Raw genomic sequence first — 518,441 nt, forward strand, 5'->3', positions numbered from 1 at the left:
TGGTGGCGCCGGGTGTCGGGAAAACCGGATAACTTTGTAGCTTACGCTGTGTGCTGCCTGCTAATTAAAATTGGTACTTAAAAGCGCAATATTGTCCACTAATTAAATTCGCGATGAAAATATGTACATATTTTCTAAAGTGTTTTGCCCTTCTATAGTGCTAATTATTTATTTTAGTACACTTTGGTCGGTTTTTCCTAAAATAACACAAAGTTGCTATTTTTATAAAGTCAGCTGAAAAATTCGTATGAAATTGTTTAAGGAACGAAAAATAGTTATTTAATTGGATGGCCATCTATTGGGTAGTCGAAAAAGGCTTTTCGTATTTTGTCAATAGATGTCGTTGCAGTCTATATTACCAATCATATTGTGTCAACCATACAAGTATAGTGGTGGAAAGGTAAGATTTTAAGCTTCATTTAACCAAAAAAATTTAAATTCGGGAAAGTTGAGAAAGATTACAGCAGTTTAAAAATGAGTAAAAGTAATGAAGAAATTCGCTATATATTGAAATTTTTGTATAAAAAAGGGAAGAATGCCACGCAAGTTACCAATGAAATTTGAGTTGATGCTGTATCAGTTCGTGTAGCACAACAATGGTTCCCTCGCTTCCATTCTGGAAATTTCGATGTGAAAGAAGCACCTCACTCTGGTCGACCCATCGTTGAAAAAGTCGATGAAACTATGGAAAAGATTGACCAGAACCGTCACATAAGCAGCCATGACATCACTAAGGAACTTTACATTTATCATCAAACAGTTTTGACCATCTAAAAAAGGTTGGCTACAAAAAGAAGCTCGATGTTTGGTTTGTTTGTGAAAAATTTGATGGACCGAATAACCATCTGCGATTCTTTGCTGCAACGAAATGAAATCGAACCATTTCTAAAGCGAATGGTAAGAGGAGACGAAAAGTGGATAAAATACGGCAATAATGTGCGAAAACGATCATGGTCCAAGTGTGGTGAAGCTCAACAAATGATGGCAAAGCCAAATGGTTTGACGCCTCGAAAAGTTATGCTGAGTGTTTGGTGGGATTGGAAAGGAATTATCCACTTCGAGCTACTCCAGCCTAGTCGAACGATTGATTCTGCATTTTACTGTCAATAACTGATGAGATTGAAGCAAGAAGTCGAAAAAACCGCCAGAACTGATTAACAGAAAGGGCTTCCTCTTAAATCAGGACAACGCTATCTAGAGAGCTAGAGCTTGGCTGGGATGTTTTGATGCATCCACCATATAGCGCTGACCTTACACCATCGGACTACCATTTGTTTCGGCAAATGCCGAACTCCCTTAATGGAGTAAAGTTGACTTCAAGAGAAGCCTGTGAAAATTAGCTTGCCACAGTCCCATAAAGGGTATAAAAAGATCTTTATTCTGATTTTGATCGTTCAGTTTGTGTGGCAACTACATATATGCTATAGTGAGCTGAGCTGAAAATTTTATTTGGATATTTTGGACACTTTGGACAATAATCTGTGTCGAATTTCGTGAACATAACTTATCAAATAAAAAAGTATTTCATACAAGGAGTGGATATTGAAAGGTCAGTTTGTATGATAACCATAATGCTATAATAGTGCGATGTCGACGTGTCTAACAAATAAGTAGCTTTTCGAGAACAAACGAACCTATACAAAATTTCTTAATGAAATCTCGAAAACTGCAAGACTAGTTAATGCTACATACTGACATATGCATAGACATGTATGTATCTTTGAAAATATTTTTGTATCGAAATGTTGTAATATTTTATAAATAATACTTGAATTTGAATTGCCATTTTCGAGAGCATGCGGCCCAAAATTTTGAACAGAAATTTATAAAATAAATAGTATAAATTGCTGTTCGAATACACAAAATATGTATGTATATAGCAAGATCATAATCAAGTGCGAGTGTACTCAACACACACCCACACTTGTACGCTTCCCTGGATGTGTTTATACAATATGCTTCTTTACGTCACACATACATACAAATCATATGCCAATTGTCTGCAGGGCACATTGTTAATGTTATTCAAATTATATTCTTATTTTTCATTTCATTTTAAAATGGCTAGAATTGTTTGCATGTACATGCACATCCATATATACTTACATAGACCTGATGTGCAGGTTCGAAAGCGCCAATCTCTTCATAAGGTGCAATTTAAGCACATTTGAAAATTTCGGAAATCACCTTATTGTATATTATTTAATATTTCATCACTTGAACACACACATACTTACGCATATGTATATATATAAATCAGATATATATATATATATATATATATATATTCATATTTATTTTTATTTTGTGGGATTTCCACAATTTCCGGCAGTCAGAGGTGGCGAAAACAAAAATTTTTTAGTCTGCGGCTGGTGACTAAGAGATATTTTTGTATATAATGTAATATATGACTTACATATATTAAATACAATATATATTTATAAATTGCGGTTTAAATTTTATTCGGAATTTTTGGTTTTGTAACTATAAAAATGTGTGCTTAGATTACTATTATACATTTATATATATTATCAATATATATATATATATAATAAACTACGAATAATTTCTTTTTGTATAGAACCCTTGGCACCGTTTGAGCCATATTGCATGTTAAGGGGGTATACTAGTTTAGAAATAAAAAAAAAATACATTTTTGTTTTTTTACTCAAGAAAACAAGACGTATTTTTCAAAATTCAAATAATTTTCGGAGATATCTGGCATCTAAACTGGTTCGGCCGGCACCGAAACTTTAAACGCGTTTTTCAACAAATTGTTTTTTTTCAAAACGTTATCCACGATTACTCAGGCTATTCTTTACCGATTAACCTAAAAATATTAAAAAATTCAAAGCCATCAAAAAAGATGTATTCAATAGTTTTTTTTTCAGGCAGTCGCCATTTCGTGAAAATTTTCCAACTTTTCCACAGTTTCAGACATTGCGACGTTATTTTGGATTAATAATATTTTTTTATACTCATGCAGCATATTGCTACAGAGTATAATGATTTTGTTCACCTAACGGTTGTACGTGTCACCTAAAAGTAATCGATATAGATATATGATTATACACATGTTCAGGATGACGAGACGAGTTGAAACCAGATTGACTGTCTCTCTGTCCGTCCGTCCGTGCAAGCTTTAACTTGAGTAAAAATTGAGTTATACGAATATCGATGAGACTTGGTATGTGGGTTCCTTGGTACAAAAAAAATCCGAGTTCTCAGATGAGCGTAATCGGAACAAATGCCATTAACCAAAAACCTATAAAGTGTCAACACTAAACACTAAATTAAGATATAGAACTTTAATTTGGCACAAGGGATCGCAGAAGCAAGGGGCACCTGTAAGCGTAAAGTTTTGAAAAAGTGGGCAAGACCCCGCTCTCTAATAAGTTTAAAATAAACCGATGATATTTATACAATTGGTCTTAACACCCGCGGCGTTAGTTCTACTTTCTCCAGAATAGATAAGGAAGGATCTGGTAGTGACCGAGGCAAGACGAAATATTACCTGTCATCAAACAAACAGTTGTCGCACTCGTGACTTGGCTCCCACGTCACTGTTGACAGTCATAACTTCGAAGTCGTAGATAATTTCTAATTAGAGAAGTAAAGTGCTCTCTCGACGAACAAAGTCTCATAATTTCCGTCTTGCTATATGGTGTAAAGGCATGGACGATGACAACATCTGATGAGTTGACGTTACGAGTTTTCGAGAGAAAGGTTCTGCGGAAGATTTATGGTCCTTTGCGCATTGGCCACGGTGAATATCGCATTCGATGGAACTAAGAACTGTATAGAATATACGACAACATTGACACAGCTCAGTGAATTAAAGGACAGCTCCAGCTTTGAAAGTATTTGACGCAGTACCCGCCAGGGGAAGCAGAGGAAGAGGAAGACCTCCACTCCGTTGGAAAGACCAGTTGGAGAAGCACCTGGCTTCGCTTGGAAGTTCCAATTGGCACCACATTGCGAAAAGAAGAAACGACTGGCGGACTGGTTATCCTTGGTTTTGATTCTTGTAAGTTGCAAGAGTATAAAATGCTTGGTTGACCACGAACTTAGCCCTTCCTAACTACAACGAATTATCCATATTCAAGCGGCTACTCTATTCCTGACGCTGGCTCCTCGGTGGACTAAACTGAGTTAGAAGGACTAAATGCAGTTGAGGCGGTTTCATTTGGTTTCACACTGCTAACGCCAAACTCTAAAGCATTACCAGATTTATAAAACCAACTAGTGCAAATATATTAAAATAAAATTAATTATAATAATGAAATAGTGTCACCGGCTTCATAATTAATTCCTAAACAGTGAGCTTGTATTGCATGCTTTTTGTAATTAAAATTTGTAAAACAAAAACAAAATTTAAGAGAGCAACCAGCTTTCTATATAAATATGAAAAAATTATATATAATTGCATCCACGAGTATATGTATTTGTATTTTAGGCTCATTTAATTATTGATTTTTTTTTCATAGTTTTGTTGATCACTCGAGATTTTTCAGCAAGCCATTACCGCATAAAAGCGGTTAATACCTGTTTAAGTGGTGCTAATAATGGCGACAGCGCTGATGACTCTAATGACGCTAATGGGAAGATGATGGGCAAAGTTGGGTATGGTTCGGAGAGCGTGTCAAGTAGATGCGCTATTGTTTCATGTTCCAACGGGATTCTCATTGTAATGCTCATAGTATTGACGATAGTGGTAATAAAAAATTACTAGTTTGGCTGCTTTTTGCTGCCGTTACAGCATACACATATGTATGTAAATATACATGAAGCGTGAAACCAAACTTCGCGCTTCAGATTTAAGGGCTTTGTAACCAACTCACTTGAATTTCGTGCAAGTGTGAATAGCTATTAGTTGAAGTACCTTGTGAAAATAAAGCACGTGGTGTTTTTGTTGTTTTCCTTATCTGTTATTATTAAACTTGGCTGACGTTTTGAGAAACAAAAAAATTACTTTTATATTTATTGCATTTGTGTAAATTGCTTATACAGAATACAAACTTAAGAGGGTGCATACAATTTTCAAAATTGTCAATAATGGTTGACAACCAAAAAGTTAAAAGCTATAAAAGCGGTTACGGAGGCTGTCGGTATGGCTTAATAGGAGTAAGCGCACCCTGTTTTGGTCGATGTTTTGGGTATTTTTGGTTTGGCGTCATTGTCACCTAATTTTTGGCGAAAACTATATTCAGTAGAGAAGAAGGAATGAATGTCAACGACACCTTAAAAAGTGGAATTTAGCCATTTTAATACCAAAATTTTGTTTTCTATGGCTTTTCTTGTTGCAGAAACTACAACACCTGCTTAGCTTTATTAGTCTGGAGCGAGGAAATGCCCCCTCAAATACCTGCCTTTAGTAAAGACAGGGAAACTTGATAACAGACAAGCAGAGTACATTCGAAATGTGGGGGGAACACTTCTCGAACCTGCTAAATGGCGGATGCAGCGCTGGAACGAATGAAGAAGAATCCCCAACAAGAATCTACCGCGACAAAAATGTCGTCTCGCCGCTCGACCAAGACGAGGTGAGAACAGTTCTAAGGCGGCTTAAGAACAACAAACACCCAAGGGCACAAGAACGGAGATGCCGCAGTCTGCGCTAACTATCGCAGAATCAGTCTACTTAATATCGCGTATAAGGTTCTTTCGAGAGTATTGTGCGAACGACTTAAGCCCTTTGTAAATAAGCTGATTGAATCTTATCAGTGTGGCTTTAGACCTGATAAATCCACCATATCCCACGATCACGTATGGAAGTACGAAGTGCGTAATACCAACCCTCGGCCAAATATGAGAAGAGAGAGTTTGCATGACAGCTATGTAAATGCTATTAGGATCCGATCTTTCGACTCAGCGATTTTAAGGCGAAAATTTTTAAGGATTACAAGCATTTGATCGCCAGTTTTTGAGATACCCAAACGAGATTATTAAATTTATTCAGACCCATAATTATCTTAGGTTTTTTTTCGCGTGAGTCGTGTTAAACAGTAATTTTATTTTTGTTCACTATTGTTGGGTAATCCATCATGGAAAGACTTATGCCAAATCGTCCAACTTTATTACGCGCCCTTCGCTCAACTTATGGTCAACATAATCGGCCTACTGAGCGTACTATTCGCAACACCATCGCCCATCTTGAGAGATTCTATTGGATACCATTCGACCACGAATAGACTACGTATGGAACGACTTAGCGTATTTTACGTCGAGATCTTAAATTGAAAGCGTGCAAAATACAGCTTGTGCAAGAGCTGAAGTCGCTTGACCTTCCCAAAGAACATCGCTTCGCTCTATGGGCTCCTGAAAAGTTCTAACAAAGTCCGACCTTTTTAAGCCAAATTGCGTGCCACGATGACGCCCATTTCCGGCGGAATGGGTGTGGAAACTAGCAAAATTGTCCCATTTGGGAAGAAGATCAACCTAAAGAGATTTGAGGGCTGTCATTTCATCGGGAAAAAACAACGGTTTGGTGTGGTTTGTGGGCCGTTGGAATTATCGGACAATCCCGCTTCGAATCAGGCCTTGGTGCAAAACATCGCGCGTGTCATTCGCCAATTACCAGTCTAAATGCTCGAACGAGCCATTGAATATTGGACTCAACGGATAGACCATCTGAGACGTAGCCGCGAACATTTGAAAGAGATAATCTTCAAAAACCAAATACCAAAGAATGTTCTTTCGAATGATAATAAACATTCCTACTTAAATTGAAGTTTCTGTGTTTTTTCTTTCAAAAAGTAGGGAAACTTGAAATGGGTCACTGTTTATTATTATCTTATACATATGTATGTATGCGTATATATCTGTAAATTTAAAATTATTTATAATTTTAAATAAATTATTATGCAATTATGAGGAATTATGTTTTAATCACTTTGTCAACACATATCTTCCACGACTGTGTATACAAACTACGCATAAATTAACCGCAAGTGAGTGTAAGTATATGAGTGACCTTCCGCCCTATGCACGCACTTTATCTCAATTCTATAAGTTGATTAGTCATTTATTTTATTATTTACACATTTCTGACGTTAGCAAATGTATAAAATAAATTTAAACAGACGAAACCACACGCGTTAGCGATTACCCACACAAACACATGCTTATAATTTGATATGATTTATTCTTTACTAAATGCGATATTTTGTCCCGTATATTTATTTCCAATTAATCTTTATCAAATTGATGAATTCACGCACTTCGATCGCAAACGGCACTTCGTGTACTCGTGACCCGTGCTTGGCGTGTCCACCTCGTCCTATACGTAACAACGGCAGCAGATTGTGCGCGCGTTCGCTAGCAGACCTGTGGTAAGACTGAATTCGCAATAACAAAAGGATTCAGCCAAACGCATACACGTAAGTGTGTGCATATGTACTTATATACATATATAGATTTATTCATAAATATGTAGTATATGCTCCCCGTAGACAATTGATAGCGCCGTTGTTAGCCAACAAACAACATGCCACCGCCCCGCGCTCCTGCCCTCTGACTATAGTTGCCCCGTAGACTCTTTCATGGACACCAATTGCTACGGCATACGCGTATTATTCACTAGACAAGTATCTGCGTGGCTCGTCGAGTGCACCATCAACTCAACTCATATTACACTAAATTCTTCTTGCCACGCGTTCTTACAACCACAAATACACATATGTATGTATGTACATTCATATGGACACAGTTTCTTTTGCGCGACATTTGCGTTGTCCTTAGCTTGATACTTGTTGCTCGCATTCGCACATTTGCGTTGAATTGAATGCATAAATTGTCTCGCGAATGAGTCCTGTGAGTATGTGTATATTCCATTGTTTTCTCTACCTTTTTCTTGTCATATGTCATGAATCGTTTAAGTGTGTGTGTGCTGTGTATATGGCCGGCGCGTCCAGCTGTTTATTGTCGATTGAAAGCCAGTTCAGGAGTCCAGCATATCGGCTAATAGGAATTGCATGAACGCCATAATAGTAATTACTCATACAGTGAAGACTTGCTCGGTTGCGAAGTAGGACGGGTGGTTTATATGTAAGTAGTTTATGACTGTTTTGCTGGTTAATTATGCTTTCGGTATATACCATTTAGTTTTATGAAAAGTGTGTGGGCGATCGCACTCAGTAAAGTTTGTTGTAGCGTTTGGTATACTTTCGGATACTATATTAAGTGATATCTGAAAATAGCCTCATCTGATGTTATCAGACGAATGAAGGAAAAGTAAAATTTTTGAGCAGCCACGTATGGCTAATTAACTCATGGGAGTTACTTTTGTATAAACAAAAAACAAAAATTATAGAAATACCCCTTTTGCAGCCATTTAATTATTGACTTTAGAAAACGGATTTTTTTTAGCATTTTAGCAGTCGTTCTTCTTTCCCGCAGTTTGGCGCCAATTGGAGATTCCAAGTCTACCCAAGTTCTTCTCCACCTGGTCTTTCTAACGGAGTGGAGCTTTTCCTCTTCCTCTACTTTACCCGGCGGGTACAGCATCCAATACTTTCAGAGCTGCAGTGTTTTCATCTCTATGGACGACATGGCCTAGCCAGCGTAGTCGCTGCCTCTTAAATCGATGAACTATGTCAATTTCTCATACAGCTCATCGTTCCATCAAATGTTTGATCACAGAAGTTATTTCGTCTTGCCATCGCTCACTACGAGACCCATTTGCTTCGCTTCCTTACCCATTCTGGAGAAAGCAAATCTAACGGCGCGGATGTTGAGACTAATGATATTAATATCATCGGCGGATCGAGTTATTTTCTCCAACAGTAGATTGAAGAAGTCGCACGGTAGGGAGTCACCCCTCTGAAACCTTGTTTGGTATCTTCCCTATCTTGACGGATCTTTTGGTATTTCTCAACGTCAGTTTACACAGCCGTATTAATTTTGCGGGGATACCAAATTGAGACATCGCGGCATAAAGGCTGCTCCTTTTCGTCCTGTCAAAAGCAGCTTTAAATCGACGAAGAGGTGGTGTGTTTCGATCCTCTTTCCACAGGTATTTTCCAAGATGGAGCATGGTCTGTTGTTCATTTTTCGGGCATAAAGCCACGCTGATAGGGTTCAATCAGTTTGCTGACGGTACATTGAAAAGGCATAACGAATTTAAAAATGTATTGGAAAAAATGTATCAGAAAAAAATCACGAGGTAAATGCCGATCCGCCCGGCTAGGCTGCAACATAATACGAGATTTAAGCGTCATTGGGCCACAGGAGAGGAGTCAAAATCAACAGAAACAGTGTGGAGCGGCTCAGTCGAGCAGGTGGCTTCTTACGAAGCGGTCGAGGGAGTGATGTGCTAGTTTTACTATAAAATATTACTTGTTTTTGTGAACTTGGAAGTCTTAATACGCAGTGAATTTCCGAGACAGAGCAAGAAAGAGTAAAATTGAATAATTTGTTGGATATGATTCATCTTGAATCCGAAAAGCGTCTGTTCTGGTATGGCAGTAGAAGAATCGATAGAAAGAAGATTGCGTAAGTTACTGCCAAATTTCCAAAATATCTGAAGATGTCTGAGATATCGCAAAACACTTGTCACCCGGATAAAGTAATAATACTATAGGCGTTTCCTTAGTTTTATTTGTCGCAAAACCACGTTAAAGTTGCCTAACTTGGAAACGCCCTCAAAAATGTTATGAATCGAAGACCTATTTCTTTTCTGTAGACCTGTTAGATGCTGAATTGTTATCTTTTTTTAATAACAGTCCTTGGCCTTGGTCCTTGGATAAAATCCGGGTCAATTCCGGTAACGTAGAACCGCCTGTTGTGGGAATCGATTTATTACTATATATAGCCTCGATTATGCTTGTGGATAGTATACACACAAGTTTCGTAATATTTTAAAGCAGGGAAACAAATTTGGTTCAGATGTGGAGTAGTGTTTTTTCTACTTTTTCGATCCTTCACTACTGAGTTGTTGTATGCCTTCGTTTATGCTCGTGGATAGTATTATGTGTAGAGACTCTGTAGGATTTAATCTTTGAATCAGAATATGGAATTTGACTGTATGACTGTTTTTAGTAAACCATAATACTAGTTTAGTCGGTTCGACCTGACGACCTCTGCACTTCGTTGATGAGAAAGCTTTTTCAATACTCGAATTGACACCGTCCGTTAAACGGACAATACGCGACCAAAGAAATCACAAGAACTCTTCAAAAATTCGAATGTCTGAAATGATAGCACAAATGTTTTATAACTGTTTTGGTTACTTTGTGGTTGTAAGAATAACTAGAAATATTTTTCTTGAAATATTTTACATTGCCCCTATGCACCCTAATCATTAACATCTTACTATAAATATCAGAAGCGCACATAGTTACATTTATCTCTACATTTGGAATTCCACAACACATTTCTAACTTTTTACTTCGTCTCATATGCCCCTCGTGCAAGTAAAATATCGACCGTCTCGATCAGCAAGTAGGCAGAGTCCACGAGCGGGCGGGCGCGCGGTTGAATGTGATAAAAACGACTCGATTCGATTAATTGAAATTGAATTGAGTGTCAGTCGAGCGTAATTTGCGTTATGCGCAAGTGTTGCACATACTCCGCTATTCATTTTGGATGTAACCGGCATCCAGCGGCCGACAGCGGTTATTCCTGCTGAGCGGCGCTTATTGCGGCGAACGGGTTACCCATCGCTCATTCTACTCCACTTCGAGGGAAATTGCTCGTCAATGATTACTTTTCTGCAATACACTTATTCACCGTACACACATACATATGCACAGTGGGTTGTCAGACTTGTTAAGTGGGGAAAAAATAATAAAAATAAACCACAAATGAAGTATATTGAATGTAAGGAAATATGCTCGTAGAGGATACTGTACATAATTAAAATGCGTAATACTCATTTTTATTTGGTTCTTACACTCAGAGTCATACTCTGATACTTCGGTTGGATTCCTAGGCTTGTGTGGGTGCGTTAAGTGGCTGCGCTGAGCTAGCAAAATTTGCATTTTTGCAGTTGGAATTTATTTTTTTCAACTTTGCTTCGCTTCGTCTCTACCGCTGCATGTTGTTTTCTTATTTTAATGAACATCTGTGCTTAATTTCTTAATTCCAACGCGTAAGTAAATATTTTGTAAACAAATAATTGAAAAACGAGCGAGCGAGAAAAGTGAAATTAATTTGAATAAAAATTAAACAATGCATGGAACAGTAACTTACTCATGTGATTACAAAACCGCTTTAAACTAATTTTAATGAAAGAAAGCAATTAAATACTTCTCAGATAATAATGATTACTAATTTATGTTTTAGTATTTTGCTTTTGCATTCTTAAATAGTAACCAGGGACAGTTACCGACTTCGCATTTTACAATGTACACTACTAACTCTATTGAAGAAAATAACTTTTAGACCTATTGTGATCACTAGTCTTGTTAATCTTCTTTTCTGTAGCGAATTCGATCACCACTAAGGAGAATTTAAGTTCAAGGTAGCTCATGCGCTAATTCTTCTTTTTATACTGTATCAAGTTTGGGAAACATTCAGTTCAATCTTATTCTGTTAAAATAATATTGAAAAGTACTTGAGGTTGGAATGTTCAATATTTTTGTACTCTAGCAACATGTTGCTACAGAGTATAATAGTTTTGTGCGGTTAAAGGTTGTTTGTATTACCTAAGACTAATCGATATGGATATCGGGTTACACATATACAAATGATAAAGATGTCGAAGTGAGTTGAAATCTGGGCGACTGTCTGTCTGTGTAAACTGAAACTTTAATAAAACTTAGAATATCTTGACGACCCTTGGTACACATGTTCCTTGGAATCATAAAAAGTTTGGTATTGTAACTGGGCGTAATCGGTGCCACGAATGGCACCTCTGATCTAAACCACTTTAAAAAGTGGGCGTGGCGACGCCCTCTTATAAGTTTAACTTACATATCTCTCGAAACAAGAGTGAAAATGGGTAAAATCCGATTATGAGCAAGGGTATTATAGCTACTGTGCAAGCAAAGATAAAATTTTTCATTGACCCCATAAAATGTATATAAAAGGGTTAGTGACCCCAAAAGTAACTAGGGGTTGTAGACTTGGCTAAATGTAACCAAAATGTAAATAAAGGTTGCTGCCTTGGATAAATGTAAGCAATGGTTGTGTACTTGACTAAATATAAACACAGAGATCATTGAACTCTTAAAATGTACACAAAGGGGTCAATGATCTCGTATTGTAAACAAAATCCATAAAATGTAAACGAAGGGGTCATTTACCCCAAATATAAATAAAGGCTAAATGTAAACAAACGGTCGTTGAACGTATAAAATGTAAGGAAAGAGTTCACTGATCCCAATTTTTCTAAAGATTTTTTATAAAATTTGGCATGGATTATTATCTAAGGCAACACTACAAACTACGAATATTATTATATTCGTATTTTTCAGATCGGACTACTATAGCGTATAGCTGACATACAAACTGATCGATCAATATCAAGATAAAGAACTTTTTGTTCTGTTTTAGGCTATAAGAAGTGCCCCTGTAAAGGATATTACAGCTTCGGTGCAGTTGAAATTAACGTGTTTTCCAGTTTAATATAAGTTTTTGCTATGCCTGAAGGTATTTACCCTGACTTGATACTGGTGGGAAGAGTACAACATGTTCTGATACAACCGAACCAAATCTTTCCTTAATTATGTCTATTAATAATATGTAGTAATGTCAAAAATAGGTAAAATCGGGTCAATACTACCACTTTACCCCTTAAACCTAATACAATATAAGATTTTCAAACATTTGATTGGCTTTACACGGAAAATATTAGGCAATATGTAAGATATATTAATATTGAGAACGCTATAGTTTAATGCCAAAAATGTGTGAGATGGGCTTACCCGTTTACCATATATTCCAGGTTTTCCTATAAGGATGATATGATTTCATTATTCGGCATTATTTAATATGTCATGTATTTTTTTTCTTGTATTCAGTAATGTTTACAATTTCCTAATGGAAAGATATACGCAAGAACAACGTTAAAAATTATTTTGAAAATAATCGTTCCCCAATTGCAACTTTTTGTGCGCTTTTGCCATTTTATGGTCGTAACAATCGTCCACCTGTGAAGTGAAGTGTGAAGTAATGAAAATATTGCTGCTGTTCAGACAAGTGTTACTAAAAATTCAACTTGCCGATTTCAAGACGTTCTCAAGAGTGGAGACTATCTTAAACCACAACCTGGCGGAGTTTGAGAAAGGATATTGGCTTGCATACGCATAAAACTGTTCTCACTCAAGACTTATGATACTGGATTACCTTAAACGTCGTGAATTTGCTGATTTTGCCTGGAAGAACTTCTAAACGGAAACGGTTTTTTTTAAGAAAATCATCTTTTCCAATGAAGCTCACTTTCATTTGAGTGGTGAAATAAAATCAACAAATTAGTAACAATTATAATTGTATCGTCAATAAAATAAAGGAATTAGTGTTTGAGAATCGACGATTAACAGAAAGAGATCTTACTGACAGCGTTGGAATATTATAAGGATTAGTGAAAACCATTTTGAAAGATCATTTGGGCCTAAGAAAAGTGAAAGCTCAATTGGCTCCAAAATCACTAATTTTTTTCGAAAAATGTCGTCTGTGAAATAATGCTTTATGACTATCAGGATGTCATGAAACATATTATTACTGGCGATGAGTCTTGGATCTATGCTAACAACTCGCAAACAAACGATAAATCCGGCGAATATCATGACAAAGGTGAGCCGGAGCCGAAAAAACCACCGGAAAAAAAGTTGGCACAAGTGTTTTTGGACCAAGGGGGATTAGTCGGAGGGTGACGACATAGATTTTAAAGAATAAAATTGCAAGTTGCAAGAGTATGTTTCGTTACACCTGTACTTAGGTCTCCCTTACTTGTTTTTACCTTGCTTTAAGATTGAACAATTTACTAAGAAAAAAAAAAAGATAATAATAATTGCTACGCCTTGTTATACAGGGAGCTTTGACGTTTGCTATTCCTAAATTAATTTGACACTCGTAAGAAAAATATTTGAACAATTGTTTAACACTCAAAGCATATTTATTCAATTTCAAAAGTTTCTTTTTTTTCGGGTCTTAAGCAAATATATCTAATTATGTTTAATTAAAATACATATTTGCTTTTATCATTGGAGCTTAAGTAAATTTTCACTATGTTATGTTTGAAATTATTTATTCTAGTTGCTGGCAACTCTGGTTGCTTTCTAATTTGTGGAATGTGTTTTGATAAATGAGATCTAAGTTTACCTTTACTTCAAACATTGGTCCCAGTGGACCGCTAGGTATACAAAATCCAATTTAATCCTAATCATGATTCTATTTTGAAAATCTGGGTTGCCAACAACATGCTTAATATCAATGCTTTCCTTCCCAGAATACATTCTTTGAATCTGATTGTATATCTGAAGTTTATAATGATGATGAACTTTACTATTTGGCACATTATGTTAACGCAAATTACAAAAGCTTTTTGAGTTTTAAATTTGACCGTACATATGTAGTTCTTAAAACTAGCAAAACATATAGATTTTGAGCAGTAAGTTTTTGAATTGTTTTTATTTTTGTTTTCTTTAGACCACCAGGTGAGAGACGTTACTAGTGTAGGCTGGCGAGTAACGTGGCGGTAACATATTAGTTGGTGGACGCATTTTGCCCAAAATCGGCATGTGCACGGCAGGTGAGTGGCCACCTTTGGTAGCATCATCCAGATACCGGCGATTTCGTAAAATGTCAGCATCGCTCTTCCAGGCCTGCTCGGGTGCGCGTGGACCCATGCGGGGATAACGACGTTTATCCACAGCGAAGCTAATGGTACCCGGAGTAGCGTTCAGACCCACGTTGTATTGTCGCTGCATGGCGAGCGAAGCACGTAAGGTCTTGCGTTTCTGAAAAGAGTTAATACAATTTTGACAAAAATTTTTTTCGTTTCACAAACATGCGTGCATCATAAGTACCTCTATAGTGCCACGCCACTTGTCTGCTGCATGCCGTGCTATATCCAAGCGCTTTTGTTTTTTCACTTGATGTTTCTTATAGATCACTTCGACTATAATAAGGCCGACACCGCCGGCAACACCGGCCGCAACCAAAATGAAAACGCCAGCCATGTTTTGGAGTCCGAGCGTGTTGGGCGTTTTCTCGAAGAGTTCGCATTGTTGTGCATTCCCATGGAAAATCCAGTGTTTATCGAGCGCTTCCATGAAACCACCTTAAGGCATATAAATAATATAAATAATTGTGGTGCTGCTTCACAACTTTCTTTAAACCCAACATACTCTCGTGAAACTCTAAAATCGCAAGCGTAACCGCATCGGTCCATGGCGAACCTTTCTGCAAACCGATGCCATAACCGCTACGTCCGAATAATTCACCTGCGGTAACCAGCTCACAATCTTTAGACGCCTCGTATTCAAGCCGCGAAGAGTCCCAAATAAAGGCCATTAGTTTTCTGTGTACGAAAAAAGGTTCACAATGCGAGTTGATAGAATTAACAATCATCCGCTTACCCTTTCTTCACATCCTGTATTGCCTGCTCTGCCGTGTCATAGTTGTTTGCCTCCATTGTTCGGTACATATTAGACAACTCCACTTGGCGTCGGAAATACATATCTACCGACGAGCCTTTCACCGTCGCACAAGTCAAATTCTCCATTGTATTCCGTAGACGCGCATCGTTAATACCACTAAGTTTAGTTTTCGGTCGCTCCAACACGAGAAAAGCAGCCAGGTTGGCAGTGTACGAGGCGACAATGATCATTGCAAAACCCGCCCAGAACATGCCGAGCACACGTGCCGAAAAACTGCGTGGCGTTCCCTCACCGATGCCACTATTTAAGAGCACACCCCAGGCGAACCAAACGGCCGAGCTCAGGTTCAATGCCTTTTCTTCATTGCTATCCGTGTGTGATAGTTTGAAACGTCCGAACGGTGAGAATCTGAGTGAAGACAAGAAAACGAAAAATCGCCAAGAAAAGCGTGGTTGCAGTGCTGTTATTTACCTGTTTGTGGTAGGGGCACTAAGAGAAAACTACGATAGTGGGTATTGGAAAGATGAAATGCTTAAAGTGCTTCGGCATGCGATCGATGAGCGACGATCAATATTTGGTTTTTGTGTTATTGATAGCATTTTATGAGCTTGTCTTTTATTTAATTGAGTTTTTGTTCTTGTTTGGGGAAAGGGTGCATGGTCGAGAGATCAGCTTTCAGTGATTTTTATACAGATTACTGATCTCATGATAGGATCGGGGTTGTACAACCCTACTTACCTATCTAGTAGATATAGGACCAGCGCGACTACATGTACAGATACCATTACCAATATCCATAACGTGTTGCTAAATGGTTGCAGGAACGACACCAAAGTACTTGAACGTGATGGTTTCTTTTCTAGTATTGTGATGCCTTGGTATTTGAACGGTTTCGAGAACTCAATAAATTCGGCACGCTCTGGATTAATGGTGAGTGGCATCGCCATGTCGGCACGTTCATTCACCAATTCCCCAATTAGACCGCTCCATTCTTTACGCGACGTTATCGCGCCCGAACTCGACGAACTCACATTCTTTAAAGTGAAATGACCGAATTGTCCGTCCGGTGACAGTGCCAGAGCGAAGGTGAAATTAATGCGATGCGAAAGTGCGTTTAAAAGATCGATGCAATAGCCGCGACAGCAGTTCTCGTTCTCTGTAGAGAATTTAGAAGTTATTAAATGAGGTTAGTGAAAGTTGACGGAGTATAATACAATATAATACGAATTGGGGAAATGAAAAGTTAAAACTATTGAAAGACTGCGCTCAGTTTTGTTTAGTACAAACTGTATGATGTTCACTGAATTACCCAGAAAAACTAATAAATACAGAAACTTCTCAAAAACAAAGCAAAAACATCACTGAAATCAATATGGATAGCTCTATACAATTATTCTGTCATTGAGGAATCTTTCACTGGATCAACCATATGATTCAATCTTGAGTGTGCTCCCGGCAGAAGTTGCCGAAGAGACGTGACACCAAACTGCACCGTAAAGGATTAGTGTGGAAAAGTGAGTGGAGGAAAGTTGTTGAGTAAAATTTCTACCAACCGCTGCCATCGGTGGCATTGAATAATGGACAGGGTATTTCGTCCTCATCACAGTTGACTTCATCGTCTGTCAAACGACGCGTATAGACGAATGGTTTTTCTTCGATGGTTAAGATTTTTAGGTGTGTGGGTATCATGATGCCCTCCGGTTTCTTCTTTTGCTTGCCAGGCCATAGAATCTCGCTATCATTAATGCGTAACCGCATTTTTGCCTTTTCCTAAAAATATATAACATTTTTTTATTTCAATTTGAAAGTTGTAGAATATCTGAATGTAAAGAATAAAAATATTTTTCTTAAATCCTTTCTCATATCATATTTACTCACAGGATCATAATAGAACTTGCCGACGACATGCTTCTTCTGCTTTTCATGTATGTTAATCACATCATAGCCGGCGTAAATGCGATCACCATTGTCATCAAACGCCACCTGGCCCGTTTTGCCTGTTATGTTACGCGTCTTCAGGTACTGAAAAAGTCGCTTACCTACACACGCGCACAGAAGACAGTACGCCACAGGATAAACACAAGTATCAGTGTGTGTGTATGAGCATTTAAGTGAGTTAATAATTCATTTTAAGCAAACATAGTCTGTCTCACCGGACTCCCAATTAACGCCTGAATCACCGCAATCCTTTGGCGCCTCTGTAATTGTTTCATTGGACATCATCTCCTTAATTGCTGACGCGAGCACGTATACGCTATCCTAAACAGCCGCGAAGTGGCAAATGAGACATTAAAAATATGAGAATATTACAAGTATATGTGAGCATGTATCATGTGTATGTATATAAAGTATGTATACGCCGGTATTATGGACAGTCTAGTGTAAACATAGCCTTTACTATTTTATGTGTGTATGAGTGTGTGTTATTTTGGTGGTGCTGTTTGTAGTAATCTATTTTGTGACAGTGTTTTTAGACTAGTCTGTAAAAGACTAGTTGAGTAACTAACTACTCTAGAAATGGTTGATCGGAGGATTGTAATAAGACCATGCTTGCGAAATATATTATGTGAGAGGTTACAGCATCTAATCATTCCAAACAAGATTTTGATTTTGTTTGTGTGGCAGATTTATGTCAATATATGTAATTCGATCTGAAAAATTTGTTCGGAGATTATATTGTTGTCTTGTAATTTATGCCATATCTTGCGAATATATTTCATAAAATAAAAAAGTTTGCTAAAACATTTGATTTTGATCATTCAGTTTCAGTGTTAGTCAGTGGTTCCGACAAATAAGCTTGGGGAGAAACGAACGTGTACAAACTTTCGGATCGATATCTCAAAAACTGAGGGCCAAGTTCGCGTATATACAGACAGATAGGGAAACAAGGCCAAATCGACTCAGCTCATTAGCTCAGTTGATGATTTATAACAAATGCCATAGAATGTTCTTTAAATCAAAATAAATATTCTCCATTAAATTTGAAGTTTCTGTGTGTTTTCTTTAAAAAAAGTTGGAAACTTCGAAATGGATCACCCTTTATATATAGAGTATCGACATTTCCTCCTGAATGTTACAAACTTAGTGGTAAACTTAACATATCTTGTTCAGGGTATAAATAAAGCGACTTCGTACACTTCTCTTCTCTAGTGACTCAACACTGGTTTTTGCTGATGAAAATGTAGACATCTTCTGTTTTTCTGTGGAAGGAAAGGACTGGGGCATTCAGTGTCAGCACGACTGACGAAAACGTGTAAGCTTTGTTGAGATGATTTTATAAGAAGAGAGACCAGAACTTCGGCTATCTTTAAAAACACATAACTATTTCAAGCTCTCTGTCCGATATTCGCAGACCAGTATTTTTGAACCAGATGTGGTCGATGACTAATTCACTACATGTGTACGTATGTATGAGTGTATATGTGGATGGTCCATTTTGTGCGCTGGGTCAACATGTGAGTCATACAATTTTAATAATGTTAAGAAGCCACTTTGCGAAACACACTTAGTATGCACCGGTGTGTATGTACACGTATGTAAACAGAGCTATGAGAGTGCTGCTTTAATGCGCGTATCAACAAACTCAATGACAGCTGCTGGATGGAAAAGTTTTATATAAGAAGTACAGGCTTCGTTTTTCACGACACACTTGTGTTTTTCAATTCGTAAATGCAATCGTACTTAATTATGCCCTTTCATGCTTACCCTTATGTGTTCTTTGTCGCTGTTGGCGTGCTCCAACACCAAGCCCAGGACGCCAACCGGCGTATTGTTGGCATGCAACGCCTGTTCGGTGACAATCCAAGCGTGTCCGGCTTCGGTCATGTTGTTGATTGCAGCGTCTCGGAATATAACCTGTGCATCCTCAGTGCTGGGTGTTGGTAGATGTGCATGTGTTGAATTATAAAATAAAGAAAACGTGGAGGGGCAGCCGCCAGTCAAGTCAACAATGTCTTACCTCGCATACAAGAGATATACTCGCGACTGTGCGGTTTTCATGTCAATCAAATGCTCTGTAAAGCTGTCCAATTTCGGCTCGAATTCCACAATCATTTCAACGGTGGCACGCACATCGATATCGTCGTAATTCGTCTGTGAGGTGGTCTGGAAGCGACCGAGTATCGCACGCCCATCCGTATCCGAACTGTGTATTATGATTACCTGACAGGTGGAAAATAATTCATATATTTTACTTTCTGCTAGCATTTAAGTGCAATGGGAAAAAGTTTCGTGCTCATTTACCTTGGTGTAGCCGAAGTGGAACATGATTTCCAGCCAGACATCCGCTTGGTGGTAATACGGCGGCACCGTACGCAAGAAGGAAACGTGTATATTTTTATCGGAAAAAGCAGCATCACGCGAGGATATGCCAATAACGGGAATCTGATAGAATCCACTCGTATAACTGACGGCTGCTGGCGATAAGTCACCAGAGGTTTGCTCGTGCGACACAACGACAGCGTATACCTGTTAATGAGGTGACAGGGAAACAGTAGAGTAAAGTAGTTTTTTTTCGTTGAACTGTAAGATGCAAGTGACGAAGAAATAGAAGTCTCCAAACTGTCTTTGGAGTTACAGTTTTTATAACTAAACTGTAAGGCGCGAGTTGATTACTTTAAGAAAATTTTAGTATAATTAGTTTAAGTAAATTTTATAATACCTCTAGAATATTGTCCTAAATTTTGCAGTTGATTCGAGTAATAGTTTCGGAGATACAGCCATGAGAACTTGGGCGCTCGAGGCTAGCTAGGCTAAATGCGCCGTCTTTAATGGGGGAGCCTGCTTTATAAGCTTCAAGAAATTGATTTTTTTTTTTGCTTAACTCTCTTTAAAAATAATCTAAGAATATGTCCCCAGAGTTATAGATGGGAATTCGAAATATTTTCGAAGCTAGAAGGGAAATAGTGACCGAGCGTCTAGCAGATATATAAGCGCTTGGGCAGAAAGCGAAAACTTTGACGCGCGATTTCTCGGTTTTTCATTTTTACGATTTTTCTTAATTGGCGGGCAGGATAGAAAAAAACTAAACGTCGTATGGAATTGGGGCAAAGTTTATTATCTTTGGCATTAAATTATCTTCTATTTAAACTAAAAAAACTAAGAAAAGTCAAGTTTGAACATATTTTTAAACAACATAAAGTAAAATTTTTTTGGTCAAAAACCACTTTTTTTCAAGGTATAAAAATATTGTAAAATTTTAAAATTTTTTGGAATTTTTTTAGTTTAACTAGAAGATAAATTATTAAAAAATATAAATCTCTTTGAATTTTTTGTTTCCGACAGAAATTGCGACTTGCATCCTGCCCGCCGTTCGACAAATGTATATGCGAGATGCATCGGGCAATTGCTTCCCAAAGGCAGAATATCAAAAATTTCTTATCCAGAAAATTTATGAATGATGTTTAAGCATATAACTATAAACCGTAGAATTTTCGTTGTAATCATTTATTTCTTTCCCTCACAAAAAACTCCTCAAAAATAACGAATTTTTTTAAGCCTCTAAAGCAGGCTCCCCCGATAAACGTGTTTTCCTCGAAACTGTGTTTTTGAAGTCGCATGGCAAGATTTCTCGAGAATTACTCAACCGATCTTAATGAAATTGGAAGAAGGATTTTTTTTTCGATTACAACTATTTGAAAAAAAATGTCCCAAAATTTTCATCTTTTTGTAAAAATGTTTGTCAAAAATTCAACTTTCAGTATTTTTTTCCTTCGTCCAAGTTCTAAGTTAGGGTTTTAGCTAAAACACCTATACTTTAGATGGTCCTGTAAGGAGTTATCCTGCAAACCTTAGTAGCGTTACTTTGTAACAATAAAATATTCTAATAAAATATTTAATTTTTTACATGAAAAAAAAATTGAAAAAAGACTGTTTTTTACCCGAGGAAAACCTTAAATAAAACGAAAAAAACTACATTTGAATAGTAAGCATCACTGAGCATTTTCATTCATTTATCATTTTTTCATTTGTCATTTTCCGAAATGTTCATAAACTAATACATAAAAAAGTAAATAAAACTAGAAACAAAACATTTCACGCTTGTCATTACAACTGCAGCATGATTTTATATGAGGACTTCGACACCATCAATCAAACTTCGCCGCATTTTGAGCGACACGAGCACTTCGCGATGGAGACCCCTAATGTACGCACAGAACTTCATATAATCTCTCAACTTTACACACGTTGGTAATTTTTCTACCTTTCCTCCCTTTTTCCACCTTAGCAAAGTTGCAGCGCACTGCTTACATTGCCGGTGGAGGAGCGATGTGCCTACATTGACATTTCCACTGCCTGCAACACGAATGTCTACTTGATCAACTACATACACATCATCTTTTGTAAATTGCAAATATCCACCACTTTGGGCGCTGCAGTTACATCGTTTATACTACTCATAATTATCTGCCTTTATTTCATCATTTTCGGTGTTGCTGCAGATGTTTTGTAAGTTTATATGAAACAAAGAAGTATTTATATGCCATAGAGGCTAACATGGAATTGATATAAAAGTTGCGTATACGCAGTGGCGTGTCATAATTAAGCATTTAGCTGTTGTATTAAGTTTTCATAGAGCAATGTGTGTTTTTGTATTTTGTCTTGATGGGTTTTAATGCAAAATATGTCCAACTTAGCAAAGAGACAGATAACATATTACCTTAATAGGTAAAAACTTAAAAAACAGCAGTTACAAATGGGGTTATATACGTCTTTTTTGAGAAGAGCTCCCGAAGACCGCTGTATTTCCTTTCTAAACAAATATTTTTACTACTAAGTCTTAAAGTACAGGTGAAGGATACTAAAATATTTTTAAACATTTTTGGATCAATATGTTTATAAGTTTACACAGAAAAAGTTCTGGAAAATTCGCTTTTTTCGGCCTTCTAACTGCATATGTCGAAAACGTTTTCGTATTTAAGTTTATGGAAAATATATACAATTAAATCTAAATAAATCTTTTCGTTTATCCACCAGCTTTTGTCCTGCTTTAGCTGTCCTCGCGCGCATGTTGAGGATGAGTGAGAATGTCGCTGGCGTTACATTGGTCGCTTTTGGTAATGGCGCACCCGATATATTCAGCAGCCTAGCTTATCTCGAAAGCAACACCCATCGATTGTACGCGGATATTTTCGCCTCCGCACTCTTTGTGGTCCTCATTGTGGCTGGCGTTATCTTTTATAGTTTTCCATTTGTGGCACAACCCTATTTACTGTTACGCGATGTGCTCTTCCTTCTACTCGATATTTGTGTTATCGATTTTATAATTAAGAAAGATAATGCTCTATCCTTGCTTGATAGTGTGAGTGAGTATCGCTTTGTATTTATCAACATATGTTTATATATTTTATTTATGTATTGTTTTTGTATTTTAGTCACGCTTTGCATTTACTTTTGCTACTTATTTGTGGTCATATTTGATCAGTATCTAGTGCGACGCGCCACAAAGAGTAAGTTTTTAAGAAGTCAGCACCGTATTAAAAAAAATTTAAATTTAAATTAAAATTTACGATTTTTCTTTGTAGTATTGCAGTACAGAAGGAACACCTTGAAGAGACTCTCCAATATGGGTAACTAATAAATAATATATTATCATACTATATATGTGGCTGATGAAGTAGACTATTATCAGCAAGCTATCGCTTACCAAGTAAAAACAAAAATAAGAAAAACCGTTAATTTCGACTTGGATATGAGTAAAATTTCAGCTCGATGTCTTAAAAACTGAGGGACTACTCTGCATATACAAATAGAACGATCTCAGCTCGTCACGCTGCTGCTGAGCAATTCGAGGAGCCTGCTGGGTGCGACTGAGATGATGTGATCCCTATCCACGTAGATGAAACCTAGGGCTTTGAGCCTACTTCTGCAAATTGCTGATCTGGAATCGGGTGTTCTGGAGTTTCCTGTTCCATGTCACAGAAGACCATGCCCATGTTGTATATGCAAAGACTTCTGCTTGAAAGATACTGGGAAAATGGCCCACTGGTATGGGTAGTTTAGTATGCGGTCCCACAATAGGTGCTCTAATGACTTCCGGTGTTTTCGAGCCGTCAGTGTATCACTGGATAGTACAGCCCGTCAGCAGTTTGTCGAGCGTGGAGTCATTCCACTCCGCCTTACTGCCGAGAGTAACAATAAAATTCTTCCCCTAGGGCCTTCATTTGTTGAGAGGACATTGTCTTCCCTTTACCGAAACCCTCTGCTGCCATTAGCAGCATGGTATGTTTCGCTACCTGTTTTATCACTGAATGCAGCGGTGTGAGCTCCAGCATGACATCAAGTGCTGCGGTGGGTTAACTGCGCATTGCCCCTAAAGCGCAGACACAGACGAGCCTTTGCTGCTTCGATAGTTGAGGGCCTACCGAATACTGCGTTGCCTTAGGTGTTCAAGCAACCTCTCCATAAGTGACAATTGGTTTTACGATCATAATATACAGCTATCTTATGATATCTGGCTTGAAGACCCAGGATCTGCCGGCTAGGCGTCCGCATATCATGAGTGCTTTGGTGGCTTTGGCATTACCCCACCGTAAGGTTGAGTCTAATGTGAGGCCGAATCGTATATATGCGCACTTCATATGCTCTCCGACGTTTCCTTATGGATGTTACGAATTTCGTAACACTTAATACACTCTGTTCAGCTCACTCCTATTGATAAGCATTTAGGTAGCTATGTACGTAAGTAGAGTGACTGTCCGGCGACACACCTAGCTCTTTAGGAGGCTTCTGATGAAGTACAAAAAGTAAGCATCTAAGGATGTTTGATTCTTGAGTTTTCTATTCCAGGGCTTTAATGGTAACGTGTGTCAATATTTCTATTCCATTGTTCTGCCGTTTGTTTCTTAATATTCTTCGTATAGCAGTAGTATACTTTTAACATATTTTAAATTTAGTCGAACTCGACATTTTAAAAGCATCTGCCCACTAATTACTATGTATAAAAATTGAATATTTTATACAATTTTTGTGCAGAACTTATTCGTCTCAATGACCTGCGTACACAGGGTGTGATTCGGCAGCAAAAGCGGTTGTCTTTTTTGGATCGTCGTGAACCAAGTGTCATATATACAGATTCAATGCGTTCGACCTTACCAAACCTTTGGCAACAATTCTATTTAAGCCTCAAGCCATATGATGAAAGCGAATGGGAAGGAGCCAAAATGCCGACGAAAGGCTTCATTATATTGCGTTTGCCGATATTGGCTATACTCAAGATATTCATACCAATCACCGATCAAGGCGAAGAAGGACACGGCTGGTCGCGGCTCTTGAATTCCGCACAAATAGTCTTATTGCCATCGTTTATTTGCTATGCTATCCGTAAGCAGTCTATTACTTTATGACTTTCTTTGATGTGAACATTTGATTTTCTTTTTAGTGAGCAAGTATTCTCTATTTGATTTACCCATTTTCGTATGGTCCATGTTGATATCATTTCCAATAGCATGTATAGTGTTTGTTAAAACGACTACGAATCGTACGCCACTTTATCATCAGGTAACTTATTACTTTATTACAAAGATAAATATGTAGTTCTGTCAGACTTTATTGGTAGCAAGATTTTCGAAATATACGCTATTGTGGCGGCATGGAGATAACTCGTATACGATTGTATTATCTACAGGATTTTCTGAAGGTGCGATCTTAAAGGTAGATGCCCAATGACGTAGGGGTAAACATTACTAAGTTTCTTACTGCCTAGAAATAGAAGCTTTTGGTCTGTTTACCGTCAACACTACTCCAAAGTAATACCCATTTTTGTTGGTGTTCCAAGACCTGAGGTGTTTCTCAATGACCCATTGCTTCAAACAAACATTAAGCAAGCTGATTGGTCTTGGTAGCTTATAGTCAGCTCGCCTGCCTTTTCACTTCCTTCCATTCCAATATTAATGGGGACTCAGATAATATTACCAGAGTTATCTACCAAGAGCTTAGTTATTGCCTGTTTACAAGACCTAGCACAGTGAGCCGTGATATTGGCGCTATGAATAGCTTTAATTACCGTTTGGCTATCCAAGTTTTATGGAATTCATAGTTAGAGTAGAAGCCCACTTGAGCTTCTTTTATGTCCAAAAAAGAAAGACTGAATTATTCTGTTCCCTTTCCTCCTTTAATTCGTTGTTGAATATAGACCCATTCTTCTCGATTGGGGAATGAAAACGTTGTGTTTAATACCTGATGGCTCCCATTTTCCAGCTCGCATTGCAAATTTGGCTGAAGTTCATCATCCAGGTCTAATACGATACCATGTCCGTATTATATATGATTTTGAGGATAAAGCCTAGAGTCATTGCGTCCGTAATCCCTAGCAAGCAATGCCAATGCACCAGCTACAGGAGTTGATTGCGGCTCTTATTGATAATGTCAACCAGCATACCACCGCACCATATATGTATTAGTATGGGACGGATGACTCTTGTGCCGACGGAGCATGTGGGATCGTAAACCCCACAAACTTTCTGCAAGAGTTCAAGATTTGAAAGACTTTGGATAAGATAACTTCGAGATATTTGACGGAGATATTGACGAGATATTTGACGGAGTTCAGGAGTACAGTAGTTCTGCCCCTTAAAGAGGAGAGATTATTATACCTTCCCCATGTTTTTAGTTATATGGTTTGTTTGCATATACTCGGAACTTAACCAGGCCAGCAAGTTCTGATTAAAGTCAAATGAACCGAGAGTTGTTTGTATAAGTATATAATTTTATCGGTTACGAAGGTGTTTATATATCCAATGCAATATATCCGTATGTTCTCAATTTTTTTCCGCAGTATTTCTCTATTCTCAGTGTGGCCGGTTCGTTATTCGTTGTGCGCATTTGCTGTGCAGAGATCGTCAATGTGCTCGCAGTTCTCAGCATCTTTACTGGTTTAAGTAGTTCGTTTTTTGGTGTCACTCTCCTATCTTGGGCAAATAGCATTGGTGACTTGATTGCTAATCAATATTTGGCTCGACAAGGCTATCAAAATATGGCACTCGCCGCTTGCTTCGGTGGACCTCTATTCAGTGAGTTAAATACATACATATGTACATATATTTATTTAGATATGTATTTATTTGGTAACATTTTTAAGATTCCTTACTGGCGGTTGGTTCAACTTTGCTATATAAAACTCTAACATATGAGGACTTTATGATTAAGGTAATTTAAAAAATACAATATTTATGTAATATTTACGCAAGAATATTTTTAATTTATAAATTGTGTAAATATTTTTGCTATTTTTAGGAATTTGGTGAAGGTGTAATGGGCGAGAATTGTACTATATTCCTTATAATAGGCTTGTTTGCCATTTTACTGGGTGCTCTCACCACAGACTTCTATTTTCGCCCCAGTTTCGGTGTTTATGTTATTATTATGTATTGTTGTTTTTCCTTATATAATATTCTTGGTGAATTTGAAGTGATACATCCATATGGCACCGATCACAGAATGGATCAGGCCATCGAACCGGAACTTTAATTAGTAGAGAATGCGATATAAGCCATACTTACTATTATTTATAATAAAAATACACAACATTAAATTAAAATTCACACTAAAATCAATACGTTTCTACTTACACGCTTCTCGATCAGCTTATCGCAAACATTAAATACTGTTTTTATTGGATTCTTATCCATTCGTATTGTCTTGTCGTAGTAAGTGACCTTGCGTGGCACATATTGCTGGTCGAAATTCAGATTCTGTGAGAATTTATACAAAATAAGTTGATTTTTTAGACAATTTTTCGGCTTAATAACTTTTTTTATCCAAGCGTCTTGCGACATTTGCTTACTTGGCCCCACTTACCGATATTATTGTGCGGAAGTGTGACTCGCTTTCTGGATCCGCCAACACTCCGCCAATATTGTAAGTTGAGGGATTATCCGAGTGTTGACTGTGCTTTTGCGCTATAACTCCTAAATGTATGCAACAAAAAAGTAGATACACCACATTTATTCCGTTGAGTACAGGCATGTTTGATGAAAGTTGTTGCGCGTATGTGTATAGTCAAGAATTTTAATTTTTAATCATTTCTGTAAGTACTGTAAAAAGGAAAGCATTGTAAATAACTGTACTCGAAATGCTATAAAAGTACAGTTATTATAATAAGTTTTCAATATTTTCTATGAATTTTCTTTTATTTTAAACCTAATCACATATGCACTTATACTGCTTTATATACCATACGTATGTATGTGTTACTTTGCTTAATTTCGAATACAATGCTATGTATTACTTAGTTTTTGTTCCTCACATTTTTTTTATTATTATTTTATGATCGCATTTTTCTTTTTATAAGTATACCCTTTTGTTTTTGTAATAAATCTAAAACTTTTTTTGTTTTATAAATTTAGCATTTTTTGCTTTTTATAAGTATACTCTGTTTTTTGTTATATAATTAAAAAAAAAGTTTTATAAATTTTAATACCATTATTTACATAAATCCAATATATTTTTTGCATTAGGTTGCCTCATAAATAAATAGCATAAAGCTATAATTTAAATCGTTCACAGCAAGCATTCATAAACAAGACAAGCGTCCCAATTTTACAAACAATACTGTAGTTCAACGGCGCAGAATTTTAAAGAGAGCAGCGTAGCTATTAACTCAACCGATCCACTCACGAATTCGCTCTCAGTACACAAATTGAGCACTCTTGCGATCATATGTTTTTGACAATTCACCCATTCTGTGACATTCTGATTGGACAAATCGCTTCTCCGTCGTCATTAAACCACTTGTTGGATTTTGCTGTTCCGTCTCGGCACAATTTTCATTTCGATATTTTCCGGTAAAATTCCGTGTTTTCCGCGGTAAAATATGCTTATTTGCTAGGCGATTACGGAAATTCATTGCGTGAATAGAAATTTGTGGTGAAAACGCCAGTTAAACTATGAAATTCATAGCAGTTTTATAGCAGTCGGACGGGCGTGTGTGTGTGATAAAGTGAATACGTAAAAGCCAGCTCGCACGGTACTGGCACACATATAAGTGTATTATATGTACATGTGTATATATGTAAATGCAAATATATAAGTAAAGGAAAATCTACAAGTGTTAAACAAGCCTCAAAGGGCGATCAGAGATACAAATATATAATATAAGTAGATATACTTATATACAGTATATTTATATAGAAAATATTTTGTGAAATACCGCATAAAGCTACAAATGAACACTTATAAAGCGTAGTGAAAAACGCTTACTGAGAACGCGGTGGGTGTGTTAGCGGCAAGTCAGCTGGAACGTAACCGGGTCACTTTTCGACATAGCCATAATGTGGCGACGACAAACACATATTCACGGAATTATTTTTCTCTAACTAGATTTGTTATTTTGTTTATGTGCCACACGTTCGTCATTTGCCGCGTTGTTTTTCGCCATTCGTTCGGTGAGCGTTTATTTTTAAAGTCAAAACAAATACAACATTGATCAATTGCATTGTTTTGTTTTATTATCGTAGCTTCTGTGCGTCAAATGCAAAAATGAAATAGCAAAAGTGGCTTGTGAGATCTGTCCGGTAAAAAACATACATTCCAAAATTATCAAGTTAAGTGACTGTTATGTAAGTGCATAATATAATGTAAAAAGTATCTGAAGTGTGAAAAGTGAAAAACAAGCATTCCATAAACATTCCAAACCAACCCGCAACAATTGGCAGACGCTTTAAATCAAAGAAGTTGTAAGTACAATTGTATGTGCATGTAAATTTATCAGAATGTATGTACATATGTTCTCTATATAAATACCGGCTGTTAGCCTTTATAATTGACGTAGAAAAAAGAAATAGCGCGAAACATTTATCCAATGAGTTTTTTGTTCGGTGTCCAAAATTTTCAAATTTCACCCGATTTTATTCAATTTAGGCACAAGAACAAACTGTTTGAAAGAAATGCTATTTTATTTATATTCAAATATCTCACACATTGGCGGATATATGAATTTCGGTAATGATTTTCGGTAAAAAGTCAGGCATTGGCTCCAGTGGCGTAGCTAGGTGGGGGGCGAAGGGGCCGTCGCCCCGGTCGCAATCTTGGGGGCGGAAAAACGATCTTCGCTGTTTTTTTTTTTACTCTGTCGACGCGACGTGTCACTCTCACAGTTACCCTATGCCTTGAATGTAACAAATTCTTTTATTTCTCCAAATTTTCAAAAATAGTATTTAAAACTCCAATTCGGGAAAAAATTCCTGCAAATTGTGTCAAAAGTGTACAAGATATAGGGCGAAAATGGTTTTTTTTCTATGCCTTTTAATAACATGTCTTGTAAATTTACTATCAATTTCCTCAAAAACCGTATTGTGGGAATTTTGGGACTTCAGAATTTGTGTGGCTTCTAGTTCCAAAATTTTATATACTTAATATCAAAGATATTTTGCAAACATTCACTTTTCTTCGAACCACCTCATGAAACTTGCAGGTAGGTAGATAAAGGGGGCGGCAGAACATCCTTGGCACCGGGCGCCCGAAGTTGTAGCTACGCCACTGACTGGCTCTATGGTCATCATATTCGGTATCTGGGGCTTGAAAAGTTATGATAACTTTCTAAACATTTTTAAACTGCACCTCCGTCTTGCTATGTTCCTTACCAAATTATAATTTTTTTTTATATTAGCGCTTTATTGTTTTTCACCTAATGGCAATTTGTGGGTGTGCTTATAGTACGATTACTCAAGTCATCGTTTGCATGTTCGACATGTGACAGTCATTCGGAAATTAACTCGTTTTGTCATCCTCACAATTTACATATATATACATAATATATCTACCTGTGTATAGGTGAACAAATTAGGTGGTAATGAAACTACATTATTTTTGGAGTCTTCAACAATTACACTACTATACGGTCATTTTGCGACTGTGATATTAGAGTCTGTTTATTTCTTACCTTTGGTTGGTCAAAACGAAAATTATAGTAAAATTTCCTAACATGTAGGATTTTTTGTGTGATAGTAAATAGGTGTAAGCAAAAGAAGCTGTGCGTTATGAACAATTTTGGAACTCAAATTCGTAATCAGGGCAAAATACCACAGATATCTTTGGATTCAATACTTTGTTATTTGGGATAATCCAAGGTCTTATTATTCATGGGTCTTAGCTAGGTCAACCGATTCTTGTCTTCTCGGAGCGGTTTTTGATGTTCCAAAAACAGAACAAGTCAAATTTAGGGAATAACTATTTTTTCCACGGTCCAATTAGTCCTTTAAAATTTAAGGAGCACCCTAATAGACATGTATAGTACAGCCAATGCTACTACTTATAAGGAATAAATCATGCATATTATTATGGTAACCGCTTTCATTGTGCTAACTGATCTGCTGCTTGTATGTATTTAAATGCAAATTTGAAAAGTCTCAGCTATTATTAACACTTTGATTTTTTATCAAAATTAATCATTCAATTTAATCAGTTTGCTTTTTATTTATTTTGTTTGCCTGCGCTTACGCAAGCCTAACGTGTATTATTGCTTTAATTATACAACAACAACTTTAACATTGTCTACTTTTCCCTGATTAAAAATTATTGTGGAGTTACGAAACAAAAAATTGTCATAGTCAATAGACCCCGAATAAAAGCTTTTATTTTTTAACTAAAAACTGGTCAATAACTTTGAAGTAATAATAAAAAAATATTTTTTCAGCATTGTAAAAATGGACTGAAATAGTATTCTCACTGATAATTTTTTCAAACGATGAACCATTCGGAAGATATTTAAACTTAAAGTTAAAAATTAATGAAATTATGACTTTATTTTTGCTTTTACTTTTTTGAACGCTGTTCGTTTCTATACATATGTATATGGAGGTTTACTATTTTTTTTTTTTTTAAGAATAAACACAGAAATTTCAAATGTGGTGGGGAATTTTTATTATCGTTTGAAAGAACATTCTTTGGCATTTATTTTTTGAAGATTATCTCTTTCAAATGTTGGCCGCGTCAACGTCTCCGATGGTTGAGTCTAATTTTCTATGACTCGTTCGAGCATTTCGACTGGTAACTAGCGAATGACACGCGTGATGTTTTGTTCTAAGACCCGAATCGAAGTGAGATTGTCTGCATAGACCTTAGACTTTACATATCCCCACAGGAAAACATCTAACGGTGTGATATCACACGATCTTTGTGGCCAATCTACCGACTGAAAACGGGAAATTATCCGCTTACCGAAATGTTCTCTCAATAAATCCATTGACAGATGCGATGTGTGGGAAGTAGTTCCGTCTTATTGAAACCAAATGTCTACAAGAACACGAGCTTCAATTCCAGACATCAACTAGATAACGGTCTCACCGGCATCATTTTTGAAGAAATATGGGCCGATGATTCCATCGGCAGACAGACCACACCAAACCGTTCTTGCATAAGCTGTATTTTGTACGCTTTCAATTTAAGATCTCGACCTAAAATGCGCCAAGTCGTTCCATACGTCAGTCTGAGTTGCTGCAAACGTTGCTGCCGAATCGATACTTGACGGTCTTCGTTTACACTCTCATCCTCGGCTGCTTTATTTTCTTCACTGCGTGATGGACGTGGTCTATTCGGTTGAATATTATCCAATAATGAATTCTGGGTCTCAAGATGGGTCACGGTGTTGCGAATAGTACGCTCAGTAAGGCGATTATAATGACCATAAGTTGAGCGAAGCGCCCGAAACACATTCTTTAACGAACGATTAGCTTGAACGATTTGTAAACGTTGTTCAGGCTTTTGGTGCCATAGTACAATAATTCCAGAATTTAACCACAGAAGACCAAATTATTGAGCACATGTTAAAGACAGCTGCATTTATTCCAATTTATCTTGGTGTCGCAACACTGATTGCCTATTCATATTATTGTCGTAAGCTGTACGTTAGATATTTTCAGTTATTTCCATTTGCCTACAAAAAATGTCGGTAGTCAACCATTTATTAAAAATATATACATAAGTATGTGCATCCGTATGAATGTTAGCTTTAACCTTACACCTTAACTTGCTGAGATTTGTTCAAATTTCGAGAACTGAAAATTTTATAGGCGCATGGCGTGAAACACGCGAAGATTATAGGGCATTTCCTAGCATTGTCATATCTTAGTCTCTCCCATAAGGAGACAATTTGAAGTGCGCCACCCGCTTTCAACAGTACATACAAAACTTACATATGTATGTATGGCACATTCGTTCACGTTCGTGTGTAATGTTAATTTCAGTGTTGATGCACAGCTTGCGTGCTCGTAAGTGCATCAGATAGCGCACTAACATACACACAACTACTCCTCTTTAGCATTGAGATGCAACAAATGATAATCTATACAGACGTAGAAGCGTTTTATTGTCACGGATGTTTGTGCATTTATTAATTTGCACATGAACACATAAAGCAATATGTATATATGTATACAAATGCTGGTACGGTATCTCACAGCTCAGCTCAGCTCGGTTCGTTAATGGGCAATAAATTGAAATATCGACAAACGCAGCTGGTGTAGTAACACACCTTTCTTTAACGGCTTCGGCGCTTCAATTAAGCGGCATATTTAGATTTCATATTTTGATGCTCCACAAGGGGCCAGAGGAACTAAGGCTAAGACGATGCCTTCACACCAGATAATACACCAGAGATATTAATTTAGACACCCAAGATGGAACAGGAGGGCTTTATAGTTGTAAAAAATGTATGATTGGCGTGGCACCGCCCACATTTCGAGGAACATCCACATCTCGGAACCTGCTTAATGTTTTCAATCAAGTTCAGTATGTGATTTTAACCTGACATTCTTATGTTACAGTGTGAAAATCGGCGAAACCAGGACTACTTCCCATATAATACTTAGCTAATAACTTAAAATTCTATCTGTTTCCTTCACTTTCAAATATTTAAACCCAAAAGCAATAAATGTATCCGGATAAAACTGTGTACAAATAGAGTCCACAAAGCAGTCTTTCGCCCAAAATTTGTCGACATCGCACTATAACTTTTCAAGTACCCAGATGCGAAAAGCGTGGACTCCAGTATACATGGCTGACTTTTTGCCGAATATATCGGTTAATTTGCAAGGTTTATGGTATTATTGAAATTCTGGGAAAATAATAAATCCTTGTTGAGTTGGCTCAATACTTCCCTTAGCCTCCATATACCCAATATGAAGATTTTCGAACTTCCAGTTAACTTTATATCGCGTATATCGGCCTTTCGCCGGCTTAGATCCTTGCTGGTTGCAAGAGTATAAAATGTTCGGTTACACTCGAACTTAGCGCTTCTTTACTTATTGAAATTTGCTTGAGTGATTACTGGGGACATGTGATCCGATTTGCAATTTTCTTCTTTTCGGTTTTTCTGCATGTTTTGTATATTATTCTTCAGACAACAACCTACCAGTTTTTCTATCCAATTCTGAAATCAATTTTGGGCAGTCCAAAAACGAACAAAATTTTGGTTAAAATTCAAGTTTTTTTCAACGACGTGATTTCAACAAATTTTGAAAGAACTTCTAGTAGAGCTTATGTTTTACGGAAGGGCCGGAATCAGTGCGTCGTCTTGAAAATAATTATTTTTTGCCTTTCAAAGAATTCGGTGTGTTATTCTTTAAATGTGTACAAATATTATTGTTTTGAAAGAATTGATAAATTGGCTCTTTAGTTTATTTCCAAAAATCGCCTTTTTTATGCAGTCACACAAGATATACCCCTTCAAGGATTATGTAGAATTTTTTTTTAAATTAAGGATTTAAAAGTAAATATACATTATCAATAGTCAAAAGTATTTTTTTTATTTCTAATAAAGTTTTTATTAGCATTTTTACCTATCTCGGCACAGGGTGTACCACGGGGCTTTAATTAAAGCATGCATATTCATATTGTTAAATTAGTGTGGGGAGGAGCATTATTATTTATTATTTTTTTCTTGTTTCTTTTTGTGTTGTTGCTGCCATTGTGTTTGTATTACAATTTCAGTTTTGTTGTTGTTGTGCTGGCGCATAGCTTTGTTTAATTTCTAGACACGACTATCAATTAGTATTGTTAATGATCGTACAGATTTTGTGACTATATATAGCTCAATTAAATTTACAATTACAAATAACTGTGTGCGAGCAACTGTGCATGTGTGTCGGTATATGGAGATTTATTACCATTTTTACATACGTATATGTATGTATGTACATATATACATATGTAAATCCCAATTCAGAGAAGGCAACTAAATGATTATTTTAAGGTTAATTGACTTATGCTCTTATTTTGAAAGAAAAACATTCAATAAAAGAGAAACGAATATATGCTTTAGTTGAATCATTGAATCTGCTATTCAGTAGATTTGAATGACAACATATGCTATAGTGGTCCGATCTGGACAATTTGTTTGGGGGATTACATTGTTGCCTTGGACTATAATATAATATATGCCGAGTTTGTCAAATAAAAACGTTTTCAATACAAGAACTTAATTGCTATAGTGCTGAATATTGTATTTGAGCCCCTAAAGCGTTGCTGGTTTAATGGTGTGGACATCGCTTACGCGGTTATAGCCGAGTTAGCAACAGCGCTAATCGTTTCTTCTTTAGTATTTTGGCGCCAATTCGAGATACCAAGTTGCAGCCAGGCCCACCTGATCTCTCCAGCAGAGTGGATGGCTTCCTCTGCTTCCCTTGGCGGTTACTGCGTCGAATACTTTCAGAGCTGGATTGTTTTCATCCAAACGAACGACATGATCTAGCCAACATAGCCGATGTCTCTTAATTCGCTGATCTATGTCAATGTCGTCGTATAACTCGTACAGCTCATCGCTCCATTGAATGCGATATTCGCCGTTGCCAAAGGGCAAGGGCCATAATTCTTCCGCAATACCTTTTTCTCGAAAACTCGTAACATCGACTCATCAGAAGTTGTCATCGTCCATGCTTCTGCGCCATATAGACGAGAATAATGAGTGACTTAAAGAGTTTGGTCTGTGTTCGTCGAGAGCGGACTTTCTTCTTCTCAATTGCCTATTCAGTCCGAAGTAGCTCCGGTTGGCAAGTGTTATTTTTCGTTGGATTTCGAGGCTGGCATTGTTGTTGTTGTTAATATGACGAAATAATCTACGACTTCGAAGTTATGGGCGTCAACAGTGACGTGGGAGCCAAGTCGCGAGTGTGACGACTGTTTGTTTGATGACAGGAGATGGGCGATTACCCTCGTTCACTACCAGACCTATTTGCTTTGCTTCCTTATCCAGTCTGGTCTCGGATGTTGAGGCCAATGATATTAAAATTATTGCCATACGTCAGCAGCTGTACACTCTTATAGAAGATTGTACCTACTCGATTAAGTTCAGCAGCTCGAATTATTTTCTCCAAGAGTAGATTGAAGAAGTCGCACGATAGGGTGTCGCCCTGTCTGAAACCTCGTTTGATATCGAACGGCTCGAAGAGGTCCTTCCTGTAACTTCAACTTTTAATCACAATTTGGAGAGATTCCTCCATGATAACTGGCTACTTAATTTTGTCACTTAATTAAATTTCCATTATTCATCATTTTCCATAAATTTTGCACGAATTAACTGACGTGTCCATGGTACCGCCCTAAAATATCCACATTTATCTTCTTCTATATACAAACAAACATACAGGCGACAACTATTATTCGCAAAGCATAACCAAACTTTTCTCTCAATTATGCAAATATTTCATTTCATTTACTCCTTCTGTTGTCCTCCATTTTGCTGTGCCCTCCAGATCTTCAACGCTTCGCCTAAAACCGTATAGACCAAAGCACAGGTCCCTACTGACACTGTTTCTAACAAATTCCTTTCTCACATTTCATCTCCCCGGAAATTCTATTCTTACAGCCAAATTCTTTGTCTGCTCCTGTCTGTAGTTATTTTAAGGACTATGTTATCGGCGGTTGTGCCTAGATTGAGCACAATTCAACTATACTATAATTTGCGCAGATTGTTGGTAGGTATTGGCATAGCTCTAGTATGAACGTATGTGCGTATTGTGCTGGCTGTCGGCTGTGTCCTTTGTCACACAATTTGCTGTGGACGGTTTTTAGGAATGTTGACGTTTAATTATAGGCTGTTGGCAAGCAAGAGTTGCGGGAACAACAGACACACATGCACACATATTTTGTATTATTTTCGAGCGTACTTATTTAAAGCGTTGAATAAACAATGAACTTTTCAGAAGTTGTCGCTTCTTTTAGCCTCTTGATATTTTATGCTGAATGTCGTTTCTTCATCTATAAAGGATGCCTAGGCTATGCTTGAAGAGAGAATGTATTCTGCGATTAATGTAGACGATACATGTACACATTGTGACAAAAAAGTACGCGAAAATTGGTAAGTAAAACGCATATTATTCAATTATTAATCAATATTAATTTGGTCGCCTTCAAAGTAATCCCCTCTGGTGGGGATACCAACGTTATTTAAAGTCCCCGAAAAACTTTTCATAAGCACTCTTTGTAATGTCGTTCAGCTCCTTCAGTGAATTTTTTTTTTATTTCGTCGATTGACCGCGGCACAAGAAAAATTTGTTTGGGGAACAAGAAAAATCACACGAAGCCAAATCTGGTGAATACCATGGTTGATCGATGGTATTCATTGCGTTTCTGGCTTTAAATTCGGTCACAATTGTGGCTCGTTGTGATGGTACATTATCATATTCCACAAATTCCGGCCGTTTTCGACGGATGTTCTCACGTGTTGTTTTTTTTTGGTTTCGGCTCGTTTTTTCCCTACATTCCGATGATTGTTGACTTGTTTGTCGAACTCATAAACCCATGTCTCATCGGCAGCTATAATGTTCTTTATGAATGTGGAATCGCCATTTTCATCAAGCATGTTCAAAGAGTCCAGTTTACGGTACTATCTTTGGAAAAAACTCAGCTTTATCGGGCCGGGAAGCAAGTACGCGTTTCACACCCAAAATACCCACTAAAATCATTCAAACGGAATCGCAAGCGATTTGGAGCTCTCTTGCCATCTCTCTAAAACTTGCCTGACCATTTTCAAGAAACATATCTTTCACTTTTTCAATAATATCATCAGTTGAAGAGGTCGAAGATCGGCCAAAACGAGGCATGCCTTCAACGATCTCCCGACCGTCTTTGAAGGCTTTGTACCATTCGTAGGTTTGTGTTTTTGCTAAAACTGAATCACCATAAGCATTTTCAAACATTCGCAGCGATTCTGCACACAAAACTTGCTTAGAAATACGAAGCTTGAGCCAAATTTCGATATTTTTATCCATTGTAAAAATCACAGCGCACTTCTGAGGTGTAGCTATTTAAAGAGCTCCTGTAAACAAACTGGTTGACAGATCGCGCACATATTTGGCATAGTAATTAAGGACAGTTTTACGAAAATTTTTTGGAAATATCATTTACCCGAGGAGTTTAATTACAATTTCCGGGTGTTTCTTTGTCACATTGTATTTTATTCAAATATTTGGCTTAACAAAAGTTACGGAGAAAAGTTTTTTTCCAATTTCATTGATAAAATCTCTTAAATTTGTAAAATTTTTAAGACTGGAAAACCAGTAAATGAAATCTATACATTTTCTTCAAAAACTGACATTAACAGGCGCCTGATTGTAATTTACCGACAGGGTTTCATTCGCGTCATACGCTATTATCACGGATACGAGTATAATAGATTTTAGATTTATGAACACTTTGTTTTTGGTTCACACCCCCATGTAGTGTGGTATATGTAGGTTATATATGTACGTACATATGGATTTGTCTATGCATGTGTAGGCATTAAGAGCATCGTACTCCAGCATCCCAATAAGTAATAGTTAAATACATACATACATACATATATATCAGTGTGTTTGGAGGCAGTGACAGTTGTAAGTCGCTGTCGCTTGGTATAGAAAATATTTTTGGGTGTGTTACTCTGTGCTAGATAAAACTTTCACTTTATTTAAAATCAATTGCTCTTTTAGCCTTTTCAAACTCGCGTTATCACTTATTCTCCGCAGTTATGTATACGAACCCACATACATATATAAATATATATATATTTTACTGGGTGTGTTTGATTTTTGTAATTTCACAAAGGAAAATGGGATTTTTCAAATGATTTCCCTTTTCACTTGCTGCAACAATATTTGTGCTACTTGATTAGTAGCACTTGTGCTGGCAGGAAGCTTGTAGCTACACCAAATACTTATTTATTGAAAAAGATTTGCTTTCGTAGACACTTCACTTTACTTTCGTTTGTTAAATGTATTACAATTATTACATATTCTTAATGCAAATTATTCCAAATTTGCTCTACATATAATTTTCACAACTTTTTCGAATGTGTATCTTTACATATACATACATGCATTCACACACCAACCACTACCACCACCATGAGTAGATAATATTTGCAAAACGATGGAATTTTCAAAGCACTTTTTCAATCATATAACACTTACGCATCCGCTCACGTTTACGCCAACAACTTCGCTATGCCACTGAAGTGAATTCCTTACATGCCATCAATGTGCGCCTAAAATCCTTAACATCCTGTAAGAGCTTGTGCTTTATGTGCTTGTTAGCTTTCATAAACCGAAAAGTTCTCAGAATTTAAGTAGCTTTTCGTGCTTTCTGCTAAATTAAATGCTTTTTTCTCCAAACTTGACGGCTCTCTACATTTTTGTCTCTTCAATTACTTTCGCTTTTATCAGAAATTGTGTTTTGTGTGCAACAGCTGTTCAACGCCTTCGTATCACTTATCACTCGACCGTCTATCAGCTGATTAGTCAGTCCCATGTGGTTATTTCTCGCACACGTGCTTCTCTTTCTGCTGATAAGCGTGCTGTGCACAAGTATCTACAAGTGTGATGGATAAAGACAACGTTGTGTTGTGTTTCCGTTGTTTATTGTTTACATTGTGCCGGCAACATTTGATGAGCTTTTTAATGAATTCGTATACATATGTATGTGAAAGAGTTTGTTCATGAAAGCATGTATGCATAAAAATGGCTATTTACATATACTTATAATGTGACGTGACCCGTCGTGGCACGAGCTTCACATTATATTTTCAAAATACTAGGGTTATAATGAGAAATAAATTCATGGAGGTAAGCTAAGTAATCTACCTATATTTTTAAAGAAAAAATCTTTGAATGTTGATTATCATTTCAAAGAACATTCCTTAGGATTTATTTTCTGAAAATTATCTCTTTCAAATGTTGGCCGCGGCAATATCTCAGATGGTCCCTTCTCCAATTTTTGATGACTCGTTCGACGATTTCAACCGCTAACTGGCCAATGAGACGCGTGATGTTTTGATCCAAGGTCTGAATCGAAGCGGGATTCTCCGCATAGACTTTAGACTTTACCTATCACCACAGGAAAAAGTCTAACGGTGTGTTATCACACGAGCTTGGTGGCCAATCGACCATCCAATAGTGAAATTATAAGCTCATCGAAGTGTTCTTTCAATAAATCCATTGATTGATGCTATGTATGAGCAGTAGTGCCTTCTTGTTGAAACCATATGTCGCCAAGATCACAAGCTTTAATTTCAGGCGTCAAATAGTCGGTTATCATAGCGCGATAAGGATAAAACTATACAAAGAATTTGTCTCTAATTTTGTATTTCTAAGCAAATTTTACGTGCGGAATCATTGAGAATTCGTTCTCGTTACGAATGTTGAAAAGGCTTTTATCAAAAACGTAAGGCTACGTGGTACAAAGCCTTCAAAGACGGTTGAGAGATCGTTGAAGAAATGCTTCGACACGACATCTCTCGCGAGTCCGTTTGAATGATTTTGGTGGATATTTAGGGTATGAAACGCGTTCTGGCTCAACTCGTTCCGATAAAGCTGAAATTTTTTCAAAAATAATACCATCTATCAACCACCGCATTCTCCAGATTTGGTTCCGAGTGATTTTTTCTTATTCCACAAACTGAAATTGCCGCTCCGTGGAACCCGTTTTCAGTCGATGGAGGAGATAAGACAAAATTTGCTGAATGACCTGAAGGCCATTCCAAAAAGAACTTATGAAAATGGTTCCGAAGACTGAAAAAGTCGTTGACATTAGTTTATTACATCTGGTGGGGATTACTTTGAAGGCGGGTACTTTTTCGTCATAATGTATAGAGCTTAATGGAGAATATTTTGAAAAACAATAAAGCTATTTTCAAGGATTATTATATATTTTTGTTCCCTAATCCCGATATATAAATAGCAACCCTTATAGTTACTAGAAGAAATTCACCTGTGAAGAGTACTCGTATTATAGCTTCTGTGTAGTCTATAAAGTTTTCTTATGTTTTTCCAACTAATAAGCCGGGCTATACAAATATGTATGTACGCATTTATATATGTAAGTGTTTAAATTTCGTTATTTTTATTATTTTTTAAAGATGCTAATTGCTATATAAGACTGCTATAAAAAATTCTATGACGCCGAAATTCAAATGAAAATCGTATTTTTTTTAAATATTTATATTATCAATTTGTTTGTGTTTGCATGGTAAACCACAAGTACGTGTGAAACCGCAATAAATTAGCTCACTTTATGCTCTGCCACATAGGCCACAACAAAAACAAGCAACAACTACACTTTAGGTCATTTTCGTAAATAAATAGAAGTCATTAAAATTCCTCGAGAACAACGAAAAACCCAAAATAAAAAGGAAAGAAGGAAGGAAAAAGAATACAGAACAAACACAATAGGAAATCACAACAGTATTGACCGCTAATTATTAGCTGAATGTATGTTTTCATTGAATATGTGTGTATGAACGCAATTTTTGGACTTCCAAAAAGCAGCCGAAAACAATACCAAATTCAAACAGATACGCATACATACAGAGCTATGCGCATACTTATGAAAATGAGAGTGAGAGTGTTTACTTAGATTAAGTGGAGTGGCCCGAAGAGCTTTCACTCTTGCGCGCAAATGCGCCCGCCGGCGACTGAGTGCACACTAAACTCCCTACAAGCCAACATAAGCCAACAATTCCCTAAGCTACGAGGCTTTTACTGCTTTATAGGTAAATACAGCCAGGAAGTCAGTGTGGCAAGAGCGCATAGTGCTCCTGCGCCTTTTCGAACTTTTGAGTGAAATTCTAAATGATTTGCGCTCAATAAGTGCACGCGTAACGCTTTTTCATAGCTTTTCCTGTGACTTTAGTTGGCTGGTTGTCAAACGAATTGTGCTGCTCGGTTGTGGGCTCTCATTTTCATTTCAGTTCGAGTCGGAAGCGGACGCGCGTCACCTATCGCACTCGCCGAGACACATACACACACGCATTCACAGGCCAGCACACACACTCAAACACCTTAAGAGGGTGCTCGCGCGCGAGTGAGTGGGTCAGTTCAATGTTCGGCGCATAGACGTAGCGTAACGATGATTTTTTTCTTTTAAACAACACAATTAAACAATTTTTTCGCGCATCGTTTGCTTGCTTACTTTTGATGAGTGCGTCAGATTTTTCGGCCGCTGCCAGTGTAATTCTGCGGTCGAAGATTTGTTTATTTCAAAGCAACGCTCCACAAACCGAAACGAACGTCGTGTCGGGCCAAACGTGTGGAGCAGCAACGCAGCAGCATCATTTAATATACCTGGTAAATTTTTCACAATCCAATTTGAGTGATGATTTTAAAATTCGAGTGTAAATATGAATTTTAAAATTTCTCCAAAAAGCAATGTAATTACGACAAAATATCATAAAAGATGTGAAATGTGGTAACAAGAAGCATGTTGAGACAGTTATGGCTCTGCAGGAAGTCAGCTATTGTTACAAATACGCATACATACATACAAATATGTATGCCCTTGAGTACATGATGGGATAATGTGAAAGCGTATGACTCGAATTTACGAGGCTGTGCTCCAAATATATTATTTTATAAGTGTATATGTGTATGTGTGGAGCAATCCCAAATCAAATTCCGTCCTAAATGGTATCTCCGAGCGTGTTAAGTGCTATAAATCAATCAGTAGCAATTAATTTCCAATAAAAAAATTATACCCATGAAATTCCCGTTCATGATCAAAGGTGAAATCGGTTTGCATATGTGAAGGTGTGAGCGTATACAGATATGTGTGAAAAATGTTCGTGGCTCACTAAAATCGTATGCAGCTCGTCAAATTTTGATGTTGTACAATGTTTAAAACGTATCTGTGTAAATACTTATGTGTGTACGTAGTGAAGTATTTGCATAATTGAGCAAGAAATATGTGTTGGAACTATAAGCCAATTTATGGTTAATCAAATTTAATTGAATTGGAAATAAATTTATTTTATTACTTTTTAATGCAAATATTTTATTTTCCTGGCATATGTTTGTTTTAGAATTAGCCACACTTAGTACATACATAAATGCATACTAAGTAACAATTGAGAATATATATTTTATTGCGAATCTTCGATAATAAAAGTAATAAGTAAAGAAACATCAAGATGGAACCAAACCGAACAATGCACAAATAACAAAAAAACGTTAACTTCAGCTAAACTAAAGCTATAATATTCTTCATAAATAAAAAAAAGTTTCAAGAACTTGATGTTAATCGGTCAGTTTGTATGGCAGCCATATGCTATAGTGATCCGATCTGAACAATTCCTTTGCAGATTGCATCATTGGCTTTCAGAAAAGTTGTTGCAAAAATTTCTTGGAGATATCTCGTCAAATGAAAAAGTCAGGTCAGGGCTATATGGTGTATGCATCAAAACTTCCCAGCCAAGCTCTCCCAGTTTTTGCCGAGTCATGAAAGATCTATGTGGTCTAGCGTTGTCCCGATGGAAGACGAAGCCATTTCTGTTGATCAGTTCTGGCCGCTTTTTTCGGTTGCTTGCTTCGATCTCATCAGTTGTTTACAGTAAAATGTAGAATCGATCGTTCGACCAGGCAGAAGCAGCTCATAGTGGATGATTCCTTTCCAGTCCCACCAAACACTCAGCATAACCTTTCGAGGCGTCAATCCATTTGGCTTTGCGGTCATTTGTTGAGCTTCACCACGCTTGTATCATGATCTTTTTCGCACATTATTATCGTATTTAATCCACTTTTCGTCTCCTGTTACCATTCGCTTTAGAAATGGTTCGATTTCATTTCGTTTCAGCAGAGAATTCTAGATGTTAATTCGGTCCATCAAATTTTTCACAAACAAACCAAACATCGAGCTTCTTTTTGTAGCCAACCTTTTTTAAATAGTTCAAAACCATTTGATGATTAATGTTAAGTTCCTTAGCGATGTCATGGCTGCTTATGTAGCGGTCCTGGTTAATCTTTTCCATAATTTCATCGACTTTTTCAACGATAGGTCGACCAGAGCGAGGTGCATCTTTCACATTGAAATTTCCAGAACGGAAGCGAGGGAACCATTGTTGTGCTACACGAACTGATACAGCACCGTCCCGTAAACTTCACAGATTTCATTGGTGACTTGCGTGGCATTCTTCTTTTTTCTTACAAATATTTTAAAATATAGCGAATTTCTTCATTATTTTCACTCATTTTTGAACAGCTGTATCTTTTTTTCAACTACCCCGAATTTAATATTTTTTTGGGTAAATGAAGCTTTAAATCTCACCTTTCCAACACTATATGGTATAACACAATGTGATTGATAGCTCTGAAGACATACGACTACAACGACTATTGACAAAATACGAAAAGACTTTTTCGACTGCCCAATATCTATATGTTTAATTGTTCCATGAAATAGCAATATTTTTTTCCTTCGGTTGTTACATATTTTCACGTTGACTGTCACTTATTCAGATGCTGCATGGAATTTGGTTGCTCGGCGCCACTCCGTTTACTTGTCGTTGTTGTCGTTAATGTTGTTTTTATTCTTTTTATAATGACATTACAGTTAAACATTGTATCTTTTGTATATGGATATGTATATGGGGTGGTAACCGACAGCAGCAGTTGTTAGTATATCTACGCCTGCTTGATAGGCTGCCTAGACTGTATGTCTCCTTTGCTCACATCGCCGACCAGCCCTTAAAATTATCCAGTTTGGCGTGTGGCAGCGTTCTTTTAGCCACTCACAATTCTCCCTAAATATTTATTTGTATAGTCGAGCTCGAGCACCGCAGTTTATGCCCCCTTTTTATGTTTGCTTCCTGCAAGTCTGCCAGGCATCTTTCAGCAGTCTGCTTTCGCCGCTCTTTCATTACTTTCATTTGAAATTCCAACATACTTACTTACACTTTGACCTAAAAACAATCCTATATACATGTGTATTTGTGAGTTTTAATATTTTACGAATATTTCATGTTTATGCCAGCGGGGCTAAGGTTTGTGGCAAGTGGAAAAAATGGTAAAAACGTTATAGTTTTATTTTTTAATTTTTTTTTATAATCAAACTATTTCACTTTGTGGCGAATGAGGTTATATAAATGTGTATTCTATTTACCCTCTTGACCGACTTCATTAAAATAATATAATTAAGTGCTTAATATAATTTAATGCATAACTAATGGTAGATAATTATGTTTGTTAGCTCATCTATAAGTATAAGTGTGTACTCAGTAGGTACATATATCCTACATACATAGCCAGTCATCGTAGTTCTCCTCATAATGGTAATGTGCTTGCTAGAATTGACCTTGCTGACTTCTGCCTTTCTCAACACCAATTTGATTGACATACGCAAAATTAAATTTTCCCACCTCCTACTTTTAGTTGCAATAAGTTTGCCGCGTCTGTGCGAAAACCCCTACATAAATACATCTTATGCATGTGTGAAGGTGTGTATATCCATTAAGAAAAGAGCACGTATCATTTGTTCGGCAGACAAGTGAAAGTTTCAAAAATAATTTCATTTGTAAATATATACATACTTATCCCTTCGGAACTGAGTTGAGGGCAACTCATGATATGCTGATACAAGAATTGATAGAACCCGCTCGTTCTTCCTTTTCGCTGCTTGGCGTCAATTGGAGATTCCAAATGTAGCCAGGTCCTTCTCCACCTGGTCTTTCCAACGAAGTGGAGGTCTTCCTCTGCTTCTCCTGGTGGGTACTGCGTCGAATACTTTTAGAGCTGGAGCGTTTTCATCCATTCGGACAACATTATCTATCCAGCGTAGCTACTGTCTCTTAATTCCCTGAACTATGTCAATGTCGTCGTATTCCTCGTACCGCTCATCGTTCTATCGAATGCGGTATTCGCCGTGGCCAACGCGCAAAGAACCATAAATCTTTCGTAGAACCTTTCTCTCGAAAACTCGTAACGTCGACTCATCAAATGTTGTCATCATTTATGCCTCTGCACCAAATAGCAGGACGGGAATGATGAGTGACTTATAGAGTTTTGTTTTTGTTCTTCGAGAGGACTTTACTTCTCAATCGCCTACTCAGTCCGAAGGAGCACCTGTTGTCAAGAGTTATTTTGAAATGAATTTCGAGGCTGATATTGTTGTAGGCGGTTCTGAGATAGACGAAAGTATCTACGACTTCGAAGTTACGACTGTCAACAGTGACGTTCGAGCCGAATCACGAGTGCGACGACTGTTTGTTTGATGACAGGAGATATTTCTTCTTGACCTGGTTCACTACCAGACCATTTGCTTCGCTGCCTTATCTATTCTGGAGAAAGAGAAATAACGTATCGGTTGTTGAGACCAAGGATATCAATATTATCAATATCATCATTATATCTTCGCTATTTAGCTCTGCAGAAAACAAGTTCAGTCTACAAAAATAAGAGATTGGGACAGTCGCTCTTAAAGATAAATATTGTAACATATATATGTGTATATATATGCAAACAAATGCGCTGTTACGAAATTTAGCATGAATTATTGTCCTAGAAGATGATGCAATCTCCGAACATACTGTTCAGATCGAACTACTACAGCATATAGGTGTTATAGTATATATAACTGTTTGCCTTAACCGATCTTCTGAACCCTTTTAAGTGGGTCAGGAACTTAATTTTTCTTATGTATCCATAATTTCAAGTGAAGGAATTCACCGAATTCGCGTCTACAATCTTTTCGGAGTGATTTGATACGTTGGCGATTTTTTCTACAAAAAACACAAATATCTGGAATATTTTTTATAAAACCTCAGCTTTGTTTTTTCCAAGTTTCCAACTCTCAATATCTGATTTTTTTCTTTTAATATGGAGAATTCTAGCGTAATTCCTTTATGTTTCATAGATCTTACTTTCACTGACATACCCAGAGATATATGCAAACTTTCTACTATCACAAGCACCAATTTAAGATACCTTTGCGATTTATCTCTCTTTACAGTTGAATTTCTAAAGCAAAGTTTACATACTTAGTACGCTGAACCTACTGCAGCAACAGTTATTGCCATAACTCAAGGAATTCTGCTGTTTGTAAGCAATTTTGCTGCCGTGAAAGACATACAAGCTCAAAACATACACATATTCATAAGCAAATAAGAGTAGACAACTCTTTAACTACTATCAAAACTCAGCTACAGCTCAACTATATCTTCCACTACAACTTACGTCTAATTCCTCGCTTCTCCGCCTACCATTGTTTCTGTCACATTTTCTGCGCCTTCTTTGGGCCCACAAACCCATACACAGACACACCAACAAACTGGCGAACTCATATGTGATATTTTACGAGAAGAAGAATAAGAAGAAGCAACAGGATATTCGAGCATTGTAATTTCCATTTGCTTGCGAGGCATAGTGAGCTCCAAGCACTGTCATTAGCAGCTACCCCACCGGCACGCCCACTTTCAACACAATGGGTGACAATATAATTGGCTCGGCAAGCTTCCTGCATTTGGGCGATATCGTGTCGCTTTATGCAGAGGGCAGTGTTTGTGGCTTTCTCAGCACACTTGGGTAAGTTAATGAATAATTAATTTTTATATCTTTCACTTTCATTAAACTAACATATTTATGTACTTGCTATTCACTAATACATTCCTAACAGGTCAATTGAAAAGTCCCCGGCCTACCATAGTAAAAAACATTTTTTTTTTTGGTAAAATTGGGTTTTTTATTCAACATAGTTCCCTTCGAGAGTGACTCTCCAATTTTTCGATACCATTGCTGTAGTAGCGAGGATTCTTTTGAGATCTGAGAACAGAATAGTCGCTGAGGACCAGATCTGGAGAACAAGATGGATGCCGAAACAAGTCGAAGCACAATTCATGGATTTTTTGCCATCACAGACTTGTGACACACGGTGGATTGTTTTGTTGAAACAACACTTAATTTTTCTTCAAATGCGGCCGTTTCTCGATTTTTTAAACTGCACAATAATGTTATTTAAAAGCCGTTGTTAATGGTCCTTCCTTTTCAAAGGTATTCAATAAAAATTATTCCGTGTTCTTTCTAAAATATAGACGGCATAACCTTGCTAGCCGACTGTTGCGTTTTTAGCACGCTATTGAGCTGATTCTTCGTGTGCAGTCCACTTGGATGGAGTGAAATGATGGAGCCATGCTTCATCCATTGTCACAAATTGATGCAAAAATTCGGGTTTAATGTGCAACCACTGCTTCGAATCATCAACTCGTTGTTCTTTTTTTTTTATCAAAAGTGAGCTCGCGTGGCACTCAGAGCTCAGGGCTTTCTGATACCCAAATATTCGTGAATGATACGGGGTTAGTCGGGAAAGTAATGGTACTGACTTTCTTTCGCCGCGACTGTATTTAGGAGCGTACGCGTACTGACTGGATTCGGTAGAGGACGTTCTCAAGTCCTCAAGAGACTCATCCGATAAGACATCGCAGCCGATTGTGAACAGCTACCTAACCAAGGCCTGTTTGCGCAGCCGCCTTATAGCCCAGATGTGGCCCCCTGGACTTTTTTGTTTCCTTGCCTGAAAAGACCGATGAAAGGCAAGCATTTTGAGATGACAGAGAAGATCCAAGCAGCATGCACCTCGGCTCTGAAGACTATTCCGGAGAATGCCTTCCGTGACGCCTTCAATCTTGGAAATCGCGCAGGCAGCGCTGCAACGACTCAGTCCTATTATTCCGGACAAACCGTTGTGTGTACACATTCCGTTGATAACTTTAGAGTGCCTGCTATCTGGAAAAGCTTCACCTTATGGTCAGCCAAATTATTTTCTGAAAATTTTTGATGTTATAGATCATATAGATTTAGTTCTAGTAGCGCCATTTATGTGTCAGGTCGGGAACTTTTCAAATAACCTGTTACATACATCTACATATTTACTAATTCATATTCATATTATAAGTCACTTTATGCTTATTTGTTTTTGTTGTGATTGTTGGCAATACAAAGAAAGCTCAGTACATAGGTAATGGTTCGCGTGTTGGCTCGAAAGGAATTTTCCTTTCTGCCTAGGCTCATGCGACCATTAAAGTGGCTTTTGTATTTGTACGATTTTACCTCCTACCGCAGCTAATGTGCTTATGAATTTGTATTACCTTCTCTAATTCACTAATTATGGTTGTTGTACGCCCGTCGTGTTATGTGCTAAAGCGCTGCAAACACTTTGTATTTGGCTATTAACTAATTTCATATTTACTTTACCATACCATGCCATTGCTGCATTCCCCGAACCAACCAACCAACCAATCAACCAACCGACCGACCATCAAATGAAACCGCCTGTTTTGTGTCCCTGTGTGTGCGCTCCGCCTGCCCGTGATAATGTCTTCAACGCCCGCTCACACAACAAACCCAATGACCTACACTGTATTACTGCTAATTGCCCGCGTCAGCCTGGTCGATGATCGCACGGTGGTTTGCCCGGAGGCGGGCGATTTGAATTATCCGCCTAAGAAGTTCAGAGGTGAGTGGTACTTTTAAGTTTTTGTTTTAGATTTGCGCTTGTACATATATTAAGCTCATCTGATGGAAGATGGGCGGTATGCTACTCTCACACTTTGATGAGAGATGGGCTGTATGCCCTTCTCTCATTTTGATAGGAGGGCGGTATGCCCCTCCCTCACTTTGGCACTTTTTTAATTTGACTGCGTTGTGGCATTTTTCACTCATTGTTTTATGGCATCTTTGCAGATTGTCTCATAAAGGTTTGTCCTATGAACCGTTACTCTGCACAAAAGCAATTCTGGAAAGCCGCCAAGCAGTCAGCCAGCTCTAACACAGACACGAATCTCTTGAAGCGTTTACATGTGAGTAGCTATTTTTTTAATATTTTGGTTTTATTAATTTTTATTCCTACCTAATATTGTAACATTGTTGGAGTGAAAGTAAAGGAAATTATCATATAACTTGACTCAAAGTTCAGCCATGCTTCTCATTCATTATAAATTAGAGAGAGGCCCGGGGTACTAAGTAGCCCGAAAGGAACTGTATTTACAACTCCTGTAGTATCGTCATTTATATTTAACCATTTTCTATATCCTCATAGCATGCTGCGGAGATTGAAAAGAAGCAAAATGATACCGAAAACAAGAAACTGCTGGGTACCGCAGTGCAATACGGCAGCGTCGTGCAGCTACTCCATCTCAAATCAAACAAATACCTAACTATGAACAAGCGATTGCCCTCATTGTTGGAGAAGAATGCAATGCGTGTCTATCTGGACGCCAATGGCAATGAGGGTTCTTGGTTCTACATAATGCCTTTCTATAAGCTACGTTCCGCGGGCGATAATGTTGTGGTTGGTGACAAAGTCATACTGAATCCCGTAAATGCTGAGCAACAAAATCTACATGTAGCCTCCAATTATGAATTACCGGACAATCCTGGCTGTAAGGAGGTAAACGTGCTCAACTCCTCCACCTCATGGAAGATCACGCTATTCATGGAGCATAAAGAGAATCAAGAACACATATTGAAAGGCGGCGATGTGGTACGTCTGTTTCATGCCGAACAAGAGAAATTTCTCACCATGGACGAGTATAAAAAGCAGCAGCATGTTTTTTTGCGCACAACGGGACGTACAAGCGCTACGGCGGCCACGAGCAGCAAAGCTCTTTGGGAGGTCGAGGTGGTGCAACATGATTCCTGTCGCGGCGGTGCTGGACACTGGAACTCCTTGTACCGTTTCAAGCATCTGGCCACTGGCTATTACCTCGCCGCCGAGCTGGAATCGGTGGGCAGCACGACGTTGATTCATTCTTTGGATGGAAATGGACTAGACACGTCATTGAAAGAGTCAGGTATGTATGAGTATCGCTAATAAAAGCAAACTTTTAACTTTTCAATATTTATTTACATTTTCTTAATTTATTTCCATCTAACACAATTACATAGAGAAGAGCAAATGCGAACGTTACCGCCTAGTGCCAGTCCCATACTCCACTGAAATCGCATCGGTATTCGAATTGGACCCCACAACGATGGCGCGCGCCGACAGTCTTGTGCCACAATCGAGTTATGTGCGTTTGCGGCATTTGTGCTCGAACACTTGGGTGCATGCCACCTCCATACCTATCGACATTGACGATGACAAACCGGTGATGTCAAAGGTACGAGTATATGTATGCACACACACACACAGACACAAACATAACACCAGACAATTCAATTACAATTACAAAACCAAAGCACTTTGACGCAGACCTTGAAAACTCAATTAATTATGAAAACATTTGCAGGTCTGCTGTTCGCCCATCAAAGAGGATAAGGAAGCCTTCGCGCTCATACCAGTCTCACCCGTGGAGGTGCGTGATTTGGATTTTGCAAATGATGCGTGCAAGGTGTTGGATACCGTTACCAGCAAGTTGGTTAACGGCAGCATTTCCATAAATGAGCGCCGCTCGTTGATAGCACTGCTGCAGGATATTGTCTTCTTCATTGCTGGCATGGAGAATGAACAGAACAAGGCGAAAGCATTGGAATTGACAATTAAGAATCCAATACGCGATCGTCAAAAACTGTTGCGCGAACAATATATCCTTAAGCAGTTGTTTAAAATTCTGCAGGGTCCCTTTCAAGAGCATCCGAGCGGTGAAGCACCCTTTCTACGTCTCGATGAGCTGAGCGATCCGAAAAATAGCCCTTATAAAAATATATTTCGCTTGTGCTACCGCATACTGCGTCTATCACAACAGGACTACCGTAAGAACCAGGTGAGTTTCAAGGAGTTCGGAGGAAATTCTGTGAAAAATGCGTTTTTTGTACTATTTATATATCTTTCGCAGGAGTATATAGCCAAGCACTTTGGTCTTATGCAAAAACAAATCGGCTACGATATTCTAGCGGAGGACACGATCACCGCACTATTGCACAACAATCGCAAATTGTTGGAAAAACACATAACCGCGGCAGAGATTGAGACCTTTGTAGGTCTTGTCCGCAAGAATATGCTTAACTGGGACTCACGCTTTCTCGACTATCTCTCCGATTTGTGTGTTTCGAATCGTAAGGCGATTGCGGTGACGCAAGAGCTCATTTGTAAGAGTGTGCTTAGTTCGAAGAACTCGGATATACTAATCGAGACTCAGATCAAGCATTTCAAAGCGCCTATGGGCGATGTGTATCGTAGCGCTGCCGAGGATTCCTATTCGCTGAGCACATTAACGGAGGTATTGGATGACGAGGAGAAGTCTGATTTGATCTCGAATTCAACCACAACGACAAGTTGGGATACGACAAGTTTAAATGATGCGCCCGAGATTGAGGAGAAGTATGAGATACACTTGAAGTGGCGTGGCCAACCAGTAAGTGCTGCCAAAAAATAAAAGAACACTCAAATTCAGGCGAAGTAAGAGTAATTGTATAATATAAATTAATTGCTTACGTTTTGTAGAATTCACGTTCTATGGGCGATCTGGCCGATTGTGCTGCTCAAGGCAAAGAGGAGGAAGCTGCCATATTGAATTACTATCGCCATCAATTGAATCTCTTTTCGAACATGTGTTTGAATCGCCAATACTTAGCGTTGAACATTTTATCGCCACATCTGGATATCGATTTGATACTCAAGTAAATTTACACACACACACAAATACACGAGCGTTAGATTTATAGCATGCTTATTATTGTTATTATTCTGGGTTTTGCACATTCCAGATGCATGTCCGATGAGACAATGCCGTATGAGCTGCGCGCCTCATTCTGCCGTCTAATGCTGCATTTGCATGTCGACCGTGATCCACAAGAGCCTGTGACACCGGTTAAATATGCGCGCCTCTGGAGCGAAATACCATCAAAAATGTCAATACTCGAGTAAGCGGCAATAATCTGTATACAACTTTTATGTGTGCATTCATTTTGTAATTGTGTTTTTTTTGTTTTTTGCAGCTACGATGGCAAAAACCAGCAACCCGATCAAAACAAAGAAGCTGTGCGCGCCAAATTCAACACGACAATCGCCTTTGTGGAGAATTATCTCTGCAACGTGGCCACCAAGGTGTGGTTATTCACCGACCAGGAGCAAAATAAACTGACTTTTGAGGTTAAGTTTTGCATTTTCAAATTTATGCTTTTCTCATTAATGCTTGTCATATTTGTGTTCCTTCAGGTGGTAAAATTGGCACGTGATCTAATCTACTTCGGCTTCTACAGTTTTAGCGATTTGCTGCGCCTGACCAAAACTCTGCTCTGCATTTTGGATTGTGTGTCGGAAACTGGCATGGACGGCGCAACACCCGGACGCTTTGTAAATACGGATATTGATTGTAAGTCGTTTAAATAATGTCAGGGAGAGAATGTATTTTGCAAAAGTTTAATTAGTAATGGAATTTCTGCTTGAGTTATGTTATCGAAAGTTCGTTTTACACCAATTACTGGCTTGTTATTATCGCCCGCTTAATATGTTTGCATTATATTTTTCTTTTCTTGCAACAAATTGTAATTGATGCATAAAAATATTAAAAATTAAAATATTAGCGCCAGCAGAAGAGGAAACGGGTGAGTTTGTCTCAAGTAGCGCCTATTACTAAAAATAGTTTTGTTCCTCCGTTACTTTCAAATAATTTTTTTTAATTTTATTTGCCTGCACTAACGAAAAAACTACTAACCCACTGCCTTCCCTCACAGCGGAAGGTGGCGTTCTACGTTCCATCGGTGATATGAACACAGTTATGACTTCGCTGGCGCTCGGTTCCGTCGGTCAAGCGATCGCCTCACCCGCCTCGCTGGCGCTGCAACATCGCAAGTCTGTTTCGCAGATGCTGAAGGAGTATCCACTGGTCATGGATACCAAGTTGAAGATAATTGAGATTCTACAATTCATACTGGACGTACGTTTGGATTATAGAATCAGTTGCCTCCTATCGATATTCAAGCGCGAATTTGATGAGACCGAAATTAGCGCAGCCGCGGCAGCAGCAGCAGCAGCTGCGGCAGCCCAGAATGCTGGCACAGCAGAGGGTACGCCAAGCGATGGCAACGTTAGTAGTGGCGAGACAAGTAGCAAGAATGCGGCGCTGATGGAGGCTGCGGCTGCAGCTGCTGCTGCGCTAAGTACACGTCAGAAGAATATCGATTTGGAGTCAATTGGTGTGCAGGCGGAGGACATTTTCGACTGTGATAGCGGCGATGCGTCGAATTTAGACTTGGATGGCCAAGGTGGGCGTACTTTTCTGCGCGTGCTGCTCCATCTCATCATGCACGACTATCCGCCGCTGGTGTCAGGCGCGCTGCATCTGCTCTTCAGACACTTCAGTCAGCGGCAGGAGGTATTGCAGGCTTTCAGACAGGTAAGTAGCAAAAAATAACTGTTGATTTATAAGTTTTATTTTGAAATTTGAACATTAATGAAAATTAAAAAACGCTATTTTCGTTAATATTTACTAACCACAATTTTTCTTTTGTATCTAAACCACGACTTATAATTTTTAACCCGTTTTATAACCACCCGTAACCCCATCCACAATCCGCTCTAACCGTGCTCTAGCCAAAATGGGATCATATCGTTAGTACTAACCATTTTTTGTTTCAATTTATTGTGTATATTTATTAAAATCGTTTACAAACACAAACCTTAAAAAAATTGCTAAAATTATACACTCTCCACAGGTGCAATTGCTTGTGTCCGACAGTGACGTAGAGTCTTATAAGCGCATCAAATTGGACTTGGATATTCTGCGGCAGAGCGTTGAAAAGTCCGAGCTGTGGGTCTATAAGCCGAAAACCACGGATGAGTACAATACCAGTAAGTATCTACACCACAAAGCTGGTAATAGACAGTATTAATTTCTTATCCTAACACCACTTGCAGCTGCTGAGCGCTCATCTGACCCGGCCATTGATGTCTCCAACTTGAGCAATGAATATCGTGCATCCTTGTCGAATGAGCAGTTAAATGAGTATAAAAAGGTTAAAGAGATACTCATACGCATGAATAAGTTTTGCGTTACATCGGGTATGTATTACCGTCTGAACATCTCGAACAAGCTTTCTCTTTAATGCCAAATTTTGCTGCACAAATTTATTATAATAATACTTTTGTCGATTTGTTTTCGCCCACCCTTTGCACAATCTGGATCAATTGAGTTGTGATGCTGTTATTTGCCTCTATTCTTCTTTTTATAACCTTAATTAACGCCTTTTTACAATACATTTTTTATAATATTACTTATACTATTCTTTACACCACCTAAGGCCCCAACGTCAAGCCGCGCAAGCACGAACAACGCCTTCTTCGCAACGTTGGTGTGCACACGGTTATTCTCGATCTGCTACAGAATCCATATGATGAAAAGGATGATGTGCTAATGAAGGAGCTGATGTGTTTGGCGCACGAGTTCCTGCAGAATTTCTGCTTGGGCAACCAACAAAATCAAGTTTTGTTGCATAATCAGTTGGATTTATTCCTCAATCCAGGCGTAAGTAGCAACCAACTGACACTTAAACATAAACTTTGTTGTAATATAAATTGTAATAACTGTTTCGTACTTCCGCTCCAGATCTTAGAGGCCAAGACCGTCTGTGCCATCTTTAAGGACAACCTCGCACTTTGCAACGAGGTCACCGACAAGGTCGTACAACATTTCGTACATTGCATTGAGATCCATGGCCGCCATGTTGTATACTTGCAATTCCTTCAAACAATCGTCAAAGCTGAGAACCAATTTATACGCAAATGTCAAGATATGGTCATGCAAGAGCTGATAAATGCCGGCGAAGATGTGCTCGTGTTCTACAATGACAAAAGCTCTTTTAATCAGTTCGTCGCCATGATGCAGAGCGAAAAGTCGCCACTGAATGACTCTAGTCCACTGCGCTATCATGTGGAACTCGTTAAGCTGCTCGCCTGTTGTACCATGGGCAAGAATGTCTACACGGAAATTAAATGTAATAATTTGCTCTCACTGGACGATATTGTAACGATTATTTGCAATCCTGCTTGCATACCGGAGGTGAAGGAAGCCTATGTTGATTTCCTGAATCATTGTTACATTGATACGGAGGTGGAGGTTAAAGAGATTTATTCCTCGAGTCACATGTGGAATTTGTTCGAGAAATCGTTTCTGGTCGATATCAATCAACTGATTGCCATCGGCGCCAATGCCGATAAGACGCTGCTCAATTATGTATTGAGCGGTGTGACGAATGTGTTGAATACCTTCTTCTCCAGTCCCTTCTCCGATCAGAGCACCATCGTGCAAACGCGTCAGATGATTTTCGTTCAGATACTGCAAGCCACCTATCGCTTAACACAGTGCAAGTGGCTGTCACTGGCCGATCGCTTTAATGTCGAGAACTGCGTTCGTACGTTGGCTGAGTCGGCGAAGACGCGTAATATTGCGATTCCGCTCGACTTGGAGCAACAGGTGGTGTCGATGTCTAGCAAAACAGCCTTGCTAACGCGTCAGACCACCAAATGGCTATTGGCCTCGAAGCAGCCAAAATATGAGACACAGCTCTCGGCAAATTTAATGCGTTTGGACCGTTCTATCATAGAGGGCTTGCAAGATATTGTGTCGCTGTTGGAAGATCAACTGAAGCCGGTGGTGGAGGCGGAGTTGTCGTTGTTGGTCGACATTCTGTACAGATCGGAGTTACTCTTTCCGCCAGGCACCGAGGCGCGCAAAAGTTGCGAAAGCGGCGGTTTTATTAGAAAGCTTATCAAGCACACAGAGAAGTTGCTGGAGGAGAAGGAAGAAAAGCTATGTGTTAAGGTGTTGCGTACGCTGCGCGAAATGATGGCAATCGATGTGAATTACGGTGACAAAGGAGATGCGCTGCGCAACACACTGCTAATGAGGTACTTTGATCGGAAGGGGGGCGGCGGAAGTGGTGGAATTATAAGCGGTGTTGGCGGAGGTGGCGCTAGTGGTATAATTACTGGGAGCGGCATTGATAGCCGTGGGGTAGGACCGAAGGCAATCGAAGGTTTGTTGCAGAAGTGTATTTCTCATTCAAAAATTGTTCTGATTTTCTGAATACTTATTGAATTTCAACTATTCCAGCCAAGCCAGATGGCACTGACGCTATCTTAATTGAGCAACAGAAGCGTATTCATCTCGTAACTCACGGTCCGGGCGCCAAGTATCTCCAGCGCGCTGGTAAAACTCTACACGAAGTTCAAAATCATTTGGATCGTGAGGGCGCCTCTGACTTGGTCATTGAACTCGTGATAAAGTCGGTACACTCGCCGTCAATTTTCGTGGAGGCAGTTGAACTGGGCATTGCGTTACTCGAGGGCGGCAATCCTATAATACAGAAGGGCATGTATCAAAAATTTCTCAGTGGCGATTTCAATCAAGCTTTCTATAAAGTTTTCTTCGAGAAAATGAAGGACGCCCAACAAGAAATAAAGTCAACGGTAACGGTTAATACCTCAGATATTGCGGCGAAGGCTCACGAAAACAAGCAAGATGTCAATCTGGAACTGGACAAAATAGCGCGTAAACATGGCGTGAAAAGTAATGGTGTTGTCATTACCGATGAGCTAAAGAAGGAATTGCACAATGCCGGTCTTGCAACCGCGCGCGCCTACGGCAACGCACGAAGTATTCATCCGGGTGATGAAAACTCTGCCATTAGCATTAATAGCCCATTGGAAGACATACTCGCCGAGAAGTTAGAAAAGCACAAAGACAGCAAGGATGATCGCAATAAGATTTCGAATAAAGTGTTGGTGATGCAACCGATTCTACGCTTCCTGCAGTTACTCTGCGAAAACCATAATCCCGATTTGCAAAATTTATTGCGCAATCAAAATAACAAAACCAACTATAATCTCGTCTCCGAAACCCTAATGTTCCTGGATTGCATTTGTGGCTCAACGACCGGTGGATTGGGTTTACTGGGACTATATATCAACGAAAACAATGTCGCACTGATCAACCAAACTTTGGAAACACTTACCGAATATTGTCAGGGGCCCTGTCATGAAAATCAAAATTGCATAGCCACGCACGAGTCCAATGGTCTCGACATTATAACAGCACTAATACTTAACAATATCAATCCGCTCGGCGAAAACCGTATGGATCTCGTCTTGGAGCTGAAGAATAATGCCTCCAAATTATTGTTGGCTATTATGGAAAGTCGCGGCGACAGTGAAAATGCCGAACGTATTTTGTATAATATGAACCCAAAGCAATTAGTAGAGGTAGCCTGTAAGGCATACCATCAAGAAGAGATGATCGACGAGAGTGATGAACATGATGGCGGCGATGGCGAAGCAGATGATGAGGTTTCGGTGAGTCCACGTGAAGTGGGTCATAACATTTACATACTGTGTCATCAGCTGGCGCAGCACAACAAGGAGTTGGCGGCGCTACTAAAGGCATGTGAAGATCCACAAGCAACCAGCTTTGATGCGAAAATGAGTCAGGCTTTAATGTATTATGCAACGCATACAGCACAAATTGAGGTGAGTGCTAAATTGGCTGTTGTTATGGTTTTTATTAATTTTTTATACTTGCTTTGAAGATCGTACGTAATGACCGCACTTTGGAGCAAATCGTTTTTCCAATCCCCGAAATATGCGAATATTTGACGACTGACACGAAAATCAAAATTTTGAACACAGCTGAACGCGATGATCAGGGCTCAAAAGTAGCGGATTTCTTTGACAAGGCCGAGGAGATGTTCAATGAAATGAAGTGGCAAAAGAAGTTGAGAGGTGAGTTCACGCTACGTTTGTCTAGCAATGCATAAGTGAATACTTACTAAATGATTGAAAGAAGCATAATGTATTAATAAAACATTTTCTTTGCCAAAGGACAACCCTTCCTGTTCTGGGTCAGCAGTTATATGTCATTATGGAGCAATATACTTTTCAATTGTGTTGTTGTTATCAATCTGATTGTAGCATTTTTCTATCCATTCGACAACACTGTACCGGGTAGGTATATAATACATTATTTTTAAACCTCCACTGTCATTTATTTTCTAAATTTTCCACTTTCTCTCCATCACAGAGCTCAGCTCACATATTTCATTACTTTTCTGGGCCATACTGTTGTTCTCATTGGCTATTGTTGTGACGCTACCGCGAGAATCAGGCATTCGCACGTTAATTGGCTCCGTGATATTACGTTCCATCTTTCTTATTGGTCCAGAATCGACGCTCTGTCTGTTGGGAGTTGTGACGGTAAGCTCAAGTTTGGAGGAAATTCAATTTCGAAATACATTTGCTCCTTGTCCTTACAGGTGACGTTGAAGAGCGTGCATATCGTGAGCATTATGGGCAACAATGGCACGCTGGAGAAGAATTTCTTCAAGATAATTACAGATATGCAACTACTATATCACTGCATATACATAATGTTCTGTTTTTGTGGACTGATCTTTCATCCCTTCTTCTACTCGCTGCTGGTGTGTATAAACACAAAAAAAATAAAATATTATTATCATACTTGTTCAATATATTAAATGCACACCATTTCTTCTTTAGCTATTCGATGTTGTATATCGCGAAGAAACTCTGGTGAATGTCATACGCTCCGTCACGCGCAACGGACGCTCAATCGTTTTAACAGCAGTCTTAGCGCTGATTTTGGTTTATCTATTTTCCATCATTGGTTATATGTTCTTTAAGGACGACTTTCTGGTCGAGGTCGATGCCGATGAGGGTCAGGCGAGTGCAACGACGCCAACGGTGCCAGATATTACCGTATCGATGGCGGCGAATGGCGCTGACAACACTTGCGGCGCGCCAGATGCTTTTAATAAAGGCATGTTTTGTGCTGGCGGCGGCAATAGTGGCGGTGAGGCTAGTGCTACTGTCACTGCTAGCAATGGCGGTTGTGGTGGCGATGCAAAAGAACGTTCTTGTGACTCCTTAGTTATGTGTATTGTTACTACACTGAATCAGGGTTTGCGTAATGGTGGCGGTATTGGCGATATACTACGCGCACCGTCCAGCAAGGTGAGTGGCTCATAAAAAATTACGTAAAGCTGAGCTAATATGCATTTGAATTTTTCTTTCACACGCAGGAAAGTCTATTCGCGGCACGCGTCATTTACGACTTGCTCTTCTTCTTCATCGTCATTATTATTGTTTTGAATTTAATTTTTGGCGTCATCATCGACACTTTTGCCGATCTGAGAAGTGAGAAGCAGCAAAAGGAACTCATCCTTAAGAACACCTGCTTTGTGTGCGGCCTAAATCGCTCGGCATTCGACAACAAAACCGTCAGTTTTGAGGAGCACATCAAAAGCGAACACAATATGTGGCATTATTTGTACTTTATAGTGTTGGTGAAGGTGAAGGATCCCACAGAGTTTACCGGACCCGAGAGTTACGTATACGCCATGGTGAAAGCAGGTATTTTGGATTGGTTCCCACGTCTGCGCGCCATGTCTTTGGCTGCCGTCGATGCCGACAGCGAGCAAATCGAGTTGCGTAGCCTGCAGGCTCAGCTGCCGGAGATGCAATTGCTCATAACAAGCTTGTCGCAGCAGTTGCATGAACTGAAGGATCACATGACGGAGCAGCGTAAACAAAAGCAGCGCTTAGGATTGCTCAATACAGCGCCAAGCAATCTATTGGCGTGTTATCAGTTGCGCGATGCGAACAGTTTGTCTTGATCTGTGTCAGCAACTGTTAGCGGTATATGAGTTGTGTAACGGTTTAAGCAATAACAAACAAAGTGGACATGTTAATGTATGCTAGTATTTGTCAAGGTTTCGCTTTTTGATTTTTATTTAATTTTTTTTATTTTTGATATTTCACAAAATCTCTCGAGGTTCGGCTCTAGTGGTAGTCATTAAGTGCAAGCGCAGCAATCAGCGTAGCTGTTTAGAAAGCGTAAGACATCAAAAACAAGTTTCGAAAATAATATTAACACGAAAGCAAACAAATGTTTGTAAAATATACAAGTAATTTTATGTATTATTCATAGTTGTGTGTGTATGTGTGTGTAATTGTAGTGTAAAATGTTTGGCTTCCTTATGCATTTTCTCCAAAAACTCGAAATGTGCATACATACCTCCTCGAATCACATGCACGTATGTATGTATATATGTATATACATACGTGCAAACGAATACGAATCTTAGATCTGCACTACATTTAAGCATAATGTTTACAATTTTCTGTCCGCTGTGCATTATTTAGTTTAGTTTAAAATTGCAATCTCTTATTATCGTCAATTGCCCACTTATTCTCCTTGGTCTCGATCGTTTTTGCGAATTATTTATACTTTTACTGACACTTTTTTGTTTTTATACCTACACACTTATAATATACATACATATATTTTATAGGCGCACGCTGACTTGTTGCACACCCACACATTTTCTTGTTCAATAACCAAAACACTACATACAGACATACATATAAAATATACCTACGTACATTAAACTTGAACTGTTATAAACATCAAAACAAAAAACAAAAACAATAATATTACTAGGGATACTATCGTATCACATCTCTGCAATAACCAACTTTATATGTGTGTATATATTTTATGGTAAAAACTCTCTACTAAAATGTGATCTTTTCGACTTTTTACTTAAATTCATAAACTATTACACAACGTGTCCTTCCCAACCTCTACTGAAGTGTATTCAAACTAACTGCTGTGGTCTCTATTGTACTTTTTTTATTTACATACAATACATTTCTATTTACAAACAATATGATACATACATATACATACCGGTATATTAGTAGTTTTGACAAATTTTCGAAGTACTTTAATTAAAATTAATTATAAACTAAAATTGTAGTTTAGTGTAAACTTATAGAGACTAATTTTTAGCTCAATTAATATTAATAGTATTCATTATTATATTTAAATATATTGAAAATGTAATAAACACACTTACATACATATACATATATATTAATTGAATTATAATGAGTATGCAGTTACGGAATTCTATGGAAAACTTGAATAAAATTGTAGTCCATCACATGAAAATCAAAGCGGTCTTTTACTAAAATAGTAGACATTGTGACAAAAAAGTACCAGGAAATTGTAAAAAACGTAAAATATTTAATTATTTATCAACAGTTATTTAGTCGCCTTCGAAGTAAGGCTTGTCCGGAAAATAATGCACTTCGGAGCGTGCGCGCACCGACTGAATTCGTTAGAGGGCGTTCCTAGCTAACGAACAATCGGCTGGTTAGGACAAACATTTTCGCGACGTGTTTCTATGAGTGGTGCAAGCCGAAAATGCAGCGTTCGTTACAGCAGAAGTACGCGATTAAATTCTGTGTGAAACTCGTTAAATCTGCGCCAGAGACGTATGACCTAGCAGACTTACCCAAATGTTGCTTTAGCATAAAGTGGGGTGTTTCGGTGGCACCAGGCCTTATTGGGAGGCCGGGAAAAGGTCGCTGATGAAGACCGGAAGAATGAGCGAATGCAAAGTGAAAACGTTGCTCATTGTCTTTTTTGACATCAAGGTATCGTACTCTTGGACAAACCGTCAACGTCAAGGTTTTCGTGGAAGTCCTCAAGAGACTCAAACGAAGGGTCAATCGGGTCCGGCAAGACATCACAGCCGATTGGAAGTTGCACCATGACACCGCCTTTCTTTTGAACAGCTACATAACCAAGGCCGGTATCCCAACGCTTCCACAGCCGTCCTATAGCCCAGATGTGACCGCTAGGGACTTTTTTCTTTGCCTGAAATGGCCGTTGAAAGAGGATTCAAGCAGCAGAAGGAGCATATTTTGAAAGTTTTTAAAGAATTGTAACGATTGGTTCAATACATTTTTTCCTATTACTTTCCGGACAAACCCCGCATAATGCTCTTCATGAATGTGGTATCGGAATTCGAACAATCAAGCATATCCAAAGTGACCTGTCTACGATACTATTTCTGAAAAAAGTTAAATTTTTTCGGGACGAGTCGAGCAAGAATGCGTTTTATACTCAAAATATCCACCAAAATCTTTCGAACGGACTCCCGAGCGCTGTCGAGCTTTGTCATCTCTCTAACACTTGCCTGACGATTTTCAAGCACCATATCCTTCACTTTTTTTAATATTATCATCAGTTGAAGGGTCGCGAGACGTAGGCTTGTTTTTTTTGATGAAACTGGATCTCCGTAAGCCGTTTCCAACATTCGCAACTATTCCGCAGACAAAATTTGGTTCTTCTTCTTCTTTACTGTAGTAGACACCGTTTACGCGGTTTTAGTAGCTCCAGTCGTTTCTTCTTTTGGCAAGGTGCCGCCAATTGGAAATTCCAAGCGAAGTCAGATCGTTCTCCACCTGGTCTTTCCAACGTAGTGGAGGTCTTCCTTTCCCTCTGCTTCCCTCGACGGGTACTGCGTTGAATACTTTCAGAGCTGGAGTGGTCCGGACTCTATGGGAATTGTTCGCCATCTTCACATCTCTCTCGGTCAGTGGCTTTTTCCAAGGCATTTCTGATGTCTTATCTTATTTTTCCAAGTTGATGCTTTAATTCCAATTATTTATCAATTTCTTACTGATTCACAGGTAATATCCCATTTAAATGGTTTACCTTGTGTGGGTTTAAATGATTCAACCTCATGGCCCTAACTCTCTTTTTCTGATAGACGTAACTAAAGAGATTCGTCTAGACATATACCAACTAAGTTCGGATTCCATCTCTGTACCGCGTGATGGCAATGTTTAATTGAACATTTCTCAATTCTCAGTTTATGAATTCAGCAAATAGGTCCCAATTGGCTCGGCCTAAGCAATAAACATTTGGAGGGCTTCAAATAATGTATCATATTTTAGTTTTATTCATTTGTTATATTTACGCATAATGCCAATAATATTATATAAGGTAATCAGTTTGCATAAAAGTTTTCATTATGCAATGCGGAAGACGGTTATTCAATAGAGAGTGGGCCAAGTATAATACCGCTTTATAATTATATATTAATATATTTGTATATATAAACATGTAATTCTGTTATTGGGTTAAACCGCTCAATAAGTATGCTAGCGTCACTTAACACTCATTGAAATTCCGGCAAAGTGGGCTGCCACTGGCGCCTGCACCGCACTTTGTATTGAACCGGTTAGGTCTGTATACTTACAGTTAATCAAAATATTTCGTTTCCTGTCAATTCGGCGATTTAATTTAATCTACTTTGTAGTAATTGGAAAGCAACGCAGAAGACCACGGCGAAGAGAGCGGCTGATTGGCGTTAGCAGGAAAGCGAAAGGTGCAGAAAATAAACTGTTCTACGTGACCGTTTGCCACAGTCCCTTTGATGCAGACATCTTTATTACAGCAGCTCGTCCATTCACAGAGATATTGGAAGATTTGCTATTAGTTGTGCTAGTTTTGCAAGCGGCTGATATGGGCATAGTTAAGCAAAATCTGTATAAAAAGGCTTGGCATTTCCAGAGTTTATTCAGTTTGTGTCTTCCACTTGTTTCAGCAGTTAAGCTTGAATATATCTAAAATTTGAGCTTTCCACACCACTTTCAGCCGACAGCTAACTAACGGATTAAGAATTCAAATACTAAAATGTACACTAAAAATATGGTCAGTAAAATTTGGTAGGCTCGTAGCAAACGTGGTATTAAAAAATTATTCTCCACAGTTCACACATGTCTTCTTGTTGTGCGCCATCGGCTTCATTGCGATAAGTGCAGGCGAAGGAAATGTGGAGGTAAAAACGTTAACACCGGAGAAGTCCTTGAATCGCCGCAGTCTGTCTGGATTTGGCAGCGAGTCAGGCCACACAGTAGCTATCAGCGCCAGCCCTTGGTTGGGCGGTGGCAATGATGCACATTTCGGTGGCGGTTTTGGGGCCCTAGCTGTCAGTGGCTGGAATCCTTGGAAGAACTTGTAAGACAATAACAATATGAAATAAAAATTTATCATATTTATTTTGAATTCTTAATATGTCTATATTGCAGTGCTACGAGTCACAGTTCGGCGCCTTCACCCAGCGAGGTGGCTAATGCCATTGCCTCCGCAAAGCAAGCTTCTGCCAATGTACTAATTGCGCAACAACAAATGCAGGCCGCTAAAGAGAATGTGCTCAATCAGCAACGCATGGCTATGGAGAAGGAAACAGCTGCCGCCATACTTACACAGAAGTCCGAGGCAGCTGCCGCTATTCAACGCTCCGAAGCAGCGGCTGCCGCACAGGCTGTAGTGTTGGCGCAGCAACGTTTGGCCGCGTCAAAGGCCGCGGTGGCGCATCAACAACGTATTGCTGCGGCGCGTGAAGCTGAAGCAGCATCGGCATTGCAACGATCGGCCCATGCCGCAGCAGCTGAGATACAGAAAACCGAATATGAAGCCTCCAAACTGGGACAATATACACGAAACGGTAATGCTGGCGCGGCACATCATCTCACCTTGACTAAGGATGTGGCATTCAGTCCCATAACGGCAGGCACCAATCACGTACCCAATGTGCAGTCGTTAGGTCCATGGGCGAGCAGTGGCGGCAAGGGATCGACTGGTGGTGGTGCTGGTTCCGGCGGTTGGCTGTAAAGCGCTCAATTTGAAGTTCAATATACATATACTCGTATGAACATGTTTATTACACTCTTTTTAATATTTTTTAATAACTAATTTATATATTAACTATTGCAATAAAAAAGCACTTTGCTGCATGAAATCATAAATAGCTTTTTTTTATTTTAGTAAAATGAAGAGTTGCACAACAACAAAAACTTTAATGTGCGTCGGCCGGGAATCGAACCCGGATCAACTGCTTGGAAGGCAACTATGCTAACCATTACACCACCGACGCACCTATCATTTCTGTCTCCCATTACATATTTGAACACTGTGAACGTTCTACAAATTTTTTTTGTACTAATTATCAATTATGGATATACAAATAATAAATATTCAAAATAATTCTATAATATTTGCCAAAAATAGCGCCGTTATTTATTTTTTAATTGGCATACCAATAAATAAAAGTAAATACTCTTGCTTCTGAATTTCTCTGTAATTCTTAGTATTTTTGGAAGTATTCTTTTGACTCACACTGTGTTGTCAGCTTTTGCTTGGATATCAAAAGGCACCTTTGGCGAGAAATGGATTGTTGCGTCGGTGGTGTAATGGTTAGCATAGTTGCCTTCCAAGCAGTTGATCCGGGTTCGATTCCCGGCCGACGCACATGATTTTTTTTTGTAAATTGTCAAGTAGCCATTTAGCTAGTTAATGGTAATATAATACAATTTTTACTTAGATTAATATAGATCATTTCAACTGTAATATATAATTACCCGGTAGTGTGAGACACCACTGTACCCGTATATATAACATAAACATATCAAGTTGAATTTTTATTCTAAGAGGATACAGTTTCTCTTTTGTGTTAATTCGTACAATATTTAAAAATCGCTGTCACCCTGTGTGTCAGCTGTTCAAAATTGCGCCTTTTAATTTTCAAGTGCTAAAGGAAATTAGCAAGCAAATCCTTCGATATCCGCTTTTATTTAGAAATAAAATTTGTATTCAGAATATATATCTATATATTGTGTTTCTGTGTAATAATAAGTGTTAATTATGTGCTGATTAAATGCAACGTGAAAAATACCCTGAAATTATCAGTTTAAAAATATTTAAACTGGGATTCGGGGAAGTGGCATGCGCTCATAGAAATTAAATGTTAAATGAAAATTAATAATTATTATGCTTTTTAATAAAAATGTGTACGTTAATAATGATGTAAAAAAACAAATTTCTACATGATCGTTTTAAAGAGCAAGTAAATTATCGCGGAATGAAGAACTCTGTTTATGAGATGGAAGGTGTGATTCAAATTTGGCTAAAAGCACTTATTAAATGGAAGAAAAAGTAGTGTTCATAAAATAATATAAAGTGTAATGCCAAAACGGTCTTCAAGCCAAATTTTTTAGCTCATCAAACCAAACAAATTCGGTTAGTCAGTTGGAGACATGGAATATTTCGCAGCATTTCCGTTAAGAAGGTTAGTCGCGTTTTCATACTTCTAAATCCAAATTAAAAATTTATGAGATGAGTTTATTAGTATACAAGTTGTATACTCAAAATAATCGAACTTTTTGAATAATGGATAGAATCTACTTTATATTATCTTTGAAAGTTATTATTTATTAAAAATACGCTCAACCAGCACTTGCATAGATCTTTTTGTGTCATTTGCTGCTTGAGTGGCTGGAGTAACGTCACAGAATCCTGCTTTCATATTGGTTTCCATTTGTGGAAATAGAAAGTAGAAACATGATTCTAGATTAGGAATGCTCCTGTCATGTAGATACATTGCGCTAGATTAGGTGAATATGGCGGGTGTTCGATGAGAGTAATACGTATTTTCAACCAAACTTCCTTCAATTTTTCGGTGTTCCTTTAATTCAGTTGGAACCAAATGCACACAGACTTCCTTTTAACAGAAAACATGTTAATGTTTTTACATGCATTTAATCCGTTAGCAAACATTGTCGTAGTAAAATTGCAACTATACAACTTTTTATTCGTACACTACTTACTACCTCTTCCCCAAAGCGTTTCAACAGCTTTTTCCTTTAAACAGTGAAATAAACATGTGATTTTTATTATTGTTTGCAACATTATATTCATAACACTACAATTTATTAGAAATCGTATTCATATTTCACATTTAAATCATCCGCATTTACATTAATGCAAATCGCTATCATAATTAAATTTGTATCAACTTTTGTTCATTTTGCAGTAATAATATTTATTCTTCGTCATTATGCACTTAAATGTAAATTTATGTTTAATTTAATATGTTTAGTATGTATGTAAATATTTTATATGATGTACATGTGTAAATAAAAACAAATATATTATATAGTGGTGGCCGTATTTCGAGGTTTGTAAAATATTAAATTATTTACAAAAACTAAATATTTTATAATATATAAATATGTATAAAAGTATAATAGAATATAACACTGGGCAAAATTGTGTGAAAATATTTGTTATTTAATTTTACGCTTATGTGTGTGTGTGTGTTGTCTGCATTGTACTCAGGTAATACTAGCGAATGTGAAATTTTATAAAAAAAAAAAAAACATAAATATACATACAACTATGGCAAATTTAGTTGTCTGTATAAATAAAATACTTGTACACAGGTTTATGTTTTAATAGAAGTACATACGTGGAATTGTTTGTGGGAATTAGCGCATGTGTTGCAAATGACTGATTGACAGGTGGTTTATATGGTAAATAAGTTGTTTCTTACTTTGTTCGTGTTAATATGTGTTGTGCCTTTCCGCGCCAATAAATATATATAATTTATTCATAATATTTATCCAAGGTTTAAACATGTATGCGCACATATTAACTTTTCTCTGCATACATTTTTGTTTTGCTGCTAACAACATACATACATATATTATATATATATATATATAAATATAATTAGCATACTTTTCGTTAAATATAAATATCATTTGCAAAAATTTTCAGCTAAACTTCATACCTCACATCTGTTGTTAATTAAAAGTTCGTAATTTTAATTTAATGTTTGACATAAGCTTGTTTGTATTCGGTTTTTTGGTGAAGCTAAGTTGTTTGCTTTTTATTACCACAGCGCGTGGTTCAGGTGCCGGGGGACTGCTGAAAGTAGAGCAAAGCTAGCTGATAAGCGCAGACGGGGGAAGGACTAGGGTTAGTAATAGTTTTATGTAAATATCTATTAATATTTTTATATATAATATTTGTATAACTATTCATCGCTTGTATATAAATTGTAAATGTCGTATTACTTATATTTGCTATTGATCAACATCTTTTGACTTTCATAATAATAATTTTTTGTATTGTTTTTTGTTTTTCATTTGTTACCAAATTGTATTTATGTATGTATGTATATAATATATTCGTACATAGAATTCGTATTGATAATTTAATAATATAGAATTAACATTAATTTGTTAGTTTTGTTGCTACTTAAAATGTAAATCTCATTCAAATTTTTGGTTGCGTTCTTATAAGGGCGTTTTGACTACGGCTAGATAATAGATTTTTGCTGTACCATCCACTTTTCGTCAGACGTAACTAGTTTGCAGCGAAAGATTTAGGAAATGCAGTATCGAAGATTGCTTGAAATGATATTTTAATGGCAATATGCAGAAAGTATACATAAAATCGTAAAAAATTATGTGAAATTGTTAATGAATGCGCGCTCAAAAACAAGCTGCTAAGATTTAAATAAGAACTTTATTAAAAAGCCATAAGCGCTTTATTTAAATTTATTTAAAAGTGGATAATTCATAAACCGAGACCATTTATTTGTAATAAATTCTTTTGCGATGCACTAAAATAAGACCAAAAGCGGTGGATAAATTAATAAAAAATAATAATATAATAATAATAAAAAAATAAAAATAATAAGAAGAGTAGTATTTCATGTTAACACATGTAAATAAGTAGAGTTCTAACGGCATTGCCATAAGCAAAATGGCTTTAAAGAATACGCTTATAACAATTAGACTTAGAGCTATAGAAGAGAGCTGCAAGAAAAATATAAAAAAATATTACATAATCTAAGTGCGATATTCGAGTTCAATTTGAGTAAATATGTATATTATATAGTAACTACATATATAAAGTAGAAAATGAGTTTTCATTGCCAGCATGGCATATTAAAGCAAGCACTTATTTATATGAAAACGTTTCATGGACTATGCGCTACTTGTTAATTTATTTCTCCAGCGAATTTGTAAAATATGTACGAGGAAAGAGAAAAATAAACAAAATTTTATAAAAAAAAGAAAACATAATAAGGCAAAAAACTGTTGCAACAACTGACCAATGCAAGAAGTGTAACTACAATGTCAATGAAAATATTGAAATGGCTCACTTAATATTTACTTTTTGTTCGCACGACTAGATGCTTTATATGGATGTACAATAAAATAGCCATACAGCAGTTAGTTGTATGTATACGCCTTGCACATTGTAAATCTATAATGTATGTGTATATGCTATGTTATACAAATATATATGTATATGCCTGTTGATTAATATGTATGTATATAACTACTATGAATGCTCCATCAATACATATGTATGTATATATACTATATATATGAACGAATGCATATGGAAATGTATGCGCATGAACAAATGACACTCGTTGTATGAACGTCCGCTGCCAGTGCTGCAACTACTTCACATACAAAACCACGCGCATTGACGCGCATTCATATGCTGCATATAAAATACTTGCCAATTTATATGTAAATTAAAAACCATTCTTATAATTTATTAGCTAACTTTAGCTGCTTTACGCAGGCGTATCGCCCTAAACACTAGTTGGGCGTCTTAAACCGTTGTGCCATACGCGTTGAAGACAGCGCGCGAACTGTCTGTGTCCAGTGATATATCTTCGGGGCTCGCCAAGTCCACGCGCACATTCGAGTTGGTGCGTCGTCGCGCCGTTTGTGCGGCACCCCAATTGCTGAGCGTCCAATGGAAGCCGGACGTTTGTACCGGCTCCTCGGACACTTTTACCTGCGTGCAAACCTATTGAAAGATAAATAATTCGCTGTTATTTAGGGTGTATTTGAAGGCACGTGCGATCGGCTCACCTCACGGTTAACGCAAGGCAATGTTTCGGTGCCGTTGCCAACAATGCCAGAGCCAGAACCGGAATCGCGTGTGCTGCCAATACTGCTACTAGTGGCTAACGAGTCGTTACTAGATTCTGTTACAACACCGCGATAGCGCGCAACTGATTGCACAGCCTACAAAACATCAAATTAATCAATGTGATTGACATAAAGCGACCTTGTTGCTGGCATACTTACCATCACATCACCGCCTTGACAATCTTCGATTGACTTGAGTATTTCCCACACAAGTTCCGAGTCGAGCGGTATAGGATTTTCGGAGTCACGATTGTGTATGGCGATGGCAATGTGCACAGGATGCGGCACAGGTAACGGTATAAGCAACTTCTCCGTGACGCCTTTCTCGTCCGTTTTCTTTTTCCACGGACGCCATGGTTTCAGCGGCTCTGGCGCTTTCGCGTTTTGCGAACGGTGTGCGCGCACACGTGGCGTCGTCAAGCCGACGGACATGTCTCTGTTACGGTGTAATGTAAGTGATTAACTTAGCTAGAATCTTAATAACCATTACTTATTAAAATTGAACTACACTCACCGCTTTTCTGGCTTCCTGAAGTTAAGCGTGATTCTGGAGCGCGGATTGAAGGCCGTCACTTCGAGGAATGGCAAATGCACTTGCACATTACCACGCGGCGCGTACACGTTACCCAGCAAATCCAAACCTTTGGAACCTATCACATCGGTAGCGTTTTGTACCATTTCTGTGTAACGTGTTAAGTCGAGCGAGGGATGCGGTTCTAATTTAAAATGTGTATCGTTCTCAGTCAATGGCGTTAGAAAATCTAAGCTAAATATTTCGGTATACATGAGACCGGCCAGACCGGGCCAATCGTTTACACTAAGGCCCTACGAATGGGAATGAAAGCAAGAACATCGTGAATTTGCGTTTAACTGTAAAGTTGCCTGGCGATTTACCTTATTATCCCAAAAGTCATCTTCACTAATGGACAGCCTGGCAATAACATGTGACGGATAACATTTCTCTAATATATGGGCGGCCAGTTGTATGGCAATCTGCAAAAGCAGCAAATGCTTTCTTTGAAAACCCCGGATTTTGTGCATTTTTTTAATTCACACTCACCTTCAACTCCTTGGTATTTAATTTTATACGCGTTTTCACCTGTGTTGTCAGCGAGGTTTGTAGTTCTCGTCTCCGCTTTTCCAACTTCTCGTGTAGGGTGCTCATTAGATCGTGTGCCTCGCGATCCAGTGTCATATAAGGCCCTGTCTTCGCCAGTTGTGCCGAGAATGGACCAAAGCAGGCTTCTACGAATTGACTGAAATCCTTTTGCGGCTGTAGTATGATGCGCTCCATGGCGTGTTGATATGCCTGAAGTTCGTCCAACTCCATTTTCGCCTCAAACGCTGCCAAAGCTTGTTCGGGTTTGATGATAAAATAGTAGTCGAGCGCTAGGCCCGGTCCAGCTATACGCTTTACAGCAATGCTATCGGAGGCCGGTACACGGCCACATTTTTTTATGAACAAGTGAAACGTCAAGGAATCCCATAGCAGCCGTAGCGAGAAGCGGACCACGCCAACTAATAAAAAATGTAGACAGTTTGAGATTGAAAAAGGGAAATCATTTAATGTACAAGCACTCTCAGCGATGCTTACCGACTAAAATTATGCTCGATGCCAGCGGACAGCAGAACGTAGCGACCAAAACGGCGGCAACCGGCTGTAAAAGCCCCTGCATCATAACGTTCCAAACAACAGCCTCCAGTAGTATACAGTAACGATTACGCGAGTTATCCGGACAGTCCAAATCGTAGATGAGTATCATATAGAGATGCAAAAGCATTGTAAATATAGGAATCCAAAGTGGCGCGGTCAGCGCTAATGCAATACTGAGAAAACTGGTGGCTAAGCAAATCAACGGAAATGCGAATAGTATGATAAGAGTGCCGAGAAAGCCCTTAAAGAAATAATTCCACACACGATTTAAGTTGCGCGTCAGTCCTTTGCCAATGAAGCCTTCGAATCAAAGAGAACAGGGACAGAATTTCATATAAACTAAAGCAATGTAGAATTGTGTGAACTCACCAGTGTCCGGTTCCGTTTCGAAGTGTGTACGTGATTTTGATATGTGTCGCCAGAGTTCGATCAAGCGTGAGGCCATCGTCTGCGTAATGCTGGTCTTGCGCGGAAACAGAGTGCCATTGATCTGTGACAGCTCCAAGTCCGGCATGAACGGCTTCACACAGAAGAGTGCACGCAAACCTAATGGACTGCACCAGGGCACCAGTATGCCGAGCAGAAACATCATGTTCCATGTCCAACACCAGGTGCGCTGCAGTAAATTTAGTAAACGCCAAAGTGGCCAGCGCGTGCTGGTTGTACGTATGATTTCCTTCTCCACCAAGAATACTGGCTGACTGGGATCAGAGCGTGGCGTTACGATCGAGGTAGCCTGCTGACTAATTACTGTGGGTATCACATCCGATTGACCTTGAAAGTTGCGTCGTATTATCCAAGCACTCGGCGACCATATGCGGCAAGCCCATTGAAAGCTGCGCGTCGGCGTTTTCGCATTTTTAAGCTCTTTGAGTAGAACTGGTTCGCGCTCTTTCATGAACGCCAAGTCGCGACTAAGAAAATAGGCAGTTTGGTGCAAATTATGTTTGGTGCACATTTTTAGCGCCTCCTCATGTGCCGACCATGCGGATTTACTGAGTTTGCTCTCCTCGGCTTTGCGCAATTTCGAGCGTAGCCAAGGCGCGACACGCGACAAAACCGAATGATCGTTGGCAAGACATTTTTGATGATCTTCGCGAGTGCGCTTAATATCCTTCTGCACTTTGTCCATCGCCTTGTACATGAACACAACAGACTGTGCCTGTTGGACCAGAAGTTCGGGAATACCATCGCCCAGCTCTGCCAACTTGGGATTCGACAGTATAGAGGAGTAGACGCGTTGCAGGTATTCCTTCATAACAGCCTCATTTACTTCCTATCAAACATTTTTTAAGCATTAATATTAGCATTAAAATAAAATATTAAATATTTGCTTACCTCCTCGATTTCCTTGTCGCTAAGCTTTTTGGCGCGCAGCTCTGCAATGAGGCGCTCGCGAAAGTGCAGAAACCAGCCGCGTGTCTCGCGTTCCAATATGCCGATAAGCACCGGCAGTGCTTTGCGCATGACGTCACGACAGAATAGGCGCAAATCAATCTCCTGTCCTTTGGGCGTGAGAAAGAGATACGGAACCGGTTGTGTTACCTCGCAGCTATTGAAATCGAATTTTTCCATTGTAGCGCGGCGCAGCATTTTGCGCACGTACGAACACAGCCCATCCAGACAGTCTTCGAATTCGGGCTAAAATGCCAAAAGAAAAGTGACTTAACATATAAAATAACAGTAGTATTTTGGTAACTATTGCTACACTTACGCGACACACTAGCTCCGCAATTAGAAAGCGGCAGCGCTCCTCCTTGATTTTATAATCCAAGTTATGCGCGAGCAAAGCCGGCACGCCTACAAAATAAGACAAAAGCAATATTTATTATTTTAATTTTGTTTTTTTTTTATTCTGTAATACTTCACATACCGATAAACATATCGAACAGCTTGATAATACCATCTAGCAGCGCCTGCGCGGCGTGCACTACCGAAAAGAAGTGCCCAAAAATGCGCGCACGCGCCGTCACAACAATGAAACGCGCGGCCAGCGCCAAGTCGCTGAGGAAGGAATCATGGGCGCGCAATGTGCCCTTCTGCAGCAGCTGCGACAGTCGCCACTTATGCACCTGGCCGGGAAAGTGCAAGCTGGGCACATCGAATTCACTGTGTCAAAAAGTAGAGAAGAGAAATTTGAAAAAGGAAAAATGCAAAGCAGAAGGAAGGCAGGGCAACCGCAGTGAGCGGAAATCAATAAAACAAATCAGTTCCGGCGAAATGCGCTACTAAAGTGTGGTATTTATGGGCGTACTATTGCGGTAACGGCGCTTCAATGTGAAATGTGCCTTGACATGCTGACAAACTACTAAGCAAATGCATATGCGAGCTATGTACATGTTAAGTAATTGCTTTGTGGCTGCGCAGCTCCTGGTAATGCTCAGAATATAAAAAGGAAATTGCATTTTTATTTTTGTTGTGTTTGCTTTTGTTTTCTTATTTTGTTGGGTGGTTTGTATGCGTATTAATTTAAAGAGGAATGCGTGCCGCGAATGCGTAAAATGTCAGCGAGGAAATGACAAACGCCTAGCGAGTAGCTCAGCAAATGGGTAAGGATGAGGTGCAGATGAGCCGATTGCTATGTTGAAGGAGTGCTTTTTTCGTTTTAGTGCTTTATGAATTTGGTGAGTAACTAATATTTTGCTTAATGGTAGTTAAATAGAAGGAGACAATGCTGTTGAGTGATTTTGGCGAAATTATAATGGGGACTTTCGAAAAGCTTTCAAACCAATCATCAAGATTTTGTTTTAAATAACCATTTCAACAGTTTTATTTATTTTGTGCAAGCGAGGAGCAGCGAGTTTATGGGTTTCAAAAAATCGATTTGATTAAATTTTCCAAAAAATTTTTAAACTCGTTTTTCTCGAAACTGTGCTTTTAAAGTCGGTTGAAATTTTTGGTTTTACATACCTAAAGAAACCCTTGTAACCGCTTAAGCACTATATTTTAGTTTTTAACTAATTATTTTGTTTTTATTCAAAAAAATATCATCTTAAAATGTAATTAAACTTTATATCTATTTAAAAGTCAGAAAAATGCGTTTTTTTATGTTTACCACGAAGTTTATAATACACGACAAAATACGAAAACACTTTTTCGACCACCCAATATTAGCAAAAATATTTTATTTTTTGAAATTCACAAGCCGCTATAACACTGAAGTAAAACACAGCATTGCTTTAACAACTCGTTTGCTTTTAGGAGAAGTGCACATCATTCTGAAACTACTCGATTTTTGAAGATGCCCATAAATGTCAGTGTTTGAAACATGGAATTAATTTAAATTCATTTTAACAAAAAAACACACAAATAAGCATATATGGAATTGTATGAATATATGTATGTATGATATGTATGTTTGTATAACTTGACTACACATACAACTGGTCTCTATATACTTATGTAACGCAGGTATTGGATACGCAGCTCAATAAACACAACATTGAAATCGAAATTAATTATTTCGTAAATAAAAAAATTCTTGAAAATGTACACAAAAAGGCAAATATATGCATGTATGTGTGTATGAATATTTTGAATTTGTTTATTTGAACGGTATTTACCCATTTTTACGTATTGTTTCCAATTGTGCCAAAGTTAATTTCTTTGGCTTGCCGTATTTATCCTTTTGCAAGCTTTACGCGTATATTTTACAACAATTGCAAATAGTTTGGATTTTTTATATTCGATTTTAGGAAATACAGAAAAGAGATTAACATGATGTGATATTGAATACAGAATTGTAAAACAATTAGAAAATAGCAAAGTGATATTATTTCTAAGAAAAAAAAAACAAGCGCCATACAATTACAATACTAAATTAAAGAAGAAAAGCAAAAATACGGAAAACAACTGTTTTTTAAAACCAAATTTCGATTTTGAAAAAATGTTTGTAATTTGCAGCAACGCTGAGCGGTGTGTAATGCAAAGAGTGTAAAATAAGGGAAATATGCAAATTGAAAGCGAAAGATCTATGTAATTATGAGTTTATTTGAGAAAATCTCTGCCAAGCCAAGCCTGAGCGGTGAGCTGACTTTGATGACTGTATGCTAAGCCGTGATTTTATTGATCAAATAAATACAAATTAATTATTCATTTAAGACAAGTAATAGAAAATCATTAAATCTACTAAAATGAAATGACATATTTTTTTTTAGCTCAACTTTGGTACCCAAGCGCGAGCAGATGCGCACATAAACAAATAAATTGACCTGCATTGTTAGCGATAATAACCGAGGGAATGCAAACAAAAAGGGAAACAAATATTATTCACAACAACAAACAGAAATCACAATTGAAAATAAGAAAAAACAACAAAAACAAAAAACAAAAGTAAAAAAAAACAAAACAAAAAACACAAAAACCAGAAATAAGAAAAAAAAAAAATGACAAAAAGAAGAAAGAGAAAAAAAAACACAAACTTATAGGCGATTATAAAATCGATATAGTGGCTCACCCAGACTCGCGCAATGACTTCAGCTGCGAATTGGTGAGGCGTCGCGGTTCACCGCTGCCATCCGATGCAACGGCATCCAACTCATCAAAGGGCGGCGCTATAAATAGGTCGCGCAAATTAATCGGTCGCGTTTTGTTGCGGTTACTGACGCTGTTCGTTGCATTGTTGACGGTCAGCACTAGTGTTGTTGCGGATAGCGGTTGCGGGAGTACTGCGAAACCGATGACATCGTCGCAACAGCAATAGCAACAGCAAAAGAAAAACAAAACAAAGTAACAATAAAGTTAATCAGTGTGATCATCAACGCTTAGCGTAAATAGGTGTCTATGTATGTGTGTGTGGTTTGTGTCAAAACTCACCGATTGGGAAGGTTTTCCAATGATACAGAAACTGTTCGGCTACGTGTTTGATTTGTTCGACCAGCTGCTCGACTTCGGGCGGTGCGCCAACCAAATTAACCGTAAATTGTACAGGTTCACGCTCTGGGCCGCTCAATGATAGTGGACGTAGATGTGTACCGGAGGCACTGCCCGCTAGTGGCAGCATTGACATTTTTTTATCCACTAATCTTTACGAGTTTATTCACCTCTACTTTTTGGCGTTTGTATGTGTTGATGTAAAAGTTTTTCTGCTATCAGCGGGTCGTCGACTTTGTTGATTTCGGTTAATTTATGTTATATTACAGCATTTCGCTACATCATCGATAGTTATTGAATGCTTAATTTTGGCTTTGGGGCGTAGATTTCGTGTATTTAGAATTGTGAAATTCGTTGATTCTGTAAAATTAAGAAAGACTTTATATAACAAATATTTAATTTATTATTTTTTAGAAATATGCAATGTATGTGCTGCTGTTTGCCTTTCATATAAGCTTGGGGCAACTCTTTCGAAGCTAAATTAGAAATATTGTGTTTTTTAAATCTTTGAGGTTATCTTCCAACCACAGACATTTATGGCGCTAAGAATTTTTTTATTGTGTATGCTTGAATTCAAATTTCAAGGTTAGTAATGTGTGATTTATGTCGAAGAAAAGTCGAGATGTTTTATAGTCTCATTAAATTCTACAACACCTCTATAATATTGTGCTAAATTTTCAAGTTTATCCGAGTAATACATTGTTTCGGAGATACAGCCTTAGGAAGTTGTGCGATCGAGGCTAGCTAGCCTAAATGCGCCGCCTTTAAATGCGTTTTTCTCGAAACTGTGTTTTTGAAGGTCGGTTGGCAATATTTCTCGAGAATTACTCAACCGATCTTAATGAAATTTTACACAGATCCTTGAGATGCAACTCTTAAAGACTTAACAGAAGGATTTTTTTCACTGAAATTTTAAATTTTTTGTAAAAATGTCTGCCAAAGATCCAATTTTCAGTTTTTTTTTTCCTTCTTCCAAGCTCTAAGTTAAGGTTTTAACTAAAACACGTATTTTTTCAATTTACATGATCTTGTAAGGAGTTATCCTGTCATGCGGGTGCATCTTTTTCCCGAGGGCCAATGGCATCGCAGGGGCCGAATTTGAAGTATTTTTTCCAAAAATTTCAGAATTTCTTTATTAATAGTGTATATTTGTATCAGTAAAAAATTCTAATAAAATATTGAATTTTTTTTTATTAGAAAAAAGTTTTTGAAAAAAAGGTTGTCTTTTACCCGAGGAAACCCATGTTATCCCTTAAGCATAGTGGTATTGTTAAAAACTGCTAAAACTGCGATAAACCCATGACTGAATATGCCAGTAACATTAAATTTTACACTTGAGTCAATGTGTGTGATTTATAATTGAAATGCGGGGGTAATCCTTTTCTGACAATGGTATCTCTGTATGTCAAAAATGGCTTCACTTAGCTCCCATATACCTAATATAAAGATTTTCGAACTTCAAGGTGACTTTAAACCGCATATACGAGTATCGGCCAGCATGTGAGTTATCTCAGTGAAAATGTGAGAGCGTGTTCTACTCATAACAATGTATTTCTGTGCTAAAAATGGATAAAATTGGTCGAAAACTTGACCTAGCTCCCATATAACTATTACCAGGATTTTCGAACACCCGTCTGATTTTACTCCATATAGATTGGTGATGGGTTGTGAGATATTTCTGGATCAATGGTGCCGCTGAGAACGTAACCGTCAATGGAAACCATTACGCGACATTTGTTTTCAATAAGACGGCGCCACTTCCACACAACACATCAATCAATGAATTTATTGAGAGATCGTGAAATATCAGACTGTTAGACTTTTTCCTGTGGGTATATTAAAGTCTAAAGTCTATGCGGACAATCCAGCTTCCAAGGCCTAGAGAAGAACATGACAGTCGAAATACTCGAACGAGTTATCGAAAATTGGAATCAATGGATGGACCATCTGAGACATAGCCACGGTCAAAATAATAAACATTCCCCATTCAATTTAAAGTTGCTGTGTTTTTTTTACTTTTTAAGTAGAGTACCTTGAAATGGATCAGCCTATGTATGAGGGCGGTCCATTGGGTACTAAGCCAACAAAAAACGGGAAAATATTTAAAAAAAATAGTGATTTATTTCTCATTGTAATCTTCTTTTCAATCGATACACATGACCCAACACATCCACATGCACATGCGGTAAACTACGACTTTTATATCATGTTCAGACCGAAAATTTGAATGGATTATATTACATTCAAGGCCTTCACTAATCAGCCCGTTCTCACTGCCGTTGGACAGATGATAAAACAGCTGTTTTTGCCATTCAAGAATTCACATCGCTTAATATTAATTAAAAGAAAACATTGTCATATAGTATTTTGTTACAAAAGCCGTCTTCTTTTAAATATTTGTCGGTCTGAACACGGTATAGCTCGCCGAAATTAACAGCAGCTACATGCGGGTATGCACTCCGTTCGAACGAAAGTCGGATCTACGTTACCACAGCTGGGCTTGGATAATAGCACCATGTACTGTCAACTCAACAGTATCATTTAAAATTGTTGGAAAATACTTCCTTTCGCTGCAATAATAGCAAGAACAACAACAACTATAATATACTAATCTATAGTAAATTTAGTTTGTCAAAGTAGCGCCATCGGGCGTTAGGTCTATATATCTATCAGACCACCCTCGTATTACATATGTATTTTCATACTCTGTTTGTTTTTACAGTGATACTTTCTGATTTTAACCGTTGGATTTCTTATGCTTGAAAATACTAATAAACCAAACAATAAAAACAAACAGCTGTAGTGGTCAAGTGTATGTACAAGCGCTGGAATTGCGGCATTTGGAATAAATCCAAATTAAAGACATCAAAAGCTATTAAAGCGGAATTCTTGATGGAATAATAAAAGCAACAACAACACTAATAAGACCGAAAGCAAATTGAAAGTGAAATACAAAGCAGACAAATACACACATGCACGAAAGCGCTACAATTATGTATGTCTATTAGTAAAAAAGTGTAAAAGAAAGTTAAGTACAGTGCGGTGACTATTGGAACTGTGCCCATCTACTTTATTGAAGACTTTGCGGAAGAAAGAAGGACCAAACACGTGATCCCGATCACTGATCCCGGTTTTCACGAGAAATTTTTTTTTAAAGCGATGAAAATTACTTTTGTTTAAAAGGTTAAGATAATGAACAAAATTGCCGCATTTGGAGGGATGATAATCCACAAGCCATTGTTGAGACGTTAAGGCATTGTCGCGATGGAGTCATGACTAATATATAAATTGAGCCCCTCCGGTGAAACTTATGCGAGTCGAAATCATACTGGCCATAATTCTTGTCTATAACATTAAGTTTTATGTGTTTTATTTCTTCTTGAAACCCACATGACTAAAAAAACACTCTATATAATCCATGTAAGTAAATATGTATACAGCAAAGAGTTCTGCTGGAAAACATTAAATACTCGTTTAAAAAATACCGGATTATCAAAAATTACTTTTTAAAAGGCCATGTGCGTCTACATACATATCTGCGCTACAACAACGGCAAAATATCTGTCGTTATGTCTGTATGTACGGGAAGTATACTCGTGACCACGCAAACCTTACCACTATACTTTATTAAATTTTTTTTCGGACTTATTCGTTCGCTCGGTATTTTCTTCAATTTTGTTTTTTTAATGTTTTTAGTAAGCATTAGTAAACTAAATTGTACACACTTGTATTATCTAATTATAATTATAGTTTTTAATTTATTACGTTTAATGAGTAAAACATAAATTAGCTTTTCTGAGCTTATTGTTTTTAGAGTGATACACCGACTATAAATAAAATATTAATTTAAATTATAGTGTAAATGAAATTAAATTAAAAAAATAAAAATTAATAAATTTTTCATCGCATGTCAGTCTCTTACATTTCGAGCTCATTTTGTAAAGCTCACTCTCTTTCAATTGATTTATCTACATATAGCTGAATGTGTTTTGTGTTTAATTTTTAATATTTTTGATTAATAGCATGTCATTAACTTATTTCTAAATAAAAAAAAATTTCAGCAAAAAGTACCGTTATAAAGAAGTCAAATATACACAATACTTGAAAATTTTGAGTGGTAAGGTTTGAGTGGCCACTAGTCTATACATATAAGTACATACATATGTATGTATGTTCAGTTTTTGAGATGTTGATTTGAAATTTTCTAGAGGTCCGTAACCGATTTAGGGCAAACCGAGGTATGGAAAACTATTTATTTGACAAGGTACTACAACGAAAGCAGTAGGTCAGATTTATCCCCAATTCAAAATGGGAAATACACACATGTCAAATCAAGAAATTCTGTATCTCTTTAAAATATCTGTCTTAATTATTTACATACATATTTGTATATAACATATGGAGCGGCGATGTTGTAAAATTACAGTAACAACAAGTGAGGGATAACCGCTCCAATAACAACAAAGATAATAAAAATTACATAAATAACAAGTGTTTGAATATTGAGAAATGCGATGCGCGCAATATGGGTGGGGTCAAGAAGCCAAGTATTGCAGCACGTTTTTCCACACTCGAATAAACAAATTAATATTAAGCATTCATATATTTAAACTATAATTGTTAGCTGATTATTATGATAGATTCTAGCAACAGTACACTTACATATATATACATATATGTACGTATGTATATATGTATTCATATGCTGTTGCTGTACATACATACATACATATATAGTACATATTATGTATAACATCCCAAAATCGTAAATACGAATTTAAACTATTTTTAAAGCATCTATTCATGTGCTACATACAACATATGTACATATTAATGTATGTCCACACAGACAGACATTTGTGCAGTGGAAAATTGGTATGAATACAACTTCTGGAGAATATAAAATCAAAATTCCGAAATTCTAATTGTTTACACATTTTATTTTGGAGGCTAAAAGCAAGTTTTATTAACAGCGGGACTAACTTTTGGCGTATAAGCAAATGTGCGAAACATACATATTTTAAATTTGTATATACGCATATTTTTTATATTTCCTATGTACATTTGTGACTTTTAATAGTAGAGAAAAAATTTAAATTCAGACATTTTCACTCTGCAAATTTTTTTCTAATAATTTAGTTTAACTTGCGTATATATTTGTTTCAAAAGCATAAACATACATACATACATAGATTTTGAAGCAAATAAATGAAATTTTTAATAAAGTTCTTGAAAATTAAAGATTTTTTCGAAATTATTTATTGTTAAAATAATACTGATATATTAGTCCGTAATATTTGGTGATAATCTTCAAGTTTTCGAACTATCAGTTTAATCGGCACTCATATAATCCAGTCGGCATAATAATAGTATTAAGTTGAAATTTCAGTGGACGCATAGAAGGTTAGCTATTCATAATTTTCGGAATTTTTTATTCAAATATAACATGAATGACCTCTTTTATTGTATTTTCTTTACTTACTGTAAACGGTATGCAGGAACGCATACAAATATAATTTATAATATTTTTCCTCAGAAACCACAATAAAATTACCTCACCTAAGCGCAGTTATCGTGCACACAACACTTTAACTACACAAGTTTTAATATTTGTGTCGAACTTAGTATAGCATGGCGTCACCAGCAATGCTATTAAGTCCTCGTCGCACTAATAGGCATGTATGTATGTATGTATGTACCCAAATTATTGTACGTATTTACATACAAAAATAACCATTCGCTCCTGCTTTCATATAAAAACAATTCTTAAGAAAGTAAACGTATTGTTATAATAATGCTGACAGCTTCAAATGTTACATATAAAGTCAGGTACAAAATCAAAACACAAAAACAAATCAAAATTTATTATTAAATTTTGTTGTTCGTGGCGTGAGCATTGATAGAGTTGTTGTTAATGTACTGTATATTGAGGCTTTCGTTGTTGCTATTGCTACCAATGATGTGATGTTAAATCAACGAGTTAAATTTCGGTACATAACTGCTTAGTACATGGTATATAATTTATGTGCGCATGGATGTAGGAACAGCGTTTTAAATTAAACTTGTTGTGAGAACTAATACATAAACACATACATATGTAAATGCAACAGCACATAATTAAAGTTTTGTAAATGAGATTTAACCAAGTACTGCCCAAAAATTTGTTTCAATCTCTGCAGTCTTGACTAAAACTGTAATTCGTAACTCAATTTATTATAGTGAAATATTAGTATTTATTATATATGTTATGTACATATATATTTATGTAGAATGGAATACAAATATCTTTGTAACTCAGTACGTCAATTCCACATTATGACAGACAGGAATGTGCTGCAGCGTAGTCAATTAATTTATTTATACACGGAATGTGTCTGCGTACGTACATAGGAACGACTATACATGTTATGTTTTTGCGTGCTTTTCTACTTGAACTCACCGTTTTTACGTGTGCGCTGCTCTACTCCCAATTACAAGCTCAAGTCTTTACAGCCGCCATCACCAACTATGCGGTACTCATTGCTTTCGCAGACTTGTAATCTAGCAGCCTCTTCCCTGCGTATACTCGCTATTATATTGACAAGGTATGTCTTCGGTTAAATTGTTGGCACGGTCAGCCGGTCAATCTGCACAATCCTCACTCGGATGATTTCGCTTTGAGCGTCTTTATACTACAACACCATACACGTTGACCCTTCTTTTCTTGAACGTTTTATTGCTCTCACACTTATTTTTACGTAGTGGCTCTGCTTTGTAAACTTTTTTTATTGTTGTAACTGTAGCCGCTGTGCTCCTCACTTCCACACAATACAAATGTTTTACAGCATCTTACATTACTACTCCATTGTTTGTTGCATTTTATTTATATATGTACATATCTATTTTTTCAGCCACTCTTATTATAGAAGGTACTTCCTCAAGTGACAAAAGGGATTCAAATCAACGAAGCAGAACCTAAAGAATCAGATTTCTTCACATTTTTCAAATCTAAATTCTATTTATTTTAACATGCGCCCTATATTTTAATGGTCTACATATCTATATATCCTATTTTTAAATTAAAATTATCTTTTACAAGGCAGTATCACTACACGGTTCTTTCCGTTTCACTCCACGCACCGCTTATTTCCTTTTTCAGTTCTACTCCGCTCCGCCACGCTCGACACTCCACTTTGCACAATTTTCATTCACACTTCATCTTCATTTCCACTTCGTGTTATAGATTTTTCCATTTTAATTTTTATTCTTTTCATGTTTCATTTATAACTCTTCTCATTTTTAATCAAATTACAAAATGTATGCACATTTATTGTTGATATCTTCTAGATACATTTTATTCCAATAAGAAAATTCTTACTTTCTGTTTAGGAAATATTGGAAAAAGCGATTCTAGTCAGAATATATCAGAAAATCGAACTTATAAACCGAATGCACCTTTTAATGCTTTGAAAATCTCGGAAAAACTGAAATGCAACTTTGCTCTTTCTTTTCTTTCGGTCGATTGTTTACTACTACTAACAGGTCAGAGGCAGGGTTGCTATTTTTTGAGATATGTTTAATTGATGTCTAATGTTTTTCTACACCATTGTATTTCAATAAAACAAGAAAAATTTACATAAGTATATAAAAAGTAACTAATCTGTACGTAAATGCGCTAATTTAGAGCAGTAACATACCCAATGTATGAAACCTCTTGATATTTTCTGTTTTCATATACATTTTATTGTGAATGGTTTTATAATATTGAAGTAAGAACAAGATGTGAAATTGAGCGGGATCCAAAACTAAATTTTATCATCAAGTGAAATACATAAATGATAAAAAAATAATTCACATTTAAACACATTAATATGACGCATAACGCGGTTGTAGATTTATTGGATGACAGTTCCCAAAGTTCTGTTGAACATGAAAGAAAAGTTGAGTGTAAGGTTGAAGGCACGATTATTACACCACAAAATCGTCCTCAACGAAAAGTAACTAAGAAGGCTGCAACAACAATTGGTAAAAGAGCATTGCAGCCCATAGAAGAAACAAAAGTGGACGTCACTCAATTAACCGTTATTCCCGACAATATACAAACTACGGCGAAGAAAAGGACCACAAAATTCAAAGATCCACCTGCAAGTCAATTACGCATTGATAGTTATTTCAAGAGTTGCTCTAAATCATACAAAATTGAGACTCCGTCAGTAAAAGAGGAGAAGTTGTTTTTAACGGTGCCTGGAAGTAAAATAACTAAAACTTCCCAAAAAGTTGGTAGAGCCAGAAATAAAAAAATTAAAGGACGAAAACGTTTATTCATAGAGGGAGACGACAGCAGCTCCACAACTGTTTCAACACCCAGTGGCTTTTCTGATATGATGTCAAATTCAAAAAAAACCGATCCCAAACGCTCTACCACTGCGATTGGCACTTCCAAGAGAATCGATACCAAACGCTCTACTACCACGAATGTTTCCTCCAAAAAGAGGAATACTTCAAAAACAGCCGATACTTCAAAAAGAACTGGTATCAAACGCTCTACTTCTTTGAATGCCACATGTAGCTCTACCAAACCGACCAAAAGAAATGCAAAGCCTTATTCATATGAAGAATTAATAGATTTGTGTTCTGATGACGACTTAACTGCGAGTTTTGTCACTAAGAAAGCATTTATGGCATCCAGTGAACGAAATAAGTCTGCTGATAAAGAAATGTTTGCCGATACATGTGAGATGCCTCATTTAGGTAGTGATTATATTAAAAACGACATGCCCTTTGCAGCAATGGTGTCTATACCCCTAGAAGAAATATGCGATAAAAACACCACAATGAATTTGAAAGAGGATGTAGTTCATCACAGAGCTTCGTATTCGTCAAGTTGTTTGACTAATAACACATTGTTGCAAACAAAAATAAATACACCACATTCAAATTATACTGATTACAATTTGGAATTAAAAACAGAAGAAAATGTGATACTCCTCAACAAAGACCAGACGTCTTCAAAGTCTTTAGTAGAAATTAGTATAGTTGCATCTGAACAAATGAAAGTTAAGCAAGAACCAGAAGAACTTTTTGCTTCGACGTCCTTATCAAACCAAACTAAAGAAATAAACAATAATTTAAAGTTAACTAATAAGAAAGCTTGTTCAAACACTATTATAACTGACGGAAAAAATGATTTACAAATGTGTACTGACCGCAATTTGGATATAACAACAGGAGGAAATATAATCGTCAACAAAGAGCAAACGTCTTCAAAGTCGTTAGTGGAAATTAGTATAGTTGCATCTGATAGAGTAAAAGTTAAGCAAGAACCAGAAGAACTTGTTGCATCGACATGCTTACCGATCCAAACTAAAGAAATAAATAATTTAAAGTTAACTAATAAGAAAGCCTGTTCAAACACTATTATAACTGACGAAAAAAATGATTTACAAATATCGCATAATGAGACACCTTCCACTAGTAAAACCAAAAGAGTTCGGAAATTCCGCGTTTGTCCGCCCTATAAAAAAGTAGCTGGTACTACTTTTGCTGTTGATGCTTTCCAGTATGGACAGATTAGTGGCATTACACACTATTTTCTTACACATTTTCATGCGGACCACTATCAAGGTTTGACGCGCAAATTCGAAATGCCATTGTATCTAAGCCCAATAACTGGTGAGATTGTTATTTGATATCTTTACTTCTAATGTATTAGACCATTTATTTCTGTATTTTCAGCGAATTTGGTGCGCGCGTTGATATCAGTGGAAAATAAGTATATAAACGAAATAGAGCTGAACAAACCTGTGATGATAAATGATGTTGAAGTCACTGCAATCGATGCAAATCAGTGCGTAATATCTACGTTCATTATAAAATATGAATAATTTTGACATTTTTTAATTTAGCTGTCCAGGTGCTGTTATGTTTATATTTAAATTGTCCACCGGCCGATGTATTTTACATACTGGCGACTTTCGTGCCTCACCTGACATGGAGTCCGAGCCGATATTCTGGAATAATGACATTGATACAATATATCTGGACACCACATATATAGCGCATAAACACAATTTTGCTTCACAGTATGAAAGTATCGATCGCGCTAAGAGAATAATAAGAGAATTCCACGAAAAGCGTCCAACAACACGTGTTTTGTATGTTTGCGGCTCATATGTGATTGGAAAAGAGCGTTTTTGGACTAATGTAGCGCAAGAGTTTAATTTAAAAGTATGGACGGAGAAGAATCGATTGAAAGCTCTGCAGTCAATGGATTTAGATGAAGTGCGTGATTTGCTGTCCGATGATCCACATAAAGCAGAAATGCATGTGATATCGATTGCAAAAGTCAGCTATCAGGTAAATAAGCAATGGTTCCAATATTATGGATATATGATTTTAATGCAATTTACGTACTTTCTCCAATAGTCGCTGGTCGATTACTTTCGACCATTTAAACAGCAATACGACGCTATGCTGGCATTTCGACCATCCGGCTGGGAGAAGAATAGCAAACCACAACTGCGTGGTGAAATAAATATCGTAGGCATTGAGTACTCTGAACATTCGAGTCATGCGGAGTTGGAACGATTCGTAACATATCTAAAGCCCCGTGAGGTGATCAGTACTGTGCCCGTGCGACAGGGTAATCCATGCATTACACCGAAGATACCAGAAAAGTGGTACAAATATGATAACCTTAAAAAGAGGCAACGCAATTTCCAGCCCTCGATCACCAGTTTTTTGAAAATGCGTCCTCGTCAGTTGGTACAAAATGCCGCTACCAAACGCACCACGAACTGTCTAACACCTACGAAATCGCCAGATTACATGCCCAATGAAATATCGCAACTGAGTGTACGGGCTATGGCCACATGCATAGAGGTGCAACGCGATAATAAATACCAGGCGACTTCACAGAAAGTACCTGCGGTATTAACTCTATTTCCTGAGTCAGAAGCTTTAGATGATTGGATGTTGTAGTTAAACGTGAGATTTATCTCATTCCTGTGCTGCTTGGTCTATTCTGTGGTACTGCTTTAAAAGAAACTTTGTCAATAGGTTAAGGTACTTTAGCTTAAAGTTTAACTTTTATATGAAGATTTTTTTAAGAAAAAAAGATTTAAATCTACAGAATGATGGATTAGCATTTTATTATTAGTTACTGCTTAACATGGATTACTTTATTTTTTTTTTAAATGGTATCTCAGTTTTAAATTTCAATTTTAACATAACTTATACATTTGGTTACTCAGAACAAAAAAAAAATAAAACGAGAAAAAACCTTAATTTCGGTTGCACCGAAGCTATAATACCCTTCACAAAATACAAAAGATTCGTTACAAGAATTTCTTCGGAGATTGCTTGAGATAATAATCTATGCCAAATTTCGTGAAGGTATCTCGGCATATAAAAAATACCATACAAGCACTTTATTCCTATCATTCAGTTTGAATGACATCTATATGCTATAGTGGTATGATATCGGTGGTTCCGAAAAATGAGCAGCTTATTTTGGGTATGAAAAGCGTCTTTGCTCGACTCGTCCCGATAATGCTGAATATTTTTCAAAACGAGTACCGAAAATAGGGTACTTCGTGATACTTTTTTTTTACGATGTAAACATATTTACGACTGTATGTATTTGTGTATTCACGCGATCAAATTAAATACTAATATTGCCAATAATAAAATATTTTTAACACATTTTTGATGGGAAGAGATGTGCGTTACTTTTGGCAGTAAACTCAGCACAGAAGAGAGTAATTAGGGTTAATGTTTCGAAATTCGGCCACGAAAAATGTTTTTTTTTTATTCTTAACCTATGATATGAAATATTGTCATACACACTTACACATAGATTCTATGTATATGTAGGTATGTATGAATATAACACTTCTCTCTTTGAACTGCTTTTTATCTACCCAGGGTGCGTTTAGGTACATAATTAGGGTCATTGCTTACAACTTTTATTTGTCATGCAAGTTTGTAACCATCACAATAATGGTCATGAGGTTTAGTAACAGTGCGAAAATAGGTCAAATATAATTTTTTATACTGAAAATGCTACAAGGTGGCTTAATAGAAAGCTGGAATCAAAATTGGAAGAGAGACGTGGAACCGCTCACCTTTAGGTGAAAGGACATATCCTCGGACCTACTCAATCAATTTCATCCAAATTCATTGGTGACATTACCCTGACATTCCCATGTTACATAATGTGTGATATTTTCTTGATTTTTCTTCAAAATCACAACGATCAACGCTCCCTTTGTTTCGAATTTGAGGTGAATAACTCTTTCAATGACGTCTTTGTGTACCTTAGGCAAGCCCATAATTTTGTCTACACTTACACTTAGCTAACCAGGTACAGAACCCTTGTTTACATTTAGGGTTATTGACCCTTTTGTTTACATTTTATGGTGTCAATTACCCTTTTGTTTGCTTAAATTTTATTAGGTCAATGGTCTTTTTGTTTACATTTAGCCAAGTCTAGAACCTTTCTTTATATTTGGGGTCAGTAACCTCTTTGTTTACATTATTAGGTCAATGGCTCTTTTGTTTACATTTACCCAACGTTTGTTAAAATTTAGCCAAGTCCAGAACCTTTGTTTCCATTAAGGGTTATTGACGTGACTTTTGCCAAGTCAACAACCTTTGCTTACATTTTATGGCCCGATGATCCATAGGCATATAATTCAGATCAGACCACTATACAGACTACTGAAACTCTTGGGAGCTCTTTTTCTTTTCACTATTCATAAGCTTCGTCCTGTAGTCCTTTATTCACCTCACATGCGTCTTTACAAATTGTTTATTTCATATTTATCTTTCAACCTGATTTACAGTTATAGTGAAAAGAAATTTGTCAAAATCAAATTTTCTTAGCAACAATAAAGCCAAATAACGAGCTAACGGTCTTCTAAAGAGAGATATTCAAATCAGTCATTGGGTAATGGTTCGAGCAGCTCATGCTGTGGCGTGCTCTGTTCAAACGAACAACAATTTGGTTATATGTATGTAGGTAATTCGAACAAGCCTAATGGTCAACTAAAGAGCTTTCGGTGAAAGCCGCTTATTGGCTATAAGTACCTTTAAGAGATGACCGGAAAGCAGAAAGACCAGCATAGAGATTTAATTTTTCGTCATTTTTCGTAAGCTGGCATTGTTAACAATCAGTTTACGTGGATTTGAACGGCTGATAGTAGGTATACTATATGTATCTCTGTACAAAGATAAGGACATTTACCCGCAGTGCTTACTTAATTGAATGACCTTAAATCGAACACTACAAATCAGTATTTTGACTATTGATAGATAATTAAATACATATGTAAACATATAATACATATTCCTTTATTATGCTAAGTTGCATTCAACTGAATCTCATTTGAGTCAGCGAACAGTGTTGAATATACTATATACATTTATACATACATAATTAGAGTTAGCCGACACATACATATGTATGTATGTATTTTGATAGCAGAATAGAACCTGTTGCTAATTCTATAGTAATAATAGAATAAAGGGATCTCACACGTCCACTGCGTATCTATATTATGGGTTCAGTAACCGTGTATTAAAAATACTTTACGAGTTCGAAAATAGGTGCTTTGAAGTATTTTACGAAGGGATTGTAGTTCAGAAGGAAAAGTACGGGTTCGTTGTGGTACGTAGACCTGATTGCAGTAGCAACCGTAACCATACCTATTTTTGAATTAACTTATCCATTCTATCTTCAGGTATTTCATCGGATCATTCCAGCAATTGAAGAGGAGATCTTTAATTTGTTTAATTTGTTGTTTAATTTTTTCTTTTTTTTAGTTTTTTCTTTTATAGTTTTTTCCGTATTCCTAATTTCAAACCAAACTGCGTCATAGTAAGGCACATACAGTAAATTGTCGAAGAAGCTCAACGTAAGCCTGCTCGATTAAGACCACACATGTATGAAACTTGCTCACACATCAACACCTACACATTAATCGATTTTTATGCAAAACAACTTGCCAACGCTACACACTTTCACAATCAATTTAATCTAATTTATTATGCAATCAAAAGGTGTGCGATATTTTTGCATAATACAAGCTTATGCCAGTAAGAAAACAGGAACTGCAAACATTAAAGGACCAGGTGGTCCGGAAGCAGACCTGGTTACAAAACTAACTTCACTTAATCACTAGCTAGGCACGATGCCTGCTTTATTTAAATAGAGCCAGCTGGGAAACAGCTTCCCGTGGGCTCAACGCATGACTTTAAAGCACATCACATCGCGGCGCGATATTCACTTAATCACTAGCTAGGCACGATGCCCGCTTTATTTATATAGAGCCAGCTGGCAGACAGCTTCCCGCGAGCTCACCTCACGACTTTAAAGCACATCACATCGCGGCGCGATATTCATTTAACCACTGGCCAGGCACGATATCTGCTTTATTTATATAGAGCCAGCTGGCAGACAGCTTCCCGCGAGCTCACCTCATGACTTTAAAGCACATCACATTGCGGCGCGATATTCACTTAATCACTAGCTAGGCACGATGCCTGCTTTATTTACATAGAGCCAGCTGGCAGACAGCTTCCCGTGAGCTGAGCACATGACTTTAAAGCACATCACATCACGATATTGCCTTCAACACTTGCCAGGCACTTTATATACATATGTATATAGAGCCCATGAGCTCACCTCATGACTTCGAAGCGCAAACAACTATGTTATTCAGTTCTTCCCACCATGCATATAACTGCCATACAAATTGACCGATCCAGATCAACTTCATATAGGGGAAACTTTATCTGTTGACAAGAAAATTTCACGGTATTTGTTACGGAATATTGTCAGAAGCAAAGCTAAAAGCTCTGTTCAGTTCGATTCATTGTAGCATATATCTGCAATACAAGCTGACCGTTTGAAATCAGGATAGAGATCATTTTATAACCTTCAGTGCTTTCAGAAAAAAGACTGTGAAGGGTAAAGACAATAATAAATAAGTTGAATATATGTTGGACTAAACGAAGTAGTTTGGTAGGAGGTTCTATGTTATGCAGGGTTAGACTAAAGGTGCTCATATCCTATGACAAGACCACTTTGGTCTCTAGTGTTGCTGACAAGGTAGCGTGATCCTATGCTAGTACTTGATGTGGTTCTCCTTTTTCCAGGGTGCATCACCAACACACATACACACATATACATATGTATGTTTAACATAAATACATTTTCATCTAGCCTCTCGTGAAGAAAGTCAGCGTCTCAACTCTTCAATGCATCACAGCCTAATGAAAATTAATGTGACTGCATTTTATCTACAAATTGAATTACAAATAGATATACTATACGTACGCACATTTATTTACGGTAAACGGAGAAGTTGTATGAAAGAGAGACGACAATAAGCGACTAGAACCACAGTGGCAACAGCTGACAGTTGTCGGGGAGTGACAAGTGCTAACAATGCAAATCACTGGCATTACTAGAAGACTAACGTCGTATGTTGCTTAGCATGCCATTAAGTTATGGGTTAAGTTGGTGTGTAACCGACAAAGATTCAAAGATTCGACTTTAACATACATACATATTTATACTTGAAAATGTTGCGCGAGATCTCAAAATTTCAACCAGAGAATCGGAAATTATTATATTACTAAAATGAGGTTTAGACCAAGGTCTAGATGTAAAGCATTCAACGATATAATTTTTAAGAAAGCCTGTCCGCTTAATTTCATTACACTTACACACATATTGACCGACATAGGGTATGTTAGGGCTAACGAAAGGCCTGAATTGTTTGTAATTGCCATTGACATCACTAAAGTATACTTGAGAATATGTTTCCACGTTTTTTTATGATAATAGTGACCTATACATTCGGCATAAAGTTTGCTAGAGTAACGAAAGTCATTATATGTAGTATGTGGAGGCTAGGATAAACTGTAAAATATAACCGACAATAGAGGTTCATTTAATTTTGCAAAGAATCTAACATTTTCACCGACATATACGGTTAACAGATATTTTGAGAACTCCCCGACTTACAATAGTAAAACAATTTTTTTTGGCAAAACTCCGTTTTTCATTCAACATAGTTCCCTTCAAGGGTGATACACTGATTAAAGCGACCATCCAACATTTCGATACCATTTTTGTAGTACGATTTGTTCTTCGCTTCAAAATAAGCCTCAGTTTCGACGATTGCCTCTTCATTCGCCGAAAACTTCTTCCCAGAGATCTGAGAACAGGAAATAGTCGTTGGGGAATACGGTGGACACAGAAGCAATTCGAAGACCAATTCATGTATTCTTGCCATCGTTTTCGCTGACTTGTGGCACGGTGCCTTGTCTTGGTGAAATAGCACTTTCTTTTTCTTCAAATGCAGTCGCTTTTCGACGACTTCGTTCTTCAAAAGGTCAAATAACGCTATGTAATAAGCGCTGTTGACGGTCTCTTCTTTTTCAAGATAGTCAATAAAAATTATTCCATGCTCATCCCAAAATACGCCATAAACTTGCCAGCCGACTCTTGCGTTTTCACGCTTTGGAGCGGGTTTATCGTATGCAGTCCACTCGTATGACTACCGCTTGGACTTCGCAGTAAAATGATGGAGACATGTTTTATGAAATCGACCCGAGATCTCGGGTTTGAACTTCTCCAAACATTGCTCCGTAATATCAACTCGTCGTTGATTTTTAATCAAAAGTGAACTCGCGTGACTGAGCTTTCTTATACCCAAATATTCGTGAATAATATGATGTACACCTTCAGTTGATATCTTTAGAGTGTCTGCTATCTTGCACAACTTTACGGTTATTCAAAATTATTTTGTGGACTTTTGTGATGTTTTCGTCGGTAACAACATTTTTTAGGCGTCTACTGCGTTCACCGACTTCGACGCTCATTTTAACACCTCTATACTTAGCATACCAATCCTTGATAGTTGATTTTGCTGGGGCAGTGTCCGGAAACTGAACATCAAGAAAAGCTTTTGCTTCAAATGGATTTTTTCCTTTCAAAAATAAATATTTTATTTACATTTTATTTTTTTTATCCATTTTTTCACAATAACAAAAAGTTGCTTCACTCAAAATGATATGGATTTAATTCTAGAGCACCATCTATGTGGCAGGTACTTTCCAGTTGACCTGTTATATGGTATATGGCGGGTACAGACGATAAACGGACAGTCATTTATGGTACTCAGAACTAAACTCATCAATTTTATGGTATATAAGTGTATACAACTGTATATCTATCTCGTTTAGTTTTAGGTGTTACTAACAATCATTACTTGAACAAAACTTTTATACTCTGTGTCAGCATGTTGCGAGGGTATGAAAATAAGAAGTAGTGGCATGAGAAATATGTACATATTTTGACGATCCACATAAACTTAATGCTGTCACAGCTCTTGTTTTTGTTGTTACAGCACTCTCGGATTTAGCTGGATAGCGAAGTGGATATTTTTACATCTCCTAAGTTTGTCGCACCGTCAGTGGAGCATATCAAGTGGAGTTTTACGCCATTTTCATATATATACATGTGTGTGTATGTCTGTTGGTATGTGTGCGCATATTTGTTGCGCCTCAAGTAACTCGCAATAAAAGCAATAGACATTAAGCGCAACAAATATAACATTTTGCTGTTATCAGCGAGATTTTCAGTAGCAGTCTGCTCTTGCGCCAGCGAGCTTTGGCAATAAAAACCACTAAAGCAACATCAGCAAAGACGCTGCTGCTGTCTGACGCGCATATGGCTGCGAAATGTTTCTGTGGCGTGCTTGTGTAATAACATACATACAATATAATCCTTGATGTGCGTTTTTAGGCCGAGTTTTTCTAAGGATGTTTAGGCTGCTTGCGATTATTTCCAATTGAGAGGCGGCATTAAAAAATTGCTATTGGCCATCAAACTTTCAGACCCACATTTCTAATGCTTAGTTGAAAGAGTCAATATCGCATTTTTGCAATTGTACCTGTAATGTCCACGTGAATGTCTGTATCTTCATTGGAAACTTGGAAAGCTTACATGATCTGATCTCCTGGGCCTCAAGATGGATAATTTGAAAATTTCTGTGATTTGGCGAAAGATTGGTCCCATTTGGGTGTATAATTTTGTTGTAAAAACTAGTGAACTGTTGCATTTGTTTTTACTTTTTAGGGCCCATTACATATTCCAGCATAATGTTTTCGATATATTGGAGGGAAAACCTTTGATTTCTAGTTCTCAATCACTCAGATAATAAGTCACAGTATAAAGTACATAGTGTTAATAAAATATTGTTTTTGGAAGAGAAAAAGTTCAATTGAAGCAAAACCTTGGCTTGACGACGAGTTTCCGGCTACTGCCACAGGAAAATCACTCACCAAGGATTGGTATGCTAAGTTTAGACGTGGTAAAATGAGCACCGAAGGCGATGAACGCAGTGGACGCCAAAAAGAGGTTATTACCCACGGAAACATCAAGAAAGTCCACAAAAGAAATTTAGATTGCCGTTAAGTGAAGCTTTTCTATGTAGGAGGCAATCTAAAGATATCAAGTGAACGGGTTCATCATATCATTCAAGTATATTTGGGGATGTGAAAGCCCTGTGTCGCGCGAGCTAACTTTAGATCAAAAGCAAAGACGAGTTGGTGATTCGGAGTAGTGTTTGGAGATGTTCAACGTAATAAACCAGAGTTTTTACGTCGATATGTGACAATGGATGAAACATGGCTCCGTCATTTCACTTCGAAGTCCAATCGACAGTCATCTGAGTGGACTGCTCACAATGAACCCAACAGTGGGCTGGAAAGGTTATGGCGTCTGTAAGTTCGTATGCGCATGGAATCACTACCTTGAAAAAGAAAGGATCATCACCAGCACCGTTTGAAGAACGAACTTGCCTCAAAATGGCCGCATTTGAAGAACAAGGAAGTGCTGTCTCACTAAGGCAATGAACCGTGTAACAAATCAGTGGAAACGAATGCAAAAATCCGTCGAATGAAGAGGTGTTCGCCAAAACAGAGGCTTATTTTAAAGCAAAGGACAAATCGTGCTACGAAAATGATATCCAAAAGTTGGAAAATTGCTAAAATCAGTGTAAACCCCTTGAATAAAAAAACGAATTTTGCATGTAAAATTTTTTTTAAATAACACACAAGGTGTGTTCCTTTACTCCGTGCCTAGAAATTGTGTTACATTGTGGTCGATTTTGGTTTTATACCCTTAAATACTTTGACAACACTTTGAAAATAGAAACAAACATTATTTAGTCTGTATTTTGTATTCTTTAACACTGTGAATATCCCAAAAGCCGAAGCTACACTCTTATGAATGCAACAACATGCCAATATTCCCATTACTCATTGGCTTTCTTACCTATCTACGTTTTATTGCATATTTTGTTGTGATAAAATTTTTCGCGTCAACACTTAGCGTCAAACAACAAAGCCGTGCGGACTTACCGCCTACTCTAATGGCTACAAAAATACTTACACTCATACATACAAACATTCACATTTATTTGGGGGTGGCAAATACACTTTTATAGCCATGCACACAGTTACATCCACAGTTGGCTGCTGCTTTTGCTTTTACTGCCATTTATGCCTGTCAAGAAGTGTGGCGGTGTGCGTGCATACATAGCAGATGATTTCGAAAATTATTTTTCGAAGATCCTTATTCGAAAAACGTTATCAGCATGCAGTGGCAGCAGCGTCGGCTGATGCCATGCCAAAAACTGAAGACCACTTGCAGTGTACTTCTGTTGATGCTCGTGTGCGGTTCACCAAAGCTCCGTCTGCAGCTTCTAAGCTATGTAGTGCATGTGCATCAGTAGAGACAATTCGATTTTGTGCTGACAACTGTGCGCTAGTGTGTTGTTGTTGTTAGTAGCTAACTGCGGTTGATGCGCACAGAAAGTAATGCAACTTGCCTCAAAGGGTCGGTAGCTCGCTAAGCATCGTTTTGGTGTTTAATTGAACGCGCGATTCCGCCGTGAGTGGTAGTGCCAAAGTCGTGGCGCAATCGAGGAAAAGTTAACCTTTCTTAAGTGCTTTACTCGTACCCGCTTCTCCGCTATGTCTGTCAAACAAATTTAAAAGTATTTTAATTAAATGCCGTCGCTTTAATTTGTTGCTGAAAGGTGAAAGAAAATATTCGACGGTTAATTGTGATTAGTAAAAATGAAAGTGGAAGCATACTTTAAGGCGCTGTGGTGAGGAATTTGAAGTGTACTTTAAGGCGTTATATATTTACGTTTAAAATGGGGTTAAAATTTTTGACCAAATTATTAAAAAAATGAGTTTTAGTAATTCTGTAAAAAGAGTACCTTGAAATGAATTAATAAGTGATCAAATACCGCAAATGTATGTAAAATAAAGCGAATTAAAATTTTAATAAAATAAATAAAAAATAAAAATAAAATAAAATAAAATAAAATTAAATTAAATTAAAGTAAATTAAATTAAAGTAAATTAAATTAAATTAAACTAAATTAAATTAAATAAAAAAAAGTAGAAAAAGTCGATTAAAGAAAATTAAAAAAAAAAATAGCGAAAGAAAGGAGTTAAATAAATCGTTTTATTAAAAATGCAGTAATTTGCAAATTATTAAAATAAAATTAAATTATATCTTAGAAAACGAAATAAAATAAAATAAAATAAAATAAAATAAAATAAAATAAAATAAAATAAAATAAAATAAAATAAAATAAAATAAAATAAAATAAAATAAAATAAAATAAAATAAAATAAAATAAAATAAAATAAAATAAAACAAAATAAAGAAAAATAAAATAAAATAAAATAAAATAAAGAAAAATGATCCGAAGCAAAATAAAATTAAAAAATCGAATAAAAAAATTTAAATAAAATTAAGAAGGAAAGAAAATAATCGTTTCTATTAAAAATGCAGTAATTTAAAGCAAATTATGTTAAGGTCAAATAACTTATAAAACATGAAGAATAAGATAAAATGTATAAAGTGACTGCTATAAAATAGACCACCAAGGAATGAAGTAAGAAAATATAATTGTTTAATTAAAAAAAAGCAAAAAACAATAATAATGTATGGCTAAAGCGAAAAATTCAAAATCTGTAATTAATTTCCATTAAAGGATTAAAAAGAAAAAGAAAAATATTTGACAATAAATAAATTAAATTCAACTGACTTGAAGAAATAAATATAAAACAATTAACAATATGAAATAATTATTAACAAGTCGAATTAATAATTAAATAAAAATACTTAAATTCAAATTCACTTTATTTTCGTATCTTTTCACGAAAAAAAGTCTCAATTACTAGGTTACAGGCGTTGCTGTTTCAAAATTTCTTATTTTTCATTTAATAAAATTCTTGTCACGTGCTTAAAGCCAGCACGAACAACAATTACTGTAGTCTAATTGCCCGCATCTAAAAGCATACGCACACATACACACTTAAAAAGAAGTCAAATGTGTTGAATGCCACTTTTTCTTCGCATCATTCGACACAAAAACAAATAACCGGCTTTGTTTTTTTCTCTAAGTTGGGTACAACAAAAAAGTGCAGCATAAACAGAAATGAAAATAAAGTAAAACAGAATATAATAAAATAAATAGCCAAGACAAAGCAAAAAATTAAAGTGCGAACAAAATAAATGAGCATCATAAGAAACACATTGTAATACATAAAACATAGCTAGACATTGCAAAAGAAAGAAAAGCATAAACAAAAAGAACTGAAAACAACAATAAGTTATATATATAATCTAATATAGCTGGCGGCTGTATGCTACCCAAAGGACTTTCACTACTCACAGTTTACATGTGCTCCACTATACCCAGCGTAGCGGATCCAGTTCTTTAAATATTAAAGAGCTTGTGTGCAACAAACAACACTACCGGAGCGGAGGGTAGTGCTATAGCGGCTGAGAAGAATTCCGCGCCTGCATTATAGATGAAAATGTGACCTATCGCGATTGCGTTTTCTGTATGTGAGTAAATGAATGTAATGATAATATTTTTCGCACGCCAAGCGAATGAAGATAAATAATACACGAATATGTGAAAGTTATTGTTAGCTTAAATATTTTTACACAACGTCTAATGTCTAGCGTTGCGAAAATATGCGCGCACATGTTAAGTGAAATATTGCGTATACGCCATGTTGAGCACTGAACTGCATGCGTAAGATAAGATATTTCATGTGCAACGTTTGATTTTTTTCTCGTTTAATTGTTATGCTTTGTAGTAATAAAAAAGCTATCCAAATGTGAGTTACAGCTAGTATACATATATAAGTATATTGTAGTATTTGTTGTACTTGTATGTAAAAGTCATGAACCGAGTTGGAGATGTGAACAGACTTTTTTGTAACAATTGTGGATTTGTGGGCAAACTTTAATTGATTTATGAGGTTTGAAAGTTTTTCTTAATAGTGGTTAGAAGTAAGAATTATTAATGGTTTTGTAGGGTTTAAATATGAAGCAGAATGTTTGAAATTAAGAGGTGTTGGAATCTAAGAATTCTAGTGGCATAATGAGTCCAACTTAAGCAATACCAAAAATAAGCGTATGTCTGTGCTTTGCGCTTTCAAATATAATTCAAGAAAATATTGATAATTTGAAACATTGAAATCGATTTTATATTCAAAAAAATTTTTTCAATCTGATTTCGGTAGTCTGAGCGTCTTTCTGATAAGCTTTCTCATATCAGATAATCAAGATAATTTTCAAAAAAATATAATATGTCATAAATAATAAAAATGCCTTACTATAATTTTAATTTTACATCGATCGGAATTTAAATCAGTGACATTTGGTTGTGGTATTGGATTTCCACATATATTTTTTAAACTTGAGTACCTCTCCTATACATCCAAACCATCAGATCAAACTTCAAAGAAATCCCATTCGTGCGAGATTCTCCACTGATGCAGAGATTCCGGCCTTCTTTACACAAAATATTGGTCGTTTTGTCCTGGTTTTTGATTAGATCAGAAAACTGGTATAGAGAACTATATTCGGGACATGCAGAGAAGTTCATAGTGATCGGATCATTTGTCTCTGAGTAGTTACTCAGGCCATTTGTAAAATGTAGTTTTGAGAAAAACGCTTTTAAAGGTAAGCTAATGGAGCTGATTGAACTGAGCATCTATATTTTTGAAGGCTGTAACTCAAACCTATTCGAAATATCGATTTAAAATGCTGGCTTGTTAGTTTTAAAGACATAACCTATGGAAATATATAAAACACCTATTTTTTGTTTTTTAATTTCATACTAGATGTGTTGCATAAGCCAGCTATTTTCGCGTTTTTTATATCAGAATATGAATATTTTTTTACCTAAAATATTAAACGAGTACCTTGAAGTTTTTGGGTAGTTTACTGCGTTCACGAGCACTGAGGGTTACTCTCAATGTGATCACATAAAGGATCTACCACCAAGAACGATGTGAAGCTAAAATGAAAAAAATGAAAAAGAAAAACACTCAAATTTAGTTAATATGGGTTCTGTTGGTTTTTTTGTCACGTAGATAATTTTATACCATTTATGATTTGAACAAAATGATGACCAAATAGTCACCACGGCTCCGTTTGAATATATCCACCTATTTACGCCAGTTTTTGGTGATGCGAAGCAGCATTTCGTCTGGATTTTTGGCTTTAGAGCGCTGAATGTTGTCTTTCAGCTTGTCGAGAGTGGTCGGTTGTTTGGTGTCACTCTTTGATTTAACGTACCCCCTGAGAAAATAATTTAAAGGCGTTAAATCGTAGGATCTTGGCGGCCAATTGACTGGGCCATATCTCGAAATTAACGAGCTGCTAAACTTTCCACGAAATGTGCCCTTGTTTAGACGCAAAACATAAGGTGGCGCATCGTCTTGTTGGAAGTTGAGATGATCTTGTTCGTACGCGTCGATTTCATCAAATTTTAGGATAAAGTCAGACAAAATCGTGTTATAACCCTCGATATTGATGGTAACGACATTGTCGGCCTCATTTCGAAAAAAAGGCGCTAGGATGCTGCCATACCACAATCCGCTCAGCCATTAAGCCAAAAATGACTGTGAGCGGAGAAAGCTATTTTTTTTTAATATAAAAGTAGTAGAAGTAGCCACCGAATAAGTGAATTTTTGTAATAATTTTGAATACTTCCCAAGCCATGAACTGTTAAATTATTGGTAGACGCTATATTTCAACTAGAAACAAAAACCAAAACAACAAACAAACAAGTAAGAAAGGGCTATGTTCGGGTGAAATGGAACATTTTATATTCTTTCAACTTGCGAAGATCAGAACCAGGGTCTAGGGCAGATTTTCACCCGATTTTATCCATTATAAGCATAAAGAAGCACCGTTATTAGAAGAACTCGTTTTTTTATTTTTATTAAGATAACTCACATATTTTGCCGGTATATACGGTATAAAGTCAATCGAAAGCTCAAAAAAAAAGAATTCTCTCCAAATTTGTATAATATATTGGGTAGTCGAAAAAGTATTTTCGTATTTCTAGTCAAACTTCAACTTATTTTTTTATATTCATAATGAACTTTAATGATCAAAATATGTACCATTTTCGTCGACTACTCCTCGTCATTTTTTCGCTGGAGACATTATTCCATCAGCATAAAACTTTTTTGGTTTCTCAGCGAAACTCTGTGACAATTAATTTTCACAGGCTCCTCTTGACGTCAACTTTACTCCACTAAGGGAGTTCTACATTGACCGAAACAAATGGTAGTCCGATGGTACAAGGTCGGGGTTATATGGTGTCTGCATCAAAACTGCCCAACAAGCTCTCCCAGTTTTTGCCCACTCATCAAAGATGTGTGTGGTCTAGCGTTGTTCTGATGGAAGACGAGGGCTTTTCTGTTGATCAGTTCTGGCCGTTGTTTTTCGATTACTTGCTTCAATATCATCATTTGTTGATGATAAAAGTTAAGTTCCTTAGCGATGTCATGGCTGCTTATGTGGCGGTCCTGGGCAATATTTTCTATAATTTCATCGACTTTTTCAACGATAGGTCGACCAGAGCGAGGTGCATATTTCGCATCAAAACTTCCAGAACGGAAGCGAGCGAACCATTATTGTGCTACACAAACTGATACAGCAAGCATCGTAAACTTCACAAAATTCATTGTTGGCTTGCTTGGCATTCTTCCCTTCTTTATACATAAATTTCAAAATATAGCGATTTTCTTCATTATTTTCACTCGTTTTTGAAATGCTGTAATTTTTTTCCAACTTCCCTGAATTTGATTTGTTTTTGGTTAAATGGAGCTTAAAGTCTCACCTTTCCAACATTATATGGTAGCACTGGAGATATACGACTGCAACGACATTTATTGACAAAATACGAAAAGACTTTTTCGACTACCCAATATTTTGTTTAACCCCATATTCACTCGATTATTTTTAAGTGACACAAACAACCGTCAAATGAACAAAATTATTATACTCTGTGGCAACATGTTGCAAGGGAATAAATAACAAATAGCGATTAGTCCATTAATTAATCGCTAGTTTACCATAATGTTGACATATTTCAAATTATTAACCGCATTTGCGCTTATATTAGATTTGCAATTCTAATAACTTTGGCGTGTGGCATATTTATCATTTTAATATGCTTGAAATTGTATGACTCGCATAAGTAAATAAACCGACTGTTAACGTTGAGCTACTTATCGGGTAAGCAAATAAAATTATAACAATATATAAAATACATACCAAATTGGAAACAAATATGTTTCTGCATATTCAATAGTTCAATATGCAACCCAACCTAGTCCATTGACGAGAATGCTGCTCTTATCACAAACCATTTATTATCTAATGAAACTATCATAAGTAAATAATACGCACGAGTGCAAGCTATATAAAAATCTGTATACATACATATATACATACATTTATGTTAAATTAAAATCTAATCAAACAAAGTAAGGATATCACACATCAATAGAGCCAACAACAAATCTCGTTCTAATTGCTCAGCCGAATGGTGCAAAAAGCGCATATTGTCTCCGGCTATGCAAACAAATACTGACACACACTCACACATATTTACTTCTGCAGAAATATTTTGTTTACTGCACTAAAAGCCTTTCCGCTTTTTACAGTTGCGCTAATACATACATACATTTGTACATGTGAGCGATTCCAATTATAGAGGCTTTGTACATATAGCAACGAAAAGTAGTCGGCACGATCGTGAATAACGCTTTCGCCGGTGTTTGTGCGTGAGTAGCAATAACAACAAGTGTACGCAAATTGATACATTCTATAGATTGCGTATTAGCAGGCCATTTTGCCGTATCACGTTTCAGTAATATGCGAATGTAAACACAAAGCTATTGCTGCAGCATAAGCTGAGGAGTAGACGCGTTGAAGAATGGCTGTGATAGGAGTAAAGCATTATTGCGTGTATTTATATGACCATGAGTATTTAGATTTTCGAATAATTTGCCTGAAATATAATACAGTTTCCAGTTAATATATAAGGTTTACTTATTATTTAATATAATTTAAAAATAGTGTATGCAAAACCAATAGAAAGAGTTAGGTTAGGTTAGGAGTTAGGAAAGGTTAGAATGATGATTCAAAATCTATAAAAAAGAGTTGGGTTAGAATGTTACATGGACTGGAGAAAGTAAAATTAAAGCAGATTAATCATGACGAAATTTTCTTTGCTTAAAGTAATGAAATTCTGATTCTTAAAGGCGTAGAACCTCCAAGTTTGTCAAAAGAATCTCAGGCCAAGTAAAGTAACTCTTTATAGTGAAAATGGTCAAAACGAGGGAAAGGAATTTGTATAGTCCCCAGTTTTTATAGTAAGGACAAGAGTTACTATATTTTTTATTGAATTTCCCACTCCACCCCTATAAGCATTGACTATGGGTACTGCAAACTATTAATTTGATTACTGTTAGCTTTGAATTGTATTAATTACTGCGATCGCATTATAAGTTATGTGAATTCTTATTTTCATTTTTATTACAATTATGGTTGTGGTAATCAAGTAATCAAATTGTAATCGTAATCTGAAGTAATCAAAATGTAATTAATGCAATTATTCTGATTAGAAGTATAGTAATTGTAATGTAAGTAATCAAATTTTATTCCTAAGCTGTAGTAATCGAAATGTAATTGAAACCATTTTGATTAGAAATATAGTAATAGTAAAGCAAGTAATTAACTTATAATCGTAAACTCAAGTAATCAAAATGTAATTTATGCAATTGTTTTGATTAAAAATATGGTAATGGTAATGAAAGTAATCAAATTGTAATCGTAATCTGAAGTACTTAAAATGTAATTAGCGTAATTGCAAATCAAGTAATAAAACTTTATTCTTAAACTGAAGTAATCAAAATGTAATTCGTGTAACTGTTTTTATTAGAAATATTGTAATTATAATCCAAGTAATTAACTTATAATCGTAATATCAAGTAATCAGAATGTAATTGATATAATTGTTTTGATTAGAAATATAGTAATGGTAATGCAAGTAATCAACTTGTACTCCTAATCTGAAGTAATCAAAATGTAATTGATGTAATTGTTTTTATTAGAAATATAATTAACTTGTATTCGTAATCTCAAGTAATCAGAATGTAATTTATATAATGGTTTTGATTATAAATATATCCCTACGTCGTAGTATTGTTGATTTATTACTTAGGGAAAATAAATTTAATTTTGCGATAGTGCATTTCATTACAGCGATTTTAGTAAAAGTGATGCTTAACTTTTTTTTAAATAACAATAATTGTATTCCCATGAAATGTAAATGTAATCGTAAATTTAAATGTACAGTTATCCTGTGAAGCTTTCGGTTTCGGCAGCTTTGCTCTCTGGTCGTTTCTTTGTGCCACACATATTTTCTACAAATCTTTAATCGAAGATCACTGTTTTAAGACTGAAAGAATTAATTAGCTCTGAAAACTATTAGATTTTAATAATTCTTAAAACAAACTGACTTATGTGTATGTTCAATTAACGGTTGCTTGAAAGGCCTCCAATAAAAAAATAAGCAGGCGAGTTGATTTTGAGATACCTAAAAAAATTTAGACAAAGTTTTAAAAAAGAAGATGAAAAATATCTTATCACATAGATTAGCATAAAAAAAAAGCTGAAAGGAGTTGTAAATGTTTTCCATCGTCATAAATTTTTTTCCTATTTAAATAAGACACAATTTTTTCATACAAATGACATGTGAACAGTACCATTCATACTCGTACATACATATGTACTCGTATATAACCTGCTATTGGGATTTCCATATGAAGAGGCACAAACACAGAGTACATTAATATATTCAAAAAAAAAGGTCAGATTGTCAGCAAAAACTCAATTTTACCTGGTGGAGCGATAAAGATCTGACACATCATCGAGGCATGGCGTACATCTACATACTTATGCATGTAAGTATATGTATATTTGAGTATGCGGATATTACATTAACTAAGAATTTCACAGACACTTTGGCAATATGCACAGAAGGCGGTTGACGGTTGACGGTTGGCGGTTTGCTTATTGCTTTCATAGAAAGGCTTTGTGCGCACATTTGTTAAGCTGAACAAATTTGCAACTCCTCACTGGATATATAGTACATATCCATATACACCAGTATATAGTAGATACTATGTATATGTTTATACATAAAGCTGCACTTCGGTTATCGGCATTCAGTTACAGCGAAGTAACTGCGTATGTGTAGGTGTAACAAAATAGCTACAGGTGATTGGTTGGCGGCGGCTACGCTTTCTGTCACAGCTGATTGAGTCAAAATTACATTCAGTTTGTTTACTTTATTTATGCCCGAAGGTAAACAATTCTGTTGATAGCTATTCTGTTTTATATGCTCGCAACATGTTGCTACAGAGTACAAGTTTTGTTCACCTGGCGATTGTAACACCTAGAAGTAATAGGGATAAATATGGAGTAATGTACTTGTAAGAGCTGCAAACTTCCTTTTGGACTTATATCACGTATATTTCACTATGTAAGATATCTTATGAAAATTATATGAACTTATAACGTAAGATTAGTTTAATGTCAAAAATGTATGAAATCGATCTATGAGTTATCCCAGTCCAATATATTGGGTAGTCGAAAAAGTCTTTTCGTATTTTGTTAATAGATATCGTTACAATCGTATATCTCCAGCGCTACCAATCATATTGTATACCATATTCGGGGAACTGAAAAAATGTTACAACTGTTCAAAAATAAGTGAAAGTAATGAAGAAATTCGCTATATTTTGAAATTTTTGTATAAAAAAGGGAAGAATATATAATTTAGTATAATATATTATAATATTTTTTAATAAGAGTGTATCTGCGTGCCTGTTGTTGTAAATACTGAATGCAATACTTGCTACTTTTAATTAAAATATATGCGAAAATCTCATATATCACTTTACCTTGCGAGAATATAACATATGTGGATGCACCCAAACTTAACTTGTTTAAAAATTTATAGTTAATTCATATAAAATAATTTTTCCTATTACTTTTGTGCGTATAATATAATTTTTGAATTCACTTATTTAATTATACATTAGTAATATTATGCTTATTAGTTTTTATTCACAAATTTATACTGTGTTGAGAAACTAACCACATTGCAGAATTATGAAACCATTGCCACTAATTCCGTATAAATTTGATTAATATATTTTTATTAAATGGCTATTCAAATATATATACATACATACATATGTTTTTGTTGACGTGATTTTCTACAATTGTGACCTTGAATAAACGAGCCATGAAATTCAGCAACACAATTTGTGTGAGTGTGTTAACATGTGTGCCATATAATAATGTCGCTCATACGCCATGTGGTGCTGATTGCCATAAGTGGATCATCAAATGCTAATTGTTACCAAAAATTTCATATTTATTATGCTATTAAATGGAAACAAATAAAACAAATTTTCTATATTCACCTACAAATATGTAGAAGTAAACAGGGTGCTACGATAGGTGTTGAACGTTATTGGTAGTGCATAGTGACATTTCTTGTGTACGTTTCTAAGTAATGGCATAGTTTTATATATGGAAATTCACACATATTTACATGTGCTTTGTAATTGTATTCAAGAGAAGTCCCAATGGACAAATAAATCAATGGAAATTGGTGTTTATGATTTTGTCTTACTAGAGAAGACTGTGTTTGAACAATTTCAATATGAAATAATTAAACTGAAAACTGTTATTAAGCTTAAACTTCGGAAAACTTTCAATTGCATTTACCCTTGAATTACCGTAATACAAACTCACCTTAGCACACATACACATTTGACTTCAGAAGCAATAGCAGTGCCAAAATTCTACGAATAGCAGAATTATTGTGAAACCATCTGTTACATTGCCCATGCTCTTCACACTTTTTCACTTCAATCACTTCCGTGAATGAAGTGAAAATTCTGATTTCAACACGGATTATACATACATACCATATATGTATATATTTCTGCAGTCCAGTGTCAGAGGAGCAAAATTCACGCAAAAGCAGCACCAAAAATACGTATCCACTAAATTATTTACTAACTTCATAATTCAAAAACTTTCCAAGTAATCTCCTTAAAACCAACGCACCAGCGCTTGTCGTTATTGTTTTTCAATAAATATGATTTCTTTCGCAGAACGCGCTTGTTAGCATTTATTTAGCCACCGGATGATGGAAAATCTGTGAGAATAAAACGGGTGAGCACGAAGAAATTTAGGTAAATTGAGTGGCGCGTAAAAAAGGTAAACTTCCTCATTAAATTTAATGAGAGAGACAATATAAAAGCCTCACACAGCTGCTTATACTAACTAACTTGTCCAAAATCAAGCTGAACTTTGTGGCAGCGTGTAAAAATATCTGTGCTCAAAACTATGTATGTGTGTATACATATGTATTAGTACGTATGGAGGAAAGAAAGTTATGGCAAAAGCCTGGAAGCGAAGCAACTAATTGGAGACAAGCATATAATTTGTGCAGCTACCGGCAAGCCTACACATTTTTGTCAATATGTGTGGCGATCTCAACGTTTCTTCGCTCATTTGTGCAGAACAATAAATATTCTGGTCAATAATTTTTATGTAAATTTTTATACAACTCTGTTGTTAATGTTAGGGTGTAGTGGTAATCAAATTTTTATGCAACGACAATGACTTCAACGACAACGACAATAATTCAGCTAATATATTTTATGTTTTAAAGTATCATAAATTAGTTCTAAGGCGGTTGTTGATATTGTGGCGCTCTTATTCTTTATTGGCGTATACACTGCTTATGCGGTTATAGCTGTGTTAACAACAATAATACGCTGAAACTCTTTCATAACATGTTTTCTTCTGAAAATGAGAAACAAAATGTGAAATAAGCTATAAGATAACTCTTTGGAATGGTAAAAATTACATTTAAATTACTGCGACCTGCTGCATCACCAGACAATTTTTACCAGCCATCAACATAATTTTACATAAGCTACGACTAAACCTTATCATAATTTCTTCTGGAGGTAAAGTATGATCTAAAAATATATACGCACATACTTTTGTACATATACAGTATGTATATGCAGGTATGTGAATTGTCTGCTTATGTAAATAAACCGCTACGTTTATGGGATATGATGATGGCGCACACTTTGGGCCGCCTGGCTGGCAGGCTGGCAGATGCGTGACCGCATATCCTACGCTGGATTTGCAAGTGCCGCTGACAGCTTTTCACATTAAATTTTCTATGAAAGCTTTCACTCGCTGCTTTTAAATTTTCCCAGCTATACGATTAGCTTATAAGAGTTTTGGCTGTGTGCGCGTGCAGGTTTTACACAAATACTTGCCTACTATATAATAACTGGTCAATGTCAATTGAAAAGTCCCCGGTCTGCCATAGTAAAACAAATTTATTTTACGAAATTCGGGTTTTTTTATTCAACATCAAGGATGATAGCCCTTAAGGGTGATAACTGATTAAAGCGATTATTTTGCGATCTGAGGGCAGGAAGGAGTTACTGGGGGCCAGATCTGAAGAATACAGTAGATGCGGAAGCAATTCGAAGTCGAATTCGTGAGTTTTAGCCATCGATTTCTGTGATTTGCGGGGTCTGTTTGATGCGAGTTCTTCTTTCATACGGTTCAATAATGATAAGGAATAGTCACTGTGGATGGTTATTAATTTTTCAAGGTATTGAATAAAATTATTACACGACCGTTGTGTTTTTTCACGTTTTGGAGCGTGTTCATCGTAGGCAGTCCACTCGCATGACTGTCGATTGGACTTCGGAGTGAAATTTTGAAGCCATGTTTCATCCACTGTCACATATCGGGATAAAAACTCGAGTTCATCACGATTGAACATCTCCAAATACAGCTCCGAATCATCAAATCATGGTTGTCTTTGGTCAGAAGTGAGCTTGCGCGGCACCAAGTTTGCACAGAGCTTACTCGTACTCAAATAATCGTGAATCATATGATGTACACATTCAGTTGATATTTATAGAGTACTTGCAATCTTGAAGTACTTGTCTTTAAGGTCATCCGAATTTATTTTGTGGTCTTTTTTGATGTTTTCTTCGGTAAAAACCTTTTTTGGGCGACCATTGCGTTCACCATCTTCGGAGCTCATTTCCAAACGACTAAATTTAGCTTACCAATTCCTGACGATTTTTTTTGCCTGGGGCAGTGTCCGGAAACTCGTTAGCAAGCCAATTTTTTGCTTCAACTGTATTTTTTTCCTTCAAAAATCAATATTTTTCAACACGAGATTTTCCTTTTTATCCATTTTTTTACGATAACAAAAGTTTCTTCACTCAGAAGGATACATGTAATTCATAAAGTAATGGTCTGACAGCTCTTAAATTTAAACAAGCGCCTGTTGAAGGTTAGGGCTAGCTAAAAATCATATTTAATTATAACAGGTGGCGCAAAAATAACCTTCCAATTTTTTTTTGAAAATGAAAAACTTTGATTCTGCTGTGGATTATTTTTATTTGGTCTTTTAAATTTTTTTACATCAAGTCGAGAATATGATATCATGTAAATGGCCGCCGCCACAGTTGATTGTCATTTGAGCCGTTTTTACGACATTTTCCATCACTTTGGCCAGAACTTCTAGTGATAGGTCCTCACATTATTGACGGATATTGTCTTTAAGAGCTGCAAGTGTCTGAGGCTTGTTGACATAAACCCGCGACTTCAAAAAGCCCCGTAGAAAGAAGTCTGGAGCGGTCAAATCAGGCGATCTTGCTGGCCAATGCAAATCGCCAAAACGGGAGACTAGGCGCAAAATTTAAAGCTTCTTCTGATAGGAGGATTAGTTTTGAGCCATCCTGCACATATGTGTCTGGCCAGGGACTTTTCAATTGATCTGTTAAGAGTATGTGAATAAATAATATTATTCTACAGCAGCTGTCCGGATTATATGCAGAATATTAACAATTCCAAAAATTGCATGGACTAAATATAGATACAATATAATGCTTTTTACTTACTTCATATTGCAAAAACAAACTTTACTTTGAGGTTATGTTACTGACAAATTTTTGTTTATTTATATAATAATATCTTTAATGTTCATAATAAATATTTACGCCTATATAGTCATATAAAAATACTCATAAGATTGAGTAACATACTTCATAAAAAAAGTTATTTACATATTTCACTTTCATTCATAAAAATTCATTCCAACAATATCGTTTGCTTTCGACTGAAATGCCATTCAAAACTCCGGCCTAAAGTCAAAAGTCAAATTTATGAAAATAAATAAGCGCCTAACGCGAGGCTGTAAGTGAAAACGTGATTTATCAGTCCACGGCATGTTTGCGGTTCACGGCATTTTTTACTTTTTCGCACACAAAAATCTCCATCTCCTTAAGCCAAGAAAATTAAAAAACCAAAATTACACGACTGAGTGGGCAAAGTACGCCCTCTAAAGTATAGATGTCTGTACAGACACATCACACGAGGCAATTTCGCGTACAAACAAGCAACAATTTATGGCATTACAAATGTAAATATTGCACAAATTGAGAAGACCCAGCAAGAATTGGTGAAAACAAGAAATTTAAGTTGCGAAAGGACATTAGGTTGAGAGAGAGAGATTACCAAGAAGAAAAAAGTTGTGCAGAATTTCTCAAAATTAAATAATTAGAATTCAACAAAAAAATTAAAATCTTGTAAATTGTATCTCGAAGAACTGTGTAAAATTTTATTAAATTCGGAGAAGTTGAAAAAACATTACAGCTGTTCAAAAATGAGTAAAAATAATGAAGAAATTCACTATATTTTGAAATTTTTGTTTAAAAAAGGAAAAGCCACGCAGGCCACCAATGAAATTTGTGAAGTTTACGGAGACGATGTTGTATCAGCACAACAATAGTTCATTCTGGAAGTTTCGATGTGAAAGATGCACCTCGCTCTGGTCGACCTTTCGTTGATAAAGTCGATAAAATTATGGAAAAGTTTGACCAGGACCGTCACATATGCAACCATGACATCACTAAGGAACTTAACATTAATGATCAAATGGTTTTGAACCATTTAAAAAAGGCTGGCTACAAAAAGAAACTCGATATTTCGGCACCACATGATTTGTCTGTGAAAAATTTAATGGATCGAATTAACATCTGCGATTCTTTGCTGAAGCGAAATGAAATCGAACCATTTCTGAAGCGAATGGTAACAGGAGACGAAAAATGAATCAAACACGATTATAATGTGCGAAAAATATCATGGTAAAAGCGTGGTGACGCTCAAAAAATGGTCGCAAAGCCAGGATTGAAAAGGAATCATATCCTATGACCTTCGCCAGCCTGGTCGAACTAGTGATTCTACATTTTATTGTCAACAACTGATGAGATCAAAGCAAGCATTCAAAAAAATATGGCCAGAATTCATCAACAGAAAGGGCTTCGTCTTCCATCAGAACAACGCTAGACCACATACATCTTTGATGACTCGGCAAAAACTGGGAGAGCTTGGCTGGGAATTTTGATGCTGGGCTATATGGTGGCCCTGACCTTGCACCATCGGACTACCATTTGTTTCGGTCAATGCAGAACTCTTTTAGTGGAATAAAGTTGGCTTCAAGAGAAGCCTGTGAAAATTACTTGTCACAGTTTTTCCAAACCAGAAAACTTTTACACTGATGGAATAATGCTTCCAGCGAAAAAATTGCAAACAGTGGTCGATCAAAATGGTACATATTTGGTTCACTAAGGTTCATTATAAATATAAAAAAATAAGTTGACATTTGATAAGAAATACGAAAAGTCTTTTTCGACTTCCCTATAGTTTATGCATTGTAATTTTTCCTGCAAGCACTTGCTTACATAAAGCTGCATATTTTAAATAAAACATATAAGGACACAATAAAAAAAGATATATTTTCTTTATATACACGAAAGCGAAGAGAAAAAGGCAAATGTTTTGTACTCATGTTGCTTGGGATTAGAACGTAGCCAATCCATAAGCAGAGCAGAGAAAGAATATCGATTCATACATATATACAAATCTACGCATTCAATGGAAGCTAAAAGCGGTTTTATTACTCATTTTCCTGAGTTTGCTCTTTTACTTGTTGCTGATTATGTCAATAGTATTATTCGTACTTAAAGCGCTCGGCCAGAATTGTTGCAATATTTTTACTGATTGCGTCTTTAATGGGTTTGCCCCATCAACAGGCTTCTGTTATGATTTTTTATATCTTCCCTACCGATTGGCTTATTATTTTTGTTAAGTGAAATTCTTTATGTTTAAGGCGTTCATCAATTGAGCAATCGGGTTAGGAAAAGGTAGGTTAGTTGGAATAGTTTTTAAACACATAATCCTCAATAGTATGATTTAAAATAGAAGAATCGGTATTGTACAAAAACGGCTTTAATTTGGAATAGGTGTTAAAGCGTTGCAACTATCTAACCAAGCCTACATCAGAAGTGTTCAGCACTGGGCTAAACTGATGATCTAATTGAAAACTTCACCTGACTGTTTTTGGCTGTAGGAAGATAAGTTCAGGTTACAAGTTTCTGCACCATTGCTCCGGGATTATCATCATTAGGCTTCTTATTGGAATGTAAGCTAGTGCAAGGTTTTATAAAAAATATTAGTCTTTCGTCTGTGTACAGAGTTCGGACATTCGAATCACTCCACTCGAATTACATCCATTACTAATTTGCCTTAAAATTTTTTTATAGATCACTCGTTCCAACAAAAAAAAAAATAAATTCTGGTCCAACTATCCATACAACACCTCAGCAAAGGGCTTTGAGGTTAATGCGTCTGTATTTTTTGATCTCTTGTTGATATCATAGATATACTTAAGACAAACAAAATTCCTTCAATGGCCATAATTAAGTGCGATTTAGTGTTCAGCTAGCAGCTTATAGTTAAGCTTTCAGCACTTGTTCAGCTAAAAGAAAGATAGCTGAATAAAGCGCTGAATTTCAATGCGCCTGAAATGACGTTATAGCCATGAGGATGGTTGGAAAGCGGCTTAATATTTCTTTGTCTTACAAATATTTACCATAGAATATAGTTAGAAACCCGAAATTAAAACAACAAATGAATACACTTAATTTTAAATGAAATATAATATTGAAAATGATTATGAAGTCACTGATGCAGAAAATTATAAGAAATGACTGAAATCGTTAACAACAGAAACAGAAATCGTTTATCAGAAACAGAATATATGCTACCCCAACAACACGCACAAACAGTTGCCGTTTCCGTTCAATGGCAAAAACCACACAAAGCATGCGTCCTACCAACACTTTCCAACACCCTTCACGCTGACAGTTATTAGGAGCTGGGCTTAGCTTGTAGCTACATTTGTACATATTTATCTTTCGAAATAAGCGACTGCTATTGAGTGTAAGCCAAACCTCCTTTTATCACTCTCGCTTATTTTTTTCTTCGCGTCGAGTCTAAATCAGACAACAGGGATTATTCGTTATGTCACTCAAACTGTCACTCGCTCTCGCACAATGAAATTGTTTTCTGAACTGTTGACCCACAAAAATTGGCCACAAGCATTAACGGCTAATGACTTGTCGTATGGAACTGTGCGGCACGAATGGCTGAATGAAGGGATCAATACTTCACAATAGGTTGCTTCTATTTTGGTTTATATTCGCATTTTTTAGGCTACGAATGCTGCCAGCAACAGCGTTAAATTATCCATCAAAAGCATTTTGATTTTATGAAGCCTAACAAGCACGTGGCGCTTGCTGGGGTGATAAGTGCTGTGGAAGTAAATAACAAAATATATGTATATGTATGTGAACTCATTCTGACTTAACGTGGAATACATAATTTCGATATACTTCTCTTTCAGTCTTTCATATTATTTTTATTGTTTATACTTCTGGATTGCTGTCACATCAACACACAAATATGGGATAATTATGTATTATATACAACTTGTTGCTTTTACGGGGTACACCTGGTATGACAGTTGAGAAAACGTCGATTTTTGGGAATTAAAATAAATATGCTATATACTGTATCGATTGTTTTGAAATTTTCGGGGTATACAATTTATAAAGAGTAATCCAGGTAAAGGTAGTTTTTCAATAGCATTTCTTGACAGATCAGGCGTGAGTTGTGTTAAGCTCATGTTATCTTTGACTTGGTGGAATTAAAGGTCAAAATTTCTTAAAAAATTATGCCGGTGAGAACGTAACCGTCAATGGCGACCGTTTCGCGCCATGATAACCAACTAGTGGTGTCTGAAATTGAAACTTGTGATATTGGATATATGTATATGGTTTCAACAAGGCGGCGTCATTTCGAATGGTCACCAAGATCGTGTGATATCTCCCCTTAGACTTTGTACTGTGGGAATAGGTTAAGTAAAGTCTACGCGGACAAACTGGCTTCAATTCAGACTTGGGCACAAATTATCACGCGTGTCATTCGCTAGTTACCAGTCGAAATGCTCGATCGAGTCATCAAAAATTGGATTCAACAGATGGACCATCTGAGACGTAGCCACGGTCAACATTTGAAAGAAATAATTTTCAAAGAATGTTCTTTTGAATGATAAAACATTTCCCATTAAAATTGGATATTTTCTTTAAGAAAGCGAGGAACTTCGAAATGCATCACCTTTTACATGTTTCAGGAAATCATAGCGAAAAAAAAAATTGAGTTATACGGGATTTTCGACACGCTAAAAAACTGGTCCTCCAACGTTGCATCTATGACGGTCTTCATCCACGAAGAAGAACCTAAAAATAAAATCGGATTGCTAAAGCGTATAGCTGACACTCAAACAAATCCTTTATGAAGCAAGAGCTTGATGCGAATTTTAACAGACTTTGCGGCCTCACTATCGATACCTCCTCCAGTGCACCTTACCGTAAGGACCACAGCTGCTTACAGCGTAGTTTTACCAATGCGGGATAAGTGCACAAGAGATGCTTTATTGTTTCCCTGGTGCCCTATTCTAGATATTTCCTGCAGTTTTCTCGATATTTCAGTCCTATCCTGCGGGCGTGTGTCGCTCCCATAACTCACAATATAATGTGTCGTTACCTATGAACCTTATTATATACAAATTAATGCCTTGCCAATTTCCATAATGTCTAAAAAAGAGTAAAGCGAAACTCCGACAATTTCTTAACTTCCCGAAAGATATAAATGAACAGCTTAACTAACCACTCACTTACTTATATATGTACAGTTATGATTCAACTTTGTGAGCAAAATATTGGGTATGTAGTATTATGAACTTTAACTAGTTTGAACGCCTGTTTATTCGGTTCGAGTAAAAGTGTATTAGTTGGCAGTAATAGACAAGAGATCACTTTCGATTACGCAACGGTTAAATATCGCTTGATAAAATTGTTGATCCCTCTGACGCAGCCGGCGCTTAACTTTCTTCTAATTTTGGCCAATACTTGCTGTGTTAACGCTTATCATTTATGATGCACGAAGTAAGTTTTGTGGCTGTTGCATGCCACATATGCGAAATAAAATGCTTGTTGTCGGAATTTATATTTACGATTTGTGGTTATGTGCTTTGTATATGTGCATGAAACGGCCTGCGTCACATACGCAAAAGTTTAGAAAGTTGTGCCGAAATTAATTTAACTTGTTCTAAGGTGATGTGCTGATAATATTGTGATGCGTGACTAAACAACGTTGCGGTTTCGATATGGACTTCGCAGAATGCGCGGCGCGTCTCAAGACTGTTTACGCATAAAAATGAAAATTTATTGTTATTGGTGAATAGGCATAAAACAAAATTATATTACTTTAAGTAAAAAGCAACAAGCAACAAGCTGAGAACACAATTTATTTAGCAAAAGTTTCATTTCCCTTTTGACGATGAAAGCATATGCGTTGCTCTTATAAAAGTTTGTGTGTGCATATATGAATGTATTTCATGCCAATTTTTATAGGCCTCCTAAAATGTGGAGACTACCGTGTATCTACATAAATGTTAAATACGGTCTTAAGTTTTTTATGTTAAAACGTTTTCTTTGCTTTATTAATTTGCAGTTTTGTAGGGAGGGGATTTTTTCAGTCTAGAAAATGTTTCTTGATTATTTTTAGAAATTAAACAGTAACCGAAAATTTCGTTGTCGATAATATTTTTTATTTTTCTTCTTTTTTAAATCAATCATTTAAAAACACTATATAATCCCCACAGTTTTTTTTTACTATATATTGACAGTTTACATATTTTTAAGGAAAAATTCGTACCTTATGATATATTAGCCTATTTGTCTGGGTACATATCTGTTAGTTGCATCTTTAAGTGTAACCCCTTATCACTAATTTAGGTCTGATCTTCTGTTCTGCTAGTTCGTTAACTTTAGATGGAACGAAGCCTTGTCACCCTGAACAATAAGCTATGCCAAATCTCGGAAAGATACCTTATCAAATAAAAGAGTTCCCATGCAAGGATTTGATTCTGTTTGGCCAATTTGTATGGTGGGTATATCCTACATGATTCAATATCAACGATTTCAACGAAAGACTATACAACTCACAACTTTATCGTAAAGCTTAAAACTGAACACAGTTCCACTTGCTGCAATCGTTGCTGTCGAATCGACTCTGCACGCTTGTCGTGTACACTCTCAGCTAAGGCTGCTATATTTTCTGCACTGCGCGCTGCACGTGGTCAATATGGTTGAATATAATTCAATAATGAATGTTGGGTCTCAAGAAGGTGGTGGATGGTGTTGCGAATAATACGCTGAGTATGCCGATTATGTTGACCATAAGTTGAGCAAAGCGCGCAAAATACATTATTTACAGAACGTGAATTTTTGTAATATAGTTGAACGATTTGTACTATACGTTGTTCAGGCGTAAGTCTTTCCATGATGAAGTACCAGACAATACTGAATAAAAATAACTTGACAGCTTGACACGACTCACGCGTGATCTGTCAATTGAATTGCTATTGAAAAAAGTGCCTCTGCTTGAACCATCTGTTACGAGTATTTATATATTTTTTATAAGTTCACCGGCGTTTCCTTTTGGGTGTTACAAACTTCGTGACTCGGTATATCTGTTTAGGGTATAGTAGTATTATCTATTTAAACTCTTTATACTCGTCCTAATACTGAAAATATTTACTTTATATGCTACTGTTATAAAAAATGTTGGCCTGTAAAACCGCACATATTAAATAACAGACTATGTCAAGCAAACTGTGGCAATAACCGAAATGTCAAACCAAAATGCAATAAATGTCTGAATTTCCGTTTTTGGTGAGTCTACGATTTCTAAAGTACATTATGCAGTGGAAAAATCAAATAAAAGCGAAACTAACGGACTCAGCATTGCGAAACTTTTGCAATAAATGGAAATTGCAGAGAGGGATGATGATGGAGATTATGTGCAAAAAGCAACAAAGGTTCAAAAAGCAAACGTTTAAGCCAGAGTTGTTATTGTAGCACTTCTGTGCGATCTGACCTGACCTGAAAATTCAAATAAAAGGGGCAAAGCGTGCACAAATAACAGCCAAAATGTATGAATAGGAGACAAAGTGAGAAGTGGAAAGTAAAACAGTCGCAAAATGCTCAAAATGTGAAAGACGCTTTTCCTTTTTAATGCTTAATTTAACCGTTTTGGTGCGAACGTAGACACAACAATGCATAAATATTTAAATACAAGCAGGCCAATTGTTTGTACAACCAGTACGGCATGCATATGTATGCGTGTTAACTGTCATGTGAATTCATGCATATGCTTATAACGGTTTATGTAAAACAGTAGGTGGTACTTGGTAAGTGTATGTCTTTGCCTTCAACAAGTTTGCTGAAACTACTACACTTTAGCGGATTATGCTAAATCACAACCGCAACACACTCACATTCACAGACACAAACACACTCATGCAAATGTGCGCAGACAGTGAGCGTTTTAACGCCTGAAATACCAAATACAAAGGAAAAGGCTTTTTTGTGCTTTTATTTGTGTGCGAGCAAACGTGTCAAATTTGGATACATCGCTTGATCCTTTTTCACGCAGCTTGCTCAACCGGCAAATGCATTCACGTACAGGCCTCTCTTGCGTGTCTACCATTGCTCAACATGCTCGGGAAAGATATGCGAATCTGAATTTTTTTTCAAATGTCACTTTACAAACAGAAAAGTAAACAAGAAAAAACTTTTCCTTTGGTTGCACCGAAGCAGTTATACCCTTTACAAATAAAAATATTTCCGTACAAGAACCTGATTTTGATCACTTCAGTTAATTTGGCAAATATGTATTTGTGGCAACGCAAAGTAGAGAAGACAACTCTGGATATGGAGGAAAGACGGACATACATACCAGTATATCTACAAGACAACAGGTCAAGAAGCAAACACTTGAACTCTGGCAAGATCGGTGGGTAAAGGAGTGTAAAGACGGATCGTCAAACTTATCAAAGATATTGCGAAGACGGACCACAAGTCGATGCAAACAGTAATTTTTTAAGTGACATCGATAAAGAAAATGCACGGAGAACATTAGAAAACAAGCTCAGACAACTATATACGAAAAATCTAATAGAAAACATGAGGATGGAGCTATGTGTAGAAGTTCACGCAAATGAGAATAGTTTTCTGAGCGCCATTCACTTGGGAGTGGCCAGAAACAATTCTTTTACATATGGCTCAAGCAGCTCACATTTCCGGTCTTAGACCAAGAATCCTCTTTGTAGTAAAAAATCATCCGTTTGAAGGTGAGCTAAAGTGAGAAGGCGAATGATCCCACCCGGGGTGTGTACGCTGGGTTTGGGACCCGACAGGTAAATAATACACCCAACGAAAACATCAAAACAAGCTCGGATGAGAAAATTAAGAAGTAAAGTGCTCTCTTGACGAACAAAGACCAAACTCTACAAGTCACTCATCATTCCCGTTCTGCTATATGGTGCAGAGACATGGAGGATGACAACATCTGATGAGTCGGCGTTACGAGTTTCCGAGAAAGGTTCTGCGTAAGATTTTTGGTCCTTTGTGCATTGGCAACAGCGAATACCGCAGTCGATGGAACGCTTAGCTATACGAGTTATACGACGACATTGACATAGTTCAGCGAAATAAGAGATGGCGGCTACGCTGGCTAGGTCATGTTGTCCGAGAGGACGAAAACACTCCAGTTCTGAAAGTATTTGACGCAGTACCTGCCGGGGGAAGCAGAGGAAGAGGAAGACCTCCACTCCGTTGGAAAGAGCAGGTGGAGAAGGACTTGGCTTTGGTTGGAATTTCCAAGAATGACTGGCGCGGTGTTGTAAACTCGAATAGAAAACATGAACCTCGTACGTATATTATGTACTATGCACTAAAAAGGAATATGCACGGAAATTCTCCACAGTGGGCGTAGTGGGAGTTGAAAGTTACTCGCAATGCGTCCATCTTGAAAACCTTGCCCTGAAGTAATGCGAAAAGGTCCCGGCGCAATCGAAAAATCATTATAGAAAAGGGGTGTATTTTAGTGGGTACGCCACTCACATATGTAGAATAGAATAGTGAAACATAAAAAATATGTCATAGGTATTCGACCGGAACAATGTTTTCACACTTTGTGCCGTTGTCTGGGAAGATATTTTGTTAAATAAAAAGTTTTCCATACGAAGGCTTGCTTTTAATCGATAAGTTTGTACGGCAATAATATGCAATAATTATCCGATATCATCGATTCCGGCAAATTAGTGGCTTCTTAAGCAGAACAGACTGTGTGAAAACTTTCAGGTTGGTATCTCAAAAACAATACAGTTCGTTATGCTAATTATTTATGCATATATGATCCCGCCGTTTCTTTTTTGGAGTTTAAAACTTGGTGACAAACTTACTTAAAACCTGTGCAGGGTATAAAAAGGCGGTTTTTGGTGTGTCTGCTTTAGCAAAATTTGCTCTTGTCATGTCAAGGCAAAGTGTGATAAGAAAAGGGTTAAGTTTTTAAGCTTCGCATTGAAAGACTTTTTATTTATTTTTATACAATATCTACTGAGCACAGTCAAAAAGTGTCAGCGAAAGCTATTTAGCATAAAGAGATGGAAACGTAAAAATTATTTATTAAAAATTGGCTTAAAATTAAATTTGGGATAACGCATGCTCATTAGGGTGGGTCAAAAAAAAAAAAATAAACGAGTGTTGTTTTTGTGATTGGAACTCTGAAAAACTGTTGGTATACACCTCTAAGAAAGTATCTCCAATTATAACTTCTTAGTTGTAACGCGTAACAATTTTTTATTTTTTTTATTGTTTTTTTTTGCAGTATACAAATTAATACATATGTATATCGAATAAAAACTTTGTGCAAATAGTGACTTCAGATTTGCCTTATTATAGCAATTATATTAATTATTATACTTAATATAAGGATTTGAAGCTTCTGGTTGTCTTAATTGCTGCCAAAAATGTATAAATTCGGTCTACGTCTTAACTCAACTCCCATATACTATATACTACTATGAGCAAAAAGTAGTAAGACTTTTTATATAACTTTTAAATTCTTAGTTTATTCTTCAAAATTCACCTTCACCGTCAAAGGAGTCCCCCTTGTCTCCAATACCATTCAGTCAACTTTTTTCCAATCCTCGAAGCAGTTGTTAAAGTAAATTTTCGGAATAACTTCAATGCGCGTAACGTGACATTAATGTCTTCAATTGACTCAAGGTGGTTTCCCCGGAGCGTTCGTTTGAGTTTGCTGAATAGTCAGAAGTTACGTGGAGTTAAATCAGATGAATGCGGATGATGAGGTTGCGGCACGATGTTGAACACATTTTGCGACGGTGCAGTTCCATGGTGCAAAAACCAAAAGTTGGCGGCCCATAATTCCGGCCTCTTTTTACGAATAGCTTCACGCAAGCGACGCATAACACTCAAATAGTATTCCTTGTTGACAGTATGACGGGTCATAAGAAATTCGGAGTGCACCACACTTCGATAATCGAAGAAAACCATCAACATAATCTTGATTTTTGACCTGCTTTGATGTCGTTTTTTTGGTTTCGACTCACCTTGCCACGATATTCGGCCGATTTATCGTCTGTTTCCAGGTTATAAGCATAAAGCCAGGATTCATCACTAGTAGTAATATGTTTCATGATATCTTGGTGGTCGGAAAGCATGTTTGTTAAAAGTTAATGCAATGTGGTTATTCGAAAGAATTTAGTGATTTTGGAACCAATTGAGCTTTCACTTTTCTTAGGCCCAAATTATCTTCATATGCTAGTAAGCTCTCTGATCGATAATCGTCGCTTCGCAAGCACCAATTCCTTTGTATTATTGAGTTGTTGATAAGTTGATGTTGATGGTCGTTTTGGACGTGGTACGTCGTTAAACCCTTCTCGAGCATCTTTGAATAATTTGTATAAATCAAAAACACTTGCTCGTCACATAAAATAATAACCGAAGGCCTTTCCCAACATTTCAAACGTGTCGGCAACAAAAATTTGATTAGTATATTTATTTATTTTTATTCTAGCAGATATTATGTTGCAATCTATATCTGTATACAAATATAACTAGTATATATATATATGTACATACATATATGTACAGCATAAAAAAAATACAAAATAAAACAGTCAAAAATTTCAATGTCTCCCTTGAAAGATTTCTCTAAAACAATTAAGAATCGCTTACAGTTTATTTCATAGTTAATAAAATTTGAAATTCCACATATAGTATATTATTTATTTTTGAATTCTACTAAACTAAACTCTAATAATCTGAAATAATACCATATACATTTTTGTATCCTCCTACCTAATTCTATTAACACAATTATATTAATATGTAATTATGCGAACAAGCAACAGATTAACCTTGTACGATCCACATTAAAATTAAATTAAATTAATCTGATGTTTAGATATGAAATAGCTTGTTCATGCATTAAATTATTCATAGTTAATGAAAATATGTGCTCTGTGAAAAATTATCATAATAAAACCCAGCGGCATTTTAAAATTCACAACGAGTCACAAATTTCAAACTCGCGACTGAACATATTACTATACTTACTTATATACCCTAAGTCACTGCTTATATAAGTATGCATATCTGCGGGTGTGTAGAAATTTTATGTAGGATAAAGAGATTAATAAGTTGAGCTGAATAAAATATGAATTTCGTACGGCCGGAAGAATGTACGCCCACATCGCCTTCTAGTATAATTTCAGATGCATTTTAAAGCCACATACAATATTAAATTAAAACGAAAATTCTAACACATTTTTAATATAAATTGTATTGAAAACGGCTGAATACTCACTCCCTTCAACATTGAAGTGCGAAATTTTAATAAAAAGGTTTCGTTTCCGCGCAGTGTGCCAATTTCTCTTTCTGCTTTCCGCGTGATGGCAAATAATGCAAATAATATAATTCCAACAACAACAAATCAACAGATTTTTTCCAGCATATTGTTTGTGAAACTTTAAATGACAACAATATTTCAAAAGGACACTGCTACTTAGGCATATACCAAACAGTAAATAACGGTGCTTTAAATAAGGATGGAATGAAAAAGTTTGTATGCCCTTTCTGCGAATTCACTCTGAAAGTTAATCGACTTAGTAACGTATATGAAGCAGAAAACGGGAAATGCAGTAAAAAGAAGCCGACAAGCGATGATGCAGCGTAAAAAAGGAAGCATGCATTTTAATTAACATATTAAGCGTGGTTTGGGCAAGTAATGGAGGCGGTGTTAATTTTCCCATGTAAGAGTATTCAATCATATTAAGTAATGTGATTTTTCATGTCTTTAATTTTTTAATGGCAAAGTATTATTTACTACATTGTCCTTAAGAAGCCTGTCAGTGCTAGACTCGTGCCAAAGAACTGAATCTTTTGCAAAAACGTCGTCGAGTAGAGTTCGCAAAAGAGCAAAGAGATGCTTAACAACGTAGCTGAGTACATTACATTCCTCAAATGCGGCAGTACTGCTGAGGAGACATGAGTTTATGAATATCACGTCGAAACGGTCCTACAATCTAGTGACTGGCTAGATTGACCCGACAAAAAAGAGACGAAATCTAGAAAAATAAGTCAAAATCGGTCAAAAATAGAATTGTTACCGCGCTAGGTAAATTCTGAATACTCAGCCCCTTCTATGCAAATTTTGTATGCTCAGGCTATAAATATGTACAGAAAATAAGTCACAAAGCTGCCTTAAAGCTCTTGCGTTCTAGGAAATTGCCTAACTTGACTATATGAACGTGCCGGCCCTGGGTGTTACTTACCGTTTTCTTTGATTACCCTGGCGTGGTTCACCTTGAGTTTGGTCCACGTGAAGCAATTCGCAATGGACAAATGGAGTTGTAGGCAAAAAATTCTGGGATTGCTCACTACGGTCATTGTAACTTATTTGTGATTGACTCGGACAAGGAAGTAACGGGTGATATCGCTCAGCCACCGAAACTTCGAAACTGAAAAATCGCTTTCGGGGAACACGCTATGATTCCACTTGGATTAAGTTTTTTCTATATATATCTATAGATATAGTACAATACAGCTTATATCGGCTCGAAAGATGCCTATTTGAAGGTGATAATAAATATTTGTATTAAAATTTGTGAAAATGAAATGTTCGTATATATAAAAAGTGTGTTGGTCGAAATAACGAAAAGTTCCTCTAGTAGCTTTCAACTGTCTATATAATCTTATAGTCGAGCATAAATCTTTTTTCGAATTTTGGTAAGGTTTGCGTGGCCACGAGTGTATATTAAGAAAATAAGTGTATATAACCCCTTAAGTGAGCAAGTAAGTACTATTTCGGTAGGCCATTGGTTAGGTTCTCTCTTAAATTTAGAATTTATTAGTCGTTCACGAGAACCCCCTTTCTAAGCTAAAAAAAAAACTTTAATTTCCGTATTTGCACAAAATCAAGCAAAAGCTAAAAAAGTTACACTCGAAGTTTAACATAACGGTAAAAGAAGCCTCCGGCAATGCAGCTGACAAATAAAAGAGAGCAACAAACCAAATCGTATACAAATAACGAAAATTAAACTTGAAAAATATTTATCACCAAGTTAAGTGGATGATAAAAGCAAGCGTCTGAAGGTGAACTAGGTCAAATGCTTGCAAAGCTGTGTGTGAAAACGGAAGCCGCAAAAGTGCTATGCAACAGGCGGTGGAATTTGAGGTAACAGCGGAAGCGGAAAAAAAAATCAACACACATAAATTTCGACTTTAATTTCGAGGATTTAATTCACGTAGTAGACGGAGGTAGAGGCAAACATGGTTTCGCACAGACAAAAGTGAAATATTTGCGAGTACATACATATGTACTGTTATAATGAAAGCAATGTTTAGTATTGAGAATATATTAACGTTGTAAATTTATTTAGCACAGGTGTGATTTGCACAAAGTAATCATACGGTTGATTTTATGGCTTCAGCTATTTTAACTTAGCAGAATGGCTTATAGGTCGTTAGACACATGCTATTATATGTATAAATATACAAGTATATATAAATCTTATATATGTATATATAATAAATATTAGTACGACTTGCCTTTAAGCAGTCAATATTTTTTCAAACAAATTTTTGCTCCTATTACCTGAATAATACCTAAAAAGGCCGTCAAATTAAGTCTCCCATTCATTGCTAACCTTCTAAAAATCTGTCAACTTCCTCCCTTGCTTCCTCCTCTCAACTCCCTCAGTGAAAGTGAATGGGCTGAGAAAGACAAAGTGTGCTATTTATTCTTATGCTCAGCTTGTTGCATACCTCTTATTATATTTGCTTTGCTTTGTTTCCTCTTCGACTGCGCACGTTGTACACTTCACACTCGCTTCATTGTGTTCTACTGACCGTGTCATTTACTTTGCTTAAATTTTGATGGTACTTAACTTTATGTTGACGGCAGGGCGGACAAGTGAAAATACTTTCGTTTTATTTTATTCCTTAACATTTTTTTCTCGTTACGGTACTGCTTAAATGGCGTTGGTATTCCGCAGAGAATGTTCATAAAATAATTTGTACGCGACATCAGCATCTGCTGAGCGTTGAGCGATAATTTTTTAATACTTGTCCTCAGTGATTTCTTTTCGTTTAGACACGCTTGCTAGTTCACTTTAAATGCAGAGAAGCTTAGAGTTTGTATGTTTCGTCCTTATATTGGTAGAATTTTAGCCATCTGTAAAGTTCTGGTGTAGGCAAGAGAGTTTTGGTTTTAAATATCAATTACAAAATAAATCTAAAAAACTTTTTTTATGCTCAGCAATTTATGCCCAACTTTCGAGAACATTGCTGACCCGACAAACGTATTGCAAATGCTGGGTTTGTCCGGAAAGTAATAGGACTGAATGGATTTAAAGAAACTTATTGAACCAATCATTACAATTCTTTAACAATTTTCAAAATAGGCTCTTTCTCTATTAATGCAAGGCTGCCAGCGCGATTTTCAAGCATTGAAGACGTCACGGAAGGCATTCTCCGGAATAGCCGTGAGAGCCGAGGTGCATGCTGCGTGAATGCACTCTGTACGCGCAAAGATCCATGACTCGTCACTTTCACACATGCTCAAATTTTCTTGGCACACTTCCACTCGCCGCAAGTGCTCCGGCACAATGTCATGAACCACAGATTTTAATAAATTTAACATTTGGGCAAATAAATGAATACTAAGTCAACAGTCTGAGTTAAAACTTTGCGCACACGAGTCACATTGTCGGTGTTTGTCGAAGCCGCAGGTCTTCCACCACGGTCTTCATCAGCGATCTCTTCCCGGCCCACCAAAAAGGCCTGGTGCTACCGAAACACACCACTTCTTGCTAAAGCAACATCTGGGTAAGCCTGCTTGATCATTTCAAACTCCTCTCTCGCAGATTTGAAAATGTTTGTCCTCTGTCAAAAAATACTACTGACTACTCTGTTTCTACTAAGCACATGACATTGAAAAAGTTTATATTTCGTAATATTACAATAATAATGTAATAACGCGTTGCTATGATTACTTCAAGCCGATTTAAATTGCAATTACTTGGCCAAGTTGCTCTCTGTACAACAATGTGATCTATTGTGCTGCGATTTATTAAATTTAAACTTTAACTTCTCTTGAAGGTCATTTCACTAAGGCAGAAATGCATTGGCAACCTTATATATGAGTATAATTGTACACAATAATAATGGCAAATATCACAAAGGAATAAGAAGCGAAAAATATGTAAACACAACTTTGTGAAAGACCATAGAAGCTTGAAGAATTTGCCATTGAAATGTGGTCATGTTGACACTGGTGAAGTGGGTACAGAAAAAATGTAAAAAGAACCAAAAGAGTTGATAAAACCTCAATAAAAATTCTAGAAAAACAATGTGGCATCACGGCAACAACAAGCAGGCAATTCCTATGTATTTTATAAAACATAAAGTGCTGATGTAAAAAAAGTAAATAAAGTATTTGGAAGCGGTCATGTTACAGTGGCGGCGCGAAATTCATCAGAAATGAGTAAGCTAATTGAACTTTTTATGACTCTTACAAATATTTATACGTACATACTACTGTGGGTAAAAAATAGTAAGTTTTCACTAATGGGTTAGTGAAAACCCATTCGGCGAAATAGTATTTTCCTGGGTTGATATGACTGTCAGTGACATCTGTGCATTATAAACATTAAAAATTTTGATAGATACAAATTATTTAAAGGGGGTCGAGAACGAACCACGTCCAGGACGGCCTTTAACATCAACTGATGTTCAACACGTCAATAAAATAAAGGAATTGGTGCTTGAGAATCGACGATTATTGATCAGAGATCTTATTGGCAACGTTGTAATATCGGAAGGATCAGTGAAAACCATAGTGAAAGATAATTTGGGCATAAGAAAACTGAAAGTACGATTGGTTCCAAAATCACTAAATTTTTTCGAAAAATAGCGTCGCGTTAACGTCTGTGTAACAATGCTTTCCTGCTACTAGGATGTCATAAAGCATATTTATTACTAGCGATGGGTCTTGGATCTATGCTTACAAGCCAGAAACAGTCAGTCCAATCAGGAAAGAATCGTAAGGGTATAAATTAGCAGCTTGTGCTTAGCTCTAGTTAATATTATAGGGCAAACATTCAAAACCGGTTGTACATATGTACTAGTATAAGCATGTAAACTTAATATAATAATTCTTGTTAATAATTACAACTTCTTGTGTACCAACGACAATCCAGTTAAGTTTAATAAGCTTATCGACATCCGCATATACCATCACACAGTCGAGAATCGGGTATTCATGTTTATAACATTATAACTAACCCATTTTATTGCTGTTATGTGAGACTTATTACAGCACATTAACTGAAAATTTTCCAACATAAAACGGGTTGACAAGATTTCAGTCCCACAAATCAGTTGCTTCCTGTGAAAGTGTGACAGCCGTGCTTAGCAAGGCGCAGTACGAAGTCTTGGCATCACATAGCCGCTCATTAAAGTTCATGTGTGTCATTAACATAAGAGAATATGTATGCATACGAATACATACTTATGTAGTAACATATAAAGTAAATAAATGTTGTTGTTTTTTTCTATACGTAAGAATCTTATTTGCAAACATATTGCTTAGCGTAAAGTAATTCCTTTCATTAACAAATTTCTTAATAGACTTTAACAAAGTAGTTAATATACAGAAAAATCAACACTAATCTATGATTTCAAATAAGCTGTGAGGCACAAAATAATTTTATTTTTAAATTTTAAATATTTTTTTTGAATCGTTGTAGCCCAGAAACGGTTGATCTTAAGGAAAATGGAAAAATGTATTCAAACATTTTTTAAAATAAATTTTATTGGCTAGAATTTTCTACAAAATACTTTTTTAATACAACTTATGATTTCGCTTAAAATCCAGAAAAAAATGTTAGAGCTCTGGCATTGAGTATTTTTTTCCACAGATCGGAACGATGTGAAGTTTCATATGTTTTTTCTCTTATCTTTTTGCCCGAAAAAGGCAAGGGATTATATTGCTATTAATTGTAAAATTGTGCTATAGAAGAAAGCTAACACTAAAGCAGATGTATTAGAAATATACAAAACTTTATGATATTTTTCCTTTCTTAGATTTGCTGGTATTTCAGTTTATTTGTAATTTAAAAGGAACGTGAAGTTTTACATTACTTCAGTTTTATTACATACAATCTGCACTTTCAATATAAATGTTTTATCATCTCTCATTTCTGGTATTCGTTATTGCATTTCTTGCCACAATCAAGCAATTTATGTTCGCTCGCCTTTCCATAGAATTTGTCAACTTTCTTAAATTATAATATACAACAATATACAATACGAGTAAGTATATTTCTTAACATTTTTCAGTTGAAGCCATGTGCGCTGACATAAGCCTATTTTTGCGGAAGCTCTTTTAAATCCTTTCAGTATAACTATCATTGTAGATAAGCTCGTCTACGATTCACCTTGCAACATTTATCTACTGCCTCATCGTTAACGAGTTGAGAGCAGTTCTTTAAATTAGCATTATGTTACAAAAATGTAAAATCCTTTTTTTTTGTTTTTTAAAGACATTTATGTATATATAGTATTTACATACCCACATTTTGCTGAATGTTACTAATACGCACCGGTGCACAGCATATCGTACGTTCTCACGGCTTTCACAGGTAAATCAAGTTAAATTTATATGCGTTCTTTACCATAGCTTTTCCATGCCTCAGGACAATATTAGCATTACAGTTAGTAGGTACTACAGAAGTAACGCACTTTAGAATGAAATAGAAGCTAGTATGCGTATGTACTTGTACATATGTACATACGTTACATATCGTCACCTAAAATGCAAAACAGCATATCATCAAAAAAATCGAAATTCCTTGTCAGATGTAATAACCAATATATAACCCTTTTATAACAAACACTCAAATTTTATGAGTGTATGATAACCAATATATAACTATTTTATAGCAAACACTTAAATTTTATTTCCATATGAGTGGTCTCTATTATATTGTTTTCCTTCGCTTTAAACTTATGAAAAGTGATGTGACGTTATTTTGAATTTCAGGTGACGATATATATAAATATACAAATATATATATATATATATATATATGTATATGTAATGTTGACATTGAGTACACGAACAATTAACTTGCAAACAGCGCCGCTGATAATTCGCTACGGCTTACCTATGTAGATTTATTTTACTGTTTACTCTTTACTCCACTATGCGAATGAATCAATACTTCTTGGAAAGTAATCACGCTGAATTTATAATGACACAAACGGTGACTGTGAAACTATTTAAAACAGTGTAAGGTAATTTGATTAAATGAGATTATGATAAACAAGTAAGGAAGGTTCAAGTAAAGTCAGCCGAATGTTCGAAAATTTTGATATTAGTTATATGGGTGCTAGTTCAAATTTTCGCTCAATTTTGGCTATTGAAAGCACAAAGATACAATATGATCAGTAAAACACGCTAATTCATGTTCATTGTGATATATTGGCCGATGTATGCGGTATAAAGTCACTTGGAAATTCAAAAACCTTTATATTAGGTATAAGGGGGATAAGGAAGTATTGATCAGAATTCAACCTATTTTTGACACATACACATACTATTAGCCGGAAAGGATTCTCTTTGCATTTCAATTATATATCCCACACATCGACCGATATTTTCTGTCAAAAGTCAACTGAAAGTACTGAGGTCCACATATTCGGTACCTAGGTTCTTGAACAGTTTTTGTTGGATTTGAAAAATTTTTGGTCGTAAGGTGGCTTAAAGTGAGTTTCAACAGACTCTTCGGCCTTACTATCGATACCTCCTCTAGGGTACCATACCGTGGGAACCCCAGATGCTTACAGCGGAGTCTTGCCATTGCACGACAACTGCACAAGAGATACTCCATTGTTTCCTTGGTGTTCCGATCATGTTCCTGCAGTCTCTTCAATCGAGTGCCAAAAGGAATTTGTGTACTTCCGATATACCGTTGTGCACATGACTTTTCCAGTTTTGCTCCCAGATAGCACGTTCTATCGGATTTTGATTTTCTTTACCATGCTTCGGTCAAGATCGTCCTATAGATAATGCATGGGTTACCCAATGTTGAAAACGTTTTCGGATGTTATCCGCACCATTCTTGGCAATCTTGTCCACTATTTCATTGCCTTTGTAGCCTTTCACCCAATAGAAGTGAAGTTGCTTACTTTTGGCAACACTTTCTAGTGCTGCCCTGTTTCTCAAGACACTTCGGCCGATATACGATGCAAGGTTAATGCCTTGATTGCGAACCCTGGAGCCATTGGCTTTCCGAACTACTGCTCCGTACAGCAGAATTGGTCTAACTATAGCTGTTTAGCACCAGTATATGAGAGAAGGACGAATAAACGTATATATGATTCTCAGTAAAAAAAGGGTCAAAGAGTTCCTCTCATCAAAAAAAAAAATCATATATTTTGGGCGAAAATAAAAATTTTGCTCTTTTAAATGAGTGAAATTCCAGGATATGGCATTCCAGTTGCAATAAAAGTCATACGCCCATACATTTGTATATATAAACGTATATTCATGCCTAACCGCTTACATAAAATGCGTATGTAGTAAGCGTGCTAAGCGTTGAAATTGCACAGTCGAGCAACTGGTGGTTAGAAGCAATAAGAACATAAAATGCGCGGTTTTATTCTGAGGTTATGTTTTGTCTGCGAATAAAGAGCGAAATAAAACTTTTATTTTTTATTTCACTGAAATGGACGGAAATGGAGTAAAATACAAAATATGTATGTACTTTTTATCACATGTAATAGCGTAAATTTTGTTAAAAGTTGACCACAATTATGTGTGATATATATGCTATGAACCCAGTTGTTTCGCTTTATGGCAATATACTTGTATGGCAAGCAAAGTGTTTTCATACGCGTGTAATCCTGCCAATGTAATTGCTGTAATTACTATAATAGAGTTGGCAGAATTTTATTAAGCTTGGAAGATTAAATCTTTTTAACAGCTTCTATGAACATTTTTTTCTCTAACAGACTCAATTATTATATTATATTACTTTTCCTAACACAATTTTTGTTGATTGCAATTCTAAAGAGCAAAGTAGGAGTTAAGACTGAAACATTGTTAACACAGAAAACTAAAAAGTCATATCAAAACTGACTGCTATAATGAAACTAGAACAAAATTAGGAAACTTCAAATTATAATTGTAAAACCCCAAAGCAATAAATCCATTATCCACACAGCCAAAATAAGCCACTTAGAATGATATACTTACTAATAATATATTCTCAATTCACTTACATACCATAAATGCATATATTAACATAGTATTTTCTTGTCTTTTCAAGCAATTGAAGTGTCACTTCAGCAAAGCGCCTAACGAACACATACAAACTTAGTGTAATATTTCTCTTACAGTAATTTCCGCAGCCACTCTGCCGTAGAATGGCTGTCAAAAACACGCTCAAATATGCGGAAGGTACTTAAAAAATTATGTCCGAACATACTCACACACATATGTATATAAATTTAAGTATATGCGCACGTGTGTGTGTAAGCTTAATTTAGGGTCTTCGAAAGCGTACGTGTTCACACATATATTTACTTTTGCCATAAGTAGCGTGACATACTCGTATATCACATATTTATTTGGCACAACGTTTATGCTAAAGCTAGACACCCGATTTATCTTAACACAGTGTTAACTACATAAATAATGGATGATTTATAGGTGGAGCAGAACTGTATGTGTTGGCGTGTTACACTCGAAAAAAATTTGTAATAGGTGGATTGATAATAAAAGTGGCTTGCATTACCGCTTCTAAAAAATATATATTTGGGAAATATATTTAATTTTTCCTTATACGTATGCATGAATAAATAACTACATGAACCAAATTTTTTCAATTAGGTGGCAACTCGCTTCGATATTAAACGCTAAAATACGTTCATAAACATACCGAATTCGCGGCTCTTACTGTAAAATCTCTCATATTACATAATTTTAATTAAATACGTGGCAACCACGTAAAAATATTGTTTGCAATTGCTTGTAATAAGTATATTTATTAGTTAACTACATTTAATTTGGTCCCATATATGCATGTATAAGTAACCGTATGAAAAAAAAAATTTCAAACAGGTGGCAACTCGCTTCGCAAGTAAACAGTAAAAAACGCTCATAAACATACTTAATATATGACTCTTACTGTAAAATTTCCCTTATTACATAATTTTAATTAAATATTTTTTTATAGGTGACAACCACATACATATTTTTTGCATACCTTATAAATATTTTATTTTATTTTTAGGTATTCATATTTTAATAATTTGTACATAATATATAATATTATATTGATTTTATATTTTTTTTAATCAGCTGGCAACTCTACTTAAATAAAAATCACTAAATTTTGTTTAGGCATCTCCGGTATACTTGATTTATTTGTATAAGTTTTAAAAATCATACATAGACCTGTAACAAGCTCATTCTTTTATTTATTTGTCGTGTGCACCCATGCGTATGATGAACATTTTTCTCTTAGTTTTTCCAGCCAACAAATTAATTCTCTTTAATTAAATTTTTTTGCACAAAATCAAGTAACTATCTGCTTATTTTCTTTAGTGTACTCAAAAAGAGTACTATATGCTATACCTTTCTGAAATTTATTTTATTTTTACCACACACACATACTTACCTTTTTTGCTTTCAACGAGTCTGCTGCCATTGAGTAGGCAATAATTTGGTCTTAAAGCCACTTGAGTTATTTGAAACAATCATATGGTGAGCACGTACTCATTAAGACCACAGAGGCGACCACGAATGACTTCAAAGTCAGCACAGAAGCATGCAGAAAAAGTCATACGGAATGATAAATTCATGTACAGATGCATGTATATGTTCACGTGTGGGCGTGTGTTACAATAAACATGCACGTGCAGAAAATGCCAAACTTGGGAAAATAAAAGAAAAAAGACAACAACCCAACCACAACTCTTAAGCAGGCAACGAAACTGCTGTGTACACTTCTATTTCTCACAGCCAAAATGAATGCTCGTACACAGCAGCCGAAGCTGACGTTTGCATTGCTTGCTCGTGCAGTGAACTGTTCGGAATTAAATTAGCGCAGAAAGTGGCGCGAAATTTAATGGCTTAAGGAAAACGCAATGCCACTGCGGCACAACAAAGCGGTAATAAAAATATAGGGAAACTGTGCTGTTGGCGAAGAAACCGTCCATGCGTGTCGCTTACAATCAGCCAAAATCTTTGGGTACTGAGTGGCGGTAATGCCTAGTAATGAGGGTATATACTTATAAGTGGATCTGTGGAGTATATGTAGGCGCTGCATTCAATTTTTTGTGTGTTAATTGCGTCATAATAAACGTTGCTGAAATTTAATGTACTGTGGCTTTTTAATAAATGCTTAGTCGTTTTCAAAGACATATTTCTGTAGCGCAGTTTTAGGTGCAGTAGAAGCAAATTTCAACAAAAATTTTTGATGACGTTTGAAGTTTTATATATGTGTTCACGTGTGAATAATTCAAAATTTGTTATAAGCTGCAAGAGGTATATTGAGTTTGCCATGAAGCTTATAACACGCAAAAGCAAACGCCAGAGACCCTTTGTGCATTTGTATAAATGATCAGCGTAATGAGCTGAGTGGATTTAGCCATGTCTGTCTGTCCGCCTGTATAGGCGTATAAAGTAGTCCTTCAGTTTTTAAGATATCGATCAGAAAATCTGCACATGTCTTTCTTCCAGTGTTCGCTCCCAGAAGTTGATGATTTGTCGGACCCGCCGATATCGTACAAACTGAGCGATTGGATTAAAGTCCTTGTATGGAAAACTTTGTCATTCGACTAGGTATCTTAATAAAATTTGGCCTGAATAATTGCTCAAAGTAGCGCTATAATCTCCGGAGAAATTGTTGAGATCGAAGCACTATATAATATAGCTGCCATACAAACTGAACAATCGGAATAAAGTTTTTGTATGGAAAACTTTTTTAATTGACAAAATATATTTACGAAATTTAGCACAGATTATTGTCGAAGTATAAAGTTGTTTTTTTATTAGTGAACGGTATGTTAGCTTCGGTGAAACTAACATTTTCTTGCTTTTTCAAATTAATTTTTACCTTGATGTTTGGTTGAGATATAACTTTGTTAAAAAAGAAACTTTGAGTTTTAGTTGAGCTTAGTTAACTTAACTTTTTCCATCATTCGAAATTAATTAACGACTAATTTAAGGAACACTGAACCAAAATTAATATTGTAAGGAGTAAGCAAATAAAATATCTATGCAAGACCAGTGAAAGTATTTCGTTGTTGTTTAAAATTGTAGGGTGAATTCAGGCGCAGAGTATTCTCGCCACTGACGGTGCTGCGAATAAGGCATTTATGCACGTGAAAATTAAAAAAAAAATATATGCTGATATTTTGACTGAGAATTTTAATAATTAATAACAACTCAATGAAGTAATTCTCCTTCTGCTTTTATCTTAACTTTTACATTGACAAGTTAGCGGATTATTACCACACATAAATTCCTCGTGCCAAATGAAGCTGCGGGTTAAATTTTCTCCTCTTGCTATTTGCATTATTTATACCTACATACATATGTTCACACATATTCATATGTACGCAATTGTTAAGCTTTGTTATTTACATTATACGCTTATGCCAATAAAATGCTCGAGCGCACGCTCAAGCAATGTAGCTTCGAAAAGTCAAGTTGCAAGAATTGAGTAGCTACTTCTCTTAAGTGTATATACATATGTATATGTATGCATGCATGCTGTCATGCCGTTATGATGCCCAATTGCTTATAAATCAAGCATCATCATCGATAATTAAGCTCCTTTGCTGAAATTTGCATGAAACAATATACTGCTATTTTTATTATCCTCGCTAATTACGCGCTTGAGTGATAGGTATGTGTATCTTTATTTGTATATTGATGCTACTAATCGATGAAGTTAATTGAATATTCATAAAGCATATTTCCATTAGAGTATTTTTTCTATGCTCTGATAATTTAAAAATGATTTCTCAATTGCACTCAACTGCTTGGCTAATGAAATGCAAATTTATTGCAAGTGAGCGTGAGTGAAGTAGACAAGGAGCAAAATCTTTCGAAGCACTAATATGACAAAAATACAACAACATTCAGGCTGTGCATATAATTTCAATATTCCTAAAGCTTAATATTTAATGCACCAAATTTCTATATTCGCTCACCAATTTTACTTATTTCCTTTTCCTCACTGTGTAAGTTACGCAGGTTTGTTCTTACTCACATTTTGCTGAATAACTTTACATTTCTTGCCTGTTTAAATGAATTTGCATTTCAAAAACTTGCGTACTTCAACTGAGTTACTAGCTTAGGATTAATGAATTATATAAAAGCACTCTGCTCATTCACTCAAATAAAATTTTAATGTGAATTTTGAAGAAACACTTTATTCTGGTTATGATGGACGATTCATAGAAAACTTAGTTATCGATTGAAATTGATTATAGACAGTTTTGTCTTTAATTTATTAGGCTTATTGTCGAAACAAAATTTTTTTAAGAAGAAGTTGTAGTCCACCGTCGATAATTTTTGAAAGAAAATAATCATATAAGGATAAAATTTTTTGAAAAAGGAAGATCAAATGACAAAAATGAAGGGTCGCATGTTATTTCATAGTAACAGTGGCAGATGTAAAAAAACAAATTTAATTCGTTTAGTGTTGCATTTTATTACATTTTCAGAGAAAACTTAGCATATAATATAAAAATCATATATATTTTTATATTAAGAGAAAATAAATTTTTTAACAAAAATAAAGGTCACCATAATTAAAAAAAAATGCTGATATTTTGTCGTGAGAATTTTCGATTAAAAATGAGAGATTTTCTGAACATTAAGTCAATATAATGAAACATGATTTTTAATTTTTCTTATGAATTTTGAGATTAAATGAAAAAATTTACAACTACAAAGCTCTAAATTTTTTTATTACCTACAAGTTTGCCATTTAACTTCGTTGCATAGGATTAGTTGTTTTGGCGGAAAACGCCATACACTTTTTTTATGCCTTAAAAATTCAACCACTCCCGCCCTTTCCTGGCAGTAGATCATCAATAAATTATGTATTTTTTAATTATTGTTATTTTAACTTTATTTTCCAATGGCTTTTATCCTCGTATGATTTGTTTAACATTTTACTATTTCCAAAGGTTTCAGCTCTAACCTAGAAGCTAGTAAATTGTAATAATTGAAAGAAAGTGGCAAAACGGCCTTAAATCATATTATGAAATTCGCCTTCATTGTACTGGATTTCTTTACTCTCACGTAATTATGTAATTCATAAGTAAAATATTTTGTTGCGAAAGAAAATTTTGTTTTTTTGTTATTTTGTATTACCTTTATACATATATCCAAAGCAAATAAACTCGAAACCACTCTGAAAATCCGACATTATTATAAAAAATTAAACGCTATACAAAATAGGTTTGTTTGGCTTTTTCATAAGACAAATGCTCTGAAAATTATAAATCAAACGTGCTGTATTCAAAAAGTACACCAAGACGTATGAGCAATACAGAATACGTTCTCACGACAGTCGGGTCTAAGTAAACGGAAATGACCCGGATTTTTAACCGGTCCAGGACTGTCAACTCAGCACCAAGCCTTGAAATTATTTCAGGAATGTTTTTTGCCCCTACAACAACAACAGAAGTACAGAATATATGAATCACTGGTATGGATGTTCATCCGTTGATTTATAACTTTATCTGCGTATAACTATTAAAGAAAAAATTTAATGGAAAAAATCATAATAATATTTTTTGTAGAGCGTTAAATTTTATATTGAAATATATATTTTTTAGATTGTAGGGTTACTTCCTCAAAGCTAAATATAAAAAAATACCAGGTCCTATATAGTAGATAAGAAACATGATTTAGATATTGTTTCAAATAACAAGAAAGAGCTCTTTTACGTTTGATAATGGTTTTTAAAACAAAAACTGAAAATTCAAGGGGCTTCTGCAAAAAAGAAGCAACTTGTGAAATAGAGCACACTAATATATTCAAGGTATATATAATATTTTATTTATATGTATATTATTTTTTCTAATGCAAAGACAAATATAGAAGACATAAAACTTCAGCGGAATATTTATGGACCTTTATGCATAGGTATCAGTACATGCCCACTAAGAAAGACAAGCTGTACGAAGTTAATACGGTACGGAGATGGGCATTACTACTGTAGAGAGCAAAAATATTCAATGCCAGCTGAACCAAAATGAAGTAAAAAAGAAGTCAGTTGACGAAAGCTACTGTGCTGGAATTCTTGATTATACTTAACAGCATTTCCAACAAAAAATTGCTTTTCTAACTTTTATATTACATTCTCCTCTAGCCATAGTCCTATCCCTTATTTATTATTTTCGAAGTTTGTATTTTTATAGGAGTTTTAACATAAGCGCTAGCCGGAAGTTCTTCATGTAGTAGTTTACAATCATGCCAACTCATAAATCGGCTTACACTAATCCACTTACTTACACTTTAATACCTTCTTATCATAGCCAACATGCACTTTTACTCCACATTTCGTAGCATTACTCATAGCAATTTTAAGTACTAATTCCTCAAATCACGTAACAGCGTGGGTATGTGTGTATATGTTGCTAGTATTCTACTTATTTCGCATTCTGCAAGAGTCACCTAAATACAATTCACATCCTTGTGTAGCAGGGTTTTCAACAGTTCGAGTTAATCTGTGGTTGTCTGTTGTTTTCAATACCATTGGTGAACTTTTCCTAACCTCCAATATAAATAGAAAATTTATTGAGTAATCCCACCCCACATTTCCTCTCCATTAAATCAGTGATGTGATGAAAGACATATACAAAGCTATGAAGTTGTAAACACTTTAAGCTTTGGGAATTTCAAATGAGTGCCACATACATGTGTATGTGTGTGTGTTTTTCAACTTGTTAATGCTTATGTACGAAAGTTTTCCTAAATAAGGGACATACACATATTTTTCAATTTTGATTGCCGTTTATTGCCAGCAATCTCCCTTTTCTCATTTGTCTATCATTTCGTTCACTAAACGCGTTGGTTATATACTTACTGCAGAGGCAGTCTACTAAATTTGCGGCGAGAGTAAAAAATGTGTTAAGGTGATAAAGTTTAACAAATGGTGACAAATTTCATAGAATTTTTTACATTTCCTTGAAAAAAAAAAATAAAATCCATCAAAAGAACTCTGATTTAATGAAAGTTATTTTTATGTTACTCCGGTTGGTTAGGTTTGATGGTTGATTTAGAGAGATCGTACGTTAACAGCTATATGTATGTAGTTCTTTGTGAAGCCATAGAAATGAATAACTCCTGTGTTCGAACTTATATAAATATAAATAATATAAATAATACAAATAAATAATATAAATTATATAAAAAAATCACGATTTTTTATTCTGTGGATGACTCATCAAATCAATGTTTTGAGGTGTTTAAAAATGTGGGTGTTCCAATCGATGATGCTCCATCTTCGGTGGCTGGTTTTCCTCGTTTCTTAAAAAACATATAGCAAAAAAAATGGTTGTGTACGACTCAGAATTCTGCGTTGTTCTAGTGGTATGGCTGCGACATGTCCAGATTTTCCAAAAAAAGGCAACCATTTGTTTGAAAGGGCTTTGTGCGCAAACAACTTTTGTTGTACTCGGCTCATCTTGAAACAACCATACAGTCACCTGCTGTTTATTTCCGGGCTCATCCGGGTAAATCCACGATTTATCACCGGTCACGATATCATAGTTGTGTTCCGAAGCACGGCTATAGAATTCTTTTTAACATTTCTCTCATTCACTCGACACAAGCCTTTTTTGAGCACTTGACAAATTGTGTGGAATCCAACGCGAAAAAATTTGCTTACAATCAAATGTTCATGCAATATGGAAAGTACGGGACTAGCATACTTAATGCATTGCAATATCAATTTGCGCACAGAATCAATATTTTCCGGTATAAAAATTAATTTTGGAAGAACTTCACGAAATTCGTCTTGGAGTGTTCTACGACTTCGATTGAATTTACCATATCATCGTTAAACTCTGGTCCTAAATGGAGCCTAGTATTCAAATTAAGGAATGCAAATCTCGAATTAAGTTCGTTGGTGCACTGTTTCTGAGTTAATCCACCTCGAAAGCTGTAAAAAGTAATAATGAAAGAATATTTGCGATTTAATTCCATTTTTGTAGCGAAATGAATATTTTAAGTTACTGTAAACAACACAAATAGCGCTCGTATGTCAAAACGTTCTGAGTCTGTCATCAAATGTGTTAAAGCTTACTATAAAGTTACGAGTTGCCAGTATGCCCCATTATTGTATAATATAATATTTCTTCGAAGTTGTATTTCTATAAATATCTGTAAATACCATATATGTAATGGAAAACTTAAAACTGGTTTTTTCATGTGTACTTTGAATTAATCAATCATCATTGAGCCATGTACATCCTATCAAAGTGATGAATTTCGCTCTTTGTTGCCTTCCTTCTGCATGTGGGAGTAATACTCCAAGATGCAAATAGCGAATGAGAGAAAAAGCTTCAATAGTGTGTGACGAGGCAGTCGAGATACCCAATTATAAACATTTTTGTTAGTGTTTTTTAATTTTCTTTGCTAGTTTTATTTACGTTTAAATCTACTTTAATGTGAAATTTTAAATTTTTGAAATAAGTGAATGAAAAATTTGTCTACTGCCACTAAAGGACATACCTGCGAGTATATTCCAATAATAAAAGTTCTATTTCTGGTTATTCAGAAAACATTAAGGATCATATAGCTAGTTAGCATTTTGAATTTGACAATTAAAATCTCTGTTTGATAAAAATTTTGTATTAAAAAAATGTATAACAAAATCTATATAAAAATTTATAAAGAAAATTATAAAAAAAATTCATAAAAGAAAAATTATAAAATATCTTTCCAAAATTAGCACTATGTACGTAATTCAAGGAATGCATGCTAAAAGTAAACAAATTTCTCTTTCATTATACAAAACAAAAAAAGGAATACAATTTCTTGTGGTATTGCCATACACATTAAAGCCCACTCGCCTACTTATACTCAATCTATAACATTGTATTTGTTTTCTTGTCATTAGCAGCATGCCATTCGCTTTTGTCAGTAATTACCACGATGTGTATGTGCGGTAAAAATAAAAGATATTGTCGAAAATTTAGCTTTAGCTTTGCTTTGGAAATGTGCTAATTTATCATTAATTTCAAGTAATGCTTTGACGCCAAAGTAATTTGCCAAATTCAGAACATTATTGTGGTTAGACCGCAAACGCACCTGCATACATACACATACTCGTATACCTATACATACATTTCTGAAGATGTAGTACAGCTTGCAAACACATAATATATTTTAGGATTGAAATATGCGTGGTATACATGCTCAGATTGAGCGATCATTAAGTAGTAACTATGAAAAAGTAGCTAACTATTTCATCGCTACTACTGTTAATGGATCTTTATGAATGTATGAAGGATATATAATATAAGGAATTTAATTTGGGAATCATAGGCATATTTGGGGAAAAAAAGCAAAAAATATAAAACAATTTTAAAAATAAAAATTTCAAACTTTCACATGGTCATACCATTGATTTCTACTCTCCTATCAATCTGAAATAAAAAAAAATGTTAAATCTAGAATAATGTCGCAATAACTAAAACTACGGAAAAGTTGACAAAAATTATAATAATAGCGAAAAAAATTTTTGTACCTCTTTTTATGTGTCCAATTTTGTTTTAATATGGGATAGTCGAAAAAGTCTTTTTGAATAGATGTCGTTGCAGTGGTATATCTCCAGTGATACATTGTGTTATACCATATAGTGTTGGAAAGGTGAGATTAAAATCGGGGAAGTTGAAACAAGTACAGCTGTTCAAAAATGATTGAAAATAATGAAAAATTTTCTATATTTTGGAATTTTTGTATAAAAAAGGAAGAATACCACGCAAGTAACCAATAAAATTTGTGCAGTTTACGGAGATCAACAACTGTATCAACAACAATGGTTCTGGAATTTCGATGTGAGAGATAGACCTCGCTCTGGTCGACCTATCGTTGAAAAATTCGATAGAACTATGGAAAAGATTGAAGAAGACTGTCAAATATAGCCATGAACTTCGCTAAGGAACTACAAATTGTTTCATCAATGCAAAGGTTTTAATGGAATAAAAAGGCTGGCAAAAAGAATTGTCCGTGAAAATTAATGGTCGCAGTTCTTTGCCGAAAACGAAATGAAATCGAACCATTTCCGAAGCGAATGGTAACAGTAAACGAAAAGTGGATCAAATACGATAATAATATGCGAAAAAAATATAAGTCCAAGCGTGGTGAAATACGAACAAATTTAAATATTATAAATTTAAATTTTGGATATGTGCAGTTCCAGGAAAAGACAAATCTATAGCAAGACTCTCTAAAAATATGAAGTAACTTAAAGATCAGAATACAACCTTAAACTGCTTGCGCCTACATATAGGCAATGCTTTATTTAACAGTAAGAAATTGTGTTTTATTTTTGGAGAAGAGTTGATTTGCAAAATATTTTAAATTTTAAATATATTTATATTTATTATAAATAACGCCGCAAGTTGAATGCATGAATTTATCCTCAGTTTATCAAAAGTTAGTTATTCATATCTCTTTTCAATGTCAATTTTTCGCTCATCTCTAAAAATTTCATCCCAAATTTGACAAAATTCTCACCACTTATTTTCAGCTACCATTCCAAATGCTCAGAGACAGCGTCATTTCTCAACCTCTTATCCATCCACGCACTTATGGTAAGTACAAAGTTTTAAGTGATTTAAGTTTTTTAGTGAATTCACTATTGTTTAAGTTTGGGTGTCTACTAAGCCTCAATTCAGGCGCGAGCCAGCGATTTATGTTATACAATATTTTATATAAACACATATACATAATGCGTCAAAATATTCAAGGATATGCCTTGACACGCACACATCAAAGCTGTGATTTTGTCTGTAATTTAATTACTTCGAAAGCACACTTTTTACTACCTAGAATATGTATGAGTACGGTGAGTGACAGGTAAACGCTTGCAGCACTTAAGTGAACAATATCAAGTATCACAATGCCTCAGTATTACATGATGGGTGGATAGGTTTCAAAATAACTACTAATTTTTTGTTGGGCCAAACTTTACATGTATACTATGCAAAATTTTAGTCTTTTGAAATAAGTTTGGGAAACAGAATTTGGCGGCAAAAATCTTTACAATGTGGAATTTTCCGTTAAAGTTTTATTGCGGTTTTCTATAATTAAATTTTTGGTTAAATAATATTAAAAGCACTATATTTTGCTAAGTTGGTATGATTGTCCTTAAATACTATGCCGACTATTATCGCGATCTGTCAAACCAGTTTGTTTGAAGCACTTCAGTAGTGCGTTGCGATTTTTATAATAAAATATATAAAAATACCGAACGAAGAATTTGTCTCAAATTTTGTATTTCTAACCAAATTAAGAAAGTTGAATTTATATTGTTTTGAAAATCATTTATTTGCGATTTTTCCATTTTTTATTGTAGCGCAGCTTGATGAACAAAATTTTTTTGGTTTCTTTCCTGGTGCGTAAATGTTTAGAGAAGATGGGTTTCGAACTCGTGAACACGCCACGTATATCTGGCCGTGTGAAAAACGCATTTCCAGATTTATCCCACACTCTTCTAGCTACTATCCTTGTGTCCTGTTGATTGTCAATTCAAATGCAATTTACCTGGAAACTGAATAGGTTTGAACTGAAATGGCAAATCGTTGGAACTCAAAAGAATTCGTAGAATCAAGCATTCTGCCCCCCTGTATTCGATAGCTGCGTCACAATCAGTCGGGTTCCATTGCACAGTTTCGGCGCATGAAGATTGCGAAACATAATAATGACAGGTTCAACTTTGAGACGCAAATGATGCTGCGGCATACCAAGCCTCTCCAAAGAATTTAGAAATTCCACTGGATAATTCACGACTTCGTGTCATTGTCAAGACGATCGGAATTTGCCCATTTCCAATCCGTAGCGAATACGATGTAAAATCTCATCGGCAATGTAATTTTTTTCGTATCCCGTAAGTGACGCTAATTTGAAGGCTGATATGTCGAAATGACCATCTCGAAAAGTGTGCGAACTTCAGTGGCATGCGAAGTAGCTATCGAATCGTCCATCGTTTGATTACATTTATTATCATGTTCCAGCAATTGTAATTGCTTGCATGCTTCTCAAAATGTTACACACACTCTACCATTCACAGTGCGCATTGACTCAAATGAAATTGAACCACGTACATTTATCAATAGCAACCGAAGGTATTAGCAATCGTCGTTTTTCGGGTGGATTATGTAAATTCGTCCTAAGGAATTAGTTGAGAACACACCTGGATGACAATCTATTGGTTGGCCTTGCTTTCTGCGTAGCTTATTCTTTGGCGATGCATTCTATGCATAATATCAAGGCATTTCCAAATAGAGCAATGTTCTCACAAACGAATCACTGACGCAAGTTGAGAAAAAACTCGTCAATGTAAATTTTGTTGTTGGAAGTGTTTCCGCTGGCTGTACTGTATTCTCTGGGTTGAAAAACACTCTTTAGCCATTCTCCAAATGAACTGCGAAATGCACAACAGTCGGAAAAGTCGATTTCACCAAACTACAATATCCATCATTGGCATGGGTTTTGAATGTGAAATAGACAATAGTGGCGAATATGGTACGATCCATATGTTGTCGACTTCGATATTCACTACTCTAAGTTGAATGGTAAATGTCCTGCCATTGCCGTCTGATGAGCTACGACGATAGAGTGGATCTCCATCATTTCCAGTTTGCGTTTCCGAAAGAAAAGCACGTGGATAGTGTTTCGTGCATTTATTGCAAGTGGGATTGTGGTGTCCGCAAGGTCCATGCACCATATTGGTTTTCATCGCTTCGTAGAATAATGGATCTTTCTCTGCATGAGGAATTTCCGCAGAAATGATTTCATCAATTTGATCTGGTGTACCATCCACCATTCAAAGAAAAATGTGTGCGTGGGGCAAACCTCTTTTTTGCAACTCAACAGAGTACATCCAGCATCTGACTGCACCATACTTGTATATACAGTATATTATCGTGATGATCGCTTGCTGATTGACAGCGATCCATAATTCCACACATATGTCATCGCATCCTGGGAGTCTCATGTAGTTCGTATGTCTTGGGCTGCCATACGTTGATGGCAAAAAGAGCGCCGACCGATATTAGCGCGATGTCTTCGTTGCTTCGTAACAACTTTCAATCTGTAATTGATCACTTCGTTTGAAACACACATAAAGTTTTCACTGAATAATTTTCAATAATTTTTCCGGAATAAAAAGTAAGCGACCGAAATTGAACGATTCAAATAATTTACAAATCAAAATATTGAAAAACAAAACAAAAAAGAATTGTATGAAAAGTCACTTTTTGGAAATTTCCAATTTTTCGACGTTTCCTTATGAAAAGTAAATGATTTTTTTTATATCTAACCCTTTCCAGATCCACAGCGAACAACTTCTGATTTCATGAAGATTGGTTCCGCCGTTCTCGAGCGTTAGCGTTACTAACAAACAAACAATCATTTTTACTTACATATGTAACGGGTGATTTTTTTGAGGTAAGGATTTTCATGCATTAGTATTTGACAGATCACGTGGGATTTCAGACATGGTGTCAAAGAGAAAGATGCTCAGTATGCTTTGACATTTCATCATGAATAGACTTACTAACGAGCAACGCTTGCAAATCATTGAATTTTATTACCAAAATCAGTGTTCGGTTCTTTTCTTTTTTATCGACAAATTTTGTTCAGCGATGAGGCTCATTTCTGGTTGAATGGCTACGTAAATAAGCAAAATTGCCGCATTTGGGGTGAAGAGCAACCAGAAGCCGTTCAAGAACTGCCCATGCATCCCGAAAAATGCACTGTTTGGTGTGGTTTGTACGCTGGTGGAATCATTGGACCGTATTTTTTCAAAGATGCTGTTGGACGCAACGTTACGGTGAATGGCGATCGCTATCGTTCGATGCTAACAAACTTTTTGTTGCCAAAAATGGAAGAACTGAACTTGGTTGACATGTGGTTTCAACAAGATGGCGCTACATGCCACACAGCTCGCGATTCTATGGCCATTTTGAGGGAAAACTTCGGACAACAATTCATCTCAAGAAATGGACCCGTAAGTTGGCCACCAAGATCATGCGATTTAACGCCTTTAGACTATTTTTTGTGGGGCTACGTCAAGTCTAAAGTCTACAGAAATAAGCCAGCAACTATTCCAGCTTTGGAAGACAACATTTCCGAAGAAATTCGGGCTATTCCGGCCGAAATGCTCGAAAAAGTTGCCCAAAATTGGACTTTCCGAATGGACCACCTAAGACGCAGCCGCGGTCAACATTTAAATGAAATTATCTTCAAAAAGTAAATGTCATGAACCAATCTAACGTTTCAAATAAAGAACCGATGAGATTTTGCAAATTTTATGCGTTTTTTTTTTAAAAAAAGTTATCAAGCTCTTAAAAAATCACCCTATACATATGAATATGTATGTATGTATATACAAAATAAAACGTTTGTATGGGAAAAAGAAAAGGGCTATTTTTAGGGGTTTTCCGGCAACTTTCGTAATTTTTTCTTACATAAGAACCTTCTCCTTATAATAACAAATACAACAAAAAAAAAATCAGCCAAATCGGTTCAGCCGTTTATGAGTGATGAACTTACAAAGAAAGTGGCATTGATTTTTATATATATAGATATATAAAAATATCGAACAAAGAATTTGTCTCAAATTTTGTATTTCTAACCAAATTTCGTATGCGGAGTCATTATGAAGATTGGAAAAGACTTCATTGTAACGAAAATTCGTTGTAGAGGATTATATTGCCCTGAGCAAAAAGTAGTAAGACATTTAATTTATATTTTTTCTAGGTTGATATGACTGTCAGTGACACTTGTGCCAAATGTCACAACATAATAGCCATTAGAATTTAGTACACGCTTGTCTTTCTGAGGTACATGAAGTATATTCGGCGATTTTTACTGTGACTGAAATTATTCAACAAAGACAAAAAAGTTCCACTAAATTTTGTAGGCGGAATCAAATTTTTGGAGCCGAACCGTTCCGAATGTTGGAAAAGGTCTTCGTGCTAATTGTGTCTGTTTTTGATACAAATTATTCCAAAAGGGTCGAGAACGCGTTTTCGATGCACCACATCCAGGAAGGTCATCAACATCAACTGATGATCATCAGGTTAATAAAATAATTGGTGCTTGAGAATCGACGGTTAACAGTCAGAGATCTTACTGGCATCTTTGGAATATCGGAAAGATCATTGAAAACCATTTTAAATGTTCATTTGAGCCTGAGAAAAGTAAAACAGGATTGGTTCCAAAATCACTAAATTTTTGCGGAGGGCGGCATGTTAATGTCTGTGAAATGCTTTTCGTTTACCAGGATGTCATAAAACGTATTAAATATTATGCTAAGTCTTGGATCTATGCTTACGGCACGGAAACAAACGACTAATCGTCCGAATATTGTGGCAAAGGTCAACAGAAGCCAAAAAACCACGTCAAAGCAGTTCAAAAATCAAGGTTATGTTGACAGTTTTCTTCGATTATAGAGGTGTGGTGGGCTCGGAATTTCTTCCGAACGGCCAAACTGTCAACAAGTAATACTATTTGAGTATTATGCATCGTTTGGCGAAGCTTTTCGTAAATAGAGGCCGGAATTATGGCCCGACAACTCTTGATTTTTGCACCACGATAATGCGCCGTCGCACACTGTATTGGTTTTTCATGAGTTTTTCGTCAAATTTTCAAGCAATGCCGTGCTGCAACCCTCATATTGGTCTGATTTAGCTCCCTTGTGAGTTCCTGCTTTTCAGCATACTCAAAAGATCTCTACGGGGAAACCGCTTTGAGTCAATTGCAGACTTTATTTTACAAAAACAATATTTCCATGTTTATAATAAACTTATTTGGAAGGTATTCGACTAATGCCTCGTCGAGCTAATTTCATGCGACCTATTTTCTATTTCGCAGTAGAGTTTTGTAAATTTACTAATTGAATTTTAAGTTATAGCGTGTGCGTAAAATTAGTGGTTTTTGAAATATTCTTGAAATGTTTGTGCTAACCAAATACTTGTCGCCGAGTGGTATGTGGCAGAAATACTAAATTAATTGTGCCATCTTTTAGTGTCACCCTACCTCCGCTAACTTTTCCAATGACGAGCATGCAAGTCATGCCATTCTGCGTGCGTGCAGACAACAGCAACTGACTGTCTTCGTATTGCCCTCGAGACAGACACTTTTGCGTCACAAACACAGCGTGATGGCAACGCCATAAGCCACTTGAAGGGACAATCTCGCTTAAATATGACTGAATTGGTAGTGCACTCAATTACTTGGCTGGCCCTTGAGTGTGCGCGTGCGTTTGTAGGTGCAAATAAAGTGCCACAACTGGCTTTGTAATATTATAAATGAAATTTGCTCACGCAGCGTTTAACTGAATTTTATTAATTGGTTGGGTGACTTAACAGTTTCATTCCATTCTTTTTTGTTTTTTTCTATGTATGTGTGTACCCCTATTTTGTTGTTGGTATTTGTCTGCTTTTGAATAGTTACATTCTTAGATTCCAAGTGCCTGTTTGCTCTGCGCTTGTGGCTACTTACTTAACTAGTTTGACTTTCCTTTCTGCCTCAAGTGTCTTCCTGCGGGCGTTGTTAGTCGCAAATAATGACTTTAGCTGCTTTCTTAATTATTTTACCCGCAGTTGTTTTTTTATTGACTGAGGCGACAATTATGAATGGATTGCAAGGAGATATTTTTTAATGTTTTTATTGTTTTTGTATAGCATGTTCATCATTTCATTAGGTAAATACGCGTGTAAAAGTGTTTGGCACGCAATTTGTGTGCAATTTCTAAGCTATTTGGCAGGTTTAATTGCTCTTAGCGAAAGTGGTTGTTTGCATGTTTATCACTTTGCCTTTTAATTTCAATTTCTTTTTGGAATATGAAAAGAAAATAATATAAAAAAGATACACAGTTTACTAAAATAGCCGGCAGTTTTTGCTCCAAATATGAACATCGAGGATTCATGCACCCTCAAATATTGATTACTCATAGCTTTTAAGTTTGTGAGGTTATCTTATATTTTACTTTATACTTTTATACCCTGGCAATAGATTTAGTGTTAGATAGACTAAACAAGCTGAAGTCATAGTAACTGTATGTCCGCCCCGTCATGCAAGCTATAAATTGAGAAAAAAATAGGATATTCTGATGACAAAATACTGCGGCGAAGAACTGATAAGCAGCAGACATCAGCTTCTTTGTAGAATATGGTCGGGCGAAAGTATTCCCAACGATTGGAATTTAAGCCTCATAAAACTAATACGCCAGTGTATACTGACGTTGAGCAACTCAAAGTAGTATTATTTGGCATTGTATAATAGAAAGACCTACTGAAGTCACTCAACCCTCCCAATGACATCGTTTTGCGTTCTAAGAAGATCCGATGTTTTCGAGCTAAATTTTGTTCAGCGATGAGGTTCAATTCTGTCTCATTGGGTATGTAAAAAAGCAAAATTGCCGCATTTGGAACAAAAAGCAAGCTGAAGAGATTCAAGAGCTGGCATTTCATCCAGCAAAAGCAATGGTTTGGTGTGTTTTATAGGCCGGTGGAATCAGCGGTTCATATGATGCCGGTGAGAACGTAACCGTCAATGGCGACCGTTATTACGTTACCGAGGCATGACAACCGGCCATCAAACAATGAATTTATTGAGAGAACTTTGCGGTGAGCAGCTAATTTTACGCTTTGGGCCGGTCTGTTAAACTTTTTCCTGTGGGTGGGTATATGTAAAGTCTACAGTCTATATGAAAAATGCCGCTTCGATTAAGGTCTTGAAGCAAATCTTAACCCGTGTCATTCGGCAGAAATGTTCCAACGAGTTATCGAAAATTGTCCGTAGCCGCGGCCAACATTTGAGAGAAATAAACCTCAGAAAATAAATCCTAAGAATGCTCTTTCGAATGTTAATAAATATTTCTCATTAAATTTAAAGTTTCTGTGTTTTTCTTTAAAAAAGTAGGGAACCTCGAAATGGAACAGCCTAGACGTAGCTAATGTTCATTTTAATTTGCTGGGTTTGTGCCTTAGCTTTTCCTCCTACATTTCCTGATATTTGAATACAATTCTAATAATAATTATAATCTATCATCTATCGAAGGAACTTTTTGTTTTTAAAGAAATTTGTTTATTGTCGCAACACACGCCCGCAATATGAGGCTGACAGACTGAGAAGACTGCAGGAAATGTCTAGAGCAGGGACTAGGAAAATAATGGAGCATCTCTTGCGCACTTGTCTTGCATTGACAAGACTACGCTGTAAGCATTGGGGGTACTCACGGCATGATAAACTTGAGGAGGTATCGATAGTGGAGTCGCAGAGTCTGTCAAAATGCGCATCAAGCGCAGGCATCCTAAACGATGACTTCTACTCTTGGACTTAGCAAGTGAATTACCAACAAAAAAAAAGACAAAAATTGTTGTTTATCTCATGAGAAAATTGTGTATAAAACTTTAGGCAAATTGGAAGTATTTTCAAAATTTTTCCCACACCGAAATGTTGATTACACATTGAACTGATTTAAAATTAATTAGCGAACACTGCAAATTGTGTGGTGTTGTTGTTGCAACGATTGCATTTTATTTATATAAGCATTCATATTTTATAAAAAGTTGGCAGATATATACAATTCAGTTAAATTTTTCATAAAAATGTTTTTGATTTACTTCAAAACATAAATTGTAAATTTTACAATTACACACACTGAGACAAAAAATTCAAAGGCACACACAATTGTTTGAATGTGTTTGTGTGCGCCTTTATTATTTTTTGTGTTTTAACATAAATATATTACTTCGAAATGTTTTCTTCATTTATCCAAACTTAAGCTTTAAATAAGACTTATGCAAATATACAAAAAAGGAACAATACTTCTTATACAACGCCTAAACCTAATAAGACCACAGAGCCTAGATTCAGCTCATACTCGTAATCTTAAAACATTAAACATTTTCGCGCTCTGAGAATAAATGTAAATCATTTTTTACACATAATGCTTGCAATACTTATCGAAAAGTTAATATTATGAATAAAAATTGAAAATTAATTCGGTTTCTGCTGTTGTCAGCAAAAACAAATCTCGGGAAATATGCACTCAGGTCTTTTTGTATTATTTTACTTTATTTAATTTTTTTTACTTTTACTGCGTTACTTATTTATTTCTATTCGATTCCATAGTTGTCGTCATTGGCAGCACAAAAAATTGAAATAAATACATTTTCTAGACAAAATACAAAATATGAGATTTTGTAAGTAAATAAACTGAATCGTAAATATTTTAATAACAAATGTTGTTGTTGCTGTTATATTTATTATTACTTTTTAATTGCTATTGTACACCCATTCTAATTTGTTTTCATTGAATTCACTGAAGTTTTTGCTTCCGTGAGTTGTTCTTAAATTTCTGGTTGTTGTTGTTGTGGGTGTGCTTATCTTTATGCGTTGAAAAAATTTTCGTTTTTTTGGATAAGGTCGACTAATTTAGTATATTTTCGATTTCTTCCTTAGTTGGCCCTCGTTTCATTATTCGTTTTGCTTGTTTCGTGAATGCGAAAAGAGCTCGCATATAATTTTTTTTTTTCAAATTGTCGTGGTGTTTACAAAATCGTACGGTGTGCTGTAAAATACAAATGCATTAGTTTTGTTTATTTTAATTTAAAATATATTTAAGTATAAATATTTGTTTTAAATTCCACATAAATGTTGTTGCATACAATGAAAATACCGTGTTACATACAATTACTATATACTAAAGATAATATTACTTTGTGCTACTCAAAAAAGCACTACTTGAGCCGGAAGCATTATTTTGGGTAGAAAACTACTTGTTACCTGCCTTGTGAGAAGCAAATTCCAACAGATATAATGAGCGGTGTATATATTTCAACAACAACTCTTTAAAAATACTTGCAATAAGTTATTGGGCTTAGGTTCGAGTAGAAAATTTATTTATGGAATTCTTCGACAATAATATTTATGGCTTTATAGTGTTAGAAGCTTGATGAGTGATTACATTGCATTTAATCAATGCACTAATCTAAACTGGCCTCACTGTCGTTAGAGATTTTAAAACAGCTGTTTTTGAATAGCCGAACGAAGCTGTGGCATCATTTCGTAACAGGATTTTATTAGATCGTCTTCGACGGGCTCACTCCTCTCCTAATATTTTTGCCATTTTCACTTATTTACTTGATATTGCTTGAAGGGGTTACATGGATTTACCAGTTCTTTTATTGCCTACAATCTACAACCCCTCTAGAATATTGTCCTAAATTCTTAAATTGATCCGAGTAATAGTTTCGGAGATACAATCTTGAGAACTTGTGCGCTCGAGGCCGTCTTTAAACGTGTTTTTCTCGAAAAAAATCCAAATTTCCGTTTTTGTTTTCCTTCATCCAAGTTTTAAGTAAAGTTTTTAACTAAAACAGGTATTTTTTTGGGCGCATTTGTTTTTCGAGAGGTCACCGGAAATGGCGTCGCAATGGCCAAATTTAAAATATTTTTTCCCAAAAAATTCATAATTTCTTGCTTAATAGTGTATGTTTGCAACAAAAAACAGTTCTAATAACATATTTTTATTTTTTATATGAAAAAAATTGTTGAAAAAAGGCTGTTTTTCACCCGAGGAAACCCTTGTAATCACTTAATTTTTTACTTATTTGTTTGCCAGTGTGTTAAAACAAAATGTGACAAACAGCTGACGCGAAATTAGAGTCGCACAGGGAGATTTGGAGTAGATTTGCTTTAAATCACTTCGGTGACAAAATAAACAAGTGTAACTTTTTTATGGTGAAACTAGCTAAATCAGCAGATTAGTGAGATAATCTACTCAGCAGTTTCTTCTTCATCTTCTGATAAAGTGTCTGTCGAAATATGGTATTAGATCCGAGTTATTAGATTAGGTATATATAGATTAATAGTAATATCCTTCAGAGAATTCGTCATCATTTATTTTAGAAAGGGTTAAGAGAAAGAAAGACTAGAATTATTACTTAAAAGCTTTAAAGAATTTGAAGAAGGTTTGTTTAGACAATTGAGTTTCTTGTAAATGTATATATTTCAGCAAAAAAATAATTTATGTCGAATAAATAACTGAAGGTATTACTTCTTCAAGTTTTAGTAATGAAATTTTGATTTGAAAAATTAAAGAATATTCTGCCACCTAAACGGGAGGATGCGGTCTCATATTGCCTTAGGACAAACTGGTTTTGTAGGAGATTTATGTAGGATTTTTCAATAGGGCACTACAAAAGTAGACCGATAGGGACAACAAAAACGCCATATATTTTCCGCTCTTTGGCACATTAGTAAGATTTTCCATTTCATCATGAAAAGATATACGATCCATCAATGAGTCGAAATTATTAAAATTTACTACCGAAATTTGAACTCAGTGGCCTCAACTTTAAGATAAATCCAAATTCAGAATGTTATATTAATCCTACCGCTCTCGAAAACAATTCCTCATCATAAATTAATTTCATGTCGAACTGTATGCTGGAAAGTGAAAGCTCACAAGGCAGGCGAGAACGCTAGTCGCAATGAACACAATTTTGTAGCCTCTTTAAAAATCTTGATGAAATAAAGACAATGAATTTCTTATAACCAAACACTCGTTGGAATATTTTCTCTATAAATACATACATAGCATACAAATAGAAATGTATGAAATAACAAAGAAGAATAGCAAACTAAGTATACATAATATAATTTAAACAAATAATTATTTATAATACTTATACTACCAACACATTACTACATATTTATGCGTAAAAACTAAGGAAATACTACCAATATGCAGGCATTAATGATCAATACTATTAATTTCGACTAATTGCGAATTTTGTGTCGTGCAATAGATGGCGCGCTACACAGCAACTAAGAACTGTCATGCATGGAAAACATATTTACAAATGTCAAATGTTGTCTTACCAATTTCTATAACAATGTACGAGTAATTGCATTTGTATTTCATTAACAATTTGTTTGGCTTAAAGGCTGGCTGTTGGTGGTTAGAACATAGAATTGGAGTAAATGTAGTAAATACGAGATAAGTATAGAGATTACTGCTTCACTTCAACTCAGTGAAGAGATTTTTATGCTACATATACATATAGTATACCATATTTATGTAGTATGTTATGATATTTTGCGTGGTTTTTACTTTTGTTGATGAGATTTTAATTTTATATTTTTATTCAATTCAATTTTTTGTTTGCGAAAATAATGTTATTTTTCAAAGTTTGTTAAAGGTTTGATAAACAGCCGTTAAATTTCGTTTTGATAAATATTTCTATTTTGTTCATTTTTCGTTGTCGATGTTATGCAAAGTTATTAGTAAATTTCCTTTTACAAAATTTCATCGCCTTCAGCTGTTATGAAAATGATTAGAGAGATACATATTAAGACAATTTATTTCGGATTAATATAAATGTAAAGAAAATTATAAATATATACAAGAGAATAATGAATAGACGAGATCTGTTTGTTGGATGTGATAGATTTCTATGATTGAGGAGTTGTTGACTGAAATGATTGGTAGTTAAATTTATTTTAAATGGGATTTTAAGTAAACATTGAGTATGTAATACTATAGATTTTAACTAGTGGATCCGGCCACGCGTTACTGTGGTATACATTTTATACTATTATTCATATAATAAACTATTCAATGTAGTGAAAATTTTATTTACGAATAAAGGTGAAAACATTTTTATCGCTATAAGGATCCAAAAGATTCTACTTGAGGTTTAATTTTGAATTAGTTCATACAAATCCAATTTCATTGGAAAAATAACGAATTTAAGGCTGCTTTCTCAATGTCTGGTTACTAGTCTTTCTACATAATAAAAATCAACAAATTGTGGGACCGGCCAATATGCATTGTTAAAGGAGATGTCTGGTTTATTTATGTGCTAAATTTTACTAAAATCGGTTTAGCAGTTTAGGAAGTCTATCGCGGACAAACAACGTGACACGTACTTTTCATATATACAGATATTAATATATTTTGCTTTTTGATAACATTTTGTCATATCATGCCGGTTCTGTACAATGCAATTATATATTTCTTCATGAGCTGATACATTTGTAAATGTAGGAGTGAAGTTGTTGGGTTTATAGTAGTGTTCCAAAATAACATTTTCTTATCGTCTTGCGAATAAGACGTATTAGAAAGAAGATTCATATGCTCTTATACCCTGTCGGGCAAAGTTTAAATAAAATACCGTAAGTAAGGCCGGTGAAATCATTGGTCCATATTTCTTCAAAAATGAGAAATGAGAAGGTAACTGTTAATGATAACCATTATTGCGTCGTGATAACAGACTATTTAATGCCTGAAATTGAAGCCAGTGATTTCGGCTACTTTTGGTTTCAACAAGGCTTCTTCCCACACATCGCATCAATCCTGGATCTATTGAAAGAACACTTGGGTGAGCAGATGATTTCACGTTTTGGATCGGTCGATTTGCCACCAAGATCGTATCATATCATACCATTAGACTTTTTCCTGTGGAGATATGTAAAATCTAAAATCTATGTGGACAAATTTCAGACCATGAAGTCGAAATGTTCGAATTACCGAAAATTGGTTAACGGATGAACCATTTGAGACGCAGCTGCGGCCAACATTTGCAAGAGATAAAATTTTAAGTTTCTGTGTTTTTTCTTTAAAAAAAAATAGGTAACCTCGAAATGGATCACCCTTTACATATGTATGTATATAAATCACATACTCGATGATTTGTGATTTTTTCATGACGAGTTAGTACAACTAGTTTGAATATGAATTTTTTTGTTAAAATATGTTAGGAATGAGTTGTTTAGTAGATTTATAATATATTAAATTGTGTACATATGTATGTTTGTATACATCTAAACGAAAAGTTATGCCTTAGTGTCAAATAATGTGTGTTCGAAAAAATATTGAAATGCCAAAAGTCAAAGGTGAGTGTGTTATGAGTGATAAATTCAAGACCCATAAATTTAAAACTTTCTTATCAAAATTTATGTGCTTCGTGTGTATGAATTCGTAAGACTAACTTTGTGTTGTGTTAACTACTACGTGTTGCTAAAAATCTAACTGTGCTGCTTTAAAATTTTCATTGTTGTGTGTGTGCTTTGAAAATGTGGAACATATGAGATTTTGTGGTATGCCTTAGGGATGGGTATGTAAACAACAATTTCATATCACAATACAGAACAAAGGGAGAAAAAATCCACTTTATTCAATCAAATACAAATATTGTGCAATAATTGGTAAATACGTAAAAAAGTAAATAAAGAGTAAAACTTTTAACTAACTGTAAATGCAATAAATACTTACGGGTCAATGGTCTAGCTGGATGTCTGGACCACAAGTAACGATTCTTCACTGGCGACAAGAACGAGTCGCGTGCAATGGGGCTGGAACCCCTTGGCACGGAGAGGGCGCGTGGCACGGAGAGAGCACGGAGGGGCACCAAATCATCGACATCCCACCAGAAGGGATCGCGTGTGAATGCTGAGATGGGCGCATAAGGATTGGGGTTCAACAAGTCCCTGAAGCGATTGCGTGGATGGAAGATGGGAAGTCCTGTTTTTTGTTTGTAGGTGTTTTTATTTATTTAAGTTGTTGTTTGATGTTATTTGTTGTTGTTGTCATATGATTTTATGTTCATGTTTGTTAATGATTTCCATACAATGGTGCATGGATTGTTTTTTTTTTTATTTTTTAGTTTTTTTTATTTGATTTTATTTGGTTTATGTTGTTGTAGTGACAGCGTGATGTTTGCAGTAAGAAGAGTAGAAAGAAAATTTTGTGGTTTTTTTAAACTATAACAATAATTAGCGACGCGTCGTTATGTTTTGTTTGTTTTTCATTTTTGGAAAAAACACAGGAAAAAAAGAGAAAAACAATGTTTTAGAACAAAAACTAATATATCGTGAATGGAGGAAATGCACATTTCATATTTTCCATGTGCTTGCTAACACATACATATATGTATATGTATCTACATATTTGCTGCTATACATGAGCTTCAGGAAAAAATTTGTATGTAATTTTTTAGGCCAGCGTGTTGGAATGACGGTTTCTGGAAACTTGCCGCTGCTGGGACCCGACACAAATTCATTGATTTTTTCTTTTTTTGCGCTGCGTACAACAAACATATTCACTACAAAAGCAACTAAGAACATTGACTAAGAGCTAGAATTGCTGTTGAAACATACACATACAAATAAAAATGGCGCTTAGCTAAGTTCAAGATGTTTTCAAGGAAGTATGTAGGGGAGTGCATGCTTGGACATTTAAAGAAATGTAATAAATGCTAAAATGTTGAACAAATTTTTATCTGAATTTTGAAAGAAAACAGTAAGGTACTGCATGCTTCAGAAAATAACCAAAAATACAAAGAATATGTCCATAAATTTAAGCAGTAAAACGATAAAATAGTTTGGCAAAATAATAAAAAAAAATTATAAATGAAAAACGAAAAAATTGAAAAAAATAAAAACAAGAAAATCCGTTAATTTTTTCTACACCGAAACGATTACTATAATGCCCTTCAAAGGTAAATTTTTTATAGCGTAAAATTCTGCTAAAAGATATATATCTTGATTTTGAGCGGTTGGTATATATGGCCGCTTTGTGCGCCGAATTTCGTGAATATTAAAATCTCGAAAACCTGATATATACTGTCAAAATTTTTTAAGCAAAAAGAGAAAAAAATTTTATAAAAAAAAGTAAAACAATAAAGCAAATACCAGAAATAAATAATAAAACAATTCAAGCGGCGACTAAAACGTTTTAGATATAATAATAAAAAAGCGAAAAGTAAAATGTCAATTAAATGTGAATATTAAAAGATAATGACAATAATTGAAAACAAAAAATGTATAACCATTTCTTGCGCCATTTGCGTAATGAAAAAGGTGAAAGGTCATTTTGCCTTGAGGACATCGAAAGCGGTGCAAGCTCACGGCGGGGCATTGTTCGAAAGGCACGAGTTCAATTTAATTACTCTGATGCTATTGGCGCAAAGCACAAAAAATATAAATTTCATAAACTCAATTTCACAAATTAATACGTTTTTTTCATCATACTGCCATAACAACTGCCAATTAATATTCAGAAGGTAAAAAATCATAATTTCATGACATTTTCATGCGCACTAAATTTCGGGCTGCCAATTATTCAATTCATTTACTTCAAATGCCGGAAGCGAGGGAAATATTTGAATTCAAAAAAAGCAAAAAATAAAACTACAACAGCAATAACGGCAACACTAGAACCGAATAGAACAAAAGAAGGAATTTTGTTTTGCAACTCATTTGCACAACTCGCCACCCTGCTGTCGCCGCATACCCACTATGATAGGCATTACTAGCGTGCTTATAGTATGCTAGGAAAGGATTTAAGGAGAGAGAGAGAGAGAGCGAGTGTGATGGAGTGTAACTTTTGGGAGATGGCGACTACAGCTTAGGTGGCGCGGTGAGTGCTGTTTAAGCGCAATCATTTGCTCGTACCATTAGCATCATAGGAGACTTCATTGAGGCGTGGTCCCCAGCGGCCAGCCTTAACGGGAGTGGGACTTGGTGAGCCGGCACGCTCAAAAGTTCTATCAGCTAACTTACTATCAAAGAGTTCATCCAATGGTTCCAACGAGCTGGCACGGAACAATGGCCTGGGTGCCAAGCTGCGTGCACGATCGATCAAGGCTGGTGCCAAGCTGCGTGCGCGTTCGAAAGCAGATGGTGCGCGCGACACGCTTGGTGCGCGGCTCCAGTAGGTTGGTGGTGGCACATAGGGTTCACTGCCGGCACGAGTCCAACGGCCTGGACGTGGTGATGGTGATCGGCGCGCTGCAAAGAGAGAGAGATAGTGTAAAAGAGGCATGTTAAGAGAGCGAAAAAAACATATATGTAGTTAGCATTTTCTTTGAAAAAAAAATTATTTTTTGTTTTCAAAGGCATACATATGAAGTGGAGTGTTGCTCCTAACTGAACTAAAACTGCTTAATATTATACAAATTGAGACTGTGTTACCAAAGCGCTCCTCATTGTTGTTGTACTAAAATCGTGTTCTTGTACCATAAGTGTGTGGGAAAACCTTAAAACCTTAGTTGCGAAGTCACTCTTCTCAATTTCCGTGACTTTGTAATTGTTTCATAATAGCTTCGCCTACTTTTAGGACCTCTTTTATTTATCTCTCGGTCTACAAAGAAACTATTTGTGGGATAGGTTTCTTTGGTTACGGCAACTTATTAACAACAACAGATCTCTCTTCCATGTAAAAAGGTTTTTGGAATCTCTTAATGAAAAATGGAATTCTACTAAATTTATTTCACTCAAAAGGCTTTTCAATCCTGACTTTCAATTTCTCTGTTTTTATATTAGATATGTCCATGAGAATGACAAGTTCGTTAAAGGAATCTTCTAACTTCACTATTTTCCTGTTCGATAATAAAATGTTCCTCCATTTTTTGACTGAAGTGCAAACTTGAGTGACTTTTTTAAGTGCGCGACACTTTTAGTCGATTGGTTCATAGCGACATCTACGGGCAGTTCGTTCCACAGGAATTCGAAATTCACCAAATTATTACCCGATGTTAAATTTTAAGGCTTTTAATTATTAAGATTCTTCTGAAGTACCGGAGAAGCATATTTCAGTATACGATACTCTTCTTCGGCAAGACCTTTATCTTAAATAAGAAACTTAGCAGAGGGTTTTAATCAAACAGAAAAACAACTCCCGCCACGTCCTCTATAAAATTACCAAGATTGGATGAAGCGGAATCTTAACAGGGAAAAAACACAAAACTTCGTTTTTGTGGAACTTAAAGAGAATCGTAAACCGAGAATTTTTACAATCGTAACAGTATACATTTTTTAGGATTAGAAACGGCTAAATTTCCTTTGTTTTTGTTTTTTTTATTCAAAAAAGTTTTCGTAAAGCATCAGTATTTATATCAGAAGAATATAGATATCTAATAAACCACGCAAAGTCCGTTCTTTTTTATCAATACAGGTCATATTTGATCAGACGTCAGCAAGCAAGAGTTCCAATTGGACTAATTATATATAATCGTACAAAGTCAAAAATGAAATTATAGGTGAAAATATGTATTTTTTTGTTTGTTGTTCAAGTTAACAAACTAATTCTAGAAGAAAATTTATTTTGTTTTTTTTGTCAGTCCGGGTCAAATTTGATCATGTAACCAATCATTCCAAACCGACTAACCATAAACCTCACTAGACAACAAAATAATTCTAAGTGAAATTTTATTTGATTTTTGTCAGTCAGGGTCAAATTTGATCAGATGTTTGTAAGTAAGAGTTCCAAGTAGACTAATTATATATAATCTCACAAGTCAATACAATAATTCTAGACGAAAATCTTTTTTTGTGTTTTCCCAGTCCGGGTCAAATTTGATTTGAAAAGCAATCATTCCGAACGGACTAATTATAAACCACATCAGACAATAAAATATGTACTTGTATATTTGTCTATATTTAATCAGTTCAGGTCAAATTTGATCAGATGTATTACAAGTAAACCAAGATTAATTCTGATCACACAAGTCAAGAAAAATACTTTGCGAGTACTTATTTGTACTGAAACTAACATTAACGTAATACTGTCTCAAGGAAAAGTTAATATTTGCTATACCAACACCAAGAACAACCACTTCCTTACATCGAATAAATATGAAAATTTTCGTAAAATTTATGCAATTCTTTGGTTATTTGTTTATACGTATTTCGAAAGTACTTACACTTTTATTTTTACAGAGATGCATTCTGCGCCAAATGGAATATGAAGCAAAATATGTTTCATTCTTCATTTCTCATTACCTGCCTGATGAAGCTCTAGTGTTTATTTAATGCAAATCACGCAAGCTTTCATATTGGTAGGGAAACAGTGAAAGTTTTAATATATGCACATGAATTATGACTGCATGTGCTTCAAGCTACCAGAAACAATATGTTGATGGATAAGATATACATACTCGCAAATATACATACATATATGTATATGGTATGTAAATATGCTGCTATTGTAAGCTGTTGACCAAGAATCTCTCTATAATTTATGTGGTGCGCATTGCCAGTCGAAGGAAATGCAGCAACTCTTTTGAGTGTGATGGCTGTCACCACTCATGAAGATAGATAGTTCATGGCTCATTCCTAAAATGTATTATTCGGAGGAATAGAAATGGCATTAACTACATTCGAAGCTGTAATCTCACTGCTTTCAGAATTCCACAACCAACTTTAAATGTCTTATTAAATACATACTAGAATGACTAAGAAAAACCTTTTAATCTTACCTTCCTATCCGAGTAAAATGAAATTAGTTTTATTCGCAAAGCACACAAAATTCCGGCTGCTATTATTCACTTAGTCTTTACATACCGTCTGCTGTATTAATCCCCAGGTATAAAAACGAAATGTAAAATGAATTTTAAAGCAAAATGAAGATAATATTTTCATTGGTTCTCTTATAAGATGTAAAGAAGCCTAAAATGTTATACGAAGGGTTTATACGATGGAACACGTTAAGGATTTAAGAACGTAAACCATGTATATATTGAACCCAGATATCATCCGTCAACATTACTGCGAAAGGAGCTTTCACGGGCAGGAATGTTGGGACCTGAAATATACTCTTCCATTAAATGGGTCATTCAGGTCTCGAACTAATTGATAATTCTTCTTCTCAACTCTGATATTTGAGAAGAATCTGCGGGTAGTTCGATGTTCAATGAACTCTACTGTCGTTAAATCTCTATAAAATTAAATTTCAAAAGCTAGAGAATTGGTTCGGAATGCAGCTTCCTTTGAGGTGTTCTGATTCAGTGTGACACAAATATAGCGTTATTGGCTTAAAATTGGTTAGAACTAGAACTTCTAATTTGATATTTCATCGTACTACAAATTATATTTCTATGAAGTAATAGATAAACCATAGACAGCCTTATTTCGTACCATCCTTATTATTGACGTTGTCATAAAGACTTGGAGGGGGAATAAGCCGAACTTTTGAGTAGTATCTTTAGCAATCAACTGTTTCATGAGAATGGCACGACCAGTTATAAATAAAACAGGACGATCTCTTGTATTACCCACAATCATCTGAGACTCATAACTTTTGAAATTGAATACGAAATAATTTAAAGTTTCCCCAGTTGAAGAACTCTCTGAGCATTAAATGAATATTTTTCTCAACACTAACAGGTTCACTCAAAGTATAGTTGCTGGAAATGTTGCCGCTTTTCTTCTCTCTTCTCTCTACTTTAGTTTTCTCATATATTTGTTTCTTTTGCTAACTACACACATAAGATAGATTTGTTACGTTTCACCCACGTAACAGAAATTTTCGTGGTATTTTCTGGAAAGCCTCTTAGAGATGTCAGCGTCATAAGTTTTCTAACTCAAAACTTTAACTTTAAAGCACTATAAAATCTAAACACAAACAATCAAGAGTTCCAAATAAGCTAGTTATATATAATCTCATAAGTCCAGAAAATAATTCTAGGTGAAATTTTATTTTGTTTTTTATCAGTCTGGGTCAAATTTGATCATGTAAGCAATCATTCCAAACGGATTAATTATAAGTCTCACCGGACAATAAAATACTTCTACGTAAATATTTATTTATAATTTATCTGTCCGGGTCAAATTTGATCAGTTGTATTCCAAGGAAGACAAGGGTTTTCAACAAATTAATTCTGCTCTCACAAGTTAAATCGAAACACAAGCAATTATTGCTAATGCCGCAGTGTGTTCGCTACATGCATATGCATATAGTACACTGCTGTTCGACTTGTATGTGTCCAGCCCACTGTTTTACTTCAATAAGCTCAACTGATCTTAATATATAGTCGGATTATTTACTATACATTTATAAGTACTTACCACATCTTCAAAATACACAACCTACAAAAGGGTCAAACTAGTGCACCTACATTCCATACTCAAAACCGTTACTTATTCAACAAATAAAAATTAACTGACAATCACAAAGATTGTACACACGAAACAATACACAAAAGGAAAAACTTTACATTTTTGGTTGAGCAAAACAAAAAAAAAGAAAATGCTTGTGCACCAAAATTCTGACACTAAACATAACGGACCAACAGTACAAAGTGCAATGAGTTGCATTTAATTTGTCGCGTTGAAATCGAATTGTCAACTCAATTGAATGTGTCAGAATTCTGACAATTTTTTGTGGAGCGTATAAAATATATTTACATTTCACTTTTCGCGAAAGAAAAAAATCAGTGTTTTACAGAATTGAATGCTTAGTGGGTGAGAGATCGTGTGCGCTTGACTTTTGTGCTTCTAAAAATGGAGTAAGAAGCTGCCAATTGATGCCCGAAAGTGGGCGGATGGTCACGCTGTCAAACAAGCCGCTCAATCAACATGGAATTGAGATATTCAATTTGTGTGTGTATGAAAATTACAAAGGAGGGAAGTGGGTTTACATAGATAAGCAGCAGTTTTGCTGCGTTTTCTTTTTGCTTCTTTATGTTTACAATTTTTTTTTGTTTTTGCATTACTTTACAAATTTCAACTAATCACAATCAAGTACAAAAACACATTAAACAATTTTTATGCTTCAACGCGTTTGTGCAATATTAAAAAAAATACATTTTGTTCATACTTTAATATGCTTTTTCGTTAAATATTTCATTTTCTGTTGTTTTTGTGTTAATTTTTTTAATAATAAAAATTTGTATATAATTCGCTTGAGTTGTTCTCATTTTATTCTTGGGATTAGAATTATATTCGCAGTATTTACAGGCGAATGCACAATGCATGATTTTGTGTATTGGTTTGCACGTTAATTTCGATTTATTTACATTAAATAAGTTGATTTAGTTGAGTTAAGGAATGTACAAGGAGGACGTAGTACGATTTACGAAACGAAATCATACAGCATTACAGACAGATAAATATAGTACAGCAAATGAAAAGTAAGTCAAATAAAAGATAAATGATGAATGAGCAAAATCAACAAATAAAATACAAAACAGAAAAATATGAAAAATAAATTAAATTAGTAAATAATGAAGTAACAAAAAATTTTTAAAAAATATATGAAAGAAATGGTATGAATTAAAAGTATTTTGTTGCTGGAAAAAATCAACCCACTACAAGTGAAGTGAAGTTCAAAATCCAAAATCCGTGTCACTTGATGGTGAGGATAAAGAAAACAAAAGTTTTTGATTACTTTTTTTGTTAAATAAATGATTTATTTAGACTTGCATTATATGATTTTTCTGTTTTGTTTTGTTTAATGTTAGAATAATTCTTAGATATGTATTTCTTATTTTGTGATTGTTTTTGTATTATTTTTAAAATAATAACGATTTTTTCTATTATCTTTTGGCTTTGTTTATGATTGTTGCTATTTCAATAGCACTTCTATTATCAAGAGAGATTATCAAGAAGCTGCCACTGTTCGCTCCCAATACGCTGATAAAATCCAACCAATCAGCGCCCAGCATTGCTCTTTATTGATTTTTGTGAACGCTCTCAGTATTAATAAAGTATAAAGTGACGCTCATGGCAAATCTATCAATGAGTGCCCAGTTTTACCCGTAACTTCGCCAAATTTCTGATTTTTATTTTTCTAATTTCCTTATTGTTATCCACTATTATTGCTATTTTAATTTGTTTTGAAAAAATCGTGCCTTTCACTTCAATATTGTGCTCGTTTTTTCTTCAAGCGTCTACAAAAGTTCTCTCAAAAACAATTTAGTTTAAGCGCTGCCCTCTATAATATCTAAAGTTGTATTGCTAACGCTTTATAAGTTTAGTTGAAAGCTTTTCTGTTAAGCTTTCACAACTTTCTTCTTTTAACTGTTTATTCCACTTTATAATCTGATTAACTTTTCTTTAGTGATTGCTCTGTACAATGTAATCGCGCTCTCCCTTAGCAACCGTGCTACTATTTCTTTTAATTTTTTAAAAGCTCCTCTCAGCAATATCTCAGTTCCTGCTCTTCACTCTTTAAAGCTTATTTAATGCGCTACTTAGTTAAAATAGTATTTATTTAGTAAATATAATGAATTCATGATATTTGGCGTTCTGGACTTCAATCGAAATTTAAAAAGAGAAATTTTATTAAAACTTTTATTAAAAATTGTATTATTGTAAAAGAAAATAAGTATAATAAATTTTTTCAATTATAAATATTTTTTATATATTTATTTTTTTTTTTATATTTATATCAAAAAATATATTTTTTATTTATATAACTTCTTTGTACTAGGTTTAATTATTTTTAATTTCGAAAAAACTCAAAACAAATATCTGAAAAAAAATTGTAAGCTATATTTAAAAAAATAAATATTGTTTATTTATACAAAAAAAATACTTATTGTTTTATTTTTTTATTATATTTTATATAAAAATTTTAAATTTTTTATTTAATTTTTTTTTGAAAAATATTATTTCATTTTTTTTAATATTATATATACTTTTTGTATGAGTTTCATTATACATTTAAAAAAAATATTTTTCAAAAAAACAACATATATAAAAAAATTGAAATTTTTTATTAAAAAAAAATTATTTTTACATAAAAATATTAAATAATTTTTAAAATATTATTTGTATATTTTTTTTCATAAAATGTGAAATTTGAGAAAATATCTTTTTTTAGTTTAGAAAAAAAAATATTTTGAGTAAAGCCTACTGAAAATAATTAAATTCTTTATCTGAAATATTTTTATTAATAAAATATTCCGTATATCGAAAAGCCTTAACTTTTCTTGCCACATTTCAATTGAAGTCCATAACATTCACAATTAATTTACTATATTATTGCGTTTAGTTGTTGTTAAGTGATTAATAAATATATTTCATTAAAATATATTAAATAAAAACTATTTTGGTTTGGGTTTTTTGGTTTTATTTTAATTTTAATGAAGCTTTTAAATCAGTTTTTTCTCTCATCCTACTTCATCGTTATCAACTAAATATAAGATATGTAAGTAAGTTTTTGTTTGGTTCAGTATTTATTCTTTAAATTTAAAGTAAACATATGTTGTATGACGTTAAATACAATGAAACATTTAACGAATTTCTGCTTGTTTGCTTTGCATTTCTCTTTAAACTCATTTAGTCGCTTTGATCTTAGCTCTTTTTTGCTTTTGCTACTTCACTCAGACTAATGTTTGTATGTAAGTTTGTGTATACAATTAGTCATTTCGCTATTTATTCAGAGATATGTGTGTATATATGTATGTGAAATTTTAATTTAAACATTTACAGACAAAAAAGTTGTAATGCCAAGACTACGTTAATTTAAAAATTCATTTAAAATTTAACTGTATTGTTGTAATCGCTAGCGTATTTGTCTGTTCAGTACAGAACTTTTGTGCAGCTGTGTAGATTTGCTAGCGAAAATTGGCTATTTGCTCAAATGTTTCGTGCTGCAAATATAACAATCAAAATATAGAAAGAAACATACATATTTTATGAAAATATTAGCAAAAATAGTTCGCTTACGCAAAAAATTACAAAAACATTAAATATATATTGTATATACCATGTGAGACGCCAATTAGTTAATAGTAGTAGTGGTAGTATTACATATATGTACAGGTGTTTGCATAATTCATTGCCTGGTGTGCGCTCACTCGACTACTTTCACTTACATACATACATAAATAAATAGTAATAATTTTCCTCTTAAAATTTTGCCATATTTTCATACATACATATCTCCAATAAAATTTGCCAATTCTTTCAATTTTTCGCAATTTTCGCTGAGTGAGCAGTACTAAAATGTTTAGGGTATAGTTTCATGTATAGCTGTTATTGTGCTTAATTGAATTTGAAAAAATTCTTTTCGGTGTAGAGGATATGCGAATGCATTTGTTGTAATTCTTCATTTTTTCACTCTTTACGCTATTTGCTTCGTGTTTACAATATTTGCAATTATCTACATATAATTCGTTAAATATCTATATCAAATTGTTTGCTTCGTTTGAATTTTTTCTTATAAATTTTGTTCGTTTTACTTATTTTTTTTTTTGATACTTGTAAATATTGTTGTTGTGTATTTTGTTACGCTTTGTTGTTGTTTTATTTTTAGTAGAGTATATATATTTCTTGGTTGTTGTTGATTTGTTGTAACTTAAAATTTACAGTTCCTTACCCTTGTTGAGTTCTTGGAGCAGCTTATCTTCTGGCTCATATTCCAAAGGCACCAAAGCGTTTGGTGTGTATGGCTTGTCCTTCAAGTAGAGACCATAACGAGATGGGTATCTGCAATGAAGGAGGGGAATTGAAAAATCGTGAAATTATTTCCAAGAATTGAATGCAAAGTACAAGTGCAATTGATAAGCAGATTTACTTTATAGTAAAACGAGAGCAAAGAAGCGGAGAAAAGCAAGTTTTATACGTAGCAACACAAGTAAAATAAAGCTTGCAGTTTTAATACGCTTTATTTCATTTTGAGAAAATTACATATATGCTAAGAAAATTTTGAGAATTGAGTATGCTCTACTGTGAGAGTTGAGTGAGCGAACTATTTGCATAATTTTTAAATGAAGTTCTAAAATTTACCGCGTTTACAAAGTATAAATTGATAAAGATTCTGCCTTTTTTGTATTTTACAACTCTTGCTTGCATTGAATTTTTATGTATGGTATATACATACATATGTACATATGTACAGTATATTCTACTCGACGACTCACCTGCGTTCGATTTCTTGCATGCGCTTCAAATGATCATTCCATGCCCTCTCTGCGTCGTAGTTGGCTGGAACTAGAATAAAAGTAGAAGACAGATTAATATTGAAATACAGTTTTTGGAGGAGCATAAATATTAAAAAATAAATAAATTTGGCTTACAGTGAAAATAGTAAAGCATTTAGACTCGAAATCTCATTAGCAAATAAAATCCATGGATATACATACAACGATAAGCAAGAGAGCATAGGTGAAATTGCAGAAGCATTTTAAAGCATGTGTCCAAGCAGAAGCGGTTTGAAAAAATAGCAAGAGTTAATTAAAGCAATATATTAGTTAAAATTGTTCTTATTGCATATAATATTTAAAAAGCTATGTTTTTTTTAATTCGAAATAACATGATGAAAAATTATACATAAATTAATATAAAATTAATAGAAAGTAACATAATACAAAAAATATATATAGAAATAAACTTATATAAAAGATTTATTAACATTAAACAAAAAAATTACAAAAATGAAAATCTATATGGTAGATATTATAAATAAATATGTATGTGTATTTGGTTGGAAAATTTTTTATTACCAAACGCTAAATATCAAAAAAAACTAACTAAGTAAAAATTTTTAAAAATAATAAATGAATAATTTAATAAATTAAACAAAAAAAAAATATATAAAAAAAAAAATTAAAGAAAACTAAATATTAACGTAAAAAATTATTAAATAGTATATTTATATAGTAATACCTTAATACAATTAAGGAAAAAAATATTAATTAATAAAATTAATCAAATAAATTTATAATTCCATATATAATATTTTATATTAATTGAATATAAAATTAATAATGCAAAAAATACTAAAAATTTAATAAAATTATTAAAAATATACCAGCATTATTTGGTTATAATTAACTAAAAATTTTAATTAATTTAGAAAAATTAAATAAACAAAATTTTTAATTTTAAAATGAAAGGAATAAAAAATTAAAATAAAAAAAAAATAATTTATAAAATTATTAAATTAATGTAAAAATACTTTATATGTAAGTATTAACAAAAAAATTAATTATACAAAAAAAATAAATTAAAATAAAAAATTAATTTTTAAAATTAATAAACCAAATTTTAAATTTAAAATATATTAATTTAAAAATACATTACATATTAACAAAAAAAAATAATTTAAAAAACTTAACTTAAAAATAAAAAAAAATTAATTTATATAATATATAATTTATTTTAATTTAAAAATTAACAAACTATTTAATAATACAAGAAACACTAAAAAAATAAATCAAATTAAAAAAAAATTAGTTTATAAAATTGATAACTAAATTTACATATATATTAATATAAAATAATTTATTTTTATTTAAAAATACATTATACACTAACAACAAAAAAATATTAATGAAATTATGAAATGAACTAAAAATATTTTTGGAAATATAAAACAAATGCAATACGTGCTACTTTTCTAAATATTAGTATATATGTATGTATATGTAATATAAAAATAAGAAATTTTATAATTATTATTTTTCTCCGTATTTTTTTTTGTTATTTTTAAGGAAAGTGGTAAAAAATATAGTAATGTCTTAAAAAAAATTATTTTCAAACTGACGAGATAGCACAAGAAGAAATTATTAGCTACAGAAAATATATGTATACTACAATTATTTTTTATTTGTTTGCTTTTTAAAACCATAAATTTAATTTGCTTAAATAAATAAAAATTAATAAATCAGAAGGAAATATTTTGCACCTTTTACATTCCGATTTTCCTATTTGAAATTGAAAATTGTATTTAAAATTTATTTGGAAATTTGTATACTAAAAATTTGATTTGAAAGATATTTCGAACTTTTTATAGTGTGCGTCCTTCAAATAATATTTTTGTATTATGATAAGACGAAATGCAATAAAGAATCATATGATACCATGAATTCATTTAAATTCACAAAAGCCCGATGAGAAACGATATACATACATACATATGTATGTGTATGAACACGATATGTTTATGTAAACACAAGCGTAAAACAAATGTGTAAACAAGCGCGAAAATGCAATGGTGCTGAATGCATGAAAATGAATACGATAACACAGGTGTAGGAGTGTACCTGAAAATAACTGGCAATTGCATTGCGCACAAATAAGTAACTTCAGCCATTCGTCATTTCTAAGAATTATGTAATTAAAAACCAAATTGCTTGTAAAAAAACTCAAGTTAAAATGAGCAGAAATTGCATAAGTCACTCTTATTTCAATGCAAATATTAATAAGGAAGGAAAATGTATAATTTTCTTTTTTAAAATTAACCACAACGAAATAATTTAATAATAAAATGGATAATAATTTAAGGAATACAATACTTGAAATATGAAAAAAATACCTGTTTACAGAGCAAATTTACAGTTGAGTAACTCAAAGCGCTTTCGTAGCAGAAACAAGATGCAGCATGTCTAAGGTCTGTACCTATACGTGTTTGGACACGTCTACACTGAGTAGAGTATTGTAAAAGTAGAGCATGCGAAAATGCCAAATAATACAGTTACACTGCGTAAAACACAGGTGTATTGGCGCTGAGTGCCTTTGTAATCTCTCAATGATCTATACTAAAATATGCGCTTTCTCCAAAAATTCTTCTGCAAATTTATATACATATGTACATACATACATATCTTGAGTTTATGGTGTCAAAAAACTAGCAATCGCAATAAAAACACTAGCCAACTAACATTGTATTTAACATTTTATTAAGAACAATAACACAATTAACGCATAAACATTGAAAACTGTTGAACGGTTAAACTCAAATTGAATTTCTAAGATTCCTTTTATTTGAATACTTAAATTCATTCAACAAATTGTACAATAAATAGTTTAAAATTATATGAGTACTATAAATATCTGTAATTATTTATTTTTGATTTTTTTATATATTTTTTTGTATAACTTATCAACTTTTCTTTTTTCTTCATTTTTTTGAGACTTTTAACTCGCAGTTTGCATCGTTTAAAGCAGTTATTTAAATATATTCTGCTCTAAAAACGGATCATAACATTTATACAGGCTCTATATAATGTTTGTGTATTGTTTATGTTTTTGAGAAAGATAGAGAGAAAAAAGACAATTTTGCATTACTTTTAAGTACTAAAAATTGTATGGATTTGGTTTGAGAAAATTTATTATTTATTGTAACTTATTATTTCGCTGTGAAAGGTTGATAAATTCCAATAACAAATTCGTATAATTTACTAAGACGCTGCCTTGACTAGCAACCCATTGTCCGATGTTTAATAGCCTACTTTCTTCGCAATGAATCTACATGCTGGATTATATATGTATAAAATTATATCTCGTTAAATATACTGTAATGTTTTATACGCTCTAACTATTTATTATGCCAGTTTATGTTATTTATACCAGTTGTTTGTTCGATTCGCTACTGTAAATATTGGAAATACTATTAGGTCAAGTTAAACTGGCAGGCTATTAAACCTCGCTTAGGCCAGTTGTGGTTCTTAACGACAAAATACTTTATACCAGTTGTTCGTTCGATTCGCTATGCTCGAAAAATTTTAAAATACGAAACTCTCAAATATTTAAAATTCAACGTTTTCTTAAGGAAATATGTCATATAATACAAAAAGTCTTGATACTTAATTTGTTTTTGGAAACACAATAAATCCAAAAGTTTACTACTGTAATGCGCAACTTTTTTATCTGACTTGTGCATCCTATGCAAATTTAACCATAGTACCGAATTGTCATACCGTGCTCCTACAGCCAATAACGTTTATACCTCTCATATTACCTTCTACCAACGATTCAAACCCAACCTTAAACACATGCAAGCCTACTTTTATCCTGCTATAATTCGGTTTCTTAAAGTGATGTTACACGAGGCTCAGACATATAATTTTAATCATAAGTATACATATAGACATAAATATTATATGTCAACTCTTATGCACATAAATATGTACAGGAAAAGCCACCACATATTGGCAATCAAAGCAAACACCCACAGACGCTGCCGGTTATTTGATAACAAAGCTGAAGGCGAATTGCCAAAATGCAAAGAAAGCCGTGTTGTCTATATACATATATACATATATACTATTTATATATGAATATGTTTGGATTGGAAAAATAAGGATTGTTACTCATACAAATTATTGAAGTATATGCACACACATAGTATGTATGCACGAAGTACATATGTAGATATGTACATAAGTAGGAAATGGAAACCTATCATTGCTTTCAACGTAGCTGCTATTGTTCGTTATATTGTTGTTGTATTTGTTGTAGCAAAGCCAAATTTTTATTGAATTTTTGAACTGTTTTTCTACAAAGCTATCTACATATTGACTTGAAAGCCTGCACTCTACAGGAAGACAACAATTGAGGTAAATTTTATATTTAGGTGTGTATTGGAAGGCTTCAGAATGCCAGCAGTCCCGAAAAAAATAAATGTTGAGCAATTTTTAGTGGCATATATGTTTTATATTATATATGTATATACATATTGTATATTATATAATATGATATTCGTATATGTATGTATATAGTAAATATAGTACAATAAATGTGAGAAAAATTTGCAGCACATCAATGGTTGAGCAATATTCACACTGTGAGTCTCACATATCAACACATGCGTATGCAAAGTTGTAGGCGTATTTGTTTACTGCTCGTACCGTTAGGCGCTAAAAACACTAAACTGACGTAATTTGCCAACGAGCTATTTTTATAAAAATTAAATAATGTTTGTGCAAGTTAATACCTGCTGACACGACGCAGCAGCGTCTATAACACAGAGACGACACATATTATTTACTTATTTTTGAATGCTAATTTCAATTAAATTTACAAAAAAAAAATATTTTGTACCTACTTAGTTTTCAATTTTATTTTTGAATCAAATTTTTTTTAGATTTTTTTAGAAAAATTTTATTTTATTTTAATTTTGAATCAAATTTTTTTAGATACATTTTATTCAATTTATGTTTGAATAAATATTTTTTTTTTAATTTTTTAGATAAATTTTATTTTACTTCATTTTGTTATATAATTTTTTTTTCTAATTGAATTGTAGGTGACACTGAAATTGCTGTGGTGGCCAAGTGGACGAATCTTGCCAACTCGCAACACCTCTGAGGTGTTGCAAATATTTCTTGTATGACGCATGCAATGTATCATTAAAATTGACCAAGGTTTTTGCAGTGAACGATGAATCGACAAGCGCGACCACAGTAAGAGCAACATGTATGTGAGCGATTTGCATAAGAATCACGATCACAAATGAAACGAAAATGCAATGAATTTGTGCGCGTATAGTATATGTAACTGTTAAAACATGGCATAAATATGTATTTGCTTTTTAATTGCGCAATATTGCAATGAGCATTAACACGTTGACGGCTATGAATTCGCAGCTGTACAAGTTCAAGTTGCCGATGATGCGTGATGAGATGGCATTTAATTGAATAATAATTAATAAAATATAATTAAATGAAATAAGCCAAAATTGTAGACAATAATTTTTTGGAAATCAAAAAAATACTTAAATTTTTTAGGGATGTGCCAACAATTCTATGTATTAAAATATTAATAATTTTGAATTTGTTTAATATTAACAAAATAATTAAGCAATGAAAATACAAAAAAATTTAAATTAACCAAAGAGTCGACTTTTATCGATATTTTTTTCTTCAAATCAGTATATCAGTATTTTCAAAAATATTTCAGCAATAAGAGTACAGTACCTGAGCATAACTTCAAATAAAACGCGTTTATACAAATTTTTAAATATGCAATTATATAAAAAGTCGACTTTTATCGATAATTTTTTTTTTCAAAGAAGCATAACGGTATTTCAAAATGTGTACGCTTAACTTTAAGCTAAATGTACTCATTAAAAATTTAACAAATGCAAAAATATAAAAAAAGTCGATTTTTATTGATATTTTTTAACAACATAAGAATATTTGCAAAAATAATTGAGCAATCATGATGGCCCTTAATTTGGTACATAATATGTAAATATATGTTATGTTATCGATAAATTAGCTTTTCAAATCGATAAATCCGCATTTTTAGAATTGAATTGTCATTTGAATTTATTATGTTAAAATTACTACTATTTTTGATCAGAATATAAATTGATCGAACAATTAAATTTAATTTCGAACTTCGAAGGTAAATATTTCGATTTTGGAGGCTTACTTCGAAAAATGGAAAAATTACTCATTTACCAAAGAATCCAACCCTCGAAAAAATTGGAAAAGATTGATTCATTAGTTATACAATCTAAATTTTATGAAACCAATTTATTTGCGAATCACTTCTCACGAACTTTCGATGTATGTTACTTTAGTAAAATATTACTAACATTCCCAATGACCAATTACGATTTACATATGCTTATTTAACTTTAATAAATCGACTTTTTTGCCAGCACATCCCTCTTGACTACATTTGTAAATATTTTGAATAAAACAAGGTAAACAAAGCTATTGGAAATTTTCGCCAACACTTACTTGTTCTGCTGTAGTGATGATCATAGATGGCACGTGGCGAGTAGCCATAGGTGTCTCTGCTCACTGGCAAGTATCTGTAGCCATGCGACTGCACACGCTCGTTGGCAGTGGCGGGTTCATCGAAGATGCTCCTGTATGTGGCTGGCGAGTCCAAGTACGAGCTGTATGGACGGCTGACGCGTGGAGTCTCATGAGCACGGATATCTTCGGATCCTATAAACGAAAAAATTAAAATTAATCTTTTGGTAAATTTCACATTAAGTTGTTCGCATAAGATTCTTATAATTAGATTTTAATTGAAATATTTTCGTATTTTTGTATTTGTTCGTATTTATACACAATATATACTTGTTTTCAAAACGTTAAATAATAATGTAATTATTTTCGAAATTGAATTATTTTAAATATTCGAAAATCTAACAGTTCACCAGTTCAAAAAATATGAACTTTGAAAAACTTAAATTTCTCAAAAATTATGAACTTGGAATAACTAAAAATTCTGTCTTTTAAAAATGGAGAATTCTACAAATTAAAGTGCTTTCTTATATTCATGAAACCCTTTTATATATTATTAGTAACGTTTCATTACTTTGTCTATTTAAACCTCACAAGTAGGTCAAGACCAAATATGTTTATCCAAACTCATTTCCTCCATGTTTGTATTACTCAAAAGATTTAACACTATTACATTGACGCATATTTGTGAACTCAGAAAATCGCACAAAAACAAATGATAATCCAAAATAAGCACATAGAGACCCATTATTTTCTAGTGTAAATCTCTAAACTTTATACAAATGTAATTGACATTCTCAGCTGTTTCGATATGTCTGCTAACTATCTATGCATTGCTTTGTAACGCATTGCCACTACTCGTCATTTTTGTGCTTGCTGAAGTTGCATTTTGCATTGCAAGTGTTCGTCTGCGCCTAAAGTGCTTTCGAAATCATTTTCGAGTTTCGAAATTGGTTTTTAAAAGTTTTTCAAATTATTTGGTTGCATTTTGCATTGCAAGTGTTCATATGCGTCTAAAGTGCTTTCGAAATTATTTTCTAATTTCGAACTTCGACTTTTCGAAATTGGTTTTTAATAGTTTTTCAAATTATTTTATTGCATTTTGCATTGCAAGTGTTCATTTGCGTCTAAAGTACATTCGAAATCATTTTCGAACTTCGAATTTTGATTTTTCGAAATTAGTTTTTAAAAGTTTTCCAAATTACTTTGTTGAATTTTGCATTGCAAGTGTTCGTTTGCGCCTAAAATGCTTTCAAAATTATTTTCGAATTTGGATTTTTTCAAAATTAGTTTTTGAAATATTTTCTAATTATTTTGTGTCGCATATTCCTAAAACATTTGGCCACCGAAATATTAACAACAAATTAGTTTAAATACTAAAATAGCTGGCGATTTATCCAGCACCCGCAGTAGCGTTTGCAACAACAGCAAAATACATTGTTGTGATTTTATTGTATATTTCAACTCACTGTTTATTCGCTAGCTTTTTTCGTTTTCAGTTTTTGGCTTTTCGCCAATTTCACACTGCGAAAACACATAAATCGCCACGCATATCTGCGCAGCTTCAACGAAGCATTAGTTTTTGTCTGCTTTCGAAGATTTTTCTTTCAATTTACCTATTTCTGTGTATTTTAGCGAATTTCAGTTTTATAAAATTCTTTTATTTTTTAACGAAATATTATTTTATGACTTTGCATAGTGAAAATATATACTTTTCGATACAAAAATAAGCAATATGTTGGCAGGCTGGCTGGCTGGGGTGATTTGTCGTTTCGAAAATAGCGCACAGTTTCGTTGATTTTAGTTAAGATTTCACTCGAAATTTGTAAATGTACGAGTGTGTGTGAGTGCGTAAAACAAAATTTTATTATACAAATTAAAAATATTTAGTGCTTCGAAAAGCATACCAATCGCTTTATAGTATATGAAGATGTTATTTCGAGTGTACAGATCAAATGTTCTGCGTCTGTATACAAAGTGTGAACTCGACATCATTTATATATAGTCAATTTTATAAATATATTTAAATATATATAGAAAAGCGAAAAGGTGTCACTTGAGCATAAGCTTTTCAATGTTTTTTTTTTATATTTTGGGTTGCTGATTTTTGGAGTGGGCACCTTGAAAATGATCCACAGAATGCTTATAGGTGTGTATAATATTATGTAAGTACATAGTATACGTATTTTTATATTGTAGTTTAAATTTCTGGCTTCTAAATTAATTTTAATTAATATCCAACCATATAAATATTAAATTCTCTAATTAACTCATATAAAACTAAAATATAGTTTGAGTGATTTTAGTGCAAACAAATACCTACATATTTCATTAAATAATACACATAGAGATATCTTCGAATATTGGATTGTTTTGTTTTTCCAAAGTAACTATAAAAACAATAAGGTAATAGTTTTTAATATATAACCCACCAATAAACTTTGGTAAACTTAGTTTTATAACCCAAAAAAAAGGTTTTTTAAAGTTTATTCAAATAGAAACCCTATTTTGGGTATTAAGATGAACACATGTTGTCAAATCGTTTATCAAGAATTTTAGTAAAACTTTATCAATATACTATAGTGAAATCAAAACAGTAGATTATTGTTGAATCTCTCGCATGGTCTCAATCATGAGTCATGATGTTCACTGATGATGGAAAACACTGAGAAAGGTTCGACCACTTTTCTATGTATACAACCTCTTAAAATTTCGTTTAGTTAGATAAATTTTAGATCCCTAAAAACTATACGTTCTCACCGAAATAAACAAACAATTTATTTTTCTAAACTTTGAAACTTGAATGTTATTTTGTTTTTTATGTGACGATATGGATGTAGTTTGTAGTCAGTTCAAATTATAAATAAGTAAATTATAATGTCTATTTTCATATATGACTCAAGTTCCTCGATATGTTTTTCTTGCCATTAGCAGAACTTCGCTTTAAACTCAAATTTATTTTAATGACACCAGAGATACGTTAGACTATTTTGGAAAAAGTTTTCACATATTATGTCTATATTTTTGAAACTGTTTTTATACAAAAAAAAAAAAAAAATTAGTGTAAAATCATCTAGTAGACATATATAAATAGTCTTATCTTAAAATAGTAGAACGTTAATATTGAAAAATATTTAAGGTGACAAACTTTATTTCTCCATAATTTCGGAATTACTTTATGGCGATTATTTTTTTCATAATATGTTTTATCAATACTTTGTTTTATGCCGATTATTTCTTCTTTACTTTTTACTTTTTTTCGTAAATTATTTCTGACTTAATTTTTCCTTTTTTTCGTAAACTATGTTCCATAAACTCACCCTTCAAGGATCTGATGTAAGATTGCCAGAATTTCGCCTTCTTGCTGGGGGTCTCATTGCGACCAATCATTTCCAAATGGCTTTTAAACATTTTGATCGATTTGCTGTTGCTTGTTTCGAAACAAGAAATTTATATAGTTTTAATTTTACTGAGGTTCGATGTCAAATATCTCGTTCGCTGCAATAAAGTAGAGCAAAAGGCAAAAGAAAAATAAATAATGGCATTCAGTAAGTAATGTGTAATTTATGAACGAGTTTAGTTACTATTTTCTTAAATTAAAAAAAACTTTTTTATTTTATATTTTTTCTATTATTTAGTGACTAATTATTAATATTCACTTTAATTATTCTTCTTCACTTTTCTACAACAGTTTCATGTATGCAGTTATTTTTTTTTTTAATTATTATTATTAAAAATTCCGAAATCTTTACTGTTCTGCTAAGTTTTTTCTTTCAACGGCTCGTTTACTTTGTAATTCTGCTCCAGTTCTTTTTCTCGAATAAAAAGAGCGCAGAAAATGTCGAAGACTATCGCAAAGACGACAAGATCACCGAACACTAAAAATATATTTTCACGTATAACGACACCGCACTTCAAAAATGTTTCGACAAATTCACACAAACACTCACACACACACGAATGAGTGTGCGCTATACGCATATAAACGAGCGCTCAAAGCTTTGCAGCCTGTTGAATGAGCAAGCGCGAGCATAAAAACGTATTTTGCTCATTTCATGCAAATACCAGCGAATGTAGATAGGTGGATAGGCCGCCAATACAGCAATAACAACAATTTGAAAAACCTTTTGCCAATATGATCTGCTCGCGGAAAATACTTATTTATGTATTGGCTATGAGTTGAAGGTGTTGGTGATAATGGTGGTGGTGTTGCTTGCTGCTGATCACTACTCGTTGCTGGCGTTTGCTTTTGGTTTGTGGGCTTGAGTTGTTGGAGCGGGCAGCAGTGATACGTACAAGCGGCAGCTAAATTTCACGGTTATTTTTAAATGTCCTTGAGTTGAATATTTTCACAGCGCGCCAATGCAGAGGGTTGAGTTGAGATGACGGCGGGCATACATATCCGTACATACGTGCGTGCATATGTATGTGTGTGTGTTTGTGGTGTGTATTGGAGTTTGCTGTGGCGCTACGCTGTATTAATTCTTTATTATTTCCTATTTTCTTTTTTTGAGTTGGGTGCGTTTATTTGTTCTCGCTTGCGGCGTTTGGTGGTGTTCGCGCTCAGCCGAGTTGTTCGTTATAAATTTTTGTGGTTTTTGTTGTTGTGACTGATCATGTCATTTTTGGCACGGATACAAAATTTTGAAATATTTCATCTTTTCATTATGCTCAAGCATGTTTGCTATTGCTCCAAAACCGCTGTATATATTCAAGGTGTTGTATAATATGATTTAATAAAAAAAATTTCCGGCATAAATGGTATGCATTTTTAATATATTTAATGAATTTTTTATTATGAAAAAATTCTGCACTTTTAAGGATCTTTTGACACTTTCTGCCGATTTTTTAATTCATTTTTTTATTTTATTTTTTCATTTTTGTTTTTTGGTATTTTTTCAATCCATTTGTAATTTTTTAAATTTATTTGTAATTAACACGTTCGAGCGCTGTTGAGTTTCTGTTTACTCATTTAATCATACTTATTTCTTTAATTTAGTATTTAATTTAATAAATCCTATTTTTTAATTTAAACAATTTTTTTTTTGAATTAATATGAAAATGGTTTTAAGAGAGTGTCTTGTCACTTTTTGTTAAGAAAATTTAAAAAAGTGTATGATTTTATTATTTGATTTTTTATTATTATTTATTTAATATGGCAATTACTTTAATGCTTTTTCATATTTTTTTTAAACAAATTATTGTTTTAATTTCCTTTTACTTTTTTCAAAAGTCTTTTAGTCGGTACTCAAAAAATTTTCACTTTCTTTTTTCAAATTTTTGGTGCTTCCTCATTTTTTTCTCAATATTTTTTATAAATAAATTTGAAATTGTTACAAAAAAAAAATTTCTTACATTTTTCTTTACTCCTACTAAAAAATAGCGATCTATCCTCAACGAAGAATTTTTTCAAACTGTTCGATGTTGAAAATCGGCTTCACCAATTTCATTCGCTTTATCACAGAAATTCCTTTTATTCTTGAGTATTTGTAAGAATTCACCGTTATGTATGCGCAGTGTATATGCCAATACTACTAAAACTTAAAAATTCTGAATGTGTATGTGTATTGCGTTGATATTGGTAGCCGAAAGCTCCGTTCGCCAACGCTTTCTAAAGCAATGAAATACGCACACATTTTTAAGTTTAAGGCAAATGTGAAATATTCCACAAACACACATATATTTCTTATAAAATTTGTTGTTTGTATTGCTTATAAATATGTATTTACATACTAGGGTCTTCATATCCTCCCACGAGTAAATGCTTTGTACCCTGCCTTGCTGCATTTGGCGATCATTGAAAGTATAACACAAAAAATTGTTGTTATTGTATTATTTTTTTTGGTTTTGTGATTTTATCTCATTTCAAAAATTTCATTATTCTATTTCAAAAAAGCCTTGGAAAGTCTTACAAACGATCCGCCCCGGACATGTTCGTGCGTTGATCACAGTTAATCGCCGATTATGTGCACACACTCACACATGCTGCCAAGTATTCTCAGGGGCAATCTGACCACAATTATGATATTTCGGTCTTTCGCATTGAAAATTGTGCATATAACACCTCCGCTTGTTTGACAAAAAGAGTTTATTTGAATTTTTATTTTCACTGTCAACTTCCATTAAGTATTACCAACCAAAAGCAAGGATATATGCATACATTCATAAATACATATGCAGAAATAATTTTTGTATATTTTTTTTCCTTTCACATTTGCAGACACTTGTTCTGTAGAGGTCTTTGCTCTCCTTAATTATTGTTTTCAATTTAATATTTCAAATAAATTACATTGTTGCATTTTAAAATGTCCCCTGTATTGGCAATAAATCAACTTACTGCTATATATTAATTACGCCAAATTTGATCTTGAACGCTATGCTGACCTCTTCCTTTTTGTCCACTCACTCACTCGCCTGCTTTGGCTATTCACCCACTTGCTGCTGCCTCTTTCTTCTGCCGTTTAACCCGCAGAGTTTGGTTTTGCAGATCAGTCGGTGGTTAATGTGAACTCTAGTCTATATAGTAATGAAATTGTATGTAGTTGTACATATATGCAACAAATTTCATATAACATTTTTCATATACAAAATAAGCTATATGCTCATACATGCCCAAAAATACATATGTATATATTAATATACATATGCTTTATCTTTATATCTGCATGAAGTGATTGTCTCACCGAACTATGAGATCATGCGCTGTTTGAGTCGATTTTAGTTTACATTTTCATACCAAATATATATTTGTTTGTAAACAGAAAGCACTTTCTGCATCATTCATTGACGTGTTGCGAATCGTGTAGGTCTTTCAGCTCGTTACATTTTTTATCCTTTCTGTGTATCCTTACGTATATTCTCAGTACATTTTTTATATTTTATTGATGCTTTTTTGATGTTTGCTCATAATTTTAAAATCCTCAATTTATTATTCGAAATCTATATCGTCCACTCAAAGTAATCCCCTTTGGCCCTAATACGCTTGTGCCAACTTGTTTTCCAATCTTCGAAACAGTTGTTAAAGCTCTTTTTGGAATAGCCTTCAATGCTCTTAGTGTTTACGTTTAATGTCTTTATTGGAGTAAGAACGGTTTCCTCGAAACGGGGAGCTAACTCAGGCGAATACGGTGGTTGCGGCACGATATTGGTTTAAAATTTGGCGAAAAACTCACGAAGAATCCATGCCATATGCGACGGTGCTTTATCGCGGTGTAAAAACCAAGAGCTGTCGGCACATAATTCCCATAATTTTGGCAAGTTTTTACGATTGGTTTCGCATGAACCAAGCATAACACTCAAATGATATTCCTTGTTGATAGTTTGACCGGTCGAAAGAAAATCGGAGTGCGCCACATCTCCATAATCGAAGAAAACTGCCAACATAACCTTAATTTTTGACGTTTTTTTGGCTTCGGTTCAGTTTTTTCACCATATTCGGCCGATTGCTCATCTGTTTCCAGATCATAAGCATAGATCCAAGACCCATCGCTAGTAATAATATGTTTCCCATAGAAGATCTAACGCGATAAATCACTAAAGTTTAAAAGGATCTCCAAATACGTTTATGTCTTGTCCAAATGTATTATGCAGATATTGTGAATTTTAAGAATAACAGTAGTATATGTGGTATAGCTTCCAATTCATTCATGGTCTGGTATGTTTGAATGCACAAACAAATTTTGAACACTATGCTAACTAACCTGCAAACCTTATATAGAATCTAGTTCGTATATGATTGGAGTAGCATTTCCAAAGACGTCGAGTCTTATTTTTTAATAAGATCCTGGTCCGACGGAAGCAGGACACATTAAGGATCTCATAGTGGGACATTCCGAAATCTTCTCCCACTTTGATTGCATCTCTGATTACTTGGTCCGGGAACTTTTCCACGGATTTATGGAAACTCAAAGGGAAGGTTGGAGTGGGACCTCTGTAGTGCCTTTCAAGCATAAGCTATTAAGGTTGCAGTAAGTGTACTACAACGAAGTTAGGAAGGTATGCATCCACTCCGATCGAAAAGCTACTAAAGGAGTGCATGACCTCGTTATCTATGGCATCAAGCTTCTTCCATATTAAACTGCCTAGTCAAAACGGACTTATTAGAAGCTATAAAGCTGATGATCTCGCTAGAAAGGGCGCCCTAGCCCAAATCTGATTAGGATGTCAACAAGCAGGTGTTCACCTGTCTTCGAGCACTGAGACGCTCAATCTAGGGGCCTCGCACGAGTTCAACAAGCGTTGGACAGCAATCAGCACTTTCGCCAGACTAAGGTTGAAGCATCTTGGTTGCCATACTATCTAAGAAGCCAGAAAATTGACTGGAGTACATATTAGTCAGCTCAAAAAATTTGTGGTTGGCTTTATACGTATTCGACGGAGTCCTGAGCATCACATTGGATAAGCGTATCTAGCAGTCTAAGTGAGATTATTAGTTATCTCACGCCTATTAACAATCCACAAAACGATCGCAATATGCGTTTGTACAACAACAGTTTGCTTAATGAAATATTTTGATCTCAAATTTTAATTTTTCTTTCTTCTAAATTTTTACTACATAATTTGCGGTAATTTCGCATTAGAAAGGAAAAGGTTGGAAGAGTACAATAGAATTATTTACTTATCTCAAAAGCAATATAATAGTTCCCTTTCAATTAAGTATCAAATACAATCTTTTCAAAGTGTTCGCAAGCGGACTAATAAATCACGGGCTCTCCTCAACTTTCCTCAGTTGCAACAAAAAATATTTAATGAAACCTTACGAACTTCCTGAAGGTTAGACAGCATATATTCAACAAATAAAGACAACTTTTAAATAAAGCAATTAAAATATTCCCACCATTTCGCGCAAATCAAGCTTAGCTAATATTGTCCACAGACGTGCAACAAATATTGTAATTTGCCATATTTATGTGATAAACGCGTGCCAATCACCTGCTGCTGTTTAATCAAAATGCAATAAAAGTAAGAGTCGATGAATTCTTGGCAGATCAACAAATGGCGCAATAAACTGACAACAAACTTTGCTGTTAAAAGACACAACTTTTCACTTTTTAGCAAGTTTATTTCTTGCTGCGCAGTGAAAGTTGCTTTTGACTTTACAATTGTTCGAATAAAAAACGCAAAGAAATGTTAATATAGAATTAAATATATTAGGGTGTGCGTTATTTTTCAAGTTGATGCTTTTCATCTTTAATTTAAACTATGACAAAATCATAATACTTTTCCCATATACTATGTAGCATGCATGCGATTTTTTGATGTTTTGCATGAAATATGTAAACTTACAAGTTTAAAGAAATGAAAGTCTAGTGCAAAATTTTCTGCTATATAAAAAGTGCTTACAATTTTTTTTATAAAATCACCGTTTTAAAAGTTATACGCAGTTAAAGTTAAGCAACCATCACGACTGTTTGAATGTACACCATGTCGTATGAGTAACAAATAATCCGTTCTCATGACAGTCGGGCTTAAGTAACCGGCACGGACCTAAATTTTTTTCTGGCTAACGGTTGTAAACCTGGCACCACGCCTCAAAATTACTTCAGTCTTTTTTTTTGCTCCTACAACAACAACAAAAACAGTAACGCAGAATGCATAAATCACTTGTATGAATGCCTCAGTACATTGGACTCATAACTTTGACTGGATATAACTTTTAAAATAATGTTTTTATGAAAAAATCATTTGAATGCTTTTTATAGAGTGAACAATTTTTTACTGGAATATAAGTTTTTTAAGGTTGTAGGTTTATTTGCTTTGGAGTTAAAAAAATTATTGCAATGATCAACAAATCCAATGTAACATATGTGGAAAAAGTACACTGATTTAGGCTTAAACGCAAGATCTTGTATGAAACTTCAAGAGATATTTACTACAAAAACCAACTTGGAAAATAACGCTCACCCTAATATATATATACATCTACATAAATACAAATAAATTTCTATGTTGTTACTGCAGTTGCCAGGTATTTCCCACATGAATTCACTTTTCACTCAACTTGCCAAAGTTCTTTCACTTCCTCAACTTTTATTTTTTTATGCTCTACTTTTCTATATTCTTTTTATATTTTGTCCTTACACAACTTCTGTATTCATATAACCAAAAGTGGCCATATCTCTTTAAACATGGCATTAAACTATATTAGGAGCCAAACAATAGATACGAAAAGGAAATAAGCAAAAGTTAAATAACACATACGACAATAGAAGAAAAAACAGCAGAAAAAAATCAAGCTCAAAACATTACTTTCTTAGAAAAAGTTTTCTTTTGTGCTCTCTTTTGAACCCAATGTCAAGGTTAATACTTGTGCACAGTAAATATACATACAAGTATATGAGCAGCGTTTTGCCTCACAGTCAGACAGCGCCATCTTTCATTTATCTAATTTTGGCTATAATCAAAGGCGAACTGTGGCTGCCTTTGTGCTTTTACGGGCACATTCGAAGTAAACAAAACACAAGTTTCAATAAATACTTGAAGAAAAATTTCTTTCTTTGCACTTGCGCTATTTTAGATTAAATGCAACTGTAACGGAAGTCAGTGTATGTGTGTGTGTGTTTGTTTATTAGACACGTGCATGATATTTTAGAGATTTAGTTAAATATTTATTTTTGTCTTATTATACAATAGCATTCTTGCATTGCGATTGCGTCAAATTGATGTAAGTTTATTTTGATTTCATGATTTGGTTGAGAAAGATAGATTGAACAAGTAAGGAAGACCTAAGTTTGGGTATAACCGAACATTCCATACTTTTGCAATTTGTAAGGAATAATACTGGGGAAGTACATTCAGGTATGTAAGCCTTGTTAGTTAAATGGTGCCTAGAACGAGTTTTTGGCCATAAGGTGACGTGGAATACTCTAAAGACATTATTCGTGCAAAGTTTTATCCCGTTATATTAATTGTTTCTTGACCATTCCATTTTGTAAAAAATTTTAGTCACAGACGCCCCGTGCTACTACAGTTCTCAGTACCAAATTACAGTTCCATCGCTTAATTAAGTCCTTAGTTATGGCATTTTTTAAGTTTCACTTCAATGACGCTTTGTGAGCGTGACAATGGTCCACCTACGCCCATCTACGAACTTCATGAAGATAAGTTTCATCAAGATATCTCAGTTTTTACTCAAATTGCAGCTTGCAGGGACGTACCTACGGGCGAATAGACAGACAGACAGTCACTCGGAATTCAACTCGCCTCAACATTCTTATCATTTATATACTTGTATATATAATTCTATATCTAACTCGATTAGTTTGAAACGTACAACCGTTAGGTGAACAAAACTATTGTACTCTAAACCAACATGTTGCAAGAGTATAAAATATAGATGGTAAAAAATTTCTTCAAGTGGTTGCCATTCAGTTAGAAGATATCCTTGACATAGGAAACTGCGTTTTTGCACGGTGAATGTGAGCTCGTACGGAACCAACGTCTCACAGAGGGTTTGTCACTTAAACGCTCATGAACTATGTATTGTTATGTTATTTTCATATCTTTAGAGCCTCAGCTAAATCTGTAGAGCTCATTTTTAGCTCATCCATTATCATGCTGTAAGTCTTTTGATGCTGTTGTCAGCAATGGCCTAATTGGGACGACCACGGTAATCGTTGTCATACATAAACTATATTTCCTAAAAATATTAGGCATAAATAACAATTTTTGTAAGTTTTTTGTCATTGTGATTTGCATTAATAAATAGTGTCGAACTTTCACAGCATTTAAAAATAATTCTTCAATAAATATTTCCAATCTAAAGTTCGCCTAATTGAGCATATTGTCATCGCTATTTTTTCCGTGCATTCTTGGAAAAATGCAAAGTTCTCGAAACAGCAAATTAGCTACTAGTTTTTGCTGACAATATTAATGCTAATAATACACCGAGATTAAATTAAGCTATGCACGTAGTGAAGTGCGGAAAAAATCGTAGATAAATGTGACAATTAAAAAATTAAAATTGGTTACACTCTTTTTTAGCATTGGTAATTTAATAACTACTAGTTGATCAATTAAAATGAAGTAAAAACTACTGAAATATAATATACTTATATATTATGTTGTTTAAAAATGAACATATGCGTTGGTGCCAAGGGGTGACTTTTGGGAAAGCGAAAATCCATGTTCTTACCACAAGGTTTTGTTCAGAAAGTTCACTTTGTTCTTGTTAATGTAACACATGATGACATTCTATTTGTAATTCCCAAATGGATGCAATTACATTTTTTTCGATTAAGCCTTTATAATGGTCAGCTCCTTGTGAAGTGTATGTATTTTTGGAAGTGCTTTTATGACTTTTCCAAGAGGCAATTTTCTTTGTTGAGTATAACCTTCTGTCTAAATAATTATTACTCCCATTATTCCATCAGATCCTTTAAGTTTTTCAGCTGCTCTTTTGAACAATACTTTAGACTCGCTGATCTTTGATTTGCGGTTTCGCAGTAAACATTTATCTTCATCTTTTTCTTTGATTCCATTTTCCTCTGGTATTTTCTCAGTCATAAAAGATTAATTAGTCCCCTCCTCACACGTTTGTTTTGCAATCTTTTTTTTCACGGCCTTCTTTTCCTGATATGTTGCTAGATTCGTTTTCTGTTGTAACTTCTGAAGTAAAAAAATCTTCCTTTTCATGTGTTAGTACTTGTAGATATCTTGTTATAGTTTCATTGGTGTTCTTCTGTTGTTTAACTTCATCTTTTTTTATTTCTGATGCTTGAACCAACTCAAATGCTTTTTATTAGCTGCAAAAGATAGTGGGAATAATAGAACTGTTATTAGTTTTTTTTCATCTATCTTTTCCCTTACATTAGTTAGTTTTGAGTTCTTCACAGTTGTAAAAGGTAATCATAAAGCATTCTTATGGAGCGCTTGAAAATATTTCTCAGTTTTTTCTTCGAACGTATCGTAGATTTCTGCATTGTAATCGAACTTGGACCAAACTCTACGTGCTACTGATCAAATTGAAAGGTGAATTTTTCCATTTGATCTTCCTTAAAGTATTCCCCTCCTGCTGCTATATACTTATGCCAACGAATTTTCCAATCATTATAGCACTTGGAAAAATCCTTCGTCGCGATGGCCATCAAAGCCTTCAACGATGCAGCTTTTATAGCCTCAATTGAGTCAAAACGGTGTCCTCGGAGTGGATATGTGAATTTTCTAAATAGCCAGAAGTTACACGAAGGTAAATCAGACGAATGCGGTGGTTGCGGCACGATTTTAGTTGAAATGTGGCGTTATGATCACGAATAACCAATGCAGTATGAGATGGTGTATTATCGCACTTCTTTGTTCAATAAATTCAGACTTAGTAAAAATCGAATAATTCACTTTTAGAGTCTCACGAAACGAGTCTCAAGTACTAATGAATAATTTGATGTGAAATTTAGCATAGATGTCACTAACAGTACTACCAACTTAAAGGAAAAAAACAAGCGAAGTATAAATTCTCCTTTTAATTTGATCGCAGTAGTATACCAAAGATTATAGCTTCCAAATTTTTTTGTGATGATCATTTCTTTCTGTCGTCATGTTTAGATCATCCAAGCTTCTCTTCATATGTGTTAATAAGTTTCCTTTGGTTAGGTTGCAATAGTAATTATATATATACAATATGAAGACATACAGATTAGCATAGAAAAATTTTAAATTAGAATTAAACATTAAATCAGTTAGTAAGCCTGTAATAAAAATATGAATTTTCTGTATTTTATATTTACTTGCATCAGTCATTGATTTTCAAGTTCATTTACGTAGGCCAAATACTACATGAATCTAAACAATTCACTTAAACACACAATACAAATACATACATAGATGATTATAGAAGAACATGCATATATTATACTATATATACAATAGATGTATGTATATGTGTGAAAGCAAACGAGCATCATAGTGATTATAAATATCTGCCAAAGAAAGATGAAAGGCAAGGAACACGCCACTTGGTAGAGAGGAACAGCACTAAAACATTGGTTTATTCATATATAAATGAATATTAGCATGTGAATACTTATGCACATGCATAGATAGATTTTTTTTTATGTTTTTGCATTGTTTATAAATGAATAGATGAGTGTTGAATATGATATAAGAGATATTTACATTTTTTTCCGAATATAACTTAGGTATAAAATATACAGTCAAGTGGAAAATATAAGCAAAATATTCTTTGCTACGTATGTTTATATGTATGTATGTATAGATATACCCTTACAATTTTAAAACGATTGATACAGCATATTTATATTCACAAAAATCGTATTTTTCGTAATTTTAAGATGCATTGTCTGATTGTGAGGTTTTAACGAAGTTTTTGAACACTCAAATATAAATGAACAGTACTTCCAATATACTCCTTTTATATCTGCAGATAATCATTTATTGCTTTCAACTTCATTCAACGGTTACCCAAAATCTTTTTATAAATTTTTTATGGGATATTGCAAGTTCGTCTATCGTGAGATTGAGACAAACTATAAGCATTAGTGCGAACAGCACACACTCAATATTTAATGAACATTTCATAGTAAAAAAAAACAATTTCTTAACATTGAATCTATTTGTACATCGCTCAAAACAAGGCTCGTATTTATTAGGCGAGGCAAATGTTAAAAAATAAGATACTGTTGCTACGAAACAAGTCTATGACAACGTGACAGGTGACGAATCGTGGATTTACGCGTATAAGCCCGAAATTAAACACAGTCGACTGTATGGGTGTTTCCAGCTGCGCCAAATGTAACAAAAGTTATAAGCGCGCGAAGCACTTGCAACCAAAACCAAGTCGCCAAAGACAGATCAAAACGACAATGCGAGCCCTAACACATTGATTGAAAAACTGCATTTTTGAATACGCAAAACATCAATTTAATGAGTCATCTACCGTTTAGTCCTGACTTGGCATCGAATGGCTTCTTTTTTATTTCCATACGTAAGATCTGCGAGGTTGAGGTTGTTCGTCACCCGAAAAGGTTCAAATGTTCAGAACACATGTCTTGGAGATACATCATTCATAGCGACAAAAGTGCTTCGAAAATTGGTTAAAATGCATTCAAAAGTGTAAAAATCTTAATTGAATAATTTTGAAAAACAATAAAGCGATTTGGGTTGCTTAATATTTGCTTTTGTTCTCTAATCTCGAAATATAAAAGGCAACCTTCGCATAACAACAAATTTGAGCAAACATTCTAGGCATTAGCTAAATATCAGTTTCTTGATTTTGTCACTTCTGCTGTAAGGTAGTGTATCGAAGAAGACCCGAGTGAAGCTGTGCCTATCTACTATATGAAAGATTTTGCGGAAATATATTAGTTTGTGGGCTTACAAAATCCAAATCGTGCAAGAATTTAAGTCGAACAATCATCAAAAGTGTCCCAAGTTCGGTGCATGGGCCCACAACGATATTTTCAGCGATGAAGCTCACATTTGATTGATCGGATTGTTGATAATCCATAAGCCATTGCCATTAAGCCCTCAAAAAGTCACTATTTTGTGTGTCAAATGGACAGAGGGAATCATTACTTTTTCGTGCCTGAGTTGGAGGACGACCTTTGGTTCCATCAAGACGGCGCTCCATGTCATACAGCCAACGGAGCAAGCAATTTAATTAGTGAAACTGTTGCTACGAGCATTATCTCGTGTCGTGGGTCTATGGCGTGGTATCTAAGATCATACAATGTAACACGGCTGTACTTTTTTTTTGTAGGGTTATGTCTTTTTTCTTTGTAGGTCTTTTTGTCTACATGGAATAATCGGTGCATTATTGCTGTCATACGGTTGCCACTGCTGAAAAAAGTAGTCGAAAATAAATTCGAGTCAGCCGCGGCTGTTACCTGCGCAATATCATTTTTAAAGCATAATGATCTCCATAAAAAAGATTGATAGCAATCTATAATATACACAAAATGGCGACTGTCTACTCAATTGCATGTACTAGTTAGGCGATATTCACTCGTAATGTAAATTTTGGTATATTTCACTCTGAAAGGCCTTTTCAAATTTGTGTGTAACTTCGAAAATATTCACCAGAACGATATGAAATTTTAGAAGTGTATTTTTAAATATATGTACATTAAGGAAATAAAGTAAATACATAGATTTTTTGAAACCTCTAACTGTATATAACCTCTAAGTTATTTCAACTTATTGCTTCGCTTGAATACAGTATGAAATGGTGCAATTATTTTATGCAACGCTGTAGCATATATGCCAATTTATGTATACATGTTTTCATTCAAATACTGTTTGCACTTATATATATAAAATTTTCCTATATACTCACACATGAATGTACATATGGTATACTCTTGATATAACTACACACTAGAGAATATAGTTATTAGCTATCTTCTTCGTTTTGTTTTCAAAACAGCTTTTCAGAGCGCGAGAAAGCACAGTTCATAGAATTTATATAACAAATCAAACTTAGTATTTATACACATACATGTGTAATAGTATATCGTCACCTAAAATTCAAAATAACGTAACATCACTTTTCATAAGTTTACAGGCGAAGGAAAAGCGACATAATAGAAACCACTCATAGAACCAAAATTTGAGTTTTGGTTATAAAATGGTTATATGTATATGGGTTATAAAATGGTTATATATCGGTTATATCTGATATATCTAGGATTTTTTAATCATAACCAATAAAAAACTAAATTTCGATTTTTTTGATGATACTTTATTTTACATTTTAGTATGTACCATTTAATATAGGTACCTATTTTGCTTGTAGCTCACATCTGCCAACAACTACTCATACAAATGAGGTATTTCGAATAGTTGAAATGATTTTTAAAAACAATTATAAGAAAGAAAATGGGTACACATACACTTCCCTGTCATATACATATATGTGAGTAGGTATGTACATATGTACACAATATGTATATATATATTCTGTAGCGTTGTTTTCATAATTTATTCATTTTCTTTTCATAAAATCTTATATTTGTGCTTATGTATCTGTAGGAAATTATTGTATGACGTTAATTTCAAAGACTTTAATTTACGATGACGACTTGTGCGCGTTTCCCAACTACTTTAATGCATTGCTGGTATATATGTATTTACTGCCGCATACAAGTGGTTTTCGAAACATTTTGAATGTAGAAAAAAGGATTAAAAGCGCAACAGAGGGTATTCAAAATTTCAAAAATAAGTAATAAGTATAATATATATGTAAAAATATGTATATAAGCGCACATAGTCTCATAGTATATAAAATTGAATTCGCCATAGTGTTTAAAAATAGCAGCACATTCATTGAATATTTCACTAAACTTGAATTTTTTTCATTGCAAAAAATACAAAATAAAAATTAAAAAAAAAATTAAATTAAAACAAATGTAGCAAATAATTAAGCAAAAAGTGTCATGACTCATGCTGTGGACCAATTTTGCATTTTTTTGTTTTTTAGGTAGACAGCAATATATAGGCATATTTGGCCTCGCTTTTGCCATGGCTCGCAGCTGTTGTCCAATATGCTCAGACACTTGAACGGCCGACTCGTCAGTCAGCTTTCCATCCGTTCATCAGAATATACATATCTAAATTTGTGTGTGTAAGTACATGTATGTGCCCTCTATGCATTTAATGAGTTGACCACTCAGTTTTTTGCCGCCTACTCGCCTACACGCCGCCTCTCGCATACGAATGCACACAGCAATGCACCATCCATATAAATATTTTCATAATAATTATCGGCGACTGCACGGCCAGGCATTGCACACTTTTAATTTCATTGGCATTCAGCGTTATTTTTAAAGTCAATATTTTTATTTCGCGTTCAAAGTCAGCCGCTGTAGTGCCATTATTTGTTCTGGCTTTTCTTTTCTTTTTTTACCCTTTACTATTCTTGCAATATTTATGCAAGTACTATAAGCTTGCCTCGCTTATTGTTATCTGCCATGCGCTGCCAAAAATTATTGTCAAAATATCCATAATAAATTGCCTGACATCTGTGGCACTAACAATTAATTTTGCCTTTCAAAGTTGACTTCTAAGTACAATTTGCAGTTTGTAACGCCCACTTTGTTTTGATCGATAATTATTTGCGCTATTTTCCTCATCTTGTAGTAGTCGGACAGTAACTGCACTGTCTTGTTGCCCTCTTGAAAAAATACTATAAAATAAGTACATATTAAATGAAGAACGCAATTAGCAGATAGAACGTCAATTTGAAACAATTTATCATAATAAACAATTAAATGTTGCTAAATTACATTACATTTTCAAAATCACTGTGAGTTGTTTGGGTATGTTAGTAATTATGACAATAGTTGAGTAGATAGACACTTCCTGTAGTTTTTGTTTTAAGAAACAACGAAGTTCATCTTTCTTGAATGGAAAAAATTGGACTCACGCAGATCAAGTGGAGGGCCAATATTTTTATACTACAAAAATGTGGTATGCGCCATTGTCTACCAAGTGGTGTCAAATATTGATACATGACAGCATGATATTTAATAAATTTGCAGTAAAGAGCCATATTTAATTGAGAGATATTCTCTTGTGAACCAAAGGCAAAAGCTTTCTCCTTCGAATAGATAGGACTTTTCGCATATATAAAGTTCTTAATTTAATACAAATAGGGCAGTGATTCGAAGTTACTCCCCATAAACAACAAAAGTTACTATTTCTTCACATTAAGAAACTATGTCTTGCATAATAAGTTCAAGAAGATTTAGAAACTCCGAATACCATAACTTTTATTATGAGTGTTTCTCTTCTGGGAAACTGAGTTTGCTGTGTCCTGTACCCATACACACTTAATATTATAACGGTGTTGAGACGTTGACAAATATTCCACAATAAATTTTGTTCCATATATCGCTGGTGATCCAACTAGAGGTAATTTTTTCAATATACTTTATTTGACAGATCACGCCTGAGTCATTGCAAGCTGTCATGTTATTTTTGTAGTATTGTTTGGCATTTCGTAATGAAAAGGCTTACGTCTGAACAACGTTTACAAAACTTTAGTACGAAAATTCCTTTACAGAACGTGTTTCTCGCGCTTCGTTCAACTTATGGTCAACACAATAGGCCTACTGAGCGTACTATTCGCAACACCATCACCCATCTTGAGACCCAGCATTCATTACTGGATAATATTTGATCGAATAGATCACGTCTAGCACGCAGTGAAGAAAATATAGCAGCCGTAGCTGAGAGTGTACAAAATGTGCAAGATCTGAAGTCGCTCGACCTCCCCAAGCAACATCGCATTGCTCTATGGACTCTTGAAAAGTTCCAAGAAGGTCTTATGTTTTCGAAGAGCAACCTGAAGAGATTCAAGAGTTGTTCTTTTATGCATAAAAACAACGGTTTGGTGTGGTTTGTGGGCTGGTGGAATCATCGATCCATTTTTCTTCAAAAATCATGCCGGTTAGCACGTAACCGTCAATGGCGACCTCTATCTCTACATGATAACCGACTACTTGATACCTGAAATTGAAGCTCGGGATCTCGGCGACATTTGCTTTTAAGAAGATGACGCTACTTACCACGCATCGTATCAATCAGTGGATTTATTAAGAGAACACTACGATGAGCAGATAATTTCAAGTTTTGGGCTGGTCGATTGGACACCAAGATCGTATGATTTAACACCGTTATAATTTTTTCTTGTGGAAATACATACAGTCTAAGGTCTGTGCGGACAATCTTGCTTCGATTTAACAAAACATCAAGCGTGCCATGCGCCAGCTACCAGTCGAAATGGTCGAACTAGTCTTCGAAAATTGAACTAAACTGACGCGGTCAACATATGAAGGAGATAATCTTCAAGAAATAAATGCTAAAGAATGTTCTTTCGAATGAAAATAAACATTCTCCATTAACATTGAAGTTTCTGTGTTCTTCCTTTAAAAAAGACTGCACTGTATATCAGTGATTTTTAAAAAAATGGAATAACCAAAAGAGTAAATTGAAAATTTATATAATGGAAAACCCCAAATTATCAAAAATAATTTCGGAGGCTTTTTTTTAGTTTTTAGTTCTGCGTTAGCTATGAACTCTTATCTACCAAATGCGCGCATTTTTGCTTGCACAAGTTCCAAAAAAAAGTATGAGTAGTATATTACTCACGCATTCAATATATGCCATTTTTTGCAAATACTTTCAAAATTTTTGTCTGGCAATTTCGGCGCCAATCGTGTCTTTATTCGAAAACAATTAAAAAATTGAGGTCAATAGGTTAATTTACATTTTTCACATCAAAAAGTTTGGATATTAATTGAGTTGCAGAATCTTTTAGCGCGCATGCAAAAATCCATACATCTGTGCATACATATATACTATATGTACATACATATATACATATAAAAAAGTTTGCGCACGAGAAAATAGAGAAAAAAGTAAACGAAAGGCGTTTGTACATGTTTTCGTTTATATGTGAAAAATCAGATTACACGCAACCAACGATGCTCCTAGCTTGAGCCTGTCTTTGATAAATTAAGTTTAATTGCTTTGCCATGCCGACACTCATTATCCTCTTATGCAACTGCGCCTTTTAAGTTTCCAGAATACTACTGTGATCAAATTGAAAGGTGAATATTGTCCAATTCTGCAATACACTTATGCAACCGAATTTTCCAGCCACTATAACACTTGAAAAATTCTCCGTCTTGATGGCCATCAGAGCCATCTTCGATTCAGCTTTTATATTCTCAATTGAGTCGAAACGATGTCCTCGGAGTTGTCATGTGAATTTGCTGAATAGCCAGAAGTTACACGAACTCAGACATAGTAAAAATGGAAGAATTCACTTTTAGAGCCTCACAAAACGACACGTATCTGAAATACTAATGAATATTTTGACTTGAAAAAATTTTCCGGTTCGAAAAACACGCGCAGTATTAATTAAAAAATCACCTTTAAACAAGAAAAGTGCTACGTTATGAAAATACTCTCCTACTGGTTCATTTCTGTTTGCCATTTGCCTAATAAGTCAATAACAGTGAATTGAACAAATAACTAGTATAAATGAATTAAACTGGTATAATCAAACATAGAAGCGAAAGAATTTATTTATACCATTTTAATAAGTTAGGCGCGTATTAAATTTAATAACAATATTTTGTATTAAATTCATATCTCTTATTGGAAATAAGAGTTATATGATTAAGAAAATTCAAATATTTTTTTAATTAAGTTGAAATGCAATTGATACAATTAAATTAATATCATTCAAATGGCCACCATGACCCCTTTTGTAGCAACGAATGCGATGTATCCAATTCTCGAATACTTTTTTCCACTAACTCCAGTCGTATGTCATAAATACCACGTTCAATATTGACGTTCTAAAGCTTGATTTTCGATTCAGACACAAAAAAATGGTATCATAACTGAAAGTTGACGAAGATAATTCAAGAATCTACGACCGACAAACAAAACGCGAAAGTTTCTGGGTGAGAACTTGCGAAGAATACAAGAGTGTATATTCCTCTGTTGGATACAATCGGCGAAGATTTGAAGAGGCGCTTTTCTAAAGAAGTGGTGGATGGATTCCAACAGAGCTTGCTGCTTTCAGAAAAAGTATGTGCTTTGAAAACTAAAGCAATGGAAAATCTAATACTGCTTGATAGATATATTCAAAGGCTTTTGGATAATGAAATATTTCTGGATCCGCCATGCCTTTTATATTTTGGGATACGGCTAGGGAAACAAATATTATACATGGAAAATCGCTTTACTTTTTTTGGAAATATTTTCCATGGATATATATCTTATGTTTTTGACACAATTCTCGAAAAACTTTTGGAAAAGAAAAACAACAGGCAAAAAACTACTTAAAAGAAAAATCACTTAGAATTTACTGTTCTGCATTGTTCTAGTGGTATGGTTGCGACACGACTATTTTTTCAAAAATCAAAAACAGGTAACCTTTTGCTTGGAAGTGCTTCGTGCTTTGAAAGATCTTCACAAAATTCGTTTTGGAGTGATCTATGATCCCAATTGTATACTGTTCCTTGATGGAGCTTCACCGACAAAAGTTGAATTAAGTTCATTGACGCACTGTTTCTGAGTTAATCCGCATCGAAAGTTCAAAAATATTATATTTTTTTATCGAGATGAATATTTTATGTTACTGTAAACAATACAAATGGCGCTAAGGTTACGTACACATATATTTCTAAAATTTTTGTAAGGTCTTATGAATTTTTGAGCTGTTTTTTCATATGGAAAATTTACGTACAAAATCAGTATTGCACACATGTGCCTAGATTTTTTACAAAAACAAATCTAAAACAACAAAAAGCGTATATCCAAAAAGAAAATAGAAAATGTAGAAGAAATTAAAATACATAGCTGTCTAAGGTTAGAATAGCTAACACCCAAATTATAAGACAAATAAACAAATGCTCAAAGTACCGCAAAGCGAAATTAAACATTATTTTTTTACCTAGTACGTATAGATATTTACATATAACATTTAGGTTGCCAGCCTCCTTCACGGTTGCTAGCAAAAATAATTAATTTTTTTGTTTACTTCTTAATGTTTGTAATTATGCGTAAATATTTTGAATTAGGTGTAAATGGCAGCAATTAAATGCCACATAGCATGCGCTGGTTTTATTTTTTGATCTTTGCTTGTGAAGTTAGTCCTTAACCTAACCTCTTAATGCCAAAGTTGCTAGGGCAAACTTTGTGGTTGTTTGTGGTAAAGATATGTATATACATGTATTTGGTTATCATTGTGGTTTTGGAAAGTACCATACATATTTGTGGTTGTCTACTCTTACAACAAGCATCCTTCTAGCTAAATATTATATATATATGTATATATGTATATTTCACAGATATATTTGTATTAATGAAATATATTTGTATTAATGCCAAAGAAATATTTAATAAATTAATAATTCTTATTTGAATAAGTTTCGAAAAGTTTTAGTATAAGTTCTAATGAGCTCATTTAATTATACATACAAACTGAAAATGATTAACTATAATGGCTACCAAAAATTTTATTTCTATGAGTACTTCTTCTTCAAAAATAATAAGAGAAAACGAAAAGACACTAAAACTATTTTGAATACAATCATGCTGAGTTTTTCTTTATTTTCTACGTTGAAGGTTGCACAAAGCTATGCAATCGGTTGAAGGGCGTCTAACAGCAAGAACGACCTTGCCACATCGACACATGTTTTTAAAGTTCAAAATACAAACACTACTCTCTGTATATGCTAACTAAATACACATTGCATGTGAGCACTTAAGTAATGGCTAATGCTTTTTGAAAAGTATGCAGTATATATATATTTTTTTGTATATTTATATACATATGTATGCTTAGCTAATTTTACTAAAGAATATTGAACAGATTTATAATAGAAATAATAAATGAAAAGGTGGAAAAATACTTAAGAGGAGCTAGTTACGCTTAGTGAAGCCACTGTGTCTGTTAACTGACATATAATAAATCAGAATTGTTAAAACTTATCTCTTATAAGACTTGTGTACTCATCCTTGGAGGACAAGAAGTATACGGAAGACTTTTTCCTAAAGCAAACATATGTAGTTATACGATGGCAGCTGAAAACTTGAAGATTACTACACGAAAATGAAGCGACCAAAATGTTTCGGCTAAAAAAATTTTTAAACTCTGGCAATTGAGCATTTTAGTTTCTCTGATTTTCTGCCAACAATTGTTTTTCTTTTCCAAAAATTTTCTTATATCCAAAAAATTAATTAATGGAGAACATATAGAATTTTATGTGCAATTTTCCGAAAGAATTTACTTAGTCTCTTCAATTAAATAATAAATATCTGAGACCTCAACATACTCGTATATATAACCTAAAGAGGTTTAGGTGTGCTACGAACTATGTGACCCCCAAAGAGACCCTACAAATATAAAATAAATTATCAGCTGGGCGAGTTGAGACGATTTAGCTATGTCTGTCTATACATCAGTCTGTCGTATATAAGCGCGAATTAATCGCTTAGTTTTTAATCTTAAAACTGATCTGCAATTTTCTACATGTCTCTTTCTCTCCAAAAAGTTGCTCTTTTGGCGAAAACGCCGATAACGGCTCACAATAGTATTGGGCTGCTATACAAACTGAATGAAATTTAAGTTCTTGTATGGAAAACTTTTTTATTCGACGAGATATATTCACGAAATTTGACAAAAATTATTATCTAAAACAACGGTACAATCTGCGAAGAAATTGTTAAGATCGGACGACTATAGCATAAAGCTGGCATATAAACGGACGCATCAAAATTCAATGCTTATATGGAAAACTTTTTTACTTAATAAGATATTCCCAAGAAATTTGGCATGTGGTGTTATCCAAAGCAACTGTATAATCTCTTAACAAATTGTTTAGATTGGACGAATATAGTATATAGCTGCCATACAAACTAATTATCATAATCAAATTCTTGCATGGAAAGCTTTTTTATTTGACGAGATATCTTCGTGAAATTCCACATAAATTATTGTCTAAAGCATCTTTACAATCTCGGAGCAAATTTTTTAGATCGAACTTGTATAGCATATAGCTACCATATAAGCTGACCAATCAAAATTAAATTTTTGTATAGAAAACTTTTTTATTTGAAAGGATATCTACACAAAATTTGCCGTGTGGCATTACCCAAAGTAACGGTAAAAATCTCCGAAGAAATTGATTAGATCAGACATGTATAGCATATAGCTGCCATATAAGCTGGCCGATCAAAATTCAATGCTTATAAGGAAAACTTTTTCAGTTGGTGCGATATATTCACGAAATTTGGCATATAGTATTGCCTAAAGTAACGGTACAATATCCGAAGAAATTGTTTAGACCGGCTCAGTATAACATATTCATATGTATGTATGTATATAGCATCCTTGTGTTGAAACTTTTTTACTTGTGATGTGTTTTATAGCAACCAGAGTTAAAATTCTTTTTTTTATAATTTTTCGAATAATAATTATTTTATTATAAATTAAGTTCATGTAACGTATATATTGAATTACCAATTGCCCCTGTTGTGTGAGTAATAGGGATGGCAAAATTGGTTACAGAATCGATTCTCGATTCTGACTATTTTTCTATATTTTTCGATTCTAAGAATCGATTATCCGGGCTAAAAACAATTATATTGTTTTGTTTAAAAATAAGGTACAGGGAATATTACATTTCCTTTAATTTTTTTTTAAATAATTCAAGTTGTTTAAAGAAGTTTAATAAAATAAGTTTTTAAATAAATTTAAAATAAGTAAAAGAACAATAAGCTAATTGTCAGTTTAAGAAAACCATACATTTTCGGGGACAGATCTTAAAAACAGAAGCATATTTAAGTGATCTGGCGTTAACCGGCTGCGAATTTGATTCGCAGTTAGCCCAGTATGCGAAAATAAACGTTCACAAGGTGTTGAAGTCGCAACAATTGATAAGTATTTTCTTGCAATCCTCGATACGTGAGGATACTCATTTTCGATACTTTTCCAAACAAGTAATGGATCTGGTGTACTACCTCTATCTTCTATCGGCCGATTAATAAATTGGTACTCTACCCGCTTCAGTAAATTTATGGTAGGAAAGTTTCTTGACCGTTTCTTAAGCGTTTTTTTATATGAAGTTTTTACAATTCTTGAGAACTGGATACTAAGCTTATAACTTGAAACTGGTCACTTAATTAATAGTTAAGTCGAATGTCAAGAATCGATTATTAATCGACTCCGACTACTGAAGATCGATTCCGAAAACTCGAGTATTTTACGAGAAAACTCGATTCTCGAGTAGAATCGGAATCGAGTTTGCCATCCCTAGTGAGTAACTGGTGTAATAAGTAAGCCATACTAGACGTATGAGTAACTTATATAAAATTAAATCTCTTCCGGTCACGTGCATAAGTAATGCATTTAATATTCAGTTGTACACATTGTATATGTAACAATACAAAATATATTTCATTTACAGAGTCAAAATGGCTTTTAAATAAATAAAATAAAAATGCGTAATAATTTTGCAAAGCACATTTTGATGGAATAAAAAGTGTGGGCGTAAGTCGAAATATAAAATGCAGTTTCAATATGCTTTGGCACTTATATTTCGGAAGAGTTCCAATTATTTTTTGATACATCATTAATTGAATGCGTAATTACGTTTCATTTTTATACTGAAATACTTCCGGTGCGTTTTCCAAAACAAAATATAAGGCTTCTGCGTCGTATCAAATTTTATTTTAAGCACGCCCTACACACAACACTGCTGTAATGTTTTTTGACAGCTATTATTTTTCTGTTCACAGAACGGGACAACAAGGCAATAAATCATAGCGAAAGTATTATTAAAACTACATATGTGTGAACATAATCGAAACAAACGAGGTAGATATTTTAAATTTGCATATTTTTATTTTTACTATTTATTTGAATTTCTGCTTTTTGGTAAAAATGAATGCGAATGGCTTTAAATATTTATAAATGCCACAACACTAACGCCGAGCACAAATGAAATTCTAAATGACAACGAAAGGAAAATTGAAAATCTCAAAAGTACAAAGGAAACTTGGCAAACATTTAAGAAGACAAATGTCTGCTTAAAAATTGGAAATCTGCTGATTTCAAAACTGTGGTCGAAAACAGCATACCCATTTGTTTGAACGACCAGCAAATAGGGAAAAAGGCTTTTCAGGAAATATCGCCTCAGTTTCGATTTGCCGACGGGTGTGGTTAGGAAGGGCGAAGTATAATTAAACAACATATTGTATTTCATTTTACGACAAGTGAGTAAAAACTTATGTAGACAAATTTAGAAAATCAATAAATACTGAAGATCGGAAATATGTGCAAACAACAATTTTTATTTTATTTTATATTATTTCTTCGTATTTCGTTTTTTACATATGTATACACTTACCAGTCATAACACTAAATTAAATTTTGATACAATATCACGCCAAAATGAAATTTGTATACATTTTAAGAGAGATATTCATATTTGGTTGAAATTAAGCAGAACCGCGATGTGTTTTTCTGAATGGACAGGAATGCTTGCAAAAATATTCCACTTGCGGACAGTGATTTCATGGGGCGGAAAATATATTCGAATACGTAAATTTGTAAATAATTTAGTCTGTACTCACGAAACTAATTGCTTGTATATAATATATGTTTTCAATATCAAAGTCAAGTTGAAAAGGGGCGAACAGCGATGTTGACTGAAATGAGGAAAAAAAATGTTATTGTTATAAACAAATAGCGGACATGCTGGTTGTATATGTGTATACAAAGGCGTAGGCAGTCGGTGTATTTAGAGGGAAAGTTATTTTAATAAAAAAAATATGCTAAAGCAAGAAAAAACTCTAAGTTATACTTGTAATACCATTCACCAATAGAAACGTTTTCCATACAAGAACTTGATTCTGATCGATCAGTTTGTATGGCAGCTATAAGCTATAGTACTCTGATTCAAACAATAATCGGATATTGTAGCGATGCCTTGTTGAAGATATCGAAGATGTCAAAATAAAAATTTTCCCATACAAGAATTTTTATCGGTCAGTTTGTATGGCAGCTACAGTAGCGGAAATCAAAAACCAAACGGTTAAAAAGTTATGGTTTTTCTTATTATTATTATTTTTTTTTTTTGATTTCTATGTTTAATATCAGAATCATCATGGAAGATGAGTTCGTTTTCTTGTGAAAAGTGCTTTTCAATTGAAGGTCTTAAATATTTTCCTAGTATTTGTTGGTAATTAATTGCGTTTACTGTTCCATCTATTAGAGCCAGTCTTCCAAGTCCATGGTGAGAAAAACATCCCCAAACCATTCGACTGCCTTCCTTCTTAACCGTTCTTTGGACGCACTCTGCGCTATAGCGTTCACCAACTTTTCTCCTTACATACGAGATCGCAACATAAGATGTTGAACTTTGACTCGCCAGAGAAGATTACGTTCTGCCAATCGACTTCAGTCCAGCTTTAGTAGCCCACCGGAGGCGTAGTTGACGCATTTTACTAGTCAAAAATGGCTTTTTTACGAATCGTCGAGCATTCAGACCAGCATTCCGGAGCCTGTTTCGTTTAGGCCTTCTGTGATCACCATCCTGATGTCCTCAGAGGTTTTGAATCGATATTTTATTAAGCTAATGCCTTCTTTTTGACGATCCTCTTCAGAAGATGTTTTCCTTGCTGCTCCTGAGACTGGTTTTCTACTCCCCAAAGGCAGACTTCTTAAATCCAACTCTTTCACTTATATTCCGTATGATAAGATTTTCTTTTCGCAATGTTAAAATCTTACTTTTATTCATAGTAGTATTTTTTTATGTTTGGCATTATATTGGTTTTGTTTGAGCACCTTCTTAGAGAGAAAAATGCGTGTTCAAAGCTGCTGTTATGTCTCAAAAACTGAGGGACTAGGTTGCTTATATACGGATAGATAGTCGTAAAAGGCCTCACTTTATCCGCTAATTATTTAGTACTGTAGAGCGTTTACGACGTTTCTTTCTGAGACTACCTATGTCTTCATTTCAGCTATCTTTCAGCTATCTGAATTGTTTATTAAATCACATAATATATAATGAAATTGTTTTTAAAAACACCTTTAATACCTTTATATGTTTCAGAACCACCGAAATCATATTCTGCCATAAATTTTGTCCTTAAGCACAATAATAAGGTTCACATCACTCGATGTGATGCCATCAAAGCTATTACATTTTTCACTAGCATTACACTGAAACTGAGGGTCCTGTAAGCCCCAATTACCCCCCTATAGAGAAAATCAACCGTCTTGTAGATAAATATTATTGTTTTTACTATTTGCTCTCCACATATGTGAATGAAGCAATTTTATTATGAAGGCGGGCATGTGCATATACAAGTACATAGATATATGTGTGTGGGTGTTGAAAAATATACTTGTATTGCAATCGGTCTTTCATTCGTCACCAGCATCATTAGCACTGACGTCACATACATGGCATCCTGTTTTCGAAATGGAAATTTAGAAAGCTGTTTTATTTCAGAATTTCTCTATTTGCATACACAAATATTTATGTACAAATTGTATACAATCATTCCATGAAATTAGAAGGAAATTTATTTCAATACTTGTGGTCATTTGTTTTCGTTTCGGTTGAAACTTAAACTTTCTATAAATAGTTCCAGAAAACAGAATAACTTAATTAAATTTCAAATTTGTTTGTTTTTGTAGTCAAAATAATATTGTTTTCAAGAAATTTGACAATTTCAGAACCCAAAACATTAAATAAGCTACACCAAATATCGAACGAAAGTCAGAACATATTGACATTTTTTACTGGAGGGCATGGTTTTTCGTTTCTGAAATAGCTAGTTTTCTGAACATGTCTGAAGCTCATGTTCTTGGTCGAATTAGAAACTCACATTATTCAACATCACGAAAGCTTTCATTTTGGGAAACTTAACGAAACGTAATTTGATTATAATATGGACTGAGCTGTGTGAGCCCGTTCTACTTACGTAGATCCGTCGTTTTTCTAAAATTTTATTTCGAATCAGCTCAATAGTTCAGTTTAATAGTACCGTACTATGTTCATTTTGCTCGTCACTTATGGGGATATAACTGTGTATTTGACCTATACGATTTTTGAGATAGCTCTCTTTCACACCTTCAATGGGCATTTGTTCAATACGAATTCGTAAATATTTGTCACATTATCCTTCATGGTATACATACGTTTTTGGGGTACTGAAATTGAATAAATTTTTGAGAAAGAAATCTTGAAATTATATCTATTATAAAGAACTTCAGGTTGACTTTATACTGCATATATCAGCCAATATTTGAGTTATCTCAATGAAAATTAGAGAGTGTGTTTTACTCATAACAGTGTACCTTTGCGCCTAAAGTAGATAAATTTCAGCTAAAACTTGACTTACCCCCCATATAAGTAATATTGTATAAGGATTTTCGAACATCGGGTTGACTTTACTCTATATGACTTTTTGGAAAAATAACTCCTATATACTACATATAATGATTTTTGTCTCTCTATCAAAACTTATGTGTTGAACAGAGGATGAGTTATATATATGTACATATATATAATGTTCGGTTATACTAGAATTAGTTAGATTTAGGTTAGAGAAAAGTATGTCAGCTTTTTTTTAAATTTCCATATTTCAGATTAAATTTATTTATTTATTTTAAACAAATAATAAACATTGTTCGAAACTTTTCCATATTTTTTTCTTTACATCAAGAAAAAACAGCCAAACTGGAGTTAACAAAAAAATTAAAGAAATCATGCAACTCCGTAAAAGCAAAGCTTGAACTTTATAATTCAGTACTTGTCGTATATTTATTCCCCTCAACTCAGAAAAGCGTAAAAATGCACTTTTGTTCCACAAACCTCACACTTCCCACACATCAACACGTTCTTGAAACACATAAAATGTGAAGCAACTCATTCGCTTCGAGGAGCAAACCCCATAATAATCTCAAGCAGCCATAAAACTCCAACAATCGACAATAAAAACCAAAATTAACTTAATCCACAAACCAAAAGGACGCTCCCTCATTTGAATATCGGAATGTATTCAATATGAGATTAACTTGACCCTCTAAAACGACACCGAAAAGTAAAGATATTTAAATATATGGATTGTAAAAATGTAAAGTGAACACAAATCAAATCGCAACAAAATCAAATGGAAAAGTTGTTAAAGCGTATATGGTTTATTAGCTTTCCGCTATGTGACAAGCAATTTCAAAACGAAATGGATTTGGGGGGAAAATGCAGGAATTTAGGGTAAGTGATGTATATTTGTAATACATACAATACATATATACAATGCATCTGTATGTAGGGGTATATGTACACTTATGTATTTATGACCGCTCGCCAACAGTTGTTGTGGTATTGACTTAATAGCTTTTTAAAAACATTATTACCATATTATAATGCGTACTCACAATTTCAGTGGATGTATGCCGGATGCTTATCGGTTGAAGGTTTCTTTGGAACGTCACAAAAAGAACACACAATGGTTGCTAAGAACCTGTATTTACATATAAGTTTATCAAGGAGATGAGACCGTTGATTGGTGAAATTTTGTTGCAGAGAAGATTTGTCCTGTGCAAATATTGGAAAAGTATTTCGATATATTTTGGAAATATATACTTTAAACCTATTAGGCCGCGAGACATGACCAATTTTTAAAGATTTTGAAACCACATGTGTCCCTTCTCAATGTGATTCGTTGTACCAAAATACAGTTTTGTATTTAGAGACACAGTCACCCAGATTACAACTCTTCTCGTCTACCTGATCATTTATAAATATATTTATAATCCTACAACTATATCTAGCTGAAACAACCGTTTGGTGAGCAAAATTAATATACTTTATAGCAACATGTTGCAAGAATGTAGAAATCAAAGTGATTGGATCGAGTTACAGCAGCAGCCAATTTGAAAAACGTTGTTTTGAGGAAAACGCTTTTAAAGATAATTCGATTGAATTGATTGATCTTAGCGACAACACTTTAGTAGACAAAAAATATCTTAATTCTCCTTGGTATTCGTATTACTGTACAAATTACAGTGCTGATTCTATCAAAGCATATTTAGAAATTCGATGTTTTCATAGTCCCAGGTCAACAATCTTTAGCGGAGTTTGTTCACCATCCAAAGAGTATGATATGTTGGCTAAAAACCATGGATATACGCAGGGAACAACAAAAAAATGTCCAAAAATCAAAGATTCCACCGGCCTAAAAACCATATCTCTCTCTTGCTCTTCGTCCCAAATGCAGCAATTGTGCTTATTTACATACCCATTTAACCAGAAATAGGCCTCATCGCTGAACAACATTTGGCACGAAAACGTCGGATCTTCTTGGAACTTTTAAAGAGTCCATAGGGCAAAGCTATGTCGCTTGAGAAGGTCGAGTGGCTTCAGTTCTTGCAAAAGCTATAATTTGACCGCTTTTAATATAAGATCTCGACGTAAAATGCGCCAAGTCTTCATAGTCTTCGTGTACACTCTCAGCTAGGGCTGCTATATTTCCTTGACTGCCTGATGGACGTGGTCAATTCGGTCAAATATTATCCAATAATTAATGAATGGTTCCAAGATGAGTGAAGTTATCGGCAATAGTACGCTCAGTAGGCCAATTATGTTGCCTATAAGTTGATCAAAACGCGCGAAATACATTCTTTACAGAACATGCATTTTCTTAATAAAATTGAACGATTTGTAAACCTTGTTCAGACGTAAGTCTTCCCATGACGAAATGCCAAACTGTACTGAAAAAAAGAACAGGACAACTTGATACGACTCACGTGTGATCTGTCAGAAAAAGGCTATTGAAAATATTATTAATAATTATTGAATGATGAGTGATCTTTTCCTCAAGAAATAGTCTTCAACTTGGTATATATGAAATCGTTACATATATTTTGTTTTAGCGTGACATAGTGTTAGAAGTGAACATAACATCTTTGAAGCCAATAATCTATAAAATCTTTTAAAAGGACTTAACTGTTCCTTGGAACTGTTTTGAACTAATTAAAAGACATTTTATGCAGCCAGTACAAGCAAGAGTTCAAGAACATTGTTACTTCTTTGTTTAAAAGTAAAAAAAAATAAGTAAATATTACACTAATACCCGTGAGTTGATACATAATAGCAAATTACGCTCTGTTCCCCCAGAGAACACAATGCATACTTGCTGTCATGCACTTTTCTTTAATTTAAATTTTTTCATAAAACATTTGTGACTACGCAGTCACTGCGACCCAAAGCATGTTAAATATATTCAGCTTCACAATTTACATGAGAAACAAATGTACGCAATTTGTACATTTTATGATGCACTTCACTCCACGCACTGAAACACATACACAAACAGTTAGTATTACCAACTATCAACAAGGTTACATGAAGTTTTGCTCTAGAAACATGAAGATTCTTGTAATTTCCTCACAATTTGAAATAAATTCATTAATATATGCATAAGTTGATATTTGAAGAAGACAACTTCCACAAGAATATGCATACAGACAAATGTTGCAGTTTCACTGAAAGCATGCGAAAGTTGTTGAATAACTTGTAAATTGCTTGGTAAGTTGTACAACCACATTCTCCACCAACTAACCGACATTTGCTTCGCTCTGTGTGTGTGCATAGATTGTGACAAACGAAGCTAGGGGATATCCCTGAGATGTTTGCTATATATATACTTGTATATACGTATATATGTTTTTACTGCGAACGCAAGCAGTTAAGTTGATTGTGGCTTTATAGAGCAACTCAGCATGGGCAATAGTCACTATTCGTATATGTGAATAAGCGTTATTCACCCACACCATAACAAGTCCTTACATATCAGTAGTCAACTGATAGCTCATCAGTATATCTTTTATTGTTATTATAACGCTATTTATTCACCACTAATTAAATTGAATTCAAGTGCTGCACTTCAAAGACTTCGGCCGAAGATGATGCTGATGCTGTGTGGTCTGATACTGGGCGTTTCATGGAAAACGAATACATAAGTTAAGGAATGAAAATAAGTTTGGAAAACTTCACATTCTCTTTATAAAAAAAAAAATATTTTTGATATTAGAAAATACTGCTGATATAGGTTTTGCGATACCAGATAGGGTTCAGTTGCTATTTCCAAGATTAGTAGTCATTCTTTAGAATGCCTGCGTTTGATGCGAGTTTTAACAGACTCTGCGGCCTCATTATCGATACTTCCTCCAGTGTATCATGCCGTGGAAATCCCAGATCCTTACAGTGTAGTGTTGCCAATGCGGAACAAGTGCAGATGCAAAGAGATGTTCCATTTTTTCCCTGGAGCCCTGCGCTAGACATTTGCTGCAGTCTTTTTGTTCTGTCAGCCCCATCTTGCGGGCGTGTGTCGCCACCAGACAGTGACCAGTTAGTATTCCCATCATGTTCTTACAATCTCTTCTATCGATTCAATAGGAATTTTTTATATTTCCGATCTACTATTTTGCACATGACTTCTGTAGTCTTACACACAGGTAACTCGTTCCATCGTGTTTTGATTTTCTTTACCATGCTTCTTTCGAGATCATACTATAGCCAATGCACAGGTTTCCCAATGTTTATCACGTTTTCGGATGTTAACCGTACACCATTCTTTGGAATATCGTCAAGTACTTCTGGCAACACTTTTTACTGCTGCCCTCCTTCCCAAGACACTTCTGGCCGATATGCGATACGAGATTACTGTCTTGATTGCTGCTTGGCTGTCTACGTAGATGTTTACTCTAGAATTGCCTGCAGCAGCATTAGAAGCCAGTTCCGCTGCTTTCGCAATAGCAAAAGCTAATGTTTGAAATACAGTGGTCCGGGAACTTAAGAGAGTGCCTTATGCCTAACTCTGGATAGTAAATTCCCGCACCAACTTCATTGTTCATTTTCGAACCATCCATACATATGTTTAGAGTGTTGCACGTACCTTTACGCCAGCCATGTTTTTCTATGTTTACTTTGAACCTACTTTCCAAGTTGAAAAGTGGGATCATGTAGTCGGTGTTTGCCCAACCGCTGTTACCCACCAAGCTATATGTAAATTCTCTTGCAGCCAGTAGTCGTCCCTCCGATTTTGCTGCGCAGTTTTCGTCAAAGAGGTCTATAGGTGGCAGGTAGAATACCAGTTTAAGAGAAAGCGATCCTCGGAACCCTTCCAAGTTCCTTAGCAGCTTATTCACCACTAATGTCCATAGAAGCTCAGATAGTCCAACTTGCGGACTACCTCTACAGACTTTATTGGTCATTTTAGCGCCATTCCATTCTGCTCTTATTCGTCTAGAGATCAAAGAGCTTCTGATACAGCGTTTTATAGCAAGATCAATACATATTGACTGGATACACTTCAGAATAGATTCGGTACAGACGCTATTAAAGAAATATCCAGGAATGCTCTAAGAGCGTATTTCCAGTGGTCCGTCCACTCTCCGCTAGTTTTGGCAATTAGACCGGGCGAGGTGGGCTTGTGGATAATAGTTTTCTAGGTCTAATCATCTCGTGGTTCTTTTCAAATTCACTACAAAAGTTTTTCCAGGAAAAACTCGCTTTGTCCTGCGCACCAACTTTTTGTAGTCTCTTTGAAGATCTTCATATTCTTTCCAACAGTCTTCGCTTTATGCTAGCTTAGACCATTTAAAGTATTCCCGTACTTGGCGACTGTAAGAGCCAAGCTCCTTGCTCCACCAAGAGGGCTTCGTTTTGTGCTTTACTCGCAGCATTGGGAATGCGTAGTGAAAAGCTGTATTTAAAGCATTCGTAAATACAGTCCCGCCCTTATCACTTTATTGACCATTTAGAAAGATGAAAGTACTTTTTAAATTTAACTTCAATTCATAAAAAGTAAAAATTCCAAGCTTCCTCTGGAGACACCCTTTTCATACCAACAAAATTTAATACACTTTCATAGAATAGCGCAACAGACTGCTCAATTTGTTCTCCAATAACAGCAGACAACCGTATATATGTACATATATATTCCTAGGTGTCACCTCAATAAAATGCTCTTAAAACAAGCTTAACACCCTCTTGAACTCAACTGCACATTTTAGAATTTGTACACAGTTCGCTTAAAGATACCGTTAGTCAAGCATGCATTTATTCTGCCACGAGGGGTTAGTAAAGTTCTACGTACAATCAAGAATTAAAGTTGCTTAAGGCTTCTTCGCTTTCATAGCTAAGTGTGAACTAACGCACTCTTGAATACATAAACAATTATGTGTTCGTTTAAGTATACGCTATTAAATATATACCAACGTCTTTAGGTTGCGTTCGTTAATAATTCCACTATTTACTATTACTTTGTTTGCTCCACTTTAAGCTTTATCTTGGTCTGTTATTATGCTCCGCTTTGTTTAACTTTCCGCTCGTTAATTGTCTGCGCCTCGAGCACGTCTCGTCTCTATGATGTGCAAAAAGCTGTTTTCCTTCACGCCGATTTAAAAGTAAATCGTAATTGGTTTTCTCGCATCGTTTTGCCTCGTTGCGTTCAAGCGGCAAACAAATTTTTCAATTATTTACTGATAACATTTCTTCATGCCTAATTTGATCTGGTTTCTGCTTCATTGATATCTTAAGGAAATCTGAGCTGAGTTCAAAGCGAAATGTTTCGAGCAAAAATTAAATTTATTTAATTAATAGTTTACATTTGATTTCTCTGATTCGTTTCTCAAAATTTAAACATTTCTGGAATTTTGTGCTTTCCATTCATTGTTTCTTGGAATGCGAAGGATGAATCAACTCTTCTCATATGAACCGTATTCCACAGAGAGTGTTCTGCATCGACCGGAACAAATTAGATAAGAAGAGGGCAAAATCTGGGCTATAAGGCGATCATTGATTTATCAGGTTGCTCAGGTTTCAGATATGACTTTTTGCGTTTAAAATTGTCGTAACAGATGCATTTTTCATCACTACTTACAATACAAAGCAAAAACGAGTTTTCATTCAACGTCTCTTGAATTCGTATGACAAACAATTTTCTTGTTTTTGAGTGTTTGAAAATGGCTGCTTGAGTAATTCTCAAAGATACTGCGAGCCGAGTTCTTCTTGTGTTTGAGAATAGTCTTCATACTGACATTTTCTCAACTTTAGACTTTTTTGATCGTTCAAAAAGTTCTCCGTCTTCCAAGACAAAATCATCGCTTTTAAATCTTGCAAGCTACTTTTAGCATGTTCTCTCATCTATAGCATGTTCGTCATAAACTTCCACCAAAATAGGAAGACTTTCGGCTGAGATTTTTCGCATAGTAACCAATACAAATTTGAATAGGCGTTTAATTTCAACTCCCGCCTGTTCGGCGAAATGTCCAAAGGTATCTCAAGTGTTTAAAGTGTTGTTTCCACCTCATCCTCTTCTATTCAGCTTCTTTAAATGGCGTCTGGTAAGATTCAACCTTACTGCATAACGCCAATAATGGCCTGTTAAAATCCCCACATTTAAAGAGAGGATAGCCTTACTGGGGGCAAAGAGATCAGTAGATATCCTGCGATCAATTTTAGGCCAACGGCTTTTGCCGTTTGCTAACCAAGCTTCCGCGAACCCCACCTATCTAGTAGATGAACACAAGAGCATACGGGAGCACATACCCATCTGAGTGAATGGTCACTTCTCTGAAGGAAGCTACACTCCGGACCAGCAGATCTACTGCTATTTTGATAGACGCAACCTCAGCTTGAATCCAGCTCAGTCAGGAACCCAGTTCAGTCCTGCAATAATCAGGAAGTTTGAAGCTAGAGTAAATAAAGAGCTCCTGACAATAAACATCTCCACCAACCTAACCCCCAAGCCTTGTCCCATCCATAAAGAAGCTCACTGCTCTCTCCTCCAACGGCTTCTTCCCACTCAAAGCTCTCTTGTCGGTATATGGGTAGAGAAAGATCCGCCAGATTTCGGTTTAACGACTCCATGATCTAAGTGATCCGGCATAAAGTCAAAAAGTGTGGGGAGTTCCGAGTATGCAGATACGTGTTCTTTTAAGAACTCAGATTCTCTGAGTCTAATAGCCGATTTGCAGCCATTAACCTTCCGAAGTTGATCACGAGGAACAACATTGGAGCAATGGAATTATAATCAATTTACGTTTAATTTTTAATTTCACAAATAAAATACTAATACCAAATTAAAAACGCTGTCGCCATTTAAATTTTAGTAGAAAGACTTGCGAATGCCGAACACGCGCAAATCTTCAATCTTTACATATACTAATAAGTAACTATTTTCGCAAATTTGTAATTGATTTTCAGAAATTTTTGCTCAAACCTTTGACTAAACTAATTAGTTTATCTAATACTTAGCGAACTAAAAATACTTTAGCCAAATCCCTTGTCTACACAACCAGTAATGCACAGATCTACGCAATGCTTACATTTACATTTATAAACGTAATTGGCTTTTGTGTGTTTAAGTGTATTGAAGATTCAAAATTCTTAAACATGCTGCAGCCGCCCGGACGCCTAAATCATTTATTAGCTGTAAAGTAAATATTTCTTTTGCCACAAACGCACAGGCACTCGACGCCATTGGCTATGCTTCTTTATGGGAAAAATGCTTCAACACTTAAGTGTGTGAGTGTATAGCTCTCTACATCTGTTTACAGTTTAAATTTGGGTAATATTGCGAACCAGCAGGCCAACTCTCAATGGGAACTGGTGAATGTTGGTGAATTTTAAGGTCATCGATTTAGCGCCTTCGATTTTGATACGAGAATTCAATGTTTTCATTTAGTTTGGCAGGAAGCATTTGTTTTGCATTGCTCGCCGTTTATTATTGTATTCTTTACTTTATGTAAGCTACATTTCCGGCTGACTTGAATTTCATCAATTGGAAACGTAAAACGGTTTGCAGAATCCGCCAAACTGATTACATAATCAAACCCAAGTGTTTCCGCTATCCGCTTGTATTGATTTAAAAAGCAAATAAATAGCAAAAGGGGCACAATTCTATTAGCCGACCAAAGGCAAGAGCTTCCTGACAACCACAAAAGCATGCACAACAAAATGTTGCACAGATAGGCAAACAACGGAGTGGTAAAGTATACTTGACAGAAGGTTGGCTTGTGCCTATGTAGCCGCCAGCTTCAACTGAACTCTTCTGTGTTTGGCATATTAAGTGGCTGACAGGCTCTTCTCATCAGCTGTGGCACATTTCGGTGTAAAGATGTTGTAAACACTGTTGCTTTATTTTGTATCTGAGTATGTACAAGCCTGCTGGCGAATAATTTAACAGCAGCTTTTCACTTCTGCAGGCAAAACTGGAGGAGAAATGGAAACGTAGCAACAAATGAAGAACATAAGTCACTTTCGAGCAACAACTCATTTATCTAATTTGGCAAGAGAAAAATTAAGACACTTTATGTAGCGTGTGTTATACAATTTGCTGCGATATGTTATTTGTTGAAAAGTTATACTATAAATGAAATTTAAAAAATAAAACCGCTAAAACAAGAATTCGTGAAACTTTTCATATTAATATTCGAATTGAGCTAAAACTTGTACAAGTATTAAACAGTCTATACATCCTTAGAACGTCAAACAAAATCTTAAGCGTATTCGAAAAGACAATATTTTATACCTTTCCGGTTGTTCATCATTTTCCAAAATTACTATTCAAATAAAGAAACTTTATTAACAATTGAGATATAACTGAGCATCTTTTTCGTAAGAAAAATCCAGCTTGGAACTGATTTTTTTTAAGCTTTTCACCGTATTTAGCAGCTCCTACTATATATTTATATATATATATTCATAGCAACACTTAAATTTGAAGTGGGGTAACATGCAAAGCAATTAACCATTCCAAACTCGATGTGCTTGTATATCTTCTGCACCTGATATGCCCCAACGTTTTATTAAAAACAAATGTCACTCATACGCCTTGGCATACCTGTTATGTGTAGCTAAGTAATGTAGTGTAACTTTTAATGAGCATAAAATATAGAAAAAAATTAAAATTATAACATTAACATTAATATAAATATTTTTTAAAATAGTTCGGAATATGTTTTGGCTAAATTCTCCGAAATTTTAAAGTCCTATTAATATTAATAAAAATTGGTCTAGGCATTCAGTAAAAGCTGTTGAGCTACAGAAACGACATTTTTGTAATTAGTAAAAAAAATATATTATATACAATCTTATCTAATTAATTTTAAATTTTCTCTTAGTAAAACAAATCAATTAGCCATAAGTGCAACAATAGCACAGTATAATATATTTCCAAGACCAAGCAATTCTAAATGCCTTCAAAAAGCTAAGTAGCAAATATTCCTTGACATTGAATTACTGTTTTAATATGTGGTATCATTTCTAATTAACAGACACAATTACTACACTCTAACACTTTATAATAATCATCCTTGGCCCCAATACACTTGTGCCAACGTTTTTATCAGTCCTCGAAACAGTTGATAAACTCAATTCCCGGAATAGCCTTCAACGTGCGGAGTGACTTTCGCTTAAAAGCTTCAATTTACTCAAAACAGTTTCTCCGAAGCCCGGCCAGAAGTCACACGGAGCTAAATCAGAGATATACGGTGGTTGAAAATTTGGCGAAAAAATTCAATACAGGACGCGACGGTGCATTTTCGTGTTGCAATAAAAAAAGAGTTGTCGGCCCATAATTCCGGTCTTTTTTTACGAAAAACTTCGCGAAAAAGACCAATAACACTCAAAGAGTAATCCTGTTGACACTTTGTCCGGTCGAAAGTAATTCCAAGTGCATAACAATTCGATAATCGAAGTAAACTGTCAACATAACATTTATTTTTGATTTGCTTTGACATGGTTTTTTCAGCTTTGTATCAGCTTTTCCACGATATTCGGCCGAGTGATCGTCTGTTTTCGGATCATAAACATAGACACAAGACGCAGTCGGAAGGCAATGTTTTACAGGCGTAAAAGCAGACAGTCATACGAACTAAGAAAAAAATATTTATTTAAATTAAAAAGTCTTACTAATTTTTACCCACAGGAAAAAATCAATCTGAAAATGGAAACACATTATGACACACGTGAGGCCAGCATTTTTAAATTGGCTTTTACTTTCGTCACAGTATGAAAAAAATATTACAAAATTAATTATATATTGAAAAGTTGACTGAAAAGTATGATTTCGACCGTTTGCGACTCCCACTTAATCTCAAATTTTAGAAAATATACATATATTAGATAAGTAAATTTTGATTGCAACACGACTTAGGGTGCCCTCAAAAATTATATGTTACTTCACCAAAAACAAAATTTATAGCGATTAAGAAATAAAGTCCAAAAAATATGAAATCACAAGTTCTAAAAAGTATAATAAGATAACAGGTAAATATCTTTTTCTAAAAAAATTATAAAATTTAGCTCTATTATTTATTAAATCCCATTACTTTTAATATTAATTTATATTTACTTAGAAAAAATTTAGTAGAGAAATAATTTACGATTTATTGTCCTTACTAAATGTCAAGATCATCTGATCTCCTAATTATCCAACATTTGATTGATTTTCCATGCATTTACCAAAATAAAAAGGCAAAGTTCAACAACCTGTTTGAATCAACGTTGAAGTTATTACAATTTCTTTATATATAAATCCTGTAACTAATTGTTTATGCTATCTACAATTCCCTTTACATACACGTATTTAACAAGTAATGACTACATCTAGCGATTGCTATTAAATCTGCTGATTTATGTGAGTATAACTGCCCGATGGCTGTATAAACAGATAAATTGTCTACAGCAGGGATTTAATAGCAATACTTATCTCGCTCTTTAGTGTTTTTTTATTTAGTTATGGTCGGTATTTACCACAAGAAAATGTTGCAAACATTCCAATGGACTTCAAAGGCAATGCGTTGAATATTTGTATACAAATATATTTATATAGTTTATATTTATAAGTGTATACAGATGTATCAACCCTGATTTCTGTTAATATGGTAGCTTAATTGATTTGTCTGCGCCATTCTTAGTGTAGTGCTGACACTGGTAACTGGAATATAAAAAAAGTTGTACATGGTGTATACGTTACACTGCGTTAATATGCAAACGTTGTACATGGCGTATACTTAGCAAATACTGATATGGTCTACTAACGTGAGAAGAGGTGTACTTATTTATATTTATTTATAAGTTTTATTATTTATTTATTTATAAATTGTTTACGCAGTTCTTTTACTATAAGATTTAAAAATTTTTTTCATTGTTTTCATTATCTTACCTCGCTGTTGAATATCATATTGAAAAATAATTCATTAACGTCTGCACACATAATTCACGTTGAAGCACAAACAATTCAATATTTACATAACGAATCATTTCTGTTGACATATTAATGGCTGCTCTTCAAGTTGCCTTGTTATTTGCTCTTTCTGCGCGCCTGCAACGGAACGCGATACAGCAACTGACACTGTCGCCAGCAGAAATGGTTTAATTAAATCAAGCGATTGAGTAAGACTGAAAAGAAATACATTGCACCATGACAGATTTTCATTAATTGGATGGAAGGTACAAAGTGGCAATATGACACTTTTTGAAATGTAATGAAACATACAACAGTGCATCAGGTCAATAAGAATTTTTACATAAGAAGAGCAGTAAAACTAATTTAAGTAATAACTAATCTTACAATTATGCAATTGTGACGATTATGGTTTCAACTTATATAAAATATGAGTTTTGGACTTTATAATACTTGTATTTACGTTAATTTTTCAGAAATCTCAATCACCAATAACTTGATCTAAAGTATTAAATATATTTTCAAATAAAATTTTATACTTTTATAGCTGTTGAAGTCTTTTAATTTATGAGTATATAATACATACATAGCTTCCTTTAACCCCTATTGAGGAGCAGGGTCAATAATAATGAATATATAAAGGTAACCATAAGGTTGAAAATTGTTATGCTGTGGATATAGGTAGGTTTGGAGTCTTCATATGTGGTGCACTAAGGTCCACCCCAACCATGGCACTTAACGCCATTTTGAACATAGTGCGCCATTTTGAACACGGCTTGAAGATACCCGTTTCTTTGAATTACTTAATTTATTATATTTTTTTATATAAAAAGTTAAGTCAATTTCTGTGCTTTTGAATTCTGGACACAAATCGCAAAAATGAAAAATTTGCCACCCATTAACTGCCACAAGTGAAATAAGAATCGCCTTCATCATTCTTACCTTAATTATTGTGAGCGATCTAAATTATTTTCACAGATCGTATGTTGATTTTTCCTAAATCACTTAGAAGGCTTTTTGGACTGTGACATCAAATATAAAGTAAGATTTTTACTTATTCTATTATATACTTTCGGTTGCAATACGTTTTAGAAATATATACCGTTTTAGTTAAGGGTGACATTCACATAAAGACGGTTTAAAAAAAAATGAGTGCATAAAATATAGCCTCTACAAGCTATAAAAATTAAAAAATAAAATAAAAATTAATTAATTAATAACATATAAGGAATATATAAGGAATATATAACTAATTTAAATATATGTGAATATTGCATGAAAAGTAAAAAAAATCAGCACGAATGGTGGTGAAAATTGTGTGATGAAATTACAGTCTAAACGCTTAAAAAATGGCTATTTTGGTTCGCAAGTATTTCTACTTTGTCTACTGCGAAATTTTGATGGAAACATCATTCTATTAGGAAACAAACAATAACTTAATATCAAAATTCAAAAACGGCTTTCCAATGACAAAACCACAGAAATTTCTAAAATGATAAAAATAGTTTTGATAAATTAAGTTTTTGTTTTTAAAACAATATTTATTGAAAAATAATATATATTTTTTGTGGAGTTGTGTATCTTCTACTTTATTGGCATAGACACCGCTTATGCGATTATAGTCGAGTTAGGAGATTGTAAGTGTGTTGTTCTTCACCTGATCTTTCCAACGGAGTGGAAGTCTTTCTCTGCATGACTCTGTGGGTACTGCGTCGAATACTTTCTGAGCTAGAGTGTTTTCATTCATTCGGTACGACATGATCTAGCCAGCGTAACTGCTGTCTCTGAATTCGCTGAACTATGTCAATATCGTCTATATCTCATACAGATCATTTTGCATCGAATGCGATATTCGCCGTTAGCAATGCGCAAAGGACCATAAATCTTCCGCAGAACCTTTCTTTTGCTTTTTTTCGAAAACCTATGGTTTCGGTTGCAACTGTACGTAAGGAGCTTGAAATGACGTCCCACAGTTCCCTTATACAGAGTCGACTGTCTGTTGTGATTGTAACTTCCCGACGTCAAACCTTCCTTGTGTTTATTGACGTATGTTTATTGACAAGATAGTGGTCCGAGTCGATGTTAAGACCTTGGAGCGTCCGCACGTCTGTTTAAAACACTGGACACGTGTCTTCTGTCTATCACAACATAAACGATCTGGTTGGTGCTTTTTTGCCGCGGAGACAGCTACCTGCTTGGTGAATTTTCTTATACTGAAATCTAGAAGTCGACCAGCCTTAGCCCATTTACGGATTTTTCATCATGGAGGCTGAATTAACCGACGGTACCAAAGACCCTTGCCCACCCTGACGTTAAAGTCGCCATACATTTCTAAGTTGCCTATGATTTTAAAGAAAAAACACAGAAACTTAATTTTAACGGGGAATGCTTATTTTCATTGAAAAGGTTTTTTTTTTTGGGATTTATTTTTTGAAGTTTATCTCTTTCAAATATTGGTCGCGGCTATGTCTCAGATGATTCATCCATTGAGTCTAATTTTCAATGACTCTTTTGAGCATTACGACATATAAGTGGCGAAAGACACACGCAATGTTTTGCTCCAATGCTTAAAGCATTCAATGTTCTACAAAATCTATGAAACGAGAAATTTTTTCAAGTAGTTGGAAGCGAGATTTAAATTTGTCTATCTGATAAAATGAAAGAAAATAGAATACTGAAAAGCGGAGTACCTTTTCGTTACAATTAAGAGCTCATACTTGGAGAGACTTTCTTAGAGGTGTCTAAGAACCCAATTTTCATAGCACAAACATTTAACATCATTTAATATATAAAACAGCGGTTGAGTAAATTCGAGTAGGCAAGCAAATAACAGGTAGATTTTGAGACTATACAACAATTTTGTTTTTAAAACTGCAATTGCACATACATACATTAATAAGGTTTTTTCAGGAAACTCTTTTCCCTGAGAAAATTAAATTACAACCCTTTTTCTCAAATCAGCAGAGTATTGCACAACAAGTTATTAATCATAACCTCAAATATATATACATATATACACAATTACATACTTCAAAATTCCATAACCATACTTCACTTTGTTTGCGGCCGTCAGTGAAGATGATAAATTGATCGGCAACAAAATCCGCGACGTGATTTGTAGACAATCTTATATTTATATCTTTATATTATCGTACTAATTCATCATTTTCATTTTGTTTATTTACATATCTTTCAGCACTGCGCGAAAATGGCTTTGAAGTATCAAAAATGGAAGTTGGCAATTTAATTAATGGCAATAGTCATCACTAAATAAATATATTTACATACAAGCCGCTCCTGTAGTAACATAAAGTACGCATACCATTGCATAAATACCTATACAGATAACAACTGAATCAATTCCATCACAGCATCTCCACCCCCTCCGCCGCGCGTTTGAGTACGTGCAACTATCATTGAAAATGTATGGTTTACTGCTGGAGAATCTCTCCGAGTATATTAAATCAGTGTACGGCGAGGAGAAATGGGAAGACATCCGACGTCAGGCTGGTATCGACTCGCCATCATTCAGCGTACATCAAGTCTACCCGGAGAATATGCTGAACAAGTTGGCGAAGAAGGCGCAACAGGTAAGCAATATGAAAAAATGCAACAACATATAACAAGAATTCAAAGGCGATAATAATTGAGTTATGTTTGTTGATGGCAGTCGAGCTACTAATTGACATTTCTCTATTAGTTCGTGTTATTTTTTTTTTATAAATCAGATAAAAGAGGAAGTAGTTGAAACTATTGTCATTGGTCGTAAGCGGTTAAAAAGTAAAATTGCACAATCTTTCAATCTTGGTATATTAAATAATGGGTTCAGGTTCCCAAAGCTAGAACTATAGCACGTTTGGCGTAATGTGCTCAACGAACTAGTTTGGAGTCCACTTGTAGACGAAAAAGAGCAAAAAGCTGTTCCAACAGTGGATTAGACTTGGCAGATCCGCTTCGAAAAAGCGAAGACTTTCTTAACGGTCAAATCTGTGATGACCAGCGTTGTCTGGGAAGGACAAACAGGCTCTCCAGGGTCGCGATATTGAGCCAGGTTAGGTAAGGTAAATAGGCTGATATTTGTGAGAACTCAAACAAATCCACTTAGATTGTCCATTGTTAGGACACTTATCATTGCGGTTATGTGAATCTTGCTAAAAGCTAGTAGTTCCATGGACCTTTTCTGTTCCAGTCTGCTCCAGAAGGCTTTCACAATCTCACAAGTGCCGGTTGCAGACCAATGCTTACTGTGCTCGCCCGAAGCCCATAGAACCAGCACCCAAGTACACGACGTCAAGCGAACACCTGCTCGTTTCCATCGTAATCGAATTTTGGAAAGGGTGTCTTTCCCAGCAAATCATCGACTTTACATTTTCCGGCGATTTCGCTATGTTCAAGCACCAGACAAATTTAATTTGGAGCTTGTGGGGTCGTGCACTACTTGACTAGCTTGAAATGTATCGATTCCTCATCTTCTTAAAAGCAGCCACACCTCGTTGAAGTACATCTGCTGCTACCATATTAGCTGTCATTTATGCTTGAAAGACACTGCAGTGGTCTGGCAATCTGAAATATTAATTGATTGAGAGCTCCCAACAAAAGACTTCTCACCAATCTTCCGCTTGAACTTCGATCCATTCGTGAAAACTGAGACAATTCGTTGCCAAATTGTAAAAAGCAAGTCCTGGAGGAAAAATAACTCCTCCACCTCGACACCTCCCCCAACTTGGTCGAATTCGAGTCCATCTTTCTAATAAAAAGTTACCTGAGAACCTAACTTCGATTCCGATAAAATCACTGAACTAAACGGAATGCGGTTAACAATAAATTACACATACAGGCGCGATGTACAAATCTTTGCAGAGTCATGAGGAGACTGTATAAACAGTCGATATCAAAAGCTGCCCATTTACCAAAAAAAAAAATGTTTCAACGGATTCAGATTTTTATAAAGATTATTATTGGTTCCAGCTAACCAATCCCCATTTGGTTAACGCATCATCGCACAATCATTAACAAACTCAGTCTGATAACTTATTGAACTATTTTCAGGTACTCGGCGTCTCCGAGCACGAATTCATGGATCAAATGGGTGTGTACTTTGTCGGCTTTGTCGGACAATATGGTTACGACCGCGTGCTTTCGGTGCTTGGTCGGCATATGCGTGACTTTCTCAACGGTCTCGATAATCTGCATGAATATTTAAAATTCTCATATCCACGCATGCGAGCGCCATCATTTATTTGCGAAAACGAGACGCGACAGGGACTCACATTGCACTATCGCTCGAAGCGGCGCGGCTTCGTCTACTACACAATGGGGCAAATACGTGAAGTGGCGCGACATTTCTACCACAAGGAGATGCATATCGAACTAGTGCGCGAAGAGATACTCTTCGACACCGTACATGTGACATTTCAATTGACATTTGATAATCGTGCATTTACGCTTGCATCGTTGGCGATGACGCGCGAGGAGAAGCATTTACCCATCAGTGCACATGTGCTCTTCGAGATATTCCCATTTTGCATCGTATTCGGGTAAGTAAATGCAAACATACATTCATACTTAGCCACAGAGAAGGCACTCAACGCCATTTGTCAATTGTTGGCTTGCCTACTTTATGGCTACCAGTCAGCTAATACCAACTGCCTGTCATTTGATTATAGCAAATACACTTGCGTTGCGAATTTAATTACGTGGCGCAGCAGTGCATTCGAGCGCCGGCACGTTAACTGGGGCAAACGCATTGAATGCAGCTGTTGCCAGCGTAATACTTGTTATAGTCATCTTCAGTGAAGTTTTTTTTTTATTCTCTTTCCACTTATTTGCGGCGGCTTCGACTTTATTGGTGACCTACAGCGCCGATATGGTGGTACGCAGCATTGGCAATTCTCTGATGGTCATCCTACCCGACTTGCTGGGGCAAAAAATTACCGCCTGGTTTGATCTGGTGCGCCCTTTAATTGCCTTCAAATTCCAAACTGTAAGTAGATTTGATGTTAATGAGCGCAATTCAGTAAATTATAGTTAGACGGTTGAAAGAAGAGCTGAAATTGGCTTGTAAATGAAGTGATAATTACAAAATTACTCTTTCAAGCTCTGCCGCATGCAATTGTCTTCTATTTATAACTATAAAAAAGCTTAATCCATTGCATTTTATCTCATATAGATTTTAAATAGAACAAATAACATTTTTGAATTGGTCACGGTTGAACCAGTTACCGATCGCGTTGATCTTCAACCTTCCACCGAGTTGCTGTTGCACGATGACGGTTCCGAGCCTGAAAAGACGCTGCGTTTGAAAGGTAAGAACAATAACTAAATTGGAAAAGTATTTTTTACGAGGTTTTCTTTTTCTGATATTGTGTATTATATATAAGTTAAAAACGAGATACCGGTTCAGAAAAGCTACTACCAAAATAGTAATGACAATTCTGTAGGTATCCGCGAGCTCACTTGGATACTAAAAATAACTTTCTCATCCCGTATTTACTGTGTTTCATGCTTTTAAACATAATTTGGTCGAAATTTATTAAAGACGTAGGTTGAGGTTAGATTTACTAGTATGGCTGTCACTAATTTGCACATAGACCTTATAAATTTAAATAAATCTCCTCCACATGGTCATAGGGACTTTTAGTCTTACGACTTCTTTGGAGATTCCTATCCAGAGCTTGTTGGCAAACTCCTGTAGCATAATTTTACAGTGTGTGACTTTGGCATTTGGCATTTTCTTAATTTTATGTAGTTGGCCATGGGTTCAAGGCGGTATTTTTTATATAGATCGTTGCTGCTATATATAGCAGTGAAAGCATTACATCAGGAGATGGTGAACCCGATTTCCCAATCGACGACGATGGAGAAGACGTTCTATTGCCCGAACAAGAAGAAATTCGAATAGCAATTACCCACTTAAAGAATAACAAAGCGAAGGGGACCAATGGATTGCCGGCCGAGATATTCAAATTCGGCGGCGAAGAACTGCTAAGGAGCAAGCATCAGCTTCTTTGAAGAATATGGTCGGAAGAATCATGCTCAATCCACAATAAAGAAATCCCACAATCTGCTCCGACTACCGTGGGAAAAGCACCCTCAACATCGCATATAAGGTTCTATCAAGCATATTGTGTCAAAGATTAAAGCCCACCGTCAACAAACCGATTGGACCTTATCAGTGTGGCTTTCGACCTGGAAAATCTACATTCGACCAGATTTTCACCATGCGCCAAATCTTGAAAAAGCCCTGTGAAAAGAGCATCGACACGCGCCACCTTGGTATCACCGCAAAGCTAATACGGCTGTGTAAACTGATGTTGAGCAACACTAAAAGCTCCATCAGGATGAGGAAGGACCTGTCCGGGCCGATACCAAGTGAGGTTTCAGACAAGGAACATTCCTATCGTATGACTTCTTCAATAGATTGCTGGAGAAAATAATACAAGTAGCAGATCGAAGGTACAACTTCTATAAAAGTGTACAGCTGCTGGCGTACGCCGACGATCCGATGATATTGATATCATTGACCTCAACAACCGCGCCATTAGTTCTGCTTTCTACAGACTGGGAAAGCAAGCGAAGCGTATGGATCTAGTTGTGAATGAGTCGTAGTCGTAGATAATTTCATCTATCTTGGAACCAGCGTCAACACCAATAACAACGCCAGCCTCAAAATCCAATGTAGAATAACTCTTACCAATAGGTGCTACTTGAGACTGATTAGGCAATTGAGAAGTAAAGTTCTTTCTCGACGAATAAAGACCAAACTCTACAGGGCACTCATCATCCCCGTCCTGCTATATGATTTTGATAGATATGGACGATAAGTCGGCCGCACGAGTTTTTGAGAGAAAGGTTCTGCACAAGATTTATGAATCTTTGCGCAATGGCAACAGCGAACACCGCAGTCAATGGTACGATAAGCTGTACGAGATATACGACGACATTGACATAGTTCAGCAGAATAAGAGAAGCCCGAATGGATAAAAACACTACAGCTCTGAAAGTATTCAACGCAGTACCCGCTGAGAGAAGCAGAGGAACATTAAGGCCTCCACTCCGTTGGAAAGACTAGGTAAAGATGGACCTGGCTACCATTGGAATCTCCTATTGGCGCCAAGCAGCGAAAACGGAAGAACGACTGACACGCTGTTGTAAATTTGGCTTTAACCGAACCGATAAGAATAAGCAAAATAATCGGTAAACACTCTTGGCGAACACCTAATGTAGATAGAACAATTTTAATATTTTTTATAAAAAAAAAATATAGGGCGTAAATGAAATCAATAACTCAAATTGGTGAAAAAGAACAACCGCCATACTGTTTCTTAAACTTTTTTTTTTGTTTTAAAAATAAACAACTCGGCATTCTGCTCCAGTTGTCAGGTTATTTACTCCAAAACCCTCACTTAAAAAATATATAACTCAACTTTTTGCAATTTCAGGTCAAATGGTCTACATGGAGAATTGGCGTATGATCATGTTTCTGGGTACACCGGTTATGCCTGATCTCAACTCACTCATAACAACTGGCCTTTACATTAACGATTTGTCAATGCATGACTTCAGCAGGTAAATAAAATATTGACATTATAATATTTTCCATATTAATGATTTTTTCTTTTCAGAGATCTCATGTTGGCCGGCACACAGCAATCAGTCGAACTCAAGTTAGCGCTCGATCAAGAACAACAAAAATCAAAGAAACTGGAGGAGTCCATGCGCAAACTGGACGAAGAAATGCGGCGCACAGACGAATTGCTTTATCAAATGATTCCAAAACAGGTGGCTGATCGTTTAAGACGCGGAGAGAATCCCATTGACACGTGCGAGGTGATGAACCCTAATTTTTTATGCCATAATTGGCGAATTCATAATCCTATTTCTCCAACCTTTCATTTCTCACAGATGTTCGACTGTGTGTCTATACTTTTTGCTGATGTTGTTACGTTCACCGAAATCTGCAGTCGCATCACACCCATGGAGGTGGTGTCCATGTTAAATGCAATGTATTCCATATTTGACACGCTAACCGAGAGAAATAATGTTTACAAAGTGGAAACTATTGGTGATGCCTACATGGTTGTGTCGGGTGCGCCAGAAAAGTCCGTCAATCATGCGGATAAAGTTTGTGATATGGCCTTAGATATGGTGGATGCCATCACTGATCTAAAAGATCCATCGACGGGCCAACATTTACGCATACGTGTGGGTGTGCATTCCGGTGCGGTGGTTGCGGGCATTGTTGGTTTAAAAATGCCGCGATATTGCCTCTTCGGTGATTCAGTTAATACGGCGTCACGTATGGAATCCACGGGTTCTGCAATGAAAGTACACGTTTCCGAGCCGGCAAAACAATTTCTCAGCCCTTGTTACAAGCTAACGGAACGCGGTGAAATCGATGTCAAAGGGAAAGGTCCAATGAAGACATATTGGTTGGAAGAGCGTGAAAATCGCAAATCGTTACAATTGCCACCCGAACTTTTCCATCCAATTTCAACGTTTACTGCAGCAACAGTAACGACTGCGACCTCAATTCCGTCGACTGCAGCCTCTACAACCGACCGTCGTTTGAGTGTTTCGCAAACTTTAAAAGCAATTATGCCAGCTGCTGCCCAACCGGTTATCGGTTCGGTGGAGCGTATGCAATTGGCAAACGCCACAAGTGCCATGATCAATTCAATGGATGCAGCGAGCGCGGCAAGTACGACCTCACCACCCCAGACCAGCGCTGGTAAAGAGCGTGGACGTATTTACTCACCGGTAACCTTCACAGATATAGCGCGTCGCAGCATAGCAAATTCGCCTGTGCGCAATTCATTCGGAAGCAATGAATGTGGTCGTGAATCACGTTCCAATTCAATGGGTCATGTTTTTATGCGTACACCCAGCGATATTTTTGGTTCGCTCATATTAGATACCGAAGAATTTTTAGAAGATTTGCAATACTCACGCAATTCATTGGTTAATAGTGGCACCACCTCATCGGTTTGCCCCTATAGTCCAACGCCCGCTTTTCGCATAGGTAGCGCACCGTCCAAACCACGTCCCAATAATCCCGATCAGTTTACACCCGAAGAGCTGGCTGCCATGGACCAGATTACGCCACCGTCGACAGCACCACCACGAGAAACTGTCACATGCAAAGTGGCTCCAACCACATCGTCAGCGTCGTTGGAAAAATCAAAGGCTAGGTAGGTATACTCGCAATGGGAACATGTCAATCGTGTTTGCGCGTGGAAATTGGTTTTCAAACTCGTCGCAAGATTTCTTAGCCGAAATCGAATATTGGTATGTCTCTCGAATTACGTTTATTTAATGGAAATTAAAATTAAATTGTGACTAATAATATTAAAAGTGATCTTGGCTAACCCAAATTGCTCTGTATATCCTGTTTTGCAATTAACTTTCGACCTCATTGACGAAAATATATATAACTGACTCGTGTGTACTTTGTTTTACTGCTGTTATACTTCCTAATATTCGTTAATATAAAATAATCAAGTTTAGTCAAGCATCCAGGTCATTTTGGCTTGCACTTCCATAGGTCTTACTCTTTCATACATATTTAGGGACGATCGATATCCTGTGACGTATATACCATATACGTTTCGGTTAACCGGGCAATTTTTGATATTACGACTACATACCTGTATCAAGAATCTAGTTTAATCACTCTCTTCGACTATATTTACTATGTTTTATATCTAGAGTATTTTATTTGTTGTTATACACAACTTAATAACTTCTCTTTCTAATTAGAAAAATCACATTTTCACGTAGCCTAACTATACCACAAGAACCAATTGTTTCGCCACCGCCACCACCTGTGCCACAGCAACCGCTAAAGGAGCAATTAAAACAGCAAAAGGCGCAGGCAACCAATATTTCAAACTCCACTGTAGCCTCTATACCAGTGCCGATCATACCTAAGGCCACTGCAGTTGCGATGCCAACAACGTCGACCGCAAAGACTAAGATCACAAACAACAACATATCATTCGGCAGCAGTCGTACATCATCACGAGAATCACTGTCACCGTGTTCGCCACCGATTCGCTCGAATTCGGCGCCATTACCAATGTCCAAAGCAGCACGTAAAGCATTCCTCGCCGCTAAGCAGACAAAAGCTATTGAAAAACTGGATCGGATGATTGAGGAAGCAAATGAAGTCGATGTGCAAAACAAGCGCGCTAATATGCGACGCATGGCTGCCTTTCGTGATGAAGGTGGCGGTGATGGAGGTGGTGGTTGTCCGTTATTTTTACCACCACCGCCAGGCCCGCAGATGACGAACTCCATGTCAGATTCAGGATTGGCGCATCATGGGTGAGTCGAACATATTAAAAACGGATAATGCATGGATAATAGATTATAAATAATAGATTACAGATTATAGATTATAGATTACAGATTATAGATTATAAATTATTGATTATAGATTATGGATTATACATTATAGTTTATAAATTATAGATTATAGCTTATAGATTATTGATTTAAATTATTGATTATAGATTACAAATTATGGATTATAGATTATGGATTAATATACATATATTAAGGATCTATAAATTAAATTTATCATTGAGGTATTTCTTACTCCATGTTTTTAGACACAACCATAATTACTCGCAAATGCATTATGCAACCTGTCACCATGCACACGAACCGAAAATGTCAAACAGTCACAGTTTCAGTCATACTCGTGGTACTGCGCATCAGTGTTGTACAGGCTACAATCACTCAAATGGGCGACATCGAATGCATTCCAATGCATGTCAGTTGTTGTAAGGACCAAAAATAGTCAAACTATAGCAAGTTTAAGCTATTGTAAACTCAACGTTATTCCTGCAGTTATCACGAGCCGACTAAAATATTTACATGACGGAGACTGATACGAGATATGTTAAAGCATGTCTAAAGGCGACATCGGTGATATTAATAGACAGCAGATATTTGTACTGAGAGCCAATTAGCTGCACAGCGAGAGTTTAAAGAGATATTAAGTTACATTAATATTACTAAATAATATTTCTATATACATGTGCTTATGAGGGTTGATGATGGTGCGAAATGTATTTTGGTAAAACTGCAGAAAATGTTGAAAGAATAATGTTTGATATGTATACGAGACTCTTAATAGACAAAATAATATTGTAGCATACAAAAATTTATTTTAAGAAATCTATACATATATATGAAAAACATATATTTGTGCATACCAAAAATTTCTAATATAGTTAAGGGAAACATAAATTCCCTGTCTATGAGTGTTACCTGAAAACTAGATAAGTAAACAGTAAAACAAAATATTTATTATGGTTATTAATTAGCAATAATGATATACATATGTACATACGTATGTATGTGTTTTAAAATGCGAATCGAATTGTTCAAAACAGTTTTAAAATATTATAATGTATTATATTATATTTATTAATATTTATTTATTTATTATCATGTTAAATGATTGCGTTACTAGAAAGGGAGTTCCAAATTCTTTTGTGGACTCTTGCCTAGCTGATAGCTCTTAATATGCTCATCATCTTTAGTAAGCGTTAAGATTAAGAAGCACTTTTGTGTCTGACTTTTTTCATTCTTCATTATCACATAAATCCAGACTCCCAGATTGAGTTGTTGTGACGGTGAAAGTATATGTTTTGTCTGAGCGCCGAAAAGTAAATATAAGTAGAGTTGCCAACCGATTGTTGCGAGTGCGAGCAGTCTGGCCTTCGCTTCAGATTTGTCATATGATGCTCTGTCATTAAACAAAACGAGTGTTCTCTCGTTATACCATGGACAGGGTATATTAAATTTGTCACGAAGTTTGTAATACACAGAAGTAAGCATCGGAAACCCTAAAAAAATATATATATAAATGATCAACGCAGGGAGCTAATTCGATTTAGCTTTGTACGTCTGTCTGCCCGTTCATCTGTATGTCAGTCTGTCTGTATATACGCCATCTCTACTTCTTTAATGGCGTAGACACCGCTTGCGTGGTCATAGAAGAGATAACAATAGCGCGCCAGTCGTTTCTTCTTTTCGGAATTTGGCACCAATTCGAGTGACTAAATCTCCACCTCCTCCTAATCCCTCCAATGGAGTGGAGGTCTTTCTCTGCTTCCGCCGGCGGGTTTAATTTCGAGACTGACATTGTTGTTGTTGTTAATACTGGTTCCAGGACAGAGGAAATTATTTATGACTTTGAACTTATGACTGTCAACAGTGACGTGGGTACCTAGTCGCGAGTGCGACGACTTTTTGCTTGATGACAGGAGACATTTCGTCTTGCCCTCGTTCACTAGTCTAGAGAAAACAGAACTAACGACCCGGTTGTTAAGACCAATGATATCAATATCTGCTGCTTGATTAGCTCGGCCGACAATCTATCGGCTCCGCCTATTTATTGTTCTTCAAACGGGTAATTGCTATTCAAATTTCTTCATGGCTTCCGCACCATCGTCATCGATTGGGGAATCGATGCTGATCTCCGGGTTTTATGCTTTCACTGCCACCCAGCAGGCTTGCGAAGTGTTCCCTCCATAATTTTAGTATGATGTGGGCATCAGTCTTTAGATCGTCTCTGCGGTGATACAAGAGTATGCTCCGGTCTTGAAGCCTTCTATTACTCGCAGCATTTTTTCGTAGAATTTTCAAGCTGTACCCTGTCGGCTAACTCGCAAGCTCTTCGTACTCACACTTTTCGGCCTCTTTTTTTTGTTTACAAATGCGTACCGCTTCCCTCTTCAACTCTCGGTATCTATCCCATCCCGCACTGGTTGTGTTCGATTGTAACTTTGCGAGGTAGGCAGTCTATTTTCTCTCCGCTGCGACACGGCACTCGTTATAATACCAGCCGTTCTTTCGCCTTTTCCGAAAACCTCTGGTTTCGTTTGTAGTTGTACGTAAGGATCTTGAAATGCCGTCCCACAGTTCCCTTATATCGACTTGCTGAAGAGTACTCTCTGACCAAGAGTGCAAGTCAAGTAGAAATATACGCGAACTAGTCCCTCAGTTTTCTAGATATCAATCTGAAATTTTGCACACGCCTTTTCTTCCTCAAGAAGGTGTTCACTTGAAGGAACCGCCATTATCGGACCACTAAAAGTGCCTGTATGGAAAATTTTTTTTTTATTTGATAAGATAATTTTATGAAATTTGACATGTATTATTTCTAAGACAGCGTTACAATCTCCGAACAAATTGATCATCTCGGATGGCCACAGCATATAACTGTCATACAATCTGGACGCCCTTGTGAAGGATCTTGTGTATTAACTTAACGTTTTTTCTTGTATTTTTTTTTAACTATACTTATCACAACTGTAAAAACAAGTAAAAAAAATTAGTTAATGTTGAAATTGTATGAAAATTAATCAAAACTCCTCTTTCATATCTACATATACTAGCACTAAATAATATGGAAAGGCAAAAATTCGTTTTCAGGAGAGATTGCAAAGGCTTCACTGAGTGTTATTAACCTATTTCGAGCTTTTAAAAATGTTTAGATATAAGTAACTGAAGTATTTGTTTACTTTTTGATTTTTTGAAAAGTACAAGTGAAAATAAAAAAATAATTTGAATGGCAAAATCAAAAGGGTAAATCTATATACAAATAGGATATTAAAAATAATACCTCTTCAAACGACAATATACGAATGGACTAATGTCATACTATTAGATAAAATGTACAAAGCGAATTGAAGAAAGAATGAAGAATGCTAAATGCACGAATAAAACTGAGAGAAATAATTAGAAAAAATTCAAAAAAAAAAAATTAATGAAAATAATATAATAAATAACATTTGATGTGAAATGAAGTCACCAGTTACTTACAAGGAATATTAAAAAGAAAAAATATTTCAAATATTTGAAAATATATTTTAAGATCATTGTTAAGCAGACACACAAAAAAGAAACAAAAAAATCAAAAATATACAAAAACATTTCAAAAATAAAATTCTAAATGTGGAGACAGAAAATAAAGTCAATATAACGGTAGTAATTATGCATATCTTTTAATGAACAAATAACTAAATAAATTCAAACGAAATGTACAAAAAAGGAAGTTACTGCAGAAAATATTTTTCTAGGGACGGAAAATTTAAGAAAATTCAAGTTGTGGTATAGTAAGAAAATAATGCTAATACATATGTTGAGTTATACTTTTTTCTTGAAGACTAAGTGTAATGTGAAGAGAGTAGCGCTTAAAGATACTCATAGCAATGTATTTACCTATGTGTGTATGTATATACCAATTTAGCTTATTGAAATATTGATGTGTGAGTGTCTGCGCACCCAAATTGGCAACTGCAATAAATCAAAATATGCATTAATATAAATTTGTAATTTTCACATTAACTTGTTACTAATTAGTTGTGGCATTAAGCACGAAGGAACACGCGCAAAATGAAATTTGATGGATACTATTATTAGCATAAAGTGTATTAAATCAAAATAGTTTTCGAGAATAATGTCATTGTTGTGCTTTGTTAAATTTAAGCAGCTTTTTAAGTGAAACGAATTTGTGAATGTAGAATTTCTGAAAAGATTCCCGAAAGAAATTTAATAAACAGAATGTTGTTAAAAATGCTTTTTACTCACAAATAATTGTGTCAAAGGGGATGGAGCCATATGTAGAAGTTCATGCAAGTGGGGAAAGTTCTCAAAGCGTCATTCACTTGGGAGTGACCAGAAACGATTATTTTACAAATGGCTCAAGCAACTCACGACTTCCGGCCTTAGACCTGTAGTACTAAATTCCAGCATACTTAGAAAACTTCAACAAACTGCCTGGCTGTCTCCGAATCGAAAAGCCACCAACCAGGCACCAAATGGAACTGTGGGACAGCATTTCGAGCTCCTTACGTACAGCTCCAATCGAAACCATTGGTTTCCGGAAAATGCAAAAGAACAGCTGGTACGACGAGGAGTGCTGTGTCGCAGCGGACAGTAAACAGACTCGCATTGTTGTAATCGGCCACACACGTGTGGCATACATAGCAAGATAGATAGATACCAAGAGTTGAAGAGGGAAGCGAAACGAATTTTGCGGTCAAAAAAAGAGAGGGGCCGAAATGCGTGAGTACGAAGAGCTTGACAAGCTGGCCAACAGGGTTAATGTTAGAAAATTCTACGAAAATATGCGGCGACTCACAGAAGGTTTCAAGAACGGAGCATATGCTTGTAGAGCTCCTAGTGACAGATGCCCTAAGCAAAATGAAATTATGCAGGGAACACTTCTCCAGCCTGCTAAATGGCAGTGAAAGCAGAACACCAGGAAATGGTGAACCCGGTTGCCCAATCGGTGACGATAGAGCGGACGTTTCATTGCTCGACCATGAAAAAGTTCGAAGAACAATTACCCGTCTGAAAAGCATCAAACCGGGGGGACACCAAACAGACTTGAAAAAAAACTAAATTTATAGTTGTAGTCGATAGCCACAGTAGCTTGTACTCCTTTTTTACTATTAGGTTCAATATTTTGTAGATTTCCCCAATAAAAAAATAATAATGAGAAATGTTTACACATTTTAATACAGATATTGCCTATCGCTTTTAAAATAGGCTCCTGAGCCAATAAAAGCATTTCATCCAATTTCCTTATACCTTCGGCGTATTTAATTTTTTTTCGGTTACAACTCATTTTCGGAACGTTTTCGCTAGTTTGTTGGACAGTTCCGACGTCATATTCATAAATTCGTGTCTCGCCACCAATAATGATGGGTTTGATGAATGTAGGCTTTACGTTGCTAAGACTCAGGTATTCTGGTACGAGTCTGGCATTGATATGCTTCATATCCAAAAAGTGTTGAGTCGATATATTGGAGATGTTGAGAAACTCAATTCTTTCTTAGAAACTGCGAATTCGATGAGCAGGCTTGTCTCAATTACATCGTATAGAGAACGGGTTGGGTATCCGTTGTCCTCTTGCGGTCGGGCACCAACTGGAAATTGAGGTGGCGGCATCCAAACTTTTTCTTCGCTATTGTCCAATCTTTGCAAGATTGAGGTTGAATCATGTCGGTAGTGATATCTTCGACGAATTTGACGAAATGGCTGGAATTGATAGCAGCCGCCATTGGCAGGCTCAAGACTAAGTAGTTTCGTTTGATGACACCAGCTGATCTTATTGAATTTTTTTGCCGTCAACTTCACACTTAACCTCTTTACCGTTATATATTTTTTTGTAAAAAATGTCTTAAATTTCTGGAATAGTTTTTATTTGTGCCCAATAGAAGATGTTACATCGCAAACAGCATTTTCGGCATATTTTACTGTTTTACTATAAAAAGGATAAAACTGTAAGGCAAAAATTAGATGACAAATAGCTGCTACCTCCTTATGCAAGGTGTTACGCAATTTCCCTGCCCATTGGGTTGGATGCCTTACGAGTAAGGGTAGCCTTATCACGTCGAAAGGGCTCTGGCAAGGCGGACCTTTGTATTCACCTTGATATGGATCAGATCTGGAAATTCACCATGCTGAGCAAAAGGTAAGACACAATATGAGCATGTAACTGTGGTCACCTCCCCTGGGTGAAGAGGTATAAAAGGTAGCCGACAACGAGAGCGACGACAAACTCATCCACTCTGCTGCGGCTTTTAGGACTATGGGGCCAGAGTCCGGTGAGGTCTCACACCATAAGAAAGAAGAAATTATCGACGGCTTAGAAGTTTTAACTGTCAACAGTGATGATGACCATAACTGACAACCATATTTCGGGCCACGGCAAAGTCGATCAGCCTCAGCCCATTTGGGGATGTTTCATCATGGCGGCTGAATGTACCAACCGTTGTGCCAAGGATACCTTCTTTGCCCACCCTGGCGTTAAAGTAGCCAAACACGATTTTGACATCGTGGCGGGAGCAGCTCTCATAATTGAATGCCAGGACTCGGCGACGGAGTCTCTTTCCCACTAAGAATCCCACACCGAATTTGGGCTTCTTTATAAGACCACTGTAGTAAATGCCACAAGAACCTACTCGACTGTCTTTGTCCCATCCATTGCACTTCATTGTCGGCGGTGATGTCAGCCTTTACTTTTACGAGGACATCAGGTGCATGCCCTTAAATTGTAATCTTTAATGCATTTGCATTGGTCGTCATCAAAATGGGGGTCTCTCATGTTTTCTTATGTTTTTTTTCATGTCATGAGTTGATTGAGCCATATGTAAAAGAATCGCTTCTGATCACTCCCAAGAGAATGGTGCTCAGAGAACTTTGGTCACTTGCGTGAACATCTAAAATTACGCCATAAATTTGACAAGGAAGACAATTTTTTCTGCAGCAACATTTTTTACAACCACAACATTAACAGAAATCCGTTATAGCTGCATTCTTCTCGTTAGCCGAACCTTCCCTACTATACTTTTCAATACTAATATAGGTTATGTTAGGTTACCTAACCTTTCAATATATAACACGTGATATTTTTGGCAGTGTTTATTGTACATAAGGGTATTTTTATTTTCATTTTTAAACTTTTGGTATGGCAAGTAAACTATGAATATCCTTTTACACAGTATATGTATAAATAATATTCTTTTTGTAGAATAATCGAGTGATATTTATAACCACATATTTATGTATGTATGTGTTAACATAATAATCATGCTTTAAGAACTTTTAGCCAATTTCTGCTGCGTTTTTGCATAAATAACATTGCCAGCTTGCATTTTTATTGTATTGTGAGTAATTTTCTATTTGCTTTTTATTTAAATTTTGCATTTTGCTATTTTACAAGTAATAGCAGTTATATAAAACTTCCTTAAAATTGCTTGGATAAATTGCTTTGAAGCGTGCTTTTGAGTGCAATAAAATATTTGCATTTTTCACACACTGCATTCTGTGTGTTTTTGTTGTAAGTGGCGTGTTTTTCGTGCGTAATATATTAAATTTTTAACGCGAGTGTAAATGAGTTAATTCGATGAATAAAGCGTATCACAATAACATTTAAAGCTGAAACAAATGCATCTCTTTTTTCCATTTTGTAAAAATTTGTAACTTTGGTAAACTATGTTTTTTTATAAATATAATTTCAGGCAGTTTTAATTGTAATTAAGTTTACTGAAGTTGTCACAAATATTTGACTAGAATCAGGTGGGTGATCATACAGTGCTTAACACTCCGCTCAGCTTTGCTTTACTTTACTAAATCTCAAAGAATGTTGGCGCTGATGTATATTCGTTGTTGTTGTAAATCACTGTGCCCTCATTGGTTTCGATAGTTTGTATAAGGGTCTTGCAATAGAAGCACACCTTGGAATTCATGAGATGTTGCATAATGCAATTACTGCACGATTGATGTTTGCAAGGCGTGAAAATCACCGTTATCGGTTTGGCACAACAAATCGGACAAAGCGAATCCTCCGAAGGCAATGTGATATCTGAGAGTAGTGATTGTTTCAAGCGTAACATTTCGATGAGACGACGTACTTCTTCGATTTCAGCCGGCGTGACATGTGTGGGATCTGTGGTCAGAGAAGGAGTAAATAAAAAGTATATTATATAAAAAAAAACTTCACCAAAACTTCGAAAATTCACACTTACAATCAGAGAGTGCAAATTTAATGATCGGCGGATCGGCGCGTATTCTTTTCGATGAGGTCGATGGCACCGGTACACGCACATCGTTGGTTAGCGGGTCGATATGCGCGCGCGTTTGTGGATCAAAATTTCCGCGTGGTATTTCGGTCTGTTGCAATATGGGCGTTTTAATTTCGCCCAAAGCGAACTCCAAATTAGCAAATTGAAAGCTAGGGTCGGTGAGTAGGGCGCGTGTGATGCGCGTTACCTGCAGGCAATGACAAATGTTTAGTGTTACAAAGCAACTATATAGGTTTTTGCTCACCTTCTGTGGATTGCGATCCGTGTCGAGTTCGGAGCGCAGCAATGCCAATAAGATGCCCAGCGCAGCGGTAATAATGGGAAAATGTGTTACCGAATTCAAGTCTGACGAGCACATATCCACGATGAATTGAAAGCAACCCGGTGGCACTGTGACGCGTGACAACACCTGACTAATCAATTGACAGACACGATTCAATATCAAATCGCTGTTGGAGCGCGATGGTTCTTGGAAAATGTCTGGCGCCACTGTAATGATCATTTCCAAGCAACGCATCAAAGAGACCGTCAATTCAAAACACATAGAACATATTTTCAACTGTTTCGGCTCGAAGACGGCATTCTCCTGGCGATGTGCGGTATTCTGTATCTATATGTGTGATATAGTAATAATATATACAATTAAGCGTCTAACATTTATTGAAAATCAATGAATATACCTCCTGCAACAGCAAAATAAACTCCGAAAATGCCCAATTCAGCTGGCTGAGCACCGAATTGAGGAAAGCCGTTGCGAATGGCTCGTCTTCCGACAGTTTTTGACCGATTAACTTTTGAAAGTGATGCGATGGATTCGCCGGCGCAATATGATGCAACAGACCGGTGTGCGTTTCGTTTTTGGCACGACTGCGACACAATCCCATTTGTATGGGTTGATTACCACCCTGCCATATGCTTGGTTGACGCGAATCGCGGTATGCATAGCCATCGCCAAGCCAAAAACGCAATAGCAGCCAATTACTTTGACCCCAGGCGCGATTTTCATATGGCCGCAGGAGAGATTTCACCAGCGCCACTTGACTGTGGCGAGAAGAAGAATTAACTTAAGAAATTTGTTATTTGCACAGACACAAACATACGCACCTTTTCTTTGACGCACGCTCCAAAGCGCGCACCCCAGCTTTATGACAAGTTAATGTACCGAGCGCCTGCAGCAGCGAATCCTTACATGAGGCCAAAATGATGCGTGGATCAGCAGAATGTAAGCCGAGGAATTCAGCAGACAAGTTGACGGCACACTCGGCGTCTATAAAAATATATTAAAGATTTATTTTTTAATTTATTTAAAAAATTTATCGAAAGTAGGAATAAATTATTAAAAAAAAAAGAAAAAATTAATAAAAAAAAATAAATAAGAAAGTTTTATAAAAAATAAGTAAAAAATATAAAAACAATATAAAAAACTAATAAAATAATATAAAAAACTAGTAAAAATAAAAAATACAAACAAAAAAAATATAAAATAGAAAAAAAGTATTAAAAAAAATAAAAAAGTATTATTAAAACTAAATAAAAAGGAATAAAATATAATATAAGAAAAAATAAATAAAAAATTGCAAATAATAAAAACAAAATGTATAAAATAAAAACTTATAGAAGTAAATTAAATAAAAATATTACAAATAATATAAAAAATACATATAATAAATATGCAAAAAATATATTAAAAAAAATAAATAACGAATATATTTAAGAAAATAGAAAAATAAGTAAAATATATAAAAATAAATTTAAAAATATAAAAAATAAACTAAAAATTGTAAATATAAAAAAAATTAAATAAAAAAAGTATTAAAAATAAAAATATTAGATATACAAAAAATATAAAAAAATATTTTAAAAACAAAAGTATTATAAAAAAATTAATAAGAAATAAATAAAAAAATAAACAAACTATATAAAAGACTAATGTAAACAAATCAAAGATATGCAAATAATACAAAATTTATAAAAATAATGTCAAAAATCTAATAATAAAAAAAAATATAGAAATAACATGCAAAAATTACAAATAATATAAAAAGTATATAAAAAAATATAAAATTTTTATAAAAAATTACAAATAATAAAAACAAAGTATATAAAATAAAAACTTATAAAAAATAATCAAATAAAAATATTATTGAAAATAAAGATATTAGATATACCAAAAATCTATAAAAAAATAGATAACAAGTAAATAAAAAATATAGAAATAATATAAGAAAAATAAATTTATTAAAAAAAATTTAAAAATAAAAAATAAATAAAAAATTAAAATAAAAGTATAAAAAATACAGTTATAATAATATATCAAAAAATATAAAAAAGATAAAGTTATAATAATATATAAAAAAAATAAAATTATAAAAATATGTATATAAAAAGTACAATTATAAAAATGAATAAAAAAGTTATTACAAATTACAAATATTATTAAAAAAAATTAAAGGAAAAAAAATTAAAAAAAAATTAAAAAAAAATAAAAAAATAAATTTAAAAAAATTAAAAAATTTTGTAAAAAATAAAAAATTAAAATATTGTAAAAAAATTAAAAGAAAAATAAATAAAAATAAAAGCAAATATAAAAAATTTGTAAATGAGAAAAATATAAAACAAATTCATAAAGAAATATACATAAAATTAACACTATTCTAAGTTTTAAAACATATCCAAATCATTTTTCACAATACCAGTTATCTCAAACTGCACATAGAGATCATGATGACTAAAATCCATTACAGTATCTAATAAAATTGGCAGTATATTGACATACACTTCAGGTACAAATGAGAACAAGGGACCAAGTTGTGAGGAGGCCTTTAAGTATAAGTACAAAAGAAACGAAATTATTTTCTTAAACAAAATTTATTAATTTCCCAAATAGCTTACATTTAATGTATGCAGCGTTTTTTCCAGTAACCACACAATGGTCATGCGGCGTTGTTTGCCCAGCGCAACCGCACGATACCAAGTCTGCTTGCGCGCCAGTTCAATGGAACGTTTCTACAAAGCAGCCAAATATTGTTGAAATTTTATTTTACTTTAGTTTTGTACACAATTCAACTCACCGCGAACACATTTTCACGTTGACTAAATTTCTGCTTTAGATCTGAAACTATACTGGAATGATTTTCGTTCATACAAACACTAGCATGATCTTCCAACACTTTCAATTTGCGCTCCACATCCTCACGATAGAATTTGGTTTCGCGCAGTACCTCGTTTAATGCCGCAATTTCATCCCGCACCGACGATATCTGCAAATTTAGATAATAAAAGTCATTTGCAATGACTTAGAATTTTTAAGTAGAAAAACCGCACCTTAACAATATACTTATGTCCGACCGAATAGTAGTAGAGTACGCAGATATCGAACATTTCCGAGAGCGAACTCTCCGTATTGCTATTACCAGGCGATGGATCGGGCACAGGATTCAAACGCGGATTGAAGAAATGTGTAAAGGTGGCAGCAGGACTGAAAATCAGCGAAACAAGAAAAAACGTTAAGTTCAGTGGCACCGAAGCAATGAAACTCTTCACAAACAAAAAATTTTCCATACAAGAACGCAATTTTGATCGGTCAGTTTGTATGACAGCTATATGCTATAGGGTTCCGATCAGAACAATATATTCAGAGATTGGACCGTTGAGTTTGTATGGCAGCTATATGTTATATTTGTTAGATATCGGCGATTCTCACAAATAAACAGCTCGTCGAGCCGATTACTTATTTATATACATACATATATTTTTTTATTTTATAGGGTTTCCGACGTTTTCTAACAACTACAAACTTCATAACAAACTTAATATAACCAGTTAATTATATAAAAATTAGTATATGTAAATATATTTACCCGCCCTGCGCGCCTACTATGGCAATATTGTTAAGATTTGTGGTCGTAAGAAACATACTTGGATCAACTGAAATAAGAGAAAAATTTAAAGCATATGTACATAAATATTTTGTATGTTATAAATCACCTAGTTCGCCCACACGCATCATGGTACGATCCTCTTCTAATAGCTCATGCGCGCGTTCGGCACCCAAATGTGTCGATATATCATTGCGATGCACCTTACGTAAGTGCGACAGCACACCACCCACTCGATCGAAATGCTGATATTCAAATGTACCATCGAAAAAGTACTCCGGCCTGACCTCAACCGTTGCGGCAGGCAATTCACGCTCAAACAACAACTTCGTGGCATCGATGAGTATGCAAATAAATGATAACGCCACTGTGGAATCCATCGGATGCATTATGCTAGATTGCATAAGGAAGAACGAATGGAAAGGCTGTAGGGCAAAATGATATGGTATTGCAATTTACAGGCAAAATAATATGATCTTTTGTTTCTTTACTCGCTGCTCCATACTAAGGTCCATAACGTAACGACGCAATTTGGATATAAATATTTTTCGACTTGACGGCGCCAACTCGTCACCGTCCGTGTTAGTGAGTAATAGTATTAGGAGATTTTTCTGCGCATTATAAAGGCTTTCGGTGGCTTTAGCTATTTTCTCAACTTGCGCCAGATATTTTTGCTTCGGACCGCCAACACCTGTTAAATGAATAAATGACATGAAATAACATTCGAATAGGTGCGTTTTACAGCACACAAACCCTCTGTCCAAACAATCGGATCGGGCACTAGTTGCTGCATATATTTATATTCAGGTGGACGTATATACATTAGTAAAGCCAAACTAGAAAGTAGCTATGTTAAAACATTATGTAACAAGTATCGTTTCAATAAAATTGATTACCAATGTTTTTTGAAAAATTTGTACTCCAGATATGTTTTTCTTGTTTGTGTATGCGTACATATGCATGTGAGTATAGTGATGGCATTCTTTTGCTTTCCATAATCCAGCGCGGTATGTGTGTGTGTGTATGTAGACAACAATGCATTCACCAATTTACGCATAACATATTTCACTTCCTCATTTTCCAAATAATTCCACAATATAGATAGCAGCGCACCCAACGTGCTTTCAGGTGTACCCGGTATTATAGCCGGATCCTTATCGGTTGCACTATAAACGAACATTATTAATTAATTAAAGATATTTTGCTATATATGTATGTATATATAAGTAGATATTAAATAAGTGTTAACCTACTTTATAGTGGTACACAAATTTATAATATGCGGCAGCAATTTGTCCTCGATGACGTATGGATCGAACAGCACATGTGTAAGCTTCTCAATCAGCAGTGTTGTAAACACAACATAAACTGTTTTCTTAGTGGATATTTTACCTTCAATGTGATCCTTTTTCTTGCACGTCGGATTGTGTGCTAACACAGACGCCAAATTTACTAAATAACCAAGTAAGAGATCAGCTTTTTGTAGGCGTACAATAGGCTTCGGTTGTATTGGCAAATAACCTTCAACGGGATATTTAAATGGCATATTGCCGAAATTTACTTGTACACCTTGATTATAACCAAGTGAAACGGCAGGAAAAAATGATATACCAGGACCGCGTTCTAGTTTGGTGAAAGCAACACCCATTGTATGGCCATTGCGAAAATATTCAATTTTTTCAGTTTCAACATCGATGATGACACCAATTATATCGCCAATTTGCCATTTATCGCCATATCTAGAATGCAGAAAATAAATTTTAATTAAAAAAAAAATATGAGGAAATTACAAATTACACATCTAATGCTTCAAACATATATTCATATATAGACATACATACTTACTTTGATGTTGAAATATGCCATATCTGTTGCTTGCTACCATCGTAGCCATAGCTCCATTTCGTATCACCAACGCCGCTGTTTTCATTAAAAGTGCATTTGTTGGAGCACCAACCGATTTGCATTACACCTTTGCTATGAAGAAGAACCTATGGGTTTTTTTACATAAATATATTTTAACATGAAATTGGTATCGAACAAAAAATATTATCATCAATAAACAAATATCGTCATCATCTAATGCCATAACTTGTAATTTACTAAAAGTGAAATATTAGCCGCCAAATGTCCTGTGGTGGTTAACCTACTTAGTAACACATTCAACTCAAGGTCGTTACCCTTCGCAATTGTCCGATTAACTTTTCCCACCACCCACCTCATTCCGCTATTGAGGCGTCGAATTTCGTGTTTCATTGAATCTCCCATAAGCCCCTTCCAACATATATTAGTTTGCTTACCTCATACATCCAGCGCCCACCATAAACGCAAACATTTGCTTTAATAGTATTGAAACTACCCTGAGAACGAAGCGATAGCCTATCGGCTGATATCCGCACTGTCGATGTAAAATCAATATCACAAATTGTCTGTTCTGGACCAAGCCTTGAGACCATGTCCACGCGCTGCGTTTTTATAGCATGTACACTATTTAATTCTATGACATTGAGACGTTCGTTTAGCCAATTCCTTACAAGGACCATTTGCCTACAGTAAAATAACGTTTTTAATAGTATTGAAGTAGAAAACAGACATTCGCTGCCGAATTGCCTTGAATTTAATTTGACCATCTGTTTACACGGCCGCAAAAGGCAAGAGGCATTCATGTACAACATTTTAAACTTACTCAGGTAGTTTCATCTCATCCAGTTTAGGTGGCTTTGGAGTATCTTGAGAAGCTGAGCAACCAGCCTCATCGTCATCATCCTCTGGCTGTTGTTTCTCAACCGTACTAATCTGTTCGAAAATATCCTCACCGAAAACTTTTACAAATAATTTTGCTATTGACATAATTTTGTGTGTGCACTGTTAATACATTTGTATTCCAAGCGTTTATTCGCTTTATTCCGAACAATTTGATAAAATAAACTATATTTTAAAAATGGTTGAAATAACGAATACGACTTTTGTTTACCTTCGAAAATTTGATTTATTGAAAAATGCTTCTTCTCTGTTGATGCGGTAAATCACAATGGGTAACTTGTCATTAGAGGATTTACAGTAAAGTCCTCATAAAAACATTTCCACAAAAAAATATAATATTTAAATATAATGATAACAAATCGTATATAATTTACTACTCCAATTTATGAATAACGTAAATAGATTAACTTTAATTTTATATCTATTTTAGTCGGACGTAACAATATTATTGCCGTAATATTAAAAATATCAAGATTTCATTCAGAGATTTGGCTGCACATGGCCAGTTGTAACAGAATTTTTAATAAAAATACCTGAATTTATATGTGTGAGAGACCTAACGGGTTTCGAACAACTGCATAATGATCTACAAGTCACGCACTTAATTACCTATGGTAATTAGTGTATTTTGACACATATTACTTCTTCCAACTGAGAAAAGTTCACAATGAATATAATTGACGACGTGTTTATTTTGCTATTCTCTAAAGTGTCTACGGTTGTGGCAAATGAAACTTGTTTTGCACGAAATATTAAGGATTATTATTATAAATATATATAGTTATTATATAAATTCGAAATGAGTGCTGATTGGGATGAAATTAAACGTCTGGCTGCTGATTTCCAGAAAGCCCAATTAACATCGACATTGCAACGGTATTTGCTTATAAAATAACTATACATAAATGCAATTTCATATACAAATATTTATAGGCTTTCCGAACGTAATTGCATAGAAATAGTTACGTTATTGTTGGAAAAGAATTTGTTACAAGCTTTTTTCACCAATGATGGCAAAGAGTATATTACACCAGATCAATTGGAACGCGAAGTGCAGGATGAACTATATGTGAACGGGGGACGTATTAATCTAGTAGAAGTCAGCAAAACGCTCAATGTCGATTTGTCACGAGTTAGTTGAAAGCATTTCATAATTTTGTAAAAATATTGTTATACTAACTGATCTCATTTTCATAACTATAGATAGAAGAAATTGCTGTTCGCATTGCTGAAAACGACCCTGAGATACATTTCATGTTGGGTCAGTTAATCAACGAGCAATACATCACACATATCGCAGAAGAAGCCAACGAACGCCTAGCACAGAAGGGCGAAATAACTGTTTCCGACCTGACACAGCAATTTGACTTGCCTTCCGATTTTCTGCAGCATGATGTTATGGAAAAACATTTGGGCAAGATCATACGCGGTCGGCAAGATGCATCCAATCCACGTGTCTTTTTCACCCAGGCATATATTCAACGTTGCAAAGCTAAAATACGTGGCGCTCTCAAAGCTATTACTCGTCCAACCAACGTAGCAACCATTTTGCAACAAATCAATGTTCAAGAAAAAATTTTTCATTCTTTATTTGATGAGATTGCACCTGCGGGTCATGTGACATCGAAACAAACAAATGCACAATATATTCCAAATATCTATACAAAAATGCAAGTAAGTAAAATGAAAATCAATTAATATAAAACTAAACAACCTATTAGCCACATTATATACAAATTTGAACAATTTTATCTTCTAGGCAGACTGGGTAAATTCATTTTATAAGCAAAACGGTTTTCTGGAGTATGAGGGTGTTGCTAAATTGGGAGTTTCTGATCCGAAACAGTTTATACGGAAACAATTACCCAATGAGGACATTATTTACTTGAAACGCTGTGCAATTGGCTCTAAAGTAATCGATCTCACTGTTCTAAGTTCATTAAATGAATGTAGTGCTACAAAAAGTTACGTTGACTTGGCCACCATATTACCATCTAACATGTCAGAAGAAGATATAGAAGAGATATTTGAAACGATAATGGCAAGGAAAGGTGCCACACCCGGAAATTTTGTATTCCTTCAGAGTATCGGTAAGCACAACATTGTAACTATTTATAAAAAAATGTATTACTAATGAATATTTTCTGTTACTGCTGACAGTATTCTCGCAACAATATTTGAATGATCTTATACAACCCTGTCACGAAATGGCACATGCAAATGCCAAAACTGCAGTTGACAGCGGCATTTATCAACAATATCTAGCTGAAAAACAGCTTTCGGGCAAATCAGCGGCTACACAGGACTATGATGATGATTCCAAAACAGACAAGAGAGAGGAGCGACGCAAAAAGGCAGCATCAGGAAAAGCTGGTGGAGGTAGTCAAGGCCGTGAAACTAAAACTAAATCGACTAAAAAGCATCAACGCAGTGGACGTGGAAATGCTGGCGATAGCGATGATGAACAAGAATCACGCGGTGGTGCAAGCAAAAAAGGTGCAAAATCTTTCGAATTGGTGAAGTTGGTTGATATTGTAAAAGTTATTAACAAGCCTTTGGAAGAGGAGGGATTGGAATATCTCTCAGACACTATAGCAGCACTGCACCATAGGTTAGTTTTAGAACAATGCGTATTTTTTTTTTCAATAATATAACATAATTTTAATTCGTAGTCAATTAAATCAAATTGCATTGGCGAAAGCACAAGAATTGTTCGAAGCAACACCACAAACAAATCGCAGACAAACGCATGCAGCAATACAAGAACGCATAAATACACTGCTCGTTGATCTGCGCTTATATGAGAAGGGTTTAAAAGTATAGAAAATATAAATTTTGTTTCTTTGAAATATTCAATAATGTTGCCATTTTTGTACAGCTCCTACCGGCCGATGTACAACCGCAGGTGGTCAAATATTTGCTCAAATCGCTTGGTAATGACATTTGTAATGAATTGACCGCCTATATCGCCGGCGAATGCAATTTAAATACGAAAATAACCAATTTCAATGTGGATCAGCGCAACAAAATAGCACAAGAGTGTGGTCAGTGCAGAATCTCGTACTACTTATTTTACTTTTTTTTTATGGTACTAATTATTTATTTGCCTTCGCACTACAGATCCAGAATACAAGGTAGCGTTATTGGAAATCAACAAAGCACTAAATAAAACAATAGATGACTTCGTTTTGGCTACTGAAGCCGTATTGAAAACATGTAGCATGATAATTAAGAAGGTTGATAAGAAAAAGGATCGTCAACTTATACTCCAACACAAAGAGAAATTGCTGCAACAATTACAGGAAACTGTAGAGCCTGCGTTGGTGTTGCACTTGGCTTCCTTAATACTGTTCACAACAATAACGGGTTGTATTATACACGCTTCCGGTAAATTCGTCGCACAGATACTCGCTTTCATACGTCCCCAGTTAAGTAATGAGCAAAACGAACAACTTATGCAGTACCATGGTGAGCCAGAGCAAGCACTTTCTTATCTATGTTTATATTCACTATGCCCAACCGTTCTCTCTTCACAGATCTTGTTTTGAAATTGTTGCAAGCGAAGGAAGACAGTGACGAAGCGAAAATCATAAACGAGCAATTACAAAGCCTACAAAATGCCATTAAGGAGTTGGCGGCTTGCTATGAGAAGCCTGGTACTTCCAAAACTGAATGATTAGTTGTAATCTAATTAAGTGTTCGGTATTCGCATTTTTTTATAAGCAAACATTTTTACTAGGTTTGCGAATATTTTAATTAAAAAAAATTTGGATTAAAAATTTGATTTAATTTTTTTTTTTTCAATCCGGCGTTTGGGAGTAAAAATCTAGAAATTATTTGTAAAATAAAAACATTTAAATCAAATGCTAATTCAATTACTTTTTATGCATTATTTATATTATTTGCAACCCTGTTTTTATCATATGCTTTCTTTGCAATAAAGTCATTTGCGAGATTCTACTAGTTATCGTTTTTTATTTATTTGGTTATGGAGCGACGAGTTCGTAATTTCACAATGCTTAATTTTAATTGAAGTTTTGAAAAAGTTCCTACTGCTACTGAATTAAATATAATATTATATAATTGTATAGCTAGGTGAACTACAAATATTTACATAGTGTGTATCCTACAAATTAAGCTGCAGCGTTGTGCTGATTTTAATTATACGCGAATTTGTTGCAGTTGCAAACTCGTTTCAGTACGCAAATCGTGTGCGAATTAGTAGCTATGTAACCGTTGCAGTATTTGTTTTGCTTTATCACTAGTTTGTCTGCAATGAAAACATAATATTGCATTTAAATGTTGGTTTTCGAAAGATTTTCTAAAAATATTTACATAAAAAGTGGATTGTTTGCATCGAATGCGTCCAAAGTCTGTTTAATGTAGGTAATTAGTAACTGTAAATTCTGCAATGTCTCCGATTCCGGTTGCAGCCAAACTGTTGGCAATGTATTCACTATGATGTAGGCTTTAGTTATTGCATCGTTGGCGGTGCAAACCTATAAATTTACAAAATATATTTAAAAAATACAGTAATACTATTTTTTATCATGTCACACTTACCCGCATAGCAAGCAATAGGTAGCGATTGAGTAATAAACCGATTGCCATTTCACGCAAGGGTTTGTCTGCTAAGATACCTTGCCAGCTAAGAAAATTTCGAAACAGTTTTAGTCCGCTACAAAACTGACGTTGGAAAAACGAAGTTTTTGCCTCTTGTACTCTGAAAATTTTAAATAAATGTTAATTGAGTTAAGTTAGGATGTGAGGCTCTTAATATTTACTGTTTAGGGAATATCGGTATGAAGACATCGTTCTCCAAAGCTAGCTTCATTTTTTCTAAAATCTTCTCAAATAATTGTTGCAACTGTTTTGAACTATCTTTAAGTGGAAAATCGCGTGCCAAACGGTTTATAAAACCAATTAAACGTAATGTCTGCGTTGTTGATAAGGGATCCCAGCATTGATTCACAATATCTGCGAATTAATTTAAAAATATTATTTATATATGTTCTTCGATATAACAATGATTAGCATAAAATCAAAATTGATATTATTATATATCTATGTATATGCATATTTCACTTACCTGTCATTTTGGGTAGCACAATTTTCTCAATAATCGTTGGCACCAAATTAATATCGGGGTCAAGTCTTAAAGTTGCTTCGGTTTCATCTTCACCACCAGCATAAAGCATACAAGCTGAATACCAGTTCATTTTCTCAATATCTTTATATTCATCGAGCAGTGGTGACCAGGACAGCATTTCCAAACGCACAAGAGGACCGAGAACCTAGCGTGTTAAAAACCAAATATCATTGGAATACATGAATTTCTACGAAAGCTTAACAACTCACCTTAGGCAGACATAAACTAACAAAAGCATCTTTGTATGATTCAATGTCAGTTTTGCGCCAAGCATAAAATTTCATTAATATCAATTCGACTTTATAAAAGTCATCATTTACATCGTTAAATATTGCCTCTGATTCCTTTTGTATTTGCTCTATTTTAAATAAACAAAATGGTAATTATATAAATATATATTTAATACCAAAAGTGTGTAGTTCAAACTGCAAAACTACCTAAGTTAGTTTTCAATTGCTCCTGATAGCGATCCGATGTCTCATCATCACTAGACATGCCATCCAAATGTGATGTCAGCAGTTCATTTTTTTCACGTTCACAACGACGACGTGTACGTCTGCCTTCGCGCTCCGCGGCACGTCTAATTTGCTCTTCCGATTCCGGTGCACGCCGTGAGCCAGCAGGTTCTGAAAAACAAGTAAGTATTGTAATACAACAAAAACTTTAAAGCAGTTTTCACATATACTTGAAGCCTCTGCCATTTCCTTGGCCTGATCGCGCACATCCTGACGGCGACGCTCAATGAGAAAGTTTTGATGCTTTGAATATACCAGCAAAGTGCGTTTCTCCAATTCATTGATTATTGGTGTCTGTAGTGCAGAGGGTTTATATAAAATATTAATATTGCATTGCAATTGTTTTATAAAGTAAATAAATCTTAGTATACACACCTTCTCCGTCAGACAATCCACCAAATCGGCAGCGTAGCATTTAAGTTCTTGATAAAAACGGTATTTAGCTGCCGCTGTTGGCGCTTTCTGTGTACAATCTAATTCCTCTAACTTTAATATCTTCAAATCATTGACTATACGTTCAATATCACTCATGTGTTTCTGGTTAACCTCTTGTAATTTCATCAGACTGTAATGTAATAATGAAAGGCTTCAGCTAGTTCGCTCTGGTACGTTGGTTTATATTAATAACTTACCGTGTACGTATTGCATCGTGTATCTCCTTCGGTGTGCGCATAGAAGCGGCTTTAACCTTTTCCTTTTTCGGCTTCGTTGACCCGCTCAATATTTGTTGGGGTTTCTGCAGAGCACTCTTAGCATAGGCTTGTTCTAACAGCGTCGAAGTCGATTGTTGTTCTGGCACATATTCTAATGCATTGGTAGCTGCAGGCTTTATCATGAATCGTGAGAGCACCGCATCATGTTGTGCACTCACCAATTGGGCACCGGTTACACCTTTACGTATTTGTTGATTCTCCCACTCATGCATTTCGCGATCGGAATCTTCATCGGAATCTAGGAGTAGAAGTAGAAAATTTTGGACTTCCGTAAATTGTTGTTTATGCTCGATTTTATATTATTTCTTTTTGTGTAAAAAATCACAATTTATAGAGTGAGAAAAAAGTGCGTTGGCTTTTAACTGTTTTTTTTTTTTTATTGCGCAACGCTACATACAATCGTTGTTTTCCACGGCGTAAAATTGTTCACGTCGCTCTTCACGTTCCTTTTTGGCAGTCGCAACTGTCATGTCCATACGCTCTTCGTCGTCAGAATTATCACCCTCCACATCTTCACGAGCCAACCGGCTGCCTTTCTTCACTGGCTCTTTTGGCTCCTCGACTGGTATAAAATCACCTGCGTGTGCATAAAGATGTATTTATTAGTAAAACACTCAAGTATGGTTTTTGTTTAATCGGAAGTTAACTTACCTTGTTCTCGCGCTTTCTGTCGACGTTTCCGTGCAGCGTGTATCATTGCGGCATCGGGTATAGAACCGCTTTCCAGCATTTGTTTTAGGTGTTCAGGCTTTGAAAAACGATGTTTTCCCTCACGCTCATCTTCATCTGCTTCGGGTCCATCTTCGTCTGACATGTCGTTGCGACCAGCACAAATCGCTGCGCGTCCATTGAGTATAATTTCTGGTTCAGATTTTTTAACAACAAGCTATGAAAGAAAAAACGATGTTAGTATATTTTAATGGTTGTCACGTAGCGTATTTTTAAATAAAAGCGAAAAAAGAGATGCCAATTTATTCTTAAAAATCATTTTCCGAATTGCCTAAATTTATTAAAATTAATAAAGTTTTTACTGATTTCTATTAAAAAAAACAAGATAACATAGAAAAAATATACAATTCTAATTGGGTACCTAAGCAACACATAGCTGATGGAATATACAGATTAAATATATATTAGGTATTTAATGCCGAAAGCTATGATCATAAAAGATCATTCATGAGACTGGCTTGATACATACTAAATGGATTAGTGTTTAAGAAGGGCCTCTGTAGATATCATATTGGTATAAAGGATATCAAAGTATATAACTTCTTTAAATACAATAAATTTACGCATCTCTTTCAATAGATATGTTTTCAAAATAAGGATTTTCAGGAAAATTTTTAAATAAATTTTTGTAGCTATTATTAAATAAATTGGCAACTCTTAACATTAGTTTAAATAACGTTTAGCATTATATAACAGCATTAAACAGCACATATTCGTTTTAATTAAGTAAAATTAAAAACTATTGCAAATGCATATGTGCTGTTTTGTTACTTTAAAAGTTAGTTTTGTAAATATAAACAATAATCTTAAATCAAAAGCTATTGTGTACATAGTTATTTTAACAAACGTTTTACAATTTTATACAATAATTTAGACAATCAATCATACAGTCCGAAAGTATACGCTTAAATCGCAAAACTTTATATAATTTCTAATGATAGATATTTCCCACTTAAAATGACTATACTATGTTAAATATAATAATTTTAATTGACATTATATACTTTTTTATTACGTTTTTAAAGGAACCATTTCGTAATCAAACGCTGCCAAAATATTTCCCTACTTTATGCATCTTCCAAAAAAGATAAAATAAGTTAGTTATTTAAAAGAAATCTTATTCAAAAAATTTAAAAACCTGCTCTCTGGAAATCTTACAACCCGTTTTTCCCCATAACGGGCAATGTTATTTTTGTCAGCGACTACGACATGATTCCCCCGCTTTTTTCTCATTCTAATTAGTTCGAAAACGCCCCCATGTACAATGTGTGTACAGAGCGTTGCGTGAAAAAAGCTTTTGAAGATTTTCTTCTTTTTTTGTAAATTGTAATTTTTTATACAAAAAAACATGTAGGGAAATTGATAATAATAACCTTACCACAAAGTCGTCTGTGCGTATTTCTGTTTGGATACTATCAGATTTTTTACTTTTACACTGTTCAACAGCAGATGCTGAGGCAGTGCCTAGGGACTTTCCGCTCGATGCTAACGCTGTTGTACCCTTATATTTATTACTTGATGTGGTAGTGGAACCTAAATTGTGAGAATAATTACTACTGCCGTTAGTAGATTTTCCATTCTCAGAACGTTCGTATGACTGTCGTTCACGTTGTCGTCCAATGGAAGCAACACCATCAGCACAATCACTATTACCAACGTCTACAGATGACTGTGTATTATGGCGTTCCTCCTTACGCTTGCGACGTCGCTCTCGATCCAACATGCGCATAATTTTTTTACTGTTTGAAGACTTTCGCACCTGAAATACCTCGGTATCTTCCTCTGAAATTTATATAAATGTGTATATATATATTTTAATATAAACGTGTATACTTTCGTAATTTAATTAATTTAGTGATATTGATTTTGCATTATCGACAAACCAACTAAGCAGATATCATTATACATGCACACATGCACATACAACCTAACACTTACCATCGTCTGCAAAACTTAATAGAGCCTTCGTTTTAGGTTCTTCGATTTTATCTGCTTTATTTGATTTTTTAGGGCCGCCGTCTTTACTTTTTTTGTTATTTTGCAAAGATTGCTCCCCATCGATCTCCACTTCCATATCATGCCCCGCATTTTCATCCTCATCGTCTAGAGCGCTTGAAAAAACACGCCGCTGTATTTTCTTTGGCTTACGAAATAACGACATATTTTTCGGCGTGAACCGTACACGAAGCACCACTTTTATTTTATATTTTAAATAAATAAATCGAACTTTTATATGCAATAAATTTAAAGAAAAAATTAAAATAGTACGTCTGCAACAATTTTGCAGTCTTTATATTTGACGTTTATACAAAGCAGTATAAATAGGGTTACCCAGTATAAACGTATTGAATAAATAACCATGCCAATTATAATTCATGTGTACTTGGTAATCGGATTTTGGTTACACGCATTATAATATTCTAATTGATATTTGAAAATGAGAGTAGTAAAGCCTTATTACAAAATATTTGCAGTATTCTTTACAAATATACTTCAAAATATTGTTAGGAAAAAAGTTTTTATAGATATAAACTCTTGTCATCGAGTTACTGTGTCAATTTCGCCTTCGAATGGGTGAAGTACGGCAACACTTGCGAAATCATTTGCTTTAACGTCTGCTGCCACAGATGTAGGCAATGTTGATTAGTTGGGTGTGTTAAATAGTCCAGTGCTTTCAAGAGTTAAATTCTTATACGAATCTAAAATTAAATTTGCGATTCTCATTCAATTCTAACTTGAATTTATTGTGTTGTGCCAGCTAAAATGGGACTTAAAGGTTGTGAAATTCAATTAGATAATCCATGGAACACATACTATGCGGGACAGACCATTAATGGACAAGTGAAATTGACTTTTGATTCAGCGAAAAAAGTACGAGGTAGGATCATCGCAAATTATTATACGCACACATATGTACATACATATATGTGTAGAAACGAAAATAAAAATTTCAAATCTCGCAAAGATTACGGTTCAATTGATGAAGAGAATGTTATATTAGATATTTGCGAATTAATGCAATAGTATTACTCATCTATGACGACATAAGTTGAAACGTATCGCATCATTTTCGTTCGTGATGCACTATGCATCTATTATTAGAGGCGATTGTGAAACTACACCACCTCCCTATTTTGAATCAGCAATAGCCGGCTCTAGCGCACAAATACATTCTTATTCTTATTTTGTGTGCCCAATCACTTCGATATTTCGAACGATTGAAGAAACTTGAAAAAGCGGTTTCGTGCTGTATTTTTTGTTACTTTTTATTACCTTTTTGTTTATATAGGACTGGCAGTGACCTCTGCAGCTCAAAAATTCCTACATACTTAGTTATATACGAATGTACATATGTACATACATATGTATGCCTATACTATATTTATTTATTTATGCTAATGTGATATATATTCATAAACATAACAACAATTTAACATTAAAATTTAGCTTATTATATGCGGGTGTCCGTACTTGTTTGCCATATTTGAAAACAACCATATCAATATTGCTACATACATACTTACAATACAAACTAATGTAGAAAGAATCCAGACGAATTCGCATACAAATCGCACTTTCGCCCCAAATGCACAGTGGAATTTCAAGTATTTTGTGTATTTCTAATTCTGCGGTTACGTACTACGCATACATACTTATTGTTGGTCGTGTCGTGTTGTCCCAAAAATCAGCATCTTATCTCTCATAGCTGCTGTGACTGCTAACTCGAATTAATTTTAAGTCTTGCACGGAATATTCTTATTTGTAATTAACAGTATATTTTGCTGTTTATAGAGATAATATGTTATCTAAATTCTAATGAGCATTATTTCTTTTGTGACGAATATTGTGAATCAAGATGCGAATGATGTCATCTCACTTAGTTGACATGCTTACATACAAACGTATATGTATGAGTTGCTGATCAGCATTAAACATTGCTGTGGTGACAGTGAAGTAATAGCATTGAATTATTAATAGATTTTGCAAAAGGGAGCAGTCGCTATTTAATTATTTAAATTGTATAAATGTTTGTATACGCATAAGTATATATACATATTTATTTAATGTTTTTCTCTTGACTTAAAATATATTTCGATACCCTTTAGGCATTATAATAAGGTTCCTCGGCGAAGCCAATACTGAATGGTCGGAGACAAAAACTGTAACCACAAGCGAAGGAAAGACTGAACAGGAAACGGAAACTTTGCGCGGTCATGAGGAGTATTTCCAAATTCAGTACTATCTTTTGGGCGGAAAGAATAGTAAGTAAACAAACGAATAAAGAATAAATAAATTCAAAATGTATAAAAAAAAATTCATCTAGCTGCATATTGCTTATCACAATCAGCCAAAAAGTATGCAACATTTTATATTCTGCGCCGAAAAGTTGCTAATTTTAAATTTACATCTCAATCTAGGTTCCGAAACTGAGCTCCCAGCTGGAACGCACACCTACCCTTTCACATGTGCATTGCCGCCTACATTGCCCTCTTCATTTGAGGGTGAATTCGGTCATGTACGTTACACTGTTAAGGTAACACTAGATCGTCCATGGAAATTTGATCAGGATATGAAAATGGCTTTCACCGTTATCTCTCCAGTCGATCTTAACGTTAACCCACGTGTAAAGGTCAGTGAAATTTAAAAAAAAACATTAAACACTGTATATATATTAATATATGTATGTATATCATTTAAAAAAATTATCATGTAGGAGCCATATAAGCTGGAGTTGGAGAAGAGTTTTTGCTGCTTCTGTTGCCGTTCTGGTCCATTATCGGTAATCACTACCGTGCCGGTGACTGGCTATGTATCAGGCCAAACAATACCAATCACTTGTGAATGCGATAATGCCAGTAATGTTGGCATCACATCGGTTAAGTTTATTTTACGCAAGCGAGTCACGTTCCAAGTAAACCAACCGCGTGCGGAAAAGAAACAAAGCAAAATTACAATATCCGAATTGAGCATTGGCCCAGTTGCGGGCGGTGAGACACGCACATTCACGCAACAATTGGAAATTCCAGCACTGCCACCAACAAATTTACTCAACTGTGGAATTATATCGTTGGATTATGATTTACATGTATGTAAGCTTAATGGGGTTGGAAGCGCATATTCATATATATGTACCTATATTGATTTAATAATATATTTTTTGTGATTAATTATGTACACACATTCTAGATTGAATGTGACGTCAGCGGTCCCCATCGTAATTTATCTGGTAACATACCAATTATTCTGGGTACAATTCCTTTGGCATCATTCAAGCCACCGGCACCCTATACAGATGTGCCTGCACAAATGCCGACACAGCAACCACAAGATCAAGATCCATCATTGGCACCAACGCAACCAGTTAGCCCCGCTAGTCCACCAAGTGATGGTGCGGGTGGTGCGCTTGGCTGGAATGTAGCCGACAGCGCCGGTGGGCAACTATATCCAAATATACGTAAGTGTTATGCAAAATAAAAAATAAAATGTACATAATAAAATTGATGTGCTTCTATTTACAATTTCAGCGCCACCACAATTTGTCGAGACACAGTTCCGTGCGCCAAAAATCACTGGCATTGAGGATTCGGAGCACACAACAATTGTTGGCGATGCTAATTTTGCGCCACGTTATCCAACGTTCCAGTTCAATAATGCGACTGCACCACCACATCACTAAAATGTGGTGCATGCATGTGACAGTGGCGCATAAGCCAACCATAAGCGACAGCACAATGATATTAATTATTTACACAAGTCTATCTGTTATAATCTTGTGATTTACCATCATATAATCGCACAAACTAAGCATTTATTTGTTTCGCTTGAATTTCTTTGGAGAATTGCTTGAACATTTCAAACAAAAACAACGCTTATATTTTTCACTAGTCTATTATAGCGTACATTTGGCTTCCGTCCGCAGTGCTTGTCAAATACAGTTAATTTCAACTAGAAAAAAATACTTAAAATAAGTAATAAAATAAAGACGAGTGCCTAGAAATAAAATCGTTAGCAGCTCAACAATTATTAGCTTAAATTATTGTAGTAATTTGTATGCCAACTAAAAGTGAAAAAGGAATTTTTATAACAATTTGATATTTCATATGTATAAAATTAGACGAAACATACAAGTATCGAAATTGAGTTACTTTATAAACGAATTTACACACACTCTCTTTTATTTTAATTTCTATACTACATACAAATATGTATAATTATGAGAATCTCAGCTGTTTGAACGCACATTTTTATGGTTAACGCATTTCTGATTTGTTCATTAGTGAATAATTGCCAAGTTGAACAAAGCTATATACTATTTTATATATATACATACATACACTCAATATGTATAAATAGTTGGAAATTTTTTTATTTTTTTAAACTCTTTGTTTCTCTAAGAACATTTGTTTTAAATTTAAGTCAAGAAAAGTTTTATTCAAATATACTCGCGAAATTTTTAATACAACAGCGTTTGCTCACTTATCGAACGGTTTTTTGTTGTTTTTATCACGTTTTTGCACGTGTATAAGTACTTTTATAGCATTGCCCTTTCTATGACGGGACGTGTCAAAAGCTTCAATAGTATCTTCAATATCAAAATGATGCGTCACCAGCTTCTTCACACCTGTGTTCTTTGTAGCCACTAATTCCAAAGCAGATTGATAGCTGAAATGCATATAAATAGTATAGTAAATATATTCATTATGTACTGTATATGCACATAACATACTCATTGCAGTAACGGAAGACGCCCTTCAGATCCACCTCCCGTGTAAGCGCTTCCATTAGAGGAAACTTTATGTCCGCCGCGCCCATGCCGGTAACTGTGCATATGCCACCGGAGCGTGTGCACTTGAAATGTATAGAAATTATTTAACTTAAAGCTAACCTCAAAATGTGATAGAGAGAAAAAAAGAAGAGGAAAAACGGTTCGCAAACTAATGCCAATGTTGGATACAATTTGACATTTGAAAACTATAAAAACCAGAATTTTTCCTTGCAAGAGCGGTAAAAAATGGAATTAACTGTTAATTGTTGAAACTAGTATAGATCTACCGCTCTACAAATCCAGGCGACCACATATATCAATATTTTTTTTCGATCCAAACGGGGTTAGATCGCCGAAACAAAACAGCCTTTGGTCGGATGAAATCCGCGTCAATTCCGGTGCGTAGAACCGGCTGTCGTGGGAATTGATCTTTCGGTCCGACCCCGTCGAAACAGCACGTTTCCTAGACCTCCCGTTAGATGACGTCGACGACAGCACAGATAACCATTACCATCCTAACCGGGATTGAGAAACCGTTAAAACAACAACAACAACTAATATTTTTTAAATTAAGACTCCTAAGAAGCCAAAAATGTCCAAATCCATTGGGCCTGACGGGAGTAAACTATCTCACCAACGTCCTCAACCTGTCGCTGATACCCGATGTGTGGAAAATCGGAAGAGTAATACCACTACTGAAACCTGGAAAACCCGCCAACAAAGTGGTTTCTTATCGTCTGATAACTTTCCTTTCCCCAGTAGTGAAGACACTTGAGGTTTTCCTACACTCAACCTTCACACACCATCTGAGCCTATAAAAGCACCAGCATTGCTTCCGGAAAGTGCACAGCACTTAGCGTCGTAAACGCTGAGATAGTTTGTAGCCCTAACCAGAAACCACCCTGCGAGAGAACGATCCTCGTTGCGTTGGACTTGTCAAAAATACTAATCTACAAGAGAATATCGAAAAATCTACGCTCCCTCCAGGACTGAAAAGGTGGACTATGAACCACCTGAGCGGTCGTCTATCATCCGTACAACTTCAAGGTAAAACTAAAAACTGAGCAGAATTAAATAAGGAATGCTGCCCTCTCCCCGTTACTGTTTAACTTCTACATCTCGAAACTACCGCAACTACCAGAGGGAATTTCTATCACTTGATGATTGCACGATAATGACGTCGCGCAACGGAACACTGTCAGAACACTGCACTCCGTACAACGACAGGATGGCTTTTGATGTTAAGAAGCATAATGAACTCCCCTCCACGCAGTTTCTGCTAGAGTGCTTTCGCAGAAATCATCCCTGCAGTGACCTGCTTGGATCGGAACTGACTCCTAGGAGTATCAAGAGGTCCTAAGACAATACGCCGGCCAGACTTGGTACGCAACTAACTTCAGACATGCACTGACCGTCATTCACAGTGGATCCATTAACACCTTTACAGACTCCCTCTCAGTGAATGGCGTGCTTGGAGTCAAACCACCATCCAATGCAGACGAAAAGCTCAAGTTGCCGCGAGAAACGAGAGTGACCCTTGCGCAGTTGTAATGAAGGGAAAACTTTGCTTACATAAATGCCCAGCCGCACGGCTTGTTCATTGCCCACACAATCGATTGTTCTATCTGGCCTAGCTCCGATTTCTTTAATTAATTTTTGGGCTGCTTCCTGCACATCCATATCTTTGCACACCTTCAATGCGTGGGTCACACCCAAATCCATTGCCACCTGAAGTCGTTGCTCATTTAAATCGAGAATTGTCGTCGAGGCAGCACCCCATGCCTTTGCCACAATATGTGTCACCAATCCTATAGGACCCGCACCTATGATGAGTACATGCGAACCGAGCCGAACTTTTGCGCGTCGACACGAAGCTACACCAATCGATAATGGTTCCAGTAAAGCACCCTCCTCCATTGTCACATGATCGGGTAATTTGTAGCAAAAATCGGCCATATGATTGTAATAGCGACGCAAATTGCCATTATATGGTGGGTTGGCGCAGAATTTCATATGCGGACATAAATTGTATCTGCCCTTCTTGCATAGTTCGCATATGCGACAGCATTCACCTGGTTCGATGGCGACACGATCACCCTCTTTCAAATTCTTAACACCTTTACCCAGTTTTGCGACAATACCCGAAGCTTCGTGTCCCATAATTATAGGTTTTTTCAGCACAAACGAGCCGACTCTGCCTTTTGTTAAATAGTGTACATCGGTACCGCAAATACCCACTGTGTCCATGGCTAACAGTACCTCTGTGAAATCAAAAATTAATGTTTGCATTTTTTATGTTTGTGAAAATGTTGTAGTCAAATCCACAACATTTGACTTTAAACCACTTACGTCCTGGAAGTGCTTCAGGTATAGGTGTTTGTTCCTAAAATTTAAGAAAGCTATTTCAGTAAAGATATTCCTTTTATATAGATATAAGACTCAACTTTGGAGTTCGCTTACCAATCGCAAATCTTCGATGGCATGCAACACTGCGGATAGGTTATCTTTTCCATCTTTCTTTTTACCTTTGCCGTCCGAACCGCCACCACATGCAGATTTTTTAACCTTTTCGCCTTTCTTCGACTTTTTGCCTTTGTCGGCACCTCCACCTTTCTTTGACTTTTTACCTTTGCCGTCGGAACCACTAGCACATTTCGAACTGAAACTCTGTGCAACGTCTCCAACAATTTTTGGCATTTGGCGTAAGTGGAAGGCAAGCGTTGGCGCAACACATTTGAACGAAGCTAACGTACGGTATTGACCCAAAATCATTTTTAAAATTTTAAATAAACATTTGTATCTAATTTTTAAATTTTTTTTTATCCAAATTTAGTTATTTAAATATTATTTATATTTTTAGTGTTTTTCTGAAGTTACACAAAAGTTTTGTAAAGAATAAAGTGAAATGAAAGACTTTTAGGAAGTTACTTGATTTTTACACATGATTCAGGGTGATTCATTTCGAGGTTTCCTAGTTTTGTAAAGAAAAAACACATAAACTAAAAATTTAATGGGAAATTTTTATTAACATTCGAAAGAACATTCTTTATATATATTTTAAAGGTTATCTCATTCAAATGTTGACCGCCGCTACGTCACAGATGGTCCATCCGTTGAGTCTAATTTTTGATTACTCGTTCGAGCATTTTGGCTCTTAACTGGCGAATGACACATTAGACTTTAGACTTCGCATACCCACAAAGGAAAGAGTCTAACGGTGTGAAATCACACGATCTTAGTGGCCAATCGACCGGCCCAAAACATGAAATTATCTGTTCAATCCATTGATTGATGCGGTGTGTTTGAAGTGGCGTCGTCTTGTTGAAACCAGGCATCAAAAAGTCAGTTATCATGGCGCGGTAAGGCGACAACGGTCGCCATTGACAGTTACGTTCTCACCGGCATAATTTTTGAAGAAATATGGACCGAAGATCCCACCGGCCTGTTTGAGGGCCAAACCGTTGTTTTTACTGGATAAAATGGCAGCTCCTGAATCTGTTCAAGTTGCTCTTCGTCCCAAATGCGTCAATTTTGCTTGTTTACATACCCATTAAGTCAGTAATGGACCTCACCGCTGAACAAAATTTGGCTCAAAAACGTCGGATCTACTCAGAACTTTTCAAGAGCCCATAGAGCGAAGCTATGTCGTTTGGGAAGGTTGAGCGACTACATTTATACAAGCTACATTTTGTATTGTATGGTTTCCAATTTAAAATTTCGACGTAAAATGCGCCAAGTCGTTTCATACGTCAGTCTAAGTTGCTGCAAACGGCGCCGTATCGATTCTCCACGGTCTTCGTGTACACTCTCAGTTACAACTACTATATTTTCTTCACTGCGTGCTGGACGTGATCTATCCGGTCGAATATTCACCAGTAATGCATGTTGAGTCTCTAGATGGGTGATGGTGTTTCGAATAGTACGCTCAGTAAGCGAATTATGTTAACCATACCATGAGCGTAGCTCGCGTTTATAGGTACTTATGAAAGAATTGAAAAATAATGGAGATCCTCTCAAAATTTGTGATATCTTGTGGAAAAGTAGAAGCACTAAAGGTTTGAAACACGAACTCACACAAATCCAAATGCGGAATATACGGTATTATTCAAAGAGAATTGGATAAAAGTCCACAGCTATTGCAAAACCTATACAAAAATTTCCAAGATTTCCACTTTGCTCAGATCTACCTGTATGAAGAATTTTTGAATAATTGTAAGCTCTAACCAAGTAATTTCATACCACTGAATATGCTTCGGCTGTGAAAGACGTCATTGTAACGTTCGTAATTGGCTTCAAATTTGTTTGCCTGAGATACGAAAAAGGGATGATTAACAACGTAGTTGAGCACCCTACATGCATCAAATACACCATTACTGGTGGAGGGATGTGGGTTTATAATCATTATATGCTCAGGAGCCCATTTTGAAGGCGATAATAAAGATTTGTATTCAAATACATGAATACATTGTTAGTCCGGGTCAACTTTGATTACATGATACATAACTACAAAGCCTGATTATAAAATGCCTTAAAGCATCAATATGCTACGTCTTATTTCATTTCGTTTCAAAATGATTTACAATCAACTTAAGCTTTGAATATGTAAAACTATCGTCTTGTACTTTGGATTATACGTCACTGTTTATTTGATAAGAAAAACACACAACATTGCTCATCATTTCAACACTGGGTGGTTTTGACATCGAAATCAGCAATTTTAACCCATTAACATCGTACGTTATATACGAGTACATGTTTGATTTTTTCCATTTGAGAGAGTCCGAGATTGTATAAAGCCTACCGTCAAAAAATTTATTTGACCTTATCAATGTGACTTTAGGCCTGGAAAATCAACAACTGACCAGATATTCACCTTGCGTTAAATTTTGGAAAAGACCCGTGAAACGAGGATCGACACACATCACTTTAGCTGCTATATGGTGCAAAGACATGGACGATACAACATCTGATGCGTCGATGTTATGGCTAGGCCATGTAGTTCGAATGGACGAGAACACTCCAGCTCAGAAAGTATTCGAGGCAGTAACTGCCGAGGAACAGAAGAAGAGGAAGACTTTCACTCCGTTGGAATTGGAAAAACTTTGTCTCTAGAAAATGCGGTGCAGATTCTTGAATCACGCCATTTCCGGTGACCCTTGGGGGAAAGTTGCACCTGCGTTGCCAGGATAACTGTTTACAGGATCATCTAAAGTGAAAAATGCGTTTTTAGTTAAAACCTTAAATTAGAACTTGGACGAAGAAAAAAATGAAAATTTCGCGACATTTTTTTTATCAAAATGGTCGAGAAATCTTGCCAAGCGGGTTAAAAAACACAGTTTCGGGAAAAACGCGTTTAAAAAATCGCACTTATCATAGCTAACCTCGAGCACACAAGTTCTCAAGGCTTTATCTCCGAAACTATTACTCGGATCAACTTGACAATTAAGGACAATATTAAAGAGGTGTTGTAGAATTTATAAAGACAATAAAAATAATCGATTTTTTGAAACCCGTAAACTCCTTAATAGCTTCATGTGAAATAGTTTAGCGGTCTGAAGACAATGTGATTGTAACAGATATTGTAAATAATTAATTCAAAAATATAGACACTACTCTTTTGGGGTCTCAATTTCAACAGTTAAACGCTCTTTTTTTGACAGCTCGAAAAAAAGTAGCAGTGTCATTCAAATCGTCTGAAAATTTAACGCAAAAACCACACGAAAAGGAGCCAGAATTTATTGACCCAACACCACGAAAGTTAGACGTACGAGACTCGAAAAGTGCATCTATATCTGAACTAACCCTTCCGCGAACAAGGAAACAAATGAAGGATACTAAAGAAAAAGCTGGTGTCAGATTAGGTCAATTAGTCGCTAATAACTTTTGCTTCCACCGGAGAAAATCCAATAATTACAGTTGACAGCTATTATTGAGTTAAGGACATAAACGTTAATATAGCTTGTCTATATTCAATCTCCAGATACAACGATTTTGGCAGTAAGGATCTAAATGAGAATGCTTCCCGGACTGGAGCCAGAGGAAAAAATGGTGGTTTTAAATTTTTACTCGGTTTATCGATGTTTCTATTCAAAATGCTTGGCTGCCTAATCGCGAATCTAGCTCAACGCTCTCTCAACTTCAGTTTCGCCGACCTATAGAGTTTTGTTCACCTGACAGCTGTTTGTAAAACTAATCGAGACGGATATAGGATTATATACATATATATATAGAAATAATCAGGATGACGAGACGAGATGAAATTCGGATATCTGTCTGTCTGTTCGTCCCTTCGTCTGACTGTGTAAGCTTTTACCTGAGTAAAAATTTAGGTATCGTAATGAAACTTGGTATGCGTGTTCCTTGGAAAAACTGGAGGACGAAGGATGACTTTGTAGATGAAACGCCATAAATAAGCACAAAATAAAGATGTAACTGTAATTTAGAACAGGGAATCGCAGCAGCTAGAGGCATCTGTGTGGTAAAAGTTTTGAAAAACTATGTGGGCATGGCCCCGCCCTCTACTTGTATTTGGTTTAATGTAAATACCTCCTAAACCACTCAAGCAGTCTTCTTTAGAATCCCCCGATGTTCCAAGAAGACTTTACCGTTTCTTAGTATTATTTCTTAGTTAATCAAATATTCAGATAGCAACAATGTTCCATTTGTACACTGTGGTTCTATACAAGTTCTAGCAGCTAAAAATTGCAACAGCGTTGATTAGTCGTACAAGTAATCACTACAGGTTCGGCATTCTTATCATATACGTATTTTTTTTGTTTATACTGCTCTTTTACATATACACATTTCTAAAAATTTTTATTACTGTCGATAATCTGTTGACGTATTTTTTGACTTTCATTGACCTACAGTACGGCTTGATATATTGACATTGGTGAGAGAAAATCCCAGATCTTCAAACTTGACCTATAACAATAAAGGTCTGAAATGACAATGCGTAGTTAAAACAGCAATATTTTCTATTGGAGCGGACTTGTTATTAGAAAACAAAGTATTTTCTTTACTATGAATAATGATAACCTCTGATGTTGCGTCTTTTTTGTTGTTCGAAAGAAGCATTTTTTAAGAATTCTCATATATGTACATCGCATAAATTGGAACGTTGAGGTGTAGAAATTTGTCTTCATAAACACTATAATAAGTTTAAAGCCAGAGCCTACTTTGGCTAATAGAAACCCGTTTTAATGTAAATTTTGCAGTCTTAGATAGAAAAAAATCTTAGACAGCGAATTTTTAGACTTGAAAAACACTTACTTTAATGAAGTTCACTTAGATTTATTATTTGTGTCTCGAGGTTGCACGTGTATCATGACTTTGATGGCACCACCATGTCCATGGCGGGCAGTTTCGAAAGCTTTTGCCGTCTCTGTGATATCGAAGTGGTGAGTAATCAAACGTTTTACATTCACCTTACCGGACGCAACCAATGCCAATGCAGCCGGATAGCTAATAACGAATATAAAATTAAATTTTGACTTTAATTACTTGACTTCAATAACAACTCACTCATTGCAGTAGCGGAAAACACCACGTATATCGACTTCTCGCACCAACGCATTAATCAAGGGTACTTTCGACTCAGCACCACCCATGCCTACAATTACAACGCAACCGCCTGAGCGTGTAGCCTAAAAAAATTATTAATTTTATTATTGCTACTAATTTTGTTATTGATATTCTATATATTTCACTTACGAAAACGCTCAGACGTGTGGTTGACTCGGCACCGCAACAATCGATCGCTTTATCAGGTTCAACACCCATTATTTCACGCACCTTTTTTGCCAAATCTTCCGCGCAGTCATCTTTGTCGATGAGTAATGTATGTGTGGCACCCAATTTCTTAGCGACATCCAATCGCTGTTGCACCAAATCGGTGATCATAACCTGTACAGCACCCATGGCTTGCGCGGCTGCTAATGTCACCAAACCAATGGGACCAGCGCCCAATACAAGTACCTTCGAACCAAGCCTAACACCAGCGCGCCGACAAGCATGTACACCACATGAAAGTGGCTCCAGCAATGCACCCTCCTCCATAGTCATATGATCGGGCAGTTTGTAGCAGAAATCGGCAGCATGTTTATAGTAGCGTGTGAGGTTGCCATCATAAGGTGGTGTCGCACAGAATATCATGCCAAGACAGAGATTATATTGGCCAGCTTTGCAATAGTTGCAGTAACGGCAAGGTACGCCCGGCTCACACGCTACCCGATCACCCACCACAAGATGTTTCACTTTTTTGCCCACTTTAGCTACAATGCCAGAAGCTTCGTGTCCGATGATCATTGGTTTTGTGAGCACAAAATCGCCAATGCGTCCATGTACTAAGTAATGCACATCAGAACCACAGATACCTACACAGTCCATTTTCAAGAGCACCTCTATGGAAAACAAACGAAATTTTTAATTTGATTTCTGAATAGTAAAGGAATGAAATATTCGACAGATGCACTAACCATCATCAGCAATTTTTGGAATGGGGCGTTGTTCCTACAAAGAAAGGGTAACAGAAACTGTAAATTATTATTTTACCATAATTTACTAATTTTAAGCAAATTCTGTACTCAAATGTCTATTGAAATAATATATTGAAAGTATTCTGAATTCGATCCTTAACCCAGTTTTGCCTTTACTTACCAGTCTCATGTGTATACAGAACATCCCATGGAACACGGAGCATGCATTAGCTTCGTTATAGAATATGGTCGGACGAAAGCATGTCCGACGATTGGAACTTAAGGGTGCTCTGCCCAAAAAGGGAGATCCCACAATCTGCGCCAACTACCGTGGGATACGTCTCCTTAACATCGCGTATAAGGTTCTATCGAGCGTATTGTGTGAAAGATTAAAGCCCACAGTCAACAAGCTGATTAAAGCTTATCAGTGTGGCTTTCAGCCTGGAAAATGAGCAACTGACCAGATATTCACCATGCGCCAAATATCATGGAAAAAACCCGCGAAAATAGGATCGGCACACGCCACCAAAACGAGGTTTCAGACAAGGCGATTCCCTAACATGCGACTTCTTCAATCTACTACTGGGGAGAATAATTCGAGCTGCAGAGCTGAATCGAAAAAGCCCAATCTTCACACATACAGCCATCTTTGTCATTAGTAAGTGGCCTCTAACATCACAGTCGCAAAATGTTAATTGAAAACACCAGCCGAGTCTACGCTTTACCAAAAAATGTGTATCGATGCATTAATACCCAGTGTGGTCATGGTGAGCAGTACATCTTAGGAATCAAGAATAATTTGTTTTTGTGTGAAGTTTTCTTATTCAAATTTGAGAAATCGCTTTGAGTTTGCTTACCAGTCGCAAATCTTCGATGCCATACAGCACGGCCGTTAAGTTATCCTTTTCATCTTTCTTTGATTTCTTACCTTTGCCATCAGAACTGCCAGCACATTTCGAACTGAAGCGCTTTACTACGTCTCCAATAATTTTTGGCACGTGACGTAAATGGATGGCAAATGTTGGCGCTGCATATTTGAGCGAAGTAAAGGTGGAATATTGACCCAAAATCATTATTGAAAATTTAAATGTACATTTGTATTTAATTTATTCGATTTTTATCCAAACTTAATTGCTTAAACTTTAAATTTGATTCATTTCGTCTCTATTATTATTTGCTCTTTTTGTAAAGACTTTTGAGTTAAAAAAATGAAACTGAAAAAGTTCTATAGTGTAGCTTGATTGATAGATTGATGTGCTAATAAAATATTTACCATTTCCTTGAATGACAATAAGTGCCTTCACTATTTATAGATATTATCGCCCAATAATGGGCATTCGCTTTTAGTTTGAATAGGTCTAACAACTCTCATTTCCTTGACCACTGATTTAATTTAATATGATATTCATCTTCGCGTAGTCATTACACCCGTTTGTCGGACTTAACAGCATTGTTAAGTCTTCGCCAATCGTCTCTCAACGAGTCTTTACGCACGACGGTGCCAATTGGAGATATAAAGTTTCGGCAGGTCTGCAACCTCATAATTCTTCCATTGACTTTGAGTCCTCATTTTCTTGTTCGGCCACCAAAGGGATCCGAATCGTACATTGAGCAAGCTAGGATTCTTCCATTCGGACAACATAACCAAACTAGCAAAGCCGCTGTATTTAGTGCGCCGCACTATCTCTATATCGCCATTATTCCATTCAATCAAGTACTCACCAAAATACTAAACAAAACTTTTTCGGAGAACTTTTATCTCGAACGCTCCTAAAGAATGTTCGTAGCTATTCGTTATCGTCTATGCTTCCGCAGCGGAACGGAGTAACTTATAGAGCCTTAGTTTAGAGAGCGGAATCCACTTTCCAATTGCTTAAGTAATGCATCGTCGTCGGCGTAGATCAATAACTGATATCTTTACAAAAAAAAAAACACGGTATTTGCTAAACTGAATACGTATGTATGTATATTAAGCCCAAAAGAGTGAAAGTAGTACTGTGTTTTGGCAATGTAACATATCTATGGCAGTCAGTCGCCTCTCTTCCACAATTGTAGGTCACTGTTCCGAAATTATGCTGAAGCTGTTAAAATATACTTAAAATTGTATAAAAAAAAACATGACCTGAACTACAGCGAATTTATAAACAGATAACTGATAAAAAATTTGCTCTAGAATAGGAGAAGTAACTCAGTCAGGCGCGCAACAAAAATGTAAAAACCAATTATTTATTTACGCCGTACCAAGTATCTGGGGATAGTCTTGGACAGCAAACTGCTGTGGAAGCACAACGTGGAAGAAAGAGTGAGGAAAGCCAGCAATGCTTTATACAAGTATGCGTGTGAGCAGATGCTCGGCACAACCTTGGGGCTCTATTCTTCTTTCATTCACTGGTGCTTTACAGCTATTGTTAGACCAATTCTGCTTTACAGAGCAGTAATGTAGTGGGCAGGCATATGAAAATCTGCCTACCGGAAGCCAATGGAAAGTCGAAAATGGACGATGGAATTGGTGCGGGAATATACTGCCCAGAGTTAGGCATAAAGCAACCTTTTAAATGGTCCGACCACTGTAGTATATTTCAAGCTGAGGTCTTTGCTATTGCGAAATCAGCGGAGCTGGCCTCTAATGCAATCTCTCATTGCATATCGGCCAGAAGTATCTTGGGAAGCACGGTAGGAGTAAAAAGTGTTGCCAGAAGTAAGCAACTTCACTTCTACTGGCCACAAAGGCTTTGAGGACAATGAGATAGTGGACGAGATTGACAAGAATGGTGTACGGCTAACATTCGAAAATGTGGTAAACCTTGAGAAACCCATGCATTGCCTATACGGCAATCTCGACAGAAGCATCGTAAAAAAAGTCAAAACACGATGGACCGAGCTGCAAATGTCATGTGCAAAACGATAGATCGGAAGTACACAAAATTCTTATTGGCACTCAATAGATGAGTCTGTAGGAACATAAACGAAATACTAGCCGGCAGACGCCCGCAGGCTGAGGCTGACATAACGAGAAGACCGCAAGAATTGTCTAGGGCAGGGCAACAGGGAAACAACGGAGTTCTCTTGTGCACTTTTCTCGCATTAACTAGTCTACGCTGTAAGCATTTGGGATTTCCACGGTATGATACACTGGAGGAGGTATCGATAGTGAGGCCGCAGAGTCTGTTAAATCCATCTGGTATCGCAAAGTACCAAAACTAACCTATGCATGGCTTATTGGCTTATCAGTTTAACCTATTTTTTTTACATATGTATGGTATTTGTACATAACTATATAGTCTTAAAAACGTCAAAAGCATCTGGCTCACTTTATTTAAAATTTCTTTAAGTTCTACTTCGAAGCATGTGAGATAAGCAAGTGGCGTGAAATTTAAAAAATTCCTAAATTTGCGAATTTTTTATATAATATGCCACACATGGTTAAGTAAATCATATATTCAGACAGCAACAATGTGATCTTGTGATCCTCAAGCTGTGAGAGCTAGAAATTGCATCATCAGTTAACAGATAATTCTAAGTCAACAGTGAAAGTGTGTACGTCTTTCTTATCAGTACATAATTATATATTTTTTTGTTGGATTTGCTGTTTCGTTTTGTATACATTTTATAATGTTTCAATATTCCCGAAACGCTTTTGACGTATTTTCTGACTTTTGTTGACCTACAATAATTTTTTAATTATTATAGTCATAGGTGTGAGCAAATTTAAATATTGTTGGTCGATAACAGCTTCGGTATTGAATTTGTTTTTAATAATTTTAATTTTAAAAATTTAATTAATTGTTAGCTCCAGGGCTATCCAACAAAATAAAAAAGGTCTTAATACCTAAAAGTCTCGTTAGCTGTTTTCTACACCAGGATCATTGAGTTTTTCTAAATTTAAATATTAATCACAAGCGCCAAGTGAAAAATATTTCGTAATAAAAAATATTCCACTTCCACAAATAGCTCTAGGTTGTTGTTGTTGTAGCGGCAGAATTCTGTCAGTCCTTGACCGGATAAAAATCCGGTCTGTTCCGGTTGCGTAGACCCGACTGTCGTGGGAACGGATTAGCTCATGTAGTTTCTTCACGTAAAAAACAACAATTCATCAGTTCATACATTTATATTTATTTTTTACTTTTAATGCTTATTAAAAAAGAACAACGTTTTTACTAAAAGAAAACTATATCCTATCCATTATAAATTTCTATTAAAATTTCCTTAAACTTTATTATTTGTATCTCGGGGTTGCACGTGTATCATGACTTTGATGGCACCACCGTGTCCATAGCGTGAGGTTTCAAATGCTTTGGCCGTCTCTGTGATGTCGAAGTGGTGGGTAATCAAGCGCTTGACATTCACTTTACCGGACGCAACTAATGCCAATGCAGCTGGATAGCTATATAATGTATATAAAATTTAATTTTGATTTTAATATGCATTGTAACCAATTACAACTCACTCATTGCAATAGCGAAAGACGCCTCGGATATCTACTTCTCGTGCCAAGGCATTGATCAAGGGTATTTTAGGCTCGGGAGAACCCATGCCTACAATAACAACGCAACCGCCTGAACGTGTGGCCTAAACAAAAACAATTATAGCATTAAAAAATACCTTAATTTTTTTTTAAATATTTTAAATAAATCGCTTACGAAAATGCTGAGACGTGTGGTTGACTCGGCACCGCAACAATCGATCGACTTATCGGGTTCCACACCCATCACTTGATGTACTTTTTTCGCCACATCTTCCGCGCTTTCATCTTTACCCATGAGCAGCGTATGTGTGGCACCCAATTCTTTGGCGACATCCAAGCGTTGTTGCACCAAATCCGTAATCAAGACTTGTTCTGCACCCATAGCTTGCGCAGCTAAAAGTGTCACCAAACCAATCGGACCAGCGCCCAATACAAGCACCTTCGAACCAAGACCTACACCAGCACGCCGACAAGCATGTACACCAACCGAAAGTGGTTCCAGCAATGCACCCTCCTCCATGGTTACATGATCGGGCAGTTTGTAGCAGAAATCGGCAGCATGTTTATAGTAGCGTGTGAGGTTGCCATCATAAGGTGGCGTCGCACAGAAAATCATATCGGGGCAGAGATTATATTGGCCGGCTTTGCAATGGTCGCAGTAACGGCAAGGTACGCCCGGCTCACAGGCTACGCGATCACCCACCGCAAGATGTTTTACTTTTTTGCCGACTTTAGCTACGATGCCAGAAGCTTCGTGTCCGATGATCATTGGTTTTGTGAGCACAAAATCGCCAATGCGTCCATGTACCAAATAATGCACATCAGAACCACAGATGCCGACGGAGTCCATTTTTAAGAGCACCTCTATAAAAAAATGTATTTTTATTAATATTATGTATATTTAGTGTACAGAAATACCAACCATCATCAGCAATTTCAGGAATGGGACGTTGTTCCTGAAAAAATGGCGTAAAAGATTTATATTAATTAAAGCAATAGGTCTGTATCTTATAATTAACAGATTCTGACCAAAATAATTACTCAAACCTATCTAAATTTAATTCATGTTCCCAGACTAATATCATATTGGAATATATGTCAACAGTTTAATGCTATACTTAAAGAAAACTGATTTGGATGACTATTTAATCATAATGTATTCCTCAAGACTGATGTGAGAGAGAAGAGTTTAAATCGGTTTATCTAATCATCGAGCGATCGCATTGTTAAACTTTCATGTCTGTCGAAAGCTTGAAACTTATATGAAAATTGGTTTCCTACTTCTTCGGAGAGCTCTATGCTTTTTATTTTAAGCACGAGTGAAGCTGAATTTGAAGACACCCTTACATTGTGCTAGGACTTTAGCCAGTGTAATACACCACTACCTGAATTCATCGTTCAAACGAAGGCGCTTTAAAAATCGGGCTTATAAAGTAATTATTGGAATGAGAGTATTTGTATAAGTACAGTTACTCGTAAAAAAAAATTGTTGGCGATAAAAAGTCAAACGCTCAAGTACTACAACTATTAGCATTTCTTAATGAACATATTAGTAGATAAGAACACATCTCAAAACAAATGTCTGAACAATTTGCTATTCATATATCTGCCACTGTTGTCTTAAGTGCAAAAATGTACAATTTTATAACATTCTAAAGTCCTATAGTATATATTATCACAGTCTTTAGAGATTGCATCGAATTAAAATTCCAGTTGTGTACATTTACTAATACGTATATAAATATACACAGTAGGTGGCATGATTAACCCGCAGACGAGCCCACAGCCAAAACAAACAGTTCTACCTATTCAAGAAATAAAAATACTCGTTTTGTATGACAATGCAAAATCAAAAAAATATGTAGTGAGTGCAGCCCAGCACTAAATTGAAGTACAAATTGACTGTGTGAGAAGTGGTCTATTTGTCTACTATACCAGTCCGTTCACACGACAGTTGGGTCTATGTAATCGGAACGGATCCGTATTTTTTATCCGGTAAAGGACTGTGAATTCGGCAGAATTCTGCCGCCACAACAATAACAGCAACCAACAACAACAACGGTAACCTAAAAAAGGGCTCAATGTGGCCTATTGAGCGTTGTCAATTTAGTGCCGTTTTCTACATATCTGGTTAGTAGCCATCTATCAGCTAAGTTTTGGTTAAAAAAGGCCCTTTACCGAAATAAAGAGGCTTGGCTATGTTAACCATAACTTTACTGACAGATGGCTGCAAACCATACAATGAGAAAGTAGCACTTAATCTTATAAAACTAGGGTATTGTTTTTCGATAATAAACTCCTTTCAATATTTAATAGCACAATACTCTTAAAGAAAAAGGACAAAAGTAAGGGTCGCACACTTACTAATACTGGAGAAAATGTATAATTTCAAAAGATTTGGTTAGCAGATATTTTAAAAGCATTTTTTGTGGCCAGGAATAACCAAGTCGAAATTCAGGTAATCACAATTTCCATTGAATGCCTGAAGGAAAATTGCTGCGTAAAATAAATGGATTTATGGCAAGGACTCGTAAAGCAAATAATGAATCACTTTGTGTACAAATTCAGTATTATTCGATAATTTAACAAACTTATGGCCCGCATGAACACTTATGAATCAGCGGTTTGAGTTTCGGCCAATCGAGTATCCTATGCTAGCAGAGCGAAGACAAAAAATCGTCTTCTTTTTGAGCTTGGAAACTGAGCCTTAGCGTGGGGTTCTTCTCTTATTGGCTTGATAAATCTATTCAAAACTCCAGTTCTTATTCATTTTAATTATCTAAATTATACCACTAAAAACCAAACTATTTCGTTTAACATTTTTTGAACTCCCCAATTTAACAGCGGGTATTTTCAATTTATTTACGGCAAGCAATTTTACTTTTGCCATAATGCAACGGCACCATGCGCAAGCATTTTTTAATCAAAACTAATAAATATTCATATCATATCAATAACTTCGCAGTTTCGCTATTGTCATCTAATACCTTTGGCTACTTACCAAACGTAAATCCTCGATGCCGTACAATACCGCTGTTAGGTTATCGTTTGCCATTTTTATTCTTAATAAGTTCTAATCAAAAATACGATATATAAAATTTAATTCACAGTAATTGAAAGAATGGTAGAAGAATTTCCAAATTGACTTTTCTGCAGCAAAGCAACCAACGAACTGAAATCTAGTGAATGTTGAGCGTCAAATGTTGACAATGTCACGTAGTTTTTTGCCGGTGTGAGCTGCACTCGGCACACCTCTTCGTGTTTTTTACGTACTAACTAGTTACTGTATCCACATACAAAAATTGTATAAATATATTCATGTACACAGAAAATCGAGCACTAACTAAAACGTACATACATAAACATTTGTTTAAACTGTTGAGCATGTTAAACGAATTAAGTCAAAAATTCTAAGTATAGCAATTGATATTCTGACTGTAAACACACGCAGAAGTTAATGCAATCGTATTTAGATACAGTTAAATTCCTTATATCCACCTGTGTTTCGGTGCATATTTAGTTGGCGCTTTTCTTCTTTCATATGAATCTATAATGCATTTAGAGATATGTATATATAGCATGCATCTCCAGCATATACGGTGAAATTCTTCATAACCGGACATCCATCGTCGCAGGGTTTTTGTGTGGCCACATATGGGAGCGTGGCTAAAATGAGTGTTTAAAATATATTCTTACAGTCAGAGTCTGCAGTTCAGAACTATATTTCTACAGATTAAATATATGCGAGCCAATGTCAGCCAGGAATGAATGAATAGCAATTATTTACAGTTTAGCCACCACGAATCAGACAGCGTCAGTGCAAGTCTATTTGTTTGATGTGATCAATTTTAGTATTGTTCTTAAAAAAATTTCGCAAAACAACAAAAATTAATTAGAATTTAAAATGTCGGGAACTATAAATTGTACACAATTTGCTTGACACATTTTATGAATTATGTTTATCGGAGATAATCTGAGCAAAATTTTACCAAAATAAATAGTATCCATGTCCTTCCTTTGGAACGTGCACATGTCCAAATATTAATGAAAACGTTGTGTTTATGAAAGTTTATAAATCTTGAAAGAGCTAACTTAGTTTTGGAATTACTATATTTAATATAAGAAATTCCTTTACATAAGTACGGAAATTTTACTGAAAAGCCTTTAGAAAGAGTTGTTAATTTGACGAAATTCAATTTCACTATATGGAAGAACTCTGGATCGATTTCGATCGTTTCGCATTGAATATCGTAAATTAATAATTTCTTCTAACGAATTTATACAAATAAGTCGTTATTGAATTTCGAACTCTGTATAGAAAACTGTTCTCATAACATCAATTTTAAGATTTCACAATTCAGAGAGTCTCTCCGGGGGTATAAACTGCTTCAAAGAGACTTTTGCGGAACGTAAAGATCTTCACGTAAATATATACTTCTTAAGAGTAACTTGTGAGTCAATTTACTTTACAAATTTGAAAAAATTTGATAGAACTACACATCATCTTCGAAATTTTGGTACCCTTAAAAGGATAAATTAAGATCGCCATAAAGTTTGTAACACCCAGAAGTTAACTGGTGAGCCCTACAAAGTAAATATATTTAGAACACACGGTTTATTCTGCCGAAATAACAGCATATTTGTCGGAATCGCCAATATCGAACCACTATAGGATATAGCTGCCGTACAAACTGATCGATGCAAATGAAGTCCTTGTATGAAACACTTTTTTATTTGAGAAGATATCTTCATTAAATTCGGCATAGATAATTATCCAAGTCAACGCGACAATTTTCAAACAAATTGTTCAGATCGGACCACTAAAGCATATAACTACCATACAAACTGACCGATTACAATTGAGTTAAATATCTCTTTATACCCTTTTATGCTGTAAGAAATTCCCCTGTGAATTGTATTATATCTTCGGTGAAAGCAAAGTTAATGTTTTTTCTTGTTTGCATATGGCTTCGTGACCCATCGTTAAACTTCTCATATTTATTAAAGTTGACTTAAACTATTTTAATGTAAAACTAAGTGTGAGTACGTCATTCGTTCAAACAGAATCATATATGTATTTGCGTATATATTTATGTACATACACTAATATGTGAATATGTTATCTGTTTATATTTTTTTATACAGAAAAGCTGTAAATACTTGTATTTTCTGCTGGTTCTTAAACTATCTATAGATCTATTGGTGTACATACATATATAGATAAACAAAACCATATATATTACCACATATACATACATATGTAAACACGCTCTCAGCTGATGGAATGGAAAAGTTTAAAAACAAAAGAAATATACATATGTATATATATTTACTCACATACCTACATACATATGTATGTATGTATACATGCACAAATTTTTATAAATTTGTAAATTTAGACTACGAGCGATAAAGCTCACGTGTAGCAATAGTGAACTGAAGGTGAAATGAAAATTATGTATGATAAAAATTCATTGAGTAAATTTGCAAATATATTAACTTGAAAAACAAGCAAAATTTAAAAGGATTTTCGTTTAATAATTCGTATAATATACAAGTCTGTACATACATATGTATATATGTATACGTAAATTGAAAATAATCGCTGCGCAAACAGCTGTTTTCTGCTCTAATTACAACAAATTATTCTTTCCCTGACATTCACCTTTATTATCGCTGTAATTTCCTAATGCCACTGCTTATCTCAGCCGTGAACAATAAGTGTTTTCTGTGTGATTATTGACAATGTTTGCATCGATAAGCATCAAAAGCATTATTATACTCTTGCAACATGTTGCTAATGAGTATAATAGTTTTGTTCACCTAAGTGTTGTTTGTCTCACCTAAAACTAATATGGTAGATATGGGGATATATATACATACATAAATGATCAGGATGAAGAGACGACTTCAAATATGTCTGCCTGTCAGCCCGTCCGTCCGTGCAAGTTGTAACTTGAGTAAAAATTTAGATATCTTGAAACTTGATATGCGCGTTCTTTCGCTAAAAAAAGTACGAGTTCGTAGACGCCATTAACCGAAAACATATCAAGCACCATAACGAAGCACTAAATTAAGATATAATGATTTTTGAACATTTGGCTGAAACCCAGAGAACATTTTTTTAGTATGTGGCATGTAATAGTTATTAGATAAAATCCGGGTCGATATTACTCCAACTCCCACATACAACATATAATGATTCTCGTTTTTCTATATATAAAATAGCTTGGATTCCGTTTCTCTGGTTGACATTTTACACCTTAAAGATTTGAGCGGCTTTGATTCCTGTATAAAATATTGGGCTCCACCCGAACTTCGCCCTTCCTTACCTTTTTTTTATTTGTTTTTATACCCTATTCTTATACAAGTGATTAGGGACTAAACTACAGTAAGGCTGGACCTAATACGACAAAAAATGCTTCATGTATGTTTATTTTGTATAGTTTTTATTAGTTTTCGCTCGACTGGCTCAGTAGTTAAATTGGTGTAAACTGCGTTTGCACTATTCAAAGGAGAACACCTAGAGGGACAGGCGACTTTTTGAGAATTAAAAAAACTACTGTATCAATTTAAAGGGTAGCAATAAACTGTTTGAAGTAAAAAATTAAATGTTTGTTATGTTACACCCGCAAAAAGTCCTCCACTGCGGTAGTGATTACGGCCTTCTCCGCGAATGAAACCTAAATAATAATTTTCTACAAAAAAATATTGTCCACACAATGACCTATGGTCGCAAAAAATTAAAGTGATGGAGTTTTTAAAAACAAGTTGAACTTTATTCAAAATTTTAGTCAATCAATTCGAATTCGATTTATGGTAAGATCATTTAATTCATATACGATTTGATCAGGGCAGAAAACTGGGACACCATTGTTAAGAGAATTATATACAAAGCATGCAATAAAAATTTGATAGTGATCTAACTTTTGTCTCTGTAATCACTCAAGAAAATTTGAAAAATGTACTTTTGAAGATTAACTGATGGAGTTGATTGAACTGAGCGGCTACATTTTAGAAGTTTAGTTTCACCCATAAACTATTTAATGTACCGATTTAGCATGTTTTTTTAAAGGTATATAGTAATCCATTTTTTTTATTTTACACGTGGTGTCTGTCCGCTAAAATCTTGGATGGCTTGTATAAATTCTTAAATCAATCGCTTTTTTGTATACCCTGGATATTGGTTACTTACATTGTAACCTAAAAGTACCAGAAATTTGTAAATATTATATCATGTAAATATTATCTCCATTCCGATGATTTTTTGAAAAATTTGTTTACGGTAGTCTTTTTGAAAAAAGTTCAACTTTTTCGGAACGAGTCGAACAAGAACGTCGTTTATTTCCAAAATTATTCGAAAAGACTGGAGAGATGTCGAGCTTTCTTGCCATCTCTCTGACATTTAGCTGACGATTTTCAATCACCTTATTTTTCACTTTTTAATATTTTCATCGTTTGAAGAGGTCGAAGATCGTTCAGAGCGAGGCATGCCTGCAAGGATCTCTCGACAGTCTCTGAAGGCTTTTTAGCACTCATACAAGTAGGCTTGTGTTTTTGATAAAACCGAATAACCGTAAACTTTTTCCAACATTCGCTACAATCCCGCACACGAAATTTGGTTACAAATACAAAATTTGAGACAAATTCTTTTTTCGATATTTTTATCCTTTGTAAAAATGGCAACGCACTACTGCGGTGCACCGACTTAGGCAGCTGTACAGTAATTAAGGAGAGTCCTACTCCTAAAATACATTTTTTTGAACCCGGGGAATTTAATTACAATTTCCGCGTAATTTTTTGTCACAATGTACGATAATTGAGAATAACATTCGTACCAAGATCGGAACCACCAATGCTAACGCATTTTATTAATTGGTGAAGAATTCACTGGATTTGTGTTCAGTTAAATCTATTTGCTCCTGGCGCTAAATTTATTTATTTTTTACATCAACAATAACTTTAAATAAAACGCTATGTAAAATGCATAATTTCATTAAGATTTATTGATATTTCTTCGAAGATTTATCTTTTTTGGCATACATTTCGTTTGCAAGTCGAACATTGAATTGCATAATTCTGGATTGTTAAAAATACATAGCACTATAGTTTAGTAAAAAACTACCAATTTAAAATGAAAACTCGCACATTTCATGCTGATTATTGTTGAATCGAATCTCATTGTACAATTACTGACGATTTAAATTATTACAATAAGTACTTAGGTAGTCATTAATTTCATGAACAATAAATGCAGTACAGTCGACGGGGATTTTTAACGTTTTTTTTTTTTTATTTAAATGGCGTTTGTATAATTTTTAAAAGCAGCGAATAGTAAGTAATGTTTTTTATCACATAATTATTTAGTTTTCAATACATATGTACATAATTCGTAATTCGCACTCAAGTTATCTTAAATACACTTAATCTATATTTTTGTTGAAAATAAATGCTTTTATTCGCTTGTGTATGTATATATACAAATATATGACTATTATTTTAATATAATCTATGTATGCATATACATATCTGCGCTACTTGAAAAAAGGAATATGTCCAAAATGCACTTTAAGTTCATCAAGTTGCTGATAATATGCCACTTAATTAAATTAATATACTATTTATATTTTGCCACTCACTTTAATCTTTCGATTTGTATCGAAATCATATTAGAAAATTTATATTGCACAGCAAATTAATAAAATTGCGTCGTTTAAGAAAAAGTTACTTATTATTTCGGCAGCAATTTAATAGGCGCAAAAGACCACCTGTTAGGTTAGCAAAAAGCATTTCGGTTTCTTAGCCGTATATTCTTGTATATATAGTATTATATATCGCATTATTTACTAAGATATTAAAAAGAATTATTAAAAAGTTATGTAATTTTCAAGACATATATGTATGTAAATAAAAACAAGTTATATCATCACAAATTTGAAATAAGCCCAGACGAGCTAACACAATCTTCAGAGTTAGGTAAATAGAATTCGAATCATTCTGAAGAACTTTGCTTAAGGGGTTACATGGGTTTCGGGTTTCAAAAATCTACTTTTTTTATTGTCTTATTAAATTCTACAACACCTTTAGAATATTGTTCTAAATTTTCAAGTTGATTCGAGTAATAGTTTCGGCGATACAGCCTTAAGAACTTGTGCGCTCGAGGCTAGCTAGGCTAAGTGCGATGTCTTTAAACGCGTTTTTCTAGAAACAGTTTTTTTGAAGTCGGTTGGCACGATTTCTTGAGATCTACGCTATCGATCTTTATGGAATTTTTCACAGTCCTTGAGAAACAATTCTTAAAAAAAGACTGTTTTTTAACCGAGAAAACCCATGTAACCACTTAAGAGACTATGGGTCTAAAACCGGTTTCGAGAAAGCGATTTGTATGAGAGAAATGTGGTATAGTTCTCCGATCTAACCGATTCTGAAAAATAAACAAAATAATATCAAAATGCACCTACGTATTAGATTGCAAACGGGCAACAATAAAGCCCAAAGCACTTGTTAAAATAAATTGTGGGGTATTCCAATGAAAGTACAATATTGTAGTACGTATAAAAGTGATAGCATGTAGGTAGAAGTTGATTGGGGTATATCATACATTTTATCTTTTTGGCTTTACGAGGCTTATGAGCTCTCCCAACGAAGTAGACTCGATATATTCTCCTCTAGTGAATAGATTGCCTACTGTATACATATTAGACTAACTGATGTAATTGTAACAGTGTGTTTAAAGCCTGTTTGGAGAGGAGTGTCAATCAATTGTCACTGAGATTTTTTAACGGATGGACCAAAGAACGTGTTGCATCGACCAGATGAGACGACAGGCAGAGATGTATTAGGTGAGTTGGTTTCGAAGGACATAAAAAGAAGTAGTTAGTGTCAGACGTGAACTCTTTGATGAAGAACAAGAGTTCAATATGTCGGGATTTTTGCATGCAGGTCATAAGTTCATTAAATCTGAGTTTTTTGTGAAAATGTAGAGTCCAAAACGTAGTTATGTGAGGGTCACACTGAGTTTGTAGAAGCAACTCGAGCACATGTTTTGCTCTGGGTCTTGGTTTGACTCTAAGGACGCCAATAAACGGAAGGTAATCGATGAAAGTGTCGATAATATAAAGACCGGCCAGCTTATTGCCTAGCAAGCTCCCATAAACGTAGATTTGCCTTTTCCATAGGTGCTGACGACTAACGATTTGATGTTCGCCTTACGATTTTATATACTGATCGTAATTATTTTCTAATTCTGTTCAAACTTACGTTGAAAGGCCTCACGTCTCACAATATTATTGAAAATCATTCACTACGTTTTCGAAGAGAATCTCAGAGTTACATTTTAGCTCACCCAATCACCACCTATTATGGTAATGGGTGATCCAAGTATTGTTTGGCATTTCATTATGGAAAAACTTACGTCTGAACAACGTTTACAAATAGCAGTGAAGAAAATATAGCAGGCGTAGCTGAGAGTGTAAACGAAGACAGTGGAGAGTCGATTCCGCGTCGTTCGCAGCAACTCGGACTGACGTTTGGAACGACGTGGTGCATTTTACATACATATAGCTTATTCAAGAACTGACCTCGACCTTCCCAAGAGACATCGCTTCGCTCTATGGGCCAAATTTTATTCAGTGATTAGGTTCATTTCTGGCTCAATCATAATCGGCCTACTGAGCGTACTATTCGCAACACCATCACCCATCTTAAGACCCAGCATTTATTATTGGAATATATTAGACCGAATAGACAGGTCCGTCAATTGGCCTCCAAGATCGTGTGATATCACAACAGTTAGAGTTTTTCCTGTGAGAATATGTAAAGTCTAAAGACTATGCGGACAATCTCATTTTAATTTATGCCTTGAAGAAAAACATCACCACACGTGTCATTCGCCAGTTACTAGTTGAAATGCTCGAACGAATATTGGTCTCAATGGATGGACCATCTGAGACGTAGTCGCGGCCAATATTTGAAAGAGATAATCTTCAATAAATGCATGCCAAAGAATGTTCTTTCGAATGATAATAAATATTTCCCATTAAATTTGAAGTTTTTATGTTTTTCTTTAAAAACAAAAAGTAGGGAACCTTTAAATTGATCACCCTTTAGTCGTTCACTTATGGTTAACAGAACAAACAGTTACAATACATTTATTACTGTTTTACGATTTATGTAAGAATGTGAGTCTCTACGGTGACCTTTTTGGTTTAACCTAACCTAAATGTCTACATTTGTAATTTTTTTTTTTTATATATAGTGATTTAGAAAAATTAACTACCTCGTAGAAGTCTTATTATGTGTCACAATACCTAAATACGCTCGGAAGTTAAAGTATAAGAAATTTGGTTTACACTCTTTTTATAACAATAAGCGATTCTACAATGTAGGATGTAGGATACTAAGCTCTCCCTTATTCATTCTCTTTCTTTAAATTCTGTATTTTTGTTTTTATGGTGTATTTCTTAAATGTGCATACCATGTGTACATTAAAAATTAGTTTGTACACTATTATGTAAACTATATTAAACAAATAGTTCATTAAATCTTTCAGTGCTTGAATAGTATATTTCCAAAATATTACGTTTGTTTTTATTATCACCTGATAAAATGCCGAATCACCACTTCGTTCACTTTCTAGCCAAAAAAAATTACGATTTTCTTGCTTCTACAATAATTAAGTATCTTATATCACTATCCTTTCGACGGTTTGTGTTCACTATTGAGTTGTAAATACATACACTTATACACAGGCATTATGTACTCGTACTATGTAGGCATATTCTCCTTTTTGCAATCTGCGGGCGCTTAGAGCGATAGCTCTTCCGTTGAGGTATTTACATGTACACGTGGCACATCGTGTGTCGGTTGTATATCCATTAGTATGACGACCTCATACGGACTACAGTCGGAGAGATGTAGAAATGAGCATAACCAACCGTAGAAGCCCTTCTCAATATCGGCTACCTCATTTAGCCAACTATTGAGCTGTAAACTCAATTGTGCGATGCCCGAATAAAGGCCTAGACCCAGTGTGCACACGAGTATGCCGACGGGATAGGCGAGTATTAGTATAGGTGACATAAAGAATTTATATATACACGATTTCTCCTCATTGAAGTAGTTGAACATATTATACCAGGTTAATGTGCCGATATAAAATGAATAAATGCTTGAGATTACAGTTATGAATGGAAGACATATTAACGATAGAATTAGGATATGTAAGCCAGTTTTCGGTGTGCAGGTGCAACATAAGTTTTGCTTCTTATTCACTTGTGTAGCGGCCGCAACTGCATTGATCTGCTCCAATTCCTCACGACTGATATTGATTTGCAAATCGACGCTTTGACCCTTTTTGCGGCCACGTTTAATTGTACCTGGTTTGGAGAGATGAAAGACCAGAGAGAGAATAGAAACTATTAGCATCCTAACTAGTTTTAAAAATATTTGATCTGTGCTACTTGAGCAATAACTCTTTCAACCAATTATGTAAAAATTTTAAATAAACACTTTAACCGCTCTCTCTTACAACTTACCTGTCATAGTCAGATAGTTACTATCCATTGATCTTCTCGTATTATAGCGCTCCAAACTATGCATATCAACATTCAAAACGCTCGTTTCACCTGATTCCAAATCTTCATAGTTGGTTATTTCCGGCGATTCCCGCTGACTGCGTATATGCGACGGATCGGTGCGTATATTTACACGTTTCTTCGACGAAGAGCGATTGCTAAGACAATCGTGTGATTTTGCATCCAAACTACTCTCTGAGTAACTGCTCGGCGTAACTGTGCTGCTTTCATGGCGATTTGTCGATTTTGTGCCCTGTGAAACGCTTTCGAAGTTCTGTAATTCATTATCATCCTCATAAATATTATCCACAGATAGTGAAGACTTGTGTGTCGACTGGTTATCGACAGCGTCTCCATTGCTTTGTGCTCCTGGTATTTGTGGCAGTGGTTGTTTGTTTTTCAAGATCAATGATGTTTTAAGTAAGTCCTCATCAAGTGCCGGGTTTGATGGTGAGAGTTTTTGTCGATTCTAGAAGTTGAAGAAAAAATATATAAAATAAGGTTTGTTAAAAATAAAATAGTTACTATATGTACATATATATTTGATATGTTTTATGCTAATAATCTCGAATATCGATTGTAAACAGCTATGTTTGAGTCAAATTGTGAATGTACTAAAGTAAGAAGGTGTTCATTTGTCGCAATCAAATACATACTTATATCGGACTAAGTTATAGCTGCTATACAAATTGACTGTTCCAAATAAAGTTTTGTTATGAAAAATGTTTTTTTATAAGGAGGGGTCTTCATAAAAATTATCATTCGTTATAATCTCCGAACCTCAGATAGGGCTTTTATAGCATACAGCTGCCATACAAACTGACTGATTCAAATGTTAGCGATTCCTAGGACAGCAGGTTCTACGTTAGGCTTGCTCCATATCCTTCTGACTCGTGCTAGTATTGAGGAATTCTTCTGCTGCGTCTGCGTTAAAAGGCTCCATCCAAATTCCACCTCGTTTACGTGTAATACATGCAATAGGTGGAGTCATCTTAAGACTTGCTCGGGGCATACGACACACCGGGAGTAGACCAGGAGATATATATATAGATAGATAGTAAAAATTGAGGTTTTTCACTGTGACCTGCGATCTATTGTGCCCTCAACTATATCACCAAGGTCCAGCATCCTGAAAAATTCCAGGAGCCTGCTGGGTGCGACTGGCGGATTTTAGCTTGCTTCTGCAAATTGTTGGGTAATTCAGAATGAGGTGTTACATGGCGTAGAACCGGCAATTTGCACAAAAGGCTATGCCTATATTGGACAAGTGCAATGTCCTGTATAGAGCGCGCCAAGGAGGCGAAATTTGCCTCGGAGGAGGTTGATCATTTCCTTAAACCTTGCGAGGTTGTATTCTCCCAGAAGCAGCTTGGTATGGCGCAATCCTGCTGCCTGCTGCTAATGTTGTTCTCTCTTCTATGCGGAGCAGCTCCTTAAAACTTTGGGACCCCACTGCAATGCATGGTTTTGGCCATCATCCTGGACGCTACCGCAGAGCGAGCTAGTTCGTCAGCCAGCTCATTGCCCGCTATCCCTTTATGCCCCGGGACCCAGATTAGGTGTACATTGATAGGCGGTTCAGCCTTCCTATACACACCACTAAAAGCGCTGGATCGCCTTAAGTGCCGCTTGACAGTCGCTAAGTATGGCGGTACGCTGGTTGCGATAGTTACGGAAGAGATTGAGTTCTGTGCACTGACTTATAGCAAAGACTTCAGCTTGAAAGATGCTCGTCAGTGTACCATTGGATAGTGCTGCCTTTCAGCAGTATGTCGAGCGTGGAGTCTTTAATCATCTTTGTAACGTCGTCTCTTGGAAGAAGGGCTAGGTGTTTTCCCCTAGAGCCTTCGTTTGTTGAGACGATATATCTTCCCTTTCCCGAAACCCTCTGCCACCATTAGCAGCATGTATGTTTCGCTACCTGTTTAATCACTAGATGCAGCGGTGTGAGCAGACACAGGCAAGCCTTTGCAACTTCGATAGTTGAAGGCCTACCGAGGACTGCGTTGCCTTAGATGTTCAAGCAACCGCTCCATAAGTGTCAATAGGCCTTACAATCATGGTATACAGCCATCTTATGATACCTGCCTTGCATCCCCATGATCTGCCGGCTAGGCACTAGTTACGTGGGTCCATGCTGCCAACGCGCTACTGTGACATTAGCCTCTACGGCTGTGAAATGTGTTCCAAGTTCGTGCACTGCACCGTCACTCCACACGAGAGGCAAACAAAGAACTCCCACAGTCCATAGGAGGTCAAACAGGCAGCATAACTTCTTTCTGAGCCTCCTCTATCCGAACATACCCATTTTATGGTATTTTAAATTCCAACCTAAAAATCTTCAAGCAAATCTAAACTCGACTGTTTTCGAAGAAGTGCTTAGTTTTGTTACTGTAATTTATAGTACGAGTATAGCATTCATAATCCAATCACACATTACACTATACTTGAACTGTGTAATCTCTCTTTGTCTGCAACGAAAGCAAAAGTCGAGCTGAAAATGCACTTTACAATGTCGAAGTCGGTGTCTGTTAGCTACTTTTACCCTACTTCCATGTTTGCGTCAGTATTGCTTCACACACACTCTAACACACTCACACGTGCACACGCAAGCGAAAAAATCGAAAATTTTAAAAACACAAAATATAAAATTTTCAGTATAAAGTGACGGCGAACTTTATTTGAAAATATTTTTGTATATGTAATAAAATCCTACCTGTACATTAACTATGTGGTCCACATAGTTTTGTGCGCCATTCACTTTTTTCGATGTCTGTCGCTTTCGTGGTGGAATAAAAACTGGGCGTTCCTCGCCGCTTACTGCACTTTTACTAACCATTATCGCTTTAAACACAATTCTTCTTAAGCTCTTCCGCGCAAATTATTAATTAATTATGAAAATGGGTTTCCCAATATTAATTTAGAAATATTATACTTTTTTTCTTTATTTTATAGCAACACTTCTTTCAAATTTGAATATTTTACACATATTTTATTAATTATTTATCGAACCGTAAGTATTTTCCATTAATTATTAAATACATTTGCAATCATCACTTATTTATTTTAAAGGTTTAACACACCCAAGTTCTTTATACCCGTTTTGGTATATTTTAACTGCATGCCAACTGTCGCAGGAACTAAAGTGAAAGAATAGACCACTTGCACTTGCCAAATATTTACATGTGTGTGTGTGTGTGTGCGTGTGGGTGAAAGGACATTTTGCCATTATTTCTTCCGCTGCGATTGATGCTGCTGCTGTTGCTTTTTGCCATGTCCGTTTATTGATTTTTCGCCATTTACGTCCTTGTTCCGATTCTTGTTATTATGCACACCGCTTTCGCAAGCACCGAAGTAAACAAAAACAAACATAGACCGCAGGCACCTTCGTTGTGTGACAAAAACAAAGAGGGCAATATTTGTTTGTATGTCTTGTGATTTAAGGAGAAAAACAGAAATGGTAAAGGAGTTCTTCAAAAGAGAAGGAAATTGCAAAATAAACAGTGCAATTGTTTTTTATGTTTTGTTGTTTACTTTGTAGCATGTGAGGTGAAATATGATGCAAGGAAAATGCGAAAAAATTACGCGAAAATAGCTATGAAAAAACACGATAATTACTGACACGAGTATAAACTAGTGACGTCATATATATATAGTCATGCAGTTACATAAAAAAACATAAAAATGCTTTAATTTTTCGGCTAAATATTTTATGACAGATTTTTAAAAAGTCAATATTCTTTCGCAACACGGTTCAAATAAAATAGTTGCCAGTTTTTCATTATTTATTTGTATTTTGTTTACTTTGTTTATTAAAAATACTCCTAATTTTAATTTTTCAATAGTCAATCGCATTTGCAGATATCATGTATGTAGAATGTCTACATTATTTAGTATCGATAAAAGATTATTAATCGAAAATCATTTACACCTTACATGCAGTAATGGCAACACTGTTTGCACTCAAGCAAGGCAGCAAAAAATAAATAAAAGCATCGACATATCAATGTTTTGTATATTTCATTTCTGTAAATTAGTTTAACATATATAGACAGAACTATTTTCATTTTGCGTGCATAAAAATACTGTGAGAAAATACACTTGATCGATAGGGAATGTCAATGCACTTAAAAAGCATACAAATGACGCTCGTTGGTCTTGCTGCTCGTAAACTTTCTATAAAAAAGCGGTAAGTTACACGTTGTTTCATATAAAATGAGTTTATAATAAATTAAATTGTATTTCTTTTAGTAATGCCACACTGGCGGCTGCTTTCCCAAATGGTGTACGTTGTCAGAAATGCTTACAGCTTGGACACTGGTCTTATGAATGTAAAGAGAAACGTAAATATGTGCATCGGAGTTCACGTACCAAACAACTTAAAAAACGCCTGGCAGAAAAAGCAAGCACTGAAAGTAATGACAGTGGCACAACTAGCGCATTGACAAAATCAGGAAAAGCAAAGCGGTCAAAGCGTACACGAACTTCTTCCGGATCTTCAGCAGGCAATGCTTCGAAGGGATCAAATTCAGACACACAGTCTTCCTCAGGCTCAAACGATAGTAGTTCGTCAGATTCAGACGAAGATTCTTCTAGTGATAGCAGTTCTTCAGGTTCAGATAGTGATAGTGATAGTAGTGATACCGGTTCTGGCAGTGATTCTAGCGAGTCAGGCACAAGTAATTCGAGCGATTCAAGCGACTCATCCAGCTCCGATGAGGCACCAAAAAAGAAAAGAAGCCGACGTACCTCCAGTTCATCCAGTGATGATGACATTTGATTGAATCATTATCAAAACAACACATATTCAGAGAAGAACCATAATTAGCTTTAGTAGTATAAGTTGGTAATGCAAAACACTGATGTCATATTGTTCTTGAAACACTTCATTCAAATGTATTTATATAGGTAAACAATTCTTTAGTGACACAAAACTTGCAGGTTATTTCAGTTATATGGTTTTCCTTAAAACCATAGATTATGCCAGGTAAAAAATAGTATAATAATTAATGTATAATTATCCAACTTTAAACTACTTCTATACATAAACCCCAAATGATTTCATTTCAACCATTCTTGCTTTAAACTATAAATGTGTGTATGTATCTTTATTTAGGTTGAATTCTCAAAATGTTAGATATTACATTATTAAACTTAGTAAACATCAGCTAAATAAATAGAAAAAAACGAATTGCATATTCAAGAAGCTATTATATATATAAACATTGAAATACTTATATACGTAATTGAATCAATCACAAATTGTACATGTGTACTTATGTGCGCGAGTAATAAAAATGTGTATTTCGGAAGAACTCGAACTTAGCCTTCAATTTACTGTAATTTCATTGACTTGATCTACCAAGTTAATACTAAATTTCGTCGTCCTCCTCTTCTTCTATGTTATTGTTGCTTGGTGCTGTGTTTAAATATATAATCTGTTTATTAATAATAACAGCATCGATTTGCGGGTTATCCTGGGCCGGTGGTTCGCATGCCATGTTATGTGGCAATTGAGCGAGTAATAAACTGGCTTGGGAACTGGTGCTAGGCTGCTCTTGTTCACATGGATTATTTAGATTTGATGATTGCATATTTTCACTTAAAGCTGCTGCTGCTCCTGCTTTTAACTGTAATTCTTCTACCTATCAGGTTAAAATAGTTAATTAAGTGTATATATTCAACACAGGTATAGAATTTTACTTTCAGTTCGTTTATGGCTTCATTAACTCTTCCCAGTATGGTTTCCAGCTCTTTTTGAATCTTACAGAGCTGCAGCTGTTCCTTTTGTATTCTTGCATTGTTTACAAAACTTGCATTCGAGTTTCTTCCCATTTTAAAATATTATTATAATCGAGCAACGATATTGTTTTGAACTCAGTTTTCTTTTTCTGGTCATTTTTTGTTTACAATGCAGACGTCTCTCTTCTCTTCCAAAGGCTGAACAGCATTGCCATACAAAATGTACTAAATATATTTGGATCTACTTAAATTTAATTCACTAACGCTCATCAAAACAGAACACTATTAGTTTTAAATAAATATAATACAGTATATCGTGTGTGGTTATCAGTTTATCTATAACAATAAAATATTTTATTTAAAAAAATTTTAGTAAACTTTGAAATTTTCCCCTTTTTCGTTTGACAGTTTGTGATATTTTCTTATAAAAAATGGCATCACTATTAAACAGCTGCTTAGTTCATTCATATTAAAATATTTTCTCGTATTAAACCAAACAAAATTCGAGTACAACTAATAAAATTTCGCCCTGTGCTGTAAAATCTACTTTTCAAAATATATTGAAGATCAACTAAATCATTAAATGCATATTAGAAAATTATAAAAATAATAAAACAAGCTGTAGCCGACAACTAAAATATAAGGTGACGAACAATACGAGAATCAAAGTCCAACAATTTATTGGATTAACAAAATTGCTGGTAGATATAAAAGCGAAGGTAGGTAGAAAATGAAATCTTTAGATCAGCATTAGCGATGCTAATCACAGTACCGTCTTTATTTAGATACAGTTTCAAGCAATGACAGAACAAGAAGCATTGCTTCAACAAAGTAGTAGTATGACCTCGACGTATATGACTCCACAAGAAGAGGCATTACAAGCACTTTGCAAAAAATTGTTGAAATCTAGATTCTTTCGCGGCTACTATGAAGAACGTCGTTTCGTGGATTCTGTAGCGGGCTACAGAGATATAGTTGATCTACATCGTGGGGAACGTGATTTGGAGCTTTTATTGCTAGACATTAGAAGTAAATTACAAATTTTCTACCAACATTCACCACAGGTATGGATTGGCATAACGCACGGTGCTTTTATGGGACTAACACCTAAAAAGAATACACTCGATACACATATATGGGTACAACTACAGGAAGTTGCATTTGGCCATTATTGGTTTAGTATAAAAAGCATACGATTTCGAAGGAATGAAGTGATATTAAAGTTAAATGTTGTGCGCAATGTAGAAGCTGATTCACTCATTGAAAGAACTCAAATATCAACGTCTACGCTAATGTATGCTAAAGATGCTTCAAAATTGGCGTTAACAACAGACAATTCAATAAATGCATTAAATAATGCGCCAAAGCTAAGCGATGATATGGTGAGTGGTCCTACAGTAATACAACCGGAAGTGCAACAAATCGGCTATGAAGACTTTATTAATATTGTACGCAACTGGGGTACATCCATAAAACACACAGTATATGATTTTATGTCGAATGATATAAACAAAGATAATATAAAGGATTTCCTGCAATTTCTGGGCTTAGTTGTGATCTCCCTGCTGACCGGCAGTGCTGTAGCTATCAAGTACTTAGGTACTTTTGCATTGCGTTTTATGTATGAATTTACCCGCTTTACGCATGTAATGACACCAATCATACTAAAAGTAATAGAGGCGATAAATAAAATTGTTGGTGGATTTTATATATTGCTAGCAATGATTTGGAAGGATGCATTTATGAAAAAAAGAATGACAGCCACACAACAACTGCAAGATTTTAATGCACAACCGCCCAGAGAATTGGAAGCTATAGAATACAATCGACAGCAATACAAAAGTAATTTTGAATATAATATACGGCAACCGCCTGTGATGCGCTCTAGTATGGGTCCCCTTACAGAGTTTGAACGAAAATTTCAATAAAGTGATATTCCGCCGGCGAATTTTAGAACAAATTTATTCATGAATCTTAATGATAGATCCACATTTTAGCACTAAATTAATTGCCTGATAATAGAATAGAATTTAACGAAAGGCGAGCATTCCTTATAATGTATGTAAATAAAATGCATCCATACGAAAACGGCAAAATTATTTAAAAAATGTGCTGAGAGAATTAACAAAAAATTTAAAAGAAATGTTATATTTTTATTACTCAACTACTGGCATTATTTGCATAAAGTATAAACGTGATAATGTTATTGAACATCAACGCTAACAAGTGGTGTTGAGGTGCTTTTGCTGAAATGAACGCTAGATGAACTAAAGTTGAATGAATACATATTTGCGATCACAATAAAAAAGTAATTTAGATAAGCTAAAGATATATTTTATCTCTTTTAGACAAATAATATATCTTTGCTTATATTTAACTTAAATATTTATTATAGTTATTCAACTGCAGTTAGCCTAACGTTCATTTTGGTTCAATTTAATATATTAGACATATGCAGTTTATAATTATGTCACGATATAAAAAGAAATTAATTGTGAATCACTTTGAAAATGTAATAAATATATATACAAACAAATAAAAAAGCAACAATTGTAAATATAAAATTATTTATGGCTTATTTTGTAAAATTGTGGACTCTGCACGTGCATCAAACGAATTTGGATTATATATTAATATTGACCTACTACTACTTACCGAGCCAAACGCCGAAATAACTTCGTTCCAACCCTGTTTTGATTATTGTAATGTACAACGACGGCCTTTTCCGGACTTAAAATTTAAATATTGTATTTACGTAGATATATAAATTTAACATTTAAATAATATTTGATTTAAAAGTTCTTAAAATAGAACACGCACGCAAAGTTATATTGGTTTATTTATTTAAAATTTTAACAATAAATGCATTTGTACGAAAAGTATTAACTATAATGGGACCTGTTTTTTATTTAACAAAATATTTATTTTTATCAAACTAAACCAGCGTTGCAAATAATGCATTTAAAAAAATAAAATAAGCAATATTTGACTGAAATATTTTTGTTGAAATCTCGGAATTCCTGATTAAAAATTATTTTAGATTTTTAATGCCAAATTCCGAATTAAAAAAAAAAGGAAAGTAAATTATATTAAAATATTTTTCATTTTGAACTACAGCTTACACAGATACATTATTTTCGCTTATATTGTTGTTTTTGTAGCGGCAGAATTCTGCCGAGTTGACAGTCCTTGGCCAGATAAAAAATCTGGGTCAGTTCCGGTGACATAGACCCGACTGTCGTGGGAATATGTCTAGAATATGTTCCTAAAGTTTCAAAGCAATCCAATAAAAGTGTAGGAGATAGAATCTTTGGTTAAGTGGCCCGTCAGACTAGACCGGTCGGCTACTTTAATCTTTGATCGTGTTTTTCTCGAAACATCGTTTTTAAACTCGGTGCTTACGATTTCTCACAAACTAGTGAAGTGATCTTAATGAAATTTTGCAAAATTCTATTCCTAACAGTTGTTTTTATCACCTGAAACAAATCGAGTTAGAAATAGGATCATATATTGGGTAGTCGAAAAAGTCTTTTCGTATTTTTTTTATATTTATACTAATAAATAAATAAACAAATATGTACCATTTTGATCGACCACCTTTAGCTATTTTTCCGCTAGAGAATAAATGTGCGGTGGCACCCAAACTTAGCCTTTTCTTGTTTGTTTTACTTACTGCACGTCTATACAAATATAAACTTCCGAGTTTCCAAACAATTTTTGTAGTCATAATCATTAATATCTTTATTTAATTCGCATAATACATAATAATCATAATAGTAATTATAATAATTGTAATCTGTTTATACATAAGTAATTATATAATAATAATAATAATATTGTGGTTGTTTACACTTTCACTTCTCATTTACGTTTTTGCATTGTTTGCATACGTGTTGTTGTTGGTTTGTTTCTTTAAATAGTTTTTGTTTTTATAATTTGTTTTACTTTTAATTAGTTATTTATATATATATTATATGTATATATTATTTGTTTATTTTTATTTTTATCTTTTTCTACTATATGTCTTAAATTTCTTTACACATTAATTTCAAATGCATTAATTCATCTTTATATCGATTTAAACAATGTTTTTTTTGTTTTTGTTTTGGTTTTTAATTTGTGTTTTATCAATTAATTTGTGTATATGTATTTTATATTTTTATTAAATTACTTCTTTAATTGTGTATATATAAACATTTGGTTTTTTTTTATTTTGTTTAACAAAAAAGTTTATTCCCTTTGAAGCTTTTCGCAGTATTTGCTACTTTTCTTGTTCTTGTTTGCACTCTCCCAATTTTTTTCAGCTCTCTTGTGGTGAACTTTAATGACAACTTTTTTTGTTTTTTTCCTTTTCAAGTTACTTATACATAAACATAATTATGTATATATGTGTGTATGTATATTTTTGTATGCATAGCAGCTGTTAGGTTTAGTTGTTCTCAAGAAATTCTGTTATGTTATATATTTATATGTATACATATAATCTATTCATATACATTTATATATATATATGTATGTATAAATATTTGTTTTTGTCTTTTCCTTTTTTATAAGATGTGTTTAACTTAATACGTTTTTGTTGGTTTTAGTGTATTGTTTATTTTGTATTTCTTGTAGTTATTTTATGTGTGTTGTATTTTGGATGTACAGTTGTCTTCTCGGTTACTACTATTTAATTTGCCATTATCGTTACCCGTTTCCAAGTTGTTCATGTACATAACGGAAATGTTTCAGTACAATATCCTACGCTTCTGCAAACAATTTACTTAAATTTTAATAACAAATTTGTGGTAATTGTGTCTGCCACAAATACTTTTTGCGTTTTGTGTGTTGAATGTTTGGAGCTGAGGTTGAGCCACTGGCGCCAACTAGTGTCCTTCAAATTATAACGGATCATGCGTTTTAGTCAAAACACCAATGCAATTGCAAGAAATTCAATACAAAGTCATACAAAGTTTTACTTTTAAAAATTGTTGAAGATAGATAATTGTAGATTATAAAAACTTTAGAATTTGTATGTATTTAATTTAGAAAATTAAAAAAATATATATTTTAACAGTTTTATGCATATAGTATTTGTTTTAATGTTCTACTCTTTTTAATGCACAAAAAAAAAAAAAAAAATACAATTAAAAATGATAAGAAAAAAATATATATAAAATTAAATTCAAGCGAAACTTTCCTTTACATTAAAAAAAATATTATATAAAAAAAAATAAAAAAAAATTTATATAAAAAATAAAAAATTTATATAAAAATAAAAAAAATATTAAAAAAATAAAAAAAAAACAATTCTTCATTTGTAATGAAAACAGTAACAAAAAAAGAGGAACCCAAGAACGCATTTTGAATTTAAATGAAAATTATAATGGTTTCTAGTTTTTATAATTTTTTTTCAATTGGAAATTTAAATATTTTGTTTCTATAGCTGCTAATTTTAATATTTTTATTAATATTTAATATTATTATACTTTTGAAAATATACATTTTGAATTTAAATGAAAGTTAGAGTGCTTTATAGTTTATAATTTTTTTAAATATAAAATTTAAGAATTTTGGTTTTATATACAAAAATAAAAAACATATATATAAAAGTATACATTAGAATTTTTAAGAAATGATGGCTTCACATTTTTATTTATTTTTTCAAAAGAAAATTTAAAAATTTTGTTTTTACATAATGCTAAAAAATATATAAATGAAAATACATATACACTAAACTCATTCCAATTTAAAAGGTTTCTAATTTTTATTTTCAATTGAAAATTATTATATTTTAATAAAAAATAATAATAAATTCTTTTGATAAAATTATAGTTTGCAGTGCTTAATAGTTAAGAACTAAAAAAAAAAAATATTTTCATATTAAATTATACAAATTATTTAATTTTTTTTAATGTAGTATAAATTGTTTAATATAATTAATTACTAAATAATAATAATGCAAAATTTAAAAAAACAATAACTTTTTTTGATAAAATTTTATGTAGTTTTCAGTGCTTAAAAATTTAACACTAAAAAATATATTTTCATATTCAATTGTAAAAATGGTTTTAATTTTTTTTTTTATTTTTTGATGTAACATAAATTGTTTATTGTAATTGATTAAAAAATTAAATAAAAAAATTCTTTTGATAAAATGTTAGTTTACAGTGTTAAAAAAAATAAATATATAAAAAAATATATGTATATATGTACATATGTATATATAAAAAATATATATATATATGTATATGTATATATTCATATTAAATTTCAAAAATGATTTTAAATGTTTTTTTTATTTTTTAATGTAGTATAAATTGTTTATTATAAATCATTAATTTAGAAATAAAAATGCGAACATAAAATATATAAAATCAATTTAATAATAATAATTAATACAATTGAAAAAAAAAATTTAGATTTGTTTACATTTTATACATATACATATGTATATATGCAAAGTGGCTTGAATACAATTCAACATTTCAAAATAAACTCAAATTTTAAAAGACAAAGTATGCGAAAAATTATATAAAATTATAAATTTCCCAATTTATTAAAATTTTCAAATTAAAGAATAAAACAACTTTTTCTTGAAAAAAAAACAAACTTAACACACTTTAAGGCTCGAAATTATTTTTTGTGTTGGAAGTTTCAATATAGTTAGAATATAAAATGAAAAAAAAACAGTAATAACTTTTTTAAAATTTAAAAATTAAAATAATTTACACTAAAAAATCGTAAAGAACTCTTCGACTCATTGATAACCCAGCATGACCCGCTTTAAACTCTTCAGTGTTCTATACCAAGTAAATGTGTTATATTTTATTTGTTTAAATCAACAATTATGTATATTAGTACAATATGTTTTTTTTGTTTTCACATTTGTTGGTTTTGCATTACACATGATAATGTCACGAATTAATTGATTTTTAATTATAATTCATTAAATGTGTAATTCATTGGCAGCAATAATACAGTTTCCAATACAAACACAACCACAAAACATAAAATACAGTTACAATCGGGTGGAAACAAAAACATTTTAACGGTACACAATAAATTAAAGGTAGGTAACGTCAGAAAGTAACGGTAAACGGTAAAGCCGTCGATAGCAAAAGTCGGGTATGGAAAAGTATGTGAGAGGAGAGAAAAGAAGAAAAACCAGAAATGTTATATGTTACACGTCAAATACAAGTACAATTATGGTAAGTCAAGTAAACGTAGTATGCGTAGTAATTGAAAATTTAAAGTTAAGTTTAAGTTTAGGTAAATAAGCAATACATTTTGTATGTATAAATGACAGATCGAAGGCCGTACACATATTGCTAATAAATATGTATATATGTATGTATGTAATGTTGTAGGTGATGGTGGTATTGGTTTAGGACAATTAATTATATTGAACGGTTATATGTTGGTATGTATGAACTTAGTTAGAAGAAGCTACGATATAGGCTCTTAATTACTTTAAATCATCGGTATCTTCGATCAGATCGGCATACTCCTCCCAATCGTTGTTTGTTGAACGTGTGCGCAGATTAGATATTGTCGGTATTTCGTCGTCATCGCCATTGCGATCAACAGTATTGCCGGCGTCGGCGCTGCCGCCACCGCGGTCACGACTGTGAGCTGTTGTCGTGCCGCCTGTTGTGTCGCTTACCACTTCGTAGTCCTTTAACTCAGCCTCCAGATCTTTTTCCCATTGTTCTTCTGCGCGTGCGTTAAGTTGTTTTTGTTTTGGTAGTTTGCATGACATTGTTTTGGGGGGAAAATAAGAAAGAAATTCACGTTAGTTACCATTTTTTATTAAATTTTATTTTATATATATACTTGTATATGTATAAATGAAGGTTATAAGTATATTTTAACGCTTTCTACTATGTATACTGTTATATAAACATATAGTATATACATACATATATATAGCAATAAGTGCGTGTAAATATATATGAATTGGAAGTATATTTATTATTATTTAATATAGCATAATTAACTCAAGTAGAAATATACATGTATTTAAAGATAAATATATTTAAATAATTTTCAACTGTGGCTAAGCACCTACCGATCATTCACATAGATTGTACACATACATACATACATATACATACATATATTTAACATTTGTAACACATTCAATTATGTTTTTTTTTTTATTTTTCTATTTTTTGCTTATTATAAATTTAATGCGTGAAACTTGTGATTTTGCTAAGTTTTGAGTTAAGTACTTTAAAATTACTTATTTGTTTATTAACTAATTTGCTTATGAAATATTTTTGTAAATCAAGAAAAATGTTAATTACGGCTGTACGGAAACTTTAATATCCTACATAGGTATATTATTTGTAGCATAAAGGGTATAACAACATATTTATCTTCATTTTGATCGGCCAGTTTGTATTACAGCTATACGCTATAGTGCTCCGATATGAATAATTTCTACAAATATTGTAGCGCCACCTCAAAAAATAATTCATGCGAAATTTCGTAAATATATCTCGTCAAATAAAAAAGTTTTCCATATAAGCATTTGATTTGGATCGTTTAGTTTGTATGACAGCTATATGCTATAGCTGTCCGATATCGGTCGCTTCGACAAATATGCAACTAATTGAGCGGAAAAGAACGTATGCAGAATTTCAAATCAATAACTCAAAAACTGACGGACTAGTTCGGGTATATACCTACAGGGTACAGGGTCATCAACATATTTTGTTGCGAAATCTATCTAAAAATCAAAGTTTTGTGATTTATAAAATAAAAAGTAGTAGAATTTTCTACAATTTGTTTTTTAATTTTCACATCTTTGCTATTTCTAGAACCCATAAGAAAGATGTTTTGAAAAAACAAGCACGCTGAAACAAATATTTGCAGTCAAGAGTCACTTAACCTAAAAATGTGCGCAAGATTTTCAGTATTTAGGAAGGCATAACGAAGAAAGGCGCTTTGTTAGCACTGACTTTAGTTTTAAAGCTATAATATTGTTGTAACAAATTAGTACTAATCAGGTTATAATCTAAAAAATATCCTCAGCTACGGAGAAGGCAGTTAAAACTAAACGTCAATAGATCTCTATTACATTTTTTTTTAAGGAAAGTGGTTTTTCATTAAAATTATGTATTTAATCAAATTTCTAATGTTGATTTAATAAATTTTTCTCAGCTTTAACATGTTCAAAAATATTTTATGTTGATTATATAAATTGTTTATAAACATAATTTATGTTCTTATTTGTCATAAACATAACTAAAATTCTTATATATATATTTAAGTAATGTGTTAGGCATGATTATTTAAATTTAAATTTATATAGCACTTATATATATTGTAAATATATTTAAGTATAAAAATATACGATGCGCTAAGCAAGAAAGGAATTTGGATATATACATATATATATATATTGAGAACTTCACCAAAAGCAGAATTTTTGCCATTTGCACCATTTGTTTAACTTTTTGGAAAAACATGCGTCTTCTCACCAAACACCCATTGTATAATTGTTATTAGCATAAAGCAAAAACAAATAAAAAATGCTTTTACCTTTCAAATTAAATTAAAATGTTATATTTTGCTAGTGATTTTGCGCGTAGCCTAGACAAAGGCCATTGCAGACTTGTATTCTTTTTGGTATGCGTACAGTAACTGTAATGTAATCTTGTTTCAAAGAAAAAATTCAAATGATTAGCGCTAATAGTATAGAAAAAGTAAATAGACTAAGTAAACTAACTGAGTTGAAATAAAATAAAATATATTTTTTTGTCACTAATATACGTTAAAATTATAAAAAATAATAAAAATAATAATTAAAATAATAAATTTAGCTTTTATTGGTGCTTTTATGTACTTAAAGGGTTATATGTGGGTAGGCTTTGCTTTTAGTATCCTTTCCGTTCTTGCCGCACGCTTTGTTAATATGTGTTGGAGTCGTTATTTAACAAAATATTTATAGTTTTTTTTTAATATTTAATATTTAACAATATATTTATAGTATTTACAAATACATACATAACTATGCATTATATTATTTTTATAAAATACCTTAAACGCATGCCATAAATGTATTGTTAAATACTTTAAAAATTACACACGTATATGTATGTATGTTGGTGTGCGCTATTTTACAAATTGTTTTCCTTTTTTTGCAAACGCAACACGAAGTTTCAGTTTTTGGCCTAAAAACAATTTCCAACGTAAACAAGCTTGCTATTTTCAAATTTCAAATGTGCTCAAATCATTTAGCTTTTCATAAGTGCTATATACGAGATTTTTAAAACATTTGCCATAAATCTTTTATATACAAAGAAATAAGCCTTTTACGCCTAAGCGGCTATAGCCGAGTTTACAACAGCGCGCCAGTCGTTCATCGTTTTCGAATTCTACAGCTTCGAAAAGTTAATATTCGAATACAAAATTTAACGATCTACAAAAAAGGCCTTGATGATTTTTTTCATTAATCCACTCCTCTAAAAGTTATACGCAGTTAAAGTTAAGCAACCATCACGACTGTATGAATGTACACCACGTCGTATGAGTAACACAGAATTTACCATATAAAGCATTTTTTGAATGCTCTTCCGCTCTTCAAAACAGGTTAGTTTTTCCCACAAAACCAACTTTTAAAAGTTATACAGTTAAATTTATACGTATATAGTACATCATGCCGTCCATTGTACTATATGAATGTACTCCACGTCGTATGAGTAACACAAAATGCTTAAATCACTTATTTGAATGCCTTAGTACATTTGATATATAACTTTAAATGTGTATAACTCTTAAAGAAACGAGAACAATCAACTTGTGAAATAACGCACACCCTAATGTATATGTATACACAAATAAATCCATGGAATAAATGCTAAAAAGCAGGCAAAAAAAGTAATATATGTATGTAGCAAAAAGTCAAAAAATGTCAAACGCCTTAATAACAGATTTTTTACATAAAGCAATTCAAGTTATTAAAAAAAAAATATTAATAATAAACTGAAAATATGAAATTATTCATAAGTGTGCTTTTAATAACTCTAATATATTTTTAAGTTTTTTATATTTCAAAATGTAATGATTGCAAGCATAATAATAAAGTAGTAAAAACGCATTTATAAATATACACATGCAAAGGAGTAAAAAAAGAAAATGAAATAAGAAAGAAGAAACAATTGTTAAAAAATGCAGCTTGCATCTATTTTTTTTTTTCTAATTTTATTTCCCTACTTAATAAATTTGTTTTTTTTTAATTTTGGTTTTTCGATACTCAATTAAGTATGTTAGCGCTATTTTTGGGGGTAAAATGGAGTTAAATATACACATACTAATTAAAAAATTTAATCGAAAATTTCAATTGTATTTTGTGTGGTGAGTTAGTTAATAATTAATAAAACAATACCAAAAGAAATTATATAAACGGAATAAGGTATAATTTTAGAAATCACATTTCTGACGCTTATGTAAAAGTTGAAATTGAAACAAATAACTATTGTCAGGAAAGGATTTCTTCAACTTTCAATTATACATCTATTTCCAATATTTTTGGTCATGGTAAAGGCTAAAGGCTGTGGTCTACGTATACGGTACACAGAGGAATCAACAGTTTTGGTTCCATTCATACCTTTGGTGGAATATTTCAAAGGCATTATTCGTGCAAAGTTGTATATCGTTATATTAATTGCTTCTTGGTTTGTACACAGGTACGTGAAACAATCAAAAGGAATTTAAAATTGTGTTATATGGGAAGTTGGCAGAATGTGGTTGTAGTCTGATTTCACTCATTTTCATACCGTAATATAGGAAGCTCAGTAACACAATTAACAGTCAGATATCATACTGTCATCGTTGGAATATCGGAAGGCTCAGTGAAAAGCTGTTTGTAAGATCATTTAGGCCTAAGAAAATAGAAAACACCTTTGGTTCCAATATCTCTGAATTTTTTCAAAAAACAGCGTTGCGTTGATTCTTCTTGAGTGTTTCGCCAAATTTTCAACCCTATCTACCGTATTCGCCTGATTTAGCGCCGTGTGATTTCGGTTCTCAAACGACCGCCCCGTGGAAACTATTAAGAGTCAATTGAAGACATTAAACGTGGATCGCTAGGCGCATTGAAGGTTCTAGAATTGGGAACCATTCAAGATATATTCACATATCACAAGTGTATTTGGGCCAAGAGTGATTACTTTGAGGGGACGACATATATTTTGAAGAATAAATTAAGAATTTTAAAATAGTGAATAGTGCTCATAGTAACGGGTTTTTCAATAGGAACGCTACAAAAGTAGATCGATAGGAAATTTTCCCCGCTCTTTGACAGTTCTCTTTTAGTAAGGTTTGCCATTTTATCACGGAAAGATATGCGATCCAACAACGAATCGAAATTATTAAAACTTACTACCGAAATTCGGAGTCAGTGGCCTCAATTTTAAGACCTCTTAAACTTTTCCTCTCTCAGCATAAGAAAAGATATTAATATTAAATAAAAATAAATGTGTAACAAAAGCCACTTAAAAAATATTTTAGGTTATGTGAAAAAATATATATATTTAAAGCGCAAAAAAGATGTACGACAAAAAATTCAAAGGAACAAACTGCAGTTAACTACAGAAGATATCATTGCATATCATTGGTTAACTAAAAACCAAAAGAGTTGCCACATGAATAATGTATTATTTAAATACACATACACGCACACTAATTTAGCTAAAATCTTACACACATAATAAACTTTGAACGAAAATGTAACATTTACGAAAGGAACAGCAGCACAATTAGACAAAAATAACGAACGCACTAAGTAGCAAACGATAATTGATAATCGATAAATGTAAAACGAAGTAAGCAATACGAACATATGATTTATTTTAGTGTGTGTGGTTTTTAATTATTTTTTCGTATTTATTAAAAATTTCGTAACTGTATATATACTAATATCATTATTTCGCTAAATATGTGTGAATTTTGGTAGGGAAATTTCGATAATATATTGTATATAATGAAATAATTGCATAATAATCGTGTAATTAATTGTATTGTAAGCGTAATTTATTTGTAAAATCAGCAATACTAAACTTACCACACAAAATCTTTTTGTTATGTTTTTTGACTTTTGATATTTTTATAAGTAATTTTTTTAAAATTTTTCATTTTTATGTTTTTTTGTTTGTTTTTGTATTATCTATATTGGGTAAACATACTTTTTGCTTTGCTTTTTGTTGGATTGCAGTTTTTTTTGCATTAATTTCATTGCATTACTTTGTTTCAGGGAGTTTGGTTTCTTTTCTAATCAATGCGATTTTTGTTTTTGGTATTTTTGTTTGTTTACATAAAGTTTATGTGATACTTTGGTTTTTGCTTGCTTTTGTAATTTTGTTAGTTTTGGTACATTTGCTTTTTTGTTTTTCTTTAAATACATAGTAATTTAGCGTAAATCCATTCAATCTTCTGCAAGATGATTAAAAACGAAACGAAAAGAAAAGTAAATAAATAATTATGCATTTTTTTTGTTTTAGAGTAAAGTCAAATTGATTTTGGTTTTGTAACGAATTTGCAAACGGAGCATATAAATCTAATATAAGCATTTGCTTTTTTCGTGTTTCGTATACTTTTGCCTAAAGGCGCGATATTTGTAGTAAATAAATAGTTTTTTTAAGTGATTTTGTTTACTACAAAATTAAAATAAACTAAAAATGAAAATTTAGCGTAATTTTTATGTTGTAATTTCAGTATTTTTTAACATTTTTTAATTTTTTATTGATTTTAGAAAATGGAAAATGCAGAAAAGCAAAGCGTATATGAGCACCAAGGCAAATAAACAAATAAAATCTGTGAGAAATTCAAGTGTTGAACATTTTTGTTTTACAAAGGCAGGGTAATAGCGAGAGAAGCGTGCTAGAGCCAAAGTAGAAATGCAAAGGAGGGTGGAAAAAAATAAAAAAAAAATAATAAAATAAGTTCCAAAAAAAAGATAAAAAAATAAAAAAAATAAATAAATAAAATAACAAAAATTAAAAAAAAAATAAATAAAGTAAAAAAATTTCAAAAATGAGAAAAACAATATAAAAAAATATTATTAACTAAAAAATCTAAAAACGAATTTAATTGTATAAGTAATATACGTAGAATGTTAAATGAAAAATATGTATGTGCTGCAGCGAGTATTAGTATAAAAAGTAAAAAAAAATTAAATATAAATAAAAAATTAAAAACAAAATTTTAAAACCAAAAAAAAGTTAATTAAAATAATTTCAATAACAAAAAATAATGTATATAAAAAAATATTAAAAAAAAAGTTGAAAAAAAAGAGAAAGAATTAAAAAAAATATTGATAATTAAAAAAATTGGAAAAGCAAACTTAATTGTATAAGTGATATGCGTTGAATGTTAAAGGAAAACTAAGTATGTATGTATGTGTTGAAGCGAGTATGAGAATAAAAAGTAAAAAAAAAAAAATAAACTATATTAAATTTTTTTTATTAAAAACAAAAAATAAAAAATTTCAAAAAAAAATAAAAATAAATTAAAAATAAATTAAAAAAAAAAATAATAGAAATATATTAAAAAATTAAAAAAAAATAATAATAATAAAAAAAATCGAAAAACAAACTTAATTATATACATAAGTGATATACGTTGAATGTAAAATGAAAAATATGTACTATGTATGCACATATGTATGTATGTGTTGTACCGAGTATGAGTATATTTTACTAATGGCAAATGTAGGAAATTATAAACTTTAAGTGTAACACACATACATACATACATACGCAAGAGTATGCACGTACATACGTATGCAGCAAAATCAGTATGTTTCAGCTATTGTTATTTGTTGCTGTAGTTTCAATCGTTTGCTAACGCGCTGGCTTATGCATGCATACCTATAAATTATATACATTTATGCAGCTACATGTGTGTTTCTGTAACTGTGTGTTAATATGCAGTACGCAGAGGAAGAATTTTTCAATCATGTTCACGCAAACGCCGTAACATGTTTGTACACGTTACGCGCTAGCATGGTTGCGTTCGTGTGTCTGTTTTCATACATGTTAATTTTTTGTTTTTAATTTTTATTTCGTTTGTTCGCTTGTTAGTTGCTTTCGACAATTTAGAATCTTTCTTTTTTGTTGTTGTTCGCTAATAAAATTTTTAACGCCTATTTCTAATTACATAAATATTTTATTAAGACGCAATTTCACGTTGCATTTTTATTACATTTGTTGTAAACATTTATTTGTTTATGTGATAGTTTTTTATAATTAATTTTTTTTATATTTATCTCTTTTTATTTTTTTTAATTATATATAATATATATATTTTTTAGATAATATTATTTTTTTATGCTCGTCTTGCGTGACTTCTAGCAATTTAATAATTAAATGTCATTGCTGTAATTGTTGTTGTAGTAAACGTAACCAATATAAGTTAAGAAAAAAGAAGGAGAGAGAGAAAAAATGAGACAAAAAAGTAAGAAAAAACAATTTACACTGTTGTTTCGTTTTGTTTGTTGGTTTGATTTGTAGAAAAGAATTCTTATTATAATTGATATTATTTCGTTTGCCTTTGTTTCATTAAGCGCAAATTAGCAATGAGACGAATTCAGTTGTTGTTTCATGTTTATATACTAGTATTAAAATCATTGGTAGAAAAGTGCAAAGAGACGTGTTGCTACAATGCATGTAAAGCAGTGCTTTTGTAGTATATACATACATACATATAATACAACTGCGAAAAAAAATATAGTATGTGAATAAAGACTAAAGACGAGTTCGGCACGATGAACGGTAAATATGTTTTGGTACAAAGGACTATGCAATAGTGTGTTCGTATGAAATTGACGTTAGCGTTTTATGAAAATTATTGAAAATTCAATGAATTTTTGAACACGAATTTATGCTAATGACGCTTCTAGTGAGGTTTCTTTTTCGGTATATGGTTGATATGCTTGAAGAATGTCGCTAAAATATTTTTATTTTTGAGATTTTTAAAATTTGAGTGGATTGAAAAATGTCTCTAAAAAAATTATTTTTTAAGACCTTTAAATACTAGAGAATTGTTGATGTTTATAACTCATTCTAACCAACTTTTTCGGTTTATGCTTGATGCGTTTAAAGAATGTCGCTAAAATATCTTTATTTTATGAGATTTTTCAAATTAGAGTGTATTGAAAAATGTTTCTAAAAAACAAGATTTTTAAAAAATTTCGAAATACTAGAAAATTGTTCATGTTTATAACCCGTTTCGAAAAAGTTTTTTGGTATATGGTTGAAATATTAGAAGAATGTCGCTAAATAACTTAATTTTTGTACTTTTTGAAATCCGTGTGGATTGAAGAATGTTTTAAAAAAAAATATTTTTGAAGATTTTCGACGTACTAGAAACTTTTTAATGTCATGTTCATTTATGTTTCTTAATTTTATGAGATTTTTCAAATTAGAGTGTATTGAAAAATGTTTCTAAAAAACAAGTTTTTTAACAAATTTCGAAATACTAGAGAATTGTTCATGTTTATAACTTGTTTCGACAAACTTTCTCGGTATATGGGCGGAATGTTTAAAGCGTGTCTTAAAATACCTTTATGCTTGAGATTTTTGAAAATCGAGTGCTTTGAAAAACGCTTATAAAAAATTTTAAATATGACTCGTTCCAAGTTCCAACATTTCGGTATATGGTTGGAATATGTGAAGCGTGTCTCTAAAAGAATTTTATTTTTTTTTTAATCCAAGAGGATCGAAATGTTCTAAAGAAACATTTCTCTAAATTTTCGAATTACTAGAGAATTGTTAACGTTCATGATTTGTACCGACAAATTTTTACTGGTAGAATAATAATTTCCAAATATTTTTTTACTAAAATCTTTATATTATATTTTAAACATAATTGTTCGAGAAATTTGACCGTTAGTAAGTTTTTTATATTTGTTATTGCTGTTGTTATAGACAACAAAATTAGTTGGGAGTATGTTACATTCTTTTTTGTTAGTAGCAGTGCAAAATATCTCCAAAGCATATATTAAAGAAACGAAAAATATAGAAATAATAAAAAATAACCTTAAATTAAGACATAATCACTTAAAATGGATAAATAACATTTTTGGGAACTTCAATATACAATTTTTAAATAAAAAAATTAAAAATAACAATAGCCTAATTAACAACTACTATTTTTTATTTTCAATAACTGTTTATTCTGGAAATCAAAAAAAAATTTCAAAATATTCAATATAATTTTATCTTACTTGTAATTATATTTTATAATAATCAAAAAACAATCCTAAAAATGTGATTTTATTTTAGAAAATTTTTTGCCAGCCGCTTGTAGATTTGATGTAGCTTAAAAATATTTGTCCACTAGATTTGCTTATATTTAATTTTTTTTTAATTTTTTTTAAGTTTATTTTGTCTGTTGCATTATATAATCTGCAGTCATACCTCTCCTGTTATGCTAGCATTAATTATATAATAAAATATAATAACAAAAATTACAATTTTTTTTACAATTCCCAAATTTTTAAAAAACTAAAATAAACTTAAAATTATTTAAACCTATTCTTTTCTTTATTTACAAAAATACACTTTAATACAAATATTGATGAGTAAACCAAACACCAAAATTAAATTAAATGAAAAAATAATAAAATAATTAAAAAAATCGCTTACCATCACTGCCGAGCGCTTGCTCTGTCATACTATCAATACCCAATTTGCGCATGCCATCCTTGATTTCTTCCAAATCAGTTTCAGTATTTGTGTGAAATGAATCGGAAACGAACTCCGATTCACTGTGCCGTGACTTTTGGCTTACAGGCTTATCTAAGCCCACACCAATGGGTTGCTGAAATATAGGCGAAATCGGTGTCGATGTGTTGGCATCCTTATCACTTGCGCTTGTTTGCTCTGCACCGGCAGCAGGAGCAGCCGCTTTTGCTGGCGACTTGTCTGTTTGTGTATTTTTAACTGGTAATCCACATATTACATATGTACACAATATTTAATTTTATTTTATTTTAAATGTTTTTTGTTGGAATTAAATCGGTTACACGCGTTTCATTTAAGTTTTATAAATTTGTTTTTTTCGTAGATATCAATAGGGATTTCATTTGGAAAAAATAAAACGAAATACGAACATGAAATGAAATAAAAGAAGATGGTAAAAAATATAATTAAAAAATTAAAGATTACATAGATTGAAAACTTAAAAATATAAGAAATTGAAATGAAACAACAAAAATAATACATAATTTTAAAGGACAAAAAACTATTTTAAAACTAGTAATGAAAGAATAATCTCTAAAATATAAAAATGAAAGTTAAAGTAAAATAAGGAAACACACTAACTTCGGCTACACCGAAGCTAGAATACCCATCATAGATTCAAATTTTCGTTACAGGACATTAGATGAAGAAACCTTGTTAAATAAAAAAAGTTTTCCATACAAAAACTTGATTTTGACCACCGCTCAGTTGATATGGAAGCTAATATATGTATATGTTATAGTAGTCCGATCTGCACAATTTTCTCGGCGGTTATAACGTTATCTTCATCAATAATCCTTGCCAAATTAGGCGAAGATAACTTCTCAATAAAAAAGTTTTTCATACAAGAACTTTGATTGCTCAGTTTGTATGGCAGCTATAGCATGTACTTACATATATACAGGCAGACAAACAGACGTACATGACTAAATCGACTCAACCCGTCATGCGGATTGTCGCCGATGTTTCCTTCTGGGTCTTACAAATATCGTGGCAAACTTAATATACACTATTCAGGGTATAATATTTAAATAATAACGGTATTATATGCAGCAGCTTGATTTCAAAGTATCCTTGGGAGTACCAAGATTATCGTTTAACGCGTTTTAATGACACATGTGTATATATAAAAGTGCAGCAAAAACAATATAAACTTCGTATATTGAACGGTTGTATGATAGATTGATTGATTGATTGCTTCATTGACGGATTTACTGCTCGAGACGGCGTGCTATAGTGGATTCTAACGATTTCGCATGAATTGATTAATGTACGCTTTGATTTCCGGCAATAATAAATGCGACAAGCGACAACTACACGTATGTATGTATTTGAGTATGCTGGCATATGTATGTATGTATGCAAGTGAATTAATGTATGTGTGAGTGTCTGTGGTTTGGAATAAAATATTGCGTTATTGGCGTATCAGAAATCAACAAAAAAATAAACTTCCGCAATTTTAAAATGTATGTATGTATGTATGAAAAACGCATGTTTTGTGTACAATTAAAAAATGTATATATTTACATATATCTATGTATATGTAGTCATCTATTTGAAATTATCACAAATGGTTAATGCATGAAATAAAATGGTAGAACGCAGGATTGTTGTTGTTGTTTTTATATTATAGTATGTATGTAGTAGTAAGGAAGGAAGTTGGACAGCAAGTTTACGAAACAAAATGACTAGTTACAAGTTAATGATTTTACTTGAAATTTATTTGGTGAAAAAAGTAACTCATTTAAAATTGCCTCGTAATTACGCAAAATATATAAGAAATATATTCCAAATAAAAAAAGAAGAAAAGGAAAAATATTGATTTTTTTTTGAAAGCTTAAAGTGTGTGTTATAACTAATCGATAAAAGAAAGTAGAATACATTGCAGCGAAGTAGTAGTAGTAGTAGTAGTAGTATTAGAAGTCGTAACAGTAGTGGTGTTAGAATAAATGACAGTATTAGAGAGTAGGCGATACAGCATACTTGCAATATTTTTTCTTGCTTCATGTACTTTTTTATTATTATTATTAACTTCAGCTCTTAACCACACAGTTAACACACAACTTACCGTCTTCACCGCTTGAGGCCTGACCAACGCCATCAGCGCCAAGTGTACCCAATTCAGCTGCCTGAATAATTAGTGAAACGCGATAGAAGTAATTCCGCCAGAAATTCTCCTCGGTGATGCTAAAAAAAAATAAATGTATATAAAAACAATTTTAATGTGTTATTCCCTTGACTTTGCATCGTTTTACTCACATTTTGGGCACCAGTTCGAATCGCATTGTTTCCAGCGCTTTATCCTCGGCCATTATGGCAATAGCTGTGGGATACGCTGTATCGTAGTTGAAGTCAAAATCAACACCGGCTGGTGGTGCGCGCACGAAATTGCGACGATCCTGTGAGAGGCCGAGAATTTCCTCCTTGATCTTAGCCTCGTTGGTGTGTCCAATCCATGGTGCGACACCGGAATCGGCGCCACCTTGACTTTTAATAAAGGCTTCCTGTTCTTTGTTGAAGGACTCGAGGATGGGCTGTCGGTGAGCAATACGATAAAACCGTTACATTTTTTTTTGTAAGAAATGTGTTCAATAAATTTTATATAAAAAGCGAATTTGAACTAAAATTCGTAAACTTAAAGTAACGGCACGAAAAGGAGCTGACTTTATGTCGCTATGTCTGATTTTGATATACCCGCAAAATTAATACGGCTGTGTAAACTGACGTTGAGCAATACCCAGACCTGCGTTATGATACCAAACGAGGTTTCAGACAAGGCGACTCTCTATCATGCGACTTTTTCAATCTACTGCTGGATAATTCGAGCTGCAGAGTTGAATCGAGAAGGCACAATATAGATATCATTGGCCTCAGTATCCGCGCCGTTAGTTTTGCTTTCTATAGACTGGATGGGGAAACGAAGCAAATGCATCTGGCAGTCAGTCATTGCACTCAGGACTTGGCTTTCACGTCACTGTTGACAGTCATAGCTTCGAAGTTGTAGATAATTTCGTCTATCTTGGAACCAGTATTAATAAAAACAACAATGCCAGACTCGAAATCCAACGCAGAATAACTAAACACTGGAAAGCTACAGTTTCTACCTACAGAATATATAGCCGCACAAGTTCGAATTGATGACTAGCGCTTAGAATCTCATGGGAAATACAAACACTTAACGGTAAAGCGTAAGAGGACGAGCACGTTCCAAATCTGATGAATTTGGAGTACTCTATATACCAAACTCAACGTTTCTGCAGTTTCAATGATGGAGGGATGGCCTGTGGATCTGTGGCCGTACCAATATGCTCGCCTGGATGCAGTGGAGCGCAGATGAGGAAGCTTCAAAATTATCAGAAAACTGCATTCCGGACTAGGACAGGATTCCACTTTATGTCTCCTATCGAACACTTTCTAGTGAGGGCAGTATGCTTCCAGTTAAGGGGCATAATGAACTCCTCTCCAGGCAGTTCACATCACCCCTGCAGTCACCTGCTTGAAGCGGAACCGCCTCCTAGGAACATCAAGAGGTCATTCCTCAATTACGTCGACGACATTAGACAGTACGCCGAACAGACTTCGGACGTAATAAACTTTCGATAAGCATTGACCGTCGTTTACAGTGGAGCCTCAACACCTCCAGTGAGTGGCGTACTCGGAGTCAAACCACCTCCCATCGCAGACGAAGAGTTCGAATTGTCTCGAGAAACGAGAGTGACTTTTGCGCAGCTTCGTTCTGGATACTGCTGCAGGTTAAACTCCTACTTATTCAGAATAGATCCCGACATAACCAACGTCCTACCTCTTTGCATGCCCCACTAACCCCACTCATCTGCTTAACACCACTCTCCCTTTAGTCCGACCCCGTCGGAACAGCACTTTTCGTGGCTCCGAATAACAAAAACAACAACATGGATGGATGAAAAAAACTGACGAAATTCACAACAGGCAACCGAATGTTGCATATCACAAAGCTCAACTTATTCGGTCTATCTTATAGAGGTTGAGGCTGTTGTAGAACTTTATATGTATTGTGTTATATATAAATGTTCATAAATAAAAAATTTAAGAGTTTTATTCTAAATGTTTTTGTTTTGTCAATACTTACATTCTCCTTGACAGTCTCCTTGATTTTGGCGCCCGCCTTATTTATGGCCGATGACAAAAATGAGCCGAAGTGTTTTGCCTGCTGTGTTACTTTGGTGGTAACTGTAATTTTCAACGTAAAAAAAAATAAAATAAAAAAATAAACAAATTAGTAAAACAGCATGGGAATTTGTGAAAATGCACAAAGCTCATATCTACAAAGTACAAAAACAACAAATGAGTTTATGTAACATGCATTAAATATAAGTATATGTTAATAATAAAATAAAGTATTTTATAAGAAATACACAAGCGAGCACATTAGTAGTAACCTGTCACCATTTCTTCCATTTTTTGAGACTTTCTTATGTAAGTTTTCAAAGTACAAAGAATTAATTTAAATTTTTTTTTTGTTTTTCAAATAAAACATGTTAAGCACATTGAGCACATTGTTCACATTAATTTTGTTACCAATTTGATAAATAATTTTGTACTGTGACACGTACTGTTCGCTTCTTCGCCCTTACCCTGTCCGATTTGACCCTCATCACCGGTGGGGGTGCCACCGCCGGAAGCGGGGTGTGAATCAGCACCCTCTGTAGCGCTGTAATGAGAACGCAGGCAATGCAAATATTAGTCTAGTGAAGAAATTTTCTTAGTTAATAATATAAAAAAATTTTTTTAGAAAAAGAAATAAGGATAAAAGTGCATCAAACTTGAAAATTCGCATGCATTAGAAACAGTTTTGTAATTGCATAATCATAGCCAACATTTATACAAAAATTTGCATGCAAAATTCAATATTTCAGAGTTGCATAAATTTAATAAAATATTTAATTAAATTAATTTAAATACATAAAACGTTACAATTTACGCATAAATGAGGCTATATTATTAAATAAAATTATATTTATAATAATAATACTTATAAAAATATATATTTTTTAAGTTGGAGTCCTTTATGATTTTGGTGAGGTAGAAAAAAATGAATACCGATTCTTTAACGGATCGTTTATGATTGCCGATGCCGGTTCAGCGCCGAAGACATGGACATCAAAAAATCACCGGCTGAGTAATAATAATAATAAATAATTGCGCTTCTAACTAGTAGGTCATGATGTTTCGACACCTGAAAAGCCGATTGATGTGATCAGAATGCATGTCTTGGAAAAAAATCTCTATCAGAGTGACAAAAGTGCTACGAAAATTGGTTCAAACGCATGCAAAATTGTATAGATCGTACTTAATGGAAACATTTTTTTAAAGAAATAAAGCGATATTCGATGACTAATATTTGATTTGTTCTCTATATGAAAAAAAAGGTTTTTGAAAAAATGCTGTTTTTTTACCCGAGGAAACCCATGTAACTCCCAAATACCCAAAGTCTAACCGTTATACATTTTTGTGTAAAGTACATTTATCTATGAAATTCAAGGAACTTTGGAGTTCTTGGGCATACAGGGTATTTCTATTAGAGGGAATTTCTATTAGAGCAGTTGCCATGACAGTCGGCTCAACGTAACCGAAATGGATCCGGATTTTTAACCAGCAAGGGACTGTCAACTTGGAATTATGCTTCGAAACTATTTCAGGAATATTTTCTGCCGCTACAGCAACAACAATTTCTATTAGAGAATCTAAAAGTTCTTAAAAATTGTTTCTCACAGAGAAATATTGCTTTTAAGATTTTAGCAGAACAATTTTTGGATCATTAATGACTTTGTAGTTATTTCAAGGCTTCGCCTGGCAAATTTTAATATTACTGTCGTTTCCATAAAATGTGCTATGTGTCAAATTGCTTGAGCTTTTAGAAATATAACCAACAAATTTACTCAAACTGTGAATTTAAAAGCTTAGAGAGCAAATGAAATGGCTATAAAAAGTAAATAAAAGTTGACTTAGCAAAAATGAATTTTAAAAATTAATAGAATAATATACATACATATACATATGTTTACAAGTTTGTAACGGATTATTAATTATATTTTAATAGATTTAAAGCATAATTTGGATAAAAAATAACAATTGATATTATTTTTTTAAAGGAATGTAAATATACACTCCCGTACACCATATTATACATATTATAGAAATAAAAACAAATTTTACATTACTTCAAAACTAAACTACTCAAATCGTATACAGTCTTTAGAAAATATCTATTATGATTTAAAAATTGTTGCTATTAATTTATAAATTCTATAATTAGTAAAAAATTCTGAGTATTTTGAGCTTAGATGAGCACGCAGTTGCAAAATGTTTAAATAATGGCCATATTTACAAGACTCGCATTTATGATGGAACCGAAGTTGCCTGAGAGGCGATGTGAGATGAAAATGCATGGAAATGTATGGCAAATACTTGTACATAAACAAAGTCCTATAAATCAAAATAATGGTGGGATATATAGAATTGTGAATACAGCACAGCGAAGTAGTCTGATTGGTTGCTGCCATTGGTCGCATGCAAAACACACGACTGTTGCCAAGTATGCGTTTCTAGAACATACAAAAAACAGTAAAGAAACTCAAGGAGAATGAAAAATTCGATACAAAAAAGGAAATTGAAAAAGAAATAAGGAAAATGAAAGTTTTCAAAACAGAACATTAAAACCCGCAGAAAGTGAAGCGCAAATAGACGAGAAAATTAAAAACAAGCTACGAAATTCTATGAAAAGAAAATAGTCGGTATAAGGAAAGTAAGTTTATATGAAAATAAAAATAGTTGGTGTAAAGAAAGTAAGAGAAAGGTGAAAAATCAGAAGAAAAAAATCAGTCAGTAGTTTAAAAAAACACTTACAACGCACGAGCACAAAAAAAAATTGCACTAGATTTGCACTACGTTTTTCACTAGACAACAAAAAGACATAATGGTAAGAATAACGTATGCTTTTTGTTTTTGTTTTTTTTTTTTTTTTTAATTCGCAATGTACGAATATGTTTACTAATTTTGCCACATTTGCTTTTAACTGTATGGTATTTTGCTAAAAAATTATATTTTGCGAGCGTTTACTATTTTTTCATGTATTTTTGCTTTATGTTTTGTTAGCATATCCGCTTTGGTTCGTGTTTTTTGATGGGCCGCACAATAATGATGGTATCTGATATTTTATGGTTGCGCTGCATGGTCTCACTACAAACGGTTTACTTGCGAGCTGAGCGGTTAAAATACGATTACGATTACTTTTATGTACGTATGTAGCTGCTTTTCGGTTACGTTTGGGAGTATAAGAATAAATAATATAGGATAGAACGAAACTGTTGACATAATGATGAACATATTTATTGCAATTGGCCAAGAAATTAAAATTTAAACTATAATAGTAGTGAATTGAATGGTTATTAGTTAATATTTAGGTGCAAGGTGATGCGTTTGGTGAGCTTTTATATGTATTAATATAGACATGAGGGTGAAGTAGGACATGGAAATTTTTGTCCGCTGCTAAAAAGCGAATTTAGATTTTACAGCGAGATAATTAATGCTAGACCACGCTATATTTGTAAAATAGCTGTATACATACATATGTATATATGCTATTTCGAGGATATGCTAATGTAAAAGAAATAAAAAATGGTTTTTATTGTTAGTAAAGTAAAAGCAATAAATAAGGTTAGGGAAGGTGTGCTTATGTGCTATTCGCACCAATAAATTAAATTTCGGTACTGTTGACGGAATTTTATGACCTCTCAGTTATAAACAATATATAACCATTTTATAACCAACATTTAACTATTTTATAACCAATATATAACCATTTCATAACCAACACATAACTATTTCACAACCAATATATAACCAGTTTATAACCAAAACTCAAATTTGGTTTCATTAAGAGTGATTTCTATTATTATAACGTTATTCCAGTAAACTTAAAAAAAGTTATGTTACGTTATTTTGCATTTTAGGTGACGAAATGCTTCATAGGCGCAAAATTAAGAAAATTATATAATAATTATAAATGGTTAGTGCACTTTCAGACTTTATATGCATTTGCAGAGGGACAAAAATTTCCACACACACTTTTGATGAAAAAATAGTTAAATTATAAATACTTTATAATTCACATAGCAAAAGTACAGATTAAGCTAAGGGGGAAAATTGAAATTTTCAAGTAATTAGTGAGTAAGCAAAGAGAGAATATACAAAGAAATAGAGTAGTGAGTAGTAAATTGATAAGTAGGAAAAATAGTGATCGAAATAGTTTTGAAAATTTGAAAGTTATAAGAAATCAGACACAAAAGTTATAAATTTGTGATTATTATGCTAAGCTAGGCTATATGTTTGCATAAAGGGTGCTACAAATACAAGTTCATTCAAGGTAATAAAATAATATTTTTTGTATAATTTTTAATATTAAAATTTTGCAAGCAAATAAATCGTCGTAAGATGAAGCTCAATGGAAACAAATGGAAATATAAAATAAAAAAATACACGGAAAAATCATTTACGGGCGATCTAAGGTCGGCAAGCGGAATGAGAGCGACGGTTGGCTTCTTTTTCCCGACCACAGATCGCCCGTAATTAATGTTTCCTTTATTTTTTATTTTATTTTGTTATTTTATATCGCGTTTCCTACGTGTTTCAACCAATTATAGTTTTTTCACTTTTTACCATTTTCATCAACTTCTACACTAGTCTACAAAATTATAGTTTTCAATTTTAATAAATAATTTTTTTATTAGTTTTCTGATTTTTTTGGCTGAACTGGCTTTTTACTGTTAAAAACTTGTATATGCACCACCCGTGTAAATTACAAAATATGTAAATAATCTAACTTACGTTTAAAATTTGTAAAATTTGCAGAAATGAATGTGTGTAAGTGTAAAAATCAAAAAGTCAAAGTCAAAAATAAACCAACAAAGGCCGAAAGCAAATTTAAAACTAATACTTTAACGCATATTATGTATTTATTTGCATGTGTGTGTGTGCGTTTGTGTAGAGTTTTGGCCAATATATATATTAAGTATAAGTGAGTATAAGAAATTCATAACGTTAGTAGTTAATATAACTGTTAATAGAATAATATAGTTTTCAACTTGTTAGTTAGTTGTGCTTTAAAGGCGGCATTTAATCAATTCAACTGCACAGCAACGAACTGAACAAAGGTGATTTGTAGTCAACTTAATTGAACGAAATGTAAAATGTATTACTTTCCAAACGATTTGCATTAAACTATTGCAAAAATTGCTTTGTCAAAAACTTTGTAATAATTAGTAAAACTAAACTATATTCAACTCAACTAGAAAATTTGATTGAAATTCAAAAATTTGTTTTTTTTTTTGTTTTTGCCTAACTTCATAAATATAATACAAAATGAACACACTTTTTACGTGGAGTGTGTAAAATTTTGCATTAAAAATATGAAATTGAGTTTGTTTTAAACTTAGGCGTTTAAAAAATTATTTTGTTTCGGTTTAAATATAACGTTCTTATTTATCCCTGCTGTAACTCATAAAATAGCATTGTCCCGTCATTAGCTGCTTGGCCCATACCTAATGTACCTCGATTTGTCATCATCTTCACCACTCACGGCACCTGTGGGATCTCCGCTCTCGGCGACAGCGCCATCTGCGGCGACACCCTCACCAGCTTCGGCGCCACCTTTGCGCAGCCCCGGAATTGAGGGCATCGACGGCATGGCTGGCATAGCTGGCATTGATGGCATAGACATGGTAGGCATTGCCGGCATTGATGGAATTGAAGCGCTGGCACTGCCTAACCAGCCTTTGGCACTTCCCAACCAACCACTGTATGGGGAAAAAGAGAGAAAGAGAGAGAAAAAGTTAGAGCGAATTAGTTAGATTTTTATTTGTATTTTTTTAGTAATATTTATAAATAAATAAATTAATACTCTTAAAGTTATAACTAGTATTAAGTATTGTAATATTAATTATAAGTATAATAACTAAAATACATATTTGGCCGGCATTGGAGTACACGCAAAAGATTTTCAGGATTATTGAAATGTGTATAAAATTTTGTTTTTTTTTTATAAAATTTTCAGGTTTAGCAGATATGCATTTATTATCAGAGGGCACGAAAAATTTATAAATAATTTTTTTTTTTATAGATATTTCTTTTATAAAATTTTCAAAAAGCACGAAAAAGATTAGAAATAATTTACTTTTTAATAGATAATTTCTTTTGTTTTATATAATATTTTTGATATCAATTATATAAAAAAAAAATAAAAGAATGTTTGCATATAAGACTTATATCACTCAGAATGTCATATTTTTTATTTTAAATAAAATACAATTTTATTGTGAAAAAGTGGCAACCCTGCCCCATCTTATACTTAGCTTTATATAATATAACTTATTGCTTATAGGCTGGTACATATATTTTCTTTACATAGAAAATATTGCAAATTTTTAACCTTACTTTCCTCTACAACTATTTTCCATGAAATTTTAAATCATAACCAGGTGGCAACCACATTAAAAAATTTCGACTACAGCTTGAAAATATAAACTTTATTTTGATACCTATGCATATGGTATTAAGATATTACAACTAATTAATTTTAAAGAACATTTTTTTTCATATTATTTTAAAAGTCTTTACTTTTTCATGCTCCTCCAAATAAAAAAATAATAAAAAAAAATTGTTAAAAAAACAATATTATTTTCTTGCTCTAACTATGTTTGTTGAATACTGTTAAAATACTGTAAGCTAATAAGTAAACAAAATTATAAGTTCACTAAGAAAACCGAAGTTATCTACTCTCATCATGTTACTCATACGCTGTGTCGAACACAAGAAATTTTATTTTTGATGCATAATGCATGCCAAAACATTATCTTTGTTAAAAAGTGAAACAATATAACAAACCGTTTATATGCTCCACATTTTTAATACATGTAAAAAAGTCGCTTCATTGTTTGCTTAAAGTATGCAAGCAAAGTACGTTACTCATACGCAATGGCATACAGTGAAAAAAATAATTCAAATTCAGGTGTGTATTAATATTCTACTGCACGATTTTCTACTTGAAAATATTTGAATATTTTATATTAGAAAAATTGAGAATTTTGCGCATCGCATTATTCACGCTGCCAAACCACGTTACTCATACGCCCCACTCGATAAACAATGAAAACATGTGAAAACAGTGCAGGCAACTACGCACTTGCGGTCTGTTTAATGTTGCCACATGAAATGGGTGTACGCATGAATTGATCAGCAAATCACGCCTCAAAATGACCTTCAATCGACGTTTATTGCAATCAACATTGATTTCGGACAGTATGAAGCGTGGCGCGTGGGCAGGTGTACGCGTACGGTTTGCCTAATTAAGGGAGGCGTAAGCGATAGATAGGCGGTGGCAACGGCAACTTTCATTAAATTTCGTGGTTCATTTTGCTTGAATGCACTCTTCGCTTCGTAATTAACACACGCAATATTGCGCTCAACATGGCATTAAAAAGTAAATATATTTGCATATGTACACTTACATACTCTTTTGAAGTATGCATGTGAATGTGTAAATGCTGAACGATTATTTGTAAAATTTATTAAGCCACAATTGCGTCGTCATATGCGGATTATCAGCACATAATTAGTCATGTATGCAGTGAACGTATGTTGCGTTAAACTTGAAATGACCGCAAATTGGCCATAAAACGGTGAAGCTTTCATAAAGTTTAGGTGGGTAATTTGCAACGATGAAAGTTCATAACAGTTGTAGCAAACGCGTATGCAAGCCAGGTAAAATATGCGCAAAGTATAACTTATACCCTGAACAGCATGTATTAAGTTTGGAACACGCAGAAGGAAACGTCGGAGGCGCTATAAAGATGTACATATATACTAACTAGTTCCTCAGATTTGGAGATATCGCTCTGAAATTTGTCACACATCTTTTTCTCAGCACTAAGTTGCTCATTTGCCGGAACGGTTGATATCGGAACACTCTAGCATATAGTTGCCATACAAACTAAACAATCGGAATAAAGTGCTTATATGGAAAGCTTTTTGATTTGACGAGATATCCTCACGAAATTTGGCTTGGATTATTTTTTAAGCCAAAACTACAACGTCTGAAAAAAAAATATTCAGAACGGACCACTGTAGCATAAGGCTGCCATGCAAAATGAACGATCAAAATCATGATAAAGCTATTTTATACCCTTTTATGCAATAAACAATGCACCTATGGAGGGTATTACAGCTGTGGTGCAAACAAAGTAAACGTTTTTTCTTGTTTTTCTTTATTAACTATACCTTCATTTGCGTACATAGCAAGAGCAGCTGCAAAATAATGAGTATGAAAGTTGAATAAATACAAATTTCATTTGCTGACAGCAACTGCGAAAACACTTATGATATATACCCTCCATAAGTTTGTGGTGGTCGTTCAGATGCACTAGACAAGCACATAATATACGGTATGCAAATAAAAAACACAAACACACGCGCGCTTGCATGCATATCCTTTAGTCTTAACCCACTCCATTTGTTCCCTACACTTAGTGCTGCACATTTCAGACGCGAAAATGAAATGAATGCCATGTAGGTAGATCAGTAGATGGGTAGGTATGTTCTTAATTGAGTGCGGAAGGCGTAATAAATTCGCTAAAATAGCCATGGGTAATAATGGAAAAAACACAGCAGTTGACTACATGCGAGCGTAGGCTTGATCAAGTGTACTTGAAATGAAAGCAAAAATAATAATAATTTTCGCCACAGTAGCAATAAACCAATAAATAATGAAGACCTGTTGCCTGCAAGTGTTGTGGTAAAATGAAAGTTCTCTTTATTATAAGTGTATATAAATTATATGATGTGTTCTTTTAAAGCTTTCATAGCCTAGTTGCACATTATGTTCGGCATATATACATATAAATCTTAATAACTAATAAATATTTAAATTACACCTCAGAAACTATGACGAAGTTCGTACACGGTTTTCTTGGAGAATGTGGGGCTACCGACCTGAAGCAATGCGTATTTTATGTACTGCCGGTTACGGCATCATACTCGTTAATCATTTGATTAATGTTTTATGTGACTACAATAACAACAACAACATCATCAACAACGACGTACTAACAGGCAAATAAAACACACATTTTCTCTCGCAGCAATTGCTTTAATGTTATCATACTTTAGACGTTTTCGTTTCGCCACTTCGCTGTTCGCTATGTAGTGTGAGCTCTCTTGTGAAAAAAATTCTTGTGGAAACAAGAACGAACAAAAAGAAAGAATTTTTTTGCATATATAATTAATTTATATATTTCAGAATATTTTCAGGTATGTAAATAGTTGCGGATACTAGAACTTTAAACGCATTTTTCTCGAAAGGCTGTTTTCAGAGTGGGAGTCGATTAGTCGGATTGGCTGGACATTTTATTTGTCATATAATAACCGAATTAATAAAATTCTTGTTCATAATATCAATATTTCTTCTCTTTAATGTACTTTTTTTTCAAAAACTAATGATTTTTTTTTGAAAGCCTTTGTTTAAAATAAAATGTCTATCATTACATTATTTATTTACAATTTTTATAATTTTTATATGGTGTTTAGATTTGAGATAACTTTTTCGAATGTCAACATCCTTTGGCTAGGGTATCAAGGGAACTCAGAATATTTCAAAATCACCGATAAAAAAAAGGGCCTATAAAGTGTATACAATATCAGCATAACAATTTAAGTCGATTTAGCCTTGTTCGTCTGTCTATCTGTGAACATAATTTTGATTTTTGATCTCCTTTGACATGGTTCTTTCAAATTCGGCTCACCTTTGCCACGATATTCGGCCGATTGAAGGTCTGTTTCCGAGTCATAAGCATAAACCCAAGGCTCATCTACAGTAATAATACGTTTCATGACATCCTGGTATATGGAAAGCATTGCTTCATAGACGTTAACGCGACGCTATGATTTTAGGACCAATCGTGCTTTCACTTTTCTACAGTGTATTTATGGTATGTATATGTATATATGTATGCACAGGTATATTCTATAGAAGTTATGCAAGGACTAATGTCGTTAATTAGTTTGAATGGTGTCGCTGTTTGCCTTTCGTCTAGTCGGAAAGTCATGTCTGACCTTTTTATTAAACAATAAAGTCTGCACCAGCTAACATGTAATACAAGTACATATTGTATGAATATGTATATATAATACATACATAATATAATTGGTATATGTATACATTCATTGAAATACTCAAAAAATAATAATTTTGATAATTCGCAAAAATTTGTACACATCTCTTGAATCATTACATACGTTTTAAAGCAAAGTAATAGTAAAAATTTTATTATTAATATATCATGTCTGCCTTGAGACAGACATCTAAGCATCTTTCTTAAGATAATCTAATATAATTTTTTATATATAGATCCTTTTGATATTACTTTAAACTAATGCTAATATTTCACGAAGTAGAAGATTAGAAAAAAAAAACAATATCAGACAAGAATCGAAGGTAAGAATATTTCAAAGATAATATATGTTAATTCCGTTGCAGTTAAAGTTTAGATTTTCTTACATTGAAAGTAAGGAATATTACGCCATAGGAAATGCTATTGTCGGATTTCATTTAACTGCTTAGCTATCTAACAAATGATTTCGTGCTGTAACGTTTCCTATTACACACAGTTAGGGTGAGAAAAATCTCAACGGAAGCGCTCCATCTCTGCAACTAAGCTTCGTTGATTGTTGGCTGCTTTCAAAAGTTGCGCTGTCAGCCACTTACAATATGGGGCAAAAATTATATAAATGCTATGTCGTGACAAGTGAAATTTATATCTTAACACACTTACATACATACATGCATAAATGTGTTAGAGGGAGTCACGAGGCTAACGACACATTTGCGCTCTGCTGCAGCGCTGCGGCAATGCAGCTGAAAAAATGTGAAATTGCTGACAGCTGCAAGTTGGCGTCGTATCAAAGTACAAAAAAAGTGAGGAAATATAAAATTAATGGAAAACAAATAAGATTTGGTATGGCTGTTTGGATTATCCAGCAGATATTGACCTGCAACAAGGGAGCGATGCAGATGCACGCATAAAATGTAAAATACAATGTTGCAAAGTATTGGCGAGCACAGCCATACAGACCAAAAAAAACTCTCCCCACTGACAAACACAAAGTTACATAAAAATAAAATACAAAGGTGACTAGTGGCATTGTTAAGATTTTGACGAGAAAAAGCTTTAAGTGAACTATAAAAATATATCTGTCAAAAGGGTGATTTTAATACGACTTGTGGATGGAAGAATATTTGGGGATAATGGTTTGCAAGTTGTGAAATTGCAATGAAAGTAGTGACATGCCCTATATCCCTATACTTGAACTGCCTTTATATAAGACTAATAAAAGTGTTGGGGATAGCATCTTTCGGAGAGCGGCCCGCAGGCTAGAATGGTCGGCTACTTCCATCTTCGATAGAGTTTTTCTCGAAACATCGCCTTCAAGTGAAGTGTCGTGAAGTGATTTTATTGAAATTTTTCACAGTTCTTCTAAATAAGCTGACCTCGAAGATTTGATGGAATAATTTTTTTTTCGATTACAACTAAATTTTCATTAATTTTTATGGTAAAAACCGACCTAAAAACATACTGTGTTATTTGCAACTTTTTTAATTATTTTTTTTTCAAATCCAAAGAAATTTGATTTTTTTCACATCCCTTGATGAATAAGGACCTATACTCATCTACTGACCCATGAATTTTGATTTTTTTTTTTAACTTTGTATATATTCTTCGTATGTTATGCTAACCACCGCAAGGAGACATGTTTGGACGCTGGCTCCATACACCAGCTGAGTTTCCAAAACAAAATTTATGAAAAATTCACAAAATATTGTTCAAATGTTGCTCTTTGATAAGCTCAAAAGTTGTAATAAATGAGTTTATTTGTTATATCGGCTGCTGAAACCAACAGAAAAGACACCTTTGGCCATGTAGTTGGATATAAATAACCCTCAAATCATATTAAATAAGTATACGGAAAAGGTAAAAAATAGTCTTAAAGAGCTTTATTTTAATGTTGATCATTCAGTTTGTATGGCTGTCATATGCCAAAATGGTCTGATCTGAACAATTTCATTGAGATTATAGCATTGCATGGTACAATAATACACAGCGAATTTCCTGCAGATAACTTGTTAAAAAAAGTGAAATTCTTGTGGCGACAGATCAAATTGATAATTTTCAAACAAAATAGAGGCTAAGTATGCCAAAACCTAAAACAAGAATTCCTTAATTTCACATTACATACAACAAGGCTTCTAGAAAACGGAGTAGAAGCCAAATTTAAGTATATATGCACATACGAGTATAACTGTTTGAATTTGAGGAGTTGAAGTAATAAAAAATGCTGCTTCTATGGAAAAATGTCTGCATGAATAATAAATAGCTATGCGTTTCTTTCTTGTATTTTAATTAAATATCGTAGAAATGTATAATACAATATTACGTTTTGTCTTATTTATAGAATATAGTGTTTCAACGGAAAGCAGTTCGAGTACGGAATTTAATGTGACGTCTGAATGCCGGAACAGCAAGTAACATGATAATGCAAGAAATATGTTAGCATTTTAATATAACCAGCTTTTGCTTTGTATAAAATGCGAATGCCCACCCGCATACTTTAAGATCAAGCAATTTTACATTTCGCTGGAAAAGACAGTTAGCTATAATAACTAGAATATTGAGTAGAAAATAAAGTTGGAAGAATGCATATTTACTTGATTTTATACGAAAGCTATTCAACTGTCCGCGCTGCTGTGCTGCTGCTATAACAAAGTGCATTGCACCGGAAAAAATATTGCGCATACGCAGTGGCCAACAAAACGACCGGTAAATGGACAATTGGTGGAACTTTGAACTTTTTGGCTTTAAATATGAAATTTTGGGAGATTGCGTACGACAGCATAGTGGACAATGATGTGAATGCTGTAAGAAATGCTGCACATCATTACAGTAAAAAACGAAATGATAAGCTTTTATGACATTGGCTTAACACTCTACTCCGTGATGCGCTAGCGTATAAAGCCTTGAGTACTATACATACTAAGTGTACTAAGTATAAAACAAGCATAAAAACGCGAATGCGTTGCGTACTCACAGGAAATGATTATGTCCGGAAAATCACATTAAAATAATGACAAAGTAGAAGTATTTGTTAAGCCAATGTGTCGGAAAGCCAGTGGCTGGTAATGGCTCGTGAATCTGTGTATGGAAGGCTAACCATGACGACGAAAGTATGCAAGCAACTTTTTTGTCGTCGGCAAGGCAGAGTCTAACGCTGTCGAGTGAAGTCAGCAGTTTTTATATAATTATGCAATTGCTGCGTATAATGACTGATTTCATGGAAAATCTTTTACGGAGTTGCCAACTGATTTTAAATATAAATTGAGTGAAAATAATTATAAATTTATAAGTTGCAATCGAGTGTAGATGCTATATGTTATAGTGGTATGTATCCGCCTTCGCAGATCCTACACGCGATCCAGGCGCAGAGGAGCCGCATCCTAAGAAGCCGAGCAATACAAAGCCGCAAAGAAGGAACTAAAGCACTGCATCGATGATAGCAAGAAGAAAAAATGGGAATAACTACCTTAACAAAAACATCTGGGGACTTTGGTATAAAATAGTAATGAAAAAACTCGGTGGTCGAGCAAAACCACCTGACTTAACCGTTGCCAAACTGGATCATATCGTAATCGCACGCTATCTCACACACAAAAAAAGGGCAAGTGATCTAGATCAGACTCTTAAGTGCTCCGTAAATTTTTCAGTTTACCCTCGAAGAGCTGCAACTAGCCGCTGGCAAGCTCGAGGCCAAAAATATCACCGGGCTTGGACGGGAAGCCAGCAGACCGAAAGTACTACTGAACGCGTACAACGCCTGCTTCGAAGCCGGAATATTCCCTGAACCAAGAGGTCGAGAGTTACGGCAGATGAACGGCCAGACTAATAAAAGAACTATACTTATGAACAAGCGGTAAAATTGGAGAGGTCGACTTTTAAACAACCCAGCTGTTATCCGGTCACGGATACTTCAAAAAGTACCTCAACAGAATGGGAAAAGTCTTAGAGCCATCATGCCTATACAACGACGTGGCAGAAGACGACGCTGAAAACACATTCTTTGAATGTGTGCGATTTTAAGGAGAACGCACCGCCGTAGAAGACCTGGTTGACTCAATAACGGCGGACAACTTAATCAGCATCATGCTGGAGAGTAAAGAAAACTGGGGGATTATCCAGAAATTCGCAGCAATTCTGCTATACAGCAAGAAGCGGGAGTTAGACGGAGGTCTCAATGAGAAAAATGGAACGCCAACCTGAAGTAATGTAAATGAGGTTCCAGGGTGGGCGGCGGTTCCTTCTTCTTCTTTGCTGGCGTAGAAACCGCTTACGCGACGGTTCCTTAGAGGGTATTTTTTAGTGATCTACATACCGTTGCTGCCACGACAGCAATGATGATGCGCAAGGCATTTTCCACCCTTTCACTCGCAAAACAAAAATATATACATATATGCTGTAGTGGTCAGATATATCGGCGTTTCCGACAAATATGTACTTTTACATATATTTGATAACAGCGCTAAATATATTTCAATTCAAACGCAAACCAACTGCATGTGTATTTCACGCCAACGCAAAGCAAAACACAAAGAAAAAATGGCTACATTTCTCAAACGATTAATGTCATTAAGAAAAGTATTTCCTTACAACACTTCAACTCCCACATATTAAATATATATTTACGTATGTCCCTTCTTGCGTGCATATTTCAACACCGACCTTACGTGCGCATTGCAATGGCCTTTCGTGTTCACAGATTCATATTTGCTTGAAGTGTCTTAATTAAAAATGAACTCGATATCAGCGGCGTTTGCTAAACCGACAACCCGACAATAATGCATGTCGATTTGTTGTTGTTTATGATGTTTTTTGTTTTTGTTGTCATCATTAAAGTAAATCCCTTTTCATGTATTCTGACGTCGATTACCTTGAGTCGTGCGAGAACAGTGCAACAATGCCAAAAGGAGTAAAGCGAGAAAGAAAGAAGGTCATTTATATTTCATTTAGCTTTGAATGAATTCGTTGCTTTGTTGTTGCGTGTTGTAAATCTTTTTACCTCGGCTTTTATCTTGCCATACGTCTCGTTTAGATCGCTGCCTCTGTCACTTGTAAATTGTATATGTTGTTTGTGTATGTTTATTTGCAATTTCTATATTGTTGTCGGGTTCGTTTTACGTAATTCAGCATCCTGTTTTGATGCATATATAATCGGCGACGCGTTGGCGTCTTTCAGAGAACACGTGACGCTGGTATTTATTATTTTATTCATCTTTATATAATGTGACATACCATGTACATATATTATTAAGGTTGAATTCCTATGGTAAAATTGTTACGGATTATGTAAACTTGTCTGATTTGATGAGTTGTTGTCGCTGGTGTTCCTATCTGGAATCTCTGAAATTCATAATACAGCATGCCAGGAGAGAAACCACCAAATACAGAAAATTACATTGGGGTCATGGATATTCGGATTTGCCATTAATTTTGGCTGTGATTTCACATACTATGATTTTTAGACGTTTAGGCTTCTCGCAATGGATCCATTTTTCATCTCCAATCACAGTCCGGCGCAAAAGCGTCTTCATTTTGTAATGTTCAAAGCGCATTTCTGACATGCAAAATTATATTTCAAAGTCTTTTGATTTCAATTCATATGGCAACCATTTTCCTTACTTTCGAATGTAAGCGACTGCTTTTAAAGGTTTTGAAATGATTGCTGAAGTGACCAAAGTGTCTGCGAGCTCTTCTTGTGTTTGGCAGCCATATTCATGGATCCTGTTTCTTCCAACTGTTTTGGCCGCCTAGAACGATCTTCTTCTTCAAGGCAAAAATCACCCCTTTCAAATCCATCGAACCACTTGTGGCATATTCGCTCAGCTAGAATTTATTCGGCATAAATTTTTCCTAAAATATGATTACTTTCGGCTGACGTTTTCTTCATATCAAAGCAATAAAGTCTTTTAGTTATAAAGCCATTTTTTTAGAAATTTAAATTTTTCCAACTTGTGTATTTTACCCTTTTCATGTTATAATCGAAACTTATCATTTATCACACATCTTAATAAATAAATGAAAATGTCTCTCCTTACATTACTTTTTGCTACGCTTGTAGTAAATTGGAACCACCAAAGCAACAGACAACCAACGACTGCTAACGGTGCAAATATCCGGTATCTGATTAAGCAGGACATGCAAAGCTTTCCGCTGATTTATATGCATTTTCTCAAGTCGATCTCTCATTTGCTTAATGCTGGCATTACACGTGTCCCTATTTATATATATGTATATGCATACGTACTCTTATACGATATATGTTATGTTTATTACTTTCATGTTTTCCGCCCTTCAATGTTTACGTTAGTCACCTTGATAGATGTCAGAGATTATGTGCGATTTGCGTGTTACTGCACTGAGTTGTGCTGAGATTTACAAAAACTACCAAGCACGTTCTTTACGAGTTTTATATATTTTTCGTTCAAAACGTTATACAAATGTACATATGAATGTTTTTATAATATTATTCTTACCCGCCTCCACCCGTAAAGGTTTCATATTAGACGGCGGGATAACAAAAAATGTTATTTTTAATAAGTTTTTGTTTCGTAGTGGGCGAACCTAGAACCCACAGCCTAGAGAGAAGAAGTCAAGCTTACGCAAGGCAATGCGATATAATGGCAAAGAGAGCACGAAAACGTTAACGATGAGTTTAATAGAGTACAGGGCCTATGATTGTCTCACAACTCCAGCTTAAGAATACGAGTTTAATTACTCAAACATTTTTGCATTTGAAATTGCCAACAGTGAGATCAATGTTTTCTATCCGCCCCTTCGAGCTGGAATATTAAATAACTATAAGCTTAAATAGCTCAAATCTTAAATATAGTAACACAACAGGTCAATTGAAAAGTATTCAGTCTTACACATACATAGATACACTAGAACTAAATTCATATGAATTTTAGTTAGCTCTAAAATTCAAATTGTCGCGTTCTTAGTTTGTGAATTATGTCATTTTGAGTGAAGCAACTTTTGTTACTGTAAACAAGTTTATCAAAAGGTATTTCGAGTGTTGAAAAAATATAATTTTTTGAATAGGAAAAATGCAGTTCAAACAAAAACTTGGCTTTATGACGAGATCCCGGACACTGCCCCAGGTGAGTCAACTATCAAGTATTGGTATGTTAAGTTTAGATGTGCTGAAATGAGCAGCGAAAGCAGTGAACGCAGTGGACGTCCATAAAATGACGAAAATATCAAAAAGTCCCCAAAATAATTTTGGATGACCGTGAAGTGAAGCTTTTCGAGATGGCAGGTACTTTAAAGATATCAACTGAACGTGTACATCGTACATCCGTCGCGGCGGAAGAAAATCAGTCCTATTACTTTTCGGACAAACCCTGTTTTCCATTTTGATACAAGTATTTCCAAAGTCTTTCGAGAATATGTTCAAATGTAATGAAATTTGGATGCCATACGAATTGAAGACAATGTCTTTTGGAGAGACGATTTTGCATATCAGAAATGCTGGTTGAACGCTTCAAAGAAAACTCGTTTTTGCATCGGATTTTGACTAGTGATGAACAAGGGATCCATTGCGACAACGTTAAATGTCTTAAAATCGTAGTATGTAAAATCACAACCAAAGATAAAAGCTGAATATCTATGACCCCAAAGTAATGCTCTACATTTGGTGTTTTCTCTTCCTGGCATGTTGTATTATGAGCTTCTAAAACTGGCTGAGAGTATTAATGGGAATTGAAGCGCGCAATGACCGAAATTAGCAACGGAACACGATGCATTAATTTTTCATCGTGACAAAACACGACGCTCCTTCTAGTTATTCTGTAAATAACTTCCAGCGAGAATAATACTTGTATATTTCAAAGCTCCGTTGATATGGCAAGTGAAATTTGAATTTTAAATATGTAAAGTAGAATTTCACAGAGGTTTAACAGATTATTAGGCATAAGTGGTAAGAACTTAAAAAAACTAAAAAACAGTGAAAGAAGACTGTAAGTAGTGAGAGAATGAATTGTGGCTGCTTTATGACGTCATAAAAAAAGTTCACGGTATTACTTTGGCACAACAGCCAACTTCACCTAACAAAATGAAAACGATTGGGTATATAGTATGTGTGTATATGAAATATTATACGTATTTTTGTTGTTTAATCAGATATTATAAGTATTCTTGCTTTCATGAAAAGGATAACCACTATTACTGAGCTTATAACGTCCTTACTTACATTATTTTCATTTAAATGACACAAAAGTATGGGATTACAGCCAGACCGCAGTTTGAAGCCTATCAGAACTTTTCCTTTTTACCGGATAGCGTTAAGTTCGTTGAGCACATATATACAAACATACACGAAGCATAATTTTCACTTGTTTACTTATCTACTTATATATTTAAGCACGTGTTGCTAAGAAGTGAAAAAAACAGGAAAATACAGAGTCCCACTCACAGCTCGAGGCGCAGCAGACGTTTGTAGTGTTGTTGGCGCAAAGTATTACCGAAAGCATTACAGCGAAGGCAACAAAGAAGAACTTCTCTGTGTGTTGCCAACTTAATTATACAGTTGAGTGGTAAATGAAGAAAGACGACAAGGCATTAATCTTATTTTAACCGCAAGTTCATTTGCAATTAAGTAGCTATATACGTACATATATATATACATACTTGTATATGTACAAGTGGGGGCTAAGGCCAAGTTATGTTAATGTTGTGCTGCTTTCAGCACGTTCATGGTTACGCTTTGCAAAAAGGACATTCGGCTGGGCTGTGTAAGCGCGGAAATGCCTAAAGGAGTTAAATATTAATTGTGTGCCTTGAATAAATTTTAAATAAACTATTTGTCATTGTAGTCCGTACACTTTATCACCGCCGGTTTCCTTTTTTTCTGAATTGTATTTTGGGTACAATGTACAGTAAAGGAATATTGAGGAAAATAAATCTTGAAAATTTTAATGCAGCTTTCTTGAAAAAAGCGCACGGAGTCAAATTTGGTGAATACGTTACTCTTTTAACGCCCAGAACAAGGCATGTGTTCAACGATCTCTCGACCAGAGTCATAGGCTTGTGTTTTAGATAAAAGTGTATCACCGTTAGCCTTTTCCAACATTCGCAACGATTCCGCACATGAAATTTGGTTAGAAATACAAAATTTATGACAAATCGTGAAGGATCGTTGCGAGATCGCTGAAGACATGTCCCGATCCGAACGTTAAAAGAGTAAAGTGTTTGAAAATCGGCAGGCTAGCATTATAATGATGCTAAGATGGCTCGACGTCTCTCGCAAGTCTTTTCGATTGTATTTGTGGATATTTTGGGAATGAAAAGCGTTCTTGCTCGACTCGTCTTGATTGAGCTGAATTTTTTTTTTTTGGAAAAGAGTACCCTAAACAAGTCTCTTTGAACATGCTTGATTGTGTGAACTCCGATCCCACATTCAAAGAGAGCATTATTACTGCCGATGAGGCATGGGTTTATGAGTTTGACATGCAAACAATAATCGGAATGTAGGGGAAGAAATGAGCTGAGATAAAAAAAAACCACGTCAAAGCAACTCAAAAGTCAAGGCGATGCTAATTGTTTTTCGATATTCGGGGTTTGGGGAGGATTTAGATTTGCCTGTATTGAGGCGTTTGCTTGAGAGCATCCGTCAAAAACAGCCGGAATTGTGTAAAAACAAACTAAATATTCATAAATAAGTAAATATTTTGCGTTTCTTTAACAATTTCCGAGACCTTTTTTTTATCATGTATGTAATTCTATTTGAAAATAATTCGAGCTGCAGAACTAAACAGAGAAGGTACGACAGTGGCTATGCTGCCTAGGTTATGTCTTCTGAATGGACGAAAATACTCCAGTTCTGAAAGTATTCGACGTTTGAAAGACCAGGTGGAGAAGGACCTGGCTTCGCTTGAAATCAGCAATTGGCACCATCTTGCGAAAAAAAGAAACGGAGAACTCGGCTATAGCCGCGTAAGCGATTTCTTCGCCAGTAAAGAAGAAGAATAATTATATTTGATTCTTTCACTTTCCTGGTTACACTCGAACTTAATCTCTTCCTTATTTGTTCAGATAAGGTGGAACAATTATGCCCTTCCGAATAAAGTTTAAGTTTAATTGTTGTAACATCTGTGATACTACGGCGGGAATAACAATTCTATTGAACTTCTGTGCATATTAACTTAAAATATAATAATAAATAAATAAATAATAATAGTGAAAAATAAATTAAGTACAAGTGATAACATAATAACAGAATTAAAGAAATATAATGGAAAACACTTACGTGGCCTCGGTGAGGAAATGATCAACTATGGTTTCGCCGCTAAAGGAAAATAAAAAATATAAAACAATTATACAAAAAAAATAAGGAAAAATAAGTTATACTAAAACATAAAATAAAACATTTAAAACATAATACAAATTACTGTAATTAAAAAATGAAATCACAAAATATTAAAGCAACAAAGAAACTGGTTCAATATTTAGCCTTTTTAATCGGCAGCGTAAACATAATTCAAATAAAATATATGAGTAATCTGAACTTAACAGAAAAAATGTGAATGACGCGAGTTCCCAAAGCAAGATACTGAGAAACTTAGAAACTTACGACTCTTTTAAAACTCTTATTTGGCGTGCTGCTATGTAGAGTTTATTTAAATACGGTATACCTATCTTAAGGTAGTCGCGAAACGGTACGCTTAAAGTATCTTTGAAATGGCTCTGAATTTCGAATTATTCGCACAAAACTCTTTGTAACTGGTTTATATTTATCTTATTATTAACAAGCCGCGCAATTTTTAACATTTAATTTTTTGTTTGTATTTGCATGTTACTTACTCTCACATAATTATTACAGTTATTTAACACATTCTCAATACAATCAAATTGTTGGATTGGCTTACCTGTAATGAGAGGAAAAAAGTAATCATTTAGTGATTGATATAATATAAATACATAAATAAATAAATAAATAAATAAACAAATAAATAAATAAATAAATAAATAAATAAATAAATAAACATATTAGAAAATAAAGGGTGTTCCATTTCGATGTACCCTACTTTTTTAAGAAATAAAACAGAAACTTCAAATTTAATGGGGAATGTTTACTATCATTCGAAAGGCTACGTCTCAGACCCTCCATTCGTTGAGTCCACTTTTTAATGAATGGCAGGCGTAATCTTTTGATCCATAGACTTTAGACTTTACATATACCCATAGAAAAAAGTCTAACGGAGTGATATCACACGATCTTGGTGGTCAATCGACCGGTCCAAAACGTGAAAGTGTTCTCTCAACAAATTGATTGTTTGATGCCATGTGTGGGAAGTGGTGCCGTCTTGTTGAAAGCGAATGTAGCAGAGATCACGAACTTCAAATTCATGCATCAAATAGTCGACGGTTACGTTCTCACCCGAATCATTTTTGAAGAAATGTGGCTCGACGATTCCGGCCAAAAAACTACAACAAACCATTGTTTTTTCTCGATTAAATGGCAGCTCTTGAATCTCCGAAATGTGACAATTTTTCTTGTTTATATACCCATTGGGCCAGAAATGAGCCTCATCGCTGTACAAAATTTGGCTCAAAAACTTCGAATCTTCTTGGAACTTTCGAATATCTGGTGTTTAGACTCTAGTATAAGTTCTTTTAGATTGCATATTTCAGTTTTAAACAGAAACTCATAAGGTCGAAACTCACCACATTCATAACTTATAATATTTCATACAATAAAGCAATATTGTAAACCACAAATTTATAATTAACATGCGCTTGTGATTTGCAGACGACCACATAGTCACCAACCTATTAAATCGAACCAAGCCGATCGAGTTTAGCTGTGAGCAAAACCACAAGGAAACACTGTCTAGTTTCGCCCGCACGCCTCGGGCTTTCACATGCCATGCATGCATTTAAAGGTCGAACTCAAAAACCATACATATGTATGTGCATACATGCCTGCCTATGTATATGCCACAACTAACGTGTATGTGCATCGTAAAACAAACGGACAACGTTGCAGCAGGAGGAAGGAAAATCGAAGAGCCTTGACCCAAACTACGGGCGTAAAATACTTGTTTTACCATATAGCAAAGAGATCGTAAAGGTTGCATACACTACATACATACATTTGCATATATGTACTTAGATAAATATGAACGAGTACACATACATATTTAAACGTGTTTGTTGTAACGCATTTGTAGTGTTACCAACAATCATTAAACCATTTGAAAGAGCGAAATGACTGCAAAGTAAATAGGACACAGCAGCAATGCCGTCAACAAATAGTAGTCCTACTCCATGCTAGACCCGGGATTATTGGGCTTGCAAAACGAATGAGCGCCGCAGGCGGCAAGTTAATATGATGAAGGCGAAAAGCAAACACTTGGCATTCGTTCGCAATTCGAAATGCGTTGGCAGACATCGACTTTGTCGTCGTCACCACCGCCTTTGTGGTAATTGGTGACGACAAATCGTTAACGCAAGCCGCCGTATTGAGTGTGAGCTCAGCAATGTAGTGTTTGTAGAAGCCACCCTTCAGATGGACACGGTTCATTTGCCAATGTGGCCGCATGCTTTGTTTGTGAAAAACAATAAGTTAATCTCACACAAGGCTTATGGTAAGAATAAAAACGATGATGTTTGCCACTTCATTCTACTCCTGTAGAACCCACAGTGGTTATCTAGTGACTGATGCCCACAGCATACTGCAATTATGAAGGCTGAATGGCAGTGAAAGTATAACGCCTGGCGAAGGCGAATCCGTTTCCCCAATCGATGATGACGGAGCAGACGTTCCATTGCCCGCTTATGAAGAAGTTCGAATGGCAATAAACGTCTGAAGAAGCGTAATGATGGATTGCCGGCCAAGCTATTCAGATACGGCGGCGAAGAACTGATAAGGAGCATGATCAGCTTCTTTGTAGAATATGGTCGGATGAAAGAATGTCCGACGAATGAAATTTAAGTGTTCTCTGCTCAATCCACAAAAAGAGATTGATGATTGGGATGATTGAACCTTGAAAAATCAACAGCTGACTAGATATTCACCATGCTTGATCCATGAAAAAATGATCGACACATACCAACTCTTCGTCGATTTCCAAGCAACTTTTGACAGCACGAAAAGGAGTTGTATTTATGCCACTTTTTTGAATTTGGCATCCCCGCAAAACGAATGCGGCTGTGTAAACTGACGTTGAGCTTCGCCAGGGTCGAGAAGGACCTCTCCGAGCCGTTCGATACCAAACGAGTTTTCAGACAAGGCCTCTCCCTATCGTGTGACTTCTTCAATCTATTGCCGGAGAAAGTAATACGAGCTGCAGAGCTAAATAGAGAAGGTATAACCTTCAATAAGAGTGCACAGCTGCTGGCGTACGAGGATGGCATTGATAGCATTGGCCTCAACAACCGCACCGTTAGTTCTGCTTTCTTTAGACTGGATGAGGAAGCGAAGCAAATGGATCTGGTAGTGAACGAGGGCAAGAGGAAATATCTCCTGTCATGGGTCCTGACTTGGCTCCGAAGTATAATACTCTCTCAACGAACAAAGACCAAACTCTACAAGTCTCTCATCATCGCCGTCCTGCTACATGGTGGAGGCATGGACGGTGACAACGTCTGACGAATCGGCATTACGAGTTTTCGAAAGAAGGGTTATGCGGAAGATTTGTCATTTGTTTGAGGTTAGTAGACGCGAGTTGCAGTTTACTAAAGCCATCTATTGGAAAAATAATGGATTTTTTTTACGAGACTTTATATAGTATGAAGTCAGTGTTTCCCTGAGTATTAGAGAACTTAGAATAGGATACCTTCAACTTCATTGGAAACCAAAGCACAAGCTTGACAACACTTTAAGCATAATAAAACGTTATAGCTTAAGTAGCTGCCTGAAAGATTAAACAATATGGCAATGATAAAAAAATACACTTCCGTAAATAAGTGTGAAGTCGGTACGAAGATTGTAAACAAAGTAGACGTGATGGTGAATCGAACTTCCAAATATTGTGTTCCTTTATTGTTTGTGTGTGTGTGTGTGTGTGTCGACCTAACCAAATATAGATTTATTGACAAAATGCTGGATATTATGTAGGGCCTTCAGCTTAAGGAGCATCTTTTTTGTGTGTCTTAAACAAATACGTGTTGAATAAATATAAGTGCGTCATATTCTATGCTTAAAAGGCAATAATATTTGTAGATGTCTGAGTTGTGTTCGAACGTAAATAAATGGAAAACGAGATAATGCTTTAGGCGAATGACGGCAAACTGAGCTGAAAAGCTAGAACTTTTTGGCAAAATAGATCTTTGTTTCATTAGATTTCGCTGTACGGAGGTATTGTCTGATGCACGATACGATATCAAAAATAATGGCTGAAGAGGTTTTCATAATTCAATATTATAACATTGAACACCGAGTCAAAGTATATTTTACTTTAAACTGCACAGAGTGGGTTTATAAGAAATAGTTGAAAGTCCTTCTATGCTTTAGAAAACACTAGCACTAATATAAAGGTACTGAATATTGTTAGCCATAATATCCATAATTATTATGCATAACGTGCGTAGAGACCAATAAGCATGTGTCAATTTTAATTTTCTTAATCTTGTTAAAATCGAACGTGATTCTCAGCCGCTGTTGGCATTATGCAACGACGCTGCAGGCGCCCATAGTCAGTTGATCCCTCTTCAATGTTAGCTTTATTATAGGCTTTAACAACCTTGCGCACAGCCAACAGCTTCATTCATTAGCAACATATGGTGTTTATGTTGAGTGCTGAGGCGTGGCAGCAATTGACTAGAACCACTCGATTTTCTATTCGAAACAAATAAGCAACTGAGGCAGACAGTGCACCTTTTGTGTGCGTGTACTATATAACTTTACCACTCAACTATATACATATGTGTTTATATCCGACATCCCACACGACATACACCGTTTCAAATGGTTAGCAGCGTGCTTATTTCGGATAATCGCTGTTGGCACTTCATAACATATGCTGTAATAACCAAGAGTGAATTGAAATTCCATTACCAGCTGTGCTGGATGTGTGTGTATTAGTTTTCACAACTTTTTATGGTTTTGAATAATTTCGTACTAATTTGTTGAAAATGTTACAAGCACATTTTATGAATTAAGCCGCTCCACTCTGGTCATTTGGAAATAATGGCAAGAAAATTTTCCAGAATTTTTTCTGAGAAAACTATAAAGTTAAAATGATCTGTTGTAGTATTTTTTCATATCTCTCCAATCCCGTAGCTCAATTGCCAATTTGGTAGCACTTGATGATCATTTTACCTTGGCACCACGAAAATCCTAACGAACTTTAGTCTCTAAATGTAAATTAGTGTGTGTTTGGAAACAGATTACGACCCGAAAAGTTTATATAGTTGCTAAGTGGTGGTCGTGAAATCATCGAAAATGCGATCTACCTCTGCTAGTTAAGGAAACACTGCACTGATATTCGGAGTCAGTGGCCTCAATTTTTAGAGCACTACGTCCAATTTATGGTCGTCATAATCGTATTGTCAGATCAAAAATTGAGCGTCTAGTAGAAAAATTTGAATCCACAGGCATAGTAAAAAATATTCCCGTGCCAGTGTAACAAAAAAAGTGGCCGTAATGTCGAGAATCTTGCTAACACATCAATTGAGGAAGACCCAAATGAGACTCTAACACGTCGTTCTCAAGCGTTGGGCATCTCTTTGACGTCGTTGTGGCGAATGTTGCCAAAAGATCTTGGCCTACATCCTTACAAGATCAAATTGACATAAGAACTGAAGCCGCTTGACCACCATAATCGTCGTATGTACGTGTATTGGGCTGAGCAACAACTTAAAATGATCCGAATTTTCATCAAAAAATCATCTTCAGCGATGAGGCTCATTTCTAGCTGAATGGCTTCGTCAATAAGCAAAACATGTGTTACTAGTCAGGCGGCAACCTACTCGTACTCCATGAGTCATCATTGCATTCCGAAAAAATTACGTTTTGGTATGGTTTATGTGCCGGCGGCGTCTTTCGGCCATACTTCTTCCGTGATGATCAAGCCAGCGACGAATGATGAACTTCGTCGAACGTGAAACGTGAAATTGCAGCAGTATCGGCCGATTTATGCTTGAAAACTGTCTGTCAGCGTCTGAACTTCCGCAAGCGTGCTCGTGGTGGCCATGCCAAAGAAATCTAGTTCCATACATAATGTCATCGAATATACTTTCACAGGAATAAAGAATTTTTCATTGATATCCCAAACCGTTTTTGATTCATTTGAAAAAACTGTTTAGCGTGTTTATTGAGAAACCCGTTATATACATATGGTCAACGCGACAAGCTGATGTATAGAGGTTCTACCTGACTGTGCTATTTCTCGAAATCAACGAGTAGTCATATGTGTCCATGTTTAGGCGTGAAACATGAGGCTGCGCACCGTGCTATTGGAAACAAACATCATCCGCGTCGATTTCATCAAATTTCGGAGAAAAAAGTGGTCACCATCGTGTTGCAACGCCTGCGATTGATAGTAATGGCATTTCCTACTTCATTTCGAAAAAATAAGGTCAGGTGATGGAGCCACACCCCAATCCGCACCAAATGGTAGATTTTTGTGGATGCAATTGCGTTTTCTGAACCACACGGGGATACCCCAATAGCGACAATTTTGACTGTTGACGTAGCCATTTAGCCAGAAACGGACCTTTTCTGAGAATATGATTTTTCGATGAACGTGAAATTGTGAATTTTACGGAGAATTCGAATTTATAAAAGTGAAACATGATGTGATGGCATGACAACTCTTCCTGAACACACTAGCAAAATTGAACAACCAAAACCAAGTGCTTATATGGAAAACTTTTTTATTTGACGAGATATCTTCGAACCGCGAACAAATTGTTCAAATCAGACAACTGTAGCATATAGCCGCCATACAAACAGATCGATCGAAATCAAGTTAAACATGTTTTTATACTCTTTAATATTATAAGAAATGTCCCTGGGAAGAGTATTATAGCTTTGGTACAGTCGAAGTTAACGTTTTTTTCCTGTGTGTGTTTGTTTTAGTCTATGGTACACCTACCTACTACTAACAACGCAATACATGCCTACGCATTTCCAATGAAATGATTCGATCTCATATGCATGCCAGGTTGTATGCTTCACTCGCCAGCCAGCCAGCCGGTCAACCAAGCGCACAAGGATACATTTAATTAAATCCTTTTGTTTGCTTGTTGACTTGCAGATGAAATCACTTGTGTACATACATATATGGTACATATGTACATGAGTATATGTATGTTCTTTCACATCTTTTCATAAAAATTTATGACATATAAACAATGCATGGTTATGTAGATATACCCACATATACATATACACACATGACAAGCAATGAAGTGTCAGCCGAGAGCTTGTCACTCAATTTTGTATCAGTTTTCAATAGATTAATGCGATTTGGTCATGGCCAATAGACGACCAGCAGATTTATGTAGAGACCATAAATTGTTGTTACAATATTAAATGTATACAAACACAGTTAGCTTTAAAATACTGTCAATTTTCACAGAAATCTTATGCAAATACAAGACTCAAACCTATACATATGTATAATTACGTTGTATCGATAGGCCTAAAGCAACAATTTGTCAAAATTACCATGATACAATTTCTTTGAAAGCAATAGAATTTATTGTGAGAGCAAGACGTAATTAATTTAATGGATTTCAACATAATGTCCACTGTTAGCAAATACTCAATTACATTTGTGGTTAAATATGAGTTTCGTGCACCCGGCATGAAAATGCACAGCACCAGAACCAGCTGCATCGTTTGCTTTAAGTCCAAAAGTAGTTAATATGAAGCAAGGTCGAAAACGACCGGTAAGGATACAGAGTTTTAGTCGTCCAAAGACTGTGAACTCGATAACAACTGTGGGCAACAAATAGTAAGACTATTTATTGAGATATTTTTTTTTCTAAAAACTATGTGAAAACCATTTTGAAAGACCATTTGGGCCTAAGAAAAGTGAAAGCACGACTGGTTTCAAAATCACTCAATTTGTTCGAAAAACAGTGTCGCGTTAACATCTATGAACCAATGCTTTCCGATTACCCCGATGTCATGAAACGTGTTATTACCGGCGATGAGTCTAGGAACCGTTTAGAACCCAGAAACAGACGATCAATTGTCTGAATATCGTGGCTAAGGGGAGCCGAAGCCGTAAAACCCATGTCAAGGCAGGTCAAAAATTAAGGTTATGTTGACACTTTTCTTCGATTCTCGTGGTGTGGTACACTCCAAATTTCTTCCAACCGGCCAAGCTGTCAACAAGGCAGGAATTATGGGCCGAAAATTCTGGGTTTTTGCCTAACTTAGTTCCGTGTGACTTCTGGCTATACTTTTTTTAGGTTACCACAATAGGTGTATCCCTTAATATTTTAGAGAAAGAATGTGTACCTTTAAATATTTTCATTGAACGGTGTTAACCAAATGTCCTCCAATGCAGAAATTCTCTCGAAAGTACCGCAATTCTTATTGAGGAAAACCGCTTTAAAAAAAATGTTTTTGAGGTCAATGGGAGCTATCCATTTGCTATCCTTTCAATCTATAAAATATTTTCCGAATTTACTCAGCAGTTTGATGAAATTATATAAGTTCCAAATTAGAAATCGTATTATTCGTTCGTGTATTTTTCTTACCGGGTTTACTTATGCATATGTCCATATATTGTTCGTGGAATGTTGCTCCATAGTATACCTATTTATTGCTGCAGCTGCAGCTGGGAGCAATTATGTGACATGACACAACAAAGGCCGCAATCTATACCATGTGCAGTACGTAGGTTGCCTTTTATATTTCGAGATTTGGTAACACTAGTGTTGCAAACTGGAAACTGGCAATTTTATCGTAAAGTTTGACATCTTTGATGATATGCATACTCAGCAGGTTTTGACATACGAACGCTATATATATTGTTTACAGTAACTTAAAATATTCTTCTCTGCCAAAACATTGATTAAAATCGCCAAAATTTTCGTGCGATTATTTTATACAACTTTGGATGCGGGATAAACCATCAAGAGTGCATTGATGAACTTAATTCAATTTTTGACGATGAAGCTTCATCAATGACTAGTGTTTATGGATGGCATGGTGAATTCAATCGACTACTGAAACAACTACATGTTTGAACACTCAAAACATCGATTTGATAAGTCATCCTCCGTATAGTCCTGCCTTGGTACCGAACGACATCGTTTTGTTCTCGTACGTAAAATATATGTGTACTAACAGGTCAACGTTTTTCGGCATCTGAAGAGGCGGTTGATGCGCTCAAAAGACATATTTTGCAGATACCTCAATCAAATTGGCAAAAGTTCTTCGACACTTGGTACAAACGCATCCAAAAGTCTATAGATCTTAATGGATAATATTTTGAAAACCTATAAAGCGATTTTCGATAATTAAATCTTGTTTTTATTCTCGAATCTCTAAATATAAAAGGCAACCTACGTACAAGTTTTTGTACAGCCAACAACAAATTTTAAACTTTATGTAATTTATTGTTTTACAGTAAATTGTTGTTTGTTGCAGCATAGTGAGGTATAATTGATGATATTGTGATAATCCAGTAGTCATCCGAGATCTCTTACATACACACATAAGAATGGGGGATATATACATATGTATGTACATTTTACTATGTTACTAAGTAAATGTTTTGTGGTTTCTATGCTTTTATGGTTGTGAAGCTTGGGAAATATAATAAAATTTACACATATTTGGTATTTAATAAACTTTATCCGTAAGCGTTTAATTACTCAATTATTAAAGCAACGGCTGAGTAAGAGAGAAGTTATAAAAATAAATATTTTTTAATAAATAAATAAGCAAACCACACCAAATCGTTGTTTTTCTATGAATTTATGTACTAATAGGTAGTGTGAACATAATCTTATTTACTAAAGACATTCTTTGAAATATAGTGTGAAATTTTCCTTTAAATGTAATAAGCCACAGCTTAAAAAAAATAAGTTCAAGAATTCAAAAAAATTTCATTTTTTTTTAATTTTTAAAGTGTAAATATGAAAAGTCCTGTGCAGAAACTGACAACATACATACATATGTAGATACGTATGTATATACAAACAGGATGACAGGAAGGATGTGGTAAAAAGGATGCAAGCAATGGACGGTGAATATTTCTTTATGTAAAAGTATGCACATAAGAATGAAGCGGATCAGCTAATGAAAACATAACGGCAAAAGCCGAAGGACGAGTACTGGAATTTGAGTCACGGCTTGTCTATGCGCGGTGAAGAGTTTGAGTATACGCTGAGGTCAGCGGTTGCAAGTGATGGACTTGATGGAAAATAGTATTTACTTTTTCCTGAGTCTGTGTTTTCTACAATCAACGAAACACTTTTAATATGGCCTTTTGCATGCCCTTGATATCTGCCATCGTCTTCAACTTTACATTTGTGGAAAAATACTCCGTTTGGTAGTTTTGTTGAAAATGAAGATCGAAAGTTATGCTGACTTGCTTCAATATTGAATGTCTCTTTTCACACAGCCGCACAATTTCTTTTAGACTTGGTCTTTGGGAATCGTGGTAGATATTCCGTTTTAAACGGATGAAAGTTGGGCGGTGGCAGAATTGTTACGCTCACGATATATGATCTTCAAATTTATGCTCTTTCTTTTCCAATTATACTACAACTTCTACAATTCCCAAACTTTGTAAGAACAAGGGAAAGGTAGTAGGTAGCCAAATCCTTATAAGCCAGTTTCTTGAATAAGAAACCACTAAAATCTTTACTATGGATTACGGAGATTTTTTATATATCATGGGCCTTGCGTAGACCAGTTTGGTCTTTAGATACCCTAAATGTTTCCAGCGTTCCCTTGCTAGTGCAGGACAAGTACGCAGAGATAGTAAAATTTTTGAAGAAAAACATTAAATATTTTTCGATTTACACGCAACCTCAGTGTGTCCCTTAAGGACTGTCTATCGATATTTCTTCGGTCAGTAGACCAAAAGTGAATTAAATAAAATCTTCTTTAGTAAAAGTGCGAAAGAAATACATTGCTTCATTTATATTACTAAAGTATATGTTTATATATGAGTAACAACAGTAGTTAAACTGTTTGTGGCTAAATAAATTAACGACTAATCACAGCCGGCGGAAGTGGCAACGAGCAAAGCAAATTCCGGCAAGCTAAAATAAGCACAGAAATAAGACAAAAGCAAACATAAAAATGAAAGTTAGAGGTAAGTTGCCGTAAGAAGAATGAAAAAGCGCCGTTATATTTGATCAACGAAATTAAATTAGCAAGTGCAACTTGAAAGAGAAAAACGGGCCAACAAAAACGTACAGCGAATTTTCAGCTAAAACCAAAAAATGGTCCAGCGATTTTTACGCACTTTCAACTACTTTCATGTCAAAAGCTAATTTTGTACAAACAAAAGTTGTTAGCAACGCTCGTGTAAGCCTAAAAAGTGTAAAAGCTTTTGAGTGTAGGCGAGACACCTACCCACCACGTCTCTCAACTGTCAAAACCTGACAATAAAGTTACATAAGCTAAAAATAGCAATAACGGTATATATTTTGGTGCTGTAATTGGTAATATATGCGTGAGTAAATGTTAAATTGCGTTCTGATATTATTTTTCATTTTTCCTCCAATTCACAGGTTTCATTTTCTCAGCATAACCTCCCAGCTGGTTTACGAGTAGGTGCTGTTTTTGCCACTACGAAGGTCAAAGGTAAGTGAAGCAGAAGCCGAAATTCGTGTCTGTCGCTGCCATGTTTGTTTGCACATTCATCAGAGCAGACGCTCTGACATGGTCAACAACTCGGGTAGTCTTTTGTGCCCGCATTTTAAAGCACCTTCGCATATTTGCACTAAACTCGAAAGAAGCAAAGGCCAAAGAGCACATATGCCACGTGCATAGCGACATGCATTTATGCATTTTATTTATGCATTGCAAATGCACGGCATCTGCAGTTCAACAAGCAATGCGCTGACATAACCTCACTTTTAAGTACATGTGACTGACTACAAATAGCAGCAGCCGTGCATTAAATCTTACTTAATATCTAAATATTTAGACGTTAAAAAATTAAGCGAACAAAGTATTTTTAGAATAGAGTATTATAATAAGTCTGAGTTTGTTATACTCAAGAAGCAACGTCGGAGACCCTATACGAGTATGTCCTCGAGTACTATCGAACTAGTTCCTCAGTATTTAAGATCTGAAATTTAGAACACAGTTATTTTTTCCTCAAAAAGCTGCTCAATAGTCGTTATCAGATGATTATAGCATATAGCTGTCATATAAACTGACCGATTAAAATCAAATTCTTGCATGAAAAACTCTTTTATTTGGTAAGATATCATAATGAAATTCGGAACAGTTAATTGTCCAAGGCTACAATCTCCGAACAAATTGTTTAAATCGCATCAGTCGTTCTTCCGTTTCACTGTTTGATGATTACAAATGTAGCCAGGTTCTTCTTCACTTGGTCTTTTCTCTTCTTCTACTTTCACCTGTCGGGTACTGCGTCGAATACTCTCAGAGCTGTATAAGAAGGCTTTTAAGGAGCCGGGGTCAAAATTGAACGATGGTTGTAGAACCGAACCAAGACCTAAACGACGGATTTGAACCAAATTTGGTATGTGACATTCTCCTTACATTTTTAATGGGCGAAATCGGACTACAACCACGCCTACTTTCTATATAACACAATTTTAAATTCCATTTGAAATTTTCACTTTCCAGTATACAAATAAACAATAACTTAATATATCAGGATTACACTTTGCACGAATAGTGCCTTTGAGGTGTGACATCTTATGACTACAAATTGTCCAAATTGAAACTAAACTGCTCAAGCCCTAGGTACTGAATATGTGGACCCAGTGCTTATAGTTAACGTTTTACGGTAAATATCGGTCAAAGTGTGAGATATATTTTTGAAATTCAGAGAAATTTTTTTCCTGATAGCAATATGCCCGTATGCTTCAAATAGCTTCAATGGGGTCAATGGGAAGTATATCTTAATATAAAGATTTTCGAACTTCCAGGTAACTTTATCGGCCAATATGTGAGCCATCTTAATAAAATTGAGAGTTCCTGTTTTTCTTATAACGGTGCAACTTTGTGCTTGGAATGAATAAAATCGGGTGAAAACTCGCTCCAGACTCCATATAACAAACAGGCCTTATGTACCTTAAGGTACTTCTCTGGCTTTAATCCTTACAAGTTGCAAAAGTATATAATGTTCGGTTATACCCGAACATAGCTCTTCCTTATCTAAATTTTTTTTTAGTGCATGCGCTGTGTATTGTCGCATAATATATAGAAATTTGCAGGGAAATAACTTTCTCAATTTATGCAAAATAGTCGCAATTAAGGAAAAAAGGTCAAAAGTAAGTAAACAATTCTGAATTATGGACCTGTGCGGAGTGTACATGAAAGCGTGGAGAAACATTCAGCCATGTGCTGTCATAATTGTGTGTTGCAGTCAGCTGATAAGACTTAACGGAATGGGGGTGACAGCCCGCAGCAGCGCTACAAGGCCAACAATAACAACTGCTGCAGTTAATAGACTACTTGGAAAATTTATGCCTCAAGTCAATGAGGGGGCACATAATTAATTCGAAGAGTCCACTTTTAGTTTATTCATTATTTACTGGTTTTATACAAATTTATTTTAGTGCTAATGTTGTAAATGAAAGGCCAACAGGCGCGTGTGTTTAAAAATAACTTTATTTTTTTATACTATGTAAGCATAAAGTAGACACCGCAATTGAGAGAGAGAGTGGGTCCGAAGTAAATGTGGTAGTGTGTAAAAACTATTATTTTTAAAGAATTACTCGATGATGATTTAAAGCTTATAGAAAGCTCTATTTGTCATATATAGTCGACGTGCAGATTAGAATTAGAGAAGGCAGCCCAGCGCTCATTATAAACCAAGGCTTGGACAAGCTTCCTGTCTATTTTGTGTTTGAAATAAAAGCTTTCAGCGAGAAGCGTTCGATCGCCGAAAATTTATTTTAAAACTTTCTTCTGTCTCCCTTATTAACGATTAAGTCGTTAATTGAGAAAGCGAAAATATTTTTTATGTATCGACTCAATGCTTAAGGATCGATAAGTAGGAATCCCCAACGAAACAGTGAATGGGCATTTTACTTTTCATATTACAGTAGATCAGATGATCCTACACACGCTCCAAGAAACGCAGAATTGAAAACACATCAGCTAAATGTATACTTCGGCCTTCTTTTATAAACTGTACGCGAATTTTTGGAACAGATTTAATGAGAAGACAATTGGAAATATCCAAAAATCTTTTGCCATACTCTATCCATTGTTATTTTTGGGCGATCTCGTCTCTAATTGCTGATGACACTATTTTATCTGCTGGAAACAGCATAACTTTCCATATTGCAACCTACAAGGATCGTTTGTGACACTAAGCGCTGCAGCGGTTTAATTCCCGCAAGAGGCGATTCTACGTTACCGGAATGGACATGGATTATATCCGCCCAAGGGCTTCTATTTCGGCATACTAGCTCTGTTTGAATCGGTAAGTGTCGGTTGAGGTTCGTGGAGTTAGATTATCTATATCAGAAATGTATGAAGATATTCTTGTGAAGCCTAGAATGTATGAGGTTCTTCATCTGAGTTTAGTTTTTAGAGTTAATAATAGTAGATTGTACTTCCTTGTAGAAAGTTACAAGTTCAATTTATTTCTGTTCTCGGTAAACGGTAAACGGTAAATCTTTCTCTTACTTAGCCCCCTAGAAATTTGCTTAATCAATCAAGCTTACTTTCCCCTAATTGTCGCATTTGACATTTTGCTAGAATAAGAAGCCGACTCATCAATAGAATATCCATCGGTTCGTTACAATTTCACTTAAACTCCACTTACTTATTTTCTTTTTCTACAATAATAATTTTAAGTGACTATTTGGTTGACGTTTTGCTTCCTTTCGACTTATTGCTCTATTGTTTTTTGGTAAAATCTAAAGTTAAATATCTAATAGCATTACTTCTAACCGATCGCCCCTCTGACAATGCCTTATGCCGGTGAGCATTTTACATCACAGGCTATACTGTCAATGCGCTTTGTTTTCTTTGTCCTTAAATCTCCAACACTTCGTGTTCGCCCAATTAAATTTCCACACTTTGTTAATTGTTTGTTTGACTTTTCGGAGCTTTGTCGGTCTGCTGTTGACCCAGGCAAATGCCATACGAAATTCAAATGGTATCAGACATATATCTATAAATTTGCACAGCACGACTCTACTCGTTTTTGCGTTTATGATAAGAGAGAGAGAAAGAGTGAGAGAGAGGTGTGGTCGCCAGCCAATTAATCATTCAATGCCAAAAGTGGTGACTTCGGTTTGGTGTTTTCACATTTCGGCATAGACGAGTGTGTTAATTGCTTACTGAACTTCTCAACTACTGCCATTTTTTACGTTTTCAATGGCTGTACGGCTATTATATACCATACGAGTTTATACGGTAATAGCAAATGTTTTGAATATTTTTGGATAGTTCCATTATCAAAGTACCGTAATAGATGATTTTATTGACAATAGCTTGTCTAGGAAGAAATTTGCGTGGCATTTTATAAAAATGCTCAGTGATATAGCGTAGAAAAAGTAAGTTATCAAGTGCAACAATCACTGTTTTTGAATAAAAAATTGGAAAAAAAATTACAAAAATTCAGGAAAGCCCCAAGAATTTTTTATTTTCTAAATTTTAGAATTGAATTGGTGAGAAAACTTTTAATTTTTTTCTTTGAAATATTGATGCGATTTTTTAGACGATTTTAGTGAATAAAAAAATCGTGAAAATTCTAACGTTTAAGCTACTAACAAGTGGGAACCCTTTAAACATAATCAATTTGCAAAGTGCAGACCAAATGCATTAATATATTGTCGAAAAATGTAATAAAAAAAAAAAATTTTGACAGAGCCAATCATAGAATACTACTCCAGGGCAGAAGCGGTGGACCAGCGGTCGGCAATCATTCGTATTGTTTCGAGGTCAAAACTCTAAATTAAGAAGAATCCCATGCAAAGCATCCCGTGATCAGACAAATTACCGCGAATTACTGTACTTGGACTAGATATTTTGGGAATCGGGTATAATTTGGAGCTTTTAGGATTCAAAGAGTTTACATGTGTATAAGAAATAAAATTGTTTGCATTATACTCCGCATTTTATACATATCCGAATTAGGCCTCCATCTAGCCAATCAGTTGGTGATAATGCATAAATCAACTTTAACGACTTCAATTAATATTTAGAAAAGTCACATGTGGTACACATTAGTTTAAAATTTTCCCTCCAACCGCGACACTCTATACCACATAATACTGATTAGTGAAACCTCATGGGCGGAGCAATTTTCAGAATTATGTTAAATATGTTTGTGGCTCATAAATTGTATGCGACAATGTCACAGCTATGTCAGCACGTTGACGCTTTTCGAACACACCGACAATCACAGCGTGAAGGAAATGTTTTGTTGTTTTTGTTTTCGTGCGATTAACATTTGAATTTTAGAACACAAACAAGTTTGAATAATTCATGAGACAATGGGATGGCTAGAGTCTCGGCATGGCATACGAGTAGTATGACTTAGTTCTACTCCACAGTCTACTCTTGCCAAGAGCAGGTATGCACTTAACTAAATACGCTTGGTGCTAATGGAGTCCTTGTGCGCCTTATTGTGATGTCTTTTGACACCTTGACTTTGCTTGGCCGTGGAGGAAATCTCTACGCATTTGCATGCGCATAATTTTCGAGGCTTACTTTAAATCGCAGGAATTCGTGCAACTGTATACAGTGTTGCTGTAATTTATACGAAATATATTTTTTGGTTATTTCGTACGAATTATGCTCGTAGATGTGATTGCGAGAAAATTACTTTTAATTTACAAAATTTGCTCTGAATACCTGCGTGTGTTTGTATAATATAAATATTTTAAATTTAATCTCCAATTGTAGAGGTGGCATACTAACTAATCCTATCCTAAACCTATAGAACCTTGGAGAAAATTTCATAGATTGGTTGAGAATTCTCGTCAAGTATTCCCTTCAATGAAATAAAAGTTTATGGCTCTACACTCTTATAGAAGATTGTACCTCCAAAAGTAGATTGAAGAAGTCGCACGAAAGGAAGTCGCCTTGTCGAGGTTTCAGTTTGGCAATGAAAGACTCGGAGAGAACCTCCCCAATTCTGACGGAGCTTTTGGTATTGCTCACTGTCAAATTACACAACCGTATTAGTTTTGCAGGGACCTTTCGTGCTGTCAAAAGCTTTGAAATCGACGAAGAGGTGGTGTGAGTAGATTCTCTTTTCACGGGTTTTTTCCAAGATTTGGTGCATGGTGAATACCTGGTAAGTTGTTGATTTCCCAGGCCTAAAGCCACGCTGATAAGGTCCCATCAATTTTTTCATATGTGAAAACATCGGCTTTTCAAAATATACTATTTAAATAATGTCGCCGAATTACGTCGATTATAGTGCATCAATGTAAAATATTTCGCTGACTTGCTTAACAAAGACAATAAACAATAAAGCTTGACCTGACCTAGGTTTAAAAAAACATCTGATGAACACTCAATAACGGTCGAGTTTGGTGCAGCAATAAAGCAAAGTGCTTGCCAATATGAGTGTGTGGACCATCAAACCCAAAGCACTTCTATCACAGGCGATATATTAAAGATTCTTCGCTCAATTTATCGTCATTGAATCACGAAGCGTCGAAATTTTACGCAGCAATGCAGCTGTATTGCGAAGCTATTAAAAAGCAGAGCAATGAGGGGCCACCAACAGCGCTGCAAAGCCACGAATTTGCGGTGAAACGAAAAAAGGAGACACATCCAGCCAGGCATTGTTCAGCATGGTGCCAAAAAAAATCAATACCCAAAAGTTGCCAAACAGAGAATGCAAAGCGAAATGCAACTGTCGAAGAGGCGTTGGCATTTTACCGTTTTTTTTCGAAGCTACGCAGCGGCGCGTTGTCAGTTGAGTGCCAACAAATGTTTAGCTTTTATAGTAAATTAACCACATGCCAGCCAATATGGGCGAAGAAGCTGCACGTCGCACACACACACACACACACACATATGATGTATGCATGTACTCAGCAGTATGTGTGGCAGAGCGTATGAATGCAATATGTGCAATAACAGCAGTCAATTTATGAGCGCCATATGGAACACGGACGGAAATATGTCATTTTTTAATTGGTTTCTGTGGCGCTTGGGGATGGCGCATAACAAAAACAAATGCGTTGTAACATTATTAGTCGCAGCAACATGCTATACTGAGCTATAAATATATACTGTTGTACATTAGGGGATTATGTACTGAAGCACTGCACTCATTACGGCGGCCACAATCTATATAAATATATACATAATATATAAATCTACATATACATATGTATGTGTATTAGGATATTCGTTACTTCCCCAGTAAAATTTTTTTTTGCCGCCGACACCCTGAAGTTTCAGTGTTAGCCCTAACAAAATGATTCTACGTAAACAAGCTCTTGATTTTCAATTTCTAATGTTATTAAATAATTTTTCTTTTCTCATATATTTAACATTTTTGATCTTGTACATTAAATTTTTTAACTGCAAGTCTACGACTTTGAGAACAGCATATTCTTATACAAAATTGTCCGGACTACAAAAAAGGTCTTATTGATTTTTTTCATAAAACCACTCCTTTCAGAGTTATATGCAGTTAAAGTTATACACCAAGTGCACTGAGGGCTCCATGCAAGTGATTTATGCATTTTGTGTTGCTCATACGGCATGGTGTACATTCATATAGCACAAAAATTGGTGTACAATATAGGTATAAATTGAACTACATATAACTTTTAGAGAATATTTTTATGGAAAAAATCATTCAGACCCATTTTGTAGTGCGGACAATTTTTTTAAATATACTTTTATCAAAGTTGTGAATTCACTTCTTTAATGAAAAATATCAAAAAAAAGTCCACATGGAAGAAGTGGCATGATTCTTAAATTAAAAATAAAAAGTTTGCTTCGGCAAAAACCAACAACATGGGAAATAACGGACATACATATGTATGTAACACCCTAACATTTATATATATCAGCTGCGTTTTAGTTATCATGCAACACTTTTGTATGCGTGTGTATCATTTAGGCTGACGCCACAGCGCCTCAAAGTATGCTTTCAATAAAGAATTAACATTAACAACCAATTATATGTATGTATATGTATGTTTGTATGATAATGCAAGTATATACGAGTAAGTATGTAGGTATTGCATAACATTTAATATAAAGAAGTAATTTGTTGCAATTAATTATGCAATTACATTTGTGGTTCTGCAAACGTAATGTGTGGAGCAACAGTATTTTCGTTTTGTATTTCTATTTGTTGTTGTTGTCGGCACATGTTGGCTATTCAATAGCTTGGTCAACTTAATTAATGTAATTGCAATATGACTTGGCAATGTGATTAAGATAAAATAGGTTTCAATAGGCACTGATATATAACGGGTGATCCAAGTATAGGTACTTTTTTCAATAGCTCTTTTTTGTCAAATCACGCGTGTGTCATGTCCAGCTGTCATATTATTTTTTTGATTAGTGTTGTTTGTCATTTCATCATGGAAAGGCTGACGCCTGAGCAAAGTTTACAAATCGTTCAACTTTATTCCGAAAATTCACGTTCTGTAAAGAATTTGCTTGGCTCGTTTCGCTCAACTTATGGCCAACATAATAGGGCTACTGAGCGTACTACTCGCAACACCATCGCCCATCTTGAGACCCAGTATTTATTACTGGATAATATTCGACCGAATAGACCATGCCCAGCACGAAGTGAAGAAAATATAGCAGCCGTGGCTGAGAGTGTACACGAAGACCGTGGAGAGTCGATTCGGTGTCGTTCACAGCAAGTCGGACCGACGTATGAAATGTCTTGGCGCAGTTTGATGTGGTTTGTGGGCCGGAGAAATCATCAGTCTATTTTTCTTCAAAATTATGCCGCTGACAACGTAATAGTCAATGGCGACCGTTATCGCGTCTAGATAACCGACTATTTGATGCTTGAAATTGAAGCTCGTGATCTCGGCGACAATTGGTTTCAACAAGACGCTACTACTTCTCATACGTAGCATCAATTAATGGATTTATTGAGAGAACACTTCGATGAGCAGATAATTTCACATTCAAACGTTAGACGTTATCCTATCGTGATATGTACGGTCGGAAGTCTATGCGGACAAGCCAGCTTCGATTCGGGCCTTTGAGAAAAACATCACTTGTGTCATTCGCCAATTATCAGTGGGAAAGTTCGAGCGAGTCAATGAAAATGGTTTCTCAATGGAGGGACCATCTATAATGTAGCCACGGCCAACATTTGAAAGAGATAATCTTCAAAAAACAAAGAATGCCAAAGAATGTTCTTTCGATTGATAATAAACATTCCCCATTAAATTTGAAGTTTCTGTGTTGTTTCTTTAAAAAAGCTGGTAACTTCGAAAGGGATCAACCATATCATTAAGATGAGTCAAAAAAAAAACGATTATTTAATCGGTCATTTCGTATGGCAGCTATATTATATAGTGACTCGATCTGAACAATTTCTGCGGAGTTTATACCATTGGGATTTGGTCCATATGTGTTGTTGTACACGATGATAGATTTCTACTGGTAATTTAAAAATAGAATTTGTGCTAAAGAAAAATCTCCTTATCACCTTAAATACGGAATATAAGAGGGAAAGGAGAGATAGCAGTATCGAACGTATGAAGCAAAAATCGTAAAAAATTACGGTAATATGATTTCTGTTTTGCTGCAGGTGATGACACGCAATGATTGTGATTGACTTTGAAAAGGGATCGGAGAAAATGCAAATTATGCAAAGAAGGAAATGTCAACTTACGATAAGCAAATGCAAAATTCTGAGAATTGAAGAAAAATATGGAAGATTTTTGGCGTTTGAAAAAAAAGCCATTAAAAATATTGAAAAAAGCAAGAAATATACGAGTATAAAGTACACATACATATAAACTTTTCGAATAAACACTAGATGTGGCATTTTTTATAAAAAAAATTAAATTTACTGAATTCAATGTGCAAGAACAGAAAAGAAATAGAGAGTGACATTTGTATCACAAATTATACACAAATAAAAGTAAGAGGTTGCAGAAGTCGACGGTTTAGAGACAAAAAAAAACATATTCCAATATGTTTCAAGCCTCATAGACAATACAAGTTTTGTGAAAAATATAATATAATATGTTGACTTTAAAGCATTTTTAACTTGCAACGAAATCTTAAAGTGAGAAAAAGAGAGTAAATCTTGAAACTATGCAAAAATTTGCAGGAAACTTCACCAAATACTTTTTATGGAATCCAATGAAGGTAGGATATCTCAATTTGTTTCAAAAGTCTCTACTTTTTTTTAATTTTTCAAAGCAGAAATCTTTGGTGGATAAAAAATTCGGGTCCGTTCCGGTTACGTAGACCCGACTGTCGTGGGTACGGGTTAATTTACTGGTTTATATACATATATGGTTTAATTCTAGGTAATTGTCCGGTCCTATAAGTATCACAGGTATTGATCAAATAAAATTTTCTTTTAGTTATTTATGCATTGACTTATCGAAGTACAGTTGTGCGCGTTATAAAATCATAAATTTGATTTAAAGCATTTTAGCACATATACTATTAGTATGCAGGTATAGTATGTATGTATGCAGGTCTTTAAACAATAGCATTGTACTAATTCGCCATTAACTTGAGTTGAAAAGTAAGAACAAGGCAAATATTGACGACGGTGAAAGCGACAACTTTTGGAAGGAAGTGAAAAGCAAGCAAGGCGCCGCAAGGGGCTTGAGGTAGTGCGAGGCGTTGCCAAAGCCAGAAAAGTGGGACAGAACAATGCACTAGAATTGCACGGCAAGCCTTCGTATCGAGTCCTTGACGGCCCAAAACAAATGGCATTCACACATTTGTGGCGGAAAAACAGGAAAAATAAGCAAACGCAAAAACTTAAAAAAAACAAAAAACACTAGAGCATAGTGATGCAAAGGATAATTTCGGTTACGTTTGTGGCGTATAGCCGCACGAAATTCGATATACATACATACATACATATGCACTGTATACAAGAATAAATGCATGTGCAAGCGTTTGCAACGGAAAAGAAGGTCGCGTGCAAAAAGTGCAAGTCGTTAAGAATACATTATACGAGCAGCATATGTAGTAGAGGGAGGAGGGAGGGAGGTGAATAATTTCGTCTTAAAAGTGTTTTTTCCGCACTAAAGAGTTCAATGAAAGCACTCTTATTTTCATGACTGTGCTATTTTTAACTACACGAGGTAGTAGGTCATTTATGGTAGGTCGTAGGGGCCGAAAGAAAGCTACAAATTCAAAATATATATAAAAATTTGACAAGTTACGCAGCGGAATTACATAAACGTTGCAGCTTTTGGGCGTTCTGTTCATTAATTAATTTTAATTTTTTAATTTATGTGAAATGAAATAATAGAATGAGTAAAAATGAGAATCTTTTTATTTATTGGCTATTGTAACATACTTTCAGGCGTGCGCTTTTCAGTGGAAGAGAAGGCACATATTTAACTGAATTAAAAAAAAAATTTTGTAGTTTTAGATTATATAAGAATAACAAATATATCAAAATAATTTTGAAAATTAGTAATATTAATTTAAAAAATTTGTTGTTTAATTTTTTTTTAATCATTTTTTCTTTTAATTAAAATAGTATTTTTTTAATTTTTTTAAATAAATTGTTTTTAATTAAAAAATTATGGAAATTATTAATAATAATTAAAATAGAATTATAGAATTTTATTAAAAAAAAAATTTAAAAACATATAACAAATTAAAAAAAAAAATTAATAAAAATGATTTTAATTATTATTATTAATTTCAATAATTATTTTAATTTTTTTATTATTTTTATAACAGCGTCAAGGTTGAAACATGCAAATTATTAAACCAAAATGAAAAAAATATATAATCAATACTTATTGTAGCATACCTTTAGGCACCAAACAACTGTTTACAATATTTTATGTAAATATATTTAATTTTATATATTTTTGTATTTTCGATCAAATATCATTTACTTATTTCAGCATAAAAATCTGCTCAATTGCAGTTACGAAAAGGAATTTAGCGAAAAAGAATTGAATTAAACGTGTAAGCGAACAAAAAAAAAATAACGGAAAAAAGTTTACGAAACAAATCACATGTGCTAGTTGTGCAGAAATCAACTGAGTCAAGTGCAGAGTAAAAATGAGAGCACTAACACGTTAAAGAGAGACGGAGAGCAAGGAAGCGAGCGAGCGTGAGAGTATGTAAGCACGAAACAGTGAATTGAAAACAGCGCCTAAAACTAGACAGCACGGTTTGCAGCCTACAACTCGAGTATATCGATCGAAAAACGACACAAATGCGAAATGAGAAGGAAAAGATGTAAAAAGAAAGAAAAGAAATTAAAAAAAATCAGAGTGAGAGCACAAAAATGAGCACGAACGTAAAGGAGAGAGTGCATTTTCACTAATTTTTGCAAGTAGTACTATTTTTATATATAAAAATTTAGCAAAATAGGCTGTCATAGCAACGATACAATGCGGAGACAGCGAAATGAAGGGAGAGTTAGCAGTATTACTTGTAGAAACTGGCATGTAGCATTAAGACTACGGATAGAATATCAAAAATATGTAAAAATTATTACTATTTCTTATTTTCTCAAAAAAATTAAGACATAGGCATACAATACCAACCTATTGGGTGCTAACAACCCCTAAAGAAGCCAGCAGCAGCGCCTTACACACTCAATAGCTGCCTCCACAAAGGAGGTAGTCGGATGAATGTATAAGCACGCTGCAGGCGCTACTCGACATCAAGTAGTAACGGCTGAGTAGATGCTTCACTTTTGCGGTTTCTTCGGGGTTATGGAAGTGTGGAAATGAAAAGTAATGGCGGAAATGGTTAGAGGATGCTACAAGCCAAAGGCGCTTGAGCGGCAGAGAGATAAAGAGAGCGTGACTTTAAACAAGACCACCGCAGCCACTTTGACGGCAAAGCGTCTGTTTAGTCACGCTGTTTCAATACCACTTTGTTCGGGGCGCTGAAAACTATGCTAATGTATGTATATATATAAGTCTACACATATATACGGCATATTTATGCAATACATACCGACTTAAATAGAACAAACAAGCGAAAAAACAGTGAAAATGAAATGAGAAGTAAGAAAATAAAAGAAAAAATTACGCAAAAGCTATGACTCAACAAAATTGAATGCCTTTGCACGTCGTGCTGGCATGAATATTGTATGTGAGCGCATGGAGCGCAAAATGTACTCACAGCAACATACATAGCTAGCCACGCTTATTGCCATACACAGTTGACAGACACGCTCTCAAAGTGCGTGCATATTTGCCCTTTTTCCATTATTTTGCGAGCGCGTGGGTGGACGCTTGAGGCCTGTGACATTTGAAATGCTTTGTAGCGGGCGGTGAACATGTGCGCGCTTGTTCGATAATACAAAGGAAAAAATAATATGAAGCAAACAACAACAACAAGCAAATAAAAAAGATATTGACTTGGTACAAAATGTCTAGTTGGAGGATTAAAGATATAAAGCAGTCAATAAAAGTGAAGTTGATAAGGGACTGGTGTTATTTGCACACAGGAAAGACTGAACAAATGTAGTATTGGAGAAAGAATCACAATTGAAATTAATAGAGATATTGATTTCATGATATTTCATGAAAAATGAAATTATTGGAGATTGTAGTGTTGCCATGTAAAGATATATCTTCACATAAAACAGTTTTCTATACAAGAATTTATTTTTCATCAAAAACTTTTTAATACAATGACTTGATTTTCATATGTCAGCTTGTCATGACATGGCGTATGAGTAACCATGGCGTATGAGTAACCTGCTTGTGTGATCAGTATCTATGGGAAAATATGCCGCAGACCTTTCGGGCCTGAAGAATATTTTTGGAGATTGTAGCGTTGCCTTGGACAATAATATGTGCCAAATTTCATGAAGATATTTTATCAACTAGAAAAGTTTTCCATACAAGAACTTTCTTTTCATCGATCAGTTTGTATGGCAGCTATAAGCTATAGTAGGCCGATTTGAAGAATTTGTTCGGAGATGGTAGCGTTGCCTTGGACAACAAACTGTGCCAAATTTTATGAAAATTTGTTGTCAATTAGAAAAGTTCAGGGTATAAAAGCATTTCGATTATTTTATGAAGCCACGATGTTGCTATCAAATATCAAAAGACTAGAAAGGATAAGCATGTAAAAGGAAGTGTGAAGATAAAATAAACATTCGCGAAGTGAGTTTAACACACAAACACACACACCGATATAAAAGCTGTTAGCTGTATTGACAGCGCACGTGTTTGCCGTCGATAAATAACGCCAATAATTACAGAACGCACATAATTTGCAGGAATTCAAGGTAATAGGCAGGCAAAATTTATTGCCGCAGCAGTTGAGCTGGTAACTTGACAACCCGTGAAGGCTAAGCAAGCAGGTTAGTGCTTGTAAGCGTTAAAACAACACATACATATATGCGTATATATGTATGTATGTATTTGCGAGTGTGTGTGTGTGGCAATAGCAATTGATAATAATAGACGGCATAGAATTAAACGTAGAATATTGCCAGCAATTAAATATTGATTACAGTCAATAAAGTGATAAGTGTGCTATGCGAGATGCGCTGTGCTATTGTTGTGGTTGTGAGCTACTAATATACTGTCAATGAGATAACTGGTAGTCCAAAACCAAACACCGAAAGAGCAGTTAAGTCAATAAATGCGTGAAGTGGTGTGGGCGTTCGCAACGTAGGACCCATTTGCGCCACAATAATCAGTAAATTATTTGCATAGTAAGGAAGTGGCGTAAAGCGTGTGCAAATAAAGACATATAAATCACTTATAAATGCTGCCTTGGGAAATGTTTGCTTATATATGTATGTACTATATATGCTTAATGCTTCAGTGGTTAGTTGTATATATTTTAGTGTGAATGAAATCTGGCAGAAGTAATGATTTAATAAGAATGGTTATTTTTTTTTTCATTTTACTAATTAAGTACTCTTTAACAGCATTTTGTTTCATGTATAGATATTACTCTTCCAAAACGAGCAGAGTTAAATTACTTTTCGCACAATCTAAATGTTATTGAGATTTTACTTTCTATCATATTCAAAATTATTTAAAAAGAATGTATTTCAATAACTCAAAACATATCGTCAGATATTTAAATGCAATTTTAAATACAAACCCAAACACAAAGGGTCTGCGGCACATTTTCTCCATACTGAACACTTTCACATATACTCGCAGTACAAGCAGGTTACTCATACGCCATGTCATGACAACCTGACCGATCAAAATCAAGCCTTTGTATGGAAAACTTTTTTATTTAATAACGGATCTTTACGAAATTTAGCATGCGTAATTTTCCAAGCTAACAGTATAATCTCCTAATAAATTCTTGAAATCGCACTACTTTAGCATATCGCTGTCATGCAAACTGAACGATCAAAATCAAGTCTTTGTAAGAAAATCTTTTTTATTTGTGGTATATTCACGAAATTCGGCAATGATTAAAGTCCAAAACAACGCTATGAGCTTCAAGTTAACTGTTCAGATCGGCCTACCATAGCATATAGTTGCCGTACAAACTGAGCGATCAGAACCAAGTAAAGCTTTTAATAGCTCCAATCACTATAAATACATATATGCACGTTCCATATTTACCCCACTCACTACTTCATTATTTTTTATAGAAAAACTAGACCAACCAAAGAATAAATATTATATTTAAATCAACTTAAGTGTTTAACGCATTGTGCCAAATGTCAAAAATAATAGCTCATTATTTACACCATAAATACAAATAAAAAATTCTTCAATTACATATGCCAACAAATAACAATTCTCGGTAGGGCAGAATATCTTTTCTGAAAAAGCAATAGGCAAGGTCATTTTAACACGCTATGCTTGCATAAAAGAAGTTGGCATGCTAAATTTATAGTTGCATTAATGAATATACATGCAAATATAAAAAATAAACGCTAAAAATACGAATAAAGCCTGAGAATGGTAAGTTCAAATAGCCGCGCAGTACAAGAAAATGCAAAAACATTTTGAAAGAAATGGCAATAAATAAGAACAATAATAAAAAAAATAATGTATAATTCTTAAGGGTTCTAAATCCAAGCTGTAAATTTTTCAGCTTGCTAAAGGTGAAAGTATTTGTCGGTCGCTTGGAAACCAGTTTGGTTGCATATTTACATACTTATGTATGTATGTATGTACTTGGTCAGCAACACAAAGTCATGCACGAGCATGCAAAATTTATAAATACCGTTGTGTATAATAGAGAAATGTCAAAAGCTATTGTATACACTTGCCTCAAAAGAAGATATATTTAAAATATGTATATATATATAAAATATATGTATATTGAATACGAGATATGAAAAAGATATAATTATGAATGTGAAAAATAACAATAATTTTCGAGTTCCACATTTTTTTAATGATAATTATTAAAAAGAAGTAATTGAGCGCTCTGCCACAAAGTGAAACAAAGTTACAAATTGGCACAACGGTTTCATTGAGCTAAAATGTCAGCTGACAATTTACTTTTACGATTATGTCCGCACATTATTGTCCTTTTTTATTACTTTAATCTGGTATTTGCTGATAAGAATAATGTGTCACACAAACCCTTTCTACCGAAAGTTGTAAAGTTAAAAATGGAACAAAATGTTTCATTTTAATTTTCGCTGTTACGTACTTGCAACTTGATAACAGTTAAAAGGGCATGTCGGATGGAGGTCATATGTGAGTATCTACTCATTTGCACTCCACTTTTTACGCATTACTCTCACCGTTGTAGCGTTTATAATGGGTAACTCTGCAGATTTTGGGTTTGGCAGCTGCAAAAATGCTTAAGCGAGTGCCGCGTTAGTCACGAGGTTGGAAAGATAATTAATTTTTCTTTACTCTAACTGAAAAAGTTTATAACTTCTGATTATATAACAAATAGTGACTGTGCAATAACTTGCTATTGGATTAACTGTATAATTGCAAGGTTATGTATTCTAAGGGTACAAGTGTTACAACAAAGTTATGTAGGTCAAATTAGTATTAGCGTAATTTGGAATTACTTTCGTTATGAACACATTCAAATTTTTTAAATGTCATCAAATTGTAAACTAATCAATATTTTAAATTCGTTCGAACCGATTTGCACTATTCATACATCTCCTACAAACGAATTAATTTACAAATTATTAAGTAATTTTATCTTCTATTTTATAAATTGAAAATATAAATATAAGTTACTTATGCCACTAGTATCACATATATTTACCAAAAAAAAAATTTTTGATTTAATTTTGTGTATCATTCCAAATGATTAAGTATTGTGCGATTCATTAATGATCCACAAACACAATCAAACTCACAGTTAAAAGGAAATATAAACTTTCAGTTGCAATTTAGCGTTTGCGTTTTTTCGTCTTCTTTAAAGTACTCACCTTTTAGCGCCCTCTTCACCTTCAACAGGCTGCTCCCCACTGACGCCAGCCGCATTCGCTGCTTGTTCGGCGCCTGCAGCTGGTGTTGGTGCTGCTGTAGCAGCGGATACTTCCGGAGCGGCAACAGCATCTTGGGTAGGTGCAGGCACATCTTCGTCGGCTTGACCGCCCTTGACGGCGCCCACCAATGAAGTGAATTGATTTGTTAGGCCAGAGAACATTTTCGACCACTAACTGGTTTCTTGCTTTTACAAATTCTTCTTCACGCAAAATATATTTGCCAACAATGCACTTGCTGGCGCTTTTCTATATCAATTGATACGTGTGTATTGGTGGGAGTGTTTTTCGACTCCAAGTAACTGTATATGTATGTAATGCAAGAGTAGACTTGTAGACGTCGTACCGATTATGGTCTTAAGGTAGTAACTAGTGCGTGGAAGAGCAGAATAACGAGCACACTGCAAGACAAGACTTAAGTGCCGCTGTGCTTGTTGGTTTGTTAGTGGGTGGCGAGTTTTAAATGCGCGTCACAACGTTTTTGTGGAATGTACAATAGATATGCCCCGAATAAGAAAACAGGGGTTGTTTGTTCGCGTGGAGAAAAAGTTCCCACGAATCTCTCACGTTTTCACGAGTTCTTTAAACACGAACACTGAGTTATACGATTGCTACGGCTGTTGACTACTTTGCAGATTATTTTTTGCTTTTTTAAATTTTTTTTTTACTTTTTTTGGCCAATATGAACTTTTCAATGTTAAGATATTTTGTATTTAATTTTATTAAAACACTTAGTTTCAATATTTTTGCTTATTTTTTTTTACAGAGAACGGGAGCAGGGTAAAATTAGCATTTATTTGACCGTGTGATTTTTGTCAATGACCAATTTTAAATCAATAAATTTTGAATTTTTGGATATGCGAATATTTTGGATTTTCTGTAATGAAATATGTATGTAAAATATTATATATATGTTACACTTGAAAACTCGCGATTATTACTTAATATGTGTCAATGAAGACTCATTATTATAAAATTGCACACTTTAATCGATATTACATGCAAGTACGTTGGAGATACGCGCACTATAGTATATAGGATTGCTGAACTGTAATGTTAGCTATGCTTTTGGCCAATGCTTTACAATGCTGACTTCTGGCTCAATATGGAGCTTTTTTTTAAGAAAATAGCTGACTTTAGAGACTGTTCAATTATTGCTTCCAACTTCGGCGAAGGTCCTCTGAAAACTGTCACTGCAAAGGAATTACAATTGATAGAAAACATTAATTCGTTATACTCAGTTTCGCTGCAAAGAAAATTTTACTTACGTTGGAATGTCTGCGCATCAATTCATGCAGAACGATAACGTCTGTAAATGGGAATCTGTTTTTGCTCTTGCTACCACTTTGCTGTAGTTGGGTGGTACGAAATTATTCTTTGTACGTGTACTTTGTGCTGGAATTTCGTTTGAGTTTTGACGTTTTCGAAAATACTCACTGTCTAGCTGCGTTTCAATGTTAAGTATCGTATTATTTTAATCTTTTAATATGATTACTAACTTTTTGAATATGTATTGGCACAATTGGTTTGTTAATATTTGTTTTAATTCTAAAATCTTATGTTGTCATTTTTGTTATTTTTTTTGTAGCTATTTACAGTGTTGCATTGGTTTTTTAATTTTGGCAAAATTAATATCGAGATCGATAAATTTTCGTCAAAGTATATCGATTTAAAAAAGAAAGTATCGAAATTATAAAAAAAAAACTGTTCTATTTGCAATTGTAGGGTTTGCGTAGCGTTTTGTAAAATATAAGGAATGAAATCTAAAAATGTAACCCAAATTTACAACTTTTATTACTATTTTCATTTTGTGCCCTTTTCTGAATGTCTTTTTAAAAGCCACGTGACTGTTAAGTTCCGGTTATATTAGCCACGAATTCTTTTTTGCTAAAGAATGCTTTTTTGACCAGAAATTAATTGGCAGGTAACTCTGTACACGGCAACACTCTAAATTAGAACTGGGTCTTCGCCATGGAACATTCTGGCAACTACGCTGTTTGGTTAAATCTGGCAGTTTATCGCCGATTTTATTTTGTCCCATCAGCTGTGTTCGTCACAACATAAATATAAAACATCATTCTGACTAGCTGATATCCATGTCAGTTTATCTGTCCGTCTTTCTGTATAACTAAAAACTAATCTCTTAGCTAAGAAATATCGATCTGAAATTGTGAGCATGTCCTGTTCTCCCAAACAGCTGCATTTGTCGGAGCCGTCGATATCAGACCCTGTTGCATATAGCTGTCAAACTTTTTTTTATTTGTGAAGGATGTTCTTACTTTGGTGATACCAAAGTGAACATTGCTTTGGTTTCTATATTTAAAAGTAACTAAAATATAAGGCTAGTGTTCCTTTTCCAAAAATTATCTTGGAAATAATATTTAGACCATTTTTTAATAAAAACAAATTTTTTTATTAATGTTTACACATATTTTTTAAGTTTCAACAAATTCATATATATTTTTATGCAAGACATGCTCGCACTTTAAGACTTTGTTTGAAAGCAGGAGATCCTGTTAGTCTATTGCGCTATACACTGTACAAAGGAACTTAATGTCTTCCAGCTACTTATTTGCAAAATCTTAAAATAAATTCAAGTTTTATTTCTAAACTAACATTTTCTTATTTACAATGCCTTTGATCGTTATACAAAAAACATGGCAAGCGCATTGATCTCCTGCATTTTTAGTTCCTGCTTTGTTCTACGTTGTGTTTACTGTCATTCGTTTTTTTTTCTCTCGTCGTAATTTAAAAGATTTTCTTTTACCGCTTACGTTAAATTAATTCTAGAATATTTAACCTATTTATAGATATCAAATAATTATGCGCAATTGATAATTATTTTCATCACAATAGCATTGCACCTCATCACGTTTCACTTTGTTTTGACCGTGCCGCATCCATTTGTTGTTTCAACTCATGATCAATACGTTCCTTTGCACGAAACACTTTTGACTGTATATAAAAGGAACCGCCTTTCGCTTTTTCATTCACCGCAAACAAGTGTTCATAGTTTTTAATAACTTTCTGCAGATCCTTTAAATCGTCCACATTCAATATTTGTTTGGCCTCTTCCAATGTCATGCCTATACCCAATGTAAAAAGACAAATGCAATTAAAATATTTGTATTAATATAATTAGCATTTAATTTACCAGTTCGCGCATTGGCTTCCGCACGTTTTTCTCCCTGCGGTCCACCACCTCCGCGACGTGCAGCCTCCTGTGATGCCGCTATTTCTTGCTTCAACGCTTTCGCAAATGCACGGCCAATAGCTTGCCCGCCAAGCACAATGATCTGCGCCAAATATTTCGCCATGTTTCAGTTCGTTTTTTGTGTAAATATCGATAATGTACACCTTTATTTCTGGTAAAAATTATTAATGTGAAAATATTGTGAAACTTTTAGTCAGTAATGCGAAAATTGCCTGTTTACAAGTTGACATTACACAATCGTTTCTAACCTAAAACTGGTGCTGGTTTATCAGATGTTTCTGACATATGTTATTATTAACTTGGCAGCACTGCTAACCGACAACAGGGTGGTAAAAAATTTGAATTCCTGCACATTTTGAATACAAGTTACGTGTGTTCGTGCAACAAATAATTTATATAAGTAAAATATATGTAACAAATAAATTAAGCGTGTTTGTTAAATTGTGTTGAGTGTCATTTATTTTTAATATGATTTTATATGCATTTCAATAAAAAATATAATTTACAGAAACAAAAACAAACACTGTGAATTATGCTAAATTATTTTGTTTTACCAATTATCATATTTATAATTAAGGAAATTTTAATTTACTTGCATAATTTATATGTATCTACTGTATTTACAAGCTCGTTAAAATATTTTTTATAAATATTATATATATAAGTAAATGAAGATAAAAACGTTTGTACAACGCTTGAGACAGCACATACCTAAACACGCATTGCTTCTACAAAATTAAAAAAAAGAAGTAACATATATTTATGTAAATATTTGCTAAGCATAATTTTCCGTAAACTGACAAGTTTGGTGGAATTCAAAAAAGAAAAAAAAGGAAAATCTAGTATAGGCTGCGCTTGCGTTGCAAAGTAGCTTATTGCTAAGAGAATCAGATGGGTTAAAAGGAAATGATAACTACATACATATACAGTTATACCGTTGTATATGAGTGCATATGATTTTCTGACAGCTGTGCATATTTTGAAGCACGGTAGAGGACCATGTTTTGAAGTTTTGCAACTCCGTTTACGAATCCAAGTTTAGATGAAAGTTACTTTATGAGAATAAGTTTAAATGCAGAGTATTTCGAGTGAGGGGCATAACAAATGCTAAACGCTAAAAGTCCAAAAAACCTAAATGCACATAAAGAAAATTCATTATATTGCCTCTATTCACCACCGTGTGTGACACACACTTTACTAAAAATGAAAATAACCATGCGTACGACTACGACATCTAACGCTTAACGCTTCAACAGAACCCTGGATTTGTGTGTTCTATAACGCAGCGCTTACAGTACTTCTTCACCGCCCGATAGCCCTCAATCGATATCTGGCAATCCTGTATGTTCAGTTGTTGTAGGCCACGACAGTAGTAAGCAATACACTGCACGCCACGGTCCGTTATCATATCACAATTCCGCAAGCTGAGCTTCTTCAAATTCGGACAGCTTTCGGCGAGCGCACGTAAACCCGCATCACTTACATCGCACTTGCCGATGTCAAGTGCACGCAGACGCGGGCAGGAATGTGCCAATACGGTAATGGAATCATCGCTCACCGCTTCACAACCGCGCGCATTTAGGTAACGCAGCTTATAGCAGCGACGCGCGATCACTTTGAGTCCAGCATCGGAGACGCGATCACACTTCGCCACGGAGAGGTACCGTAAAACAGCGCCGAGTTTGGCGAGTTCATAGAGGCCGAAATCGGTAATGTTCACGCAATCGGATATGCTGAGCTCCTTGAGTGCGATGCAAAAACTTGGTACGAATTTCAAGCCGGCATCTGGAAGCATAATAATTTAGTATATATCTGTATGTATGTAGTTAAAACCAGCGATAAAGGCATGCATAACTTATGCCATTGGTGGGATTTCAATCTCAACGTCCCTCCTTTTCCAATTGATAAAGTCAAAACCTGCTGAACTCAACACAACTGAAAAAGTCCAGGACGTGATTTACGGTCTCACTTCCAATAACATGCGAGTTGGGCAACTCTTTATCTCTGTTTAAAACTATTGCGTGAGTTTTGGCAATACGCACCTGTAATTTTTATACAGCGTCTAAGGTATAGATACACCAGTTGTGGACAGTTTTTCACCACGATTTTTAGTCCGACGTCGTCTAAGACAAGGCAATCCGTAAGATCTAAATATTGCAGCAGCAGACGGCGTGGTTGTTCCAGATTTGGATGCGTGCTGATGCTGACCACCTGGCTGCAGCCTGGAAGATATAAAATGATGAACATAAGTCACTCCATTTTAGCTTTATAACGTCTTTACAGCTTAATACACTTGCAACCGTACTTACCCGTCACATCGAGATGCTGCAAATTTGTACATTTTGTAAGTACGTCCATGAGCGCTTGATTCGACACCTGCATGCAGGTTTGCAGTTGCAAATGTGTCAATTCTGGACAGCGTCGCGTTAATAACTGCAAACCCTTATCGGATATTCGACAGCCCTCGGAGAGCATTACACGCTCTACTTCCGGACACGAGCCATTGCATGTTTGCCCGCACAATTGTCGGAAAATCATTTTTAGCGTCTTATCGCCATTCAGGTGTTCACCTTTCAGCGAGATCACCTTCCAGAGCACTGGGCGCCAGGCGAGTTGGTCGAAACGTCGACACACGCGTGCCAAAATACACAACTCACAACTGTCGAACCAGTTGAAAATCTTCAAAACCACATCGTCGGGCAGCCGATCAAAGAGTGGTCCCGAACGGAAGGTCTTCTTATTCCATGGTGGTGGCGCGACATTGTCGTGTCGTGTGCGTGTCACTGCTGTTAAAGTGGTCGTCGACGGCGGTGGGTGGTGTACGATGCTATGCGTTGTGATTGTGTTTGGATGATGACCCGTTGGCGAGGGCGAAACAAGCGTGGCATAACCTTGATCCAGACTAGGTGAGAAGCGTCCGATGTTGCAGAGCCCATCGGAGAGACTTTTCACTTTGGTATGGTGGAAACGTTGATCCAGCGCAAGGTTAGAGGATGTGGTATTGTTGCTGGTGTTGGCAAAATTTTCCAAATGATTGGAAGAGCTGAATGCATCCGTCGGTGAACCGGTGCGATTTAGCAGGTAACGATCGGAACCGCTCGTTTCGCTGGGACTGGAGGCGTGATGGCGCAAGTAGTGCGCGTCTGACATGCGGAAAAGTACAAATAAAATAAATTTCAACAAATTAGTGTGATTGCCGAAACTCACCCGCTAGTCGTTCGGTGCCATTATTATAATTGCATATATTACGCAGTCCGTCTTCGAGAAAATAGCGCTCATTCTGAAAATGACTCGCCTCCGATCCCAAGGGAAGCGCGCGTATCGCATTGCCCAAGTAGAGCGCGTCCATTTTCTTCTCCAAAAAGTATTGCATATTACGTGTGCTACTACCATTGACCGCACTTGACACCGTTGGTACGCTGCAACGTCCACCCTGATGTCTAGTTATACGACCGGCTGTTGTACCACCGCCATGTGAGCTGCTATGTGGCAACTGATACATTTCTGGTAGGGTGTGATTACGTTGCGCGGTCGCATTCAGCGCCGATGCAGCTACTGCAGCAGTTTCCGCATCTTCTTCAATGTTAACCAATTCATTGAGCAGTCCATCTACGGTATCACCTTGTTGCGAAGCCGATGGTGTGTAGATGATATCGTCCGCATCGATGCTGAGGTCCGGCGATTTGCGTGACATTTGATAGACCTGCGGATCGAGTGGACTGGAACTGAGCGGATGATGATATGGCGGTTGATGATGTCCCGTCAGCGAATCGATGACGGTGCTACTGTTGCGTCCCAATGATGCTAGCGGACACTCGAGACTTGTAGGCGCTTGTGCGCGGCGTGCGGTCTGGTGCGACATGCTGAATGCGGTGGTGGTGAGAAAAATGTAGATGCTGCTTTGACGACAACGACAGAAAGTGCGTTTGCAGAAGCCTAAAGTTGGTGGTGAGCTGCAAATAAAAATGAGAAAATTTTGTAGCTTTAAGGGTTTTTAATAGACATGTAATTTTATAGTGTCGAACTTAAGCTATAGCTATAGCTGTCATACACACTGACCGGTCTAAATGAAGTCCTTATATGGTATACATATGTATTAAGAAAAATAGTTTCACAAAATTTGACCTGGGTTATTGTGCAAGACAACGGTTATATTAGGTTCGATGGCTGATCCGGAGATCAGCCGATAGGGAGAAGACGTTGGCCTTACTAAAGGCAAAAAGCTCACTGGATCTCTTACGAGCGATTTTTCCATTTTACCGACCCGGGTACCCATCCTTGCCAGATCATTAGCTTTACAGTTGCTCGCGATTCCACCACCCACGACTACGTCGCAGGTATATGGGGAGAGAAGATGCGGCCAGAGTATGTTTTGGTGACTACAGCATCCTTTAGATACGGTATAAAGTCTATCTGTATGCCTGTAAGGATTTCCGGATGTGTAGACATGTCTTCCTTTATAAAACCAGAATCTCTGAGTCTGATAGCAACTTTCACGGCCATACACCCGAATCGCCGGGAGGTCATAGTCAACTTTTGTTAGACGATTCTCCAATTTCAATATTCTCCTGACCTGACGGCACGATCGTGGTTTTGACGTTGAGGGTTTCATGTCAAATCTGAAGCTGTGTCCAGTGACCCACGAAGCTATGTTGCTTCGAATTATAAATACTTACGAGACTGTTTACTTGCAGAACTCAACAAGTTGTTTGCTCTAGGCTTCATAAAACGAGTAGTTGGACTGAAGTTGTGTCTAACGATATTTTGTGCGAAATCAAACGGGTCGGAGACTTATCAAACACACCTCGCATATCCCTAGAAAAATATCACATATATTTGTATGTGCCCTGTAAGCGTAATTTTATACACTTTCTGCTGTGCTTTTGCTCCAATTTACAAGAACTCGCCTGTAACCAATCTCCAAGCAGCGATCTTTCGAACGTCAAAAAATACATTGATCTCGCAAGACTGTGGCAGCGAGAAAATTATGGGGCGCTTCAGCTGCTGCTGCGCGTTTATAGCATTTTTACATTAAACCGAGCAATTGCTGGCTTTGTTGTAATAACTCTTGTTGTTGTTGTGCTGTTGATACTTTGTAGCCAGCAAAATATGCAAATCAACTGACGTAGCTGTTCAATGCGCTACCTTACGGACATGAGTATGTACGTATGTGTCTGGCGAGTGCGTGTTATAAAGCGACTAATCTGCATGTGTACATGGCTAACAACAATAGCAACAAACCTCTCGCTAACAACGTAGCCAACCAAATCCATAATCGCAGTAAAATTACGACAGCTGTTCGGCATTACGACAAATTCGAGCGACCGGCAAAGAGGAAACGAGGCATTTACGAGTATATAAATGTATAAGTATGTATATATATTTTTTTTAATAAATGTGCTGCCACAATTAGCTACACTGCCGCCTTCCGAACACTCGGCCGACTTAAATGCTGCAAGCACTACTGTCGCTTGAGCTATCAATCGCGCTATTGACCCTCGTCGCCATCGTCGCCCTCATTGCTACCGAGACGCTTCTTCATTTCGTCTGATTGCGCACTACCTTAGCTGCCGGGTGTCGGGGGCAAGTAGTGTATGGATTCACAGGCAGGTAATGACATGCTTTAAATGCACATTCCATGCTCATTATTTTGATGCATTTTCAGTGCCGCAGGGCATGGTCGCAATGCACCAGCCCAGCAACAGCAACAATAAGTATGTACTGTGTAGCGTTGAATTTAACATTGCGGAATGTTGGCTAGCACAACGGAAAGTGGAATTTTTGAGTCTTAACTGCTCGTCCTGCTTTGAAGATCTTTCAACGTGCGTTTTTTTACTTCTCAATAGAGACCGTCTTGGCACACGCAGGGTCACACTGGCTGGGCTTGATGTTATGAATTTAAGACGTTATATCTACTTGATTACTTATATTTGAAAATATCCTCCGAAAAATTAAAGTTGATCTCGGAAAAAGCTTCGGATATATAGACGAGATCAATTGAAAAGTCCGCTGCCACATTGAAATGCAATTTTTGCCAAATTCCTTCTTTTTACTCAACATAATTCGCTTGAATTTATGGTCGTCATAATCGTCCTGTCAGATCCACATTTAAGTCTCTCTCCACAGGCACAATAAAAAATTTTACCGTGCCAGTGAGACAAAGAAGTGCCCGTAGTGTCGAGAATATTGCTGCCGCTACTGCATTAATTGAGGAAGACTTATTATCAGTCTCTCACACGTCGTTCTCAAGCGTTGGGCATCTCTGTGACGTCGTCGTGGCGAATTTTTCGAAAAGATATTAGCCTATATCCTTACAAGATCAAAGTGACGTAAGAACTGAAGCCACTTGACCACCAGAATCGTCGTATGTTCGTGAATTGGACTGAGCAACAACTTGAAATTATCCGGATTTTCATCGAAAAATCATCTTCAGCGTTGAGGCTTATTTCTGGCGGAATGGCTTCGTCAATAAGCAAAATATGTGTTATTGGTCAGGCAGCAATCCACACGTACTTCATGAGTCACCATTGCATCCCGAAAAAATTACGGTTTGGTGCGGTTTATGGGCCGGCGGCGTCATTGGGCCGTACTTCTTCCGTGATGATCAAGACCGGCACGTTACTGTGAATGGGAATCGCTATTGCTCAATGATAACGGAATATTTTTGGGCCGAATTCAATGATATGGACTTGGAAAATATGTGGTTCCAACAGGATGGCCCACAAGCCACACAGCGAATGTCACAATCAATTTATTGAAAAGCAAGTTTGGTGAACGTGTTTTATCACGAAATGGCCCAGTTAATTGGGCGCATCGGTCGTGCGATTTGACGCCGTTAGACTATTTCCTATGGAGCTACGTCAAGTCCGTGGTCTATGGTCTTACTTCGAATATCGAACTTGAAATTGCAGCAGTATCGGCCGATTTATGCTTGAAAACCGTCGAAAATTGGGTTCAGTGTCTGGACTTCTGCAAGCGTGCTCGTGGTGGCCATGCAAAGAAATTGAGTTCCATACACAAGGAGATCCAATGTACTTTTACAGGAATAAAAAATTTCATTGATATCCCAAACAGTTTTTGCTTTATTTGTATGAGTATGTACGATGGACCATTTCTCATCAGTTAATCCTAACCCTGAAGAGCATTTTGGTATTACCTGATCAATGGTTGTGCCATCAATAAGGTGTTCAGGAATTTTATGAAAAGTTTTTTCATAAGTGTAATCCACCTGTGAGGACCCCCAACACCTATTAACGTTTCTCAGCTGTCAAAAGTTCTGTAAGTTCGATAATTTAGGTTTAATAATAACTACAGAGAGCTAAGTTCCCAAACTTGTCAGCAATACAATTGAAGGTTTTGCTTATTTTCTGGGTTAAACTCCGTCACAAGCAGCATACCATTTAAGAGATGAAAATTATTTAAAATAATTTTTAATAACGTAACTTTGAACCCCATTCAGTTCAATATATAAAATATGGCATCTTCGAATAGCTCCGCGGACAATCTGAAACCTCAACAGTTTTGCGAACAAGTATAAGACGTCTGCTAGCATCATTATCAAGCCAGCTAGTATTGATCTGCGTTTTTTTGCTTTTGATATCATTGCATATCTACATCTATTTCATGTGTATGAATGTGTTTAAGCCGTACATACATATATACAAATTTCCCTAGAGCAATGAAAATGTATACAAGTTCACTGGGCGGTAATTAGATTGGTCGCGGTGATTGCGACTGAGCTTATACAACGGAGGGCGCTTTTCGAGCAAATTGCGGCGACTGTACCCTATATAATGAGGGAACCTTTACGCTGCGGGACGACCATTAATAATGTTCCTAAAAATAGATATACTTGTATTTAAGAAGGTACATACATATGTATATTAGAAAAGCCTGTGTTAGTAAATTTGATTTAATTTTCTTGACATCGGAAGTCATATCAACTTTTCTAACTAGAATTAGGAAGAACTGAATGACTTTGTAGTTACATATTATGACTCTATGCCAAATGTCACATCAAAATAATCATTAGTGTTTAGTATACGCGTCTTTGAAACAATGCTTTCCCACTACTAGGATGTCATGAAACGTATTATTACTGGCGATGAGTTTTAGATCTATGCTTACGACCCGGAAACAGGCGGTCAATCGAGTATCGTGGCAAAGGTGAGACGAAGCCAAAAAAGCCAGGTCAATTCAGGTCATTCGAGTTGTGGTGCACTCAGAATTCCATCCGACCGGCCAAGCTGTCAACAAGGAATACTATCTGAGTGTTATGTAAAGCTATTTATATGAAGATTCGGAATTATGGGCCGAAACCAGTTGGTTTTTGCACCACGATAATGCACCGTCGCATACTGCATTGATTCTTAGTGAGTTTTTCGACAAATTATGGACCAATATCGTACCGCAACCACCGCATTCTCCTGATTTAGACCCGACTTCTGGCTATTTAGCAAACTCAAGCGACAGCTTCGGAGATTTGGCTACCACGTTAACCTTGATAGTCGTAATTTCGAAGTCGAAGTTCGATGAAACCATGAACTGTACGAGATATACGACGACATTGACATATGTAGTTCAGCGAATTAAGAGACAACGGCTACGCTGGCTAAGTCATGACGTCCGAATGGATGAAAACACTCCAGCTCTGAGAGTTTTCGACTTAGTTGCCTTCGGAGGAAGCAGAGGAAGTCCTCGATTTCGTTGGAGTGATCAGATGGAGAAGGACCTGGTTGCACTTGGTATCTCGAATTGGCGTCAATTTGCGAAAATAAGAAACGACTGGCGCGATGATGGCTAATCTCTCAAGTTGACTGGGCATTACACCTAGAGTGAGTCCTAATATAATACATACTTTTATTACAAATTACAAAGACCTTTCTTTTCATATGAAAAATCGGTTTTCATTGCGAGCACTTATCAAAAATTGTCATTTCCAATTTCTCTTTAATTCAAAATTGATGTACATAAATTTTCAGTATATATTCAACATAAAAAAGATACAAGATAAGATTAAAAACAAAAAAAATGCGCTATCAACCTTGGAAGCAATCTTTACATTTAAGAACACTACGAACACCAAATAAATTCAACAAATTCTTTGGTGCTAATTCAACATTCGCAAGATTCTACAATGCGACGAAACAGCAGTCTCTCGAAACAAGAATACGTCAATTGGAGAGGAGTAAAACTCATGCCAGTATCAATCGTATAATCAAAAGAAGGAAGGAAGAAAGAGATAAAAAGGAGAAAGTCAATGCATTTATAGAGCTCAGCCGACAATACGATGCACTTCGGGCCGAGCAAAAGCATTTAGAGAGGCAAATAAAGAACCGAACGACAGTTCTGATGAAAGCAGTATATAGACATAAACAGAGCACGAAAAGACTCGGCGAATTAGAACGGACTTTGGCGATCTATAGCGAGCAGTTGAAACAAGCCGTAAGTAATAACGTTTTACGTGCAGCGGTCGAGCATAGCTTGAACGGAGAAATTACCCAAGTAAACAGCAATAAATTACAAATCTTACGTAGAATGGGCGGAAGTGAGCCAAGTACCGACATTTACTCCGAACTTATGCCTGAAATCGTAAAGAAATATACCGCAATGCGTAAATTTGCCAGACGTTGGATGCACAAGGCGAATATTAAGAGAAGACACACTACGGGCCTGGATATAGCTACCATAATTAAGAAGCAGCGCATGAGCTGGGAACCGACAGTGAGACTGCGCGAAACGGTTGCAATGCAAAATATTGTGCCCACAATGACCAATGAGCAATATGAACGTGAAATTGCACTGAAATCGCATAGTGCTACAAGTGTTTTTCAAGAAATAAGTAGCAACCGAAATGAACAGAAGATAACCGATAGCCTTAAAAGCGTATTGCCACCACTAGAAGCTGTAGTTGCTAGCGAAGAGAGTAGTAAGTTGACTAAACGAAGAAAAATACTAAAATCCAAACAAAGTGCCACTTCCGATATAGACGAAAGTGCAAAGAGACGTCGTACTGGCAAGCGAAGAGGTCGAGCACGAAGAAGATCAAGTCGCAAGAGCCAACAAAGTGTCACATCGGATGGGCCTAAAAAAGGACAAAGAAAGAGAAAAGGGAGAAGAAAAAGTATTAAAAGTCTTGACAGTGGCGGACAGGATATGAAGCAAAGTAGACGTGGTCATAGTGTTCGCAAAGGTCGAAAACGTCAGAGTAAGGAAAAGTCGAAAGCCAGTCAAATAAGTCAGGAGCCCGAAAGTCGTGCCGGAACAGTGCAATCAATTGTTGATGAGAAAAGCGCTAAAGAAAATCTATTGTTCGAAATGAATTTACAACAACAATCAGTTCCTGTACAAATGAAGAAAGCCAGCGTAAACGAAAAAACTGCGCTAGATAAATTTAGGAGGAAAAGTGTTGAATTTGATAAATCACAATCAGATACGAACTGTCAATTTCATGCGCTCGAAGAATACTGGGGTGTACCGTTACGTACTGATTGCACGCTAGATAAATTGGAAAGGTTGAATAGCATACTAGACGAGCTTATAGTCGAAGAGGAGAAAAAACCATCGCCGCCACTGAAGCACATGCTATCATCTCGAAACGTTGTCCGAAAACCGAGCAAACGCGAAATGCGGGATTTAGAGAAATTGCTGGTGCTGCTCAAAGAGTGTAAAAAATGTCAGAAAAAGCAGGAAAAGGCGAAAGCGGCCGAGCGTGATTTTGCCGTGTTATGCAAAAAGGAACATGACGATGCCATAAAAAATGCAGCTGGACTGCCAGATTACTTTCCGGAAGACTCGGACTTCAGTGTGATGTGTTCTTGTAATAGCGTGTCATAACGGAACAGTGAAATGCAATGGCTGCAAAAGAGTTTTACAGTTCGGTCGTAATAATGTCTGTCGCTGCTGATTGCGCAATATTTTCGGTATTATTATGTACATATGAATGTATGCTAAGTAGATGCTAAATTTATTTACCGCGGACGCATCAGTTGGAGCTCTGTCTGTTAAAAACAATGAAGTATACACAGATATTTTGTTGATTTTAACAAATAGGGCTGCAGCTGGTTGCATTTTATGAATAAGTTGTGGATATTTTATAAAAAAAAATGTAAAAATTACATAAACGATATTTACTGAGTAAATGAAAATTGTGTACAGACTTGCAAGGGTGAACAGCACGAGGAAGCGTTCGGGAAGTTTATTTCAAGAGAGGTGTAAAAGTGAGAATTGAAAATCAGTACTGTGGTTGAAATCGTGGAAAATATTTCGGAAATAATAAGTTCTGAAATATGAACGGGTTTGCTGTTGATTTGGTAGTTCTTTCTCGATTGAAAGACGGGTATATTCCATTTATTAGGCCCGACCAGCTCACTATATATTTCAGATTATTAGACTACTTTGAGTAAACTGAAATCTTGGGAAATATCCGTGAAAAGAGGATAGACATATACCCTCTCTTCATTGATTGCAAAGCTGCTTTTGTTAGCACGAAACGGAGCTGACTTTATGCCGCTATGTCTGAACTTATTGTCTCCGCGAAACAAATACGGTTGTGTAAACTGACATTGAGCAATACTAAAGGCTCCGTCAGGAATGGAAACGACCTCTCCGAGCCATTCGATACCAAATGAGGTTTCAGACAAGGCAACTACTTATTGTGCGACTTCTTCAATATACACCTGGAGGAAATAATTCGAGCTGCAGAGCTGAATCGAAAAGGCACAATCTTTTATAAGAGTGTACAGCTGCTGGCGTCGTTAGTTCTGCTTTCTCCAGTTTGGATAATAAAGTGAAGTAAATGGGTCTGGTAGTGAACGACGAAATATCTTCTGTCATCAAGCAAATAGTCGTCTGTTGACAGTCATAACTTCGAAGTCGTAAATAATTTCGTCTGTCTTGGAAACAATATTAACATCAGCAACAATGTAAGCCTCAAAATCCAACGCAGAAAAACTCTTGCCATAAAGTGCATTTTCGGACTGAGTAGGAGGTCCTCTCTCGACGAACAAAGACGAAATTGTATAAGTCACTTATTATTCCCATCCTGCTATATGGTGCAAAGGCTTGGACGAAAACAACATCTGATGAGTCGACGTTACGAGTTTTCGAGAGAACGTTGGAAGGATAAGCTGTACGAGATCTACAAACGATGACATTCAGTGAATTAAAAGACAGCACGTACGATGGGTAGGTGGGGAGGTTATGTCATCCATGTGGATGAAAACACTCCACATCTGAAAGTGTTCGACGTAGTACCCGCCGGGGAAGCAGTTTAAGAGGAAACCACCCAATAACCCACTCCGTTGGAAAGACCAGGAGAAGAAGGACATAGCTACATTTGGAATCTCCAATTGGAGCCAAGTAGTGAAAAGGAAGAACGAATGGTGCGATGTTGTAAATTCGGCTATAGCCGCGTAAACGGAGTCTACGTCAATAAAGAAGAAGAATAATAATTATATTATAGATTAGACTTTGTAGAAATATTCTCTAAAATCTTTAGAAGATTGTACTCTAGGTAAGACGGTTAGCTCGAAATGCGACCGTTATAACTTGTTTTTATATATTTTTTGTTACTGCTGGAAGTAGGGCTTTTAGAAGCGGCAACTAGGCCTACGTATACATTTGTCTGGATATATGTATATACTTCTTTCGCACAAATAAACGCACACAGAGCCGAATATAGTATTATTTAAATTGTATTGAATGAATATGAGCCTTTCTACGCATTATGGTATTTTATACAAATTTTAACAGCTGCATAAATACATACATGAATGGGTATAATGAAGACCCGAATTGAAAAATATTTATTAAAGAAAAATATTTTATTAACAGTCAGTAATTGAACAACTGCTTCGGCGAAGTCAACTGCAGCTCTAAGATATAACCGTTAATACAAAATAGTTAAAATATGTCTGTCACACGTGCGATTTTAGGCGTTTTCTGCTTCGTGGTGCTTTTGAATTTTCTGGCCGTGGATGCACAAAAACAAAGAGCTGGTAAGAAAATATTTTAAATATAAATTATCAAAAAATATTGTAAAATGCGTTAAGAATATCTTTAAATGTATTGATTCATTTCATGTATTTTCAGTTTGTTCTCTGCCGCGCGTAGTTGGTCAATGCCGCGCTTTGTTGCGTCGCTACTATTACGATTCCACTTCGAAAGCTTGTAAGCAATTCAACTATGGTGGTTGCGGTGGAAATGGCAATAATTTTGTAAGAAAATCAGACTGTAAAGCTGCTTGTGTAAGAAATTAGTATGTGTCTTCTATATAGCTATTGGAAAATATGTGATAATAAAGATTTTGGAATGGACGAGTTTATTTTTTACTGGTTTACAAGTGAATTTTTTTCAGTGAATATTTTAGTTTAATTGAGCGAGCCTGCAAATTAAACAAATTTTAATCGTTGAAATTTCATTTTAATCATAAAAATTTAATTTGCTTCCAAGTAACATCTGAAATTTGGAACTAAAGTGAATAGGAGACTTCAGAGTGGTCAAAGCCACAAATTCGCAGAAAAATAATACAAAAAATATTAGCGAAATAAAATATGTACCTTGCACTATGTACAAACAAAGTTATTTAGTATAATTATAAATCAGTTACTTCTAGATTTCCCAACCATCTTACAAACCACTCAGATAGCAGGGCGGCGATACCAACCTTGAACTCATTAACAGCGCGTTCAGGGTTGGACAAGGAGTGCCTAACCTCGCTATCGAGTATATTTGTGATAAGACTGGTATGGGTGTCAGGACACAGCGGAATCGCAGGAATTGTAAAGCTGATGAGCTAACAAGGAAAGGCAACCTAGAACTGCTGTGCGTTCGGTTCTTCCGTATTCTTCTGTGTTCTACTACTAAATAGCTGGGCTTTGCGAGAGCCAGCGCAATGCCACCTTTTTGACCAAGATCGATCGCAAGAGTTGTAGTGATCTCTTTGCCCTCAGTAAGAATAGCTCCTCCCTAGTTATAGCGAGTTCTTTTCTATAGTTTCACAAAGGATTAAATATATCAGTCCACGTGCGATCTCTCTAGATCAGCCATCTAATCTAATCTGATCATGTCCCAATCACAACGAAATTGCAAGCTACATCAATATTACAGGTAATATAATATTGGAAAAAAACCCGTACTATCATAAAAAGATCTCCAAGAGATTCTTAATAATCTCACTCGCAATGAAGAATAAACAGTGTATAGTTGACTGTAGTTTACTTTGGGCTCATATGCGTAAATCCAACTGTCATGTTGTCATAGACGCGTTTCGAAGCCCTGCTACCATATTTATTAGCATTTATTTCGACTAATCGACAGGAGACTGTTTTGAGCTGCCGACAAATTGAGTATTAGTGGGATCCAACGTGCACAAAGGCCTTCAGAAAATTCGTCTTGGGGTGTTCTACGACCTCAAAAATCACTGATTCTTGAATGAGCTTCATCGCCAAAAATTGAATTAAGTTCATGAATGCAGTGTTGCTGAGCTAATTCACATCGAAAGTAGTAAAAAACATCGTCGCCAAAATGTTCCTGACTTAATTTAATTTTTTGCTGGACGAGAAGAATATTTTTAGTTACTGTAAACAACACAAGTAGCGCGCGTTTGTCAAAACGTTCTGAGTATGTATGATACCAAAAATGTCAAACTTTATGATAAAGTTGTGAGTTGCCAGACTGCAAAACTATGGTTGCCAGATGACAAAATATAAAAGGTAACTCAAGTAATAGTGCTGTTAAAACATACGCCAGTAAGCAAGTCCACAACCGAGGTGTTGAATTAACCTTCAATTTTTTTTGGTTGTTTGATTTGTATGGTACTGATAGTAGATGCTTGTATAGGTAACATCTGCACGTATGTACATATGTATATAGGCGTGTGTTTTTAAACAAACTTTTGTATCACATTATGATAATATCAACTTCTTTTCAGATGTTTAAACAAAAGCCGAGGTCATTTGAGTTACTATAACTAGGTAATCATCAACAGCTGGTACACCAAGCGTTTTACAACTATAATACTAAATTCTTTTTGATTGTCTTTCGACAGTTAAAGCGAAATGGTGTTGTAAAGATAAAGTTAAATTTCATAACAAAATAAATAAACAAGGATTTGGTGAGATTAAGCAAGATTGTGTGTGAAACGAGACTGTTCATATAAATGATCCAATCTATTGACTTCGAAACTTTTTTTCTTCTTTCATCAGCATATACTGCATCGAAATCTGTTAAAGCGGGAGTGCTTTCATCCATTTGAAAGACCTCGCCGGCGTAGCCGCTGTCTTTTTATTCGCTGAACTGTGTCAATATCGTCGTGTAACTCGTACAGGTCATTGCCTACGATATTCGACGATGACAATCTTCAAAAAACCATAAACTCTCACAAAATCTGTCTCTCGAAAACTCCTAGAGCCGTCTCAATGGATGTTCAGAAGCTTGGATGCTTCTGCACCATATATAGTATAGGAAGGGAATGTGTGAATTGTAGAGTTTGGTTTTGTATCGTCGAGAGAAGACTTTAGTTCTCAATTGCCTGCTTAGTACAAAGTAGTACTTGTTGACCAGAGTGCTTCTGTGATAGACTATAGGCTGACATTGTCGGTATTTTTGATGCTGGTTCCAAGATAGACGTAATTATCTACAACTTCAAAATTATGACTGTCAGCAACGACATAGGAGCCAAGATCCGAACGCGCTGCTTCTTTGTTTGTTGACAAAAGGTATTTTAGAACCCTAAGTACACTGAATGCAATACAAGGTGCATTCCAAAGTGAACAGAACTTTTTGAATCTAACGCCCTCTGGTGGCGCCATCTATATGTCGACAGGTGCGTTAGAATTCGCTATCTTTATCGATTGTTCAGTGAGAATTACATGACATTTCATCGATTGGAAGTGAAGTTATTGCGTTATCGGTGCGAAAATGAGCTTCGGACAAAATTTTATTTTAAAATTGGTAAAACTTTTACCGAAACGTTTCAATTGATAAAACAAGTTTATGGCGATGATTATCTATCCCGTAGCAGAGCACACGAGTGGTTTCAACGTTTTCAAAGTGGTTGTGAGGACATAAATGACGATCAACATGTGGGGCAATCAAAATCCGTGATCACCGGAAATTCCATCGAAACTATGCGTGAGTTCATCAAAAATCAGCCGAAATCATCATTGAAATTCATTGAAATGTAATTGAACATCTCCAAAACATCGATTTAACGCATTTTGACCCAACATTTGGACTTACGAAAGGTGTGTGCACGGTTTGTTCCGCACAAATTGACTGACGACCAAAAATTGCTCAGAATCCAATATTCGAAGGACGATTATTTGACCAAAAATAACATTTTAACCCTTAATCACACCCGTATTCATCTGATATGCGACTTCTTCCTTTTCGGAAAAATTCATTTGCTCATGAAAGGAAAGCGTTATGCAGACGTAGAGTCTATTCAAAAGGCTTGCACCGGCATACAGGCGGCCATACCGGCCAACGAGCTAAAACACTCGTTCGGCATACTTTTGGACCGTGAAAAAAGCTGTATTAAAGCAAAAGAAGACTGTTTTGAATAGAATAAATTGATTTTGCCGAAAAACCCCTTTGTTCTGTTTTTTTTTAAGTCCTGTTTTCTTTGGAACACACCTTGTATATACTAACGAACGAACGAACCTAGTTTTTGAGATGGCTATATTATTTTAAGCTTACCGAAGCACCCTGTATACCTGATATATATGTAGTTAATATAACGTTTTTTCTCATGCTATGAGTATATTTCAGGTTCTATACTAAACTTCTGTTCTCGCGTATAACTTTTTATTTACGCAGTTTTCTGAATTTTGGAGACTGACACCATAAATTGACTTACTTATGTATAAGTCATTCAATGGCTTCGCAAATGTCTGTTGCTGATTGCGATCTACGACTAACAGACAGGCCCATTAATCAAATGCTGATGGAACAAAGCGCTAATAGGTAGAACAAAGTAACTGTAGTTAAAAATTAAAAAGTAAAAAATAAACAAAAATCCAGAAACGCCAACGCATTTTAAAAAGTGAGAAAAAATTAACAAGCCTTTTGATGATTTTTTTTTTTTGTTTTTTAACTCACCTGTTTATGTGGGCGTATGTCTTTTTTCATGGCGTGCGTTTTGTATATAACTACATACATATACAAATATACTTATACAATATTAATATGCAACATAATGTGGCATAAATCACTCGTTTTTGTTTTAAAAATATTTTGGACAGTCAACTTCTACATTTCTTGTTCACATAGATTCATACATATATGTATGTATGTTTGCTCGTAGATACTACATAGATTTACATAAATTTGAATGGAAGAAATTTCGTGACACCATTGGAAGTAAATTTCTAATGTGTGTTTAGTAAACATGTAATAAATTAAACACACACTTGTTATTGTACATATATGTACATATATTCATATATCTCTAGGGCATGTACATATGTCTGTGACACTTTCTGTTGCAGCGCGTATTTTGTTAAGATTACAATCTTCTCGCCTCAAATGTGTTTAAGCATTTGATTTAAGTCCACAAATTAGGCATAACTGAAATATTCGATTTATGCAAATGCCATGCCGCTCACCTTAGTCTAGCTATGCTGCGCCATGCTAGCGCTAAAACATTCCTATTGTTATGCCCACAAAGGGCTTTGTCGAAGACGAATAATGTATTTGACACTAAACGAAAGATTGCTCAGAGTGTAAAATTGACACTAATTTTAACGAGCGACCTATGTGTGTGTGGGTTATTTATAGACAGCAATAGACATTGTTTTAAATATTTTTTTTTCTAACACTAAACACATATTTACATATACAATAGGTCTAAATGGAATTTTAGAAAGTTTCATTTATTTATTCTTAGACGGTAGCGTTGTCGTTTCTAGTAATCTATGCCAAATTTTGTGAAGAATTCTTGTGTAATAAAAAAGTTGTACATAAAAGAACCTCATTTTGTTCTGTCAGTTTGTTTGGTAGCTAGAAAAATAATCCTTGCCAAATTTCGTGACAATATCTCCTCAAAGAAAAAAAATTTCCTTATAAGAACTTGATTTAGATAATTCAGTTTGTACGGCACTTATTTGCTATAGTGCTCTGATATCGGCGGTTCCAAAAAGTCAGCACCTTTTCGAAGAGAATCGAACGTGTTCTAGTGGACTAGTTCGTATATATAGATTCGGCGCCAGATCAGACGTTCTCGAGCCAAATTTTCTTCAGTGGTGAGGCCAATTTCTGGATATGTAAACAAGCCGCATTTGGGACAAAGAGCAATCTGAGGAGTTTCAAAAGCCGCCATTTCATCAAGAAAAAAAAACGGTTTGGTGTGGTTTGTGGGCCGGTCATCGGTTCCAAATATATGATGCCTGAAATTCTCAAACATCTCATCATTCTTTGGATTTATTGAGAGAACACCTCTGTGAGTAGATAATTTCACATTTTGGGCGAGCCGATTGGCCACTAAGATCGTGTGATTTCACACCGTTAGACTTTTTCCCGTGGGCATATGTAAAATCTAAGGTTTTACGGACAATCCCGCTTCGATTCAGGCCTTAGAGCATGTCATTCGCCAGTTACCAGTGCTCGAACGAGAGATCGAAAATTGGACTCAATATTCCCGTACCAACGAACCGAGATAAGAAAGCACTTGGTGCGGCAAGGTTTTTGAAGCCGTCCGTGTGAACAATGAGTTCCGAAGAAGATGGAACGAGCTGTATGAGCTCTACAGCAACAGGCTGTATATATGTTAGTTAAACGCATAAAAATCTAACAAATGGGCTGGTTAGGCTATGTCGTACGCATGGAAGACGATACGATGAATTTGTAGTTGAGTTTCTCAGTGGTATGGACCACTTTTTGGATATATTCCATATATAACCCCGAATATTATTGGAGTTATGATTTATTTGTTTTGCCGGCGCTCTTTTTTAGTGTTATAAATACTATTACAAGGAAAAATTGAATCTCTATCTGCCAGGCATTGAAGGCGTCACGGACGGCATTCTCCGGAAAAGCCTTGAAAGCCGGGGTGCATGCTGCTTGAATCCCCTCTATCGTCTCAAAATGATTGCCTTTCATCGGCCTTTTCAGGCAAAGAAACAAAAGAGAAGTCCTACATCTGGGCTGTAGGGCGGTTGCGGAAGCGTTGGGATGCCGGCTTTGGTAGGGAGCTGTTGTCGTGGTGCAACTTCCTATCGGTTGCGATGTTTTGTCGGACCCGATCGACCATTCGTTTGAGTCTCTTGACGACTTCCACGTAAAACTTGGCGTTTACGGTTTGCCCAGGAGGAACAGATTCATGATGGACGATGGCTTTGATGCCAAAAAAGACAATGAGCATAGTTTTCACTTTGGATTTGGTCATTCTCCCGGTTTTCATCAGTGAACTCTTCTCGGTTTTCCAAAAAGAACTTCTTGCTAAAGCAACATCTAGGTAAGCCTGCTTGATCATATCAAACGTCTCTGTCGCAGATTCACAGAGTTTCACACATATTTCAATCGCGTACCTCTGCTCTAACGAACGCTGCATTTTCGGCTTGTACCACTCATAGAAACACGTCGCGTAAAAATGTTTGTCCAGACTCTCCAGGTGCTCGAAGACAATCAGCCGCTCGTTCGTTAGCTGGGAACGCCATCTAATGAATCCAATCGGTGCCCGCATGCTCCGAAGTATACTCGCGTCGCAAGAAAATCAGTCCTATTGCTATCCGGACAATCCCTGTATGCTAGTACTGATAGGTGATTAACATTTTTTACGCACTTTTAAAGTATCTGTAGAACTTTTGTTTTATTCCAGAATTGTACTATGTGGGCGGTCTTTAACATTTCGGAAATTGGCAACACTGAAATCTGGGAACTCAAAATTTTATCGTAAAGTTTGATAAACGAGCGCTATTTTTGTTGTTTACAGTAACTTAAAATATTCATTTCGCGCGAGTATTTTTTACAACTTTCAACGTGGAATAACTCAGCAACAGTGCATCGGTAATCTTCATTAAATTTTCGGTAATAAAGGAGCAGGGTTTATCGATGATGTGGTAGTGAGGTCGTAGATTACTTCGAAACAAATTTCATAAAGGTCGTCCAAGATCAGTTGTTGTTCGGAAAACTATTGACGCTGTGGCGAACTGACATTGCAAGATCGTCATGTGACTTATCGTGAGATAGAGACAACTATAGGCATTGGTGGTTACAGCATACATTCAATATTGTATGAACATTTGGCTGTAAAAAAATTGGCTTACGTTTGATCTCACACAATTTGTCAAGCGCTCTAAAAATGTCTCTTGACGATTGATCGAGAAAAATGTGAAAAAAATGTTATAGCGGTGCTACTAATTAAATAGGTAAGTGTTAAGATAAGGGCAACAACAATAACAGAAAAAGGAAAATAAAAGCTATAAAGTGTACTAAAAGCGCGTCAAGATGTCACAGCAGAGCAGTAAGTCAGTAAAATGTGTCAGCAAACAGCTGCGTGTGGCATGTGTGGCATGTGTGGCATAACTTGTAGCAATGTATTGGACTAACAGCTTGCTTGGGTTTATTTAGCCGCGCAACAGTGGAATTATTTTGACGCCGATAGAAAAAAATGGAATATTAGAAATTTTATGGAAAATAAAGACATAAATACACCGCCTCGCAAAAGAGAGTTCGGTCAAAAATCCTATCAGGATGAGTGAGCGTGAGTCAAGGGAGAGGAGTTGATATTGGCTACCCGCTTTGATTTAAAATAAAAATTTTCAGCTAAGCTGAGTTCAATATGAGTGCCCAATTAATGGTGTTGTTGTGTGAGAATGTTGTTAGTGTGTGAGAGTATACGCCAGTTATGCGTCGGGATTGGGTTACATTCGCTTTAAATGGTGAGCTTGGGTTTCGAGGCGCATATCTGCAGGTAAAGCCAATTTCACATACATACACACATGCATATAGACTGAAAAGCGGTTAAGCAGTTATGCTGGTAAGTGTTCTAATGCACATTTATATAAATAAGATAATATGAGTATTCCAGGTTTGTCTATATTTACATATGCTCTTCACCTTCTGCTCTCACTCAATTGCAGCCCATATTAGATTCCAAGAACTACTCAGGCGAGAAAATATCAACTTCACAGCTTCGGTGGCATACCTAGTATATTTATTGGTTATTAGATATATACTTACAAACGATATGCTTATATATGGAAATTATTATGAATGACTGTAGCATTATGATGCTGATCAAGTGTGGGTGTGCTCAGGCAGGCATAAATGATAAATATTCCTGAATAAATTTACTTTAAAGCGCAAAACCAATATGAACAATGGTGTGTGTGTGAGTGTTGGCAGCTTGTTGAATCTTATGAAAATTAATGTCACTAATCACAACGGTATCTTCATACCAAGAAACCATATACAGACAGACGAATGTTAAAGGAAAGAGCACTGTAGGAAATTTCTCTAGCCTGCTGAATGACAGTGCATGCATAATATCAGGAGATGGTGAACCCGATTACTTAATCGATGACGATGAAGCGGCCGTTCCATTGCTCGATCATGAAGAAGTTCGAATACCAATTGCCCATCTGAAGAGCAACAAAGTGGCGGGGGCCGATGGATTGCCGTTCGAACTCTTCAAATACGGCGGCGATGAACTGATAAGGAGTATAGATCATCTTTTTTTAGAATATGTTTGAACGGATAGAATTTAAGTGTGCTCTGCCTAATCCACAATAAGGGAGAAACCGCAATCTGCGCCAACTACCGTGGGGTAAGTCTCCTCAACATCACGTATATCGTTCTATCGAGCGTATTGTGTGAAAGATTAAGCCCCATCGTCAACAAACTGTTTGGACTTTATCAGTGTGGCTTTAGACCTGGAAGACAGGCGACTCCCTATCGTGCAACTTCTTCAATCTACTGTTAGAGAAAACAATACGTGTTGAATTGAAAAAGAGGATATTTTATAAGAGTGTACAGAGTCGACGTTACGAGTTTTCGATAGAAATGTTCTGCGGAACTTGGTCCTTTGCGCATTGACAATTAAGAATGTCGCATTCGCTGCGATGAGCTTTACTAGTTATACGATACCAAGTTCAGCGAACAGCGAGACAGTGGCCACGCTGGCTAGGTCATGACGTCCGAATGGATGAAAATACTCCAGTTCTGAGAGTATTCGACGCAGTACCCGTCGGGGGAAGTAGAGGAAGAGGAAAACCTCCACTCCGTTGGGGAGATCAGGTGGAGAAGGACGTGGCTGCCCTTGATATCACAAATTGGCGCCAATTTGCGAAAAGAAGAAACGACTGGACGCTGTTGTTAATTCGGCTATAACCGCGTAAGCGGTGTTTACGCCAGTAAAAACGAAAAAGAACCAGAACTTCGGTATAGTTTAAAGTAAAATAAGCACGACAAAAGCAATCCGGCTCCCGAGCAGTTCTACAACAGATCTCCTTCTATTTTTGTCACATATTTGAGACTACCGGCTCAGCAGCCATTAAAATCGGGCGACTCAAACCAAAACATCGCTCAGTGACAAAGACGAATAGAATTCCAAAAAAACATGTAATAATGTACAACAAGTTAACCAGTTAATTGCCGTCATCAACAATGTTTGATATTGCTTTGGGACTAAAGTTATTCTTCGAGAACTCCACTGCTTGCGTTTCCCATTAACCAGCCGTAATCAGGCAGAAAGGAATGCTCGCAAAACCCCAAAAAAAAAATATACTAAGAAGTTGGAAGCAATAAAAAAGCTTTCAAATTTGTAATGTGAGGACTCAAATTACTGAAACGAGTCAAGACGAAATTACTGCTCAAAATGTCAGCAAACTCAAAGTCACCACAAAAATGTAACAGCCAATCAAGCCAACGAATGGTCACTAGGTCAACAGTTAGTCACCACCAAAAGCGGCATTGAGATGTGCTTTGCGAATTTTTTTTCACTATTTCTTCCTCGCATTGCAGATTTTTGGGTTTGCGCTTTGAATGCATTCCTCATTGCTTGTTCAATTTACATGCCATGCGGTGATAAGACGGACAGGCATGTCAAGCAGCTGCATAGCTTGACTGCTGCTGGAATGCAAATGAAATAAAATTAAAGTGGAAACAGAAAATCCACTAAATGATGATGAGAAACGATATTGTTGAGGACACGAAGTAGAAGTGAGGATGAAGTTTAGAAGATTTTAGTTAATTTACTTGAAATAAAAATTGATTAATTTTGTTTTTGATTTCTGAAGGAACAATTATTGTCCAGGTTAGATAAAGTTCAGTGTGATATTTTGGTTAGTTGACAATGAAGAAATATAATTTATTTTATTAATTATAAATTATTTTTTGCGCATAAAATATTTTCGAATTTTGTTTTTTTATTTTTGCATCGAAGGTCTCGCAGCTAAAATAGCTGAAATATGTATATGAATGTCAGCGAAGGAAGAATATGAAGGCTAGCTTAAAGAAAATGAAGAAATACTGGTTGAAACAAATATTTATTTATATATATTTAACAAACATTTTTTTGCAAAAACATTAAATATTGATTAATAACAAAAAATTTGAAAAATGTGTGAGTATTTAGTACAGCTTGGCTGAAAAAAGTAAACAAATACTGTTACATATAACGCTATGTTATATGTAGCTCTGATGGGGCTTAGAAATCTAAACTAGAAATCATGCATAAAGATGTATATAACATATGTATGTATATATGAAATATACATTTACATACCTATCTATAGCGCATGCGCCCATTACTGGCAAGCGTTGAAAAACATAATGATTTATGATTTTGAACTAACAGTCAAACCACTAGTCAAGTGCTTAAGATTCGAGTTTGTTATTTTGTTATTTTTTGAAATTCTTCTTTATCTATATTTACTGCTTCTTCTTCGCTTTGCTAGTAGTAGTATTTATAGCGTCTTCAAGCAAACTATAAATGTATTGGACAACGTGTAAGCAGCAAATACGCATGCGCACCCAAATTGAAATAGCAGAAACCAAATAAAAATATAAGAAAAAGTCAAAAGAAACAAGAAAAAACCTTAACCAAAACAATACCCTGCACAGGTGCATTTATTGTTGTTGAAAAGGGCATAAAAGGTGCTTTATCTTGAGTTTGAGCGATGAGCTTGTATGGCAGCTATATGCTATAGTAGTCCGATCTGCACAATATATTAGAAAATTATAGCTTTTTCTGACATAATAATTCGTGCAAAATTTCGTGAAGACAGCTTGCAAAACAAAAAAGTTTTTATACAAGAACTTAATTTAAATCATACATTTTCTATGACACCTACAAACTATAGTAGTCCGATATCGTCAATTCCAAAAAAATAAGCAGCTGCTAGAATAGGGCGCCTACAAAATTTCAGATCGATATCTCAAAAACTGAGAGACTAGTGCGCATATACACAAACAGGCAGACAGGCGAACATAACTAAAACGATCACTCTTCGTCACTTTAAATGCAAAACAGCGTATCATTAAAAATCGAAATTGAGTTTTTTATTGCTTACGATTCACTACATCATGCCACATATACATATGTGGCATAAAATTTTCAGCTTCCGCTGTCAGATATAACCAATATGTAACCAATGTATAACCAATATGTAACCAATATATAACCAACATATAACCAACATATAACCAATATATAACCAACATATAACCAATATATAACCAACATATAACCAACATATAACCAATATATAACCATTTTAAAGTTTATTTTCAATATTTGTTTCAATATGAGTTGTTGCTATTATATCGTTTTTTCTTCGAGTGTAAACATATGAAAAGTGGTGTTACGTTATATTGGATTTTAGGTGACTATATGTATTTTATATATATTATTTTCTGGTTGTTATAAGCTTCGTAGCAAACTTAAGGGTATAAAAAACAATAACCAACTGATCAGCGGGTTCGAAAATGCCGACCAACACCTCATCCTACTATATGTGTATGTTCTTACCGATATACATATACATACATACATATGTATATGTATCGAGGTATGCTTCTAATTGTATAACTCTGCACGCACCATAAATGGCATTTGTGTCAAAAACGAGTACACACATACATATGTATAGGCAAACAGTAAGTTGAGGATTTTCGGCACCAAACACAACATCGCGCCGCGCTTTGACTGATTGAAGGCTGGAATTATAAAGATAAAGTGCGGATTTATTTATCATTTTCACAATATATCTGCATACACACATACATACATACATATACATGAAATACATAAATATACATATGTATGTGCATAGTTGTATGACTTAGGAACATGCGCGTGTATATGTGTCTTCGCACTCGTGGAAGGCGTTTTGAGGTGCGTTGTGTAATCAATTTGAGTTAAATTTTTTTATTCCTCTTTTGTTTTCCCAACTTTTGTTCTACATACTTTTGTTGTTCCAACTCTGCTGGGCGACTGCGTAGGAATTTATGCCTTCCGGGCGCTGTTGAGAGATTTCTGACTTTTCTGTGTAGCATTAAATTTGTACTCCACTTAAACTGTGAGTGAAATGGACAAACGCACGTTTTATTCATAAATACTTCACTGAAACTGCTTTATTAATTAATAATAACGGCATGTTTGTTAATTTATCAATTTTATTTTGTGCTTGGAAATTTTCCATTCAAATACGAAGGTGAAAATGTTTTCATACTTTGTGTGCGCATCATTAGGGTGGTTGATAAGGTTTATTTAACTTAAGGCGAAAATCTTGCTGATTTAATGGCTTGAAATATATATAAAAGATATTAGATATAACCCGAACTGATTTCAGCTAGCAATAACAATCTTGGAAGCAAGCATTTATTTTAGTTCGTTGGATAATAAGCAGATACATACATGGTGCTGTAAGAATTAATTCAATAAAATTATAATAAGATTTGGTTAGCCATAACCTTCAAAAAGTAAAAATTTTACAGCTTTCAGATCATTAGTTTGTGAATTATAAAATTTTGAGAGAAGCAACTTTTGTAATTTTGAAAAAAATGGGTCGAAAGGAATTTCGTGAATTGGTTGCTTCTTGAGTAGGAAAAAATTCAGTCCATGCAAAAAATTTACTTATGATGAGTTTCCGGACACTGCCTCAGGAAAGTCAACTATCGAGGATAGGTATGCTAAGTTTCGACGTGGTGAAATGATCACCGAAAACCATGAACACAGTAGCTGCAGTGCTATTAGCAGCACGTGAAGCTCGTTTTCTTTTCCTACAATTCTTACATACTCTGCCGATAATACAGTCTTTTAAAAATGAACATTTTTCTTGCAAAATGCCAGCTACTTCTTGTATTCATATGTATATAAAATATATATTTACCAATATGTGTTTTATGTTATATTCCCACCCGAAAAGATCAACGCTATTAGTCACACTATCTGACCTTTACATAATCTGACAGGCATGCGAAATATTGACAACATGAAAACACATGTCCAAGAGTACTTCAGCCTGTATTGTTTGTGTGCGTTCGTGTGTATTATTGAATTGATTTTGTTGACTTAAAACGTTTCCGTTCCAACATGCAAAACATATGTTTGTTCATAAGCACTTATGGATTTGTTGAATAGCTTAAAGTAAAGGAGGGAGTGTTATGTGCAAGCCGTGTCTGAAGTGGTTGTTAAGTGATGTCACTGGTGGTATGTATATATGTATGCATACAGTTGCTTTTGTATCTATATAGATACTTAACTAATGCTTCAAAACACACTTATAAGAATTAATAAAGAAATGTGGTGTTTTGAAGTAGTCAGTGGAAAGTCAGAATAAAGCACAAAGTGTTTAATTTCCCGTTGGGTTTATAAGATGCAGCATACCCTATAGGAAATCTCAGTGAAGATCATGATTGGCTTGCGTCACATACCTGATGCTGAAAACGTGTACTTGGACAATATGTGAACAAACCGGCGACAGTCTGCCCTTAAGCAACATTTGTAAGCGTTTTTTCCATCGATTTGAACAATCCCCAAATCCAAACCTCAAGTATTTACAATCCATAAGAATTGTCCTTCCGACCGCTCTGATGCAGACTGCGAGCAACCTTGGAACGGAAGAAGAAAATCGAAAAGTAATTCGACCAAAGAGTAATTTCTGGACAGCCAAGCTCCTCCAGTCGTTTCACCACTCTCAGCTTAGATAGTCAAATGCCCCCCAGAAGTCAACAAATATACCAAGGACATAATTGTTGACGTTCTCCCTAACAACATTCTGAACATAAAACGATGCATCCTCAATACTGCGTACTTTCCTGACTGACCACATTTCCAAGTATTTGAAGGAGACTGATGCACCAATAAAACGGGGACTTCAGGGGAAGAACAACCTTAACACTTTTCCACTCGCGTGGAAAGTATCCATCCGAGAAACACTTATTATAAATGCTTTCCAGTTATTCCGGAATGAACTTCCACAAGCTATTGCACAACTCTCCGCTCCGCTCTCCGCTATCCAGACCTGGGGACCGTTTAAACCTAACCTGTCCAAAAAAGTAGACAGACAGCTACCTCTTGCGCTTGAGGTGTCTGTACCTCCGACCTGGGAAAGAACGCCCCTAGCATAGGCCCCGCACACTCTATCCACGACGATAACAGAGTCTCACTGACGCGAAGAGCGGTGACATCCTCCTTCTTACGAAATCAAATCCTATAGATCTGATCCCAATGGTTGTTCCTATTTTATATTTTTACTCTCCCTCATCGCACCAACATCGTCACTGTTGGCAGCCACAACTTTGAAGTCGTAGATAATTTCGTCTATCTTGGAGCCAGCATTAACATCAACAACAACGTCAGCCACGAAATCCCAGGCAAAATAACTCTTGCCAACAGATGCTATTTCGGACTGAGTAGGCAATTGAGATTTAAAGTCCTCTCTCGACGAACGATAACTAAACTCTACAAGGGACTCATCATCCCCGTTCTGCTATGCGGTATAGAGATGTGGACGAAGACCACATCTTACAAATTTTCTAGAGAAAGGTTCTGCAAAGTTTTGTGGTCTATTGCGCATTGGCAATGGCAAATACCGCAGTCGATGATACAAAGAGCTGTATAAGATACTTATATGACGATATTGATATAGTTCAGCGAATTAAGAGACAAGGGCTACGCTGAACAGCTCATTTCGTCCGAATAGATGAAACCACTCTAGCTCTGATAGTATTCGACGCAGTACCTGCCGGGAGAAAGCATAGGAAGTGAAAGATTTCCATCTATTTCTCAAAGTATCAAGTAAGCAAAAATATACGGCCTTTTTACCCACCCTAATGTTAATTTTCTACAATCCTTGTGAGAAATCTATACCACATTACAAAAGTTGAGATCATTCTTCAAATATCACGCTGCATAATTTTTCTAACCTTTGTTTAAACAAATTTGATTTCAAATTAAAGCAACAATTTCTCAACTTGAGAAACTGTAAAATAAAACGCTCTCTCTATTAAGAACGCGATTGCTCTCCAGTTGAGTTATTGTTAAGAAACAACATAGGGGATTTGAGAAGCGCGTTATAGCACAACTTGCCTTCTAATTTGTCTAAAATTTAATATCTATTGTACAAGATGTAGATTTACAGACATACATAAGTATATCAGATATTTGTACATATTTCACTGCTGAGCCCACACATTGCGGTCTGTATGGAGCAACAACAGCAAGACAATGTAACAATAAGACACCTCAGTTCGACTGCAGCACGACAATGAAATATAAACACACAACAAATCATACAGCATAAAGGCGGAATCGTAAAGTCTGAAAGTCATAAGTCAAGTAATAAAAATGTACAGCAGAAATGGCTACACATATATTTACATTTGTATGTATGCGTGTATGTAGGTGCTTGGAAAAGGAATTTTATTGTCTCGGGCTGAGGTGAGATCGCGCTAAAACGGTGGCGGCCAAGCAAGAGTGAGAGTTGAGTCAAAAGGGTGAGTGGCGCAATGTGTCGTTGTTATGGCGTACAAAAAGTTACAAAAAGGTATTGAAATGTTAAAATAAATATAAAAAAATATATATATACATATATATATAAATAGAAAAAGGAGTATGAAAATCAAAAAAAAAAAAAATATATTTTTTATCACTTTTCAAAAAAAAAAATATATTTTCTATAAATGAAATCACAGCTGAATTCCCGCGCATTGTCATTGCCAATTAGCTTAGCAGCTGCATTGTGTTTAACATCAGCGCGTTGACAAGTTGTTGCCACCTTTTTTCATATTTCAGGTAATAATATTTTCACGATTGCTTTAATTAAGCAAAAATGTGAGTTTGTCTGCATGACGGTGTGATGAAACGTTCGTATGTACATAGGTATATCTGTTGATTGGAATCAGCTTTGTCGTTTTGTTCGTGCGCCACCGGACGAGTGGCGCCCGCCCACAGTCGACGAATATGTCGTCGCCGTCGTCATCGCTGGCGCTGTCGCCATCTGTAGATTTTACTGCACGATTTACATATTTGTAGATATACATATTAACAACAACTAATAATTACAAAAACACCAATAAACCTGTAATAATTATGCACGATTTTTAACAAAAAAGGGAGGAAAATTAATTAACAACTGTAATTAGAACGGTATTGGCTACTGTTTGTGCAACGAGCGCGCACTGCATAGTATACGGGTATGTATGTACATATGTATGTATATGAAAGCGCGTGTTTACAGTGTTGAATGAATAATGAAGTAATAAATATTTTATTATTATGATTTGGCTATTTAAAAACTTTTAATTCGGAAATTTTAAAATTTTGTAAAAAAATTTTCAGTCAACAAACGTTGAGTAGTTTATTTAAAATAAGCAAATTAGGTGGCAACGCCAAAAAACTAAATTTGTTAAAAATTCTTTATTTGGTAAAAAATTTTTTTCTTTTTTCTTTTTAGTTTTTGTGTTTTTTTTAATTATATATTCATACACATTTCACATTTGGTTAAGGTGGCAACACTGGTCCCATATGTATTTCAACTCAAGCGTGGTATATTATTTCTTCTGAAACTGAACACAAAATTTATTTACAGTGCTTTGCTTGACTTTTTTCTTTTTGAATTTTTTTTTCTGATTTCCAGGCAGGTGGCAACCCCAATTTTAAAACAATACCTTTGCTTGCATATGTAATATAGGCAAATTAAAAAAATATTATCAGTTTGCAAAAGTTAGTTAAGCAGATTTTAAAATTAATTATTGAAAATTATTTTTATATAAAAAATTAGAAAATTAAGTAATAACGGCTTAAATAACATAATAAAATTAGGAAATTAAGTGACGTTATGTAAGACTTATGTATGTGTAAAATGTGTAATTCAATTAAAATCGAAACAGGTGGCAATATTTTTTTGATTTTTTTTGCCTCTAGCACTTATTTCGACCTGAAAATGAACCAGGAATTGTAAGTAGCTGAGCTTTTTATTGCTAACGATTCCCTCTATCTCATTATATACATACATACATATATATTTAATATAAAATTTTCAGCTCCCGCTGTGAGATATAACCAATATATAACCATTTTATAACCAATTCTCAAATTTTGTTTCAATATGTGTGTTTTCTATTATATCGTTTCTCTTTCGCCTGTAAACTTATGAAGAGTTATGTTACATTATTTTTCTTATTAGATGCCATGAAGTTCGTTGCTTAAGTCTTTTGTTATTAGCTGAGACTTCAACCCAAATGCAAAAGTTCACATTTTTCAAATTTTTTCTCAATTAAAAAAGTGAAAAGTTAGCGAAAACGAAACCGAAAGCCATTAAAAACGAATTTCTCACTGACAGTGAGCTCACTTAGCAAATATGTATGTCGCGTGGTAATTAATTTCAGTTTGTGCAAGGCATTTGCAAATACTTTGCAGGCATTTGCATCTTTGCTTGCTATTTGTCACTTAGTTGTGGCATGACGAAATGGCACGAAATTGTTATTAAATTGTCATGAATATGACATCAACTGCTGCATTGCCGCTGCCGACTGTCGGCTGCCGGTTGCCGTCTGTCTGCCTGTTTGAACGCCTGCTGTTCTGCCTGTGTGCTGGGTTGGTTCCATTGTTGTGCCTGTAGCTCACATTGTCAACGCCAATGCACCTTTATTTACTTATTACGAATTTGTATAGATATTTTGCTAACATTTGCTAAAATGAGTTAATGTCTCAACTATTTACGTGCAAATTTCAATTTAATTTTTCTCACAACGCAGCGGGTGCGCTCGCTGCAAGGCACCGGAGTCGTAGTGCTTTGTTGTTTTTTATTTTTAATTTTGTCTACAGAATGCGGTTCCACACCCATGCTAAAGCGCTTAGCTCAGGCGATGCGATTATGTAATATTTAATTTTATCATAAGTAATATTTTATTAATACTTAATGCGAGGTTTTCATCCATCTAAATAATAATAAATTATATAAATGCAATCATTTGCTTAATAGACAAACCGAAATGAAATATTTTAGGATTTTTTTGAATTTTATTATATAAATTTTTTTTTTTCAAATTTGTCACTTTAAGAGTTTGTATAAAGATTGCTTTTTTCTCAGCAACTAACGACATTATGGCCTACAGTATAGTACGCGTTGACTTAGATAAGGATGCTTTAATATTTACACTCACCTTGATTTACATGCTGCATATTTTCAAATTTAGTTGGTAAAATATTCGTTGATTCTTGCTGTTTTTGGTGCCACAGTGGGCACAAATTATAGAAATCACGTATCTTGAGGCTTTCGTTAACAATTTTCTCAGATCACTAAAGTCTTCGTTAATTTTTCTATGAAAATTTTTAGACTTCCCCGCGCTTATATCCGAATTTATTGCACTGAAAGAACTGTAAAAAAAGTAAAATAAAAAAATATAAAATTATTATTAAAATATTGGCAGCAAGTAGAAATAAATATAATAAATAATTCGTTAAGATAAATACATTTCGTATATATAACAAGAAGTTCTCTCGTATTAAGCCGTTTGCGTAACAACATTCGTCAAAAACGGCCCCGACGTTCGTTAGAATTAATTGGAGAATTAATGTTATATGTGATTATAATGGTAAAAAACATTCACTTATGTCTTATGGACATGCGACATTTAGTTAAAATAATATGTGACGATATATTAAGTGGCTATGTCAGTGTGACGGATGACAAATTGGTCGATTTTCGTGAATTTTTTTAAAAGAAAGTATGCTATTGAATATTTCAAACTTCTCTGAACGTAATATTTATATTATATTATATATTTTCAGCTATATTCAAAGATTTTTTTTTTACAAAAATGTTGAAAAATAATGGAGTTATCGGCTGTCTTCGGAGGCGCCAAAAAAAAGAGCCCTAACTGCTGGCATGATTCCGGCCAAATGAATAGATGAAACAAACAAATTTGAAAAGTTTAATAAACTTAAAGATATTTTCTATGTAATGACCTACAATTTTTGAAAAATATCAAAAATTAATTTTGAAAAAAAATTCCTAGGTAAAAAATGATCGTTTTTTTAATGCCAAATTCACAATTTTCAACCAATCAAAAAGTTCGTAGGCCATTTTATAGTAAATGTAACAACAATAATCAGTTTTAATTTGAAGTGAATTGTTTAATTTCTCGTTGAGCCAGCAATTTTGAATAATATTGTTTCGAGAAAAACGCGTTTAAAGTTTCACTTACACATGTTTGCACCTCCCAGTGGTCGCTCTTTAGAACGCTGTCATCCAAAAACTATTCAACATATGACCTTCCAGATTTCACAGGATATTTATGGAAATATAAGCTATCGAAAAATCAAATTAAAAAAACAAAATTTTTGAAAGTGTCACATTGGTATAGCCCCTTAACAGTCATTCCCAAAAACAATATTATGTAGGTTGCCCGCTGTATTTCGGGATTTGGCAACCCTAATGTTGTAATCCGGCAACTCACAACTCTTTGTAAAGTTAGACATTTTTGATGTTATATATACTTTGGACGTTTTGAAATAGGAGCGTTATTTGTGTTGTTTACAGTAACTTAAAATATTCATCTCGGCAAAAAAAAAAAATTAAATAGCGAACATTTTGCATTTTTGAGCACTCAAGTTTTGACTTTGTACCGATTGACTTCTTTTTATTCCCAAACGTAAAAAATACAACAAGTGGTTAACGCTTTTCGCACCTGAAGACGCGGTTGCTGTGTTTAGAACGCATGTTTTGCAGAAATCTCTATCAGAGTGGCAAAAGGTCTTCAACAATTTCTAAAAAATAACATAGTGCTGTTTTATCGGTCTTCGTATGCTCTAGAGTAATTAACTATTCCTGGATACACTTTCATCAATACTTTTGTATTAAGAACCCAGAAATGGTTGAAAATCTTGAAGTTTTATATTGGGAACTTGGTTTTTATGCAAACTTTGAGTATAGATGGGTTTCAGAGAAGAGCCTACTAGAAGTAGGGATCGTCTTTTGAGCGTAAGCTGCCTTATGTGCGAATCCCGCTAGATCGTCACAAATTATGGTCCCTCACCGATGCTTTTTATATTTTGAACACTATTTCTATGAGTAATTTACCAGTTAACGCCGGAGAGTTATTCTCAAAATTAACAATTTTTATTTTGCGAAGCCAAAATAAAATTAAGCCTTCAAGTTTCTAAAGCCCGCTCGACATTTCCTAGAGAAAACTATTATCAAATGATTCTGATTTTTGATGATTCAGCAACTCCTTTTCGAGACACGTTCGATTTATTTAAAAACTGAAAATAGTTGAAACAGCAACTGGGAAAGCAAAGTTAGAAGCGTGGAAATGGATTATGAAAACTGAGTGTAAAGCTAACGCATAAGAAATGTCTAAAGTAATCAACAAAACAACAATAAAAACAATGAAATGTATTGTAGCGGACAACAGAAGAGTAGCAGAAAAGCAAATGCCATGTAACTGGCAGCGACAACATTCCAACATGTTGCTGCCGCTGCTGCTGCCAACAACCAGAAAAATGCCAAAGGCACATACACACACGCAAATACACAACATAGCAGTATGAACACATACAGTGCATGTATGCATGTGCTTGTATGTATTAGTGAGCCGACGGCGGCGATAGCAGTTGATAAATGCATGCCGTTGGTATACGTATATATGAATATAAGTGCATATGCATTGCAAATGTGTGCAAAATACATAAATGTATTGACATTGCATTGTGTGCCACTCGCCGTATGCTTTATGTCGCTCTTTCGCCAAATTCTTTTACTCGAGTTTCGCTGTTGGCATGCCTGCACTGTGAAGGAGCATTCACGATGTTAGGAGTAGGCAAGAAATATACATTCAGAGTTGCCAACGTGCAAGATAAGCAAAACAATAACGGCGAAAACATAGAACTAGTTTAAAGAGTAGCTCATTCCTCGCTAGACATACTTAATACTAACTTCGCACAATTTGCTAAGATGGAAATCAATGACAAACTGCAAGACAAAGAAGCAGATATGGCCCAGGTATGATAAGACCAGACCTAAGTAGTTATTTCATAGATCCAGGAACATTATTTATAGATTTACAGCTACTAACGGGTGTTCCAAATGGAGGTACTTTTTTCAGTACCTTTTTTTTGACGTGATCACGTTTTGTCATGTTAAGCTGTTATGTTATTTTTGTTCAATCTACGCCTAAACAATGTTTATAAGTCGTGCAACTTTATTACGCAAACTAAATTGTAAAGAATGTGTTTCGCGCTCTTCACTCAACTCCTGGTCAACATAATCGGCCTACTGAGCGTATTACTCGTAACACCACATTGAGACCTAGCACATTTGATAATATTCGACCGAATTGACTATGTCCAGCACAAGAAACTATAGCAGCCGTAGCTGAGTGTATTCTAAGACCTCGGAGAGTCGACCCGGAGCTATTCGCATCTAAGCGGACTGACGTATGGAACGACTTGGCGCTTTTTACGTCAAGAACTTAAATTGAAAGCGTACGAAACAGCTATGCAAGAACTGAAGCCGACCTTCTCAAGCAACATCGCTTCGCTCTATTGGTCATTGAAAGGATCCAGGTTCTATTTCTGGCTCAATGGGTATGCAAATAAGCAAAATTGCGACATTTGGGACGAAGAGGAACCTGAGAAATTCAACAGTTGCCACAACGCCACAGATAGGGTTCTAAATAACTGCCGCGAAAATAGCGGAAGTGTGAAGATTTCTATGGAACACTGAAGTTTTAAGAATAACAGAGGAAAATAATTTAAGAACGCAAAGCCGCAACTGGAAAATGAGTTTGAAATAAATACCAGAGATAAGAGATGATCCTAGAGCGGTGTAGGTAAAAATCGTTGTGTATATATGTAATTATATATAATTTTATTGCCAGTAATAGGCCTTAAAGTGAACATTTATGTTAGTAGCACAACCAAGGATTAGACAAACAATATACTTGTAATTGTATTTGTAATTGTTTATTAGAAAAACAATGATTGAACATGCTGACAAAACCTGAAAGCAATTTCAAAACCATACATTTAACAACGCAGTTGCTGTTGACCCCATTACGCAAAATTGCGAATGTTTTAGCCGATTGCTAGCGAGTATATCGATTGTTAAGAAGACAGCAATAACAAAAACAGCTGTTGGCTTTTAGTGTTGATGCAGTAAAGCGCGCGTTGAGGAAGTAAACAAAATTTCCGGAACTTCTTAAAGGACACACCTAGTGTGACAGACTAGAAAGAGACGATTTTTGGGAATTAAAAAAGATAAGCTACTTTATCACGGTAATAGTTTTTAAGAAAAAAATTGAATATGATCCGGGAGTGAGAACTACTGCTCGTGTGCTGAAAATGTGGTGTATGAGAGCGCCTACGGTTGTAAGGCTTTGGTGATAGAGATAGCGAAAGAGCTAGAGAGAGACATGTAATTTGCTCGTCAAAGTTGTGGCGACTTATTTGCTGGCAGTGGCAGCAGCAAAAATGTCATTTTACAACCAACAATTGTTCGTATTTTTGCTGCCACATACCGACTGCTGCTTGTCAACTGCTGCTGCTTTGCCGACTGCGACTAGGTTACCGAGTAGCTTTGCTGGCAGACAACTTTATGTTTTTCCTCAGTTTTTGTGTTTTCTGCCATTTGACAGGACAACTTATTTTGTTGTTGTTGTCTTGATTTTTATTGCAATTTCTTGTAATTGCTGTTGGTTTTGTGGTTGTCTTTCACCAGTCACTCCGCTTTGATCTGCTGCATGCATGAAAAGCAAAGGAACAATTTCGTCGTGTTAATTGTTTTCGCTATTGTTTTAACATATTTGTTTTGATCATATGCCTTCACTTCATTTTTGACTTAGTTTCAGAAGCAAAGATTTTCAAATTCTGTTACCGAGTCTTCTCTCAACTTTATTAAAAGTGAGGTGAATACTATTAGAAAAGCTTCAGCATCAGCAGCTGTCGGAACAAGAACTGATTTTGAACGACCTTCACGAATTTTGATCTTCTACATCTATTGGATTCATCATCGATAAACATTGGGTCTTGATGGAGCTTTATCGTCATAAATTGAGTTAAGTTCATCGGTGCACTGTTGCTGAGTCAATCCACGTCGAAAAAAGTAACAAAGTAATCGGCAAAAAAATTTCCACGATTTAATTACCTTTTTTAGCTGAGGTGAATATTTTAAGTTACTATAAACAATAAAAATAGTGCTGGACCTTTAAGTTCATCGATGCAGTGTTGCTGAACTCCGTTTCTGTGGACCCGATTGTCTTGGGAAAACTGTTTGCTATACATAAGTATCGCTTATGCTATCTTAATGATTTCTTCTGTGTTTAAGCCTTTCGAAAGGATACAAAATTGTGTTCAATTTGTGCTGGATGGACTTTATATGAAAAACGAGTTCAACGGGGTCGGTAGATGGAGCGAATCATCGGATTATCTGTTGCGGGATTCGAAATTATACTCAAATGATTTTTGCCAATTGTGTTAGAAATGGTAAACCAAAGGAACACAATTAACTCGTTGAGGAGTGTTTTGTATAGTCTTAAGTAAGCTGGTCGTGTTTTCCAGTTCAATTCTTCAAGTCAATCCCTAAACCAGCATGGACGTATGCAATGCAGTTATGCCAGACGGCGATTAAAATACCGCACATTGAAGAATTCTTTTAAATATTTGTAAGACTGGCCAAATTTCGTGCTCCTTGGTAATCGCAACTTCGAATGTTGGAAAAGGCTTACAATGATTTAGTTTTATCAAAACCACAAGCCAGCGAGTGCTACAAGACCTTCAAAGACGGTCGAGAGATCGTTGAGAGCATGCTTCGTTCTGAATGACCTTCGACTTTTTCAGCTGAAAATATTAAAAAGGTGAAGAATATGGTGCTTGAAAATCGCCAGAAAAGTGTTAGAGAGATGACAAGAGAGATTGATATCTCTTGCGAGTCCGTTCTAATAATTTTAGTGGATATTTTGGGTATGAAACGCGTTCTTGCTAGACTCGTTCCCTTAAAGCTGAATTTTTTTTCCAAAGGAGCACCATAAACGGGTCTCTTTGGACATGCTTGATCGTGCGAATTCCGTTGCCACATTCATGGAAAGTATTATAACTGCCTATGAGACATGGCTTATAAGTTTGACATGCAAACAAGTCAACAATCATCTGAATAGGGGGAAGGAAATGAGCCGAAACTAAAAAAAAAACACACCAAAGCCGCTCAAAAATCAAGGTGATGCTCAATTTTTTTTTCGATATTCGTGGTTTAGTGCATCATGAATGTGTTTCGGAAGGACAGACGATAAGTAAGGACTTCTATTTGGCTGTATTAAGGCGTTTGCGTGAGAACATTTTTCGAAAACGGTCGGAATTGTGGAAGAACAATTCATGGATTTTGCGCGATGATAATGCACCATCGCATCGAGCCAGGATTTTGACCGAATTTAAAGACGAAAACGCAATGAATACCATCGATCAACCACCGTATTCAACAGATTTGGCTCCGCGTAATTCTTTCTACTTCCTTAAACTGAAATTCCAAATTTTAGTATTTTACAAAAGCTTCTGCCTTTATGTAGGCTATAGATTGTATCACATAAAACTAGTCTCTTTTATTGCAGCAATCAAAGTTTTATCGCCCTGTACAAGCAATCGAACAAGCTCTTAGCTGAAAACCGCTCAAAAATAGGTACAACGGTAAATGTAAGTAGTGAGCCATTCAACTCGGCAAATTTGTAAATGTAAACGTTTCAAATTCAATTCTAACTCTAGCAAGCGTAGGAGGATAGTTTACAGCTAATAATTGTGTACTTGGTATTTGCACCGATCATGCAATGAAAATGGAGTAGTTGCGAACTGGTGCGGTTTTGTGGTAATTATTCTGCGGTCTACTAGTACAAATGTTTTTATTTAGTTGGCCAACGTATTTGTAATAGTTGGCAAGCCTGCCGACACCCTTTAGCGTGCCAAGTATTGGTCTGAATTATAAAAAGTAGGTTTGAAGACTGGATCAATAGCGCTTTTTCTAACATTTTTATGTTTGAAAATCTTCGCAGCAGTGGGATATCGATAGATGAATCATTTTAATCATTGTCAGTTCTAAAATAAGGGAAAAGCAGAAGTTCCTGAATGTATTTACCGAGACTAACCACCAGACGACGTAAGCCATACCTCTTTTAAGTGCCGCCCGTGGAAATATACATGGAGGACATTAGCAAACAAGCTTAGAGAACTCAATAGCTCTGTATAGCTGCTCTGTAATCGTAGTGAAGGCACACCTCTCTGAAGGAAGCGGCAGTTTGGAGCAGTATATTTACTGCTACCTTGATAGTAGCCAGCTTTTCTTGAAATAACAATTTACTAGTCTGGTAGGCGGAAACTAGTGTTGAGGGAGAGCTTCAGTCTTTAAAATCTTGGTCTAATTTTCCAAGTTAACGACAGCACACTCTTCCAACATCTGCGGAATAAGAAATTTGTATGAATTATTGGCTCATAATCATAATCGTTACACAGTAACTAGTTTAAACATTTATGCAGGAACCGTCCATTTCGGAGTACTAGAAGATACAGCTGTCATACAAACTGGCCGATCAAAACCAAGTTCTTGCATACAAAACTTTTTTATTTGAAAACATATCTTCATGAAATTTGGCACAGATTATTATTCAGGGCAACACTATAATTTCCGGGTTTAAGGTTAAGATCGGATCACTATAGTATCTAGCTGCCATACGAACGGACCGATCAAAACCATTTTCTTGTATGGAAAATTTTTTTATTCGAAACTATATCTTCACGAAATTCGGTATATATTATTATCCAAGTCAACGCTAAAATCTTCGAGTATAATGTTTAGATCAGATCACTATAACATACAGCTGCCATACGAACGGACCGATCAAAACCATGTTCTTGTATGGAAAAGTTTTTTATTCGAAACTATATCTTCACGAAATTCGGTATATATTATTATCCAAGTCAACGCTATAATCTCCGAGTATAATATTGAGATCGGAAAACTATAGCATATAGCTGCCATACAAACTGGCCGATTAAACCCAATTTTTTGTATGAAAAACTTTTTTATTTGAATTCATTTATGTAGTTTAAAGTTATATTTTACTGCGTAAGCCACATATATGCACTTATTAACACATTATTTCATATTTTCCTTTCACACTTGATTTCCATTTAAGCATGCACTTTTCCAAAAAAACTTGTTTTGTTGTTGTTACTTGTTTTGTCATGATCACTTATTGGGATTGCCATGTCGCTAACACGCTGAAGCCATAAAAATGCAAGGCGCTGCATAAGCTTTCAGTGTATGGCATTGATGGCATGTGTATTTTTGTACATTATATATGTATATATTATATTTTATTTATGTATATTATATATATGTATGCAATAACACTAAACTTTGGTTGGCTAAATTTTGACAAAAATGTAAATATTTTTATAATTTGTCATAATTTTCTCACAAAATATATAACAGGTTTTTGTAACTTTCATTTCGCTTCATACAGTTGAAGCATTTTCGAAGTTTTTACGCCACGCGCAGACCATTCAATGATTTTCATTTAATATTTACAGTTTCAGATAAACACTTTAACATTTTATCTAATATTTTTAACATTTTATTTAAAATTTTTGCGTTTCAATTGCGCATAAAATGCATAATTTGCAACAAATACATACATACAAACGCATTCATCGTGCTTATTATTGTTGTTGGCGCATTTGTTGTGCGTGAATACAACAATTTTGTGCTCATTTGAATATTTTCTCCACGCAAACGCATAGCGAAAACGGAAAAATGCACCAACACATAGACATATTTTATATGCCTTACAAACACACACACACACAGGTACATGTAGTTAAATTCCAGCAGGCAACACGATCGCTACACCAACGACTTCGTGCGCTCATGCGCTGTTTCACTTGTTCACTTTGCCTTTGCTGTTGTTTCCAACATTGTTTAGGCTCTGGCACTTTGTTTTATATTTTCGTTTACCTTTAAACACAGTCGGTCGCGAAGATATGCGCACACATACGTACGTATTATTTTCTTCTTATTTCTGCTGCATTCACATATTTCTATCCACTTAATTTATATAGTTATATACACCAACACCAACACTAACGAGCTTTACTTATAAACACTTACATTTACTTTTGCAACTGCTGTTACTGCTTTTGTTGTTGTTGTTGTCGCTGACAATTATTGCTGCTGCTGCTGCATTTTTATGCACTTTTTCATTTGGTTTGCGTTTCGTTTCATTTGCAAAACCTCGCACACACACGAACACGCGAATGCCTTAGAGCAAAATATATGCTATATACACGCGCCGCACACACACATACATATAAATTTTTATTTTTTCCAACACAATAATGTACCCACACACATACAAGCATACACAAATTTTTCTATATATATCTATATATACACATAAACTATTGATTTTGTTCGGGGCCGCGCTTATACCGTCGGTAGCTGTCGCACGCCAGTCACGTTCACTTAACGACCACTAGAAAACGCACTCAGCGCTGTAGCGCAGACGAAATGAGACTGGCTGGAAGGAGCGAGCGCTGATGCTGCCGCAGTTAAATTGCCAAAGCGTCGATGGCGCAAACGAGTTTGGTTCGATCACATTTTATGTGTTGTTGTTGTTATTGTTGTTTGGTGATTTGGTGAATAACAGCTAGTATTTATGAAGGTAGTTTACGTGTGGTGAGTTGTGGTGTTGTCAACGGTGTTGCTGTTTGAAGAGCGTAGTGAATGTACAACTGTAAATTGCGAAAAAACAGCTGAGCTGAGCGTTGGAAGAGCTAAAGAGCAGCAAAGACACAGTTATTAAATAATTATAATATGTCTAAGTGAGTGAAAAGCTGCATACAATGTAGATAAACGTTAATAAATTAGTTGTTATTTTAAGATTTTGTGAATACCTTGCATTGGTTGAATTATACAAAAGACTTAAGCAACGAACTTTCAACGCTTTGATTGCGGCGGCCGTGTTTATTTGCATGACATTGTGTAAAAAGTCGAAATTGTATAATATTTTTAGCTGATATTAATATTTTTTCATGAAAACATTTAGAAAATCATGGGTTTCAATTGCCTTGGTGTGGCGGAAGAGCGCTTAACGTACGCGGTTACAGCGGTCTATGAAGACTAATCTAATGAACAGCAAAAAGTTATGAATCAAGGTTTTTTGTTAAAAATGCCATTAACAAGCAGCAACAAAGCTATAATAATCTTCACATGCACATTTATTTTAACATAAAAGTGTATGAAAAGATCTTTATGTTGATTTTGATTGATGAGTTTAAAAGCAGCTATATGCTATAGGGGTCTGATCTGTACAATGTATTGGGGGATTATAGCACTGTCATGCAAAATAACCTATATCAAATTTCGTGAAGATATCTCGTCAAATGGAAGCTTTTGATTCTGATCCTTTAGTTTGTATGGCAGCTATAAGCTAAAGTGGTCTAATCTGAACAATCTTTTAGGATATTGCTGCATTATTCTCGACAATAATATGTACCAAATTTCGATAAGATCTCTCGTCAAATGAAAAACCTTTCCATACAAGGACTTTAGTTGGATCGGTCAGTTTGTATGACAGCTATAAGCTAAAGTGATCTGATCTGCACAATATGTTAGGAGATTATAGCAGTGGCTTGGAAAATAATCTATGTCAAATTTCGTGAATATATCTCGTCAAACAAAAAAGTTTTCCAAACAAGCTCTTTATTCTGATCATACAGTTTGTATGGCAGCTATATGAATAACTGCTCCGATTTCACTGATTCCGAGAAGTGAACAATTTCTTGAAGAGCAAAGAGGTGTGCAAAATTTCAGATCGATATCTCCTACACTGTATGACTAGTTCGTATATATACAGACAGAGCGACTTTCAAGAACAAACGCTTACTTAAATTTGGACTTAGATACAAAAAATCGGAAATTAGATTAGCTAAGAATTGAATTTAATATAAGGTGTTTTGATGGTCAAAGACTTACAAAACCTTAGCAATTAATTTTCATAAAGCTATTGAGAATTCGATATATGCAGTAAGAGCATCAGAAAACTACTCACTGTTCACTAACTCTTCGATTTTGAGAGCGATTAACATGGAAAGTTACTCATAATAAAAACAAGCAGCACAAGTGGTCACATATATCGTAGAATTATGGACTCTTTGAGCCAGTTCAAGGAGATATTCAATAATTACAGCACAAGTGTTTATTGAGAGAAACACTCAAATGTGCTATTCATTCATCTTCGAATATAACGTTTTCAAACGTATTCACGCATACATGAATTCAACGCGCTCTGAGTAACAAAAAGTTACTTGAAAAAGCTGATTGAGATGAAAACTGGTATAACTAACAGCGCTTAAATGCACATACAGCACAGTACATATTTATAGGGGCATTCAGCATGGATAAAAGGGGTCTGATAAGAGATAGCAGCATACTAGCTACTGTTTTGTACCATTAGGAGACGACAAGCCAAACTAAAAGCTTAAAGCTGGTGAACTTGTACGTGCAAATTCCTCGCAGCCTTCTGTATTTCTTGTGTTATCACCTCTTGCCTATGTTATTATTGTTGCAACTGCAACATTATTATTACAAAATTTATGGCCTGAAAATGTCAGCAAACACCTTCCACTATCAACCACCAATGCAAACAATTATGATACCGCGATAATATTGAGAAGAGAGCGGAAGGTATAAACAAGTTCGTTGTACTTACATGGACTTCAGATGAAACATTGTTACGTGTAATAGTTTGGTCGACACGGCTACGTGGAATTACTTGCATTATGTGTTATAGTTGTTGTTGATTGAGGTATCGAAAGAGCTAAATACGTTAGGCCGATGATCAATGCTAACTCTACTCACTTTGCTGAGGCGATGACCAAAACAAATAATAGACTAAAACAAACTAAGAAAAACACACAACAATAATAACAACCAAAACAACAGGCAACATAACAAACGAAACAACAACAAACGCGTAGAATGTAGCAAACTGCTGAGCAGTACAGACTGGGAGAGCCCTCAGGCACATAGCATTGGAATGGCAACAACAAAAGCAATAAACGTAACAAAAACAGGTAATTATTTTAAATTTGGTTGCACGGAAAAATACCCTACACAAAAACAAACATTTAAAAACAAGAACTTGTTTATTAGTGGTCGGTATGTATGGCAGTTATATGCTATTTGTTGGGAGATGCTACTTTAGACTTTAACAATAATATGTGTCGAATTTCGTCAAATAAAAAAAAATCCTCACAAGCACTTGATTCTGATCGTTTCTATGACGGCTATAAGCTATAGTGGCCCGATATCGGCGATTTCGGCAAATAAGCTGTTTCGTGGAAAAAAAGAATGTTTGCAAAATTTCAGATCGATATCTCAAAAACTGAGCGATTAGTTTGCATATATACATGACTAACTACGCTAAGTTCGTAACGCAGATCAGTTATACATCGTCACCTGAAATGCAAAACTAATTTAAAAAAAAAATCGAAATTAAGTTTTTATTGCTTACGATTTACTAATCAGATATATAACCAATATATAACCATTTTATAACCGAAACTCAAGTTTTGTTTTTTCTTCGTTTGTAAGTTTTTTTTATTGCTTACTAACCAGTACAGCATCTTAAATTTTGACCTCCCGCTGTCAGTTATAACCAATATATAACCAATACATAACCACTTTATAACCGAAACTCAAATTTTGTTTTTTCTTCGTTTGCAAGTTTTTTTTATTGGTTACTAACCAGTACAACATCTTACATAAAATTTTAACCTCCCGCTTTCAGTTATAACCAATATATAACCAATACATAACCATTTTATAACCGAAACTCAAATATTGTTTTTTCTTCGCCTGTAAGTTTTTTATTGCTTACTAACCAGTACAGCATCTTACACAAAATTTTAACCTCCCACTGTCAGATATAACCAATATATAACCAATACTTAACTACTTTATAACCGAAACTCAAATTTTGTTTTTTCTTTGCCTGTTAGTTTTTTATTGCTTACTAACCAGTACATCATCTTACATAAAATTTTAACCTCCCGCTGTCAGATATAACCATGCATATTAGTACCAATGTATAACCAACATATAACCAATATATAACCATTTTATAACCAGAAATAATTTTTTTTTTTAATATGAGTGATTTCTATAAACGTTTTTTCTTCGCCTGTAAACTTATGAAAAATAACATTACGTTATTTTGCATTTTACGAGTAGGTACACATACATTTTATAAAATCACCTTCATGGCAAAAGTCCAGTCTGTTCAAGGTATAAATAAAAGTCGAAAAGGTTTAAGCACTTACACAAACATACATACATACAAACGATTGAGTTAGGCAACGCGAGAGCAAACGAAAATACATTCACGATTGTCGCTGACCAGCACTTAAGTACCCTCATTGCCTGCTTTTGGCATAGTATGTATGTACATATATGTGTTTTGTTTTTGTTGTTGTGTATATACTCGTACATGTGCTGTTCGATAGCCCTACTTTGACTGCTCGGTGATGGTGGCATACATTGTGTTACGATCCATTTACAAGCAGAGCAATGCCATATGTGTAAATGTATGCGTGTATGCGTTTGAAACTCTGGAATGTGCCGCATAACGATCGATTGATCAACGCTCAATCGGCGCTGTGTGTTCGGCCGACTCACCATGTGAACTTAAGGTTTTGAGGCATTTCGTTTAGCGAGCGAGCTATTACTGTCTTCGATTCGCCGTGTCTCTCTTCTTGTAAAAAATATTTGCATGTAAAAGCAGCAACAAATTTATTGAGTTGAATTGAGACAAGAGTGTATGTGGATACCTCAATTAAGTGGCATAACTGCTGCCTTCAATATAAGCAAGTTTTTTTGTAGACAGCTCCTTGCGAAATTCTCACATAACAAATTACTCTTATAAACATGAGTAAAAATGTTTGTACGCTGAATATGATTTATTAAGTTTGTAACACCCGGAAGGAATCATCTGAGACGCTAAAAGACATACTACATACTTATATATTGGGTAGTCGAAAAAGTCTTTTAGTATTTTGACAATAAGTTTCGTTGCAGTCGTATATCTCCAGAGCTACCAATCACATTGTGTCATAGCATATAGTGTTGGAAAGGTAAGATTCTAAGCTTCAATAAAAAAATTAAATTCGGGGAAGTTGAAAAAAAGTTACAGCTGTTCAAAAATAAGTGAAAATAATGAAGAAATTCGCTATATTTTTAAATTTTCTATAAAAAGGGGAGAATGCCACGCAAGCCACCAATGAAATTTGTGAAGTTTACGGAGACGATGCTGTACTAGTTCATGTAGCACAACAATGGTTCGCCCGCTTCCGTTCTGGCTACTAAAAGAAGCTCGATATTTGGGTACCACGTAAATTATTTGTGAAAAATTTGATGGACCGAATTAACATCTGCGATTCTTTGCTGAAACGTAATGAAATGGAACCAATTCTGAAGCGAATGGTAACAGGAGACGAAAAGTGGATCAAATACGACAATAATGTGTAAAAAAGATAATGGTCCAAGCGTGGTGAAGCTCAACAAATGGTCGCAAAGCCAGGATTGACGCTTCGAAAGGATATGCTAAGTGTTTGGTGGGATTGGAAAAGAATCATCCACTATGAGCTGCTCCAGCCTGGTTGAACAATTGATTCTACATTTTATTGTCAACAACTGATGAAATTGAAGCAAGCAATTAAAAAAAGTCCGCCAGAATTGATCTACAGAAAGAGATTCGTCTTCCTTCAGGACAACGCTAGACCCCACACATCTTTGAGGACACGGCAAAAACTGGGAGAGCTTGCCTGGGAAGTATCGATGCATACACCATATAGCCCTGACTTTGCACCATCGGACTACCATTTGTTTCGATCAATATAGAACTCCCTTAATGGTGTAAAGTTGGCTTCAAGAGAAGCCTGTGAAAATTATTTGTCACAGGTTTTCGCCGAGAAATAAGAAATTTTTTACACAGATGGAATAATGCCTCTAGCGGGAAAATGGCAACAAGTGGTTGGCCAAAATGGTACATATTTGGTTCATTAAAGTTCATTGTAAATATAAAAAAATGAGTTGAATTTTGATTAGAAATACGACAATACTTTTTCGACTACCCAATATATTTGTATAACTTTTTATGCTATAAAAATGCCCCCCTGTAAGGGTGTTATAGCAAACGTAGTTAAGGGGTTTCTCGTTTTCTGAGCCCTCTTCCATAAAAACTCGACTATGCCCCTGCAAAGATATTTGTTGACTATATTGAATTACATATGGTACTATATATGCACAAATGTAGTCAGCTTAATCGAGAATTTCTCTTCTATTTTACATTTTGTCTGCTCGTAAATAAGCGTGTAGTTATCTCCAATGCATATAATCTGTGCACTGATAACAACTCATCCACTAAGTTGAGTAAGAGCACCATAGCTTATCCGCTCTCACATATACTACATAAACAACTATTTAATATATGAGAGCGTGTTTATAAGATGAAGCCGACAGCGGCATATAAAAGGCAGGGAAATTAATCAGTGGTCAAGAAAGAGTGGAGACTTGAGCACTTGGGTATATGTACGTCGGTGACTGCAAGAAGAAAGTTTGTGATTAAAATTTAAATAATTAAAAAACAATAAATACAAGAAACAAAAATTCAAAATGCGTTTGGGTGCGACAATGCCGAATTTCAAAGCTGAAACCACCAAGGGAAAAATTCGATTTTTCGAGTGGCAGGGCGATTCGTAAGTGAAAAATAAGTAAAAATAAAAATTAAAAAAAAAAAGTGTGAAAAAATTTAGTAAGTGTGGAGATTAAAAAAAGAAATATATAACTATAGCAATGAAGTGTTTTCAATATTATTATAGTATGTGTATATTATACTACATATATATACTTGTATGTACATACATATATGGTACATATTGAATATAGTTGTTCAACGCTATCATTTGTAATGAATATGATATGAATTTTAATCTCATGCTGTTAAAAATACTATGATAATTCTATTTACGTATCGGCATTATACATATGTACATATATATTGTGACAAAAAAGAACCCGGAAAATGTTTTTAAGTTCCTCAAGTAAATGATATTTCAAAATAAAAATGTATTTTGCTAAGTTGCTAGGACTGTCCTTAATTAGTATGCTAAATATGAGCGCGATCTGTCAACCACTTAGTATACAGTAGCTGTTTAAGCCGGTTTACCTCAGTGATGTGATGCGATTTTTTCAATGCCTAAAAATGTCGAACAAATAATTTGTCTCAAAATTTTGTATTTCTGTTAGAGAGATGGTAAGAGAGCTCGATATCTTTCGCGAGTCCGTTCGAATTATTTTAGTGGATACTTTGGGTATGAAACGCGTTCATGCTCGACTTATACGGATAATGCTGAATTTTTTTCAAAAAGAGTACCGTGAAGAGGTCTCTTTGGACATGACTGATCGTGCGATTTCCAATCCCACATTCATGGAGAGCATTTTAACTGACGATGAGACGTGGTCATTGGAATTGTAGGAAAAAACTCAAAATCAAGGTGATGCTCATTCTTTTTTCGAAATTCGTGGTTTGGTGCATCATGAATTTGTTCCGAAGGGACAGACGGTCAATAAGGAGTTCTATTTGGCCGTATTGAGGCATTTGCATGAGAACATCCATCGAAAATGGTCGGAATTGTGGAAGAACAATTCATGGATTTTACACGATGATAATGCACCATCGCATCGAGCCACAATTGTGACCGTATTTAAAGCCAAAAACGCAATGAACACCATCGATCAACTACCGTATTTACCAGATTCGGCTCCATGTGATTTTTTCTTGTTCACCAAACTGAAATTGCCGCTTCGTGGAACCCGTTTTCAGTCGATGGAAGAGATAAGACAAAATTCGCTGAAGAAGTTGAAAGCTATTCCAAAAAGTGTTAATGAAAAGTGTTTCGAGGACTGGAAAAATCATTGGCGATTGAGTGTATTACATCTGGTAGGGTTTACTTTGAAGGCAACACATTAAATATTGATGAATAATTAAATATTATGTGGTTTTATAAACAATTTCCGGGAACTTTTCTGTCACAATGTATATATGTATATACATATATATATGTTCATAATAGATATATGTATTATATATGGACATTTGTATATACCAACGAACCAACAAAACTCGTTTTGTTTTGTGCCTAAAGTGGAAAATATTTATAATCTTGGACCGCATGCTAATTGTGGCGACAGCTACGGCTGGCCTGCTATGCAAATACAAACTATTTTGTAGTGTATGCATACTCCTCAGATGAATTTAAGAACAAACTACTTATCTAAACTAAATACCTGCATGTATGTAGGTATATGTATGTGCATGCAAAATGCAGTATAACAAGCGCTGAATGTATAATTGCTATGAGCTTAGTGAAAGAGATTTAAAAAGATACAAGAGAGTAAGAAGAATTAAGAGAGTAAACTCGCAAGATCGCGATAAAGACTTTACAGCGCTTCAACAGAGCTAAAGTCGGCAGAACCGTTACGATAAGCAGCCTGTTAATAACCGTGACTGAAAGAAATGTCTGATCGGGCGGCATATTTGTCGTGATTCTGGTTTGATGACTGGATTTTAGTGCGCTTGAGAGTATATCTCAATTAAGAAGCTGTTTTTTTTTTTTTGAAGTGTACTGGCAAAAAGTGGCCTTATCTAAATTCAACCCACCGGAATAGAGACATTCATTTCAACATGCCGGTGCTTGATATTGGCCTTGGATCGGTAACTTCATTGGTCCGTAATTATCAAAGTTTGGACTCAAATTGTACATTATAGAGGCAGATGTATGTATGGAGTTTCATAAAAAAAAGCGCTAGGTGCCGTTATATATACAGTTTATAGCGATTTTATAACTAACCATTAGATATGTGACGAGACCTTTACCATTTCTCGCATAAAAAATGGCGAAAGAACGAAACTCTCTTAAGAAAACTGTTGTGAAGATCCTATCTGATCGTATATGAGTATACTAAACTCAATAATGTATCTACACATTTGCTATTTCTCTAGGTAATGATATAAGTCTTTATATATTATATTCGAACAACTGAGTTATCATAATGACATACATATAATCTTATTTTATATACTTATAAACAAATATCTATAAAATATAACCGATAACTTATGATTACTTCTCAGTTGGGTGATACTATTCTCGCATCCCTCGGACTTTACACCCGTCTGCACCACAGAACTGGCGCGTATGGCCGTGCGACTGCCGGAGTTTACGAAGCGCAATGCCAAATGCTTGGCACATTCAGTCGATGATATAGAAACACATAATAAGTGGGTGAAAGATATCCAATCATATTGCAAAGACATACCCGAAGAGTTCCCCTACCCTGTAATAGCCGATCCACGCCGTGATTTGGCTGTACTTTTTGGCATGTTGGACGAGGATCAGAAACGCGATCCCGTCATTGCACAAACCATACGCGCACTATACATCATCAGTCCCGACCATAAAGTGCGTCTGTCGATGTTCTACCCCATTGCTACGGGTCGTAATGTTGAGTGAGTAATTTGTTTGGTAGATTTTAGTAAGATCGAAGAATCTAATAAATAATAAAAATAAATAATGTGTATTTATGTTATTCCAGTGAGATTCTGCGCAGCCTTGATTCATTGCAATTAACTTACAAGTTAAAGGTTGTGGTCACGCCCGTCGATTGGACTGTAAGTTATTGTGTTACTTAAATATTTTTAAATTTTTTTCATTACAATATTTTTTTGTACATATATGTAGCCTGGCAATAAGGTCATGATTCAACCGGAGGTCACCGACGATGAGGCAAACAAATTGTTCCCAAAAGGCTTTGAAAAAGTGCCATTGCCTTCCGGGCTGGACTATGTTCGCACAACTGAGGATTACTAATCCATTTTCAATGCAAAAAGTATACATATATAGAAATTAAAAATTTTTCTCAATACGAGTTAAGTTGATGCCCATTGAAGAATAGCACTGTGCTGATCATTTTAAAAATGATTTTGTGCTTAATTTTATAATTGTTTCCATTGAATGTAAGAAAAAATAATAGATTTTAAGTACAATTCATTTACAACAATATATTTTTAATTAATTGCAAAATAATTTTATAATATTCGGGAGATACTAATAGCTGCAACATTTTACATTACTAAGGATTAGTATTCGTTACAACGTGAGGTACTTGATACAGAGCTTGAATCATTTTGTGCACTCTGTCATAATTTAGCTTTCTTCGATTCGAGAGAGAGAGAGAGAGAGAGAAAGAGGGAGAGAAATAGAAGTGAATCGAACAAACAGACTGCTAGTATCTGTGGTGTAACCTTGCATTAACATGTTATCTATCATTGTAAAATAAAATTTATTTATTTGTATTCTGACTCTTCGCGTTTAACACCTAATTGCACTCAATTTACCTTACGAAATTATCATTTGGTTGACTGTCATTATTTTTAATAATGTTTAAAATTTTAGCTTAATAGAATATTTTAAATTGAAGAAGATATAGCAACCGTAGCTGAGAGTGTACACGAAGACCGTGGAGAGTCCATTTGGCGACATTCGCAGCACTTCGGATTGATGTACATATGGAACGACTTGACGCATTTTACGTTAGGATCTTAAATTAAGAGCATAAAAAATACAGCGTGTGCAAGAAGAGAAGGCGCCCGACATTCCTAACCTAAAAAAAATTCAAGAACTGCCATTTCACGTGTGTGAGCCGGTGGAATCATCGGTCTGTATTTTTTCAAAAATGATGCCGCCAATATAGTAGCCATCAATGGCGAGTTTCTGTGTTTTTTCCTTAAAAAAGTTGGGAAACTCGAGATTATAGTGATTTATAGAAAACAAAAATAGATGGTTACAGTAAAGTTTTTAATGCGAAAAAAGAATTTCTAAGAAAGATTCATAAAACTATTTACACTTATTGGCGCAGAGTCGCATCTCTAATGCTGTTCGTTTCTATGAGCATATTGTATAGTTTATTCGACTCCCTGGAGAGTGGCGCTTGTCGAAACGAAAATAGCTAATATTGATTATTCTGAACTTGAGCTATTTTTCAAAACGACGCTATAAAAGTGGACCAATAGCGACAGCAAGCGACGTCATATTTTTCCCCGTTCTTTTCACATTTCTCTTCAGTAAGGTTTGCCGTTTCATCATAGAAAGATATACGATCCAACAACGAGTCGAGATTATTAAAATTTACTACCGAAATTCGGAGTCAGTGGCCTCAACTTTAAGAGCGTTACGTCCAGTTTATGGTCGTCATAGTCGCCCTGTCAGATCAACAATTGAGCTTCTAGAGGAAAAATTTGAATCCACAGGCACAGCACAAAATTTTCTCGTGCCAGTGAGACAAAGAAGTGCCCGTAGTGTCGAGAATATTGCTGCCGTTAGTGTATCAATTGAGGAAAACCCAAATCAGTCTCTCACACGTCGTTCTCAAGCGTTGTGGCTAATTTTGTGAAAAGATCTTTGCCTACATCCTCACAAGATCAAATTCACGCAAGAATTTAAGCCGCTTGACCATCAGAATCGTCTTATGTTCGTGAATTGGGCTGAGCAACAACTTGAAAAAGATCTGTCATCGAAAAAAACGAGTATTTTTGCTAACTATTTAAAATCTCCATTTTCTCTTTCGGGCTCGTAAATTTCTCTCTCTTCGGTTATTTGTACAGTTTAGCCCTTGTAGATATGCGAAACTAACTCAACTGTTTACTTTAACTTGAAACCAATACACATTCGCTATAATTCGCTATTTAATGGTAAATAAAATAAGCGATAAATTTAATGTGGAGTTCAAGAACAAAGTTTCCTCAGCGATAAATACTTTTATCAATTTGCTGACAAGTTGATAGAATTTGTTGCACTTACTTCCAGACCTTGTGGGCTGGTATGTTTGTGAAACCAAAGGCGAGCCTGTATGACAGCTGCGCTCTTGTGTGGTGTACCGCATTTGTCAGAAATAGTTTTTGGTTTGTGATTGTATTTTTTTCATATATTTCTGGCAGCCACTCAAGGCAAGACAACATGCCACTGAAATACATGCAAAAGGCACAAGTGTACCGTTATTCCGAAGCAAAGTTTAATGCACTCAAATTACCACGAAATAAACGCAAATACAGATGGGCTAAAAAAAAATCAACTACAAAAAAAAAAACAAAAACAATATGTATTAAGTGTGACAGTACAAGCAACAAAAGCGCTAATAATGAAATCCACAAAAAAAAGACAAAAAGAGTCCAGCAAAGTTGTCGAAAGCGACAAAAGTCATCAGCTCGGTCTTCGTCGTTCTTGTCGATGATATTCAGTCACAAGTATTGATCAAACTTGTAAGCGGAAAATTGGCGCAAAAGTTGCATGTTAATAGCGATGAAGCATTGAAATATGGTTAAATAGGTCTAAGAGGGTTCCATAAACATATATAAGTTTATATTTTTTGTAGTGGAATGGGATAACAGTGGCGTGTATGTGGTAAGCCGCGTAAAAGTAGACAGTATTTCTGAGAAAAAAACCTATCTTAAGACTAACAATATATTTCCAGTCTTTCCTACCGTGTGGCCCCTAAATGCTTAAAGCGTAGTATTGTTATTGGGGAACAAGTGCGTAAAAATGCTCCATTGTTTTCCTGGAGTCTTCCTCTTAACATTTTCTGCAGTCTTCTCGTCGATCGTTCATGTCTATGGGCGGGGATGTTGTAGACTTGTAGAATTTGGTCTTTATTCGTCGAGAGAGAACTTTACTTCTCAATTTCCTACTTAGTCCGAAGTAGCACCTATTGGAAAAAGTTATTCAGCGTTGGATTTTGAGGCTGACGTTGATGTTGGATTCTGATTCTGAATATATCCTCTACGTTTTATATCATATTATGTCGATTTTGAGGGCAGATTCTGATTAGTTATATGCAGCAGGCAAAGTGATCATGGCTGAAATAAAAAATGGTTGGGTGTTTGACCGATAAGCAAAGTTTGATTCGGATCCACTCGGGTTACTCAAACATACCTGCTCGGAAAACGGAAAGCTTAAGAAGTGTAATATGACAGTGTAATTGGTAAGAAGATTAAATTCCAGCTAGTCTCTTGGAATCGGGTAAAATGTGGTTTTTGAACTGCATGAACTTGGGTTATAAGATATCGAATAGAGTCCTAGCCGACTTTAGAGCTGGTTTAACTGTAGATCTAAAGCAAATACGTATTTTTGGTGAATATTATTCCACTCATTGAACGGAAAATTTAATTTTTGAACTGCTTCTATATTCGGCTGAGCGAAATTTGAATACAGGAGACCGAGTAGATTTGGAGTCCTTACAGACTTTAGTGCCGATTCGACTGCATGTACTTCCACACTTCTTTTTGCCACCCAGTGTTCTGCCCACCACTGTTCTATTTACCATTTCCAGTGGCAACCTTTCAACTTGTTAATGCTCAAATTATGCTTAGGAATGTTATTAGCTTCTGCTGCTATTTGTTTGGTTTGATTTGGGTTTTTGCTCATTTTGCACTACATGGCACGAAACCCATAAAAATTTGTGAAAGCCCCTGCGTTTATTGTTCCTTTCCGGTTGTGTACTATTTATTACCCCTACACAGGATATTTTTGTTTTTAGTATGGGTTCCATCGCAACCGAACCCCCCGCACAATAACAACATAGCGTAGCATAGCAAAGCGAATCTATAAAAGCGGCCCACCAACGCTGTCGCCGTTTCAGTTAAACGTCTAAATTAGAAGTTGAGCGCGCGCGCCCGTGCGACCACAGGCAAACAGAAATAATTAATAAAATCACAAATACAAAGCACAATTAATGAATCGGACGGGTTAAATGACCGCAGCCTTTACACTTTTGACGCGCAAATCAGCGTGAAAACGAGCGTCGGCAATCGAGCGAGTTACAACGTTTTCTCGTGCAACGCGTCTACAAAGTTCTTGGCAAACAATTTACACCACACCTCGGAAGGAAGTGGCAGTGCATGCTCGTTGGCATTTCCCTTGCCCCCCTTTGAAATTGTTACATTTCGCAAAGCTTTGTGTGTTTTGCGCCAACATTGCATGTCAAATTATTAAACCAAATATTACAAACAACAACAACAGTTGAGCACAAGTAAACTTTTTGCAAAGTAAAGTTGCTCTGATTCTTCCTACCACCCGGTCCAAGGCATAACGCTAAATGTTCACCACATACTCGCGCCTTGTTAGCGGCTACACCACACTGCATTGCTGAAGATGAAGTCGGAAAATTTCTTCACTGCCTTAGCTAACCTCAATCAGAGCGCACGTCAGTCATACGTTTCGCAACTGCTGAGCAGCGATCACGTTACGCGTCGGCGGCGCTCATCGTGCGGCCATTCGGATAAGGATAGTGTTTGTAGTTCGCGCATCGGCGGCAAGCGGCAGCGTACAAGGCAAGCTCGCTTTTACTTTTAATAAAAAAATATGTGTTTTTAGGAAAGTAACTGTGTAAAAAGTTAAAAGAAATATTTTTTAAAATATTCGGTTTGCAAGTTTGGCTCATGAACAAAGTAAAACTCTACGAAATCTTTCAAAATAAGCACTTTTTGACCAAGAAAGAAATATACTTCGCAAGTAATAATGAAAGTCAATGAAAAAGTTTTAGCTAAAAGCGCTTTCACTTTATAAATATTTGGTGTGATTATTTTCCTGAATAACTTAAGAGGTTACATGGATTACTTCGGGTAAAAATAGGCTTTTTTCAACAACTTTTTTTCGGACATAAAAAATTAAATATTTTATTAGAAACATACACTATTAACAAAGAAATTCTGAAATTTTGGGAAAAAATATCTTAAACTCGGCCATTGAGACGCCATGTCCGGTGACCCCTCGGAAAAAAGGTGCGCTAACACTGGCAGTGTAACTCCTTACAGGATCATCTAAAGTGAAAAAGTACGTGTTTTAATTAAAATCTTAACTTAGAACTTGGACGAAGGAAAAAAAAGAAAATTAAATTTTTGGCAGACATTTTTACAAAGAAATGGAAATTTCAGTGAAAATTGCGTGACATTTTTTTTTTCAAATAACTGAAATCGAAAAAAAATCCTTTGCTCAAGTCTTAGCGCAGAAGTTCTCAAGGCTGTATCTCCGAAACTATTACTCGGATCAACTTGAGAATTTAGAACAATATTATAGAGGTTGTGGAATTTAATAAAACAATAAAAATTCATATCTTTGAAACCCGTAAACCCATGTAACCCCTTAGGTATTTATAAAAGTGAAGTTGGTCTTCACATCATGTGAGTTTTTTAATAACAGCTGTCTTCGATTCCCCATTTCGCTGCTCGCTTCTGTTCTCTTGTCATAAAAAGTACATATAAAAGAAGCAATAAGAGCAAAGTTATCGAGTTGAATTAGTACAAGAGAGTTTACGAATCCTTCATTAAAGTGTCGTATCTTCAATAATGGTATGACATATGAAAATGCGAATATATTTTTTTCTTAAACTTCTAAAACATAAGGCTTAAAATCAATGATAGTTAGTAATTAAAAAAAAAACTAAAATAAATGGTTAGAGCAAAGATTTTTACGCGAAAAAAAGGAATTTATCCACAAAGAAAGAATCATAACACTATTACCGTCAGAACACATGTTAGCGCAGGGTTGCACCACAAGTGCCGCGATTGAGTATCTGGGGCAGCGTTCGATTCGCTGAGAAGTAGCGCTAGGCGATCGAAGACAGCTAACATCAAAATTATTAACGGTTAATAAATCCTCAATTTACGCTGGGGAACACAAAGTTTTTGATTTCTTAATTCCGACTGTTGTAGAAATTCAACATCATATTAAAGGACCTAAATATAGTATTAAGGGAGGTATCAAACTAAGAGATCCATTAAAAAAATCCAATATCATTCGGTGGACCCAAGCTATCTGATTGATATATATTGCATACAAAAAAATTCCAGAGATAAAAGTCTTAGAAAATAAAACAAACAAGTAAGGAAGGGGTAAGTACGGGTATAATGGAACATTTCGTACACTTGCGCCTTGCCAGAATCAAAGTCAGGGAAATACCTTCAGGTGCATAAAGTTTGTTTGGTTTGGGAACCAGGGCAAGTTTTCAAGGCAAACATTCACCCGATCGCCGAGATCACGAGCGCCACAAACCACACTAAACAGTTGTTTTTTCTGGATGAAATAACGGATCTTGAATATCTTCATCCGTACTGCGGCAATTTGCTTGTTTACATACCCATTGAGACAGAAACGGTCCTCATTGCTGAACAAAATTTTTCTCGAAAATGTGAGATGTTATTGGAACTTTACAAAAGTCCATAGAGCAAAGCGATGTCACTGGGGAAGGTCGAATGCTAGTGCTAATAGTATGCTCAGTAAGTCGATTATGTTGACCATAATTTGTGCGAAGCGCGTGAAACACATTCTTTTAGAACGTGAATTTTCATTAAAAAGTTTTATGTACCGAATTTTTTTTTAATTAGTTTCAGTATGTCAGAAGATATATTATTTCTCATAAATGTGGGCGGTGTCATGTCCATGGCCCAATATAGACACCTGCTCTTATAGAGTTTTTTCCCACCAGCTTGAATGCAAAATTTAATGTTTTTAAGAGAACGATTATATTCAATTTCAGAACTTGGTTCTGAGCGTTTAGTTTTATGGCTGTTATAATGGTCCGATCGGAGATTGTAACGCTGTCATGGATATTATTCCATTACCGACTCCGCGATGGTATCCTCTTAAAAATTTTTTTCCATACAAGAACTTGATTCCAATCGTTCAGTTTGTATGGCTTATATATATTACAGTGCACCGATATCGGTAGGTCCAAAAAATAAAATAATATATACATATACATACATACATATGACAATAGTCGGCTTGACGAGCTGAGTAGATTTAGCCGAGCGTATGAAATGTTTTAATATTGTACTGTAAATGTTTTATGGTAAAAAATTTAAAAATAATTTATTTTTTAACTCAAAATTGATATTTTGTTTTTTAATTAATTATTATATAAAAAATTATTTTTAAACTTTTATATAATAATTATTTTTGTAAAAATAAATCTCTGTTTATTAATTTTGAAGAAGTGCTTTCAATATTCTCAAAAATTTATAAACAAAAATTAATTTTTTTAAGTCAATTTTTTTTTTTATAAAATTTATAACAATTTTTTTATTCGAAAATTATATATTTTTAATTATTTTATTTATAATTTATTATTTAAAATTTTTTATAAATATATAATTAATTTTAAATTCTTTTTGTTATTAAATGTAAACTAATAAATTTTACCAAACTTGAATAGTATTCAACCGTTTAACCTAATTGTTTATACTAAAGATTTAGATTATATATTCAAAAAATGTATAAATTTTCGTAAAAAAAAAAAAATATATATTTTTGGGATTTTCTATAAATTATTTAATTATTAAGTATTTCTTTTCTTGCCTTCAAACTCTTGCGAAGTGTTGCAAAATTGAATCGAAATAGTTTAAATACTGCCTGGCTTTGTAGAGAATTCATTGAAAAGGATTGAAAGTAATTTTGTAGAACTGCCCAAAATTGCAGCCACTCGAATTAATGTGCGCTCAGCACGCACTCAAACGTAACCAAATCAACCAGCAACAAAAAAAAACAGCAAACAAAAACTCAAAAGTAAAAAAACAACCACCAAATGCACTTTTTGCTTCAAACTAAGAAAAAACCAAAACAATAAAACTGGCACAATTGCACCCATGTGTTTCGAACAGGTTAATTTCCCAATCAGAAAGTGCCATAGCAACGAACGAACACAAAACAAAATAACATAGAACAAAGTAAAATAACACAACTTCCAAATGGGAAGAAAAGCAGGGAATTCCAACTTCACTTGCGGCGTTTTAGGGGCGGAATTGTGGCGGCCTACAGAACTGAATGTGCACGGCAGCAGGACTCCGTAGTCCTTGCTGTGCTCGCCACACTTTAGTTGTTGCTTAGAATGCGTGGCGTGCCACACACGGTGTGAAAAATGCGGAAAAAGCGTTAGAAGTCCACAACAAAAAGAAAAGAGAACAATTTTTGCTCAACAAAATGTGATAAAGTAAATGTATTTTGGCAAAGTTTTAATGCAACTTTCTTTCTGCGCACAAACCATTTAGGCACATACCAATGAAGTCGTCCAAGAGTGCGGCGCACAAGAAACCAAAACCGATGGATTATACGAACTATGCATATAATGAGGCCGTTAGCCGGCTGAAGCTAATGTTGGCCGAATCATATGCCCCGCCCAGCAGAGGAGGTGGCGCTGGTTCTGCTGCTGGCGGCAATGGCGCTACGGGGGCGTATATGCGGCATGTGAATGAGGACTCGACCGATAACTATTCGGATAACTTGTCGGTGAGTATGAAAACAAGTATTTTAGGTGCAAATTTAGTGGGGCAATTTGTCTAATTGGTGTGGCGTGGAAGTGCATTGAACTTTTCCTGCAGTGCAAAATATCTAATTGGATTGTTAGTTAGATTGTAGTTGGTGATAATCGGAGAAAATTTTCTATAGATCAGCTGTGAATAAAGAACTCGACGAACCAAAAATGTTAGGTTGCAACTTTCTCACTAAAGTCGACAAAATTCTTACCGGACGACCGAATAGCGGCCGTGCTCACCTATTCGTACTGAAGGTAGAACTAGCTTTTCATCTCAAAGAAGATAAGCCTATTTTTTTATAAAAACTGAACTCTTTTATTAGCAAAAGACAACGTGAGGTTCCTCTTAAGTCATGATTAGTGTCCAGTCATGTGAATGGATAGCACAATAGTTCTATTCTTACCATCCTTGCACCGCAATGGGGAATATAATTCTTGTCTCAATTCGCCAACTTTCTCTACAAACCATCATCTTATATCTCTTTCTTCTCAACAGCTTGCTAGTCTTGAATATAATAATCTGAGGTTTAGTTGGTCTTCAGAGAGGAAGATTATGAGCGCCTTTCACAAGTCCATAGTATTATTTAGATACAGAAGAAGGTCTAATTAATGTACCTCGACATTATGTAGGGAATTTGGAGCTATATTTCTTCAATAAGATTTTTGAGATTTCAGGATTTCCTAGTCTCTTCTATTCGCGTTCCGTATCATATCAGTAAGGAGCAGGAATTCAATTTTTTTTTATTTTCATTTTGCCCAGAGTTGCTTTGAGTCTTCTAAGCATAATCTCGGCAGTAGCTTCAATTTCGTACCAGTTATTCCTTGAACTTAACCACATCTCTTTTAAGAACTTATTCACTACCCAATCTCTTTCAAAAACATTTTCGGTTTTTGAAGCATACATCTAAAGGCAGTTTATTCCTAATTATATACATATACTAACACATTTATTTTTCGAATCACAGGTCATCGAACGTCCCGTATACTCGGATATCTCGAAGTACTTGTCGCCAGCACAGAAATCACGCCTCAGTCCAGGCGTACGCAGCAAGCCGAAACCTTTCAATGCCTTCTCATCCTCCAAGGAGAATTTGACATTACAAATGCCCTATGCGGCCAGCACTACGACAGCAACGGCACCACTCGATTATTACGCGCCTAACAAAACCCAGCCGCAGCCTGTTACTGATAGCGTCCACGCACCGGTGGAGATATTCAATTTCATTGAAAAACAAGAAGACTATATTGAACAGCTAGAGAAAGAGTCCAAATACTGCCGCAACGAGTTAACCAATTTACTTGGCAAAGTCAAAGACGTCATCAACGAGAACACGCACCTCACGGAGACCGCACGTTCCGAGCTAGCCACGTTAGGCGGTGTCGACAAGACACTGCCCGTGACGAGTCCTTCTTCCGACAGTGACGAACAACAGCATTATAAAAAGAAAACTTCTACCACGCCACGTAGTAAGAAAGAAACTTCGTCTGCTGCCGTGAAGTCGCCACGTTATGCTTCGGCGCCAAATATTGTCTATGAAGCGCGCATAAGTGAGCTTGAGGCGGAGCTTATGCAAGCCAATATTGATTTGAAACGTTTGAAAACGGAAAATGAAGAACTCAAACGCAAATTGGCACATGTTGACCCACTAGTGCTAGCTGGTGCCCACACAAATGCGCCAGCGAGCAGCTCGTCCACCAATAACTGCGACGCCCATCGCAAGCAAATTGAGCATTTGCAACTGGAGAAGAATGCGCTTGAGGAAAGTGTACGCCAGCTGCGGAAACTATTGGATGACGCCAAGTCGGAGCAGTATACAAGCAACACATCATCCAAACGCTACATAAACGATCTGGTGCAGATGGAGCGTGCTCAAGCCGAGCTGGAGGTGAAGCATCTGCGTGAGGAGCTCGATCGGCAGCACGAACGTGTACGCGAACTGCAACATGAGATGGCGCGTCGTATTGCGGACGAGCGTGCCACTGCCGAACGACGCTACAACACGCAGGTTGATCAATTGGGTGGCGATCTGAGCAGTCAGTGGGAACAGGTGGCCAAATTGCAGTTGGATTTGGAGCGTGAAAAACGCTATTCAAATGATATGAAGCGTGATCTCTCGAATCGCAATGCACAGATCGATGAGTTGAAGATGGAATTGCGTTCCAATCGCAATACCTTCCTCGCCGATATGGCGCAAGTGAATGCGGAGAAGCAATCGTTGGAACAAGAGATCACGGCATTGCGACTACAATTGGATCGTGCGGCGCGTGAGGCGAAAACCGAGGCGACGCGTCTGACAGCCGAGATAACATCGTTGCGACAGCGTTTGGATCGTGGCGATGCCGATTTATTGCATTCCAAACGCGAAATATTACGTCTCAATGATGAGATCGCCAATTTGGAGAAGGAGGCAAGTTAAATTAATATAACATGATATTCTTATTTTGAAAAATTTTTTGATTTACTGCTTTTCAGCTGGCTTATGGCGAAATGAAAAATGAAATCCGTCCCACCAAAAAGGATTTAGACAAACGTATTTCCGAAATGCAAGAGAAGCATGGTGAGACTTTTGGTAGTTTGAAGCTCTTTTCTTATACTCATAGAAACAATATTTATGCACCTTATGTAGAATATAGCACCAATGTGTAGAATTGATTAGCGGAGTGTGAAGTAGTAAAGTAAAACTTAATATCTGTTAATACCAAATTTCATTGTAAAAAGATTTCGCCTCTAGAATCATCAAATAATTCCAAAATTTCACCTTTTTGTTTGGTTACAAATAGTTCATAGAAAACTTACTAACAAGTTTTTCGATACTCAGTATGGTAGCACAGTCGTGTTTTTTACATTAAGTATTTGAGGTGATCCCTTCCGGGTATAAACTTTGATCTGACGTTTTCCGAAAACAAAAATCGCTCTTAAAAACAGGAAGCCTTAGAACAAGGCCCCCAAAAAACTTTTGGGATAATATTAATACGGATGATAGTAATTTTTCGGGGATAATTATATAAAACAGATACAGATATCAGATACCGTCGCAAACGAGCGAAAAAAGTTTGCGGGCTTAACGAACTCCACATGCGATCTTTTATACCCTGAACAGGGTACATTAAGTTTGCCACGATGTTTGTAATACCCAAGCTCCAGGCTCGAAGCTTCCTGACCATTGCTGCATCTTCCAAGCGGAGGAGGCCGCTGTAAACTGATTCTGGAGTTCAGACTTTTTCAGAGTGGTTTCTATCCACTCTGATAGTTGTACAGCGATATTAGGTGAAGTCAGCGAAATCAAGGACGCGAAAAGATGTCTAGACTACTTATCATTAGCAGCGAACTATTTTACGGTTAGGCTGGTTTGGGTGCCTGGTCACAGCTGTATTGCGGAAGGAGTAAGACTGATGAGCTTGGTTGAGTAGGTACTTCAGTTTCAATAACTTCGAATTTTGAACGGGTGGGTGCTTCGTTGGCTTCTTTTGGTTCACTGCTGCAGCGTTGGTCTTCAAAACAGTGCAGCAAGCGTCCGTCAACTACTAGAAACTGTGAAGTTGCAAGACTTTTCTAGCCTAGGGTAAATCGCAAGAGGTGTAGGGAACTTTTCGCTCTCAGCAGGGGTCACTCTTCATCGGTTGTAGTTGTCTCAGCACGACATTGTCCATTTGGAATACAAACAGTGGGATGACTTATCTTACCAGATGCAGCAGCTGTTTGGTAGTAGATGAGATATAATCATCTCAATATTTCTTCCTTCAATGTCGCGCTTTTGGCAGAACAAGACAAAAACACGTCGAATACCTTCAGGCAGCCAAAAATAGCAAAAATAGAAATAGAACACCTTAGCAGACTTGTGATGGGTCAGGGCGCCTTGTCGATAGCTAATATCCAAACATAGGAGTTTTTTGTCTGGCTTCACACAAGACACAACAGTCTAACTGCGATTTCTCCGCCGTACAGAGGGATCAGCCATTTATCCTAACCTAACCTAATACCCAAAATGAAAACACGAATATATATAAAGTACACATAAGTATAATATATAATGTTTTTATGAAATTAGATACTAGAAGCTTGGAGAACATTTCACATTACAAAAAAGCACATTACACTGAAAAAAATGAAAACTATAATTTAAAATATTTAATTTGTTTAAAAAAAATTATTTCATATATCACTCTAGCACAGTCAGCAAATCAATATTATAAATTATATACGTATATAAGTAGTTTATTTAGTAAAATGCACCGTTATTGCTTCCTATGCAGTTTCGTCTTGGGTAAGCTATTGATTTGGCTACAGTGAATGTTCAAAGTGTCACATTTTCAATTCAAAGACTTTATATAGAAACTAAATTAAATCCGATATATTTAATACTTCTTTAATGACATTGGCAACACTAATGCATAACCTCATTGTTAGCAAGAATAGTCATTTTATTGGAGTTGAGTAAATTTCAAATGCAATCAGCGAAAGTCAATAGTTTATCCATGAGTTTGGCGTAGCGCTAACCGAAATTGAAAGCAAAATCACTTTCGTAAAGTAAAAATTGTGAAATTCAAATTAACACATTACATACATTTGACTCATTAAACTTTAGTATAATTAAAAATTAATCAAACTTAATTAAATATTGCAACTTTCGTTTTATCTTTGTATCAAAGTCGAAACGGTAAATGAACTTGAGGATATGATACAGAGTCAGAAGCAACTCATGGATAAATTAACTAGCGAATGCAAAACGTTGACCAGTAAACTCGAGGACACAACTCTTAAACACAAGTAAATATATATTTTTTACTACATAACTACATTTAGATTAAAAAAAATTTAATAACAATATTAGTTAATGTTGTTTTAGAATAAGGAAGGTGTAAGGCAATTACTTCGAGGTTAGAGATTGAAAAAAAACGAGTTTTATTTAAAATTTCGATTGAATTTTACAAAATTTCATAAACAATTGTGGGATCTAGGGCTCTTCTAAAATGTACTTCAAATTATTTAACAACTTCTGGCAAAATTATTAGAAAGAAAAGGCTCTATTACAACTCCTCCTAAGTTAGAACAAGAGACGTATTTCTAATTTCATCCAAAAAAGAATAATTAAAAATCTTGATTTGAATTTCTACACCAAAACATTCTTATTCTTCTTTATTGGCGTAGACACCGGCGGTTATAACCTAATTTCCAACAGCGCCCCAGTCGTTTCTTGTTTTCGCAAATTGACGGCAATTGGAGATTCTAAGTGTAACCAGCTCCTTCTTCGCCTGGTCTTTCCAACGAAGTGGAGGTCTTCCTCTTCTCTGCTTAACCTGGCAGGTACTGCGTCGAACACTTTCAAAGCTGGAGTGTTTTCTTCCATTCGGACGACATGACCTACCCAGCGTAACCGCTGTCTCTTAATTTGCTGTACTTTATCAATGTTGTCGTGCAACTCGTACAGCTCATCGTTCTATCGAATACGATATTCGCCTTTGCCAAAGGACCATAAAACTTCCGCAGAACCTTTCTCTCGAACCTGGTAACGTCGACTCATCAGATATTGTCGTTGTGAATGCTTCTGCACCATATAGTAGGATGGGGATAATGAGTGATGTATAGAGTTTGGTCTTCTTAAAGAAGATTGTACTTTTTCAATTCAGCTCTGCAGCTCGAATTATTTTCTCCAGGAGTAGATTGAAGAAGTCGCACTATAGGGAGTCACCTTGTCTGAAACTTCGTTTGGTATCGAACGGCTCCGAGAGGTCTTTCAGGATTCTGACGAAGCTTTCGGTATTGCTCAACGTCAGTTTACACAGCCGTATTAGTTTTGCGGAGATACCAAATTCAGTCATAGCGGTATAAAGGCAGCTCCTTTTCGAGCTGTCAAAAGCAGCTTTGAAATCGACGAAACAGTGATGTGTGTGAATCCTCTTTTCACCGGTCTTTTCCAAGATTTGGCGCATGGTGAATGTGATAAGGCCCAATCAGTTTGTTTTGTTGTTGGGCTTTAATCTTTCACACAGTACGCTCTATAGAACCTTATATGCGCTGTTGAGAAGGCTTACCCAAGGGTAGTTGGTGGAGTCTCCATTTTTGTGAACTGGGAGGAGGACACTTGAATTCCAATCGTCGGGCATGCTTTCGTCCGACCATATTCTACAAAGAAGCTGATGAATGCTCCTTATCAGTTCTTCGCCGCCGTGTTTGAAGAGCTCGGTCGGCAACTCGCCGCTTTGTTGTTCTTCATGGTCGGATAATGGAACGTACGCTTCGTTGTCATCGATTGAGGTATCGGGTTCCCCATCTCCTTAAGTTTGCCACGTTGGTTCTAACATCCAAAAGGAAATGTCAGGCTAGAACATGTCGATTTTTGTTTAGTATAAAATCGCCTATGTTGGAAATGTTCTACGAATCATTTTCACACACTTTGCTGTTCGATCCGCCCTTACGGCAGAGATCCCGTCCCTCCATCTGTTTATATACGAAGTAGTACCTCTGTTTTTAAGATATCGATATGTAATCTTGCACCCGTCTTTTTTTCTGTTCATTTGTCTAAACGGCCGATATCGCACCACTATAACATATAGCTGTCTGTATCGACAATTTTTTCATTTGGCGAGTTATCTGCATGAAACTTTGCAGGGATTATTGGTTAAAGTAGTGATCAAATATCTAAAGAAATTGTTTGGATCGGATCACTATAGCTTATAGCTCTCATACAAACTGAACGATCTGAATAAAGTGCTTGTATGGAAAACTTTTTTATTTGACCAGATATCATCACCAAATATGGTACGAGTTATTATCCAAAACAATGCTAAAAGATTTGCAGATATGAATCGTATCGGTCAACCATAGCTTATAGTTGCCAGACAAAATGTTTGATAAAAGTACTTGTAAGGAATATTTTGTATTTGTGTAGTATATTTTAGGAGTATCCCAAGTAAGTGTTTATAAGATAATAGTATGTATTTGAGGAGCTTATCGATATTAGAAACGTATAATGTATACGTTCGCTATAACATTTGCCTTACATCTTTCTAAATTCTAACAATTTTCGAAGAGAAGTCAATATTTTGTGGTATTAAATTAATTTAAGGTTGTAAACCCTTAATACCACTGCACTCCATACAACAGAAAAAAAGCGAAATTCATGAAAATTAATGTACTATAATATAGTAATATAAATCAAAATTGAATTTCTTCTTAATATGGTAAAAATAAAAATTCATTGTGTAGGGTATAAAAGTGAGATAACTAGCCAAATCCCCATATATTCACACGGAACTGCACCAGAGGAAATTGAAAAACAAAAAAAAAAAAAAACGTTAAAAAGTAATGCACAACACAAATCGCCATTCACACAATAATAAATATTAATAATAACAACAACAACCAACCAACCAAACAAAGAACTAGAGAACACGCTGGATTAATGCGTTGTCCTTTTTCACAATTTTTATTTATTTTTACTGCTGCCCGCTTGCGCGTACCAATGATAACACTAACGAATTTTCAAAAAAAAAAATGTAAAAAATAAAAATAAACTACAATAAAAACAAAAACAAAACTGTTATGCAAAATTCTTTACAAATATACCCTGCACACACCTGAAACAAACTATATATTACTGATATGCAATGAACACTGCAATGTCTGCATATGTATAACTGTAGTAGCAAAAAGCACCGCAGCAACAACAACAACAACGAAAACACTGGCGACAGGTCTAATTACAAACACGAAGGCGCAGTTGGCCACAAAATCACCGACAACAACTGCCAAAGTGTCGGGCGAGACACCTACAATAGCGAAAATAGCAACGCCAACAACATATGCAGCAACAACGACAACTACAACAAGCGGCATCGCGTGGTCTGTGCCGACGGCGGAACTTACAAGCACAACACCAACACGACCAACGACGACAGCCAATGTGCCCGCAACAAAAACACTACTTATGACTACAACAACAACAACATGGCCGACCACAAGACCCAACACCACACAACAACAACACAAGCCCACCGCCGTTATGGAATTAGTGACGGGTACAAAACCAAAAAACGTCACGTCAGCCCACACTTGCTGGGACGCAAGCGGAAGCGCGTACGCTTCGCCGCCTAAATGGCCCAGCACCGTTAATCAGTTGCATGGACGTAAAGCAGCCGAAGCAGAAAGCGTGCCCACAACCGGCTTTACAGCACTTGCACAAACGCACACGCACACGCGACGTTACCGCTACGGCAGCGATGAGAACATACTGGCCAACATAACGAAGAGCAACGAGCGACTCGAACGCGAATTGGCGAAAATGCCACCACTACCGACCACCATGTCCTTCTCGGCGTATCGCCGTCAACAGCGTTGCGCACATTTATATCGTACGCCGTTGGCCGCTTACCGGCCGCGTAGTGCTAGGGATGAGGGACGCCGCGCGACGGCGGCGCGCACCGAAACGCATTGCGGTCGCTGCGGCGCTATCGGCGGCATCTACGGCACGCATTGTAGTTGTAGTAAACACATGAAACACGTAGTGGCTAGTGCACATTTGGAGCCAACGGCATGCACATCATGTTGTTGTAGTGCAAACAAAGCAACCACGTGTAAGCAAACACTTAACACTGAGGAGCGCCAATTTTCATTTGGTAGCGCGCACACTTTGAGCCGCCCAGAAAGCAATTTCAATGTGAACACAACAAACGCAACGAATATAGACACAACAACACCACCAGCAACAGTAAATGCAAGCGCTAGAGGGCGCAGCTTGCACAGAAATTGCCAAAATTTTGCTTGGAATGCGCACGCCTCGGCCACAATTAGCACGTCTGGCAGTGGCGGCTGTAAAGCGCACAGTAGACTTAGCGACTGTAAGGCGTCAGCGGAGGCGGAAACTTCATTGACGGAGCAATCGAGTGCTAAAAGAGCTCCTTCGCCTACCATACACTCGTTAAATACAACTCAGCCACACACACAGAGCACGAATTATACGCGCGCACCATGCTCCTGTGCGGCTGGCTGCGGAAGTGTTCCAAAACTCTGCACCGCTTGTAAACCACAAGCGTCAGCGAATATTTGCACCACGAACACATACCAAACGCCTACATGTCACCCCGCCTATGGTCATTGCAAAACGGAACCGTTGCCTTGGCTGCAACAGCATCTAGTTTTGAAACAAACTTTTAGCGGTCTCGAACACCTAACGGCCGCCACAGACGTTTGTCACGCATGTCAGAGCCCATGTCAAGGTGCACACTTGACGGTGCCAACTGAGAGCAAAGCAAACACGCATGTAGCAAACGAACACACAGCCGGCACGTCAGAAAGCGTTAAACGGCCGGCGCCAACAACGAAAAGCAAGCCACGCGCCTACTTCGAGGAGTTATTGCGTCGCGAGGAATGCTGTGGCGTGAAGAGAGTGAGCAGTAATATGCTGCGCGATTGCATTAGTCACGGGGAAACGCTCGTGCAGCAGAAGAAGCCACGTCCGCCTGTTAAAGTGGATGTAAATGTGCGTTTGGTGCCCAAAGCGGGCAAGGAACGCAAAATCGACACAGACACAGGAAATACAAGTGCTAAAACACCACTCGAAGTTAAAGTTAACTTGACACAGCCTGCGCCAGCGACAAGTGAGCGTATAAAGGAGAGCGCGCAAAGCGGTCGAAGTGAAGTGCTCGCCCCAGCTTTGGACATACCGGATCTGACGTTGGATGATTTGGAACTAGACGATTGCGATGCAGCTGCACATGTGGAGCAATAATTTTTGATTCACTTTTAGCTTAACGGTTAATATTTACATCTTTTACTTACAAAAATAGTTCAGCAAAATCGAAAATCGTAAATCTTTCATAAATATTTCGTAGCCTTTTGAAGTTTAGCGTGGTGCAAATGCTCTTCCCACCTAGAAACTTACTGTTATATAAGCACTTAATTTCGTGTTTTCAATAAAATATTTGTTACTTTAGCGAAGAACGCCTGCGTTTACGTGAAACGAACGAGAAGCTAATGGATCGGCTGAAGCAAATATGGACCAGCTATAAGGAGTTGCACGCGGAACAGGCGGCGGCGGCTCAGCAGCAAAGTTTGACGCGTCCGATTGAAGGCCGTGGCTCTAATAGTGATACCGCAGAATCAACGGGGGAAGAGCATTTTTCTGCGCGCACTTATAATATAGACAAGGTAATTGCTTTATGAGACTTACTAATCGACTGTTTTTCTCTTCTCTTTTCTTCTTTTTTCTCATCTTTCTGCTTTGCCTTTCTCGTCTATATTTTTGCTTGTTGAAAAATTATAATCATAACTCTCTCGAACCAAATTATGTCACTTCACTGAACGCATCTTCATAGAACGGAAATATCAACTTTACAATCGAATGTAGAATATTTAACCAATCGTATGCTAAACAGCGAGCGCCTTGGAAAGTTAGATAGTAATCCGACTTCTTACGGCAATCTACCAAGCGCCAAAGGTAAAACAAAAGTATAGAGCGTAGTCTCGGTTTATACTCTTATATGTACAGAGTATAGACATCATATCCACTTACACTCAAAGAACGCAAATACACGTCAAAATAAAAAGGAAAGAAAATTGGTTGATTGAAGGGGCGACATAGAAGCAAGAGTAGCGTATATAACGGAATGTCAAAATAAGGCTGTCACAAGATGGATCAAAATTATAACTTAAAGCTCTTGAAACCTTGCCTTGACTTCAGAGAGTCATTCACTAGATCACCTCTGGGGGTTCTGCTAGAGTATGCTCCGGTCTTGATACCTTTTGTTTGTCGCTGCATGTCTTCGTAGAATTTTTCGAGCATTACACCTGTCGGTCAGATTGTCAAGCTTTTCGTACTCACGCATTTCGGCCTCTCTCATTTTTTTGCTGTTAATGTGTTTCGCTTCCCTTTTCAACACTCGGTATCTATACCATCTCGCACGTGTTGTGGTCGATTGTAACCCGCGAGGTAGGCAGTCTATTTTCTCACCACTGCGACATAGCACACCTCATCGTACCAGCAATTCTTTTGCCTTTTCCGAAAGCCAATGGTTTCGTTTGCAGCTGAAATGCCGTCCCACAGTTCTTTTATACCGAGTTGCTGAAGAGTGCTCTCAGAGAGCAGGAGTGCAAGAAAATCGTTCGGCTCTCTGTGCAGTTTCTCGATGTCGAACCTTCCTTATGTTTGTTGACGAAAAAACGGACAGAAGCGGGTGCGTCGCTTCGCTGCAATAAAAAAGTGGTCGGTGTCAATGTTAGGACCTTGAAGTATACGCGCGTTTAAAACAATGAGACGAGTCTTCCGTCTATTACCCCAGCGGAGTCGATCAGCCTCAACACATTTGAGGATGGTTCATCATGGAGGTTTAATTTACCGACTGTTGTGCCAAAGATACCTTATTTGCCCAACCTGGCGTTAAAGTCGCCAAGCACGTTGCGGGGGCAGCTCACAGATGAAATTCAAGTGCTCATAAAGGACATCTTTGGTCGCATCGTCCTTCTCTTTTATCAGGGCGTGGGCGCAAATCAGCAATATGTTGAAGAACTTCGGTTTGATACGGATCGTGGCTAAGTGTTCATCCGCCGGGATAAATGACAGAACTCGGTGTCGAAGTCTCTTTCCCATCTTTCTTTTATGCCGACTGCAGTAAATGCTACAACAACTTACTCATCTGAGTCCCTGTACTTCCTAATTTAGGATTTGGACATTCCAGATGCATTCCCTTAAATCGTAATGCTTAATACTGAAGAGGAATGTTTCGCCTTCTTACTTGATCGAAGACCGGAAGTCGTTAGCTGGTTGAGCCATATGTAAAATAACAGTTTTTTTATTATTGACTATAGATCTGAATAGAGTCGTGATCTCGCTGGGAATTTAGAATATATCTACATATCAAGGGCTGCTTGACGCTTTCTATTTATTTACATCAATGGCAATAGCAAGCAACCTCATACACTAAACTTTTCCTCTGACTCAATAGCAATCTATATTTTCAATTTTAACACACATTAATGATATACAAATATACGTTATTCACTCAATTACTTTTTTCTTGGTATTACTACCAATTGTCACACAGCCTCTCTCGACTACAAGCCGTCCACATTTGATACAGCCGACGCCACACGTTCCATTACTGATGACTACGCCAAGTCCTCTCCGTATAATTACGAGTCCATACTCGGTAAATCAGGCTCTTCCGACATCTACGGCAGCAGCACCGCTAATACAACAAACAGCGTTAATGCCGCACCCGTCACAACCACTGCCAGTTCCTTGTACAACAAGCCCACTTATGAGACAACAACCAATGATAGCAGTGACGCGCTCAATGACTACAAGTCCAGTTACAACAGCAAGTATGGCCTCAACGATCCCGATGACGAAAATATCAAAGACAATTTGGGAGAAGGCGAAAAACGGCGCACAAGCAACGAGCTTATCGGCAGTAGCACAGCAATGCCAAGCACCGTTGACACAACCAAGACCGACTATGACTACACAAAAGAATATGACAAAGATTACACAAAAGACTACAGCAAAGACTATGACAAAGATTATACCAAAGACTACACAGCCGGCGAAATCAACACCGTCACCGCCGGGGCAGACATATCGGGCAGCGGCTCCGATCCTAACTTGGCCGCTCCCAACACAAGCGCCAGCAATGACTACAATACCGACTACAGCGGCTATGAGGGTTATGGACAACAGCAATATGATGGTAGTGGATACGATGTCTCCGGCTACGATCAGTCAGCGTACGATGGTAGCCAGCAGCAATATGGTACTGCAGGACAATATGATACCACTGGACAGAGCGGCTACGACACCAGTGGCGGACAGGCAGGTTATGGCGACTACACAGCTGCCGATTACGATCAGTCCGCATATCAATACGACGGAGCGAGTGTCGGTGAAGAAGGCGCAACAACGTCTGCAACGCCCAGCACTACCACCGGAGGTATCGTCACAACATCAAACCCACCAACGACAGCACTCGCAGGTCAAACATCAGCACCACCAAACAGTTCAACAGCAGCGACACCTGCCGGTGGAGTCGCCGCGAGCATTGCTGGCCGCTCAACAACGGAGAGCCGCAATCAACCGCGAACGGGCAGTGGCGCTGTGGGGCCAGGAAGTACCGGTAGCAGCGGATCAGTCGGCGGAGGAAAATCCAATTTGTCACAACAGCCTTCCGCGTCCGCAACCAAAAAGTAGTTGCGCTGAATGGGTGGCCGGCAGTGTTTGTAGTTCCAACGAACTATACGATCCCTTCGAGTTGGAGTTTAGCATAAGCAGTCCGAGTTTGATGCGTTCATTCGGGTCGGGTTCCTGCACCGAAGTAGAGGACAATGCTGAATTTGATTCGATTTCGGAAATGAGCATTTCACCGGCGCAAACGGCTATCAGACGCATAACGGTGGGAGGTACAGACAGCATAGAAAATACAGTTAATATAAATGTTACGAGCGAAGATAGGAGAGCTTAGAAGCATAAACCGATTGAATAATTTGTAAAATAAACGAGGCACATAACTAAATGTCAGATGTATGTAAGTAAGATAGATTAAGATGTTATTCTTAACATTTAGATTTAATAAAATTATTAAATTTATTGACGTCTGTAACAATAAGCATTCGAATGGCAAAATTCTTAATTTCGAAGAACCTAAATTAAATATGTGAAAACTACTTCGATACTATTTAAGATGCAAATAAATATAATACAGAGTTTGTGAATATATATACAAAGTTAGTTTGTAGTACGTTAGTTTGATACTCATGTTTTCGCCTATTTAAGGAGGCATTTTCATTAGTACCAGATTATGGGTGGTTTGAAAGATATTATTAATAAAATCTTCGGATAAGTCAGGTAGTTGTCAAGGCGTTACAACCAGCTTTACTCTTTCAAAAGTTATATCGATTTATTTTTTTGATGCGGTTATATGTTATCCAAAGTGGGCCTAAAACATGCTTTTAAGCTGGTGGGAGCCTGCAGTATATTTTAAGTAGAGGTCTTTGCTATTAGAACCGAGGAGCTGGCCTCTAATGCATCAGCAGACAACTGTAGGATCTACGCGAATAGCCAGGAGCAATAAAGGCTTCAACTTTGTTTTGCATATCGGCCAGAAGTATCTTGAAAAGCGGGGTAGCAGTAGAGTGCGCCAGGTCACAAAACCAACAAAGCCAATGAGATAGTGGACGAGATTGTCAAGACTGATGTAACATGGTAAACATTGGAAAGCTGATTCCTTTTCTATACGACGATGTGGACAGGAGGATGGCAAGGATAATCACAACACGTCGAAAGCGTCTGTAGGAGCATACTTGGTGAGAAGATCAAAAAATGTCAGCTGTAAAGTGCCAGGAAAACAATGGAACGCCTCTTATTCACTCTTTCCGTATTGCTAAGGCTTCGCATTAAGCATTTGGCGGCAGGAAGCACTGGAAGAGGTATCTTAGTGAGGTCAGAGTGTGTTGAAATTCGCGTTACACGCAGGCATTCTAAAAGATGAATACTCCTCCTCATGGCTTCAAAGCGGAACTCCAGCTGACATCGCAAAGGCCCAAAACTGGTTTATGTGTGGCTCATTAGCTTACCAAACTAACCTAAGCTAATCTACGATTCTGCTCTTTGAAATCTGCTATCAGTTAATCGACTCACATTTTCCCAAATTCACTTTTTTCACCTAAAACTTTTTGAAAGCTTCTCGTCTTAACTGCGTGATTAATGATGACAGCTCAGATGAACGAATTGACTTTTAGTTTCTATTAATCATATTATTAATAAAGACTTTCTTTCCTTTTCGCTGTTTGGCAGTAATTGGAGATTCCAAGTGTGGTCAGTTTCTTCTCCACCTAGTCTTTCCAAAGGAGTGGAGGTCTTCCTCTTCCGCTGCCGTTTTCACCCATTCGGACAATAAGCTAGCGTAGTCCGTCTCTTTTTTCGCTGAACTATCGTATGTCTTGTACAGCTTAACCATTCATCGACTGCGTTTTTCGCTATTCGCAATGCGCAGAGGACTGAAAACTCCCGAAAACACGTAACGCCAACCCATCAGATGTTTTCATTGTCCATGTCTCTGCTCTATATAGCAGGACGGGAATATTAGCTTCCGACAAACACTGACCACTATTCAAAGCGGAGCCATTAACACCTTCACCGACTCCCTCTCAGACAATGCCTTTCTTGGAGTCAAACTACCATCCATTGTTGACGAAGAACTCGAGTTTCCGCTAAAATCGAGAGCAGCTTCGTTCTGGATACTGTAGCAGGTTAAACTTTTGCTTATTCATATTAGACCCTGACACTTCAAAAAATATATCCAGGGTGCCACCTCTTTGCATGCCCTGCTAACCCTACTCGTCTGACACCCTTCTCTCTTTTGTCCGACCTCGTCGAAACAGCACGTTTCCGGGGCCTACTGTTGGATGACGTCGATGACGGCTTATCTAAGCCTTATCAACCTGAGGGGGATTAGGTAATCATTATACCAACAACTCAATCTCCGACTATGTCCGAAGTAGCACGTGTGAACGAAGGTTATCCTGCGTTGAAATTCGAGGCTGTTTGTTGATGATAGGAGATATTTCGTCTTGCCCTCGTTCACTATCAGACCCACTCTATTCCCAAGATAAGGAATCACTTTGTCTGAAACCTCGTTTAGTATCGAACGGCTCGAATAGTTTCTTCCCAATCCTGAGGAGCTTTCGGTCTTTTATTACTCAATATACATATACATATTTAACTGAGCGTAATATTTTATCGAATCTAAATTTTTTTGTGGTTTTGAAATTGCTGCATTATATCCTTTAATACGGTTACGGAAGTCAGCCTTCTTCTTGAGCAGAAGAAATTAAACGAACATTTTCTCATTTCCTTTAATTAGCTTTCAGTTCAACTAGTTGCCTCTAACTTTACCATTTCCTCAATTAATATTATTTATTGGCATTGCTGAATTTAACGATTTGTATGTATGTTCTGTCCGATAACAATCAAAAGAGCAGAAGGTCAAAATGCCACTTCCATTGCTAAACCGAATTTATGGCAAAACGAGTAATCAATACGACTTAATTGACAGCAATGGATTGTTGAGCTGTGAAAATGAAATTATTCAATTACTGTTATGGGTTTTTGAAGTGACATGCCACAGACGCATAAGTTGACAAAGGCAAGTGCTTAAATGTTGGAAGTGCCGTTCATGGGCTTATTGACGTAAGTTTACGTGTGGGTAGAGTTATCAAAAATTTTCAAATTTCTGGACAATTTCGTAGTGCGCGTGTTACTTATATTTACTAATTAATATTTTATGTCTTCACAAATTTGAGTTTCAATGGCTTAGATAAATTATATTTGAATAAAGCGAGAAAAGAAATAAATAAAATCTAGTATAATCTTACAACATTTCTTAGTTGTTGCTCCTATTGTACTCGTATGTTCCTTCTCATACGAATAATCTTTTTGGAGACAACGCCCTAGGATGTGTTATGACAAATTTTAGATCTTTTTGTATGGACCATTGTAGGTTATTTTATTAAACATAAAACTTAATGATTTTTTATAAATAACTGAAATTTTCACGTGAGAATTTCCGATTGAATTTGAAATTTGAGATTTTCTACCAATTTTAGGTTGAACTAAGGTTTCCTTCTTAGTAACGTGTCTTTCAATAGGGATGTTACAAAAGTAGACCGTTGGGGACATCATACGGCGCCATATTTTCTCTTTCTTTTGACATTTATCTCAGTAAGGTTTGTCATTTCAACAATTAGTCGAAATTATTAAAATTTACTACCGAAATTCGGAGTCAGTAGCCTCAACTTTAAGAGGTCGTCATAATCGTCCAGCCATATCAACAATTGAGCGTCTAGTGAAAAATTTTTAATCTACAGGCACAGTACAAAATGTTCCCGTGCCAGTGAGACAAAGAAGTGGCCGTAGTGTCGAGAATATTGTTGCCGCTGGCGCATCAATTGAGGAAAACCCAAATCAGTCTCTCACACGTTGTTTTCAAGCATCTTGGTCATCTCTGTGATGTTTTGAGAAGAGATCTTGGCCTACATCCTTATAAGATCAAATTGACGCAAGAACTAAAGCTGCTTGACCACCAGAATCGCCGTATGTTTGTGAATTGGGTATGAGCAACCACTTGAAAATAATCCGGATTTTTATCGAAAAATCATCTTCGTTGAGGCTCATTTTTGGCTGAATGGCTTCGTCAATAAGCAAAATATGCGTTATTGGTCAGGCAATCCACACGTACTCTATGAGTCACCATTGCATCCCGAAAAAATTACGGTTTGGTGCGGTTTATGGGACAGCGGAGTCATTGGGCCGTATTTCTTCCGTGATGATCAAGATCGGCACGTTACAGTGAATGGGAATCGCTCAATGATAATGGAATAATTTTGGCCCAAATTGCTTGATATGGACTTGGACAATATGTGGTTCCAACAGGACAGCGCCACACGCCACATATCGAATGTCACAATCGATTTATTGAAAACCAAGTTCAAAACCACTTCAATTATTTATTAAATGCATATGTACACACATACATACATATATACTTAGGTAATAAAATATTCAGCAATACTCTAGCCTCCAGACGAATGCTCCGAACGAGGCCAAAGCTTTGCATCAAATTACACATTTCATTTCTCCAAGCTCGGATAGGCAGCTGCCAATGTCTTCCGTCCATGCCAATCCCAAGCATTTGTATTAATATTGAATTTAGTGTTGCCCATCTGCACCGGACATGGTTCTTCCACATGCAACAGGAAGCAGACAGTGTAAACACTCAGCTCGAATTCCGGTGAAGTGCCAATGAAAAGTGTGTTATATGGCTTAATATGATTGTAGAATGTAAAGCGTGTGGCCAGCACATATTTGTTCTGCAAAAGAAAATTACTTTAATAAAAAATGTGGCTGAGAAATTGCAATAGATAAATGTGTTTAGAATATAAGTCTAAAATTTTCTCATAAAAATATAGGTATTTTAGAGTACATTCTTAAGGGGGGGTAAGATCAAATCATACGAAAAAAAGCCATGTTTTTGTGATTTTTTTTCCTGACGACACAGTTAAAATTTATTTATCCAACCAATGGTACATTGAAGTATGACATTCGAAAAATGTCTTATCAATTTTTTACAAAGAAGTATTAAAAAATACGGCAATGGCAGCAATTGTCCGGACGGGTCTCGAAAAAAAGTTGAATTGCGGTGCCCCTCATAACTTCAAAACTACTGCACCGATCCTTTTGAAATTTTAAACACTATGTAGTTGTCTATTCTTAGCTAATTTGGAAGCTCTCTATTTTAGGGGTAGTAGGTATATTTGCCCAACTTTGATATTCGTAGCCACTTATATACAATTCCAGCATCGGCCAAAATTGGGACCTGTATAGGCTTGCTATAATTCTATTTTATCATCCTAATATAAATTATCGATATTGTTATAAATTCTAAGATCATATGAAGGAACTCTTTTACAGGGGTGGTAGCACCGCTTCCTCAATTTTGAGCATCGAGGTCATTATGGAATGAGCTCTTCCGAACATCTATCGAGCACGTGTTGGCTAATATAATTTTTAGTTCAAGTGGTATGAAACTAATTCCAAATAGATCTAGAAAACTCAGTCTCGATAAATTTTAAACAAATTTTCATGTCGGTTACTTGCATTGTACCGATTGTCTTGGGATATGATGCAATAAGTGAGACGATGAAATCTGTCATTACGAACTCATTTCCTATGAAATGCTGGTATATTTTATACTCAAAGAAATACCTTATCCAATTGTATTTTCTCGATGAACCCCTTATAATCCAAATTGCCTTGGGCTTCCTGTTCATGAAAGTAAATCCAATTGTGTAAACCTAAAATCGTCTCATCGCGCAGTTCGGCGAGAAATACATGCTCAAAACCCGAACTACCCATGCGTCCTCTGGAGCGTGAATACTGGGTAAACCAAACGCTCCTGAGTAATTCAATTTGAGCCTTGTGATTGGCGGCAACGAGACCTGGAAGTGTTTCAAACAAACGAATAAGTTGAATTGAATTGGCGTTACTTTAGAATATAACCTCGCTGTTGCAGAAATAGCATTGTATGCTTCATGATTGAGGTTTTGAGCACAGCTCTAAGAAAATCCAACTCTTCCTGTGCCTGTTCCGCCGTGGTGCCTTCTACTGCATTCACATCGAGCAGATAGTTGTCGAATAGTCGACGTAACAATGGAATCGTGCTGGAGGCATCCGTTGTGTACAACGCATCATCTGTTTGGAGTAAACTTTCGAGGAGAGCAAATCGAGTTAGTTGAAGTAAGTTTTCTTTTACAACTCTGATGTAGTACTTACGGCTCCGCTGCACGGTCGTCGCGCGCAAAAGATTTGGTTTTTCCCTGGAAATTCACGTTGATCGGATAGTTGTTGGTACGCACTTCGTCGGCGAAAAGACGCTGTGTGAGATCAATAATTTCGTGCTCAACAAATGTGCCATCATCGCCGCCACCGCCTTTGCCCGCATAGAAGTACTCTGCAAATATTTACCACACAAATACAGCTGTTGATGTTTTCAAATAAAACACTTTATATGCCAAGACTCACCGTAGATGTGCCAGCCGACAATGCCCAACACTGCCAGCACACCAATTAAGATGAAGCGCTTGATCTTCTCACATTTATCTTTATCCAAATGTGTATTTGAACCACTCGAATTGGTTTCAGCTTTATTTTGTTGATCATTATTATTGAAATTATATTGTGTATTATTTGTGGCGGCACACATCTGGCGTTTGTTATTATTCCGTCGTTCAATATTATTATTTTTACGTTTTCTATTTTTACACACAACTTTATCACACTTCCATAATCCACGAATATCTCTTATTGTCTGATAAAAGCTTAGTTGATCTCCACTTTTTGATCTCAACATGATCATGAGAGCAGCAAAAGAGCGCGTATCACATTGAATGTACTTCGACAGCTCTCAAATGGTTGACTTGGAGCACCGAAGTGAACGAGCGGGAGAGTGGTGATACAGCGTAAATCCAATGCTCTGCTCTTAAGCGAGCTTTAGCTGAATATGTTTCTTCGCTGGCTATTCAGCGCTGGCAGCCGCCGCTTACTAATTCAATTGCTTGTAAGCTTTGGTAGATAATGCTTTAGTTGGTTGGATAAAATGCTATGTATTTGGCCATATGGTGTGTTGTTTCATTTAATTTGGCCAAGCAACTGCCATATTGGTTATAAGTATACGCTTGGGATCGGATTAATCGGTACTTTTATTAGCTCGCTATTTGCTATGATAATTACTTCACTGACTGTAAATGTATGATAGCATAAAATGCCATATGTCGCCATAAAACGTAAAGTAAAGTAATGGTAAAGTAATTATTCGAAACTAAATGTAGTTGGAAAGTAACAGGAGTGAGAAAGTAAGGTCTTTGGAGTGTATGGCCTTGTTTTTGTTTTTTAATTTTAGGTCTTCCAGTCTGGCAATAATGGACGACGTTTGCCTACCTTTTTCTTCATGGCTTCTATTGAAACAATAAATCTTCGCAATTAACCAAATTTTTTTTGTTTAAAAAAGTTCATAATTACAACAAATGTTTAGTTATAGTTAAAATATGTTAAAATAAAATGTTTAATATAGTTAAAAAAAAAACAGCCGTCACACGGATTTATTCCCATAAGTGTGTTCTACAAACTATATTAGGCTTCAGAGGGAAAAGAGACGTCTTCACTCAAGATATTCAGAAAATAAAACGATTACGTTAAAAAAGTGTACTTTGCAAGTCGTAATTGAAGCGGTTGTACGCTTGAATAATAACAAAGCCACAGAAGTCGGCGGGTAGGAGCTATTCAAATACGGCCACTAAGAACTGACAAGGAGCATGCATTAGCTTCTAGCAGAATGTGGTTAGATGAAAGTATACCCGACAGTTAAAACCTTAGTATACTCTGACCACTCCATAAAAAGGGATTCCAGTCAGCGCCAATTATCGTAGGAAAAGTTGCCGCAATATCGCATATCAGGTCTTATCGAGTATGTCTATAGAGCTATTGACTAAATATTCGCCATGCGCAAAATTTAAAAAAAAAAAAAACTTTTCCATCAATTTTGCAGCTGCCTTCGACAGCACAAACAGAGCTGCCTCTATACCGTTATTTGATATTCCTGAAAAATAGCTATGTAAATTGACACAAATCAATATCTATCCAAACTATTCGGTATCAAACGAGGCTTTTGACAGGGCGACTTCTTATCGTGTGATTTTTTCATCCTGATGCTGGATAAAACATTAAGAGCCGCAGAGCTAAATAGCCAAGATATAATAGTTATTATAAAAAAAAAAATCAAAAAAAAATAGTTATTATTCCACGTTATTTACATAGTTCAGCGAATAAGAAGGCAGCGGCTATTTATATTATGCTGACTAGGTCATATTGTTTGAATGAATTAAAGCCCTCCAGTTTTGAAGGTGTGCGATGTGATAATCGCTGGTCGAAGCGGAGAAAGACTTTCGCTCCATGAGAAAGAACAAGTGGACAACGATCTGATTTCGCTTGGTATTTTCAACTGGTGGCCAAGGCGGTGCCTACACTTACGCGAACGTAGAACATAGGTTGCCTTTTATTTTTTTGATATTATACATACTGAGAACGTTTTGCCATACGAACGCTATTTGTGTTGTTTACAGTTACTTGAAATATTCATCTTGGCCAAAAAATGGAAGTAAATCTCGAATATTTTCGCGCGATTATATTTTACAGCTTTCGTCGCGGATTAACTCAGCAACAGTGTATCGATGTATTTAATTAAATTTTTAGCCATGAACATTGTTAAGGATCAGTTTATATCGATGGTATGGGAAATTCAATTGAAGTCGTAGATCACTCCAAGATGACTTGTTTGAAGGTCAATTTGCAAATCGCTCAAAAAAAGGCCCTTGTCGATTAGTTGAATGAAATGATAAAAAATACGAAATCAGTTTATTGTTTCAACTCATATTTATTACTCAAATCTACAGTTATAATTTTACTCGATATTTATGTTAAGGTATGATCACTCTTTTAAATTTTTGTTTATCCTTTATGATATTATATACATAAGGGTGTCGCATACAAATTTATAAGTAACTAGTGCACATACAAATATTTATATGTTGTATTTATTTGATTCCATTATGCAATTGTGCTCATCGCGCTTGTGGCATAATTGTCTTTTTCTTTATTTGATACTTTTTCATAACAATAAAACTGTTTTCATTGCTGCTCGCGTATCCATAACTTCCTCTAAATAGCCAAAAATTAGCTAACAATAGCTCATTGGTTCGCTGTTTTTTGTTGATCGTCAGACTTTGTGAATGCCATTTGCGGTACACAGCGTTTTGCTTTTACTTTGGCGAATATTCTATCAGTTCATCATCTGACTTTCATCACGTATGCGCCGCAGACCCGACACTGTGGCGTAAATTAAGTTCAAATGTTAGTAAATATATGTTTGTGTGCAAATAGACAACCAAAGAAGCCGGTAAAAATAGTAAACAAATTATAGAAAAAATGCAGATAGAAAATATGAAACTGCTATAAACAGTTTTTTCAAGTAAGGCTGGAATGTATGCACATATGTGGGTAGACAAACGATTTTCGAGCGCCTGGGTCCCCACATGGGTTGGAGTTTTTATAGCAGCTAAGGGCAGGTTTACATTATTTTTCAATTTTTTTCCCACAACTCATTTTCTGACTTATCGATATGAAATTTTTTCTTCTAGCCACACAAAGTTGTAACTTTTTTATATTTGCGCATAGCATACATACATATCTCTTGGTTAGAGTTACATTCACGAGAACTCATTAGGACTTATGACTAATCACCTCTCTCTCTCTCTCAAATGAAGTCATGACCATTTCTACTCTTTCTCCAATTTAAAAAATAAAAACTGCCTCTATCTTTGCAGCAGCTTGTGGTATCTCATAAAACACTTACAGAACTGTAGCGTCTGAGCCACTAAGTTCAACCAGACTAACTATTTCGGCGTCCACATATCCTTTATATTGAAACAAAGTGGTCTAGATTGCAAGAAATGGAATCAAACCAATAGAGAATCTCATTGTGTCCCTACCCACCTTATCTAAGTCTTATAGCAGTTTTGCTGCAAAGCATCTACAGGTGCAACGTCTAGAATAGTATTGAGGGCCATGTTGGCTGGTGTTGTTTTTCCGAGCCACTAGGCAATGACACCGTATGACATTATTTCCTTAACTTTTGACGAGATATCATACTTATATATTATTAATAATACATTTTTAAAATCTTCTATGCTTCCTTACAAATTTCGTGGCAAAATGCATATACTCTCTTCAGGGTATAAAAATGTGAACTAAAGGTAATAATGAAATACACAAACAACTTTTAAGAGTGTCTTCTTATGTAAAGTAATGGTGTTTTTAAGTTATGTTTGCTGTATATTTATTAATTTGCTTACCAATTTTAGTCATTACCAAAAGTTATAATCGTTCCTCACTTAAAATACTTCTCATCCATAGTTCAAAATTTAATTTGTTTGATTTTTTAATGGTGCCAGTAAAGAAAAGTGATTTCACTATCAAAAGTAAACTGAGAGAAGAAATGTTAAGACTTTCTTAAAATTATGCTTTTCTCGATCTTTATCTCTATATTTTTTCAGTACATAGTAGTATTTTTTGGAATTTATGGAGTGTTAATTGGTAAAAATATTGGCCCGATAATTGAAAAAAAATGTATATTTTGCTTTTAATTGTTTTAAATTTCAAGCGTTAAAATTATAGTTAGTTAGAGAAAAGTTATTAATCAGTAAAACACGCACAACTCGAGAGTTGGAAAAGCTTTATGTTAGGTAAAAGAGGGCTCAGGGAACCTGACCTGACCTGATTCAACCCATTTTTGATACACAGAGATAATATTATCAGGAAAATATTCTCTCTAAATTTTACTTGTATATTTCACACATTGACCGATATTTTCAGTCAAAAGTCACGGATTTCAACTCGTGATCATTTTTGTATATTGTACATTACCCTAACGGTGAACAAAACTATAATACTCTATAGCAACATGCTGCAGGAGTATAAAAAGACTGCTAGCGAAGAAATCAATCAAACGCATTTGTGTACCTGGGCATATAGATATATAGTTGATGGAAAATATATGAATTAACTTATTCAGGAGCTGACCGTCGAGACGCGGTCATTATAAAGCGTTTAAGGTCCTAAATTGTTTTGGAAGCGACAATTTAAAATAACTGCTCAAGTTTCGGAACACCACCACTGTAGTATAGATATTGAAGACACCATAAAAAATTCCACATCTACTTTAAATGAACTATGTTTAAGTAGAGATACTGGATATGTTCAGATCGGTAGAATGCAGATGATCAAGTTGACGACACTGCCTCTAGTGGATTAAGACGAAATTTGCTTTCAAAGTGCTCAATACTTGAAACTAACAAAAATTAGGAGGTGGAAAGCCGCCAGCGCTCTTCAAGAAGCGAAAAACGAAACAGTAGAGCTATATATATTATTTATAGTCTGTTAAAGATATTAGATATGCCGCGATAGCCAATATATGACATGATTATGAGAATATATATTACTTCAATGGAAGAAAGTTAGATATGTACGCAATATCTCACTGAATTATTTCATATATTAATTTCTTAAATGACAACAGCTTGCGCCCGCATACTAGCTTTGATACACGCTAAGGTCAGTTACAATTTAATTTGAAGAATTAGTTGTATAGAAAAGTATGAAGCAAACCTGATACAATAAATAGATATGTATATCTTGGCAAACAAGTGTATAAACAGTGAAGCAAATGAACAAAGAAAACAGAAGGGAAAAAGAACATAGAGGCACTCACGCACATGAACACAACTCTCTATATGAGCGAAAAAAAGTAAAACCAAAACCATTTGAGAAATAAAAAAGAAAAAAGTTAACATCTATACCCTTCACAGGTCCATTTATTACAGTATAAAGTGGTATAAAAATACTTTCACCTTTATTTTTATCAGTCAATTTGCATGACAGCTACATACGAGTATATGCTTTAGTTGTTCGAACTAAACAATAGGTTCCCAGATTGGAGCGTTGCCTTGGATAATAATCTGTGCCAAATCCCGTGAAGAGAACTTGTCAAATACAAATGTTTTCTATACAAAAACTTGATTTTTAACGATAGGTTTGTATGACAGATATATCCTATATTGATCCGTTCAAAAGAATGTACTCGGAGATTATAGCTTTACCTTGGAAAATAATCCTTACCAAGTTTCGTGAAGATAGTTCGTCAAATTAATATTTTTTTCATGCAAGCATTTGATTTCAATCGTAAAGTTTGTATGGCAGCTATAATCTATAGTGGTCTGATATCAGCGGTTAGGACAAATAAACGGTATTTTAAAGAGAAAAATGGAGTTTGCAAAATTTCAGATCGATATCTCGCAAATTGAAGGACTAGTACGCATATAGCATAAACTCGTCACGCTGATATATACATACGTATATATCTTCTTCTTCTTTATTGACATAGACAACATTAGCCTCGTATGAGATTCTTATCCGAGGCTGTTTTCGTCTTTTCATTGGTAGATTTTTTTTCGAGGCCGGTCCCAAATCCAGCGCACAACCCTGGGGAGGGGATGTTTTTCACCTTAGTTCACCTTCAAACTAATGTTTTTTGGCCAACCAAAGGATACTTGGTCTAAGACCGGAAGTCGTGAACTGCTTGAGCCATACGTAAAAGAATCATCTCTGGTCGTTCCCAAGTGAAAGGCGCTGAGAGAACTTTTCTCACTTGAGTGAACTACTACACATGGCTCCATCCTCCCTGGTATATGTATACATATATAAATAATTTATAGGATATTCGACATTTTTTTCTGTGTATTATAAAACTCGTGGCAAACTTAAGAAGTGTACCCTGTTAAGGGTATTATAATTGAAGTCAAGTCAAGAAATCAAAACAAAAATACAGATGCTTCTTTTGCTGTGCCTTGCAAAGCTGCTATTCACCAGAGTTAGAGAAAACACGCGTAACAAGTGAGCTCAAGCGTCTGCTTTTCCAGCGTTTGCACTGTAAACACGCACAATCAATGTATATGCATATACATATTATACTATATACTATGATACATACATACAAACGTACATCCCATTGACATTGCGTGCGCCGTCAGCTGTCTTTGGGGGTTACCGGGTGCGCTGTCAAGGCTTTATAAGTTTACTGCCACGTTGCTGTGCCAAACAGTCTCCTACCATCATTAAAGTTGCACGGACAACACAATTGTTCACTGACATAAGTAACCGTTACTTGCAAACGCGTGTCGCAGTTTAAACTCCAGTGAGTCGCTGTCAGTGAGTTTCAGTGTAGACAACTGATCAGTGAATCAACTAAACGGTGTCTCAATAAAAGAAGGTAAGCGGTGCCAAACAAAAAGTGATACTGAAGCATTTATAAAGAAGTGTAACAAATTTATGACAATTACAAAACTTATATTCTGCTTTATACCAAAGTAGTGTAACAGTTCTTTGACTACTTTTGACCTCAAAAACAGCACCTATACTTGCTAGACCGAAGCTATAATACACTTCAGAGCTAAGATATGATCGGTCAGTTTGGATGACAGCAATATATTATAGAGATCCGATCAGAATAATAGAACGGGTACAAGATTTGAGATCGATGTATCAAAAACTGACTGACTAGTTCTCGGATCCGCAGATCGACAACCTCTCAGAGAGACAGACATATGGACATGCTTAAATCGGCACATCTCGTCATGTTGCTCATTTAAATACAGATTATGTTAGGTTAGATGGCTGATCTAGAGAGATCGCACGCTATATGTAGTCCTTTGTGAACCAATCGAAAAGAAGAACTCCTGTGTTCGAACTTATGAATTATAAAAAATGATTGGTAGCCAATACAAACAGCAACAGGAGTTTAATTTCCATTACCGCCAGTTTGATGGCGCTCCCAAATATTTAGGCCTTGACCTCACAAACGCGGGGCAGTCCAAAATAAACAGCTTGTTACAGTTGTTTTCACCTCGTTTTCTTCCATACAGCTTCTGCAGATGGCGTCGGGTCAGATTCCTAGCCTTACAGCATGTACGCCATTAGTGCAATGGCTTGTTAAATCCCCTTCAACAAGGCAGAAGTTGCGAAGGATCTTGAGCCAAAAGGCTTTTGTGGCAGCGCTTGTACCGATGGTGGCTCAGTGCTGGCCAAGCTCCCACGAAACTAAGCTATCTAGTAGTTGAACACCGGAGGATACGGGAGCACCGACCCGCCAACCATTCTACTGATAGCAGTTCTAGGGTGCCTTTCTTTGCTAGCTCATCGGCCTTACAATTTCCTGCGATTCCGCTGTTCTGGCATCCATACCAGTCTTATCACAAAGACTCACGATGCTATTGACAACGAGGTTAGGCACTGCTTGACCAACCCTGAACGTACTGTTGACGAGCTATCTTAGTGGATGGTCACTTCTGGGAATCGGTTTCGACTTCCCTTCACTGCCCTTCGTCACCTTTCCATCAACGTTAGTGTTTTTATTTTTGTCCATGCAAATAGCGTCCCCAATCAGAGCCGCTATCCGTCCCCCGAAAAGATAGTCGCTTTTAATGGTACCAAGGTTGTCTCAGTAAAGAGGCCAAAGTGAGGGTTGCACGAGCCGTCTAATGTTCGATGGTAATGAAGTTAGAATTGCTCCAAATTCCAAAACATCCTATGTTGGCACCCATAAAGCAGTCATTCGAGCCGTGGGAGTAGCCTGTGAGTTCTTAACAAGAAAATTTATGCAGCGGGTGACATAACTGCTATAAAAATGATATCGAAAAGTGGGAGGGTCGCTATAATCATTGTAAAACCCCTAAATGGAACTATGTTGAATACAAAATACGAATTTAATAAAAAGAATGTGTTTTGACATGGCAACTGGGGTATTATCCAGAGTTCCTCTCTCTGCATGTATCTCACACTCCTCCCTGCAGAAGCATACATCTTGTCGATAAAGTAATAAAGCGTAGAAGAAAAACTAGTCTAGCGAACTCCTAAGATCCTTTCGACCGACGCGCGTTTGTTCACAGATACATATATGTATATATACTTAAGTATACTTTGTTCTATTCGACCTTTATTTGAACTTCGTGGCATCTATCATAAATCAACATTTTGTTTTTGTTTCTTCACTTAACATTCGACTAAGAAATTAAATTACTTTCCTCCATAACAACAACAACTCGATTTCAGTCATTTCCGTCAAAGCAAACTATTCCAACATTCGTGCAGGTAAGTTTCTTAGACACTTTATCTCCTACGCTTGACTTCTTGCGCAAACAAGTTAATTTACTTTGTTAATTACAATTACCGTTCGAGTAAAAGAACTTTTCGTAATCCCAAAGGTATAATCAATACAAAATGCCAGCATTTGTAGTCAGTTTTGCACGCATACTTTTACAGCTACAATTAACCCTTGTGTGTGCATTAAAAATATTTATTGGGTAAAGTTGGCTAAGAGAAAGTGGCGTGGTTGATGAAGTTCAAGGAGAAATAATTAGAATAGATTAATCTGGTAGGCTAATAAGCCACGCATCGACCAGTTTTGGTCCTTTGCAATACCAGATGGAGTTCAGTTGCTAGTTCCAAGAGGAGTAGTCATCCTTTAGGATGCCTGCGCGTGACGTGAATTATAACACACTCTGCGGCCTCAGTATCGATACCTCCTTTAGTGTATGTAGTGGAACTCCAGTTGCTTTCAGCGTAATCTTGCCAATGCGGGACAAGTGCACAAGAGCTGATCCATTGTTTCACTTGTGCCCTGTTTTAGAGATTTCCTGCAGTCTTCTCGTTCTGTCAGCCCCATTCTGCGAGGGTGTAGCGTCAGTGACCAGTTAGTATACCCATCATAGTCTCTTCTATTGAGTGCCAGTAGGAATTTGAACATGACTTTTATAGTTTTGTACCCAAGTAGCTCGTTTCATCGGGTTTGATAAAGATCAAGGAGGAATAATTAGAACAAGGATGCCTGGCATTAAATTGAGAAGCTCTTTTAAAGTTTCGTTGATAAATTCAAAAATCCTGATAGCGTTTTATTACGTGGAGAGTTATTAAGAATCGGAGAAGTTGGGGAAGTCTAATCTTTTAGCTTCAAGTTTAGTGCAGGGACCGCTATCGTCCATACTTCAACACTACAAACGTCATGAGGGTTAATTAACTAATACCTACTTACTACCTTGTACACTTTTTCAGCCACCTACCGTCTTATACCAAAGCAAAACCACAGAAAGAAACAAGGCAAACAAAATGGGTTTCTCTGCTCAGGAAGTTGCTGATATCAAGGAAAGCTGGGAAGTGCCAAAAGCTAACCTGACCGACTCCGGCGCGGCTATACTAGTGCATTTTGTTACCAAATATCCCGATAATTTGATGCATTTTCCCTTCAAGGATGTACCAATCGTTGATTTGAATGTGAGCTATCACTTTTCGTGTTTTTTTAACTAAAACTTAACAAATAATGTTTTTTTATTACTACACATTTCAGAAAAACGAACGTTTCCGCTCACATGTAACGAAGATTATGAAAGTCTTTGACAACTCTGTCAATGTGCTCGGTGCCGATGAAGCGCAAATAACACAGATCTGGCAAGATTTAGCCAAATCTCACGTTAAACGTCAGATACCAGAAAAATCTTACTTGGAGTTGAGGGACTCCATTTTGACGGTTCTTAGCGAAGCGGCGAAATTGACCGACGCACAAAAGGCGTCTTGGCACAAAATGTTAGATCATGTATATGCGATCTTATTTCAGAAAATGTCCGAGTTGGGCGCTTAAGTGGGAGTAATGAGCATAAACGAGAGCGTTGTTTAACAAGATGCGAGCGAAAGTTTTCAGTAATGCCTAACAGCGTGTAAAAACTTTTTGAACTTTATGGGAGCACATATTATATTCTCTTAAGATTTCATTATTATTATTTAGTAACTTCTTTCTTTTAGTAAAATATTTTATCTGGTAGTTAATTTGTTTGGTTTGTACTGTCTTACTGACTTGTTTGAATTTAATAAAAATATTAAGTCTATGGGGAATTTATTACATATTTTTACGGCAGGTGGTCTTTGTCATAGATTATCGCGTCTTGAAGATATTCGAAAAACATTTTCAAGAAGGTGGGTATAAGGTCATTTGGTTTTTACCAAACTCAACGTGAACGCGATTTCTGTTTACCATTGAAATGGTTCAGAAAAAAACAGATAAAAACCATCAAAGTTGAAGGCGAGCACAAGTTTGGCTTGAAAACGAGTTTGCGGACACTGCTACAGAAAAATCAACCATTAAGAATTGATATGCTGCGTTCAGATGTGAAACCGTACACCGTCCCCAAAAGAGGTTGTTGCCGACGAAAACATCAAAAACGTCTTCAAAATAATTTTTGATGACCGTAAAGTGAAGCTATTCGAGATATCAGTCACTATAAAGATATCGACTGAAATGTGTATATAAAATCATGCATTAATATTTGGGTAAGAGAAAGCTTTGTGCCGAGTGGGTACCGCGCGAGTTCCTTTTTGACCAAAACCAACCACGAGTTGTTAATACGAACAGCGTTTTGAGAAGCCCAAGCGTAATAAACTCGAATTTTTGCGTCGATATGTGAAAATGGATGAAACTTGGTTCCATCATTTTACTCCGAAGTCCAATCTACTGTCATCCGAGTGGACTGCACACGACGACTCGCTCCAAAGCATTGAAAAATGCGCGTGGAGTAATTTTTATTGACTACCTTACAGAGGAAGGACTATCACCAACGACTATTACTTAGCGTTATAAGGTTTGAAGGACGAAATCACCGAAAAACAAGTCAGTGAAAACGACGGCAAAAATCCTTTAATTGACTTCGAATTTCTTCCGAATCCACCGTATCCTCCAGATCTGTCTAACAGCTACTGTTTCCTGTTCGCAGATCTCAAAAGAATGCTTGCTGAGAAAAAATTTTTGTGAAATGAAGAGACGATCGCCGAAACTAAAGCCTAGTTTGAAGCAAAAGACAAAGCGTTCTACAAGAATGGTATCGAAAAGTGGATGGGTTGCTATAATCACTGTATCATCCTTTAAGGGAACCATGTTGAACAACTTATTTTACACAAGCTTATTAAAATGTTGTGATTCTTTCGGTTTATGTTGTGATCTCGAAATAGTTATTTTGATAAATGTATTTTACCGAGAAGTTTGCTTCGAGGGCGAGTTTGCCCCGCCCTAGAATAAATTGGCGATACTTTTTCAAAGGTATAAGATTTGTTTTATAACAAAAGCAGATAAGTAACTGTAAAATAGTGGTTAAGAACCAAATTTGAATTGAAATTGCAACGTTTCTATCCTAGATTGAATGAAATTGGCTGCGCCTAAAATTATGTTAAATTATTAAATGTACTGCTGTTATTTACTTGTAAAGCAGAAGTGATGCTTTTTTTTGGCTGCAAGCAGATAATTCAACTTAAAAGTTATATTTATGTAAGAAATACAGAGTCTATTAACAACAACAACAACTTTACGAATAGTAACATTAATCCAGAGTTTCATGAACATAATTATATGTACATTTTTTATTTTGTTAATGATCACGTAGACTCTTCGAAAAAATTAATACTTATGTGGTTGCGTGTATGTACGATAACGAAATTTTGAAAAATATGTCCAATTTTTGCGAAGTAAAATCAAATAGCGTTATAGGTGCATGTGTATGTATACGTGTTTACACTTTTCGTATTTAAACACTTTTTTGACATCTTTTACACTTTGCCTCTATTTCACATCAAAGTCTTCTAGTGGTGTCCAAACAACACTTAATTAAATTTTATGCTCTTGCAGGGAGTAAGGTCAGAGAAATACCTTCAGATATATAAGGCTTGCCAATATTTCCGGTAAAAAGTCAACTATATAGCACTTTGTCCACATATTCAGTACCTACGGGCTTGAATAGTTATGGTTCGATTTGGGCAATTCGTAAGTCATAAGGCACACCTCAAAGGCACTATTTCTGAAAAGTTTTATCGCGTTATATTTATTGCTTCCTGATTTGTACACTAGAAAGGAAATGATCAGATGGAATATATAATTTTGTTTTATGGGGAGAATGAGTGATTCCGGTCCGGTTTTCGCACGTTAGATAGGAATGTGAGAAGAATGTCACGTACCAAATTTGAAATCGGTAGGGCGGTTCTCGAGATATATAATTTCACATAAAAGTGTGCAGTGCCACAACCATTGTTCCGTTTTCACACCAGTTCGCATTGAGCACTCTCATAAAATCCTATGGTATTTGCACAAGGCGAATTTGGTTGTTATAGCTTGAGTGGCTTAGGAGTTATACACATTAAACTTAATAAAAAGCATGGCTACCCCACTTTTTTTGTCTACAAACCTAAGTGAATCGACCTTTACAGTACGTTTTATGGACGTACCTTAAGTCAATGCTATATGCTTATAAATAAGGTATGACTGACCGTGAGAAGCCAATCTTCGGGGCGAACATTTTTGTTAATATTTGAAATACCAGTTCCATACATCTAAGGAAAATACACCGTGGCAAGATATGAAATGCGAGCTGTTTTTCTCTATCACCCAATACTTGACGGACCTTAATTCCTTCTTAGTCAGGCTGCATCTAAAATTTCGTATAGAGTCTAAATATATTTTTATAAATTTGTATATATATAGAAAGTCACATATGCATTTTCACATCGTTTTTTATTTACATTGCCTACTTCATCGTTATCTCACTTATACATGGTATCAGCCAATATACCAAAGTACTTGAAGAAAGGGGCTTAACATTTTATTTGTGTTTAATTGCACTCTGTAATCTTATCGATAATATGCTAAATAGATTGGTGTACTTACAATTCTACTACGAAAAAGAATTAATGTGTTCATATTATTGTGTCAATTCATCAATATGAAATGGCTATCTTTATATATATAAATCTTCTGACCGTGTGTTTGCATTTGAACTGCTCCTAAACGGATGGACCGATTTTGATGAAATTTTGTGTGTATGTTCAAGGAGATTCGAGAATGGTTTAGATTTACAATTTGGTCCACTGGAAAATGTTTTTTTAAATTATTTTTTAAATTAATTTTTCATTTGTAATTAATTGCTAATTTTAAATGTTTGACCGATGGATGGCGCTACCATCGCAGTATTCAATATTCAAACCTTAAATTGGCGTAAACGTGCATTAAACAAAACGATGCCAAAGTAAAAGGCGACATCTCTAGATCAAGTTTTCATATTGTGGACAGAGTTGTTCGTTCTTAAGTAATAAATTGGGTCATTCAATACATCTATGGGTAGCTATAAAATTTTTTCATACGTGCTAACTATCGGAGGGGGTATCTTGACAGGCAATTTACAATTGCAAAAGGTCTGGCATAAAAAATAGTGGCATAACTGAAGTGTTGATAAAAAGGTCTATTAAAATTTGAGATATACAGAAATCTTTTCGAAGCATTGCACAGAGCAATGCAATATTTAAGCGGGAACGATGAATACATATATGCGTACAATTTCAAACTGATCCTTCCTGAAAAATATTAAAATTGCTAAATATTAGGAATGGTAGAATAGAACTGCAATCAAATACACAATGCAATGAATTAAAACTGGCTCATTTATCATTCGATGAATAATATACCACGGGCATCCCAAAAGACTGATGCCATAACCTTGCCAGCCGATTTTTTTGTCTTTTCACGCTTGAGAACCGTTTCTTAATATGCAGTCCACTAGGCTGACAATCGATTGGACTCGATTGATTTCACTGATGCACAGCCCAAATTCAATAGTATTTTTACCCCAAAAACCAATTCTTTCTTAACGCACGAAATTCTTTATGATTCATTTTTTTGTAAACTAACACAAGTTGCTTCACCAAAAATGCGATTATTCCTTAAATAATATTTATAATCTAACTAATAGAAATCATATAGATGGTATTAGTAGTACTACCTATGTAACAGCCACAGTAAAACTTGGGCGGGTCCTCTAGTATACGTATATGCAGACATTTATGTATATAGTAAAAGCATTTCAACTATTTCCAGTTCCGACCAAAATATGAGATCAAAGCTGAAGAAAACAATGCGTGCTAAGCATTATAACAGCAATGTTCCGCCTAAAGCAGGAAATACACGCAGTGTCCAAACAAAGTTGAGACAATTTTTTATTTAAATGAAACAACCGAAAAAACTCTTCGTTTGTTAGAAAAAAAAACAAAATCAAAAAAAGTAAGCACTTCAGAAAAAAATAAAATAGCTTTAGTCTCACATTAAAAACTACAAAATATAGTTTGTTACCGCCACCAGTTCATAGTGGTTCGACTTGTATGAAAACGGTGTCATAAATGCTTTCAGTGAAATTTTCACCACAAATCTATCAAATTATTTTAAATATGTAGTATAAAAATGGACCTTGAACAATTTTTCTTTATTTAAAATTGTTTATTAAAGGATATTTTGCTATTCACGAAGTTTTTTATGGACAACAAATATTGCATTTTTCATGGCAGCCTCCATTACGGGTAAAATTACTTCATTGTGATCTGCTGTCCAAAACTTTTAGATTTGAAGTTCATTGCGCAAAACAGAAACAGTGAACTCATACAATGGTTCAGATGAGCTAATCGCCGTCGCTTTGTTCTTCCTGGTGACTCCGAAAAATTAAGCTAAGTACGACCCCGACGAGCACTTTCCGCAATTAACTGAGAAGTACCTGATTTTCCAATAAAGATGATATGATTTCTAAGTTAAGTTTCGGCAATTTTAAATGTGACGGTGATAATTGTTTGTTGCGAGCAAGTATTTTTCATTGGTACAAATTATTCATTATTCAAAGAGGGTCGAGAGCGTGTTGACGACAAACCGGGTCCAGGGCGACCATCAACATCAACTGATGATCGACACGTCAATAAAATAAAGGAATTGGTGCTTGGGAATTGACGATAAACAGTCAGAGATCATATGGTACAGTCTTCGTTGGATTATCAGAGGGACCAGTTAAGACTATTTCGAAAGATTATTTGGGCCTAAGAGAAGTGAAAGCATGATTGGTTCCAAATTCGAAAAACGGCGTCGCGTTCATGGCTGTCTGTGCTTTCCTATTACCAAGATGTCACGACACGTATTATAATATTGCAGGCGATGATTCTTAGATCTTGGTTTTGCACCACGTTGAAGCACCGTCTCACACCAAGTGACTTCTGGCTGTTCAGCAAAATCAAATGAGCGCTCCATAGAAATCGTTTTGAGTCAATTGAGGACATTAAACGTGAATCGCTACGCGCATTGAAGGCTATTCCAGAAATTGACTTTAAAAACTATTTCAATAATTGGGAAAAACGTTGCACAAGTTTATTGGGGTCAAAGAGGATTACTTTGAAGGGGACGACATCGATTTTGACGAATAAATTAAGAATTTTAAAGTTATGAAGAAAGTTTTACTATTTTTTGTCATTTCAGTTTCAGCCAGTGAAATTTTAAGTAATTTTTTTACGATCAATACGGTTTAAAAAATATTCGTGGCGGGAAATACCCTCGGAGTTTCGTAGTTTACTTTTGTTACATAATTAAATTATTTCATTTAACTTTATTTTTGGCTTTGGTATTAATTTAAAAAAAATTTTTTTTGTTGAAATCGCAAACATTTGCGCATGATTTGCATAAATGCTTGTATTAAGGCGCTAGGAATAGCGATAAACGATAAAAAGCATTGCGTATGAATACAATCACTTCTTCATAATTGACGTATGGTTTTCGAGAAATAAGTACTCGTGTTTCAATGGGTTTTTCATGCGCAGTCAATCCATTTTTGGTTTTCTATAGCCGCGTAAAAATTTATTATTCACCAAATTTAGCTGATGAACTCCTTGTTTATTGGTCGTTAGAATATTTGTATTGCATATTTGATGAATTGATATGGAATATATATTTCAGGTATTGTAATAGAAATCAGAAAGGCATGACCATTGAGAGCTCAAGCTATTATGACGACAAGGAAACGTCCAAGTTTTGTTAGTTAAATTTATTCGCTTGGGTATTTGAGAGGACTTAGGATTACAGTATTAGTAGTTATCTAGAGTTTACAAAGACCTCGCGATGTCTGACTATCAGTACGACTATCGTCTCAAGGTCATCTATTTCAAACATTTGTTGAATACTCTCTAAAAATTCCACTGAATATGGTAGGTAGACTATTGAAAAATTAAAATAATATCACAGCATTTACATACATAGTATGGTAAAAAATATATAAAGACTTAGCACGAAATCATATTTTATTAATTATTTTTATTTATTGATATTTTTGCCAACATGTGGATGTGCGCACACCTGCCAGAAAGCGTTGGTTTATCGCTCAAGCATTTGTATGCAAAACTTGTACACTTTGTTTGCCATGTTCCTATATTTGCATTGGCGCTACCGAAAGCGTCGAATTATTTCGCTGGTAAACAATAAATATATTTAATAATAAAAATAAGATAATTGACATGCTTAGAAGCAAGTAGAAGGAAAAGAAAAAAATACCAATAGTTTTCTCCAAAAATACAAACATAATTTAGAATAGGATTTCTATTAAGTATGTACATATATCCACAAGTTTTTCGTTAGCACCTTCTATGAGTATCTAGTAATGCTTAAACTGAATCTACATACATCGAAGATTTGAGGTGAGTCTGTTTCGCTTGAAGCGCTTCTGAAGAAAAATTGTCTTCCAGTCGCTCTCTCATAATATATAATATGTAACTACCGCTACTAAGCGTTGAAAACCCAAAAGAAGCGAAATAAAATAAATTTTTGGTGTAACGAAGAAAAAACGATAAAATAGAAATAACTCATATTGAAACAAAATTTGAGTTTTGGTTATAAAACGGTTATATAGATTATATATTGGTTATTTATTGGTTATATCGCACAGTGAAAGTTGAAAATTGTATGTAATATGATGTAGTGAATCGTAAGCAATAAAAAACTCAATTTCGATTATTTGATGATACGTGTTTGCTGCAGAAGCGTTGGGATACCACCTGTTCAAATTTTTTTGGTACACTTCCACTCGACGTAATTTTTCGTCGTCAGTGAGCACTTTTAGGACCATCTTCGCGAGCATCTAGTGCAGGTTCAAGTGCTCCGTCAGTAAGTCATGAACTACAGAGTTTGATAAATTTGACATCTGGGCAATGAAACGAAACGAAAGTCGACGGTTTGAGTTCAAAATTTTACGCACACGCGTAACATTGTCGGTGTTTGATGAAGTCGCAGGTCTCCCAGCACGGTCTTCATCAGCACCCACTTCCCTCAAAAAAGGCCTGGTGCCACCGAAACACACCACTTCTTGCTAAATCAGCATCATGTAAACCTATGTAGACTCCAGTACATTTGCCTGCTTTTTAACGAATATATCGGTCAAACAGTGAAGTTTTCACAGCATAACCTTGCGACAAAAATGAGTAAAATCGGGTCAATTCTTCTTTAGTTTCCATGTACATAATATGTTTAAATAAGCCTTAAACTTTCGGTTATATGAGTATATTGATCAAACTGTTAGAGTACAAAATGTTCAGTTACACCGGAACGAAGTGCTTCCTTACTTGTTTAATAAAAAGTTTTGCTGACACCCGAAGAATTTCCTAGAGTTTGATATTTGCTAGTTGAAAATGCATAAAAATTCCAATTAGACTTCAACTTAGTGTCTTACTTTTCTGTTCTTGTTGTAATTATATTAAATATGATGAAATTAGTTTTGATCGTTGCGCAAGTTTTCAGCCAAAGTAAGAAAGATAAAATAGAAATAACTCATATCGAAACGAAATTTGGCAAAAAAAAAAACGCAAGTCATTGTGGGCAAACGTTAGAAGATTTACGACAAAATATAAAAAAATTAAAAAATGTATAGATCATTTTTAAAGGGTGCACGTGTGTGTGTATGTGTAATGAACACAGCAAAAATGACAATGACATGGCAAATATTTTATAAAAGAAAAGAAACTGAACGCACACGTGTATTCAAAACCTCTTTTCGAGTATTAATTGGCATAAGCCAAAGCAGAAGCAGCAGTGGAGAGAAAACTGTTCGCATTGAGTAGTAATTCTTATTAGCCGGAGAGCGAAATAAAATAATTTTTTGGTGCAATGAGATGTCTTTGTTTCAAATAACAGGTCGATTGAAAAGTCCCCAGCCTACCATAGAAAAGCACTGTTTTTGATTCGTTCCCACGACAGTCGGGTCTACGTAATCGGAACAGACCCGGATTTTTATCCAGCCAAGGACTGTCAACTCGGCAGCATTCTGTCGCTACAAAAACAACAACAACTGTTCTTGGTTGAAATTCGTTAAAATCAACATGGTTTCCTTCAAGAGTGACACACTGATTATAGCGACACTCCAACTTTTCGATACGAAATTTGTAGTACGATTTCTTTTTTGCATCAAAATAGATCTCAGTTTCGGCGATCAACTCTACATTCGACAAAAATTTCTTTCCAGCGAGCATTCGTTTGCGATCTGAGAACAAGAAATAGTCGCTGGAGGACAGATCTGGAGAATACGGTGCATGTAAAGGCAAATCAAAGTCCAATTCATGGATTTTTGCATTAGTTTTCACTGGCTTGTGACCTGGTGCATTGGCTTGGTGAAACTGCACTTTCTTACTTTTTCAAATAGGGCCGTTTTTTGGCAATTTCATCTTTCAAACGTTCCAATAACACAATGCAATCTATTTTCTATTTTCACATATCAACGCAAAAAGTAGGGCTTATTATGCCTGAATATCTTCAAACACTGCTCCGAATCATCAACTCAACCAAAGGCGCATTATTTATTTTTCGGTTGCGCAGGAACAAAACTCTTGCTTACTTGAAAACAAGTATAAAACAAGTTATATTAACAAAATAATTTTTGGTTTCATGCAAAAAATCAATTAAGCTGGCAGCAAGAGAAATATTCATGAAAGCTAAATAAAAATAGGTATTGTCTTATACAACATCTATTTACATCTTATATCTACTTATGATTATACCCTGACTTTATTAAGAAGTCGACGAACTGAGTGTCGAGCTCGGTACATCTGAGTGCCTATACGTGAACCAGTCCCTCAGTTTTGTTGACCTCGTTCTGAAACTTTGTATAAGTCGTTCTCTCCCATGAAGCTGTTTTGGAACCGGACTATAGCATACAAGTATACTACTATACACAAAAAATATTAACACTTTGTTCATAGTTTTAAAAATCTTAATTTATGCTTCCAATTATGTTATCCACCTCAAAGTAGTCTGTCTTGAAACACATATACTGATTTTTAACCTGCTTTGACGGGATTTTATCTGATTCGACTCACATTTGCCACGATTTCAGTCGATGGATCGTTTCCGATTCTTAAGCTTAGATCCAAGACTCAACGCCAGTAATAATACGTTTCATGACATCTTGGTAGTCGGAAAACATTGTTTTACGAACGTTAATGCAAACCCGTTGTTTACATCTGGGCTGTAGGGAGGCTGCAGATGCGTTGGATTACCACATGTTCAAATTTTTTTGGTACACTTCCACTCGCCGTAATTTTTCGTCGTCAGTGAGCACTTTTGGGACCATCTTCGCGAGAAGTTTTCACTGCATGACCTTGTGACAAAAATGAGTAAAATCGGGGCAATATCTCCTCAGCTTTCATGTACATTAGGGTGCTTCAAAATGTTTTTTATTTTTTTTCAACTCTTACCCTCTCAAATATTAGTGATTCATATAATATTGATCAATATGTGAGAGTATAAAATATTCAGTTACACCCGAACTTAGTGCTTCCTTACTTGTTTAATAAAAAGTTTTGCTGACACCCGAACAATATCCCAGAGTTTGATATTTGCTAGTAGAAAATGTATAAAAATTTCAGTTAGACTTGAACTTAGTGTCTTACTTTTCTGTTCTTGTTGTAATTATATTAAATATGATGCAATTAATTTTGATGAAATAACGCAATTACTTCAAGTTTCGTGTCTTGCATAATAAAAAAAAAACTTAAAAAATATTTTAATGTTTATATAAGTGGGTATATCGTCACCTAAAATGCAAAATAACATAACATCACTTTTCACAAGTTTTCAGACAAAGAAAAAACGATAAAATCGAAATAACTCATGTTGGAACAAAATTTGAGTTTTGTTTATAAAACGGTTATATAGATTATATAATGGTTATTTATTGGTTATATCGCACAGTGGAAGTTGAAAATTGTATGTAATATGATGTAGTGAATCGTAAGCAATAAAAAACTCAATTTCGATTATTTGATGATCCGTTGTTTTGCATTTTAGATGACGAAATGTATGTTTATATATGGAGCTAGCCGGAAACAAGAAAACTTATTTTGCCGCATTTCTATTTTTTGTATTGTGTTTTGTTATTGTTTAGTAGGTTTCATTAATTTGGCAACAAAAACGCAAGTCATTGTGGACACACGTTAGAAGATTAACGACAAAATAGATAAAAATTGAGAAAAAACGTGTAGCTCATTTTTAAAGGGTGCAGGTGTGTGTGTATGTGTAATGAACACAGCAAAAAAGCAATGACATGGCAAATATTCCATAAAACGTGTATTCAAAACCTCTTTTCGAATATTAATTGGCAATAAGCCAAAGCAGAAGCAGCAGTGGAGAGAAAACTGTTCACATTGAGTAGTAATTCAGTAATTCTTATTAATCGGAGAGCGAGTACGCTGAGTGTGAGAATTAAAGCCACAGCGGCTTATAACATTTACGCTAACAACAACAAACAGCAGGCGATTGAACACGCACCGGCATCGATTATTGTCATTGTCGCTTCCCAAACGCTCCGCCAAGTAATTGATCTTTTTTTCGCTTGCTTAGGCTGCTAGTTATTAGCCTAGACCTAGAAACCAGTAGCGGGCGGAAATTTAAAATAAATCGCTGAGACACACCGCAATTCAGTTTCAGCTCTACGTTGAAATAGTGCGGACGTTAAGTTCTAAATATTAGCAATTTGTATTTGTGCAAAGTGTTGCCACTGTCATTGGGTTTCAGTGCAGACTAGTGAGCAGTGTAAAGATTTAAAAGGTATTGTGGCGGATTATTTAGGAATTTTTGCTATATTTTTTCCTTTTTTGTTAATATTAAGAATTTAATAATTTTTAAATTCTGTTGGTAAACTCTTATCATCATCAACATGCTTGCTGTTTATCAAAACAATACAAAATTATCGCCTTTGCACAAACAATAGTGTGATAAAGGTTTGAAAATAAGTTCTATGAATTAAAGAAGTTATAAAAAAAATATTTGGTGGATAAAAAATTAGCATCTGTGTTGGTTCGTTATAAATATTTAAATATTTTGCTTGTGTAAAGCAAATGTAAAACTTTTAAGTGTTTTTTTTTACTAAAAAGTGTTTACATAATATGAAAAAAAAAAATTTAAAAAAAAAGTAAGAGAGTTCTGAATTCTGAACAAAGCGAAAATTATATGCGATCATTTGTTACAGTGTTAGGAACAAGAGAGAAGGTCGGAGACAATAACTCACGACACGGGAGTTCTCATGGGGCCCGGGGCTCTAAGTAATGTTTTACTAAATTGTTCAAATTGTTCGCTACAATCATGCTCGGGCGCCGGTTTTATCTCCACGGCATTGTTTTCTAAACAACTAAATCGTGAAACACTTTGTTTTAAGATCCAGTAGTGTTGCAAACTTGAGAAACTACTTTTATAAATTTGCACTTTATATTTTATAGTTATGTAAAATCACCGTAATATGATATGAATCAAGCGAGACACTGCTGTCTGTGAGATATTTTAATTTCAGGAATTAGTAGTTTCGTTTTTGTAGTGCAATTTAAATACTATTTTTTATGGTGTAAAACATTTTATGAAATTATATATTCTTCTTTTTGAACCCAATACCGTCGTACATGTTTCGGGCAAGAGATTGATTACACGCTAATAAAATGTTGGAACCTTTGACGTCTTGAATTGAGGTGAAGATTCTCTCATCAAAAAAATTTTGCGGAGATCAGAACATATAATAGTTCGTAGGTACCAAGCACTGAGAATATGGTGGGTTGGCAGAACATTCCACTAAATCTGCAAAAACTTTTGGCAAATTATGAAATGAGGTATTTCATTATCCTAATGGAACACTACACCTTTTTCTATTGTTAAATTCTGGCCTCTTCTGTTTGAGCGCATCACTCAATTTGTCCAGCTGATCTGAATAAAGTATATCTCAGAACTAAATCTCCGATCAGATCTCGTAGCCGAAGCTGCTACCAGTTGAGCTTCCATACCGCTCTGGACTGATGACCAGGGCTTGGATCCCATACGCGCACACTATTCACACAAAATGCTAACCTCATTCTTAGTTAAACGCAAACGACGCTAACTGTTCGGCATTCTGACTAGTGAAGATCACACCGCTAACATCTAAACGTCTATGAATCCAGTTAATTCCCATACCACCCAGAACGTCTGAATATATCGGACATTCTGCAATTACATGTACCCAGTCCTCGACCCGCGCACCACAAAAACACCGCAACCTATCAGTTAGGTTCATTTGATTCAAAAATGCATTGAGAAACACATATCTTGAAAGCAGAAAACCCAGACTCCTACAGACAAACAAACATACATCCCGAATGTAGCAAGTAGGATATTTACCTAAAATGTGTGTGAATAATTGCATAGCGTTAATATATGAGTACATTTGAATATACCTATTTATAACTTGTATGTATGTATATTTATTTCAGAGAATCAAAAATTATCAGTTGCCTGTAATTATGTGAAAAACTGCAGAAAGAGTACCACTCATTTCATTGTAATCGTTCTGAATATTCAAAGTTGATGTAAAATATATTTCTATTTTAAGAATATAAGAGAACTTATGGTTTCTAAAAATAAGTTTAAAGAGACTGAGGCTTTTTCAGTTTTGTAAAGGTTATTTATTATGGCATATATGAAAAAAATAAAAATTAAAAAAAATAAAATAATATTTGTAATACTGAAAGCTCGGAGTTAAGTGCTTGTTTGCAAAACTTTTTTATTTGATGAGATATCTACAACAAATTTGGGTTGAGTTATTGTCTAAAACAATAAGGCAATCTGCGAGGAAATTGTTTAAATCGGATCACTATAGCGTATAGCTGTCATACAAACTGAACACTTGAGGTTAAGTTCTTGTACCGAAAACTTTCTTATTTGTCGAGATATATTCATGAGTTTTAGCATGAATAATTGCTTGAGACAATAGAATAATCTCCCAACATTTTTTTTTTCAATTTAAGCACTATTGCATCTACCTGTCCTACAAACTGACCAAGTCAAGTTAAGTTCTTACGTGGAAACTTTTATAATTGTGAAGTGTATTATAGCTTTGACGCAGCGGAAGCTTACGATTTTCTCGCTTCTTATTAACTTCGCGCCATTTGACAACTTTGTCTTTATTTTAGGACTATTCATTTATTAATTACGGCATTGTAGTTATAGTGTATTTGTAATTCAGACGAATTCCCAGCTTAATTGAGCCGACAGCATGTATGATTGTGTACAATTCAAATTTTATTACTTAATTAATAAAAATATTGTGCAATTTCCGTTGAAAAAAACAACTTTCAGCAATTTCAGCACTTCACTTCACTTGTCAGCGCTTGCGAGCAACATATGTACTATAAGCAAATTATTTTTATAGGGCACTAATAGCATGACAATGCTTTTTTATTACATCTATGAAGCGATGAATAGTGTATCTGCCACGTGTTTTTTGTTGGAAAAAAAAAAACAGCAACAACAACAGCACAATGCATACACAACATCTGACCTTTGAAGATGTGTCTTAATTGTTGTGCTCATACTGCAGCTGTCAGCAGCAGGCAAAAGCAAAAGCAAGTGACAATTGATAGGAAGAGAGCTCGTTTAATTTTCTCGTTTTTTTTATATTTGTTGCTGTGACTTTCGTTTCATTTTGTGACATTTTTAATTACACAAAAAAACATATAAGTAAAAACTAAAGAAAGAAGTAAGCTTGTGGCAAGTAAGCATTTAACTAACGCTATTCAAGGCCATTAAGATTTAGTTAAGTCATTGAGCAAGCAAAATCATAAAAGCATACTTTCTATATTTGTCTAAATTTGTGCTGCCGATTATTAAATATTGTAGATTTTATTAACATGTGACTTTACAAAAACAAATTTATTTACTTGGCGTAGTGGTTTCTGATAACCTTTCACCGCAGCTCCCGGACTAAAGCGCACAGTTTACGTATGCAAACTGATAACAGTATTGGTATATACTTGTAGTATTTAAAAATGCTGAAAAAAGAGATAGAAAAAAATTAAAAAATTATTATGTATACATATATATGTACATATGTACTTAGTACTTGTACTTGTACATACTTAGTCGGCACATATAAATATTAATTAGTCAAAAAGGTCTTTTGCCATTCAACTGTTGTATTTCAGTTAATATAATTAAAAAAAAAAAGCACAAAACAAAAAGGTGTATTAAACATGGGTAAAACTGCAGAATTGTCTTTGGTTGCCAGGTCTGTGATGCTAGCAGAGTTTAACGTTGGAAGGATAGTAAAATAAATAGCAAAAGAATTTTATGATTCATGTCAAACTGCAACATAACAAGATGCTAAGTGTAAAACAACGCCCACTTAAGACCTAGTAATTTTACGAGAATTTAAAACAAATATTTTTCTGACGACTCAATCAGCTGCAGATCAATGGAATTTGACAGCCAAGAACCCAATCAGTGAGCGCGGACAGTAAGACGTTAAAAGGAAGTAAATTTTAAGACAATTAATGCTAAGAACGTGCCGTATATATCGCAGGCAAACAAGCTTAAAAGATGGGTTTTTGTAAAAGAAGATCTGCACAAGCTAATGGAGTTCTGGAGAAGTATTCTGTGGACAGATGAAAGCTACTTTGAGTATAACTCATTAAAAAACAAGTTTTTTGTAATATTGCCAAAGGCGGTAAGGCAAAATAAACGACCCGTTTGCCAAAAAGTGAGCCATGTTGAATGCTGTGTCATATTCTGCGGATGTGTGGCATATAATGGATTGAGTGACTTGGTTGCTGTCGACGACACAATGAACCAAGGTCAATATTTGTTGATCCGAAATGATCGTGACTTTATTTCTGGTGGCAGGCTTATTGGAGAAGCCTTCATCATGCAACAGGATAACGCCCGGTGCCAAAAAGCTCGGATGATATCCAATTTTTTGAAGGATGCCACCTCAAAGTCCAGACTTAAATATTATTGAAAACGTCTGGTCTCTTTTGAAACGCAAAAGAACAGTTTCGTTAAATAAAACCACAGAAGAAACAATTTCTGAGATCACTTTCTTTGGGAAAAAATATCTCCAGAGATCATTCAAAATTTAGTATGTAGACTCGCCTTCAAAAAGTTATAGTAGCAAAAGTACGATACACATGTCACTAAAACTAACTAAACTAAATAATACATGTTTCCAATATTGGCAACATTTTCTAATTTAACAGAAGGAAATTAAAATTTTGTTCTTCTAGTATTTTTTAATAAATTTTTGATCGGCATTTTTGATAATTTTTTCATTTTTTTTTTTGTATTAGTTGTAGTTGTTTCTTTTTTTGATTTTTTTAATTTTATTTTTTTATTTTTTTTTAATTCATTTTTTTTTTGGTATTACTTGTAATTTTTTTTTATTTTTTTTTTACATTGTTTTTTTTTTTTTTAATTGTTTTTTGAACTCTTTTTTTAAATTTGTTTTGTATTTTTTTTTAAATTTTTTTTGTAAAATTTTTATATTTTTTTCTGTAATTTTATTTGTTAATTTTTTGAACTTTTTTTAATTTTTTTCATTGTCATAATTTGTTTACAACTTATTTCAAAGTTTGAATATCATATTTTCGGTTTTCTCTCACACTCTATGCGTCGTTCGAAAAGCTCTCCGCAAAGTTTTGTTTACTCAAGCAGAGAGAAAGATACAATTATGCTCACTAAGCAATTGACAAGTAGTATGCCAATAGCGAGTGCACGCTGAAAATCATTTACGTATATATAAATATATATACATATATATACGATAGAAATACGTATGTATGTATTATTACATAAAGCACATTGCCTACAGGTGGTACTTGAGAATTGTGTATTTACTTGCTTATTGCCATAAGTACAAGGTAGTGCACAAAGCATATTTATCTACAATATCTCCACTTATTTGTGCTTAGATATACATACATATGTACCAATAAATATTTTTAAATTAAACTTAGAAAAAATATGGAAATAAGTTTTTGTATATATTAGATAGCTTTGTAAACACACCAGTACTTATGGAGAGTCTGTATGTTAGATTCTAAAGCAAAGTTTACTCGCATTTTTGTTTTTTTTTTTTGGTTTTTGCAAGCAAAGTTCTTAACAATTATGCATATAAGCACAGATATACATATAAAATTACATATCGATGCGCAAATGTTTATATAATTGCTACACAAGCCATTTCAAGTAGTTAGCGCTAAGTAATTAACAAGACGCCGCGCGCAGCAGGAAATGCTAACATCATAATAAATGCTGCCTAGAAAAACGCTTATCTAGCAAATCGCTGAGATTTGCAAAACAAATAAAGATGCGAAAAATGTGTAACTACATTGAATAAGCGCTGAAGTATTCATTAAACGGAAGATGGAGTCATGTGTTAAAGTCTTTTTCTTACTCTGCTTCCCCCGGCGGGTACTGCGTCGAATACGTTCAGAGCTGGAGTGTTTTCAGCCATACCGACAACAAGACCTAGCCAGCGTAGCCCCTGTCCGTTAATTCGCTGAGCTATATCCATGTCGTCATATATCTCGTAGAACTCGTCGTTCCATCGACTGCGGTATGCGCCGTTGCCAATGCGAAAAGGACCATAAATCTTCCGAAATTCTTTTCTCTCAAAAACTCGTAACGTTGACTCATCAAATGTGATCATCGTCCATACCTCTGCACCATATAGTAGCACTGGTATGATGAGTGACTTGTAGAGTTTGTTCGTCGAGAGAGGACTTCAGGTCACAATTTCCGACTCAGTCCGAAGTAGCAGCTGTTGGCAAGAGTTATTCTGCGTTGGATTTCACGGCTGACGGCTGGTTCCAAGATAGACGAAATTATCTACGACTTCAAAGTTATGGCTTTGATGTCAAAATCATCGGCGTACGCTAGCAGCTGTTTATTTTTATTTATCATTGTACCTTCTCTATTTAGGTCTGCAGCTCGAATTATTTCCTCCAAGAGTAGATTGAAGAAGTCGCACCTTGTCTGTAACCTCGTTTGGTATCGAACGGCTCGGAGAAGTTTTTCCCGATCCTGACGGAGTTTTTGGTATTGTTCAACGTCAGTTCACACAGTTTTCGCAGACATCCCGGTGAAAATTGTCCGAATCGAATTTGGCTATTGTAGCTCTAGGTCTAGGAGATATGTATGTATGAACATTTAACCTATTAGAGGGCGAGGCTACGCCCACTTTTTCAAAATGTTTTGCCCACAAGTGCTCTTCATGCTAGTACTTTCTTTGCAATGTAGTACAGGGCAGTTTTGCAATTATTTGGCGCCTTTCTCAACAATAAAACAACACAGTTGAATTTTGAATGAAAACAAATTGTAAACAAAAAGTATTGCAATTTTCATTTGTGCATGCAAAGATATACTGATTAGTATGTATGCACATGTAATAAGTACCTGTGGCCAACTGTCAAATGTAATGCATTTATATAAAGTCAAGTACCGCGCTTGTCTTTCATAGAGATATCACAGTATATCTCTAATACAGTAGCTTATCTGTCAAAGAAATAGTTAAAAAAAAAGCACACACACGTACATAGACCACAAACATAGTTACACACATCCTCATGGGCCGGCATTGATAAAATAGTTACGCTCTTTCTCATGCTCTCAGCAAGCGTCAAATTGAGTTGGTTATCTAAGCATCAAGATAAGCAGAGAAACTCATGCCCGAGTTACCAATAAGCGCTAATTTATACAAAATTTATTTCAAAATATATACTTTTTCCTTAATTTTAAAAATTTAATGGATTTTCAAGGAATTTCTCGAAACTACATGACTCCAAGTTTCTGCAGTGATTTCTCAGCAATAAATGAACCGTTCGTACGAATTACAAATATTTTCGACATATTCAGCATATAGGTTTCCATACCATGCTCTACCGGTTTTTAGATCAGATCAAAAATTGAATTTTGGCGGTCAAGAACGATCGAAATTTAGGGTAGGTTAGATAAATAGGTTAAATAATATTCGTGAGACCATGAATAATTCTTTGAACTGCAAGAGACGCTTATCCGTTATGATGCCCAGAACTCCTGAGTACGGATCAAAAAGACGGTCGTAAGTCTAAAAAAAAAATGTATAAAAATCAAATTTTTTTTCTGCCAATATTCGATTCTTTTTTCGACTGTAGGTCATTATACGGAGAATATCTTAAAGTAGCAATTTGTTTTGGGCTTCATTCACGGAAAAGGTGCGCATCATTTCTGCAGTCGTTTTTTTTTTAATTTTTTCCCTAAAAATTTTAACTGTGTATGCTAAAGAGTTGTAGAAAATTTATAAAAAAAAAAATTGAAATAAAAGTCGACAGTACTTTTTATTTCATTTATTTTATTTTTTTTTTTGTTTCATTTAAAAATTCGTCTTATTTAAGGCGATCAGATTGTGGCCTTTTAATATTTTTGCCCCAAATCAACTCCAGGCATATGTATTTACTTTAATAATCACTTCAAAACCTTTGGCAACCCCAAATACTAGACAAAAACAGAAAGTTTACAACAAACGCTCTGCATTGGCGCGCTGAGAGATGAGCGCACAGCCAGAAGCTTCGCTGAGGAAGCAATTGACAATTTCGATTGCAACCAAGTCAGTGCTGATTTACATGAAAACGAGTGCGGACGAATTTTGTAGACGGTAGTGGTGCCGAACATAGTGCATGGATTTAAAGCTAAACAACAAATAGTTAGTTGCTTACTGCTAGCATACGAAAGAAACGCAACTGGACGTTAATACGCGGAACAAAACAAAACAAATGAAGGAAAGCAATGCAAATAAGAAATACGCATAATAAAATTGATGAGAAACATAGTATATAAACAACACGCGGCATAATTGAAGGTAAAATACGATATGAAAATGATAAGGCAAAAGAAATTAAGCAAATTACGGCACACGGTGGCAAGCAATGACACAGCAGAGCGGCAGTGCAACAAAAGAGTAAACAAAACGCGAGCAAAAAGCAAAAGTGACGATAAATTAAGTAAATATATATATATAATATATGATACACAGAAAGGGGGGTGGATAGCGTGGCGCAATTAAAGGGGCTTGTCAGTGCAGCCGTTGACAAAGAGAACGGCGTAAATAGATAGCAGCGGTATTGTTGTGCTTATGTGTGTGCATTGAGTTTATGTCATGTAAATATATGCATATATGTGTGTTCGAGTGCACGTGTGAAGCGCACAAATGTCTTAATATACAAGTGAAGGCATACTTTAAGGCGCAACAACAGTTGGTTCACGTAAATGGCAACAAAATTAAAGAATAAATGCGTAATGCAAAAATACAAAAATACAAAAAAAGTAAATAATTAAATAAAAAATTTAACTTGTTTCAAAAATGCATTGGAAAAAATTAAATAAATAAAAAATTAAAAAATAGTTACAATATATTAATAAAAATAGTTGATACATATTACAATTTAAAATACGAAAAAAGGGAATGATAAAATACAAAATAGAAAAATATAAGCTGTATAAAAAATGCATTGCCAAAAATCAAATAAATAAAAAATAAAAAAAGGTTTTAAAATAGTTATAAAACTTAAGCATAAAATATTAATACGAAAATGCAAAAAAAGAAAATAATAAACTACAAAATTGAAAAATATAAATTGTATAAAAAATGCATTGCAGAAAATAAAAAAAAAAACTATAAAATATCTAACATACACATATACACATATAAACCACACACGTATAAAGTGCCACGTCCTCGAAAAGCCAAAGTGAAATGTCAGCAAAGCGGGAACTACACCGGAACGCCACATATGCTAGACATTTATGCACTTAAATTTTATAGATTTCTGCAAAGTGTGTCCTTGTGCCTGACGGTAATGTTGCTGTCGCTTGTTGTGGTTAGGGCGGGTGGTTGTTGTGGCTGCGTTCTTTTCGTTTACATTACTTGTTTTTGTATGCAGTTTTGTTTTTTTGTGTTTTAGTGTTTTTCTTTCTATTATTCGTTTTTCTTTTTATTATTTGCTGTGATGCTTTGTATAGCATCAAGAGGCTTTTACCTGCATTCATAAAGACACAGCCACAATGCGCCTGTGGCTACAACAACAAATAAACGAAAGGAAATGCATTTAATGTGCATATGGCAGATGCACTTAAGCGCGGATTGCTTTTTGACAGGCTTGCACATTTATATATACTTTAGTACTTAACAAAGCAGTGAATTCTATAGGAGACAAGTTCGCAAGAAACTGGTATATTTGGAACCATGGTGGGAACCGCTTTCTTTTTATGACTAGAAAGCAGTTTTTTGTACAGAGCTGTGTGCTTAAAGAGCGCAAATAACAAAAAAAAAATTTTACATTTTTTGTTGAGTTAGATCTTTGAAAAAAGTCGCTAAGAAGCAACGTAAGCAAATAGAATTTTTATATACATACATTTTTTTTTCGTTCAATAAATAACGCTCTACAATACAAATTGATGCTCCCTGCTTGTTTCACTCAGCGAAATGTATCTCTAAACTACTCCACTTCTGGTTACTAGTTCATTGATTACCCTTGTCCCACTTCGTGCTAGTGTTTCACAAGTTTATTCTCCTACCTTTGACCAACTGCTTTTGTTTATGTCTCCTTGTAATCATCTCGGCGCAAGATTACATTTGCAACTGCAACAACATATGCATTTTACTTTACGTCTACAATATTTCGCCTCCAAGCGAGTTAAACAAAATGAAAAAATAAATAAATAAATGAAATGTGTAGTAAAGCTTACTACGCTGCAGGCGAAATCAGCGCGCCAGAGACGCTGAAATATGCACAGACCATAACTGAGTGTTTGTAAATGCTCACACACCGCACAAGATATCTCAGATGTTTTCATGGCCTTCTGCAATTTATCTGTCTACTTATGCATGTGTATATGTGTTACGTATCGGCCCTTGTCTGGCATATGCTTCACAAGTTGCAGGAAATGAAAGAAATACGGACAATATGCGTAAAAGCGCAAGATAAATAGGATGAAGGATTTTATTTATGGCTGAAAGCATTATACCTTAGAATTTATGTAACCCATATGGTATTAGTGCGGAAATTACTTGGTCCGAGCTTAGGGGAATCAATACAAGTTCCAATTGAATAAAAAAGCGAAATATGGAAAAACATTAACTGCGGTCGTACCGAAGCTATAAATTCCTTACAAGCAATTGATTCCGATTGCACAGTTGCTGCAGCTATAAGCCATAGTGCTCTGATATTGGTTGTTCCAACAAAAGAGCAGCTTCTTGGGGACAAAATGAAGTCCGTCTGCAAATCGATATCTCACAAACTAAAGGTTGATCCATTTATAGTTACCCTACTTTTTAAAGAAAAAAACCATAAAGTTCAAATTTAATTACTAATGTTTATTATCATTCAAAAGAACATTCTTTGTCATTTGTGTTTTGAAGATTATCTCCTTCAAATTTTGGTCGCGACTACGTTTCAGATGGTTCATCCATTAAGTACAATTTTCGATGACTCGTTCTAACATTTAAACTGTTAACTGGCGATGATGTTTTGCTCCAAGGCTTGAATCGAAGCCGAATTGTCCGCATAGACTTTAGACTTTACATCTATCCACAGAAAAAAGTCTAACGGTGTGCTAACACATGATCTTGATGGCCAATCGACCGGCCCAAAACGTGAAATTATCTGCACACCGAAGTGTTCTCTCCTTGATTAAAGCGATGTGTGGGAAGTGGCGTCGTCCTTTCGGAGGCAAGAAATGTGACGAGATCCCGAGCTTCTATTTCAGGAGCTGGTTCTATGTTAAGAACCTCCTAACGAAGACTCCAAACGTTTCAATTGTTGATAGTAACATGTTTGAATTAAGAGTTCAGTTCCATAGGGTAGCAGTTGGCAGTCTTATTAAACATATACCGAATGGCCTTTCTGGTCATCCATCTTGGCCTGGGCACAGATTGTATCACGACATTGCGATTCAACCACAGTAAAGCACTTCTTGACATTGCTGTGAGTGACGTACTTTTCCTAACCAGCGTTTCTGAACTGGATCGATTTTGTTGCAAGTCAACAGAATTTCAACTGAACTGTAAAATTCGGTTTTTTTGCCCATACTTCTTATTTAAATTTGGCTTTCTATAACCAGTCAACTTTTGGAAAAATAATGGTCGTCCTTTTATTTGACCTTATAAACACAAAAAAAAATAATAAAAATGGAAGAAAATATTTACGCTATATTTTGACGCAAGAATTTTTGTTATCCTAAATTTCTACCGCTGCAAATACTTGCCTAAAATCAATAGCCAAATACCTCATAAATTTTTCATAGCAAACGTCAGGAGTTGCACAGCTTTGACGCTAATTGAAGTATGCATATTAAGGCATTGAACTGCGACAATTCGGTGCCAACTCAATTTTGCAAACTATCTGAGCGTTTCGTTAGCTGTGATTTCTTCATCCGCAATGCAATTTCTTCCAGCCGACGAGTTTTGCCTGCACGCCAACCTCTGTGCATAATTTAATTATAAGCGCAGTGAATGCACGCTCCTTCCGCCTGATTGGATGCCCCAGTTAAGCGTTGAGAAGAGCTATAGGAGCAGATGTACATAGATATGTGATTGTAAGCAAGTGCGGATGTCGACATAAGCGCATTCAGTTGGGCAATTTGTTGATTTTAGATTTAAAGATGGAATAACTTTTATTCAAGATGAAGCATCTCTTTAGAATTGATAGCTCTCATTCAGTGTTTTGAAGGAAAGTCTTTAATACTTACCAATTAGTACTCTCTACTAAATTGTGTGTCTAGCAATGTTAAACAACGTAATTATTGTCGATTTAATAGCCAGTCTTTGCTGAAGAGAGCTTGCAGTATAGAGCAGCTAAAATAATAAGCAAATACTATAACCCACGACTCAATTAAATAGCCTTCAAGCGACCTTAATTACCCCCGAGAGTGTTAATTAATAAGTTAGTAAGAGCTTAACCATAAATTGGTGAATAGAAGTCATAACCCTTAAACGCACGTCAATATTTTAAAATGGAAAAGCGAACTCTCCTGAGACCTACCACTAATACATACATATGCATACCCTTTATACCATGCAAATTTGCATACAAACAAGTCACCAAACGCAGTAATGAAGCGCAGCTGAAGTTGGAAGTCAAAGAGTAAACAAAGTGTAGCATCTACATATACATAGCAGGGCTCTTTGTTATGCAACGAAATCCATTAATTTGCATATGTTTGTTCTATTTGTTGCCCTCAGGACATTAACACTTGCAGTGTGAAGCGATTGATTATAAATTTAGTATACAGTCATATCAGCTGCTGTTGCGGTTATGAGTTATGAGTTGCCTAGACTATTTAAAATATTATGTAAACTTAAGCGGAACTTCAAATTTTTAACATAAATTTTTAGACGTGTTCTTGAAAAAATAATAATAATTAAAAAAACAAAAACTTTTTTATACTCCTCACTGATGTAGCGATTTTTGTGTTTTTAGAGACATGGCAGTGTTCAGAAAAACATTCATCCTTTGGTGTCTATTTTTTTGAAGGGGCATATAATTTAATAAATTATGAACCCTTTTGCTTGTCTCTGTATATGCGACTAGTCTCCGAGGTTCTGAGATATCGATTTTAACTTTTGCACTCGTATTTTTCGCACCGAATATAATATGAATTTTGAAAAATCGATAAAATTAAAATATCGTTTTTCGATTAATCGTTAAAATAAAAAAAATTTCGATATCGATTTTCGAATTTTTTATTTTATTATGATCTATTATTTTTTCTTTAGTTAGAAATAGTCTTTTTTAGTATCGAAAATCGGTATTTTTATTTTATAAATTTTTTTATTCAAATCGAAAATCGATTTTTCTATGAAGATGTCATGATATTCATCATATTCGAAGCATACTTCAGGGGGCAAGAAGATTGCTTCGTTTCAGAAAGATATACTAAAGTGCAATAACTTTCAAATGGCACCTTATATGGAACATTAAGTTCATTAACCCGCTGCCTTTGTGATGCATTGGATAAATCCAAACTGTTTTAGATCTTAAATACTTCTCATCTCCCTAAAAAAAATATATACGGATTTGAAACAGACCAAAAAAAGATTTTAAAGCCTTCATAATGTGAAAATTTAGCTAACTCTATTAAAATAAAACAACCAATTAAAATAATTTAATTGTTCCATAGAAAGTAGTAAATTATTCATCATTAATTAATTTATTGCGCTTCATCGTTAAGAAAAAAAATATCTGTATATTCACAAATACAGGTAAAAGTCATGATCTAACTCTTCTTACAATATTTTGTAATAAAATACAATCATCAAGCACAAGATAAACACAAATATTTCCATTTCAATTGCTTTGAATTTCCATTAAAAGGCACCAACATAAAGCCTGAAATCATGGGACTTACATGGCGTATACGTAACGTGATTTACACATGCTATCATATCCACTTGAATTATTTACTAAGGTATTTTATAAACTTTCGGATTGCTTCCCCCTTCACTCTTCCCTCTTATTAAGGTATTTGTGCCATTTGCTTGGCATTTCCGCCCTTCGCACCCCTCAGCTACCGTTCGCAACAAGTTCATTGTCTGCCAGCTGGAGACAGCTTCCAACAGATGTTTACCAAAGAGCTTACCAACTAGCAAACAGTGTAAGTCAGTTGCTATGGCCGACGTGCACAACATTGTTGGTTGAGCTTGTGGCTTCCCTCTGTGCACTTTGCCGCTGACAAGCTGTCAACTGATAGACGGACTAAGTGATTAAAAGTGGATTCGGTACACATACACATACATATGTACATATCTATGTATATTAGGGTGGTTAAGAAAATAAAATTTTTTTGCTAAGATAAGGTGAAGGACTGTAAGTATAATATAGTATCATTAGTATACTTTTTTCTGCAGGGTACACAAATTGATTTGTGAATTCCCAGAAAATTCGTGTATGTATAGGTAAAGGCATTTCTATTGTTGAGCTCGTCTGTTTGTATTACGCCATCAATTAGTAAAAATACACGAAAATGATTTTTGTATGCGATTAAAGAGCGCATCACTGCCAAGAACTGACAAAATGATGGAAAAAATAAACATAAATTGCTAACGAAAATAATTCTCAAGCTAGTTAGACCATATGCCAAAGTTACATTTAGATTATTATATTTATTATTGATTGTTAACTCTTGTTTTATTAAATTTATGTATTTTTCCTTTGCAGAAACTATCAAAGACAAGTCAAAGGTTAAGCTTTGCTAATTGAAATTTCTTTTGTAAGAATAAAATCAAAGCAAAAATCTATTAAAACAAAATGGCATTGAACGCTGAGGATATTGCTGAGATCAAGAAGACCTGGGCCATTCCAGTTGCTACACCCACTGATTCCGGTGCGGCGATTTTGATCAGATTCTTCACAAAATATCCGTCCAATTTGGAGAAATTTCCATTCCGAGATGTGCCAGTTGCCGAATTGAATGTGAGTATACAGATAGGTGTATATATGGTGATTTCTTAAAATAGCTTAAGTCGACTTAAGGTAAGAGCAATGTTGGTTGTCATTATCACAAATTGATTTGGAAATCGATAATAAATTTAAAGTGAAAGAATATTTTAGAATCACTAGCTTTAAATAACAAACAAATGGCGACAAGAGTTATAGTCAAATTTTTATTGGAACTCAACTGGTTTAAATTGACTAAAGCACTTTTAAATATAGCTACTTGAAAATTTCGTCGGTTTTCGTTCATTAAATGTGTTTAAAAAAAACCTTAATTTTCAATCAAAATCTTAGGTTAACAATTTTCTTTAATTAATTACAGAATAGCGCACGTTTCCGTGCTCACTGTGGTCGCATTATCAAGACTTTCGATCAGTCAATCAGTCAGCTGGAGGAAGAGGGTGGTCTGCAAAAGATTCAAGAAATCTGGCAGGGAGTTGCCAAATCACATGTGGAACGCCATAACATTGCCAAGCCATCATACTTTGTAAGTGCTAAAAATAATATTTTAAAAATAAAAATAAAAAATTTTTAAAATAAAATATTTTTCTTACAAATGAATTATGTAGCATTGAACGAACTTAAGTGGTAAAAAAATATTAAAAATAATTTAAGTAAATTTAAATAAAAATTAGTTTTAAAACTTACGATTTATTAAAAAAAAATTTTAATTTTATAAATAAAAATATTTCAACCGTTTTTGGAAAATCAAAAGTAAAAGAAAGTTAGTATTGTTCCAAAATTATATTAGAATTAAAAAAAAAAAATTTGGAAATTATAATTCAAAATAATTCAATAACTTTTGAAAAATCAAAAGTAACTGATAAAAGTGTTTAAAATAATTAAAATAAATAAGCGAAGATCATTAATTAAAATATTCAAAAAAATATTTTTTTAATATTTTAATAGAAAATGTATGCATGCATTCAAACAAAACCACCTCTACTAAGCATTTTTGTTTTCGTTTATACATTTTGTTTTAATTCCATTCCATTCTAAATCACAGGAACTGCGCGAAGCCATTGTGGAGGTGCTGAGCGAAGCGTGTAATTTGAACGAGCGTCAAGCGGAAGCCTGGAACAAATTGCTTGACATCGTCTACGACATCATCTTCAAGAAGTACGATGATTTGGGCGCCCAATAATGCTGGAATGCCAGGCAGGCGTCAGAGTGCTGAAGTTATACGCACACAAACACGCACATACACCAACGCTAATATGAGTACCAGCTATAATGCATGCAGCAGCAATACAACATCAACGTCTTGCATAACTTTGTGCATAACGCCGTATACAAACACACACACTAACACAACCATACATACTCACAAGCACACACATTTAGGGAACATCAACATTGACGCTTTAACCTGCTTTTGTAGCGCAAATATTTTATTGTGACCGCAAGGAAAAGAAAATAAAAAAAAAAACAACAAAAACAAAAATAGGAGTAAATTAAATGAAAATGTCTTGAAACATATCGCAGAATTGAAGAAAATGAAAATTTACACAAAATACTCGTATGTAACTGTAACGCCCCGCCCTCGCTAGTGTTCGCCACAACGCCTTTCCACTGTTGCTGCGGCCAACTAACGGTTTGCAAGCTCTGCTGGTGTGTTGCTATTTACTTTATTTTCGGTTTGCGTTTACAATTGTTGTTGTTGTTATTTAGAATATATGTATGTCTTAACGCCGTGTTTGTTGTTATTGTTGCATTTGTACATCCACCCATTAGGCTCTGCAACGCTTTATACACACACACACACTTCCAAAAACAAATCTAAATAAACCGAACAAAGATAAAACAAAAACAAAAACAACAGCCCCAAATGTACGTTGTACTCTAAATCCTTTCGTTTACATCTAAATAACAAGTAAAGAGTTAAAATAAAATAAAAATATCTTAATTTTTTTGGTAATGGTTTCTAAACTTTGTAATTTTGTGAATAATGTAATATATAAGAAAATAAAGAAAACAGAAAATATATATAAAAGTAAATAAAAAAACAAAATATAAAATGTGAATATGAGACATTTTTAATTTATGTGTGGAGCGGAAGGGGCTTTAATTGCTAGAAAGAAGATTATATTGATATTTTGTTAGCTTACTTTAACTCTTCCAACAGCTCGATTTGAAAGCAAGGCATTATTGAAAAAAAAACCTCTTACAAAGCTCATAGCGGCCTACCATAAAGAAGATTTTTTTGTTCAAATTCGTTTTTTTTTTTATTAAACAATAGTTCCCTTCAAGGGTGACGCACTGATTTTAGTGCTCCTCCAACTTTTCAATATCATTATTCTAGTACAATTTGTGCCTTGATACAAAATCGGCTTTAGTTTTACCGATTACCTCTTCATTCAACGAACAATTCTTCCCAGCGAGCATTCTTTTCAGATCTGAGAACAGCAGGTTTAATACGCTTGAACATCTCCAAACACTGCTTCGAATCATCAACTCATCGTTGCTTTTGGTCAAAAAGGAACTCGCGCGGCACCCACTTCACCAAAAACCTTTCTCATACCGAAATATTGCGAAGCTTCTTTTTCTCCTTTCTTCAACTGCGGCCGTTTTTCGGCGATTTCGTTTTTCAAACGGACCAATAACACTTTATAATAGTCGCTTGATGATGCTTTCTTTTCTCAGGTAGTCAATAAAAATTATTTCATATTTATTCCAAAATACGGACGTCCTCAACTTACCAGCAGACTGTTCCGTTTTTCCATGCTTTGAAGCGAGTTCATCGTGTGCAGTCCACTCAGATGAATGAAATAGTGGCGCCATGTTTCATCCATTGTCACATATCGGTGCAAAAACTCAGGTTTAATACGCTTGAACATCTCCAAACACTGCTTCGAATCATCAACTCATCGTTGCTTTTGGTCAAAAAGGAACTCGCGCGGCACCCACTTCGCCAAAAACCTTTCTCATACCGAAATATTCATAAATGGTATTGTAGACACATTCAGTTGATATCTCTAAAGTACCTGCCACCTCGAGCAACATCACTTTATGATCATCCACAATTATTTTGTGGGCTTTTGAGATGTTTTTCACAACGTATAAACTTAGTATACCAATTTTTGATGGTTGATTTTTCTGCCACCTACGCTGTGCCGATTCTACACTTACATTGATGTGTTTTATAGCTGCTTGAGTTTATCTGCAGGGTCTGAAGCCGAGTTGTTTAAAGGAGACTCCTCCAGGGTCTTTAATAGCATCTTCGAATCTAGTTGTAAGTAGCCTTCCACAGAGTTTTCCCGCTGTGTCAAGCATTTTTTGTATAAAACGCCGCGATTTTGCCAAGTTTTATTGTTTTTTCGACCATAAATCATTGTATGGAGAGGACAGATCACTTTTTTTTAGCAGGAGTGTAGTAGGTAGGTGGAGCTGATGGTAAGTCATTGTTCTTATTTTCATGCCTCTATACGTGATAGAATATTTTTTTCTCAACGCTGGTCGCCTTCTAAACTATGTGACTCTATAATTTAGATGATGAATAATTGTCTACTTCGAATCTTTTTTCACCACAGTCGTCTCTATGTAACCAGAAAGGAGCATAGTCTGTATTTTGACAGAATTTTATAGCTCCAAAAAGTAATGGAACAGAAATCGATAAGAAATTTAACGAACTGCGGTTATTTTTGCCTGACTAGGTTACCCAAAGTTATAAAAAATCAAACGGATTAGCATATAAATCTGTATATATATATAATTTCGAGTATTCTGAGTGCAATCGGAATGTGGTACTTGGGCTTTCATGAAAAATATTAAAAACAAATTCAATTGCTATATTGAAATAAATATGAAAAAATTAAATTGATAAATAATTCTCGTGCAATTCTTGTAGAAAAAAGCAGGCCTCAAAACTGTAACAGATACTGTTACAGTATTATTCTTTAGCATGTTTGAGCCGCGCCTGCTCAAATGCTGCATTGTCGTACATGGCGTATGAGTGACGTGCCGGACGAAAGTGTCATATGGCTAAAAATAGTTTCGCTTTCATTCGAACCAAATCCGTTTGTGTCAGTTGTACTTAAAACATTTAGCGCTCTCAATTTTCACCTACTTTTTTGTTCCAATTTTGGAATATTTTCATTTATTTTCTTTTTATTATATGATTGTGCAGCAAAAAGCTTAATGATTTACATCTTTATTCTCTTTTAATAGATATAAATATTTTCATTAAAAAAAAATAATAATCTAAATTGCCCCCAACGACAGGTTCGCAGTATTTTTATTATATTTTTTCTTCAAAAGAAAAAATTAAAACATTGTCGTATTGTTTGACATCTAGAGCTCAAGCTAAAATAGCGTTTAACTAGAAAAAATACTTGCCCGATCAAATTTTCCTTAATAGTGTGAAACACATACATCCAAAATAAACTTTAATCACTTATTTCGTACGAAATTTTCTATTCATCTAGCATATTATTCCCACACGTCACTCATGCGCCACGTACGACAATTTTAAACAATGACGTGCACGGCCAAACGTTTGAATAAGCGATAATTTGACAGTTTTTAATATAGAATAATTGTGATGAAGTTATATGCACGATAAAGTCGGAATAATTTTATAATAATATAAACAAATTAGTAAATTTTTTCACACGCATTCAAAAATAGCATTATGTCCATAATCTATCAGTGAATTTAGTACTAAGCTAAATAAGCTTTTGTTGAGATGGCAAGTTTTAGTTCCAAAAATAAATTAAGTAATGAGAAGAAATTTTATTATAACTTTTTTCAAATAAACAGGACGTTAACTTTGCCTACAACAACAACAGGTGCATTTCTTATAACATAAAATAATATAAAGAGATCTTTATCGCGACTTTCATCGGTTAAATTATACGGTAGCTATACGCTATAGTATTCAAAACTGAACAATTTGATCGGAAATTGTATCGTTGTATCGTTGGAAAATAAACTTTGTTGAATCACGTGAATATATCTCGACAAATAAAAATTTTTCCATATAAAAATTTTATTTTGATCGGTCAGTTTGTATGGCAGCTACATATGTATATGCTTTAGTGGTCCAATATCGGCAATTTTGACAAATGAGCAAATTTTTGTAGACAAAGTGACGTTTTCAACATTTGATATCGATATCAGATAAACTGAGGAACCACCTCGACTCAACTCGTCATGGACAATGAAAGTCGCGGCATATGGACGGCCAGGCTAAAAGATCTAGACGCATGGTTAAGCCGTAAATTCGGAGAAGTGGACTTTCACACAAGTCAGCTGTTATCCTATCCGGTCACGGATATTTCAAAAAATGAATGGGAGAAGTCGAAGAGCCGCAATGCCTATACAACGACGCGTTAGAAGACAACGCTGAACACATAATGGGTGCATTGGCAACGAGAACGCACCGCTGTAGAAGACCTGCTTGTCCCTATAAAAGCGGACAGTTTAATCAACGTCATGCGGGAGAGTGAAGCAAATTGGGGAAGCAATCTTGCTACGTAGCAAAAAGCGCGACCTGGACGCAGATGCGCCGAAGTAAATTTCTCAAAGAGAAAAATGAAATCAGAATTTTACCTGCCTCGATTCTGATGGGCGCTCGCTGAGGGTTTTCGTCGACATCTGCGCATGTTTGTTGCTGGTCGCTGTATGTTTTCTCCTCGCTTCGTTGCCTCCCTCTCGTGGGTAGGATCTCCGTTGGTGTAACCCCGGTGGGAGTTATGAGCGCTTATTAAAAGGGGGCATCTGTTTGTCTCTTCGCCGGAGGTTCATTTGGCACATGAGACGTTTTGAGAGAAGCTCTGCTCCCCTGCAGCTCTAAGTCGGGGGCTGCGTATTACTATTCGCAGCTAACCTATTTAGCATTGTCCACTATTCACTAGCTGTGACCCGGTAGTAACCTGAACTCAGCCTTACCAACTAATATATTCTATACTTAATATTTGAACTTCGAAAGCTTTATTCAAAAATCGAAACAACCGTTAAAAGCTCAGTGAGTTAACAGCAATGTTCCACATTTTCGCCATTGTTGTTGTTACTCAAGCATTTTTCTTATCAAAATTTCATTTACAGAACATCGCACACCCGACACAAAATTCTATTAACACCGCTGTTGTGTTAAATTGTCTAACAGGTGACTGTTAACTAACACTGTGACCCAATGTTATTTGTCTTCTGCTAACTTACTCATACACCAAAGCCTTTAACAGCTGCACAGCTACTACTACAGCACTGATAAGCCAAAAGCAAGTGCTGTTATTGTTCTACGCTTCATGTGTATGTGTGCATGTTTGTGGGTGAACTTGCCTGTGTGTCTGTGGCGATTTTATTGGAGTTGCAGCAGGGAAGTAACGAAAGTGGTTAATAACATTAGTTTCAGTTCCGCGTCGGTTGCAGCCTTGTGTGCTTCGTACTTCGTGCTTCGTTTTTACCGGTATTACGTTGACGATTACGTTGCGGAAATCAAGCGAAATCAGCGAAAACGTAATAAAATATACGTTCATTTCAAATAAATATACAAAAACGCGTCGCAAATTGAGTATTTTATAAAGTTATAAATTTTGATGTATCAAAGTGTGTGAGCAAAATGTGAAGAATTGAAGTGAAAATTTCCATTATGTGTGCATAATTTTGGTGTGTCCAAACAACAGTTGTGAATTCGTTGATTTAATTCACAAATTCACATCCAACTGTGATTGAGTGAGCGTGTATTAATTGTTGTAATTTCGTATGAGCTTTTCTTAGCCGGTCATTTGGCATAGAGATGCGTGTTATTGTGTGAAGTTTTGGTGTTTTTGTTGTTGAATTAATTACAAGAATTCATCTGGGCTGTCAGATACTCAAATAAGTATGTTTAAGTGAATCATTTCTTATTAAGAGTAAATATAATAATAATATTATCAACATTAAAGCGATTAAATGCGCATAGCAACAATTTGAAGGGTCTACATGCGCCGTTATATAGTTATATCACGACATGGGGAAACAGATTTTTAAATAAAGGTAAGCGGCAAATCACATACAAAAAATAAAAAAATGGAATAAAAAAATGGAAAAAAATAAAAAATTAAAAAATATATAAAAAAATGAAAAAATAAATAAAAATGATATTGCTAAACTTTTATTTTGTAAATATTTCTTTCACTCAGCCCAAAATTCGTAATTTTTGCTTTATAAAAATATTTCTTTTTTGTTTTTATATGCGTATTATAAGCCGCGTGTTAATTGAGAACTGCTAATAAGAAAATAGAAAAGATATAGTTTACTTCACTTGCACCGTAGCAATAATACACTTCTGAACTTGACTTTGGTCAATCAATTTGCATTACACTCATTTAATATAGTAGTCAGATCTGAACAATATAATGTGATCAAATTGAAAGGTGAATTTTTTCCATTTGATCTCCTTCAAAGTAATCATTTCCCACTTATTCCAACGAATTTTCCAGACATCATAGCACTTGGAAAAATCCTCCGTCGTGATGGCCATCAGAACCTTCTCCGATTCAGCTTTTATATATATAACTTTTCCATATACATACATAAACACTTGAATCCCATCGTTCAGTTTGTACATCAGCTATATGCTACCGCTAATGGGAGACATCCGCCTGCAACCGGCGGATACAGTGAAATATCTAGGGCCCATCCTGATTAGGAAGCTTTCATGGAAGCCGAATAACGAAAAGAAAACAAAACAGGCATCGATTGTCCTATACTGCTGTAAAGGAGCCATTAGCAAGAGGTGGATAGAGCCAGGGACCATTTTCGATGAGAGGCCGATGACACAATAGTGAAGTCCATTATTTTCTATGAAGTCTTTATGTGGTGAAGGGCTTTAGAAAAGGACACACTTGTAAAGAAGCTCGAGAGCGTTCAATGGGCTGAGCTCATCAGCATGTGTAGTGCACTGAGGTCGACTTCAACCATGGCTCTTAACGCCATTTCGAACATAATGCCCGTGGACATCGCCGGAAGGTGTGTGGCTGCGAAAGTGGCTACTAGACTCAGATAATCTGGGTTCGTAAAAGAACGCGTATCTGAAAACTCGGGTATCATCAGACACTTTGACTGCATACCAGTTCATCTTGATCATGGAGTCGCCGAACCGATCTCCAGCTGCTCCTAAGACTACATTTACCTGTCAACGTACGATCATTGATCAGCCATCTAACCTAACCTAACCTAACCTATATGCTATATTGACCCGATCTGAACCATTTCTACGGAGATCTCACCGCTCTCTTGGACAATAAACCATGCTAAATTTGGTAAAGATATCTCGTCAAACGAAATAGTTTTTCTTATAAGGACTTGATTTTGAGCGTTTAGACTGTGTGTCAGCAAAACGCTATAGTGGTCCGATGGTCCGATATCGTTCATTCCAACAAATGAGCATTTTTTTCGAGAAAACAGAATGTGGGCAAAATTTCAGATCGATATAACAAAAAATGAGGGAGTAACTAGCTTATATGCAGACAGACAGACGGGCATGGTTAAGTGGACTCAGCTCGTCACGCTGATCATTTATATATGTATGTTTATATACATTTTACAATATCACCTTTTGGGTGCTACAAACTTCGTGGCAAACTTAATATAAGCTGTTCAGTATATAGAAATGTCACCTGCTGCTGACGGTTTTCTTGAGATTTCTCTAAGCAATGTGTTATAAGCAGATATCGCAGGTGCTTTTCCATTTGAAATTCATCATAGAAGAATAATAATTACGTATTGTCTGCATCTTCAGTGCTCTTAAAAGTATAGGAAAAGGCAATACCAGAATTCAGCAATAAATACAGAAGTGTAGTCAGAGAAGGAAGTGAATTTCAACTCTAAGTAAAAATGCGTTCTAGCCTTTATCATTGAATTTAAGAGCTAGGGAAGTCCTATCACTACATGGAGAAGAGTAAAGAAAAAATACACTGCTCCTTGCAATATCATATAACAATCAGATTATATACTGTACAGGATATATGATTAATCAAATTATCCACACGCCCACCTTCAACAGCTTAATCTGCCTTTTCGGCGAAATTTAAGCAGAGCACAGCCATTTTCGTACAAAACAAACGGTCTGCCAAAAAACCAACGTATTTCCAAAACAACAACAAAACAATTACGCTAACCACTTTGTGTGCAAAATTTCCATATTTAAGCAATTATGAAACCCCATACAAGCATATACGAATATGTGTGTGAGTGCTGGTTTTATGCGTGCTTATCAATTTAATCGCGCTGTGGGTGTCACAGCAATATTTCATAATGATTACCGAATTTTCACACACGATAATTGATGACCCGCAATGCGAGAGATCGCTTTCTAACCGATATGCTAAACAAGTTCGCAGGCAATGAAAATGTCAGGAAAAAACCTGCATAATTTGCCTGTAGAATGATAAAGTAATAAATTATGAAGCCAAAAAAAATGTATTCAGTATTTGCTTTGGGCTATTTTAGTAGAGTTATGTGTAGATAAGCACAGTTGTGATTTATTGATATCGAAAGCGAAAGCGAAAGAGAAAATTCAGTTTTAAGCGAAAAATTTAAACTTTTTTTAGTTAGTTTATTGTAAATTAATTTATTTTATTTAAAAAATTTTAATTTTTAATTTTAAAAAATTTTAATTTAATTTTACCTATTTTATTAGTGGCTTTGCAAGGAGATTTTTTTTTAATTAATTTTTTGTAAATCAATTTTTTTTAATTTAAAAAACTAATGGCTTTGCAAGGTGATTGACCGCATATAACTTATGATTTTTGGTTAATATTTTGACGTTACGAGTATATACACCAATCATTAATAATATTATTTTAACGAAAATGCTCTCAATTTGGCCAGAAACCAATAACAGCGCCCTAGCATCATGCAATCAACAATCAAATTAGACACGTAATTTGTAGGTTGTGTGCGGCAAATTTGCACACAAATTTATTTGTAACTGAGCATCTTAAGCACGCTCAGCAAACGTGCAATGTCGCAGTTGACGCGGAGTATGAGCAACCAACCAATCATCAATGGCGCCGCCTTGGCCAAGAAAAAATAGCAATTTCCTGCGTCTACCGCTTGTTTACCGTTTCTAACAAGATCTGTCAATCGTTGAATTATGCTGTAATTGTTGTTATTTTTGCTGCTATTCTGGCGTATGGCTGAGTCTCCCATTTGTTTTCATCTTGTAAGTATTGTGGACTTCTTTGGCTTAACGTCACAATTTACATAGTCTCTAAATTACATATACATATACTTTACATATGTGTGGGTGTTCGATTTGGGGAAGTGTCCGTTGTGTGCCAAAAATTTTGAAATCAACAGCATACGCGCTCAGGTTGACACAGCGTGAGTAACTACCTAAATAACATTCAATTTGGAAGAAACAGATTTTCAACTGTGACCGACGTTACGTAAATAACGACTGGTCGATTGGCATCCTAAAGCTTACAGTGAAACTTGGGTGCATTCAACATAAGTTTATTGGTTATATAGAGAGTATTACTATGTATTATTTTATTCCACTAAATAAATAAAAGAGTGCCCATCACTCGCAGAAGTAAGCTTTATTTTAGCGTCAGTCAAATTTACACTCAGAGGTCCAAAAAAACCCTAATATGGGGTCAATAACTTCAAAATGGAAAACTGTATCCTGACCAAACACGTTTAAATAGTAAAGAAGAGACGGCGGGAGTCGGGCCCACAGGAAACATAAGCCCTGGCTTCTCTAAAGTGTTCTATATAGATCGGATAATGATAGTAAAACAGTAACAGAGACACAAGTATCAAACAGTCCATCTAAATAGAACGAAGGAAAATAACACAAAGCCTATACCTAACCGCGACCTATTAGGTCAGAACTGTCAGAATGTAGAGCATTCAATGAGAATGACATAATAACAAGCAGTTTCTTCAATTGAATTCGGATAATTTTTCATGAGTGAATATTTCACGCGGCATATTTGAGTTTCTTGGTGAGAAAGAAAATTTTTTAGAAAGCCTTCTAATATTTTAAGAGGGACCGACTGCAGCTAACTCATCTCTCATCAATAAACTAACTAATTAATGCCAACGTGTGTCACTGACATTGGAAAGTAGATTCCACTAACTAGCTATGATCTCTCAGTTAACAGCCGTAAGGCTGAAGTAAATCAAGAAATTCTAGGACTGAGGAGAATATATGAACTTTGCATGCTATTCAAATCAACGTCTTCAGAATTAGTCCACGTTTTAATTTGTTGATCTGTCATTCCTGGAGTTTACACTACAAAAACCAAGAAGCAATTAAATTATTTTTATCCGTTCCCTCAGTTTTAGACGTACAAAACGTATAGAGATTCTGAAATGCACCTAACACCGACTATTGGATCCACATATCCGAAAAGATTTGGATATCCTTCCAAATGCTGGACAGCATTCCTTAGGTTAGGTTATAGACTGTTAGAGACGCTTGTCTGTTATGACACCCAGAACTCCTAAGTACCGATTAAAAAGATCGTCGTGAATCTACAAAGTGCGTAGAGCCAGCCACAAATTTATTGAGCTTACTATTATCTTCGCCGGCCAATTTTCCGTGTTAGTAGAAAATATGGCAACTAAGATGTTTCAACCTTAGTCTGCCGACAGCTGGACAATGAAAGAGATAGTGTCTAGATGTTTCCAACTCATCTTCCTTCTTGCAACTTAGACAAGTGTCGTCCTCCAAAATCTTTAGCCTTACCGCGTGTGAGCGAACGGGACGATGTCCAGTTAGGACACTGATAATTGTGGCCATGTGAACCCTGCTAAGTGTTAGTATTTCTATGGATCTTTTGCGCTTCACAAGTGCTAGTTGCTGACCATCGCTTGCTGATCTCGTGCGAGACCCACAGATCTTACACCTGCTTGTTTCCTTTCCAATGGGATTTGGGTTGCCCTTTCTAGCGAGCTTATCGGCATTACAGTTTTCGACGATTCCGCTAAGACCAGGTACGCAGACAAGTTTGTCCGTTCACACGATAGTCGGGTCTACGTAACCGGAACGGACTTGGATTTCTATACTGCCAAGAACTGGTAACTGGGCAGAATTTGGTCGTTACAACAACAACGTGTTTAATTTGGAAATCGCTTGACGCCAGAGATAGCGAGGTCATGCACGCATCGACGAGCTTTGAACTTTGTCAGCGAGCTCGTGGCAGCAATTATGCCATTGAGGTGATACGTACTTCCCTAAAAGAAGCCGAAATTCATTGAAGTACACCTTATGCTACCTTAAAGGCTGCCACTTCTGTTTGAAACCCATCACAGTGATCTGGCTGTCTAAAACAAAAGTTTATTGAGGCCTCCCGGCAGAAACCGCCCACCCCAAGCTTCCTTAGAGCTACACTTTTGGGGTATTTTTCTCTGACTTGGTTGCTCGATCCAAATTCAGTGTTGCAATCGACTATTGCAGTACCCGAACAAGATTTCCGTGGTTCCAAGTAGTTACATCTCTTCCTTTCTCGGTCATCAAGTCAGCTGTCGCAAGTCATTACTTAGTAATGACATAAAAAGCTTTATCTTGAAAATTTTTATGATGATGACCTCATTCTATGAAGATGGAATGAGAATTCATTTTCACATTTGCTAATTAAACGGAGAAAAATTCAATTAACCGTTTAGTTATAACCGTATTAATACGTTACATCCTGTGATACCGTACTACATTTATAAGAGCCTTAAGGCTGTGTGGTCGTTAGGTTATAATACAAATGGATATATACATATATACGTAGACTATTAAAATACTTTCAGCGCGTGCATTCCTTGTGTGTATCGAGGGTGCTCAAACGTAGGCAGACGAATGCAGGCGGAAACGTAAAATAACTATGTAAGTATTACGTTTCGCTTTATGTCCGTCTAACAAAGGACCTGAGTATACTCACCATTGAAAGAACACCAACAAAGATAGCCACAACCGAAAGAGGATGTAAAAGACGTGAATGTCACTTTTCCACCAAGCGTTACATGACTGTTGACAATCATACATACATACTGAAAGACATATTAAAGATACATATATGCGGTCAGTTTCAGCTCGTGCTTCGGAGAAATTGAGTTTAAAACAAGCAAACACGTTAACACGTTGGCTATAATACCCTACAAAGGCGCATTTCATAAATATTGTATAAAAGGGTAAAAAAGATCACTACCTCGATTTTGTTCTCTCAGTATAAATGACAGCTAAACGCTATAGCGGCCCAATCAGAACAATTTGTTTGGAAATTGCGGCGCTGTCTTGGACAAAAGTCCATAAAAGTCCAAAATCTGTGATAATATCTTGTCAAACAAAAAAGATTTCCGTACACGGACTTAATTTTGACCGGTCAGTTTGTATGGCAACTAAATGCTATACTGATGCGTTATCGGTGGTTCTGACAAAGCAGCAGTTTCTAGAGAGGCGAAACACACGCGCAAAATTTCAGTTTCATATCATGAAAACTGAGAGATTAGTTCGCGTATATATAGAGACAGACGGTGATGACCAAATTGCTTCAGCTCCACTCGCTGTTCTATACTTCATAGAATCACGGACGTTTCTTTCGGGGTGTTACGAACTTCGTGGCAGATTTGGATAATACCCTGGTCAGGGTATAAATATAGTATATACTATGTGTGTGAAATACTTAGTAATAATAGAAATTGTAAGGGAGACACTGCGGAAAGCTATGAAAATTCAAGTGATGAAATCAATTAACAGTCATGTAGATGTGCGATAAATAATTCCAGTTCAGACTCTCTAAAACTAATATTGTTTAATAACCTAGCCACGTGAGCTAAAGTTGCATGCTTCGGTTGGCAGTTTAGGATTTAGTTCAGAATCCGTTGCAGCTGTTTTCATCTAGCCAGAGCGAGATTGTTTTAATGTGATCCGATAAATATAATGTAGCCTTAATACCTATTCGTCATCCAGTTTTCACACTAATCAAAATTTGTTGTGTCTATCCATAAGAGATGCTGAGGTAGACTTACCGATCTAAACGGGACTAAATCTTCGAAATAACAGTCCTTGGTCGGATAAAATCCGGGTCAGTTCCGGTGCGTAGAGCTTGCTATTGTGCGAATACTTTCTGAGTTGGAATGTTTTCAACCATTCGGACGACATGACTTCGCCAGCAAAGCCACTGTCTCTTAATTTTCTAAACTATGTCAATGTTGCCGTATGTCTCATACAACTCAGCGTTCCATCCAATGCGATATTCGCCATGGCCAATACGCAAAGGACCATAAATCTTCTGCAGAACCTTTCTATCGAAATCTCGAACATCGAATCATCAGATATTGCCTTCATCCATGCCTCTGCACCATATAGAAGGACGGGAATAATGAGTGACTTATAGAGTTTGCTTTTTGTTGGTCGAGAGAGGACTTTATTCTCAATTATCTACTCAGTCCGAAGTAGCAAGAGTTATTCTCGGTTGGGTTTCGAGGCTTTTTAGTGTGGAGTACGTCTAAAACAGTGGAGATGTGTCTTCCGACTATCTCAACATAATAGATCTGGTTGGTGGCTTTTCGATCCAGAGGCTTGATGTTTTTTTTTATGCTACAATCTAGCACTACAAGCAACCATATTTCGGGCCCCAGCGAAGTTGATAAGCCTCAACCCATTTGCGGAAGTTCCATCATGGAATCTGAATTTACCGACCGTTGTGCCAAAGATACCTTCCTTTCCGTCGGGAGTAAATCAGCGATGTGTTGAAGAACTTCGTTTTGTTGCAAATTGTGGTTAGACGTTCATCCACTAGCTTGAATGCCAGAAATCGGCGATGGTGTTTCTCTCCCACACGAACCACAGATCGAATTTGCGTTCCTTTATGCCGCTGTAGTAAATACCACATGGACATACTCGTCTCAGTCCTTGTTCATCGCATTTCTTGAACGGCGGTGACGTCAGCCAACGAGGACATCAGCAATACATGCTAAGGACAGTTGTCATTGGTTGAACTACGACACCATGTCGTCCGCTGTCTAAAAATTATGACAGTTCCTTCCTGATTAACCTCTTCCCGCTGAGATAACCCTGTGATTAAAGAACAACTGCTTGGTATTTGGGGTTTTAAAATGTTATCTCTCGTGAATGATCGACTACTGAAGGTGTGACAATCGCTATGGAGCTGCAAACTACCGAAAAGTTTGGTTAAAGAGGTCTACAGCCAATTTCTGGCAAAATGAAGTTCTCACAGTTTCTCAGGCAGAGTATATAGCTGACACGCCAAGGTTCTGAGTAGATTTTTCTGCAGTAGCTTTGGGTAGTACATAATATTTATGTACAAAATTCCAAAAGCATCAGCGCAGACCAAATGCTGTCCGACGTCGACCAAATTTTCCATTGCGCCAACTTTCACCTCTTTTTCACATGAACTTGCATTCCACCGAAACGATGGTCCTCAGAACTTTGAGACATTTCTTAAATATTTGCACATCTAATCGAGCTTGAACTGTGTTCAAACAACACCAGCATATGTCTGCTATGCAAACCTGCACTTGGCAAACAAAAATTCAAGTTTCAAAGGCAACAAATTCAAACAGACTTAAGTACATTTGTCTGCATGACTAACACACACAACCAACGAAGCCATTATTTCCACTAACACTCATTTGAAGATAAAGCAAATATTTTAGTTTTCAACACGTGTGTTTGCACCGTTATGTAAATATGTCCTCAAATAGCACTGCTTGTAAATTCGGCAATGCTACCGACAACAATATACGATTTCAAAATGTCAACTTGCGGCTATTGATTGATAGTTACGATTATTAATGTACAGCCTGTATGGTTATTCGATAGTTTACAATTATTTTGTTAATGACCGTATAAGGAGTGTCAGCTGAAGGTGACAGACAGCCAACAGACTGTGTAATCTACGCCCCCTTTTGTTCTCAAATTTCTAAATTCTATTATTATAATTAATAATTGTCAGTAATTACTAATGCTAACGGACTGTAGGTTGCATGCTTCGTTGAAACGTTAGTGGTTGGATATACAAGAACAGTCAGCCAAACAAGGATGTAACCTGGTAACTGGAGAACTGTAACTGTTTCGGATATGCCTTGAGTTATCTTTCGAAATTTTGACGTACTAATGTTCGTTACCTTTGCTAGAAGGGTTCCGGATTCATTTCGACTCTCTCGAGGAACGTCACTTTACGGGCATCCGAAACTATTTTGTGGACTTTTTTGATGTTTTCGTCGGTATTAACTTGTTTAAGCCGTTCACTGCCTTCAGCGTCATCGGTGCTCATTTCGCCTACTTCAAATCTAACAAACCTCTTCTCAACGTTTGATTTCTCTAGTACAGACTCCAAGTAGTATCGATCAATCCAAAGCTTGGATTCAACAGTATTTTTTTCTCCCAAAAAGTAATGCTTTAGTAACACACGATATTCCTTTTGATAAAATTGTTCCACAATAACAAAAGTTGCTTCACTCCAAATGATATAATTCACAAACTAATGATCCGACAGCTGTCAAATTTTTACACGGGTCTTTTGTAGATTAGGGCTAATTAAAAATCAAATGAACTTAATACAAGTAGTGGCAACTATTTGTCTGGTCGGGACTTTTCCTGACTTGGCAACTTTCCAAAGCTTGCATCCCTAGTAATACCAGCTTAGTGAAATGTACCTTAAGCTGTTAACCGAAGTAGAAACTGAGAGCCATTGTGAACCTGTAAAGAAAGCTCTTTTGTTTTTCATTTGGGATTGTCCCCCGATATCGTACAATTAGTATGTGTGTACTGGGCGTACTCGGCTCATAAAGTACATTGTTTGAGTTGTGAATCTGACATTTTCGGCATTTAACCGTTGTTGTTTTTGTATGTATTTATACTCGTGATAATTTCATAAATACGTGCTGTGGTCGTTGTGACCATAATTTCTTTTTGATTATAAATCTGCTCGTTCTGTGTTGAGTTAGAACTGTAGCTGAAAGCTAAGCGCAAATAATTTTACTTTGTTTGTAGTTCCTTTCTTTGCCTGAATCATGCTGCTGTTAATCTGTGTTTTAGAAAATGGTGTCGTATGAAATTATTGTCAGCACGTACTGTTGTGGTTTGGTTCAGAAAATATTGTGCTGCGTTATGGCTTTTGGCTGTTTGCGGTTAACGAGTAGTCATGAACTCGCTATATTTCTCTGTTGAATTTGAACGTGAAGAGTTTTGCAGGCAAATAGCGGTGGCGAATGAATAAAGTAAAGATCATCAAAAAATATAATATATAGAAAAATAAAAACGATTTTGAAAGTTTGAAGGTTATACCGAATTTTTTTTTATGAATAAAGAAATATTGTTCAGAGAATGTCCAAAGAATCATATAAGAATCCTAAGGCTTTTTTTTAACATTATTAGAAAGCATTAGAAATAAAATACTACATAAAATTATATATAGATTTTATTTACTAGAAGATATAGATCTGCAATCGGCGGATACAGTGAAATAACGGGTGATTTTTTTGAGGTTAGGATTTTCATGCATTAGTATTTGACAGATCACGTGGGATTTCAGACATGGTGTCAAAGAGAAAGATGCTCAGTATGCTTTGACATTTCATCATGAATAGACTTACTAACGAGCAACGCTTGCAAATCATTGAATTTTATTACCAAAATCAGTGTTCGGTTCGAAATGTGTTTTATCGACAAATTTTGTTCAGCGATGAGGCTCATTTCTGGTTGAATGGCTACGTAAATAAGCAAAATTGCCGCATTTGGGGTGAAGAGCAACCAGAAGCCGTTCAAGAACTGCCCATGCATCCCGAAAAATGCACTGTTTGGTGTGGTTTGTACGCTGGTGGAATCATTGGACCGTATTTTTTCAAAGATGCTGTTGGACGCAACGTTACGGTGAATGGCGATCGCTATCGTTCGATGCTAACAAACTTTTTGTTGCCAAAAATGGAAGAACTGAACTTGGTTGACATGTGGTTTCAACAAGATGGCGCTACATGCCACACAGCTCGCGATTCTATGGCCATTTTGAGGGAAAAACTTCGGACAACAATTCATCTCAAGAAATGGACCCGTAAGTTGGCCACCAAGATCATGCGATTTAACGCCTTTAGACTATTTTTTGTGGGGCTACGTCAAGTCTAAAGTCTACAGAAATAAGCCAGCAACTATTCCAGCTTTGGAAGACAACATTTCCGAAGAAATTCGGGCTATTCCGGCCGAAATGCTCGAAAAAGTTGCCCAAAATTGGACTTTCCGAATGGACCACCTAAGACGCAGCCGCGGTCAACATTTAAATGAAATTATCTTCAAAAAGTAAATGTCATGAACCAATCTAACGTTTCAAATAAAGAACCGATGAGATTTTGCAAATTTTATGCGTTTTTTTTTAAAAAAAAGTTATCAAGCTCTTAAAAAATCACCCTATATATAAAGCTTATCCTAGATAGGAAGCTTTCATGGAACCCGAATATCGAATAAAGATCAAAAAAAGGCATCGATAGCCTTATACTGCTGTAGAGGAGCCTTTGGCAAAAGATGGGTCTCTGACCGAAAGTGGTCCTCTTGCTCTACGACACTATGATCAAGCACAATAAGTTCTATGCAATCTTTATGTGGTGGGGGGCTCTAAAAAAGACCACACTTGCAAAGAAACTCAAAAGCGTTCAACGGGCGGCGCTCATCAGCATGTGTGGTCACTAAGGTCTACTCCAACCATGGCACTTAACGCCATCTTGCACAGAATGGCCATAGCTATCGTCGAAAGGTGTGTGGCTGCGAAAGTTATTATCAGACTCAGAGAATCTGGGTTCTTAAAAGAACATGTATCTGAACACTGCGATATCCTCACACATTTTGACTTCATACCGGATCATTTGGATCATGGAGGCGCCAAACCGAATTCTGGCGACCCCTTCTATGCACATATGTATACCGATAAGGGAGTTGTGGATGGGAAGACGACAGCCTATTAACCTAACGTAGCCTAACTATATAAAGAAAACATTGGTTTGGGAGTTCTTCTTAGTATGTTCTAGGAATCATCGTAAATTCGACAATCAACTTACTAAGTTTTGATCACAAGAAAAAGAGTATTTTTCGCAATCAGTTTACTTTCAGTGTAATACTAAGATGTCTTCTGGCAACTAGTCAAGCCTCAAACCATTGTCACGTGATTTCTTTGAAAGAACATTTTTCGATGACTGCCAGTCACTTTTTGAAGCTACAAACACTGTGAATGCCAAGTAGATACATTGTCAGGCACAGAAATTCTGTGATTTTGCTCAATAGCCTTATCATATTATTAAGCGACGTTTGCGTTTCCTTGTTGTGATAATTAAGTTTGCAGTCTGCTACTGCCTCTGCATATTTACAGCAATATTAAAATTCCGCTTGGCAGCTTTTAAATATTCATTATTCATGTTTCCACGTTACTCCAAACGAGAGGAAATCCAATAAAAGTTAATTAGATGAAAGTAGGTTAAGTAAATTGAGTGGTCGCCAAGAAAATACAAAAATTCCAACCTAAGCTAAGCCAGCTGTCGGAGAACACGTGTAAAATCTACATTTTATTTGAATCCATAGTCATGGTGTTGCAACGAATAACCGAAACTCTGACGACTCACCCACGGACGAGTGTGTCGCAATGCTGTGAGGAATACGGGTGTAGCTTCTGATCAAATTTGAAACGGACTAACAAAGTACATTTTCAATTATTTTAACAAGTTATTATAACTTTCCTCAGTATATACGTAGAAACTTGAGCAAATACAGACAATCCAAAGCTTAATCCAGTTTTCTATACACTTATTATAAGCCTCAGCTGGAACTTGAAAAGTTTTAATATGCCTAAAGTATCCACCATTAAAGTATAAATTGATTTTCAAAACCACCGCCTTTGACCTTTATCCTTTTTTCATGTATAGTATATAGTCCCAGAGCTGAAAAACATCTAAACATCAAGCTTCGAACAGGGAAAAATCCCAGCCTAAAGCCTATTGGCTATTAACACTGCCTTCATTATTTCACATAACTTCGCTTAAATGTTGGCGTATTTTGCTAATATTTACGCATCAATTTATTTCGCAATTCATACTCGTACTAGCACTACACTCATATATGTATATACCATACACATATACATATATAAAACATGCGGGAAATAATAAAGCGGCATGTACTTGATATTCCAATGCAAACTGTCATTCGGTTACAGATACAAGCAGGCGATAACGAATCGTGTCAAAATAGAAACCAAAGTGCATGACGCCAATAACACCGTTAATGCTTGTTAAATTGAATAACAATGTTTGTTGGTGTTGGCAGTACTAACCGTGTTGCTCGGCATGTTTGTGTTACCAAATGTTTAGTTAACATTCACCAAGAAAAAGTGATTGCCCTGTGGGAAAGGAATCGGAGACGTAAGATAAGTATTTCGTAACTCGATTTTTAATGACCAATTCTGTATTTTTTATAAATACTATGATCAAAATAAAGGTAGGGACGTTTGTAGAATATTCAATGAAAGCAAATGCAGGTAATATTGCAACTATTACAGAACTTTTTTTCGTTTCTTCGTTACTGTATTGTCATAGGTGAAGTTAGTGCAAATGCAGGTAATGGCATCTTCCCAGAGACAGCAGCTAGTGGTGCTTTTGACTATTCTCAGTGAGGATTAAAATATGTGATTCAGATTTAACATTAACACTTCTTTTATACCCTGAACAGGGTAACTTAAGTTTACTACGACGTTTGTGTCACCCAAAGGCAAAAATCGGAGATCCGATGATCCGAGATCCATTAAGCTCTAATGAATATATCGAGATGAAACTTTGCCCATATAGTACACTCAAGGTATTTCTTATTCCAACCCAAAAATATCAAAATTGGACTATAACTTTTCATGAAACCAGACGCTAAATATGTTGCTGATCTTTTGACGAAAATATATGTCAATCTGTTAGATATATTATTGAAATTCAGGGAAAATGTTTGTTTGATTAATAAACCCTTGTGTCAAAAATGGGTTGAATTGGATTAAAGTTCACTTGGCCCCCACACTAAATTTTCTGGTGTCATAACAGTCACTTTGACCAAATTTGAGTGTTTTTTTTTCATTTGAACATCGCGTTGTTCTTGTTGGTAGACCCTTCACACATTTTTTTAAAAACCATAGCATTTTGAAATTTCCATCTGCTCAAATTCGACTCGGACTGTTACAGTAGAAAATTTGTTTCCTAGATTGGTACAACTTTTTAATGTTCGAGCGAAGTTTGATCTCCATATGTCAATTAGTGTGTGTTTGCCAGCTTTTTGCTTACTGCGGTAAAAGTTTGTTTGGGGAATTTGTGAACGAAACAAAAATTAACAACCAGTTTTTTTGAAATTTTTTATTTCCAATGGATTTTAGTCTACGGTTTCGTTGAAAATGTTGCAAAAGTGTTTTGGATCATCTACTTTGTCATGGACCCAAGTATTTGACCGACATTCATTGAGTGATATTTGAAAAGTTTTCCGAAACTAAATACTGATAATAAGAATAGCGAATGGCTCTCTAGAACTGAGCTGAAAGCGTTTCCGCCTTATAATAAGAAAAAAATCCCAGAAGACATTGAAGGCCATTCCAGCCGAGGGCTTTAACAAGGGTATCGAAAATGTTGGCTTATGGCAAGTGTATGGCATGCTTGTATTAACACACGGACATACTTTAAGGACGGTATTAAGCTTTGTATGAAATTACGTGACCTACAAGTATAATCTAAAAAATCCCAGAGATCCCAGAGAGAGAGCGCAAAATTACTATTGATTCTTTAGAATCTGTAGGTAATTAAGAAGCAGATCTCTCTCTAGATGGAACGTACAACTGGTATGACGTCGTAAAAACATGGAAGCAATTGGCGAAATTTAGTGTCCTCAGCTGAGATTGATCGACGGTTCTAGTGCCAAAGAGTAAGAATATTATTAAAATACGTTAAAATGTAGTTATTTTGTCAGTTCGGGGGAAATGTACACAGATGGTATACTCCACGTTCTACTGTGCTTGTATTTTCAAGAAGCGTGGAGAAAAAATTTTATGTAAATTTTTTTGAAGAATGATATGAATTTAGAGCATAAAGAAGATTTATCACCAGCAAAATTCTTTTTTCAAAATCGCCATGAAAACTTTGGACATATTTTTCTGAAATTAAATACATTGAAGTGAAAGATGATCTTTCCACTTTTTCCATTTGTATGGAAAACAAAGTCATTATCATACAGCGAAACAACAACAAGAAAGAAAAAATCCCCAAAACAAAAGCGTGAAAGCATCGGAAGTTCATTGGCGCATTTGATAAGATTAATCAACAAAAACCAAATGGTAAAAGCACTAAACGTTTTATTACTCCTTTTCACATGAAAATTCGCGCTAAAATTGTTAAACTCTTATTTATTGTTGTTTTCACTGGTGCGCGTGTTTTTGCAACAAGTTTGTGACAAAAACTATTAATGAATGTGACTTTAGCTTTTTTATGAAAATATACGACCCATAAATAATTAAGTATTTAATTATGTTTTGTCATTGACTGAGATTTCGTATCAGTGGCGATTACTTATTTAATTGAAGCGATAAAAAGTTGGAAATTACTTTCATTGATTTATGTCGAATAAATTGAAAATGTGCGCAAAAACCGGGGAAACTCTTGAAACAAAATGAAAGCTGTTGAGTAAAGGGATAAGTACACAAAAACTAAAAAAAAAGAAAATAATAATAATGATGAGCAAGTGAATGCTTTAAATCTCAACAGCAGAAAGTGGAAAGTTGATTTCCTTGTTTCACTTTAACTACTTCAGTTTAAGTTTTCGTCGCATACTTTGTTTCAAGAATACTAGTTGACTTATGTTGAGTTCAAAAAGTGGCTAAAAATCTCGTAGAAATATGTGTGTTTATTAATTAGCGTTGCCATACTAAAAGTTTAACAACGGCATTCGATTAACCCAATTTTCAAGCTTTTTTTCCGCTAATTCAAGTCGTCTGTCATGAATATCAGCTTCAATATTGATTTCTAAAACTTGAAGAGAGTCTGATTTATTGCTAGAGACCAATGACATCAAGTAACCCAACAAGTAGTGGTCCAGTAGTGTTCAATCACAACTTCTTGGCGGCCATTCAATGTCACAATTTCTTGAAATAATCGAATCTCCAAAGTTTTCTCGCAATAATTCGGTTTTTGCTCGTGCTGTGTGGCACGTGGTCCCATCATTTTGGAAGCATATGTTGACATGTTCAACTTCCTCTAATTGCGGCCATAAGGAGTTGATTATCACTGAGAACTGCTGCTCTCCATTGACAGTAATGGTGTCACTAGCTTCATTGCCGCAGCACTCAGTTGAAAGTGAGCCTCAACGGAGACGATGACTTTCTTAAGAAAAGTTGTTTCAAGGCAAAATTAGCAAGTTCACGACGTTTACGGTGGTCCAATGGCTTCAGTTCTTAAGTGAGTAAAACTTTATATGGCATGAGTGCAAGCCCAAATACTTTCCCGAAGACCGCTACGTTGTGGTTTGAGACAGTTGCAATTCTTCAGAACGTCTTGGAATCGATAAAACGCGGTCTTCAGCAACACTTGCCTGAACGGCAGCAAGATTATTATTACTTCGAGCAGTTCTTTGTCTTATTGGCACTTGGACAGTCACGAAGTCTCCATTCACAACAATTTAAATAAATCTTAAATTAATTTTATTATCTACACCAATTGTCGCTTGTTTTTACTTAAGTTATGAAGTATGGATGGAAAGAACAGACTCACTGCTAATCTACTAAGGAAATGCACAGATTAGACGAGTATCGGCTTGACAAGGGCGCATGTCTGAGAGAAACTGTCAAAAGCGTCAATTTATGAATGGGATACTTCCGAGGTAAAAATAATATTATTTAAAATAATAATTAGTTATAGATTTGTTAAGAAGATATATATATATTTTTTTAATTTTAGTCAAAACTTAGCACTTATATTTAAAGAGCAATAGAACAAATTGACAAACCAATAAAGTAATTTATATTTCTAATATTAGGTTGTCAAATATCTCCCTTCCGCCCTTTTGTCTTTTGAATTTCGTAGCTATGTATAAAGCGCTACAGAGCTCGTATCTGGCAATACTATACATCTTTCAAAGGTACACAACTTACAAAACGACGCCATGTATGATTAGTTTGGATATTGCGATCAATAGTTATAAACGTGTAAACATGGAGTTACGCCGAAATTAGCGCTATTAAAAAACCGCTAGAAAAACGTTCCATGAGATTAATGTTGTTTTGGGGGATGGTACTCTATCACTTCGAACTGCGTAAAAATGTTTTCGACGATTCAGAGCGGGCGAAAACGACACCATGGATAAGCCACCCTGCGGAAGACCTGTGACGGCGAATACCGATCAAATCATGGAAAACATCGAGTTAGACCGGCATGTGGGATCTCGTGACCTCGCCCAGAAGATGGGAGTTAGTCACCAAACCATTTTAAACCATCTGCAGGAGGCTGGATAGACAAAAAAGCTTGAAGTTTGGGTGCCGCATGATTTTACGCAAAAAAAAACTTCTTAACCGAATCAACGCCTGCGATATGCTGCTGAAACGGGACGAACTCGACCCATTTTTGAAGCGGATGGTGACTGGCGACGAAAAATGAATCACATACGACAATATCAAGCGAAAACGGTCGTGTTCGAAGGCCGATGAATCGTCTTAAACAGTGGCCAAGCCGGGATTGACGGCCAGGAAGGTTTTGCTGTGTGTTTGGTGGGATTGAAAGGGAATCATCCACTATGAGCTACTCCCATATGGCCAGACGCTTAATTCTACCATCTACTGCGAACAACTGGACCACTTGAAGCAGGCGATCGACCAGAAGCGTCCAGAATTGGCCAACAGGAAGGGTGTAGTGTTCCACCAGGACAACGCCAGACCACACACTTCGTTGATGACTCGTCAGAAGCTACGGGAGCTCGAATGGGAGGTTTTATCGCATCCACCATATAGCCCGGACATAGCGCCAAGTGATTACCACCTGTTCCTGTCCATGGCGAACGCCCTTGTTGGTGTAAAGTTGAACTCAAAAGAGGCTTGTGAAAAGTGGCTGTCCGAGTTCTTCGCAAATAAGGAGGGGGCTTCTACGAGGGGGTATTATGAAGTTGCCGTCTAGATGGAAACAGATTATCGAACGAAACGGAGCAAATTTGAGCTACATTCGATCACTCTAACACTTTTTATAAAGCATTGAATAAAGAGCAAAAAAGTGGACAACCTTATATTTAAGACCGCTATAACATTGAGCTTTCATACCAACTGACCGTTCAAAGTCAAGTTCTTGCATAGAAAAGTAAAATCGTACGGCAATAATGGTATCAAACGTGAAGGAAAGTATGCCGAATAAAAAATCGAATTTTCCGTAAAAATATGCTTTACTACGGTAGAGACTTTTCAACTGACGTGTTATGGTCGCCATAGGGTTTTAACTTCGTCAACTGTAAATATTGATTGAAATGACGGCAAAATTAAATTTTTCGCTAATTTTGAGACACCCTATATGATTTGCGTCATTAGCAATAACTTCGACTCTCATATGATCAACTCAAATGATGAGTCGTGAAAACGTTCTCGAAAAGCATATCCACTTTAGTAAATACTTGGAAATTTTTTAAGATTTATTGGTGTCATCGATTATCATGTCTGTTTACAGATGCTTAAGTACTCTGTAGTAAAAGCGTCAAAATCGATTTAATCGAAACAACGATAACAAAATTAGGTATGCAATCACACTAGTAGTGCTGCATTTATCTGTTGATAAAAGCAAACATAAAATAACAAATATGCGGCAACCATAAAACTCAACAGTAGTGATAAAAACCGATGACGCATTCTAATAAAGACCAAAAAATATAAAAAAACGCGCATAAATATTCTCTAGAGTGCATTATATATGCGCATCCAACGTATCTATGTATGCAGCTAAGTGTTATATATGACGGGGGTTTCATCTTTTGTAGTGATCGATTATGAAGCTGCTCGTAATATGCACGCGACGCGTGCTGTCAGCGCTTTTACCGTTATAGTTTTTACATAAATTATTCCCAAAAGTTGTGGTGTGCAGGTAAGCTTTTGCAAAAGGTGTTAAGAAGTCCGAATATGGACTGGACAGGCTGGTCCATACGGTGGGTTCTTTTATGATTTAAAAAATATTAAAAAAAACCAAAACCATTTTTTGATACACTACAACACGTAATAAATACAACAGTGTCATCCTGCAGCTGCGAGGTGGCCAATCAACCTCGCCTAAACAGCTGAAAGCATTTGCCGAACCAAGCTTCGTTTATGTCCTGACGCGCTTTTTTAGCGGAAAACAATGATTCACGAAGTCGATTATCGATTAAATTTCAATTTTACAATTTTTTGGATCAGAGCTGAAAATACCTTTCTTCAAACTTTTTTTTAACTACGAACCAATTCGGGATCTAGTGCCGGCGTCAGCTAGACTCAAACTGCAAGATATGGGCATAGCTTTGGTTGCTTAACTCAAGCTTTCGGGACTGCGTCGTACTTTTTCTTCAACGTTAGACCCATAATCGCAAATAAAATTTGAATGAGTGTGGGTACAAAATCTATAAAAGGCATATCACATTTGACCAGGACTGACAGAAAAACGATAATTTCACGTATTTTTATACAAGTTGTTGTTGTTGTTGTAGGCAGAAAACATTCCTGAAGAAATTTCGAGGAATAAAAATAGTACCGAGTTGACAATGCTTTGGAAAGGATTTTTATACAAGTCTTTATTATCGCCTTCAAATAATACAAGCATGCCAATTTTTCATGCACTTGCTAAAAACCTCGGCTGGAATGGGCTTTAGCTTCGTCGGCGCTTGACTTTTAATATAGTAGACTCAAAAGACGATCATAAAGAGCCAAACTTGGCGAGTGCAGTGTCTGGGCTATGATGCTCGTTTATGACTAGAACAAAAACTCAGTCAGAATCATGCTAGAATGAGCATGGGCAAAAATCCGTGAATTTTGTGTGACGAATTACTGCACGTAGACGCTTCAAAACAGCCAAGTAGTATTCGTTATTGACCGTTTGACCCTGAAGAACGAAGTCGAACACAATAATTAAAGAAAACGATAATCTTTGTCTAGATTTTTGATCGACTTTGGCGTACTTTATTTGGTTTCGGTTAATTTTTGGAGCGCCATTCTGTAGATTGTTGGACAGTTTAGGTGTCAAATTTATAAACAGATGACTCGTCAGTAATGATGAATTTTAATGGGTTGTCAAGTATCTCGTTTTTGATCTCAACTCAACTACTTTTTCAAAATAATACAGTTATTTTTGGTACAAGTCTAGTAGTAACACACATCATACCCGAAAAAATAACCAAAATGTGTTGAGTCGCTCCAAAATATATGGTCAGATCCTCTGTTAGTTCGCGAATGCCAAAGCAATAAACCAGTGTTTCAAATGCCAGGTCTTTAGGAGTATACTGAGAAGAAGTTCATTGATTTTCATTGTATATATTATATAATATATATGTATATATTTATATTAAGTGAGCCGTCAAAATGTACCGACATCAAAGCTCTCACCGTGTGCTGCAATTGTGACAAAAACTGAGAGATTAAGTTAAATATGTGCGGAAATTTTTGCATTTGTGTCATAAAGCATTGTGGCACATATTTATAAATTTGTGCTACCACATAGTTCTATATCTGCATAGCCATAGTTTAAAGCCTGCCGCTCATAAAGTGTATGCAGAAAGTAAACACTTCACCATATTGGTGCATTCACACGAATATCAGATTTTATTTACACTCCGGACCACAAAATGCATTCCAGCCCACATCTATATATGATTTGTGTGTATGTGTGTAGATTACTGGAAATTCGTAAATGCACCTTTCCGCACAAGTAAATCCCTAGCAAATAATGTGCGTGCCAAACAATGTGTGCGAGGAATTGTCAGCGCAACAATTGAAGTAGACGTCAATTGGCGGACTAGGGTGAGCAATAAATAAATAAAAAATAACGAAGAAAAAATGGTATATCAAATATATTTACGTCACGATTTTCTTTAGTTTTCCTCAAAGTGCGGAAGACAATAAGATAACTGGACAATTAAAAAGTCTATGGTCTAATATAGTAAAACACATTTTTTTTTGGAAAATTCTTTTTCTTATTCAACATAGTTCCGTTCAATTGTGATACTGATTATACAGGTCCTCCAACTTTTCGATACCAATTAGGTGGTACGTCTTGCCTTTTGCTTCAAAACAGATCTCAGTTTCGGCGATCATCTCTTTATTCGACGAAAATTTCGTCCCAGTGAGCATTCTTTTGAGATATGAGAACAGGAAATAGTCGCTGTGGACAAGAGGAGGGAATACGGTGAATACGGAAGCAGATCAAAGCCTAATTCAAGGATCTTTCCATCGTTTTCACTGACTTGTGACACCTAGCTTCGATTGGGTGAGACCGTATTTTTTTTTCTTCAAAAGCGGCCGTTTTTTGGTGATTTGGTCCTTTAAACTTAATGTGCCGCGTTGATGGTCCTTCCTTTTTCAATATTGTCAATAAAAACTACTCCATACGCAACGACAAATACGAACGCCCTAAACTTGTCAGCCCACTGTTACGTTTTTGTTTGGAGCGGGTTCATCATGTGCAGTTCACCCGAATGACTGTCGATTGGACTTTGTAGTGAAAGGATGAAGCCATGGAGTGAAATGGATGAACCATTGTCACATATCGACGCAAAAATCTAGGTTTATAACGCATGAATATCTCCAACCACTGCTCCGAATCCTCAACTCATCGTTGCTTTTGGTCAAAGGTGAGCTCGCGCGGCACCCACTTTATACAGAGCTTTCTCATATCCAAATATTTCTGAATAATATGTTGTACACATTCAGTTGATATCGTTAGGGTGCCTGCTATCTCGAAAAATTTTACTGATGTGGTATGATGTTTTCTTCCAGTTTATTGTTAAACTCTATTTTTTCTCTCAAAAAGTAATATTTTAGCGACACGCGACAGTTTTTCTTAACCACTTACTCCATATTAACAAAAGTTGTTCCATTCAACATGATATAATTTATAAACCAATAATCCGATAGTCGTCATATAAGGTCGTTCCAAAGTATACAGGTCTTAAAAAAAAAACAGAACAAAGGGGTTTTTCGGCAAAATAAATTTATTTTATTGAAAATAGTCTTCTTCTGCTTCAATAAAGTTTTATGCATGGTCCAAAAGCATGTCGAACGAGTGTTTTAGCTCGTTGGCCGGTATTACCGCTAGAATGCCGCTGCAAGCCTCTACGGTTGCCGTGCACACAACTTTCGTAAGGCCGAATGTTTGGTCAAAATGCGATTTTGATTGGCCCACATATTGATCGTCATTCATGTCCTCACGACCGCTTTGAAAACCTTGAAACCGCTAGTGCACTCTGCTACGGGACACGTAATCATCGCCATAAACTTGTTTCATCAATAGTTTCACCAATTTTAAAACAAAATTTAATGTTATTTCTTTGTTCGAAGCTCATTTTCGCACCGATAACGCAAACGCAATAACTTCACTTCCAATCAAGGAAATGTCATGAAATTCTCACTGGGCAATCGATAAAGATAGTAGATTCTACTGCATCAGTCGACATATAGATGTCGCCACCAACAGGCGCTAGATTCATAAACGCACCTTTTAAATCTAACTGAGAGACCCACAGATACTTGCCTTCCTTACGCGTGTGTCTATCAATAACAATGAAAATAAAAATAACTTTATCGAAAAATTTATTATAACCAAAAAAAAAATGTCAATTTTTCTATTTTTGGCTTATCAACTGTCCACTGCCGTAACCACGAAGTGATCAATTAGCACCCTAAAGAGACGATATTTTAATGAATCATTGCAACTTACTTCGGTTAGATTTACTGCACGCGCCTGCCATTGCCACTGATTCTTCATATCACAACTAACTGCTGATTTATTTTCCATTTGACGTGGTAAGCTGATAAAAAAAATTGTTATTTTTATAGCTTGCGGACAAATACTTCATAAATTTATGAAAATACCTATATATATACTTATTTATATATGTATTTTTTTTTTGTTTTGCTTTACTAAATATATGAGCTTCTTAGCAGGTGTTGAAATATTGCCAATCGAGTTGTAGCGTGTATAACGGATGTAAATAATCATATAAGTGGGTAATATGATACGTATCATAATCACTGAAAATCGTTTCATTGTTTTTTTAAATATTCTCCATAGTTTCGCATACGTTTGAACCAATTTTCAAAGCACTTTTGCCCCTCTGATTGCGGTGTCCCCAAAACGTGCCTTTTGTATGCACCAACCGCATCTTCAGGTGTCGAAAAACGTTGATCTCCTAATTTATTTTCTACCTACGGGAATAAAAAGAAGTCGTTCGATGCCAAGTCATGACTATACAGGGGATTAGTCATCAAATCTATGTTTAAAGTACTCAAAAATGCAGGATCATCAGGAGGCTCTTCCTTACGTCGACGGCATAAAACAATACGCCAACCAGATTTCGGACGCAACTAACTTCAAACATGCACTGTCCGCCATTCACTAAATGGCATAATTGGTTTCAAACCATCAGCAATAGCAGATGACGAGCTCGAGTCGATGCGAGAATCGAGAATGACTCTTGCGCATATTTGTGCATCTTCGTTGAGAATCGACCCCGACATACCAAATATATGTATGTCTAGCCGGCAACGAGTGCCAGTATGACTCTACAAATCACCTCTTTACATGTCCAGCTAACCTTATACATCTGACACTCGTATCCCTCCCTATGGTCAGGCCCTGTCGAAACAGCACGTTTACTGAGCCTATCGTTGGATGTCCTCGATGACAACTTATTTGAACCTTACCTTAACGGAACCTATCTATATCTATAGGTCCAAAGATGATTTTGCAATAACAGTTTGCGTACAACATACAGGTAAATAGTTTCCTGAACAACAACTCATTTTGGACGACCTTCACCAAATCTATCTTTAAGTGATCAACCTCGATTAAATTCACCATATCATTGATAAATACTGATCCTTGATGGGGATTCATTGTTTATTACTACACTATTGTTGAGTTAATCGAGGTCGAAACTTGTCTAAATAGTCGTGTAAATTGTTCAATAATACGCCTTTACAGAATTTCATGTACTTTAATAAACTGTACTTCATTTTGATAAATTTTGGATTCTCTCGATCCTGCAACCGATCTTCAGGATATAATCGTTGAATAGATTTTTGAAAATTTTTTTCATTACACAAATTTGATAAAAATGTTCATTTTTTGACAAAAATAATGAAAGCAAGTCCTTATGTTCAGCTTCAGACGTTGCTTTTGGAACAAACAGTTGGAGATCGTTTCCCCATACATTCTGCGACTTCACATACGCTCAAGTCCAACATGCGCTACTGACTTTTCGCTTGTTGTAATCTTTATCAATGTTGTAGTTGTCGAATAAATACTGCGGAATATGCACTTAACTAAACATTATTATATTTAATTTTCGTTACATTTTCTGTTGATGAAATATACAAAGAACGTAATTTAAATTTCTCATATCTACACCTAAATACAGTCGAATAGTGTCTATTTATAGATATCGCATTTTAAATTAAATTGATAAGACGCAATTGATATGGATACATTACTTAATTGAAAATATTGGTAATGTAATGGCAACTTCCTCCCCTTAGCAATTGCATAGGATATATTGTAGTTTGAAGTGCTTTACATAATCGAAATTATTTTTAGACTTGGCGAATCATATGGAAAGGCATAGTTACAATAAAGTGTTGGTTTAATTTGCTGCCTTCGCTTTTGGAATTATTCAAATAGACATCAGGCAGAATTACGAAATTCATAATAACAAGTCAATTGAAAAGTCCCCGGCCTACTATTGTAAAATAATTTTTTTGAGAAAATTGTTTTGTTTTTTATTCAACACAGTTCCTTCAAGGGTAATACATTGATTATAGCGGCCCTCCAATTTTTCGATACCGATTTGCCCTTTGCTCCAAAATAGGGCGCAGTTTCGGCGACCACCTCTTTATTCAAAGAAAATTTCTTCTTAGCAAGAATTCTTTTGCGCAAAAGAGCCCTGCGGTCTACAAATACGGAATTTGGGGCCTTGAAATGTTAAGAACAGATTTTGAAAATTTTTAGACGGGAGATGGTATACCTCTTAAAAGCCCTGCTTGTGCAGAGTTTTATCGCGATATATTCATTTGTTCTTGCTTTGTATACTGTAAAGTGAAAAAAATCCTATGAAATTTGTACCATTTTGGTTGTAAAATTTTATGTCTCTAACGTATTTCTTTATTGAGTTATCGCATTTTTAGTAGTTTTCAAAATAACCGATAAAAGGACAGTGGGTACGTTTCCACCCATTTTCGTACCGTCGGAGGCAAATTTGGTTCCTGCCTTGCGACATATGTAAAGTAAACTTGTAGAGCCACGCCCACTTTTTATAAATTTGTATACTTCTCCCCAATGTAACTGACTGCACGAAACAGGTTTCTTATACTTACCGATGCTAACAGGTTTATATCCTCGAAATAACAGGATTTCGCCAAAGAAAATCCGGGTCAATTTCGGTATCGTAGAACCGGGTGTTGTGAAAATTGCACATTACTGGCTTGTGTCTCAATTCGTGGCGATGCAATGGTCCTATTGTGCTAATCTGCGAAAAGTTTCAAGAAGATCCTACGTTTTCGAGCCAAAATTTGTTCAATGATGAAGTCCATTTCTGGCTCAATTGGTACGTAAACAAATAAAATCGCCGCATTTTGGACGAAGAGGAGATTCAAGAGTTGCCATTTTATCCAGAAAAACCAACAGTTGTATGTGGTGTGTGGGCTGGTGGAATCATCGGCTCATATTTTTTCCAAAAATGACACCGGTGAGAACGTAACCGTCAATGGCGACCGTTATCATACCATGATAACCGACTATTTGATGCCCGAATTTGAAGATCGTGATGTCGGCGATATTTGGTTTCAACAAGACGGAGCCACTTTCCACACATCGCATCAATCTATAGATCGATGAGCAGATAATTTCACGTTTTGGGTTGGATGATTGGCCACCAAAGATCGTGTGATATTATACCGTTAGACCTTTTGCTGTGGGAATACATAAAGTCTGAAGTCTTTGCGGCCAATCATGCTTCGATGCAGGCCCTGGAGTACAACGTCACTCTTGTTATACGCCAGTTACCAGTTGAAATGTGTCATCAAAATATGGACTAAACGGAACATTTGAAAGAGATAATCTTCAAAAAGTATATACCAAAGAATGTTCTTTCGAATGATAATAAATGTTTCACATTAAGCTTAACCTTTCTGTGTTATTTCTTTAAAAAATAAGCGAACCTCGAAATACGTCACCTTTTAGAACATGTTACACATAACATTCATTCTCCAAATATTCAAAATTGCTTTCTAGCCTTGGAACTGTCAACGTCCATTAACTTAAATTTAGAGTTGGTAATATATTTGAATAAGAAGCACGCAAAATATTAGTATCTTTAATCAATTATCTGTGACAGTCTAAAAATAATAGTCACATTACGCTTAAGACCGTTATGTCGAAAATTAAGCACTCTTTCAAATCGCAAATGCCTCGTTTATCACACACCGAATTTCGGTGCGAATTTTTGCGTTGCCATAAGCTAATTATAAATTTAGATTACTTTTCGTAATTATTCAAAATAAATCAATTGCAAACAAAGTTATAGATATAGTACAAAGACATCTGCCTGTCAGCCGTAAGCTTTGCGGTGAGTTCTAGCAAAATAATTAAATATTTTATTTATAAAAAGTAGTGTACATAAACCTATTGTAGTATTGAGGTTACTAACCGCAAATCGAAACACATTTTACACACTTATTGCGGGCAATGACTTTCGCTTTTACTCAATTTCCATTTACATTACGAATACGAGGGCAGTTGCATAGCTAGTAACTTTAGTTGGAATAAATTCAATTTCATTTTCTGGTTTGTGAAACTCATTAAAATGACTGTAAATTGTTGTAAGTCAATATCACAAAGTTGTTTTTTGATTTAACTGAGTATGCGACCATGCATTATTTTAGACAGACAGTTGGATCTACATTTTAGCCGTTGGTATTAATTTAAACTTCTGATATTCAAGCAGACTGATTTGTATGACGGTCTGTGAAAACATTTTTTAGGAAGATACCAGTAAGTAAGCAGTTCAAATACTTCCGTACATTGTCTGATATTTAATCGGCTATCTAATCAATATATTACTCAAAGATCAAAATTCAAAAGTTTGAGAGGTTAGAATCAGAAATCCCAAGATTAGAATGGATCTCCTAATTACTTTAAAAAAATTGAAATTTGTTGATAATAAACTCAGTAGTAAAACTATCTTTGATCAAAGAAATATAATTAAATTTTCGGTAAATAAGTTCTATAATTAAGCCCTACTACCAGGTTGTTCAATAAGTTTTGTCGTTTGATAAGAAAAACACAATTTTATGATTCAAAATACACTTTATTATTCAGTATAATCTCCCTGAACATTAATACACTTGCTCCAACGATCCTCCAATCTGTGGATCCCATCCCTGAAGTGAGAATCCGGAAGGTCTGCAAAATACGCTTCAACAGCCGTTATGACCTCTTCATTTGATGAAAAACGCTTGCCACGCATAAATTTTTTGAGTTCTGGAAACAAATGGAAGTCGCTGGGGGCCAAATCTGGTGAATACGGTGGATGCTCCAACAATTCGAACTTTAATTCATGGATTTTAGCCATTGTCAAAATGCTCTTGTGACACGGTGCATTGTCCTGATGAAAAAGGATTTTTTTCTTCTGCTTCTCAGAAGCTTATTCATTTCTAAATTTCAATCATTTTCGGACTTAAAACTTTCCACGGTTCAAGTGCTTACATATACCCTACATACATATGTGTATATTATCTGTCTATTAACGATCTCTTCACACCAATATTTGCCTTGATAATACTTCAATATTATCTGAGTAAAGATTATAGCATTTTTCATGACTCTAAGGTTTGTTGGTATAATTAAATTAATTGGTTTTAATTTAAGGAATAAAATATCTTTAAGTGACGTCATTTTATCTGATATTGTTTTTAACATATATTTGCGTAATTAAATTTAAATCCACCAAATCATCATTGCTAAAAACTAGCCTCGCATTCCAGTACTATGAGATAAATAGACGCTCAATGTACATATGTAAATAAAGTCTCGAAAAGGGAGTAAGAGCGAATAGATAGCCAACAAATTCATTACATGATTCACACTTTCAATTTCCTGAAATTCTACTGGAATACTACAGTGGGCCAAAAATAGTAAGACTTCTTAATTTGCATTTCGCGCGAATTTTTTTTTTCTAGGTTGGTACAACTGTCAAGATGTCATAAAACGTATTATTACGAGCGATGTTTCTTGGATCTATGCTTACAACCCGGAAACAGATGATCAATCGGCCAAATATCATGGCAAAGGTGAAGTCGAAAAATCCACTTCAAAGCAGATCAAAAATCAGTGTTATCTTGATAATTTTCTTCGAGTTGTGGCACACCGAATTCGTTCTGACCGGACAACAAGGAATACTATTTAAGTTTAACGATGTTGTGCATCGTTTGTGAGAAGCTATTCATAAAAAGAGGCCGGAATTATGGGCCGACAACTCTTGATTTTTGCACCACGATTATGACTTCTCCGTGTGACTTCTCCGCTCCGAGGAAACCGTTAACATTGTTTTGTTGTTATTTTAGAAGATATATAGTTTTGAACCAAATTATTCTTTACTATTCCGAGAACTACCAAGTTGTTGTAATTTTTGTAGACGTTGTTGTCCCAGTGCAAAACGCGGCTCACATCGGTACAGGTATGGGCATTGCAAAGACGTGGTGGGTACTCGCAGGAGAAAATGTGCAGTGACCTTTTTTACGAGTGGGTCGCAGCTAGGAAGACAGATTGAAGAGGGAATTTTTTCTAAAGAGTTCTCCGTCAGTCTTAGCTTTGGGCTACCACTGTAAGCACTCTAATATTTTTCAGGCAGAAGTAGGTGTTATCAAGGTGACTGTAGACGTACTGCTACGAAGTGCAGCTTCTTTCACATCAGAGTATATTGTAATCTAACACCAGACCTATGGACCTCATATGCGTTTAGTAGTCTTACTGGACGACCTGCTTCTGTGCAACTGCGAGATCCTTCTGGCCTAGAATTGAACGTTGGAGGTCTACTGAACTACTTGAACTTTGGCAATAGGTAATCAAAACCAATCGGACGCAAAGTTGTACGGGAGACGCTGAGGTGGAAAAATCCAGGTACTCTCTCCTCCATTATCCACTTTTTGCAAGTGTGACGTTGAAACATCTCAGCAGTCTTAGCTTCAACCAGGTAACATAGCTGATACTGACATTAAACGCCCCAACAAATTTGTGATCGGCTTGTTTTATCGATTTATAGTATGACGTTATTTGTGATCAATATGGGAGTTGTGGGCACCACAAATGTGCAGCATTATAAACTGTACAAGTGAGATTATTGTTTGGAACAATCTTAACTCTAATCTAACCTGTCATGTATCTCGAAAGTTTAATTTCTTTATGATTCACAGGTATGAGTAATAAAACATTTTGAATCGGATGATCTGAAAAACATGCCAGGAGAATAAGGTTCTTATTATATCGAGCCAATATATATATGTTCCACAATCAGATATAGAGAAGTTGCATCTGCATACAAAAAACATACATATTTATGGAATTATTCATAATAATCGGAAATTAATTTATTGAAACTGGTGTGAGGTTTGAAGACTACGCTATTAACATGATTTGAGACTCAACAATTAGCGATATGGAAGACTTCGAAGCAGAAAGAAACCGTCAATTTTCTTCTCAGCATTTATTATAAATTATTGAAAATACAATTGAAATTTTAGCTCTTCCAATTAAAAAACAATAATAACTTTTTCTTTAAGATAAAAAAAACCCTCAGTTTTGGAACTTCTGCTAACAGAAATTCTAGGATAAAGCGGCAAACTTCTATAGTTCTGGGAGCTGTGGGTTCACCTAGTTAAATTACTAAATATTTGAGGGTTCTCGTAGGATCTCATTCGGATAAACTATCTGTAACTATTTGGCCAATCAAATAATAAATAAAAAATAAAATATTTTAAAATTTGTTAAATGCAACTGCTAGCGTAACGATTTACTGTATATTTGTGTAAGCTTATTCCATACCTATGCAGATATGAGCACGTGCTGTCGAGTGTCATATCTAGATAAGAAATATAATACCGATAAAATATATTAAATTGGCTTGTGTAACGCTTATTGAATATTATCTTTGATGAAGTGAGCACCTACCGCAAGTCTACATAAAAAGAGGGGCAATCAAGGTTAATGTAATCAGCTGTTATAGCTATATGAATAAACATAAATAAAGTGAGTGTACTAGAATCCGTAAGAATATGACCTACAACAAAAGTAGTAAATATTATTGATATTTCATATAATCCAATTTTACGATGGAGGAGTTGAGAAGTGGTACAACTGAGAAATATGACAGAAAATTTCAATATTCAAAAAAATTGGAATGTGTAGAGGCATGTACACTCGTAGTTAGACTATTCGAGCTTAAAGTAGATAGCAGAAACGAACTTTTATTTTTGCTTTTCGTTTCTCGAAACGCAACTCGCTTTCTACAAAGGATTGTTTGTATAAAGTAAAATGAAAGAGAATATAACAATCTTAATAGAATGTAATTAGAATTCATAATCGAATATTTTCTTACATCACAACTTCTACTGAATTAGGTCTTTTTTAACGAATGCTAATCTAAAATATCTGTGAAAACAAATCACTATCCATGTATATCAGGAAGTAAGGCCACAGAATTGAAAACAACGCCGTTCTACACACCGAAGTAACACTAAATGTTTTATAATGGAAGTAATAACCACTACAGACCCCTGGATGAACGAATTATTCAAGGGAATCAAATCAACGAAGCATATGAAGAGGTTGTTAATTTTTTTTGTTCAAATAATGACACATAAACATCCAATTCGTTTCGCAGCACAACAAAAAACTTTCCGCCCTGCCGTGGAATATAACATTCGAGCTGATAACGCTTCCAACGCCATATTGCTAGCAACAAAAAATAGTAATAAAAGTGAAAAAATTAAGTAGCGAGGCAAACAATCGCCACCAATGTCGTTTGTGATATAAACATGTGTTTCGATGGTTGTTACAACCTTTCCATATCTATTAATTTTGTGATTTTTATCTGACGTTTCTAAATGTCTGCAACTCGAGTGCGTACAAATGCCCCACAAATGCTGTTGACTCTATTGGTTCAGATTTTGCGCTTTTTTCAGTATTACCCGGATGTTGTTGTTATCAGCTACACTGGTCTGCACGATTTGATGACGAGGATTCTAGCTTAAGAGAAGTGGTTTTGCCTTGAAATGAACCACAGTGGTGTCTTCTTCCGGACTAAATCAACAGACGCTGCTGAAGTAGTCAGTATATCACCCATTGACATCCAGGGAAATGAACTCGATTCAGAACTTATTCTATTCTATGTAAAAGCTCATGAATGTCCCTTATTAGCTTTTCGCCGCCATATTTGAATAGCTAGCCCGGTAATCCATTGACCCCGCCGTTTTGTTGTTCTTAAGACGATTAATTGTCATACAAACTTCTTTTTGGTCGGGCAGTGAAACGTTGCCCCGTCATCCACGAAGGTGTCACTTAAGGCAACAAAGGACTTTTTCTCCAATAAAAATGTTAAGTATTCTAAAAATATATAATAATTCAAAAAAAATACATGCTATAGTTCTATATCTACAATTTTTTGTTGGACCGTGGTGTTGGGGGCGTTTATTTATCTTTTATGTATCAAAAAATTAAAGGCAATCAACAAACAAGCGAACTCCCACAGCAATTAGCTCTACAAAGTCAGTAGAAACCTCAGCCTTACAAAAAAAAAAAAATTAAATTAACCCACTTCAGTCAGTGTGAGGGAAAGCCCAAATAAATGTGTGATAAGTGTGTGTCTTCTACTCTCTCCAATTGAACACCCAATGAGGAAAAATGTAAAAACAATAAAATTTCCAACACCACAGTCGCTCCGCCCACTGCTTTAAGTAGGTGTGCATGTATACTAAACAAATTTCTGTGAGTACTTCTACTATTTATTTATTTTTAATCAACTCGGTTGCGTTGAAGTGAATCGGCAGGAATGTCAATGAGTATTTATGTGTATCTAAAAATAGCATGGCAGCTATAAGTACTTTAGATAAGTCAAACGATACAAATCATTCAATAAAATGCATCGTGTTTTTGATATCATATTTTGACTTGTTGTTACTATATATAATATTACCCTCTTGTCTCGTGTAACAGTTACGGCTTCCGTTAGTTCTGCGTTTGTTATGACAGCGCTGAGGTTTTTTCTAATCAGATAATAGCTTTTTTGAGATTTTTCAATTCTGCTTAAATTTCATTATTTTCAGTTTACGTTATATTAACAGACACAGCAAGTACTATTCCATATAAACTGATCGATCAAAGTCAAGCTTTTGTGAAGAAAAATTTATTATTTGAACAGTTATATTAACAAAATTTTAATTCGATTATTACCCAAGGCAACTCCTCGATTGCCGAACAAATTGTTCATGTCATCTCCCCACACTGAAGTGAATTCGCATAGTTAGAGAGAATAAGCACTACATCAGATGAAACACGGTAAATAAATAGGGTAGATATAGCACAGTACAACAGAGCGTTCACCGAAGCAGATTTTTTAGATTCGAAAACATAAAAAAATCGCAGGGAGCCACATCTAACGTATACGATGGCTAAGCGCTGAATCTCGGCTTGACTAAACAGTCAGTCACAATCATGCTAGAAATACATACATACATACTGTCTACAAATCCAATCGTTTACGACAAATTGCCCCATGGATACAACTCAAAGCGTAGTGGTATTCCTAATTGATTATTTAACCCTGCGCAGCAAATTCATGGTGAATTATATCGCGATAATCAAAGAAAACGTTCCGCACCACCTCTATTTTTCACCGACTTGACCATTTTTTTCGTTCTTGGCTCATTTTTGGAGCGCCATTAGGTTCCACAGGAGATGCTAGTAAATTGTGACCAGTGACTAGACCAACAACCATTTTTTTTCTTCCGTTCCATTACATATAAACTTGGGGATCCTGCCCTTTCGGAATTTTCGTTGAACGCCTTTTGTCCAGGAAACCAATATATATGCAGCCTCTTTTCGACAGCAACTATAAATACTATCTCCCCTTTGTTGTATTCTCTGCCGCAGCAACCTGCCTGACCCCAAAGATTTCTGCCTAGAATATAGGGCAGTATTCCGGCAGCTTGAAGGTTCGCCTGAGATCTAATTTTTTCATCAAATTTTTGAGTAGTGTTGGAGTCTGTAATTTCTATTTTATTTTATTTTATTTTTTTTTTTTGTTTTGCTTTGAATACGTTGCTTGGATGTGGTTGTAGCTGGCGCGAGAGGAAATAAATTTTTCACTTACCCATCGTGTAAGCAAAAGTACGACTTTTATCAGTAGCCAACTAAGTATTAGTCATTACTAGTAGCAACCGATTAGTTGTGAAAGCATACTTTTCGACAACATTTGGCGTTGCATTATACACATATATTTGCCAATTTAGTGGCAACCCTCTAATTTGCATAAATGATGATTATTGCCAAGAGGAAGGTTGCCTGTTGTCCGAAATTTTGTTGCGATACTCGCACTTAGTTTATTTATTTGGCAAACTGTAAATAATTTAGGTAGAATAAGTGCTGTTGCGCATTTTGGCTGCTCATTGCAGACAACAATTTGCATTTTCAAGCAATTTGAGTTTCGACGAAAATTAAATCAAACAAAGTTCAGATTTTTTCTTTTTATTTTTTGTTAATTTCAATATATTTAGAATCGGTTTATATAAAAAAATATTATATAGATGTGATATGTATATTATTAAAAATTATTATATTTATCTAGATAACCAAAAAATGTCAATAAAAATGGAAGTGAAGTAAGAAATAGAACTTATACCCGTTTATTGACATTACATCAGAATATGATACGCGATATAATGACAACGGCGGGCAAGGAGATCATTGATTGATTAATAAACGAGGAATGCAACGCGACCTTAGGTCTATTGTGCCCTCTCCTAAATCACAAAGGCCCACCTAGCCCCAGCATATTGATAAAGTCCAATATGTTGCTGGGTGCTAGCAATTCGATGTGATCCTTATTTGGAAACATGAATCCAAAGGCCTTTAACCTGCGTCTTTAGCAGGTGTTCTAGTGTTTCAGGCTCACAGTCGCAGAACCGGGAAAGTTTACCTCTAATCATCGATTTATGGCAAAGATTTCTGCCTGAAAAATGCTCGCAAGACTTCGCATAGATATGGAGAGTTTAATGCGTGGTCCCGCGACTCCAGCACCAATTCCATCCAAGTTTTCGAGTGGTCAGTGTAGCACTTAATTGTACTAGCCTTAAACAATGTGTGGAGAATGGAATCATTCCATTCAGTCTTGCTGGCAAAGGTAATTTTTAAATTCTTGTTGTAATTAACCCTTTTTATAATGCCGGCCTTTGGTAGAAGGGCCAATCGTATTGTACCTTAACTCTTTCATCTGCTGGGACGAGATTACATTACCTCTGCCACAAACGTCTGCTGTCCTTTATAACAGTGTGTGTTTGGCTGCCTGACCGATCAAAAGATGAGGTGGCGTGAGTTTAAGCATGACTTCAAGTGCTGCCATCGGACAAGTTCGCATTGCACCCGACATGCAGATACATGCGTGTCGTTGCAGCTTCGATTGTTAGAGCCCTACCGAAGGAAAGGAGATCATAAAACTTAATGTAAGGAGTTCAGTGGAATCTATATGAGATTTTAACCATATTTAAACAAGTGCTGGAGACATTATTGGTGCAACGTTTTATTTCGGTGCCATTTTTAAGACTTATATTGCGGAATCAAATAGCCCAAAGTTTATAATTAAAAAACTAAAAAACAAGTGCTGAAATACCCTTCACAAATAATAATCAAGTTTTCATACAAATACTTGATTCCGATTTTCAGTTTTGTATGGCAGCCATATGCTATAGTGATCTGATCTGAACAATTTGTTCTGAGATTGAAGCATTGCCTTATACAACAATCTGTGCCAAATTTTGTAAACATATCTTGTAAAATAAAAAAGTTTTCTCTACGAGAACCTGATTTTGATCCTTCAGTTTATATGGCAGCTTTATGCTATAGTGGTCCAATAACGCTGATGCCGACAAATTAGCAACTTTTTGGGGAGAAAATAATGTATGCCAAATTTCGGAACGATATCTCAAAAACTAAGGGACTAGTTTGCGTGCATACAGACAGACAGACGGACAAAGATAAATGAACACAGCTCATCATGCGGAACATTTAGATATATCCTTATTATATAGCGTCTATATATATATTTTTTTCGGGGCGTTACAAACTTAGTTACCTAATTAATATACCCTGTTCAGGGTATAATCAGCATTACAATATCTTTGAAAAAATAAAAAAAAAACACTGAAAGCTTCAAAACATGTCTCTATTTTTCAACTGAAAACTTAAACACAACGCAACCACTTCATGCTAAAATTTCTCACTTTGATTATACCACACCACTTACACAACTATTATACACCCACAAATTTAAATATATTAGTGTAATAGCTAAAAACCAACAGGGCGTATACGTAACATTGCAATATCAGCAAGCTAACAAGCAAAAAGCAGCACATAAACGCCTTCTAACTTACATGTGCATTTAACTTTGCACTTTTATTAGGCAAATTTATGCGAAACGTGCAATTGGAATTAAATTAAATGAAAAATTTTGTAATAAATTCAAGTTAAGCGAGGAACGCCTGTAAATATGCAACACAAGCGGAACAGAGCACGGAAACACTTGCACTTGCAACTAGCAGCTGCAGTGGTTAACGCCCTCAAAAGAACAAAATAATATTATTA

At 35.4% G+C, this 518,441-nt stretch overlaps 28 protein-coding genes and 2 non-coding genes across 92 annotated transcripts; 15 read left to right on the forward strand and 15 right to left on the reverse strand.

Moving 5' to 3' along the window:
* Positions 1–14,034: 14,034 nt before the first annotated feature.
* LOC105229930 (glutamate [NMDA] receptor subunit 1) lies at positions 14,035–38,984 on the reverse strand. Of its 2 annotated transcripts, none has more exon segments than NM_001304975.1 (14): positions 14,035–14,900; positions 14,970–15,223; positions 15,291–15,463; positions 15,522–15,950; positions 16,281–16,698; positions 17,096–17,312; positions 17,421–17,581; positions 17,696–17,801; positions 19,248–19,413; positions 19,501–19,703; positions 19,785–20,009; positions 27,110–27,232; positions 27,339–27,574; positions 38,924–38,984. In NM_001304975.1, coding segments are annotated over 13 exon segments (2,958 nt in total). In that variant the 5' UTR covers positions 27,507–27,574; positions 38,924–38,984; the 3' UTR covers positions 14,035–14,585.
* On the forward strand, positions 21,044–27,099 carry LOC115066435 (mitochondrial sodium/calcium exchanger protein). Its single transcript, XM_049449732.1, has 10 exons — positions 21,044–21,687; positions 21,769–21,989; positions 22,518–22,846; positions 22,916–22,990; positions 23,066–23,110; positions 24,516–24,863; positions 24,922–25,040; positions 26,317–26,551; positions 26,620–26,687; positions 26,775–27,099. Exons 1-10 carry the CDS (start codon positions 21,601–21,603, stop codon positions 27,006–27,008), a joined length of 1,761 nt encoding a protein of 586 aa, XP_049305689.1. The 5' UTR covers positions 21,044–21,600; the 3' UTR covers positions 27,009–27,099.
* On the forward strand, positions 28,233–61,126 carry LOC105229928 (inositol 1,4,5-trisphosphate receptor). 2 transcript variants are annotated; one of them, XM_011210433.4, is made up of 25 exons: positions 28,233–29,215; positions 46,725–47,296; positions 49,153–49,223; positions 49,451–49,566; positions 49,806–50,559; positions 50,654–50,868; positions 50,998–51,471; positions 51,544–52,062; positions 52,152–52,327; positions 52,415–52,570; positions 52,646–52,799; positions 52,866–53,022; positions 53,234–53,254; positions 53,384–54,045; positions 54,365–54,500; positions 54,567–54,710; positions 54,950–55,173; positions 55,255–56,683; positions 56,761–58,172; positions 58,232–58,424; positions 58,524–58,646; positions 58,723–58,895; positions 58,955–59,119; positions 59,199–59,672; positions 59,741–61,126. In XM_011210433.4, exons 2-25 carry the CDS (start codon positions 47,196–47,198, stop codon positions 60,332–60,334), a joined length of 8,643 nt encoding a protein of 2,880 aa, XP_011208735.2. In that variant the 5' UTR covers positions 28,233–29,215; positions 46,725–47,195; the 3' UTR covers positions 60,335–61,126. The 2 variants fall into 2 exon arrangements, with proteins under 2 accessions (XP_011208735.2, XP_011208737.2); XM_011210435.4 differs by lacking the exon at positions 53,234–53,254.
* Positions 61,127–63,871: 2,745 nt separating this feature from the next.
* LOC105229931 (uncharacterized) lies at positions 63,872–65,330 on the forward strand. Its single transcript, XM_011210438.4, has 3 exons — positions 63,872–64,230; positions 64,289–64,536; positions 64,608–65,330. The coding sequence occupies exons 1-3, from the start codon at positions 64,213–64,215 to the stop codon at positions 65,191–65,193; spliced, it is 852 nt and encodes a 283-aa protein (XP_011208740.2). The 5' UTR covers positions 63,872–64,212; the 3' UTR covers positions 65,194–65,330.
* Positions 65,331–65,383: 53 nt separating this feature from the next.
* Trnag-ucc (transfer RNA glycine (anticodon UCC)) lies at positions 65,384–65,455 on the reverse strand. The gene has a single exon. It is a non-coding gene; the product is annotated as a tRNA-Gly (tRNA).
* Positions 65,456–65,757: 302 nt separating this feature from the next.
* Trnag-ucc (transfer RNA glycine (anticodon UCC)) lies at positions 65,758–65,829 on the forward strand. The gene has a single exon. It is a non-coding gene; the product is annotated as a tRNA-Gly (tRNA).
* A 1,415-nt stretch (positions 65,830–67,244) lies between these two features.
* Positions 67,245–84,317, reverse strand: LOC105229933 (uncharacterized). Of its 4 annotated transcripts, none has more exons than XM_019991657.3 (16): positions 83,968–84,317; positions 83,288–83,802; positions 76,792–77,208; positions 76,433–76,643; positions 75,540–75,611; positions 73,850–74,085; positions 73,691–73,776; positions 73,315–73,617; positions 72,346–73,252; positions 71,917–72,276; positions 71,383–71,840; positions 71,217–71,315; positions 70,837–71,147; positions 70,482–70,758; positions 70,263–70,418; positions 67,245–70,197 (listed from the first exon to the last, which is right to left on the reverse strand). In XM_019991657.3, the coding sequence occupies exons 3-16, from the start codon at positions 76,982–76,984 to the stop codon at positions 69,997–69,999; spliced, it is 3,870 nt and encodes a 1,289-aa protein (XP_019847216.2). In that variant the 5' UTR covers positions 76,985–77,208; positions 83,288–83,802; positions 83,968–84,317; the 3' UTR covers positions 67,245–69,996. The 4 variants fall into 4 exon arrangements, with proteins under 4 accessions (XP_019847216.2, XP_019847214.2, XP_049302922.1 ...); XM_019991655.3 differs by having other exon boundaries at positions 83,924–84,317; XM_049446965.1 differs by having other exon boundaries at positions 84,206–84,279.
* Positions 84,318–84,566: 249 nt separating this feature from the next.
* Positions 84,567–87,963, forward strand: LOC105229932 (DNA cross-link repair 1A protein). Its single transcript, XM_011210439.4, has 4 exons — positions 84,567–86,499; positions 86,563–86,674; positions 86,733–87,183; positions 87,253–87,963. The coding sequence occupies exons 1-4, from the start codon at positions 84,699–84,701 to the stop codon at positions 87,805–87,807; spliced, it is 2,919 nt and encodes a 972-aa protein (XP_011208741.2). The 5' UTR covers positions 84,567–84,698; the 3' UTR covers positions 87,808–87,963.
* Positions 87,964–95,981: 8,018 nt separating this feature from the next.
* Positions 95,982–230,276, forward strand: LOC105234114 (soluble guanylate cyclase 88E). 5 transcript variants are annotated; one of them, XM_049449136.1, is made up of 12 exons: positions 95,982–97,016; positions 98,330–98,776; positions 142,005–142,068; positions 218,651–219,044; positions 220,504–220,991; positions 221,314–221,437; positions 221,624–221,759; positions 223,896–224,022; positions 224,079–224,283; positions 224,359–225,644; positions 226,213–226,779; positions 227,067–230,276. In XM_049449136.1, exons 4-12 carry the CDS (start codon positions 218,877–218,879, stop codon positions 227,242–227,244), a joined length of 3,279 nt encoding a protein of 1,092 aa, XP_049305093.1. In that variant the 5' UTR covers positions 95,982–97,016; positions 98,330–98,776; positions 142,005–142,068; positions 218,651–218,876; the 3' UTR covers positions 227,245–230,276. The 5 variants fall into 5 exon arrangements, with proteins under 5 accessions (XP_049305093.1, XP_049305094.1, XP_049305097.1 ...); XM_049449137.1 differs by lacking the exon at positions 95,982–97,016 and having other exon boundaries at positions 97,967–98,776; positions 218,651–218,766; positions 218,826–219,044; XM_049449140.1 differs by lacking the exon at positions 95,982–97,016 and having other exon boundaries at positions 97,967–98,776; positions 226,234–226,779.
* On the reverse strand, positions 149,993–180,201 carry LOC105234111 (hypothetical protein). Of its 18 annotated transcripts, none has more exons than XR_003845500.2 (9): positions 179,068–179,228; positions 177,033–177,210; positions 173,698–173,910; positions 167,146–167,215; positions 166,602–166,711; positions 157,952–158,287; positions 155,772–156,020; positions 153,377–153,446; positions 149,993–151,061 (listed from the first exon to the last, which is right to left on the reverse strand). XR_003845500.2 is itself a non-coding variant. In XM_049449144.1 (9 exons), the coding sequence occupies exons 2-9, from the start codon at positions 177,121–177,123 to the stop codon at positions 153,794–153,796; spliced, it is 1,059 nt and encodes a 352-aa protein (XP_049305101.1). In that variant the 5' UTR covers positions 177,124–177,210; positions 179,068–179,228; the 3' UTR covers positions 153,377–153,793. The 18 variants fall into 18 exon arrangements, 17 of the variants coding, with proteins under 17 accessions (XP_029404318.2, XP_029404321.1, XP_011214677.2 ...); XM_049449144.1 differs by lacking the exon at positions 149,993–151,061 and having other exon boundaries at positions 153,377–153,816; positions 157,952–158,112; positions 158,146–158,287; XM_049449147.1 differs by lacking the exon at positions 149,993–151,061 and having other exon boundaries at positions 153,377–153,816; positions 158,060–158,112; positions 158,146–158,287; positions 179,068–179,227.
* Positions 230,277–234,352: 4,076 nt separating the features above from the next.
* Positions 234,353–241,970, reverse strand: LOC105234110 (E3 ubiquitin-protein ligase RNF123). Of its 4 annotated transcripts, XM_019988776.3 has the most exons (19): positions 241,917–241,970; positions 241,629–241,841; positions 241,243–241,489; positions 240,788–240,933; positions 240,196–240,681; positions 239,839–240,108; positions 239,696–239,778; positions 239,434–239,633; positions 239,052–239,367; positions 238,925–238,991; positions 238,389–238,542; positions 238,136–238,324; positions 237,957–238,070; positions 237,758–237,884; positions 236,169–236,331; positions 235,745–236,105; positions 235,309–235,674; positions 235,008–235,251; positions 234,353–234,928 (listed from the first exon to the last, which is right to left on the reverse strand). In XM_019988776.3, exons 2-19 carry the CDS (start codon positions 241,790–241,792, stop codon positions 234,609–234,611), a joined length of 4,017 nt encoding a protein of 1,338 aa, XP_019844335.2. In that variant the 5' UTR covers positions 241,793–241,841; positions 241,917–241,970; the 3' UTR covers positions 234,353–234,608. The 4 variants fall into 4 exon arrangements, with proteins under 4 accessions (XP_019844335.2, XP_029404313.2, XP_049305736.1 ...); XM_029548453.2 differs by having other exon boundaries at positions 235,008–235,674; XM_049449779.1 differs by having other exon boundaries at positions 241,629–241,946.
* A 405-nt stretch (positions 241,971–242,375) lies between these two features.
* LOC105234104 (E3 UFM1-protein ligase 1 homolog) lies at positions 242,376–245,668 on the forward strand. Its single transcript, XM_011216359.2, has 9 exons — positions 242,376–242,581; positions 242,639–242,837; positions 242,909–243,379; positions 243,465–243,795; positions 243,866–244,316; positions 244,378–244,522; positions 244,584–244,749; positions 244,826–245,173; positions 245,242–245,668. Exons 1-9 carry the CDS (start codon positions 242,505–242,507, stop codon positions 245,379–245,381), a joined length of 2,328 nt encoding a protein of 775 aa, XP_011214661.2. The 5' UTR covers positions 242,376–242,504; the 3' UTR covers positions 245,382–245,668.
* On the reverse strand, positions 245,661–251,130 carry LOC105234105 (PAX3- and PAX7-binding protein 1). Of its 2 annotated transcripts, XM_011216360.4 has the most exons (14): positions 250,750–251,130; positions 250,190–250,593; positions 248,734–248,968; positions 248,480–248,659; positions 248,002–248,320; positions 247,745–247,934; positions 247,540–247,663; positions 247,292–247,480; positions 247,064–247,212; positions 246,795–246,999; positions 246,490–246,682; positions 246,269–246,428; positions 246,041–246,204; positions 245,661–245,975 (listed from the first exon to the last, which is right to left on the reverse strand). In XM_011216360.4, exons 1-14 carry the CDS (start codon positions 250,970–250,972, stop codon positions 245,924–245,926), a joined length of 2,787 nt encoding a protein of 928 aa, XP_011214662.2. In that variant the 5' UTR covers positions 250,973–251,130; the 3' UTR covers positions 245,661–245,923. The 2 variants fall into 2 exon arrangements, with proteins under 2 accessions (XP_011214662.2, XP_019844328.2); XM_019988769.2 differs by lacking the exon at positions 250,750–251,130 and having other exon boundaries at positions 250,185–250,324.
* A 309-nt stretch (positions 251,131–251,439) lies between these two features.
* On the forward strand, positions 251,440–255,274 carry LOC105234106 (arrestin domain-containing protein 17). The gene is made up of 6 exons (XM_011216361.4): positions 251,440–251,689; positions 252,918–253,073; positions 253,230–253,441; positions 253,526–253,897; positions 253,999–254,266; positions 254,337–255,274. Exons 1-6 carry the CDS (start codon positions 251,575–251,577, stop codon positions 254,486–254,488), a joined length of 1,275 nt encoding a protein of 424 aa, XP_011214663.2. The 5' UTR covers positions 251,440–251,574; the 3' UTR covers positions 254,489–255,274.
* On the reverse strand, positions 255,138–258,510 carry LOC105234107 (sorbitol dehydrogenase). The gene is made up of 5 exons (XM_011216362.3): positions 258,038–258,510; positions 257,927–257,960; positions 257,150–257,838; positions 255,539–255,660; positions 255,138–255,474 (listed from the first exon to the last, which is right to left on the reverse strand). The coding sequence occupies exons 1-5, from the start codon at positions 258,347–258,349 to the stop codon at positions 255,285–255,287; spliced, it is 1,347 nt and encodes a 448-aa protein (XP_011214664.2). The 5' UTR covers positions 258,350–258,510; the 3' UTR covers positions 255,138–255,284.
* Positions 258,216–265,287, reverse strand: LOC105234108 (sorbitol dehydrogenase). Its single transcript, XM_049449780.1, has 6 exons — positions 264,912–265,287; positions 264,055–264,088; positions 263,291–263,979; positions 263,102–263,223; positions 262,850–263,041; positions 258,216–258,321 (listed from the first exon to the last, which is right to left on the reverse strand). The coding sequence occupies exons 1-5, from the start codon at positions 265,125–265,127 to the stop codon at positions 262,861–262,863; spliced, it is 1,242 nt and encodes a 413-aa protein (XP_049305737.1). The 5' UTR covers positions 265,128–265,287; the 3' UTR covers positions 258,216–258,321; positions 262,850–262,860.
* Positions 265,288–268,143: 2,856 nt separating this feature from the next.
* On the reverse strand, positions 268,144–271,701 carry LOC105234103 (sorbitol dehydrogenase). Its single transcript, XM_011216358.4, has 5 exons — positions 271,521–271,701; positions 269,442–269,475; positions 268,695–269,383; positions 268,502–268,623; positions 268,144–268,438 (listed from the first exon to the last, which is right to left on the reverse strand). The coding sequence occupies exons 1-5, from the start codon at positions 271,572–271,574 to the stop codon at positions 268,261–268,263; spliced, it is 1,077 nt and encodes a 358-aa protein (XP_011214660.2). The 5' UTR covers positions 271,575–271,701; the 3' UTR covers positions 268,144–268,260.
* A 7,573-nt stretch (positions 271,702–279,274) lies between these two features.
* On the reverse strand, positions 279,275–284,578 carry LOC105234102 (uncharacterized). Its single transcript, XM_011216357.4, has 3 exons — positions 283,811–284,578; positions 281,056–281,563; positions 279,275–280,896 (listed from the first exon to the last, which is right to left on the reverse strand). Exons 1-3 carry the CDS (start codon positions 283,931–283,933, stop codon positions 280,325–280,327), a joined length of 1,203 nt encoding a protein of 400 aa, XP_011214659.2. The 5' UTR covers positions 283,934–284,578; the 3' UTR covers positions 279,275–280,324.
* Positions 284,579–284,709: 131 nt separating this feature from the next.
* LOC105234100 (zinc finger CCHC domain-containing protein 10) lies at positions 284,710–286,290 on the forward strand. The gene is made up of 2 exons (XM_011216355.4): positions 284,710–285,283; positions 285,346–286,290. The coding sequence occupies exons 1-2, from the start codon at positions 285,210–285,212 to the stop codon at positions 285,872–285,874; spliced, it is 603 nt and encodes a 200-aa protein (XP_011214657.2). The 5' UTR covers positions 284,710–285,209; the 3' UTR covers positions 285,875–286,290.
* On the reverse strand, positions 286,168–287,012 carry LOC105234101 (uncharacterized). Its single transcript, XM_011216356.4, has 2 exons — positions 286,798–287,012; positions 286,168–286,739 (listed from the first exon to the last, which is right to left on the reverse strand). Exons 1-2 carry the CDS (start codon positions 286,927–286,929, stop codon positions 286,467–286,469), a joined length of 405 nt encoding a protein of 134 aa, XP_011214658.2. The 5' UTR covers positions 286,930–287,012; the 3' UTR covers positions 286,168–286,466.
* A 261-nt stretch (positions 287,013–287,273) lies between these two features.
* Positions 287,274–289,728, forward strand: LOC105234099 (uncharacterized). The gene is made up of 2 exons (XM_011216354.4): positions 287,274–287,555; positions 287,622–289,728. Exon 2 carries the CDS (start codon positions 287,637–287,639, stop codon positions 288,762–288,764), a length of 1,128 nt encoding a protein of 375 aa, XP_011214656.2. The 5' UTR covers positions 287,274–287,555; positions 287,622–287,636; the 3' UTR covers positions 288,765–289,728.
* A 3,761-nt stretch (positions 289,729–293,489) lies between these two features.
* LOC105234098 (synapse-associated protein of 47 kDa) lies at positions 293,490–359,003 on the reverse strand. Of its 21 annotated transcripts, none has more exons than XM_011216344.4 (12): positions 358,683–359,001; positions 358,414–358,607; positions 357,358–358,291; positions 329,010–329,048; positions 314,147–314,401; positions 309,161–309,258; positions 308,677–308,777; positions 306,828–307,102; positions 306,637–306,755; positions 304,473–304,769; positions 294,291–294,534; positions 293,490–293,621 (listed from the first exon to the last, which is right to left on the reverse strand). In XM_011216344.4, the coding sequence occupies exons 3-12, from the start codon at positions 357,576–357,578 to the stop codon at positions 293,579–293,581; spliced, it is 1,692 nt and encodes a 563-aa protein (XP_011214646.1). In that variant the 5' UTR covers positions 357,579–358,291; positions 358,414–358,607; positions 358,683–359,001; the 3' UTR covers positions 293,490–293,578. The 21 variants fall into 21 exon arrangements, 17 of the variants coding, with proteins under 17 accessions (XP_011214646.1, XP_011214645.1, XP_029404306.1 ...); XM_011216343.4 differs by having other exon boundaries at positions 358,356–358,607; XM_029548446.2 differs by having other exon boundaries at positions 309,182–309,258; positions 314,156–314,401; positions 357,358–358,607; positions 358,683–359,002.
* An 898-nt stretch (positions 359,004–359,901) lies between these two features.
* On the reverse strand, positions 359,902–360,869 carry LOC105234097 (mitochondrial import inner membrane translocase subunit Tim16). Its single transcript, XM_011216341.4, has 2 exons — positions 360,569–360,869; positions 359,902–360,500 (listed from the first exon to the last, which is right to left on the reverse strand). Exons 1-2 carry the CDS (start codon positions 360,729–360,731, stop codon positions 360,283–360,285), a joined length of 381 nt encoding a protein of 126 aa, XP_011214643.1. The 5' UTR covers positions 360,732–360,869; the 3' UTR covers positions 359,902–360,282.
* Positions 360,870–361,033: 164 nt separating this feature from the next.
* LOC105234095 (F-box/LRR-repeat protein 7) lies at positions 361,034–401,949 on the reverse strand. 3 transcript variants are annotated; one of them, XM_019988771.3, is made up of 6 exons: positions 401,230–401,949; positions 392,243–392,447; positions 363,836–364,581; positions 362,938–363,771; positions 362,671–362,850; positions 361,034–362,413 (listed from the first exon to the last, which is right to left on the reverse strand). In XM_019988771.3, the coding sequence occupies exons 3-6, from the start codon at positions 364,488–364,490 to the stop codon at positions 361,878–361,880; spliced, it is 2,205 nt and encodes a 734-aa protein (XP_019844330.2). In that variant the 5' UTR covers positions 364,491–364,581; positions 392,243–392,447; positions 401,230–401,949; the 3' UTR covers positions 361,034–361,877. The 3 variants fall into 3 exon arrangements, with proteins under 3 accessions (XP_019844330.2, XP_011214640.2, XP_049304550.1); XM_011216338.4 differs by having other exon boundaries at positions 392,243–392,456; XM_049448593.1 differs by lacking the exon at positions 401,230–401,949 and adding an exon at positions 400,758–401,171 and having other exon boundaries at positions 392,243–392,456.
* On the forward strand, positions 369,941–373,491 carry LOC109579215 (uncharacterized). The gene is made up of 2 exons (XM_019988774.3): positions 369,941–370,072; positions 370,165–373,491. The coding sequence occupies exon 2, from the start codon at positions 370,166–370,168 to the stop codon at positions 371,462–371,464; it is 1,299 nt and encodes a 432-aa protein (XP_019844333.2). The 5' UTR covers positions 369,941–370,072; position 370,165; the 3' UTR covers positions 371,465–373,491.
* A 5,716-nt stretch (positions 401,950–407,665) lies between the features above and the next one.
* On the forward strand, positions 407,666–411,283 carry LOC105234096 (peroxiredoxin-6). Of its 2 annotated transcripts, none has more exons than XM_049448594.1 (4): positions 407,666–407,876; positions 410,315–410,689; positions 410,776–410,851; positions 410,922–411,283. In XM_049448594.1, the coding sequence occupies exons 1-4, from the start codon at positions 407,794–407,796 to the stop codon at positions 411,048–411,050; spliced, it is 663 nt and encodes a 220-aa protein (XP_049304551.1). In that variant the 5' UTR covers positions 407,666–407,793; the 3' UTR covers positions 411,051–411,283. The 2 variants fall into 2 exon arrangements, with proteins under 2 accessions (XP_049304551.1, XP_049304552.1); XM_049448595.1 differs by lacking the exon at positions 407,666–407,876 and adding an exon at positions 409,576–410,182.
* Positions 411,284–414,496: 3,213 nt separating this feature from the next.
* Positions 414,497–433,318, forward strand: LOC105234093 (serologically defined colon cancer antigen 8 homolog). 9 transcript variants are annotated; one of them, XM_049448599.1, is made up of 7 exons: positions 414,514–415,564; positions 419,279–419,516; positions 420,507–421,949; positions 422,015–422,111; positions 424,192–424,309; positions 429,475–429,688; positions 431,581–433,318. In XM_049448599.1, the coding sequence occupies exons 1-7, from the start codon at positions 415,386–415,388 to the stop codon at positions 432,991–432,993; spliced, it is 3,702 nt and encodes a 1,233-aa protein (XP_049304556.1). In that variant the 5' UTR covers positions 414,514–415,385; the 3' UTR covers positions 432,994–433,318. The 9 variants fall into 9 exon arrangements, 8 of the variants coding, with proteins under 8 accessions (XP_049304553.1, XP_049304554.1, XP_049304558.1 ...); XM_029548454.2 differs by having other exon boundaries at positions 414,515–415,564; positions 422,015–422,099; positions 431,581–433,317; XM_049448600.1 differs by lacking the exon at positions 429,475–429,688 and adding an exon at positions 429,856–429,977 and having other exon boundaries at positions 414,517–415,564; positions 431,581–432,922.
* Positions 433,319–437,015: 3,697 nt separating this feature from the next.
* LOC105234091 (endoribonuclease CG2145) lies at positions 437,016–439,458 on the reverse strand. The gene is made up of 5 exons (XM_011216335.4): positions 439,110–439,458; positions 438,861–439,038; positions 438,588–438,793; positions 438,294–438,526; positions 437,016–437,398 (listed from the first exon to the last, which is right to left on the reverse strand). Exons 1-5 carry the CDS (start codon positions 439,441–439,443, stop codon positions 437,159–437,161), a joined length of 1,191 nt encoding a protein of 396 aa, XP_011214637.3. The 5' UTR covers positions 439,444–439,458; the 3' UTR covers positions 437,016–437,158.
* A 6,318-nt stretch (positions 439,459–445,776) lies between these two features.
* Positions 445,777–449,618, forward strand: LOC105234090 (cytoglobin-1). The gene is made up of 3 exons (XM_049448602.1): positions 445,777–445,965; positions 448,803–449,021; positions 449,095–449,618. Exons 2-3 carry the CDS (start codon positions 448,857–448,859, stop codon positions 449,383–449,385), a joined length of 456 nt encoding a protein of 151 aa, XP_049304559.1. The 5' UTR covers positions 445,777–445,965; positions 448,803–448,856; the 3' UTR covers positions 449,386–449,618.
* Positions 449,619–460,509: 10,891 nt separating this feature from the next.
* LOC105234089 (cytoglobin-1) lies at positions 460,510–477,406 on the forward strand. 2 transcript variants are annotated; one of them, XM_011216332.4, is made up of 4 exons: positions 460,510–460,668; positions 475,107–475,361; positions 475,705–475,869; positions 476,389–477,406. In XM_011216332.4, exons 2-4 carry the CDS (start codon positions 475,197–475,199, stop codon positions 476,524–476,526), a joined length of 468 nt encoding a protein of 155 aa, XP_011214634.1. In that variant the 5' UTR covers positions 460,510–460,668; positions 475,107–475,196; the 3' UTR covers positions 476,527–477,406. The 2 variants fall into 2 exon arrangements, with proteins under 2 accessions (XP_011214634.1, XP_011214635.1); XM_011216333.4 differs by lacking the exon at positions 460,510–460,668 and adding an exon at positions 468,508–468,751.
* Positions 477,407–518,441: the final 41,035 nt, after the last annotated feature.

This window comes from Bactrocera dorsalis, chromosome 2 (assembly GCF_023373825.1).
Source record: "Bactrocera dorsalis isolate Fly_Bdor chromosome 2, ASM2337382v1, whole genome shotgun sequence".
Taxonomy (NCBI): Eukaryota; Metazoa; Arthropoda; class Insecta; order Diptera; family Tephritidae; genus Bactrocera; species Bactrocera dorsalis.

What these genes read in the sequence shown, in the direction of transcription:
- LOC115066435 (XM_049449732.1), top strand. Translation starts at nt 21,601, where the DNA reads ATGATTTTATATGAGGACTTCGACACCATCAATCAAACTTCGCCGCAT. An exon ending in TCGCGATGGAGACCCCTAAT is followed by an intron (nt 21,688 to 21,768) that starts GTACGCACAGAA and finishes TTTCCACCTTAG; the next exon opens with CAAAGTTGCAGCGCACTGCT. An exon ending in GAAGAGACTCTCCAATATGG is followed by an intron (nt 23,111 to 24,515) that starts GTAACTAATAAA and finishes ATTTTTGTGCAG; the next exon opens with AACTTATTCGTCTCAATGAC.
- LOC105229930 (XM_029551818.2), bottom strand. Translation starts at nt 27,506, where the DNA reads ATGCCTGTACTCAACGGAATAAATGTGGTGTATCTACTTTTTTGTTGC. An exon ending in CAATGCCACCGATGGCAGCG is followed by an intron (nt 16,699 to 17,095) that starts GTTGGTAGAAAT and finishes AATTCTCTACAG; the next exon opens with AGAACGAGAACTGCTGTCGC. An exon ending in GTCCTATATCTACTAGATAG is followed by an intron (nt 15,951 to 16,280) that starts GTAAGTAGGGTT and finishes GTCTTCACTCAG; the next exon opens with ATTCTCACCGTTCGGACGTT.
- LOC105229928 (XM_011210433.4), top strand. Translation starts at nt 47,196, where the DNA reads ATGGGTGACAATATAATTGGCTCGGCAAGCTTCCTGCATTTGGGCGAT. An exon ending in ACAAACCGGTGATGTCAAAG is followed by an intron (nt 50,869 to 50,997) that starts GTACGAGTATAT and finishes AAACATTTGCAG; the next exon opens with GTCTGCTGTTCGCCCATCAA. An exon ending in ATTCGACAACACTGTACCGG is followed by an intron (nt 58,647 to 58,722) that starts GTAGGTATATAA and finishes TCTCCATCACAG; the next exon opens with AGCTCAGCTCACATATTTCA.
- LOC105229931 (XM_011210438.4), top strand. An exon ending in TGGAATCCTTGGAAGAACTT is followed by an intron (nt 64,537 to 64,607) that starts GTAAGACAATAA and finishes TCTATATTGCAG; the next exon opens with TGCTACGAGTCACAGTTCGG.
- LOC105229933 (XM_019991657.3), bottom strand. Translation starts at nt 76,984, where the DNA reads ATGTCAATGCTGCCACTAGCGGGCAGTGCCTCCGGTACACATCTACGT. An exon ending in TTGCGGAGCTAGTGTGTCGC is followed by an intron (nt 73,618 to 73,690) that starts GTAAGTGTAGCA and finishes TTGGCATTTTAG; the next exon opens with CCCGAATTCGAAGACTGTCT. An exon ending in CGAAACGGAACCGGACACTG is followed by an intron (nt 72,277 to 72,345) that starts GTGAGTTCACAC and finishes TTTGATTCGAAG; the next exon opens with GCTTCATTGGCAAAGGACTG.
- LOC105229932 (XM_011210439.4), top strand. Translation starts at nt 84,699, where the DNA reads ATGACGCATAACGCGGTTGTAGATTTATTGGATGACAGTTCCCAAAGT. An exon ending in GTATCTAAGCCCAATAACTG is followed by an intron (nt 86,500 to 86,562) that starts GTGAGATTGTTA and finishes CTGTATTTTCAG; the next exon opens with CGAATTTGGTGCGCGCGTTG. An exon ending in ACTGCAATCGATGCAAATCA is followed by an intron (nt 86,675 to 86,732) that starts GTGCGTAATATC and finishes TTTTTAATTTAG; the next exon opens with CTGTCCAGGTGCTGTTATGT.
- LOC105234111 (XM_049449141.1), bottom strand. Translation starts at nt 177,123, where the DNA reads ATGTTTAAAAGCCATTTGGAAATGATTGGTCGCAATGAGACCCCCAGC. An exon ending in TCATCACTACAGCAGAACAA is followed by an intron (nt 167,216 to 173,697) that starts GTAAGTGTTGGC and finishes CTTTTATTCTAG; the next exon opens with TTCCAGCCAACTACGACGCA. An exon ending in AGTCTCCTATGATGCTAATG is followed by an intron (nt 156,021 to 157,951) that starts GTACGAGCAAAT and finishes AACAAAAAACAG; the next exon opens with GACTTCCCATCTTCCATCCA.
- LOC105234114 (XM_049449136.1), top strand. Translation starts at nt 218,877, where the DNA reads ATGTATGGTTTACTGCTGGAGAATCTCTCCGAGTATATTAAATCAGTG. An exon ending in TTGCCTTCAAATTCCAAACT is followed by an intron (nt 221,438 to 221,623) that starts GTAAGTAGATTT and finishes TATCTCATATAG; the next exon opens with ATTTTAAATAGAACAAATAA. An exon ending in TTGGAAAAATCAAAGGCTAG is followed by an intron (nt 225,645 to 226,212) that starts GTAGGTATACTC and finishes CTTTCTAATTAG; the next exon opens with AAAAATCACATTTTCACGTA.
- LOC105234110 (XM_029548453.2), bottom strand. Translation starts at nt 241,792, where the DNA reads ATGTCAATAGCAAAATTATTTGTAAAAGTTTTCGGTGAGGATATTTTC. An exon ending in AATTTGTGTACCACTATAAA is followed by an intron (nt 240,109 to 240,195) that starts GTAGGTTAACAC and finishes GTTCGTTTATAG; the next exon opens with TGCAACCGATAAGGATCCGG. An exon ending in AAATTTTTCAAAAAACATTG is followed by an intron (nt 239,779 to 239,838) that starts GTAATCAATTTT and finishes GCTACTTTCTAG; the next exon opens with TTTGGCTTTACTAATGTATA.
- LOC105234104 (XM_011216359.2), top strand. Translation starts at nt 242,505, where the DNA reads ATGAGTGCTGATTGGGATGAAATTAAACGTCTGGCTGCTGATTTCCAG. An exon ending in CAAAATAGCACAAGAGTGTG is followed by an intron (nt 244,750 to 244,825) that starts GTCAGTGCAGAA and finishes TTCGCACTACAG; the next exon opens with ATCCAGAATACAAGGTAGCG. An exon ending in ACAACTTATGCAGTACCATG is followed by an intron (nt 245,174 to 245,241) that starts GTGAGCCAGAGC and finishes CTCTCTTCACAG; the next exon opens with ATCTTGTTTTGAAATTGTTG.
- LOC105234105 (XM_011216360.4), bottom strand. Translation starts at nt 250,972, where the DNA reads ATGTCGTTATTTCGTAAGCCAAAGAAAATACAGCGGCGTGTTTTTTCA. An exon ending in ACCTATTGCTTGCTATGCGG is followed by an intron (nt 246,205 to 246,268) that starts GTAAGTGTGACA and finishes GTAAATTTATAG; the next exon opens with GTTTGCACCGCCAACGATGC. An exon ending in GCAAACAATCCACTTTTTAT is followed by an intron (nt 245,976 to 246,040) that starts GTAAATATTTTT and finishes TTTTCATTGCAG; the next exon opens with ACAAACTAGTGATAAAGCAA.
- LOC105234106 (XM_011216361.4), top strand. Translation starts at nt 251,575, where the DNA reads ATGGGACTTAAAGGTTGTGAAATTCAATTAGATAATCCATGGAACACA. An exon ending in TTCAGCGAAAAAAGTACGAG is followed by an intron (nt 251,690 to 252,917) that starts GTAGGATCATCG and finishes GATACCCTTTAG; the next exon opens with GCATTATAATAAGGTTCCTC. An exon ending in CGTTGGATTATGATTTACAT is followed by an intron (nt 253,898 to 253,998) that starts GTATGTAAGCTT and finishes CACACATTCTAG; the next exon opens with ATTGAATGTGACGTCAGCGG.
- LOC105234107 (XM_011216362.3), bottom strand. Translation starts at nt 258,349, where the DNA reads ATGATTTTGGGTCAATACCGTACGTTAGCTTCGTTCAAATGTGTTGCG. An exon ending in CCGTGCGGCTGGGCATTTAT is followed by an intron (nt 255,661 to 257,149) that starts GTAAGCAAAGTT and finishes ATACATTTCAAG; the next exon opens with TGCACACGCTCCGGTGGCAT. An exon ending in GTCTTCCGTTACTGCAATGA is followed by an intron (nt 255,475 to 255,538) that starts GTATGTTATGTG and finishes TATGCATTTCAG; the next exon opens with CTATCAATCTGCTTTGGAAT.
- LOC105234108 (XM_049449780.1), bottom strand. Translation starts at nt 265,127, where the DNA reads ATGATTTTGGGTCAATATTCCACCTTTACTTCGCTCAAATATGCAGCG. An exon ending in TCCAAAAATTGCTGATGATG is followed by an intron (nt 263,980 to 264,054) that starts GTTAGTGCATCT and finishes TGTTTTCCATAG; the next exon opens with AGGTGCTCTTGAAAATGGAC. An exon ending in CCACACGTCTGAGCGTTTTC is followed by an intron (nt 263,224 to 263,290) that starts GTAAGTGAAATA and finishes TAATTTTTTTAG; the next exon opens with GCTACACGCTCAGGCGGTTG.
- LOC105234103 (XM_011216358.4), bottom strand. Translation starts at nt 271,574, where the DNA reads ATGGCAAACGATAACCTAACAGCGGTATTGTACGGCATCGAGGATTTA. An exon ending in CCACACGTCTCAGCATTTTC is followed by an intron (nt 268,624 to 268,694) that starts GTAAGCGATTTA and finishes GTTTTTGTTTAG; the next exon opens with GCCACACGTTCAGGCGGTTG. An exon ending in GTCTTTCGCTATTGCAATGA is followed by an intron (nt 268,439 to 268,501) that starts GTGAGTTGTAAT and finishes TACATTATATAG; the next exon opens with CTATCCAGCTGCATTGGCAT.
- LOC105234102 (XM_011216357.4), bottom strand. Translation starts at nt 283,933, where the DNA reads ATGGTTAGTAAAAGTGCAGTAAGCGGCGAGGAACGCCCAGTTTTTATT. An exon ending in ACCACATAGTTAATGTACAG is followed by an intron (nt 281,564 to 283,810) that starts GTAGGATTTTAT and finishes TTCAACTTCTAG; the next exon opens with AATCGACAAAAACTCTCACC. An exon ending in TAACTATCTGACTATGACAG is followed by an intron (nt 280,897 to 281,055) that starts GTAAGTTGTAAG and finishes TCTCCAAACCAG; the next exon opens with GTACAATTAAACGTGGCCGC.
- LOC105234100 (XM_011216355.4), top strand. Translation starts at nt 285,210, where the DNA reads ATGTCAATGCACTTAAAAAGCATACAAATGACGCTCGTTGGTCTTGCT. An exon ending in AAACTTTCTATAAAAAAGCG is followed by an intron (nt 285,284 to 285,345) that starts GTAAGTTACACG and finishes TATTTCTTTTAG; the next exon opens with TAATGCCACACTGGCGGCTG.
- LOC105234101 (XM_011216356.4), bottom strand. Translation starts at nt 286,929, where the DNA reads ATGGGAAGAAACTCGAATGCAAGTTTTGTAAACAATGCAAGAATACAA. An exon ending in AAGCCATAAACGAACTGAAA is followed by an intron (nt 286,740 to 286,797) that starts GTAAAATTCTAT and finishes TTAACCTGATAG; the next exon opens with GTAGAAGAATTACAGTTAAA.
- LOC105234099 (XM_011216354.4), top strand. Translation starts at nt 287,637, where the DNA reads ATGACAGAACAAGAAGCATTGCTTCAACAAAGTAGTAGTATGACCTCG.
- LOC105234098 (XM_011216344.4), bottom strand. Translation starts at nt 357,578, where the DNA reads ATGTTCTCTGGCCTAACAAATCAATTCACTTCATTGGTGGGCGCCGTC. An exon ending in GACAAATCGAGGTACATTAG is followed by an intron (nt 309,259 to 314,146) that starts GTATGGGCCAAG and finishes TTCTCATTACAG; the next exon opens with CGCTACAGAGGGTGCTGATT. An exon ending in TTCGAACTGGTGCCCAAAAT is followed by an intron (nt 306,756 to 306,827) that starts GTGAGTAAAACG and finishes ATTTTTTTTTAG; the next exon opens with CATCACCGAGGAGAATTTCT.
- LOC105234097 (XM_011216341.4), bottom strand. Translation starts at nt 360,731, where the DNA reads ATGGCGAAATATTTGGCGCAGATCATTGTGCTTGGCGGGCAAGCTATT. An exon ending in GGAAGCCAATGCGCGAACTG is followed by an intron (nt 360,501 to 360,568) that starts GTAAATTAAATG and finishes CATTGGGTATAG; the next exon opens with GCATGACATTGGAAGAGGCC.
- LOC105234095 (XM_019988771.3), bottom strand. Translation starts at nt 364,490, where the DNA reads ATGTCGCACCAGACCGCACGCCGCGCACAAGCGCCTACAAGTCTCGAG. An exon ending in TGGCACCGAACGACTAGCGG is followed by an intron (nt 363,772 to 363,835) that starts GTGAGTTTCGGC and finishes TCCGCATGTCAG; the next exon opens with ACGCGCACTACTTGCGCCAT. An exon ending in ACGCTGTATAAAAATTACAG is followed by an intron (nt 362,414 to 362,670) that starts GTGCGTATTGCC and finishes TTATGCTTCCAG; the next exon opens with ATGCCGGCTTGAAATTCGTA.
- LOC109579215 (XM_019988774.3), top strand. Translation starts at nt 370,166, where the DNA reads ATGGGCGGAAGTGAGCCAAGTACCGACATTTACTCCGAACTTATGCCT.
- LOC105234096 (XM_049448594.1), top strand. Translation starts at nt 407,794, where the DNA reads ATGCGTTTGGGTGCGACAATGCCGAATTTCAAAGCTGAAACCACCAAG. An exon ending in GCTACGGGTCGTAATGTTGA is followed by an intron (nt 410,690 to 410,775) that starts GTGAGTAATTTG and finishes ATGTTATTCCAG; the next exon opens with TGAGATTCTGCGCAGCCTTG. An exon ending in TCACGCCCGTCGATTGGACT is followed by an intron (nt 410,852 to 410,921) that starts GTAAGTTATTGT and finishes ACATATATGTAG; the next exon opens with CCTGGCAATAAGGTCATGAT.
- LOC105234093 (XM_049448596.1), top strand. Translation starts at nt 415,386, where the DNA reads ATGAAGTCGGAAAATTTCTTCACTGCCTTAGCTAACCTCAATCAGAGC. An exon ending in GGCAAGCGGCAGCGTACAAG is followed by an intron (nt 415,565 to 419,278) that starts GCAAGCTCGCTT and finishes CAAACCATTTAG; the next exon opens with GCACATACCAATGAAGTCGT. An exon ending in TCGCCAATTTGGAGAAGGAG is followed by an intron (nt 421,950 to 422,014) that starts GCAAGTTAAATT and finishes ACTGCTTTTCAG; the next exon opens with CTGGCTTATGGCGAAATGAA.
- LOC105234091 (XM_011216335.4), bottom strand. Translation starts at nt 439,443, where the DNA reads ATGATCATGTTGAGATCAAAAAGTGGAGATCAACTAAGCTTTTATCAG. An exon ending in GCTATTTCTGCAACAGCGAG is followed by an intron (nt 438,527 to 438,587) that starts GTTATATTCTAA and finishes AAACACTTCCAG; the next exon opens with GTCTCGTTGCCGCCAATCAC. An exon ending in AGAAAATACAATTGGATAAG is followed by an intron (nt 437,399 to 438,293) that starts GTATTTCTTTGA and finishes TTTCTTTTGCAG; the next exon opens with AACAAATATGTGCTGGCCAC.
- LOC105234090 (XM_049448602.1), top strand. Translation starts at nt 448,857, where the DNA reads ATGGGTTTCTCTGCTCAGGAAGTTGCTGATATCAAGGAAAGCTGGGAA. An exon ending in TACCAATCGTTGATTTGAAT is followed by an intron (nt 449,022 to 449,094) that starts GTGAGCTATCAC and finishes TACACATTTCAG; the next exon opens with AAAAACGAACGTTTCCGCTC.
- LOC105234089 (XM_011216332.4), top strand. Translation starts at nt 475,197, where the DNA reads ATGGCATTGAACGCTGAGGATATTGCTGAGATCAAGAAGACCTGGGCC. An exon ending in TGCCAGTTGCCGAATTGAAT is followed by an intron (nt 475,362 to 475,704) that starts GTGAGTATACAG and finishes AATTAATTACAG; the next exon opens with AATAGCGCACGTTTCCGTGC. An exon ending in TTGCCAAGCCATCATACTTT is followed by an intron (nt 475,870 to 476,388) that starts GTAAGTGCTAAA and finishes TCTAAATCACAG; the next exon opens with GAACTGCGCGAAGCCATTGT.